Raw genomic sequence first — 482,461 nt, 5'->3', positions numbered from 1 at the left:
GCTAATTGGCCATTGTAGAAGCTCTGATCACAAACAGGACTGTTTAAAACCACTGGTGCTGAGCATGTACAACATGAAGCACCCAGTTCTCACCGCTCCAATGATACTGAAAAAACAAAACAAAAAAACATGATTTGTATATAAATATTGTCTGCCATGGCTGTGAAACAATGTTTTCCAAGATAAACAATTCAGGCCTCTTAACTTTAGGGGTGGGGGAGAAACCACCCCAGGAACATTGCTAACAGGCAGTTTCTGTGTTAAACTGCAATCAATATCAAAACATTCACTAAGTGGTGAAAGTTCAGTTGCTAAGGGCGATCTAAAGAGCATGTGACCAGAGGTCACTGCTGCCATCCAATCACAATATTCCATTGTTCTTCTCAAAAGCATGCACACAATTACTTTGTGCTTACTGTCATTTCTGTCATCTTTTGAGATGGGACCAAGACAACTTATCCCCACCCAAGTGAAACCAAATCCAACTTTAAACAACAGCACTGAAGATTTAAAAGCCACACAAAGTGGTAAATCTCACAAACATGTCACTCGCGTGCATTTTGGCACTCTCACATTTCAAGCACCAAATTTGCAGACAACAATATGTAACTAACTTAATATCCAAGAGTGAAAGTCTCGTTAAAAAGACAATGTGCAGTATCATTAAAAGGTCAAAAGTTCAGGGCATTTGACTGATACTATAAAACACTATGGAAGTCAATGGTGCTCCTACTGCCCCACAACTTATAAACATTTTAAAAAATTATCATCCTTTTGTGTTCAGCAGAAGAATGAAATTTAAACCGGTTTGGAACAACTTCAGGGTCAGTAAATGACGACAGAATTTAGTTTGATGTAAACTATCCCTTTAAATAAACGTGTTACTTGCTATTCCTCAAAAATGTAAAAAAAAAAAATAATAATAATAATTTTATTATACCCAGAAGTGGGCTAAATATATCAAAACCTCTTTTTAAGGATGTCTTCTTAATGTGTAAAATAACTTGGTTATTTATATAAAGTGTGCACGCTATAAACTAAACACTAGTTTTTAAACTTACCTAAAGATGGCCAAACTGAGGGACCACAGCATTAACACTCTTCGCAGATCAAGTCTCCGTCTTTCCTTCATAAAGTGCTGCCCACCAAACACGACCACTACATACACAGCACCAAACAAAAACGACTTTTTCCTGAAAGGGACAACATAGAACACCAGAAAACTCATTTATACTGGACCCTCCAAGCAAAGATGGCAAGTGTATTCAGATGAAATTCTTATTCAGTCAAAGACAGTTCTTACCAGTTGTCCTGCATCCATTCAATAGCAAACCTCTCATCAAAATGGCGCTCAAAATCATACTCAGTGAGAGGCAGCCCAAATTCAGTGCCATTCATTTTGAATCACCTTAAAAAAATTGCGCTTTAAAAGTGAAGGTAATTCGGGGGGAAAATAAAAAGTTGTGGTTACTGTCCGCTCGGCAGGGCGGCCACCAGCTAACTAAGCAGCCTCAGACACACACCTGTGCACACACCTGGCCCATTTAAATCAGGGTGGAGTTTAGGGAGTGACTCTCGGGCAAAAGGCTGGTTTTGTATTTCCTGAATCGAATACCAGTTTCTGCAATGCAGCCAAAGAACACTTTATTATGTTAAAACGAATAGTTTATAGTTAAATAGAATAGTGTCTATCCATAATATACACAGGGGGAGAAAGAAGCCGATCGAGAGTCTTTAAATAAGCCATAACTCAGAGCTGTGATAAGACAGTTACAGTTAAGTATGACTTATGCAAATAACAGAGACATTATCGCCAGAATGCTCTCAGTAGTGTTGCATTTCTTAACTACATAATGCATTTCTTATTTCATTTCTGTCATTTTTATCTTATATTTCATGAAAAATAGCCTTTTATATTTATAAAAACTAAAAAGTAGCATACTGTGATGTGATAAACCGGTGAAATAAGAACAGAGCATTTCTGTTAAAGGTGATCGACGTAAAATACAATTAGCCTATCAAATCATTTTTAATTGATATGCTATTCATTTAGCCTATATATTTAATTTGTTTATTTGTTTGGATTTCATGGACCATGATGGTGCCATGGTGAACGAACTCTTAATTAGTATTCTCTAATTATGTATGACAATTATAGGATATTTTTAAACAAACAAACAAACAGATATGTTTAATAGGCCTATAACAACTGTTAAAATATATTTTTTAGCCTAGTTTATTATTTTTAGTGTAGGGCTATTAAATTTAGTTTAGAGAAATATGTATAGCCTAGCCTAATTCATTAATAAGTGAATCAAAAGGCAAAATTAGTCAAAATGTATATAATTATTATTATATTATAATATTTTTTTATTATAATAAAATTATAATAAATATAATTTATATATTTTTTATTTATAAAATAAAAATTTTCTCAAACCGTTGAGAAAAACGGTTTGATTTATTTTTTTAAATCAAAAAAAAATTATTTATTTTTTAAATTTATTAAAAAATTTATTTTTCTCAAACCGTTTGTGTGGCTGTTGAATTTCTTTGAATTGCAAATTCAACTCGAATTCCTGCCGTTCCTATTCAAATTCCATATGAACATTCTGTGAGTGTGGCAAATTCCATTCTAGTGAACTGAACTGGCAACATGTGACGTAGTGCGTTCTGTTTTACTAATCAACTATAAATGTTGACACGTGAGGGCGCTATTTCACCAAAATTATTCAGGAAAATTATTCAATGCTTCAATGATGCAAACAGAGTTCATTTCGGCTATGCAGTCATTGTTCAACTGAAATCAGTAGAAATAAGACACCTAAAATAAAGGGTAATTGGAATCAGATTTACATTACAAGACTTGTTAAAAACATGCTTTATTAACCCTTTTATTAAAGGAAAAGTAGGGAAGAATCAGCGTTTCAAATTTATTTTGGCCCATATTTCATTCATAATCCCACTCTCAGATTATTAAACTCAAGCATAAAAATAGTGAAAACTTTCACAACGAGAATGAATTAATATAGTGTCGCAAATTATTATACCTGCTAAAGATATGGCAGAGAATCTGGACCATGATCTGGACAATCCTGGAGTTCCCCTGCCAATCCTGTAGGTGGCGATGATTGAGTTTCTTTCTGTATAGTCACTCGGAGCACAGAAGAAGTAAGGCATCTGTAGGAGAGTGATGTTTACTGCAGTGTTTTAAAGTAAATTGTTTAGAAGCCTTTACTTATACGATTTTTTTCACAAGCAGCGGTCTTAGTCTTGCAAATACATTCTACATTCAGACGGACCGAGCGGCCACGATGAGAATTTATCATTCTTTACTCAATGCTACCAAGTTTAGGAGGGTGTTTGACTTTGGTGAGCGAGAGGTGGCGCATTGGTTCCCTGGACATATGGCTAAAGGTGCGTGCCAGAAATCACTAAATCTGCCTCATCTGTCTAATTTGTTGCTACACATGCTAAGACATGGCCCAAAAGTTAACAGAACAGGGACATTTCAATCATTCAGCATACTTTAGTTACTGATCTTATTTATGGCGAGCTGATAAAAACCAGGTGTCTTAAAGTTTCAAAACTGTCATGTCCGTTCCTTCAGAATTATGCTCAACGTTGTGACTTTTTCTTTTTAGGACTCAAGCAGATGAGAGCCAGTCTAAGGAAGGTTGACTGCATTATAGAGATCCACGATGCTAGAATATCCTTTTTATGGCAGATAATGTACATTTTGAATGATTAAACCTCAGTTAAACCCTCTTTAACTGGCCAACATACCCTTTTCTGGAAGAAATCCTTCATTTCAAGAAAGCCTTGATGTCCGGCCACATTTACTTATACTGAACAAGATGGATTTGGCAGACACGTCCAAAAAGCAGGTGTCATAATCTTACACGTGTCATTATTGCTTTGAATTTAAACTGCCTTAATAGATGCAAGAACAGAAAGTACTTAAAAGTGCTAATCAGATATAACACGTTTTTTTTTTAATTCCACCAGAGCATTATGAAGCGGCTTGAGAGAGAAGGTGTGAGGAATGTTTTATTCACAGACTGCTTAAGACAGCGAGATGAAAACCTAAAAGAGGTGAGAGGTTTTACACTTTACATCAGAAATTTCTAAATTAAAGCTTGACTGGAGAACCTGACACCTTATAAATTTAAACATTCTGTCTTTCACTGTCTGACGTTGCAGATCATTCCTCTCGTGACAGAGTTGATAGAAAGTGGGTCACGGTTTCACAGAGAAGAGGTGGGTTTAAATTATTTCAGTGGCTTACATTTTGCTGTAAAGTTTTCTGACTTTGTTATTCATCTAGGACAGAAGTTACTGTCTGATGGTCATTGGTGTGCCAAATGTGGGGAAATCATCACTGATTAATGCTGTAAGAAGAACATATTTGAAAAAAGGTATTTAGTTTATGTTTTGTAAATACCCTTCTGCTCGCTGTAAGACATTCCAGTCTATTCATCTTAAAGTCAGCATGAAACTGAAGTTGTTTGACTTTAACAAGCAAACGTTAGGCCTAGACATTTGATATTTGTATTTTCTTGCTTTCAGGGAAAGCTTCAAAAGTTGGAGGTGAACCAGGAATCACAAAAGCTGTCCTGACCAAAATTCAGGTTTGCTGTATTAATTAATAATTAATAGGCGGATAATGGATTCAATTGGGTTGATGGGTTCTCCCGTAGCTTTAAATTAAATTTTGTTTTACTAGGTCTGTGACCGACCCATAATTCATTTACTGGACACCCCAGGAGTCCTGCCACCTAAAATAGAGAACATAGAAACTGGAATGAAACTTGCTTTATGTGGTAAGTCCACAAATTTCAGAAAGTGTATAGTGTATTTCTTAGTGTATAGTAGCTTTGTTGTTGTAATGTCATAATTTTAAGGTAATGAAAGCGTTTTCTTTTCAAACAGGTACCATTTTGGACCATTTAGTTGGTGAGGATATCATTGCAGACTATCTGCTTTTTTCACTGAACAGACTGGAAAGATTTAGGTAGGTTTTGCGTTTATTCTCAGTGAGTTTTGAGCAAATCTAAAAAAAAATAGCAGTAAACAATCATCTGTTGCATATTTTATAAAGCAGCATGTAAAAGTAATCAATAATGATTGTGACAATTTCCCTTTAGTTACGTTGAGAAGTACAATCTGGAAGAGCCTTGCGATGATATTCAGCACGTGCTGAAGTGTATAGCAGTAAAGCTCGGCAAGACAAAGCGTGTGAAGGCCATCACTGGAGTTGGTGAGCTGATTTATTTTTTAATTTTAGTGAATCCACACAATAAATCCACCTCACTTACACTCCTTTAATTATTGAAGCATTCAGTTGTTCATTAAACATAACTTCTCCAATGTATTTAACCAATAACACATCAACTCTTTAGGCAACATCACTGTCCAAATGCCAGACTACAGTGCAGCAGCCTACAATTTCATCAGAGCATTCCGGAAAGGAGAACTCGGAAACGTGATGCTTGACTATGCTTGACTTGACTTTACTGTATTTACGTTCAAGACTGGACACTGAGCACATAAGTGAACCACTTATTACTTTTAATGTTTTAATTAAAAGGTGGTGCAATGGGTATTTTGGACATGTCTTGTTTTTATTGTGTAGTTATCAGGTCAAAGGTGCAGTGAATGTATTATTTTTCAGCACCACAATTGAAGCAATAACTTATTCAGTTTAATTTTAACAGCATTGGTATCTTGAGTGCATAAGTTTGTATGTGAAAAGCAATGATTACAAACAAACGTCAGCTGCCAACACAAAAGTACTTATAACAATTAGATTGTCTACTTTCACATCAGCTGTTTTTCCTTACTAATATGTCCATTTTATAAAATATTTGGCACGTAATTGCTTTAATTTCTAAAATTATAATCTTTTAAATTTATCTAACAGCTGGCAAACAGTGCTTGTGTAGTGTTATATTATAAAAACATCTTTAATTTCACTGCCTTTTTTAAACACTAGTGTACTTAATACATACTGCATTATCAAAAAATTCTACTAGAAATAGCATGACTAAAGTAGAAATTTAAAAACACCCACAGCAATGGAAGTACAGGTACAGACAGAAACAGTTTTCATATTCTAAACATGTTACAGCATACCTCTTCAATCTACACACAAATACTAGTTAAATGTGAACATAAATATTGATAAAGAGACATAGGTTCATTAAAAAAAGTTCACGTTTGTGTAAATCTCAATTACAGTGGTGTTTCTCCAGCCGTTCAGCAGCACAACAATAACACAGTATTTTTGCCATCCAGTACATGATGTAACCAGCATAATTTAAGTAGTCTATAGTTACTAATGCTCCTGTTGGAGCAAACTATGCAGTCTAACTTCAGATCCTATTCCTAAAATATCTACTAAACTAAATAAAAGTTTTGAATCTTTCTTTTGTTTTCATATCCTCTTTGTTGTGCAACAGACACATTATTAAACATAGGTGTTGCACAGTAACATACATGAGCAGCTTATTAAGCTGTGCCAATGTGTGTCTTAAACTGCCTCAAGGAGCAAAGTACATGACAAGGTTTATTGGTAGGAGCAGAGCGGAAAGTTTAGTGGTAGTGGAGTCATACACTATTGCGTTTGATGTCCTGGCGAGGTAAAGCTCCCAGTCTGTTCTGTTACTGTAGTAATCATCTCCACGCTCTGAGCTGTCATCCGGTCTGCGCTGGGCCGACGCGTACCATCCTCCGGCTCCCAGCGCCACCACAGCCCCGGCCGCCGCTGCCGCTGCCACCCGCACAGCGGGGGAGCCACGGGTGCGGGACGTCCGGCCGCCTCGGGCGCTGCCCCGCGCTGAACCCCTGGCACCTCCTCTGCCACCTTTGGACATCACCTGATCGCAGAGGAATGCTGAAAGCAGGAGAAATATCCAGCAGGTGGCGGCCGCCCTGTTCATTCTGGATCACCCTGGGAATGGAAGAAAAACATGAAGATGACTCTGAGAGAGAAAAAAATGACAAAAGCTTCTAGCTATTTTTCCCAATATTACAGTGGCCTCTAATTGTATTTGGACACTTTCCCTCAGTTTTACAGATGAGGCTTAAAGGAGTAGTTTACTTTCAAATAAAAATGTCCTGATCATTTACTCACCCTCATGTCATCCAAGACGTCCATGTCTTTCTTTCTTCAGTCGAAAAGAAATTAAGGTTTTTGAGGAAAACATTCCAGGATTTTTCTCCAAATGAAGGACTTCAATGGCAACCAACGGTTTGAAGGTCCAAATGTCAGTCTCAATGCAGCTTCAAAGGCTCGACACGATCCCAGTCGAGAAATATGGGTCTTATCTAGCGAAACGATCGGTCATTTTCTAAAAAAAAATTAAAATCATATACTTTAAGTTTTTAACCTCAAATGCCCGTCTTGTACTATCTCTGAGATGCGCCACGCATTACGTCATCATGTTGGAAAGGTCATGTTAGAAACCCTTATTTCTCGACTGGGATCGTGTCGAGCCTTTGAAGCTGCATTGAGACTGACATTTGGACCTTCAAACCGTTGGTTGCCATTGAAGTCCTTTATATGGAGAAAAATCCTGGAATGTTTTCCTCAAAAACCTTAAAGGAGAACTCCGGTCAATTTTAACATTGAGCTCATTTTTTTTTTACATTTGGAGTGCTGTCAATACAGAGAACAACGACAAAAATCGGTGTTGCCTACACCGAGTTATTCTATTTTTAAAATTTGCACCCTGTTGACTTCAATGGGGCAAGTACTAAACCTGCTTTTAGCCTCTTAACATCCTTGATGTGTCATTACAAGTGCACAGAAAATGTGAGTGATTCCTTCTGAGTGAACACGAGTGAGTCTGACTCTAGTAGATGTGAAAGAAATGTATAAAAATGATGTTATTTAAGCCAGCGCAAATACCTTTGTTTACATCCTGTTTTTCGGTTGAAGTCCAAAGTAGTCGATTGCAGAGTTCACACGCATAGGTTTAATACCTATGATCACGCGCGTGAACTCGGCAATCGACTACTTTGGACTTCAACCGAAAAACAGGATGTAAACAAAGGTATTTGCGCTGGCTTAAATAACATCATTTTTATACATTTCTTTCACATCTACTGCAGTCAGACTCACTCGTGTTCACTCTGAAGGAATCACTCACATTTTCTGTGCACTTGTAATGACACATCAAGGATGTTAAGAGGCTAAAAGCAGGTTTAGTACTTGCCCCATTGAAGTCAACAGGGTGCAAATTTTTAAAATAGAATAACTCGGTGTAGGCAACACCGATTTTTGTCGTTGTTCTCTGTATTGACAGCACTCCAAATGTACAAAAAAATGAGCTCAATGTTAAAATTGACCGGAGTTCTCCTTTAATTTCTTTTAGACATGGACATCTTGGATGACATGGGGGTGAGTAAATTATCAGGAAATTTTCATTTGGAAGTGAACTAATCCTTTAAGCCTAGACTAAAATGCATGTTTGAGCTGTTTTAACTGAAAGCAACATATCTTAAAATATTGTATTGTCTCAAGATGCACACACTTTTTTTGTTTTCTAAGGCACGGTTATAAAAGCTACTTAAATGCCCTAATTGAATAAGGCTTACTCTTAGTTTAAGCCCTGTCTGTGAAACCAGGCCTTTATATCATAATTTTTTAAGGATTTTTAAGTCGCACTTAAAATGCATGAATACCATTGCTGACACCTGAATACTTGTGCAAACTATCACATTTATTTTATATTTAATTTTTAAAATGTTGTTATGCGCATGAGATTGTTTTTTTTTTTTTTTTTTTTTTATGTAGGCTATTTCATGCATATTGCATTATTTGTGTGTCATATGTTTTATCCTGATGTGTTTTGCAGGGGTAACCTCATCCTTATATTGTCTTTTCGCTGCATTTTTTTATGATAAAGTTCTGGCAACCACATCAGCCAGTTTTTTAAACCATAAATGTAACAAACTTTTACTAAAGACAGACAGTTGACAAGCTACTTCAGTGTCAAAATACGGTTGGGAACACTGCAACTGCAAAGTATGTAACTATTTAACAAAGGTTTAACATTTTGTTATGCCCGTTCAGGTTCGTTTGCTCGGTGATATGTTAATAGATTGATTTGATATAGGCCTAATATAAACAAAGACCAGAGAAAAGCACACTGATGGTATGAGCTCATATTCCTAACACATAGCCTAATACATTTTAATGCATTTGCCTTAAAATGTGGTATTCACTGTCGTATGTTTAGTTAAGTGATGAAATGGTAATAAATATGGCTAATCTCCAAATAGGTCACTAAAAATTCTGTAATTTAGGTTACGGCTCACAATAACTGCTAGAGATAGCAGAAGACTAGGCTGTATTATCCTAACCTTGTGTTATTCTGACTATACAGTAATATAATGTATGACACTCAATACAATATATGAGGAGAAAAATACGCTTTACACACATCGTTCGCCTGGTCACAAATTCAAAATGGTCACGATATTAATAATTCATTTAGTTTTTTAGAACGCGATAATGCGACTCATTATCTGGCACTGTCAGCCTCTATGAGAATATAGGCAGATATGAGAATAGGCGCGGATATGCCTGATAATATGATATTATGCATGCGACGTCCACTAATGTTCGCACAAACCCAAGGCGTTTCTGTGGAGTCTCGACGGTGTCTATGTAGTAGAATTGGTTAAATGGATGCTACACCTCTGCAACAACCCTTCATTATGCATGTTCATTCATTTAAATCCTTTTATCTTTGGCCATATCGAGGCACTTACCTCCGTTTGTGTCCGTGTCCACAGAATAACCCGCGATATCTCACTATCATGTGTGAGATCAAATCAAATGCACGCGTTATGTAAGGCAGCACTGCTCGTGTATGCTGATGCTGGAGACGATGAATTAACAAATGACAGGTGTAGTCATCAGGTTTGCTGCTCTAGTAAAAAGAAGCCTCTGTGCAATAGAAGAGCAGCGGAATGTATTTGAATGCATAATTTTGCAACTGTACTTTAAAATGCAATTTATAAATACTTGAAGACAAGTGGAAATCCTGTCTATGGAAATTACCAAATGTGTTAACTGTGCAATAACTCTTGGTGTATTTATTCATGTATGGATATTTATGTCATGGAATATTTATGGATATGGATATTTATGTTATGTCATATTCTAGAATGGCCCATTATGTTGTACAACCACATAAAATATAGACCTATAATATCTGTGCATCAATGAATATGCTTGCTTTAAACACAATAACAAAAGAACTATCAAAGAATCCTGAAAAAAAAAGTGTACATGTGTTTCAACCTTGATAATAACAATAAATGTTTCTTGAGCAGCAAATCAGAATTATTTCTGAAGAATCATGTGACACTGATGACTGGAGTAATGATGCTGAAAATTCAGCTTTGCCATCACAGGAATACATTTAATTTTAAAATATAACAAAATAAGAAACAGTTATTTTAACAGTTATCGTAATAACATTTCACAACAATACTGTTTTTACTGTATTTTGATCAAATAAATGTGGCCTTGGTGAGCAAAAGTGACTCAAAAACATTTTTTACGGACCCCAAATTTTGAATGGTAGCGTATTGTAAATAGTATTTCACTTTTAAAAGCAGTTACACTATTGTAAACAAATTGTGATACCATATCTTACTGTCATGCTTTGACCAGCAGGGAGCTCCACGGTTACTGTATTCTCTTACCTCCATCACAGTGCTGCCACAGAATTAAACAATAAAGGTTTTTAACTGAATGGACACGATTCCACATAGACTAATGCAAGACAGGAACAGTCATAATCATTATGTTTTACTGATGGAAAACAAACCAAAGAGCAGTTAACTATTACAAAATAAAGTTTTTAATATACTGAGGAAATTACTACAGCAATCAAGCGAGGTGTTAAAAATGAAAGGAAGACATAATTATTATTATTTATTTTTTCTGAAATGTATTACTATAGTACCATTGCTAAAAATACTCTATTTTGAACCTGTTCTTTACATGGCTGTCAAATCTATATACTCAAGAAGAGTATTCTAAATGTCCATTTGGTGGTCTCAGTCAGGTTGGTTCTTTAGTCCACTGCACCAGTGGTGCGAGAACAGCATCCTGGGCGGAGCAGAGATCCAAATAACCCCTTTTTTCTTCTCTGGGTCGATCCTGAGCTATGCTGGGATGTTGTCGTGTTCTGGCGCGAGAGCTTCGCCGCTATTCCCTTAGTCTCTTTGATCTGTATCTCCAGATGTTTCTGAATCGCAAGTCCGAGTTCCTCAGGGTCGGCCGAGGCCCCGTACACCTCCCAGGTCATGCCCTCGGCATCCCATTTCACCTCCTTCACAGGAGACTTTTGACTCTTTGACACCGTTTTCACATTCGCCTTCTCCTCAACCAGACACACTTCTGGGAACACGTGCTGGGGATGTTCCTCAGAGTCCTGACCCACTTGCACTCCTACATCTCTCAGTTCATTTTGTGAAGTCATGGTCTCCGCTTCCCTTGTGGTCTTTTGATCCACCCACCACTGGGCGCCAATTGGACGCAACGGACCAGGCCAAGAGCAGTCCAGATTGCAGCAGCAGAGGAGTCGCTTACCATCCAATCCGGTCTCGCTGACGGAGGAGATGAGCCGAGGAAGAGCAAGCAGGTTGCTTGCTGATACTTGACTCTTGTAGTTTTCCTCCATTCCCACTAAGTGCGGAAGCAGCTGCGCTGGGGCAGGAATGGGCTGCGGGTGGCAATATGCCGCAAATGTGTCTTCGACGGCTCCATGGTGGAAGTGTGAGTTACAACAAGCAGCCTCTTCGAATTTGGGGCAGGTGGATTCTGGAATGACTTCACAGATCTGAATGAAGCCATGTTTGGCTGGTTGAGTGGGGCTGCCCGACCCGCTACTCCCTGCTCTGGTGGACGTGGTCACCGTATTGCTCTGCTGAAGCGGCATGGCCTGTTTACACACTAAAGAAGGAAACGACTGCGCACAAACTTCCTGGTCTTGTCCTTGGCAAAAATCGTCGCCCGTTTCACAGTAGAGAGGAGAAGCTGTGGCCTTTTTGAAAATCTGCAAGCTGTCTGAGTGGCTTCTCTGTACTGATAACAGACTGTGCTCATTTAAGTCCTGGTGAGGGGATAAAGCATGTTCCCTGTGTACTGTCAGTGAACATGAGTGTTTATTCTGATGTTGGTCATTCAAGCTGCTGTCTTTGAGGTCTTTTGAAGAGAATGATGGTTCATTGGAGGTCTTCAGGAGTACATCTTCAGGCGTCACCTCTGCTGAACTGCACTCAACAGTGATGCCAGGGTCTGATTGGATGAGGCCCCCTGGTGGGAATGACACTGTGTGCTCAGTCTCTGCCATCAGATGTATGCTAGAAATGAATGGAGAAAAAAAAATGTCTTTAATGTGAAAAGCCTTGAAAACAATTTTTTTTTTTTTACAGTTTTTTTTTATTGAATAAATGAAGCCTTGTGAGCATAAGAGACTTTCAAATACATTAAATAATTTTAACAATCCCAACCATTTGAAACGCACTTAAAGTATCAAGACAGACATTGGCATTTGTCCGGTGGGAAGCCAGCTGTTTCTAAGTCTCAATCCCACAATGGTTGTTTTCTCACTCTACAGAAAATAGTCCCTATATGCATGCATTAGAATAGCCTATATGTATGTTGTTGTTAGACATTGCATAGACATTGTGAAAAATCAGACAAAACAAGACTGTTTGGTACTTTTGGTAGAGCTTTCTTAAAATGGTCCAAAATGTTTTTCCCCACTATTCCACACTTTGATTTGGTTTTCAGTGATATATCTTGTTTGTGATATATTAACAGATGAGGATTATTTGCATTATACATTTGAAATAACAATAAAACATGCTTAGTATTTAGATTTAATTAGATTATTTATTTTTTTTTACTTTAAGAGTCTTTCATAAATTTCATAAATAAGTTGAATGTCACACATGAAAAGAATGTGCTACTTGGGCACAGTGTGATGAAACAGCCTGGCATTATCAATTCATTTAAGGCCCTAGTGCATTTTTCTTCCATTAAATCCAAAAATACCTGGCTGGCAAGGTGAGAACTCCATCCTGTGCATCTAAACCCATCCACACACATATATCAAAAAACAATGGCAGACAGCTTTTTCAAAAGAAATGCTTACCTTGTGTCCCAGTCACAGATGAAGCTCCCTTTTAATGACTTTTCTGCCCCGTCTTTACCTGTCCACTCTCTCTTCAATGGTCTCTGCGGTCATCCCAGACTCCCAAGAGTGCAACGTCAGTCCAGGTCCTTATAAAGGCAGAACCCGTCGGCACAGATCTCTCCATCACACGTCACCCATCCTGGCCCTTGTCCTCTCCTTCAGCATCCCACTCCAGCAGTGAAAAAGATGGAGGGAGCTTCGGGATTATACTCGTCTTTCATCTGATTACAAACCAGCCTCAGTCACATCTTCAAATCCCGAGGCAGGAGAGCGTGTATAAGAGAGAGAGAGAGAGAGAGAGAGAGAGAGAGAGAGAGAGAGAGAGAGAGAGAGAGAGAGAGAGAGAGAGAGAGAGAGAGAGAGAGAGAGAGAGAGAGAGAGAGAGAGAGAGAGAGAGAGAGAGAGAGAGAGAGAGAGAGAGAGAGAGAGAGAGAGAGAGAGAGAGAGAGAGAGAGAGAGAGAGAGAGAGAGAGAGAGGAGGAATGTGAGTGCCCGTGTTTGTAAAGGAAATCCAATGGATGGACAGTCAAATTTATCTCTCCCTCACTCACTCCCCCTCGTCTTCAAATGTCCTCACTATCTCTAATGAACAAGCGTACACACACAAACACAGTGGAAATGTATTTTTGTCTTTCACCTCTTTCTTTATAAAGAAGTGACACTCCCTCCCTTTCTAGGTCTCTGTGGCTTAACATCATTCTCCCCCTGTTGCTATGGAAACAACATTTCTCAATGGGGCTGAAATGAATCTTCGTAATACTGTGATATTACATATTGTCTCTCTATGTACACAAACTATTATGGGATCACCAAAATGAAGTGTGTATAATGAACAATTGTGCCTCAGAGTAATTTGTGGGCAAACAGGTCATTTAACAGTTCATTCACCAGTTTATTACTTGTGTGCTCTAGGCCAGTGTTTCCCAACCCTGTTCCTGGAGGCACAACAACACTACACATTTTCCAACTCTTCCTAATCAATCACACCTGAATCAACTCATCAGGTCGTTAGTAGAGACTCCAAGACCAGAAACATATGGGTCAGATAAGGGAGACATCCAAAATGTGCACTGTTGGTGTGCCTCCAGGAGCAGGGTTGGGAAACACTGTTTCAACATCCGTTTAGGCAACAAAGGAAATATTTGGAATTATCTATATATATATATATCTATCTGTCGTTGTTGCAGAAGGATAGAAGCCCCAAGACTCAACATCTGGAGAGGAGAGTGATCAGAAGCGCACAGATTAAATACAGAAATAGATGGAGAGAGAAAACAAGCCACAAAGCAGCCGACAACAATCGTCAGTCTTGTATAAGGACTGATGCTTTCTTTTGTCAGTGTGTTAAAGATGGATGTGGCCACTATTGTTCTGGCCCCTTTTCAAAACGAAATTGGACTTTGCTTGTGCTTCTGACACAATTTTGGGGGGTTTCTGACAGCTCACATTATAGAACAACATCACAATATTCTGGCAAAATAAGTGATCTGACCTTATTTACAGAGAGTTTCAAATTCTGCTCCATAAAATGCAGGGGGCAAAACTGCTATGTGTTCAGAGAGTGCATTCTGAGCTGAACTGTTTATAAGAAAGCAACGCCATGCAGGCAATGGAGGGCAGCAGATACCAACAAGGTTAAGCAGCTGTGTATAATAAACAAAAGAACTGCTGGCACCCATTCAGTGACTCAGCATTAGGAAAAAAAATTACTTTTTAATGATAAAAACAAGGCAGGAAGAGAAAGAGTAGCAAAAAGACTTAAAAATAAATAAATAATAATATATATATGGTGCAAAAAAATTCTACAAACATCTAGCAGGACAAAACACATAAAACCCACTTCATCCATAATTTGCACAGTAAAATGACCTATCCCATCATTTTTATTTTCCATGTGTGATCTTTGTACTTACATTTCACACAAATATGCAAATTAACAGAGAGTGTGCACTTAAAAGCTTTTCTTTTGGCATCATATAGGCCTATCTGCTGGAAGTGAATGGGGGGAAAGTGACGTTAATGTGAAAAGCCTTGAAAACAAAATGGGTCACGCTAATCTGAAGGTGCATTAAACTGATCAAAAGTGACAGAAAATACATTTTACAGTGTTACTCAATATTTCTATTTTAAATAAATGCTGTACATTTGAACCTTCTATTCTAAACTAATTCTGAAAAAAAAAGTTGTATCAGTTTCCACAAAAATGTATAATAATGTAAATAAATACAGTCTTATAGTTCTAGCAGAACGTATTAACATAATCAGAAACACTTCAATACTAAATCACATTTCTATTGAATTCTATTGAAATTATCACCAAAATTATTTGAACTAAAGCAAAATTAGAGAAATTGAGAAAATGATCCAATAGTGATAGTAAAAAAATATATATATTTTTTTTAAATAGAAGTGTGCTGCTGGTTTTGTAATGTCAAACTAATTGCAATTTATTTTCAGTTCACCACTTAAGGATTTTTTGTAATGCAGTGTATTCAATCAATTCTGTAAAGCAGAAATAAATTACAGTATTTGAACTGCAACACATATATAAAGAAGACTTATGTCATGATACATCATTGTCACTTTTCAGTAGATTAGAAGCCATAAATCTATAGTTTTTCATAACTCCAATGGAGATTAGATGTGCAGATCCAATGGACCTATCACCAAAATGATTTGAACTAAAGCAGGCCCAGTGGTTAAACAGTTAAATATGTCGACCTTGATCATTTTCTACTGACCTTGCATAGGTGAGTTCAGTCCTTTGCTGGTCCTGGGTCCTTTTGCCTTTCTCAGATTTCGTTTAATGGGACTCTGAACTTTCTCTTATGAAAGATAGTCCTTCAAGCATGAGTCATGGCTGTTCCAAAGGGCACTATTGTTCCATGTCTCTTCCCCTGGAGCACTTTTCCTGTCCACTGTTCACACGACGACCAGTCCAGCCACGCCCACACCGGCATGTTTACATTCTCACCTTCAGACGTTAAAAGTGTCAATACCAAACTTTAGCTCAATTTATTCAGTACTGCCGCTCCCTACATATTCAGTTTCAGAAACATTACTGGTAATCGCTAAGACACATTTCTTAATACTAAAGTCCCTTTTTCAAAACTCTTCACACAGTTCTCCTTACCAACTCTCAACTTGGCACAGCAGTTAATTTCACATTCAAAATGCATTAAATCTACTAAAACACTTCATACATGTCTAAAATTGAGCCATTCCTCCATAACACTACAATGTTTTCTTTTGTAAAAATTCTATACAAAACAAAACATGACAGTTCTCTACTCTTTAGAATTCACTGCAAAATATGTTACTGTCAGGGTTATGTTTAGGTCTGTTAGTATTTGTGTTTTACTTTGGTTTCCCTGTTCCAGATTTGCCTGTGTTCTCATTCATTGTTAGTTGGCTAGGTTGCTAATCAAGTTACACACCTGTTCTGTGTTAGGTTAATTAGATCATTGTATATAAGCCCTTTGATTTCCCAGTTCTCTGTTGTTGTCTTTGTTTATGTGTTGTTCCTTTGTTAAATCTCAGTGTTTATTAGTCTCTCCAGTATCCTGTTATTCCTGTGTTTAACTCCTCTTTGGATTTAACACAGCCTACATGTGACTGTTACATGGTCCATGATTACATTACATTACAAAATTATTCCTAAATGGTCCCCAAATGGCAATGAAACTGAAAGACTAACATCTGTGTGGGAGTTCAGCTACATCTAATTGCTTTGATAACATTGAATTTTTTTTTTTAGCGTCAGGATAATTTCAGTATGGTATTACTTACGAAATTGCTTTCATTTTCAGTTTTGTATTATGTTATTGTTTTGTACTTAACTTTAACAGTTTTGAAAATATGTAAACGTGCAAAGTGGCCTGTAGATACATAGAGTTTTGGCGGTGGTTGTGTTTAAGTGTGAAAAGAATTCATATCATTTGAAATAAGTGGTTATTGAATGCATTTAGTGCCAAAGCAGTGATAAATGATCCACGGTTTAGGCCACATAGACTGCTGTTATGCTCACTGTGTGAAGAGTTTTGAGTGAAAGTGACCTACAGTAAGTATTGAGAAATTGATCCAATAGTGATTGTAAAAAAAAAAGATTATTTTCTCATTCATAACTCCAATGGAGATTAGATGTGCAGATCCAATGGACCAATCACTAACCTAAGATCAGTGCGCCTTTTTTGTTTTTCTCCTCTTCATCACTTTTTCTTTCTTGTGGAAGTTGATAACTCTGAAGGATCAGCAGATTAACCTCTGCGTGATCTGTAATCTGTAAAGGCCGTGCTGTAATGTTCCACAACAGCAAGCATTGATTAAGTTGTGAATTAAAGACAAGGATGAACTTGCTGAAATACAAAGATGACATTATAATTTTTGTAGCATCATTGAAAGAAGCAGCGTCCATTCAAACCTGTTTCTGTGTGGTTTTGGGTGATTGTGTAGCTGTAGTGATTTGCCCAGATTATAACATGAGCGTCACAGCTGCAGTTCTCTGATGAATCTTGGCACAGGAAGAGGAAAACCAGCCCAGCAGCCTTCCTTCAATGAATATAAATCAGCAAGTTTCATCTCAGATGGTGATTCCTCCTTTTTTGAGTCAGCACTTGAAATACCTGTTCTATTAAGCAGTATACAGTACTGATTCTGTACATTTTAAAACAGGAATATACCTGCGTTGCAATTTAAAGCATAAAAGGTTTATAAAAAAAGGTTTGTAAACTCTATTATTTAGTAAAACAAACGGTGTGCCAATTGAATGGAAAATAATGAGGAAATAAAAAAGTATGTATGTTAAGTATTGCAATTGTGGAATGTATTTTAACATGAATACTCGGCTGGTTGGGTTTAAATGTTTATTAAAATGGCACTGTATTTACTTTGGGCATTCTCTTGTTCTGATCAAATCAGATTTCCATCCTCAGCAGTTGTGAGGTCAAATATATTAAAGTGTATGATGGCTATATGAAAATGTACTGGATAACAGGAATGACTCACCTGTGATTTCCTCCTAGTGAGGTTATTGAGCTATTGCTGTTATAGGAGGTGGAGGTCCACTCAGTGGATGATGGAGGAACACACTGATTAGGCTCGGCTGGGTGCCGTGGCTTGTGTAATGTGGACAGATGAGAGTGGATGAGCTCTGGGCATGTGGCCTGTTGTACCAATCACCTGCAGAGACTACCCATATGTTTCACTCGGCACAGCTCCTGCAAAACATGCCCATCGTTTGTTTAATGCAAACATGTACACAAAACCTCAAAGATAGTGGTTCCCTCAGCAGTCATAATCCTTTGTCACATGAATCAACAGCCTGGCCTTACCAGAGTAAACTGTCAGAATGTTCGTTACACAGATAATATATCCATCAAACAGAGCTTCAACAAAGGGAAAAAATAAAAACACAGTAATTGGTAGCTATTCTGACTTCATTACACAAGTTAATTAAAATAATAGGTTACCATGAATGACAATTAATCAGATTGTAGATAGTAATTGCCATGAAATTAGAGAGCAAACAGATACGTACTGAACTGGTTTCTCAGCTGAAGATTTGCTCCCTAAGGCCATTGAAAGAGCTGTACAGACAAACTCACTGAAATCTGCAACGAAAGCATGCCGTCTGGTCAAACTAGTGTTTCAATTATCTCCATCTAGTGGTCATGTCGAAGACTTCTGATTTGGGGGCCTTTAATGACGGTGTTCATAAGTGGTTTACAAACAAGACAGTGACAAGAATAGAGAGTGACTGCATTTTTATTTTTAAACATCATCCTTTCATATATATATATATATATATATATATATATATATATATATATATATATATATATATATATATATATATGTATGTATTAATAATCATGGTTGTTTACTGTCTAAAGATCATTATATAAATAAAACCAGGCATTATCTGCTGTATTTCCACTTTATTGCCAGAAGCAAGCTGTTCTGGTAAACCGTACACTTTACACACAAAAATAGTCTATTTATTTAAAAAGGTAATCAACACCCATTAGCGCAGCAGCTATGAAGGACGGATGGACATTGTGCTATATATTTGTGATCTTCAGTGCTGCATGAAGCCCTCTTGGCCACGTCACATATTCAGCTTGTTAAATCTGAAAAGTCTGACGTTGCCCTCAGGCCATTTGTTTCCGGGAAATATACAGGCCGCACACTCATAGACACAGTTCAAAACATTTCTTCCTCTGACACAGATGTCACTAAGATTGTTCTGTTTTGTTGATCGTCTGACCTTGACCGAAACAGCGAGTTTTTAAGACATGGATACAAAGATGCAAACACAACAGCATTTACACAACAGCATTTACACAACACTGCTAGAGGTATCAATGACGATTGCTTTTTATTTAGACTTGGGAAGCTCAAGAACTGTTCTTGATATGTTTCTGGCTATTGCTTTCATGATATGGAGATTCAGTTTTGTGCTCATGGCTAGCTAGAAATAAATGATCAACATGATCAAAGAATCTGCATTAAAAAGCCCTACACAAGAAAACTTAAATAGTAAGGCCAGCTATGATATGAAAATAGACATTACAACCCGAGACATACTATTTTCTAACCATTTTTTTTCATTCCACATTTTATAACTTGATGAAATATAAATCAGCTGTGTTAACATACTCTGATAGAAGAAACCACACAAGACAAGTATAACACTACTCATATAAACAGCAGTTTAGTACATTGGTATGCAACATAAAATTATATGTTTGTTATTAATTCATTTCCATGGACAGACAGCAAGCTCATAAATAGATACAGCTGCTTTGCTAGATCTAGTGATCTTACAATGGAAGTCCATGGCGAATATAATTGCATGTTTGTATGTAGTTATTTTCCACTGAACACTCCTCATAAATTTAAAGAGTTGTTTCTGTTTCTTGTTTAGTAGGGCAGAAGGTTCATTACTGATGTCTGATGGATAGTCTGTCTCCCAAGTGTTCCTGTCCCTGGGATAGCTGACAACAAATGACATAAATCATGGACAAATTGACTTCTTCCTACTTTAGATGATTAAATCGCACCACCTTTCTCCAAAGTGGCTGGGGTAAACTTATATTGCTTTGGTCTGACTATATGCCAAGCTAGACGGGAGTAACTTTTTTTGTTTTACTGTCCTTATGGGGATGAACTGTCTGAAACAATCCCCACAAGGATGACTATGCAAGACGTGTTAGCCTAGGCAGTTTCAGAAAGAACAGCCATCACCGTGTCGGCCTGCTTAGCCAGCTTTGTGCTGGTGTGAGTGGACAGTTTGGACAGGGTATCCCTCAGGTTTAGAGATGTTATCTGCTCCCTTAACATGCCTGTAAGAGAGAAAGAGAAGGCAAATGATGAGAAGAAGTAAATAGAAAGATATAGTTTAGTTCAAAACGAGGGCTTTCTATATTGTATATGCCTGTTGTTATCCCAATGAAAACATCAGTTAGGTAGACACACCTAAGAGTAATGAGAGATAACAAGGTATCTTGGAAGGACCATATAGACAGTATATGTAAAAAGACAATGTGGAGAATATGTGTGGAGCCGTCTCAGGTCTTTTGGAGCGAGAAAACAGATTATTTTATTATTTTATTATGTCTGTGATTATGAGTGTCTTACAGTATTGTAATTCCATATGGTATCAGGTATCAGCCCGTCTGTTAGTTTAAAAACAAAGCTGTTGAATCAGTTAAAACTTTGCTCTATTATTACAGGTCACCCTTTCGAAAAAGTATATTAATTATCCTATTATAAACTTCTTAAGGCTGGCCAGTGTTGCCAAGTCTGCGGTTTTCCAGTGGAATTGGGCTACTTTTAAGTTGTTGCTATGTGTAACATTTTTCTGTGGGTTGATTTCCATCCCCATATATACAAATTCAGTGGCAAATTCATCCGCCTGACAGAGAAAATCGCATTTGGGTTATTTTTGGGCAACTTTTGATTGGCCATTTGGTTCATTTTATTGCACAGACCTGGCAACCCTGAGGTTAGTTAATAATATTGTCTTGGAACAAAATCATGTACTGCATAATGAATTTGTATTCTTACCATCTATCGGCAGTATAAGTTTCTGAGATATTTTCAAGTCAGACTAAAGCATTCTTTTTAACATCAAGCTGTATTGAAACTGATATCAAATGACACTAATAATAGCTCTTTGTCTCTTATGTGTCTCTTTGTCATGTTGTTTCTATGAGATTGTATTGTTGATTGTACTGTATTGTATTGTTGACTGGTGATTGTCAGGGTTTGGGGATTTATGGGTAATGATTGTGAATGAGTATATTGTCATGCAAGAAAAATTTCCATCCATCCATCAATATTTGCCCTTTCCATAGTGTGTTCATTTTGCGGTACTGACTGGAGTTGGCTAGGCTGCAAATGAGGCCTAAAGCACTGAATTTGACCTCCACAGCCACAACAGGGTCATCTAGCATCTTCTGCAAGGTGGGAAGGAGATCTGCATCCAGAAATGGTTCTTGGACTGCCTCTGCACAGAAGAGAAAGTGGAACGCATATACCAAGATTAGAGATGGGATGTATGAGCAGGAGTAACGCATTACAAAAGTAATGCCATTACAGTAATAAATAACTTTTTGCTGAAACGCAGTAATATAACGCATTACTAATAACATTTTGATAATATAATACCGTTTACAATCTTAGTAACGTACTTTACAACAACGCATTTTTACCCAAAATTAAGTGTTTTTTTTTTTTTAAGAATTTACCAACACTGCGAGACATTCCAGCACCAGAGAAAAAAATTGAATTCGATGGTTGAGATGACTGCAGAGACAGATTCTACATTTGTGAGATGGACATACTCCCATTATTTTTTAGTTAGTCAGAGAAAAGAACAAGAACATAATAGTCAAGTGCAATATATATGCGACATCAATGGAACTCTCTACATCGAGAAAGTAACTTGAAGAAACACCTGGACCAGTACCACGCTAACACTAAGCTAACCGAGAGAGCTGCAGGGTCGGAGAAGAGAAAGAATGTGGCGGACGAGAGCATGGGGCGAGACAAAGCAACAGAAATTCATTTTCTCTCAGTCTGTCATGCTACTTGAACCCTGAGTGAAGAGACTTGTTGTGGAACATATGCATGCCAGGTTTGTGCTGTTAACTTGAAAGAAAAGAAAAGAATAGAAATGAAAAGAAAAGGAGGTTGTGCGTCTTGCCATGTCATTAGGCTATAGGTTGCATTATAGTGGGCTCTAGCTCTATTGTGTTTGGTATAATTTACCAGACTTTGATTGCTTGTCTACTTTTGTGATTCTTACAGTGGTTGTTACTTATTGTGCCATAAGCCTTCACTGTGCCTATTACATTATGGGCCAGATTCACTAAACAGGGTAAATTAGTGTGAGAGCGCAATTCTAAAAAAGTGCAGATTGGAGTGGAAAGTTTAGTGCGTGATCTACTGACGACGTGCAAATTCAAGAACACAGAAGCAACCGTATCATTTCCATAATGACCAACGCAATCTACCAAGAGCAGCGCAAATTAGTGTCTGATTTAAGACATGCATTTTTTGTATGGTAAATAAAGGGGCAAATACCAGTAAATTGACTAGCTTAAACCTTAGTTTAAGTGTGGTGAAAATCAAGCTTTTAATGTTGTTTTAACAACACCATTGCCGAGTATTTTCCCCTTAAAACTGCAGTGAACCAAAGACAGTCTCAAACCGTCGTCACAAACTACCTTGTAACCAATCATGTCAACGTGTGATCATCAACGAGTGAATCTCTGAGCTGGTGTGAGTGAGTGGAGGCGGGGCTAAAGTGCATATTTATAGAACCGCGTATAGTAAATGAGGCAAGGGTGTAGAGCAGGGGTGTCAAACTCAGTTCCTGGAGGGCCACAGCCCTGCAGAGTTTAGCTTCAACCCTAATTAAACACACCTGATCAGCTAATCAAGTCCTTCAGGCTTATTTGAAAACTGCAGGTGTGTGTGTGTTGAAGCAGGGTTGGAACAAAACTGTGTAGGGCTGTGGCCCTCCAGGAACTGAGTTTGACACCTGTGGTGTAGAGTTACATTCAAGCAATTTTAAGGCATGTTTTTTCAAGGATTTTTTTTTTTAAATATGTCCTTTTGGAGATCAAAGATGAGTTTTAAGGGATAATATTATTGACTACAGGAGGACTTTAAATACTCTCCAACAAATGCATATGCATTAATGTCAGCTGCAAAAATAACTATGTCCATGCCTTTTCAGCGCAGATTATTTACTGCGTGTCTTAAGTAAATCCTGACAGTAGCTTTTTAAGGCCAAAAGAGGGTTTGCGCTGGCGCAAGCTGTTAGTAAATCTGGCCCTATGTAGTTAGTAGGCTTGTGGCCTACACTGCCGTGCAAAGGCAAAAGACCGTAACTTCGTTTTTGGTCGAAAATGAGTTATTTATATTTTTGGCACATTCAAGACCTCCTTTATCATGTGGATAAGTATCTTGAATCAATTCCGTTGTTTTTTCGAGAAAATAATGATTTGTCTTAACAGTAACTTCCAAAAGCCCATGAGAAACCAAGGCAGAACACCGTAACATCAGTTACCGCTCTTTGGCTTTGTTTTGGAACGCTCAAATTACGAGTTACGGTGCTCTGCCTTTGTTCAGCCGCGCGTCAATATGAAGTTACGGTGCCGGTGTTCAATCAAATAATGCTACCTACCAGATTGTACGGTTATCTGCCTTTGTTTTAATGTCCATTCAAATTAAAATTACGGTGTAGCCTGTGTACTTTGTACAGCTGCCATCAGTCCCTCTAACTTCTGATGTCCTCAGAGCTTTGTCCTGCACAATTGCGGTCAGAACATTTAGTATGGTCTGAACCCGCTCCATCAACAAACGTGCGATATCGATCGCGAAGGATTATGCAGAGTTGACAGAAAAACGTTACACATTGCCGTATCAGATGAATACAACCAAGAATTAAAGCTCGCAAACTAGCTGGCAGAGTGCCAAAACTTCGCCTTCAGCCCCGCCCTACACGCGGTCGAGTCAATGCTGGACTAATATATCTATGGAGGTATTTTGTCATGTCAAATGTATTAATAATGCCATCAGAATGCAACCAAAGCACAGGATAGCAATAAGTAGATGGCTATAAATAATTGTAAATCATACAAAATAAATGCCATGATCACTAGATTTTATAGGTGTTACTATAATGATTTTGTTAATGGTGATCAGCAACTAAATATTGATAATGTGGAAGTTACTGCCTTTTGCCTTGGCATGACTTCTCACTTTTTGCTGACAATACAAAGGCAGAGTACAGTAACTTTAAAATAGTGGTCAAAAGTCAAGTTTGAGCTCAAAATTTTTTTATGTATATAATTTCCATTACTTAAACATCTATTTGCCAGATTTCCAGTGTCCTACCTATAATTAATTTGGCGGGACAACTAAAAATCTTTAAAGTCATTTTTCTCAGTTCCACACTCTAGCGACTTAAGGTCTTTTGCCTTTGTAGGGCAGTACACAATCATTATACTAGATCACATTGCCCTCCACTGGATGTATAATGAGCAGCAATAAACTACATTTTAGCATTTGGGAATGCCTAGTCATATTTCTGTGGTTATTTTGGTGAAGGTAACTTAAAAGCCACGCAAAAGTAGTGTAATGCATTACAATTCAGAGACTGTAAAATTGTAATGTAACTAATTACTTTCAAATGATAGTAACTAGTATATACACTCACCTAAAGGATTATTAGGAACACCTGTTCAATTTTTCATTAATGCAATTATCTAATCAACCAATCACATGCCAGTTGCTTCAATGCATTTAGGGGTGTGGTCCTGGTCAAGACAATCTCCTGAACTCCAAACTGAATGTCAGAATGGGAAAGAAAGGTGATTTAAGCAATTTTGAGCGTGGCATGGTTGTTGGTGCCAGACGGGCTGGTCTGAGTATTTCACAATCTGCTCAGTTACTGGGATTTTCATGCACAACCATTTCTAGGGTTTACAAAGAATGGTGTGAAAAGGGAAAAACATCCAGTATGTGGCAGTCCTGTGGGCGAAAATGCCTTGTTGATGCTAGAGGTCAGAGGAGAATGGGCCGACTGATTCAAGCTGATAGAAGAGCAACTTTGACTGAAATAACCACTCGTTACAACCAAGGTATGCAGCAAAGCATTTGTGAAGCCACAACACGCACAACCTTGAGGCGGATGGGCTACAACAGCAGAAGACCCCAACGGGTACCACTCATCTCCACTACAAATAGGAAAAAGAGGCTACAATTTGCACGAGCTCACCAAAATTGGACAGTTGAAGACTGGAAAAATGTTGCCTGGTCTGATGAGTCTCGATTTCTGTTGAGACATTCAGATGGTAGAGTCAGAATTTGGCATAAACAGAATGAGAACATGGATCCATCATGCCTTGTTACCACTGTGCAGGCTGGTGGTGGTGGTGTAATGGTGTGGGGGATGTTTTCTTGGCACACTTTAGGCCCCTTAGTGCCAATTGGGCATCGTTTAAATGCCACGGCCTACCTGAGCATTGTTTCTGACCATGTCCATCCCTTTATGACCACCATGTACCCATCCTCTGATGGCTACTTCCAGCAGGATAATGCACCATGTCACAAAGCTTGAATCATTTCAAATTGGTTTCTTGAACATGACAATGAGTTCACTGTACTAAAATGGCCCCCACAGTCACCAGATCTCAACCCAATAGAGCATCTTTGGGATGTGGTGGAACGGGAGCTTCGTGCCCTGGATGTGCATCCCACAAATCTCCATCAACTGCATGATGCTATCCTATCAATATGGGCCAACATTTCTAAAGAATGCTTTCAGCACCTTGTTGAATCAATGCCACATAGAATTAAGGCAGTTCTGAAGGCGAAAGGGGGTCAAACACAGTATTAGTATGGTGTTCCTAATAATCCTTTAGGTGAGTATATATATATATATATATAAAATGTATTACATTTTGGAAGTAACTTTCCCAGCACCATGTATGAGGGCACTACATAATTCAAAGAGTTCAGTGACCAACATACAAGCACAAAGGCCAATTCACACTGCACAGACAGATGCCGACCAACGTAGACAATGGCAATAATTACAGTACATCACTTCTCAGACATCCCACAACCCGACAAAAGGCAATTCAACATGTTCAATAGGTAAAAACAAGTGGAGATCAAAGCCAACAGACACCAAAAGGGGTAACACACTTTATCAGGTTTTGTCGGATCATGTTGCACAATGTTGTTATGTTGCAGTCTGTCGGTGCAGAGTGAAATGGCCTAAAGACTGGCAAGACCTGTTCACACATTAGGTTGATAACTATAAAGATAAAGATGAAGTTTTAAAAATCATTCTAAATTTAAAAGAATAGCAAAGCCCAAACCACAACTATAATAATATCACTGGACTCTTTTAGAACGATTTTTATATTTCAGTATAAGTGTGGATGGTTGGACACTTCATGCACTCAACTGTCGCAGCTTTCCTTTAGTAGTGGAGGGAGAAGGGCTATTAGACACAAATAACCTCTTAAAATTGATACACTAGTATGAATAGTGCATAGTATAAAGTGTATATTGTATAACATGTCTTATGGGACACAACCATAGTCTCACCAATGTCTATTGCAGAGGCAATGGCCAAAGCAACTAAAGCCTCATTCTGCATGATGACGTGCTCACTGGTTGCCATTGAGATGAGATGTTGGACTCCATCTGCTTTAATGACAGTTTGGATGACTTCCTTTAAAGACAAGAGAGGGTTATATTTTAGACAGCCATAATGACAGCAGTTACACATATTGTGTGTGTCTAAAACTCACAGGGTTTCGGCTGTGTCTTATGAGAGCTGCTAAAAGGCGATTGGCCTCGCCTCTGACACCGGCGTGATCTTTAGCCTCGCACCACTCCATGACTCGCGCTAACAAAGCTGTATCCTTCCCTAAAACTGAAGCTGCTTCTTCTACGAAATGGGAAAAAAAGTACAGTAGAAATGAAGAGAGGAAACATTTAATGAGACATTTGACTGTTATTTAACTGTTGATACATTTAATGAGACATTACAAATGTCAAAGAGATACTGTGGCAGCACTTTAAGGTTTGTTTACCTCTGTATTTAGTTACTCAGGTCACTTTTGTCAAGGGAAATAATCACTGGAGTGCAGACAATAATTTAGTGCGTCAAAGCCCTTGCAGCCCTATTGTCTGCATGCTGAGGTGTCTAAGGGCTCCCTCTAAAATAACACACTTTACTGAAGGGCTGGAAATTACAGCCTCTATGTTCCCTACATTTGAACAACAGTTTAAAGTTGTAAGGAGAAATGTTAATTCATCAGCCATTATAGTCATTTGGCAGGTAATTGTATAGTTTAACAAATCTTTTGTCTAAAAATTACAACCTGTCTATTGTCATGTCCTCCTTTTCAACGGCCAAATTAATGTACTTTTTTACTACCAAAAGGACTGTCACACTTATTCAGTGTTTTCATTGTATGCATTTAAGAGTAATTTTAAAATTACTTTTTAAATTTAAAGAGTAAAAAGTGACATTGCATTCAATATATTTTATCAGTTCATGCATTACCCAGGAATCAAAGCCATGACTTTGGCGATGCTAGCACCCCAACTAACAGGGAACGTTCTCAGAACTTTGTCTAAAGTTCTAGCAAGGTTCTCTCAGTGTTTTGAACAAACATTATTCCAGTAATGTTAATAGAACGTTTGTTCAAAAATATATGGTCTTTAAAGGGATACTTCACTGATTAGCATTAAGCTTTGTATCAGTAGAAACCCGGTAGAATTTTCGAATGACCGTGCTTCCCTCCCTCATGTCCCCCTGAGACGAGAGATTTCTGTATTGTGTGTCTGGAAAAAACCCTCCGATGACGCAAAAATTGTCATTTTGCGTCATCAGAGGCTTTTTTGGCCAGAGGCTAAAAACTACAGCCAGTAGTAGGAGCTAGTTCCACATGTTTTCAACCCGCCCATAGGGGGTGGGATCTCACGATAAAACGGCATCTTTTTAGTTTCGAGTCAACTAGTAGCCTAGTTGTATAATTTCTTCCGATACTGCCCTCTGTAACCGGTAGGCGTGGCTTGGGAGTGGCCTCATAGGGCAGCAAAGCAAGTGCATTCTGGGAGTTGTTGTCTTTCATCCACATTAGCCAAAAAACTATTTCTGGCTTTTCTCAGTCTAGAAGGCACCAAGTTCTAAAATAATTTCACATTTCTACTACATAAATGACCCAATTTAAAAACACATTCATCTTTCCAGCGGTGAAATATCCCTTAAATAATGTTCTCAAAATATTATTTTTCTTGACCCGTTACCTTGGCCGTCCACCATCATGCGCAAAGTGCCTAGCAGTTTGAACTGGACTGGGGGCATGTCAGAGCGCAGAAGGGTCCTGATCCTTTCCGTGACTCCATCCTCCAACATACGCACCTTATTGGAGGCTACATCAGGGAAATAGAGAGAGTAAGACTACAGAGCAAAGCTGAAACTAAGAATGATTGTGGTAGCTGGTTATGGCAAGACATACTTCCCCAGTTGATTAATCACTGTACATTATGCCAATTGTTTTGTATTACAAGTTTATAACAAAACTTTGTTTGAATATGTAAATAAGCATTAAATAAAGCCAGGTTCAATTACTGTAGTTCAAAGGGTTTTGGATATCTTTATTCAGAAAATACTGTTAACAGCCAGAAAAAAAGAAGGCAGTTTGATGATATTGAATTATATGGAAAAGAAGAGAACTGAAGAACCTGGAATGGCGAGATTTCTAAGTGCACTGAGGCCAGCGTGCTGCACAGATACATCTCCCTCTGCTACATGTTGCTCCAACAGGTCCAGAATATGAGGAACAACTCCTAATTCCAACATCTTCACACAGTTGCTGTCTAAGAGCAAAAAAAGAGGAAACTGTTCTTATAAATCTGATATACTTGAGAAAGTTGGAGTGATTCAGACAAAACCTTCTCTAAATAAAACTATATTCATCTCCTCACCATTTCTGGCAAAGTTAGCAATGGCCAGAGCTCCTGACAACTGCAGCTCTGTGTTTGATGACTGCAGCCAGGAGAGAACATCCTGATACACCATCCCTGTCCCTTCCCCGAAACACTTCTGCATTGATTCATCTGTAATGGAAGACAGATGCTAGAAAAGGCCTACACTAAATAAAGGATGCTGAATCTCTCATCCATCCATTTTGGTTAATAAAGCAAGCAATATAAAATAAAACCGAACAGTACCCTTCTTGCAAATTTATTGACATATTCATGAGACTCTGTTACTGGTGATGTGTAACTAATGTCTACAAGTGGATTAAAACTAAAATGTGAAGAGAAATGAAGTTAGTGGTGGTAAGTACTATCTATATCAGGGGTTCTCAATCCTGGTCCTCGAGGGCCACTTTCCTGCAGAGTTTAGCTCCAACCCTAATCAAACACACCTGAACCAGCTAATTAAGCTCTTCAGGTTTACTAGAGAGCTAAAGGCAGGTGAGTTTGATCAAGGTTGGAGCTAAACTCTGCAGGAAAGTGGCCCTCGAGGACCAGGATTGAGAACCCCTGATCTATATACTATTATAGTTTTTTTATTAATATTTTGAATGAGCTTTTATTTTTAGATTTTCGTTTATGTTTCATTTTAATTCTGGTAATGTTGTTTTAACATTTGTAATGTTCTAGTTTTTAGTTCAGCTTTATTCCAACAAACAAAATTTTAACAATTTTAGTTTATGATAACAACCCAAGTGGTGAAGTAATGGAGAGCCATACCTCCCAATAGAAGGGACACTATGAGGTTGGAAGCCACTTTGATGCTGCAGAGGTCATGTGTGTCAGAGCCACCCTGAAGAGTTCGAATCATTTCAGAGAGAGCCTCGGGCACGCCTGCTTCCACAAACTGCAGCTTCAGAGCATCTAAGAGACATGAACATGTCATGTGGTCACACAGGGATTTGCAAGGACACGCACAAGTACATTTTCAGTTCACTTCTAGACACAGCGACTGAGGTGCAATCAATGAGTACTCAATACAGTTAATGTTTTGTACAATCCAGGTTCATGTATAGACCTGGTTTAAATATTCGTCTCACCACTCTCTCCCAGTGACCCAAGAACCTCTAGTATGAGATGCCGGCGTTCAGCATCCGGTGCCCGCTTCAACTGATATGTCAAAACCTCCGCAACACCCACTTCTGCCAGAGCCTCTCGTGCAGCATCTGAACACAGTGGCATACCTCAGAATGAATCACTATCTTGTATAGATACAAGAGATATTATGAGAAAAAATACCTGAATATTTATGTAAATAAGAGTAACTGAGAATGGGATGGCTATAAAAACAGTGTTATGGATGCATGATATATTGGTAGCATATTGGCATGCTCATTTTCCCTATTTTTACTTTTAAATGAACTTTGCCCTACTTAAAGTTAATCTTAAGTTAATATTAATAAAGTTAATAAATATAAATAAATGTAATAACACTTTAGGACATACGGTATATTTTTATATTGTGATGCTTAAATTCACTTGTATTTTAGTTTTTTAAAGATTTATTTTTAGTTTATTCAAACAAAATAACATAGAATGTAAACATCGTTCATTTATCGGTTATGCAAAAAAAAAATATAGATCATATAAAAATGATAAATAATTATAATAATAACATTAAAATTATAAATAATTACATAAATAAATAATATAATATAAAAAAATGATAGCCCAGAATATCAACACTGATCATATATCGGTTAAATAAATAAATACATAAATAAATAAATCACCCAGAATTTTAGGCCATGCAGTCTAATGGTTATGGGAAGAAAGAAAAAATCAGTATTGCCCGAATTTAAAAAAAACAGTGTATCCCTACCAAGTGTTACAATGTCCAGTCAGCCAGTGTTTTCATTATATATGATTTTAGTGCTTTCCTGCTCTCTATTTTTGTCTTACCCACATCAGCAAGGTTGCAGAGTGCCAGCAGGCAGACATTTACCAGCGGGTCATTCTCGGGATACTGCTGCATTATGGCCACCAGCCTAGGGATTACTCCATTCTCCACCAGCTGCATCTGCTGAGCAGCTGAGAGAGAGAGACATGGGGCGGATGGGTGAGTGGGCGCACAGGGACAGACAGCCAAGAGAGGGATGGGCATTGAGAGCTATAGAAGATGTGAGAATAATCATGGAGAGAAGAGCACAGAGAATGAATGGTGGTTTATTTTATTATGAATGTGCGTAATGAAAGCTCTGCATGAACAGGTTGTCGCAAACCAAGCCTCAACAAAACAAGAGCAGAATATACATTATACCTAAAGCATCTTTTTAGCTAGCTACTTTTTGACTAATCACAAACTACATAAACAACCAAAGGGACAGCAAGCAGCCTTTAGAATATGAAATTCAACATAGACCTGGACAGAAGTGCTGGTACTTTAGAAGAAACTTTCGTGTCAGCACAAAGGCAGAGAAAACTAGGCCAGGAGATGTTGACAAAACAGAAAGTCAATCCAAGGACTTAGAAAGGATCAAAGAATCACTCCACACTACACGTATTTATACCAGACGCAGATCGCCGAACCATAATATCAGGAGAACTACAGGCGAAACTCCAAATGAAACTATGTGGTAAGAAAACTTTGTTAGAACCAAAGCAAAGAAGCTGAATGGAACTGTGGGACCAAATTGGATACACATCAAGTCAAGGAGCTTCTCTGTCACTCTGAACGCACCGAACACTATGAATGCTCAAGCAGCCCTACCCTCAAACTGTCAAACATAGAACATCCAGGAACAGTTTTACTCACCATTTTCAAAGCAGATCCGTCCAATTGCACGGCCCGTGTGCAGCAGCTGGTCCTGGTCTGTGCTTTTCAGTAACGGGACTAATACGGTCACCAGACCTGCTTCAATACAGCGCTCTCTCACAGTAGCTAACACACACAAATGCACAAACGTCATGTTTTAAATAATGGTGGAAACCTCACATTGCTTTCTATTGAACTTCTTATTCTATTAAGCTTAATATAATTACCTGAGTTGGAAATTATTTCCCTAATCTTACCCATTACAAACACCTTTTGGCATTAAAAAGAAAGGTTCCAAAACAGACATTATTTAGTCCATCTATTGAGCTGTTTATATAAGTTTTATTGTCATTGCGGGGATATTTGGTTCATACATGGATGGACAAATACAAGGTTTTATCTACAGGAACTATGTGAACTCAAATGCTTATAATGACAGTAATTGATATTTAACAAGTAAATTATATTTGTAACTTTTTTGTAATAAAATGACAGACTTCTCTATCTTGCTAATGCTAATTTCATAGCTAGCATTTTATGTACCTTAAATACAATTAAACAATATTTTCATACTCGTTACATAATTTGACAAAATTGTGGCTTTGTGAGAAATAACACAATAAAAATATTCAGTTCACAGTGACGTGAAAGGTAAAAATATTCACCTTGATTTCTTTTTGTTTCCTTCACATATAACATTTACATTTATTCATTTAGAAGACACTTTTATCCAAGCGACTTACAAATGAGGAACATAACAAGTAATCCATCACAGAGTCAACAATATTCATAGTATATTTAAACTTAAGCTATTCACTGACTTCACATTTAAAAAAAACATATTAGGGTCAAAAAGATTCATTGTGGTGTAAATGACATCACAACTGAGAAACAAAAATATATCCCTAATTGATATGAATCATTTCACACAATGAATATTGAAATGGTTTATGTTTATTTCACACTTTGTTTAGATTATCATAGTTTTTAATGTATGACAAAAGTAAAACCTATAATAAAATTGGTAATACTTTACAATAAGATATCATTAGTAAATATTAGTTATTACTTTGTTACAGTTAACTAACTATAAGCAATACATTTTTACAGCTTTTATTAATCATTATTAGTGTTAGTTAATACAAAATACAAATGTTCATTGTTTGTTTATGTTAGTGCATTAATGTTAACAGATACAACTTTCGATTTTAATAATGTATTAGTAAATGTAGAAATTAAAATGAACTAAGATTAATAAATGCTGTAGAAGTAGTGTTTATCGTTAGTTCATGTTACCCAATGTAGCCAAATAACGTTATCAAACGAAACCTTATTTTAAAGTGTTACCATGAATAAAAGGCATTTGAAAAGTAGTAATAAATGAAGGATAAAAAGCTTCAAAGAATGTGATGGCTAAAAAGCAGAAGTTGATGCAACACCCATGCAAGTAACAGACTCTAATATAAATCTCATTTACCTTCTCTGGCCATCTCTGCCACCAATAAGGTGACCTGAGAGGTGAGGGGACTCTTCTTCCTCAGGACTTGAGCCAGAATGGGCAGAACACCACTGGACACTATTTTCTCTGCTGTTCCTTTCTCTGGGGATAGAAATAGATTTGATTATTTTCTTTGCATGTTTGTAATATCTATAATGTCTAATACACACAAACATATGTTAGTGGGATATAAATAAATACGCGCGTGTTTATTTAGGCCATATACTTTACAGGCGTGTTTTCCATTTTTGTAGACTGGATATTGTCAGGGTTTATCTGTGTTTGGTTTGTTTTGCACGTGTTTAGTTCAGTTTCCTGTGTTTCTGTTAGTTACCTTGGTTATTCATTGTTTAATCATCTTTTGCACATGATGTTCATTTGGTTAATTAGTTTGGTCTGTGTATTTTAGCCCTGTATTTCTTTCTGTTCATAGTCAGTTCATAGTCGGTTGTTTTGTTCCGTAGTGTTCTTAGCGTTTCGAGTTCTGTTTAATAAATACAATACTGCTGCAAATAGATCCTTTCTCACCTTTATTGCAACCAAACATGACAGACATCCCCAATGAATAAAACCAACTGAATATTTTAACAAAGCTTCCCAATTTTTTTACTGATGTCAAATCAATTTCAAACCACCCTTTTTTCTTGATTGCTCATCCTGTTGCTTCACTTTTTCTTTTATCTCCTCCCTCAGGTTTTGTTCTGTGCACTCCAGAGATGCTCTGACAGCAAGGTTGAGTAATCCGTTCAAATTCACAGTAGTTGACAAGGATCTGCCCCAGAGATAGAGATGCTAACAGGAGAAAATCTGTCATTAAAGCATGTTCTCCTCAAAAAATATATATACACAAGGGCCACGGTGGCAGGTCAAGCTGTCAGAGGAAGCCTAGCTGCTATGGTAACATCTACTTTGTGTTCTTTTGCGGGGGCTGCTTTTCCATTTTTCCATTTTAGCATTTGCGATCCGAAAGCACAAGGAATGTGCCAAGAAGGGCCAGCTGGTGCAAACTAATTTGTGAGAATGAGAAGATGGGGAGTGAAGTGAAGAAAAGAAGAGAAAGATTAATGAGATTAACCCTTTCTCTCCTTCGCCTTCCCTCTCTCCCTCTCTCAAATGTAAATGCGGATTACTTGTCTCCTACTTGTGCCCCAAATCTGCTAGCAGGAAGATAAGCTGACCCTCTGCTGCCCCCTACATTGGATTGTCTTCCCACACACTCACAGACACACACGCGCACACACACACACACACACACACACACACACACACACACACACACACACACACTACTTCAAGGAGGCAGAGGCAAATAGCAGCTCACAGCAGGATGAGTATGTAATGAGTGTGACGCTAAATGATGCCCTCACTCAGCAGGGCATCTGGCAAAAACACACATCACTTTCACATGTGATCATGGCTTTTTAGTCTCTTGTATGGATCATGGCACCAGGATTGGATGTTGCAATAAATATACATACAGATATGGATGAAAAGACGGATTTATGGATTGATGGGCTGACAGATACACAGAGATTTATAAATAGTAGTTAATGAGCACATTGGTGTAAACTCACTCTTCTCTAATAGGAGGGTAAGCAGAACATCCAGATGAGGCTTCAGCTCCTCCTCCACCAGCTCTGTGCTCACAGTGATGGCTTTCAGGGCCTCGCTGAGAGATTCTGAAACACAATCATGAGTGTCACCACACCACGATCCCTACCGCACAACATTTCAAAATAACAAGCAGATTTAAGTGTCTCTGAGACATTTTTCATGATGATTCATAACCATCTCAGTTATATAGATACAGTTGACTTTATCCATGCATTCGGTGAATTTCCCATGTACATTATCATACAAAATTATAATGAAGTAAACTAAATGTCTGTATAATGATATTAGGAATTTTTATGTAATTGGTTATTTATTTGTGCATGCAGACATGCTTCATTTAAATTACCTTTAATGCTCACTTAAAAACACTAATAATTTAATAACACTGTTACATTAACTTGTAATAATAATAATAAACTGTATCTTCAAAATTAAATGTCATTTTAGCTAAATGAATTATTTAGCATAAATACATATTACATTTTCATACTGTACATCAAATTTTTACAAAATGATGTGCATGGATACACTATTTAAATAAAATACACAGCAATGAATCAATGAATGAAGATGCCTGTGGACAAACATGAAACATGTCAGTGTGATTTAATTTCAATCTGCTGTGACATTCTTCACACCATAAACATTTGTATATACATGTATGTGTGCCTTATACCACTAATACATTAAAAGTCGAACACTATTTGCATTTGCACACTTTGATGATCACAGGGAGCAAACTGGGCCAGAAAGAGAGAAACAGAGACGATTCTGTATCTCTCCTGTAAGTAATCACCCTGATAATCCCTGGTAAGCAGAGTGGAAATAGACACAGAGGAGGTCTATCATACCTTTCCCTTCCCCAAACTCCCTGTGATCCATTCATAGACACAATATTTATGTTCTGCGATATCAGCCCTCTCCATTATAGGTGAAAAAGGGCAGGGATGGAAAGCAGCAGTGCGTATGAGAGCTGGGCGGGGTTGAGGATACCCTGGGGATCTCATTAACTCTGGGTTTCTGGCTCCCAGCATGCCCTTATTTTAACACCCACACGCTGAGGATACACCTCTCAAACAATGGGGTTCGTCTCACCTGGAGGGTTAATCACAATTCGACTTCTCCGAACCTAAGAGAGTGTGACCTTTAGAGGCAGAAAGTGTGTGTGTTCAAAGTTAAACCTCATATTGGTTAAAAAACTTGCAGAATAACCAAAATAGGATTTACAGAGAAGAGATCTGAATCACTCACCTATGTCTGCCATGACCACGGGTCCTCTGAATCTCTCAGTCTCTGAACCTCCGTGCGTGTCTCTCCGGCGTGTGGTTAGAGACAGCCCTCCTCAAGGCAGGATGGAAGGCTCCAGCCCTGAGAATGCCTGAAGTCAGTAAAGCAGCCTAGACTCTCCTCTGCTCGGCTCCTCACCCTTCCCGTTTGTGCTGATCACACATGCGTATTCCTTCGGTCCCTCGCTGTCATTCGCTCCCTCACTTTCACTCGGTGCCTCTCAGTGACGCTGCATCCAGTTTGGCTAATTCACATGCCCTATTATTTCAGTGTGTGTGTCTCTCTCGCCGATGCAATCCTCCCCGCCCCGGTCCTCGGCTCTCTGGCAGTATTCTTGCTGCCTCTCCCTCCCTCCCTCCTCATAATACACTCTAAATCCTAAAGCTGCTCAAAGCTCATCAGTTGACAATTAGCCCGAGGAAGACGCTGAGGCTAACACACAATTCTCATTGCACTGCAGTTCTACCCCTCCATCTTTGGGTATTATTGCAGAGCAAACGTGAAATTTGAACACTGGGATCTGTGGCCCAGGGGGTCTGGCAGCTATTTATCAAGATATTACTAGAGCTGTCTCAGTGGGGGGGACTCATTTAAAGGGACAGTTCACACAAAAAAAATGAATTTCCCTGGTCACTAAGCAAAATGTCCAAACTGCTGTTTTTCTTTCTAATGAAAGTGGATGGGGACCAGCCAGAGACTGCAATGCAGCTAGAACCACGCAAAAAAAAGGAAAAAAAAAAAAAAAAAAAAAAAAAAAGGAAAGGGTGAGGGAGGGTAAATGATGTTCACACAGAGAACAATGTGTCCACACCAATGGACGATAATGTTATGTTTATTATAAGCACACTACAGTTATGTCGTCTACTGCTTTAAATGCTTGAGTGCTTTAAATTTGGATGGATTCTGATCGGATGTCAGTCGTTTAGCAGCTGAAAAAATTGTGATTCCAATCAATGATATGCTTCCTCTCAGTCACCATGATTTTGCCAAGACATGTTCCTGGATCTTTTATTGATCCCAGAAAAACATTTCTGTCCAAAGAGTCCTAACCCTACCCACAATTTAGCCTTAAGAATGGTGTAGAAGCTCCTAACCCTTGTTGTAAGCCTAAACTTGAGATTAACTCTCAAATCTGATTGGTTGATTGAAACATTGTTCCAGGATCAACAAGGATATTAATCCAGGACCATGTTCTACTTGGTGAAGTTCCCCATTGTTCCTCTGCGTCGTTATCATTAGCCTATGTGGTGAACTTCCATATTCTTATAATGATTAGTATTAAAGCTAACTTTTAAAAACTACAAGTTTCTTGAGGAGGAACATTGTTTTGGTAATTCCATGAGTTGTGCTGATCTAAATTCTTTTATGGATATGATGTAAACTCGCATGGACGAATTACAGAAGTATCCAGTAAAATCTCTAAAAAAGAAATCATTATTTTAGGCTTGCTAGTGATTTAAAGGGATAGTTCACTTTGAAATTAAATTTTGGTATGTTTTAGCTTACCTCAAGGGCATCCAAGATGTAGGTGTCTTTTTTTCCGCAGTAGTTTCAATTTTTATATTTTTAGGTCAAACCGTTCTTGTCTGTCAGTCCTATAATGCAGGTCTGTGGTCACTGTCTCAAAGAGCATGCACAGAGTCCAAATTAAAACAATTCCCCATCGTCCAAATTAAACAATTCCCCATCGTAAGTACACATTGATGGCCTAAGACACGAAACGAGTGGTTTGTGTGAGAAAACTAACAGTATTTATATCGTTTTTTAACTCTTGTACACAGCCACGTCCAAGTGATCTGAGGGCGCGCGCATCCTGCTGTGTGACGTGTGTACGCAGACTGGTGCATAGATATATACACTAGAATAGATGCCGCCTTGCCTACGGCATTCGTTCCAATGAACTGCCGTAGCCAAGGCGACATCTAGTGTATATATATATCTATGCACCAGTCTGCGTACACGTCACACACCAGGATACGCGCGCGCCCTCAGATCACTTGGACGTGGCTGTGTACAAGAGTTAAAAACGTATTTAGTTAAAAAATAAATACTGTTCGTTTTCTCACACAAACCGCTCGTTTCGTGTCTTAGGCCATCAATGTGTACTTACGATGGGGAATTGTTTAATTTGGACTTCTCTGTGCATGCTCTTTGAGACAGTGACCACAGACCTGCATTATAGGACTGACAGACAAGAACGGTTTGACCTAAAAATATCAAAATTGAAACTACTGCGGAAAAAAAGACACCTACATCTTGGATGCCCTTGAGGTAAGCTAAAACATACCAAAATTTAATTTCAAAGTGAACTATCCCTTTAAGGTAAGGCAATAACATTTTTTTTTTTTATGTACTCATTTATTATTTTTATTTTGGAAAAAAAAAAGTAACAGTGTAGCTTTTTTTAAATATTATTTATATTGTTTTATAGTTACCGTCCTTGATATGAACAGCCCTTACGTAAATTATGACAGAATATTCATTTTCTGGTAAACGGTCTCTTTAAATCTTGTCATGGACCTGTGAAATGCATGTGTGAATGTTAATTGACAGTAATAAAATATTATTACAAAGGGAAATCACATCTGAATCAAATTAAAAGGGATGACCCTTAGGACAAATGACGCAAATGTTGCTACGACTACAAGGAGAGGGTTTACATTTAATTACGAAACTTCAACCCAGCAGAATGAAAACAGATGTTCAATATTATCTATTATCTGTTGAGAGACAACAAAATATTCTATAGTAAAGTTTTCTCTGTATATAACAATTATTTTAATAGGCCCAACCTGCAGTGCCATGACCTGCATGGGAATGTAACATTAGAATAGCAAGCATCATCAGAGTGCAGCAACAACCATCAGAAAAAATTAGCAATTGAGCAGTAATATAGAAACAAAGTAATACAGAAAATCAAAATAACACATTAAAAACATAACAAAAACAAGTCTAATAGTCTGTTATGTTCCCTGGTACCCTGTTATGTTTTAGATGCCATAATACTTTGATTTGCATGCTAGTGAATGATTACCATATTCGTGGTGTATGCAAATTATATCATGCTATGTTCACATGTTCAATAACATGTTAGTTCCATATGGTACTTTTAAATAAATGTTATGTTTATTTAAAAATGTAAAAACCAAAACAGCCTGGCTATATTGTATCTTTTACATATGTGTGGCTGCACCTAAGTGTGTGCTTCAATTCAGACCAACAAAGACTCACAGAGTCATTTATTCAGTCATTTCCATCTAATGGTTTGTAGCAGCAGGTGGCAGTATGAGGCCGTCATTCAGTTGAGAAGAAAATTTAGCTTTGGGGTTGATGGGTCTAAAAAGAATTGTTGACTCATTTTTATATATACAGTATATATATATATATATAGATAGATAGATAGATAGATAGATAGATAGATAGATAGATAGATAGATAGATAGATAGATAGATAGATAGATAGATAGATAGATAGATAGATAGATAGATAGATAGATAGATAGATAGATATAGACAGAGAGAGAGAGGGGCTACTAAAACGAAACTGCAGGTTGTCATGAAGGTGATGACCACAATTATCCAGAGGGATGAGAAACTAATTTTGAATAGATAACTGGTTGGTTAAAATAGAGCAAAACTGAAGATTCTCAATATAATATACAAGCAATGTCACACGAGTAGCCGTGCGATATCTATCAGCCGAGAGTAGGCGGCTGCAGTGAGGGGAGGAGTGAAAAAGTGCAGCCACCTGTCAGATCAAAGGCGGATATCACTGGATTCACACTCATGCACAACGTTGCTAATAAACTGGATATAATTTAAGTTCTGATGCTTTTATATGAAAATAAATATTATGAACAAGACATCCAAAGTACTTAATTCCTTTCGAAAGATGTGTTTATTAATCATTTTTACTTTAATGCTGACATGTTTTATACATATTTTTAGAAATATAACAACAATCACATAACCCATAGAGAGACCGCACTGCCAGAGAGTTTGGGAATATTCACACATAATTTGTACGCTTATAAAAACATGATATCAGAGTTTTAAAATCAAACATTTTAAAGGAGAACAATACATCACTGTTGTTTAAACCAATGAGCCTTAAACTGTGTCGTCAGAAAGTCGTTTCTCATCGTGCTTTTGATCAACGCAGTCAAGGGAGTGCAACTGCGCCGACTGCAGAATCCGACACGGCCGCCTCGCCTTCACAAGAGTTTTTTTGGCACACGTCAGAATGACATCAGGGCAAGTTGGACCACACTCATCTCTGACACATTTCTAACCGGCATGCATCTCGCGGTGATGACCGGTGATCGGTTCTGCTGAGATTTTGCTCATCTCAAGGAGCCTATAGGCTCTATGCACGATCGCTTCCATGTTTTGTCTCAGCCCGCCCAGTTAGCCTACATCCAGTGCTGCGTCGGAAGCCGTTTTTGCATTCGGTGGAGATAATGGCAAATTACACTCGCTGTTTATAAGAACTTCCAGTGGTTAACGTGAATGATGTTAACAATGTTGTAAGGCAGTTAGCTGTCACACCTAAGAGTAGAGAAGGGCTTTAAATGATATATTTCGAGCTACATCGACAACTTTGAGGGTGAGTATTATCTCATATCATATGAAATCCGACTAGCGAATCGGTTTCTAAAATCGTTGTCTCCGTTTCTGAGAAAATTAATTTTATGAAAGTTTTGCCACTTGGATACTTCCATATACAGTAAAAGAAATGGACACAGCGACCCCATTGGATTCAACGGAGACAAGTGAAGTCAATTAGAAGCACTCACTTCCTGATGGCCGAGCGTACTGCACAGACTCAAACTGAGCTTTACGACATAGATGTCACGTGAGCAAACTGTCTGTCTTCTAGTAGCTGTGCCAAGAGAAATCTGAATCATTCCCTTCCGAAACTTGCAGAGACGGAGAGTGTAAGTAGGAGGTGTCCATGAGCTTGGAGCAGGAGAAACTTTTGCTAAGTATTCTGATTAATTACTTTGTCATTTTGCCTCCACGTCCCCCCGATTGTGCACAAGCTTCTCCTCCTGTCCATACGGTAATTTCTCTACTGTGCGACAGAGAGTCGCGTGGTTATGACGCAATCGTTAGCCTATTTTTACAAAAACTGTTTCTACTGGGCCATAACGTAAGATACAAGGTAATGGAGCCTTTTATACATTTTCGTGTTTCTTTAGAAATAAACAATGGACAAATGGAGTCTTTAAACGCCTCAGATGTAAAGTTATTTGCTGTCAAAGTGACACCAAAATGAATGGGAGTCAATGGAATGCTTACAGCAGGTGGGGGTCCGCTAATCAATGGCGGCGCCCGGGGAAGCTTCAATGTTTTCCGGAACACTGCCCCCCTGGATACTTCACCATTGAAAGCGCTATGCGGAAGTAAAGACGCTGGCTGAGATATACCGGAAATACGTCAGCAGCGTTCGTGCATACAGCGGATTGCGTTTATACAACAGTTTGACGGCACATGTGTGTAAATTAAAAAGAAACAACGGTGTGTCTTTTAAAAAAAATTATTTTGTGCGGAACTACTTTCTTCCGCCACATATTCAAATTTCAAGCTGACAGTTGAGCCCAAGCCTCAGAGTCCGTTACTAATTATAAAACGTAATTTTAAAACTAGCAACAAAGAAACTAGTGATGTGACATTCGGCACTGATGCTTCGAAGCTTGTATAAAAAAAATAAAACATACATCTGACAGCAGCTACATTTACATGGACACTTGTTGCTTCAATCTAAATACATTTATTCCGATTGATAAATTACATGGACACTAATTAAAGTGATCGGGTTGATGAGCGCGTTTGATAGTCTTCCTTTCCATATGAGGTCATCTTCATCGCTCGCCATTTTTAAGTTTTCTTTAAAAACATCTGTTTTCTTTGGCTTTTGAATAGATCATGAAATGTTTTTTTTGAAGCTGATAGAATGCATGATGTTGTATTTAAATGTGTTTATTTATTCTTGCTTGATCTGTAAAGCACTTTGGGTGAACTTCTGTTGTTTTTAAATGTGCTATAAAAATATTTACAAAACTGATGGAGGCTAGATGGTCCTGATAGCCTTGTGAAGTAAGCTGACATATGATTCTGTTGGGCTTCAGGTGACCTGATTTCGAGCCCTGGCTTGTGGGCTTTTCCTGATCCCGTCCCCCTATCTCTCTCTCTCTCACTTCTTTTCCTGTCCACATACTGTTCTGTCATGATAAAAGAAATAAAATTCCAAAAAATCTTATCTTTAAACTGATACTGGTTATGCTCCATCCAGAGAGAGAATAGAATCAGAATCTTTTAAGCCACTACATCAACTTACCTCATCATGGGGTTGGGGGAACGGAATCCGATTTTTTGCCGTCGGATTCCGTTCCCCCTATTTGTTTCTTACAGAATGAGGTTCTAATATTTACAAAACTGATGGAGGCTAGATGGTCCTGATAGCCTTGTAGTAAGCATGCTGACAAATGGTGCTTTGGGTGACCTGAGTTTGAGCCCTCGCTTGTGGTCTTCTGACATAGGACGTAGCGTAGGAAGCGTCATGACGTAGAACGAACGTAGAGTTTTGATTTGCTCTGCTCTCTGGCTGCGCTGTCACGTTCGTTCTACATCACGACGCTTCCTACGCTACGTCCTATGTCATACGCCAGCATCCATCTCCGTGAACGTGCGTCGACCGCTACCGGAAGCCAGTTATTTTCGTTTATAAAGTTTTAAATATGTATATTTTTACGACAAAACCGCACGGATTACCCTCAGAAGGCCTTAGTTTATCCCCCTGGAGCCGGATGGATTACTTTTGTGACGGATGCATGCACATTTTGGGACTTGAAGGAGGTGGACCCCATTGCTTCACATTATAACCACTGAAAGATCTAAGACATTTTCTAAAATAACTGAAAATGTGTTCATCTGAAAAAAGATTGACATATACATCTCGAACGGCTTGAGGGTGAGTAAATCATGGGTTTAATATCATTTTTGGCCGAACTATCCCTTTAAATTCAAATCTGAGCATTCGACTGACATAAAAGTTTACAAGAACTAGCACTCAGAGTTCTGTGTTTGTAGACTGAGAGAAAAAAAGCATGTCGATCGCCCCCTGGAGGAGAAAGAAAGAACGACGAGGCTGAGCTGTCCTTTGCCATAGAAAACAGACAGAAGCAGAGAGAAAGCAAAATTAAAGAAAAATAAACGAGGCAATTTAATTTAAAATTATAAAGGAACAACCGTCATAGCCGAGCCATGAAGTGTATTAGTGAAGATAAAGCAAAAGCTTACAGCACCTGGTATTCCCAGGCGGTCTCCCATCCAAGTACTAACCAGGCCCGACCCTGCTTAGCTTCCGAGATCGGACGAGATCGGGCGTGTTCAGGGTGGTATGGCCGTAAGCGAGAGTCTCAGCCTATAGAGAACTATTTAAAGAAAAGATAGGCTACCGGAGTTCGGCCTGCATTCACACACGTCCCGGGCTGCAGTTACAATAACTTTTCTTTTTTTTTTTACTTTTTTTTCTCGATTCAATAAAAGCTTATTGCGGAGGGCAACTTTCCCATACCTCTCAGCTTTCCCATACCTTCCCATACCTCGGGAATTGAGAAAAATGCCTGCTTCGTGTGCTGCTTGGGGCCGTACAAATCGCCGCACAATTGAAAACAGGTCTCGGGGAATTACCTTTCACAAGCAAGCCTGAACATTTGTTTCTGGTTGTATTTGGTCATTATATAATTAGTAATACTAACGTTAGTTGGCCACGGGAGTCAGTCAGACTAAAATAGCTAGCGATGTCGCAAGGTAATTTAGCTGTGAAAGTTGAAACATGAGTTGACATGATTTATATTATAGCCTAGTTTTAGCTTATATTATATAAATTTCCTGAGCTTGGGGCAAAAAGTCAAATGTCACTATAAACATCCATTCTGACTATCACTTCTTGTGCTGTTTAACCACTATTGGCCAGTTCAAGAACAAACCATCTCCATAGGACAATATTGTGAATATTGAAAGTATATAAAACCATTTAGTGTCAGTCAGATTTTTTAAAAGACATTTTTATTCACCAGGAACACATTAAATTGATCAAAAGTGACAATGAAGACATTTGTTTGTTATTTAAAATGACAAAAGTTTTCTATTTTAAATAAATGCTGTTCCTTTGAACTTTCTATTCATTAAAGATTTCAAAAAATGAATCACAGTTTCCAAAAAAAAATGTTAAGCAGCACAACTGTTAATGCTAATAACAAGAAATGTTTCTTGAGCAGCAGATCATCATATTAGAATGATTTCTAAAGGCTGGAGTAATGGCTGTTGAAAATTCAGCTTTGCCATCACAGAATAAACTACATTTTAAAATACATTTCAAAAGAGAAGTTATTTTAAATTGTAATAATATTTCACAAAATTACTGTCTTTACTGTATTTTGATCAAATAAATGCAGCCTTGGTGAGCAGAAGAGACCTGTTTTAAAAACATAAAAATGTAGTAATGTATAGAAGTATAGAAATATAGAAATAGTATAGAAATATAGAAGAAAAAGTCAAAAAGTTCTTCCTCTAACAAAATTTACACAAACTAATACATTACGACAACACTTAAATTACCCACCACCAGACTATCATCATAGTAAATTAAAGCAATCATGTGGGGAACACAATTACAGTTACACATTTAAATCAACCTGCTTTCTTTTCTCATAGTAATGGAAGTTCATGTAAAGTCTTACATATTACATGCTATTGGCCATAATGATATCCAATAGCAATAATTAAATAATTCATTAAAACAAATAAATAATACCAATCACTGATAGTATACCGTGAAGGAACAAAGTCAAAAGATGCATGACAGAGGTGAAGTAATTGCTCTACAGAATGTACTGGTGACCAGACAGACTTCATTAGCTAATGGATCTGCCTTGCATTAATCAATTCACAATTCCAGACAGTCCTCAGAGAGACCAGACTGTCTCTCCTTTCTGTTTCTCTCTCTCTCCATTACAAACACAGACACGCTTTTGTCCTGTTTAATTTTTGTCTATTCCCCATGGACAAACCCTCAATATCTTCTCAGCCACATATTGTCTCACAAAGTCTGTCTACTGTTCAAGTGTGAAATTAAATGCAGGGGATAATTAAATTAATGAATCATATAGGGACAATAAGAACACACATTTGCAAGAGAGACAGTTGAATTAATACCTCAGAGATGCTAAACAGCCCTCTTTATGTAGTGTATTTGAGTAATATCAGTGTATATTTACATGTAGTTTTCAGTATGCATAGCGTTTGAGTGCATGTCTCTGAGCCTCTGAATGTCCTGTTTTTGGCAGATGGGGTGTCATGGCTGTGTTCTACAGGGGGTCTGGACAGAGAACCCTCGTGTCTGTGCCACTATGTGCCATCTGATGAAAAAGGCCCACACCATGACATCTCATCAAAAATTCATCATATTCATACACTCAGGAGGCTTCTACTCCCTCGGGGATGTCTCCCATTATCATAACATTGAATATAAAAGACTTAAGGAGAAGACTATATTTATGAAACTCATTTGACTAAAAAAAGGTAGGGATAAATATATAAAATCAGATTATAATAAATTAAGGATTAACAGCAGGCTGGAGGAACTGTCACGCTATCGGTCCGAAGATGAAGGTGGATGATGAAAATCAAAATAATAGTTTATTTAAACAAAGATAACTAACTAGATAACTAAGGCAGGCAAAACTGAATCACAATCACAATGAAAATGAATCAGGAAATAATTAAGAGAAAGACAGATAAAAACATGATCAGACTTATTTAGAAAACTATTACACGTGGGTCACAGTTTTTTTAAATCAAAATTCTATAAAGCAGAAAATTATTACTTAACTTCGCTTCATTCCTCCATGGGCAAATAAAACTTAAAGGAGAACTCCGGTCAATTTTAACATTGAGCTCATTTTTTTGTACATTTGGAGTGCTGTCAATACAGAGAACAACGACAAAAATCGGTGTTGCCTACACCGAGGTATTCTATTTTTAAAATTTGCACCCTGTTGACTTCAATGGGGCAAGTACTAAACCTGCTTTTAGCCTCTTAACATCCTTGATGTGTCATTACAAGTGCACAGCCAATGTGAGTGATTCCTTCTGAGTGAACACGAGTGGATCTGACTGCAGTAGATGTGAAAGAAATGTATAAAAATGATGTTATTTAAGCCAGCGCAAATACCTGTTTACATCCTGTTTTTCGGTTGAAGTCCAAAGTAGTCGATTGCCGAGTTCACGCGCGTGATCATAGGTATTAAACCTATGCGTGTGAACTCGGCAATCGACTACTTTGGACTTCAACCGAAAAACAGGATGTAAACAAAGGTATTTGCGCTGGCTTAAATAACATCATTTTTATACATTTCTTTCACATCTACTGCAGTCAGACTCACTCGTGTTCACTCAGAAGGAATCACTCACATTTTCTGTGCACTTGTAATGACACATCAAGGATGTTAAGAGGCTAAAAGCAGGTTTAGTACTTGCCCCATTGAAGTCAACAGGGTGCAAATTTTAAAAATAGAATAACTCGGTGTAGGCAACACCGATTTTTGTCGTTGTTCTCTGTATTGACAGCACTCCAAATGTACAAAAAAATGAGCTCAATGTTAAAATTGACCGGAGTTCTCCTTTAAGCCTTAAAGTGTTCGTTAATTCCTTTTCCCCTGACTGTAAGTTATACAGAGTTTAATGATATTATATTAAGCCTTCCATTCTTCCTTCACATCACGTTACACAGCCGCTGACAACCATTAAACTCATTCTAAAATTAGAGTGAGGGATTATTATCGAATTATAGCCAAGAAACTTTAATAGCAAGAATCCCACAGTACCCTTGATATTCTTTTTCATATTATCACTGAAAATATGAGAAAAATGTGTTACATTATCACTTTGACTTGACTTTTAGGCTTGGATTAAACAATCACCAGAGTCATTCTTCAAACATGCCAACATGTTTTAACTAATGTGGTAGTTAAGATTTTTGTTAGGATCATGTGATGAAAGAGGGTCTCAAAGGAGATCTAGCTGCATTCTTACAGGTTACAGGGTCACCTTACCAAGCAGTAAGGTACCGCCACAAATACTCAGTGCAACAATGAAGGGAGCAGAATGTCATGACCTCAGTTGGTCTGGTATGTTTGAGCAGTGTATGCAAGTCATTGGGCAAGCACAGCTGACTAAAAAGAGGAAAATAGAAAGGGAAACATGGTAATGTGAGACAAATATGGTTAAATTGAATTCTTGGTTGAGAAAAGTAGAGAAAGATTCAAATAGAAATTTGAAAACAGATTCATGTGGTCACAGATTATCCTTTTAGTTTTAAAAGGGCCCCATTTGTACTTTTACAGTTTAGATTTCACAAAAGTATTTCATGGTGCAAAAATATACTTCTTCCAGGGTCTACATTTATAGACTAACTCACTAGCTTTTTCTAAAAGCAATTCGATGAGAGGGATTTTCCTTAAAAAGCTAAAGACACTGAAGTCCTGATACAAAACCAACTAGTCCAATAGCTCTAGTTCTAAGAGAAAAAAGCTACATTGTCAGGCGTGTTGAATGAAGTTTGAAATAGATTGTTTCGGGGAATGATTTATAATTGAGAGCAGAGAAAACCCAACCTCACCAAAAAGGAGAAGAAAAAACTTCATTGGAAAATTTAGCTCAGTCAAGCAAACAGGAGCAGGAGAGGTCAGAGTTCATGGAGGGGCAGTCTTTGTTTCTTAGGTATTGTCCATGTCAACCTATTCTGCTGGCACATGAAAACCCGATACAAACAAAAAAAAACACTACGGCTGGAATCAGCTTGGAGCTACACTTACATGCACTATGCTGAAATTTGATTTAATAAAAAATGTTAAATGATACCTCATTTTCTACAGTCCACACGTGTTTGAACTTGTTGAACTTTGCTAATATGAAATTCTGAAATGGAATTTACTTATAAACAGTCCTGAACATTCCAGAAACACTTCCCAATCTAAGCGCATTTGCAAAAATTGTAATAACTGGTTTATGATAGTTCTGATAGTTGTTCCAGCTGGCTGAAGTACTAGGTAGCCCTGATACAAGCAGATACAGCAAAGATACAAACAAGCAGAGACACAGTCTGAATACCAGAACAGATCTGAGTACAAGCTGCCATTTAATGGAATGCATGGACCAGTTCATCATCTGTACACTTCATCAACCCTGAAGGAAACATGTGGTGGGGAAAGACAGGTGAAAAATGATCCAAATAGATTTAGTTAAAACAAAACAAAAAACAGTGAGAAAATATTTGCCTTATCTTCATATTCAATGGAATTATTTACATTTGGACAGAAACCTTCCCACATAAATCGTATCTAATCTTTCCACGATGGCATGACTTAGAGTTAGCCAATCCATAAAAAAAAAAAAAAAAAATCAGACCTTCCTGGTCTGATTTTACTGCAAGGAAGAACAAAAAACAGCATGGTCACTGAAACTTTGTCTCTGCATGTTTATAACAGAGCTGCATATGAAGGGAATTTCTGTTTGATAGGCCTTATTAATTAAGAGTGAAGTACTTTTCATGTAAGCAGCAATTAACAAGATCAGGAAGCATTTTTGTGGTGTTACATTAGGTCAAATCCATGTGAAAATGTTTCTGAATCAGCTTATTACGAAATCTGAATGCCCTGTTTTCTGGGGATTAACGGAAAACTTTGGTTTCAGAAAATAGAAAAATAGAGATTTTGTTTAAAAAGTACTTACTTAATTGAGTACTGGGAATTTAAAGATATAAATATTGTTATATTAAGAACACTGGGTTTTAACTTAGTCATTTAAAAGTAAAAATCAAGTTTGTTGGGTTGTCTTGTGCTCTCACAGGATCCTGCTGTCATAAGTAATTATGTCCTGAGTAAAACTTTTATTGGAAAACCTGCATCACCTAAAGGCATCCTGTCCTGATGTTTACAATTAAGCACATGTCCAGTTCTTGTTAAAACTAGAGTTAATCCTTAAGGTGAACAAGCCAGAACACCTTAGAAACAACTCTGAATTGCACTAGATTTGACCATTTACCTGCATTCCCCAGTGTAATTGGCCATGGAATTGTGTATTGATCAAATGAGTTTTTCAAATGTTACAAAAATCAACTGATATAAATTGCTGCCAATAAAAATTTGCTCATAATATTTGAGGTCCAACAATATCTTCCTCTTGATTTATTATTTTCGCAGTTGACATAACTTTATGTGCATCCAATGATGTCTGAACAGTGAACAATCTGTGGTTGTATAAGACAGCCATAGATGACAGCCATGAAAAGAATCAGCTCATGATACTTTTACGACAGTGTCAACAGCGGTAACCATGAAAACAAGTCGAGAACGCTTTCCGACACAAAATGGCGACTTGCACATGAAAGTAGTCGGCAATGACATTTAAGTTGATCATTAGTACTGTTATATTGTTAGGCAACGTTTCAGTCTTATTTTGAATTTAATTTGTTAACCGTATCGAGAGGAGACATTACAGAAAGGCCATGAGTGGATCTGCGATTCAAGAGAAGGTTGCTAGATTGTTGAGCAGGCAGAATGGGAAACCCGCAATGAAAGCCGTCAAACCTCTGGCTCTCAAGAATGAGGTCGCTAACCGCAAGCCGAAGAAAGGAGGTTTGGACTTTTTCATTTAACATATGTGTACATAAACTCTTAGATGTCTGTTAGTCGAATTCTGTTAGTCCATTCCTTCAATGGATGTGCGCTAAACAGGTTAGGTTTGACTGTCTTCTCACGTTTTGTTTATTCGCTTGCATGTAAGTTAACGTTATTCATTTATCCTTTGTCGAAGTTAATACTTTTTGTGATTAATACTTGTTGTATCTATTTTTTTTAATGGAACAGTTATTCACCCTTTATACAAAATATAAAAGAAAATCAAAAAGAAATTTGCATGTGTTCTAGGCTATGCATGTCTTGTATCATATTTGAAGCATCAGGCTTTATCTCCCATATAGTGATAGTGAGAATATGGAGCAAACGTTTGAAGAGGAAAAAAAAAAATCCCAAATCAACAAGATTTTGTATAGCAGACTACTTTCATAAAATGCATATAAATATCAGTTGTCGCGCTATAATCCCAATAGTATGTCATAGTAAGATTGTATTTAAATGCTTTGTTTTATGAAAAAAGCTCTGTAGTTTTATTTGTGGGGGTAAAACATATAATGAAATGTAGTATATAATGGTGATTAAGAAATAAACGTTCAGTCCAGTAATTTGAGTCCAGCTGTTCATCTTAAAATATTAATACAAATATAGAAGTTATTCATACATTTACTTAATATGAATCATTAAAGATTTCAAGATTTTAATATCAACTTAAATCAGCTGTAGTTCAATTAAAAAACTGTTTTATATTACTTAAAGGGGTTCTTGATTATGATTTCACTTTTTAAACTTTGGTTAAACTTAAAACTTTAGTAAGTGTGCAGTTAGTGTGTAATGTTGCTGTTTGAGCATAAACAACATCTGCAAAGTTACGACGCTCAAAATTCAATGCATAGGGAGATATTTTCCCTCACACAAATCGCTTTTTAAGGACTACAACAAACGGCTGGCAGGGACTACAGCAAACTTCTTCCTGGGTTGGTGACATCACAAACCCTAAAATGTACATAAACTCTGCCACCGGGAACACGCAACAAAGGTGGTGAGGCCATGTTGGACTATACCTACAAACTCTTGTCCTGAAAGACGTACCCCTTCCCATTTTGTCGGGATAATCTGTTGTTTATGGATCACAACTTGTCTTATTATTTGTAGTTGTGGTTTTCTATTAACAGTTCCAATTAAAAGCTTTTTGTAGTTGCTATGATAGCTATGATGTAGACGAAGGGCAATGCTTTGCCTCCGCTGGCCTGCTAACTAACGTTATAGTATTGATGTAGTGTTTACTTTAGCTTTTGTAAGCTCTTGCTTTTGCAAGACTGTTCACCACCTCTTAGGAAAATTATCCATGATTTTGTGATGGATTACTGTTTGTATTAACATAGTTTTCCGACAAAAATGATTAAATGGTGGTGGTGGATAACATTGTATCTATAAAACAATTTAAAAAAAAAAACATTCCACTCTGAAACGTCCTGTGAAATCTGTGTTGAAATCCGTTCAGCACAATCCTGTTGTTCGTTAACATTGTCAGGGTCTGAATAGAGCTTGAAATGTTTTGAAATTGACGCCAGCGTTAATATTTACATCTGAGTAGAGCTCGTGGTTAGAAAGGGGGCGTGACATTTGCCGAACACGCGCTGCCAGTCACAACACACTGGGCCAGCTAACCAATCACAGCACATTTCGGATTTCGTAAGGAAGGGCTTCATCAAAAACAATGTATTTAACCAGACTGGGGAGAGGAGCTGTAATAATGTAAAATATTTGAAAAATAATGCGTTTTTTGAACAGTCAAGCATGAAAACATATTCAAGTACACCCAAAAACGATATCAAGACTTCGTAAAAGGGCATAATAGGACCCCTTTAAATCTTTCTAAGCATATACATGTAGCAATTATAAGTAACTTGGTCTCACTCAGTCTCCATATTACAAGAAACATTATCTAATTTGGCTAAACCAAAATGACATGCATGCACTAAAAATAATTTTTGCTTTCCTAAATGGGACAGGAAATACACGTGTTGCTAGTTGGCCTTTTTTTAAGGCAACATCGAAGGCCTGTTGTAATGCATTGTTTTGCTAAAATCTTACATGGTGATATAATCTCTTTGTTACAGAGGCCACCTGCGTTACGGAGATGTCGTTTATGATGGCTTGCTGGAAACAGAACGACTTTAACAATGCACTCTGCTCTAAAGAAGTCTCATCCTTCTACACATGTGTTGAAAAGGTATTTCAGGCATGCAACTCACAATCCTCAGGAAATCCTCCGTAAAACACCCTACTGATAGCTGACAGCAATTTAATGGCCTGAATTAACATGGTTTTGATGATTAAATGGGAATGGCTAATTGGGATGAATGGAGAACTAGATTTTCTCTGCCATTTCCTGGTTATGGCGAATGCAGTGCAGTTTCCTGCTAGACCTTTAGGTTTTTGTTTTTTTTACCTTGCTCGTTTCCATGTTTTTGCCGTCCTCACGCATCTAGCGAGATAATATTTCTGCTAGCATCTACCCTCTAGTCTACAGCTTGAATGTTAGCTAGAATTAATTATCTTAAAGCCTTTGTTGAGGAGGAATCGTAATTAAAATGCATGCAATAGTAATTTTTATTTAACAAAGTTTTCTAATTTCGTTTCTTACAGGCGCAGACCAAGGCCAAAGGACAGCAGGGAACTCAGGGTCGACTTTTGCCTAAGGAAGCCAACACCTTATTAAAACGATTTCCCAACCTGGCCAGTGAGATTTAGGATCAGTAACAGATTAGTCACAGAATTGACACTTTTATTATCTGAGCTGTATAGATGGGGACTTTAGTCTGAGTGCATTACTGCGCCAGCCATTTGTTGAGAACGGGGTGTGGAAAGGTTTTCTAAAAAACAGCAATGAAGCTGTCACTGGGATGCTCTCCAAGCAAACGAGCTGCATTCACAAGGTTTTGAAGGTACTTTTGGTGATTACTACATTTTACTCACTGCACTAGGTCGTCCCATTTTAACATTACAAAAGAAGCAGCTCAGTTCCCTTCACATACTTAAAGGAATAGTTCAACCAAAAATGAAAATCTGTCACCATTTACTGATCCTCATGTCATCTTTTGTGCACAACAGAAGGAAGAAAGTCGTACAGGTTTGAAATGATATGAGGGTGAGTAATTGTTGATAGACTTTTTTTTATTATATTAGTAATTTGTGTTATTAATGTTTGACCATACCAACATTACTTCCTCAGATAATCTGGATGTTATTGTATTGCTTTTTGGTATTGCTTTTTAAAATCTCCCCTGCATAACTGAGCTGTGACCTGTGAATCCAGAAGATTTATTTATTTTACAATTTTTCTTCCTGTTTCGTGCTGTGTCCACAATGTAATTAGTCTCAGCCATTTTCAGTTACCAGAAACTGGAGATCAAGGGAGAAGTACTCAGTGCCGGATCATGTTACATGCCATGACAAAGTGTATTGGTTTTGACCATTAAAGCTCTGCAATAAAGATTGAAATAACTCATTTGTAATCATATTAATTTATAAATAATGCACTTTCTATTCAAATGATAGATCATGTTTTGATTGATTTGATTTGAAACTTTGTTCAACTTCGTGACCATGAATTGGTTTAGTTCCCTTAATGCAATTTAACCATGGCCATCCTGTGATAACACTGCCCACCATTTCCTTAGACTGATTATCTACAGTTGTCTGCAGCGTAATGTGTTTAGACCCCAAAGGAAATGCTGTCTGCTGTTAGACTAAACCTTACTCAATCACGACATTGTAAATCTGCTGCTGTTGAACAGCTGTCAACTGGACAAACTTTAATCAAGCAACAATGAACAGCCCAAAATACATTAAGATCTAAGACTGAAACAGAATGCAGAATGGTGTTACCAATGTAAATGCCCCTCAGATTTGATTTGAAATACTACAAAGTAATGCTTACCTCAACCTGTTATATTTACTAGGCATTTGATGTTATATACAGTAATCCATGCAGTCTCCAGTTCCTTAAGTGTGTATATAAACCAGATTAACACCCCCAGAACAGAGTGTGGAAGAATGCCAAGCAATGCAGCCACACCTCTGGGCATCAGATAAGAGCAAAGCAACTATTATCATTTGTTTTTTGTTTGTTTTTTTAGCTCATTGCTACCTGATAAAATGACTTTTTAGCTTTGATCAAATTTACAAATTCTTACATTTTAAATAATGATGCAATTTTAGTGTTCTTTAGCAAGAAACAAATATGTTATTTTATCTGTATGTGTAAAAGGCATACGCAAGTAACGCAAGTAAACTGATCCTACAGATGAATGAATTTAAGTATAGTAGAATATGAATAACGTGTAATTGTGGTGTGGTTAAAAGGAGCCTTTGATCTTTTATTAAATTATGAGTAAGTGATTCAGGTATTGCTAACTTCTATTGAAGCTGTATGAATGGTGAACAATGTGGAATGAGGTCTATTCAAGTGCCTGTGTACACAGGTGAACAATGCAAGACATGGTGAGCTCAACCACCTGTGTGTATAGAGGCTCTTGTTTTTAATATATTTAAAACCCAGGAGATTTAAAAGATCATTTTTTTCCAAGTGGTTAATAATAGCCACCTTATCAACACAAGCCCTTTGCCCTTTGTTAAGAAGGCTTCAGGAGTTATGGAAAAGAACAGGAATTCCTTGTCTGTCTGTTTCATATTTGCCATGTGACCGCAAAAGGCCTGTGTTTTCTGTTTTTAAGCTTTAGGCGGATTTCCGGGGGTGCTGTACAAGGGTCTGCTGAGTTATTCAAAAGAAAATATATCCTGTAATGATTTTACATGTTGGTGAATTGGTGGCTAATTTGGATACATTTGTACAATTTTGTTACATTTTTGTATAATCTGCTTACGCCCCACTGATGATGCTTACTTTTTTCTAAAAATTTTACATTTCTGTATTAATCGCAATGTACACAGTAGCCTATATATATATATATATATATAAGTGATTTTAATAGCAAAAGACTATAAAAATGTGATATAAAAACCTGTTAATTGGTTAACAGTAAGGTTCCTTAATGTATACGGTGAATAACTGTAATAGATCTAACCTTGTAAAATACTGTTACATTTATAGTTTTTGGAAGTGAAAAAGAACAAGTCATTGTATTTGTTCCTTTTTTTCTTACAGCGAAAAAAAAAGTAAATTGACATTGCCAGAGTTCCATACGTGACACTTCACATTTGATGTGTTTTCATACATTTGATGATGTATAATATTTCTTCTTAGTTTTTTTCCAAACAGTTATGTAGCTACATTAGGTTTTTATGTTACATTAATGTTTATTCCATTTCTTTAGTGTCATGTTACCATGATGGTGTTTACTATTTGTGTGAATGACACAGTGCGTCACTGTACAAAGGCACAAAACAGATATTATTATAGGTTGGTATATTTACTGTAAATTTAAGTTAAATCTGTTGCTACCATATTTTTTACTGTAGCCTAAGTTTCTGGCAAGAGCTGCTGGGTTTTTACCGTAATTTTCATGGCTTTTATTTTATTTTATGAAATTCATATGAAATCGCTGCTTCATAAAATAGTTACATTTTCTCACGAGATCAGGTTAGTCCTATAACTGTCAAGAGATTTTTCTTTCTCATTAAAATGTCATTAAAACTTTGTCACAAGTAGACTGACAATCTTTTAAACTAAAGTCACGATGAGACAGAAGTAGCGACAGATCTTTTCTTCCATATTGTGACACAATATGGAAGAGTGACACAGAGTGTAACAGAGTATTGAAAAAGAAAAAGAAAGTAGGATGGGTACTTAGTACCCATACATCAGTAGTTGATTTCAAAATAAAAAAGAAATGCCTATGCACAGATGAGTGGTTCACAATAAGATCTATAACATCCATTTAGAAGGTTTATTTTCATTTCATGTGGATCTATAAAGGTTTTTTTTTTCTTTAAATGTTTTTTAATATTTGTTCACCAGTCAAAGCGATCAGCAACATTTTAAAATCCTTTTCTTGTAATTATACCGATGTTGCATGGTCAATTGGCATTAGCTATGGGGGAAAAAAACATTGGCTCAAGTTGTTTAGCATAATCTATCAATGTTGTTTATTTATTAAATCACAGTAAAGTAATTTAAATATTTTATATATTATTTAATTTATTTAATCTTTGTCTACCAAATAAAAGTCAGCAATAGGCCTATTGGCTTAAGCAGGCCTATTTAATGAGTTACAAGTCAAATTGCAAAAGATAGTCACCGTTGGATTACTAATTAAAGCCAAGTAGCCTACTAGTAATATAAAAATAAATGATGGTTAGTTTAAAAGAATAATTGTTAAAACGGCTTGCCATAGCCTCTCTGCACTGTGCTCCATAAATGTTTATGTCCTATAATCATTTGTAGTACTGAAGGCTGCAGGAGCGGCGTCTCTTCTTTCTTCACCTCAGTGAACGCAAACCTCAGTCAGACCTCAGCATGGGAGGGGTGTCAGTCGTGTCGTTGGACTTTTAGAAGTTTACACAATATTGTTTTGTTCTATCTGATCATTTTCAATGTTTCTTCTTCTGGAACATACATTTATAAACATTTTGAGGCGGGAAGGCGTCCCACTTTGCCTGTATGCCCGCGGAGAGCGATGATGGGACAGTTGTGCTGGATGTATGGTCAATGACAGGATGGATATCACTGGGATTCTCTCTATCGCTGTTGTATTTCGTTTCTCTGTCGGTGTCTACGGCGAGGTATGTAAACTCAGGTTGCTATGACTAATAAGTTCTTAGTCAGCTCACAAACAGTCAAACTGACTGTGATTTATTTATTTACGCGTTCCTTTGGTTTTAGTAGAGGAGTTCAGACGGCGACAAAAAGCTGTTTTTTAGGCTAGCCTAATAAATACGTGTACAGTAATGTTTTTTTTTTTTTTTTTTTTTTTTTACTAGTCTGTAAAATGAGATTGTACATTTTTCTTCTGTTAAATGAGTAGTTAGAATGGAAGTCGACACGCGAAAGATTAAAAATTTTGATCCTGCATGTTATTATGACTCTTTTTGACGTCGTCACTGTGACATTAACGTCGTGTATCACGTGAAAGTGTGTGGTGATTGTTACAAGGAATTATGCAGTCTTTGTTCGTTTTTTTGTGGCTGAGGTGTACTTTGCCCCGAATACATTTAATCTATTTAAAGTATCTAAATAATAATCACGAGATAATGAGAGCCGTGCATATGCATATTTACACGTCCCTTATGATGCCATATATTTCCATAATATGTTGCGTTATAAGTTTTTATTTTGTTTTAGTCCTATATTATTTTTTATTATCATTATGTCCCTACTTAATTTTAAAAAAACATGGTTGCACTCTTTTAATGTCCTTGTTACAGTTTAAGTAATGAACACCATGCACTTATAGGGTTAGGAATAGAGTTTGGTTTAGAGTTAGTTGCATGCAATTATGCATAATTTACTACTATTACTACAGTAAGTAGCCTACATGTAACAAATGTAACAAAATAAAATCAAACTGTAAAATAAAACATTAAACCAGACTAAGTGGGTTTGCTTGTTTCAGATGGTTTAAGATGATTTTCAGCTGGTCTGCTGTGGCCTGACAAGCTGAAAACTGTCCAAAACCCCACTAAAACCAGTCGACATACTTGAAAGCCACACTGTTAAGATGTCTCAGCAGGGAGATATGAATGAACAAAACATTCATGAAAATAATAAACAGAACATAATGACTTGGGAGAATATACTAAAGCCATACATATCCTGTGCAAGCTGAGCACATCAGACAACCAAAGCTTAACCCTTCTATTGTCTTTGGGTCATTTAGTTTTTGGTATTGGAGTCAGGCTTTGTGCCATTTTCAAGAACATCTAAACTAAAACATTTAGAGCAAATGTTTAGTTATATATAGTGTTTACTTTTTAATATTTTATATTAAGGCCTGGTTTCACAGACAGGGCTTTGACCAAGCCAGGATTAGGCCTTAGTTTAATTAGAACATTTAAATAGCTTTTGTAAACATGCCGTAGAAAAAAATACTGGTGTGCATCTTGAGACAAAACATTTTCTTAGGACAATAGGACAGTTAACGTATACTTGCTGTTATTTTTTGTCTTAGTTGTTCCTAAAGTCTGAAGGTTTGAGAAACTTGCATCTTAATTGTACTAACACCCTCTAGTACACTGCAAGCGTCCTGTCCCATTGTTTGCTTGCAGTTTAGTGAGGAATGAGGATGAGAGAAAAGTGTGATGCTCATTCCCTTCATCACACCCATCTCACACAGTAGCAGTCACATAATGGCTTGATCATGACAGTGTTCTTTGATCTCAGCTGAAGTTCTGCTAAAGCATAACTGCTCCACACCATTAACTCATGTCTTTGTGACATTTTCCTGTCGTAAAGCAACGGATACCTTTAATAGCCTTCCTCTAGGGAGAAAACCTCTGACTAAGGCTGGCAGCTTGTTTTTAGGATCAAAACAACACGTAACTCAAACAAAACAAATAAAATGGTATAATATAAGGCTGTATGTGTTTAAGTCGTAATTCATGTCCAGTTATTGTCTAGCCATTATTATTATTCACTTAATTTATTTGTCATGCCCTTACAAAAGTGTCATGCACATAAACAAAGTTTTTTATTGGCATCTATGGTTCCATGAAGAATCTTTAACATCCAAGGCACCTTTTCATTGCACAAAAGGTTCTTTTTAGTGGAAAAGTTCTTTAGATTATTAAAATGTTCTTCAATCTAAGAAAAAAAAAATGGTTCTTTTAAGAACTCTTCACTGAAAGGTTCTTTGAAGAACCAAAAAAATGGTTCTTCTATCTATGGCATCGCTGCAAACCCCCCTTTTGGAACCGTTATTTTTAAGAGTGTGGAACCGTGAAGGTATTAGATTGGGATACCATGATACTTTTGTATATATTAAACAAAATAAGAAATTCCAGATTGATATACCAAATGATTACCCAATAATTTCACATGGTAATTCTAAGAATATGGTAAAGAACATGTCCAAATAAACCTTGGCCTTGTTACTTTTTATTTTTTTACTTTTTTGTTAGTGAAAGCAGTAAACTGACTGTTGTTGTTTTGTCTTCATAGGCAACACAGAGCGCTGTGTACCTAAATACCCTGCAGAGCTCAGGTAGGCACTTACATGCATTTACAAGTCTATATTTTTCACTATTTCTTAAAGGTTAAATAAAGGTGCAAGCTGGAATCCTATTTTGTTTCTTTACGAGATTTGGCGATATACCAGCATCTCTTTTGTGAGAACATTTGCTTGGGAAATTAAATTATGCCACCTAATTCAGGCACACACTTATTGGTTGCAGCTGAAATGTCACTGTACTTTGTTCTCGTAAAGAGCATCTCTTTCAGTGCCAATAACCACATCCCTGCTTGGCACTGTATTTAATACAACATTAACCGATGCAAAAACACTCGACTGTCAAGAGATATATTTGTCTCTGTTTCCCTACGGCAGAGTTCAAGAAATACTCAACCACAACAATTGCTTCTCAGACAAGATTGCATGGAGAGAAACACAATATTCAATGTGCTTGTAATATGAGTAAAGCACAAACACTTACTGATGACAGTGAATGGATGAGAAGCAACTGTGGCATTGATGGGCTTTGAGGAGTCGCTAATTTGAGACTGAATGTCCCACTGTTTTTGCATATTACACGTGTCATATTCATATTCTGTGAACTTTATTGCTTTCCTTGCCTTCCAAGTCTGGACAGGTTTGTGCGCTGACATCCTTAGGGCAGGATGCTGAAATATACTCAACCTTCCCACAGAACCGTCAACCTACTCCCAGTTCATGCTGGGGCAGTGTGAGATTCCTCTATGATTGCCTCATATGTAGACTTATTTTACACAGGCCAGCAGCCTCTGCTGTTAAACCACTTATATTTAGTCTCTTGTGATACCACCAGGAGTCTCATTGGTGGTCTTTATCGTGCTCTATAACTGTAACACCATGATAAATATGAGTGGAACTCAACCCTGATGCTATTTCAGCAAATTGCTTTACTGTATGTATAGACCGACATACAGCGTGGAACATGAGCTCTCACGAGACGAGACGTGAGTGTGTGCAAGAAAAGATTTTAGACTGTTGAACTATTAACCTGCCAATGTGCACATACAGACCCTTTCCAAAAAAAAATTATATCATGGAAAAGTTTATTTATTTCCATAATTCCATTCAAAACGTTAAACTTCCATAGATTATAGATTCAGGGCCCACAACTTAAACGATTTCAAGTATTTAGTTGTTTATTTGTACATAATTTGGGCTTCCAGCTCATAAAACCCACGAAAACAGGATTTCAAAAAATTTGAATATTACATGAAATCACACAGTGATACCATGGTCATTGAACCAGGTTTTGGTTCTTTTGGCAGTGTGGGCAGGTGCAAATCCTGCTGGAAAATGAAGTCAGCATCTCCATAAAGCTTGTCTGCTGAAGGAAGCATGAAGTGCTCTGAAAATGTCCTGGTAGACGGCTGCGTTGAGTGGACCAACACCAGCCGATGACATGGCTCCCCAAACCAACACAGACTGTGGAAACTTCACACTGGAATTCAAGCATCTTGGATTGTGTGCCTCTCCATTCTTCCTCCAGACTCTGGGACCTTGGTTTCCAAATGAGATGCAAAATTTGCTCTCATCAGAAAAGAGGACTTTGGTCCACTGTGCTTTATTAAATCCAGAGTCAACGCAGCCGTCTACCAGGACATTTTCAGAGCACTTCATGCTTCCTTCATTTTCCAGCAGGATTTGCACCTGCCCACACTGCCAAAAGAACCAAAACCTGGTTCAATGACCATGGTATCACTGTGTAATTACTGTGTGATTTCATGTAATATTCTAATTTTTTGAAATCCTGTTTTCGTGGGTTTTATGAGCTGGAAGCCCAAATTATGTACAAATAAACAACTAAATACTTGAAATCATTTAAGTTGTGGGCCCTGAATCTAATCTATGGAAGTTTAATGTTTTGAATGGAATTATGGAAATAAATAAACTTTTCCATGATATTCAAATTTTTTGGAAAGGGTCTGTATTTATAATGTCGAAAATATTTTCAAATTGAAAACATCAACAATCAAATCTCTTTTCCATAGATCTTTTTTTTTTTTTGCTCATATACTATACTCACACAGTGTATGGTGTTTTATCATCGACTAGCTATGTAATGCACATATTTATGATACTGAAATTCACTATATATATCAGTACCAGTTATTGACTGATATTATATTTTTTTCATTTATTGCCTATATATCTGGTATATATATAATATAACATTATCAAATTAATGTATATATATATATATATATATATATATATATATACTGTATATATATATTTGATAATGGTCATATTATATTAAATTATATTTATTATATTGCATTATACATCAGCCATACCATGAAAATAATTATCAATATTTTATCTTTTTTTTTTTTTTTTTGTTCGGTGAGATGTCAGATAGCCATGTCACGCTCCTCTGTTGCCTCTGCCTAAATTGAGATAATCATAATGGATGGACTGGAAGTTTAAAAATGGCTCAGATTGGAAATCTAATACTGGTCCCTGATGAAACATGTTTTTCATAAGATATGGAATGATACTGTGTGAGTTTTTTTTTTCAGTACTTTGTTTACAGTTATTTTTGGAATAATGTAGATAGAAGAGGATGACGTAATAGAGTTTCATTGATGCTTTAGCTCTAATATGCTTATCTTGGCCATCAGTCTTTAAGTGCATTTGTCTCAGCTCAATAAGTCTAAAGTAACCTAACCTACATAAGAAGGGTTAGGCTATGTGTCCGCTGGTGTAGATTTGTTTATGCATACAGGTGTAAATACTTTTCTGGCGTTACATCTGCTAGCATTTTTGCCCATAATACTCAGAGTTTGAGATTGTCTCATCTCTCTCTCCCTAAGGGTTTAGCACCTGCTTCTAAAGAGAGACTAGGGCAAAATGTCCTCTGTATGATCCTGCACAACAGGCCCATAAATTCTCAGGAGGTTTTTTTTTTTTTTTTCTCAGAACTGATCGATTCTATGGAAGCTTGTTTCCGCCACAGAATAAAAAATAAAAAAGGTAATTGTGACTTTTTATCTCACAATTCCTCGCAATCTCGCAATTCGGACAATTTCAAAATTGTGAGATATAAAGTCGCAATTGCGAGTTCTAAAGTCAGAATTGTGTGATATAAAGTCGCAATTGTGTGTTATAAAGTCAGAATCGCGTGATATAAAGTTGCAATTGCGAGAAATAAACTCACAATTCTGACTTTTTTTCTCAGAATTGCATGTTTATATCTCGCTTTCTAACTTTATAACACACAATTGGGAGATATAAAGTCAGAATTGCATGATATAAAGTCGCAGTTGCATGTTATAAAGTCAGAATTGCAAGATATAAACAGAATTATAATATATAAGTCAGAATTATTTCTCGCAATTGTATTTATATCTCGCAATTCTCACTTTATAACACTCAATTGAGACTTTTATATCATGCAATTCAGACTTATATCTTCGGAGATGTAAACTTCGGAGATGTAAACCTCTAATTGCATTAAAGAGCGTCTCCTCCTTATTTCATTCTCTTTTATAAATGCACCCAATGAAGCGACTACTACTTTTTAAATATCGTTCTCTTGTGGTGGATGGATTTAACGTCTGTCTCTTGTCTGAAAATACGTCAAGACTCCAGTTAAGCGTGCATTTGGACAGTGGGCACAAAGCCCAGGACTTTCTCCCTTTCTAGTCACATTTCCAGAAAAGCATTAGAGAACAGACTGGCAGCGAATAGGAAACTGCTTAAGATTGTAACTAATAAGTTATGGACTGCTGTATTAAATGATAGTTTAAATGCTCACAAATTAATTTAACAACCCACACTAAAGCATGAAATTAAATAGTTGTTTCTGGCTGCCTGCTACACAGTAAATATTTTAGAGAATGCTCTCTCACATGAGACTTGTCTAGAATAGATCACATAATTTGGTCACAACAATGCTCCAAAGGCACAATATTTTTGTTTACTTTAAAGGGATAGTTCACCCAAAAATGAAAATGCTGTCCTCATTTACTCACCCTCATGTTGTTCCAAACCTGTATGACTTTCTTTCTTCTGCTGAACACAAAAGAAGATATTTTGAAGAAAGTCGGTAACCAAACGACTGATGGACCCCATTTACTTCCATAGTAGGAAAAAAAAAAATACTATGGAAGTCAATGAGGACCAGCAACTGTTTAATTACCAACCTTCTTTAAAATATCTTCTTTTGTGTTCAGCAGAAGAAAGGAAATCATACAGGTTTGGAACAACAATCATTTGGAAAAAGGAGTTTCCTGATTGTGACTAACTGATGCAAGCAAGCAAAAGTAAATTAGTTATTTGAGTAATTCCTTAATATTAATTTGTTTGAAAATATGTCGCACACACACACACACACACACACACACACACACACACACACACACACACACACACACACACACACACACACACACGCACACACACATTGTATAACACATCACTACAAGGCATGTAAGGTCTGAATCTGTGACTCATCATAGTGGGTCCTCACAGGTCTTGCTGTTCCAGCAGTGCAGTAAGCCATCATTAGTAGGTATTGATGGTACCCAGAGGAAGGACTGTAGGGGTTTTCACTCTAAAAAAAGTTACAATATCAGAAAGCAGTGTTGGGGAAGTTACTTTTAAAAAGTAGTGTTTGCTCGTTACTCGTTACTTTTTTAAAAAGTAATCCGTTACTTTAGTTAGTTACCCCGTTTGGAAAGTAACTTTTTACGTTACTCGTTACTTTTACGTTACTTTTATGTTGCTTGACTTTGGGCAGAACCCAATATCTGTTCCTAAATATGTAGACATAAAGTTATACAATGGAGGACATAACAGGTAATTATTTTGTGCTCTTTATTATAAAAAATAGTACCAATTTCGAAAGAAAAAAAGTCCTTCTCATTGGCGCTGCTGTGTGCGGCAACTTTTATTCTCAGCCGGCTCTGCATCATGGGGTAGAGTGCGACACTCCTCGATGAGCAGCTCGCCCGCGTCACTTCTCTCCGCTCCGCTCCCCCTATCCACTGAACTTTAAATTTCGGCAACAGCCAATAAAGCGCTCCTGCTCTCTAACACCGGTGGAATCGCGTCTTGATAGCATAGGACAAAATGATATAGAAGACATAAGCTTAGTTTTCAGACATACGACTCACTCTATCAAGGGAGTAGGAGAAAAAAAATATATTTTGAGAGAAAAAAATATATTTTGTTTAAAAGTACACATATTCAAGCTTTCTATATATTTCTCAGGTCTGTGAGACAAGTATAGCTTATCTGAGTTTCGGTGCATTTACAGTATGGAGACAAGCTCAGTTCACGCGCTGGTGCCGTCATGATTATTTTGCATGCTATATTTACTTATTAAATTCAGGCAATTAATTGGTTGGTAAAACATTGATTAAAATTAAGATAAAATTAATACAAAACGAAATTCGTTTTAAAGAAAGTCTTTCTACAAAAACAAACTTAATAAAGTGGTCTAAATCATGTCTGCCCACTCCATTTATCTCCCGATATATTGCACAAAATTATGATCTTACTCATGCTTTTCACTTTTCATATAATCAACATAGATTAAATTAATTATTTATTTATTTTATTTAAACATAAATATGAAACATTGATTAAAATTAAGATACAATTAATACAAAACGAAATTCACTTTAAATACAGGTTTTCTACAAAAACAAACTTAATAAAGTGGTCAAAATCATGTCTCCACACAAAATTTTTATTTAATTTAATTTAAACATAAATATGAAACTAATTTGTTTTCTTCAGTTCTCAACAGTTCTCTTCTCTCAAGCGCGCAGCTGAGGCAGTGTCGCTGTCAAATATATCCATGGGAAAAGTAACGTTGCGCCGAATTGAAAAAGGAACTACGTTTCGTTACCAAATTTTTAGTAGTAACGCGTTACACTACTTTTTACCCGAAAAAGTAGTTACGTTACTGTAACGCGTTACTTTGTAACGCGTTACACACAACACTGTCAGAAAGCTAATAAGACCACCGTAGGTTTGCAACACTGCTGCTTTGACATAACACAAGGTCCTATCATTTTAGGTCATGCACATTTTTTTCATGCCAAGAATTTTAAAATGAGTTGAGCTTTATTTGCCACTGCATTAAAATATTATTTTATGCTCCATCAAGGGCATTGTTCAAGTTTGAATGCTGAATTTAACTTTAAATTGTGCATGTTTCCCATAGGACCTCTGTCCTGCTCTGAGGGCTTCACTGAGCTGGGTTATTACAATGGATCTGTGTCTCAGACAGACTCTGGCTCTTCCTGTCTAAAATGGACTGACTTTCCAGACTACATGCTACAGTACCCTGATCGTGGGCTGGGCGACCACAACCACTGTAGAAATCCTGACCGTGCATCCAACCCCTGGTGCTTTTTCAGACAGAAGTCTGGAGCAATCGGATGGGCCTACTGCGACTGCCACCAGGGTGAGCATTCCTTGTTTTTTTTTTAAACAAAAGCTTTATTGTTATTTTAATATCTTTTTGTACCTTGAGTTTTGAGGAAGAGTAAGGGACCATTCGAGATGCAGGTCAGTGGAACATGCTCTTGAGGTGCGTTTTTAAAAGTTGAACTTCATTTAACTTGAGCACTGTGTTTTCAGAAGAGTGCAGCAGTCAAACATGTCAATCCAGCGCATGTTTAGATAGAAAAACAATGGAAAAGCAGAGCAGTGGAATGCAAAAAAACTTTTTGTGTGGACAGACTAAGTGTAAAAGTGACAAAAGCCATTTACAAAACAACCAACACATGTGCAAAACTATTTCTGATCTGAAGCTTGAAAATGATAAGTGTTACTATGCAAAAATGTTTCATCAGGTTGTTTCTTCAAAATGTTGAGCAGGCTGGTTATCGTTACAGATATTATATCAGTTTGGCATGACTCTCCCATGGATCATTTTAGACATCAGATATATACTGTGACCAGCTAAGTTATAATTAGGTAAATTATGCACTGAATATGGTCTAGACATATTAATTGTACCCACAGACTGGTAAATCTGACAAACGTGTGAGCTAATTCTGATTCATCTTTATTATTCTCAAATGAATTTCTGTTATGATCAACACATGCTTTTCTGGAGATGCATGTATGTATGTATGTATAGGTTTATTTACATGTTTAATTTACAGTTTTATTTATTTTAGGTAATTGCATAGAGGCAGTACAAAAGCATAAACAAAATGCATTGTACATAGAGATTGAAGCACAAGCTAATTTGTATCTAAGTTTCCTTTTTGAGTCCTTTACATACAAATGGGTTATTGGAATACACTCATTCCATATTAAATCAGTTGTCATTATAATTTAAATAGCTGCAGTACATACATACAGTAAATAAGAGAAACAACTAGAATATTCAAAATTGCAGAAAATAAAATAACATTTGGGGCTGTAGCGCATGGTTGCAGATGGCTCTAGTCTTGCTACATTTGACATTGAAAAGCACTTACTGTACCGTGATGCTTGTGTTTATTAAGTGAATGTGTCCTGGTGAGTATTTGTGTCCTAGCTGTCATATTAGCGTAGGTGTTGTTGTACAGGAATCGAGTGACGTTTATTATGGCAGTCACAGCACGCAGCCACAGTCAAGGATTCTCTCTGTCCTCTCTTTTTAATATACTCTATTCGTCTTCCCCGTCTATGCATTTATTGTCTAATAATCAATCAGACTCACGTCCCTCATGTGTATTTGTTACTCTGTATTACTCCCATTCTGAAAGTGTCTGTTCGCTCTCTGGATCTCTTTGTGCTGGTCTGTCATCATCACCTGCCTGTGTCTGTGGTTCAGTCCCAAGCTGGTGTTGAAATCTTATCTGCCTTATCTCTGGGAGCTGTGATTATCTCTGTCTGCCTCTCTCCTCCTTTTCTTTTCAATGTAATAACATTAGACACGGTTACAGACTCAGACAATTAGTGCGTATTTAAATTAATGTCTGTGAGCATGCCGTGTGGCAGCAAGATGATAATTTGCAAGACACAGTGTCTCTAATGTGATCATTCTGTACTAATTATAGAGAGTTGATTCACAGAGTCTGTAGATGTAAATGGGTGATAGTGAGGTAAGCTGTGCCACTTTTACTTAAGTTGTCCTCTAGTCAAGGAGAAAGAAGACGGAGGTAAAAGGTAATTATATTTCAGGATGTCTGCTCTCCACAGAATAGAAAGAAGACAGTATCTGCAACAGTAAGGAAATGGAGAATTGAATTTCTCAAAACATAAAAGCATTTGATAAGCATATATATATATATATATATAGTAACCGGTGCGTATCATATTATCAACAGTATGAAGTGCATTACATATTACATTACGTCAGGGTTTCCCAAACTGGGTTTAATGAAAAGCTATTAAGTAATTAAATCATAAAAATGTAGGATTAAAATAAATCAATCAAAATAAAACACTTACTAAGAAAGATTAAATATTTTATTTGTTTACCTGCATGCCATGTGATGTGACCATTAACCGACATCAGAGAAACAAGAACTTAATTGTATTGCTTATTATTAATATTATTATTATTATTGACCTAACTATATATATGCTGTAGACATTCAAGGGAAAGTTAAATGTTTTGTTATATATCAAAATCTCTGAATGTGTTAGATTCTGCACCTCTTCCTCCAGGTGAGGCTCGGTTGGTGGGGGCTTCGTCTAATAAAAGTGGTCGTCTTGAGGTTTACCTGAATGGCCGATGGGGAGCAGTGTGTGACATTCACCTGACTGATCGAGATGCCAGTGTGATCTGTAGACAACTGAGGCTCGGGTATAAGCTGCAAACTCTATTCGTTATTAACTAGAGGTTCTGAACTGATTAACGCTCAGTATATGCCCTCATTTAATTACCTGCTAATTCCCCAACAGTGAAATCGGCACTGCGCTTCGGCACTCTTACTTTGGACCTGGATCTGGTCTCTTCCACTTTGAACGTCTTGGCTGCCATGGCAATGAAGATTCTCTGCTGAAGTGCCGGAGCCGGAAATATGTCTCCGGCGACTGTAACCATGGCAATGAGGCCGGAGTGGTGTGTGCTGTCCCAGAGGGTAAGTTCGTATATACATTCAATTTTGATCCATTTAATGCATGAAAAAAAGTATTCATTTTCTTTCACTTTAATTTACTTTAACTTTTGAAAGGTATATAAAGTTAGGAAACATTATCTTTGTCACATGCTGGCAATTAAATTAGTCAGATTCACAGTTCATGAAGCAATTGGCTGAGCTTCCTGTTTCTGCTGATCATACTCCTGTAAGATGTATTTTCAACAGGGGTTTAGCAAGGCCTTCTGTGGAGCTAAATGAAGACAGAATTCATGACAGACAGAAGCAGAGTCATAAACCGTGTGCCTGTTGTAATGGGACAGTTTGCTAGAACAAGGTCAGGTATATTTAGGGAGAGCTGTGAATTATTCACACAGAAACATTAGGAAGGAGAAAGCAATCTGAGATCTCTGAGGCTTTGCCAAGGGTTCTTATACGTCCCCATCATTTACCACGCACACATACATGCTACTAAGCATTATGCCATATGTGGGAGACATATATCTTGTAAAAGTATCTCTACTGATGCATATAGCATCATAGTTTTAAGCTTCTGCTCTCAAAATAGCGTGAAATGTTTCACTGATTATTTTGTCCTAATCATTCTCTGCTGCAGTAAATGAATTATCGGAATAAATGAAATGTTTTGCTTAGGTAACGGTGCCCCCCTGAGGCTCGTGGGAGGCCTTGAGGATTTTGAGGGGCGTGTGGAGGTGTACCATAACGGGAGATGGGGTACTATCTGTGATGACCAGTGGGATGATATTGATGCTGAAGTGGTTTGCAGACAGTTGGGGTTGGGGTAAGAAATATGTCATCATATGTATCCTTTTTGATGCCAAGGACCCCCAAATATGACTTCATGAATTTTTTTTTAAGAAAGACAACTTAAATATAATACTTCCAATTAAATAATTTTTCTATATATTAAAATAAAATATAATGTTATCTGGAAAATATTTATTTTCTATTAAGTTGACAGATTGGATTTTATTTCATACCTTTCAGGCTGAGGCTGTAGATAAAAAGGGAAAATACATTTGTTAAATTAAATATCTTAAGTTAGCACGTTAACTTTGACAGCCCTAAAAAATACATTTAGTAAAAAAAAATATATATATTTTTTCCATGATCTGCCTTGTGGCTTTCCTTTTGAAAAAACAAGAACCTTATCTTATAAGTGTGAGCATGAGGATATATTGCAAGTTCTTCTAATGTTGCTTGAAATCTTTTGTAAGTAAGGACATCATCAGGATGTTTCTGAGCTCTTTTCTGTTTAGAAATATTTATAAATGTTTTGCTTTGAGCTGAGAGACACTGATGATGTCATGCACAAATCTGAGTGCTGCTTAAAAGGACAGTCCTTTTTACGAGCACTAGCACAGTGAGTGAACTTTATTAATATAGATGAATGGAAGGAGTGGATGAATGATTGATGGGGTGCAGGGATTCACTCCATGAATCTGCAGTGGGATCGAAAGCAACCGATTTTACCCTTCACCATCCATCTAACATTTTTTTCTGTTCTGAACAATACCATAGACACACACGCACACACAGACTCAAATACTTTGCTGTGTTCACTTTCTACTACACTTCTCACTATCTTCTTATTGTACATTATATACATCAATAATGATTATCTTGAATGCCTTTGCACTGTAAGTATCATTACAAAGTTATGTAACTGAACTATTTTGGCACCTCTGTATCTGTCTTCCCCCTAGTTATAATCATAAATGTATACTATTTTTCAAAAGTTTGAAAGAAGTCTCTTTTGCTCACCAAGGCTGCATTTATTTGATCAAAAATACAACAATTGTGTCATACAATTGTAATAGTATTACACTTTAAAGGGATAGTTCACTTTGAAATTAAATTTTGGTATGTTTTAGCTTACCTCAAGGGCATCCAAGATGTAGGTGTCTTTGTTTCCGCAGTAGTTTCAATTTTGATATTTTTAGGTCAAACCGTTCTTGTCTGTCAGTCAGATAATGCAGGTCTATGGTCACTGTCTCAAAGAGCATGCACAGAGAAGTCCAAATTAAACAATTCCCCATCGTAAGTACACATTGATGGCCTAAGACACCAAACGAGCGGTTTGTGTGAAAAAACTAACAGTATTTATATCGTTTTTACCTTTTGTACACAGCCACGTCCAAGTGATCTGAGGGTGCGCGCGCTTCCTGGTGTGTGACGTGTTTGCGCGTTCTGGCTTAGTCTGCGCAAGCGCCGGAAAGTGTACAAAAGGTAAAAACGATATAAATACTGTTCGTTTTCTCACAGAAACTGCTCGTTTCGTGTCTTAGGCCATCAATGTGTACTTACGATGGGGAATTGTTTAATTTGGACTTCTCTGTGCATGCTCTTTGAGACCGTGACCACAGACCTGCATTATAGGACTGACAGACAAGAACAGTTTGACCTAAAAATATCAAAATTGAAACTACTGCGGAAACAAAGACACCTACATCTTGGATGCCCTTGAGGTAAGCTAAAACATACCAAAATTTTATTTCAAAGTGAACTATCCCTTTAAGTAACTATTATTGTATTGTATTGTTTAATTTATTCTTGGCTGGCAAAGCTGAATTTTGAGCATCGATTAAGGCCCGTTCACACAAAGGACAAGAACTATAACGATAATAAATATAAAGTTTTAAGAATCATTCTAAATGTAAAATAATAGCAGAGCCCACGCCACAACTTTAACAATACCGGCACTGAGAAACAAGATCGTTGGACTCACTTTCACAACGATTTTTTCAAGCTGATGAACAATAATATTATAAAAATATTATGACAGCCAATCAGAATCCATCACGCTTTAAATAGCTTGAGCATTTAAAGCGTCAGACAATAAAAGTGCAGCATGTGCATAATAACCAGAACAAGGTTTTGCATTGGTGGGGATTCTAATATAATTATCGTTATAGTTATCTTTATAGTTATTGTTCTTTGTGTGAATGGGGGAACTTGGTGGTTACTCCAGTTTTCAGTGTCACATGATCATTCAAAAATCATTCTGATTTGGTACCCAATTTCCTATTATTTATGTTGGAAACAGCTTTGCTGCTCAATGTTCTTGTGGAAACCATGATACATTGTTTCAGGATTCTTTGATGAATAGAAAGTTCAAACAACATTTTGAAATACTTTTATTTTGTAAAATTGAAATGTCTTTACTGTCATTTTTGATTGATTTAATGCATCCTTTATGAATAAAAGTATTCATTTAAAAAAAGTAATGACCCCAAACTTTTGAAAAGGAATGTGTTTCTTGACTGTTTCGGCATAGGAAAGAATCACAGGCATTTGTTTATTTTTAGTGGTGTACCAAAGGCGTGGACATGGGCACACTTTGGGCAGGGCACAGGGCCTATTGTACTGGATGGCGTGCACTGCACAGGAAATGAACTTTCTCTTGAGGAATGTCCTCATGCGCCCTGGGGCCGGCACAACTGTGACCACATGGAGGACGCTGGAGTGTCTTGTAACCCATTTACAGGTGAAGATGACATGAACTGTGTTAGACAACAACACTGCCCGTATGATAAAACATTGAAAGTACTATAAGGACCAAAAGTCCTGCCCCTTTTACTTTTATCACCATTTCATCTGTCTGTAAGTGCATAGATTAAACATATCCATGCTAATGCTGCTGTAGATGGAGTGTTGCGTCTAGTAGGAGCTGATAGCCCATGGGAAGGACGCCTTGAGGTTTATTACGGTGGAGAATGGGGCACCGTATGTGATGACAACTGGACTGGACGTCACGCCCAGGTGGTATGTCGACAGCTGGGTTATCGGTAAGCTGATTGATAACATATTCCTAATGTAAATGTATGTAAGCATATGATGTGCTACTTTGAAGTAACTAAAAGCAGCACATTTTTGCATTTTTAGATGTTTTCAAGTTTGATTTGAGATCTTTTGGTGGAAACCAGGAATGTATGACTGTATAAGTGTTCTCATTTAGCCGTCTGAGCTGTTGCTGCAATACCGCTATTTGTCCAACAGAGGGCGTGCTGAGGTGGCTCCAGATGGGATGTATGGGGAGGGTACAGGGTTGATCTTGCTGGATGAGGTGAAATGTGAAGGGGGCGAGAGCTCTCTGCTGGACTGTGCTCATGGTCAGTGGGGGCAGCATGACTGCTCCCACAGTGAAGATGTGGGCATACGCTGTGAAAGAGAAGGACATAACAATGAAATTCCTGAAGTGGCTCCTGCCGCAGGTGCGTAAACTCCATGTAAACACTTTTATTAGCTTTATCATCATCAAGAGTAACACAAAATCCTAACCAGATGTTACACAAGAAGAAACATTTTACACTTTTAAGAGCCCTCCAAAACATATTGGATACTAGGAAACATCATCTTTTATAATATGGCATGTTTGCATATTTATATATGCTTATAAAAAACATTGTATCGTGAAGAACATGGTTAGAACATGGAGTAAAAAATATTGAAATCATCATAAAGTGATTTGTTGCTCTGACATCAAATCTTCGTTAACATAATGTGATTTTAAAAGAATTATATAAAAAAAAGATATTTTCTGTCATTTCAGGCACCATATTGACACCATATTGTAGGGCTGTATAACAAGAGTGCCCGTAAAAACATTCTTAGCCAATGAAATGCCTTTGTACCCCACGTGGGGGATATGATTTCACATAACATCATCCTTTAAAAAAGAGAATGGATTTACATTGTAACTAACTAATTATATATTAATTTTATTCTCATATATTCAGCGCATGTTCAAGTCTATAGAGGCCCATCTTTTCTGTGCTGTTTCTATCTATGCTGTGGTTCCAGGTCCCCTGGTGAGGCTGGTGGATGGTGAGAGCCGTAAAGAGGGCCGCGTCGAGGTGTTTATTAATGGCCAGTGGGGCAGCGTGTGTGATGACGGTTGGAATGACATCAATGCTGGAGTGGTCTGCAGACAGCTAGGATTCATGTAAGCATGTTTCATGTGATCAAAGATCATCTCAAAATCTTCAGACACTTATTTGTTCCTTTTTCCCCTTTTCAATATCAGTGGGGTCTCGAAGGCCCGCTCCATGGCTTATTTTGGCGAGGGCCAGGGACCCATCCATCTGGATAACGTGAAGTGCGTTGGAACAGAGGCTTCGTTGGGTGAGTGTTCAGCTGTAGGCCCGGACGCCCATGATTGCAGGAACAGTGAGGACGCAGGGGTCATCTGTGATTACTCCACTGAACCTGTAAAGTACAGCGGCATGAGCAAGCAGGAATGTGGTTTGAGACCCAACACACAGAGGCGTAGGAGAAGGATCATTGGAGGAGACAAGTCTCTACGGTAATGGACGTCAGGGTTCATATTATTAGCTAACATTGTAACATCTGCATTGTTTTTATGAATCTCTATATTTATTGTTTATTGGCCAGCTGCCGTTGTTATTGTCTTATATGCGCTGTGGACACTAGAGAACATCATATAATGTTTGTATATTTACAGTTACATGAAAGTGACTACACGTTTACTGTATAAGAATCAAATAATAATTAAAAGGGACATTAAAGACATTTATAATGTTACAAAAGATTTTTGTCAAATAAATGCTGTTCTTTTGAACTTTCTATTCATCAAAGAATCCTGAACAAAATTATCACAGTTTCCACAAAAATATTAAGCAGCAGTGTTTTCAACATTGACAATATAAACAAATCAGCATGTTAAAATGATTTCTGAAGGATCATGTGACACTGAAGACTGGAGTAATGATGCTGATAATTCAGCTTTGCCAAAATATAAATCAGTTATTTTAAAGTAGTATTTCACAATGTTACTATTTTACTTAATTTTTTATCAATATATATATATATATATATATATATATATATATATATATATATATAAAACTTTAAAAACAATGATTAAGATGTGTACAATTGTAAGTTCAAGGTCACTGAAAATGTTTTGTTTTGGTGATTACACCACATTCAATTTTAATTTTAATTAACATTTTTATAAATGGTGTCAAAGTGTTAACCAGAAAGAGTACATTTCTTGGCACGTGTGTTTTAAACTGTGTAACTGTCATGTAGTGGGGACTGGCCGTGGCAAGTATCTTTGTGGCTGAGGTCTCAATCGAAAGGCACACATCCACTTTGTGGGGCGACTCTCATCAATTCCTGTTGGGTCATTACTGCAGCTCATTGCTTCAAGAGGTGAGAGAGAGACTCTACTGACATCTAGTGGCTCTCCATAGAATGATAACCACTTTATGCTGTAACAATTGATGCCATTCATGACATCTTGGCAATAAATAAACATGCTGTACATGAACATCTCTTTTTTCAGGTTTGGTTCTGACCCCTCCCGTTACGTGCTGCGGCTCGGCGACTACCACACAGAGGAGAGGGACGACTTTGAGCGCACTCTCTCTCCTGAGCGCATCGTGATCCACAGGAAGTATAACAGCCAGGGCTGGGAGTATGATATTGCCTTACTGAAGCTGAAGGGTACAGATGGGAACTGTGTGGCCTTTAACCCGCACACTAATGCAGTTTGCCTTCCGGCTCACAGCAACAAGAGGGGCAAGAGGCCCATTGCCTGTGTTATTACCGGCTGGGGAATTACAGGTACTGCAAACTTAAACATATTCAAAGTGATTTGAACACACTGATGATGATGATTAATTGTTTCCTTTAGAAAGACCTATTCTAATAATGCTGAGTAAAAAACAATATAAATATGAATTATTTATAAACAGTATTAAATAGAATAAGGAAAATTAAGATAAAAAAGTATTTTTGCAAACAAATATCTACATATGTAAATATTATAATATGACAATTAAAATACAGTAACATTCAAAAGTTTGGGGTTGGTAAGATTTTTTGTATGACATATGCCCACCAAGACTGCATTTTTTATATAAAATATACAGTAAAACAGTCATATTGTCAAATATAAACAACAGTTTTTTATTTTAAATATTTTGTAATTTTATAATATATATTTATATATGTATTAAATATAAAACATGTAATTGAATTTGAAATGAAATCGTAAATAAATTTTCAGCAGCCATTGCTCCAATTTTCAGTGTCAGTGTCACATGATCCTTCGGAAATCATTCTAACATACTGATTTGCTGCTCAGCAAATATTTATAATTATTATCAATGTTGAAAACAGTTAAAAACTGCTTAATATTTTTGTTGGAATCCGTGATACATTTTTTTCCTGAATTCTTTGCTGAATAGAAAGCTCAAAAGAACAGTCTTTCAAAAGGAAAATCTGTTGTAACATTATTTCTATCATGACAACTCTCAGAAGATTTTTAGCATGGTAATGGATATGACAATGTTAATGTATTTGGTCTTGGCGGAATAAATCTGCTACGCTGCTGCTGTTGCTGAATTGCTGCTGTTGATTATTGCTGTTGTTGTAGATTATTGCTGCTGCAAAGTACAGGAACTTGCTACTGCCAATATATAAACGACACGCTGCTGTGAGTATTTAAGACAGACGGCTGCTGCACTGATAGCATATATCAATTACCCATAGCAGATCTATACAGGTGGAGCTGGGGAAGGTGGAGGGTTTTAGACGAACTTTAAATGCCATTTGCTTATTGGATGCAGATGCAACATAAACCAATCAGCTTGTGCCAAGTAGTTAACGCTGTAAATATCATCAGCTTGCGTTAAAGGGATAGTTCACTTTGAAATTAAATTTTGGTATGTTTTAGCTTACCTCAAGGGCATCCAAGATGTCGGTGTCTTTTTTTCCACAGTAGTTTCAATTTTGATATTTTTAGGTCAAACCGTTCTTGTCTGACAGTCATATCATGCAGGTCTGTGGTCATGCCCTCAAAGAGCATGCACAGAGTCCAAATTAAAACAATTCCCCATTGTCCAAATTAAACAATTCCCCATCGTAAGTACACATTGATGGCCTAAGACACGAAACGAGCGGTTTGTGTGAGAAAACGAACAGTATTTATGTCGTTTTTACCTCTTATAACACAGCCACGTCCAAATGATCTGAGGGCGCGGGCGCTTCCTGCTGTGTGATGTGTACGCAGACTGGTGCATAGATATATATACACTAGATGTTGCATTAAAGACATTCATTCCAATGAACTGCCGTAGCCAAGGCGACATCTAGTGTATATATATATCTATGCACCAGTCTGCGCACACGTCACACACCAGGATGCGCTCGCGCCCTCAGATCACTTGGACGTGGCTGTGTTATAAGAGGTAAAAACAATATAAATACTGTTCGTTTTCTCACACAAACCGCTCGTTTCGTGTCTTAGGCCATCAATGTGCACTTACGATGGGGAATTGTTTAATTTGGACGATGGGGAATTGTTTTAATTTGGACTCTGTGCATGCTCTTTGAGCATAGACCTGCATTATAGGACTGTCAGACAAGAACGGTTTGACCTAAAAATATCAAAATTGAAACTACTGCGGAAAAAAAGACACCTACATCTTGGATGCCCTTGAGGTAAGCTAAAACATACCAAAATTTAATTTCAAAGTGAACTATCCCTTTAAAGACCCATCAGCCTGCGCCATCTAGAGTTTCATGACAGAACTAGGCATAAATGTATTTACTGTCACTTTAATGCGTCTTTGCTAAATAAAAGAATGTAAAAGTAGTAAATCTTACTGACCCCAAACCTTTGAATGGTACTGTATATTTGTATATTATATCATTTATTTACATACATTGAAATGTTTGTTTTTTTAAAGGTTTAGAGATGCTCATTTTTTCTCTTCTTATATTAGACTCCGAGTATTCCCGAACACTCCTGCAAGCCTGGGTTCCATTACTGCCCTCTTTGAAGTGTAAAAAACGCTACGGCAGTCGCTTCACCAGCCGCATGTTGTGCGCCGGGAGCTTGTCGAACCATCGGCGTGTGGACAGTTGTCAGGGTGACAGTGGGGGTCCCCTGGTGTGCCAGGGCGAGGGTGGGCACTGGATGCTCACAGGAATCATCTCCTGGGGTCATGGTTGTGGCGACCCCACCTATCCTGGTGTATACACACGGGTCGGCCGGTTCCTTAAGTGGATTGAGAAAGTCACCCTCAGCCCTGCCAAAGCGTGATGTTACAGTGTTGACATTAAAGCCACTTAATGCATTGTATAAATATATATTATGTATGAAGGGATCACCAGCTGGCCATTAGGTTTAATGCAGGTTTGATTCCGTTTTTTGTGTTGCACATTTTACCACTTGTACCATGCCATTTCAGTTCCATTTCTGTACACGTGAAACGTTCAGAACGTAAAGCCACAAATGTATGTTTTTGAGGGACAGCTGCATTAAGTGAGTGGAGTTTTCCAGGACTGAAAGGTCTTTGACAGATAAGCCTTTGTAAATATGTCATTTTGCACTAATCTGCATGCCAACAAAGTGGATTATCTGTGGGAGATCTGTGTTCTGGTCTGGCTTTATGGATTCTTAAATCAGTTCACATATTGCACTTAAACATATTTTGTTGAGCTGAAGTTCATTAAGGTAAGGAGCGGCATGCATATATGTAAAAATGTATCAACATTCCACTTGTATGTTGGTTATTTGTACTCTTGTTGAAGGTATGTAGGGTACGACTATCGGTATTGAGCTTACAATTTAGAGTTTTTTCAGGTGGGATGCAAAAAAACAGTGTCAGTTTATTTATACATATAACATTTTCCTAAAGCCCCTACCGAAGAGATGTAATAATATCAGTGAAATGAAGCGTTGGACTGTTAATCGGCTTGAGAAGCTTTTGAATTTGTACAAAACAGGTGCTGTAAATACTATGATGTGGGTGGAAAACTATATTTCAATGCTTTTGTGAGTGAACGCAAAGCTTCTCGGGGGAACGCAATACTTTTGCAAAAGAACCCAAAAGTGTTGTAAATGTATTGAAATATAATTATTCCTCTTATCTCATTTTTTTTCACCACCATGTCTCCTTAGGGGCTTTGTAGTATGTTGTAGGTTAAAATTACAATACAAAAGACTAATATTCAGGGCAACTGTATTTTTTTTTTCCATATTTATTTCACATATGGTCAGAATCTGCTGCTGAAAAGTAAATGATGTCATCTGTTATCATTTTCTGTCTGTCATTATATTACATGGAAGTTGTGTTAAAGGGGCTTTAGTGATGTTGTTACATTTGCTTCCTGCAGTGTTCAGGTTTTTGTATTTATTTAACAAGGTATAGGCGTACAAATTCATTGTTTCTCAAGAATTGCTGAAATGGCAAAGCATACTTAAGTACAATTCCAAGTCCATTCTGTTCAAATTATTTAGATGTTTTGTTTCTTGATACTTTATGAACAGAATGTTTTTCATCAATACCAAACAGAAACTTTGATGTAATTATGTAAAAATGTATAGATGGTTATGCCAAATTTAGCCTAGTTTAAACCAGTTTAGCAAAACTGTGAATAGTCAAATGATTAGACACCAAATGTACCAAACATAACATGGAAACAATGGGTTAAACAGATTTAAATGCATGTCCTTCTCTGCACTTTATTTTCTTGTTCTGAGAATGATGATGGGAAAGCAAAAACAAACAAATCAAAATGCATAGTGTAATGTTAAGGCATCATGATATTAATCATTTATCTTAAATTGTGTGTGTATTAAATGCTTAAAATTTAACAAAAAATAAACATATGAAAGGGTTTTGAATATGTATTATTATTGTTAATGGTGAAATTAACTCTTTCACACCCTAATTATGTTGCAAGTACACAACAATATGATCATGCTTTATATCTGCTAGAAATGATAATGGATGAAATAAATGAGTCATTAAAATATTTATTATCAAAGTCTATTTCAATAAACATTGATTCTGCAACATCCAAATAAATATAGGTATATAAATGTGTTGTAGATTAACATTTACATTTACATTTAATGTTTAAGATTAAGTTGTTTTATCAATTAAAGTAAGTAGAAAAAAATGACTAAATAAGTAACAAAAACAAAACAAAATATTCCAAAGAACAAACAGTTTTCCAGCATATAAATGGTTTCAAGAACAGAAATATACAGTTGGCAACCTTTATTAATAATAGTCTGAAGATAATCTGACTTTAATTTAAAAAAATCTAATATTACTTCCAGCAGAAATATTGAGACCCAATGTCCATTACTTTAGACATCAAATAATAAAATCCTTTGTAATACAGGTAAATGCCCATTTTGATAGTATGACATCTTAATAATGTCACCTAATTTTAAAACAGTCAAACAATTACTTATTTCAAGATAAATAGAATCAGATTGTTTTTGTCTGTTACATCCTGCCATGCTTTATTCATTTTAAATAGCCTAAGCATCCTAATTTTTGTATTAAAAAAATTATAACAATAAAAAACATCAGTGGATTTATAGCATATTGTAAACTGTAATCATATTATCCTGCAATTTGGGTGGCACCAAATTCCAAAAAGCAGATGCTGGAATGGATACTGGCTCTGAAAATGATAAAAATCCACTATTTGTGTGATACAAACACAGCAACATGAATTGTTGCATTGCTAAAAGAAGCTCTATCCAAGTCACTATCAAGCATTCGTTCACTGTTATTGAGGTATTTGATTTTGAATGTAAGCTCATGTCCTAAATCACACAGTCCAAGACTGACACAATCGGACCATGACAATCTGTTGCACAATATTCATTTGTTGATACTGAAGTATTAAGGTAAACCAAACAGTCGAAATGCATTATAAATGATTTATGATTTACTAAACTTAGATACTAACGAACAAATAACTGCCATATAATTTATTATGCAATGCTAAATTCTGTAATGAGAGACTAGTGTTTGTCTGGCTTTAATGTGGAGCGGAAGTGCGGATCAGCTGATGCTGGAGAGCCATCTTCATCTTCCCGAGCCGAGCAGAGGAGAGGGGGACAGGACAGAAAGAACAGGGGGATCTCGACTCCAAATTGTCAGCTTTTAAAGGCATTTTGGATCCAGAGAGCGCTGGCTGCTTTGAAACGGAGGACTAGAAAAGAACCGGCCGGTGGCACATGTAGACAAGCGGATGACAAGCGTTTACACACAAAGGAGAAGACATATGAGGCAGCTAGAAGTGGCATAAAGACAAATGTGTTTTCCACAGATGGACGTCTGTCCCGGTCGAGGGGTCAAATCAGAATTTTAGTCGTCTGAAATTTTTTTTTTAAACCCACGTTGAGGCAAAATGCTGAGATAAAAGCACTGGCCGGTCGTTTGTTTTGGGTAATCAGTGGATCGACAAGACTCGGATTAGGGACCAAGGCTTTTGTGCCAAAACATTAAAACAGTGTTATTCCGTCTGATTGTGTGTAGGGACATATAAGCACAGGTCGTGTCAGCGCTTATTTTGACAGTTTTTGAAGTGTTTGGGATTTCGGGTTAGCCGGAACGCTAGCAGGCTAATCGACTAACGTTAGCCTATCGGAGTTAGCAGAGCTACCTCGATCGAAATAAAACAACCGTACCTGGGTTGTTTTGGGTTAACACAGGTTTACTACTGTGATATGGCCTTATTTAAGAGAAATATCCATGCAGAGGGTCACTAGGTGTACTTAGGGACCTGTTTTTCTTCACCGCTCTCTTGTTTTGTTAGCCGTAGAGCTGTTGTGGGACTCGAGGCTCAGCTGATAGGACGAACAGAGGAGAGGGGGTTTAAATTAACATTTGAGTGAAAATAACTCCTGCTTGCTGAAACGACCAGAACTCTGCTAACATGTTTACATGCAAGTGAGTCACTACAGTCCATGCTGTCAAATAACATTACTTGCTATGTAGTTTGAATACTACACTAAAGAGGGGCTTATTGATTTCAAAATCTTATTTCATAAGATTTAAACCTCAACAAAGGTCCAGTAATACATATCTGGAGTGTTCTGTCCTGTACGTACACACTTGACGATGTAAGACACCACTTATATAGGGGGGGAAGTCATAAGTATATAGGTTTATTAAATCTTTAGCTATGGGCTGTCACTTTTTTCAACAACTAGACCCCTAAGCGTCTCCAGCAATTGGGGTCTAAAAGCATGGATTAACTCCACTTAACTGCACCGCAGTGATGTGCAAGTGCTCCATCTGACAACCTAAATATAGCCTACATTTTTAAGAAACGCAGGCTTTTTTGAGGGGCTTCGCAGGGTGTTTGGGTTGAGTGTGAGTTTCCCCTCCCCCTGAGCGAGTGTCACTTTCTCAAAACAACAGAAGCTCAGAGGCACGTTCAGTTGGAGCTTTCAGGTCTCCACACAGCGGATGTGATGGAACTGATGTTCGCTGAGTGGGAAGACGGAGAGAGGTTCTCCTTTGAAGATTCGGACCGTTTTGAGGAGGACTCCCTGTGCTCATTCATATCAGAGGCGGAAAGCCTCTGCCAGAACTGGAGAGGATGGAGGAAACAGTCTGCCGGCCCAAATTCACCCACTGTGAAGATTAAAGGTAATGGAATATTGTATTTGTGTGCTGTGAAATGCTTTATGTGCTGCTGTCATTGTAACGTGAGCGCACTGTTCCTTGGCATGGCTGCACTTTTGACCTTAGGATGTATTCTTAACTTATGGATAACACTGTCACGTGACCTGCATGTTCAGAACTAACAAATGAAACTACCTCCAAACCTATTTTTTACAGTCTATGCTCCAAACATAGCCCTATTTGGAGAATATAAGAATACATTTTGTATATATTATAGTAAGTTTCCCATCTTTGTGTTAAATGCATTTTTGAAGGTCAGTTATGGCCTTCTTTAAGCGTTGGCTTGTAACATGTTAAGCATCTTAAATATATGCATCAAATATACTGTTCTCTATGATAGGGTGCAGTGTGGTAAAATGCCCCACTGATATAATTTTATCTTTCATCTTATAGCATAGCAACTAAAGCCACTACACTACTTTCATAACACCTGTAGAACTACAGCACATTGTTTTGCATGCAGGGATGAAGTGATTTGTTGCAATGATTTTGCAAAGTGAGTCCATAGTGACTTTCAGACACTATGGAGATTTATTTGTGAAATATGCATGTAAAAATGTTTCTTTAATATGCACATCATCTGTTTACAAATTATAGAGTAATACAGCAGTTTAAAAAATATATAAATATAAGATATTATTAAATACCCAAAGTGATTTTAATTAAGCAGCAAAAAAGATATATTTTGCTTAAGTTTTGCACATTTTATTCACTAAATGTGTGTTGTTTCAGCAATATTCAATGTGTTTTTTTTTTCTGTTATAATTTCTTAAAAGGAGTCTTTAGATTTGTACTCTAGTAAAAAAAAAAAAAAAAAATCATGTATTTTGAATTGTTTTCAATGTGAGTGAAATTTGACTTGAAGATCACAGGTGAGTGAAATGTCAGAGGACAATAGTAAACTTAAAGGGATAGTTCACCCAAAAATAAAAATTGTCATCATTTACTTACCCTCATGTTGTTCCAAACCTGTAAGACTGTCGTTCATCTTCGTAACACAACTGAAGATTTTTTTTTAATGAAATCTGAGTCCTTTCTGTTTGTTCATTGACATCTATGCAACTACCATTTGGATGCTTCAAAACGTTCACAAAGAGATTGTAAAACTAATTCATATGAATTGAGTGGTTTAGTCCAAATTTTCTGAAGAGACACGATCACTTTATATGATGAACAGATTTTATTTAGGCTTTTGTTCACACATAAACATTGATCAGCAAACATAAACAGAATCTCAACTAACCTGCTTGATGCGCGAGAACAAACCACTTGCGGAAGCTCAAACGTGCTGCGCAACACGAGAATGAACCTCATTAGGACATTATAGCTTGAGCTTCCTTTACCATGTTAGATGTGTGCGTTGATGAATGTTTATAGGCTATGTGAATAAAAATTAAATCTGTTTAGTGTATAAAGCAATTGTGTCTCTTCAGAAAATTTGGACTAAACCACTCAATTAATATAGATTAGTTTTACAATCTCTCTATGAACATTTTGAAGCGTCAAAGTGGTAGTTGTGTTGCTTTCAATGGAGGGACAGAAATCTCTCAGATTTCATTAAAAATATATTTGAGTTCCAAAGATGAACGAAAGTCTTACAGTTTTGGAACGACATGAGGGTGAGTAAATGATGACAGAATTTTCATTTTTGGTTAAACTTACCCTTTAAAAGGGATAGTTCCTCCCAAAAATAAAAATGATGTAATTTGCTCATCCTGATGCCTTTCCAACCCTGTATGACGTAAGTTGTTTTGTGAACTAAAATAAGATATTTTCAAAAATGTCTTTTTCCCCATACCATGAAAGTCAATGGGTTGTTTGAACCCCAACATTCTTCAAAATATCTTCTTTTGTGTTCCGCAGAAGAAAGTCATACAGGCTTGAAACAACATGAGGGTAAGTAAAAGATGACAATTTATATTTGGATGAACTGTCCCTTTATTATATTGACTAGAAAAAGCAATGTCCAATTGTTATTCATTTATGCATTTCTTTTTTAGTTCAGATTTGTCTCTATAAAAATGTTTTACAGTATCCATAGCTTTTTTTTTTTTCTAGCAGTAAATCTAGATCTTTGATATTGCAGCACAACTGTGATGTGTTAAAATCATGCCTGAAACAACTTTGAGTTGCATTTGGTCAGTCACTCTGTATTACTGCAAGTTCTTTAAACTGCTGAAACTCCATCCCACCAAACGCCCCATGCAGTGCATGTGTCCAGAGAGTTGTCAGTTGTGAAGGGAGAGATCTGTGCTGGTGCAGATCTGTGAGTGGAGCATGTAACATTTGTTGGATAAGTTAAGGTTGTTTGGAAAGGAAGGCCTGTGTGGTGTTTAGATTGAGAGTGAGTGAGTGTTGTGGGGGGTTGGGTGGAGTAGTTGAGCAGCAGAGGGCTGTAAAAAGATCTTTGTCTTGTGCAGGTCACTGCCTCAGAGCAGAGGATTGTGGTTAAATAAAAAAAGCCACATTTGATCAATCTGCATAATGCTGCTGATTTTGCACAGCCCAGTTTTAGACACCAAATCCCCCTGTTTTGTTTTTTTGTTTTTTATCATAATCTGTTCTAAAAGTAAATCAGAGGTATATCACATGCCCGTTTTCTTGGCACTGGAACTGAGGGAACACAATCACTCAGACGTAGCTGTTTATATAGCACTCAGTGAGCTGGGTGTCTTTGTTCTCTGGTTGTTGGGCAGCAGGCGGTTGGGTTTGGAGCAGTGAGACGGCAGACCGCTCATGAGAGACTGTCTCACCTATTCACTGCCTCACAAAAGACAAAGCTGTCTCGTTGCCTGTGTTAACTCCTTTTCTGTTGGTCACCATGGTTAAGTCAGCCAAGATTGGCTATGAGTGTGCCACCTGATTCATTGGGATCTCGCTCACACTTATGCACATATTGTTGCTGAGCAGCTGTTTGTTGGCAGCACCTTTAATGAGTCACCTGTCCCCTGTGAAGTTGTTGTCTCTATGACTCCCACTGTCTGTCTATAATGTATTCTTGTATCTACTTGTGGTCTGGGTAATTCATCTCCAAAGTAGTTTAGCGTTTCATCTTTTGGCGGTTGGTTTTAGATTATGTGGGTGGCTGGTAATGGTGTGGTTTGCTTCTATTTAACCATGACACGTTTCAGTGCTTTGCTTAACAGCCGAAACACCAGGTTGTAGGTAGACCGAGTAATGGTAAAATGTTAAGTTGCATGTTGTCAATAATTTTTCATCCTCTTAGTCTTTTTTTCCTGAAGGTAATATCATAGCATCCTTTTTGACAGTACTTGACATTGACAGTTGTGCTTTTTGGTTAAGGGTGATTGATTTAACCCTAGATAAAACTTGTCCCATTTTTAATAACATGGTCACACTTTGTGGAAATGGACAGTCCTTCTGATTTTCCTTCATGAGGAATCAGATAAATGATTCCTGTGTTAGAAGAACTTTGAAATTGAGGAGCTTGTTTCCTTTTTAGAATGCATTAGTTTATATTACTGTAAATAACTTGTATTGTAGACACACTATTGCCAGTTCACTACTTTTGCTCCGTAAACAAAAAAAGTTCCAAAAGTCAGTGTGGAAAAAAAGCATATTCAAACTGTTTTTTCATTCCAGAATGAATCTGAGCAAGTCATTGAATCTGTCAAATCTACTGATTCGTTCAAAAACACAAAGACAATCACTTGTTGGAATGAATTGATTGAATGAATGATTCAATGATTTACTCATAGGCCCACAATTGTGATATTTACACTTGTCTGCTTATCAAATATGTTCAGTATTTGGTTCAAGGGGGCATGAAGAAGTTTGGGTAGTGTGTGTAGAACCTTTGATGACCCAGTGGGACTTCACTTGTTTTGTTTTGTGAAGTTTCTTGAATGAATCAGTGTTTTTGAACAAATCGGTTTACTGAATGATTTGATGACTCACTCAAAAACATTTACTTTCTACATGTAACCAGACAGAGTCACTGAAAAATCGATTAATGCACTTCATCTACAACTTATTTAGTGCTAGTTTGTGTCCTTAATGTTTTTATTATGTAGTAATAACTCTTTTATAAAAACCGTAAGACAGTTGAGGCTTTTGTACCATTTATACTAGTATAATCAGGTCTAAATGTTGTTTTTAGGTCACAATATGTTATATTAAAAAATATGTGGCAGTTGTATAGTGACTGCAAACCAGTGCATTGTCTGTGTGAATGTAATTTGAGATGCGGCTCTAAGGTGACCGAGTACAGTGGATTACAGTGCCATTGCCTAAAGCTCTGTTATGATAATGACCTGATGTTGGTGTTCATTTCAAACGGATCTTGCTAATATCTTATGAGATAAGTATGTCACTACAGCCTTGCAGCTCAATATAAGAAAAGTTGTATTATATGTGCTGCCTCTGAAACCTGTGTTTGAGTTCACTTTAGGCTGTAGGCACAGATATTCAGTTGTTCCTAAAGGAGTGTTTTTTTTAGTCTTGAGTATTTTTCATTATTAATGCCTGGCGACTCTTATCATTGTCTGGAGGAAATTAGTGACTTGAAACCAGGACCCTGCAGGATACTGGAACCCCCCACCCCTTCTCAGCGGACAGCATTTAGTCCCTGTTGGCAGCTCTCCGGTTTTCTCTCCATTTAGCCTTGAGTGTATATGAACCGTCTGGTTTAGGAACAAAATAGGTTGCCTGAGGTCTTGAACCTCACTTCTCAGTCCTGTTCCCTCCATTTCAAAATGAGTCATTTGAACTGCAGCCATCTGTGTGACTATTGTTCAACTATTCGACAGAGGTGCCAAGTAGTTTTGATTGTTTAATGCAGAGTGGCTGTGACCGGAATGTAGTGATTTTATCAACCTACTGATCTAGCCATCTCAAGGCCTGTTCAATGCCAACACGAATGTTCGGCATGATCATTTGGTCAGATTGGTCTGGTTCTGGGTTCATCCTCAGCTATTCACTGTCACTAAGCAAAATATTATTTTCATGAGCACCACCAAATCATAGTTTTACATAACAGCAACAGCTCTGCACATGTGACCACACACAAAAAAATTTGGTGTAGGATTTAGCCTACTTTGAAACTGTTTTCACTCAGAAATTGCTAGTGAATTTCACAAATTATTACAAATAAATGGCAAGTAGCACCGAATTAAACGTGTGTGGCTGTTTGTGTTGGTCTGAACAGACGCTTTAACAGCTGTTCTTTCAAATTAAAATGTTTATTGCACAGAACTTTCACACGGAATATTTGTCTGTGTGAACAGGCCTTCAGATTGCTGCTAAATAGCCATCGACGTCATTAATTCTTTGAGTATCTAGTTTATCTGAAGCAGAAACTGTAACTCAGATGTCACTTCCTTTCTTAGATGGACAAGTCATCCCTCTGGTGGAGCTGTCGGCCAAGCAGGTGGCATTCCATATTCCTTTTGAAGTGGTGGAAAAGGTCTATCCTCCCGTTCCTGAGCAGCTCCAATTGCGGATCGCCTACTGGAGCTTTCCAGAGAACGAAGAGGACATCAGGTAAAAGCCCACAGACCTTGGAACTGCTAATAAACAGTATTAAACACTGGCCAGTCACTGCTTGGATTTAAATAGGCAAATAATTAAGAGTCTATGGAAATAACATTTATTTCCATTAAGAGGTGCATCAATTTTTGGTCAAGATCTTGTATTGACAATGCAAGAGTCATGTACTCTGTAAAGTCTGCTCTAACATATCCCAAATACTTTCAATGAATTTAAGGTCTGGGCTCAGAGGTGCCAATTCATGTGTGATTTCTTCAGGCTCCCTCCAAACCAATCTCACAATTTGAGCCTGATGAGTCTTGGCTTTGTCATCCTGGAATATGGCCATGATGCGTCTTCCTACATGGTTGTTTAAGAAATGAAAAGCTAAACACTCCATCAGTTAGGGTTAGAAGAACTGTTGCCAAACATATAACTAGCTAAAACATAATATTCACTGCAATAATGATCCAGTCATAGACTTTTAAGCATTTGGCTATTTAAAGGGTTAGTTCACCCAAAAATTCTGTCAGTAATTACTCACCCTCATGTTGTTCCAACCCCTTAAGACTTTCGTTCATCTTCGGAACACAAATTAAGATTTTTTTTATTAAATCTGAGAGCTGGATCACTGCTCCATAGGCTTCGATGGGATCAAAACTTGCCGGCCCAGAAAAGTTAGTAAAGACATTGTTAGACAACGAGAATACTTTCTGTGCACAAAAAAAAAACAAATGAATGAATAGGTGAATAAAGTTGTTATTTTTGTTTGTTTTTTTGCGCACAAAAGTATTCTCGTCGCTTGATAAACTTATTGTTGAGCCACTGTAGTCACTTGGACTATTTTAAACATTGTCTTTACTAACTTTTCTGGGCCGGCAAGTTTCGATCCCATAGAAGCCTATGGAGGAGTGAGACAGCTCATAGATTTAATCAAAAATATCTTAATTTGTGTTCCGAAGATGAACAAAAGTCTTACGGGGTTGGAACAACATGAGGGTGAGTAATTACTGAAAGAAGTTTTATTTTTGGTTGAATTAACCCTTTAAATCCACACAGCAACTTTTTTTTTGGCCGCGCAGTGTATTATTTTAAATATTTGTGCTTTACGTTTATGCTTAACCAGATTACCAGAATGCCTGTTAAGACATAGAGTATGACCTGCTGAATGCTCAGTTTAATTTCCTTCTCCTTTCTGTTTGTGCAGATTATACTCTTGTTTGGCCAATGGCAGCCCTGATGAGTTTCAGCGTGGTGAGCAGCTCTATAGAGTGAGAGCTGTTAAAGACCCTCTGCAGATAGGTGAGAAATCAAAGACATTTAAGTATTTATTGTGTCATGAGTGGTGGGTTTTTGACCAAAATATTCGGAAAGTCTCTTTTGGTGAATTGCTTTGCTGCACTGAACAATTCTCACATAAATCTGAATGGTTTTTTTATAGGATATAAATCTTAAAATCGCACCCTAAATAAGCCATACTTGTGTTTAGAGTCATCTTTGGCTCTGTACATGTTCAATGCCAAGTCTTCAAATGGCCTGAGAGACAACCAGAGGCATGGCACATAAGGCTGAGTGTATGTGTAAGTGGTTTAAGCTCAGGCTGTGTGAATGAACGCTGTTGTTGGAGGCGGTGGGCCATACAGCAGCAGAGGGAAATCATGATGCAGCTGGCCCAAGCCTGACCTAGCCTTTGCACACGCACACACCCTTCAGGGCTCTGCCTGCGTGCCGATTCACAGTGTTTAGACTGCCCGTAGAATTCAAGGTTAGAAATGTGTAATTAATGAGTCAGATACTTCCAGGTAAGTTGTGTCGGTAACACTTTATAATAAGGTTTCATTAGTTAATATTAACTAACATGAACTAACAATGAATAACCATTTGTTACAGTATTTATAAATCTTTGTTAATGTTAGTTAATAAAAATACAGTCAATGTTTGCTCGTGTTAGTTCACAGTGCATTTAACTAATGTTAACAACCAGAACTTTTGATTTTAATCATTTATTAGTAAATGTTGACATTGTAAATAATTTTGATTAATAAATGCTGTTGAAGTCTTGCTCATTCTCATTTCATGTTAACTAATGTAGTTAACTAATGAAACCTTATTTAAAAGTGTTACCAATGTGTCAGTAGCTCTAATAGTAAATAGTGATCTTGCTGTTTAAACATCGTAACTTTCTAGAGGGAAAAATTCAACTTGCTTGTTCCTCAGAAGCATACTTTAGGTTTTTGGTTGCATTTTGACCCCTCGGTGTGTTTGGTTCTTCTGATTTATGTGAGTTTCGCTCACTGCTTTTTTGTTTACAGTGTATTAGCAGATTGTTAGGGGGATTTATTATCAATTATATGATTCTGAAAAGACCATAAAAAAATCCTCCTCTAGCTGCCCTGGCCAATCAGTGACAACCCACCACACTGACCTCCTAACTGCCCGTCAAGGCCAAATCAAACGTTTTCAGTCACTCCACCAGAGTGGAGCCAGAGTGGTCTGACAGAGACAGCTGCACCTAAAAGGGAAGTGCTTCCAAAACTCTTCCCATTGCACTGTGTTTAACCTCATAGTGAGAATACAGTGCTAAAAAGACTATAACCTTCAGCCTTTTCATGTCATGCCCAAACTTCTTGGTTGTTACAGACCTATTAGTCTATTCAACAAACATTGCTGCGTTGCCCACTGGGATATCAGATAGACCCTTTCAGTCACTTAATTTGTGGTTCATGTGAGGTAAATTATCAGTTTAATCAGAGATTAAGTTTACCATGACTGTAACAATATCACTAATACTAACATTATATTCTTTAATGACGTGTAACTGATGACAACCTAGTGACATTTGCAATTATGATGTGCTTATTGGTCCAGCCAGTTGTTCTCTTAATTAAAGAAAAACCCTGTTTTATACAAAGTTTTTTTTACGAAAACTTTGGGCCTTTTGTTTTATCAGGGACAGCTGACAGGAGAATGTGGGTCATGAATAAAGGAATAGAGGGGTACTTTTGGCACCGACAGGTAGACTGAAAGAAAAAAAGAGGCAGTGTAGTAGAATTGGCTTGAGGAGGCCCGTTGAATTTGGAACAGGAGCTATAAGCTGAAACCACCCACTACCCCCACCTCTGCTCTTACTGGCCAGAGGAGTGCTGGCCGCTGTCCAGTGGTAAAAGCTTTCGGCCAACCCCCTGCACTCGACTCTCCACACACACTCCATGCACACATTTCTCTCTTTCCATCTCAGATGTCTTTCATTTCCTGTTTGGTCTGTGTACAGTTCAATTGCTGTTTTATCATTCAGTCTTAGTCACCAAACTCCCTCAGCCTTTTAAACATTAATGTTTCCCAATTTTTCTTTAAATACCTCCTTGCATCAGGTGCAAATATGATGTTTTCAAAATAATCCCTCTAAAACAAAGCACAAGTTTTCATATTAAACAGAATTTTACAACTAATAACTCCCCAATAATAAGGACATTTTTATCCAGAGTGTGAGGAGAATGTGAACTAGTTTTGTGTTGAAATGTGTTACCAAAGACTGACATGCTTTTGTTCCCTTAAACAGGTTTCCACCTCAGTGCCACAGTAGTGTCGCCCCAGGCCGGCCAATCAAAAGGAGCCTACAATGTGGCTGTAATGTTTGACCGCTGCCGCATCACTTCCTGCAGCTGCACCTGTGGAGCAGGAGCCAAATGGTGTGCCCACGTTGTGGCCCTCTGCCTCTTCAGAATTCACAATGTAAGAGTTTGTAGGTACACACATTGTCCTCTCGCTGGGGATACATAGTATAACTGAGTTTTTTTATTTTTATTTGTAATTTTTTTATTGGATATTTAATTGTGCATTCTTTATTTAACCTATTTTTACACGTCAATAATGCTAATGCTCACTCAAAGTTAATCTTTAAAAACACTTATTTAATATCAATGTTAAATGTCATTTTCAGCAAATCTGAAAAGTTATATACTGTATATCGTCGCTGTTGGGCGGAAATCTTGTTTCTCCAAAAACGCTACTTTTCAGGAAATGGAAAAATGCTATTTTTTTTAAAGGGGCATTTCACCCATTTGAACATTGTTTTTTATTGAAAGTGGGTCATATATGTAGTCGAAATGTAAAATAAATTTTGAATTTGGTGCCTTTGTGACCGAGAAAAGACAAAAAATAACTTCAGGACGCATTTGTATGAAAGACAACAACTCCCACAATGCACCACATTGCACAGCTCCGCAAGCCACTCCCACTAATCCAGAAAGCGCATATCTACCTATAAGAGAAATCACTCTTCCGTCTACAAGGCTAGCTACCACCAGAGCTTGAAATTCATTTCACATTCACACAAAATGTCTAGTTAGTTGGCGAACTCATTAGTGCATTACTCCTCGTTTGTATTTCTTTCGAAAAGGTGAATTATTGCATGGTACCTGGATGTTCAGTCAGAACATATGCGGTGCGAAACTAGGATAGTTCTCAACACAAACGTCCGTGTCCTCGTCTGATTCAGAGATTTCGTCCAGGAGAAATTGTCATCGTTGAAATTCTTTGCCGCAGACGGACTCTATCTCTGTGTTCGTAGTTGCATCTTACAGTCTATGAGTTGCATAGTGAGATCACCGGCGCCACCAGTCCGCCCTAACTCGAGCCAGTCCGGGCTCCTCGTCCGCGGCAGGCAGGTCTTCTGCCTCGGCTGCTCTTCGCTATAATGCGGCTTGTAAAGGTAGCCACAAACACCTGATTCAAGCATCAGACTTCCGAAATCCTCTTCTTCTATATCATATTGAGCACTCTCCTCCGCTATTGTCATAACTTTACATCTGTCTCCACAGCGCCTGTTAGCTTAGCTTCAAACAAGATGGAGGATATTTGCTTTCAGTTTCAGAGAGTAAAGTCCCACCCACTGATCTGTAATAGGTCTGTAGCGTGAGCGGGTCCCGCCCCCTGGGAAAGATGAGGAACGAGTGCTTGTAGTCTCAACAGAAATCCCCCCCCTCTTACACTTCCTCCTACAATGACGCAAAATGACGATTTTTGCGTCATTGTAGGAGGAAGTGTAAAAGGTAAATAACAGATTTCTCCCGTCTCAGGGGAAAATGAGAGAGTGTTGCACGACCATTCAATAGTATGACTGGGTTTCTAACAATGCAAAGCTTAATGCAAATGGGTGAAGTGTCCCTTTAAATAAGCACTGCATTGTCAAAGCTGATATTGTGGCTTTATATATGGTCTGACACTTGCATGTGTCATTGTTATATTAACATTTGACCAAAATAAAGCTTAAATTGTGTTACAAGGTTTTTGACCAGAGAATTTCGAAGAATTTTGCTCATACGTTTTTTTTGTCTGTCATTAGAACGACTAAATCTGAGGCAGTAAGTGTATCTAATTTTTTTTCCATCAACTTACAGGTTAGTAAGTTTACTGTTGCTATGTGGGTGCTCAGTTCTTTCTGTCATTTGGCCAAAATCTCTTGTTTTTAAAGACAAAGTGCTATGCATAGTACTATAATTTGACAACAAATGCTAGCCTAAGACACTCTTCTCTGCTCCTCAAATACATAAAACAGTAGTGTGCGTCTGTCTGTCCATATATATATATATATATATATATATATATATATATGTATATATATATTATAATTTCGTAAGTAAAGAAAATGCTGTACTTATTCAAAAGAACCAGTTCTTTATTTCCCTTTGCATTGCAAGCAAGCAGAGAAAACGGCATACGGCACTTTATTCACGATAGAGGCGGATGGAGTTTTGACCAACAGTTTGAGGATCCAATAGAGTTATGAGGTTTAGTCTCAAGGTCTTTTTTAACTTTTCATTGGTTAAATATTTGCAAAACCCAGAAACGGTGACAAAGTAATGATTGGTGAAAAAATAATAATTAAATGACAAGATATGGATATACAAGGTTTCCACCCCAACACCGATATTTGTTTTCCATATTTCTCTTTCTTTCTTTTTTATTTTATTTTTTTAAGTAAAGTGCAATTACTGAGATTACCTTTGTTTGGGCTGGAATTTGATCTAGGGTGAAATACAGAGCTTAAAAGAGAAGTATATTTGAATGTGTCTGTTTATGAACACTGCAACTCCATATGTAGCATAGTTACGATTGTCCCTTAAGGTTCGAAGAAATGAATGCATTAAAAGAAAACAAGCTACTTAAGGCAACAGTTCTCATTGTCTCAAAATGACATATACACAGGAATTCAGATAGACGTATCTGTGGGGAAGATTTCACTTACAGCACATACACAAACTTTCTCTAGGTTTCCGTGCTGAGTGACCGTGGGCGTGAGAGCACTGAGAAGCTTTTGATTAGGTTTGATGCCTCCCTGTGGAGTCAGGAGGGTGGAGGGAAGGATCTGCACTGCTGTGATATCCCACCCCCCTTAGGAGGCCCTGCCGCAGTCAGATAGACCTGGCGGCCCGGGCCGTGGGTGGCGTTTAGCATTTTCATGTGGGCTTTGTCTTCAGTTTGCTGCCTTTGGGGGAAATTATAACAAACTTATTTTGCATAAGCTTTTCTCGCATGGTGTGATTTTGTTGTACATATCAAATACACAGTTCCCCTGTTTAGTTTCTTATTGCTGTCGCTAGATATACATTGTGTTTATTTGAATTTCATATTGTAATTTTGGAAAAGTGAAGGGAAATGAAGGAGAATTCAACTCTTTAAGTAGCCTAGTTTTTGCAACATGACACTTGCCAATGTTTGTAGGTTAGGTGTATCTTATCTTAAACCGTTTCTTGGCAAAAAACTTTGAGAGTGTTTAATTTGAATGCATTTACCATCATTGTGCATTCCTGTGCGTTTCAAACAGCTTTAGAGTCTATTATGCTATTGTGAGTTGAATAAACATTATATTCTTAGTTCTGCTATGATATGAGACCATTTATCAGCCACACAGGAATTTCAGTAAATCATTGACACTTAAGACTTGATATCTTGCTGCAGAATCCCTTCATTTGCCTCTTTGCGTGTTGAGGCCGGTGTTTGATGAGGTTACCTATCACTTTCTCACATCACAGCCTGCAGCCTGAAGTTCAAATGCTTCAGGCTTGACATTTAGCCCACCTACTCAACATCTCAAAGATTGTCACAAAGTATAATGCATTCCTGCAGACTTTTTCTATATCCTAAACAGAACATGACATCAAGAAAGATACAGACTCAAACAGTCATTGATACTACTGGATTATGATATTGTACATAGAGAAGCTAGAGAGGCATGCACCAGTGATAAACTTTGTGTGTCAGTCATTAGACCTCTCATTCTGCATCATCGCTGTGCCCTTTAACTATTTGAGTGGGCTTATGTGTTTTTTTCCCATGCAGTTAGCTGTCAGACTGTCCTCACAGCTCAAATTGCATCAATACATCTCCTCACCATGCTAATTATGCTGGTTGCAACTAGGATTAAAAAACATTTCAACTGACCTGATTTGAAAACATTAAAAAGGGTCCTAATCTTGACCAAAATGAACATAATTTTCCCTAAACTGCTTTGGAATAGTAACCACCAGGGTAATTATGTGGTAACCTTTTGCTTGAATTTAGTCTTTTAGCCAGTTTTCGTGACTTTTCACATTTGCAATTAACTTAAAGCTGAATTTTGCAAGAACCCAAAGCCATTTACAAATTTGCAGTACCTGAATTTGAAAAGGAAGTAAATTGCCATAATAGTCAGATTGAATGAGGGGTTTGGGATCTGCAGAAGAGGTGATAGGTGGTCCCTGAAAAAAGTTTACAGAATACATTTGCCAAATTTTAAATTGTTTTAGTTTCCTTCGTCTTTCTGTACAGCTGTTTAAAGTCAATATTCATTGCTGCACAAATACAGTACAATAAATTGAAGAAATGCTTTATATTTTAATATTTATATTTCTTCAATGGGTAACACTTTACAATAAGGTTCATTAGTTAACATTAGTTAACTACATTAGTTAGCATGAACTAATAATTAACTGGACTTACACAGAATTTATTAATCTTTGTTCATGTTAATTTCAACATTTACTAATACTTTATTCAAATCTTGTTAACATTAGTTAATGCACTGTGAACTAACATGAACAAACAATGAACGGCTTTATTTTGATCATCTAATGGTAACAAAGATGAACAAATACAGTAACAAATGTATTGCTCATGGTTAGTTCATGTTAGTTAATACATTAACTAATGGTAACTAATGAACCTTATTGTAAAGTGTTACCATTCAATGTAATATTTATTTACTTTGGCTTTAGTACAATAAATAATATATAGCATTATACACACACAGTAGTTAACATGTGGATCAAAAAAGTTTATCAAAGTTGTCCTAAGACAAAACGGGTATTGTTCAAAATTCATGTATAACTTTGATGAAAGGTTTTGATCCACTTCAAATGTTTATATATATATTAAAGTGAAGATTCTGTCATTTACTCACATTATATTGTTACACACCTGTATGAGTGTCTGTCTTCTGCTGAAGACAAAATAATATATTTTGAAGAATGTTGGTAACAGACAGTTGACGGTAGCCAAAAATACTATGGAAGTCAATGACTACCGTCAATGTTGGTTACCAACATTCTTCAAAATATATTCTTTATAGTTCATCTGAAGCATGCAACTCATACAGGTTTGGAACAACATAAGGGTGAGTAAATGATAGAATTTTCTTTTTTGGGTAAACTATCAATAAAATAGCAATATAAAACATAAAGCTGCCTTTTATTTACATTTTATCCATTTGGCAGGTGCATTTGTCCAAAGTAACTTAAATTACATTTAAGTTATACATTATTTTTTTTAATTCATGCATTCCCTGGGATTTAAACCCATAGTGCTAGAGTTACTAGTGCCATGATCTACTGTTTGAGCTACAGGAAGGCGTTAAAAAGGCCTTATGTTTAGGTTAATTTTAACTATTATAAAGTGTCTTTCTCACACTTAACAAATAGGTTTTAATGATTAAAATATATATCCATTTTATATTTTAGGAGGGATGTGGCTCCCTCATAAAAATATCATCATAATGAGGATCCTTGGAATCAAGACGATTGAAAACCCCCTAAGTTAGAATACATATTGTGTGAAATGTCTGCAGAAGGGTCAGTCTGATATTGTGTGTGGAAGAATGTGGTCTCCCATAGTTAGACTCTCAGCCACGTGGCTAATCCAGCACTCAGTCATACTGGGGCGTGTTGTCCAGGAATCCTAAACATTTCCGTCCTCCTTTTCCTCCTCAGTTTAGTTCTCCAGGTCTGTCCTTCATCCATCCTCCTCTCTCCCCATCCTCCATCTCCCAGACACAGCCAACACATTTCACTCCAGTAGTTCACAATGCTTCCCCCACGGGACACTCTGCATTCTCTTTAATAATCTCACTATGAGCCAAAGAGAGAATTAGCTCTGATCGGCTCAAAGCATGTCTATCTGGAGCTCATATATTATGTATGGGCCAATTGCAAATGAGGGGTACTCCAGCATGTGTGTCCACCATGAGCAGAAGGGAGTACCAGGTGATGGCACACTGAGACATCCACCTGAAGGCATCAAAGCCTCCAGATACATTAGAAATGCACAGAGTGTTTGCTAATGAGCAGCCTGCTCCTGGCTTAGTTTGCACTAGTGAGTAGGTTAAAGCACTGAAGCTTAATTTCAGTTATGTCTGCCAGCTTCACATATCAGTGACTTGTGTTTGGCTATAGGCTTCTGCTGTATGTCTTCGAGCACCTGTGTCAGAGTCCCTGTCCAGGTTACAACGGGATCAACTCCAGAAGTTTGCACAATACCTCATCAGTGAACTCCCACAGCAGGTGAGGCATGCGTTTTTTTTTTATTTGTTCTTATAAATTGACATGGTCTGGTTGCCTGTGGTTTCTCTGAGCTTTAAAGTGTCTTTGCACAGTTCTAAATAACTGTGATGAAGTGCACACAGTGGCCTCATTGTCCATATTGGGGTGTGACTGCTCAGATTTATTACAGCTCGGTTTGTATCATGGTTCTGTGTTCATGACTTTGGTGTGGTTCTGTAAATACTTGGTACAGAATGAGTCAGAAAACAGTTACCAATAATATTTATGTGGTAAATGCTAATGTTTTATTGTTTTATATTATGTATTATGTCATCATAATCTAATATTGTTACTTGTAGTGTTGTCAAAAGTACCGTGTGCATTGTGTTCACGAGCTCATCAAATATGTCTGTGATTGGCTACAACGATCAGCGCTTCAAAAACATGTTGTAAATATACATCAATGAGCGCTTACACAGATACACACGCGAGCGCTTCAAGACACTTTCAAACACTTCCGTGAGCTCTCAAACGCTCCCGTGCGTTTATCATTGTAGCCAATCACAGACATATCCGATGAGCGGGTGAACACAATGGCCAATCAGAGGTGTTTATGATTCTGCTAAACAGCGCTCAGTGTCACATTTTTTTTATTTCAGTACCGACTTGGTACCGAAGTCGGTACTTTTGACAACATTATATTAAACAATAAAAAAAAAAAAAAAATATTAAATTAATATTAATAAAAAACATTTGTCAGATAATTTCTCATCTGATGTTTAAATTAATTTCTGGTTTTATTGTGAATCGCTCTTTTGTATCTGCAGATCTTGCCGACAGCTCAGCGTCTTTTGGATGAGCTTCTTTCCTCCCAGTCTACCGCCATTAACACTGTGTGTGGAGCCCCGGGTATGCTCTGACCTACAAACCACAATTCATGAGTTTCTAAATGTCTAATTTTCTGTGAAGATATGCAGACCTTGTAAATCCTCATTTTTCTTTTCTAACGATTGGTTCCACAGATCCTACTGCTGGCCCTTCAGCCTCTGACCAGAGCACCTGGTATCTCGATGAGTCCACCCTAAGTGACAACATTAAGAAGACCCTGCACAAGTTCTGTGGCCCCTCACCGGTTGTGTTTAGGTAAAGGCAACCAGACTGGTACTACTTACAGTGTAGCACAGTTTACTGTTGTCATCTGTGGTCTAAACCAGTGTTTCCCAAACAGGCATACATGGTTTTTGGGGGTACTTTTTCTGACATTTTTTATTTTATTTGTATGGGTAAAGAATATACCTCACAAGCTAGAGTGCATACATATATATATATATATCACTGATTCTTGAGATAAGGGACAAAACATGTTTTAGAAGTTAGTTTTTATTATTTAATAATACATTAATTATAAAATTATTTATTTGTCGACAAAGGTCTCAGCCAATGAACTGAAAATGTTCTGAAAAGGTTTCTTTTCTAAAAATGTACATTTATTCACTTTAACTTAATTAGTCAACTCCGTCAGATGCATTAAAAACATGCTATTTTTTTTTAATTTGAGCCATCCAAAAACAATGTAAAGTCATCAATTATGTAATAATGGTGTTCAGTAAAGGAGCTAAATGAAAAAATACATTTTCTAAATTCTTTTCATGGGTTAGGGTTATGAACGATCCTGTTCCTAAATTTCTTAATTCTCTACCTTTTAAATATTAAATGTATATGACCAATTTTCAGTTGATGTTTTAATATTTTAATGCAATAAATGGAAAAAATAATAAAATATTTCTTAAAAATGATCAGAAACCTTCATCTGACAGTGTTAAATACTGAGGGAGTTGATAAAAACTGGCGGAGTTGACAAAGCTTCAACTGAAGTTTACAACAACTGACTGACAAGACAATAAATTAAGACAACTAACTAATTTTTAAACTAATATTTAATTTAATACAACAATCCTTCCAGTGGTTTGTTTTTCTTTTTTTAGCAGTACAGTACGTCTCATTATGGGTCTTCAGTAGCTCACAGAATACAAGCTTGTGTTAGGTTCCAGCAACAGAAATGTTCCCATTGTGAATCCAAAGAATCTGTTGCCCGTCTTTAAAACGCATCAATTACATATATTTTATTTGTGCCTGACCTACATGTTCACTCTCTATGAAGTCCATTACGTCAGTCCATTTGCTATTGCTGTGATCTCATGTGAGTGACAGGTTGTAAAAAGAAAGATGTGTACAGAATTATTTATAAGAACGGCAATATTCCATAAAAAAAAAGTTTCACCAATTTTGATCTCAGGGTGACAGTAGATGTAAAGATGCTGTTTATATAAGGCATGTATATCAGGCCAAATATATATGTAAATAAAATCATGAAACAAGATTTATTTTTTTGTATGGTTTGATATATTACAGATATATTACAGTATCTAGATTTCCTTGATGTAACTTTTTAAGTATTTTATTTGGATAAATTTATTTATTTTTAACATAAATAGGGCTTTTGTGTAGGACATGTTTTGTCCCTTATCTCAAGACTATATTTATGTATTTAAAACTAGCCTGCTTTGTGAGACGTTTTATCCAATATTGATTTGTATTTTAATAATGATAAAAAAATAGTTTTGTATAGACCTTCTTAGTATATTACAAGGGCCACAAACAATAACTGTTCTTTTTTGTCTCTTGTTGTTCTTAGTGATGTGAACTCCATGTACCTGTCGTCCACTGAGCCTCCGGCAGCTGCTGAATGGGCTTGTCTGCTGAGGCCCCTGCGAGGTAGAGAGCCAGAGGGCATCTGGAATCTTCTGTCCATCGTCAGAGAGATGTTTAAGAGGAGAGACAGCAACGCTGCACCTCTGTTAGAGATACTCACCGAACAGTGTCTCACTCATGAACAGGTACCAAACCTGACTCGGCCACACTTCACACCTCAGGGTGACCATTTCAAGTGTAAAAAAATTGCATCATCCTGTTGAAAACACTTGTCACATTTGTGCCTGCATTCAAACCATTCATTTTATTTTATTTCAGAAGGAAATTAAATATTTAGTTGTTGACTTTATATGCTTAATATTGGATTGGAGATGCATTTTAAACTCAACACTTAAATAATACATTTTTTATTCTAATGATACTATACTGCTCTTTTTGTTCTTCCTCAAGATCATTGGTTGGTGGTACAGTGTGAGGACATCCGCGTCTCACAGCAGTGCCAGCGGGCACACAGGTCGCAGTAATGGGCAGACAGAGGTCGCGGCACATGCATGTGCCAGTATGTGTGATGAGATGGTTGTCTTATGGAGACTGGCAGTGTTAGACCCTACCATGAGTCCCCAGAGGTGAGCAAGTTTGTACAGCTGGTTAAGCTCTAAAGTACTAGTGATTCTTAATGGTTGTGATGTTGATCTAGAATTGCTCAATTTAAGATTTGTGGCTGTATTTTTCATCAATTAGGTAAGGTAATGTTTTCCCCTTTTTGCGACTCCTCAGGCGCTTGGAGCTTGCCGCCCAGCTGAAGCAGTGGCACCTGAAGGTAATAGAGATCGTGAAACGAGGGCAGCACCGTAAGTCTCTGGACAAACTCTTCCAGGGCTTCAAACCAGCTGTTGAATGCTGCTACTTCAACTGGGAAGTGGCCTACCCTTTACCTGGCATCACCTACTGCAGCGCAGATAAGAAAAACGCTTCCTTTTGTTGGGCCAGGGCAATGCAGCAGCAGCGGGGCATTAAAGCTGGGACTGGTGGGGAATCAGGAGATGGCACTCGTGGTGGAACCTCAGAAGGTTCTTCCTCTGAACACAAGTCAAGGAGTAACTCACATCTTCCCCAGCAGGAGGTGGCTGTCCGCCCTAAGGAGACCATTGTGAGCAAGAGGAAAGGAGTGTCTGGCGTGAACAGCGGAGGTGTTCTGGTTTGTCTGGGTGGCAGGGTCTCTCTCTCACTTCAGGAGGGAGGTAAAGGCATGTATAAAGCCAACAGCTCCTCCCCATCAGCTGGTAGTAAGGCCAAGCTAACGCAGAGCAACAAGGGCTCGTGTGGAAGTTCGAGTGGTGTCAGTGGGAAGCACCCTGGCGCAAAGCGGCGAACCAGCAGTGAGGACAGCTCTCTAGAGCCTGACATGGCAGAGCTGAGTCTGGATGATGGCTCCAGCCTGGCGCTCGGGGCAGAGGCCTGCAACACCTTCGATTTCCTTCCTCCTCCTCCCGAGATGTTGCCTTCACCCAGCCCACTGCTCCGCGAGCCACTCAAATATACTGCTGGTAACATTTCAAAAGACCGTGCTTTTGAGACAAAACATGTGGCACATGCTGCCATGCCCTCTGCTGCTGATGGCCATGCCTGCTTTTCAAAGGAGAGCTCCATTGCAACCCCAGTAGTGGTAGCTATGGAGAAAGAGGTGGATGCAGATGCAGACCTGGATGAAACCGGAGGAGACGAGGACCCTGTAGACGATGCTCTGCCCTGTGCCTCGCTCCCAAGCCAGGCTCAGCGGGGCCGCAGAGAGGGAGATGGAAGTGGAGCTTCAGGGGCCCCAGAACCTCAGGCGGCTGAGGTAGCAGCAGGTGCAGATGCTGTGGGTGAAGACGACTATCAAGCCTACTATCTTAGCGCTGCCTCAGAAGAGGGAGCGGATAGAGGGGTTGCAGACGGCAACCATGAGGAAGAGCCAGACATCTTTGCTGGGATTAAACCTCTGGAACAGGAGGGCAGGATGGAGGTGAATTTTTTTCCGCCGTAAAGTACTGAAGCACTGCCTAAAAGTAGCGTTCAAAATTATCACTGAACAAGAGCTAAATGCGACCATGCATCTTCTAATAGCTTCTGTTAGAAAAGCTTCCGTTCAAAATTTTGTTTTGCCATTATTGTAATAATGCAGTGAGATTTTTGTATGCAAGGAGTCTGACAACAGCCGGTATGATCTGATCTCACCACCATCGAGTCTGTCTGTGATTACATGAAGAAACAGAAAAAACTGAGACAGACTAAATCCAGAAGAACTGCGGCAACATCTCCAAGATGCTTGAAGAAACCTGCCTACAAAGCTACCTTAAAAACTACATGCAAGTGTAATTAGGACAAAAGCTGTTTTAAATGCAAAGGGTGGTCACACCAAATATTGATTTGATTAACTTAGAAGTTAATTGATAAATAAAATCTATTTATGCCATTATTTTAGAAAGCATCCTGACTTTACCGCATTTTTATACGTGTCTAAAACTTTTCACAGTACTGTAGCTTTGTAGGTAGGTTTCTTCATGCGTCTTGGAGATGTTGCCGCAGTTCTTTTGGATTTAGTCTGCCTCCGTTTTTTCTGTTTCTTCATGTAATCACAGACAGACTCGCTGATGGTGAGATCAGATCATACCGGCTGTTGTCAGACTCCTTGTGTATAAATTCTGGAACATGGCCTTCATGGTTGTTTAAGAAATGAAAAGCTACACACTCCATCAATTAGGGTTATAAGAACTGTTGCCACACGTATAACATGCTAGAAACATAATAATCACTGCAATAATGATCCAAACATAGACTCTTAAGCATTTGCCTTTTTAAACCCAAACAGTGACTTTTTTTTTTTTTTTTTTTGGCCGGGTAGTGTGTGTATATATACACACATGCACACAAGTGACATGGTTTAATAAAATAAAAATAATAAAAAAACGGCAAGAAAAACAATTAATTTATTAACAAATAATAATCCTTCCATCAAGCAATGTAGTTCTTCAGCAGTTTTTAGTAGAATGCTTGCCATGATGGAACACACAGATGCAATGCTGCAGTAATACTGATTTAATGAGGTCACACGAGTATGTTTATAGAGTTTTTCACAATGGCTCTAAAGGCAGCACAGCCAATCATAATCAAGTACTGTAACTGTCCGTTTTATAATTATATAATGAAAATGTTGCAAAATAGTTTCATGACTTGACCACAATTTTACTTTATTTTATTCTTTCTTTTCAATTCAATTGCACATAACTTTAAAAAGGTTTTCAAACGTTTTCAAAGGTATAATGTTGTGTTGCAGGTACTGTTTGCCTGTGCTGAGGCTCTCTATGCTCACGGCTACAGTAATGATGCTTGCCGACTGGCGGTTGACCTTGCTCGAGATCTTCTGGCTAATCCGCCCGACCTGAAGGTGGAGCAGCCACAGACAAAGGTACCGAAATAGTCTTTTTCATTGATTTCCCAGAGGTTTCAGCTGTGACATACAATCATGCCGGTGCTCACCTTTGAAAATGAATATCTCCTTGTCTCGTTTAGGGTAAAAAGAGCAAGGTGTCGACCAGTAAACAGACGCAGGTGGCCACTAACACCCTGTCTAAAGTAGCCTTTCTGCTGACTGTGTTGAGTGAGAGGCTGGAGCTCCATAACCTGGCCTTCAACACTGGCATGTTTTCCCTGGAGCTGCAGAGACCTCCTGCTTCTACTAAAGCTCTGGAGGTAAAGCAGATGTAAAGCAAATCTCATAAATCTGGTGATCTGCTAGTAGACAGTATAGTTTGTTGTTAGGGGTGTGTCTGGTCTTGTTGAAATTTGGAAGTGTAATATCAGGTTTTTTTTTTTTTTTCTAACTTTATTGTATTTAATGGTATAAAAGTATTTACATGTTTTATATTATAATTTATGTATTCATTCATAAATATAAAAAATAATGCCAAGTAATATAATTTAACATTAGCAAACGAGGTGTACACAAATTGCAGAGATTAACACACAGTATAACAAACCACAAACTAAAAATGCATTGTAATGTTTTGATGGCTGATTTCAAAGATGTGAATTCTAAACTACTGTGCTCTTGTGTTAGGTCAAGCTGGCATATCAGGAGTCAGAGGTAGTGGCTCTCCTGAAGAAGATTCCTCTGGGTCTTGTAGAAATGACTTCCATAAGGGACAGAGCAGAGCAGCTCCGTGATGGAAACTTCTGCGACTATCGTCCGGTTCTGCCTCTCATGCTGGCAAGCTTCATATTTGACGTGCTTTGCACCCCTGGTAAGTCACACATCGACCTTATCCAACCGTTTTAAAAATGCTCTTTAAAAGCCCCAAAATCCCCATGCTCGTTTTTCATATTTTTTTCTTATCACTTGCCTGTTGCAGTGGTCTCTCCCACGGGCTCTCGACCTCCTAGCCGGAACCGTAACAATGAAATGCCTGGTGATGAGGAGCTGGGATTTGAGGCTGCTGTTGCAGCTCTTGGTGAGTCAATTTATGTGAAAAAAATATAAAACCAACCAGCAGTAATGTGTGTTGTCGAAAATATTCTTTCATTCTGTGTTTCAATTGTCTCTCCTTTTCATTAATATTTTTATTTTTATTTTTTATTTTTTTTACATTAGGTATGAAGACAACGGTCAGTGAGGCAGAGCATCCTCTGCTATGTGAAGGCACGCGGAGAGAAAAAGGAGACTTGGCTCTAGCACTGATGATCACCTATAAAGATGACCAAAGCAAGCTTAAAAAGGCAAGTCTTTTGGAGTTATCCTGTCACCGTTTAAACTGCCCTGTCAATCATCTTGTCACAGTTAAAATCCTCCACATTCAATTTAATTTAATTTCCTACCATTTCAGAGAAATGTAGTAGTACGTTGATCTACATGGGTCTTGAAGCTGAGAACTTGTGGGTTCTCATGTGTTTGTAATTTGCATAATGATGCATTTAAAAGTCAATGACCAAACGTATCATTACAAAAGTTCAAAATGGAATTGCAGATGAAATGTGGATAACATTGAATAAATACCTTATTTGCACATATATTTCATTTGAAGAAGACGTGATTAAATATATGCGCATACACAGTGCTGGTTCATGTTTAGAGCACTAGAGTATATGAAATATGTCCATAAAAACTTGAAAACACGCATACTCCAGCCCAATCATTGTCCGACTCCAGATCATATAGATCTTTGATCTGCCTTGCTAGCGTTGTTAAACTATTTGTGCAGAATCAAGCGCTCAGAACCAGTGTTCTGAAATATTTGCTGTCTGAGATTTTTGGTGACACTGGGCGGAGCTTACATGAATATTCACGAGTTTCCTGTTTCGTGTTAAAGCGCCACTGAAAATATTAGTGCATGCTCCGTGGATCACAGAAACTTATTTTCAGTAATGTAATTGCGTTTCAACGTTGAATTAAATTAAGCTTCTTTTTAAATAACTGTATGTATGCTCAATAGTTTGTACATTGTGTCGTGTGATATAATTGAATGATTACAGCCACTGATTTGCCAGTGCTGGCTTCGAATAAATGCCAGCAGCCATCGAGTTTATTTGTTTTAATTATATAGGCTACTACTGTTTAATTGCTTTGGTCTTTTAACATTTTTATTTACAAATGTGTATAATTGGCAAAAGTATGAGGATTATTAATATGGGAATAATTAGACACACACACTGCTGTGATTGTTCTGTCATGGCTTGCTAAATAATTTCAAAGTGTCTTTATTAAATCCTAAAGTGGTTTAACTTAGAATCAGGAATGATTGAGAGAATATTGTGCTCGGTATGTTTTTCAAACCAAACCTGGGTCTCGAGCCAACAAAGTTTTAATCCCGTCTGGCTAGCGCACTTCCCATAATGTTTACTCATTAAATCAGTAGGTGGAGAGTAGGCTGTGTTTTGTGGCTGTTCGAACACATCTGACCACATCAGTGTTTACACTACGAAAGCAATCTGGTCAAATGCATTTTCGACAACCTCTGGAAGTGGTTGAAAGTGGATAAGTCTGTGATCCAATCAACCAAAACACATCTTAATACCAGGTGTAAACAAGGCCTTAGTCTCTCAAATAACATTTTTGTAATGAAGCATAAGCCAAGATATCATGTGTGAAATGCTGTAAATGTCTTGTATTAATTTCTGATTTCATCTTTTTGTAGATTCTGGACAAACTCCTTGACCGTGAGAGCCAGACGCATAAGCCTCAGACTCTGAGCTCATTTTACTCTAGCAAACCAGCTACCAGCAGCCAAAAGAGCCCATCCAAACACGCCACCCATGGTGCCAGCGGAGCCGCGGGGGGAGTGTCAAAGCACACCCCTTCAGCAACATCAGCTGCTGTGCAGGGTGTGTCCGGCGGGGGAGCAGCAGGGCAGCAGGGAGGTTTAGCGGCTGGCGGAGTTCAGAGCACAGCAACGGGAGAGGGCATCTCTGACAACAGAGATCAAGGTGAACCACATCCACCAAAGTGTCATGGGTAGACACTTCAATTTCAGAAGGAAATTCATTGCTTAAATGTTATTGAATTGGGTCCCTGTGGAGTTTGAAGTGACCTAGTTTAAAGTTGCTGTTTTTTATCCCTCTTTCTTTTTTGGCAGAGGGTGCGCAGTCGACCTCCTGTGAGCAGCAGAGCGAAGCTGCACCCTTCAAGCCTGAAGGCACAGTGCCCAGTCGTCTGGCACTGGGGGGCCGCGGGGCATACGGCACACGCTGCTGGGGATCACCTGTACGACAGAAAAAGAAACACACTGGTAGGAGACAGTGGGTTTGATAATTAGACAGATAGATGAAGTGCACAGATCACTGCAAAGATGATCAGTTCACCCATTAGCCTTTTTTAAAATAGTTATTTAATAATATATTATTTGTAAAAATATATATATATTTCCAAATATAATACATTAATTTGCATATATTGATTTAATTTATTATTTTTAACTATGCATAAAGAATTTTGAGAGTGTAAAAAGGTGTTCTGTCTGGCATGTTTTCTCAGGCATGGCAAGCATTGACAGCAGCGCTCCAGAGACCACCTCAGACAGCTCTCCTACTCTCAGTCGACGCCCACTTCGAGGGGGTTGGACAGCTGCTTCCTGGGGAAGAGGCCAGGACAGTGATAGCATTAGCAGCTCGTCATCTGATTCACTTGGCTCATCGTCATCCAGTGGCTCACGCAGAGCTGGAGGAGGAGCCAGAGCCAAGAGTACTGACACCAGCAGGTGAGACAAACCTGTCTATTTGCCCTCATTGCCCCTTATGTGGGTTTGGTCTCGGTTTTTGGTGCTTGTCCATCAGCATCTCTTTTAAGCCCTTAACAAACACAACTAAATCTCTACTTCAGTACCTATTCATTGACTAAATATGTTGTTTCAGTTCAGAGTCAGAACAGATTCTCTGACTCTAAGTCTGCTGTTTATGACACACACAGTCTCTTTCTCTCTTTATAGGTATAAAGGCCGCCGGCCTGAATGCCATGCTCCACATGTGCCCAACCAGCCATCTGAGGCAGCTGCCCATTTTTACTTTGAGCTGGCCAAGACTGTGCTGATTAAAGCTGGAGGAAACAGCTCCACCTCCATTTTCACTCAACCCTCTGCCAGTGGAGGCCACCAGGGGCCCCACCGCAACCTGCATCTGTGTGCCTTTGAGATTGGCCTGTATGCCCTCGGACTCCATAATTTTGTGTCTCCTAACTGGCTGTCAAGGACATATTCCTCACATGTATCCTGGATTACAGGTGAGAGATAATTGTGTAATCTCCAGGGATCACAAACTTCAAAATGATTTATTATCCCCTTGAAATGCGAATGTAATCTTTAAAATTCATATCCTTGGCATTAGAGTATCAATTCAGTATGGAGAACTATAGTACTATACTAGAGTATATTAATCTCTCCAGGCTCATGTATGGATTGATGGATATAGATAGGTAGAGATACGGGTCTGCACTAAATTTCACCTCAGCAGAATTTAGTATAACAGCTGTTAATTAAACTGCATACTATAGGCAGACCAAGCAGTTGCCCTCTGCATTGTGAAGGGCCTCTGTAGCACTGTATAACAATATAGGTAATGGAGTAAGTTTCATGTTAACATTGGGCACCCCCCCACCAGGTACAATATTCTGTTTTTTAAGCACATAAATAAAAATGTACTCGTTCTAATAAATTTATATTGTAATGTAGCCTACTCATTCTAATATTTTAATAAAATCATCTTTACATTGCTGATAGGTTATCATTGCACTAATTAACACACTCTCTGAAAAATTAGAAGCATTTTGTAATGCGCTTTGTTCACTGTAGCTCACGCGCACACATTCGGACAGATCGCGCGCGGCGCGTGCACAGAAACATTCAGCAACGCAGAAACTTCTCAACGCCGCCCTTAAATTTTGATCAATAAAATAGCTTCAGCACTGAAGAGCTACATTATCTTTTTCAGCAAGCAGTTGGTAACTTAACTGTTTTTGAAGCACTGTTTTTTTTTAAACTCACCGGCGCTTCACTGTTAATAGAGGAACGCGGCACAGACTGAGGTAATTCATACATGCACAATCTCTCTCTCCCTCTCTCTCAGGCCCATATGAACACAGACTTGATGTATTACACTTCTCTGTGAATAGAATATCGAACTGTAGATTGCTAAACTGCAAGCTTACCGGTGTTTTCAGAAAGCCAGCACTTTAATCCAGAGAGACAGTGTGTACACATGGTGTACCAGGTTGAGAAAAATATATTTTTTTTATTTTGAAGCTCGGGGATTAAGTCTCTTGATATCAGGCAACCCCAGTTATTTTCCTCTGCTTGCCAGATTAAAACCTTGTTCTAACCTATATATTATATTAATTAATTCCAGGACATTACCACGCCGTTTAAAACGCTGTTCTTGTATTCAAATTAAGCGTGGACCACTGCTGCGCACATGCTGCAGAATCGATACAGAAGCAGCTGTATTGATACTCGAATCGCCAAGTACCATGTGATGATACTACATCGTTGTATCGATGAATCAAACACAGCTCTAGTGTTTGAACTGAGATTGTGATCTTTTTAACAATTAATCGTGCAGCTCTAATTAAGTAGATAGATATGGATGGATATGAAGTTAATACAAGAGTATTCTAACAAATCGGTGGGCAAACCTGCATTTTTTGTTTGATTTTGAATTCTTCTGTCGTGTTTGCACAGGCCAGGCCATGGAAATTGGGAGTGCTGCCCTCAACATTCTGGTGGAATGCTGGGACGGGCACCTTACTCCTCCGGAGGTGGCGTCACTCGCAGACCGCGCATCACGAGCACGTGATCCCAACATGGTGCGTGCTGCGGCAGAGCTGGCCTTGAGCTGCCTGCCTCACGCTCATGCCCTGAACCCCAACGAGATTCAGAGAGCTCTAGTGCAGTGCAAGGAGCAGGTATTGTCCAGCACAGCCCGCATTCATTATACATAGCCACTGGATCACGATCCATTTTTAATCTAATGTTATAAAAATCATCTGCTTGTTGCTTTTAAACAACACTTTTCTGCATTGTTCTCTCTTCAGGATAATGTGATGCTGGAGAAAGCTTGCATGGCTGTTGAGGAGGCTGCAAAGGGAGGCGGTGTATATCCTGAAGTCTTGTTCGAGGTGGCTCACCAGTGGTATTGGCTGTACGAGCAAACAGTGGGTGGTGGTTCAGGGGCCCAACGAGAGGGTTCCGGCCGCTGCGGGGCCAACGGTGGAGCAAGGAGAACGGCACCCGAGGGAGGCTGCGGTATCCTGGATAACACCGGAGTCTTGGATTCATCAGGTGTCTCGGCTGTAACTACGACAGTGACAGCAGCCGCCGTAGTACCTGTCATTTCCGTCGGCTCCACCATATACCAGTCACATGCGCTGCCGGGCTCAGCCATGGCACACACGGCAGGTCTGCATCCCTACACCACCATCCAAACCCATCTGCCCACCGTCTGCACCCCGCAGTACCTGGGCCACCCGCTTCAACATGTCCCCCGTCCTGCCGTCTTCCCCGTCTCTGGGACAGCCTACCCACAGGTATGAGCTCTGTTCATTTCCTATTGAAATGATTATGGGTTTCAATTACCTGTGCTTAGCATTTTTATTTCAGTCTGTAGTATTATTTGTCTGCATTTAACTGAAGGTAATTAATACTAAATTTAAGCTCTAATGCAGACGCTTACTTGGCAGTCATTGATGCATAGCATGACATTCCTGGCAGAATATAAATAGAGAGACTCATACCAGTTTGTTTATACATGTATAATGATCTTTACTGCTATGCCCTTGGTTTAACTTAATTTTGTGGTTTTAATTTTTCAATGGCAGGTGTATGACTCGAGGAAGGCGTATCAAGCTGGTTTTAAGAGCATCTGTTTGTCTTCTCAGGGAATGCACCCTGCTTTTATTGGTGCTCAGTACCCATTTTCTGTGGCCACTGGCCCTCATCCTCCTATGGCAGCGACCGCTGTCACTTTCCCTGGCGTTCCAGTGCCGTCCATGACTCAGATCGCTGTCCACCCATACCATACTGCAGAGGCAGCCCTGCCTCTTAGCACTACTGTGGCAGGTAAGGACAAGTTGGTTGTAGAATTTTAATTCCATCTTAACATGAACACAACTTTCGGCATAATATCCAATGTTATTTAAAATAATTCTGAATAAATGCAGTTTTACAATATACAGCAATTTGCAAGAGATGAACACTACTTTCGTCAGATTTAATATCTGCATTTAAAATTATTTGCACTTACATAGAATAAAACGACTATTTAAGGCCATCTCATTGGAGCATATGGGAATGCAAAAAATGATGGTATTTTGAAACAATTGGTTGGACACTCATTTACTATCTAGTTCGCTTAGCCTTTCAAGATTGACAATTTTGCTTGCATCCTCTCACTATTACTGCTCACTGTGTTACCAGTGAGTGGTAGTTCACATCTTGCGTGCTGCAAACAAGTGTCATGTGAAGTTCAAACAAGTGTGAATGTTGCTGATCTTTTTATGGATATTTTGTTTTGTTCATAGCTCATTTATAAGGAATGTAAATGGCCTCAGAGTTTTTCAGCAACCACACCAACAAAAATAAAGTGTGGATTTAGTAATTTCCTCTGAATTCGAGCATAAGGCCTTTTATCACAGGACAAGACAAGAGACACAACTCACGTTGACAAAATTGTTTTACATTACAGAATAGTCAGTAAGAAAACATTTAAATGCACTAGGAATCACTTAAAGGGGGGGTGAAATGCTATTTCATGCACACTGAGTTTTTTACACTGTTAAAGAGTTGGATTCCCATGCTAAACATGGACAAAGTTTCAAAAATTAAATTGTACGTTTTGAAGGAGTATTTCTGTGCCAAAAATTGTCCTTCCGGTTTGTCACAAGTTTCGGAAAGTTTTTTTCGAGTATGGGCATGTGTGACGTCAGATGTAACGGAATTTCCTTATACGGGTCCTAAGAGCACTTCTCCGGTAAGATCGCGGGCGCGCGCGCACTCGTACACCAGAGCAAGAGAGCGAAAGCAGTACCTCATCTAAGCGCTCTGCTCGGCTTTAGGGAAGTCAATGTCACCAAAGAAGTGGGTTTTTGGTTGCCAGGGCAAGACAAACCTGCACAGATTCCCAAAGAACCCAGCGTTAAGGGAATAGTGGATGCAGTTTGTTTTTCCGGGGCAAAAACGAGTTGAGCAAGACTGTTTCCCTGCATTTCGACGATGATTGTTTTATAAACAAAGCCCAGATCACGGATTTGCAGATCGTCTAATGCTTAAGGATCGAGCAGTCACAATGATAAAGGTCCGCAGTCGTGCGTTGGAACCGCAGGCGGTGAGTAAAACTGTTGAACAAATGTCTCTGTGTGTTGTTAACGTTACTAGCTCGGCGCGTTAGCACAGCTTTAGCACATCGCCCACACGGCCCGCCCCCAGCCGCTCGTTTTTTTCCGGAAAGACTCGGTACAGTCTATCTTTCACTTATAAATATAATAAAACTAAAGACTTTTTGGAGATATGAACGATGCAATACTACTCTATAGGTACTCAAGATTAACAGGAGATTGAGTGAAAATGAGCATTTCACCCCCCCTTTAAGAATTGGATTGTGACTCCCTGAATCAAAAATGGATCTAATTATGAGATGTCTGTCAATATTATTTAATCATGGGTGACAAATATTGCATGTACAAAATTACATTTTATTAATGGAGCTTGAAGACAATTTGAACTAAAACAAATTACAAATAAGAAACATAAGCAATTTGTCACAGTGCCCTCAATATACATAATTCAAGGTTAGTGCAACAAACTAGTTATCAGAAAGAACTTTATTGCTAAGTATGTTTGCACACACAAGGAATTTGTTTTGGTGACAGAAGAAGCTTCCAGTACACAGACAACTACAGTTCACAGGTAATAAAATAAAAATTAAAGAACAAAGATATATGAATAATATACAGTATAATATATAAATAAAAATAGAAAAACTTGTATGTACGGGTGTGCTGTATATAACAGAATAGAATAGAATTAACAGGGAATGGAATAAGAGGTAGGTTAATTGTCTTCTGGGAATGGAATAAGAGGTAGGTTAATTGTCTTCTGGGAATGGAATAAGAGGTAGGTTAATGTCAAAATAAATGTTATACCAAAATAAAGTGGTATTGCACACACATTTATCATTGCCCAGTGGGTGCATTTAACTGTTCATTTATTTGCCCTTTTGTTTAACCAGATAAAACTTCCTGAGATTAAAATCTCTTTTACAGAAATGACCTGGCCAAGATGAGCACAACATTATCAAAAAAGTAAAAGAAAAAATAAATAAATAAGAAAAAAAAAAACATTAAAAACACATCATATTTTTTTTTTAAACATTTACAAATTGTTTCTTTCATTTCGTAAAATGTTCCAATCACTGGGTGCCGCAGTGGATGTGAATATCCCCAGCCTCACTAGCTGTTGCCTATCTGTCAGAAAACTGGTGATCTACTGACAAATAGAGCTAGGAACTGAGAGCTGGGTTAACTTAGTATGAAGGACTGCTGGGATGATGGTGTTGAAGGCCGAGATGAAGTCCACAAACAGGATTCTTGCATAAGTCCCCGGTTTGTCCAGATGTTGCAGGATGTAATGCAGTCCCATGTTGACTGCATCATCCACTGACCTGTTTGCTAGATAGGCAAACTGCAGGGGTCCTGTGATGTCCTTCAGGTGTGCCAGCACCAGTCTTTCAAACGACTTCATGACCACAGACGTGAGAGCGACTGGTCTGTAGTCATTTAGCCAGTGATTTTTTTTTTTTTTTTTGGGGATGGTGATGATGGTGGAGCATTTGAAGCAGGAAGGGACTTTCTCCAGTGATCTGTTGAAGATCTGTGAGAAGATGAAGGCCAGCTGGACAGCACAGGCTGGTGGGAAACCGCCTGGGCCTGGTGCTTTCCTTGTCTTCTGTTTCTCGACCTGACACACATCCTCTTCACTGATCTGAAGTGCAGAAGGGGAAAGAGTGGGGTTACTGGAGGTGTTGATTGTTGTGCAGAGAGACTGTCAGAGTGGGTGTGGGGTGTGACTTTTATTTTCAAATCTGCTGTAGAAATCATTCAGGTCGTCAGCAAGTTGTTTATTCCCTACAGAATTGGGGGATGGTGTCGTCTTGTAGATTGTGATGTCTCCTTTTAGCCACTCTATTCTCTTTTGTCAGTGTGTTTTTTGACATGATTTTTTCCCCCATTCCTGTAAGCATCATCTTAGGCCTGGCGAAGCTGTCTGAGTTTCGCTGAAAACCATGGTTTGTCGTTGTTGTATGTTAAATAAGTCCTGGTAGGAATGCACATATCCTCACAGAAACTGATATATGGTGTGACATAATCTGTGAGTTCATCCAAATCAGTGGCAGCAGCTTCAAAAACAGTCCAATCAGTGCAATTGAAGCAGGCTTTTAAATCCCACTCTGCTTCTTTAGTCCATCCTTTAACAGTCCTTATTATAGGTTTAGCTGATTTCAGTTTCTGCCTGTAGGTCAGTATAAGATGAACCAGATAGTGATCAGAGTCCTAAAGCTGCTCTAGGGATGGACCGATATGCATCCTTTATTGTGGTGTAGCAGTGGTCCAAAATATTGTTTTCTCTGGTTGGGCATGTAATGTGTTGTCGGTATTTTGGCAGTTCAAGGGTGAGGTTTGCTTGATTAAAGTCACCAAGAATAATAATAAGAGAGTCCGGATGTTGCTGCTTTGTGATCGGATCAGCCAGCTTTTGCAGCACTGCACTCACATGCGCTTGCTATGGAATGTAAACACTTATGAGGATGAAAGAGGAAAACGGAATGGCTCCATTCAGCCATGTTTCTGTGAAACACAGAGCTGTAGAGTTTGAAAAGTCCTTTTTTAATTCAGGAGAGAAGGTAGTCCGTTTTTTTGGGTAGAGAGCGGAGATTTGCCAGATGGATACCAGGCAGTGTGGTTCTAAAGCTGCGATGTCTGAGTTTGACTAGATTTCCGGCTCGCTTCCCACGCTTGTGCGTCCTAGAGCGCTTGGGCAGCGCTGCTGCTCCTCAAACTACAATGTTCAGCAAAACATCAGAATAATCAAAAACCTGTAGAAGATTGGTTAGTGTGTACTGCTGAATATTCAGCAGTTCATCACTGGTGAAACTGATTGTTTAAGAAAAACAAAAAAACAGGACAAACTAACAAATACAGAAACAACTGGAGAGTTCCACACAGAGGGTGGCCATCTTGAAAGCATAGACCATAGTTACATAGTTGAGTTATTTAGTTTAAGCATAGTTATTTAGTGCACCTTAAACTCGGTGCAGACAAAATTCATTACAGTTCTTACCAGTTTTCCAGAAATTGTTGGGAAAGCATTGGACAGTCTGCAAATTCATAGACACCCCTGAACATCCTCTCCCCTTTTTTTGCCCAGCAGCAGGAGTACACTCAGGCGCCACCATCCAGGCCATTCAGGGGACTTCTCTTCCAGGACTCTCGTCCCAGCCCACCTCGCTGGTCAGTGCACCATTTCCTGTGGAAGACGAGCAGCACAGTCAACCAATCAGCCAGCAGGGCCTGCACTACCTCCACTCGGCCTACAGAGTTGGTAAGGACGCCTGATTTCTAATTACATAGATCCATTAGGGCATGGCTTGCCTGTCCTTATGTTGCTGTTTTGCACCCATTAGGATCCATCTGGTCCTGAATTGTGGTGATTAATTATCAAGAGAGGTGAGGGAGAGGTCGGTTGTGTCCATGTTGCAGGACTCACAAAGAACTCTCACAGTGAGAAATATTAATTAAGGCATGATTTCCGTTCTATCAGTACTCATAAGTCCTGGAGATTAGGATGTTTGGGTGCATGTGTCAATTTAATACTTGATCAGTACAGTGTCGTACAGTACAGAGTGTTGATGGCGAAATGTTCCTGTCCTTATTTAGGCATGCTGGCCTTGGAGATGTTGGGAAGGAGGGCCCACAACGATCATCCGAACAACTTTTCCCGTAGCCCCCCATACACAGAAGACGTCAAATGGCTGTTGGGCCTGGCTGCACGTCTTGGTATGCCCATTTATCTTTGCAATTTGGCTTTTAGGAAAAACAGTTTTCTAAAATCCCATTTTATTTCCCGTTACCTGCTATAATAGTTAACATAGACTGTAAATTATATGTTGGCAGTTTACCTTGCCTTCAGCGGATAAGAGGTGACTCTCCAGCAGAGTTATTGACATCCTGATGTCTGTCTTGTTACTCTGAGCTTTATCCCATGCTGATTGCGCGCATGTTGCCAGTTTTAATGGCATTAAATATTACAATTGAGAATGTAGAGGTAGAAAATATGCCATGTTTTGGTTAGGCATTTTATGAAATGTCTTGTTTGTATTCTTGTATTGCTAATGGTCCCCTCCGAGATGTGTATGTGTAGATGTGCATAGATGTGTATTATCAGAAGGTAATGACATGGACCTCCACAAGCTTCCTTTAAAAGGATATTCTGGGTTAAATACTTAAAATGTTTTTGCTAAGTTAGTATATAAACAGTGTGTGTGCTTGGAAACAGGTCAATTTAGCTCAAAGGTTTATTCATTAATTTATAGGGAATTTGGAATGAATGACTTATTTTTACATGGGTTCATTTGAATGGGTTATATAACTATAAACTCTGTCACAGATATTAATATCCAAACTATAGTGAAAACTCTATTTATTAGCACGGTAGCACTATTTATTAGCAATTTGTCGGCGTCCTTGGTTTTCAGGTTCGTTGATTTGCTGGAGGTCTTTTCATGCCTGAAATGGTGTTTTGAGAGAAATTGTTCTAGGTTGAGACCGTTTACCTTTAATTTTCTGGTGACATAATTTGTGGTAAAAATGTGGATGTGCATGGAGATCTCTCTCTCTCTCTCACACATTTGATTTTAAGGTGGATATTAGGATGTTAGAGATATTAGGTGTGGTGCGTCAATCTTAATATCATTAACTTGACCCTTATGGGGTAGACAGCCTTTTTACCTAATAAAGGAAGAGACGAAACAAAACAAATCAGTTTTTTTGTAAACAAATAGTTTTCTGGTATGGCTTACAACTACAGTTGCTAAGGTGTCATGTACCTTAACTTAATGTTAGGTGTTTTACTTGTTGGGTGGATAGTTACATGTTTCCTTTCTGAAGCTAGTTTCTACCTGTAGGAAGAACATGTTTGTTGAGGGTAGGGTAGGGTAGGGTAGGGTCAGATCTATTTCAGTCTGTGTTGATCCCCACTTTTCTTGTAGGTTTGACCCATGTTTATTCCCAGTTGAGTCTCGAATGACTTTTTGCATCTTTGCCTTGGACAAGGGATCATCCATGATCTGACGGGAGTCACTCCAGTAAGGCAGGAAGTTCTTTGGCAGACAGTGGGAGGTAGTTTGGCATGGCTGTGTAGAGCTGTAGTGCAAAACTTTGTCTCCTACTTTGCATTCCTCTTGTGATGCCTTCTGGTGGTGGCAGACTTTCTGACCTTCTATGCTTATTGTGGTTACTGTTGCATAAACATGGTTCTTGATTTTGGGGTTCATTTGGTGGTTTCTTTGTGAGTGATGTGTAACCAGGACGGGTTTCTCTGGTACCTCTGGGTTTTCGTTGGTGGTTGGCTGTGAGAGACACCTGTTCTATGTTGTTGTAGAACAGGTGGAACAATCATCTTCATTATGAAGGTGTACCAGATGATCATTGGCCGATCCATCGCTAGTCATAACGAGCTTGACTCATCTTGGTTCTCATCCATGTTTAGCTTGTTTTCGATGAACACTTTCAGTTGCCTCATTAGTGGTTCCATGTCTTTTATTGTATATTTTCTCGTTCTTGGGCATCCTCAGTGCTGTGCTTAACTGAATGGTGTCTTGGTAGGTTTCGTCGTCGATTACCCACATTGGATGCCTTTGAATGCATTGGTTGATCGCCTTTGGATGTCCAGCTAGGTTTCCAGTTGTTCGGTCTAGTGTTGTCACAATACTAGAATTTCTAACTTCGATACGATACCTTGAAAAATATCGATATTCAATACCATTTTTTAAAAACACAGAGAAAAAAACTGCCACAATATTAGTTAATATTAATAGTTTTTTTTTTTTTTTTAGCTAAATATAACAAGTCTAGAACATGACAATGAGGTATATTTTACATGAACAAAAATGTCCTGAGGTAGTGCACTTGTTCAAAAGCATAAATGCTGGTTAATACATTAACGTTATTTGATGAGCAGATTTAAACGCAAACGTGCGTGCATCACACGCGAAACAATGCTCACTGGATCGACATCAAGTCACCTTTATTTATATAGTGCTTTTAACAATACAGATTGTGTCATAGCACTTTAAGTTGTATCAAATTGGAGGATAGAGTGTCAGTAATGTATAATAATAAGATTAAACATTACATTTTCAGTTAAAGGCATTTCATTATTGAATTCAGAGATGTCTTTGTCTAGCTCAGTTTAGTTTAATTAGTATCTGTGTAATCAAATTGAGGATAATCGCTAATGAAGGCAAATTGCAGAATTCAATAATTTTTTGAATAAAGTTAAATAAGCACAAGTTAATTTTACCATCACAGAGAACGAGCAGTGTGCTGCGTTTTTTATGTTGCTAGGCAACCACTGAAACCGCTGTCCTGTCAGTCAAGTAAACGTCAAAACAGCCTTTTATTAACTTTATTTACTTTCTGTTAACATTGTGATAGTTACGGTAAGCTCGTGAAGTCGTTAAGCTCCTGGTAACCCTCGAGAGCACCACAAGTTTATCCTCCATCATCGCACTCTCCGGGCGTTAAAGCAACTAGCTTTCATCACTAAAACGGAAGGCCCGCCTCTCCATTCAATCGAATGGACAGTGGAAAAAAAAACGCGATGACGTCGGGCGCTTTTTCCGCTCGGAGTTGCTTTTTTTTTCAACTTCAAAAACGCCAGGCGCATAAACAGCGCGCAGAACGCTCGCTGCCATAGGAAACCAATTGAAAATAGGCGCCTCTCACTGCAAAAAACGCGTCAGGTGTGATCGGCCCCATTCACTTTTGCTATTTAACCAGAGCGAATGAGACGAGTGCGCGTGTGGTGTTTGTCAACGCACCTTTGGAGAGAAGTGAAAGTGACAGCTCGGCTTGTATCGGTGTATCGATACTTCGGGAAATTAGTATGGTACTGTTTAGATATTTCAGTATCGATATTTATCGAAATATCAATATTTTTGACAACACTAGTTCGGTCTTTTGGTTTTCTTGAAGTATGGCTGGTCCCATGACTTTTCCCAGCAGTTTGTGTAGTAGTTGTAGGGGTGGGCGATCTTCCCAAAATTTCATATCATGATCTTATAACAAACAATCACAATCCATGATTTGAATCGCGACCTTCCCAATTTTGAGATGTACTATCGAGAATATCCAGACTGGAACAAGCCTATGGACTTTATCTATTTGCACAATTTAAAACCCAGTACTGCATTAAACAATCAGTTGTCAATATAGTCATTAAACTAGTGGTTGACCGATATTAGATTTTTAATTGCCGATATCTTAAAGAGCAGGGTATTAGTGATGCGCGGATAGTGATGCCGATATCTTAAAGAGCAGAGTATTAGTGATGCGCGGATCATGGTTAAATCCGTGGGCGCTGTGGATAATCCGCAGATCGGGCGGGTCAAGTAATAAAAAATATTCTGATTAATTGCAGGTGGGTCATGGGTGGATATGATAAATCATTAATAATGTAAATATTAACTACATTCTCTAAAATAATAGAGCACGTTTAAAACGTAATTTTTCCGCCAGGCAGACAGGTACTAATTTGCACTCTCATTAAGATATGCTGTGTGGGGTCCTGGTTTATGTATAAAGCCTATATATTTGAATTAATATTTAAATACATAATTTGAAAATGAATTAAAGAATTCTCTAAATTAAACAGACTTACTTTAGATAGCAACTTCTTGATTCTGTTATCATCTTACAGTATTTTTCACAAATAAAGACACATTTATTTATTTTTTATAAAAAGTAAACACTGTAACTAACAGGGCACTCAGTAATCTAAGTTTGTGCACTCTGGTAATAATTTTTTCAAATAGACAAGGTATCACTAATATTACATACAGCACAGTGAAAATTACATGAATATGACATAGCGGGCTACTAAATATAGCGCAGCATAGTTTGAAATCAAGGGTTCACAATTTGTCGATTGTGCGTCTCCAGTGAAGCTGAACTTTCCTGTCCGCATTCATTTCAAACGGACAGAATACACGCGATTATCCAGGCTACAAATGTGCACTTCAGAAGATCTGACTGATAAATTCGAATAAGCCTGCAAGGTTTGTGAAATTAAATGTTTTAGATATTCAAAGATTTGTTTAAATTCAATCATAAAATCACATTTGCTGAAGGTAAATGAGAACATATTAATAGTGTTTGTCTTTCTGTTACTAATAATATCTGTAAAAGCAAATGCTATGATACTCTTTCGTAAACCATTCACTTTCTTTGTTTAACAGTTAAATTTAGTAATAGTAAAGATGGAGAATGTGAGCGATGTGTGCTCAGACGCTGCCATTCTCAAAGCCATCAAAATAAAAGTTCCGCTATTACGAGGAAATAAAAGATCACGGTCTCTATGATTCGCTTGAAAAGTAGATCATCGACGTCTTCAAGATTGACCACGATATAAAATCGTCAGATCGCCCACCCCTAGGGAGCTGTCATTGGCATGGACTTATGGTGTTGTCATGCCACTGTGTCTCTTCCAGTGCAAGGCTTGTGTCTTGGGCGATGGAGTTTAAAACTGTGGATGTTTTCGAACCTTTCTTTGAGGCTGGCTGTCTTTTGTTTGATGTAGGCCTTGTGTGTCAGGTCACGTCATGGGGCAGGGCAGGACATGAGGCCTAGGTGATGACTTACTCCAGGGTGCAGATTTCTTAGGAAGAGGGTTTTGAAGTTCATATCCTCTTCAAGTTCGGGTTTTCTTATGTGCACCAAAGTAGGCTTGTCGAAAACGGTTGTAGTAGGCTTGGGGAGTTTCTTGTCAACTTTTTTTAAATTTTTTTTTTAACAGTGGTTAACAGTAAATTTTTAGACTCCATGCCTGTAAACTCTTTAAGCAGTGTCTCACTTAGTAGCTGATAGTTTGACTTTGTGTGAACAGGTTACCTGTCTGTGGACTAGGGTTGTGCGATATCACGATTTTTGATCGTGGACAATTAAAATGTCTCCACGATCTGCTTTTGAAGAAAAATCGAAGTATCGTGCTACAGTGCATTCTAACAGTTGTAGTTCTGGCGCCTCAATCTCACGACGCAACGTACATTCACATCACGTGGTAACGCAGAGGTAGAGTGACACACATGGGACACTGCAATTCACAAAATTTTATTCTTTTCATGTGCTTTGCCGGTTAAACATTTCATTCGCGTGCTGTTTCTGAGCGCATACACCCGAAGCGCATAGGCACTAAAAGCCTGTCAAACAGCGCCTGGTTACTGGACTAAGTTATCTTTCGAGTCTCATTGCGCTAATACTGTCAAATACACGCAAGGTTTACATAAACACAGTTGGTTATGTCTAAAGTGAAAGCAAACATTTGAGAGAAAATCGAGTGCGTGTCATGCCTGTATATTAGATGCGTCCAGGTCTGAAAGCGACAGTAGCCTAATAGTAAACATGCTGCCACTTGTCCTTAAAGGGATAGTACACCCAAAAATGAAAATTCTGTCCTTACTTACTTAATCTAATCTTGTTCCAAACCTGTATTAATTTCTTTCTTGTGCTGAACACAAAATAAGATATTTTGAAGAAAGTGACTATCCAAACAGTTGCTGGTCCCCATTGACTTCCATAGCAGGAAAAAATATACTATGGAACTGCGGATGAGCAACTGTTTGGTTAGCCACTTTCTTCAAAATAACTTTTATTTTCAACAGATGAAAGAAACTTTCATTTTGGGGGGAACTATCCATTTAATGTTAGTAAGGCAACAAAAAACTGAGAAAATCAACATAACGATCAATCAATGTAACTTTGCTTTTCATTTATTACTTAAAGCTCACTTGAAGTTCTTTGATGCCACATCAAAAACTTCTAGCCTAACTGATAAAGTTCAAACATTATTAAAAATAAGTCAGCAGTCAGTTATAAAATAAGAACAAATACATAAATTACAAGCAGAGATGAATACTAAATAACAAAGTTACAAAGTCTAACAGTAGTATTCAGGTACAGAAATTAATTAATTAAATGTAAAATAACACTATTTGTTCACTGTAGAAATTAAATATAGTTTAATCTTTGTAAAGCTGTATTTTGTTGTTTTATTAACATTAATGACACAGAGACAACAGAAGGAATATTAGGTTTCTGCTGTCACTTTAAGACCGAATGCACGGACCGAAAAAAACCTGACAAACATCTGGTTTCTTTCTCAACTGTTCACTTATGACATAACCGAGAGAATACTTGCCGAGAAGGGTATTTAGACATAATTGTGTGTGCATGTGTCCGTTCAAGGGCAAGGAAACGCGAAAGAGGAATCAATTCGTGTTCGAGCACTATCTGAAACCCGCTCTCTGCGTGTACGCAGATAACGCGCGAGTCCCGATTTTCGCCTCTTCTTCCGTGTTTAAATTGGTTTGAATGTGTACATTGGCAATACAAAACACATCCAAATGATAAACTTTCACTCTATTATGGTTAAATTTAGCAATTCCGCGAATCACATGTGTGCCGAACCGTGGGGCCTGGTCTGTACGGATCCCAGATCAACTGTGATCCGTTGCACCCCAGTACCTTTCCAGGGGGTCTTCCAGAGCATTGATTTTAGAGTTCTTGTCTTTAACATCAGCTTTGGCTTTCTGTTGTAGATGTTCAGCAGATTGGAGTTGCTTTACCAGGTGCTTCTGGACAGTCTTGAATTCTTGTTTGTCACGTTCAGCGACTGTAAGAGCTTCTTGAACCTTCAACTTGTTTCTTGCTCCACTTCATCGGGTACTTCGAGGTAGTCTGTGCATTATTGAGTGTGCATCAGCTCTCTCAGGAACTCAGTGGTCTGACACTTGAAGTCATCCTGGACTTTCATTTCCAGCTTGCAGCTTCCACTTCCAGCTTGTCTGTGCGGCTCTTGGCACATGTCAGCTCCTTTTGAAGGTGGGTGATATGCTTGTTGCTTAATTTCAGCTGCGCTGGGAAGGCATGGCTTAGAGAACTGGTGATCTTGACTATATCCACATGGTTGTGGTTCTGGCTTGAATCGTGTGTCAGGAATCTTCTCAAAATTATGATTATTATTAAAAAATAATAACAGTTCAATTGTCTTTGATCTGAGGCAGTCTGTAATGCTTGTGAGCCAGGCATCCACATCTTCCCCTTAGGCAGTGGAACAGCTAAGTGTCGTGTAAGTGATTGTACACTAATAGTGAAGTGTGGTGATGAAGTGTTGGCCTGTATGGGAGATTTGTGAGATATGTGAGACTTCGTCACTTAACTGAGTAAAGAAAAAAGTTTTTTTCTCTTTCTATCAATTAAAAGCAGTTTTTTTAAAAGTTAAACAATATTATTGTTTATGTTTGAAAGGAAAAGAATACAATAATAGTGCTGATACCTCTTTTCTTAGTCTGACAGGATTGACTCCACTAGGAGCTGTAATCAACCAAAGAAAATCTCGGTCGACTGAAGTCCTGAAATTTTCGACTAAAAATGACGTTACGAAAAAAAACTTTAAATGAATTAGCTGCGCACTGTGCGCAGTACTTGGTAGCCTTGTTGTCCGCCTAAATGAATTATAACAAGGGGGGTGTTCTGAAGACAGACTGTTACCTGTGAAACAGGGGTGCTCTGAAAACACCCCCATTAGCAATTAGTGCTTTCCACCTGATGAAATGAACGCGGCAAAACTGATGAAATGAATGCGGCAAAAAACGACCAATCAGAATTTTGGTCGAGCCAGAACGTATCGACCAATAATCAACTAATCGACTGGGAGATTACAGCCCTAAACTCCACACACCTTTAGTTGGACCACTTACCAGGGATGCTTTTGAATGCTCAATATTTATTTGTCTCTGTTAAAGATCTTTGATCACCAAAATTACAAATTTAAACATTTTTCCTGTGAAAAACATTTCTTCATGCCTATTAAATAACTCACTCAGACCAGTTCAGAGATCCACTCGGTCAACTTTACTGTAATAAACGCTGCACAATGGCAAGTGGCAATACTGGTTTTATTCAGCCATATGTGTTTGAACCAAAAACTGATTCAGAAGAAGTGGAAGAGTGAATTATACTGAGTTGTCTACAAATTCGATGTATTAGAATGTTAATGCATTTTATGTATCTATCTCTACAACGTCGGACACGTAACGGTAATTGATATTATTAGCCTTTGGCTTGTCTACGTTATCAAACAGCTAATAGTGTGTTGCTATTGTTACACAAACCATGCTCCTGTTTGCCATCTCAGTCTGCCTTCTAAAAATCAGTTAGAAACGCTTTGAACAACTTAATGTCAGTGGAGAAAGGCATATAGTTAATCAACATCATAATATACATAATTCACCAGCTATATTGCTAAATGTACACAATTTTTCATATCAACAGAAAAATATACCAGAATAACCTGGCTTCTCTTGAGACTCCCCTGCTTCAGTGCATAGTTAATGACAAGCTAAAGCTAGATGACAGTTCTAAATGCCATAACTAAGTGTGAATCTAAACAAATTTGTTAATAGGGTGATAGGAACATTTTTGGTAGAAAAAGTTTATTTAAACTTTCAAAGTTCAAGACTTATTCATCCTAAGGTGATTAGATCTAAAAGATACATTTAGAAATAATGATAACTTGAAATTACTTCAGTGTAAACACAACTGCTTCGGTAAACGACAAGCAAATGACAGTTTTGCACTTTAATTGATGGAACATCGATCTCGGCCGATTGTCTCTCTGTGGAAGTTTCTCTGGGCGCGTAAAACAACAGGGTTTCTTCGCTGTGGATTCACAGTTTCAATGTTAAGCTTTACTTGATCCAGATTTTAAATCGTTCCCCTTCAAATCACACTCGGACAAGCAATGTTGCACGAGCTCTCACAAACAGGCAAGCATTTAGCTGTTTAATACAGGGAGGATATAGCACATTAATTGAAATGGTACACGCACTGACAAACAATCTTGCTATAAATAAATAAGGCCTTTAGAAATAGATAGAGGAACACACTCAATCTTACCGTTCTGTGAGGAGAATAATCGTCCTTATAGAGGAATTTTTATTACTGCAGTTTAATTTCGTTCAGCTCTCTGTGACTGATAGCTATTTGAATGACACTGAACACGCGATGGCATCAGTTTAGCTATAAACAAGGCATTCTAGAAATTGAGGAACACGCTCAATTCTTACCTTATCGTATAGTGTGAGATGTCAGATCTTAATTTACTGCAGTTTAAAAACAGGGAGGCAGACTAGATTAGAGTAACAGCTTTTTCTATTCATCCATTCATACATTCAATTAAGCCATGCGCTACATGTCACATCTATTTCATCCGCAACAATGATAAATGACTTAGTATACGCTTACAATTTAGATTAAACTACCCACATTCTCAACCAATAGATGTAAGAGAAACAGGCCAATTTAGCCCAAAGGGAATTATTAATTTATAGGGAATTTTTTAATACTAAATGTCAGCACACTTGAAACGCAGCTCGGCAAATCAAAATAGAGGGCTGTTAATTGATTAGAATATTCAATGGCATATTTTTGGTAATGCTTGCAGTTCCAAGAAACTAAATAAGCCTTAGTGTAATTAAGTTGAAGCACATCTTTATTTCTAATGTATCTTTTTGTTTTAACATATTTTGCTTAATTTTTGCATTGAAATGTAGAGATTATTATTATTATTAATATATAGTTAGATATAATGCATGTCTTATTTTTGGCCCTTCATAGTAAAAACTTTGGGACCAGGAAATAGTGCACAGGAAATGCAGACATAATGCGACAAAAATGCAAGAAAATATAAATTCAGTTTATAAAACCGATAAGCAAGGCATAATCAGAAAGGTGCGATGAAGTTGGCTTATTGAAATGGTTGTATGTTGACAGTGCTTTTTGTACTTGGATTTCAATTTATGTTAAATGTTAAAGGTCTGCGATCAAAGTGCATGACAAAAAGTTGTTGTCTCTTAAAAGAATCGAGAATTGATCTGAACTGCTGAAATGTGTTGTCAGCAATTCCATCGTCCATAACAATGTAAACAGTTTGCATAATACCAGCCCTATGGTCTTCGTTGGCTGCCTGCAAACAAGGTCTACTTTGATCCGACCTCGAACACTGTTGTTTTAGCTGAGGCCTAGAAAAGTTTGGCTTGTGTTGTCAACATGTCGAGAAGACCGTTTTCAGCGCTGCACAGAAAGGAGTAGTTTAGAGAGACTGAATCTTTGAACTAATCATTTTCAGACTCTTTTAGAAATTAGGTGATGTGCAATGTATATTATGAGACAATTCACTTTTCTTTTTTCTTTTTTTTCTTGATGCATTAGGAACCTTTAAGCTAGCATAAGGGGCCGTTCACATATCGCGTCTTTTGTGCGCTCAAGTTCGACATTTCAAATGTTATTTTAAGAGTGACAACTTTTCAGAATGCCGCAAGCGCACAGCAGGTCATGTGACAAGAACCATCCAATCAGCTTCCAACCAACTGAGCTTTCCGTAACAACATTGAAAGCTCAGTCAACATGAAGTATGGGGTTCACCCAAACACTACATTTTTTTCTTGTAGCAGAGCTACAAGAAGCGTTTTTCGGTGGTGGAAATCCATTACTGGAAATTCTTTGTCGTGGTGATCGCAGTTCATGGTTGCATAGCACCAACAGACGCAACGGGAGCGCAAACGCTTTGGAAAGAAGGATCTCCTTCCATGTGTTTTTAGACGTGATATGTGAACGGCCCCTAATAGGAGCACTTTAAAGGGTTAAATTCACCCAAAAATGAAAATTCTGTCATCATTTACTCACCCTCATGCTGTTCCAAACCCGTAAGATCATCCCATTTTGATCATCTTCTGTACAGAAATGAAGATATTTTTAATAAAATTTGAGAGATTTCTGTCCCTCCATTGACAGTCTATGCAACTACCACTTTGACGCTTAATTCATATGGATTAGTTTTTACGATCTCTAACTTTGAGCGGTTTAGTCCAAGTTTTCTGAAGAGACACGATTACTTTATTTGATGAACAGATTGAATTTAGGCTTTTATTCACATATATATAAACATTGATCAGCGAACATAAACAGAAGCTCAACCGAACCTGCTTTGAATATTTGTGTTAATAAAAGCCTAAAATAAATCTGTTCAGCATATAAAGCGATCGTGTCTCTTCAGAAAACCACTCAAATATTATGGGTTAGTTTTATGATCTGTTTATGAACTTTTTGAAGCGTCAAAGTAGTAGTTGCGTAGCTGTCAATAGAGGGAAAGAAATCACTCGGATTTCATAAAAAAATTCTTAATTTGTGTTCTGAAGATGAACGAAAGTCTTACAGGTTTGGAACGACATGAGGGTGAGTAAATGATGACAATTTGAATTTTTGGGTGAATTAATTAATATTACAAATAATTATGAATAATTAATTTATAATTCAACATTAATAAATTATGTAAACAGAATCATAAATTGAAAACTTTGAGAATTAAAAGAACAGGTAAAAGAACATAAATGCAATGTATTAGAGATTCCTTCAGTTTCAGAATGTTTCCTTATCCTCCTCCCTCTTCCTCTCTCCCCAGGTGTGAACCACGTGTACCAGTTTTGTGTGGGGGCAGCGAAAGGTGTTCTTAGTCCGTTTGTCCTTCAGGAGATCATTATGGAGGCTCTGCAGAGGTTAAACCCTGCACATATCCACGCACACCTCCGCACTCCTGCCTTCCACCAGCTCGTGCAGCGCTGCCAGCAGGCCTACTTACAGGTACAGATTCACAAATCCCTAAGATTCAGCCTGGGGAACTAATTACTAATAACATCCTTAATAGGATGAAATCTTGAAATAAGTCTGTACCCTGATGATGATGATGATAATCCAGGAAACTTATATTCTTGCGCTGACAGAAGTGGTTCAAATTACACCCCAACACATGAGCTGATCAGTCACAGCTGACATTTGTATAGAATGTGGTGCAACCATCTCAAAGTTTGTTTTTATATTAGTTAGACTTAGTTTCAAGTAGAGAATTTAAGTAGGGTTTTAGAGCATTCGAGTGGTGCCAAGGCTGGATTGTGACGGCATTGTCGCCCACACTGAATATAAATTGTGCATGAACAATTCTGGAGTGTTAAAGCTAGAGAGGGAAGCCTGAGTCTGTTCACAGGATGGAGCATACTGATGAGAGAGCATCAAACACACTTTGACGGCCCAAAGCCAAGAGCTGCTGCCTAGAGAAGGAGCGCACACACGCTATCTCTCCCTCTCACACACAGACACGCTCTTGCAGTTACCTGCTAGCAGGCTCAGAGTCTTTATTTTGCCATTTCAAAGAGGTTTCAAGTTGTTGCATGGGCAAACAACGTGGTTGTCTACGTAAGTGGCCATTGCACTCTCATGGCCTTATATTTAAAAATGCCCAATCAAGGGTCATTCTACCATATGTCTGCCACTGTAAATCTTTGCAAATGAATGTTGGGTAAATGTGAAAGGGAGACCGTGCCAGCTCTAATCCACTCTCTCCATGCGTGGAGAATGAGATGAGGGACCGAGAGGCTGTACTCAAGCAGAAACCTACACAGACTGTCTCTGAGTCATTTCGTACGTCGCTGGTGGGAAATGCACTCCATATGGTACATGTCCCAATAAACATCCGGGGACATGATGCTTCATAACCTGTTGACATTTTATTAAAACGGGTTCAGGTTAGTGCCACCCAGTAGCAGGAATAGTTATGAATTTGTCATGTCGCACATGTTTAACCACAGGGAGATCAAAAAGGCATGACAGTAATGAAATGCTGTTGAAAGATACATAAACACATTTAGAGCTAGAAAACTCAAAACCCTCAAAACTTTGATTTTGATTGAACTTTGATTTGCTCTCAACTTAGGCATTCCCCCACGAAACTTTTGCGAGAGAACACAACTTTTAGGGGAACCACAAAAGCATTGAAATATAATTTTTCCTTCCATTTAAACTTTTTGCGTTCCCTTTAGAAACTGGATACTAACGCAAAACTTTTCGCAAAAACATTTAATAATATTATTATTACTATCAGTGTTGAAAACTGCTTGAGCTGCTAAATGTTTTTGTGTAACGTTTTTGTGTATTTTTTTTTGGTTACACTTTATTTTAAGGTGTCATTGTTACAGTGTAATTATATATTTAAGTACTGAGTAATAATAATTAACAACATGTACTTACTATAGGATTAGGGTAGGATTAGGATTTGGTTTAGGGTTAATTGCATGTAATTATACATAATTTACTGTTTTACTAAGGTAAGGTACACATTACTATGGTAAGTACATGTAACATATGTAACAAGGACACTAAAATAAAGTTTTAGGACCTTTTTTTTTAGGATTTTTTGAAGAATAAAAAGATATTTTGTAAAATTATAAATGTATTCACAGTTTCTTGGGGGAATGTAAACATTTTGTGAGTGCATGCAAAAGCATTAACATATCATTTTTCCTTCTTCCATCTCATATTTTTTCATCACTTTGTCCCCTCAGGAGCTTTGTATGTTTCACATTTAGAAACAGATGACATTATATAAGGCTTGCTAAATGCATTTCATAATGATTGAAAAACTAAACTATAACGAACAAAACCATTGTTGGAAACAAGTAAAACTAAACTGAAATTAAATTAGAAAATAGTAAAAATACTATTAAAATGCAAAAATAAAATAACCTTGGGACAGAATTCATGTCCTCCCTGCTCATTTCAATTTCTAATTATGTTTTGTTCCAGTATATCCACCACAGGCTGATCCATCTGACTCCCGCAGACTATGACGACTTTGTGAACATCATCCGAAGTGCCCGCGGGGCGTTTTGCCTGACGCCAGTTGGCATGATGCAGTTCAACGATGTGCTGCAGAACCTGAAGAGGGGCAAACAGACAAAAGAACTATGGCAGCGGATCTCGTTGGAGATGGCCACCTTCTCACCATGACTGCTCTAGAGGCCAGCGGGGACAGAGACGCCCAATCTCCTGCAGATATCATCCCCCCCCCCCCCCCCCGCAAGATCACTGACACAGCTCAATCCGACACACAATTCCCCTTGTTAGGAAGTGTAGCCATGCCAACTTCCTGTACAAGCCCACTCACATGACTGAAAATTTAGTCCTTCGGGCCCTGAAGCCATGAGAAAGTGGTACAGAGATACTGGGGCAAGTGAATTACTCCAGTCAGTGGGTCCCTCCTTCGTCGAGTTGTTGATCCCAGTGTTGTGTCTGACCCTTTTTTTTTTTTTTTTTTGGTGTGTTCAGTCAAGTAACTTAATGGCTATCTATGTTTTATCTGTGTCCTAACATCTTTCATTCACTGATTTGTACGTTTTGTGATCCCCGGAGTTCGTTTAGGTGGTTGATAAGGGGACTAAGGTTTTCACTTGCTATGTTGATGTTTGGTTCAAGTTTGAACAAAACCACTAAATGTCAGACTCATACTGCAACATTCCTCTACCCTGGAGAACAGAGCCTCCACCGGTCATTAAGGATTTCAACGTTGGATAGTGGATGGCAGTGTAAAAATGAGGAAAATAAAACAAAACTTTGTTAAAAGAATAAAAGAGACATTTATTATGAAACAATAATCAAAGTACGGGTGAGGATTCTTCAGTGTTTTGTTTTATCTTTTGTTTTTAATATTTTGTATAGTATGGCGTGTCTGCAGAGAGCAGGATGAGGAATGGAAGAATGTTATTACTGACTGATCTGTGAGTTCCTTTTTCCGGTCAGATGTTGGTGGCTTGAGTGCTGGAACAGAGAAGTCTGGCTGGACCAGATTACACAGCTTTAATTCTAGATGTCAGCGGTGACTTAAGTCCAAAACAATTCAGGCTTCCTGTTTAAATTTTATTTAAATTGGTTTCTTTTATATCCGAAATCCAGCTATTGGACAAGTCATTTCCCATACCATTAACAGACCTTGTAATTTCATATTTGAAGATTTAGTCGAACCACACAATCTAGTTTTGTTGTCATTTTAAAACAGGTTAACTGCGCCCCTCGGCCTAGCGTAATTGAGTGGTCAATAAACGTCACTGCCAGATTCCCATGTTTCCAGCATCGGCCCCAGCTTTGGAACTCACTAGTGGAGAGTGACTGTGTAGAAAATGTACTGTGATATTTTTGTATTCTTCAAGTGTAGCTTGGTTGGAAAAAAAACAAACAAAAAAATCTATATAAATACATATAAATATGAAACTGTTTTGATTGCAAGAGGATGTAATTTAGAATAAATGGGGGGAAAAGAGAAAAACTAAATTGGAACAAAGCAATATTAAAAATGTAGAGTTTACTTAATAAAGATAAATCAAAACACTAATAGTTTATCTGTGTCTGTTGTTCTAACCATTATTAATAGTTCCAATCAAAATTTTGGGGTTGGTAAGTTCTCGTGTTCACCAAAGCGGCATTTATTTGCATTTGTTTAAAAACAGTCAAAACAATAATATTGAGAAATTTTAGAATTTAAAATGACTTTTCTATTTGAATACATTTTAAAATGTATTCAAATTCCTGTGATGGTAAAGCTGATTTGAAAATGGAAATAGAAATGCAGTCATTACTCCAGTCTTCAGTGTCACATAATACCTCACTCAGAAATCATTCTAATATGCTGATTTGTTGCTCAAGAAACATTTCTTGTTATCAGTGTTGAAAGCAGTAGTGCTGCGTTACATTGTTGTTTCTAGGATTCTTTTGAAGAACAGCATTTATTTGAAATAGAAATATTTTTGTAAAACTATAAATGTCTTTACTAACTTGATTAATTAAAAGCGTTTTTGAAGAAAACAAACAAAAACAACAAAAATCTTACTTTGTTTATATGGATAAAGATACGAATAGTTTCATGAATACGTTGAATTGCAAGTGTCAGAAATGCACCTCATTAAAACGAATTTGATTAGCAGGGAATCAACGGTTTTAATCGCCTGGGGGCGCTAGAAGGTTAAATATTGACACTACTGTGATTTTGTGGTGTATCGGTGATTCCGATTCTTTTATAAATGGGCTGATATTTAAAAGCTTTGCTTATTCAATCACGCAAGTAGTTTTGGTGCCAAATGAAACTTTTCGATGATTTGTCTTAATGATAAACAAATATAATGATGCTTGTCTAAACTTGTAGAATGCAGTGTTTCAAACCACTTTACTGAAAGTTCAGGTGAATGTATTTAAAAAAAAAAAAAAAAAAAATGTGTCAAGATAATGCACGATAATCTCACACCGGTCCTTGTTTGTACCCCTACCTGAAAAAATCTGTTCGGAGGTGCACTTTGTTGGAAACAAGTCTCTCAAATTTTATTATAGTACGGGGGTTTTAATTCACTGTAATTATTTCTTAAAATGTTTTAACCAGTATATATTGCTCTAAGCACTCTACAATTGCAGTTAAGAGATTTTAACATTCAACTTAAGCTTCACTTGTGGCAATACTTTCAGATAATGTCATGCGAAATTGTGAGTTTCTGCAGGTTTCCCCCCATCTGACCGACTGATTTGGTTTGTTCCAGAGTTTTCGGTAGGTAGAGCGTCTCGAGCCAACAGCAGCATCATAGCTGAGTGAAGATGGCGGTTCTGAGAGTGATGCTGTCAACGAGAGTTTGAGTTCACCTCTCATTTTTTTAAACTTGATAAAACCTTTGAGGATCGCTTACGGATAGCTGTATAAAAAAAACTGTATCGGTGAGTCATGTTTTGTGTTTTCTTTCAAACAAGTGCAGTTTTGCCTCTTCGGAACTGAAGAAATGCTACGGCTAGCCGCGCTAACCTCGTTCTGAAGAAAATCAGAGAAGCGCCTTATCAATGTTTTTATTTTAAACTCCTTTTAGTTTGTACAAACACGGCTTTATCTTAGAAACAATGACATTCAGCCCTCTAAAAGCTTTGCTGTTTGTATAAAAACTGCGTTTAGTCATAGAAGAGACTATTTGAACCGCGGCGTAGTTTTCTAGTTTTGTGGAAGTTTCGTATAGTCAGTGATTTTCACCTATACGACCAGAAAGTGTTTAAATAATTATTAGAATCATTAAACACGAACAACCTAGAGCTTTCCTGTTCTTTACACAGGCTTAATGTGCAGTAACAGTGTGAGCGTGTGTAAGTTTGAGTTGCAGAGCAGCTGGGACAAAAGCAAAAGCGGGATGCTTGTTGCTTTTAAATGCATGTTTTTCTGTAGGACTTTATGGGCAGATTGAGTCTACATTGGTACCTTTACGCAGTCCATTGGAAAATCTGAGCAGCTCTGCCATGGAGACTCGTTTTGGGCAGTAATGAATTTTGCATGGGCTTCACTCAATGCTCAGTTCTCTTTTATAGATGAGTCAAGAAGAATATCTCATGTGTCAGCCTGTAGTGCACAGCTGTGTTCCTGTCGAAAATCTCTTTAAAATGATAATTCAGTGCGTGCTACTCTAGCTGCAAGTTAGAAGAATATGCTCTTGGATTTAGTATTTAGGAATTTAGCCTAGGTGTTTTTAGTAAATTGTCTGCATGTAACTTATGCAGGGTTGTTTGAATGTTTTTGACCATCTTTTGATCTTGCGTTAAGAAAATATATTTTTGTGGGTTGTTGACCCATATCATGTCCATTGACATTATCAAGATTTAAAAAAAAATATTCATATGTACAAGATAATGTGCATATCTTAAAATCCATTTAAGTACGTGTCAGTTTTTCAAAATAACCCTAGTACGTTTTAGCATATATGTATGTATGTATGTGTATATATATGTATATGTGTGTATGTATATATCTATGTATTTATGTGTTTGTATTTAAATATATAATGTGTGTCAAGATATATACGAGATAATATATAGCCTATGTGTGTGTGTATATGTATCTTGATATCTTGACACACATATATTACAAAATACAAACACATACATACATACATACATACATATACACACACACACACATATATATATATAGTATATATCTTGACACACATTATATATTTAAATACAAACACATGCATACATGCATACATATACACACATACACACACACACACATACATATACATACATACACACACACACACACACACACATATATATATATATGTGTGTGTGTGTATATATATGTATGTATGTATACATACATACATACATACATATATACACACACACACACATATATATATATATATGTATGTATGTATGTATGTGTTTGTATTTAAATATATAATGTGTGTGTGTGTGTATATATATATATATATATATATGTATATGTATAAAACACTGAAGTTAGTGTATCATGTGTTCTGCTATTTGAATATTGAATTATGAAGAAAGGATGTTCAAATAAATTTTAGCTTTAAAGGTGCCGTAGAATGGATTATTTTATTATTTTATAATGTTTCCTGGGGTGCCCTTATAATGTTAGTATGTTTTTTAGATCAAAATTTGTTATAATTTAGAAATAAAAGGCAGATTTCCTAGCCTGATTTCATCCTCTGATTTGAACACTCTGTTTGAAGGGGCGTGTCTGCTGAGAGACTTCAATGTAAACGCCCTCTGCTGTGATTGGCTGACATGCTTGCATATGAAATATCTGGCATTACATGTAGAGCTATCTGGAAAACTTTTACTATTACAGCTTTTATACGTTTTTACTATTACAGCTATCGGGATTAACGAATCATGAGAAGTTTTTTAAGTATTTAGATCTATTCCTATCACATAAAAGGTTGCAGTGATGACCATTGAACAGATGACAGCCTGTTGATCGCGTGAATGAAAATCTTATCACTGAAACGCGATTTACTGATGCATAAACAGTGTTGAATGACTTTGAGAGAAAGATTATCTGTCTGAACTTGAACAATTACACATCAGAAATTCACATAACCCACTGGTTCTCCAGAGGCTCGGATGAAGGAGTTAAAAAAATATTTTTGTGTTCATTTGTACATCCAAACACTGAGCAACTGCCATGCTTCGTTCGCTCGTTTGCAAGCCATGATGTCTCTCGAGGAAAAAACAATATCGCGCTGGATCTAGATAACACAGTGTAAATTATCGTTAATAAAATCACTACTTACCGCTTGCGGGAATATAACGTTAGTTGAAATTGCCCCCTTCGTCCGTTTGAGACGCCGAGAGAAGCCTGGCTGCTTGATATTGTTCCAGGTTAGAGAAACAGTCCGTGGTGAAATGGGCAGAGCAAACTAACAACTTCAAATTAAACTGTAGCGGTATCCGATTATAGATAGATAGATAGATTATAGATAGATCTGCCATTTTCCCTATGATCCTCCTCCTGCTTGTTTCTTCACCTGCAGAACTTCTGATGATTCGGCTGTGCAGTTTCGCCTGGCACTGAACATGGGCTGGCATATGCAAATTTTTGGAGGTGTACATATTAATGATCCCGACTGTTGCGTCACAGTCGGTGTTATGTGGAGATTCGCCTGTTTTTCAGGGGTGTTTTTCAAAAACGAGATTTAAATAAGAAAGAGAAAACTATGGTGTTTGAGACTCACTGTATGTCATGTCCATGTACTGAACTCTTGTTATTTAACTATGCCAAGATAAATTCAATTTCACATTCTAGGGCACCTTTAATATGTTTAACAATCGTTGAAATTGGATAACAAATGAAATTTATCTCAGTACCTTAAGTGATTCAGTGATACTTGATTCATAGCTTTCAAAGTTAACAAGCTCCTTGGCTTGTCCTTTTTTGCCCTCAAGGAATTTGGAGACATTTTCATGAATGAGCAAAAAATTATTTTCTTCATCCTGAGGCAATGTTGTAAATATTGGTATGAAGACTCACTGATCAAGTAGTGTGATAAGTGTAAAATCAAGATTTTTTTTTACAGCCATTATATCTCTTGAGCTGCTCTTTTCTTCTCCTGATTTAAAAGAGGACAAATACATGCCCATAACTCATTTGGCTCTGTCCCCAAGTCCATGACCCAATTAGCATTGAATTGTGAGTTAAAAATGAGTTTGGTTCTGTCCCAAGAACATTATAAATGTCTGAGATAATTTGCAAATGAGTGTTGGGCCTGGGGTGGCTCTCATGCTGAGTGTTTTTTGGGTGTTATGGTTTTTAAACAAAAACCGTTGAAAGTGGGACAAGACTTGGATTATGTTTCAAGCCGGTGAAGAACCCAGAATCCCATTAGATTAATGACTTCAAATGACCAGGCTCTTTTCTTTCGCCTCATCTCCCTAAAGCTAGTATTAATTTCGCTGCTGTATCTTAATTGCATGCCTATAGTATTACTCGCTCACTGGTTGTTTAAGATGACCTTTGGAAAGGCAACGTAACTTTATAATCATATGAACACTTTTGTCATGTAAATTTTAGAATTTTTAGATAAAAGCCTTGTTGTATCCATGAAATGCACCTTTTATTTGCATTGATAATGCAAAAGTGCTTTTGCTGCAGTGCAGTCCACTGAGTCTACTGTCACTTTCCACTGAAGAACAGAAAATTGGGGATCTGATTTTTTTAGTCCGTTTAATCTTCAGGGAGCTGAGTCAGGTCTTGTGCAGCGCTGGGAGATCAGACAAGGATGACAACATGGAGGGAATTCTACAGCTTGATCGAGCCGTGCAATGAAGGAAGCACTCAAGGAATGCTTGAGGAGATGAAGGGCTCTTCTCCAAACCAATGGTCTTGAGGATTCCAGGAGTAAAAATAGCAATAACACCACCAGTAATAATATGAATCCAGAATTGGCTGTAAGTGTTAAAAGAAGAGTTTCAACAAATGAACATGACCGAGGCCGCTGGATCACTCAGTTTTTCTCAACATACAAGCTACCATGACATTTACTGGCACTCTCTAGTTGTCAAGTTGGTGTGTTTGAAAAACTTTGGTTGTAGCTTTGATCGGGCCAACCGATTGTAGCCCTGAGAACAAGCCCACAGTGGTGCACTGAAATAGTCGGTTTCGTGTACCCATGCAGAGCTTCTTTTAGCCCTCACTTCACTGAGTCAAGAGGCAGAGGCGAACAGGCGGTCATCCCGTATTCCTCTAGTTTTTAACAGCAGATCAGTATGCTGAGCCTAAATGGCTCTTGTTATTAATAAAATGGGATGCTGCAGGGATCGCTGCATGGCAGGGGTCAAGAGGTGCAAGTATTAATGGCATGCTAGTTTAATATCAGATCAGTTCTGAGCTGATTGTCAGCCCAGCAGAGATATTTGCATCCTTCATGTGCAAGCCTGTGGGGCTTCAATTAGCTTTGTGTTATCTTCACAGGTTATGGCATTGAAGAGAGCAATCTTTTTTTATTTAGTAGATGATGAATTATGAATGGTTATAATTTAAGAGTGGGAGTTTTCACCGGTGTAGACTCAGATAAGTGATAACACTGAAGCCTATTAAGAATTATTTTAGGGTGTACTCACACTAGGCACGGTTGCCTTGTACCGTGCCCTGGCGCTATTGTTAGCTTGATCAGACCTTTTGTCCAAGGCTGTCTTTTCAGGCTAAAGGTTTTCTGAGTACTTTCTCTTCATCTGTTTGCAGACCTCTCAAAAAGAGTTGCATGATTCCCCCCTTTCCCTTATGTATTTTTGTTTATCTGCCATTTGCCAGTAAATCTCACCTGGTTCGAACCCCATTAGATGGATTCTTTCTACATGCCACAAGATATTATGTCCATTTCTAACTCAATCTATCTCTCCACACAGCTGTGGATTACAAAAAAATTGCATTGCCTTTTTGACTGTTTATTTTATTCTTGAAGTTCCTCCAGGGATAAGATTGGCTGTGACTAATTGCATAGCCATGCAGGGTAAGCACAATTCTTCTCTCCTGAATGTAAGCCTCATTCTCCTGGTGCTGATTCATAGGTGAGGTGGGTGTGTGGCATTTTATTTAAACTTGATAATCAGAAAGACCCTTCTGAATTGCTTGTGCTGGACAAACATTATCAAGCTGCTCTTCTGGAGAGAAGCCTTTGTCAGAGAGGTGATGTCCAAACGGTCTGTCTCTGGAGGTTATATCACTGCTAGAAAACATCATTTTTTTGTTCAAATATTTTCTCCTAGGGTTTTTATTTGGATTAAAGTGGTCTCTGGTGATAGCTTGCATACATGCATGAGTTGGTTTATTTCCATAATTATAGACCCCTTTTGCGCCGACGTCACAATTACGTCACAGCGTTAGCTGGAGGCAAAACAAATGGAAAACTGGAGGCAGCCAATACGAACCAGCACAGATTCGGCTACATAATAAGGAGCTTAAATTATTATCATTGTTATTAAATGTCATCTTGTTGTGTTGTTGGGTGCAAGAATCGACAGAGTACAGGCTCCAATTTGAAATTTTATCGCATAATGTTTTCTAAATTATTGTGATTATTTGTGAATCATCTATGATTGTATACATTGTTTTGATTGATTGTGGCTAGACTTTTTGAAGAACCTGGTAAGAAAGTGTAATCAAATGCATAGTTAAAAAATGAATATGCTGTATCTGGAATTTTTATTTCTAGAAAATATTCACATCATTAACATTGCACCATAATGTCACTCTTTACATTGTCGTCTTCTGTCTGGCCATGGCGCTGGCTAGGCAGAACTGCGGATCGTAGGCTACCACACAAGTCTTGTGACCAATTAGTACAGTTATAGGCATCCAAAGATTTATATGCCCTCAGTTTCTCTTTACCCTCGGTTTCTCTATTGGGTAGGTGTAGAAGTCAGGCCACTCAACCGGAGGTAGCGTTGACGTTAATCCTGTCAGATCGTCCATCCATTGAATGAGTGTGCATGCCGGGTCAGCCAATCTGGGATGTCCGTTAAAATTAACTTTTGCAAATAACAATCGCGGTCCTGGACAGTGAGTGACCTTGCACATTAAGATAAAATCGGATTTTCTCCAGTCATTGTTAAAAAACAAGCTAACAAAACTTGCACACTAACGTTAGTGAAGCGGCCAGAGGGATCGTTTTGCCTCCACCTAAGCTCCGCCCACAAAAAAACGTCACCATGTTTACCAATTGAAAAGGGGTCTATTACATATTGCGTTATGTTTTCAGGATATCTGAGATATTAATGATCATGACATGACGTGATGGACAAGTATGGTAACCCATAGTCTGAATTTGTCCCCTGCATTTAACCCATCCTAGTTAGTTTACACATTAGGAGCATTGAGTTGCATTAAAATATAGAAAATATACTTGAATTAGTCTTTTTTTTATGTACGTTTAAAACGGTTTAATAATCTAAAGAATCTTTTTCCCACTATAAAATGTATATAGTGCTTTTTACAATACAGAATGTTTCAATACAGCTTTACCGTAATAAACAGGAAAATAACAATCAATGATGCAAACTTTATCAAATATGAGTCAAATTCAGCTATAAGCAACTTTAAATAAGAAAATGGTGTCATTATTCAGCTCAAGTCAGTTCAATGTTGATTCAGTTCAGTGTATCGATGTTGTAAAATTCGGCAGCAAGTTCAAGTTTTCGCCCAATGTTTTTAACGTCAGTCTTTCCAGCTGTTTGAGATGTTTGACTTTCTCTACAGGGCTTAAAAGTAGAACATTCACAGAAGTCAAATGGGGTGCACAGGTTTAGCAGTTTGCACTGTGCTGGCCAGCGGCTCGCTCAAGTGATCCATCCTGTGCCATGCTGCTATCCAATCTTATCACACATCTGAGGGAAAAAAAAACATAGGGAGGGGGAAAGTGTCACTACCTGTAGCACTTCCATCTATCTGACTGTCAGCATTGTATTTTGTGGCTTTAACACCACTAAGCAGTATTATTTTTTTTATTTACTTGCTGTGGAATATATTGTGAATATTCAAACTTATACCATAACAAATCATCTGTTACTTGCATATGTATCATCGTCCACTCCCCACTAGAGTCCCATCTGAAATGCATGCTAATGAAAGTCTGCCGCAGACCAGTATTAATCAGTCTACACAGACGCAAGGGGTGGGGAGTGCACCTCTAGAATGCTTTTACCCCTTAGGATAAAGAAATGGTAGATTGATTCAATTATCTGTAAATGAGAGATCAAAGGACCCAGAAAAACAACATTTTTGAAGTAGCAGCGGAAGATTAGTTGTTCTAATCTCTTCAGGGTTTTTCTGCCTTCCATCAAGAGCTCTTGTACACAGGGTTTCTACAAAGAGCAGTGCTTCTACTCTTTCAAAATGAAACATCTCGCTCACTTCAGTCTTCATGCTTAGCTTGAAGAGGAAGTCTGTTTGTCCATCTTTTGAATAAAAGGCTTCCTTAATGCAAAATATTTTTTTCCTTTGTATTTGACATCTGTTGTCCTGTTTGTAAAAGGATTTCAAAAGGTATTTTTGTCTATGTTTACCTAAATAGAAACGTCTTGATACATTGGCTGCGATTATTTACTACCAAGAACACCATGGCATTGAACATTCTTAATGTACTGCCTCAATCATTGAGTTTGGGCAATCAAGCAATAGCTGATCTGAACTTGTCGCTTCAATTCAAGGTCAGGTATTCCTCTGAGGTGGCTTTTTAAACATTTCATTGTAATAGATGGAGAGATTGAACTCAGTGAGGCAGCTGCATTGACACATTTGGAGATTTCAAATATGACTTTGTAGTTGTGCATTTAACCTCCAAATCTTGATCTTTGCCCTTTTTTTTCTGCGTTAGTGTCTGTTAGGGCTAGGTATTAGGGGTGTAACGGTTCTCGGTAAAAAATTGAACCATACTGTTCTCCAGCCACGGTTCGGGACGCACTTGCAACAGCGATAATATAAAAAAAACAAAGGGTGGGGGTAGGAGGTTGCTATAGAATGCTAAGATGTGTACAATAACAATTTTCTGAAAAAATAACATTACGATGTCCAGAAATCAATTTCAGTAGTACATTGGGTTCAATTTGCCATTTAATAATGAGATCTACTGTACTAATATATATATATTGTTAGTGCCGAGAATTTTCACGTGAATAAATCCATAGATCCGCAAATGTAATTTGTGTGCTTTCATGGGCTAGTGGTATTACTTTAGCCAAGCCTGTCAGCGGTTCTGGGTTCTAAGCCGCACTCATAGCGCGTAGATGTGCACTTGAAGCGCGCGTCTGTGTGAAGACTGTGCGTGAGCCACAAGAGAACACTGTATCCATGCCACTGGTAGCAGCGGCGACGATCACCATCTCCCTTGCAAAATGGAACGCATCGCAGTGCATCACAATTTCACAATTGTAACATGATTGAAATTTCTCTTTACTTTCGTCTTGTACAGGAAATAACACTTTCAGTATTTAAGCTTGTTTATGACCCACTTATTTATTAACCATACCCACACAATTTTTTATTTTAATTCAAATGCAATTAAACAATAAAAAAAGTTATTTTTTTAAATGTTTTAATTTTAATTAAATTATAGTTTATTATTCATTTTTAGCATTCACATTTCTGTCACAATTTTTCCAAATCATTGTATTTCCGTCACAAACCTCCAGTGGGAAACTCCGACATAATATCAAGATTCACTTTGATTTTGGACTATCGAGGCTCATGACAGGTTGAGGTAATCTCTCGTCTGTGAATAAGGGGAATGTTATTTAGTCTTCTTCCAAAAAGTAACACAATCCCATGGCTTATTTTCCTCCTTTTTTCAACCGAGTTTGTATGCCTGCTGACGGCTTCATGTTCCACACTTTATTTCCGTAAGGCTTCATTTGATTGCGGTTAATGTTTCAAGAGTTAAATCAATTGCTGTGCACTTTTCCTGACTGCTGAGATACAGACTGTTATTACTCAGACTTCGCACACACTCAGCAATTTAGGATGCTCCCCTTTTAAAGTGATACTTATGTCTATAGGCTCATCAAAGGAAAAAAATCGATAAGTGTTTGCTGTTGCTTTACTTTTTCAGAAGAGCATGAATCCTTGGGAGATAAAGTACTGTGGTTGTTTCACAATATATTTTCTTGAGTTCCCATGGCTAAATAAAAGCACCAGGTTGCATTTAGGTTGAATGGATTTTGGTTAGTGTTTTACTTTTATTGAATTGTTTGTTGTAGCAGTTTACTCTTGCATTGTCTAGACTGATTTCCTTTCATTTTTCTAGAGAAGTGCAGTGCACAACCTTGAGTTTGATGGCTTCCAAATACCTAAAGCATTTCTGAGAATAACTCTAAAATGGGAATCTTGCTGAATACTGGAAGTATCCTTCAGGTACTATTGAAACTATACTGTCCTATACTGTGTAGGGGTACGTGTAAACAAATTTTCACATTTGTTTTAAGGGTGCATTGTTGTTAAATCAACATGCATATCGTTGCTATCAGGTGGAAATCCTGTTTGTCCAAAACTGCAACTTTTCACACAAAAATAAATAAATAAATAAATTAAACTTGTCCTGCATGTTTGTTTTTTTTATCTCAAACTGACAGCGCCCATTGACTTCCATTATATGAATCACAGAGGACCGAGGTTTCAGCTAAAAATCTTTTTTGCTGTTCTATTGAAGAAAGTCACCTACATATTGGATGGTCATCTTGGAGTAAATTAGCAGCAATTTGTTTTATTTTTGGGGGTAAACTATCCCTTTAAGGCCAGTTTGGCCTGTAATAGAGCAAAAAATAAAATAAAAATAAAAAATCTGCAACTGGTATCAGATTCTGATTGTAAAAAAAAAAAAAAAAAATCAGCAATCGTAATTGCAATCGTAGTTGCAATGTATGTTATGAGAAAATTAAAAGTGTTTTTTTGACCTGAAGCTGACAAAGCATCCTAAAAAAAAAATAGTACAACGATTTTTTTTTTCTTTTTGTGCAACAATGACAAGAAAATGCAGAAGAAATGCAAGAACATGTCCACGGGAACTAGGGCTGGGAATCTTTAGGCACCATCCATAATTACAAGTTTAAAAAAATAAATTAATACAATTGTATGTCAAGATTTAAATAAGCAAGCAGCCTAGTAAATGAAACATTACAAGCAATAAACAGAGTGCTTTCAGTATTTAAGAGTATCTGAATGTTTTCCATTTAAGAGCAGTGAGTGATGTTTCTCTTTCTCAGCTTTACTGTTGTTGTATTATTGTATACTGATGACATCATAGACAGCAGGAGATCTACTAACCTGCATTCACAGTCAAACAGATCTATTTTGAAATATAAGATGTGGTTTGTCATGTCAGTGTAATCCCTTAAGACATAACTGACTGTGTACATTCATTTTGCGTCATAAAACCAATTACACGGAAATTCTCAGAATAGTTGGAGAGAGAATGGCAATGCATCTTTTTTTTTTTTTCTCCCACCCTTAGTGTGAATGGTAGTAAACTTTTTCTCACTTCCTCTATTGACATGGATGGAAAACAAAAAACTCTCAAGCAGTCAGTAACAATGTAAAAGTTTCACAAAGCAAGAGTGTAGGTGAACAGGGTCTCAGCACAATGTTATGCATCTTAATGGTCTTCTCTGAATTCAGTTTGTGTTAATGTGCATTTTTGGATATTTGTGATCAGACTGTAATAGCTATTTGCTTTGTTTAGCAAATGCTAGTTTTCCAAACTGACTTTAAGCACAACAATTGTAGGGACAGTCCACCTGGAGCAATCTGGTGTTAATTGATGTTCTCAAAGGCATAATGTGGCAGTGGAGTGAGTTTGTAATCTCTGTAATGACACCATTAAATGTTGCGTCAGATATTAAAGAACATTTTGTTGTACAACTTGGCAACAGTGCCTTAGTTATCCCAACTGACAATTTTCTGCAAATTAAAAAAAAAAGAATGTTTAAAGAGAGGTGGTAACCTGTGCTGAAATGAGTTGTATGACACGAGGAGTTTCATGACACTAAGCTACCACAGGCTGCAATCATTGTATGTGACAGAAAAATAATTCAGATATTTTGAAGGAATTGTAGCATGATCCCACACAGCAAACAGGATGGCCTGGTTTCGTTTCGGTTTTAGTTTTAACAACAACAAAACTGTTTGCATGATTATGACAAATCATATTTGTCGATTATTCCCTTGAAATTGTAATTGCCATTTATTAATTACGATTATCACAATTTACACTGAATGCTGTTTTGAATAGCTTTATATCATTGATTGAAGCAACTGCATACCATATTGTTATATAGTACATTTTGTTTAAAAAAATGCATGGTATAATTATAGGGGCTTTCACACTGGTTAGTTCTAGGAACTAGCCACCAGGGTGGCTCCCATTCTCCGTCTTCATTAGTTTAGGATCTGTTTAACAGTCCTGTTAGCCTGGGACAAGCCAGACAACTTCCGGCAAATTCAGATTTGTGTGAGAAGTAGTCTGGCAAAGAGCTCATTCAAGCCCATTTCCATGGCCTAGAAATCGCGGCACCAATCAGAAACGTTGGGGGGGGGCTTGACACAATGACGATCGCTCTGATTGGTTTTAGGTCTATCCTTTTGTGCCCAGAGGCATTTGAGCGACGTCCGTTCAACTATTAAATGCATTATTATATTCAAATTGAAAACACATGAGGACAGTCTCCATGAAAGACCCACTGGCAGATGAACGTGCTACTACATTTCTCTCCGAAACAGTAGGAAATTAAATTAGATTTAATAGAGGATTTTAACTGTGACACGATGATTGACAGGGCAGTTTAAGTGACAGGATGCACGTGACAGATCCGTCCGATAAAGATGACGAAGTAGTATGTCCCAAAGCTTGCCTACTTTTTTTGCTACACATTCAAAAGTAAATACCTTTTCTTCACATAAAGAGTACATACTTTTATGGCGTAGTGTAACTTAGGCGAATTGGGACGCAGCATATGGCTTTACGCGATGACGATCGCTCTGATTGGTTTTAGGTCTATCCAACTGCGCCCAGAGGCATTTGAGCGACGTCCGTTGGTGACGCCCCTTTGGAAATGAGTTATTAATGAAGCTTTGCCAGACCATAACTCAGTTACTACTGAGAATGGTCTGGTTTTAACCAGGCTACAGTCCTGTCTAAAATCTTGTTAGAACTGTTACGAAGTAGACCGTATATGAAAAAGTATTCGCGTTTGCTGTGTGGTTGATGCCCATTGTCACTAGCTGTGCAGAATTCATAACCATGTTTAGCTTGGTACCCTCAAAGCTGCTTTGGATTTTCTCCTTAGCGTAAAGGTTGAGAGGTCCATCTATCACTGTTTTTCATGTTCATAGAGTTATTTTCTGGAGTAAATCATAAATGAAGGCTGTGTACATGAATTTTTAAAAATGGCGTGTGCTGGTGTTTCGCACGTGTTCGACCAATCAGCGTACACATTTTGCATCACTGGTAGTTCCTCTTGTGCTGGGCTCTCTGAAGTAGTCATGATTCGCCTCTCACAATGTAACATGCTCTAAACACACCTCTTAAGCATGCAGAATAATGCAAGTTAACTTTTTGTAATCGCAGCACATTTTTGTAATCATGATTACGTAATCGTGGCACATAAAGTAACAAACTGCCTACTTCGTTATTTGGAATTTGACTGAATGTCAAGGGAACATATGCGTTAAGAACAGGTGGCTTACCTCCTTAAGACCAAGATACTTTTGAATGGTAATTGTTTACAGAACACACACAGACGACTGTAAAACGCTTGGGTTACTGTCAGTCTTTTATACAGTTTTTTTCAGTTGCTGTACTCAGAAAAGTGCGAATACATCTGTTGACTTAATTTAGCCTCATTAGAGACAGACTGCTAGCAAACACTGTTGTCATTAGTGTGATATTCCCAAATCTTTGAGACGGGGCTCTGTGTTAACATGTTTGTTTTGGAGCACTTGTGCCCCCCACAAGTGTAATTATTTTTATGGGCACAGTTTTTAATTGAATTAAGAATTGCCACAAAAAAAAAACCAAGACATTCTTCATACATGACACAAGATATTTGTCTTGACAGAAATTTGTAATATTTTACTTTGCAGGCATCCCTGGATTGCAGCCCTGACCGATCGTGTTATGAGTATCTGGTAAAATAAATAAACTTCATAATAACTTTCATTTGTTATTCACAAAACCCTTACGTAATGCTTCATTGTGTTACACCAGTAGTTTGTGACTATTATATGAATATTAATGTATAAAATCTTAATCAAACAAACGTTCATGTCGTTCATAAATATTGTGACCTGATCTGTGATCTGCATTATATAATGTAGGGATGTGCGAGACTATTCGCTGCTAGTCGACTTGGAAATACTAATCGTTTACTTTTCTTTCTTTTTTTGCACATTTAATGTCTTGCTAAGTTTATAACTTTGCTTTTCTTTTATTACTTAAAACTCACTTGAAGTTCTTCGATACTACGTCAAAAACTACTACTATTATCTATTACTATTATATATTTTTTTGTTTAATTTATTTTTTTACAGAAACACTGAATGACCAACAATATCTTAAACACCACCACCAGTCCTAAGTTCAGCTAAAATGTCAAATATGCATTCCTACATGGTTACCAAGTTTTAGTTGTAATTACTAGAGTTCTATCGTTAAATAGTGCTTGATTATCATAATATAATGCTTGAATGACTGATGTTAAGAGTGTACGTTCAGATATTTAAAAACATGCCATTTTACACATTTAAGCTGATTTGGTGGAAGTGTAGGCTATGTGTTTAGCTATGTATGTATGTGTCTATCTATGCATGTGTCTATCTATCAATCAGTCTGGCGAGTAAACTAAAAAGTTTACTAGCCAATGGCGATTATATTGCCAAGGTGTGCATAGAGGGTTGTGATCAAAATGATTCCAGGCATCACTGCGTTTCAAATCCAGTTTCACTTTATTTCGCCGGTCTGGAAGGCGTGCTGTCTAACACTAACCAATCAGACCTCAGGTACCGCCCAAAATGCTGCAACCAATCAGTAAAATAGACAAATATATTTTTTAAAGTCAGCCTCGTGCTCGTGCTCATCCCTATTGCTAATCATAGGTAAAAAGGGCCTTCAGGTTATTAAAAAAAAGTGCTGTTTGGCCACACAGGGCTGTTTAGTGTACTGGTAACCTGTTAGAGCCCCATGTTGTTGTCAAGCAAATTCAAGCCAATTTTTTCACATATGTTTTGTCAGTGTACAGCTGCCCTGCTGGGCCGGTGATGAAATTTGGAGGTCCTTCCATAGCCAATGACAGAGCACATCCTCTGGGCCGAGCAAAATAGCTGGCATGACTCAGTGTGACCGAGTGACTCAGTGAGTGTACTTGCTGTTGAAACATTTTTGAGAATGTTGCGTGTCGTTTTCTTCTTTTTCACTGCTTGTTTCCTTCAGAGCTGTGTTTGCTTCTGTTTAGGTACAGCATCTCTGTTTTTCTTCTCTGTCCTTTAGTCCTCTCTATGCTTTTCTTTCAATGTCCATCTCTGTTCTTCTCTCTGGTATTCCTGTTTTGTAGTGCGTGTCCTAGCAGAGCCTTTCGGCTGATCGGGCTTTGTTTCAGACTGAATGAGCGCAGTGTGGAGGCAGGCTGGCAGATAAACAGCAGGATCTGCAACAAGCAGTCACAGCTCACTCTCCCACTTATGCTCTCTCTCCATCTCGCTCTCTTTCTCCCTCGCAGGGCTCCACAGGAGGGAGAAAAGCGTGATGAGCTTCTCTGTTTACTGGCCTCTTCCTCTCTGTTGAGCTGCATGCATGTTTTATTACACTGCCTTCAGGAGCACAAAAACAAGCATTTGTGTGCAAGAATTAGCCTCTCCTCTGAGAAAATCTTCCACCGTTTTTGTGTCCCTCCGCTCTGCGTGCGTAATTTAGACACCGCAGGTTTTTCATTTCCCTTTTCGTCTGTTTTGGTATTTAAGCCAGTGCCGACTCATGCCCAACTCGTAGTCTTTTGGTAATACGATTGTATTTTGTGCCCCACATGGAAATCATTTGGAAGGAGTTCTGCTTCTTGGTCTGGATCATCACCAAACACAAGCAGAAATTCCAGTTGGCAGATGGATGAGCTGAGAGATGCTTTTAGCCAATGACAAGATACTGTCTCAATGCCTCTTGGCAGAATAAACTGCTCAACTTCTGTTGCATTGCAAATGAAGAGAAGCACTCGTAACATGCTTTACTGTTTAAGATCCTTATCGTTCAAAGATGAAACCTTTGCTCTTTACCCTATTTTGGCATGATTCATGTTTTTGTGCTATAAAAGGATAACGAGGGTAGATGTATTGTGCCCTTTATGACTCAGCTTGTTAAAGTCTACCAGAAATGGCACTCGTAAGGCATTTTACTTGCGTAATGTGACTTGTTTCAGAAAAATGGTAGTAAGACTTGATTTTTATCCACTGTGAAATGACTGTAAAAAGTGGCCTGTGCATGGTTAGAGGTTGAAAAATGAAAGAGATTGTTAATGTCAGCAGAACAGAAAAGTCAGAGGTGGAGCAAGTAATATTTTGATGAAAGATTATGAAGAGGTTTTTTGGAATAACATTTAGGGTATGATGTTCCCTTCAAGTTTCACTTATTGGGTCTCATTCATTAAGCATGTGTACGCACAAATTTGTGCGTGAAATGTGCGTACGAACGATTTTAAGATTTTCATATTAAAATGTATTCTAAATTTACAAAAAAAATTAGGAACAACTGAAACCACACGTACACAAAAAGCACCTACTCTGTACGGACTTATAATCGTGTTAAGTTAGGCTATTTTATTCTAACATGACTATAATTATATTCAAATGTGTCACATTAATTGTAGGGCTGCCCTCGACTAAAGATTTTTCTTGTCGACTAGTAGTCGTTCAAGCGATTAGTCGACAAATAGCACGTGTAAGCCATATAAATCATAAAAATTAGCCTTTTAATTGCCTATAATACATAGCCTAATCAGTGCTCAAGCGCATATGGCTTGCCACAGCGCACCGGCAAAAGTAATGATTATGAATGTGTCTTGAAAAAAAATCAGCAAGGAGAACGTCTAAACATTTTAATAATTTATTGGTAATGTCTTCGGCTGCAGAGATTAAGTCGTCGATGCTGACTCGTCATCTCTGCAGTAGTAGACGTGTACGGTGGCCGAGAGAGCTCAACACGCTGCAACTGGAGAAAACATACTAATAGAAAAAAACATCTTCATCAATTTTAACACACGTGTGCTCCAAATACTCACAACACAACCAAACACAGAAACGCATTGCAAATAGCACAGACCACAACGGAAATGTTTCCAGGGGACCCCAATAAGTGACGAACCTGACGGGGACATGCTTATTGCTCAATGTCTACTTTTTCTTGTGTAATGGCTGTGATGTGAATATGGGACTGACGAACAGAACCTGAGATGTTCCTTCATTCCCAACACTGCTCAGTAGCTATGTTTCCATCACCCTGTTTTTATACACATTTTGAAGTATCGCATCAGAAACGAGAGATGAGAGAACCTGAATTAGCAAAAAAGTTTTTACACTCGCTTGAGGTGGTTTTTGACTTGTGTGAAAAAGATTTAATGCAAATAATGGGAGATGGAAATCCTGACATTAAACCCACGTGACTGATAGGCTGTTTCCTCATGATGGGAATTACGGCTCTTTTTAGGGAACCGAACCAGATAATTTGGATTGGCGCAGTAATAGGAGTAGCCTATATGTTTGCGTGTGTTACTCATCTTGTTTTTTGACCTGATATTAAGGATGTAAGACTGGAAAAACTGGAAGAACTGGAAGAGAGAGCTACTCTCTGAGAGAACAAAGGAAATTAACATTTGAACTTCCCTTGTGCACTATCAAGACGAAAGTCTCACCTCCGAATCATCTTAATCTATATTTCTTCCCCTTATCCCTCACCCTCTCTCTCATGCTAAGATCACCTGAATTCGCCCAAGAATATATATAGTTTAATGTGAATGATTATCATTGAGTATTATACATGTTTAGTATCATTTGAATTGTCTCAGGGCGACTGGTACAATGGTCTCATTTCCAAATAAGTAAAACAAAAGGTAATAAGGTTTTTAACCCATTTGTGCCCAAATTTTTCTGAATGGTTTCATGCATATAATCCTGTTAATAGTGTCCTATGTGAACATGTTCTGCATTTATTTTCCCCAGGTTTTTTTTTTATTTCTTGAAAATCATATTTGAATGTGCGGCAACTATAGTTGCCGGTGGGCAAATATGTTGTATGCACCCCTTCAATGTAAAATATGAATAGGAGGAGAACATTTGGCATTTATCTCAAAATAACTGCTTTCAACAGATCAATCTTTACTTATAAACAAATTTATTATGTATAAAAGTCGAAAAACATTCGATGCAGACCCAAAAACAACTGCATCTAGCTTATAATCTCTTGAATATGAAAACACAACAAACAACAAATCCATTTGCCTTAACCATTGTGCGCTGTTCAGGGTCTTTTTGACCCACATTTCTGACTTTCATTCATGGGGATAACATGGATAATTTGACATGGTTAAGTGTTTTTAAAAGATTTTTGCCCATCTTTTGTAAAATGCAGTTCTAAAAGTAACAAATTATCACTTTAACCAGTAGATGGCTGCAGAGCACCACTGTTTGCTATTTGCTTTTTGACTAACTGAAAGACATCTTTTCACAAGTTTTTCCAGTTGTACTCATATCTACATATAATGAAATCACAATTATAATAATAAAAGTTACTTTTTGTACTGAAAAAAAAATCTGTTTTTCAGTAATGTTATATTATGATTAGAATCAAATGAATTTGATCAATGGACAAAATTCATCCTCATAAACAACACAGAACACACAGACAGAAATGAAGTGGCACACTTTATTTTTGTAGAATTATATGAAAAACAGATGTTTGAAATAAATGATAAACTCTAAAAACTCCAACTTTTCTCTTTGTAACATCCTGATCAGGTTTGATTCTAATCACAATGGAACTTTTTTTTTTTTCAGTACAAAAACTGCCAAACTTTGACAAAAAGTAATTGTGATTTCATTATATGTAGATATGAATCTAACTGGAAAAACTTGTGAAAAGATGTCTTTTAGTATGAAACTTTTAGTACTTTTAGAGCTCTGCAGCCATCTACTGGTTAAAGTGTTTTTTGTTGTTGTTTTTTTTACTTTTAAAACTGCATTATCCAAGATTTGGCCAAAAATCTTACACTAAACCATGTCAAATTATCCATGTTATCCCCATGAATGAAAGTTAGAAATGTGGGTATTTTCTAAGGCAAATTTTTTATTAATTTTTTTTTCTTTTTGGAGAATTTTTTCTTTTCTTTTTTTGGAACATTTTGTGGAGTAAAAATGTCCAAATGTAGAGTAAAAACATTAATAAACTGAGTAAAATTACATTTATTTAAAATATATATGTTGTTACAAAATAACATTTTGTTGCCTGGGGTCTCTCAGACCCCAAACAGCCTGACTGTAAACCGCAAACGAACAGCGCACAAGGGTTAAAGTTGTGGAACATAGTGCAGAACAAAGTGTAGCCATAACAGGGCATTGTGTATCAAAAAGTTAAATGAAAATAAATAAATACAAATAAATAGAATGAAGAAAAAAAAAAATCTATATAGAGATGCTATTTAAAGGGTTAAGTTATGTTTATGCACTAAACAAGACCAATAAACTTGATTTATTAACCTATTAACACAGTATACCCCATTTTCCCATGATATATGTACTTACAAGGCATTTGCCCACCGGCAACTATAGTTGCCGCTTGGACTTTTGACTAAGTATACAAAAAACTATAGATCTCTTGTAAGATTTGTTTTGTTAGGCTGATTCTAGAGACCTTCATGATTATGTAGATATATATATGTCAACAAAAAATACTTATTAGTAACATGAAAATGACCTTTCTTTGGGAGGGTTTGCCTTCGCCCTGCTTCCTGGAAATAGGGGTAGGAAGTTGACAGCCTCATGTGACAGGGAGGAAGTGAATACCTTTTTTTTTTTCTTGAAATCCTTTATTTGGTTGTTTGCTTGCATTCCATTGAGAAATAAAACATGGACAACATCTAGAAAAATATTTACAAAAGGAAAATGACAACTATGTACTGCGGCAACTATAGTTGCCGGTGGGCTTAAATGGGTTAAGAGTTAATTAGAAAATACATATGAGAAAATGTATTGCATTTAATCAAAAATACTTTGCCACGAGAAAAGACAGTAACAAGTAGAGACCTTCCCCACTGGTCAGATGGCGGACTTTGGGCCGATCGAGCAGTGACTGAATATTATGTTAATGTGTACAGCCTACTGTATGTTCATGCGATAAATCGAGAGTGGTGCCGGTAATGTCATCACATGTGATCGCACGCACATACACATCAAAATAACATTCAGTTGGTGACTACTTGACGTGTGGCTGAGAAGTGTAGCAAAAGGATAATCTTATTATTCTGTTTTGTATTAATTAGGGCTAGGGGAATTAACGCGTTAATCTTTGCGATTAACTTGAAATGTTTAACGCGTAAAAAAAAAAACGCAATTAACGCAGCACTTTTTTTTTTTGCCTCTTTTTAATGATTTCCTGTTGCGGCTGCTATTGAAAAGGCCGAAAATATGCCGTCTCGCCCCTCTCCGTGTTCGGCGATCAGGTTTCATTCTCGCACAGCTTTCATGAAGCGGGTCTTTTCCGCTCCGTGTGTGCACCACGCTCATTATTATTATTATTATTACATTCATTATGTTTACATTATTTGACACTGACACGTAAGTGCCAGCTTTGCAGGTCATACATTCTGCTTCACACGGATCCCGACCGAGACGAAAACACAGGAATTTTCTTAGCAATGCTAAAACGCACATCAACCGATCACTTGTTTAGTGTTCATGTCAACACAACATTCAGATTCACCAATCGGAATGAATTCAGTCCGAATGAAACAAAAGGTGTGCATGTAAACATAATGAATGGCGACTGTAGAAAGCAAAAGCCGAATCCCTGACATTTTGGGCGAACTCGAAATCCCGGCCGGACATGTCCGGGAAAAAGAGGAGGGATGCACCGATCCGATACTCAGTATCGGCAGAGAATGTCTAATATGGCGAGAAGTTTCACTCTCACTACACTTCCGGCTTCTGAACTGGTTGCAGTTCCACTCTGATTCCATGGGCGCTCACAGGACGAGTGCAGAATGAATGGAGGTCTATGGCGCTATACCCCTCAAAATCCACTTTTCTCAGGATATAATTTTTTGTCTAGTAATTTGAATGTTGTATTCGAAAGGAGATGCAAAGAAATTACAGAGAAATTACAAAGAAGTCACTTATTTGCTTTAAAACGTCTTTCAAAATGTCAATGACGTCAGAATGCTGACGTCATTAGCAGAATGCTAGCGTGTTATGGGCAACAACAACTCAACCTGTAAGAAATCAAAACGACATAAGTACTCGTTCATTCAACTTTTGACCTAAAACCCATGTTGAACTTGCAAAATCTACAATCAGATCTGAGATTTCTCAACGGCAATCGGGTGAAAGAGACAAATTTAGCCGTCTAGCCCCATTGACTCCCATTCATTTTGCACTCATGGCGATCGCCCCCAGTGGAACTCTGGTGGAACTACAACCAAAATTCGGTACAATAGGACTTAATAGGGAGTGGGCAGGCTCTCCGTAGACGGTATCGGTATCGGCTCCGATACTGCCATTTTTGGCGGATCGGGTATCGGTCAGACAAGGCCGATCCAAATCCGATATTGTGCGTATACTATTCTGTGTTATTGTTAAGCCCCACAAAAGGCACACAAACATTATAAAGCACCATACATTTTCGTGCACAATATTATAAGTGTTCTGAAGCCATTATATAGTATAATGTGAGATATAAATTAATATTTAAGTCGTTAAATTCAAGATCACGTAAACGTTTCCCTCAGCTGCGGCTGTCAATCATTCTTCATTCAGCATTCAAACAGCGCGTCGCGTTCGGTTACGACAGTTAACACGATGAAACTCTCTCCAAGATGATTCAATGTTACTATTATTATACTTGATCTGTAGATAAAGGTCTATGGTTTCGCATAAAACAACTTTATCTTGCTGGACTTTATTGCTGTACCTTAATCATGTTACTTTCTACCGGGTGTCTGTTAGATCACAACACTGAGTAAAGTCAGGTACTATTTGTTCTTCACGCGCACAGTAACTGAAATTTAAAACTGTTAAAAGAAAATGCTGAATAGACTATTGCATAGATAGATACTGAATAATATACTACGCATCATTATGTATTTTCTTTGTGCTTTAAACTTTTCAATGCGGACTCGACGCGCTGCGCGCTGTGACTCATGTTGCTTCAAGCGCATCATTCTGCGTTCGGGATGTGCATAAGCGCTGTGTGCCGCACTACATTGGAGCCTTTCCTATCATAATACAGTGACGCAATGAAAGATTATCAATAGCCGTTCTTGTTCTGTCCTATCTATTATGTTGCTACCTCATTAAACAGCTGTGCTATACATTTAAAAAATGTCTCAATTTTATAGTAGGATATAAAATAATTGCTATTTTTGCTATATTGCTATTAATTGCTAAGTTTTACCAGATTTAGTGTTACACTTATTGTCTCTAATTTGTTCCCCACTAAACTATTTTTTTTTTTACCAAAATTTTCAGATTTTATACAATTATTGTGCACTCGTGATTTTTCTAGACTAAATTTTACTGAATTATCCTAATCTAGTTTATAATAGCATTTATGTCAGATTATGATCATATATTTTTTCTTGTTGTTTTTCCTTTTTTCAGTTCTTATTATCAGTTCAACACAGAGTTATAGAAATTCTACTTGATAAAAAAAAAACTGCGCTGGTATCGGTACGGATCGGTATCGGCCGATACTCAGAATTTTTGGGATCGGATCGGTTCTGAAAAAATGGTATCGTTGCATCCCTAAAGAGGACGCATTGGTCACCCCTACTACTCAGCTTCCTCCACAGAGCAAGAGCCTGTTAGCTTAGCTTAAAGAAAAACATGGCTGACACTATTTGGACATTCTGTGAGTGAGATCCCAGCCCCTATGGGTGGGTTGAAAACATGCGGAACTATTTCCTACTGGCTGTAGTTTTTAGCCTCTGGCCAAAAAAGCCTCCGATTTTTGCGTCATCTGAGTTTTTTTTCCAGACAAAAATACATAAATCTCTCGTCTCAGGGGGACATGAGGGAGGGAAGCACGGTAATTCGAAAATAATACAGGTTTTCTACTGATATAAAGCTTATTGCTAATCGGTGAACTATCCCTTTAAAGAAGTCAACAACCTGATGGAAACGTACATAATTCGCATTTGTTTTGTTTTTTTGTGAACTTGGAAAAGATTCGCTTCACATTTGGATGGAGACCCAGCTAGTGTTGGCGCTTTTGCTCCTTCATTTAAGCACACTTAATTAGTGCCATGTAAACAAATGGGACTTGCTGGTCTCCTATAGAAAAGAGTGCTCATTGAACGGAGTCTAATTTGTGTGTATTGTGTGTGTGCACATAGTGAGGTGAGTGGGGACTACGTTTCAGACTCGGGGCTTTTTTGGCATGATTTACATTTACAGATTGTGCACCTGTAGAGACTGCTGTTCTCTGATGTTGAGAGTTGAATCATACATTTCCAAGTTTAATGAGCTCTTGTATTAATGAGCAGAGCACTGTATTATTGCAGATTCAAGGCTGCGGTGAATGACAATAGGAAAAATCATGTTTTTTGTGCCATGTGGTCTTCATGAAACTTGTCTTCATTTGATTTGCATCATACCTGTTTAATATTTGATTGATGGTGTATTTGTGCTGTTTAGTCATAAGATGTCACCTGCTTTTATTTGGATTGATTAAGATCATGATCATTAATCCCTTAATCCTAGATGTTTAAATTGCACATAATCTGGCACGCATTTTGTTTACACGCTACCACAAACAGGGTTGTGCCAAGTGCTTTGAAAATGTTCCAAGAACCAATTATGAGAGAGAATAATTCAATGTGCTAATCGTTTGACAAATTCATTTATTTTTTAAATCACAAAGCATGGGATTTGATTGAGGAAGATGTTTTGTTTTTGCTCTAACATTGACAAATCTCATCACTGTGGTTAGCTTGGGCTGTTTCCTTTCTACAATCCCCTGCCAAACCTGAGAAGATTCACTTCTTTGAAATGAAACTGATTACATGCCCATCCAAAAATAAAAAACAAATGAGTGTTGAATGCCTCTGAATGCCATAAAAAATAAATACAAACTCAGGAATCACGTTTTCTAAAGTAATTAATATTTTTCTTGAGGCACACGTTTGTTTGTTTGTTTTTGAATTTAACAATACTTACCCAGAGAACTACATAATTATTTAATTATTCAAGTCCTCAGTGACAGAAGTTGCATTCATGTTTTTAGCTTGTGCCCTCATCGCATAAGTGGCGATTTCCAGGACAGGTAGCTAGAACAGATGTAGCATGCTTAAGTACAACACTTTTTTTGGGAAAAACGGTACAAGAAAACTACAAAGATTCTTTATTTATGTCTTTTATAATGTCACCGAAGATCAAGCCAGTAAGCACCGTTGACTGTAGTGAAAGTGATTGTTACAGTGTTGTTCTGAGCAATATAATCTTATGAAGCATCTCTTATTTTAATGGGTTGCTGCTCCTGACCATTTAACTATGGAAACTCATGTTCTTCCAGAGTCTCTTCATTTCACATCTCAACACTGTAATTGTGAGAAATTCAGTCTCAGATGTGTTTTCTATATATTTATATGTATATAGGATTGTTTAAGGAGTTGTTTAACTTTTCCCACACGTCTCTGAGCTTAATGTACTCGCTCGCCAGGCTGTAGCAGCAGAATTCATGGCTTTTATAAAAAGTTGAGAATTAATCATGCTTGTGTTTAAGATCTCATTTAAATTGTCAAGCTTATTGCTGTGTGAAAATGTTGTCCATGGCCCATTCAAACTAGCATGTGTTTTTGAGACCATACTAGGACAAAATCTCTTTTTCTCCCACTCTGTCTCAACTCCAGCAGGCTGCATTGTTCGGGATGAAGGAAAGCTTCGGATGCATGGACCATCAAAACATTAATCCTCCATATTGGAGTGTCGTGTAGTGTCAGTGGTACCAAATGGTTCTTTTGTCACTTCGTATTGCTTATTGTGGGATCAGTCAGTCGCTGGCCGTCCTTTTACCCAGCAGGGTGCCGTCCTGGCAAGCACTCCTCTTTCTCGAATCCAAGCCCTTAGCGCTTGCTGTTTTGAGGCGTCATTGTTTAAAGATTTTGGCCAGAATCTCCAATTAGAGGACTCTTCTCTCTCTACATTTTATATTAGAAATAACCCTTCCCTATCCTAAAGTCACTCCCTCTCTCTCAGTTCAGAGTTCATCTGTGTTTGCAGGCCAACCCGTGGACGTCTGTGCAACTGTCACAGACATGACACGAAGGTGGAGGTGTGACATCATTCTGTTTGTGTAGCCATTAGCCAACCATTTATACATCAGCCTGGGTAACTCACAGGTGAATTCTTGTTTCCTTTGCTTGAAGGCCCTGTTGTAACTGCAGCATTTTTATGTATTTTCATATTAATGGGCATCTTGAATAATTAAGAGTAGAGTGTGAAGTCTTGTTCTAAGAACAGTAAGGAACGGTTATTGTTATATTTCCACTTAAGCTTGGTTCGGCATGGCACAATTAAAAACCGTTCTCTCGGCCCGCACGAGAAATTGTAATTTTTTTTTTAATAAATTCAAATTTTAAACTTGTTCATCAAAGAATCCTGAAAAAATTTACAGTATCATGGTTTCCACAAACATATTTAGCAGCACAACTGTTGGTTAATATTAATATAAATAACTTTTTTTTTTCTTGAAGCAAATCAGCATTGAAGACTGGAGTAATGGCTGCTGAAAATTCAGCTTTGCCATCATAGGAATGTATTACATTTTAAAATATTGAAATAGAAAACAGTCATCTAAAATTGTAATAATATTTTACAATATTGCTGTTTTACTGTATTTTTGATCAAATAAATTTAGCCTGTGTAAGCATAAGAGACTTATTTCAAAAGATGCTTCTTTTTTAGCTAACAATAAGATGTTCCCTTCAAATGGAGATACCATCATTAGTTTAAAACAAAATAATGCCTTGATTTGTTTTAAACTGATTATGGTACCTCCGTTTGAAGGGTAAATCATCTTATTATAAGCCGTTTCAGAGAAAAAACAAACAACTAGGCTATGTATTGAATGTCATCAAAAGACAGAGAAATATTGAGTTTTACTTATTTATTTTTTGCTGTGTCACCCAGCCCTAGTAGCTAGCCATCTTATGATTTTGAACTTTAAAGAAAGAGACCTTGCCACGAACAAATTAAAGTGCACAATCCAAACAAACATTCAAACATATGCTTTATTTTGTTGAGGTCACTGCATGCATAATATAAGATGAACGTATGCAGAAACACACAAGCTTATTCAGAGCCTTCCGAGGTCACATTCTTGTTAAGGTTGTGTACTGTACTGTGCTCTGGAAATATTAAAATCAGCAGGGCCGTTTGAGATGCAAGTTCTCGTACTACTAATTGTTGATGGCCAGACACTGCAAGGAAAATATTTTTTTCCACCATCTCCTTCTGTCGGATCTCAGTAGGAAGTCCGTCTGTTCCGGCGTTTATGCCAGCAGGTGTGTGTGCCACACTGAAGTGTGTGTGTGTGTGTGTGTGTGTGTGTGTGTGTGTGTGTGTGTGTGTGTGTGGTGTTATACTGCAGAGAATAATGGTGTTCTATTGAATTCATCATCTGTTCTTTTACACATTTGAGGAAAATAAGCTTAGAAAGGTGGCACTGGTTGTCAAAGGGAAACATAAGGTCCCTCCTCCTGTTGTGAGTCACACACATGGGGTCTGTCACAAATCCCTCCATCCAATCTGCCTCCCTGCTTTTAACTTTGTTTTTCAGCTTATGGGGCTTTTCCATTCAGTCTTTTTCATTTTCAGTATATCTGAATCTGAAAATTATTTTCAAATAAAGCATTTTCTTTAAAAGACAAGATTTGGTCTTCAAAAACCTTTTTCCAAAAGGTACATCTTGAAAAGGGGGGTTGTCTTATATTCAGGGTCATCTTATATTCGGAACAATACGGTAATTTATTATTAATCAACACTCAAATAGCTAAAACTGAGTTGTACATTTAAATTGCACACAAGACAGTTTATATATCAACTTTTTAATTATAGAATTGTTTCTACTCCAGTAGAAACAATGTCAACAAGGTCACGGTGAATACGGTCAAAACGTGCCATCAGAGAACCGCTTATTAAACGTCTGTTTTGGTCACTGATTTCAGGCCGAACCAGAAAATAGCTAGCCTAGAAATCTAGACGCACCCTAGTGGCAGCAAAATGTATTTTGCAGCCTGGGTAGTCTAGCAACTCTCCATTGACTTTCGGAGCTGTAAAAACCTAAATTGGGTCAGGCGGCAGGCCAATCACATCGTGTATAGAGTAGGCGGGGCGGGCTTAACATAATAACGACAGAGTTGTGAAGGTTCCCTGCTACGCTACTTGAAAACAAAGAAGAGTTGCTGCTTCTGGCGAACAGTCTTTCAAATCGGCTTTGGCCGCGCCTCTGGAGGACTTGGAGTTAAGTTTTTCTTTGAGAAAAAAGCAAAGAACGGCACTTAAGTCATTCTTAAAAAAGGAAGATGTGTTCGTAGTTTTGCCGGCCAGATTCAAAAGTTGAATCTATCAACTAACGTTTAGCTCCGCTGTTGGGAAAACGCTCTGATTGGTTGAAGCTCTGTCCTATTGCGTGCAGAGTGAATTTGAAAGACAGCCGTTTATCCCGCCCTTCGGATTGAGCCGTGTCTATTAGCCGTGCATTTTGCTTGTAAATGTCTCCTTGTATCCTTTTATTAAAGACAAATTATTTGATACATTTTCATTGCATCACTGAAGCAATGCACTCATGCACTCCTAAATTTTTCAAAGAAGCTGCACGTCTTATACTTGCCGAAAAAAAGTAAGTGTCAAGCCCTGCGTTTGAGTAATCAGCAAAATGATGCACGGATTAGGGTCCAAACAAAAAGTGTCAGGTGTGTGGCAGAAGGCTACTCCACTTTAAATTTGAGGATAATATAGTTGTTTCTCAGAGATGTTAGAAGTTCTGTGTTGTCACAAGTTTTATTTGATTCACAGCTTATATAGTGTTTTGACCTCGACATCCTAACTACATTTTACTGCAAACTTGCGACTAGTTACATTTCTAAAGGCGCAATCGCTTGTTTGCTAAGGGGTCAAAATTCTTGTTTTTCCTGGGTCAAAATTGGTCTTCGGTGGTGGCCGATGGACACTGTCATCCTTTCTTTCCCTCTTTTTTAATTTTTTTTTTTAAGTTTTGATTTTACCACTGGTTTGATTTGTTTACATTAACTAATGTATTAAGCTAACTTACATGAACCATGTGTTTCACTGTATCTTTGTTAATCTTAGTTAATAAAAATACAGTTGTTCATTGTTTGTTCATGTTACTTCACAGTGCATTAGGCTAATGTTAACAAATACAACTTTTGATTTCAATAATGTAGGCTAATAATAAATGGTGAAATTAACATTAATAAAGATTAATAAATGCTGTAGAAGTGCAGTTTATTAATAGTTAATGTTAACTAATGTAGTTAACTAGAGTTAAATAAATGGAATCTTATTGTAAAGTGTTACCGTTTGTTATACACGGATTCAGACGTCTTGTGAGTTCAGTGTTGGACTGATGAGTTGTTTTAACCATTCATTAAATGGAATCGGTTCAAAGGAGTCATTAGTTCGCGAATCGGACGTGTCATTAGTAGGCTTGGGCGGTATTCGAATTTTGATACCGTCAAACCCCCTCCCTATTTTACCGGGGTATACGGTATTACCGTGACTAATTAAAAATTATGACATAATGGGCTCAGACGGCGTCACCAAACTGTTGGTTTGTGCCTACACAGTTCAGAAACTGAATGCCAGATCGGGCAAAAAAAAAACAAATCAAGCCGTGCACGTTGTGTCTGAGTCCGGTCGACGGCATTAACTGTTATTATGAGCCCGAGCCCACCATTATTCAACATAATACTGTGTGCGTGCAACAAGCAAGAAGTGCCTTTGTAATCCGGTGACGCGTGTCCATTTGATTTTTATTAATAAAGCTTTTCTGCAAAGGTGGAAGTTGACGATCGCCATCTCTGTAGTGAGCGCGCATATAGAGAGAAATGCACATCATTGATTAATCAGACTATATTTCTTTTCGTTTTGAATTGTTTCGTTTAAAGAAATTGACGATCACCATCTCCATAGTGAACGATAGAGAGAAATGCACATCATGGATTACAGAGAGTAGGCTAGTCTATTTCTTTTCGGTTTGTATGGTTTCGTTTGCTGAAATTGATGATCACATCTCCGTATGAACGCGCCTAGAGAGAAATGCACATCATGGATTAAATAATCAGAGTGGCCTTTGTCTTTTCGTTTTGAGAAATTGACGATCGCCATCTCTGTGAACGCCATAGAGAGAAATGCACATCATGGATTAATCAGAGAGTAGGCTACCCTATATTTCTTTTCGTTTTGAATTGTTTTGTTTAAAGAAATTGACGATCGCCATCTCCAAGTTTCGGTTAATTTATGAGATTTCAATGCAAGTGACCGCGGCATGCCATCGCCCATCATGTCATGATTATATTAAATATATAGGCAATTGGTTGATGAAAAATGTATTAAAATTAAGATACAATTTATACAAAACGAAATTCGTTTTAAAGAGGCCTTTTACAAAACTAAATTTATTGAAGTGGTCAAATCGTCTGACTCCCGATGCATCCCATCTTATTTGTGCTGTTCACTTTTCATAATCAAGAAAGATGGAAAAAATAACATAATAATATTTTAACAAATACGAAACTTAATGCGCTTATTTAATGAACTCGAGAACAAAATGCATCCTGGCAGCAGTGAGTGGGTGGTAGTTTCGGAGATGCGACATTAGGTTAGAGGTGTTTACATCTCTCGCGGTCACCTTTTTATGGAACAATTTACAAATTGCCTCGTCAGTATTTACCGCCTCTCCCTTCTCATTCGGTTGGAACCAGAAATATTGCCAAACTGCAACCACACATAAGCATTTTTTAGGCAATAAATAAATTATATATATTATATGCTATATATAAGTGCCGGTAATGACGGTATTGAAACTGATACCGGTGCTATTTTAAGATCCCGCGGTATCCGATATTACCGTAATACCGCCCAACCCTAGTCATTAGCGGACCACGGCAGACGTTGTGTGATTATCCCGGCAGTTTAGGACATCGCACAAGATTTGTGTCAACGCAGAAAACATTTAATCACTGGATAGGTTTTTTTCTTTTGTTTATTCAAAGTGTTTTTTATTTCAGCTGAATGTGTGGAACGCTTTTCAGAGAAGATAAGGCAACGTTTTTTTTTAGCACAAAAATGCTCCACGTGAACTTCGGTCTTCCGATCTTTTACCATTGTGTCAATTCTCAATTGATTTTGATTAATATGCGCGAGGGAGCGAGAGAGAGCAAGACAGTTTGAAGACGGTGAGAGTGCGTGCTCGCGGGGCCGGTTTCACAAAGATAGACTTTGACTATGGCTTAGATATAGTAGATAGTCAGACTTCAGATAGACATCTAAATCAGACCGTTGCACAAAGCACTTAAGACTCTGACTATCTTAAGTAGGACTACACTGCAATGCATTCTGGGTAAAAAGACATTTTTCAAAACAAAAACATGGCGGATCGAGTAAGCGCATTCAACCGCTCAGTGCAGTTTACCCCCAGCGGAAAATATGTGTTTGTTGGAGGAGTATAACAGTTACAGGGAAAATTAGCGGACAATGTAGTAACAAGAAGAAATGTTTAATTTGAAAAAAGATTGCTACGACAGTTAAGAGCGTTAAACCGACCGTTGAGCGTTAAAGACGTACAGAAAAGATACAAAAACATGGTACAAGATGCCAAAAAAGAAATATTTAAGAGGAAATATTCCCTTCTCATATCTCTCTCCATAACGTCGTCAGCAAACCACAAATTATGAGCCATTTTCCCTTTTCTTTTGGCTGTTTGTAATGTAACTAATTGTTACTTCTGGTTGCCAATGTAACAGAGTCTTAGACCTAAGTTAGCCTGGGGGTAAGGTGTCTAATTTTTTTGGTCTAAATTAAGTCAGTCTTTATTTTTGTGAAACAGTCTAAGTTGCATTAGACTAGTCTATGAGCAAATTTTAGACTTGTCTAACACTATAGACCGGTCTAAAATAGCTTTGTGAAACCGGCCCCGGGGCTCTCTCTCTGCTCGTTCTTTCCGTAACATGCGCCCTATCGCAAGCGCAATCATCTACATCACTCACCGATCAAATAAGTCTTTGGCGGGACAAAAATTCGCTTTGGCGGCCGAGAGAGACGGAGAGCAGGGAAAGGAAATGCAGCTGAACGAATACACTGCGTGTTTTAAATAGCGTTAAAAATGATAAATGAATAACGAAACGCAATATGTGGCGGCCGGTATTGGTTCTGTGGCGCACCGCCACGAATTAGTCTATGTGTGGGAAACACTGGCATGTCTGTATTTCAGCTGTAGGCACAAGATATCTTTGTGGAGCACAAAAATAATGTATTGCCTCTGTTAGCCTTTGTATGCGAGTCTATGAATTTCAACTCTTCTTGAATTAAATATGTCATGAATTAATCATTTACACAGAAGATTTCTTCAGTTCCATGCTGAAGCAAAAACAAAATCAATGGACATGCAGTTAAAACGCATTCAATTCATTTAGGTCTGGTTCAAGAAATATCTAACTTTTTTTTTCTCCCACATATTTTGAGTAGGCTTCTATGCAGTCTGTCTGTGCAGGAATGACTTCAAAAGTACACCGCCACGTACATGAGCAGCTTAGAGTGAACATTGATTGATGCCAACTTCATTACCTTGAAAAAGCTTCAGTCAGTAACAAAGTAATTTGGCCCGCGTGTTTTTCCCCCTACCCGTCCCTCAACCTGAAATGAGTTTGCTACCTCTATCTGGATGACATGTAGTATATATGATCATGATGCAATATATACATTATTGAGAAAGTGTCACGCTGTCTCAAAATACTGATTGTAGCACAGCCTGCTGATTAGTTGCCTACAGCGGCTCAGTATGGAGGTCACCAAGCATGAGAGCAGGAGACCGCAGCCGATTTTATGCTGTTCTCAATTCTTATGCCAAGTCATTTTTCATGTGTGTGTTGGTTCAGGCCCTCTGGCTTTTTACAGCACCTCAGAGGAATTGAGCATGAGCTCCACCTCCTTGGGTTTTTTTCCCATATGATTTCTCTCTCCGTTCCTTGCTCATGTTGTCACTGAGTGGTTTGAGTTCAGGTCCAGGAGGGAAGCGCCGCTGTGATTTCTCCTTGCGTGTCTTGATGTAGTTAGTGAGGTTTTGTGTTTTTTAACCTGCTGACCTCACTGTGACCCTGCTGTGTCTATGGCGACCGCTCCAGCTGTAAGAGGTTGTGGCAGCACAGGGCTTTGTGGCTGCATTCCAGCGTTGACAAGCCTGCACGCGTAGAGACACCATAGAGCCCTGCTCCTGCTGAACATTATGGGATGGTAACTTGGAGGCCATTTTCATTCAGCTTGAGCATTTAAATGAGGTAAATCTTAAAGGTTGTGATTTTTTTTTCTGTTAAAATGTGTAATTTTCCTTTTCCTTTTTTTTTTTTTTTGCTATCCCAACTTGAAAAAAATTGGGATTCTCAATTTATCCAGTCTTGCAGCCCTAGTTTGAGTTAGTCATAGAATATCTCCCAGAGTTCATAGTTTGCAACAGCAGCATAGGCCAAAAATTCATCTCAACCCAGTACAAATCCTGACCTCTTTATTACCATGACAACAGCTTTGTCACCATGGCCATGATTCTGCACATTCTCCATCGCACTTGCCAGAGTCTGTGTATATGAAGTGTAGCTGTCACAAACAGAGCAGATTACAGCAGGCTCACAGTGTTTAATAGGCTCGCTGCTATCGATAGAGTGACGGGGTGGATTGTTTCACAAGACTGGACTTGCCCTCATAGAGTCAATGTTTTCTTTTTTTGCCATTTCATTTTCCCTCCTTTCATGTTATTGTATTGTCCTTCATTTCCAGCCATCCATCTGCCAGTGTTCTCATCTCATGCTCCAGTCTAGACCATTCGTTGGTATTCTGACCCCAACCAATCCCCTGAATATCTAGGAAGATACAGAAACGCTGTGAAAAGAACCTGATCCTAAGTCTCCTAATGTCTTGCTAATGGCTATAGACTTTGCTCTCTGAATGAGCCCTGACTCTGTACAATCTGCCAAGAAAAGCGTTGCCTGTGGCTCTCTTTTTTAAGGGGCTAAATCTCAGTCTCTTATCATTCAGTCATTTTATTCTTTCTTACCTTAAGTCTCAGTCCTATCCACCAACTCTTCCCAAATTTCTTTATGCCACTGTGGTCATGCTGTCACTTTCATCCATCCCTCTTATAAGTCTCCATGCACATACTTTCTCTCGCCTGGATTTTGCAGCTTTCTGCAATGCTTTCCTGGTCCCTGTGCCCCTGTTCTCCAGTCAAGTGCACTTCAGTCTCGAGAAGGCTTCTACACCTCGGTTGCCGTCCGCTGGGCTTAAGTGGGGTTTAACGCTCTGACCTGACTCATGATCAGGCCCTTTAGCTCAAACAGCAACAGCACGGAGAGTAGACAGGCAGATCCTGCATCATGGCAAGAAAAATCCTGCTCAATAATGAATCATGATGAAACCTAGAGGGAAATAAAGGGGTAGAAATAAGGCGAAGAACGAAAAAAATGGATGGGAGTACAGTACTTTTAGAAAGTTTGTGACATTCAGATCCTTACAGGTAATGATTAGATGATTTCTAAGTTGAAGAATATGTTTACTCTTCTTGGCTGTCTTGTGCTGGTTTGTTCTTTTCTTTTCCCACCAGTATTATTTTAGTATCATTGAGATACTAGTAAGACTAAGTTTTATTAATAGTGTAAATAGTTAATTTTCTGTTTTCATTTCAATTTTTAAAGGTTTAGTAATTTTGTGGATTTGTATGTATGTATGTATGTATGTATGTATGTATGTATATTAGGGCTGTCAAAAGATTAATCGCGATTAATCGCATCCAAAATAAAAGTTTGTGTTTAAATAATATATGTGTGTGTACTGTGTATAATTAAATTTGTATACATAAATACACACACATGCTTGTATATATTGAAAAAAAATATTTATATATAATATAAATTATATATAAATATATACAGTATATGTATGCAAATATTTCTTAAATATATACATGCATGTGTGTGTATTTATATAAACAAAATAATTATACACAGTACACACACAAATATAAGTAAACACTTTTGCGACCCCAAGGCCCTAATCACACTCTGACCTCCTCTCACATTAGCCCTGCCACATGCTTTAAACCAAGATTATGTTCTGGCAGAGGTGGTCTGGCCATCTGGTGGGTCGACGTGCTTTTTGGGCCGATACATCTCATATGTATTTTTTTTTCTTTTCTTAACGGCCCATAAAACTTGTACATTGGCGGCCCATTTGTTTCATTTTGTCCTCATTTTGTCTTCATTTTGTCTTGCTTATTTGGCGGCGCTGGGGTCTTTGTGCTGGTGAAAAGCATTGGTAAAAAAAAGTCAGCGTTAGTTGTTTTTTTTACACGTAGATCAGTGGCCCATTGGTTCTTGATTGACACTGGGCTGAGCCAATCAATCTTTAAACACCTCTCCCCCTTTGGGCTCTGACAAGCGTGCAGTGTCAGTATGTATCTGTCAAAATAGTTAGAGAGATGGCGAAGAAACGCAAGAAATGTGCAGAGAAATGGCGTGAAAAAAAGAAACGGCCCTTCAAGCAGACGTTGTAAAATGTGTCAAAATAACAGATATGTTTTCTGCAGCAGCAGGACCTTCATGAGCTCCGATGGCTGATGATGATAGTGAGGAGGATAAGGAGATGAGAAAGTGTAGAGCCTGCAGTAAGCAGAACTGCTTTCAAAACACTTAGGATATGTCATCATGAGTGTACATGAGTGTAGGAACCCATTACCCAGTTACGCATTATTTCCACATCTGCATAGTTGACGATTAGGCTACCGCATTTTACTAGAATTGTAATGAGACGCGTTTGTAAACCATGTTTTCTGCCAAAATAAAAGCTCAATGCAGTTTCCGTCAAAATAAAAGATCATGTGTTTATCACTTTCAAGTTTAGAAATTAGTACAAACTAATTATGAAAGTTTCCTTTATTTCTCAGTGCATTTGTTTTACAATATATTATTGCTATTATATGCCAGTGCAGCTTATAGCTTGTTTTAGGATTCATCACTGTGTATAGTTCAATTGTTTTAATAAATGACATTTTTTGGGGGGTTATTTCATCTGTTAACTCTCACTCGTTCCTACTCACTCATTACATGGCATTAGTGGTTTTAAGGAATAGGAGTTGGTGTACACATTCAAGGGCGTGCAAAGATGGGTGGTGTTTATGATCATATGTAGTGGGCCAGTCTGGGCCGATTTTTAATTTTTTTTGTCCCAGTCTCACACACACCCTGTGTTCACACTCTGATCTCAGCCCATGGGCTGCAGAGTGCAGGCATCCTGGCATCTGCTGAGCCAAAAAGCTGAAATGAAAAGGATAGTCCATATGGTCAAGATTCAAAATGGCTCTGCTAGAGGCGTCGTGATGCTGGAGCTCTGTGCCCCACTGTTTCCATGAGGAAGAGTTTTCAAGGTCCTGCCAAGATGTCAAGGATTCACTATTTCTGAGGCTGGCTATGAACCAGCAGTAGGGTTTACTGTAGGAGATTATACAAGAGAAGGTGAAGATGGTAAATGTCGTCAACACTCTTGCTTCAGCCATCTTAAAGACTGTTCCTGTGTCCTGTCCTCTATGTCCTTCCACACTAACCTCTCGGTCCCATGTGTCGACCTCAGCCATGTGCCATGGCCTAATGCCATGTAGATCCGTGTAATAAGTGACCACAAAGTGGATGCTTATGAGCACCCTTTTGAATCTTAAAATGACAAATGTGACACCCTAATATTTCATGGCCATTGGACAGTTTGGACCACAAGTCCACATCAAGTGTTCAGTTCAGGACTTATTCTCTCTTATAATAGTCCTCTTTTAGTCTCTCTCTCTCTCTCTCTCTCTCTCTCTCTCTCTCTCTCTCTCTCTCTCTCTCTCTCTCTCTCTCTCTCTCTCTCTCTCTCTCTCTCTCTCTCTCTCTCTCTCTCTCTCTCTCTCTCTCTCTCTCTCAAGGACATGGCAGGACATGATTTATGTCTTTATTGGGGTGTAACGGTTCAACTTCTTAAAGTTCACTTTGTACCGCTGTTTCTGATGTCATGATGTTTTGTTCATGGTTTTGTGACCTGCAGCGTTTCACTAAAGCCCCTTTCACACAGCGCAATGATCCCGGCAAATTGCCGGGAAATTGCCAGAACTCCTCCTGTGTGAACGCAAACACAACCCGGGATTGATGCCGGCATCTATGCCTATGTCGTAGTGATGACGCTGAAGCTAGTGAAACGGTACGTAATGCGCAAGTTTATGATCGAATCAGAGAAACAAATGCACAAGCGTGGTTTCTCGAGAGAGAAATCGCAGCTCATAAGCAAACTTAAGATGCTGCTGAGACATTACAAGTCACATCAATGTCACGTGTCTTTATGGGATTTTTACGGGTTGTGTGTGAACGCACTCTCTGATTCTGGAAAATCACTGGCAGTGTGAATGAACCAAAATCAAACGAACCCGGGTCAAATCCCGGGTCACTTTATCCGTTTATTTTCCGGAATCTCTGTGTGAAAGGGGCTTAAATGTCAGAGAGCGGAGATAATTCTCATTGGCTGCCGCCTCTGTAGATATGCTAGTAGTAAAGTGGTGTTTGGTGATGCGAAGAGAGAAAATTAGACAATAGAATGCACTTATTATCATGCTTTACCAGTGGAGACAATGGGAGAATCAGTACCTCTACGGCCAAAGACGCAGAAAATGTCAGAAGCCAGAGGACAAAGACCTACAAAGACAAACTCGAACACTGGTAAAACATTGGTACAACATAAACCGTGGAAAGATTTGATGATAGAGAAAATGCTGAGCAGTGGGTTTTTCCACTTTGCAGTTTTTTTTACTCCTCTCTTAACTTTACAGCGATAGTATTACCATCTCTACTCTCGAAAATGGGCACCTTACAATGCATAGGCTACACATTAAATATTCATGTTTTCTTGCTGGTAGATAAACCTCGATACAAATATGTTTGTGCTAAACCATAGAGGTTTTTTGAAACCGTGTCTCAACAAGTGTTTAATAAGTATTAGTAATATGTATTTTAGTAATATGTAATATAGTAATATGTAAGTTTAGTAATATGTATTTCATAGTTGTGTTAGTCATGTTAGTTGTGTTAGACATTTTAATATAACTGTTAAGCTCTTATATGAAAGAACTTCATTCTTATGTAGGCTAGAGCCTATAAAGATGAATTTGCCTACAAAAGTTTATGCACGTTTGTCCTGCAGGGTTTTATTGCATCGGTTTATGGCATACATGCATGCTCAAAGCAGCTGGCCTATGCAGATGAATGTGAGAGCAGATGAGAATAAATATTTGCCTTTTTCTTCAAGTGTGTAAGACATACAATATATTTAATGACTTAATGGCATCAGCTTCTCCTTAAGACCAAGCACCTATTTACTTGCAGATCAATAGCTGAATGATGTGACATTCCTTTTTCTGTGCTTGTGTATGTGAACGTAAGTGCCAAACTGTTTTGAGTGCGCACGTGTGTGTCAGTTTGTTGTACCTGTAAATGCAGTCAGTGCTAGTGTTTATTCCTTACAGAACTCTTGAGATGAGTCGCAGGTTTCGGGAAGCATTTATGTTACACTGATAGACTTCCTCTTTCTCTCCTTCCCTGTGCTATAATAAAAGCTGAAAGCGAGGAAACTTGGCAGGAGCTCATATTTGAGACTGTTTTTGTCTCCCTGAGGACATTTCCTACTTGCTTTTCACAGCTGGAAAAGACATTGTCACTTATATTGCTGACTGCATGTTAAAGATAAGGACATCAGAATGGCCAAATTAAACAGGGCTTTATAGAGAGCGACTCTGCTTGAGTCTTATGGACAGCATTCCGCTGCATAGTAAATCTCGTCAAGGCTTCTGCTTTTTCTGAGTGCTCGGGGTGGCTGTAACCTATTGATTAAGAATATGTTTACACAAAGGTTGCGGCTTGATGCAGTCTAGAGAGTCACTGAAATCAAAATCCTTCTTTTGAAATAATTATCTCTTGGAGCAGGGTGCTTGAGCTTCAGAGAGATTGTACTTGTGGTTTGTGTAGGCCGACTCATAAGTTGCTTTGTATAAAGAGTATCTGTTAAATAATCTTGGGCCATTTCCACATTGTTAGTAAAAGCTCTGTGAATCTATTGAGAATTACTCTGATTCTTTCAGTTTTTAACTGCTGTCAGTAGGGGTGTGGGCGATATGACCCAAATCTTATATCACGATATGAGTAATTTTATTTCACGATAACGATATATATCAAGATATAGTTATTTTTGCTTTAAATTAGGTTTTTATGATATAACATTTTTTGATACCTTTGAAATGTCTTAAATCTTATCACCATTTTCAATATAATAAAAAAAAAAACTAATACTAGCCTAAAAAAACCCTCAAGCTTACTGAAGACAAGTTAACAGTGATGAATAGAACAAAGACGCAATTGAAACCTACCTGAAAAACTTCAAGCACTATAAGAAGTACTATATAGAATGTATAAAGTAATCCAATGTATAAAAAACACTGCCTTGTCTTCACTGTGTAAATTAAATATACATTAATTTTTATTAAAGTTACAAAAGTGATTCAGTCAAGAGCAGTGAGAGAATTTCTCTTTTTTTGTTGTTTCATTAGCATTAATAATGACAGCTGGTAAATTTGGATCCTGTCACTTTATGACCGACTGCACATATCCATTATTTTCCATATCCATATCCATAAAACTGTTTACGTTCAATTAAGACATAAATTACTGTGTTAACTTGCAAATACACATAGGTATGTTTATTTAACCGTTCAAGCCCAATTAGGTGGCAAAAAGCACTCAGTTCAGTTCTCACGTGCTTTATGAGCAGCGGCTTCATGTCCCTCATCTCCTAGACAGCGCTGAGAAACAGTCTCTCAGAGAGCACGCATATATACTGAAATGTTGTCTTTTGCTGCTTATTGCACTTCAGTGGTTTAAAATATTCTATTTTTTTAAAACCGCAATGCTTAAAAACGCATGCAAACGATAAGCTTTCATGACTGCGTTTGCACAGCAACGTCACGTGAGTGTAACCGTGATAGAGATGATAGTCCAAAATCTTTACGGGTTGACAAATTTCTACTGGTTAATCGTGTTTACCGGTCTATCGCCCACCCCTTGCTGTCAGTCTGGCAAACTGTGGTTGTTTACCCAAAACATAACAATTCTTCCATCATTTATTCACCCACATATTATTCCGAACTCTTATGGCTTTTTTCCATGAAACACAAAAGGAGAAATGTTGATTGCACAAGTCAGTCAAATGGAGAACATTTAATGAAAGTGAATCGGGATTTAGGCTGTTGACTCTGAGCTTGAAAGTGTCAGAAAAACATTATAAAAGTGGTTGTGTTTTATGTTCGTTGTCTTATGATATATATATTTGTGTGATGAACAACCAAATTTAAGTCCTTATTCATTTATAATCTTCCCCTCTGTTGTAGCTCATTTCCTGGCATGTTGCAGCTTGTCTTATTGTGGATTAGGTGAAAGGTTTAAAGTTATTGTGTCTCTCGCACTCTCATTCTACATCCCTCGCTTCCCCTTCTGTCATCTGTGCTCACATCATGTTCTTTATTCCCCCCTGCTACTCTGACATGTCTATTCAGCTCACTTTTTCTTTTCCTGGCCCCCGCTCAGCCTCTCCCTCGTGGTCTTACTCCCCTCTGTTTAAATCCAGCTGTTGTGTTAATAGTTTTCCTGCCGCCTGGAGAGCCAAGTAATGAGATTCCATTTGGAAACCAAGACCTTTCGGCTTGAAGAGATGTTCATGTTTTTTATTTATTTAAATGTTTGTTCCTTGACTTGAGTAAGGCAGCCTCTCAGCTGTGCTGCCTGCTACAACCGGTTTTCTTTCTTTTTTTCTTTTTTTTAAACCTTTTCTCCTTTCAGCCATATCCCTTATGCCTCTGGTTTGATGCTCCTTATGTCTTTTATCCATTTCAGTGACACTCTAGGTATTTCTCTCCTTCACATGCCTTTATCTGTTGCTTTTGTTAAGCTCAGATTCGAGTTAAATGGTTAATTGATAGAAATCTATATTGATTGTCACCTGAAATAAGTGTGTGAAAGAGATGATTGTGGCTATCTTTCGACAGCTTTTTCTCTCACTTATGCTCTGTCTTTGGTAGCTGAACATGTATCTTCTCTATGACTTAAATTGTTTAACCTTTGATGTGACATAACTGCTCTTTATTTCTTTGTGCTCACTAGTGCAGATGATGTGGGCTTCAACCGAGGCCACGTTTATACCTGATCTCCGCTGATGCAAACACAATCAAAGCTAGCCAGAAATACATGTGACCACTAGTGCCGAATCGTGTACATTTCTTTACAAGCAAATTGGCCAATTCCGATATCGTTGCCTCGTTCGTTCTTTCTTTCTTTCAGCAAATTTATTTGTTGTTTATTTGCTCTGTAACAGGCCCAACTGGCCTTAAAAACATTTGTAGCCATTTGAAATTAGCGGCAAGCACTGCATTTTAATCACAATTGAATCCAAACAAGGATGCTGCACACATGTAGCATGAGCAGTTGTTTTTAAATTAGATTACATAGTTTCAAGATTCAAGAGTGAATACAGAAAAAAGGTTGCAACAATTATTTTCACTCGCACGAATGCTCCCAAATACACACAATGGTCGCAATTTCGTGACATGGACAGTAAAATGGCAACAACTTTGATTCCTTTGCACACAAATTATGGTTAGCAGATTGCCAATAAAAAAATAAAAAAGTCTTGTTTTCGCACTCTTCCTTGCACAAAACTTTGACCCTTGAAACCTTTTTACCATAGTGCACTATTTGTAAACAAATACATTCTTGATGTTCGCATCACATAACCAGCTCAATCTATTGCTTTTAAGATGTAGTAAACTTGCTCCATAGCTCACCTGGTACAGCATTGTGCTTGCGCTGCAACATAATTTTTTGCAGAATATCTTATCAATATCTTGCCATAGGCACGTATTTTCAGTGAACCAGGGTTGCACATTCACAACTCGCATTCACAACAATTTAGGAATGGTAGCATTGATTCAGCATGGAGAGAAGTGCTGTACTCTTGAAAATAGGCATAGGGTAAAATATTTTTTTGTTTTAAGAGTCAATATCAGGGTTGTTCAGATGAATATTGTGATTAATTGCAAAATCAATATTTTTCACCAAGCCCAAGGGTGTCACAATTGGCTGTAGTGAGCACACAACGAAGGAGACTCCAAAATAAAACACGCTTTATTAAATAAGACTAGGAACATGGAGATTGCAGGAGTAATAATCATAGATAAACAACCAAATTAACATAGACAAGAACTGACAAGGGATTGAACTGAACAGGGACTATACATAAATGGCAAACATAAAGAGTGATAATCGAGTGATAATCTAACCATAGAAACAAAGAAGTACGTAATCATTAATCAAGGAAACTAAAACTAAACCGAGCAGGGAAACAAGAACAAAAGGAAATGAATCAGACTTTCAAAATAACATGGCAGAATAGGGAATATGTTGCATTTTTAATGTACATCATAATGCATCCTTGATAGCATCAAAGGACATCAAAATTTACATCTGAGGTTGTTGTGACTACTAAAATCAAAATTTGTAACGAGAAAATATATATGGGAGCAAAAGTGTCAACTTTCTGTGCTTATTAAAAGTAAACAGGAGCCTACTGATAGCCAGAATTACTCAGTCAAAAAAGATGTATGCTAATAACAGGTGAACATCAATTTGTTTTGGTTGACCACTCCATTTCATGTGGTCGTCTGAGATCAATGTTAATACCAGATGTAAACAGGGCCTGAGCCAGTGTCCTGCCTTACGCGTCTCTTCGCATCCGTCTTCTACTCTCCCCTTGCCTGTTTTTGGTCTTTATGTGGAAGCAGGCCTTGCCTGCTCGTGCGTGGCCTGAAGGTGGAAGTGTAATTTCCTGTGGCAGATAGGCTGGGAACAATTGGTGGGGGGTGGTTGGAGAGAAACAGACTGTGAACACGCTGCACTATGATAACTCAAAGAGGCAGGCTGCTGCACGGCTGCCGAGACAAAACTGAAGAGGGAAAAAATGAATAGCTAAGCCGCAACACCCTACCCCCCACCCCCAACACTCCAAGCTCATTCAGGAGGGTTTGTGTTCAGCCAGGCCTGAGAGTCGGTCTGTTGTGTTTTCTCAGGCTGAAAGTGGGGAGCACAAGACAGGTACATTAGTATCGCCTCATTGCAATTTATTACGCTCCTCTGTTCTTCTGCAGCACCTTCGTAATATGGAAATAATTGAGCTCTGATAAAAGAAAAAAAATGCCAGGACATTGTGTTTTTGTGTGTCTGTCGTTCTTTAGTTTGTTGTGCTTGTGCGTTTCATGGATTGATAATCTCTATCAGACATTAACCGAAGCCTAAAGTGTTGCTGCAACAAATGTTTTTGAAAATTTGTAATATGATGCTATGCAGAGGACGTGCCGCAACATCATCCAAGTGGATGCTGCACACTGGTGGTGGTTGAGGAGACATCCCCTCCCCTGATATGATTGTAAAAGCACTTTGGGTATACAGTAGTACATATGAAAGCGCTATATAAATGCCTCATTCATTCATTCATTCATTCATTCATTCATAGAGCTTTCACGCAACACATATGGTTGCTTATGCATACGTTTGTCATTTTATTTTAGTTATTTATTCATTTCATTTATGTCTGTTGGCTTTCGTAGATCAGTTTGTTAGTCATTATTCCGTAAATTTTTTGGGCTGCAACTGCAAGCCACATCATGAGTAGCATCTGGACGGTTGTTCCCCATAGAGAAAGTAGTAGTGTGTTTTGGGCTGTCTGTTCTGCACTAAACAAGATTACTCTCCTTGTCTTGAAGGATTAAATCCTGTGCGAAGGTGTTATGTCCATCGGCACCCACTCTCTGGGTCTGATTCAAAACCTTGTCAAAAATGTCCTAACAGAGATGAAACCTCGTCATTGACTGATTAGGAACACTGTCCATGGGAAGCAACTAAATTCATTCCCAAAGAGTGCAACAGTTTGGTCTCGGAAGTAAAAATCCCATTTATTTTCTCCATAGGGGAATTTATTTTGATAACTTTTAAACCTTTAAAGACAGACCTTCTGTGAGCTACGAGGTTGATAATTGATGGTATATGCTTTTGCAGTCTATGTTATTTCAACCGTAAATATTTGTGTTTGCCTGAGGAATTCTTGGTGAAAAACTACATTCTCTGGTTAGAGATTTTTTTTTTCTTCAGAATCAGGGGTAAACACAAGCAAACCGTGCCAAATGAACACTTTAGTGCCCATGAAACACTGTGAATGATGAGAGTTGGTCTCCCTATGCTCAAACTACTGTTTTGCAATATTTTGTAAATAAATGTAAAATATATTGTTTCTATAGGGGTAAATTTAGTTTGGGTCACTTTTTTGCCAAATCAACCTGAATTCCCCCTAATCAACATCTTAAAATCAATAGTTTTATATTTCTTCATTGTTTTTAATTTTATCTTTCGCAATACTTCCTGGGATTGTTAAAGGGATACTTCAGGATTTAGCATTAAGCTTTGTATTAGTAGAAAACCTGTAGTATTTTCGAATTACCGTGCTTTCCACCCTCATATCCCCTTGAGACGAGAGATTTATGTATTTTTTGTCTGGAAAAAATCCTCCGATGACGCAAAAATCGCCATTTTGCGTCATCGGTGGATTTTTTGCCCAGAGGCTAAAGACTACAGCCAGTAGGAGGAGCTGTCCCGCATGTTTTCAACCCGCCCATAGGAGGCGGGATCTCACTCACAGAATGTACACAGTGTCAGCCGTCTTTCTTTGGAAGCTAAGCTAACAGGCTCTTGTTCTGTGGAGAAAGCTGAGTAGTATGAGAAAGCTGAGTAGTAGGGGTTACCATCCTCATTTTCCCGGACATGTCCGGCCGTCGAGATCGTCCAAAATGTCCGGGATTCGGCTTTTGCTTTCTGCAGTCGCCATTCATTGTTTACTGTCATGCACACCTTTTGTTTCAATCTAACTGAATTCATTCCGATTAGTGAATCTGAATGTAGTGTTTACATGAACGCTAAAAAAGTGATCGGTTGATGTGCGTTTTAACATTGCTAAGAAAATTCCCGCTCCTCCATGAGAGATACGAGACCGGTGTGTCACTAATAACGCCACCGGCCTCTCGCCGTTCTCCCGCGGCCCTCAGCCTCGTCCTGCTCGCCACAGTAAACATAATGAATGGCGACTGTACGGACATTTTGGGCGATCTCGAAATCCCGGGCTAACTCGTCACGGAGTCTCACTAGTAGCCTAGCCTTGTTGTTTTCAACTGCGCTTTCTTACCGGTAGGCGTGGCTTGGGAGTGGCCTCGTAGGGCAGCGAAGCAAGTGCATTCTGGGAGTTGTTGTCTTTCATCCACATAAGCCAAAAATACATTTTCTGGATTTTCTCAGTCTTGAAAGCTCCAAATTCAAAAATAATTTCACATTTCTTCTACATAAATGGCCTATTTTAAATACACATTAATCTTTCCAGAGGTGAAGTATCCCTTTAACCTAGAAATCTAGATGCACCCTAGCGGCAGCAAATTTTATTTTGCAGCCAGGGTGGTCTAGCAACTCTCCGTTGGCTTTCGAGCTGGAAAAACTAAACTCTAGTCAGGCCAATCACATCATGTATAGAGTCGGTGGGCGGGCTTAACATGATGACGACAGAGTTACGACGGTTTGCTGCTACTTGAAAACAAAGAAGAGCTGCTGCTGCTGCTGACGAGCAGCGGTCTTTCGAATCGACTTTGGCCGCTTCTCTGGAGGACTTGGAGTTAAGCTTTTCTTTGAGAAAAGAACACAGAACGGCACTTAGGCTAAGTCATTCTTAAAAAAAGGAAGATGTGTTCGTGGTTTTGCCGACCAGATACGGCAAAAGTTTAATTTATCAACTAGTTCCGCTGGTGGGAAAACGCTCTGGTTGGTTGTAGTAGCGCTATCCTATTGCGTGCAGAGGGAATTTGAAAGACAACCGTTTATCCCGCCCCTCGGATTGAGCCCTGCCAATGGTGAGTTACCAGACCCAACATCTTGATGTGGATCTGGCTTGCCAGGCTATGGGATTGTATTTTTTTCCCTCATTAAAGCCAGTAAGTACTAGGGGTGGGCGATATAGCCTCAAAATTATATCACGATATTTCAAGAATATTTGCGATAATGATATTTATGACGATATAAAAAAAAAATTTGACAATTTTTTTTATTACATTTATCTCACCTAAATGTTTGCTCACTCATTGTGTTTTTACAATTGGGTAATTTTGTATTTCAGAGTTTACACAACACAAGGAAGCTTGATTTCAATCTTTGAATTAAATTGAAAAAAGTAGCAAAACATATACAAAATAATAAAGATACAAATAAAGAGAAACGTTTTTGGGAAGGTCTAACACTATTCAGAAATACTACAGAAACTGAATAAGGTAATCAAATGTAAAATAACACTAGTCCTGACTAAATTAAATTAAAGGCTATTAGGCTAATTCTGATTCCTTACAATGAAAGCTATCTTTTGTTGTTTTGACGACAACATTAATGACAGACACATATGGCTGCTGTCACTTTTAGAGCTAGTGCCTGGATCCATTACTGTTATACTGTCTGTCACACTGTCACGCACGTTTTATGGTTATTTCAGACATAACCGACTGTTTACGAATATACTAACCATGACCGGAATTTTTACACAATTTTGCGTGTTTTTTCCCCCGTTAAAGCAATATAATCCGCGAAATAGAACTTTTGTTACTCGCGAGCTGTTTGTGAGGCGGCTTTACTGTATGCACGCAGAGTAAACATCTCTCAGAGAGCGCCCGAGAGTACTGAATAGTTTAAAATCGCAAATGTTTAAACTGATAAGACTTAAAAAGAAGTGAAAATGATAAACTTTAGTTACGATGCAAGTGACAAAAGACAATTCCGTCATGTCCTGACTGCTAAACACAAGAGTGTGGTATCGACGCTTGACTTGTGCAACCCATTTTGAAAGCGAGAGAGAGAGAAGACGCGGCACCGCTGAAAACTCACGCGGTTGGTAAAATCAATATTTGCGGGGGAATTTCCCGCATTATAAGTGGTAGACCTGCGGGAATTATTAAAATACTATTGAAGTAGCTCCTTTTTAGGTACTAAATCGTCATTGGAGGCTGACTTGCTGCTCTCGCGCTCAGACAGGTGTTGTTATTGTGCGTGCTAAGGAACGTAATGCGCCATACGTCATTGCATCGCTATATCAGTGATATCGCGATATGACACTTTTTTATCATGTAAAAATTTATACCGGTATTATCGTGGACGGTATGATATGGCACACCCCTAGTAAGTACACAGTCTTGTAGTTTTTGTCCAATTTTTCATTTTTATGCTTCAAAAGTGTGTAATGATGTGATTTACCTCGTAGCTGGTTGGTTTAGTTTATAGCTTACAACTCTCAAATGAAGACTTTTTTCAAATCCCAAATGGGAAAAATACTTCCAAAACCAAGGCAGCTAAAAAAGTGTATAGGCACTTTTTGGTGTTAGCATGTTACTAAGCTAACCATTAGCTTGTCAGGCTGTTGTTGTGAACCCCTAATAAGTATAAAAAGACATGGCACACTGTCAAGCGCCAAAAAGGACACACAAAAAATCTCAAATTCTCAAATCTCTAATGTGCTTGTGCATATTCAGACTTGAATATGCATATTCATACTTAAGATGTATTGCACCAGTTTTTAGGTAAATTGTCAATTAACAGAATATAGGCTATTTGTGGTTGTACCTCTTTATCTTTCTTTATTTTGTCTTCTTTCAGTGTTTATCATGGCTATTTTTTCCCTTTCGAGTCACCCTTGTAGTAGTTTGATGTAGTCTGTTAGAGATTGGAGTTGTAGTTTTGTCAGCTTCCTGCCTCTCTTCTTTCGATCTATTGGGAAGAACTAACTGTTTTACCATTTTGTTTTGCTCACATGGAAGACCCATAGAGGATGTGTATTAATCCTGGGTGCTACCTTTAATAGAATTATCAACTCCTGATGTTGTGCACGCCATAAATCTTCGCCCTGCTTGCTGTCTTCCTCTTGTCAGAAAGTGCAAGTGTGCACTTCTGCTGCAGTGCACTTTCCTAGTGGCATTTCATATTTATTTCCCCTTCTCTTTTCTGCTGTGGGAGCTTGATCATGCTTTTTTTTTTTGCAGGCAGGGGGTGGTTGTACTAGGGCTGCTTGATTATGGCAAAAATCATAATCACAATTACTTTGGTCAATATTGTAATCATGATTATTTAATGGGGTCCTATTATGCCCTTTTACGAAGTCTTGATTTTGTTTTTGGAGTGCTCTAGGATATGTTTTCATGCTTGATTGTTCAAAAAACTATTTTTCATGTATTTTTTACATTACAGCTCCTCTCTCCCCAGTCTAGGCAAACGCGCCGTTTCGATGAACCACCTCCTTTCGAAATATGAAATGTGCTGTGATTGGTTAGCTTGGCCCAGTGTGCTGTGATTGGCCCAGCGTGCTTTGATTGACACTGCTTGGCTTGTGTTCGTGAAATGTCCCGCCCCTTCATAACAACGAGGTCTACTTACTCAGATGTAAATAAAGATGCCGTCAATTTCAAACCAATTCAAGCCTGATTTAGACTTAATAATAATAATAATAATAATAATAATTATATTAACAAACAAGAGGGTTGTGCAGAACGGATTTCATTCATGGACTATGCAAGCACGGCTTTCACAGAACGTTTCAGAGTGGTATGTTTTGTTTTTCTAATTTTCTTAGACACTTTAGATACAATGTTATACACCATTTAATCATGATATTTGTCATAAAACTATGGTAACCCAAACAGTAGCGTAATCGACACCTTTTTTGTGTATTCTGTGTGGGCGTGGATTATTTAAATGAGGAACATTATGACCTCATAAGATCTGGAAAAATCACGTTGTAGTCCAAACGATCCATTTGTTGTAATTCTTGAGAAGTGGATTCTGTTGAATAAAACATCTCCCTTTGGAGTGGACTATGATCTTTGTAACCTTGCAGATCTTTTTTTATTCTCAAACAGTAACATTGCAGATTAACTAAAGTTGAAAAAGCATAATATAAAATAAAAAAATAAAAGCATAACATTTTGCGTTTATTTGACATATGTGCGCACCCAAAGCTCAAAATTCACTTTGCTTGTCTGTGCTTTGCCCCGTCTCGGAGGGTGCACACAGAAAGTCACTTGAGGAACTGAGCGTGTTCTCTTTCGCGCTTTTGATAACTCTTTATAATATCAAGCAGGTCCCATTTTACGAAAGTCGTGTTACTTTTCCCCCCCAATGATTTGCACGTTAGGTTTGGACTTTTAAGAAGTGAAAATGCACCGCTGGAAAATAAATGGAATGGAGACCAATAATAGTTTTATCCGATTATTGTATTTTCATAATCTTTGGAAGTTCCCAGCGATTTTTGGAAATACAATAATACAAACTGAGCAATTGTTTTTGTGTGTTATGTTAAGAGTGATTATTTCAACTGGGAATGTGCCTTTTTAAGGTTTCTCTTATATGTACACAGCCAAGCTGGCTTTTAACATCACTAGATTTGCATTCACTGACATTAAATGTTCTTGATGTTCAGTGAATTATACATAAAGACCAATGCATGTTTTAATACTAGCACTGCTGTTTGGGGCACAACGCAACTTTTCTACATTCATTAAAAAGGCATGGCACTTAAGTGAATGTCATAGGCCCGTCGGTGGCCAGGCATCTTGCTACATTGCTACAGTCCTACATTTGCCTTTTTAATCTTCGTTGGATCTGCATAGGATGTTTGTATAGTCCTCCTGACACAATTCTGTGAAGCCTGCGGGCCACAGCAATCAGCCATGCAGATCTCTCTCTTGTTATTAGTGTGGGACCACAGAGACTTTTGCCTTTTATCAGATACACCAGCCTGAGATTCATCTTTTGCCCAAATGTGCCTATTCATCATATAGCGCAGTTGCATAATTGCACAAAGGGGCTTATTTGCAGTCAAAATAATTAATTTCTCTTTTTGCAATTTCAAACATGTAAAAATAGGTAGGTATTTTGTTCTTCATCAAACATGTTGCTTGTCTTCTGTCACAAAGCTCTTGTGAACGATGTAAGTGGACAAATCTCATTTCGAATGTACTGTACACAGATTCTCACACACAAAAAGCAATGGGTCCTGCTTGCAGTTACCATTTTCCCTTACAGAAATCATATCTCAGCTGGCCTACCAATCATGAGTGGGAGGGTCACTTTTATTAATTGTCTCCTCCTACAGGTACATTTGACCTTGCATTTGAAAGCAACATCTTAACAAACCAGCAGCCTGTATCCAAACAGCATGTCAATATCTACTCACCCTCATGTCGTTCCAAACCTTGTATGACTATCTTTCTTCTGTTGAAATCAAAAAATGATAAGTATGATCCGATGATCATTTTTTGGGCCGATCACTGGAAGCAGTATTGTCCGATACTAGGGGTGTAACGATACCGACTCGTGTCACGATTCGATACGTCACGATTCTGAACTCACAATACGATATTATTGTGATACTCCAAGACATATGGTAAAAGGTTAACAAAAAAACAATTATTTGATGTGCTAAATTTGGCATTACATTGGGGTTGGAAATGAATAGGCTTGGACTGGGTGCTTGTAACCCAATGCACAGGACAATGATGACCCCAGAATATTCATGATTCTGAAGTTGAAAATACAGAATAATTTTAGACAAATATGCTTACACTCTGTCACTGATATATTTAAAATAATGTTGGCCAATTTTTACTGGTAACATAAGATATTTGGCATTATCAGGACCCACATATTGCATTATTATACTTTATATTCAACATTTATATATAGTAGTTTAATGTAGTACTGACACTAATACTCTGTAAACTGAATTTTTTTCTCACAAAGTAATTTTCATTTTGGGTGAAATATACACAATACAGATTGTCACTATCCACGATACATATTGTTGCATTTTCGTATAGCGATATATTGTGATATGATATATTGTTACACCCCTAGCTGATAACGGTCATCGCAATAAATAGGCCAACTATTCCTAGCAACAATATATTTTAAGTATAAAAAAATTAAGATGAGAAAGTATCATGAATTGACAACTCATGATTTATTGGCAAGCAACATATTCCGTTCCCTCTCTTAGAGGTGATTAGGAACAACTTAGAGCTTAACAAATTCTGTATTTTGTTCCTGTGAAATAATAAATTAATTAAAAATAGTCCATCAAAAAAGTAATCAAATGAAAAGCAACACTGCATACTGTAGTTTTCACTGTATAAATTAGATATAGATTAAGCCTACCAAATCTACTAAAGTCTGCTGTCTTTAAAGTCTTTCATCTTTTCCTGATTGATTTGACATTGACTCAGACTGCAAGCAGGAATATTAGGCTGCTGTCACTTTCAGACAATTGCACAGATCCATTAGCCTATACTGTTACAAATGCAACTTGTTTCCCTACTGTTTATGTTCACTTAAAACATAACCGACGGTGTTTAAGCGAATACTCACCAAGCTGGGCATTTTGACATATTTCTGAGTTTTTAACCATTTAGACGCAAACCCAAAGTTCAAAGTTCACTTTACTTGTCCTTGTTCCACTCCGTCTCGGAGTGCACATACAGAAAGCCACTTGAGGAACAGAATCACTTTCGTGCCTTAATCCAGTTTTAATAACTCATTTTATTATCGAGCACATCATGCAGTTTAGCAACAGTAGTATTCTACGACAATCACTGATATAGCTAATTTGGGCCTTAAGTTTGGGCTTTTAGTGAGGAACGAAAGCGCAGCACTGTGAAGGAAAGAAATGCACTAAAATTGAGACCATGGATCAAACTATATAAAGCTATTATCGTCCGATAACGATCGGTGCCCGATGAATCAGAGCACCCTTAAATGGTTTTGTCAATACAATGAAAGTCAATGAGGTCCAAAACAACAATGGATTTGTATGGAAAAAAACTATTTGAAAGTGAGTAAATGACAGAATTTCCACTTTTGGCTGACCTGTCTCTTTAATGCAGTTCTCTATACACAAACCCAGGAATGGGTAATAATGAAAGGCTTGTTCCCTTAGATGAGATGCACATGCACGCTGCTCGTGTGAGTTTTATAAGCAGTGAAGGATCAGTGGTCTGTGCTGCTTGAATAGATCTCACAGCTGAGAAGAATATTCCAGTACTGATTCCATTTGCATTAACTCGGGGGGGAAAACAGCACTTCCCCTCTACGTGTGATTTCACAGGTCAAGGTAATGCTCATATCTCACCTGTCAGCAGAAGAATGGCAACAACAGGGGTGATAGAAAAATGCACACACAAATACAGATACAAGCAGAGGTGCAGAACGCTCTTTACCAGAAGATAAATTAGCTGTTTTTATGCAGTTCCTCTTTGCGTTTGTTCGTGGCTGTGGATTGTGGCTGTGCAATCGGGGATACTTGTGTTGTGTGTGTGAAAGAGAGAGTGTATACGAGTGACCTTTAGTGGTTTGGGTTCCATCGGGGGCAGATTAATTACTCTGTAGCATTAGCATGACGGGCCATGTGCTTGTCAGCTCGCAAATGTCACCTCATGAACTTCAGCCACTCTGATTAGAAGTGAATGTACTTTCTTTAGAGATTCTCCTTTTTTCATTGTGGAATGTTTTCCCTCCGGGGGCTGATCTCAATGCATCAGCAGGGGTGTGCTGAGCCCACCCAAACCTTTCGCACCCAATCAGAATTTAGGCACAGATAGTGTTAATCTGTTTGTTACAATTCATGCATTGATTAAAAACAATATAAGGCGGGATGTGTTGAGAAGTTTGATGAAGGGGTATAGAATGTCAACATGTGAACCTATAGAATCAGGTCCCAAATCTGCGCAAGATGTCAGCGCCATATTAGGACTTGGCGGCTTTACTTCACCAATGGAAGAGAGTGAAGGGGCGTCGTCCATCTTTTTTTACACTCTATGCTTCTTGCGCATTAAAGTTGTGTAACTTGTTGTAGGGCTGTAAAACGATTAATCGCAATTAATCACATCCAAAATAAAAGTTTGTTTTTACATGTGTGTGTACTGTGTATAGCCTAATTATTTTGTAGCCTATATAAATACACACACATGCATGTATATATTTAAGAAATATTTGCATGTATATACTATATAAATGATAAATATTTTATATATAAATAACATATTTTTCTTAAATATATGCACATTCTCATTGTGATTTTATTATCTCTGTTATAGTATTTTTTTTAAGTCAAAAACCAACAAGATATTTTTTTCACCATGTTTCCAAGTTTTTTACCTCAGTTTAAAAAAATACAGAAAGAATGCACAAACTAAAAACACTAAAAAATTTTGTGATTTATTTCCATTTGTTATTTTCAAAAGGAAAACAGAGCAGAGGTCACCTTTCTTTAATTCCAAAGGGAGAGATGTACTTTTGTTTGTCTTATTATTTTGTGCTGTATTATTTGGTTACAGTGTTATTTCGGTTTCAAAAAGCAGCAATAAATAACACTTTAAAATCTAAAGAGTGTTCATGTGATTTTATACATTAGTGTTGTGAAATTAATGAATGCATAATAATCATGATAATAGTGAAACTGTGATTATTCCTCAGACTATAATCGTACCAACAAAATCTATTGTCGATGCATCCCTAAATGTACACTTATTCGTCCCACGGATTTTCCTGTCTTATGTATACACGACAAATACAGCGTTGTAGCCTAACCACAATTAACCACCAATAATCACAATAAGCTCTGCCATTTGTTACTTTCGATAAGAAACAAAGTGTCATCTTTTAAATTCTGTCCATTTTATCACAAAATTGTGGCGTGACAGATCACTGTATAGGCGCCTCAGTTTAAGCGGCAGCGCGGAGCGCGAGTGAATTTGATCTTTTCCTCTTAATACTAGTTACAGAATAAACATGAATGAAGAACTGAAGGTATGTTGAAAGATACAGTAGGCTACAACTTACTGAAACACATCACATCAGTGTTTCAGCTAAATATATGCACTATATTGGCCGATACATTCATTATATTTTACTTAACCTGTTTGTGATGTCTTTATTATTTAATGTAAGTGTAAAAAAATCTGTCTTGAAAATGACACCCATTGTGTAAATGATTTCAACAACGAATTGGAGTAAAAACATAATTTTATAATTAGATTTAGAAGTTAATACAAAAACTGCTTTACGTTTGCATACAATTTGTTATTTGAGTGTTGTTGATTTATTATATCTAAAAATAAATAGCAATTTAATTTAGGCTGTTGTTAACCTTTTAATATTATAGTAATGTGCAAGAAAGGGCTACCTATAAAATTTACAGCATTTGCAGATATTTTTTCATCCTTACTAAACTTTTAATTATAATTGAATTAATGAAAGACAGAGGCACAATTTGTTCAGTAAACCACTGTTTAATTAAAAAAAAAGCAATTTTATGTTTAGTTTTCTCCCCCCCTGTTGTACTGCACTGTATAGAACCGAACCGTGACCGAGGTACATACTGAACCGTCAGTTTTGTGTACTGTTACACCCCTAGGATTGAATTTGCAATGCATTTTTGAATTTGGCAGCAATATGCTTTCGATATTCAAGAGTGAGATTGATGCGCAATCATGCTTTTTGTCTGTGCATCTCATCACGTTTCAGAGCAGGTGCGCATCTTATCAACTTTTCCTTGTGTGCTCTATACAATAGAGATATGTCTTGCTTATGTCTCCTGAACATGGTCAGGTGCAAGGAGCTGTGAGAGAGAATCTCTGGAGTGTCAGTGTAGAAATGCTGGACTCAGTCTTGTGTAACTCTCCTCTGCTGTGCTGATTTGCTACATACCACACAGTTAAAATCCCATGATAGACTACTAATCCTCACCTTCTGGCAGACTGTTTACTATCACTCTCGCTTCCTCTATCTCTGTCTCACGGTCTTTTTCTTTTTCTCCTCCATTCTTGCTCTATCCCCAAGTGGGAGACTCTGGTTTACAATAGGATTAAAAACCCCATCCACAGTGGAATCCGTCAGGCAGAGTTAGCCTATTAGTGTTGCTCTCGGTGTGTTAATTGGCAGATACAGCAGATCACATTGGCAGTGAGAGGTCCAAACAAGATAAACATTGTCCATAATCTGCTAATGTCAGAAGCATTGAGTCATTTCATTGAGTCTGTCCAGTGAGACATGTTTCTTCATCGACAGCATCAGAGCTCATCTCTAAATATGAACCATGAACTCTTTTTATACATGCGTAAGAATAAAGGTACATGGAAAAACGATCTGCAATACTATGTGCATGCATAAATGTGTATAACGTGTATGAATGATTCATAGCTGAAGCCAATAGTATTGCATTATTTATGCACAGTGTCCAACGGCTGGCCGGCTCATCCATGAGGCTCAGGGGGTTAAGTGTCAAGGACCAGCATCCCCCTGATCCCTCAGGTTCTCGCCCCAGAATTCCCTGCACTAGGCGGCTCGTGCAGTTTAGACTTGGACAATAGAGTGCTGCTCCTTTCTCCATGTATGAGGATCCGGAACGATGAGACTTCTGCTTCCTCATGGGGAAAATGCAGGTTGATGATGAGTTTGTATTCATAAAACAAGGGAATCACATGAAAATTAAGCATATAAAGGTTTGTTTTGACCTGGTTATTTTACCTTTAATTTAAAGGTAACAGCAGTACTAAGCCCTGATTTCTAAAAGAAATGCTCAAGGTCAGAGTGTGTGTGTGTGTGTGTGTGAGTGTGTGTGTGTGTGTGTGTGTGTGTGTGTGTGTGTGTGTGTGTGTGTGTGTGTGTGTGTGTGTCATTCAGTGTCTGTGTGTGTGTGTGTGTGTGTGTCATTCAGTGTCTGTGTGTGTGTGTGTGTGTGTGTGTGTGTGTCATTCAGTGTCTTTTTTTCCGCTCATTTGGTCTGAGGAATATAGGAAAAAGACAGGTTACATTGATGTGGACCTGAACAGCAGGGGCTCAATTTGTGGAGCTTCGAGCTGCATTGGTAATGATTCTTCTCTCTCTTTTTCTCTCTGCAGGTCTTTGGCTCTGCTGATAAACTCCCTCCAATAAGGTAAGCTGTGTAGATATATCTATGACCATGTGAATGTATTATCAGATTAATGGAAATCATGATAAAAAAAAAATTCATGAATAAGAAATAGAATGTTAAATGTAATCTTTAACAAATCTTCTAAAAATAAATATTAATTTTCATACTGCACGTTGTTTTAATGCATACATTTACTTAGAATTTATTATCATTATTTAAGATAGTATATAATTTTAATTTTCGGTCATAACATGAAAATAATCATCCACCAGAATTTTTGTATCAGTGCATCCCTAGTATAGCCTGGAAATCCAGACCTAAATCTGAAAGATTAATGGTCTGGCATCGACTAATGAAAATCGCCCAGCTCGAGGGGCGGCACCAAGCATGCATTTGAAAATCTCACTCCATGCAATTATGACCAATCACAACAATAAACCATAAATAATAAACGCTTAGCTACCAGCAGAGCTAACTGGTAGATCCAACTCTTGCCGTATCCGGTCGGCAAAACAGCAAAAACGCCCTTCTTGCAAAGGAACGATTCGAGCGCCGTCTTCATTGTAGCGGCCAAAGCCGTTTCAAACAACTGGTGTTCATCCATAGCCATCTTGCAATGTTTACTAATGACTTAGACGTCACAGCGCTGTCGTCATCTGTTTAGCTCACCTCTGGCGATATCCTATCTATATCAGATAACCCGATGTGATTGGTGCAGCTCGGATACAATGGCATATTTAATGAGCATCATTACTCGACACCAGAGTAAACTCGCTGAGCAAATTCAGCTTTTGCTCTCGTGAGAACTCTGGATTTCCAGAGTATCCCTACTATATGTGTATCATAAAGAAAAGAACAAGTTGTGACTATCGGGACATTAATTCATTGAGAAATGGCGCTAGAACAGGTTTGTCATTCTAACAGTTGAAAATAGAGGATAGAAAAGCTCAATGTAAAACAAACTCAAAGTGAGATAATGTGGTGGGGGGAGTAATCATAATGGAGAGAGCAGCCATCTATATCAAATCTGCACCTTGGATTCTTTGATATTTTTATGCTATAGCAGCATAAACTCAGGTCTCTTTGATATCTTCACGCAGTAGCAGCATAAACTATTCCCTCCATCTCCGATTGCTCCCAGGCTGAATGGAAAATACGACATTAAAATTTTTTGCTGCTTTGAGGTGGTTTCCTCTGTTTAGGCAACATCTTGTCTCTGAAGTCGGAGTTTGAAGTCTCTACAGTGTAACAGAGGCACAGCATTCATGCGGAGATTGTTTAAATCCCTTCCGCTCATATGTTGAAACAGTGTTGCGATGACCAAATTTCTCTCTCTTCAACCCCTCCTTGTTTTCTCCACCTTTCCTCTCCTCCTTTCTCTTCTCACCCTCTTCCAACTACATCTGACAACTCTCACCCCGCTGAGGATGCCTGTTGTCTCCGTCTGCCAATCACAGTTTTTTTACTGTAGAGGATGTGATTAAAAAAGACAACTTTCTAAAGGAGGCCATGTCAATATGCTTAGCTTATTCTTTTGGCCTACCAGCGCTAGTTTCTTTCTCTCTTTTTTTTTTTTTTTCTCTCTGCAGTAGCTTCTAATGTGGCTGTGTAATTTATGGTAGGTTCGGGCAGAGCTGTTTAATGCCCTCTCTGCCATCAGCAGCCTACGTGAGCGCCTGCAGAGATTCATCTGTGAGGAGCATCTAAATATGAAACAAATGAAATGCAGCAGCAGGAAAAACAAAACCAGGACAGATGATTAATGTGATTTACTCAGCCAGCAGACCTGTAAGTTTTCTCCACCGGTCCCTCGCTCACTCGCTTGCTAACCGTGGGACAGATCTTGTTTTAAACCGCCTCCCAGATGGGCGGCGAGTGTGAGTGCAGGTTGAAGGCTGTTGCTGGTAATTGCGGAGCTGCAAATGGATTTCTGTAACACAAGCTGTAGTGCATTTAATGTAGTTTGATCCACATGCTCAATCACAGGCTGAAGGGTGACCTCCAGCATGGGGCCACGCTGTCTCTGTGTTTACCCAGGGCAGGGTCTCACCCCTCCTCCCTCCTTGTAGCCTCCGGCCCTACGCCTCGCATCTTAACCAGAACTCGCCGGTCATGTTAGATCACACACTCTTCCTCTGTCGCTCCGGATCAGCCGCAAACAAATGCAGACCTTCCACATGTCTTATTCCTACATTCATATGGCCCTATGATATCGGATTTTTTCCCCCTTCCCAAATTCATTTTTTTCTGTTTTCATTTTTCTGGAATCTGTTTCAATGGTTTAATTAAATGTAATAATCAAAAAGCACATCTAATCAGTTAAAATTAATAAAACTTTAACAATTTAATTATAAATATTTTTCAGAAATTCTGTTGTCTATTTGAATTTTTCTGGATTTAGGAGTTAATAGAAATGTATTAAGGCATAAAAATAACAATTTATTAAATGTATTATTATTACTTTGAGGATTACATTTTACTGTACAATATTAATATATTTGTCATAATTTCGCAACCAAACTTTTATTTTAACCAGGTTGACGTGAAGACCTATGAGTTTCTGTGTGTATCTGACAACAGTTTTTTCAAATGAAATGATGAAATGCTGGTGAAGTGACTTTCAGAGCAGCGCTGGAGATTAAGTTCATGCGGATTGTCCTCCATATAGTGAGAGAGCAGATGCTGAAAACACCATGAGCATCATGCATGCTTCAGTATGTGTAGAAAACGAAACCGCGCTACTCATTCACACAAAGACATGCATATTTAAATAATTCTTTTTATGTGTACAGCACTACTTTAGAAATGTTCAGAATTTGGTGACATTCAGTGTGATACGGTACATTCCAATTTTATTATCTAGATTCTTTGATTCCTTCTGTGTGTTTTGCTTCACAAAAGCTTAGGGCCCTACATTCATGACTGTGTTCTATTTTCTCCATATGGCAGCATGCTAATAAGCAGACCTCATAGATAGGCTCAATGCCCAACAGGCTCATCTGTCCCGGCAAGCTAATGGCTTAACTGGATTAGCCGGTTCCCCATGCGGGCTGATCAGAGCTCATAACGCTGATCACCTCCATTGATCCGATTGATCAGGGCCTTGCTTATAGTGCTGAAGTTTGCGGCTCAAAAGCCACTGTTCTGTTCCTCTCCCTAACGTGTCCTAAGGGGACACGGACACAGACTGCCGCTCCGCACAGATGGGCCACCTGAGGATACATGGGAGGTAATGGGGTGAATGAGGGGGAAAGAAGTTAAACCGAAGGCTGGTTTGAGACAGATGGAGTGAAACTGAACCTGAGACGCAGTGTCTGGTTATTGATGGGCACTTCCTGTCATCAGTATTGGCCTCTTGTCGTCTTAAACCAACATAAGGCCCTGCTACTAATCAGCTGTAGTAATCTGCATGCACACAATCAGTCCCGCATTGACCTGGCAATCTGTCATCCAAGATTTGTCTAGAAATATATAAATACGCTAATCAACACGTCTTGAAGAGAACAGCTGCTTGTGTCCTTTATCAATTCGTATGCTGCCATCGTTGCTGCTTCGTTTTCAAAGTTATCTTAAAGTCCTCGCTATTTTCTCTGCCACTTTTGCTAATGAAGTGAGATTTTTGGAAGCTGGGACACCATCCAAATGAGACCTTTTTCCTCTCCTGTGTTTTTTTTATTTTTTAATCTTCACCCCACCACCATTCTGAAATGAGACATTCTGTATCAAAAATTGCACTCCTTGATGAGGCCCTCACCAAATTCATTTCCTGCCTGTTGTGATTGATTAATTGATGTTGTTAAATGGCTCCTTTGGTAATGGCTTTTCAGTATGGCATCCAAAATGAGAGCCAGGCTAAAGCACAGTCTGTCGCAGTCCCTTACGGCCAGAGCAGCTCTGTCTTTTCTGTTCACTGTGATTGTTAGTCTGCCGTGTTACATCACAGGGGCTGTGCCAGTGCTGACATCACTCAGCTGTGCCCTAATGGAGCAGGTTGGCTCTGTTTCTTTTGTTTAAGTACAGGTCAAGGCACTGTGTAGCTTTGACAAGTTAGACACCTTCCTGCATTCAGCCATGGAAAGAAGGGACTATATTGCTTTGGTATCTTGCTCCCGTTGTATTTAAGAAGGTGGTGTACATTTCGCTGATCAGCCTTTCAGGCTGTGTTATGGCTGGCTGTGCTCTTGTGGATCTTGGAGAGAAGGAAACCTGGGTTAGGTCAGACTGAGTTCACGCAAGTGACAGGCTATATTAATCAAGTCACTCATTGAGGTCCTTTTAGTTTGTCAGGTCAGTAGCACATTATACTCATACCTCAGGTTAATTCATTATGAAGAATGAATTTCATATTAACTGCACAAGTGTGATTTTTAATAAACATTTTTTTTTTGCATGAAATGCCTATTAATGTCATCATGCTGACAACATATGGGATAATTTCCCTATTATTAAAAACTGTTATATATACAATTGTAATATACATAAATAAAGTTAGATATTTCTTTGTATTTGTATATATTATAGTTTACCCCATTGTAATAAAATTAAGCCAAACATATACAGTACTGTGCGAAAGCCAGTTTAATTAGCCTACATCTTTTGTTGTGGTGTGTCAGTAGGAAATATCAGTTTACATTTCCAAACATTCCTTTTGCCAATAATTGTAATAATCCAGTGAGATTTTTGTATGTCTGACAACAGCTAGTATGCTCCACACAGAGTATGCTCAACACCATATAGAGTCTGTCTGTGATTAATTACATTAAGAAACAAAAAAAAAACTGTGGCAACGTCTCCAAGACATTTGAAGAAAACATTCATATTCTAACTTATGAATTGGAAAGGAAACAATTCTTTAATTCTGGATTTTGGCCAAATCTGGTAGCAACACCCTGGCAACCACCCAGAACCGCTTGACATCATGGCAGTTTTACAGGTGCAAGCACAAATTTTTTCAGAACATGTAAACATCTAGTTTACACTGTGCTTCAAGACTATGTGCCAGTCTTTTCCATTGTTTTCCTGCATTCTATGTAAATTAGACCGCTTTAGGCAACACTTTCTACAGATGTTTAAGAAATGCATTGAACATTCAATCTATACTTGGTTTCTTTCTAATGGAAATGGAGCCCTGAAGCTTTAACTTTCAACAAATTCCATCACACCTCTTAGTCATAAGTCACACGCTCACACACACCAGTTCCCTGCCCCGCACTGGCCCATGATCCTGCCGTAATGAGTGTGTACCCCCGCCCGCTGAGGTTCTGTCTCATTAGCTTTGCACTAATGGAGCCCTACAGGTCTGGCTGCACCGACTTCTCCACTACCAGACTAACGGTAAGCCATCATGATGGCTATTGCCTGACGGACAGCTGGCCGGCTGACCTGAACCGAGACCTCATCACCAGGGTGAATTCATATTGCTTTCACTGCTGCTGTCATTACTGCTGACTGTGCATGAGGGGGTAATTTGTACTTGGCTTGCTAGAGAATTAAGAGCAGCGATGAAGAAAGAATGAGGGGGAAGAAAAGGAAGTCATCTGAACCAAGGCCTCTAGGGTTGCTGCAGTGCAGATGGCCTTGTCAGAGAAGAAACTGTCATGCTTCTCTCCCTCTCTTCCTCTTTCTCATTTTGTGGGGTTGAGGTTCGACATTTGTCAGTGTCGCCCACTTCCCAGCTCTCCCTCAGCTATCACAGCAGAGACAGGATGAGGCCGTTGGCAAAGACCAGACATGGGGTGTGCTCTGAATCTGTCTTAGTCAGTTTGTGTGTATGTTCATGCCTGTGTTTTGGAGTTTGTTTGTGTGGGAAATGGTATTCGTTGCATGTAGCAGACCTGTGGAAAAGGGATGTTTTTAACTCGCCTTTCAAATTGTATTCATCTCTTATGGTGCCTGTATGTTAAAGGTAGGAAAATCAGGCGGCGATTGAATGTGTGCGTGTTTGTGTGTGAGCGAGGAACACTTGGTAGTGTTGATTGCATGCTGCTGAAAAGCTGAGATGGCATGTTTCCAGGTGCTCTGAGTGAGACTGTGAACCGTTCTAGTCTGGCAAATGAAACGACCAACAAATTTCATCCAGACACTCAATAACTGCATCAGGTTTACACTCACGACATGATGTTACAAGACTTCATCAGTGCACCAGCTGCTCTCTGCTACACCTTTCAAACTAGGTAACAAGCAACTTTCATTTGCACAACCCCACTTGTTTGAAAGAAATGAATACTTTTATTGCAAAGATGCAAAAAAAGCAAAAAGACAGTAAAAAAAATGCTGTATTTTAGATCAAATAAATGCAGCATTGGAGAGCATTAGATGATTATAATAAAATTAAAAAAATCACTTTATATTTCAAAAAAACACATTTGACTGTTTCTACTGGAACTACAACAGCGAAATAATGTGCGTAGTGGTGCATGCAATTTGACTTGGACACCAACAGGCACACAGTGACAGTGGGAACTGCTTAGTCATTTATAGAGAGGCCAACCATCATTGACTTTTCTCCCCTCAAACAGAGTAACCCGATCTGATCTTGAGATGTGAATCTAAAGCCATTGCAATTTGAAGCTGTGTTTTTCCATCAGCTCAACTTAACACCAGCACAACTTTATATTTCTACCAGCTTTACAATTGCAACTTTACACCAACAGCATAGCTTTACCTTACCTTGTCACTCCAGCAGCTGCTCTCAGCGGGGGTAACCAAACACCAGTGCACTCCCTCTCCTCCACATCAAGCTCAAGGGGGAATTTCAGCAGTGCTCTAGTCTAATATGACTTCAGTGTTTGGTGTTTATGCTCAATAGACTGATGTGTTTTTTTTTCTTTCTTTTGGAGTAGACTAAGAATTAACAAACAGAACGGCACGTCTTACAGCAGATGCCTGCCATTGGCATATTACAAAGATGTGATGGCAAAACAGCTCAACACTGTGTTTTCTGCTCTGTTCATTGTGCAGAGATCCAAACAGATGGCTGTTCTGACTTCAGATCAGTCTAAAGTTTAGCAGGAATGATACGGCCGCTTGCTGTGTTTCTTCCTTGACTTTCCCTCACTTCCTGTTTACTTTGTGTGAACAGTATATGGAGCATGGAGAGAGTGAGAGCGAAACAGAGCAGATATGTGAGCTTGAAAGCCGAGAGCCATCCGTAATGAGCGCCTGCAGCTTAATCACGTACAGGAACGTTTGGGATCTGTTTCCACCAGAAGGACGAGCGGAGTAATGAAGCAGCCGAGGAATGAGAGAAGCAGAATGCATGTGAGGACGGAGAGAGAAGGAAGAAGGGGGTAATGGGGAGAAGAGACGCCCAGAGGGAGAGAAAAGAGGAGATGAGGGTGCAGGAAGTTTCACTGCTTCTCTGGGTGGAAAGAGGAAAGATTATAGGAAAGATAGATTTAGGAAAACTATCCAAGATGTTTCCAGATAGCTGGAAACGGTGTAAAAACAGTAAATAGCTTCAGGCTTACAACTAGAGAGGAATGAAGCCCAGTCCATGCTGACATTGGTTGTCTACAAGCATTATAGTTTGGTTGAAGATGTTATCATAAACAAATAGTGCTCATGGTCAGTCACGGCACACATAGAGTTAGAAAGTAATGTTCACTCACACAATCCCAAACACAGATGGAAAGTAAACCAAGCCTCAGGAGTGCCGCTCTGGAATGAAGAATAGTGATGGGATTTGTAAGGAATTCAACAAAGGGCAATTCCACGCAAAAATGTCACATCCATAAAGCCAACTAAATACAATGGCATTGTGTTGGTGTTATGGATGTGACAGTTTTGCGCGGAATTGCCCCAAATCTGGTTCAGATTCCAATTGATGATTCTGATTCATTGATGACTGCATTAACAATTTATGGCATCCTCCCTTTATAATAAAAAAAAAAAAAAAGTTCAACTACATTTAAAATTTGACTACACAGTAACTACTTCGTTAATTTCGAGTTGAACAAGACTAAAGTAATGATTTGCGCTTTACTGAGTGAGTTAATGACACTTGAGACCAAACAGGTAACTAATTTGAGTCTTTTTGACTAATTTGTTAATAATAACAGCTCAAAATACCAGTGATTTAACAAATCTTATCACACTATGTATTTGTTTTTGTGTGCTGCCGGCTGATACGACACTGTTATTTATTGTCTCTATATTATTTTTACTATGTATTTTTCATCATATTCAATTCAGACTACCAGCTGATGGCTCTGCCATAATTTCTTTTGCAGTGGAACTACAGATTCAGCAGTGGCATAAAGTGGTGCAGGAAATAGTCATTTTTGTACAGCGTTCAGTTCGCATAAACAAAATAATGCAGTCCTTCAAGAACAGCTAACGCAACTGAGCACCGTAAATCATTCAGTTCCTGACGTTTTTACAATAAAATATTCTCAAACCTTATGAAGAATGACTGTTGCATTTCCATCCAGACGTGATGACTTCAGAGCAGAGAGACCATGCACTTCTCAGTCACCATCAAACAAGAAGGATTGTCTGTGCCTTTGTTTGTGGTGGTGGTCATGCTCTCTCATCTGGCCTGTGTGTCCTTGTTAGCAGTAGCCATGGTGTGCCGATATAGCAGCCTGTCTGTCTGTCTGTCCATTCATCTTTGTCTGTTTATCTCACCATATCCACCCCTAGAGAGTCTGTTGTTTTCGCTTTCTTTTTCTCCCAATCAGTATCATAGCTTGTATCACCCTATATCACCCTAGCTTCCATTACTACTATTAACTCAAGGGCTGCTACTGACTAGGCGTAAGATTTACGCCCGGTCTTAGCGAGAAGAGGACTTAAGCCTGGATGGTGCAACGGTCGTAACTTTTAGGTCGGACTTAGAATGCTGAGTTAAGACCTACTTACCTTAAGACCAGGCGTACGCCCTGTTGGTGCAACTGGCCCCTGATGACCAGTCTAGTTGTCAAATAAGTTTGAATCATTGTCATAACATCTGCTGAACATGTCTTCTAAGTGTTGACGATCACATGCGGCAAGTTGGCTCACATCTGTGGCTTTTTGTTGCAAACCTTTACCGGCCTTCTGTCTTTTGTGTGCTGTGCTTTACGGTGTGTCATTGTAGTTGTTTCATCTCGCTGTGTGTGAGAAAATATGGGGTTGTATGATTTTATTTGATATCCATTTCTTTGGTGTTATTGTTTTTGAAAGCTTGACATCTCTCCTTCATTTGATCTCTTTCTCTCTCTGGCTCTCCCGCCTGCAGGCTGATGATCGTCATCAGGATCTGCAGGTTGTTTTAGTGGCAGTGACAGTCGTTCGTTGTGTTGTGGGGCTGGTGAGAGATAAGCTGCAGCTGATATAAGTAACAGTAAGGGTAAGAAGACAGTAAGGGAATTGTGGTGGGAAAGATTGTAGGTCCATACTTAAATGTCAGAGCATTGGAGTGCAGATTGAGAAGTAGAAACAAAGTTGATTAGTTTTTTAATAGTTTGATAATTGATATTGATGCTTATTGCTGTACGGTAAAACCTTCTCAAAGAAGTTGTGTACCTTATTTTCTGGAAAATACGTTTTACTGGGTCAAAACTACATTCTTGAGAGAGAAAAAACACAAATAAGTTACAATGGTGAATATTCCAAAATATAAAATAGCAGTAAATAAAATGAAACATTTACAAAAAAAAAAAAAAAATTTGTGGTTCCCCTTCCTCCACAAAAAAATCTTTTAAATTTAACTGTATTCAAAATGGAGCAAGAATAGAAAAAATAAGTATAAAACAAACAGAAATAATAGTGGCATTTAATAAGCCTAAACAAGTTTGTTTAAAGGTCCCGTTCTATGTGATCCCATGTTTCAAACTTTAGTTAGTGTGTAATGTTGTTGTTAGAGTATAAATAATATCTGTAAAATTATAAAGCTCAAAGTTAAATGCCAAGCGAGATATTTTATTTAACAGAAGTTGACTACAAAAAACGGCTGGATTGGACTACACCCCTCTACTTCCTTCATTAATGATGTCACTAGAACCGTAACCTCCGCCCACAGGAACACAGGCGTATTGATGGCGAAATGTCAACAGACGTGGTTGATGTTTATCTATAATCGGATACCGCAAAAGTTTAATTTGAAGTTGTTAGTTTGCTCTGTCCATTTCACCACGGACTGTTTTTCTAACCTGGAATAATATCAAGCAGACTTCTCTCAGCGTTTCATACTGACGAAGGGGACTATTTCAACTATATTCCAGCAAGCGGTAAGTAGTGATTTAATATGGAAGTAGCGATTAACTTCACATCGTTTCTCTTAGTAGGATGAAAATAATCTTACTTAAACTGTGATTAATATACAGAAAGCGATCAAAGAACAATCCCTTTCCAATCGCCCAAGCTGCTGTCGGTGACACAGCGCGAGTTTATCTGGACACTTGCCAAAACTCGTTATGAAATCAATGACACTGTTACACTGCACAACGAAGCTCTTACTGTATTTATATGCCTCATGTTTGCATTGGTGAAATCATTAGTGAGAGTGCAGAAACTGCGTTGCAATGATAAGATCATCTGCTCAATGCTCATCATCACTGCAACCTTTTATGTGATGGGAATAGATCTAAATACTTAAAAAAACTTCTCACGATTCGTTAATCCCGATAGCTGTAATAGTAAAAACGTATAATAGCTGTAATAGTAAAAGTTTTCCAGATAGCTCTACATGTAATGCCAGATATTTCATATGCAAGCATTTCAGCCAATCACAGCAGAGGGCGTTTACACTGAAGTCTCTCAGCAGACACGCCCCTTCAAACAGAGTGTTCAATCCAGGGAATGAAATCAGGCTAGGAAATATGCCTTTTATTTCTAAATTATAACAATTTTTGATCTAAAAAACATACTAACATTATAAGGGCACCCCTGGAAACATTATAAAATAATAAAAATAATCCATGGAATGGGACCTTTAAAGAGAAGCTGAAATTACTGGCTTTTGGGAAATGGGCTAATATACAAATAAACTTGGCCTCACGTCAGTAGCGGCTCCTGGCCGTAAATTTAGGTAGGGCAGATTCTGGGTCTTATCGCTAGTTAATGTGCCAATCACGACACACTGGGCCAGCTAACCAATCAAAGCACATTTCGTATTTCAGAAGGAGAGGCTTCATCGAAACAGGACTTCGATGGCGCGTTTGAGACCGTATATATAAAAAATCATGCGTTTTTGGAACAAACAAGTACACCCAAAAAACAAAATCAAGACTTCGTAAAAGGTCATAATAGGACCCCTATTATTATTATTATTATTATTATTATTATTATTATTATTATTATTATTATTTCTGTTATATTCTGTTGTGCTCAATAGAGTCTTTGACCACAAAAAAATCCATTATGAATGCTCTGAGCATTTGATCAGAAATCTGGAAACCAGCCTAATTATTCAGGGTTTCCATAACATTTACTAGTTGTTCCCACAACCCACCAATTATGTCAATTTTGAAACTGTAGCATCCCTAACATTGAGTGTCCTTAAGTGTTAAGCTGCATACGTGTGTTTGTCTGATAGCAGCCGAGAGTGTGAGCGAGACCGATTGTTTGGGATGTGAATGGTGTCGCTAGTAGGGATTTGGTGAGTCCCGAAACTGCTGCCAAGTGCCACTGAGACGACCAAGCAGATGGAGAGGGGAAGACGCTCTGTTAGAGCCGTTAACCGCAGGCCAAACCAGGACACGCCTGTGTGCCTGCTTACGTGCCTGGCATTTTCTTAGTTGGTTGATCAAGACAGAGGGTGCACGTTACAGGTTCGCTCTCTTGTGTTTGCACTAATGGCTCTTCATCTGTCTTTACGCTTTGTTCTCACTCTCTCCTTTAATGAGACACCTCTTTCTTCACTGCAGCTCCACCAGAGAAGCAGAGATGCTCCAATTACTGGCCTTTATGGAGGAGAGCAGTTCAACAACAATCAGCTTTGTACAACTTTATAGGCAGGATGCTGATTTGTTTTACCGCAGGGGTGTTTAGACTTGCTTCTGGAGGTCTACTTCCCTGCAGAGTTCAGGTCCAACTCTAATCAAACACACCTGAACTAGCTAATCAAGGTCTTTAGGTTCACTTGAAAATTACAGACAGGTGAGTTGCAGCAGGACTGGAGCTAAACTCTGCAGGAGTTGATCTTCAGGAGCAGGATAGATCACTGCGGTCTGGTCTGAAACCAAAGGCACCTGCCTTGCTGCCTAGGAAACTGAATTGGTTTCAGAAAGGCTTTTAAAGACTTGAGTCTTTTTGAGTGATTAAACTAGTGAACATGTAAGGACTACAATGTACAAATATATTTTTATATATATATATATATATATATATATATGAAGGGCCAAACAGGAACTAATTGTGAATGTAAATCTGAATATGTAATTATTAGTTTGAATATATAAATTTAAGTCTGAGTATAGAATCTTGGATGTATAGATACAAATTTGAATATATAAATGTAAATCCAAATACAATTTACATTTAAATATTCACGATTTAAATTTGCATTCATACTTAATATATTCAGATTTACAATTATTTATATTTATGTATTCACAGATTTTGATCTATATATTCACGATTTACATGGTGGATAAAAATATGTATACAGTAACAGTTTTTTTAAATAAATATAAATTTACCCCAAAATGAATAAACAGCTCTAATGGAATTATAATACATTTATATTATGAATATAAAAATTATAGTAACAAGTACATTTTTAAAATAATAAGCAATTCTTTAAAATAACAGTTTTCTTCTTTTTTTTTTCTTTTTTTTTCTGTTTGTCACATCCACTTGTGATGTGCAGTAAAATCACAATGGCATGTGTTTTTGAAGATTCATTTTGTACCCTGCATAGGATTATCATAAGTTACAGGATGTAACATAAGCATCAGATTCAGGTGTACCTCGATGCCTCCCAACCTCTGTGCATTGCATGTAACCTTTTTACACCAGCCAAGGGTCTGTGCAAGGTACCGTTGTCGTCGTTAATAAGTCTCTGTCTGTTAGGCCGCCTCGTGCCGTGCCGTCTCTGAGCGATGCTGCTATCAGCAGCAGCATTGACTTATCTCAGTCTCATTTGAAACACTGTCACTTGTCATTCTAAGAGTAATGGCTGTACTATAATGAGAGAGGGTGTTCGCCTCTCAATCAATTCTACACTAATTAGTGTTAATGCAACGCCAAAAAACCCCTGCAGCTCTCTTCATCACTGCCAGCTCCTCCTCTCTCCCTTTTCTCTGTTGTCATAAGGCAATCGAAACAACATCTTCATCACTTCTGCACTTGTACATAATGTAACAATAGATATTGTGTAGTCTCACTGGTGTCCTGGCCTCTGTTCTAGTTAATGGCTCACAGCACCGCAACGGCCAATTAATGTTCCCTGACACAATCAGAGCATTTGGTTTATGAATTATGGGAATGGTGTGGAAACCAATCACAACTACCTCCCTATTTCCTTCTTGTTGGTACAGATGTCCTTTAATGCGTGTGATAGGTTTTTTGCAAGTGCAATGTTTCGCATCATAGCACAATTTACCATGTAGTGATTGATTTTCCTCACAATATTACATTGGTCTTTATATTGATATTTGTGTGCTTGTTCAGGTTTTTATTTCTTTTATTTATTTATTTTTTGCAGCTGGGGAGTCCCTCTGTGTTGTGTACAACACACAGAGTGATGTTATTGTAGCACTGCCGAGTAGACATTGACCTTCAGCTTCAGGAAATCACCTGCTTCCTGGCAAGATGCTCCCTCTGGTCATTAGGAGACTTGATTTACAGTTAGGTAGAGTTGTTTAAATGTACCCCACCTTTCAAAATTTTGGATTCTGCAAGATTGTTTTATTTTTTTCACTTATGCTTAACAATGCTTCTTTTACAGTATTTTGTGAAAATGTAGTAAAAACATGAATATTGCCAAAAAATTCTACAATTTTAAATAACTTTTATTTTTAGATATTTCAGTGTCACGTTTTTTTCAGGATTCTCTGATTAACGTAAAGTAAAAGAAAAAAAAAAGTATGTATTTATTTGAAATAGAAATCGTTTGTAACATTATGAAGGTCCTTACACTCACTTGAATGCATTGATTGGATGCATCCATGATAGTATTAATTTCTTTAAAACATTTTACTGACTCCAAACTTTTAAACAGTCATTTTGATCATGGATATATCCGGGGGAAAGTGTTATGATGCATAATAGCCACTTTCACACAAAACTTGTTATATTGGAGTAAAAATGCCAGATTTATCACATAAATATACTACATGCATGTTGCATGTTTACACATGGAACGGCTGTCTGTCTTTTGTCTGTATTGCTACCGTTCACACATCAACATCAAAATGTGTTATAACCAAACTGTGATGTCATTTGCCCTAAATTTTGTCAAATCGTAAAAGAATCTAACTGTTCCAGTAATATTTCCATCTGAGCAGTTCTTTCATTTCAGTATCTGTACAATTTGACTCAAACATGTCATTGTTTTTGTTTTGTTTTTTGTTCTCATGTCGCAGGCGTTTTTGTCACAACTTGTGATTGACTCAAGCTCTTTGACAGCAGCCGACTTCCTACATCAGAGCGTCCAAACTTAGTATGTGTTCAAACCGTTATTCATTTCTGGCAATTCTGGCATAGACCTGATGTACTGGCATTTCGAAAACAGACCTTGATCACATATATCACCTCTAAAGGGAGATGTCATTAAATTTGCATAAGTCTGTATGAATGAAAGTGGCTATAGCTTCACATTGTCTATCTTTAGGTGAACAAAAGTAATCCAGCTCAACTTTTGAGTCTAATCTGAGTGACTGCTTCAGAAAGAGCCGTATATCTTAAATCATTTGAACGGCATGTCAGATCTGTACATAGTCAGCCTTCATTTCTGTATCTCTCTATCTCTATCTCTCCTGCTTTCTCCTTCAATGTCACAGTTTGAATTATCTCCCTCCACGGGAACATCTTAATGTGTTTGGCTGTGAATGCCAAACACTCCATCACTGTTCTATTTCCTTCCTCCTCTGGTCTCTAAAGTAATAGGATTCCTCATCCGGCATGACTCGAGTCTCACCGGCCTAATTTGAGCAAGAAAAGATGGCAGACGGTTTACAATCAGACAGGAAATGCTCAAGCAACTCTCCTAAAATAGCAGGTTCGCAAATGGAAATTAAGAGCAAATTTAATTCACGGCAAAAGCAAATTGGACTAGTGCATGAATATAAATGTGCTACAGTAGATGTGGTGATATTAGCATGAAGAGACGGGCTGATCGGCTCATGAGTCGCAGCGGTTATTATGCTCTGATAACAGTCCTTGTGTAAAACATTCACACGGCTGTATTGATTCTGCCTTCCTTGTAATGAGGAGAGACAGTTAATGTGTCTCATTTCACTTTCTAGTTCTTTATGACGGGAATCGGTATGTGGTGAATGCGAATTCGTGCACTAGCAGAGGCCTTGATCCACTAAACATTAGCACACTGATGATTCAATTTCCTGTGACATGATTATGTGGTTGCACATTAAAACATCTTTAAGCACCATCGCTGTATATTACATCAGGACTGATATTATTCTGATATCATTATCTTGCGTCTTAATTGTAGCTATTAAAAAATAATGTGCCATCATGAAATATGCATTCATCCTCTATTTCTGTTGTCTTGAGAGACTGAGGAAAATGTAACATTTCCCGTAAATGCATATATTGAGTAGCTAATGTTCAGTTGTTTTATGGTGGATTGTGGGATTTTTTCAGAAGTGAACGTTTCAGTACCCTGGAGTGATTTTTGGCTATGATATGGCTCTTGAAAAAGCTGATTCCCTGGGCTTTGCACTGACTTTAAACATAAAAATGTTGCACACATAAATTGAATAAAATAATAAATATTTAATTATGTTAACCTTGCTTTTTGAGCACTGTTGAGTTTTATTTTAAATCAGTGTTTTTCTCAACTTGTCCATTATCTTAGATCAGTGTTATTTTAGTTTTATTTATATACTAATATTTAATATTTTAAATTAGTTTCAGTAATTGTCGTTGTCATTTGTCATTTTATTATTTTATATTTCGATTTTCTTTATTTTTATTTCAGTTTTAGTACTTCAACTTAAAATGTTGATTTGGAAACTGAAATAAGTTTTTCATCTAATATTTAAATTTTATGTCAGTTTTATTTCAATTAATGAAAACTATTTTTAATAGTAACAATAACAGTACTGTCTTGGATGGGTTTTTTTTTTTACCCAGTAGACTTTTACATGCTTTTTTTTGTGTTTTTTGCAAGTATTTAATCCATGAATGTGGCTTTGATCACAGAGCTCTATGTGTTCATGTTTTGTGTGTGTGTGTGTGTGTGTCAGTGAGTTATACCTTCTGTGTGTATCCAATTCATTCCCACTGAGTGGTTTAATGAGACAAGAGTGGCCAAACCCCAGTGTGTGTGACTGTGTATCTCCACAAGGACCATGAATTAAGCATAACTACACCACTGACACTCCAGTAAGTTTGAATCAGGCAAGGAAGAGAGAATGTTACTCAGTCATTACCGTCATGTTTAACTCACCCTATCTAAAGCTGGCCTTTTTCTGTTCTTTGCCTTATTCTCTCGTCTCATATGAGAAACAAGCATTTAGAGAAAACATTCAGGCTGTCAATAAGCATCAGTGACTGTCTCATCCCTCTTCTCACGAGCCAGAGCTGCATTGCTTAATCCCATCATTTAAAACGTGTGTGTGAGCAGAGCACAGCTTCCTCTGAGTGTGTATTGCTGCAGGGTAATGCTTCTACCCTGATGCGATCTGACACATTGAACCGCTGCGTCTCAACTGCCGCACCATTACCTCCACACAGAGCGCTCAGTCGTCTCTGTTTCAGAGAGAAACAGCTGAGGGAAGAAATGACACAAACTTCTCTAAAGTTTGGGGCACAAAAATCTATTGTTATTTTCCTTTTGAAGCTCATTCACTAACAGTTTCTTCTGAATAACAAGTTGTCAGTCTTTAATCAGTATGTTCCATACATTTTGGCTCTGGGTGTCATCTTGATCCCTGTTCAGTGGAATCAAAGTATCTGTAAGTGGGATGCATCAACGGAAAAGCTCTTTTTTGTGTGCGTGTGTGCGCACATGTGTTTGCGCTCTTGCAAGTGTGTCTAATGTAGCAGTGAGTCAACGTTCTCTCCGGCTCAGAGATTTCTCAGCGGGAAGTCTCGTCTCCTGAGCTGCACTGCATTAGAGAGGAGCAAAGCAGCGTGGTGCATTTAACCCAATAAGCGTGCTCGAAGTGAACAACCACCCTTGCCTCTTTCGCTCTGAAAGAGAGAGAGAGAGGGAGAGATAGAAAATGAATAAAGCAGGGAGAGAGAGAGAGAGACAGTAGAAATAGAGATTTATGAGCCCGAAGATTAGAACTTTTACATTTTGCCCTTCTCTATTGTAGTAGGTGAGCACTAAATTAAAATTTCTGCTACCAATTATTTCTTCTTCATTTTTTATTAAATCAGCCTGAACATACACACTCCAGGTGGACACCTCCACCCCCCTTTGTTTGAGTGCCACAATTTGCTCTGAATTCACACAAAAATTAGGTTATTGCTCTCCAACCGAGAAAGCAAGATGTGGTGCTTATCAAAGCAGCTCTAATGCAGTACTTCATATACTCTGAACCAAAGCCTAAAACCTCATCTTAACCTAACACTACTCTTTTGCTGCTTTGAGCGCTTCCTTTTCCCAAATCTAGTTTATTTAGAGATGTGTTGTTCTTATTTATCTTTACTTTGTGCAATTTTGTGTTTGCGCACACACAATAGCAGTGCTGCTCATTTAAAAAATGTCAGCGTTTCAGCTCGACATTCCCCATTGCATTTAGCTACAGCGTTACTCCCGGCGCTGTGTTGTGCTCAGGTCAAGCGTTGTAATATGATGCTTAAAGTTCAAACAATTCCAGTTTTGACCCTGTTTGCTGCTGCCCTTTTGAAGCGCAGCCAGTTATTACTAGACAATTTGCATGACATATTGTTGCCTAGTAGCTCCTGTGCAAAATCATAAAAAAAGAAGAGTATCTCGATACATCAGGATGTACAAAACATTAGAGGTCCATCTTGACATTCACAGAATAATTATCATATTATATACACATTAGATCAGTTATTTATTTGTTATTATGGTCAAATTTGCCCTTTTTACCATGAAAAAGGCACTGTAATAAGCATTAGCAATAATACACGCTTTCCTCTCTGGTTGCTCGTGTTGGTTTAGGGCACACAGACATATTTCAGAGTGAGCTTTCCCTCTTGCATTAACTTGGATTATCATTAATCTGCCTTTAAAGATGCTGCCCTTGGGGACCCAACATTTTGCGCTCGCAGAAACCAGCGAAGAAAGACAGCAGGGAGAAAAAACCTGCATGAATATTTCCATCAGGTAATCCTTCGTCTCTTGGGCTCACCTCCCACTGCACTAGTCGTCCTCTCAAGTGCCTGCGTCTGGTCTTCGGTTTAATCCAACCGCCTGTGATTAGCAGGGGCCTGTCGCAGCATGGGGCTGGATTAGTCTCCCGCCCCGTCAGACGCTCGCGCCATCAGACCATTGCCTTCAGTCTTTACATGGAGCTCTTATCTCTCCCAGATGCTGATTATGGGCTGTAACAGACCACACTGGCAACATGACCACAGGGCAAATAGGATCTGTGCTTTTGGAATGGGACTGGTGGTGTTAATTTGGCATTAGAGACAGACCTCCACCTTATTTAATGAGAGGCTTGGAGAGGTGCTTATTGTCCTTGCTGGTTTATTGGGTCAAATTTCAGTCAGACAGATATTCCTCAAAGGCTCACAGCCAAACCCACGATTAGCCGAGTCTCAGGGTATTGTTCTTTGCCTTCTCTTGTTTATCTGGTGATATAGATATTATCTCTGCTTCTTTGCTCCAAAACTGCTGAGGTCTGACTTGGAGGTGGAATTCAGGTGACTTCCAATAAAATAAATAAACTCAGAAAGCCAGTTGTTGGATCTCATTAAGCCTTGCCATTAGTGGTTGTGTGTGTGTGTGTGTGTGTGTATAACAGGTAACCAGGTCTTTCTTTGGATGAGTAGTGTGTGTGTTTTGCCCCTGGCGCAGTGGTGTGGAACACACATTTCTCAGCTCTCCTGTCCCACCGCCTCTGGACACCACGCCTGGTTGGCCTTGTCAATGTCACTGACAGATGCGCCTGGAACCTTCCACCTTTATTTATCTCTGTTTCCCTCTCCTCATTGCTCTATCCCATTTCGTTTGCCTTCTCTTTCTTCCCCTTTTTCTTCCTCTGATCTGTGATCCATCTCTGGTCTATTTCCTCTGAATGACCTTGTGTGTGTGTGTGTGTGTGTGTGTGTGTGTGTGTGTGTGTGTGTGTGTGTGTGTGTGTGTGTGTGTGTGTGTGTGTGTGTGTGTGTGTGTGTGTGTGTGTGTGTGTGTGTGAACATAAAATGTGAGTGTGGTAAATGAGCCGAACCAGAGAGAGGAAATGCAAGCTCTACGACTTTCAGGTGTGAGTATATGGTGATGTGTGCCGTGTTTGGATGTTTAGTCTGTGTGACAACCCTCCCGATTTTTCCGGGAGACTCCCGAATTTCAAAGCCCCTCCCGGACCGACCTTTCTCCCGATTTCCACCCGGACAACAATATTGCTACACCATCCGTCACTGGGCGCCGTTTCAGACTGAACAATAATAAAGGTGTCACCTCGAAGTCAAGCGCGGCAATCAGAACGGAAGTTGTTATTGTACAATACTTTGCGTTTATGTGTGTGATATATATGACGACCCCCCCCCCCCCCGGTCCTTTTGAATATCTCCCTAATTCTAAGGTCTCAAGGTTGGCAAGTATGAGTGAAATCTTCACAAATACTCTTTTAGTCCTGTGGACTTTTAGAACATACTCAGGGATGTGATTTTTCCGGATTAATCCGGAATTCCGGATTTTCCGACCTGAAAATGTGACCTACATGAATCATGCAGATCTGTAAAAAAAAAAAAAAGGGGGGCGGGGGGTAATCTCACAGCCGTCACCATGGTAACCCGGGACGGAACCACAATGGGCACCGGGCGGCACGTCAACATGGTTACAGATGGCAGAGAGATGCAATCTTTCCCCGCCCAGCGAGTGCTTGAAGTGCGTCAGAAAGAGAGCGCGCGCGCGATCAGTTGTTGGTAATTTGTTGTGTAGCGTGCGCGACGCCGCATCCAATGTAGACATTGCTTTTTTTTGAGGGCGCTTAATACTCAGGCTCGTAGAAACGGGCCTGGCAGCTCGCGCCAGTTCTAGACGCGGTGAAAGTTTCCTGATTGTGACGGATGGCCGAATTTACATGACACATTATAAATGAGCATTATAGTCTGCGATAGATACAGTGCCAAAAAGAAGAGAAGAGGATAAAAGGGGATAAAGACAGAGGTAAAGTGATGTAGTGAATTAACAGTTTATCTAATTGCATGGGAGTAAGATACTATAATTTCATGGCAGTTATTTTTACCTTAAACTTAATGTTAGCAGTTGTTCTGAGTTCTCCAGAGGCCCCAGACTGTGTGATTTTGTTACAATCATGTCAGTTTTAAGACGCATTTTTTATTATCACTTTTTGATTAATGTTTTACCCTACAGTTGTGCAGTTTTGGGGGGAATACAGTACAGGCCAAAAGTTTGGAAACATTACTATGTTTAATGTTTTTGAAAGAAGTTTCTTCTGCTCATCAAGCCTGCATTTATTTGATCAAAAATACAGATTTTTTTTTTTTTTTTAATATTGTGATATATTATTACAATTTAAAATAATTGGTTTTCAATTTATTATACTTTAAATTATAATTTATTTCTGTGATGCAAAGCTGAATTTTCAGGATCATTACTCCAGTCTTCAGCATGTGACATCCGGTCTATCACATGATCATTTAGAAATCATTCTAATATTCTGATTTATTATGAGTGTTGGAAACAGTTCTGCTGCCTAATATATTTGATGAATAAAAGGTTAAACAGAACTGCATTTATTCAAAATAATAAAAAATATTTTCTAATAATATAAATCTTCTTTATCACTTTTGATCAATTTAACACATCCTTGCTGAATAATAGTATTGATTTATTTCAAAAAAAGAAAGAAAAAAATTACTGAACCCAAATTACTGACCAGTCGTGTATATTGTTGTTACAAAAGATTTCTATTTAAAAAAAAAAAAAAATTCTTCTTTTTTATTTTAATTTTAATTTTATTACTTTTTATTCATTAAAGTATCCTAAAAGTATCACAGGTTATTAAAAAATATTAAGCAGCAGAACTGTTTCCAACTTTGATAATGAATCATCATATTAGAGTGATTTCTAAAGGACTGGAGTAATGATCCTGAAAATTCAGCTTTGCATCACAGAAATAAATGATAATTTAAAGTATAGGCTAATAAATGGAAAACCAATTATTTTAAATTGTAATAATATATCACAATATTGCATTTTTTTTGTTATGTTGTTATGTGTCATACTCATGACATAAGTTGGATATTGCACATTAAGCAGTTTAAGTTTGGTGTAAAAAAGTTTAAAAATATATATTTTATTTTTTAAATTCAAATAAGTTGTTGTCATGTGTCATAAAAAGTTGGATGTTGCACATTTAGCATTATAGGTTTGGTAAAAAGATTTTGCGGTTTGCGGTTTGACGGTCTCAGTATATTTTCCTGCTTTTTTGTCCTTAGCCAAACACATGCCTGCATACTCTACTGCTAAAGTTTGGGGTCAGTAAGATGTATTTAATGTTTCTGAAAGAAGTCTCTTAGTCCCTGTTTACACCCGGTATTATGATGCGTTTTAAGGGCTGTTTACACGACACCGTTTTCAACTAAAAACATAAAACTTTTAATGCGTTCGTTTACACGACAATGGCGTTACGCAAAGTTTTGAAAACGGTCTGTGTAAACAACAAAAACGCTAATCTCTGAAGACGATGATGTCATGCACATGCGTATTACGTGTTCAGTCTATAATGTTTCATCACCATCTAATGGCCTGGCAGCAGATTACAGGGTTTTTAGTCGTTTTCACGCATCTGTGTGAATGGGGATTGTTTTGACAATGGTGTGTACCCTTAATCGATCGGATAACAAGTAGACTAGGGAGACACATACCCATTTACACCTGGTGTTTTAATCCGCCTCTTTTGTCCACTTTCAGCCCCTTCTGTCCTGATTTCTTTGAGGGGAGAGTCTATGGGCGGGTAAATATGGTTTTTTTTTTTGTTGGGTTTTTTTTCAGATCTAGCTTGCGCAATTTACATATGAATGTGCCCGGAGACAATTGAAAAACCTACAGAGAGCAGCAGCTTTCGTTTCTGCTCTGATAACCACAAGACCATGCCGAACACGGCCAGTGCTTGTTAGAAATCAAAAATGGTGAGAGAACATTGTGATTGGTACATTTTTCATCTTCAAACCAAACATGGGTCTCAAAACGTTTCAGACCACGTTAACACGTGATCGTCCACTTGTGATCCGATCGACCAAAACGCATCTTAATACCAGGTATAAACAGGGCCTTATGCTCACCAAGGCCTAATTTATTTTATAAAAAATTAAAATTAAAATAAAAAACAGTTTGAAACTGTTTTATATTTTGATATTTTAAAATATTTATTTTTGTGATGGCAAAGCTGAATTTTCAGCATCATTGCTCTAGTATTGTGTTACAGTGACAATGTTAAAAACACTTTTTCAGGATTCTTTGAATAAAATGTTTAAAAGAACAGCATGTATTTGAAAAATAAATCTTTTGTAGCATTATAATATATGTTGTTACTTTTGATCAATTTAATGCATCCTTACTGAATAAAATAATTTTCTTTAAAAAATCTTACTAAACACATTATTTTCTTCACACATAACATGTTATATTTCAAACATGTTCGCCGATACTGTTGTCACCTTGCAACAAAGTAGTCTAACTTTGACAGACAAAATTGTGGTTGTGGTGAAAGTGACAGCTATAGAGACAATACTAATTTGATTAAAGCTTTTTCATTTTCACACAATACTGTTTGAAGTTTGTATTGCTTTCTGAAGTATCGCAAGTAATGGCTGTGGAAAATTCAGCTTTTCCATCACAGGAAAAAATTACATTTGAAAGTAAGTATATTAAAATTTAAAACAGTTATTTTAAATTGTAATAATATTTCACAATGTCACCATTTTACTATATTTATTGTATCAAGTAAATACAGCCTTTGTGAGCAGAAGAGACTTCTTTCCAACCCCAAACTTTTAAATTGTTGTGTCATGGTTTATTTATTCCAATCCTGGTTTAGAGTACCATTGTTTTTAAAAATCATTTTATAATGTCTTTTCATAGTGGATGGTCAAATGGTAAACAACAATATCTATACACAAGCCATTTGAATAGTAGCAAACATAAATGATGAATGCATGGTAAAGAATTTATAGCTTTAATGTGACCTTCATATATTATAATGCGTATAGTTTAAGAAAATCATGTATATGTTTTCCCCCTCCTCTTTGTGAATTAACACCATTCATTCTCTCCAGTGTCCAACCTTGACGAAGGTGACACTAAATGCATTTGCTCTCTACATTTTTAGTATTGTTTTATGTCTTAACATAGCTGTTCTTTGTTCATAGGTTTAAACGAACCATCCATCATAGCTAAATGGACTTTTCGACCCTTGTTCTTTCATCACTCCATAACCAAACTGATCCAGTCAGATCAATAGCTCTGCACAATCCCAAGAGACCCAGGAAAAAAATTCAGAAAAAATCCTTTCTACCTGCATAGCTGACTGAGCTGCCCATTCGTCTCAGCTGCTCTGAGACGTGTACTCGCTCTCTCTTTCTATCTACCATGGAGAGTTTAGGAAGAGCTGTGGATGGCATAGCCAAACATTTTGGTATCATGTCTCAGAGAGAAAGAGCAGGGTTCTGCCTTCTCTCTCTGCCATTTTTCCTCCCTTCCCTTTCCCTCCATGGTTCAATGAGCATCGTTATCTCCAGTTCCTCAACTGACCTTTTTGTTTATATCCTGTCTTTAAATTAAAGCAAAGTCACAGACAATGTGCGAGCACTAGCCACTCTAAAAATACCTGTCGGGTGATTGGGAGCGCAGCGCTGAAATAAAGTCATTAAGTCGCTGTGAGTCACACAGGAATATGCCAGTGGATCTGGAGTGCAGCTGGACTCCTCAGCAAAGCATTGATTTTAAGCGGGTTCTGACGGTCTCTAATGGGAGAAGTGCAGTTAATGGAATGTTCTGGGATAATAGGGCAGGTCAAATGAGGTGGATAAAGACGAGGGCCGGTCAGAAGGTCTAGGGTCATCCATTGTCATGGGTGTTGATGAACATTTCTGTCTTTATAAGTCCCTTGGGTTTGTGCTTCTGTTTTCTCTGTAGTTTGAAGTAGCTTTGATATGGTTCTCCAATGTCTATTAATTATTATAGTTGATGTGGTCAAGCACAGACTTGAATGAATGTAACTTTTCTAAAGTTCATGTTGGTTGGCTAGTTTTATAGCCTCTCCTGAAATGTGTTTAGTAGTGTCTCTGATTTATACCACAGATACAAAAATGACAATAGTGCTGTGAAGTTAGATTCATTTCCACGGATTAGTTAACTTTGTCATTACTCAGAACTGTTCTTTGAGGTTCCCATGGGGCGTTTGAAAAAAAGCTGTGAGAAATAAGCATGCCTTTTTATTTTTTACTTACTTTACTTTACTATAAAACATTGTGAATGTAATTGGCTTGAATAGCTGAGGAAATTATGCTTCCTTTGACCTCTGATTGGAAAAAACACTTTTCAGAGCTATATATATATATATATATATATATATATATATATCGATCTGATTTCTTACTCAATCTTTTAAAATCGTAACGGTACATTTTACTGCTTCCTGCAGAAAGATGTTTTCCTGACACACAACATTGATACTAGGCGCGTTTCCATTACAGATTTGCGCAAAACTTGTGCGATTATTTATATACATTTTTCTTCTAAATGTCAATGTAATGTAATGCGACTAAAACGTAATTTCTTCCTCTCGTGATAAGTCATTCCAAAAATCATGGCGACGGATGTTGGTATAGGTTTATGTATATCCCAGCCACTGCACTGGCCATTATTATTAATCGAATGTGTTATGTAATGTGTTATCCAAGCATTAATGGTAAAGGAAAGACTCCTTATATTTGGAGCGGCTGGTGTTTCTGGGTGTTTCTCCCTCATATCTGCTTTGAGGTCTTGATTGTGGTATTTCTTTGAGGTAGAATCCATGAATTCCTGTAATTCTTTTGTCTTTTATGAATTTAATAAAGAACTCTGTCTCGTATTCTGTCCAAACCTACCACGTCATCTACGTCAGGTGACCTGTAAATGCGCAAAAACTGTTTCCATTGCAGTTTTGCGAAATATTTATTTTTCGAATTGCCTGAAAAACCACCTCATGCGAGCGTAAAAACTTTTTTACGATAAATGGCAGTTTTTGCGAATTGACGTGTTTCTATTGGGTGTATTTTCAATTCACAATTTCAATTTGCGCAATTTGAAGGGTAATGGAAACGCAGCTACTCATTCCTTGTTTCACTGTCTCCCCACCTACACGAGGGTCCAGCTGCTTTATGACCCATGATTGTACTGCAGTGCCCTTGAGCAAGGTATTTATGAAGAGCCTTCATGAAAACCTAGTTGTTTAAGTAGTTGTGAAATCCACAAACTGTAAAAGGATAATTTATCCAAAAAGAAAAATTCGCTCATTAATGCATGTAATTTGAACCCCCTATGATTTGCTTTCTTGCATTTAATGTAACAGGAGTGATTATTTTCTCATAAAATCTCATGTGCTCATTGAAGCCTGGAACTTTGATCTATTTCCCAATGTGTGAGTTATCGTAAGGCACCAAGTTTGAATAAACGCATGTATGAATGATATTTTGGAGCTTATTTTTATGTGCCCATCTATGTATTATGCTTTTTATATGAAAAAGTGCAGCTTGAACATTATGTACAATATCTCAACTGAAGAAAGGCAGACACACAGGAACAACTTGAGGAAGAATACATGATGACAGAATTTTGGCTGAACTCTCCGGACTTAAGAAATTTGCACCTAATTTGTACTTTATTTTTAGGAAGTGTCTCTCAATCCAAATAATTTTAGCTAAATTGTCCAGAACCTACTTGCATATCTCATCTGAAATCTCTGATAAGCTCCAAACATCTCTGCCTCTGAGAAAGTTTTTTTTTTTCTTGATACTTTTCAGAATTTATTGAGACCTACAAAATCTATTTGCAGATTTAAATTCCTGGCAGTTGGAAACAAACAGCTTTGGTGAAGGCTGAGGTTGTTTTCTCCTTGACATACACTAAAAAACAGCTCCTTGCCTCCAACAGTAAAACTCAAAACATTTGCAATGAAAATGTTTGGATGTTCCATAGGGACTAAATGTTAATTTTATGAGCAGGGATCCTTCTGTGTTTTATCGAACATCAAGCTCTACAACTGAGACAACATGACAGCACATGAGAGCATAGGAGTGAGCAGAGGAGCAGGTACAGTCCCACATGGAATCTGTGCCCGCAGACTCTGCCTCTTGCATGCTCATTTATGAAATATTTTTGCCAATGCTTTCATCAGCCATTTAGAATGTAGTGCTCTATTTAAAAGATTTACCAATGTTTTAAATTAACTACCATTCAAAGTTTGGGGGTAAGTTTTTACATTTTTTTGAAAGGAGTCTCATCAATTAAGGCTGCATTTATTTGATAAAAATACAGCAAAAACAGTAATATTGTGAAGAATAACTATTTTCTATTTTTATTTATTTTTATTTTTAATATATTTATTATTAATTGTTTCCTATAATGGCAAAACTGAATTTTCAGCATCAGTACTCCTTAATTCATTCTAATATGCTGATTTGCTGCACAAGAAACATTTCTTTTTATCAATGTTGAAAACAGCTGTGCTGCTTAATGTTTTTGTGGAAACTGTGATAAATTTTTTCCAGGATTCTTTGAAAAGTAAGTTCAAAAGAACAGCATTTATACTGTAGGAAATTGTAGGAAATCTTTTGTAACAATGTCAATGTCTTTACCGTCTCTTTTGATCTTTTTCAAACTTTGAACGATAGTGTATATTAAAAAATTTTTTTATTTAATGGTGTTTTTCTTATTTAATTTAAATATTATTGTTAATGTTTTTTTTATATCGCATCTACATTTTGCCATCAAGTCTACATAGGACAAGCGGTTTGGATAATGGATGGATGAATCTACATTTTGACTTATGTGCTGTTGAATGCCTTGGAGGCAGAAAAGCTGTGTCCAATGCTGAAGAGAGTGACAGTATTTGTCATTATAAGGAGACTATATGACAACAGGTTCGCCCCTCTGCTTTATCTTCTCTGCGTAGCTGAGATTAGGAAATGTCTTTTGAGATAGGTTGAGTGGTTGTTCAGGGAGAGCTCCATCAGCTATATCTGTGCCGTAGTGATGCCTTTCAATCAGCCTTTTTATTATAGGATTCAAACAAATAATTTTTCACTTTCACACATCACACTGATGAATTTAAAGTGTTTTCTGAGTGGGCTTTATTGTCTCTCCCTTCACCCTGACACAGAGCTGATTTGTGATAAGATTTGTGATAACTCTTGCTCTCTTCTACATTTCTCATTCTCGTGGATTGGTTTCAGGTATAATTAAGTCATTCACTGTCACCAGATTGGCAGTCATGTTATGCTACGCCCCTGGCTCGGTGCCATTCTCACTCGTGCAGCTCACAAATTTAAAGCTGCTCTTTGGCTAATGAAATGTCACTGGGATTTCAGCATCTTAAAAGCGCATTTCATTTATTACATCGCTCCTCCCTACACTCATCTTTTATTTGTGAAACATGCCCATGATTATGAGTGTTGCTACAGGAGCACAGCCTTGCACATTCTTCAATATGATCATTTTCTAATCTTCCTTTGCATATTGACCGTTGTCGACGTCGCACCGCTCTCTCACGATTCCCTGCCGGAGCGATGAGTCACAGCCATCCATATGCTGTTACGCATCCCATCCCAACCACTGTCACACACACACCGCTGCTGCTGGTTTGATGGTGCAGTGATGGAGAAATGAGTGCTGGGTTTCTTTGAAAGGTCATTTTGGATCTCTGTGGGCTTTTGTTTGCTTTTGCATGTGCAAACTGGCAGTCAGTGGAAAACTGCATAATGAGGGGGTAGATGGAGTTTGTCCTGTTCCTGCCTGATGATGCAGAGCTGTTACAGGCTGACATAAGTGTCTCCATTGCTGTCAAACACTCAGCCAATCAGTACACTGTCTACAAGCTAAGGGATTTAAGCCAATCAATTAGCACCCTGCATGAACTATAGACTGTTCTGTCACACTGAGATGAGAGGAGTTTGTGTAGGGGTGGGTTAGGGCAAAGGATGTGTAGAGGGATGAATCGGATTGTTCAGAATGAAATGCTAGTGTGCTGAATACTGCACAGATTAAATATGATCGTTTTTTTTTGTCAAACAGTATTTTACAATGACACCAATATAATAAAATATTGTTTTATTCAGTAGCCTATATTTGTGTCCAGTTGTTAAAAGGAAAAACATGGCATTTTCAATTCAATTTCTGGTTAAAATGTCTTAAACACTAACACTGTATCTATACTGGATGCGACAAAGTGACCGTTGTGAATCCATTTGTCCTTCGTATCAGAAGAAGTGCGATGTACTTAAGTGAAAAGTGAAAGTGACACATGATGGTCAAGTATGGTAACTAGGGATGTAAACGGTTAATCGATTATCGATTAATTGTCGACAAGAATTTACTCGATTAAATTAAATTAATTGTCGGCTAATTGAACATTGCGAACGTGACACGTGACACGAGATTCTCGCGGGCGGCGAGAGACCGACACAAACCTGAGGCGGCAAAATGGAGTGGAGTGGAGTGTGGGATGGGAGCATTTCAAATTTGAGGCGAAGGAGGACGAAAAGTGCCACCATTGCGCATATGCTTCAGTTATTGTGTGTGAGAGAGATCTCAGGACTGGTGGGAGCATACTGGCTTTAAATATTGGCTTTAACGAGGAGCAGTGGGTCCGAAATTTTGTTGTGTACAACAATATGTTGTGTCAACGTTTGTCCACATTCCTCTCCTACGACGACACAACGTTTCGTCGGGTCATCCGTCCCTTTGCAGAAGCGCGTGGGTTTCTCTCGTCATTAAATTGCGGAGACGTTGCCTAATGCCTCAGAAAATCCGATCTGCCTGTTTACATGACAGTTGCATTGGCACATATCCGATTTATTTCCACATATGAATGAGGTCTGTAACCGATCTCGATATATCCGAATGCATGCGTTTTTTTTTCCTGTTTACACTGTCATAACACATTGGATCTTTGTCACATGTGAGCAAAAAATCGGAATTTGGTCACATTTCACTGACAGTGTAAACGAGTGACGCCCTCTAATTTTACTGTCACCTTCCTCGGGGATGATTTAAGTTGTGTGCAGTTATTTGAAGTTTCCAGGTCTAGTAATCTTACTGTTTCTCAGACCAAGGGGGATTATCAGTGCTGCTGCTGCAAAAGTTTCAAGTTTTTCATTCAAGTAGTTTACCAGATAGATTATTATATGTAGGCTTAATATTGTAGGCTAAGCCTACCCATGTAGATTTTTATTTAAAATTTGTTTTATGTTGCTTAATGTTTCACATGCAACAGGTGAGCCAGTGCACAATTATTTTTTATGTATTTTAATTTTCTGTAGATAATTTATTTTGTTAAACTACATAAATGCCATTATCTGTATCGTATCCCAACTGTTACAATAAAACATCAATTGAGCAATATAACATGCATTTTTATTCAGTAGCCTATAAGCAATATTTTGCTTTTTATGTTAAAGACACTATTGATACCGTGAGAAATTTACATTCTCAGGAAAATAGCCGCTTATCAGTTAATCGTTAATCGATCGATAAGGTCAATCAATTAATGATTAATGAATTAATCGATAATTTGCATCCCTAATGGTAATCCATACTTGGAATTTGACCTCTGCATTTAACCCATCCAAGTTAGTGCACACACATTAGGAGCAGAGTAGTGAGTAGTGGATAGTGATACACACACCCGGAACAGCGGGCAGCCTGTTTGGCGCCTGGGGAGTGATTGGGGGCTAGGTGCCTTGCTTAAGTCATTTCCTGCCGGTACTGGAATCGAACCAGCAACCTTTGGCACCTTGTCACCAGTTCAACTTTCTGACCATTAGGCCATGACTGCCCCTGAAGTACATCAGAAATGTGATGTACTTGATCATGTACATCTGATGTACTTGAAGTACATCAGAAATAGAATGGGGCAATTCCGTTATTGTAATGTACGTTTTTATTACTGGAATGGACGAAAAATGTATTATTAGTTTTAAAACATATTATCCTGGTTGTATTTATTTACTGCCTTCACACTAATAAAAAAAATAAACAAAATTAAGAAATCATTTGAATTTTTTTTTGTGTGTGTATAAAAGCTGTAGTACAGTGGAAAAAGCAATGAGTGTATTAATTAGAGGTAAGGGAGAACATATCATGAGTTGTCTGAAAAATTTCACAATACTTGAAATTATGGTCCTAAAATAATTAATGGTGATAAATGTAGATTTTCTTTATGCAGACTGTCATTTTATTTATTTTCTTTTGTCGTTTTGTGAAATTCCCTCTTCATACTGTAATATACATAAAAAAATTATGTTGTGTGGTAGTATGATAATCTGAGAATAGTCTTAAGTCGGTTTAATATAACTGGAGAAAGCCACGGAATGTGGAGGAAACAGTGAAATAAATGTGGAGAAGAGTCATGTAGAGGGAGGGTAGAGTTGAGAGATTGTTCACTGTTGGTACTGGGAATCCTACAGCGCTGATAGTCATGCTTTGTTTAGTTTCTTTATCAATATTGAATTAGTCAGTGGAGAGTGGAACATGGCTCTCACTGGGACCTTGACACTGTGCAGAGGTTGTTTTGTGTGTGTGTGTGTGTGAGAGAGAGAAGGAGAGACGAGTTGAGTGCTGTTTAACTATACATGTCATATTTGTAATTGTTTGATTTAAATGTTCTTGTTTTTGTGGTTGGGTCAATGACATCCCTCTTGTTTAACATCCGATTGTTAATAGTCCATGTTGGAAATGCGCAGAACTACATATTCTATTCAAATCAACTATTTTGTTGGATTATCTGAATGGCTAGCCAACTAATCTGGTCTGGTTTAAGGTTTGCCTGTGCTCTGACTTGTTTATTAGGGTGAAAGTTTACATACAACAGCTAAATTCAATGTCACAGAATGATGGGTTTTTGAAGCACATTTTAGAAGTCAGACTATTTTTAACTTCTACAGTGCAGATGTAGACACATTAGACATTAGACGCATTTCAACGGGCCGGGCTGTGCTAATAGCCTCGGACCTGTTGAACCAAGCCCAAAACCACGCTGCGTTTCCACCGTCGGGCCAGTTGCTTTGCTTAACTTCACTAAAACCCGCCCGTAACATGCCTCTCTGGAACAACGTCACACAAACCCATCATTTCACCAATGAAAGTTTTATCAGAAAAATAACCATTAAGAATTTAAATTTTTCCGAAATTTAAATTACAAATTTTCCACAAAAAATATGACCTAAGAAGCTTTAGCACTCTCTCCAGTGACAGTCCCAATACAGTTATATTTTCAGTCAGAGAAACAGAGGAAGCTCCCAAAAAACCATACTTGCTTTATTTTATAACATATGCAGAGCTAAATATGGATATTAGACAGTCCGTTATAAAGAGACGAGACGAGACGTACTGACAAATAAAATAAATACACGATTGTGATAGCCTATATGATTTGTCTGATTTCTTCAAGCGGTCGTTTAGGCTACTATGGTTAGCACGCATAGTCTTTTGCATCACATTTAAATATTTCTGCCTTATACGGTAATCAGAATCCACATCAGATCACAAACAGAAGGTATTCAAACACTCACTGCTGTCTGAAAGTGAGTTTTGAGCTAAAATGAATTTAAAAGTCTTTAATGCGCTGCCGTCTCCTGACTCAGTTAAACTCCGCCTTTGATCGTAACCACTCCTCAAGCCCGAGCTGGCCCGCTTTGGACCAAGGTATTTGGCGGGCCAAAAATCCTGGCTGTTGGCCCCAATGAGGCCCCTTCAATCCCCGGAAGTGACAGTGGAAATGCGATTGGCTCTGGCATGCTCTAGCACACCTGCTTTTTTCGCCCAACAGTGGAAACGTGGCTAGTGTGACCCATCTCTACTCCTGTGTGAAGGCGTGTTATTAGTTGACATCCTAGTTAAGGTTCCCTCTGGTGGTCCTCTGAGAGATCTTCTGTCTTTCTGAGATCCATTAAACATTAAACTCTCAGTCTGCATCGGCAAGAACAAAGGCTTCTTCCTGTGTACTTCCTCTGTTGTCTTCTGACTGCCCTCCTTCTCTCTCTCTCTCTCTCTCTCTCTCTCTCTCTCTCTCTCTCTCTCTCTCTCTCTCTCTCTCTCTCTCTCTCTCTATTTGCACGCACACACACTTTTTCACAGTATCACTCTCTCCACGTGTCCTTGTTTTCTCTCTCAGCCTCCTGTCGTGCATTACCAGCCAAAGAATAAAGCTCCAGCTGAAATGCACTCATTGACAGCAGATGCATGCTGGTTGTTGTGGAGATCACCATGAGGTCTACTTGTTTTCGGTGGCCAGATCTGACTGTAAATCATTCTTTCATAATTGTATTTCTGTTCATAAGGTTTATGTATAAATTTAATTTTGTGTCCATTTTATGTGAGAGACGAGCGTGTCACTTAGCACTTCCTGTGTTAATGTGTGTGTCTATGGGTCAGGATGGTTGACTAGTCATCTAACAACAACAGTTTTTGCTTAATAAATCTAACTCCTATATTATGATTTTTGGTTCCAAGCAGAAACTGCTGTACCTATGTGAAGACTAGGGGTGTAACAGTTCAAATTACTCATGGTTCGGTTTTTATCATGGTTTCAGGGTCACTGTTTCGGTAAGGTTTGTTATCTGCAATGTTCAGAGAAAAGAGGACTACTGTCAAAGAAAAATAAAGAAAAATAAGGAAGAAAAAAATCTAACTATAAGCAACAGCAATAATAAATTCAATGGAGCAAAGATACAAATAAAATAAACAATGCTTTTCAGGTTTTTCTGGAATCTAACACTAGTTTTCAGGTCATTTTATTTTTGAAGTAATCAAATGTAAAATAACATTCATATATTAAAATAACAAAAATAAAGAGTAATCATTATTACAATTACAAAAGCTATTCAGTCAAGAGCAGTGAGTGATTTTCTTGTCTTTAGTTTTATGATTATCATTAAAAACACATGCAGAACTCAATGCCTGTGTGCGCGCTTCAGATGAGTGCACACCCAAATCTTCTCACAGCGTGCATGAGTTCTTTTTCGTGGCTTCTTGTGCTTGAATGTTTAAATTGGCAAGGCTTAATTAAGTTTAAACACAGATAGCAACGTGTGCTTGAATCCCAAATAGATTGGAATTATTCAAATCTCCCATTATAGTCGTTGAAAGGCTTTTTTTTTTTTGCTTTTTTTCCTGGACCTCTCTCCTATCTGTGTATGAGTATAAGTGGATGGTCTCTGATTGGTTAAGGGGTGTGTTCTTATCTCTCCATGGTTTGTCAATACATATACATCAGCACACACAAAACGATTCAATGGTGTTTAGATCATAGTCTAGGAGAGAAAAGTGGACCGTTTGAGACAGACACACCTCACAAAAGAGAGAGAGCAAATATTGACTGCAAAAGTGCGCGGGAGTCATCTATCAAATCCTCACCGCATGTCCTCTCTGTCCTCATTACAGGTGTCTGAACACACGCTGAGATTCACACACTTCCACCAAGGACAAATCAACTAACACACTGACTGATTTAACAGCTGAGAGGAGTAAGTGTTGTTTTCGTTGCTTGTTCTTTGACCTGATCACTAAAATAATCCTGAATTTACTTCTTTTTTGGAATTCATGTTTTAAAGACCACTAGCTGTGGATAATTGGCCTCAATTTGTTTCTATGTTTGTTAATTAATTTATTCATTTTATTTTGTGAATGGGATGGTTTCCTATGGTTCAACATGGATGACCCTGTATGATGAGAACTTTAATATTCTGTGACATATTGGACATTGTTGTTGGATTTCTGCTTATAAAATCTATCACATGGTAAAGTTATCAGCTATTTGTGATAGTCTTAAAAGTTCAAATGGTTTGAAAATGCTATAACTTTTTTAGTAAAATTTGTAGATTTTAAGATTTCATAGTTAAATTATTATATTTCCAGGTATTGTTGCAAATGAGAACTTATTTTTTGTGTGAAACTTTTTTCTTCTTTTTTGTTTTTTTGTTTTTTCATTGTTTCACCCCAGACTTTAAACTGATTGTTCCTGTTATTATACAAATCTGATGCAGATAAAAGTTTTGTTTTTTATTTTTAGAGATTATTTTTTATTGTCATTGTACAAAAATACAACAAAATTATGTTTTGTTATATTAACATATACAGTTAATAATTTCGTTGTATTTTTGTACAATGACACAAAAAAAAAAAAATCTCACAAAAAAAATATTTAAAAAAGTAATTGTGTGAACCGTGTATAGCACTCATTTTTTATCAAATGTATCATTATTCATTAAAACCCTTATCAAAATGGTCCTCATCTCTCACTTCCGAGCAGCTTGTCGGCATGGTAACAGTCTTAATTCCACTACAGTGAGTGAAACTCACTCAGCTGTTTGCTGCCAGTCCTGCAGAGCAGCCATCCAAACCTCACTGTGACTGATCTGCAGAAACACTTAACGCTTACTCGGAGGGCTCAGAAAGTCACATTTCACTTAGCCAAACTAGGCTTTTCTTTGAATCTACTTAGTGTGCGTGTGTTTGAATTGTGTGCTCAGTGCACCTCTTGAGCTGATCAAATTTAAATGTAATTGACCCCAGAGCCAAGAGGAGTTTTTATGTGTCTGAACGCACATGCACACTTCCATAGCAGGTTATGGGCCAGACCTCTCCATGCTCTCCAGGTCTTAGATGTCATCCTCTAGCATAGGGATGTGCAATATCGCGATTTTAGATTGTGAACAATTAAAATGTCTCCACAATCTGCTTTTGAAGAAATATTGTAGTATCGTGCTACAGTGCACATTCTGTCAGTTGCAGTTGTGGTGAGGCACCCCCGTCCCAACATACTGTAATGCGACGTACATTTACATCACGTTTACGTTCACGTGACATTGCAGTTCTTCAAAATAACAAAAAAATATTATTTGCATGCTTTGTAAAGCCTGCCAGTTAAACATTTTATTAGCGCACGCACATTAAAAGCCTGTCAAAAAACAAGTTATTTTTCTTGTCTTATAATGTGGCCTAATATACATGCTGTCGCTTGTCATTAATGTTAATCAAAATAAATCTCTCATTGCTTATCACTGAAAAACTTCAGTAGCTTTAATAAGAATCAATATATTATTTATACAGTGAAGTCTATGTAGTGTTTTATTTTTACGGTTGTTTATTCAATTTCGTATTTGAATGCAACTGTTAAATATTGTAGCTGGAAAAAATTAAAGCAATGTTTATTTCATTTGTATATTATATTGTTTTTGTCCTATTATTTGTAATTTGCTTTTTTGTTCTTATTTTTAATAACAAAGTTAAAAAGATAAAATGCCTAAATGATCTGTCATTCTTTTTTCTTTTATATTTGTTGTTACCTTGTAAGGCAAAATGTTTTAAATAGGCAAATTAGTTTTGCTGTATGCTAAGTGAGAATCGTAATAAAATTGTGAATCGTGAAATCATGATATTTTTTCCAATATCGCAGACCCCTGCTCTTGCACATCTGTCAGTGAGAATATGCAGCTGGCTCAGCTATGTGCATGCCCGAGGTCTGCGTTTTAAAAAAGACTAAAAGATTATCTTGATTTGATATTGTTTGCTCAGTTGAGATTGCATCAGTGTGCTTATTTGTCGACCTGTGTCATCAGCTGCCTCTCTGTTCCTAGATCTTATTCACTCTGCTTCAGGTTTTTTTTTTTGTTTTTTGTTTTTTGACAGCCTGTGGGTATTAACTCTGGATCTCAAATAAATGACTTGACACAATAAGAAAGACTTTGTTACTGAATGAGTAGATACTGAGAACTGACTGCTGTTGTTGTCATATACTTTTGTCTCTTTGTCTATTTTATATACTATGCCAATAACCCAGCCACTGAATAGAGTATAAAAGAATTGATTGACAGTGAATGGCATTGATTGGAGAGCAGGTAGAGAGAGAGATGAGAGCATTACTGTGTTGTGCAACGGGTGCTCTGTGCTCCTCATCCCCCTATGAACTCTGCTTAAACAGAAAATGAGCTGAATTGCTGAGCGAAGCTCTGTCACGGTAATGACATGGGCCGTTGTGATCGATGACTCTCTTACCCAATTGGAGAGCTGTCATTTTCCCCCTCCCCTGGTGTTGATTTGATTTAAGTTTAGACTGTAGAAGTTGAGCCTGAAAGGATGAGGGGAGTTTTATCTCACTGCGATCGATGTAGAACTGGGTAAAAATTGATATTTTGTAAATACAATCTTCATTTAAATTATCTGATCTGATACTGATTCTTAATATTCCCAAATGCCTTTTTATTCTGGATTCATGAAAATGTCCACTTTTTATTATTATTTTTTTAATTATTTTGCTTTATAATAGATTTGAACATTTTCCAATTTCGGATCCAAAAATAAGACATTTAAATGATGGTTATTTTTGCTCATCGTTTTTCATTCCGGTTAATTGTTGGCAAGTGACTCTATGCAATGAAACTTTAGCCAAATAATCTATCATTTGCGCCAATTATGAAAATAGCTGATTGACGTCAGAAGTGTTTGTAATCACAAAATACAATAATTTCATATTTCAGCAAGTTGTCTAAAACTAGTAAGAGTTAATTCACCCAAAAATCACAATTCTGTCATCATTTACTCATCCTCGTTGTTCCAAATCCATAAGACGTTTCTTTCATCTATGAAACACAAATGAAGAAAGTTTTAATAAAACCTGAAAGATGTCTGCCCCTCCATTGAAAGTCCATTCTACGAAAAATTGTAATGAAAGGAACATGGAAGCTCAAAAACCAATGAAGTTTGTTCTTGTACTTCCAAGCAGGTATGTTAGAGTTTGTTTTCCATTCTTGATTTTGAGGTCGACCGATAGTGGATTTTACCGATAACTAGGTTGGCCCATGCTGGCCAATAACAGATTATCCAACTGACAGTTTTTAAAATGGATACTGAATGAAAACAAACACAACACATAAAGTAGTGTTGAACTTTATTACAAAAATAAAAGAAACACAGTACTGAACAATGAAAATGTACTGTGCTTTTTAAATATAACATTTTTGGATTAATCTGGACTAATCAGTTATCTGTGCCGATTAATCGGCAAAACCGATCAATCGGTCGACCTTTACAAGATGTGCTTATATATATAATATGTGTTGATCGATGTTTATATTTGAACAAGAGTTTAAATAAAATCTAGATAAATTAAAGAATTAATCTGGATTTGTTTTTAAGTTGAATGGTTTTCATTAAATATTTTCATTTGGGTTTCAAAGATAAACAAAAGTCTTATGGGTTTGGAATGACATGAGGGATTTTTTGGGTGAACTATCCTCTTAGTTTTTCCATCATTACATTTTCATTAAAGTTTCGGGAGAAAGTATGTGACCAACAACTGCAACTTTTATTGTTTGAACTCTAGGTTAGCTGACTCCAATTAGCTTTTGTGAAAGTCATTACCCTAGAGATTCTCATACTCTACTTTTCCACACTGTACTCTGTGAATGTTTACACTGTTCGTTAAGGCACGAAAATGTGTCTCTCTTTGTTTTATCCGTTTACGCAGTCTCTTGACTTAACTGAAGATCAGATCACATTTTATGACAAATGTATGCAGAAATCACATTTTGTGCACCCAGAAACTCTATCTGGATATCCCTGTGGGTTACAACTGTAGAGATTTTCATAGAAATTATTTTTGGGTCCATCAACATGCTCATTGTGTGTGTGTGTGTGTGTGTGTGTGTGTGTGTGTGTGTGTGTGTGTGTGTGTGTGTGTGTTGATCTTGCTGTTTTGCTGTTTGTGTTGGCTGTGTGTGGGTGTACAAATGTGTGTAAATGCAGGCATACTCTTGCAAGCGGGCATGTTAGTGTACTTGAATGATTGCCATTATTCTGCAGCCTCTGTATTCTGAGTGTTTAAGAGAGCGAGAGATGGTATGAATGCTTCAGTGTCCTGCTCCGTGAAGTGACAATGCTTAACAAAAGCCTGCTCCCCTGTGTGTCCCCGTATATGTGTGTGTGGTCCCAGTAGTACCATCAGCTCTGCCAAGAAGAGAATCGTGGCCCCTGAACCTTACCCCCACCCCCCTGTCTCCTCTCCTGTCCTTCTTCCTGCTCTGTGCCAATTAAGCAAGCACCTTACCAACTCAGCGTACCTCAGGAGATAACTTCCTCACCTAGACATTGAAACCCAGTGCGAGGGAAAGACGTTACCTCCTATTGAGGGCTCTGTCAGCAAGACGTTGCTCTAAAGGTTTGTTACAGTTTAATTTGTCTAATTCAGACCTCCCTGTAAGGAAAGATTCATTATTCAGAGGGGCCTTGCATGCACATCTCCTCAATTGTATAATGATGTCTGCCTGTATTTGTGTGGCGTGAGAGAAAGAGACGTAGTTTAAAGGCAAGTTTGCGCTTGTGGGGTCCTCCAGGACTTTTGTGTGCATGGTGGGATTCATCACAGCATGAATGGAGGATAGTGGCAAGCATCTTCCTCAGACAGATACAAAGTGAAAAGATAACTGCAGAGAAGTTGTGCCAAAGAAATTTTAATTGGAGGAAAGAGGCATTTTGGTTTTTGTGGTGGATGTGGGAGGGTCCTAACCCCGGGCCAGAGAAACAGAATGACAATACGGAGTAGAGAAAGAAAGCAAGGTCGCTCTCAGAATCAGATACACACGCACGCACCCCCCCCCCCCCCCCTCGCTTTTTCTCACGCCTACTCACACAAACGAAGAGTTCACAGAGGCAGCGTTTGCCACTGATTGGCCAGCTGTGGCAGCATGCTATCATATAAAAGCCAAAGGGAGCTGCAAATTCAAACTACATTTTTCTGTTGCACTGTATTACTGTAGCACCTTGGGTAGAGGATGTGGGTGGTTTGTGGAAGTGTAACTTGACAGCGAGAGTAGATCAATTGTCAGTTGTCATTTTGCCTCTCTCAGTGTCTTTGCACAGTGTGACCAATTAGAAAGCTCTAAATACCCATGTCATGATGACACTGGTGACAGAAGCTGGCCGTGATTGGCCACTGTGACATTGCTCAAGAATATATCGATTTTTACCATTCCCTTCTCTATATATACTTTGCACAAATATGCTCTGAAACACACACCTTTCTGCAGTCTCTGCTTTCTCTCTTTAAAGCGGTTATTAAGCATGTTATTGAATGCATTAGAGAAAAGAGTTAGAGGAGGAAAAGAGGAGACAATCTTCAATTTTAGGAGTCTGTCAATTTTCAAGAGCGAGTTTAATTAATTTGTTGCATGAACAGAAACGGTGTTCTTCACCTCAACTTCACCTCAAAGGATGAACGGAGTGGGCCGAAGTGTCAACATGAATCAAATATTTATTCATTGAAGATGCAATTCGAAGTATTTATTATTGTCACTGTCACAATGGTTACACGCATTACTCAAGGTTATAGTAAATTAGGGGAGGGAAATGACTATTTACAGTACATGCGTCAGATTAAACCATTGTATCAGGGTTTTTTTTTCAGTAACTTGTATGCTTTTATTACAAACCTAAAGCATAGAAAATTACCTGAAATCATAGCTGGCCAACTTAAAGCAACGTTCAAAGTGCATGTCACTGCACTTGCTGCAGATTAACTTCAATATTGAAATAAGCATGCACTGTATTTCATTACATTGACTGTGTTTTTACTGTGTCTGGTTGTGTTTTTAATATGGAATTCAAAATGGTGTAATTCTGTTTAATTCTGTTCGATTCAGTTGCAGTCTGTCTAGTTGTAGAAACCCGTTCTGTGCATGTGTGTGCACTCTTTCCAGGGTTTTTCGTTTTATTAATTGTATGTAAATTTGTCATGCTGTACATGTATAATGTTGTGAACCCTAAATTCAGTTATAGCATTTGAAAAATATTCATTGTAAATAATTATGAACTAATTATCAGCCAGAATTTAAATTTTAATGCTTAACTAATGTTTTTTTCCTAAATTGTTTTTATGATCATTAGTATCCTTTCCAAATACTCAAGCTCGTCCCTAGTATGTACAGACGAATTTAAAGGAATAGTTCACTTTAAAATGAAAATTCTGTCATCATATACTCACACTCATGTTGTTGCAAACCTGTATGAATTTCTTTCTTCTGCTGAACAGAAAGGAAGATATTTAGAAGAATGTCAGTAACCAGACAGTTTCTGGGTCCCATTGACTTCCATAGTATATATTTTTTTCCTACTATGGAAGTCAATGGGACCCAGAAGCTGCCTGGTTACTGAAATTTTTCTAAATATCTTCCTTTCTGTTCAGCAGAAGAAAGAAATTCATACAGGTTTGAAACAACATGAGGATTGAGTATATGATGACACAATTTTCATTTTAAAGTGAACTATTCCTTTAAGTAAATACAGTCATCAATTCCAAACACTGGCAGTGTGAGCCTTGGAAAATCAAAAACGATCAGTTCTCTTTTCGTGACTATTTTTGCGAAGTGCTTTTGTTACAGAAGTAGGAAGGCAGTAAGACCCTCTACTAGATTTCAGCTGAGTGCCACCATGACGATTGTAGGTATGTGTGCTCCCTTCAGCAGAGCTCCTTCAGGGGCTGCCTTTGATCAGAGCTTCCTGTGAACTCCTCAGCGACCCAGCCTGCTTTCACTCCAGGAGGACGGACATTGCTAAGGGACAGTGCCATCAACTCTCCAAATCTGCTGTCTTGTCTGCACACCGCCAGACATCAGAAAGCATAAAGATAGGAGGAAATAGCATCCCACTCTTAGGGCTTTTCAAGATGACTGGTCTCCTCTGCTCAGAGATGTACTTGGTTAAAAGACACTTCTCTTGTCTTCTTCAAAGACAATTGAAGGTTATTTAATAAGTTCTAGAAGTTTCTGACTGGAAGTGGGTAGAGAGGAACTTCTGTTGAATGTGTTTTGACAGTGTGGTTTCACTTCATACTATTCAGAAGAGTTTCAGGGAAAGACAACAACAAGCTCCTCACTATTTTAGGCAAGTATATTTTGAAAATGAGAAGTAAACAAGCTCTTTTAGCGTATTAGACCACACTTTGCGTTAAAGAACAATCTGAGAGTTAATGGTACATGCCAACATCAGCAATGATGTTGCTGCCAGGACGCATTGTTTTGAGCAACAACGTGAGGTGCATTAGCTAGTTTGTGCAGTAGACTGAGACTAATTCCCTTACTGCTCAGACTCATTGCACTTTTTTTTACCGAAATACGTGAATATTGCATTACAAGTTACTCATGTTAAAGCAGGGCTTGACATTAACTTTTTTTTGCTCACCAGCCAATGTGGCTAGTGGTTTTCCAAAGTTAGTCACTCAGAATTTTCACTGGCCAGAATTTTTACATCGATACCATGGTTAAAAAAAAAAAAAACTGCAATATACATGTGGGTGCTGTGTAATGGCAGATGAGGTCAACAGTCTACCTCCGCAATCTCTGTCCTAAATCTGCCACCAGACCTGTGCTTTCAGGACAAACCTCAGGACGAGTTTCCTCTCTCTCATGCTCAGCAAGTGGAAATACGCTCTACTCCAAAGACTAGTGCTGTCTAAATACTCGCTTGTAAACTCTGAACACATTATCCATGCTAAACACACCACACATTTTTTTTTTTTCCATTTATTTATTATTTAGTAAGCTGTCTCATAGTATATGTACTAATCACCCAGTCGACACATTGGAGTTCTAGAATCCACATTTCAAATCCAGTGTTTAAATAAAGCTGAAAATAATATGTTTGAAATTAGTTTTTTAAATGTATAAATATAGCTGATATTAAGTTTAAGTGCTGTAGCCTGCTGTGGCTTGGTGATGCTCACAAGTAAGGTAAATAAAACGCCTGTAATGATGGACATTGCTGAGGGAAATATGATCCGGCCTTATATGTTCGAGCCGGACTCAGACCCCGAATCGGCGACGACAGGAGACAACCAACCACCTCCTCAAACGCACTTACAAAAGCACGGTTCAAAATGGTTATTAATGGTTTTTTTTTTTTTTTTTTTACTTTCGGCGTTATTGTAAGAGTATTATAATTACCATTACATCAATGCTGCATGCAGATTTAACGCTAATTTAAACTGTCTGTAAACAAACTCCCATGTGTACCCATGCAAGTACACTAAACGTTAGTTTCTGTTAGCAAAACAAAAGACACAGAGACTGAGTGAACTCAGTCTGACCGTCTTTAACTCAATAAAAACAACAGACACCAACAGGGCCAGTTTCTGTAACTTAGGAAAACAAACAACATATTTTGTCTTGTTTCCAACAGATATTCTTTCAAAGCTTGTGGCAATCATAGACTGTACAAAACAACACGTCAGCATCAATTTAGCATATCCGTTTGCAAACTATAATTTCAGATTATGCTGGTTCCATAATGTAACATAAAATGTGTTATAAGTTTATTTACGGGTTGCGAATAAAAGGTCGGGCCCAACAATGTAGGGACTGTAGAATCTTTGAGTAGCTTCTTTGAAAAACCGGCATTGAACTGTGCCTGATTTACGAAGCAGTCACTTGTGAAATGTGCAGAACAGACGGTTAAGGTCGAACTAAATTGCTGTGGTATTTCCGAATAAATAAACATTAGCCACTGGTCTCTTATATTAATGTTGTTCGGAAGCATGTGCAATGACTGTGGGCATTGCTCGGGGTGGTGACTGAGTAGTTCTGACGTCACTTTTTCACGGAAGTCAACACGGCTTGTGAAAACAAGGCACCACTACTTTATGCAGGCTGTGTGCATTTGCATTGACCGTTTTGAAACTTATATGGTAGTTACATTCCCTCAGTTGTATTGAGAATATTAAGAGATTTCAGTATTGTTTTACATGAGTAGCTCGGCCACTTTCATTTTTTAAAAAGTAGCTCTCAAATGAATTGACTATTCAATCATGCCTGTAACATGTTCAACCCTGACCTTACCACTCTTCTAGTTTGATTAAAACTTTGGCCTGCACACTCAGAATTCTGTGTTTTCATATGAGAGGCAGCCAAGACAGTTAAATTCTGTAAACAGGACTCATATCTCTCTCTCTCTCTCTCTCTCTCTCTCTCTCTCTCTCTCTCTCTCTCTCTCTCTCTCTCTCTCTCTCTCTCTCTCTCTCTCTCTCTCTCTCTCTCTCTCTCTCTCTCTCTCTCTCTCTCTCTCTCTCTCTCTCTCTCTCTCCCCTCCTGCGCTCATCCTTCACTTCTCAATAATGATACACAGCTCTACCTATCACTCTCTCCCTGCCTCTATCGTATTTTCCGAGTCTTTTAGGGGTGTTCACATTAGCAGCGATTTGTAATGAAAAGAGACCAGAAGTCATTTGTTTTTGAGGATAGTTTTTTTCTTGCCTGCTTGATACCATTGGATATAGCATTCGATTAGGAACACCTACTAGTGAACTACTACTGTACAGCCACTAGAGATCAAATGGTGGTCAGCATGAACAGCCTTTTTCACACCATACTTATGAGATCAGGGAGGCCTGGGGGTCATCCAGCAGACAGGTGGTCAGATTCCTTCATTCTGCCTTCGGAACAGGCACGTGTCCCCCATCCCACACACACACACACACAGTGGGTGGCCGGGTTTGCTCGACTCTGCAGCGTGCAGGAGTGGAAGGTTTATTCTCTAAACAGCCGTGTGTGGTGCTGCGGTACGGGAACAACTTGATATCGAGGTAAATGGAGCTCAGGCGTGTCCTCACCCTCTCCTGAGCTTGATTCTTGTCGCTGCAGCTTTCTGCTTTCTCAGTCCCTACCCCTCTGAATATCTCTAGACCAATATTGGCCAACTGAAATATACTTGCAATTACCAGCCCAGTCACAGCACAGTTAGCATGTGGCAACTGAGCCTGCACACTCTCTTTATCTCACACACATATTATGACTTTGATCACATGCACTTCTGTATTGTGGTGAGTCGTGACGCTCCAGAGCTTGGATTAGCAGGGATGATAGGCATGCCATTCTCACCAGCAATGCAAATATTTTGACATGGCCTTCCCGATGCCAGTGGGCTCATCACGAGTGCCACCTGCGAGAGAATGAGGGAGAGGCGTCTCTGACTGACTGCCTACTGCAGCGCGCTCTCTTGACAAATCACCCCTCTAATGAGGTGCCATTTTTAATCGTTAAATATTTATTCTGCAGTAATGAGAGAGATTAGCCCTCAATATTTTTCAGTGTGGGAATCTGCTAATAGAAGTTTTTTTTTTTAATCACTCTTTCCTTCTCTCTGTAATGAAACATTTTATCTGCTTCCCTCCAGCCATTGCACCGTAGCAATGCTTGTTGTCATTCCTAACAAGATCTGGTCTCTCAAAATCTTTTGATGTTAAATTAACAAAGAGTGTTAGCAAGTGTAGATGAGTAGGATTTTTCTGATCATACTTTACTCTGAGTCATGAATCTCACACTTGTGTGGCCACTCATAGGGAGTTGTTTCCTCAGTGAGACTTGTGCGGCATTCCCAGTTTGATTCAGTTCTTGAATTTGAATTGAGAATGTAGAACTGCAATTTTAATTTTAAGAAGGTAGAATTAAAATAAGTTTTTTTATTATTATTATTACATGGAAAGCATGTTTTGTCAAGACAAGCTTTTAATGTTGCTTTGAGTGATGTAAATAATTGTTTAAGTCTTTAAGTGTGAAGGTTTATAGGCCATAAGCATAGATCATTCCTTCCTTCCTTCCTTCCTTCCTTCCTTCCTTCCTTCCTTCCTTCATTCATTCATTCATTCATTCATTCATTCATTCATTCATTCATTCATTCATTCATTCATTCATTCATTCATTCATTCATTCATTCATTCATTCATTCATTCATTCATTCATTCATTCATTCATTCTTCTTCTTCTGTGGGATGTGGCTTTCAATTTAAAGGGGCACCAGGCAACTCTTGAGTGTTTTTTCTCTACGAAGCTCCCCCTAGTGTCTGGTAGTAAATGCTTTCATACACTCTGTCGTAAAAACGAACTGTTGTCCCTCCCCCCTCGCCACGAGCAACCCAGCTGATCAGCTGTCAACCCAGCTGAGCAGAGGAACCGGCTATTTCAAAACCAGTTATGTCTACCGAGGCAAGTAAAGCAATACTTTCTTTCCAACTAATGGCGATTTTTTTTTTTTTTTTTTATTGTGTTGTCATGCATACTAGTATTTTTACCGGGAACGAACGATATGAACGAGGCGAGCTGCTTTTGTGTTTGTTTGTTTTTGGGAGAATGGGCATGAGCATAAAATATATATATATCGGAGGCTAATATTTGTCTAAAGTTATATTAGCAAGGTCTATAAGTTCATCTGGTAGAATGATGGTTTACCTTTGCTTGTCTAAGAAAACATCCGAACGTTTTTTCTAGCTTGATCATGATATGTGCAACATGTTTATTGCCTATTATCAGACGCGTTGACTTAGTGACATAAAATAAAAGTGTAAGTTACACAAATAAAACCGACAGAGGAACGGCCAAACAACTACAGAAATCAAACGTGTTTGCTATGACAATGCTAACATCAAAGTTATAGTATCTAGCGTACTAGTAAGCCCCTAACAGACAGCGATCATAATAAAAACCTTTACAGACAATAGCAAACATCCTGAGGTCGCAATTACTTGAAATTTAAATATTAAACACAGTTTATTCCAAAGATACTTACAAGTGCAACAGCAGGATCAGCATCCGTTTTGCAGGCTTCTGTTTCTCTCAGTTCTCACCATTCTGAAAAAGCCGGTCCGATATATTTACTGGAGTCTGACTTCTTGCTCGGTCAGTCTCCCGTTTCCTCTTTCGTTGGTCCTCCGACAAAGATTTCCTAGCTTTCTGCTTCTTTTTACAGGCTCAGCCATAACTAAATCTATCGTTGCCCTTTGCTTAGCTAGCTGGTGCTTGAATGGGGGCGTGTAATTACGTGTGCAGTGCCGTCAAGCAATTCGTTACATCGCGAGACCTGATATCACGCGATACTTCCTGGAACACGACCCGCGTCCCAAAGTTGCAAGTGAGTTTTTTCCGCTCTCGGGCACCAGGGGGGTGCGAAACCACCACCATTCAACCCGAAATAAGTAATATAACCATTCCACTGACTCCGAAGCTGTTCAGTTAAGGTTAAAAAGTTACCTAGAGCCCCTTTAAATTCCAATTCATGTATTAAAAGGAAGCCTATTCTTTAGCTGACCATATGACAGACAAATTAATGACTGACAGCCAAATCTGATAAGCTTGTAAGTCATTCGCCGGTTGTTATACGCCATTTTGTCCGCCAAACTTACTGAACTGTCTATGACCTCCTCTTTTTTTTCCAACATTATGGTAAAGAGGTGTTGTTATGGTACATGTAGATACTAGGTATCCATAGAGTCTAGTGAATGGAACTGTTTAGTTTAGTTCCTAAAACCAGCCTGTAATCTCTAAAAAGTGTTTGATCAGTCTTTGTGGTAGACTGCATGAACAACACTTGCAAATTTTTAATAAATGTCCAAAAGCAAACGTTTCTAGGTTTGCATGTATGATGTTGACTGTTTGACTCCTTGACAGTTGTGTAGATTTCCCCTTGTAATGTCACTATTTTCTCATTTTCTTTTTTTTTTTTTTTAGCACAATGATACAGTGCATTTAAAGTAATTTATTCCAAAATCATCAGGTACAACAGCAAGTTAGCAGACTCAATACATCATTTTACCCTTGTAACGCAATTGTCTGACTGTCACCATAAGATGTTGCATCTTATTCTAAGATGGTAGCTCTCATAAAAAACTGTGACCCAGATTTGGAGACTGCTGATTTAAGCTTGTCCCAGTTGTGTTAGTTATTTACTCTCTTTGTCCTCTCCAGTTAAGTCTGGCTCGCTAATTGCTGTCCTGTAATCCCACAATTAACAGAAACTGCACTGCAAGAATTATCAGCGGCCAGCGACAGTGAATCCTGCCAGAGCTCTTCAGCATGCAACTCACATCAGTAAATCAGCTTAGTTTAGGTAATTCCTTTTCAGTCACTCATTATACATTCTGTTTTTGCACTATTTTCAGAGAGGCAGAAAGAGAGAAGCCGGTGTTCTCAAAAGCCAAACACAAGCAGAGCTTTATCAGCACCGCTGCCCTCATTCTCACATAGCACTCTGAGAAATGGACGGGTAAAACAAACACTTTAAAGACGTAGTTTAGCCGCACTTCATATGCCCAATTGATGTCTGAATGGGATGAAAAGCAGCAAAGCTCTTTTATCTCCATCCACACTAAAAGAAATTCACAGAGTTGATAGACAGAGTTCAGCTCGCAGGAAGATTAAAATGGAACTGACTTTTAGTTTTCTGATTTCTTTTTCTGTTTTTCCCCTCTCAGCTGAAATCAGAAATGCCACGAAGAAGACAAATGGTGGGGGGGGGGGGGGGGGAGTTTTATCCTTTCTTCTTTGGTTTTTGTTCGGCATGCGTTTCATGCACTAGAGTTGAGTCTATTTGGTGTGTTATTCATGGTGAATAATCAGAGGGGGGCAGCGGCCTGTGGAATTTGACGGTCAGCATTGTGGTGTTTGGGTAGGGAAGGCTTGACCCTAGGGAGCAGAGAGGCTGAGGAGAGGGTCCTCACTTCATCTCTTTGTCCCAAACATTTGTGGTTCATGCAAGCATTGAGTTTGTCACCCTGTTCTTGTCTCGGATTCAGGGATGCAAAATTATAGCTCAGATTAAGCCACACTCTTCAGCTGTCTTAAAACATTTCCTTTGATTAAAAATAAGCTGAGCTGTTTTTTCAACCGTCCCCCACAGCTTGTAAATTCTACAAATAATTTGCATGTTAATTGTCCCACAGGATTGAATCCATCTAAAGATTTTTTTCTGCTATTAAATGGTTTTGTTATTGTAGAAGCGCTCTGTGTTTTTTTTCTTGAAAATTGGATGGAGCAGGTAAGCTGCAGGCTCATTAAATTTCTCCACACATAGTAGCAGTTTAAAGTGGTCTTTTTTTTATACGTAGTATTGATTGAAGCGGTCTGGTTTTCTTGCAAGTGTGTGTGTGTGTTTGTTTGTTTGTTTGTTTGTACAGGCGAGATGCCCATGATGCCCAGAGGCCTGCTCACCTGTGGCTCAAATACAATATGACCTTGGGGCCTAATGATAGCCCCCTCCTCCACTTTGCCCAGAGACCTTAATTTTCTGCGCATTGTGTGTGGAAGCCCCCTGCTGGTCACTTTTACACTGCACCATGACTCCTGTTGGCTAATTAAGGCTGTTTGCCAAGGCAAGCATCACTATTTGCACATAGTTGGGGTTAGAGGTTGAAACAGACCCCTAACCACACGTATTAAAATTTGGTGTGTAACGTGTCCCACACCATTTGTGCTAAGGAAATGAAAGAAACCTCAAATCACTGTTGCACTATTCTAGAGTTGCACTATTCTAAGACTGCAGACTGATGGTAATATGGGTGAATAAATCACATAGACGTCCATTGAAGCTATATATATGGAGCACAACATAATAGAGACTTTGAGGTGGACTCTTTTGACTTGGGTCATTAGGCAAATACCCAGAACACCCTAGCAACCACATAGCAATATTTTAAAAAGCCACTCGAAAAACAACTTAGCAACTGTGTAGCAGTGCCTTGGCAACCACTAACAAAGCCTTAACTTTATGTATTTTTTTTTTTTTTTTTTTTTTTTTGTAAAAGTGTAGTTTGGTATAGATAAAGTAGTGCTAATGCATTTACTTCACAGCTGCTGGTTTGATTGAGTTTGTATCTGATTTCTGTTAGCGGTCAAGATACAGGTTTTTCCTGTATCTTGACAGCTCAAAAAATGAAGTTGTTCTGGCGTAATTCGGTTAGAGCAGAAAGAAACTGAAGTGATGAAAACCTGAGACCCCACATGGCCCTCATAAAAGCTCAGCCAGTATGGGTCAGGGGATCAGAGGTCATATTGGTCATGTGAGGCATGGCAGTCTTGAGGGGTAATTTTTGCAGCACCACAGGAACTAGTTCCCTCCTGGTTGGTAATCTTACGATGTACACTTAACACACTGTTCTAACCCGGTGAAATGCCATTATATGATTAAACCCATCTTTTTCATGTAAATCCCAGTTTGTCATAATCAACCTTGACGGGACACACAAATGTGATTTTGCCTCACTCTCAGTAGGGGTGGGCGATACCAAAATCTTATATCAGGATATGAGTAATTTTATTTCACAATAATGATATACAGTATATCACTTTAAATAACGTTTTTAAGATATCAACATTTTTGATACCATTGAAATCTCATACTCATCACCATTTTCATTTCATCATTTTCAATATCACAAAAGCTAATACTAGCCTAAGTTTTTAAAAAAAACTAAAAAACTCTCAAGCCTACTGAAGACAAACAGTGATAACGAAAGAACAAAGAAACTAATTACAAACATATAGGAAAACTAACTACAATAGAACAAAGGCACACATGAAATGGTCCAACCTGAAAAACTTAAGCACTGGAAATAAGAAATACTACATAAATTGTACAAAGTAATCAAATGTATAAAAGCCCTGCATAGTCTTTGCTGTGTAAATTTAAATATACATTCATTCTTATTAAAGTTACAAAAGTGATTCAGTCAAGAGCAGTGAGAGATTCTCTCTATTTTTGTTTGATTAACATTAATGACAGACGACAGTAGGTAGATTTGGATGCTGTCACTTTGAGACCAAACGCACGGATCCAATATACTTGTGCGTTCTCTTTCTCAGCTGTTTACGTTCACCTAAATGACTGTTTACTTGCAAAGACAGTCATTTTGACACACAAGTATGTTTATTTAACTGTTCAATCCCAATTAGGCTGCATAAAAGCACTGTTCAATACTCACGTGCTCTGAGCAGCAGCTTCATCTGCACACGGCGTCTCTCAGACAGCGTTCAGAAACCATCTCTCTGACAGCATGCATATAGCGAGATTAGTTTTTGGGGGTTTTTTTTGCTCCTTATTGCACTTTGTGGGTTTAAAATCACTTGAAAAAGCATGCAAATAATAAGCTTTCATGACCACGCAGCACAACAAAGTCACATGAGCGTAACAGCGGTAGAGACTCTACCGGTTAATCGTGTCTACCGGTATATCGCCCACCCTTAACTTTCAGTGTGGGATAGACAAATTAGCACAGGAAGCTTATTGTTTCCCATATTTTTGTGAATACGTGTCTCTTTTGGTATGTGCCTGTATGTGTGTCATATCAAGGTGATAACATCTGTATGCACCTGTTCACGCCCCTGTCTAATCAGTCATTTGTCTTGCTCTTACACATGGTCTCACATTTACTCACTCCTTCATTTTGTCCTCATTCTGCCACAATAACACCGTTCTGTATTACCAGGAAAATCGTAATGTCACAGGATATAGATGCAAGACTTTCCATTTTGTTGCTAATAACAACAATTCTAATAAATTTGCTGTAGCTAGTAGACAGCTAATTTTCTATAATATTAATATTTCTCTTTCATACACATATATACACACACATTTTTAATTATTAAAAAAATGAATACTTTTGACAGGAAGTTTGGAATAAAGAAATAGTTTTTGTGCTTTTGAAATAACTCTTTTATGCTTGCCAAGGCTACATTTAATCTCAAATGGAGTAACAATTTATATTGTGAAATATTATTAAAAATCAGTTTTCTATTTTAATGTATTTTAAAATATAATTTATTCCTGTGATGAGAGCTGAATTTTTAGCAACCATTACTCCCGTCTTCAGTGTTATGTGATCCTTCAGAAATCATTCTGATATGCTAATTTGGTGCAGAAGAAACATTTCTTATCAATGTTGAAACCCGTTTTTGCGGCTTAATATTGTTATGAAAACCAATGTACTCAACCATTAAAAAATCTTTTAAAATTTCTCTCTAAAAAAATTATTCGTAAAAATATTAATATTTCAATAAATCCTGTTCTTTTGAACTTTTCATTCATCAAATAATCTTTCCACAAAAATGTTAAGCAGCAAAAACTTTCAACATTGATAATAAGAAAAATTATTAAAAATTGAGCACAAATAATATTTAATAATAACTGAGCACTAAATAAGCAAATTAGAAAGATTTAAACCATCATCCTTAAAAACTTTATCACTACGAGGGAAAATGTAATACTCTCAAACATGCATACTCTGCTTCAATACAGTGGAGGCTTATTAGTTAGCAGTGATTTTCTGCTGCCTCGCTTGCCTTTTCCTTATCTCCTTTCTTGACCATCTTTTATTCCTTCTTGTTCTTGTTTTCTCCTCCTTTGCATCTTATTTCGTCCCTTAGTCACACTCCCCCATCTTATTTCCTCCTGTGCTTATGTTTACCATTACTCTGTAAGCATGTTTGTTTCCTGACGAGAGTAGTGTAATAAACACAAGATATGCATGGCCATCCTGATCATTTCCTGGCCGAGTTCAGCTCTGAATAGTTCATGATTGCATTCTCTGACTCAAATGTGAAAGCTATTCTCCTGAGATGAGTAGTGCTCAGTAGTACTCTCATCCTGGCTTTAGCAGCACATGCCATGTGAAACCATTCTACTCAATGATTCTACTCAATGATTCCTTTCTTTCTCTCACGCCCTGTTGCTTTACCGTACAGATAATATAATGTTGAATTAGATACACTGATCTGAGTGTATCTTCATGATCTCATGAATTGCAATGTGTTGTGATGGAAACCTGCTGTTTGTGTGCACTTGTATTTGATTGTGTGTATGTTTTAAACTAATGTAGAACTGGTCAGTGAAGTCAGAGTGCTCCCAGGCTAATAATAACCTAGGTTTCCGTATCAGGATGTGTTCTTCTGTAGAGTTCATTCTGAGTTTGATCAATTTAATACAGCTGAGCACTTTGCTGTCATCCTCTTTTTTTCTTTGTAATTATTCTTGCCAATTATTATTTGCCAGACAGGTGAATTACCAAATTACGATTCTCTGAATTAATTATTAGCTTTGAGGGTGGAAGTAAAGTTTCTCTTTTCTAGTGTCTTTTCATTCCTTATGCTATGTTTCTCGTTTCCTTTATTTCTCTCTCTTAGCTTATCATCTGTCCTAGACAAGGTGCCTTTGACCAAAGCACAGGCCATGCTTGTCCATCTGTGGGAAAAATGATCCTTTAAGTGCCAGCCCTGATTTATAGTTACAGCATGGCTAGCATTGATCATGTCAGAGACTGATAGTCGGCTGTAAGCTGACAAAGCCTCTCTTGGTGGGGAGAGGAATGAGAAAATGTGCCTGGAATCCGATGATTTCCGTCTCAAGCACCTTGAAACTCAATCTAACTGTTAACTTGTTCTCTCCTATGGAGAATATTTCAGATATTCTCAAGTTTACAAACAGTGCATTCCAATCACAGTTTTGAATTACCCATCATCTGCCTTCCCATGCTCTAATTAGTGTACTGTTTAAGGTTCATCTTTAAAACTGTTCCAGTCACTGGAACAGTGACCATAAGGTCACTTACAGTATATCCAAAAGGTCAGTGATCCCTCTATCCCACCTGTAATGCTATCTTACTGGAGGACAAGAGCTCCTGGACTATTTTAGGAGTCATGAGAAAAAAGAAGACTCCATGGTAATGTAGTGGTCCGCATCAACAGTCACACTAATAGTAAAATCACATGGCCACTTGGAAGTATAAAGAGTGATGCAGCATTTGGTCATTCTCTAGGCTTAAGATCTGCTTGCTTCCGCTTGCTTCATGCACTCTTTAAAAGGTGTTTGATGTTTGAACTGATTGCATCTCTCCTCTCTCTCCGTTTCAGGTTCTGACTCAATGGTGAATGTACTGTCCATGCTGGGCCTCTACTGGGGGCCATGTTCACCATCCTGCCCTAGTGGTGAACACCCTCAGAGTATTTGCTGCTGAGGCCAGCGGGGCAAGTGGAGCACCGGCCTCGAATCTCTCCAAAATATCCAAAAGAGCCCTCTACACCAAGAAGCACATGCTTATTTGAAAGTTTGGTGCACAGCAACGCAAAAGAAGTCAGCGGTAAAACAGCTGATCCTTTGTCGAGTGGTGGTGGAGTGTCGAGAGAGATCAAGAAACCTAATCCTCTTATCCCAAGACGCCAGCCGAGAGTGAGTGCACTCAGGGAACACGTGGTGGGGGTGAAAGTGCTGGTTGGAGGACTGGGGCTGGGGCTAGAGGCAGCAATCAAAGCGGAGACACACGTCATGGACTATGGGGGCCATGGTGACCTAGCATAAATGGCTACTCTTGACCCAAAGCTTGTGCCGGTGTCTGCTGCTCAACCTTTTTCCTTTTTCCTTCTCTTTTCCTCTCTGTTGTCCTCCTCTTGCTGCGAACATTGCAACGGTCATCCTCTCAGCCGCCCCTCTGCCCCCCTCTCTTCCCCAGTCCCGCTTTCGCATTGTGGCCATGGGGCTGTGGAAGTTAGTGCGGGGCGTCAGGCAACTAGAGCTCCACCGCCTCATCCTGGCGCTCATCGTCTTCTGCCTGCTTTCCATGGCTTTCCTGGCCTACTATGTCAGCAACAGCCCTAAAATTAAAGAGGCGCCCCCTTTGCCCTTCAGTGACTGTGGTGGAGTTGTCGCGGCTGCAGCAGGAGGGCAACGGGCTCCTCTTTTCCTGCCAACTTTCACAGGCCGGCAGAGGACGGTTAAAGTGGTGGATAACTCTCGAACGGAGCCTGTGGTGCTTGTCTTTGTGGAGAGCATTTACTCTCAACTCGGACAAGAGATTGTAGCTATCCTCGAGTCCAGCCGCTTCCGTTACCACACTGAGATTGCACCCAGCAAAGGCGACATGCCTACATTGATGGAGCGCGATGTTGGTCGCTACGCCCTGGTCATTTATGAGAACATTCTCAAGTATGTCAACTTAGATGCTTGGAATCGTGACCTGCTGGATAAATATTGCGCAGAATTCGGCGTGGGCATCATCGGCTTCTTTAAAGCCAATGAGAACTCCTTGCTCAGTGCCCAGCTGAAGGGCTTCCCGCTCTTCCTGCACTCTAACCTGGGCCTACGGGACTACCACATCAACCCAGCTGCCCCATTACTGTACATCACTAAACCCAATGAGGTGGAGCAGGGCCCACTCCCTGGTGATGACTGGACGGTCTTTCAGTCTAACCACAGCACCTATGAGCCTGTGCTTCTCGCCATCACAAAGTCCTCAGAAGCACTGGCCCACCTGGGCCCCCACCGAGCCCTTCATGCCACTGTAGTTCAGGACCTTGGCCTTCACGATGGCATTCAAAGAGTGCTTTTTGGCAACAATCTGTCGTTTTGGCTGCATAAGTTGATTTTTGTGGATGCCATAGCCTATCTGACAGGAAAAAGACTCTGCCTGTCCTTGGAGAGGCATCTGCTAGTTGACGTGGATGATATATTTGTGGGAAAGGAGGGGACGCGGATGAAGGTGACAGATGTGAAGGTACGTGTCTCTTCTATCTTTGTTAAAGAGATAATTTACCCAAAAAATTCTGTCATTTACTTACTGCAATGACATTTTAAAACTTTGTGACTTTCTTTTTTTTCTCTGGTTTGGAATGACATTTTTGAATAAATTTTTTTGGGTGAACTATCTCTAAGTTATTAGGCTGCTCAATGTTGTTTAACTGTGAGCATTCACATTGTTCTCTCAAACTCATCATCTCAATTGTTGACGTAACAAGCAAAACGTATGTTCTCGAAATGGGTAACGATGTATTGGCTAATAGATAACATGGTACACACTACGCAGATGATGCTTTGAGCACTGTAGTGTCATGGAGAGGCTAACAGCTAGTACTCAAAATAATGTGCTTGTTAGAGCAAGGGATAATTGCTCTGTTTGGACAATGTGCCTATTAACCTCCTATTTATTAGCGGCTTTGCCAAAGGGGCTGATTACACAGACTTATGAATCCCTCCCAGTTGTCATCATCAGGTTGTGTAGAAGCTTTCAGCCTTCCACAAAATGCAAACCACACTGCTGACTGTGGTCTGTACACCCTCATGAGCCATAAATGTGTAGTATACACATGCAAAGAGAGAAACCACCTGGAGGTCATCCTCTTTGAAAATAGTCAAAGTAAATGAACTGCTCTAATAAGAAATATGTCAATTAATGTCTCATTTGCATTGACAACATAAAGATGTTTTTTAGCAAAAACATCTGAGTCAGTCAAACAGTTAATTAGCTCACCATCAATTATATTTGACAAAGTTAGCAACATTTAGTTTCATATGCAAGGGATGTGGAGAAAAGTACATTGATGATTGGTCTTTGACAATTTTAAATTTGATGTGCTAAAATGGCGAATGGATATCTGTAACGTCAGCATAATGATCAAAAGTAGATTTTTATCAGCATTGATATAAAATATTTATTTTTCTGTTTGAGGAATAGCTTATGCACGAACACAAGGATTCTATCATTATTTCTGTCATTACTTACTCTACCTCATGTCATTCCAAACCTGCATGACTTACTTTCATTGTAAACAATAATATGACCACTTTGTTCCATATAATGAACGTAAAAGCACCTGTTGCTGTCAAGCTCCAAATTTACAAGGGTTTGGAATGACTGTGATGATTACAGAAATTAAATGTTTAGGTGAACTATTCCTTTAAGTTTCTGCCAAGTCTGTATAACATGGGTTGGGACTCATGTTCATACCTTACAAATAGAGGATATCTGTGTGACGTCACTGTCGGCCGGAGTGACTGCGGTTACGCCCACTGAGTGGCAAAAAGACTGAGCGGCAGCATTTGTTTTCAGCATGAATGCCGTGAAAAACACACAAAACGCATCTAAAACGGGAAAGAGCTTTGCGATTGACTGAACAACTAGATTTGACAAGAAATCTGAGGTATATTTTTACAGACTGCCGAAAGCTACAGAACAGAGAAGCAAATGGACTCCAGGCAGCAAAAGGTGGATTTGCAGTGATCATTTTGTGTCAGTATGCTGAATTTAGTAGTAAAATCAATCATACCCTATATATTGTATTGGCAACTTATAAATTAAATATTTACCATCGTATATTCTGCATAATTGGATGTTTTTAAATAATTACTGACAAAAACTATACAAGTTTTAGAGCTGGACGATATGATGATATATATAACATTGATATAGCACCCGGATTTAGACCTACCTATACATTGTATTTATATAAAGCGTTCACAGGCAAATTTGCTTTATGTATTTCCCCGACGTCGAAATCAGGCACATAAATGTCAGGAAACACGATTTCTGGCTGCATGTCAATATCCATGGATCACTGGATCTTTGGTAAGTTGTAAGGAACACTATATAGAGTCAAACCTTTATTTTAAACTGATAATCGTTTGTTTTACTCACGTTTTTGCAGTTTCCCCTCTTAAATCCAGTCACGTAGCAACTCTTTTGCCACTCAGTCTGGCTGAGGTTGCGTGTTCCAGCGGGAAAGGGACGTCAATGCATATGCTCTATATTAAAACCTACCTTAATAAAACTTTGAATCTTTAAGCTTGTCCTCAGGAAAGGCATCAAGTCTAACTAATATCTCACCCTTTTGATTCTTCTTGGCCTTATTTTTTTTTGTTTTTTGTTTTTTTTTCACATAAACTAATATTGTGATGCATGCCCTCAATTTCATTTGCAGTAAATGTAAATGAATATTTTAAATTTCTTTATAAACGTCTCTAAAAGTTTATCCATCCAGTACCTCAGTATGAAAACCACTGCATGCAAGGTAATCTCTAACAATAGCATCTGTGCACTAAAAGTAGAATTCTATGGAGCAATTGCTGTGTTTTGCCCCATATACTTCAATTGTAAGTACATTTTTGTCAACATGTTTTGTTTTTGCAAGCTGTGGGATGACTCAATTACTTTCTGTGGTAATTGACAGCATGCCACAGATGCTGTTGATATAGCTTAACTTGTATTTAGCCCCGAACATCCCTTAAAACCCAGCCTGTTACACAACCACTGCTATTTATTATTTACTGGTGAAAGAATGTGTAGCATTGTAGCATCTCATTTCCATATGTTTTTCTCTTACAGTCATTCTTAATCATAATGGTTACTGGGGACAATACCTTGGAGCAAGGACATGGTTTTTAGTTAATTCATGTTCTTCTATTTTCCACAGATAGCATAAATGATTTTCAGGAATATGTTTGTAACAGACAGATTATCCACCCACAGAGTTGTGTTTACGTTGTTGTTGTTTTGCCAGCTTTGTATGGTGATGTATGCCATGCCACCTGGCCTCAAGCTGAACAAGTGGGCTGTAATCACCTCAGCCAGTGGTGCTGCATAGAAAACTCAAACAAACTGTGTCTAATGGTGGACTAATCGCATCTATTCTTACTCCATATGCTTTTTTAGCTTATTTCCACCTACTCGCTACACATTGCATACATTATTCACATACGTACACACAGTTCACTGCTCTTCTTCCTGTGCAGAGGACATAATTAGCTTTGTTCTGATTGGCATTGTTGTTCCAAATTTAATTTTTAATGATCATGAAACTCTGTTTTGCTTTACTTATTTTAATAAAGCAATGATATTTTAATATATTTCCAAGGTTTTTTTTATGCGTTTATAGTATATATGGGTCAATGACATGGCGTATATATTTTTGTGCATTATTTCCTTTTAAAATAATTTGAGAAATTCATGACATTAATCATTTTATTCTATAAAACCTAATTAGTTTGAATACATTTTCAGTATTTTCAAATAATAAATATTATTTTATGTGAAAATTTTTTTTACAATTGTTAAATAAAATTAAAACCAAAAATGTAATTATTTTATGGCATTCTAAAGCCCCAAAATTTATGTTTAAACTATTTAAAATGGTGTTTTAATTTGAATAAATTCTAAATAAAATATGATGGCATAACTGTATAATATATTTGTCAGGGTAGCACAACGTCTATTATTATAAAGTGAAAAGGTAATAACAGTAAGTATGATAATGCATCATCCAAAAGACCCCAATTGATCTTTGTGGCAGACTGAAAAGGTTTGTAGATCTCTCTCAAATACTGATAAAATTAGCTACTTTCAAGTATGGGTAGGTTGGTACACTTTACATGTCAGGTGGTACAACCGATGTAAAACTAGAAAAATGCTATTTTATCATAAAATTTGAATTATATGTATGAACTTGTTAGCATAGGTAAAAGCTAATACAGGCATCCGAGTAGAAGCCTAGCCTATTCAATGTAAAATTAGTTGCAAAAGTCAGGTAAATGTCAGGTGGTGCCTTTAAACTGTAATTGTCCCTTTATGAGAAAAAAACATTATTTAAGCTAAATAAATAATAAATGTAAGCTAAGATCATTATTATTATTATTATTATTATTTTTTAATTAGTGTCCTAAAATTTTAGTTTTAAGTTAAAGATGTTTTAACACTTTCAGTTATTTTCATGATAATAACTTTTTAATAATTTTAGATGCCACTATCGTATCAAGTAAAGAAAAATCGGTCACTTTATATATGGTTGTATTTACATAAAAAAAAATAATTGTTAGGGACAATGTACCGTTGTGTGCTGCTATTGAGTTGGGATAACATATCAGATTACATTTTAAGCTGTCATATGGTCAAGTTAAATGTGGTCACCTATGGCATGTTGTCACATTTCACTTCCATTTTTGGGGGGGTAAATAAAGAAAAAAAGTAAAACACTGTATTATGAATATGAAACAAAACCACATAATTAATAGAAATTAATGTGGGAAAAAAGTAAATTCTCTGAACCCCAAGGGGATTTACACAAACTGAGGAAGTCAAAAAGTGTTAGGTTGTGCCCTGCTCTCCCCTACACAATATGTGCATTGTATTAGAATTTTTTGGTCATGTGCACAGATTATTTCTGCGTTTTAGCTTGTATATTTGTGACAAAAAGTACAGGTCATTGGGTTCCTGACAACATAATGAACAAGGTGAGACAGTCTTCGGTGAAACGGCACCTATAAAAAAAAACACTGATTGTGTCCTTTTTCATTTTGTTCTTTTAATGTGGGTCATATTCCATGTATCAGCAGATGGCGTTCTGAAGAAAAAAATAAACTTTTAAACAGACTTCTGATGACAAATCTGAGTTTTTCAGTGACGTGAAATCTAGAGTGCCACTTAAACATAACAAGAAGGAATTATGCATTATGTATTAATATATATTTGTTAAATGTATTTCATTTTTTATTTGAATCTAAAATTCAAGTTTACAAATAAATAGACATGAAAAATTGTGTAGTTCAATAGATAACCAATTGAAAGTAAAAACAGGCTTTGAAGTGTAAGAAAGTTAAGTTTAGACCCTGATTACTACTGTATAATAATAGCAATGTATTTTTTATACTTTAATTTTCACAGTTTGTTGCAAATTTGAGCTTCTTGACATATCAAATGTAGGCTACTTAGAGATTTCATGTCACCACTGAGTCGCCTTTGTCGCCTCTGGCTTTTGTCTTGCTTAGTAATATTCAACAATATTGTTGGTCTGCCTGCATTGACACCATTATATGACAACTGAACGATGGCATCACTGTTTTAACTAAATGAATAACGTTTTTGCAACAAAAATGAACCAACACTGAACTTAAGCTGGACTATGACGCTATTTTCTTCTAGATCTGCTGTACAGCCGAAACAAACTTTTGTTGCATTATTTTTCTGTCATCACTGTAAAGCTGCTTTGAAACGATCTGTATTGTAAAAAGCGCTATATAAATAATTGTCAGCTGTACGGGGAGAAGAGAATATCTGTATGGGAATGAATATTTTATCTTTGTCCACTGTCCAAATGTGTTCCCTTTGCTGAATGCGACATTGCTGTGCATGCAGTCAATCTGTCTGCAGGAGCTGAATCTTGTCTTAAGAACAATCTTGAGTCTGTTAGAGATAATCAGACTGGCTATGGGAAGAAAATAGGATTCAGGTATGAAAATGTTGCTGCAGTGCTGAGCTAAGTCTATTGTGACGGCAAAGTGGTGACAAAAGCTTTGTTCTGACCCCTGGCCATATTGACTGTTTCCCTTTCTCTGTCGTAACTTTGATCAAAGTTATTGATCGTCAAAGAAATACCACATTTTCTTTTTTAAAAGGGAAACATCATTTTATTTGAACTTAATTCTTTTTATCAAACTGTCAGAGTTGATTCGCACTACTGATTATCCACCCTGCAGTCTTGGACAGCTCGCAGATTGCCATAAAAACTGCAGGATTATGCCTTCATGCTGAGCAAACACACTCAAGGTAGAACAAATATTGGATACACATACTCAGGGACACCGGCGTCTCTTAAATCAGCGTAAGATGCCATCTCTTCATGGCGAAGCAGCAGCCTTCTCTCCCCAGCAGCTCATCTTGATTTGTGATATTGCTGCAACTATCGGCTCAGCTTTGTGTTAGATTTGTGCGGAAAGCGACACTATCTCTCCCCGCCGTCTGATTTGTGCTGGAACAGCGCTGTAATTCGCTTATACCCCCGTATCACTCTCAGAGTTTGAAGGGCTTGATGGCAGGATCATTTTGTATTTCAAGCCTCACAGCGCCGTCATTAGCTAGATGTGCGCAGTGATGCTAAGTTATGAAATGTGTTCATTTCACAAGGATGAGTTTAGATTGATGTTAAGGCTGCAGCTTCATTCGGCACGTCTGACCTGCCCGTGGGTAGAGGAGATTTGAATGCAAATGTATATTTCACATCCCACTCATTCTGTCTATCTGGCCTACAGCCTGAAAGTTAGTCATTTCTTCATAGGACTGAATAGGCACCACACTGCCATCTGTTGGTGACTTTAGTGCATACATTTGTTAAGGTAGCGGAGAGATTCGTTTTAACAGCACTGTTGATGTTTTTGCCTTCAAGCACAGCTCAGGGTAACGTCAGATGTTGTTGTTGTTCTTGGCAAATTGCTAATCTTATTCCACAGATTTAAGACAGGACTTTGATAGCATGTTATTAAAGTAATAACTCTTCTTCAATTTCAAGGCTTTGCTCAACACACAGAATAAACTACGGACGCTAGTCCCCAACTTCACCTTCAATCTTGGCTTCTCTGGAAAGTTCTACCATGCAGGTACTTATTTTTTCTCTTCTTTTGTTGTCTTATAAGGCTCTAAGCATTTGTTTACACTGATTTATATTTTTTAATATATTTATTAATAAAGTTATTATGTGATGGTGAAGCTGAATTTTCAACAACCATTACTCCAGTCTTCAGTGTCACATGATCCTTCAGAAATCATTCTAATATGCTGATTTTCTGCTCAGGAAACATTTCTTTTATCAACGTTGAAAAGAGTTGTCCTGCTTAATATTTTTTTATGGAAACCTTGAAAAATCTAAATTAAGTGCAAACTGAGAGTGAAAAGTGATTTGCACAACTTACAAAGTATTAAACTTTTTTTCCTGTTCAGACTACAAAAACACAAAATGGATCTTTGTTGCATAAGCACAAACAAACACATTTTTACTGTCTTAAGCCATTCTAAGATCCAAATGTCTTTACTATTAAACTTCAACAGAATGTATATGTGTGTTTGCAGGTACAGAGGAGGAGGATGACGGTGATGACATGCTGTTACAGCACCGGCATGAGTTCTGGTGGTTTCCACACATGTGGAGTCACATGCAGCCTCACCTTTTCCACAATGGCAGCGTGTTGGCGGAGCAAATGAGACTCAACATGCAGTTTGCACAGGTTAGTTGGTGAAATGTATCTCTTGATTTCTATGCCACTAACAGTTTCAAACTGATTTTCAGTAATAAAGTTACCAAAATATTTTTTTCCCAGACACTCCATCACTTCTATTTGAAGATGATCCCATCCTAGTACTCCATTGTTTTAATGTTTAAGTGTTTACACTCTTCAGCCAACCTACAGAATTCTTACTTGTAGTTTTCTTGAAATATTAAGCTTAGATAGGCAAAATCATTTTTACATAGAAAAAACGTGACAAAAAAAGTGGTTTCTTCGATCTTTTCCAAATTAGTTTTTTCCTCTCATGTGTTGTTGTGACAGGGGAGCACGCTTTGTTCCTTCATCATTGTGTCACTATTTACTGGCATTATTGCTGCTGTCGCAGAGGTGCGAGTATCGATTCTCTGCCCGCCTGCTTTATCTCATGTTGGTATTTCATTATAGATTTGTATTAGCACTTTTTCATTGGATCGGTAGGATTCTCTTTGACCTTGACTCGGTGTGCTTCCGCTGAGGAGATTGTGAATTTGGCCTGTTGAAACGAGCCCACCCTGGTGTAATGATGGTCATTGGAGTGGGATATGGACCGCAGGCAGAAAGACAGAGAGAGGGAGTGCACCGTGAATACTAACCAGCCCTTTCCTCCTCTCGCTAATCCCTCTGTCACATCCTGTCTTTAGAGCAGACACTGACACATATGCCTTCTCCTGCTCTCTGCTCAATGAAGAAGACACAGCTCCTTCATCAAGGTTTAATGAGCCTGCAAAGGGCCGTTCTTAGCCGGGGCTTATGGATCTCACAGTTTGTGCTCACACATACTCACACACGAGTGGAGGAAGCTCTTAAAGGTGGCGCTTTTGACTTGAAGTAAAGCCCTCTGCTCATCTTAGGATGTGTTTGTCTACCACCCTCCTGTGGTGTTGGAAAAAACTATGCCTCTTGATACACTGCCTCTGCTGAGAAACATAATCAAAAGCTTCTTGCTCGCAAACGCCCTGATGACATGTCTTGTTAACGGTGTCTCTAATGCATCTCTTATCGACTTTTCTCCTCTGTTCTACTCCCATTCACCATATAAGTCTTGGCAGTGCAATTACGAGTGAATTTCAAGTGGTGAGTGGATTTGTGATTGATCATCTCAAGCGTTTGTTTGTCTCTTGCCATTACAGGAGCATGGTATTCCCACAGACATGGGGTACGCTGTGGCCCCTCATCATTCAGGGGTGTATCCCGTACACAGCCAGCTGTACGAGGCCTGGAAGAGTGTGTGGGGGATCACAGTGACCAGCACAGAAGAATATCCACACCTGAGGCCAGCACGCCATCGCAGGGGCTTCATACATCATGACATAAAGGTAAAAAGATGCTGCTTCACTGTAAGGCCCAATGATCTGATACAAAAAAAGAGGACAGAAACCAAGTAAACCATCTTTCAGCCAAACGCATATTTTCTAATTTGCTGATTTGGTGCTTAAGAAATATTTTTTATCAATGTTGAAAAGAGTTGTGCTGCTTAATATTGTTGTAGAAACAACTTTTTTTCTTTTTTCATTTTTTGATGAATAGAAAGTTCAAAAGAACAACATTTATTTGAATTAGAAATCTTTTGTAACATTGTAAATGTCTTTACTGTCACTTTTGATCAATTTAATGCATCCTTGCTGAATAAAAGAAAAAAAATCAAAAGTGTTGATTTTGGTGTCAAAGGGCCTTTATTCATAAAACACAAGCAGAATGATTTTCTGTGTAAATCTTACATAATTCAATTGCATGCAACAATTTATCTGATAAGGATTGTATAAACAATTTAGAGATTCATTCTGCTTGTGTTTTATGAATTTAGACACAATAATGCAGTTATTGTAGCCTGATCTCAAATTGCGCCCACCATCATCAGATAAAGTGACTTATGGCGGTTTCATTCCTTCTAATACATTTGTCTTGGCCATTCTTGGAGTGTGGCTGAAGCAGAATTGAGGCTTGTCTGTTCAGGTCTCTAACCTTCTTCTGTCTGCAGGTGTTGCCCAGGCAGACATGTGGCCTGTTTACTCACACTATCTTCTATAATGAGTACCCTGGAGGCTCTCACGAGCTGGACAAGAGCATACGTGGAGGAGAACTCTTCCTCACTGTCCTCCTAAACCCTGTGAGTTGTATTTGTGCTGTTTTGTCCTCTGTGTTTGTGCGTGCGTGTGTGTTTAGTGAATGGGAGTGAGTGTATATTTTTTGGTGACAGAGTCCTGCCCTTGCACTGTGTGCTTTTGTTTGTGTTCGGCCCTATCGCCTGAAGTGTTTGCTAGTGCAGCAGCTGGAAACATAAACTAGATTATGATCTTCATAACGAAAGTAGTAGATGTTTCCACAGCTTTTATTTAAAAAAGAAACAAATTAACTTAAATGTAAATAATGTTGTTTCCACCCTCAGATCAGCATCTTTATGACTCATCTGTCAAACTACGGAAATGATCGGCTTGGTCTTTATACCTTTGAGTCTCTTGTGAAGTTTGTGCAGTGCTGGACCAATGTACGGCTACAGACTTTACCTCCAATGGAACTAGCCGAGAAATACTTCCAGATCTTTCCAGAGGAGATGGACCCCCTATGGCAGGTAAGAGAGCATCACATTTGTGACACATAGATTAATTCCAATGATTATTTAAAATGATAAAATAGTGTTATAAATTATATAATAATAATGCTAATAATTAAAACTGTAATATTGAATGAATGGAATCAAAATGTGTTTTCTTCATCTTTTCATCCATTCAGAACCCCTGTCATGACAAGAGACATAAAGACATCTGGTCCAAAGAGAAGACCTGTGATAGGCTTCCCAAATTTCTGGTTATTGGCCCACAGAAAACGGGTAAGTCCACATGTTTCCAGACTCAAATCAAAAATCCTGCTTAGGTTAACTGAATAAAAAAAGGTCTAAAATACAACCTAGATATTGCATCTGATATATTGATTATTTTTGGCAACAGGTACCACAGCTTTGCACTCCTTTCTGACCCTTCACCCTGCCATCACCAGCAACTTCCCCAGCCCGGTCACCTTTGAGGAGATCCAGTTCTTTAACGGGCAGAATTACCATAATGGCATTGACTGGTAATATACAAAGTACAACATTTTCTCTCCCAGCCTATGTAGCAGACACAAACCATTAGTCATATGTTGTATTACCCCTCCACCTTATTATATTAGCAATACTGTCTGGGTTTCATATTGAATTCCTAATATATCCATTATTTACAGGACAATCTTTCTGTTAAAAAATGTATTGTAATACAGGGTTCGTACGGGTGCTTGAAATCCTTGAAAGTGCTTGAATTTTGATGTTGTGTTTTCAAGGTTTGAAAAGTGCTTGAATTTTGGATAAAATGCTTGAAAATGCTTGAATTTGTAACTGTATTTTTTTCACAAGAAATATCAGTGTCATAAGTAGTATACTGTTACTGTATATATACTGTATTACCTATGCAATATTTACACTGCTCTATTCCAGTAAATGTATTCGCTAACGTTATGTCTTGGCCCAAGACATCTTGGCAATGAAATACATTTATCAGGCAGGTGCCTGTGCACTCAGATATTGTTCAAACCTTGTCTATATCAAGAATGTGTCCCAAAACGGGAAGGCCTGTCAAATATTTCTGTTCAAATCCTAAGTCTTCATATTTGAAATGAATTCAGTTTTACAGCCTATAAATCACATTATCTGGTAAGCAATATTTGGACATTAATATAATGAAAAGTATATTATTCATATGTTTTAGGCTATATACTTAGTGATACATTTTGAAGAATAAAACTTGTGATTGGCTTAAATATTAGGGCTGCACAATATATCGAAATATTGCAAATGTATATATTACAATATGCATAATTGCATATCGCAACGGCTTGCAATAACTGGGGTCATGAACAAAAGACAAAGAAAATCACTCACTGCTTTTGGCTGAATAGGCTAACTTTTGTAGCTTTAATAAGAATCAGTATATTTAATTCATGCAGTGAAAACTAAGCAGTGTTTATTTTTACATTTGATTAATCAGTTTCTGTTGTTAAATAAACCTAATGTAGGGATAACCTGAACCCCTAAACCCCAGTGATGTTAAAATAACACTTCTTATGCTACAGAACACTGATGTTCACTGTCTTGAAGTTGTAGGGATATTTTCTTATCACAAAAAGAATGTAAAAACACGTATGTGTAGGTTATATCATTTTAAAGATATTTTAAAGATATTTGAAGTTAATTTGACACACTTTAAGCATTATCGTATCGCATATTGAATATCGCATTATTTAATGAGTTATCGCATATCTCATTTTTCTTCAATATCGTGCAGCCCTCTGCTATTATGAAACATTTGGCTGTTTATCTCTTTTGATGTGATAAAAACACGAAATAATAATTTTAACTATGTATTGGTATGCAATTTACGGTAGTGTAAGGTGCTGGAAAAAGCTTTAAAATGGACCTGAAAAGTGCTTGAATTTGACCTTGGAAAAAGTGTACGAACCCTGTAATAGTGAGACATAATTTACAGTGTTCAGTAATGAAAGACTTGTCACAGTCTGGGTTTATTTGGAAATAGAAACATTGTGATTGTAGCCTCTTATAGCATATTTTTATTAAATTAGTGTCTTAATCTTTTGCAGGTACATGGACTTTTTTCCCTTCCCCTCGAATGTCAGTACAGACTTCATGTTTGAAAAAAGTGCCAACTACTTTGACACAGAGGTTGCTCCAAAGAGGGCTGCTGCCTTGCTGCCCAGAGCCAAGGTCATAGCAGTGCTCATCAACCCAGCCGACAGAGCCTACTCTTGGTATCAGGTACTCTACAGCTTTCTCTCATCCTCCAGATCTTTTTTTTTTCTTTTTTTTTTAGTGGAGTGACTCAGAAAATATAAGTCTTTGTGACAGCCATAGTCTTTTTCTAGGCACTTTCTTCCTATTAGTCATTTTATGCATTAATAGGGCAGCCCTTATATACTGTAGGCAGCAGGAAGTAGAAGTTCTTGTCTGAAGCGTCCTAGACAGATGTAATTTATCTTAACCACGAATCTGCCTCCACCCTTCTCTTTCACCATAGAAATTATGACATGAATTGTGTTTTTTTTATGTCTTGTCAGCATCAGCGAGCTCACCAGGACCCCGCTGCAATAAACCACACTTTCCACGAGGTTGTAACAGCAGGTCCCTCTGCATCTAAAGAGCTATTGACCCTTCAGAACCGCAGCCTTCAGCCCGGGACTTACGCCACACATCTAGAGCACTGGCTTATGCACTACCAGGCCAGACAGGTAGACTAGTTATCTGTGTATGATTGTCAGGTCCTTTCCAGTTGAGTTTTTGATTTTTAACAGCATTACTTTTTCTGTTTATTCATATTTTTAGTGAGATTTTATTCAGATTTTTATTCCGTTTTCATTTTAATTGTTTAATTTTAAATTATATTTAGCTTTGTTTATTTCAGTTTTACCTTTTTTCCCATTTATTTTAAGTTTTTCACCTAATATTTATATTTTATTTTATTTCAGCTTTATGCAAATGAACAATTTTAATAGTTTTAGTTTGAAATGTCAATGTCAGTAACATTTTGAAAAATGTTAGACAAAACATTAGCAATTCTATTTGTTTATTTTTTTTTAATGCTTTCTTTATTTAACACTCCTCCACATTAGCTCCATATTGTAGACGGCACTCTGCTCCGATCTAACCCAGTCCTGGTGATGGACGGCATCCAGCGGTTCCTGGGGGTCACACCCATCTTCAACTACACCCAGGCCCTTGTGTGAGTCCCGCTGTTTACACATCACCTCACTCCGTTAATGAACACCTGTGAATAATCTTATTCTTGCATAAAACTGTGTGTTGTGTGTGTTTTGCAGCTTTGATGAAGGTAAAGGATTCTGGTGTCAGAGGTTGGAAGGTGGGCGTCCTAAGTGTCTGGGGAAGAGTAAAGGCAGAAAATATCCTGAAATGGCCCCTGAGGTAGATGATAGTCTCCTCTCTTCTCTCCTCCCTCATATAACTTTCTCTCTTTCTGAACGATGCCAGTGGCAAGGACACGCTGTTATAGACGTGTGACTCACCGGCAGTGTGAAGTGATGGGCTCGACCTCACACAGACACGGATAGTCATGTGTCATATATCACTGGATATGTTTCAACTAGTAAAATACAAGGGGCATGTTTGGTTCATTGCAAGTAGAATTAAATAGAACACACAGGGTTCTCTGTGCCATTCTAGGCTATTTGTCATATTTTCGTTTATTGCTTAATGAAAAAAAATGCATATGGAAAATTTCTTAGTGAAAACAAACAAACAATCAATAAATGTACACAAAAACACATCTGTTAAAATAATCAGCGGATTCCGCTTCATGAATTTTTAGGTGCTTTTCCACCGTCGGGCCAACCCGTTCTTAGAACCGCTGGCCTGTGGAAAAGCTGCTTTTGGCAATTTGAATATTGATAATAATAATCCAAACAATTTGTAATTTTATATTAATGTAATTACAAATATGTAATATTACTACCACTAATAATAATAATATTAATAGAATTAACACAAATTCAAAAATAACAATTATTTTTGTTAATAACAAATTAATAAGAATAACAATAATAAGCTGATTTCACCACATGAATCTTTGGTATAATAATAATCAAACATTTGGAATTTTTATATAAGTTATAATTTGATAATTATAGAACTAATCATTTCTAATTGCAAAATGTTATATTTATATTATATTTCTAATAATAATAATAATAATAATAATAATAATAATACAATTATAATAATTCAGTTTATAATTGTATTAATAATAATAATACCACTTAGGAAGTTGTTTTTAAATAGATGTAATAGTTTTAAATACATTTTAAATTTAATAACTACATTTTCTAATGTTTTTATTTAATTTGTGGACCACTACTTGAAATCATTTCTGGGAAGTTGTTGTTATAAAACAAACTGTAGCAGGTAAATTTAAGCAATGGTACTCTAGGATGTTCTATATTGCAAACATAAGCCGCTTTCCGACCGGAGGAACCTTTTCACAGTTCCTAGAACTATTGGCTAAAGTACCCGTATGTTCCTGCGGTGCGAACACGCCGACTAGGAACGACTTTAGTTCTAGGAACTCCATTTGGAGGAACTAATTTAGGTCCTACTTCAGAGTAGGGTCTAAACCAGCACTATAGGAACTACCCGTGACGTTAGTGTACGCTGATGACCGAACGCACGCGGAACACCAGCACCTGCCATTTTTAAAACAGCTATAAGTAAACACACAGATTATAGCCTATATATTTACTCCAGAAACTAGATACAAACATGGAAAACAATGATAGATGGGCCTCTAAACCTTTATGCTGAAGAGAAAATCCAACGCAACTTTGAGGGGACCAAGTCAAACATGATTATGTATTTCTGCTCAGCTAGCAACACTGGACATCAACCACACGGCATAGGCTAATAACTTTTTTTTCATATACTGTGTACTTTCTATAACAATTCTATCTAATAACATGTTAAACAGTACTGTTAGACAGATCGCTAACTAATGAACACAGAGAATGCGAGCATTGTTTGCTCTGGCGTTCTCAGCGCCGTCAAAATAAAGGTCCGTCGCTCCGCCAAAATAAAAGTCGCCGTGTTTGCGTCACTCCCTTACCCCTCCTACCAGTTCCACTATGGCCACTTGGCCAGTGCGAACGCAAACAGCAAAACCGAGTTTGGGGGAGAGTAGTTCTTAGAACTGTTTAGAAGTGGACAGTTCCTATAACTAAGTTCCTGTAACTACTTGGTCAGAAAGCGGCTATAGTCATTGCTACTGGCTGTTTTTAGTTAGGACACACAACAGTTATAAGCTGCAGGTTTCCTGAAACAGCTCTGTTTGTGTCTTTCCCAGACACGTGCCTTCCTGACGGAGTACTACCGGGAGCATAACCTGGAATTGTTGCGGCTGCTGAATCGGCTGGGCCAGGCATTACCTACCTGGCTCAGAGAAGAGCTCCAGAGCAGCAGCTGGAGCTGAGAGGACGTCTCCTGCACCTCCAGTATCAGAACACCTAAAAAAACCAGTCCGCTCACTACAGAGGTACCAAAACCACTTGGTTCAAAACTATAGTAGCAGATGAAATGAGTGACGGCTTTGAGTGGACTGCAAACTTCAGCCTCTCCCTGCTGCCAAGGTGCTCACATGCCCTGTCTGGCATGTTGAAGATGAGGGAATGCTGGGATATGTAGTCCCTTCTCTTCTCTTAATGACAGATCTACCTATCAGGACCAGAACGCACAACCAGTGTGGACAAGCATGAATAAACTGGTGACTTAAGTGTGTTAATACACACTAGTACTCGTACAAACACACACACACACAGTCTAGCCTTGCTCATCTCTCCTGAGGAATGATTGTAAAGCATTGTACATTTAAAAGCGTTGTATATTTTGGGTCTGGGTGGGTGGGATTATGACTGAATAGACATCAGTTGAACCTGAAAGCGTTTGTGTACAGCCAGAGCTCTGTTTGAGTAGGACACTTAGAGGACGTCAGATCCGCAGCCCTTCTCTTCTCCACACACACACACAAACGCACAAAGCTGGATCAGAAACCAAACAGTAAGAAAGATATGCAATCGAGGGAGCAATGTCTCATCTCCCACTAGAATCCTCCAGTGAAAAGTGTCTTATCAGGTGTATCCCCGTATTTATCCTATTCCTAACCATGCACTTTCCTCTACACTACGCACACTGACATGTGGAAGTTACTGTAGATGCTGTGGCAGATGTGTTGTATGTCAGGAGCTGTGAAAGCGGGAGAGGAGAGGGGCTGTCCTGTGCTGTGTAGTCTGTCCTATACAAGGAGAAGCTGCTGTCTAGTCTATTTTTCATTTTCTTTTGTTTTGTTTTCTTTTTATTTTGTAAAAAAAAACTGTATTTTAAAAACTCCCAACGCTGTATTATCTCTAATAAACTCTTAGAGAGGTTGGATATGTTTGTGTGACTCATTTGATCTGGTATTGAGCATTTTGTAAAAAAAGAGCAGGCCTATGGGCTGCTCTTAAGTATTAAGTATTATGAGGGGCTAAAAAGTATTTTGGCCCCTCATTCATGGAGTCATAGAATTCACGGAGTCACAATCTGATTCCTGATTTTTTTTATTTCTTTTTCTTTTTTGTTCTTTAGAACATGCTTGACTGCGTCCAAAATCGCATACTCTCTTGAGTAGGTAGTGGTACTTATTTTGAACAAGTCATTACTCCACGACCACTAAAAAAAAGTACATTCTATATAGTATGAGAGTGTGTAGTATGAATGTAATCTGGACGTACTACATCCGCCATGTTCCCCTTATCACATGACCTACCAGCATCAGTCATTCACAAATCCTCTCCCGTGGCCTCATGGGATAGTATAGTTCCAATTGAATGCACTCTTCAGAATCTCGCCGGAAGAAGTAGGTCATCTGGTTACTTTTTGCCTACTCTTTCATGAGTATTGTCAATTCTGACATACTTCTGTCACATACTTTTTTTCACCTACTATATAGTAGGGAAGTATGCGATTTCAGATGCAGCCCATGTGTATTAGATGGACAAAACTGAAAATGTTTTTTTTTAAGCTATTTGAGCTCAGGTAAAATTTAATACCAGTGTTTTGATACTAGTTTTTATTTAGATTGTATTAGATACACACTACTGTTCAAAAGTTTGGGGTCAGTAAGGTTTTTTTTTTTTTCATTCTTATTCTTATTACTCTTATTCTTACCAAGGCTGCATTTGTTTGATCAAAGATACAGTAAAAACAGCGATATTGTGGAATATTATTACAATTTAACATTTTGACATGTAATTTATTCATCTGGTGGCAAAGCTGAATTTTTTGCAGCCATTACTCCAGACTTTAATGTCATATGGTCCTTCAGAAATTATTTTAATATGCTGATTTGGTGCTCAAGAAACATTTCTTATTATCAATGAATGTTAATGTTTTGAAAACCATGATATTTTTTTTCAGGATTATCTGTTGAAAGAGTTCAAAAGAGCACAATTTGTTTAAAATAAAATGACATATATACTGTGTATATATATATGTCTTTACTATTAATCTTGATCAATGTAATGCGTCCTTATTGAATAAAAGTACTCATTTATTTTAGCAACAACAAAAAGTCTTACTGACCCCAAACTTTTGAAATGTAGTGTATGATCCTAAAATGCCATCCGTTTTAGAGATTTTGATATTTTTTCATTCAAGTAGACGAACTGTACTTGCCTACCTAGAAAATAGCTGCCTGTGGGTGTTGCCACCAAATCAACTTTTAAAGGGAACATGCAGTCCTGTCTAGGGAAGCTCTTTTTAATATTTTTATATTTGCTGCCCAAAAGCACAAGAAAAAGAAAAAATATGTGTGTAACAGTCATATTGTGTCTAATAATGAATACATAAATATTTTAAAGTAGCTCAGTCTCCATCGCAGTGACTTCAAGCAAACCACATTCTCTCACCACAGATCACAACTGCTGCATAATGAGCTTCCTGTGGAAGATTTGCTAAGAGAAAACATGTCTGTAAAAAGATACATAAATGAGAAGGTGATTTCATTTCACTTTCAAAATGCACTCTAAATATGAAAAAAGTTTCTCTAAATACACCAACACCATGCGTGAGAGCCTGATGTGCACCTGTCTTTAGTCAGTTTTGTAAATAAATGCACAAATAACTGCATTCAGTTTCATTTTTGAATGCAGCACGGTTTTATATTACTGTCCTTTTGGTAGCTCCATAAGTAACATTATAGGTGTTATGCCTTTTTGCCCCACATAGTGGCGCTACAGACTTGAGTAATTTGGTGATGGTTTAATGCTCTCCTCATCTCACATAATGCATGCATACACACGCTGTACCTCTAGAACATTTCCATTTATCTACTGATTAAAGGGATAGTTCACCCAAAACAAATTTATTCACCCTCAAATAGTTCCAAACCATGTAGGAATTTCTTTCTTCTGCTGAACGCAAAAGAAGATCTTTTGAAGAATATGGGTAACCAAACAGGCCTTGCTAGGGCCCCATTGACTTCCATAGTATGGGGGAAAAATACTATGGAAGTCAATGGGGCCCATCAACTGTTTGGTTATACTGACATTTTTCAAAATATCTTAATTTCTGTTCAACAGAAGAAAGAAATTCATTCAGGTTTGGAACAACTTGAGGGTGAGTTTCAGTTTTGGGTGAACCAACACTTTAATAACACATGCACATTAATGCTCACTGGGTGTTTGGCCACAAAAGGTTTACACCTCTTTTGAGCGTGCGTTTGTGTATTATTCATGTATATTTAGTTGTGTTATGTAATTTTATGTTACAGTATGTTGTGCTTTCAATAATGTAAAGAGATAGAAAAGAAAATTCTGTCATCATTTACTCATTTAGTTCCAAACCTATATGACTTTCTTATGGCCACAATGGCCACACTTTTAGTGTCGATCATTTTAGTACTGTGTTAGGTTGCCACAATGTCCAAGGTAAAATCTAGGTCCTGAAGCAAAACCAGTTGCACTAAAGCCTGAACAGGCCAGGCTGCTCATTTTGAGTGTTTTCCCTCTGGCTGCCTCCTCCATTTTCTGTCCCTGCACTGAAATGGCTGTGAAATTTCCCACTTGGGTGAGACTGTCGTCTGTTTTGGCTTAATGTAGGAAATTGACTCATTTTGTGGCATTGATTTCCTCTCTGCTACATAGAGGAGATCGCTGGCAGAGCAAACCTGAGTGCGGTCGATAGCCCTTCAGAGGGTCGGAAATGTGTGCCACACCTCTCCTCTCATAGGAGAGCGTGCGCTTGTGTGGTGGTGTTTGTTTCCCTGTTTGAATTCTCACAAGCTTCATCTGTAAAACTACAGCAGTAATGTACTGTCATGGCCTCATAGCTTTATCTATAGCTGTTCCTGGTGTAGGTGTGGTGGTTGCAAACGACACATTTGTTATCCATCAGTGGTCATCTGGCTTTCTTCTGCTTTGATTGATTGAATTGGTCGGTTTCACAACATGACACATTTACTCTAAATGCAAGCTCAGGCCTGGTATGTTGGAGTGTATTTCTGTGGTTGCTATATGTGGTTAATACAATGGAAGCATTCTTCAAAAAATATTTTGTGTTCAGCAAAAGAAATAGTCATACAGCTTTGAACCAACACAAGGGTGAGTAAATGACGACTGAATTTTTAGTTATGGGTGAACGGTGACTTTAATAGATGTGTAAGTTATTGCGCTTTATACAGCAGATCAGTGCTTGTCCTTTACATGCATACTTCCACTGTTCCACAGTAAGCATCAGTTAGCCACTATACAGGAAAGTCAGCCTCCACAGCCTCTGTTCTGGGAACTCATCATTAGGTAAACGCCTTTCTGTGGTTCTGAGGTAATTAAAGTATCAGTGAAACGATTTGTGAGGTTTGTCTCATCAGCACTGCTTCACTTGCACTAATGCTTGTTGTTTTGTCAATATCATCCACAGGTAATGTCCTACAGTACCTAACATGAGTTGGGTGCAATACACTTACTGACCAGATGGTGTCAACAATGTATTTCCTTGTTTGTTTGTTTTTTCGTCTTTTTTTTTTTTTTTTTTTTTTTTTTGTTGTCCTGTATTTTCATCATATTTCCATATTTTTGAACATTTCCCCCTAACAAGAAACATTCACATGCAACATCACACAATGAAACTTAATATAACGTTTAAAAAGTAATGCTAAAAGTATATAAACTGTGCTATAAACTTGAAAATAGCTCAATTTATAATGAAATACATTTTTTTAATGCTGCATAACACTTTCGATTACTGTTCTATTATCCTGATCCTGTAGGTGTGTGCTAGAGGAATGTAACATGGTCTTGTTAGAAGACAGCAGTGTTTACTCTTGGACAAATCATCTCAGCTTGAAAAGTTTCTCAGACATACAGTATACCATCCTAGCATAACAAATCGAGAAGACCTACAGAACGGATTTCATTAAACACTAGTTTCAAATTAAATTAAAAGAGCAAAATCTACTTCATGGACCTTCGTGCACCCCGATGGATCATAACAGCAAGCTTTCTCTATTAATTCGTTTTGGTTGAAAGTCAACATTTAGAACATTTAGAGTCCCAAAGGGCTAGTCAACGAACGAACAAGCAACCTGGTGGATTGGTGTATACATTATGGATGTGTTGGTGCTTGGCTTCTGCTTGGTGCTTGGACTGCTACACACTACGGAGGGAAAGATTTTCAGACCGGGCAGAGTTCCCCCACATATTGTTTTCGTGATGGTGGATGACCAAGGCTTCAATGACATCGGGTACCATGGCTCAGAGATCCACACGCCCGTGTTGGACCAACTGGCTGGCGAAGGGGTGAAGCTGGAAAACTACTATGTTCAGCCCATCTGTTCCCCCTCACGAAGCCAGCTTATGACTGGACGGTAAGAGACTTACTATTGTTGTTCTAATGCCACTATTATATGCATCCTACTGTGTATGTATGTGTCTGTGTGTATGTCATACCCGAATGCAATGAGACTTCATACTAATAATCATAATCTTAATATTATTACTATTAATATGATTCTATCCTGTTTAATTTAATATTATATTGGATATTCAATATTAGTAGCTGTTCTCTGTTGTGGTTAAACCCAGTGAATGTATTGGTATAAACAAGGGTTCCTCTCCTGCAGAGTTTAGCTCCAATCCTAATCAAAGACATTTGAGCAAGTTCATCAAGGTCTTCAGAGTTACTAGAAAATTAGGTTGGTGAGTTTGATCCTGGTTTTAGCTAAGCTCTGCAGGGCAGTGGCCAGATTTGAGGAACCCTGGTATAGACATTGTTCCTCCATCACAATCACCACCTACCATCTTTTTCTTCAGGTATCAGATTCACACTGGGCTTCAACACTCGATCATCCGTGCACGCCAGCCCCTCTGCCTGCCCCCTGACATACCAACGCTCCCTGAGAGGCTCCGGCAGGCTGGCTACAGCACCCACATGGTAGGGAAATGGCACCTGGGTTTCTGCCGGCCCGAGTGTCTGCCAACGAGCCGTGGATTTCAAAGCTTCCTTGGATCACTAACGGGCAGCGGAGACCATTTTAACTTCCAAAGCTGTGACGGTACAGAGGCCTGTGGGTTCGATCTGCACGATGGAGACCGGCCAGCCTGGGAGCTGAGTGGAAATTACTCAACAAGGCTTTACACTGAGAGGTGAGAAACTGCAGCCATTTGTGAACCAAATACTTTGCTGCAATGGGTCATGCATGCTTTTGTTGTCATTTGGACTCTTGCAGAGTGAAAGAAATCCTGAGACATCATGACCAGCGGAAGCCCCTGTTTCTATATGTGGCCCTTCAGGCCGTCCACACACCGTTACAAGCTCCTGGGCATCTTCTCAGACGCTACCAGACCCTTGGCAACAGACCTCGGCGCCACTATGCCGCAATGGTGAGCGGCGTAGATGAGTCAGTAGGGGAGATTGTCAGTGAGCTGCGGGGGCGAGGCTACTACAACAACTCTGTGCTCATCTACTCTTCAGACAACGGGGGCCAACCTCTCTCAGGGGGTTGTAATTGGCCCCTGCGTGGTGGCAAAGGCTCCTACTGGGAAGGCGGAGTTCGAACAGTTGGCTTTGTACACAGCCCACTTTTGAAAAGGAAGGGGGTGGTGAGTCAGGCTCTGATTCATGTCTCCGATTGGTACCCAACCTTGCTGTCTCTTGCAGGACACCGAGAGTCTGATTCCAGCCACCTGGACGGCCAAGATGTTTGGGGCGCTATAAGTAGCGGCCTACCCTGTCCACGAACTGAAATCCTCTTCAACATTGACCCAGTGTCACGCAGGCATGGAGAAGTTGACCCGAGACTCCTAACTCTTAATGGTTTTGGGATCTGGGATACAGGAGTGCGTGCAGCCATTCGAGTTGGTGACTGGAAACTTCTGACTGGAAACGTAGGCGATGGAGACTGGTTCCCTCCACAGACGATGCCAGGAGGTCCGCAGCAGTGGCAGAGCATGGAAAAGAGACGAGACCAGCGGGGGAAGTCTGTGTATCTTTTCAACGTCACTGCTGATCCCTACGAGAGGGCAGATTTGGCAGAGGCACGACCTGAGGTGGTAAAAATGCTCTTGACCCGGCTTGCCGAGTACAACCGGACTGCTGTGTCTCCACGCAATCCACCAGACGACCCAATGGCGGACCCGCAACTTCATGGAGGGGTGTGGACTCCTTGGCTAGGACAGGAAGAAGCAAGAGACGAAGGGGATGATGAGGAACCAGACAGCATAAACAGAAAGGCCAGATCCAAGAGTACCTGTAAAGTCTGTAAACTCAGGGCCTTATTCAAAAAGGTTGGTACCCGTATGCAAAGGGCCACTTTGTTCTTGTAGTCAAGAGGTAGTTGTGGACAGGATCCACAAAGCTATTTTATTCTGGCAGTCCATTTAACTCATCTTTACAAGATTATTTGTGGCACATTGGCTGTGTGTAATATGTACAGCGATGTTGACATCAGGAACTCCTGATGTCCTGCCTGCATTGTAAACTAAGATTTTTACACACAAGTTCCCATCTGTAGGATGCAATGGATTTTACTGTAAAGTTCAGATCACCTACTGTTAATGGGTTCCAGACAAGAGCAGAATGAATTTGATCACATGTGACTCCTTGAGCACTTAATGGAGATGTTACTGGATCTTTATTAGATGATCCAGTTATTTGGCTACATAAAATAATGCAAGTAGTGGCAATGATTTAATAGGGAATAATACAGCAGTTAAATTGTTCTTCACTTGTTTGTGGACTAGTGTTCTCCAATCCACCCCCTGGTTCACTTTCTCTCATCTATCTGTTCTTTCTCTGACATGCCTCTGCCTTGCACTCCTCCTCACGCCTCTTATTCTCCTACCTTTTGCTTTTATGCTTGTGCTCCATCCAAATCCGCTCTGACATAGCCCACCACAACTAGAATAACACATGATTCTTCATTGTTTCTGCACTTTCTCCTCCACCTGTTTCTTGTCCTCTTGCATTCCTTCTTAGTTTGAGTAGATCAGGTCAGAGCAGATGTAGAAGCATATAAGAGCGAGGAAAAGTATTTTCTTTTATGTAAAATGAGGGCTATTTGAGGAGGAGGAGGAGGATCACTCTTGGGTATGAAGGCTGTGTGCCTTTATACAATACATTCTTGGCCTGTTCATCTCCCGGTTTCAAGAGATAATACAATTCACAAGAAGTGATGAAATGTTCTCTGTATTCAATGTAATGTGTATTTTGAAGAAGAAAAAAAAATTACATTATACCTCCTATGTAAATGCTTTTACTCTGTTGTAATTGTGTGTATTTCTGATAATGTTGTCTGTCTGCATTCCTAGAAAACAATCCATCCATCATTGTTCACAATAACAGTCCTCCCATAAAGATGTTAATATAGTCACAAAACATAAATGGTACTGTAACCTATATCAAGCTGCAAAGAAGTGACCTGTATTAAACACTATTCATATGAAATAATTAAATGAGGAGAACGTTTCCTTAAGTCCTACAGTAGGAAACGCAATGCTTCGTTGTCAGAAGATAAAGAATCTAGAGCAAGGTAAAAGTCAATACACAGTTAAAAGTGACGTTAGTACATAGTTAAGATAATGCAAAACAATATGTTTACTTTAAGAGCTACACACAGCAAGAAGTACTGTGTATATTTTGTTTCTGAAGGCCAGTGTTGTTAAAGATTCATTAAACCATGATTCAAAATGAGTAAACTGCTCCTACTTTCCTTTGAATTGTTATTGCTGAATAAGGCTGTGTCCCTTCCCTTGTGGGGGGGTGAAATGCTCATTTTCACTCAATCTCCTGTTAATCTTGAGTACCTATAGAGTAATACTGCATCCTTCATATCTCCAAAAAGTCTTTTGTTTTATTAAATTTTTAACAGAAAGATAGGCTGTACCGAGTCTTTCCGGAAAAAACCGAGAGGCTGGGGGCGGGCCCTGTGGGCGAAGCTTAGCTGTGCTAACGCGCCAAGCTAGTGACAACACACAAGAGACATTTGTTCAACAAACAGTTTTACTCACCGTCCGGTTCCAACGCACGACCGTGAATCTTTATCATTGTGACTGCTTGATCCTTAAGCATTAGACGATCTGCAAATCCGTCGATATGGGCTTTGTTTATAAAAACAATCATCGTCGAAATGCAGGGAACAACAGTCTTACACAACTCCGTTTTGCTCAGGAAAACAAACTCCATCTACGGGTTCCTTAACGCTGGGTTCTTTGGGAATCTGTGCAGGGTTGTCTTGCCCTGGCAACCAAAAACACACTTCTTTGGTGACATTGACTTCCCAAAAGCCGGGCAGGGCGCTTTGATGGCGAACTGCTTTCACTCTCTTGCTCTAGTCTACGAGTGCGCGCGCGGCCGCGATCTTACCGGAGAAGTGCCCTTAGGACCCATATAAGGAAATTCCGCCCTATCTTACGTAAGACAGAGCCATACTCGAAAAAAACTTTCCGAAACTTGTGACAAACCGGAAGGAGTATTTTTGGAACAAAAATACTCCTTCAAACGTACAACTTAGTTTTTGAAACTTTGTCCATGTTTAGCATGGGAATCCAACTCTTTACCAGTGTAAAAAACTCAGTATGCATGAAATAGCATTTCACCCCCCCTTTAAAATGTTAAAGGGATAGATCTGTAAAAAATGAAAATTCTGTCAGTAACCTGTATGATGTGCTTCTGTGGGACACCATTTTTTTATTTATATTTTGTCCAAACAATAGCAGTCAATAGACACCAAAACTGTTTGGTTACCATCATTCTTCAATTGCAGCGGAAGAAAGTAAGTAATACATTTTTCTTTTAAATTACTTAACACTTAGATTGGAGAAACAGGGTCTAGTGACCACACCTTTACAATCTCTAATGTAAATCTGTTGTATACTTATCTAAGGTCATAGTCCAAAGGGCATTTTTATTTCCTGTTTCTATGTGTCCATTCAAAAGAAGTGAAGAAAATTCAGGAATCTACCAGGATTATTACATAACTAACTATTATTCCTTCATACAAGCAGATGTAAGTGTTGTAATTTCACAAATGTAACAAAAACACTTCCTCCTGTTTATCTCTGAAAACTATTCAAAACAGCTTCAGCCCACTTTGGAAAGACTTCAACTGTGGTAAGAATGCACAATGGGCAATCCAACTAACTCCCTCACAGTGTGTGAGTCATCCTGAACACATGCTGAGTTTGGCATCTCTTAAAGGTGCTATGAGTGATTTTGTTTTTGAAATTCAACGCATAAAATGTCCTTACTACCTGACAGATACAGCTGCTCAGACTAAAAAATAATAAATAAAAAGACTAGGGCTCCAAAATTAAATATTTAGGGGTCAAATTATGTTTTAGTTGCCAAATTACAGAATCATTTGATACAGTTGGTTGTTCAGAGCGCTGTTGTCCACGCTTACAATTCTATTGCAGTGGTTGAGAATCTTCAGGGGGAAACATACATTTTTTATATTTACGCACCAAATAAGTTCATTGAATAAATGAGTTTGAGTGTATACCTTCTTTGTTTACCTTTAAACCACCAGTCATGCTATGTTCTGAGATGAAGGGATGTTGTAGTTATATAAAGTAATGTTTCGTTGTATTTCAATTGTAACATTTATATACAACAATTGTATAATGTTGTATAATTTCAATGTATTTGTTCCACATAAGTTTGTTTTATTTAAAACTAGCAGAAATATTCTTATGAAAGTCAAATGTTGCATTGGTTATGGTTCCAATGGCACATGCCACTCCCAAACAAAGTGCTCCTCAATTGGTTCAATCTTACAATTGAGCCTAACTATGCTAGACAATAACCTGATTTATTTAATGATTTACCTGAACATTTTTTTTTTTAGAATAACAATGTGATTTATTACTGCCAAACTCTTTAAATTTGAATCTTAAATTGCATGAACAATCTTTCAGCAAGTCTGATGTAAGTTTCACACATTTAAAGATATGTTACTGTAATGTAACATAACCAAAACACAAAACTTGTTCAAAGTCGTGAAGTCTGTAATGGCTCGATATCTGTCTGATTCAAATCACTAATTTGCTTGACTATTTTGCCAATCTTTACTGATTGAATCGTTAAAAATAATCAGCTCATTTTTTTGGCAAATATCATTCGTTGTGGCATCCAACAAGCACACCACAGCAAATAGATACAGAATAGTAATACTAGGAAACACTCGTAACAATTTTTTTTACTGTAACTCATTTTGGATGTTCGAGTTTGTCTAGTCTTTGAAGGGTGGGGTTTTGGAGAAAGGACAGATTGTTGAAAGAATGTGTGTGGCCTAATTCGCAGCGAGTGTGGCGGAAGTTAGCAAAATGACTGAAATCGCTTACAGCATCTTAAATTCATCCTCGTTTAATGGTCACAACTAAGAGCAGTAGTGGATTACACGTTTGTTTCACAAATCAATACAGCAACATAATGCTGTGGTGTGGCAACACAATCATCACCACAAGGGGCAGCAGTCAACTCATTAAAGGCAAATTTTAATTCTTAAGATGGTAATAATGCTGATGTAAAGATGTCATGTGTAATACAATATTACAATTGTAATATACAAAAGATTTAAGTGCCCCTATTATGGTTTTTCGAATATTCTAATATGACAGCTGTGTGCAGTGTGTAATATAGTTGTTTGTGAATGTAAACGTTCTGCAAAATTGTATCTCACAAATAATTCAAACATGATCTGGAAATATGGTCTAAAATACCAAAAGCACTACATTTTCCTGAAGAACTGACGCTGTCTGGCAGCAAGCCATCCACCCTCTGCTGCTGTGCTTTTGCAGAGGACTGAGGATACCAAAATGTGGCGTTTCCCAGCATGCAAGGACACACTGCCATACACAGCAACATCACTACAGGAACACTGCAATTAAAAACCACCCACCTCTACTCCGCTCTAATTAAGCTTTCATATCAACCTGCCTCTGTGTAATTACAGTCCCTGCACTTCTTATGCATTAATGCCTAATCTGACTGTTTTGCTTCACAAGGTTGACCATGAAAGAAGAGAGTGTATTTACGGCCATGAGACAGTATATTGTTACATTCTTTATGAAGCAATAAAAGTCCACATAATGGAATAATATAGTGGATCAAACCTGAAGCAGTCTTGCATTGAGTAAATCAATTGATTTTTATATTTAAATGTACGATTGTTGTTTTACCAGTGATTGACATTTGTATTTATTTGTGTTGCCAGGTCTATTTATTGACAAGACTCTAGTGTGAGATATGTTTATCTTATTAGGAACTACATCAACAATACATCTACTTGGGCATTTTGACATGCAATGTCAAATGGAATTGAGTTTAAAATGCATACAATGCATGGAATTAAGTTTGTGTAGCTGGAAGCATCTGCACTTATGTTGTTACTTAGTGTGTCATTTTATCTTACACCTTCAACCCTGTTTGTTCAGTTAGGGTAAGGATAGTCAAATCTAGCCTAAACCATAAAGTACTCTCACTGGTCCGCAGGTTGAAGTTCTTCAGGAATGACGTAGAAAACTCCCTTGTGGTTGTTGTTTTTTGAGACTCAGTTTGTAGTTATAAATAGTCCCAGGGGCAATCGTAACAATAAAAACACTTATTTTGCTGTTTAGAGCTTAATTATAGAGCTGATTTTAGCTGAGTTTGTTGCATTAACTTGTATTGTAACCAATAAAATAAGTGTTTTTATTGTTACAATTGCCTCCTGTGGGACTTATACAAAGTGAGCCTCAAAAAAGAACAACCACAAAGGGAGTCTTCTATGTCATTCCTGAACTTCAACCTGTGGGCGTGCGGGTGAGTACTTTATGGTTTAGGCTAGATTTGACTATCCCTACCCTACCTGAATGATCATAGGGTTAATGGTGTAGATAAAAAGACACACAAAATTACAATTTACTTGCAAAGAGTAGCTATGTTTCGGGCCTTGCTACACTGTCTGTTAGTTTCTTCCAGGAAGTAGATCTAGTCTTCCAGTGATGGATTCAAATGTTTTTTAGAGTTACATTAGTGTTTGAGATTGTGATGATATCTGTCATGGTGTCAACAATGTATAAGCATGGTAAGACTAGAATGCAGACTGCCAATGAAGTGCCCTTTATCCAGCTAAATATTAAATATTTTATGAACGTGAGCTAGGGGGACTGTAAAACTTACATTTTATGATTCAGTCAAACATATGCCAAAGAAAAATAACCGACCAATGGTGCATCCATCTAAGAGCTCAATGGTGCAGCCACAGCACCTAATAAGATATAATAAAACAATACTAAAATTGTATTAGGCCTACATCTCTTATAGTTTTTGTACATTTTACATTGGTATCCACCTAATATTAATGTAAGAGCAGCTGTGGCCATTTAAACTTTAATGTGCAAGGTTTCTGGTGTCAGCTGCTTCCAGTTATTGTAGGCTACAAAAACAGGTAGCCTAGTTATGCTGCTTAGTTAAAAAAAAAAAAAAAAAAGATTTTGTGAAAACATGTTTTTACCGTTTACTGCACTTAATTACTTTAATCGAAAGTCTCGCACATAGGTTAAAGGAAATAGTTTGCTTCCGTGTTAAAAGATAAAGTGGGTAGGCCAATATTCAAATTAACTCTGATGTGGTATTATAAAACGTGTACACAACCAATTAGTAATTATAGTTCAATAATATGTTTTATCTGTAACATAATTTTTGTTCATTCGTCTCATTATAAAAGCTTTTGCTAAGCCAAATCCTTTCATTCCAAACATCAGCTCTCGGTTTATTAGGCCTTTATCTTATATATCAAATATCCTAAGTTGTTGACTTCAAATTGTTCAAACCGGTTTTGGGGAACAATTCCGACTCCAAAAACGGTGTGTGCACGTTCAGACATCTCTACGCGGAAAAACACCACAGCAGTCAGTTCATTCAGCAAGAGCGCGACGTCGTTCTAGTCTTGTCGCGTCGCGTGCTCGGGCTGTGTTTGTCACTTGTCTCGACGTCGAAGGAGAAAATCTCGCGTGACTGGCTGCTTTCTCTCTCCACCTCCACGAACACGCACACACACCACTTACCAGCAACTCTCTCTTCCTTCTCCCCCACCTCCTCCTGCTCTCTATCTCTCTCTCTCCCTTTGAGTGAGCGAGAGATCTCCCGAAACCTGAGCGAGGCGGTCCCGGAGACACCAGAGAGGCGATATCCTCGTAAAGCGCAACATGGCTACAATTGTAACCTCCACCAGGTTTACAGACGAATATCAGCTGTACGAAGAGCTCGGAAAGTAAGCGACCGCACCGCTGCATTTGTGACTCGCTACACACACACACACTCACTCACTCTCTTCACTCACTGCATTGTCTCATCGTTTTGCCTGTGTCTAGTTCAGTGTTGACAGCAGCCTTCACACACAGAGCCGTATCGGTTTTGCCTGTGAAAAGCCAGTGCAGCCCGGTAACGGAAAGCCCGATTGAGTCGATTTGAACAAGTCGGTGTGAATATTAAGCCTCGTCGTTCACAAAGCTCGTTTCTTTGTTTATCTTTAGATGCGTTTCCTAACATCGTGCTCGCGCGCCACAGGGTGCTTTCGGAGCCTGCGTGTTGTCGTGATGCAATGTGCAATACTTTATAAACACTTTATCGACATCCTAACGGACATTCGTTAGAAAGGGAAATTCTTCAGTCTGAGGTGATCTGCATCCGTGTTTTGAATGCACACCTAAACTTTTACAGCATTCAGTAGCATTGATCGGATATCACCGATGACTCCTGCCGCGCAGGGTGATAGTAGACGGTTTGCTGCAGACTTGTGTAACGATAGTTATGGAAAATACTGCTGTTTTGGGCGTCATATATCGCAGAGTCATTGGGCGGTCGGTTACGTTTGTTGTCCAGCCGCCAAAAACATCACCGCGAAATGAAAGAAGGGAAGTGAATTAGCGTTGTCCAATTCGTAAACGAAATATTTCTGTGGTGTAGGATTGTTTTAATGAACCAGTTAAACCTGTATAGAAAACCGGCCTGCACGATTGTTCGTGTATCGTATTGAATGTATTTGAGCGGTTCTCGAGTCAACAACTCATGCAAATTACTTTAGTCGAATAGCAGATATTAGGCTACACATAAAACATACGCTACCAGAAAATGTTAACGTTTTGATTGTATGACAGTTGTATCTACACTTACAAAACCGAGTTGGCTTTAATAAAAACTGTAGCTTTGTAAATAAACAGCAAATATGGTCTAAAACTTTATTTAGGCTACAAAAAAAAAAAAAAATGACTGAACTATTGAAACGTTTTAGAACATTATGAGATAAAGACCTGCTGAATAATTTTTTTTAACCTGTTAGAAACTGTTAGAAAGGCCAGATCTGTGGAAATAATTCAGATTTCCCATCACTGTATTAAGCGTTTATATATCATATATCAGTTGTTTACCAGCAACCAAAAGCATCAGAACAGAATGAAATAAGTGAATTCGCGTTGTCCGGTTAATTTATCGTATTGAATCGGTTTTTGAATCAAAAACGGACTGTCTGATTAATCCGAACCGATGAGCTACTAGACCATTTGGAATTACGTAGCATAAAATTGCTTTATAAAAACAGCTGAATAGCAGAGATCTTACTAAAACATACTGGAAATATGTTTTACAATTAAATTGTATGAAAGTTTTGGCAGTTGGTTTTATGAAATAGCTATAGAAGAAACTTGGAGGTGCACTCAGAACACATTGAAGACATTAGGGTCCACATGAGGATGCAAGGTCCTGCTTAATTGCTTTGTACCTGTTAAACAAACTGATAGAAAGAACTTAGCTGTGGAAATTATTCAGATTTTCCATCAGTATTTTTAAGGATCATATATCACACTGGTAACTTTTGTTGACAGTTGTTAACCAGCCACCAAAAACACAGCATGTAATGAAAGGAGGTGAATATGATAACGTTGTTTGTGAAATGTACAAATTAGCATTTGACATGCAATTCTTGCTGCTGTTTTTCCTTATACCATGCATTAGATCCTTATGACAGATATCACTGTAATTGCTGTTCTGAGAAATCACATTTGTCTCAGTAAACAGGAAAAAAATGTTTTACATGCCTGTACTAGCCAATCAGACAAGTTGGAGTTGTACTCTTTGCGAATGGTGTCAGTTTTGGCCTGGGCTACCTTTTTATCCGACCTAAGCTGCGTTCACTCTATAAACGACTTTATTGCTGCATGTCGCCAGTGGCTGGTGCTGAGGTCGCTAGTGGGCGTTCCCACTACGGGTTGCCTAGTAACGTTTGTGAATGACATTCACAGATGTTACTCCATTTTGTAGACGGCGAATCAGTTTTCTTCCCGCTACAAACAAACATTTTGGAACGAATAGACTAAATATAAATGGAAAAAGTACATAAAATGCTTAATATTAAAGATGAACAAGAAACAGCGAGTGCTCCTTGCCATCACGCCTATTTATCTGTGGCACAAGCACTGGTCTATCTGGGTTTATGAAACCATTCAGGCCTGAGTCATTACGGCAAGTACCACCATATGTAACGTTACACGAAGACATATCATAAATTATAGTAAAGTTACTGACCGCTAAAATTAGTTTCCCCTCTATCTTGCTTCGACACTCCACTACAGGATGCATTGACGGATCACGTGCGCTTCACTCATATTGTTTGTTGTTCCTGAAAGTCACTCTTCATTTGCATAGTTACATTTATGCTGCATTCATGCCATGTCGTAATTACCGTAGTCTTAAAATGTCAACACGTGACACAATGTGCACATCCTCAGACTGGGAATTATGTGTTTCTATGGCACCACTATCAACGCCTAAATAAATCTGCAGCGGTCAAGTGGTACAAATAGGTGCTCTCAGATAATTCCCATCTCACAAGCTGTAATTACGAGCTTTACGAGGACGTGACCACTTTTTAAAAGTTGAAATCACATAATTGCAATAATTACGGCATGGCATGAACGCACCTATCTCACATTTGTGGCGTCGCTGGACACACTGTCGTAGCCCTTCATCCTGTCACCAACAGTCACTGTCACTTGTTTAGCCAGAAATCACCAGCTCTCTATTAAAATGAATGGGATTGTACAAATTAGCATTTCAACAGCGATTTCCACATCATGACTGACAGCAACTCTTAGCAAAACGACTAAGCTGAAGAGAGCTTACTAGAAACAAACTTCTTAACATACAGTGACTCCACGGCTTCCCGCGATTTAAATACTGTCAGTGTGAATGCATTATAATGGGTTAGGGTTTAAAGAGTTAGTTCACCCAAAAATGAAAATTCTGTCATTAATTACTGTTTTAAAACAAATTAAGATACTCCCCCCCCCCCCATAGACTGCAATGTAATTGCCACTTTCAAGGCCCAGAGAGGTAGTAAAGACATCGTTAAAATAGTCCATGTGACTACAGTTGCTACGAAAATACTTTTTGTGTCCAAAAAAAACAACAAAAATAATGACATTATTCAACAATTTCATGGAAGCCCTCGGATTTCATCAAAAATATCTTAATTTGTGTTCCGAAAATGAACGAAGGTCTTACGGGTTTGGACGACATGAGGCTAAGTAATTAATGACAGCTTTAACTGGTTAGCATGATTAATTTAGCCCCTGCTGTTAGATGCCATACCCACACCATTCTGCTGCCAAAAAGCATATTTTCTCCATTCAAAAGTAGCTGTGTTTTATGAGTAATTCTTTTCAGCCAAAATTTAAAATGTAAATATTTCAGTATATTGTCGTAGATGTTTAACCAGTGCCGAATCTTTTTCAGAGAGCTCTTTAAAAGCCAGAAAGAGTCATATTTTCTCTGTTTGCTACCGTTCACAACGTTACAGCTCACGATAGTTGCCTGTGAGAAAAGATGACATTTCTGCAAGTATGTGTTGTGCATTAATCATGAACAGCAGCTTTAATTATCTTATGCGGCCATCACATGCAACTACAGTTTTCCTCATTGGACAGTCATTGGTCTCTAAATAATAATAAATAAAAAAATTATCAAATTATTTCTGGATTTTCTGTCCAATAGAGTGCAACTGTTGGGTCCTTAAGGGGAATTGATCAGTTCTCTATAGGGGAATTGATGATGCTAACTTATACACCTTTAAAGACAGACATTATGTGAGCTACAGAGTTGTTAAGCAATGGTAAATGCTTTTGTTGAAGCCATCAGACCTAGGGCTGGGCGATATATCTCATGACATTGTTATGCGCATCTCGTCAGTAAAGCCGGTTCCTTGATTATTAGTAAATCGCCATCACCTGCTTTTAGATGGAGCGGCATTTACTACACAGAGCCGTAGTTCACTGACAAGCTGAGCCATATCAAAATTAATTATCACGGACGTATCGCCTGCGATAATTAATGCGATATGGCTCAGCTTGTCAGTGAACTACGGCTACGGCAAATTATTTTTTTAATAATAGTTTAACAGTGTAATTCCTGGTGAAAAACTAGATTACCCATGATTGTGCAAATAAATCTCCACCAATCAAAACAAGCCAATCGCACAGAAAGAACACTTCAGAGCCCGCCCACTCCCATGAAGCACTGCAAATGACGTTACAGAGTCACTCTCCCTACGCTCTCAAGCTACTTCAAATATTTGTATGCATTATATGCATATTTTGCAATAAACTTGAAATATGTTGTTTATATGTACATTATCTTTAAGTACACAGTCTTGTATCCTTGTCTTTTTGTCCGGTTTTCAATTTTTGCTTCAAATTAAAACCTGTAAGGTTGTGATTTATTTTCGTAGTTGGTTGGTTTGGTTAACGCTTTAATGAAGACTTGAAGACTTCAGATGCAAAAGTCCATCTGACACTTTTCTTTTAAATGAGCATTTTAATTAGGCTCCCATGTTTAAGTTCAGTAATTTCACTTTAATGGCAATGAAAAGGTTATTACCCAGTTATTGAAATGCCTTATTTAAAAAAATGTCACTGATAAAATTAAAAACATAAAAATAATCATTTAAAAGAAAAATGTCAGATGGACTTTTGCTTTACTTTAATAAAATTAATAAAAAACCCTATGGGAAAAACTTATGTGAAAAAATGCTTTTTGAAACCAATCCCGCTGCAAAAGTGGGCGAGCACTGTTAGCTTCATTTGTAGCATTACTATTGTGGCTTTTTGTTTGAATTGAATCCCAGTCTAGCTTGATTGTGCTGTGCTTCTTTTAAACAGGGGAGCCTTCTCTGTTGTTCGGCGATGTGTAAAGAAATCAACCGGCCAGGAATATGCTGCTAAGATCATCAACACAAAAAAGTTGTCAGCAAGAGGTAAGGTTTTTCTTTTGCTGTCCTGTTAGTTGGTAGCCTGGATGCCAGCCGATCGTAGCCCCGCCCACAACATTTGAGGTCGGGAAGTTCGGCCTGGACTTGATCCGTTGTGGAGCAACTATGCTCGAACCAGAGCTGTTCAGGCCAATCCCGTCCTTCCTACGGGATTCGGCAAAAGTTTCCCGATGGTCGCTAAGAAGATGGGGCGCAATGAAAACCCTGTGGTCATTGTGGTTTCTAAAAAATTAGATAACTAACTTTCAAAATTAGTCTAAGCTGGTTATGCGACTGGTCACTTATGCCTGATTCTCCTTTTTTTTGAGTGGCAGACACTGTTGTCTGATTGTACTTCGAGCAAATGCTAATTTAGGTACATTAACCTACCTACTGAAATATTAGTCCTTCCATTCTGCATCAAACAGACTGAACAATATTGTTAATTTGTCTCACTTTGGATGGGTCTGTGCTGTGCTCTCATATGTGTAACAGCTAATGCAGTGAACCTGTTGATGCTACTTCTTTCATTCTCTCTCTTTCTCAGTTGAGTCACTAATCACTGTCAGCATCATCAGTGCTAATTATGCTGTTGGTGAAGTGGGTAGGGATATATGAGCCTCTGCCACTGTTTCACCTGCATCACAAACAAAAGCAGCAGATCTATTTCGGGAAGCAGGGTATCAGATTGGGCTGTCTAGGTTTGAATTAAATTAAATGAATTTTAATTAAATTACTCGTATGGATTGTCAGCATGGGAATGATTACGCAGAGGTGGCAGTAAAGATTGATCATGATAACAAAGTAATTGCATTAACTTTGTGTGAACTTTTCACACAGACCGAAATCCAGTAACAATAAAGTGCCAAAATGGTGCTTGATTTTAAATCTTGTGACTTGTTGGGGGTCGTTCACACAGAATGCGTTTTGTTAGGAATGCACCGATGTTTTTGGTCGATACCAATTTTAACAAACATCTATTGGCCAATTCCAATACCGATATTTGTCACTTGCTCACTAATTTTGTCATTAAAATAGATTACTGTTTTGATCATGTTTTAAATTAGCAAAGTTTAAAAACACATACATTAATAAGGTGAGGATATACTATTGATGCATTATCAATTGTTTTCGTTTAACATGGATTGGATCCATTTAACATTCAGCAGGCCAACATTATAAGAGAGGCACAAAATAAGAAAGACAAAATACAAATAAGATATTTGCTGTCAAATATTTCTTAACAACATGAACTCGTTTGTGACTTATTATTATAGAACATTACATTTTTCTTTAATAAACTCATTAAATAATTCCAGTGCTGTTGCTTTATACATTATATTATTCAGAAAGAGATTGACTGCTTTTTACCCACTAAAGTGTGTCTGACAAACTATGCAGGGCTCAATTCTAAGGAATTTTTCTTGCACAAACAAATAAATACAATAGAACAAAGATACAAATTATATAATATTTGTCAGGTTGGTCTAACAGTAGTTTTCAGGTACAGAAATTGAATGAAGTAATCAAATGTAAAATATCACTGCATATTCCTCACTGTATAAACATTAATGTTACAAAAGTTAATCAGTCAAGAGCAGTTGTTTTTTGCCGTTCAATTAAAAGCACAGACAGCAGCGTAGCAGGAATATTAGGCTGTTGCAACTTTAAGACCGAATTCATTCTGTCCGAATGAAATGATACCATGTGTTCCCTGTCAGTCAACGTGTGTTTGCATACCACTGCGCAGCCTGTTCATGCAGACATCATACGTCATCAGCGCGTTTCACTTACACTGTGCAGACAGAGCGAGAATGGCAGGCAAACAACCTAACTTTCCTTCTGAACTGACAAGAAGTCGGTTGTCTTTGACTTTGTCCTATGCAGATAATTCAGTGAGATTCGACTGTGATGCCACTATGTCCTGAAATTGCATATGAATAAAGCTGAAATGCAGTGCATTCTTTCCTTTTATGTCAACAGGTCAACTTCTAAATTGAAGTCATTTCACAATCACATACTTATGTGCAAGCATGCGCTCCTGTTTCTCCCCTCATTGTACTGTAAAGTTTTTTTGAATGCCATGTCATGCACGAGTCGCTGCAAAAGATGCAACGGTCAAAATGTGCGTCTTGCACGTTTACATGGAATGGAATGAAAAAATGCATTCTGTGTGAATAGCACCTGACAGTGTTTTTTTTCACTGTAAACATGGTCTCATGTAAAAGCAGTTCCCTTCAGCATTTGTTGCTGTTTTTGGGTGAAATGTGTAAGTGGACACATGGCCTGAGCTGGAGAAATGATTGGTCTGTGTCTGTAGACCTTCAAGTTGAATTACAACAGATCCTGCTCTCATTGTATGTGTTTGTGTACGCTACGGTCCCCATGGATGACCAGTAAACAACAGATTTATTTAAAAGATCCTTGGACAAAAAGCAACAGGTAATTAGATCAGCATAGTTTGGCGACTCTCATAGGCTTCTTTTCAAGGAACCTGGCAACTGTTATTCTTCAAACTCTTTATCATGCTGGCTGGCACTGTATTAAAAAGCATCCGTGCTATTCATCCGGTGTAGCCCACACAAGTGCCAAAGCCCCCTCCCACAAAATCTCCCCATTCCCTTGGCCTTAATCAAAGCCCAGAGAGATCTCTCGACATGCCAACCTGTTAACAGGCACGTATAAGCTATTATCATCTCTGAGTCATCTTGCAAAGGCCAGGACAGTCTGCAATTGCTCAGTCAAATGTTGTTTATGTCTTATAGTATATAGAGTGCAGTACACTCTTGTATGTTGAGAGTGCCACAGTATGGTTGTTGTTTAATGGTAGTGCTCCAAATGGCTTGTTAGATTCTTATTGATATATTCTTATTGTTCATTGTGTAGTTTAAGATTTAATTTCAGTTACGTATTATATTTACTTTTTTTTTAATGTGATGCTTAAATTTTTAGTACCTGTAAAATTCAGATTAATCCAGTGAAATGCAAAGGTAAATATTATGTAAATGTAGAGAACAGTAACAGAACAAATAGCATGAACTTGTTCCTTGTTGCTCTGATCTCATGCTTTCTTTTTTACTTTTGCTGTGAAACTATTGAAGTGTCATGAACTGACGATGAACAATACTTAATGTTAATTTCTACATGTGCTAAACCATTTTTTTAAGTATAATTTAACATTAATTTCTAAAGTTAGTTTATGCCACAAATTAAATGCTGCAAAAAATTCTTCATTGTTGGTTCATTAAACCTAATGCATTGAAGTCATTATGTAATGGAAGCAGCTACAGATATTTTCTTTCATATTGTCAGAAATGGTCTTCGGTGGTGGCGGACGAACACAGGCATCCACACACAGTACACGAAAAATAATGAATTTAATGCATATTTTCAGTATTTTTCACTAAAATTATTTGAAACCCGTCCAGTACCCCTGTTGAAGACCTCAGATGTAACATCATTCCTACACAGTTCTGTGGGCATGTGTGGTTTGGCTGAACATACTAATGGAAGTGTGCTTGCTTGTAGCGTGCGTATGTGTGTGTCTGTGTGTGTGATGGTGGTCAGTGGTGTGATCCAGGGCAGCGTGGAGCCTGTGGCTGAGACGCAGGCATCGTGAGCATGCAGTGGTGATGTCAGGAGGCGCGTGAAACACTGCTGAATAATTGAGATGCACAGCCAGCCTGCCGTAGCTCTAAATGGAAAAAGAGGCTAAGACCTTCACCACTTTCTGCCTCTCCACATCTCTCTCACTCTCTCTGACCTCCCTCAGATCAGCTGCAGCATCGTGGCCTTGTCGTATTATCAGGGCCCTGGAATGCTTCCTCGCTGCTCGCTGGAGGGCGACTGGCAGAGGCCTGATAAACGTAACAGCACTGCTGTGGTGAATCTTTAATGGAACAAACTGTGAATTTTTAATGAACCCCATCCAAATGGTGTGTGTGCACAACGGAAAGAGAGTGGCTGTTGGCTGAGTGTGTATTGGGACACATTTAAAGGAAAGACACTATTGTGCATGTTTATGATGTACGTGTGTAAGTACCAGTGAGGGCCAGAGGTGTCAAAGGGAGGGAGAGATGGTTGTGCACTCGTTAGATTTTTATGTACTTGTAAGTTAAGCATGCATGCATGTGTTGGGCTTGAATATGATTCCATGAGGGAGCATTCTCAAATCATGCTGGATCAGGTTTTACATTCAACAAAAACAAGAACAAACCAAATACTAAGATAAACATTTCAGTTGGGGGTGTCAAACTCAGTTCCTGGAAGCCACTGTCGAGCAAAGTTTAGCTTCAACACTATTTAAACACACCTGAACCAGCTAATCAATGTCTTCAGAATTACTAGGGACTTCCAGGCATGTGTTTTGCAGCTGGTTGGAGCTACACTCTGCATGATAGTGGCCCTCCAGGAGTGGAGTTTGACACATGTGAGTTATATGGATAACATAGTTTGTAATGAAAGTTTCAGCATCATTACCCAATAGAAATCATTCTAATATGCTGATTTGGTGCTCAAGAAACATTTCTTATTATTATCAATGTTTAAAACCGATGTGCTGCTGCAAATATTTGTGGATAATGTGATGCAATTTTTCAGGATAGAATAGATTTGATTAAATTAATAGTTAATTAAAACATAATTAGTTTGAAATAAATCTTTTGTAACATTATAAATGCCACTTTTGATCAATTTATAAATCCTTGCTGAAAAAAGTATTTTATTAAAAAAAAAAAAAACCTTACTGAAGAATGGTAGCAAGGTAATGTATAGTGACACTGTATCAACCTAGCCACCCCGCTTTTTAAATATCAATATCGCCCATTGAAAAAAACATATTGCTCAACCCCTAATTTTGTCTAGTTGTCCCAGCCTTTTGGACTGTATAATGTGTAACCGGTATCAGAAGAGAAACTCCAAATGTCTACATAGTCAGTGACCCCCCCATACAGTTCAGTCTTTGTGTTCTGTGACACTCTGGTTCCTGATTAACATTGCATGACATTCACCTCTCTACACCTTAAAGCTCTGAGTCAGTTGATGTATGTACCAATCTCCTGTCACACCCTTCTCAGATGCCTTGAGTTTACTTTGATGATGTCACAATCCTTCCTGTAACCTTAGATGAACTCATAGCTACAATTTAATTACAATAGCTTAGAAAGGGGTGTTTGAAAGGAAAACTGCCTTAATTTGTCTCGCAAGTTTGAATGGGTGACGTTTCTCATTTGCTCAGTATCACTTGCAATCTTAATTAAACAGGATTTCCGATTAGCGGCGTTGAGTTCATCAGTGTCCAAATGTTTACTTCCCTTGACCATATGCATAGGTTATAAGGAATGTTCTTGGATCGGAGGAGATTCGTCTCAAGTCCTAGTTTTTGGCTTAACCCCTTAAGCCCTGAAGGCATTTTTAGAGTTGTTTTGTCTGAGTGACACTCAAAACTAAAGACTCATAACTCTAACAAGGAGAGTCAAAAGGTAGGTATCGTTTGATAGAACACTTTTAGAACATTTAGCTTTAGCTAATTTAACATACTGAGGGGTAAAAGGATTTTCTAGTGATCATAGCGATAGAGTTTGTATAGCCAGATCAATTGTGTATGTAGATTATGATAGTTAACGACAAAATTCGGACACTATTTGGCTATGTAAACATTTGTATTTATTTTAACTGTCATGTATTGCTGAAAGATTTTCAGATGTTCTGCAAGATGGCAGATATGCTGATTTATTACATGAGTATTTGTTTTGTATAACTAAAAATAAAAAAGGCAGACAGCTTATTTCGTTTTGCAGTTGAGAGCGTATGGAAGCCATCATTTCACTACCCTGGAGTTTGAGTAGTCTTGTTTAAAGGAAAGCCTCCTGTGCATGTTTCCTTAAAAGCAGAAGACTTAACTTCTGAAAAGTTACATTTACTACTATTCAGTTCATTGGGAATTAAAATAATCTAAAGTTTGGACTCAACAAACAACAAAACAAAACAAAAGTTGAGTTTCCTGGATGCAATCCGTAAATATAACACTTTCAAGTTTGTTTGTAGTTCTAGTTCAGCAGGTGCCCTGAAATAATCGCAGCACTTCTATAAACTTTCATTACGACTCTTGCTGATTTTCATAAAATTGAGGAATTTTGGTGGCGACTAAACATTCGTTTGAATAGATTTTAATTGAAGTGGTTGGGTTCCAGCATTAGGGATTTTTTAGATTAACATCATAAAATATGCTGCACCTACCACCACCAAGTAATGAGCCGCATTTATCGCACAATTGATATCAACACAAAAGCTCACCTTTTTCTTCCACATAAACAGAACACAGGTCTGTCATGCTATTTACACCGCAGGCTCTGTTCATTTCAAACCAATGAATGTTGCTCTGTATTTTGAAAGGACATTATGTATTCGATGATACAGTCTGTACCATGTGGCACGCTCTACAAACATTGACACAGATAAACCATTATTCAGGTGGCTGACTCGTTGTTTGCAAGGCCCTAAATAATTGATTCATATTTCAGGCTAAAGTCACTATCCCCAAGCTGTGTCGAAGGAGAGCTGAAAGAGCTGATCAGAATTTTTTGACCTGGTAATCTTCACTGAACTTAGAATTATCTATTAAGCATTAATCATTTTCTGTCATGGACAGTATTCTATTATCCTGCAATACACACCATTTTATATATAAAAAAGCTCAATAGTTGGTAAACGGGATTAAATTATTATTTTTGATGCTATAGATTTGAAGCTATTCTGGAGGGGCCGTAAAACGGAGCCCCGCACACAAGTAGTGACCTCATTCTCAAGCGTTTTGTGTTATTAGTGATGTTATTTCGGCCATTTTTGACCCTCACTTAAATACATTAACATTACTTAATTTTGCTTTTTCATGCTGAAATTATTTTAACTTTATCTTTCTAGAACTCTAGAATAATATTGATGGGCTACACCAAGCCTGCAGTAGGTTAATTTAATTTTGAACAAGTCGGTAAACACTTGACCCTGACAGAATTGAGCAGGAAGTGAATTTACAACAAGGTCATCCTTTACTCTCTCACGCTGTCATGCAGTGGTCACAGGGATTTGTCCTACCTGCTTTGTTTTAACTGCTGGGAATCTGCAGGCGTCTAAATCACGTAACAGGATAATCCCTGTTGGATCGGGGAGAGAGATGTAGTGACACCCTGGATCAGCAGATGGTCTGGTGCGGGACAGACGCGCGGCTTAAGCTCACACTTACACACGAGAAGCACGTCAGCGTACAAAGCCAGACTCCCTCCACTTAACACAGAGCAGCTATGCTTATTCTTCCTAGAAAGAGTTGAGCTGAGAGGGTGTGAGTTTGCATACATTGTAAACATTGTTTCCATTAGCCAGTGTACTTTGGATGTTTTGGATTTTAAATTCAGTTACCTGATGAGGAAATAACTGCCAAGAGCTTTTGAGGTGATTGCTCTGTCTGGCCATAGGATGTTTCTCTCCCTTTTGGAAGAGTGTGGGGAGCATAGTTTCAGTACAGAGGTTATACACGTGTATTGTGAGTGCTGCCTTATTGGAAATTCATGAGTCCATTAGTAGGGCAATTCTGGTTGACAGTTTTACTGTCCTTTGTTGAATGTTTACTTTTATCATAACATGTCAATAAACTTGCACAAAGCACACATACACACCCTTCCTAAAAGACTGAAGTTTATCTTGTAGTTAAGAAAGGGTTTTTTTATGTTCTCGGTGGGTGGATTGATGGCAGAGTGTGTGATAGTGACAATGCTGTTGGTGGTTGGACTGCTCTCATTCCATGCCTCTCCACAAAAGTATGCTATTGAACTTTGAAATCAATCAGAGGGAAGAGTTTTGAACTGAAACCACTTGAATGAGCATTAGGGATGTGCAAGAGCAGTCATAATTGATCAGTCGTGTGGTTGTCTGAATTTTATATTTTTCTCAGATGTTCATGTCGTGATGTTGCGATAGATCTTTTCTTCTGCATTGTGTTGTACAGACTTGGTTCTATCTGTATGATGTTGATTGGATCTGTATGTGAGCTTGCAGTCAATTGTAAGTGGTGGGGTTTTAGTGGCGTACATCACGAGAGAAGTCTGTTGTTTCACCGTAAGATTGAGTTATGACATTTTCATTAAAAAAATAAATGGTCAAAGATTAACATGCATTTGATGAATTATTCACAATAAGATCAATATCATGCATTTCATTTTATGCTGACTTTATACTCATGGCATGTAAATGAAGTAAAATGTAAGTAAATATATTCTCCAGTACCAGCTTTATATGCAGAGAAAACTATAGTCAGCCAAGGTAGGTTGATTCCCACGAAACGTATAAAGAAGCACAAAACTATCATCATGAGACATTGTGATTGGTTCTCCCAAAAAAATAAAGACCTTCAGATTATACATGCTAACAAGAACTTTGTTCACAGCAGTCGATTTGAAGTCAGACAGTAATTGCCGTTTATTATTGTAGAAGGTGTAGTTGTTTGTCAAAGTGTTTTAAAGGCTGTAGTGGCATTGCTTTAAATGAATTTAGAGGCGCAACTTATCTAAGAGCGTTTACCATGCTGACAGTTTAACAACATGCTGAAGTATAACATGCTGTCGTTTGAAAAAAAACAAAGTAGTCTAAACATTAAAGCTAAAACAAAATTAGATAAACTAGGACCTCACTAATCAAATGGTCAGTTGGTGGACAGCTAGTGGACCATTTGAGTGAAAGAATTTGCTGTGCCTTTGAATGCTTGGAAAGCTGGCAAACTTGTTTTGCTATGGTTATTGAATCATCTCCGGGGCTGTCATCCTTCGACCTTAACCTGAAGTTAACAATTCTGCCTTTCCCAATCCATCGCAGACTTACAGAGCTGAGAGAGGAAGCCAGAGGAAGAGGAAGCATGCTTGGCTCTCTTAGCTTAGCACAGTGGTTCTCAAACCTGTCCTGGAGAACCCCCAACACTGCACGTTTTCTTTGTCTCCCTAATCAAACACACCTGATTCAACTCATCAGCTCATTAACCCATGTGATAATGAGCTGATGAGTTGAATCAGGTGTGTTTGATTAGGGAGACAAAGAAAATGTGCAGTGTTGGGGGTACTCCAGGACAGGTTTGAGAACCACTGGCTTAGCGTATGCCAAATTAGTAGCTAGTCTGTCCTTTTCTTTTATTCTAAGAAGTTTCCATTTTATACTACTGCTGCTCCCCATGTGCTTTATTAATGTGCTGCAGGTGAAAGACTCCCTGCCTAATTGATTGAATCAAAAGTAGAATTTTCTGTTCTGCCTGCATATTTCTATGGCATTAGTGGTGTCATCGAAGCAAGACCAGGCATGCAAAATTAGCAGTTTTGATCAGTGTGGCATTATCATGATTATGATATAGAAGATTATCTAGACCACTAGAATAAAGCAAATATTGTAGGGATTCTACAGTTGCTTTTTCCCTTTTCAAAGTCTCCATCTGATGCGCTTTTTGTTTAAAATTTAATTTTATATTGAAATATTTCTGTCATCCTTTAATCACAAACCTGTATTATTGTCTTTCTTCTGTAGCACATGATGACAGAATATATTGGTCACAAATTTGCAACCATACACACATACACATCCAGTTTTTTATATTACTAGAGATTCACCGGTTGTCAACCATAAATCGGAAACGGGCGCTTTTTCGTTTTATTTTTGCCGATCTCTATTCCGGAATTGCGCACAAACTGCATTGCAATCATTTCCCAAAATGTGGGAAAAATTTCCCATCATTTGTGTGGAAATATTCCGAAGTATGTAAACAGGACTTTAACACAGAAACGGAAAACACTGAAGACAGAGTTTTTCCCTCTTTTCCACTTCCCTTTTAAATCACTTGCGGTGCGTATCCACACTGAGTGGAGCAGAGCGAGCGTTTCCAGTTCATTCCTATGGATGTTGAGCTTCAATTGAAAACTTTGGACTTCAAAGTTTCGAATTTTACTTTTGCTTTCGAATGAATTATTATTTTTAATGAAAAACACAACAACAAAACTGTACAATGACAAACTCGCTTACATTAAATGTAGAATTTTTTTTTAACAAAATGAATAAGCACGGCATACTCCTGCTGCTGATCTGTGCTGCGACTCGTTCGGCTCACACTGCCTTGAGCAGTGTAGGTGTGTGTTCTGTAGCATAATCTCACAAATCTAAAAGACATATTCTGTTTATGATTTAAATCTTGAAGTTATATTTTCATTATAAAACAACTGTTCATGCTACATGCGTGTAGCATCTTTGTTTGGATCAGAGTGGTTGGCTCTAATTTCAAATGGCTACAGATTTTTTTTTTTTTAATTCTAATGTCTCTATGGGGGAAAAAAAAAAAAATATATATATATATATATATATATATACTTTTTTGGGGGGTAAAGTGTAGAGTCAGTATGTGATGCTACTGGGCTGGCTATGGTAACAAGTTAACAACTACAACGTTTTATCTCCTGACCAGATCTTTTCTTCCTCTTCAGTAGAAAACAGATGTCAGAAATGCATCACAGTCTTTCACAATTAATTTCATCACAGATTAACAACATGTAGCACATCTGTCAAACAAGCTGTGTCTCCTGGCATGTGCGGAGCGGTGGAGAACACTGACTGGACATGCAACTGCTGCAGCCGGTATGATGCAGGGAGTGTCTGGAGTCAGAGAAGACTTGCTCCCATGCACACGCACACTAACAAATGTGATAGCCAGTAGAGTTTGGTGTGTATATGTGAATTTTCATGCATATATTTGTGGTGATATTAGTCAGAGTGTGAATTATTACAGAGAATGACTGTTTTGACACTTTTATCAATTGAAGAGTTCAGATGCAAAAGCCTCGAAGTGCCATCTGAAATGTTCTTCTAGAATGATCATTTTTATGAAGCTCGTATATTTAAATTCAGTCATTTCACTTAAATGGCAATGAAAATTACCTATTAATTGCCATTTAAGTGAAATTACTGAACTTAAATAAACGAGCTTGATAAAAATTATCATTCTAGAAGAAAATTTCAGATGGCACTTAGAGGTTTTTGCATCTGAACTCTTCAATTGTTTGTTTGTTCACAATTTTTGTTTGACATTACCCAGTTATTTTCAAGTGGGCCGTAGGCCTCAAGAGCACATAAACTGTTTGGCTTTTCCATTAGCCCTAGAAAAAGCACCACACACACACCTCCTGAGACAGATTGAATGATAGAAATATGTGGAGGAAAGCATATAGGTGGAAAGAGAGCTCAATGGGGTGGAAAGAGAAGTCAGGTGAGTGTTACCATGGTGGCAGGAGAGGATATAATGTTATAATAAACGTGTGTGTACTCAATCATGTGCTCGTCCACGTCCTCCTGCAGTTGTCTAAGGAAAACTCTGCACTGCAGATTAGTCGTAGGATGACGAGGGATCAGACATCCCCGCCACGGCACCTTAAGCTGATTTTAAAAGGAACAGGCCCAATCGCCTCAGTTTTTGGAAGTGTGCATTACTCGGAGGACATCAGGCTGACGAGGCTGCCTGTCTGTCTTGTATTTGCAGGCTTTCGATTTGATGGGCAGGCTGAGATGTGGTGTTTTCTCATGCTTAAGATACTGAGAGCTGTTTTTGGTTGTTTATTCTGGCAGTACGATGCTTCATTGGTATGAGCTGAAGAGCCAAACCAAGCTACTTTCCTGCATTACTGGAGTGTCTGTCTCACTGGAACCATTTTTATTTGCTCTCTGACAGCTTGGCTCACGGTGCGCTTGCGTTGAACCAGCGATAAGGTGTCGTAGGGGCCTGGGTTTCATTAAAAAGCACTCATATACACAAGGTTTACTTTCTTTTCTTTCTCCCTTATATATTTACACACTAGGGCTGTCACTTTTGAGAGAAATCAAATTCGAACGGATATCGAATATCAAGAAATGTATTCGAATATATTCGAATATCTACGAGTAAAATGTAAAATGAAGTTAACGAACAACCTCGATCCATCAGGAAACGCCACATGGTCGCTGAATTTCACTGCGCTTCATGAAGAGTTTTTCTTTTGCGTGAAAAAGCCGTTCGCCGGAGATGTGTTAAAAGATAGGGAGTGCATTCATGATTAGGCTACCGGTATAATAATCCTCCTGGCGCCGGGTCTAAGTGAGTAATGTTCTCTTACCTTTGTTATTTGATTAACATTAATGACACTTTAAGACCAGCCGCTGCGGACAGAGACGCGATCTGACACGCGTCGCATTTTCGCACATCTCTACGTTCATTTAAGACTTTATTTAAATAATTTAAGACTGCTCTTATGAGGACACTCGACAAAACGGACATTTGGCATAATTTGTGTGTTATGGTTTGTTCAAGCCCGAAAGAGAACTCGATACTGACGCGCGTCTTTTCTGTGGGTCGTGTGTGTGTGTGTGTGTGTGTGTGTGTAATAGGCAGGAATTACAGCGCGGACTCTTTTGTCTTGTCTTTATCTTCCATTTTCAAAACAAGCTGGCTATTGGCTGCTATTATTCGCTTGATTTGGTCATGGGCCTACGCTACAATACGTTTAGAGCGGCCGCTACTGGATGAGATGGCAAACAATAAAATAAAAAGCAAACGGTCTAATCATAGACTGTAAAAAATGCGCAAAACATGGCACTTTAAAAACCGAATAGTTTATTTATAGTTCGGTTTCGGATATTTCACGCCATGTTCGAATGCATATTCGAATATCGAATAAAAAGTGACAGCCCTATTACACACATCCCTCTAACACACACACACATTTCCCCTCGGGCTTTGCTGCTGTTGCAGGACCTGTTTCATTCTGCATCCACTGCATTAATAAGAGGAGACTGGATCTGGTTCCAGGTATAAACTGTTTCTTTCTGATTGTCCCTTCCAGCAGTGTCACCCTGTCCAAATCAACAACCGTCTCACACCCTCTTCTGCTCTCACTGACTTCATACTTTGCATTCTTTCAAAACATCATTGCAAATATCAGAATATTCAATATTTTGATCAGTGTTGTTCTAGATATATCTTGATATTTATAGTGTTAATTTTTATAGAGTTTTTACCAAACAGTCAACAATGATTGTAGAAGTGAAATATGTATACAATAATCAAGACATGTTTTTCAGTACAGTATTTACCTGCAAGGAATGAACAGGAATAACAAACAAAATATTTTTTTAATATCCCTTCATTTTTTTTAAATTTTGTGTCTGGTATGAGCGTGTGATGCCACTGCTGAGAGAGAACTTGCTGCGTCATTGCTGGACTGAAAATCTAAATACTGTTCATCAACTGATATTTGGCCATTTTAAGATTAATAATATCAACCATTGCCAGTTCCCATTTAGATGATTGACAGTAGTCAGTCAAGATTCTGCCTCAAGTCAGTTCTGGAATTATCTGACAGCCTTGACAATGAACAATGTTTGTTTGTTTTTTTGTTTTTTTTGTTGTTGTAAGATTTTTATAAAATAAGTGTTTGTCATTTTTATAATTTCTGTCAATTGTATCTTATTTCCAACCTTGATCTCTAGATTTATTTGATGAAAAAATACAGTAGAACAGTAATATTGTGAAATATTATTTCATTTTAAAATCACCGTTTTCTATTTGAATCGTTTTAAAATGCAATTTAATCCTGTGATGGCGAAGCTGAATTTTCAGCATCATTACTCCAGTCTTCAGAGTCACGTGATTCTTCAGAAATCATTCTAAGCTGATTTGCTGCATAAGAAACATTTCTAACTATCAATGTTGATCAGAACGCAAACACCATCGCACACCTGCAGGTGATAGGTACGTGGGAAAAAAAGACCATATAGGTTGGTCAAGTCAAATAAAAAACAAAGAACTCCCGCACATTATCTGTACTTGCAAAAAACGTATGAAAAATATTTATTGGCAACATTTCGGTCTCATGACCTTCATCAGGCACATGTGACCAATAAATATTTTTCATACGTTTTTGCAAGTACAGATAGTGTGCGGGAGTTTTTTTTTTTAAGTATCAATGTTGAAAACAGTTTGCTGCTTAATATCTTTGGAAACTGTGATACATGTGATTTTTCATTTCTTTGATGAAAAGTTCAAAAGAACACCATTTATTTCAAATAGACATCTTTTGTAACATGATTATTGTTATTAAACATGTATTTTTGTCACTATTTAATGTGCCTTACTCAATAAAAGTATGCATTTCTTTAAAAAAAAAAAAAAAACCTTACTGTCCTCAAACTTTTGAAGTAGATATTAAGTAGACTCTACATTTATTATATATTTAGTGTGATTAGTATCTGAACTGAACTTGGCCTTTTTACAATATTAGATAGAAAGATGGCCTGGACTTGTCATTCAAAACGTTGCTGATTCAAACCATTAGTTATCACACTTACTGTATGACCTTGAGCAAAACACTTAACACTTAACGTGACATTCTAAGTGCTTTTGTCTACTAAATGACCACTACTGACATGGATATCTACACTTATAAATCACTGCGGTTGGAACATTGTGGAATAGCCGTTGCTGAATTACATTTGCGTTTCCTGAAGGAACTGCCAGTGCTCGCAAGACAGCAAAAGAATAGGAAGCAAGAGAACATCAGAAAAAGGGCAGGACTGGACAGATTGGACCAGTACATGTCAAAGAGATGGCCAGGTTGTGATAAATGAGTCAAGATGATGATAACACTCCACCGTGTGTCTGTTGTCATGGAAGAACAGCTGAGCAGCAGAAAAGGAAAGGAAGGGATGGAGAATGAGACAAAAGTCAGTAGTCTTCAACTGGAGTTAGCCTGTGATTTGTAAACAGTGAGGACACTAAGGTCAGCGTTGATGAGCCAACAGAGGATGAAAAATAAAGCAAGCAGACAGAACGAGTGAAAAGGCCACAACAAGGGCACTTCTCTGGAGTGCAGAGGAGATGTGAGAGAAGAATGAACAATTAATTAAAGTCCCTCACCTTTTCCAGTATGTGTAGGAGTGACCCTCCTGTCTGTTCAAGAGTCTGGGCTGACTACATAGTTTCGTGTTCTGTGACGTGTTTGGATCTGTGAGAGCAGGAGCAGCTTGCGCATATGTGCACACATTTTCTCAATGTGTTTTTCAGAGCTGTAGGACTCAACTAAACTAAATTAAGCCAATTCATTTTTGCAGTGTAGCATCTGTTAGTAAATCCAGAACAGAAATGAGACTTATTGAGCTGCATGGCACCTATTACAAAAAAAAAAAAGTACTGCGATTTGTACAGTGGTATATGGTGATTATTTGTGTGCATACAATGTAGTGAATATATTACCATGGTATTAATTACTTTGTTTTGTATTGTAACTGTAAAAGCAGTAATGCATCTGGCTGCAGGTTTCCTTCCCCTTTGCAATTTTTCTTCTTATTTTACATATGTGTTTCTCTAGACTGAGAGCTTGACCACAGAGATTTACACTCTCTCTAAAGGGTGCATTTGAGGTTACCGGCCCATGATGCATCTGCTCATGCTCATGCTGAAGTGTCATCATTGTACTGACTTGCTTGCAGAAGTTATTTCGCTGTAGCCATTGATAGACATGAAAGAAACGTATTTCATTTGACTTGATGTTTTTATTGTTTAAGGAACTTGGAAAGAGCACCTGCAAACATACATAAACGGCTCCAGCTGTGCTTACAAGTGTGCTTTCAAAACGGATTGGTATTTATGGTACATTATAAAAACACACAGTTCTGATTGGATGAGCCATGGTGCTGTTGTAAAAGCTGATAAACATCTTGAACATGTTACTGCACATTCAATATGAATGTGTAAGTTTTTACGTTGCTTGGCAGGCATAAACACCCTACAGCTAGACCAATGAACTATATTCATTTGTGGACATTTTGTCTGATTATTACACTACAGTTCAAAAGTTTCAGGTCAGCAAGTTTTTTGTTTAAGAAATGAATACTTTTATTCAGCTAGGATGCGTTAAATTGAGCAAAAGTGACAGTAAAGACATTCATAATGATACAAAAGATTTCTATTCCAAATAAATCTGTTCTTTTGAACTTTTATATTAATCAAAGAGTCCTGAAAAGATTTACCATATTTTCATACAAATATTAAGCTGTGCAACTGCTTTCAACATTGATAATAATAAATGTTTTCTGAGCAGCAAATCAGCACATCAGAATGATTTCTGAAGGATCATGTGACTAAAGAATAAAGTAATAATGCTGAAAATTCAGCTTTGCCATCACATGGATATAATACATTTTAAAATAATTAATATATTACAATATTACTGTATTATATTATAGAACAGCTACTATTAGATGGTTAAGAAAAAACTATATTTCACTATTACTATTTTTAGTATATTTTTACTTAAATAAATGCAGGCTTGGTGAAACTTTAAAAAACATAAATTCTTACTGACCCCAAAAAATCACACAAATAATGGTTTTAAATTCTGTTTTCACTGACCGTTTGCTGAAACAGAAATATACATTGTATTGTGTTTGTTTTGTGGAAAGTTTTAGAAAACTAAGTTTTAGTTTTAAACTTTTATTTTGGAATTTAATTGGAATCTATTGGAATTTGTTTTAAACCATGCAGTTGCTGGTCTAGAATGCTCATTGTCATCAAAGGTTTATGCTGATCCAATCTCAGGGCTCTTATACAACTGTTGATGTTTCGTTGAACCGTTCATAGCAGTCAATTCACTGTTCCTGCTCTCTGAATCTCTCTGTTTCTCTCTCTCTGAGAGTCCATGACATCATGGACCTGACCGCACAGTGAGAAAGCAGCACTTAGCCCAATTGGATTTTAGAGATGGTCACTGAACAACACATCATTTATTTATCTCTTCAGTAATGGGATAAAAAGAGAAAACGAGAGAGATCGCACAAAGGGAGGAGCGTGAGTGGAAAGAAAGAAAAGGTGGGAGTGGAGCCACTCAAAGCCATTTCTCTTTCTTGAAGCCTTTATCAGATCACAGCCATCAGTGGATTTGTGTTTATTCTACTTCAAACTTGATTTATAATGCAGTGGATAGATTGCATGTGGAAGGTGCAGCAAAGGATAAAAATAAAATGTTTTATTGCACATACTCAAAGTGTTTAATTTATGTGTGTGTTTATTTTCTCTACATGCCAGCAGTCGTTGTACGGCCGTCTCTCACGCTCAGCCATCAGATTAACTGTTCTGTAGGGAGCCGAATATTAAATGTCCTGGATTAATTCTGTTAGGTAATAAAGACATCTGCTGCCATAAACCGAACGCACACGCACATCACTCACAGCGGTCACCGTTCGTTCTTTCAGAGGGATGTTTATTAGGTAGCACTTTTCAGAAAAGCTTTAAGCCACCCGTGATCCTACACCCACATGTATTTCTACAAATATGATGAAAACATCATCACTTCAAGTGTGTGTGTGTTCATGAGAAGTACTGTGCTAAGGCTGTGTGATGTTAGTGTGGTGGTGATGGTTTTTAGATGAATATTTGATCCTTTAAGATTGAAGCTGATGTCATTTCTGAGAATCATGCTTTGGGGCTGTCAGAGAATTTGAAGTCTTTTTGGGTAGAAGATCCACATCCACATGCGGTTAGTGAAGGCCTCCGACAGGAACATAGCAACACGAGTGCATAAACACCCTTGGGCATCTATACTTTTTTTTCAGTCTTTATTATATTTTGTAATATTTTCTTACAGTTTGAGGTCTGGCTCATTTTAGACAAGTACTGTAGCACACACCTGGTACTGTGTGATCTTGGACTAAGGATATGTTATGCATAAGAGCGCTGTGTGTGCTAGTGTTTAAGTGAGACTGATCTGACCCAGCAGGAGTGCCTGCATTGAGTTCATGATTTGAATTCCTACTAGTGGATCACTGCTGCTGCAGATGACTGTGTGTTTGGTGCACATGTGCATTCTTTTCAACTAGGGTGTTGTCTGGCGTAATGCAGACAACTCTATTTAAGATTCTTGACATGGTTTTGATAGAGTATACACAACACCAAATACCAACAGCCCTGCATTAGAAACTCTGCTTTTCCATACTGACACATATTGAAGAGTTCAAAACCCTCTTAGCTTATTCTTTATATCACATGATCAGGTCTCTACCATGAATGGTGGTGCGTAACATAATTGTTTATAGGCTGGGAAGACCTATATATTCATATAATGTATTTACACTGCAGAAGCAGTTTGTTTGTGTGTCTGTTTGATTTCCCTGCCATAAAAAAATCTTGAAAGGTTTCCCATAGAGGCTATGACCTTGCATCCTTTTAGAGATCGATGCTCGTTATTTCAGGATGGGCAGTTATATTAATCTTGGACGCTTTCTTTCTAGAGTGGACATCTTTACCTCATGCACATTGCATTCGCCCAGAGTCATTAACTATATTCTTGCTAATAATAGGGCAGAATGCCTGCTATTAATTATGTCACTAAACGGTTGCATTGACTGCATTACAGGCACTGTCTACACCTGGGATTAATATCCATCTCAGGGTGATTTGAGCACCTTGGTCATTTCCATATAATGAAAGTGAACCAAATGACCAAAAAACACCATTTAAAAACATCATAAAAGTCCGTCTTCTGAAGCCAAAGGAGAAACAGAATTGATTTGTGTGAGAAACTGTATTTTTTTACTGTATTTTGGATCAAATACATGCCGACTTTTTTTAGGAACATTAAAAACCCCTAAACTTTTCAACAGTAGTGTAAGTGGTTCTTCACTGATAATGTTTGTGTTCTGACAGGTGTGGAGGTTCAGGAGTTAAATGTGCTGAATTGTTCTCTCTGTGTTTAATCCTCAGATCATCAGAAGCTAGAGAGAGAGGCTCGGATCTGCCGTCTGCTCAAACATCCCAACATAGGTGAGTCTCAACAACATGCTTGTGCTCAATATGCTCAATGCAGGGGGTGCAGATTCGAGTCCGGCATGCAACATGCCCTGATGCCATTCTCCCCTCAGTAATCAAGGATAATAGTGGATGTACAGTGAGACATACTGTACAAACATGCTTCACATTCAACACAAGATTATTTGCATGGAATGAGAAAGGATGTGGCTGACACGACAGATCACACAGACAAAATCTCCTGCTCATGCAAAATCATGGAAATGTCTCAGGCTTCGTCCCTTCAGGCTCACTTCTGTGTGTGTGAAAAGCTGAGTGCTGTGGTAAGATGTTTCTGCATGGTGATAAAGGACACTGAGTTAATCACCAGGTGCAAAAGAGAAAGTTAGAAAGTTTGTGAATTCAAGATCAAGCTTTTGTGGAATCTGAAGTTATGAAGACTTGAAGGAATACAACAGGATTAAAACAAAATGGTCGGAACTGTAGGGCCCTATAAAATCCGTTTTATTTTTTCCCAAATTCCATTTTACTTTTTTCCCAAATTCCGTTTTTTCTGTTTTAATTTTTGCAAATTCCTTTTTTTCCGTTTTAATTTTTGGGAATTAATTTTATTTATTTTTTTACCCTTTACTGTTATTTTAGTCATAAAAAGAGTGTTTTTATGTTAATGATTAAAATGTACACAAATAAAATAGGAATGACCTTAAATTTATTGAGGTAACAAACATCACATTTACTCAGTACTTTTCAGTAACAACAAAATATGAATGGTAATGAGCTTTATACTGTCCAGTAAAATAAATTATATTAGTTTATATAAGTTTAAATAAAAGTGCTCCATTAGCTTTTTCTTTCAAGTAAAAAAAATAGGACCAAAAATATATATATATAAAATTAGACCATAAGACTTTGGCTATTCCAAGTTTCCAAGACATACTATACCTTTATGTAAGGGACAATCTGAAATGTGCGTCATTGTTCATTGATAATCATTAGTAGCCACAATCGTTGCTTGATGTATCCCTATTTTGTGTTTTTTGTAGCCCTCATTTTTCTTCTTTCTAGGATTTGTCTCCCTTCCCACCCTCTTATCTCATCTCTCCTCTCACGCTTTTCTCTTTCTCCTGTATTCCCTCCCTTCCATTCCCAGTGGCCTAAATCTGTCTTTAGTACCCTTTACTGTTTAACCGCCTTAAATGGCCCTTTCTCTCTTTCTCTCATGTTCTCTTTTTCTCTTTTTTTTACTCTTTCTCCCTCTCACTCTCTCTCAAAGGATCAGATTGTCATGTTTTCTGCATGGACTGCCAGTAAACTCAAGAGCAATCAAGTGTGTATATGAGAGAGAGAGAGAGAGAGAGCGAGAGAGAGCGAGCATGCTCAAGGAGCACATGGCCTATGGCAGCAAAGACTCAAACTCGTTCTTTTCCGCTTCCTTTTTCTTGAACACATAGACTGTACATATGCAGGGTAACTTACAGCCTTTGTACATGTTACCAACAGCGGGGTTTGTTGTTAACAAACCCTCTTCTCAAAAAAACAGCAGATATGAAAACATGACTGCCGTTGGCCCACAGACTCATAGCTAGAGCAGATAGTGTGACATAAGCTCTGTCACACACACAGCCCACATGCATCTACATGCATTCTTCATGTTATCTCACTGAGAGCTGCGTCTTCAGGCATGCGTTTTCAGTGCAACAAAATGTAAGAAAGGAACAATGCATTCCTCTGGAGCTCTTCAACAGATTGTGAAAATTCACCCAACACTGGTGTTTTTGCAGAATTTATTTTTCCGCTAAGCAAAAGAAAACTCACCTACCAATAAAATAAAATCTTTTGATTTGTGTGTCCATTATTGATATTCGTAAAACATGTCAAGATTTGTGATATTACCGGATATCAAGGGATCATAAAACTATGCTAAAAAAAAAGGAACTTTTATTGATCAGTCAGATTTTTCTCCCAATATGGTTAGTTCAGTGTAGGGTTATAATAATAGACAGATAAAGATAACTGAACAAAGATGCAAAATAAATTAGCAAATAAATGTTCAGGAATATTTAAAAAATAATATTAATAATAATAATAAAGTAATATAAAATACAATAGTTTGGGGTCGATAAGGTTTTTTTAATGCTTTGACAGAAGTATCTTATGCTCACCAAGGCTGCATTTATTTGATCAAAAATACAGTAAAAACAGCGATATTGTGAAATACTATTACAATTTAAAATAAATGTAATTTATTCCACTGATGGCAATTTTTAAAAAATCATTCTAATATGCTGATTTGGTGTTCAAGAAACATTTCCTATTATTATCAGTGTTGAAAACAATTGTGCTGCTTAATATTTTTGTGTAAACCAGGATAAATTTACAGCATTTATTTAAAATAAAAGTCATTTTTACATTAACATTATAAATGTCTTTACTGTCACTTTCATAAATTTAATACATACTTGCTGAATAAAAGTATTTATTTCTTTCGAGGAAAAAAATAATTTTACTGACCCCAAGTATTTAGTGTATTGTGTATTTTATATATAAAAAGGTTTTATACACATCTGCAGCAGCAGCTACATTACTACAACGCACATGACTAATATTATTGCTTTTTTTCCATTTTAGTTTTAGACCAGTGAAGTACCAGTACTCTAGTTCAAGTCAAAAGTATTAGGGCAAGTTTTATTGCTCTAGAGCACTAGAGCAATAACTAGTGTCATCTCCATCAGAGTACAACACAAATCTCCTCTATCCACACCTCACTTCTCTCAGGCCAACCTGTTAAAATCTCTCTCCATTCACACACTGTTCACAGCACCATGAGTCTGAATTGTGTTAAAAAACACAGTCCTCCTGTCAGAATGTGTGTGTTTGTGTCAGCGCCGCGGGTGATCCTGGGTGAATGTGGAGATAATATAATTCTGCTTTGTCCTCTCTGCCCTCCTCTAGCACAGCCACCTCTCACATGTCTGAGATTAATGCACGCTGTCATTTACACAGACCCACACACAATGAGAGCGAGCCAAGGGGTCTCTTAATGCCTGCGTGTGTGAGATCTGGCAGGTTTCAAATCTGTAACTACCGATGACAAATTCATTACTTTCAATCAGGATAACAAATGTTCCTTGCCTTACTTGCAATGCCACTGTTCCCTCAGTAATGTGAACCTCAGTACCTCCTCTGACACGAATGATGTCAGCTGTGATTCTTTTTAATTTCAAGTGGTCATGAAGTCAGTGTTTCTTTTTTCACAGCTCGGTCTTATTGTGCACAATATATCAAGGCACATTGTTTCAAAGAAAAAAAATGTGATAGTGTTGCCTTCTAATGTAACTTGTATCCTTTGAAGAGAAAACAATCCCATAATAATGCATTGCAACAAATTAAAAAAAAATCCTAGATGTTGGCCGAGCATGAGAAAATGTTGTCTATAAATAAACGTATAATTCATTCAGTTCTAAAATAGTTCAGTGTAATTAAAAATGTTAAATTAAAATGTGAGTAAGCCAAATAAAAATGTAAAAATATTTAATTTCATTTTGCCCAATATTTGTGTGTTATGTATCCTTATTAGTGTATCACAGTCTCCTATGTCATTGTGGTTAATTAAAATGGGGTTTATTAACTTAAATTACCCGGAACAAATTGTCCCAGGAACTTTTTCCCCCCAGACCTGTTGCTGTCTGCGTTTCCATTGCGGTCTGAAGCACCCTGAAGATTAGGAAGATTAGGAGACTGTGTGTAATTTTACAGTTCACGCTGAATTTTGTCTTCTGCGTATAATCTTAATAAAGCCTGAACCTCGTCATCGGTCCATCGGACGTATTTTAAACTCCATTGTCGGTTCAAATTGCAAACAACTGTTAATGCACGCACCGCAACAGAATATAAAAAATGGTGGTTGAAATAAAATGCTGCATGGAGACAACCAATCAAAATGCTGCGTGAACTCAACCCATCAGCATGTTCAGTGCCCAAGTCCCACCCCCGAAAGTTCCTGAACTTTGAAAAAATACTACCTTGCGAGCAGGGAATTTTTTCCCTGAACTTCATTTAGACGCTGGTTCCTGTGGTCGAAACACACAGAGTACCACCCCAAATTCCCTTGTTCCTGGGGAAAGTTCCAGCGGTGGAAATGCAGCTTTATATTACATCTTGTAAAAAGGGGCATAATAGGTCTCCTTTAATATATAAATAGTCCCAGTTTCTGTTAATAAAATAATTTTGAAAACAAGCTACATTGTCATAATTATAACAATTACAGAAATACAGAAAATGTCTTACCTTATATGGTGTATGGCCTTCGAATATTATGCTTTAGGTTGAGAACCACTGTCTTATGCTGAGTTCTATTTGTGTGGCATGTGGAGTCACTCTCTATGTGCACCGTTCCAAATGGGTCACTTACGATGCTGCCTTAGAAGGCATTAGGCAGCAAGGTTGGGTTTTGTAATTGAGCTAACGAGGATGACTTCATGGGCAGGTCAAGAAAAGGATAAAAGCTTGTTCTGTTCATCCTGCTTATGTTGTTTCTCTGTCTTACCTCATTCTCTCTATCTGTTTTCCCTCAACAGTGCGTCTCCATGACAGTATCTCAGAAGAAGGCTTTCATTACCTGGTCTTTGACCTGTAAGTATCTGAGTCAGACATTCTGATCTTCCCTCTTACTTCTGCTGTTAAACAAGATTGATCCTAGATTAGGCTTGTATACTCGCACTTTCCACTTCCTTCCAGCCCAGTTTGGCTGTAATTAACTGTTAATTACAGGAAAATGTAATTGATGTATGACTATTAAACTCTTTTCTCCAGCCAGTAGGGCCATTTCTCTTTACCATATAGTAGGGATGCACTGATATGAACATTCTGGCTGATACTGATAATTCTTTATATGTGAAACCCGATAACCGATATATTGGCCAATAAACATAAATCCAAAAAGTTTTGAGAGCCTGATTACAAAAACAAAAGTCTTGACATTAAAGGCCTTGTCACAAGCACACAATTATAATGTTCTCATTATAATTTAATGTAGCCTATATGACACTCTTGCGCTGCACACGTTGCACTTAACTGTATTTTCCTTTTTGAAGTAATTCCAATCATATTTCAAGCAATTCAAAGGCATCATGGCGAACAGTTCACATCTGAAGTGTCTCTGTTGAAAGAAACTATTATTTATCGGCTTTAACATATCAGTTAAATTTTCTTACCGGGCCAATAACGATAACATTAAAAATGAACATATATATATATATCTCTATACATGCATACATGCATACATACATACATGTTGTGCGTCCCTATCATATAGTTTAAAATACTTTGGTTTATTACTGAACTCCTTTGCTTGAGTTATGCTGACATCATGTTGAACGATTATCAGAGTCTGAAGTGTTGTTGAGATATAGAGTCCTCTGTGTAACTGCATTGAGACATACGTGTGTAGATTGTAACTGTATGGTCCTCTCTCAGGGCTCTTGTGTCATTTAAGACTCTGATAGAGCTCACCCAACACTTAAGTGCCGAACCGCGGTGATAAAACTTCCCTCCATTAGCCACACACTCCTCTACAGGCCTCATGCTCTTTATAGTTTATAGTTTTGAGTTCTCCTCCCTTGAGCTGTTTATAAAGCCTGTATTTCTTCCTGTAGTGTGACTGGTGGAGAACTGTTTGAAGACATTGTCGCAAGAGAATATTACAGTGAAGCAGATGCAAGGTATGTTAAAAAATTCAGCTAAAACCATATCAGTGTTTAGTTGTAATATTTTATATATATGTATATATATTTCTGTATATAAACAATACGGTTCAAAGGTTTGGGGTCTGTTAAAGTTTTTGAAAGAAGTGCACACCAGGCTACATTTATTTAATTCATTAAAAATACTTCAATTTATTTAAAAATGATTTAAAAATACATTATTTCAATTGAAAATTACTGTTAAGTAACTGATTTCTATTTTAATATATTTTAAAATGTAATTTTTCCATGTGATGGCAAATTTTCAGCATCATTACTGTCACATGATCCTTCAGAAATCATTCTAATATGCTGATTTGGTGCTCAAGAAACATTTCTTATTACTATCAATGTTGAAAACGTGTGCTGCTTAATATTTTTGTGGAGAAAGTGATTTTTTTTTTCCAGGGCAAGAAAAGAAAGTTCATAAGAGCACAATTTATTTAAAATAGAAATCTTTATATAAATAGAAATTCATCCCCTTAAATTTAAGCTGACTGTCTGCACTTCAGTCCATATCCACTTCATATTCAGCACTAAGCCGGAACAGCAAAATTAGTGTCACTTTCTAATTACTTTTGGAAGGCACTCTCCAGACTTACAGTGTGAAGACTGCTTCTGAGAGTTTGCATCAAGGGAGAACACAGAGTTTTTGCTGGAAAGTGCCTCCGTAATGGGATGGAATGGAATGCAGTCCACAGATTTTGCCAAATTTGGACACAAGAAATGCCTTCCTCGCCATCCTTCCTTAAGAGAGCTTTAGGGAATTTCTAATGGAGCTCTTTCTTTCCGCAACCTCTCTGCAAGCTCTCTCTTTTTTACTCTCTCTTTACATGAAAAAATACATTTCTGAATGATTTGGTTTAAGTATGTTTCCAAACAAACAAACAAACATTCCCTCCGAGAGATGTCATCTCCTCCCAACCCTTCGTCTGTCCTCGGGTCATGACCTTTTGAACAGGTTTCAGAGCTCCGTAATGAGCTGCTCCACTATCTGCATTTATAAACATTCTTTCCAGCTCCACCGGTGCTTATTTATGTCGCCTCACTTTCTTGAAATGTCTCTCTGCAGTGCAAGTCTGCCGGAGCAATAAATGCCCTATAGAGAGTGTGGGTGAGAAATATTGATATAGATCAGAAATAAAATAAAACGCTATTATTATTATAAACTGTATTATTATTAAAATTTAAAGTAACTTGGTTAATAAGTAAACAATTTCTATCTTAATATGTTTTAAAATGAAATTATTTCTGTGATGGCAATATTTTTGGGGGAACTGTGGTAAAAAAAAAAAAAAACACAATTTTTGCTGAATAGAGACATTGACTATAGAAATATTCTATAACATAATAAATGTATCTACTGTCAGTTTTGATCACCTTAATGTATCCTGAATTAAAAGTGTTGATTTCTGTATATACCTAAACAATCTTACTGACCTCAAACATTTGAATGGATGTGTATAATGTTAAAAATGCCTTCTATTTCAGATAAATGCTGTTCTTTTGAACTTTCTATTAATCAAAGAATCCTGGAAAAAAAATGTTTTCAACAATGATGATAATAATAATAAATGTTTCTTAAGCATATTCTAATGATTTCTGAAGGATCATGTGACACTGAAGACTGGAGTCAAATAGAAACAATTATTTTCAATTGTAAAAAAAACAATATTACTGTGTTTGCTCTATTTATTCAGCTTCAGGAAAACTGTTTTGGCATTTGGATGACATGGTAAATGTATCTTCATTCCCATCCTGGAGAGCTACTCTGGCAGCTTTGACAGCCATAAAACAAATCAGAGTATTTATCTGTTCATACAAAGCTCAGTCTCTCCGCATAGGCCAGATTCTTCAGCTAGATGTCTTGTGCCTGATCTTCTATCTGGAGTTAGATCCTTGTACTAATGCCTGAGTTTCTTTTCCTAATCTGTCCCTCTTTTCCTTCTCCCTGCTTTCTCTCTCTCTCTCTCTCTCTCTCTCTCTCTCTCTCTCTCTCTCTCTCTCTCTCTCTCTCTCTCTCTCTCTCTCTCTCTCTCAGTCATTGCATCAATCAGATCCTGGAAAGCGTCAGCCACATCCACCAGCATGACATTGTGCACAGGGACCTCAAGGTGAGTCATGCCGTCAGTGTGGAAATGTGCCAATCCTGGAGTTTGCGTCATCCAAACCCTCCTCCTCCTCTTGGCAACACTGTGGCGTCATCAGCACACACTCAAACATGTGCTTGTGACATTAAACACTGTGTGGCTGCTAACTTGTCACTGGAGAGCATGGATGGCGTTTTTTTTTTTTTTTTTTTTTTTTTTTTTTTTTTTTTTTTGCCTGTTTGATTGTTATTTGTTTTTCTTGACGTCAGAGAGTGGTCAGTTGGCTGTGGCGAATCCAGAGGGGCGATTTGATGACAAGCACAATGCAGAAAGCAATCAAAGGGATGTTTAATAGAGGATGGAGAGATATGTTGCTTAAATGCGGAATTGCATATTGGATGCATATTGGATTGATATTAAACAGTGCTTCCTTGTTGCTTGTCAGAGGTTACAGCAATTTTTTCTTTTGTATCTTCTCATCTTCCTACGAGTATATGTTGTAGAGTCTGTGTAAGAGGTCAAATCGTGTGTTTGCGTGAAAGTGGGTGTTTTTTCTACAGTAATGACTGATGAAACACAGATCAGCGGCATGTGGTGGACAAAAATGTGTCTAACCCCACCCCTCCAGAACCTCCAACTGAACCGGCCCTTTCCATATTAGTTCACCTCTAAAAGTAAAGGCAGACAGAGGAGTGCTGAAGGCAGGCCGGTTGCTATGGAAACTCGTGTGATGTCACAGAGGCTGCAGAACCGTGGCATGGTGGTGAGCGTGTGCGGTAGGGACTCATTTTGCCTTCTCTAATTCATCAGAGCGAAAGAGACTGTTGAACACAGACAGACAAGAGAATCTTACGACAGGGACGCAAGAACCGAACAGGGACAGTCGAGCAGGAGCACAACCTATGGCACATTGGCACGTGACGATAGCTAAAGAGGTGTATGCATTTAATTTAAATAAAGCCCCTAAACTTGCATACAGACATACATTTTGAAGTAATCATTCCTCGTAATCACATAGCCTGTTTTATTAAGTTAGGCATTATAAATACCAATAAACTGTGAAATTTTAACCTGTGCTAGCCCACAGGTCCAACAGACCATTCGCTTCAGTGGTTATCCTTCTACCTGCCATAAGGTTTCCAACTGCTGATATGGTATATTAATAATACTAAAATAATAACAGTCACATTTTTGTGCCCTTGAATTAAGTGAAAAGAACAGTTGTTCCAACAAATGTAAGGTTGACCTTCTATTTATCTAGAAAAGTAGCAATTTATTTATCTTATTTATTTGTCTACTAATTTATCTATTATCTATAATTCTGTGTTGATTGTTTGCTTTTTTTTTATGTTGATACCATTTTCAAGTGCTAAAAACTGATTCAAAAATCTTTGAGCTCTTAAAAAAAGATGAGGAGGAGGATGTGATGCCTAGCATTTAAAACTTTTGACCTTTAGACATTTTTTTTGGCTTGGCTTATGAATATTCCTTAGTTTACATCATTGGGCAGTCTAGGAAAGTAATCTTCTGTCAGTATGATTTAAAGGGATAGTTCACCCAAAAAATCTTTTATCACTTACTCACTGTTAAGTTGTTCCATATTTTAAAGAATGTTGGTAATCAAACAGTTGACACCGGTAGCAATTGACTTCCATATAATACTAAAAATACTATGGAAGTCAATGGCTATCTTACCAACATTCTTTAAAATATCTTTTTTTTGCGTTCAACAGAAGAAACTCATACAGGTTTGGAACAACTTAAGGGTGAGTAAATGATTTTTGGGTGAACTATCCCTTTAATTAATATTTATTATAACAAGCCATCACCATGTCATGACGTCACAGAAAGTGTGTTGTGTGCAGCTCACTATAAAACTTGCTCCGGCAGTTGTTGTAGGGTGGCTGCGCTGTGTCCGGGTCAGGCCTGTGTCTGCAGCATACAGAGGCAGCGGGGTGTGTGGGACAGCGGGGCGAGAGAGCAGCTCACCCCTGCTCTCGTAGCATGAGACTACAAGCCCTCTCTGTCTCTTCATGAATTATGCAGCTCAGAGCAATGGGTGTGCTGTCATAAGTATCGGTCTGCTTTACACACAGACACCAGTAAGATAAAGACACCGCATGCAATCTCTCCCTTCTTTTCGCACACATATACAAGCATGCACACTATTTCTGTCTCTGACTTGATTCCCTCTGTAGTTCGAGACCGGATCTCAGTATTCCTACAGTGTGGGGATGAAAGACTGTCCTCATAGAACATGCTGGATACGTTTATGTCCTTTAATGCAGATCACAGTTGATTAAACTCAGCCTCGTTATGTTTGATCATCACCTTTAGCATTATCATGCAAAGAATAAGTGAGCAGCCGTATGGCTGTCGACTGCACTTTATAATTCTTTTGGCTCACATTTAGTTTTTTCATACTGTACTCTATAATGTTGTTTTAGTGTTTTATTTTTAAGTTATTTAGATGAAATTGTGTAGAATAGTAAAGGTGCAGTCGCATTTACTGCGTTTTCACACTCTCTTATCTATGTCTCCTCTCTCATTTTCTTTCTTTCTCACTATTCCTTCTTCCTTTCTTGTCTCCTACCCTTTTCTCTTTCATGTGTCCTCTTATAGCCAGAGAACCTGCTATTGGCCAGTAAGATGAAGGGGGCGGCAGTGAAGCTGGCTGATTTTGGCCTTGCCATCGAGGTGCAGGGAGATCAGCAGGCCTGGTTCGGTAAGACTCGTTTGCTTTTCCTTCAACTCGTTTGTAGCCTGATCTCTTAAAGGGATTTGGCTTGAAGCCATTGTAGATCGTCTTGATGCAAGATTGAATTAAATTCAAGAGACCAAATTAATTTCACTGGTTTCTCATACATTGAAACATTCGCTGATTTTCAAGAAGCGTTAGCTTTCCCTTATTGCTGTGTTTGCTCTCTATGGCATATTTGGCTCTTGTGGGACTGTAGAACTCTGGAGAATAGCCAGCTTGTGTTTTTACACTGTGCTCATGGAAAATATGGAGTTTAATGTTCTTTTTGAGTCAAGACTACTCACTTGAACCAAGTCAGAGGTCACAGACGACAAACCCAGTGAACAAAATAAAAATAAGCTTTTCCAACATTGTGGGAATTTCTTATATGCTTTTTCACATTATACAGCCTTGTAAGAAATAAACACATCTGCACATATTTTTTTCACTAACTATTTTGTGTTTAATACAAACTGAAATGTTGTTGCCTGTTGAAGATTTTGTGAGTGAAATCAGTTCATTTTAGATACTAAATGTATGTAAATCACAATATGGCCTTACAGGTTTTGCAGGCACCCCTGGATACCTCTCGCCTGAAGTCCTGAGAAAGGATCCCTATGGCAAGCCAGTGGATATCTGGGCCTGTGGTAAGATTTTCACCTGTTTTATTTAAAGTGTCATTTTAAAAAGTCTTTTGTTTTTTTGTAGTGTCATATATTTGTCCACTTTTATGAATAATCGGTGTACTAAATATGTGATTCAGTCTCTTTACTTTGGAAGAAGAGTGGATTAGTATTTGAATAGTTAAATTTATGTGTCCTGGGCAGGTGTGATCTTGTATATCCTGCTGGTGGGTTACCCTCCTTTCTGGGATGAGGATCAGCACAAACTGTATCAACAGATCAAGGCTGGAGCCTATGACGTGAGTGATCACACACACTGTTTCCCTTAATGAGTTCTCACTGCTTTATAATGTAATAACACTGTTTTAGATCTAATCAGGCCTGTTCCATTGAAGGAAACACATCCACCCCAATATTCAGATCAGTGGTTGACCAATATGAGATTTTCAATGTTTGATTCTCATTACTTTTTGTCCAGTAAACCTATAGATCCATACCCAATAGATCCAAATAAAAAATTTGGAAGTCAGTAGTATATTTTTAGTGTTTTTGAAAGACCTCACTTTTGCTACATTTATTTGATCAAAATACCGTAAAATCTGTAACATTGTAAATTATTATTACAATTTTAAATTACTGTTTTCTATTTTAATGTATACTTCAAAATGTTATTTATTCCTGTGATGGCAAAGCTGAATTTTCAGCAGTCATTACTCCAGTTACATGATCCTTCAGAAATCATTCTAATATGCTGATTTGATGCTCAAGAAACATTTCTTATTTTATTAATGTAATGTCTTAATAATGTTAAAAACAGTTATGCTGCTTAATATTTTTGTGAAAATTGTGATATTTTTCAGTATTTGTTAAATAAAAAGTCAAAAGAGCAGCATTTGTTTAAAATAGAAATATTGTGTTACAATTTAAAGGTCTTTACTGTCACTTTAGGTCAATTTAATACATCCTTGCTAAATAAAAGTATTAATTTCTTAAAACTTTTTAACGGTAGTGTACACATGTGAAAGGAAAACTTATTGTTTTCACATCACAAGTCTTTTTAAATTCCAAAACAAACCTATGGTTCCCCGGTTGTGTTTCTCCATCATTCTCCAGCTTGGTGATGGAACAGTGCCGGAAGAAATTCAACTTTCGAAACGCCTACTTTTCACTCCAGGCAAAATCGCTCCGCACTGCACCCATATCTGATCTAATTAAAGCAGACGTTTAGTAAACAGTCGAACAGTAAAAGCATGTCAAACAAAAGGCCTATTTATTTAAAAAAGTGACTGTAACCCAGTTTAAGCGGCATTTGGCTCAATCAGTAGCAGAAAGTGAAAGGCCTTTCATTAGTCTTTTATTGTCCATCAACTTGTTGACAGAGAAGCTCTCATGGCCGTTCTCATACAGAGATTTCAGTGCCACCTCATCGACCCAAGAGTGACGAGCCCAGATTGAAGCCTTTGTTAATATTTAATTGGTTGGGATAGAGAGCCAAGTTACTCAATAATAAATTATGGCAGCCCCCTCCTCTAGAGCTCAGCAGTGGAACATACAACCGAGGAGTCTTCTTCATTATCATCAGCATTATCATCTCCTCAAACCCCAAAGGAAAACTGTTTACAGTGGGATCTTACCCATTAACACTATTCTATATAGCTTATATGAGGTTACAACAGTCTTGGAGATGGCATCTTGTGATCAGCTGTAGTTTGTCAGTCCAGCATGATCATAGTATGGATTCATACTAATTTGATTTAATATGTGCTTTCAAAATCCCTCTTAACTAGCCTCACTAAGTGCATGGAACTAGCATGCTTGTTGTGTTTGTTGCATAGTGGTGTTGTCCATTTGATGGAGTGCTGCAGTGTGGGAGAGATGTGATTATGAAGGTCAGTTTTGGTTTCAGCATTTTCAGCCATCCAGGTGGAAAACAACTCTTCCAGTCATCACTTAAGCTACTCTGCTCTAATCATATTAAAATCCATTACAGGCCATGGAAGCCATTGATCTGTGTGTTTGTCCATGTCAGTATACATTTGAGCTCTTAGTTTCATAAAAAAAAGTCTGAGATAGTGAAAATGCTTCTATTTTTCATTCTTTTCTTATGTAGTACAAATTTTCATTACTGTTTATATTATCAGTATTAGCAAAACTATTTGGGTGCAAAGTTGAATTAACATTGTTGAATTCAGAATTAGTACTTGTTTTGTCTTTTTTTTGCATTGATGTCAGCAGTGCTTAAGCTTCATGAACTCAACAAGTTTGTGTAAAACCTGATGATCGTGTTCTCCAGTATGATTTAAGATGATATAAAGAGCATCTTGAGCTTCAATGGAAGAACATCTTACCATCTGTACAAAATCACATGATCAATGTCACAAATTTACTTATGATTAGTGATCTTGAAATATTGACTTCACATTTATTTGTGTAGGGCTTTTCACAATGCATTTCCTTACAAAGCAGCTATACAGAAAATGCATGTTTAAATGTATAAATGTCATTGGGCCTTAATGAACCAGGAATCTAACATTATAAATAAAAAAATATAAATAAACTATACCAGTGGTTCTCAGCTGATTTGGTCATGGGACCCACATGTTCCCATTGTCATTACGCTGCAACCCAAATATTTATGAATTTGAACCAAGCTAATTTATTTCTCAAAAATGGTTAGCACACCATGCCCACTTTACTTAACACACACCTAAGTTGTAAGAATATCACTTACACTTATGAATAAACAGGATAAGGAAAGGCTATTAAAAAACTACTCTGAACAAAATTATAAACACAACACTTTTGTTTTTGCCCCCATTTTTCATGAGCTAAGCTCAAAGATCTAAGACTTTTTCTATGTACACAAAAGGCCTATTTCTCTCAAATATTGTTCACAAATCTGTCTTAGTGAGCACTTCTCCTTTGCCGAGATTATCCACCCACCTCACAGGTGTGGCATATCAAGATGCTGATTAGACAGCATGATTATTTCACAGGTGTGCCTTAGGCTGGCCACAATAAAAGGCCACTCTAAAATGTGCAGTTTTATCACACAGCACAAAGCCACAGATGTCGCAAGTTTTGAGGGAGCGTGCAATTGACATGCTGACTGCAGGAATGTCCACCAGAGCTGTTGCCCTTGAATTGAATTTCTCTTCCGTAAACCGTCTCCAAAGGTGTTTCAGAGAATTTGGCAGTACATCCAACCGGCCTCACAACCTCAGACCACATGTAACCACACCAGCCCAGGACCTCCACATCCAGCATTTTCACCTCCAAGATCTTCTGAGACCAGCCACCCGGACAGCTGCTGCAACAATCGGTTTGCATAACCAAAGAATTTCTGCACAAACTGTCAGAAACCGTCTCAGGGAAGCTCATCTGTATGCTCATCGTCCTCATCGGGGTCTCGACCTGACTGCAGTTCGTCGTCGTAACCGACTTGAGTGGGCAAATGCTCACATTCGATGGCGTCTGGCACTTTGGAGAGGTGTTCTCTTCACGGATGAATCCCAGTTTTCACTGTACAGGGCAGATGGCAGACAGCGTGTATGTGGGTGAGCGGTTTGCTGATGTCAACGTTGTGGTTCGAGTAGCCCATGGTGGAGGTGGGTTTATGGTATGGGCAGGCGTATGTTATAGACAGCGAACACGGGTGCATTTTATTGATGGCATTTTGAATGCACAGAGATACCGTGACGAGATCCTGAGGCCCATTGTTGTGCCATTCATCCACGACCATCACCTCATGTTGCAGCATGATAATGCACGGCCCCATGTTGCAAGGATCTGTACTCAATTCCTGGAAGCTGAAAACATCCCAGTTCTTGCATGGCCAGCATACTCACCGGACATGTCACCCATTGAGCATGTTTGGGATGCTCTGGATCGGCATATACGACAGCGTGTTCCAGGTCCTGCCAATATCCAGCAACTTTGCACAGCCATTGAAGAGGAGTGGACCAACATTCCACAGGCCACAGTCAACAACCTGATCAACTCTATGCGAAGGAGATGTGTTGCACTGTGTGAGGCAAATGGTGGTCACACCAGATACTGACTGGTTTTCTGACCAAGGTTTCAAGGTTATGGAAACTGTAGTTACCATGGTAAATACACAATATGAGACATCCCACCCTGCAAAAACTAATTTCCGGGAGGTAGCACACCCTCATTTTCAGGTTTAAAATGAAACAAACCTCAGGTTTTCAGTGTAGACCTCACTGCAACTCGCCAAGAAAACTCAATCATCTTTCCTCTCTTGTTTTTTCATGTCTTAGTTTCCCTCTCCAGAGTGGGACACTGTTACCCCAGAGGCCAAAAACCTTATCAACCAGATGCTGACCATCAACCCAGCGAAGAGGATCACGGCTGACCAAGCAATCAAGCATCCATGGATCTGCGTAAGTGTCCTTGACTTAAACCCCAAGCACTTTGATATATCTTTCAGGGCTGGTTTATATTGCGTCACCCAGCCTGTCACGATTGCATGCACCAACTGGCATAATGTCAAAGAGCTTACAGTTCCAGTCTGCAATGAAATAAACATTTGCTAGCCTATTTGGTTAATAAAAAACTTTAAATGAGACTTTATATCCAATTTGTATTATATACAATCTGTCATAACATACTGTATCTGAATAAAGATTTGTCCTGAGGACTGACATCTTTCTCTCACACTTAGCAACGCTCCACTGTCGCCTCCATGATGCATCGCCAAGAAACCGTTGAGTGTCTGCGCAAGTTCAACGCCCGTAGAAAACTCAAGGTCTGAATCATTCATTGCTAACACAATAAGGTTCTATTTTGTTAACATTAGTTAATGCACTGGCTAACTTGAACAAGTGCAATACTGTATTAATCTAGGTTACTTTCCATAGCCATCATTAATGCTCTATGATTATCTTTCCATAGCCATCATTAATGCTCTAAAGGACTTTGTCCTTTTCTAGATAAGATACTAAAGATACTTATGTCTCCTGCAGGGGGCCATTTTGACCACCATGCTGGTGTCCAGGAACTTCTCAGGTGAATGCCTTATTAGCTTCTGAATTATAAATAAGACTTGTGATCATACATTGAGATTAGTATGTTATGTTTATGTAGTTTCTTTCAAAACTTTGATTTTATAATCTGGCCTCACTTTCCTGACTGCATAGAGGCATTTGGGCTTTGCTTTTGGTTGCTTTGTTATGAAACAAATTGGGTAAGTTTTTCTGTGATCCCGGAGAGGCTGAGCTTCTGCCTTGAGTAAGCCTCTCCAAAACGACATGCTCTTTTGTCCAATAGTGGGTCGGCAGCACACCACCCCCGCCACCCCCACCACCAGCACAGCTGCACTGGCACAGGAAGGTATGTGAGATGGGCACTAGGGGGCCGTTGCCCACTTTCAGCCTCAGCATGTGACCAAGGGGAGCCTGCTATACCCCTGCCAACGCACGGGCACTGAAACTCTTCTGAGAGGCCATTCGCTATGCAGAGAATACTTAAAACACGCTCCAGGGTTTGGGTTCGTTGACTGAATTTAGAATATTCAAATTCTAATTTGATTCAATAGAAATCTTGCGTGACTGCATATCTTGACAGTAATAAAATTGAAGTAAATTGATGTGTATAAAACATGTAATTCAGTCACTCCCAACCCTGAGACGCATTCGTAACCCTTTGTGCTTCGTGGCTTTTGACCAAAGTCTAGGATGAAGGTGCCCTTTCCTGTCAGAGGCAACCTTTGCCTTTAGTCTGCACTGAACATCTTTACACAAGTGCTGTGAACTTGTCAGAAGATGTTTTGTGTCATTTTCAGCAGGTTGGGATGGTAAGAAGAGTAACACATTATGTCTTCCAAATGGTGTCTCTCTGGAAACATAATGCATTATGGGTTTGCGCTCTTGGTGATGGTCCAGGGATACTCTGGTGGAGGTATTTCGACCCGAGTCACCTTAAGCAACGGCATCATATTTAAGGTTTTCATTACAGATTAAGTGGCCTTTATTTATGTTGATGGTTTCTTAAGGTGGCTCCTTCTCCTTGTAAACCTCACAGTCACAGTCAGGTCGGCTTTCGGTCAACCAGCTGCAGTGGTATGAAATTGTGGGTAGATGCTGACATGCATTTGCCTGTTGTAAGAATGAATGTCTACATGTATGTATTAGCAATAGCATGGTTTTAAGGAAAGACTTACTGAAAAGAGCCACTGTACTGAAGTCTTCACAGCGGGGATTGCTGTGGGGTGCTTAAAAAGCACCTTTCAGCATGTCTTCGGGTGTCTTTGTGCATGGAGGACACGAAGCAACAGGGATCCACATGTCCTTCTGTCTTGCTTTTTGTTTGTTTCTTAGTTTCTTGCCCCTCTCTTCATGTATACGTCTTAATGGAAGTGGCATGTCTGTGAACGCTCTGCCAATTGCTTCTGTCGCTTTACAATGATACTTAAAGGTGCAGTATGCTATTTCTCGAAATAGTTGTTGAACACTGTTGATATTTGAAATCAACCCAAACAAACACACCCCTCCCTTCATTGCTTTGCCCCCAAAATGCACAAACATGCAATGCAAGAGTGTTTTTTTGATCATAGCAGAAACAAAGCAAAATAATAATAAAAAAGTGAAGAGGACAAACAGATGACAAGGAAGCACAAAAAATGAACCTACAGTACACAAGAGTATATACAGTATATAAGGTTACTCACTGATGGAGCAGAAACATCGCAACCTCTGCATCCATTTTCAGGCCTTCCTGCTTGGGCCTCACCACTGTTGGAAAGCTTTTCTAATATTAACACGGGTCCTAAAGCTCTTGCTTGATTATAGCCCTTCTTTTTCCAGTGAGCTTTTCTCTTTTGTAATCTAAACTTAGTCTTTCTTCAAATATCCCTCGTGCTCCGCTCACTGTCTCTCCTCTCCCATCATTAGTATACGCCCCCTACTGCTGATTGGCTGCAAGTTTGTTGCGGTGCTGGGTCCGATTTAACAGCATTTTTCAAAAATCGCTTACTGCACCGTTAACAGCTGCAGCGGATTATATAAGCCTCACAAGTACATCTAATTTAATCAGAGGCAGTTGTTTACAATGTGATATACAGTATCAGCCAGGCCATTTAATTAGCTGCTATTTGACTAGTTTGAAAGAAACTGCCGATAACCATGCCCACTTATGAGTTTATTTAATTTGAGCAAATGTGTCTAATTTCAGCACACACAATTTCTACTTGTACACAGTCATTTTAAATTTTGGGGTCAGTATTTTTGGGGTCAAATTTTTAATTCTATTTTTAAATAGAAATCTTTTATAACATTATAAAAGTCTTTGTTGTGCCTTTTGATCAATTTAATGCATTCTTTCTTAATAAAAAGTATGAATTTTTTTATTTTTTTTTAAATCTTACTGACCTGAAACTTTTGAACAGTATTGTGTACAGTACATGATCACTTACTCGGCCATCATCCACCCGGTTCTCTCTATTGGCAGTGGCACTGACTATTTAAAAAAAAAAAAAACTCTTATCAGTCCACCGCTACCCTCTCTAACTCATGCTAAATTAGTTTTTTATTAATTTCACACTATCAACAGGTGCAGCACACAAACTAATTTGATGCATTATACAATTTCAATTACGAGACCAGTTTAATTACGAGCACAACAGCTGAACAGATCAGGAAAAAAAGGCCTTATCGTCCAACCACTCAGTCCTCTCATGAATCAGCAGTTCAGCTCTAGAGTGCTAGAGCGAACTGAAGCAGACATAGGCATTGGTTTGTCAGATCTGCATGGAGTCGTGTGCAGGAGAGATGCCTTCAGTGATGACAGCAGGCCAGGCAGGAGATGGCTCTGCACAGCATGGACACAGCATGAACAAAAAATCCTCTAGTTTTGCTTTGAGTTGCTTGACTACTTTGTTTGCCATAGCTGTTTTTCTTTTTAATAATCCGTTGATTGATTTATCTTACCTTTTTCCCTTTTTGCATTCTTTCCTACCTCTATCTACTTTTGAAGGTAAGGGAATTTGAAGATCATACTTATAAAGTCTACTCATTTCCTTGTATTTTTTTTATTTGTGTGCACATTTGTTGGCATTGTGTCTGATTTGATCTGTTTCGCCTTTTAAACCACGTTTATGTTTATGAGAACACAGGATAGGATGTGCTCATAGAAAGTGTTTCATATCAAACTGAGGTGGTCTTTCACGTTTCTTGGTGGAGAGAATCTTCTAGCCACTTTATATGCTACCAGTGCTTTGGTGTTTGCTTGTGCTATGGGTCTAGGTGGCATTTTTACTGCCCTATGGATGGTATTCCATGTCATGTGGCTTGATTCTGCCATTGTTATTTATGTACTATTTTAGTATTCATTCATATTTTGAATTGACTTTTTTTTATATATATTTAACATTTTAATTTTAATTTAAGTTTTAGTAATTGTATGTGCTTTGTCATTTTAGTTTTTAAAAAAAAATATTTCTATATAGTTTTTGTAATTTGATTTCTATAGTTTTAGGGGCCGTTGACACAACACTGTTTTCAACTAAAAACGTTTTATGTGTTTTAGCCGATCATTTACTCAACGGCATTTTGGGGGCCTGAAAACACAAACTTTTGAAAAGCGGTTTCAAAGTTTTTTAAAACGATACCATTATAGTCTCTAAACTTCAAAAATGTGAATTCGTGAAAACGGTGACGTATTACATGCTCATTCTATAGGCGCATAGTTTTTCTTTACTAAGTTGCCAACTACTGGCCTGACATGCATAATAATCCTTTTCGCGGATCCGTGTTAAACGGGATTGTTTTGAACGTTGTCGTCTGTACGCAAAAAAAAAGCAAAGGAAAAACCTCGCTGTTTTTAGTACTGTACATCTGAACATGTAAACGTGCCCTTAGTAATTTTAGTACTTAAACTTAATTATTTCATTTTTAAAAATGTTTAAGTTTACGTTTTTCATCTAATGTTTTATTTTATTTTATTTCAGCATGTTTTCAATTACCCAAAACCATTTTTAATAGTTTTAGTCCAGAATAACAACTGGTTTCTACAGTAAAGGAACAACATTTGTAGATGTCAGTAACTAGTCAGTTCATCAAAAGATTGACCATTTCTAAGTGTTTCATTTTTTTCTCCTCTCATCTTTCAGCATGCAAAAGTTTACTGAACAAAAAGTCTGACGGCGTGAAGGTAAGCCCACACACACATTATAAACCTCTTTCTCATTAAGTTCTTGAATCAGCATTGGCATCATAAAATTTAATGTTTTTGTATCATAAACAAATGCACAGTTCTTCCCCAGTTTTTATGTTTAAATGATGTTTCCTGTCATATTTATTTTCCTTCTTTTAAGGGCATATTATAAACAGAACTGACAGTCAAGCTAACCAACAAATGGCTGGCATAAACCAAAGACATTAAATACACTCTGTTTCTAATTTAAAATGATTAGCTGTTTATATGAGATATATTTTCAGTGTGTTAGCTTGAATAATATCCCCCTGAGGAGGCCCAATCAAACCCATTCAGCATATTTAGACGGATATTTGCCCATTTGTTAGTCCTGAGTCATGGTAAAATCTGTTGAAGCAGAAAGACTTACTCAACCCTGTGCCGTCTCTGTGCGTGCAGTGAATCGCCAGCCTTTCACCAAGCAACTGTGAAGCAACAGTTTCTCTAAATGAAACAAGTCTTATCAATAAATCAATTTCAGCAGTTTAGCACTTTTCAACTGTTGCTACTAAACGCCCCTGTCATGTCACTCATGGCTTTGCAACTTCTTGTTTATTTTTCCTCTTTTTCTTCTCTGTGGGATCTAACTAGCAGCTTTATTTTTTTTCTGTGTTCACTGGCCTGTTTTCTATGCTTCCCTGTTTTGCCCTCCTCTGTTTCACTCCGTTCAGAAAAGGAAGTCAAGCTCCAGTGTTTATTTGATGGTGAGATCTGTTCCGTGTCTCTCCCTTTTTTCTGACTCTCCCTCAACACTTTCTCACTCTCTGGCTCTCTTTTTTTCTTGGTTGAGATGCTCGAGAGTTTGTTTGGGTCTTTTTTTGTCTCATCGTAGGGTTTTGTGAGTCATGGGATCATCAAACATTTACAGAGTCATGTTCACCCGTTCAGCTCTGTTTTATTACATACACACGTTCCTATTGGAATCCCATTCCCCTTGAAGTTCATTCTTCATTCCCATTGCATCTTGGTGCTTTCTTTGTAACTCAGACCAGGGCTTTTGTCGAAGAGGTTTCTCCTCGACCTCTGCAAGCCCTTGATACACCCTGTGAGCTTCCTCCAGTTCGACTGTCTCCGCTTTCACGTAGCCACTGATAATAACCAGGGCTGAGGTTTGCTCAGAGTGTACAAAGGGCTCTTACTTGGTGCTCTTCAATAAGAAAGAGAGAGTTTAAATGATATTGGAACAGACTTTTAAGACACAGACAAACAAGCCTTTCTCTCAGTGGAACTCCCCTTTTTCCCACAGTCCATAGTTTGCCAGGCGATTTCTGTTGCCATGGCAATAGCTGCAGTGCCTGTGACATCGAGTTTGTCCTGACAACAAGTAAAGAGGAACTTGTTACGATAATGAAAATATTGTATGTTAAATTTTACTACTTAGAACGCACCTTTCTTTTTGTTCTGTTTTTCATTTTTGTTCATGGTTATAAAGAATGTTTAATTAACCATATCATGGATTTCCATGGTTTTCTGTTTTAGCCTTGTCACAGAGGGACATTTTTAATATCGAACAAACATCATTCAGACAGTGTGCATAGATCCCCATTTCTCATGTCTTGAGTTTCTCCATCAGGTCCAGACAAATGCACACCCTTTCCTCAGTTTTACTCCTGCTCGTGGCTATCATTGTCCCCATTATTGAGTAGACCTTGTGATTTTCCAGCCAAGTCTTTGAGAATATGTGATTTTTGGAATCTAATAGTAAACTTAAAGGAGCCTTTAATTGATTCAGTGATCTCAATTAGTCTTGGACACAAGATTTGGTCATCTTTAACATCTTGTATGAAGTTATAAAAAAAAATGTATTGTAAATATTAGGGCTGTCAATTAAACATGTTATTTTACTTAATTAGTTTTGGGGGGAAATAACGTGTTAAAATGAATGCATTTAAGGCCCCCGACCCACGCAGTTCATCTTACTTTTCATACAGGTGAGTGGTGACAAACATGAAGCAGACCAACAACTCACTGAGTGATGTAGCCTTTACAATGCATTTGGAATGCCCCTAAAATTCAGAATATCAGGGCAAAAATTCCCCTGTATGAGTTTTTGTCTCATATTTATATCATGATATACTTAAGCAATATCACGAGAGTGCTTTTTTTGCCCCGAACGAGTGCAAATGTGATATTGATTTTATACAACAGTTCAATAAACACAAAGTTAATATTGTGTTTTATTTTAGACACAATATTGTCTGCATTTGCTCAGTTTTGCCAATGTAAAGTCACAGCAGAACTGTTGTGCGTCTCCGAGCAACACACAGCAGTGCTTCGTTTCTGAATGAATCCGCATTTTGAGTGAATCAATTGGATGGACCAGTGATGCAATGGCCAATTTATAAAGAGATCCATTTACTTTATTCCTTGAACAATTTGAATGAATGACTCGATGACTTACTCATTTAGATGTGAACCGCCACCTACTGGCAGTTTTACTTTAGTTTATTTAGAGTATCATTTAATAAAAATAAAAAATCTTATTTCCATATTAATGTAAAATCCATTAAAAAGGTTCACCCAAAAAAGAAAATTGTCATAATTTACTCACCCTCATAGCCGTTGAAGCCTAAAAGTTTGTGTAATAAATTCTATGTTGAATCAAATGAAATATTTTTTGTCTAAAGCTACTTTTTGTAATGAATATTTGATGCTTTTCTCATTTAACACAATAATGACTTAAAATAGTCTTTTGTAAGTAATTTCTTAGCCAGATTTGGTCTGCGATTGATTAATCGGTACATTGTGTAATTCATTTTTTTTTTTTTTTATAATCGCTTGACAGCCCTAATAAATACAATAATGTAATATTTTATTTAATATGAATGTATTTATATATATATTTTTTAATATTTTCATAAAATATTACAATAAAATATAGTATAAGTTTTAATTATATTTCCTTCTTCATAAGCATCTAAAACATATGAATTGACAGAAAATTAACAGGCGTTTTTCAGGGATGATAATAGTCGGGTCACTTGCAAGCTTGCTGCCTCTATCACTCCTGAAAAATGCTGAAAAATAACCGTCAATTAACTGAGACTGAATGCATAAATAAAGCAGTTTCTTTAAAAATATCTCTCTCCTTTCTCTTTATGGCTGTTTAACATTTGGGATGAACAACTTTTGGCTGCTGTTCTGCTTCAGTCTTTTTGATCCGTGTGTAACCTGTTCTAATCCTTCTGTAAGGATTCTTGAACATTCTTCTCAAGAATTGTATCGATTTTACTGCCGCCTCTCTTCTTTCTTTCCTATAGTCAGCCTTTGTTCTTTTTGAATCATTGGTTGTACCCTGAATTGGTTCACAGAGTTCGAGGTTTGAGCATAAACTCTTCTCGCTGAAGCTTTTCACTGCATGCACTAGTGACCTATCAGGGTCCCTTAACTCCTTGACAGTAACATTGGCCTCTAATTGTTACTGTGCCAGCAAAATAGTATATTGAAATATTTCTGTAAATACCAAACATTTATGTTCATATCTGTAGCCTTGAAACTTAAAAAAAAAAAAAAAAAAAAAAAATTTCCCATTGTATCCATCTTTTTGGATATATTCAAATACAAATTCTATTAGTATATTTACATGTTTATCAGCTCTTAACAATGTCTCTACATATGAAAGGTTGAAAGATGTTTACATACACACATACTGAATCTATTATTATTATTATTAAATAAATGTCAACAAAATATACTTATTCTCTGTAAATTTACTTATTTTCTCTAGGCATATTTTAGGATAATTGAACAGTTCCAAAACAACCGAATTGTATATCAAGGAACATAACCATGTAACGGAATCTTACTGTCTCTTTTTGTACAGCCCACCATGTTTTTTCTTTGTTTTTTTCAAGAATTGTAGTGTGATTTTACAGATATGGGAGGATTTATTTCAATATTTTTTATTTTATGACTCTGCTCTAGTATTACCGACCATGAGTAGTTTGAATCTGTAATTCCATAACGTACCTCTCCCAAAAACATGCCTTTTAATAAAGGTTTTTTGTTTTTTTTTCATGAAAGTGTATCATTAAAAGTGCTCTAAGCTAATTTACCCATACAGATCCCCTTTCATGTCTAGAATGAGCTGAGGTTGTCAGTTCTTGAACTGCACTGAAACCGAGCACCGATGGTGCGAGGACCCTTTTGGAATGGCTCTGTTTATTTTGTGTTGTCATTGTTTTTTTGTTTTGTTTTTTGCCCCAGCCACAGACAAACAACAACAAAAACAGTGTAGTAAGCAGCAGCACCAAAGACAGCAGCATATCATCCACTGCACCAATGGTACCTCATCTTAACTTTTTATTTCCTTCATTCATAGTCTTTCCTTTTCTTAGTTCTTAAGTCTTTGTTTAGTGAAAGGCTTTATCAGTTTGTCCCATACCTGTTATTTTGACTTCCACCAATCATCGCTCAATCCACTCAGATGAAGATGTGTGACGTTACTCATGGTTTTTGATGAGTTGAACTAAAACATCTGGTTTGTGCCTGTGGATTTCTCTCTGACTTCCTATTTTACCCAAACAAACTCGCAGGAGAAGTTTGACAGCTTAGCAGACAACCCCTGTACTGTAGACGGTTTCAAAAACTTTTCTTTTTGTTCATTATCTGACCATATCAAAGTGAGAACATTTTCTTAGGCTAGTAATATGTAGATAATCCCTGGTTGCATCTTCTCTGAATCTCACAGTCGAGTCTCCAAGGGTAAAACAGGATCATTTTACGTCAGGAAGCAGAGCTGCTCTGTTTGTTCTGAAGATGCAGTTCCTAACTTTTATTATTATGGGTAATTGCTCATTTACCCAGTTCACAGCCTTCAGCTACTTCAGAGGTACTTCAGATCTGTCAACAAACAAATTTGTCAACTGACACGCACACCCAGTCAAGGAACAGTGGGGTCTAAAAGTCGAAGATCATTATGTTATCAGCAAGAAAATGTGAAGAAGAAAAAAAAGGTATTTTAAATATCTGAGTATTTAATTGATGTGTAATGTTTTATTTAATTTCTATTATTTAAATATTATTTTGAATGAAATTGTAACTGGTTCTCAGCACGTAGGGACTGCATCTTCAGGTCTGCGTTGACAGGTTGCTTATTAGAGGGTGTTGTGTTAGTGGTGGTGGAAATAAAGTAGGATCTAGTGCGCAAGACTGTTTGTTTATATGTGGGGTGTGTGTATGTGCAAAGGTGGGATCAATGCTTTGTGTTTTCTGGAGAAATAACATACTATGGCATTGAAAGCTAACTGTTTGTGCAGTGTTAATCATTTCTGTTATGTCTGTGTGCTGTTGGTGACTGGGATTGGTCTTGGAGAGAGACTTCTCAAGCCTATTGACTACTTCCTTTTCCACTGTCTCTGTGGTTAGAAGTACCCAAGCTTTGCATGCATATCCATTGAACTTCAAGTTCTTTGTATAATGTCTTTCTTTACAAAACATTATAGTTATTGTATACAGGGGCCTCAATGTATTTGGATACCTAACCCTATACACTTAAACACAAATTAATGTCATTGTATTATATGTAGCTTTTTTTTTTTAAAGGGATAGTTTACCTAAAAATGAAAAATCTGTCATCATTTATTCACCCCTAAGTTGTTCCAAACTGGTATACATTTCTTTGTTCTGCTGAACACACAAAGGAAGATATTTTGAAGAATGTTTGTAACCAAACAGTTGTGGGGCCCCATTGACTTCCATAGTATGGAAAAAAATATAATGCAAGTCAATGTTTGGTTTCATCAACTGTCATCAACTGTTTGGTTTCAGCAGAACAAAAAAAATAATACAGGTTTGGACCAACTTGAGGTTAAGTAAATGATGACAGAATGTTAATTTTTGGGTGAACTATCCCTTTAAAATAAATGTAGTACAGTCTTTGCTTTATTTATTTCCATTATTTCATTAATTTTATTAATTCATTATTTTATTATTTATTGATTGATTGATTGATTGATTGGTTGTTATTTCTGGTTATCAAGCATTTCAACAAATCGAGTTCCATTCATTTTAAAGAAATATAGCACAAGGACATTTATTTATATATTTATTATTATTTTTGGCTATTAGTGTAATATGTCCATGATATAACAACACCATTGACAAGTGGCATTTGTTTTAGTGAACTATATCACAAGCACATTTTTTTTTTTAATTTAGCATAAATTAAAAACTATAACAACAAACAACCAATACTAAATACCACTTGTAAATGTTATCATCTGATGCAATGAAATTCATACTTTTTAAAGTTTAAAATAAGTGCCCAAAAACATTTTGGGGCCATTGTATACACATTATTAGCTTATGGAACAAACGCAGAAGTCTCCAATGCGCCTGACAGTTGTACAGTCACATCATGCTAGTTGTGGAGTCAGGGTCCCCTCACCCTCTTCCCTCAGCCCCGCATGGTAAACTCTCTCCTGCCTCCCCCAGGAATCACAGACCACTGTCGTGCACAATCCAGCCGATGGCATCAAGGTAAGCCACCTCTTTTAGCTCTGCCATTGAAGGCGGGTCATTAGAGCTACTTCCTAAAACCACAACCCCGAACTTCACAAATATCACTCAAGTGAATGGGTCTTGCCCTCATGCTTGGTTGGCTGGTTTGTGCAGGGCTCAGTGTGTTCCTGTCAGGGGTCTGTGTGTGTGTGAGGGTGTGCTGGGGTATATCTGTGCTTGCGGGTGATTCTTTGTGTGTGTGTTTGCTGGTTTACAGTGTGTGCACCATATATTGTTCCACATGGTTTATAGACCCTGTCTTTTTCGCTCTTCCCACCTTCATATAACCACCCCTCCATCTTGCATATTGTCTCTCTCTCTCTCTCTCTCTCTCTCTCTCTCTCTCTCTCTCTCTCTCTCTCTCTCTCTCTCTCTCTCTCTCTCTCTCTCTCTCTCTCTCTCTCTCTCTCTCTCTCTCTCTCTCTCTCTCTCTCTCTCTCTCTCTCTCTCTCTCTCTCTCTCTCTCTCTCTCTCTCTCTCTCTCTCTCTCTCTCTCTCTCTCTCTCTCTCTCTCTCTCTCTCTCTCTCTCTCTCTCTCTCTCTCTCTCTCTCTCTCTCTCTCTCTCTCTCATATATCACAGGGGTCTACAGAGAGCTGTAACACCACAGAAGAGGAGGACATGAAAGATAAGAAAGGTACACTATCAACTCCTCATGTACTTTGCATGTCTTTCTTTTGTTCTCTGGGATCTACAGAACAGGGTATATGTGTATGAGTTCGTTCAAAATGTAAATATTTCTTAAACGCATCATTAGAATCAAAGGCCATGTTTACACCTGATATTTAGATCTGTCCTGTGACCACAGGTTTTGTAGGCACAGTCTCTGATTTTCTGACTACATGCAGTACTGTGCAAAAAAACATTTAGAGTCTGTCTAAATCCATAAAAGAACATCCTCACATTTTTTTCAAGAGTACGTAAAGGGATAGTTCACCCAAACGTGAAAATTGTCATCATTTACCAAACCAATCATGAGAAAACAACTCTTAGTTTTATGAGAAAAGTACGAATGAGACTGTACAAATTCATTTGAATTTGCCACCAATTTGCCAAAACAGAAAATAGTTAAAATAGTTAAGAATTGCCTTTACTCGCCCTCACAAGCCCATGAGACTTTCATTTATCTTCTAAACACAAATAAATAGATTTTTAATGAAACATGAGAAATTGCTGTCCCTCCATTGAAAATCCATTACATGAAAACTTTGATGCTTAATTAAAAGTTTGTAAAGAGATGGTAAAATAAATATATGAATCAAGAGGTTTAATCCAAGTCTTCTGAAGAGACACGATTGGTTAATATGATGAACAGATTTTATTTAGGTTTTTATTGACATATAAACATTGTTCAACACGCATACATAGAGCACATCAAATATGACCAATGATAATTGTCGAGTCAAGCTAGTAAGGTTGACCTTCTGTTTATCATATTTGCGTTGTTTTGTTTTCTATATTAACAGAAAAATTGTCAAGAACGCATCGGAATGCATTTTATGTAGTGTTTCTGACTACTTCTGAATGTGGTTTTAATGAAAGGATCACAAATTGCTTTGGACGGACATTAATACCAGATGTGAATGGGGTCAAGGCTTGTACACCTTCCCAAATAGTGGTAATGAAGGCCAGAGGGAATAAATATACAGATACAGGTAGTGAGAGATTGATTCCTGTGTGGTGAAAGGACCTTCATGGTATGATAATTGCTTTGTGTGTGTGTTGACGGCCAGCTTGTCAGCTCTAGATACATTGCTGTTCACTACAGCTTCAGCTATTGTGTAATATTATATAAGGGACCAAAACAGGGTCAGACTGACTGATTTGCTATCATGAATCAGCACAAGCTTTGCTATGAAAAGGAGCCATGCTGTGATTGCCAAAGTTACCATGACACTGATGAATCACAAAGTCTTGTGTTCGCATAATGAATGTCCACAATATCTGAGGGAATATTCGTTTTACAGCAGTGACCTTTACTGGCAACAAATACCCCTTCTGAGAATTACTGAGCCTCCGTATCACATCTCAGTATGTTGTCTGGCAGAGTCACATGGTGGTTCATTACCACACAGCAATATTGCACAATGGGTTCAACTCAATTATATATAATCATGGCACCATTCATCATCTGATTGGCCTTTTTGATCAATTCTGAGCTTTTCTGAGCTTCTATATTGCTTTTTGAGGGCTGTTAGATAATAAGATACCTTAATCATTTCTATTCAATCTGGGAAACACAAGCAGAGGTTTAATGAGTCAGTAGAGCTTTAGGATCATTCCTTGCTTGACACTAATCTAAGCTTGATGCCTGGTCAGGTACGCTCAATAGTCAATATACTGAGATTTAACCCTCAGAGAACTAAGCACAGATATTGATATACACTACTGTTCAAAAGTTTTTTATTTAAGAAATTAATACTTTTATTAATCTTTTATCAGCAAGGATGCATTCAATTGACAGTAAAGACAGTTATAATGTTACAAAGATTTCTATTTTAAATAAATGCTGTTCTGTTTGAACTGTAAATTTATTTAAGAATCCTGAAAAAACAAACTATTTTCAGCATTGATAATACAGTAGTCAACATTTGAAGTGGATTAAAAAAGTTGATCAAAGTTGTCCTAAGACAAGAACGGGTATTGTTCAAAATTCATGTATAACTTTGATGAAAGGTTTTGATCCACTTCAAATGTTTACTACTGTAATAAGAAATGTTTCTTGAGCAGCAAAACAGCATATTAGAATGATTTCTGAAGGATCATGCAACACTGAAGACTGGAGTAACGATGCTGAAAATTCAGTATATAAATTACTTTTTAAAATATATTAAAATGGTAAAATGTGATTTTAAATTGCAATATTATTTCACAATATTATGATTTTTTTTACTTAATTTTTTTAATCAATCAAATGAATCCCTCTTGTCATCATGATGTTTTTCCTAGTTTTATATTTTATTTAAATAACCATTGCAGTTCTTCCAACAGTAAGTCTCTGAGGGTTAATCCACTTGCGTCATAGCAGAAAGGCCCAAAGATCTCACATTCTATACTAGGGTGCAAAAATGTCCCCGACAGAGAAGTTTTGTAGCTTTTTCTAAAACAAACAGTTGTATAACATGTCCTTGTATCGAGGTATTAGAGAGTTCAGGGCTCAGAAAATATTGCTAATTTTGTTTTTGTTTTTGTTGTTTTTTCTACATAACATTACCTTTATATTATTTTCTGCTCTTAAGTTGCATGCACATTGTGTCTAGTGTTTTTTTTGTGTAGTGTGTGCTGTTGATATTTTTGGACGATTATCATGCAAATTGTGTCAGCACAAAAGGCAAGCTGGAAAAAGGTTTGTGCCTTTGTACCACAACAAATGTCACATTTTTCCCCTGAATTGTCTGTGTCAGTATCGGTGGGCGGGGCTAGCACTGACAGTGCAGTGGTCAGCCAATGCAGTGGCTCCGATGAGCCGGCTCCTCAGACCGAGGCTTCTCCCCCCTGCCCACTACCCAGTAAGTCAACTGCTACAGCAGTGACCTTATCAGCGGCTCCTACAACTCCCTCTTGGACTCATCTGATCTCTACCTCACATTCTCTCCGTTTCTACTGTTCCCACTGCTAACCTAGAGTATTTCACCTTTCTAAGCTTGTCATTACTTAATATGTTGCTCTAATATATCTGGCTGAGATGGACTCACTGGACATCTACATTGTTAAATGCCCTAATCTTGTATTTTGGTGTCAGTATGAAAGGCCATATCATACATTTTAATTTTATTATTGATTTATCATTATAGGCAGCAGTTTTATTGCTTAAATGTGGTGCATAAACAGTTACGGTCGTATTGAAATTACCAGTTTGTAAAAATAAGCTTAAGATACTCAGATGTCAGAATTTTTTTTATTGCTCATTTTTCTGATGTGAATACTGTGTTAAAGTGTGATGTCAGAAATTTGTGGATGTTTAGATTGAGTCATATTTACTATTTAGTTTCAGTAAATTCTCTTTTTGTACTGAGGAGTTCAAATTAATGCTATGGAGTTTTTGTAGTTTATCTCAAAAGCTCAGGGAACATTTGATTCCTTATGATAAGACCCCTTTAAGACAATAATATGGCATTTTTATGGCTTTCGTGAGTCATCGCAACAAAATGCACGCCACATAATCTACTGTACTCCGCACAGCAATCAGGGACTGAGATTGTCACTTTACCTGATTTGGAGTCTCTCGCAGTCCACCATCTTTGCCCTTTTACTCATGTACGTCCTCACCTCTGACATGGAAAGAATTGCACTGACCTTCTCAGTCAGAGTGACCTTTTCATTTATTTATCTGTGACACTGAATACTTTGAGTGTGACAGATGAGCAGAGGGCCCGTGCTGAGACTGTACACGCCAGACATCTCTCAACACATGCACACACTGCCTAGATCTACTCAGTATGGCCATTACTCCTCTTGTGTTCTTCATTTACTCCTACTGCTTATGCCAGTTCAGTACATAGATTACTGCCACCGTCATAACACAGGCCGTCCTCCCTATACATCTCTGCTCTTTCTTGGCTGCATGTTGAGTTCAGCGACTGCTCAAACCACTGAACCAGACTGCTGCAGATCTTTTGTTTTTTTTAAAAAACGAAGGGAAAAAAACCCTTGAGATCTGCCACCATCTGCTGGACTGTTAAAACAAGCACTGCCAGCTCTCTGTTGCAGTTGCTTGAACATGCTGTAATCCTCTAAATCATTTTCATACATATTTATCACGTCTGCTATTGTGTATTTAATGTTCATTATTCAAATTCAGTTATAATCTAATTACTGAGTTTATTTCTGCGGTGTTTTCTGTGTGACACATGCAGTGGTTTAAGCATGGTTTGCAGTAGCTTGATGTTTTATGAAGCATGCTAGTAATCAGTGGTTCTCAGCCTTTTGGGCTCGAAGTCTCTCCGTTGTCTAACACAATATTCAACCCCCTTTCCCTCACATTATAGGATATAAAAGATATTTCAGGTATTTCTGCTGTATGACAAACTTTTTATTAACTGCAAAAAACAGTATACAGTTATTACATCTTGATTTTGTTTTTCTGGATGTTTAATTTAGATTAAGTGTTTGATTATTTTAATATAATAATAATAATTTATTTATTTATTTTTAATTCTTAATGCACACACAATGACTTAAGTATCAAGTCAACCTGAATCCCCCCTGGAAATTTAATGAGGCCCCCTTGTGGACCCCGGTCCCCTGGTTGAGAACCACTGATCTAGATGAATTAGTGACTGTGTCTATGATTGGAATAGAATACTAGTGTACTACTAACTAGTATTACACATGATACACTGTATAATGCCTACTATTTAAAAAAAAAAAAAAATACAATTAAATATAAAATTATAAATACTTTGTATAAAAATGTGTCTAGACATTTTGTGAAGAAATGGATGGTAAAAATTAAGTCAATAAAATGTCTTAGCACTTTAGAAACGGAAGGTGAATTTCAGCTCATTTCATTGTGGGATGTAGTATTTCACACATTTCTGTTTAATACTGCATGTTTTGTCAAGTGTAACTGGTCATTCAGCTCTGCATACAGAAAATGTGCATATTGTGCACAGGATACATGCAGCTGTAGCAATAGTCGTAGAGTAGTATACTATTCCAAACACAGCCCGTCTCTGTTTAGTGCTCACTGTGTTTGTCAGGCTTTTGCTTTGCTGTGGCCTAGCATCTCTGTGTGCATAGTTGCAGTTTTGTTTATGTGTCCCGTTGTCTTGCAGCCGAACCACCACGTGATGTTAAGAATGTTGCTTGGAGCAGTTCAGGTCAGAGCTCCTGTCCTGATTTAGAGCCTGCTGTACCTGCTCCAGCCTCCACAACACCAGGGGGCAGCAGCGTGCACAGGCAGCAGTGTAAGTCTTAGACTGTTGATTTAGTGACAGAGATATGGTGAATTTGATGTTTTTCTAAATAGACATCCTGACATTCCCTCTGGTTTTACAAAAGCCCCTGCAGTTCATCACACTATTACAGTCCTCTAGCGAAACATGTCCATCCGCAGGAATTGTGAGCTCATGCGAGTGTGAACTGTTTGTACTTTATGGTTGGCTTATGGTTACTGAGCGGGTTGAAATCATAATCATTGAATACAAGTCATTCAAGACCTCTGCTTGTGCTAAAATCAGGATGCTTGGGTAGATACTGAAAGACAGTTTCCTGTTGAATCATGGGCTGAATGAGATTTCTGGGCCAGCTAGGAGCACAACATTGGTTTGCAGTTTTCAAATAATGGATGTGGATAAACCTTGATTGTGTCCTTGTGCTTCCTCCTGTCTCTCCAAACACCAGCACGAAAGCAGGAGATCATTAAAATCACGGAGCAGCTGATTGAGGCCATCAACAACGGAGATTTTGAAGCTTACACGTAAGTACTGTTTATATATGCTGTTTTCACATATCACTGATTAAACATTGTGAGCATTTTATGGATTGTGATCATTTTTGTTGGTAAATTTTCACCCAACAAAATGTTAATGTTGCGCATATAGAAAATAGAATATCTTATAGTTATTAATAGGAACAAACCCCATATTTTAAGATTTAACACTTTTTAATTGATATTGCTGGTAATTAAGAGGACATTTTGAAAATCTTGTTTTATCAGCACTTTTGGTAGATATCTTAAAAAGCACTAGTGTGTTTAATAAAAACATGAATGAAACATTTTATGGAATATTTCGTTTAAATATACAACCTGTTAAGATCGCCAACCATTTTCTGTAGAATATGTTTAACTTTTGTAATATATTGCAAATGTGTGCATGTTAAGTAAGATTATGCCAATTTCCATATATATATATACACGTATTTTTGTCAATGTTTTATGATGATGAAAGGAAGGGAATTATTGTATTGTATTTTCATTGATATTTAGACTCGCAGGTATTGAAAGCACATAAAGCCCTACAGTCAAAACTGAAGTGTGTTTTGCATTGTCATCTCTGTAACCTTTACCGTTCCAGGAGAATCTGTGACCCTGGCCTGACCTCTTTTGAGCCGGAGGCCCTTGGAAACCTGGTCGAGGGAATGGACTTCCATAAGTTCTACTTTGAGAATTGTAGGCCTAATGCTTTTTAATGTGCTATAAAGCTGTTTAAGTTTGTTGTATTTTTAAGCAAATTCACTTGAGTTGAGTGGTGCCTTTGTCTAACTGCCTGTGTTTGACTACAGTGCTGAGTAAGAACAGCAAGCCTGTGCACACAACCATCCTGAATCCTCACGTGCACCTGATCGGAGAGGATGCCGCCTGCATCGCTTACATCCGACTGACGCAGTACATCGACAGCCAGGGCCGGCCACGCAGCAGCCAATCAGAGGAGACGCGTGTGTGGCACCGCAGAGATGCCAAGTGGCTCAACATCCACTTCCACTGCTCCGGAGCGCCTGCCGCACCTCTACAGTGAACCACACAGGGCAAAGGTATGTACTGATTGACAGACATCTTTGTGTCGACGCAACAAGTGAAATATTATTTAGTGTTCTTCATATTCCCTCCCTTAGCATGCCTGAATACTAAAGCTGATTGGAGCATTTCTTCTCCGTGCACGTCTTGCCGCCTGGAGCCCGGCCAGAAGAGAACCTCTTGAAGTTTCGAAAACGTGAGGGAAAAAATTTACACAACTAAGAAATATATTTAAAAGTGGCCACCACTTTAGTCCAACTCTAGCTAGATGTGTGGCGGGCGGCCACGGCAGCAGCCCTGCCTTCTGGATGCTGCATGCTTCTAATGCCCACACGGGGCGCTGTATTGTCTGTAACCATAATCTCTGCTGCCCAACATTCGGAAATGGTGTTTAAAGTATTAATAATATATTGTAAAATATTGAGATCTTCACATGTGTAATTAACAGCTGGTAGAAATGGAAGTTAGAACCAGAAATGTGAATTTTTTTGAAGAGCACACGCCGTTTTAAGGGTAAATGGTGTGAGTTTATTACGTTATGTCCTCTTTTTTTACGCATAGAATGTGATGGCATGGCATATCAGAGGGAACGAAAAATTTTATCAGACGTTGACGCACCAAAGTGTAGACTCTTAGACTTTGAGAAGAGGATGTTTTAATGTTGCTTTTATTTTTTATTAAAAGGGGAGAATGGGGTTGGGGAAGATTTTCTTTCTGGCTTTCTGTCGTGTTTTTGTGGAACTCTTGGTTTTTAATCTCCTGAATGATGCTGTATTTGAAAGTATTTTGTGTTTTCAAGACAAATGTTTTAAAGTGGGACAGGATTTAATATAGCTGTGCATAAATAGATATTTATAACGAGAAAAGACAAAACAGTCTGTGGTGTCTGGGGTAAAAGGGTGAGGAGATGTGTGTGTGTGTTTGTGTAAGTATAAATGTTCTTTCTTGGGTTCAAGATGCTCGTTGCTATAGTGTTTTGCGTAGATCTTCTTTCCACACACTTCCACGTGAGGCCTAAACTCAAGTTGGGTTGGTTTACTTGCCTTCATGTATGTTTACACCCATAACCTCCTGGCTCTCTGAACCTGAAGTTGCAGAACTCTCACTTACTTTGATTCAAGTTTGTTGTATGTCTCTTGGTCCCCAGGGGGCGCTAAACACTACACACAAACACGCTCACGGTTACTCTGCTCACTCTTTTAGGCTTCCAGCTGCGTGCATATCATTTTGTAGACTATAAGCATGTCAAAAAAGGAAAAAATGAAATGGCCTGTACTGTTTTGCACACAAGCTTGAGACTCTATGCTGTTCTGTTCACTGTTTTTGTGGACTGCTTTGCAACTTCAGGTTATGAAATCCATCCATAGGGGTCCACGCTTTAGAAGAAGACCCAAACGGTCACATTACCCCTCCGTGAGTGTCTGTACACTTGTTCTGATTGTGTCTCATCATCATATATAGTGACTTGAGTGTGGTTTTGGTAAAACAGGGATCACCTGAGCATCCACAGGCTGGTTATTGAATGAAAATGACTTGATGAATGCAGTTCCAGGGTGTTTTTGGGTCCATTTTGTGGCAGAATCTGTTCTGGGGATGTTGATTTTTTTGTTTAAGGTCTTAGTTTATGTTATTTTTTTCAGTGTAACCTGTAAATACTAATGCAGATCATCGATGAGGGATGATTCGAACTCTTAGCCAGTCGTCTTCATCCGACTTTCAGTGCACAGTAATCATGCGTAGTTAAAAAATGTCGGTTAAAGCACATGGACACATTGTGCTCCCTTTAATTTTGATCTGTGTGACTGTAATACATTGGAACACTGTTCTTGACTGTGTTATTATGTAGAATCCTGTGTGTGAATTGTGATGCCTAGGGGGCTTGCCGTTTTCCCCCCTTTACTCTGTGCTAAGCCATTTCTTGTGACACATTACCTTCTAAAGTTGGGCAAATGTTGCACCCAAGTTTCTATGTTGAAAAAAGGGAGGAAAGAGAGTACTCCTGCCCTACAGCATCTTGTTAGTGAGTTCACTTGTCCACCGATGACACCCGTCTGGCACTGTGATGTCTGCCATACCTTCATCAGCGCTCTCTGCTGCAGTGTGTGTTCTAACCGTGTGATCAGTCCTAGTCTCTGCCTGGCCACTTCCTCCACTCATAGTGTGTCCTCTCAGATATGAAAAAAGTGCAGTTTAGTCTGTTAAACTTACATAAAAAATGTAAATGGTTAAGAGTTGTTTCCAGATCCAGGAGATTATAGTTCTTGTATTTCTTATGACTGTTAGATGGACACAAACGCCTTTGTATGATAAGTGAATAACTCACAACCAAACCATATATGCAGTTCAGCAGAAGGAAAATATGCATGTGTAACTTTCTTGTAATAATTTTCACTGTCTGTGTTACCTAAATTTGAAATGTGTGTATATTACCTGCATCTTCAAGGTAAATGACATGTGGCTCTGAGATATGGTTTCCAATGCTAAAATGCTCATTTTGTAAAGAAATGGACTAAAAGAAATTAACAAAGCTTTAGCTTGCTATGTTGCCCCACTTTTGTCAGTTTTTTTGCATTGTAACCATATATGATGGGACTACATATGATTATACTCTGAGGTTTAATTGGATGCTGGATTTTTTTGCATGACCATACAATTAATAAAACTATGAATTTAAATCTATCAAGTGTTTGTTTGAATGTTGTTAAACCATCATAGCTTTGTTATTGTTGAAACGTTTGGAAGCATTTAATAAAAGATAATCTCAACATCACTGTCTTTCTCTCCTGCTCAGCTTGCAATTGAAGCTTACCTTACCTTAAGTACTCAAGGCATTGTCTGTGTTACGTAGGGCCCCCTTGCTCTCAAAGAATGATAGTGTAAATATGCAATTTAGTTTAAATAAAAATGTTATATTATCCAAATGTGGATTAAACTTAAGAGGAGTCTTGTGGAAACATTTTACTATATACCTTACTACTGAATGATTTGTATTTATGTAATTACCTTTCGGCAGGCAATAACGTGACATACATCTTAAAGGGATAGTTCACCCAAAAAATGAAATTTTCATTTTTGGGTGAACTAACCCTTTAACGTATGGCTATGGCTTGTCCCTTGTCCTTTTATTAGAAATGCCCCATGATGAAATGAAATTTCAGTTTGCGTCAGTACACCTCAATAATCAAAAGGTTCTTAATAAACACATTTCTGTTCAGTCATACAAGCTGTCCTATGACTCCCATCAGTGCTTTTTAAAAAAATGCCAATTGGGCTAAAGTTTGCATTCTGTATTTAGAGAAACTGTATTATTATTTAGTTTTGTTAGTAAATCACACATTTGGAAATACATTTCAGCTCTGTTATACTTTTTTTCTGACAGCTACATGGTTCCAGAGCACAGTCACTTTCAGAAAGCATTTATATAGCGGTCAACCAAAATTTGGATTCAGTGTTACAGTGTTCTTACTATCAGTTTAATGTTTTTTGTTTTTGTTGTTGTTGGTTTTTGGACTTTCAGTCTTCATTTATTTAGACTTGTTAAATTAATTAATAATATTTTAAATATTTTGTATTGTATTCTAGAATATTGGCAGTGCACCTTCAGTACCATATTATGGTTTATATATACCACCATTTTATAGCTACATGAATGAAATCCATTCATGTTGTTTGTTGACAGCAAAACTGCTCTGAAACAGATTAGGGGTTGGGGATTAATTTAATCTTTTTATGAATGGATTGTTGTGGCCCCTTCACAGAGTTTTGCTTAGGGCCCCCAGAAGTCTAGGGCCAGCACTTACTCAAGGGGACCCTAGAGGTAAATGTCTGCACCTTTAAACCAGATATGTTGTTATTCAGGCAAGTTTCTAAAATGATCTTACTCCCTGAAAGATATCACTTAATACTTTAGGGTCGTAGGAAGAGGGGGCGTGTCTTATTTGTTGGCTAAGTATGGCAGAACTTTTATGTTCTGTTTTCTTTTTTTCTATTATTCTGTTAAAAATGTGCTATGGCTTCATGTGGTCATATACAAATAAGAAGGGGAAAAAGTGGTGTGTTGTTATTTCATCTTTCTTTATGGTTGTGGTATGTTGTATTAACCGGCACATTGTTATAGTAACATTTCATGTGCTGTTTCTAAAAACCAGAAAGAAACCGTAAAAGTTTTCTATTTGAATATATTTTAAAATGTCATTTATTCTTGTGATGACAGCTGCATTTTCATCATCATTACTCCAGTCTTCAGTGTCACATGATCCTTCAGAAATCATTTTAATTTGCTGCTTTGCTGCTCAGTTTTTTGATGAAACTTAGATATTCTTTGATGAATAGAAAGGACATTTATTTCTAACTCAAATCTTTTATAACAATGTAAAAGTATTTGACACTTTTGATCAATTTAATGCATCCCTGTTAAATAAAAATATTAATTTATTTAAAAAAAAAATCATCTTACTAACCCCAGACTTTTGAACCTTACTGAATTATCATTTGGAAATGTAATTAAATATATTTTATGTCTAAAATGTATAGTGATCAAAGTCTTACTCATGTATGTGGAAATAAATTGCCACCAAGTCTCTTTTAATTTCCCACTGAGGTCAGGTATGTGCGTGCTTGTCTAAAGAAAGATTGAGTGGCCAAGTGTCCCAGTTTGGCCTCCAAGAGAACAGGTCTGCTGTCAGTGTGTGTACACATGCAATGATAAAACAAACTGTTCCATGCCACAGAATTAGAAGGTCCTGATGTTATAATATAACAATGACAGCAAACACAAACTCAACTGACAGCAGTCTAATTCCTTGACCACCCTTTACAGAAAACAAAGGTAAGATATTTTTCAGTGATAGTTTGTATACATAAATCATTTATCTCAATTTCAGACTCAAATCAACTTGTTGCTATTCTGAAGTCGGTAAAAAGCTTGTCCGCTTAGCCAGAGAGGCCAAGGGCTATTTTTATATCAGTGATGTTCACCCCCCTCCCTTCACGCCAGCTCTGAGTGACAGCACAGCTGTGATGAACTAGTTCCTACCTTCATCCAACACGAGATTCCACTTCATAGGGAGACGGTGGGTATCACTTCTCTTTCCCTCTCTATTTTAACTGACTTTATGGCTGCGCTCCTATCACCAGCATCCAGCTCAGGGTGTGGGTGGGGATCTGTGTGTATTCGTGCGACACACTCAGCTCAGGTGGGCTACTAGAAGGACATAGTTGCAGTAGTAGTTGTCTTCTCTGAGGGGGCCCTTTAATAACATGGACCGCTCGAACTGAGGGCCCCCCAGGCCAACAAACTGAACCATAGACGCAAGCACAGACCGCAGCATGGTGGCTGAGGAGGTTATCATCACCCTATCCGGAGGAGCACCATGGGGCTTCCGACTACAGGGAGGAATCGAGCACCAGAAGCCTCTGCAGGTCGCCAAGGTATGATTGCTGGAAACATCAGAATAAAATTGACTTAAAACGGGTGCAGTATACATCACTTTAAGACTGGTAGGCCTGGTTTCACAGACAGGGCTTAGACGAAGCCAGGGTTAGCTAGTTAAATTAGGACATTTCAGTAGCTTTAATAAACGTAGAAAGAAAAAAAAACGTTACTGGTGTGCATCTTGAGACAAAACATTGACACTGACATATTTTAAGATATGTCAGTGCAAGTTGCTTTCAGTTAAAACAGCTCATATATGCATTTTAGTCCGGAATAGTCTGTGAAACGGGGGGTGGACGTTATGTTCATCTACAATTATTAAGTTCTAAAGAAACTTAAGATGTTTAAAGCAGCCTTAAGATGTAATGGACACCAGAAGCACAGGCCCCTGCACTTTGAGTGTGGTGTGGAACTGATCCTTTACCAAAAAAGCAAAATGATTCATAGAGCTGTGAACTTCCAAGTACTATCTGAACTGCAGACAAACTCCTTAACATTTTGTGTCCTAAATAGAAAGTGCACTAACTGTAAATTTAGTTATAGTAATAATTCAAGGGTATGTTACTAGTAACAAGCCAAGCTTGAAGAATAAATCTTCATATGTAGAATGATAATTAGCTGAAATGACACATTATTTGATATGCAATTTATGACTGTAGTAGCTCATGAGAAGCTACTGTCAAGTGTTTCTATATGTATTAATCTTGTGATGCTGATTTCTGCTGTTATTTTGTAGTTACTTAGTAGATAGCAGATTATACATTATAATGTTAGTGAATATTATCATATAAATTAAGGATGTTGAACTTTATACTATATTTATATATATACATTTGCCCTAATTAAATCTAATTTGGTCCCACGCCACACCATGCGTGTCATCTCTCAAAGAAATTAGTCTACTTTCTTCCAATTCCAGGAGACTTTGTTTTCTTTATAGAGAATACAATGTCCTATAATGTATTTAGCAAGTAATCATAAAGCAGATATTCTGTTTGATGGTCATTTTGATGTCATATATGTTTGTAATTGTATAGGAAATAAAAATAGCCATGATTTTGTATTTTAGTTTAATGTGATACCGAATCTGATCGTTCAGGCCAGGAGTAACAACAGTGCTAATGGACTATTTTCTGTCTATCTGTATAATAATGTTATCTGTTTATGGTAGTTTTATGCATCCATTAATATTGGCTATCATGAGAAGTATTGTTTTTTATTGATAGCTAGATGCTTGTCATCAAAAGGGAATTAGATTAAACTAATGGTATGGAGTTTAGACAGGGCAGTTTCCAGATCCAGTTCACCACTAGGCCCTGAACCTGTACCTCTGCATTTACAACCTGTGTCCCAAAAACCACAGGCAACAGGATAAGTATCTGAAATGGAAAACCAGATCACTGACCCATATTCCATGTTGCTTTAGTCTGTTTTGCTCAATCAATGGCCAAAGGAGCACACATATGCCTACTATAAAATGTCTGGCTGAATCCGAAATCACCCTTTAAATCCTCAATCATTATTCATGTTAGTCCACTAATACAGTTTACTTGAAGGAGTAAATGAAAATGAGTGAACAAATTCGGACAGCCGTTGAGTGTACATTATTGCAGTGCAATGCGGGAAAAGAATGAGAGCACTCGATAACGTCCACTATAGTTTTGGACACCACTACAAATGGCTGTCCCCTCAAATAATGCCGATTATAGGGGGAGAATTCGGATTCAGCCTCTGTCTACAACTAGGCATAGACTCATGGGACACGCTGATGACGTGTGAAGTCTGCATGAGCAGGGTGCGCGAAGGTATGCAAATACATTTGTTGTTTGACATATCATTGCATTCAGACCGAATATTTGAAAAAACATTTTTTGGTCCTGAGACTTCCCAGAATATGTACATTTTTAAATATTTAGACCACTTCTATTATAGATTGCTATCAGGATATGAAGAGCTTTTCAACCAGTATCAAAAAGTGTTTATGAAAAACATTGCCTACCCTAGCTTTAGCAGTCGGGTATATTGATTCAGGAGCTTTCACGGTAAAGAGCAGAGAATGTAAAATGTCATTAACACATCACACTGTACTTATTTAAAGTATAAATGTAAGTATTTATAGACTAATTATTGCAGCTTCAGTAATACGTGCAACCTGTCACTGTGAACAAATCCACTGAAATCAGAGCCTATCGTCCTGTGCTGAGTAAGATGACAGACAGGACAGGAGTTGGAGCAATGGCATTGAAGGTCCAATTGAGAAACAAACCTAACACACTGGCACATAGGGAGTGTCTGTTAACTGTTTATGCCAGCCTACTGTGTCGTTTTCATTCTGATTTAGACATCATTCATACTGTAAATATTAAGATAAAATTATCTGAAAAAAAAAAAAAAAACAGTATTATGAACAATGTTGCACGTTTTTTGCTGGCTCATCTCACTTAGTAGCAGAAACATTTATTGATTGTTTAAGAACTATATTTTTTATTTCGAATTATAATTTGTATTGTGTTTATGGGTGACATAATGGCTCAGTGTGTAGCACTGTTGCCACACATCAAGATGGTCCTTGGTTCAAGTCCCGGCTGTGTCAGGAAGCCTTTCGATATGGAGTTTGCATGTTTTCCCAATGTTGATGCGTACGCTTTGGTTCCCCTTACAATTCAAACACATGCAGGATAGGTGAATTGGAGACACTAATTATGAACTTTGTAAATGCATATGACCAAATTCATGTCACTCGTTGTGATTCCTTGCAGGTCTACTTTTTAAAGATGGTAAGAATTTGATATGTTATATGTTATATTCTATGTTAAATATCCAAGGCCATTTCAAAAATCGACCTATTCATACATTATCAACTTGCATTTATCCTGTAGGTGCGTAAGCGAAGTAAAGCATGTCGGGCCGGACTACGTGAGGGAGATGAGCTGGTGTCCATCAATGAGAATTCCTGTGGGAGTCTGTCGCACGCCCAGGTCATGAACCTGATCGACTGCATGCCAGGAATGCTTCACATCCGAGTTAGGAGGTAAACCATCTTTTACTTTGCCAATGCTTATGTGTTTGTTTATCTCAAATGGGAGGTGAAAGTAAATGATTGTATTGACTGTATTTAGATCTCCAAGCCAGGGATGCTGTGAGATATTGTTTCTGACCACCCCTGTGCTATTTTACCCCCTCACATGTCTATCAGGGCACCGGCTGGCTTCCAGTCGGTGGTTCTTGTTGCTCGAGCTCCTTCTCCCCGCATTGATAAAGAGTACCGTGCTGCCCTTAGGGCCATGTCACCATCCAGCTCCCGACCTCACCAGTCCAGTGTGCGGCAGATACACCGTGAACCCCCGATGTCCCCGACCGGACACAGTGGACTGACCTCCCCGCCGGGCAGTGAAGCCTACTACGGAGAAACGGACAGCGATGCAGACGTGGCTGCTCATGAGAGACAGCGCAAACCAAAACGACGCAGTCCCAGCAATTCACCTGGCAAGGCTGCTCGAGCCTCACCAGAGGGAGCAGAGACTTCAGAAATGAGTGGGTATGACAGTGCCTCGGATGCCCAAATGTACAGTCTTATGGGGCCTAATAAGAGGGAAGACGCATTGCCTGGTGTAGCCCGCAGAGAAGTGATTTACCAGCCTCCTCCCCATGGAGCCTGGTCCTCACAGACCTCAACGGAGACCTCATCCATGAGTGCGGATGACCAAAACCCACGAGAAGCGCTAATGGAAGAAGACAGTGGGTTTCAGGAGCCCTCAAACCTTCCCCCTCTGGTTTCTCTTGAGAGAGCCAAAGAAGCTCTTATGCTGAGCTCTCGGAGTCAGTTGGTTCCCATGGTTGGTCCAGTTGACAATCCAGTGGATGAGGAACTCACATTGACATACATGGATAAAGCAAAACAAGCAAGTGAGTATATTGAGATTATTGCTCTTGTGATTGGCTTACTGTCATGATCACCTGCTTTGTAAATATGTGACCACAAAACCAGTCACATGGGTCAATTTTTTGAAATTTTAGATTTATACATCATATGAAAGCTGAATACATAATATTTCCATTGATGTATGGTTTGTTAGGATAGGACAATATTTGTCCGAGATACAACTATTTGAAGATCTGGAATCTGAGGATGCAAAAAAATCTGAACATTGAGAAAATCGCCTTTAAAGTTGTCCATTTATGTTGGCGATTGTGCTGCATTCACTCACAAAAATAAATGTTTTATATATTTACTGTAGGAAATGTACAAAATATCTTAATGGAACGTGGTCATTACTTAATATCTTAATGTTTTTTGGCATAAAAGAAAAATCAATCATTTTGACCCATGCAATGTTTGTTGCCTATTGCCACAAATATACCCGTGCTACTTGTGATCCAGGGTCACATATATTCTTAAAGTCACTGTTTGTGGTTGCCTGCATGTAAACCCTTGAAGAGGGTTGATCATACTGAGTAGCCCCCACCAGTGTCTATATTTGTCCTGAGGCTCGCAGGATTGATAACCTGAGCACTGCTTTGCATGAGCTGGCAGAAGCATTTCCAGCTGCTAGCTCATATCAGGTGACAGTGCACCTCACAGGCCTCATTCTCTTCACCTATATTCTCAGCTGAAATACTGGACAGGATTGTTAGTATTCTCAGTATTGTTCTCAGACATGAACAGCCAGCATCTGGCTGGAATGGAATATAGAGTCACTTGATGTCATATAGATGTCATCAGTATAAGTCACAATTAGCATACTTCAGAAGACAGGTTAGTGTCCATAAAATGAGATGCGCACCATTAGTTACACAGGTTTTACATTCCAGTTCCTGGACACTAGTAATGCAGTGTCCATGCACTGGTATGACACTGATGGAATGTGGAATGTGTGTTTGTTGATCCCAGATCAGGTGGTAAACAACACATTGGCATTTGTGTTTATGTTGAGATTACTTGCTGTGGAATCTAATGTGCTATTAATAGAACATTAATGTTGAATATGTATGAAAAATATGTACGATTATAACCATTCATTCATTTAGTGCAAACATTAGATTCAACAGTTATTAGATCCAACGAAACGGCTACAACTCATGATTTACATTAATTCTAGTTCAATTAATTCCCTCTTATGATAACAGTTAGGTTAAGGGATTAAGTTAGAGGTGAGACTTAATGGTTAGTTTTAGGTTCTGGTCATGTGCCATAGTACCATTTTTATAAAGTGCACAAGCATATTCAGAGCTACGGCTATTTGAAGCACTGACATTTCAAGCAACAGCATAAATAAACAGTCATAAATCTAAAGATAACTCTAATCTGTACCCTAAACATTCTCATGCTCTTCTCAGGGACCACAATTAAGCACGGGTAAATAATGCTTGTCCCCATTGTAGACAAATCAATTTAGCACCATGCTCTTTTTCTCTAATTGCTATAGATTAATATAATGAGTGGCCCTGATGCTAAATGCTTTGATTTAAAACACATTTTTACTGAGTTATGATGTGAAAACTGTTAAAAGAACAGTTAAAAGATCTTTAACTATCCTAACTAAAGTTTAGCAAGTGTATGGACATTGATGGACACTGATTTTGCACAATAATACAGGCCTAATGAGACTGACTTTATTCAACAATATATCTGACTGAATAAAGTGAATGGTGTAAAGCCATAAAAATTCATTTAGAATTGTAATAACAACATAACAATAACAATAACCTTTTGTCTGAAATCTTTCATCTCATGTTATGCAGAATTGAACCGTGGAGAGACGGTCATGGACAAACAGGTGAAAGAAGCTCGGTCCAAGTGCCGCACCATCGCCTCACTACTGACGGATGCACCAAACCCTCATTCAAAGGGTGTTTTGATGTTTAAAAAGCGACGGCAACGCTCCAAGAAATACACACTAACCAGCTTTGGAAGTGTTGATGAGGACATGAGGCAAGACTCTCAAGAAGAGGATGGCTTGTTTCCTGGCAGCGAATCAGAATTTGATGAGGAAGGTTTCTCTGCTGCACCGGACCCCACATGGGACAGCGACTACCTTGAGATGCTAGAGAAAAGATCTGCTTCCAGAGGTCAGGAAGGAGAGGGTGGTGCTCTCAGTCCTGGTTTGAGTGATACTTCTGGGAAGGGGGCACAGTTGTTTGAGCAGCAGAGGAGAAGGGCTGAGGAACATGCAAAGAAAATGGAAGCTGCGCAAGAACAGTTACAAAGCCAAATGCTGGGCATTGTCCTGAAAGAGACGCAATCACTTCCTCAACTACAGACACTGCAACCTCAACCACAACCAGACTTATTGACAAAGCCCAATGTCCAGCCACCATCAGTTGCTCCAAAACCTGCCAGACCTTCAAAAACACTACATCACGAGGTTCCACCAGCAGAAACACAAAACATGACACAGATGAGCACACCTAAGGCCATTTCTGCTGTCCCTGTTATGGTTAGCAGGGATACTTTAAGCACAATGGTGCCAGCCCCCTCTGTGTTGCCACAAACTAATCCCTCAGTGCCTTCTGCTGAAACTGTGATGGTTCCACCACCAACTCCTCTACCAGAACTACCTGCCAGCTCTGTGTTGAATAGAACTGCCCGTCCATTTGCCCCAGGCTGCGTTATCAATCGGGCAGCCACCGCTCCTGTCGTGTTTCGCCCTGCAGTTAGTAAAAAGACACCCAGACCTGTTTCGGTGTCTGTGGTGGTACCATCATTTTCAGCAGCATCAGAAGAGCATGACATGGGTGTCACCCCTGTCTCCTTTGTAAGCCAAGTCACAATGAATCAAATGAGTGAATATGTCCCTTCTGAAATGATACCTACACAGCCCTTTATGCCTGAAAAGTCTGTTCCTCCATCTACTTCTGTATCCATGGAATCATATTCTCAACCTGCTCTTCACTGCTCCTCAATGGAAAACATCCAGGTTGCTTCAGTGCCACCTCCCATAGTTCAAACCAAAGAACCTACCTTTCTTATAAATGACAAAACAGCTGTTCCTCCTGCAATCCCTGTTGGCAACATCGTGACAACTTCTGAGACCCCTACAAGCCCTGTTACTTCGCTGTCACCAAAAGTGAATCATGAAAAAACCTCTTCCTCTGGTGGCCGCACTGGTATTCTCCGAGAGTCCCAACGCCGTAGTGCATACAAGCCAATGTTTAAGATGCCTGACAGCAAGAAGAACTCACCAAACCCTGAACTATTGTCTATGGTGCAGAACCTAGACGAAAGACCCAGGTGTGTATATTCTGAACCTGAAGATTTTACCCACAACATTGATGACAATAGGACAAGGGTCCCACCGCCTGTGGCTCCTAAGCCACGGGTCATCCCAGAAATGTCACAGATCCCTCAAGCAGAGGGGAAAGGTGCAGAGCTGTTTGCTCGTAGACAGAGTCGCATGGGTTTGTTTGTTGTAGACTCTCCACATCTGCAGCCTGCACCTCTACAACCCCAACAATCCCAACAATCCCAATCAGTCATAGACTTGATCCAACCACTGGAACCCTTGCCAACCCCATCCCAGTGGAAGTACTCCCCTAATGTTCGTGCCCCTCCACCAATAGGTTACAACCCCTTGCTGTCTCCTTCCTGTCCTGTTGGGGTGCAGCGTGGAGGTGCCAAGGTGTCTGAGGGAAGTTTCAAAGGAGGTAAGGGTACTTATGGTGTCCCAAAAGAGGGTATCAAGGTCTTGGACTTCATGAGGCGGCAGCCTTACCAACTGAACTCTGCAATGTTCAGTTCTGGTGGCGGCATTGGCACACAGTCTTCAATCCCCTCCTACCGAGGGCAACAGAAGGAGGGCCACACTCTGACACCACCCAAGCAGATCCCAGTAAAGGCAGCACGTGTGTATGAAATCAAACGTTTCTCCACTCCCACCCCAATGTCAGCACCAACTCTCAACCCCACAGTTATTGTACCACGCTCACAGACCACGCTTGGCGAACACTTCTCTCGTTCTGACCTGACGTCCCCTCCACCTGAACCTGTGACCGAATCAACTTCAGCAACTTTACGGGCCCCAGGCCTCCCAGAGCTCCCCAGACTTTCAGCTGTGCCCATCCCTCACCCCATGCCGTACTCTCCCCCAGCTCCCATGTCAAGTATGTCAAGCCTAAGCTACTCTGGGCTCCAAGCTGCCAAACAGTTTAAGAGTGCCCCTGAGTTAAGTGCCCTACCACCAATCCTACCAAAGTCTCATATTCAAGTTCCCAAACCTCACTTTATTGCAACAAGAGGGGGTATCCAGCCCCGCGTCTGGAGGCCTGGAACCCTACCTCACTGACAGTGTTAATTTCTATGCGAAAGAAGCTAAACCATCTGCTTCTGTTCCAGACTCAAAATTCCTACTTTGATCAGTGTGATCAAAGTATGATCAATGTGTTAACATCTGTTTAATATAACTTGAAGAAACAAATAAATTATATTCTTCATTTCATATGAAAATATACTGTGGAGTATATTCATTATTTTTCAAAACTTAACTGAAAAATCATTCTGCAAAATGTTCATCAATATTTTATAAACCTCCCATGTTAAATATTTTGAAATCAAAATTGAACCTACATGCATGCATTTCTCAATGCATGTTCCCGGTCTTAATGTAAACAGTTTATCTACGTTATGCTAAGAAAAACATTGTTTGGCTTTGTAAACTTCAATCGAAGTGTAACTTGCTCTTCTCTGAAATGACTGTGTTGACGTCTTTCAGGCTGTGCGAGCAAAATTGGATATTAACCAATAACCAAATAGCTACTCAGGCATTGTTTAGGCCTCAACAACTCACATTTGGTCTGGCTCCCTAGTGGTGTGTAATGCCCATTATTCTCAATTATTATAAAGCTATTGACAGTCATGTGTCAGAGTACTTATTTATCAGTGACTGCTAGACAACAGGGTTTTGCAGTGCAAGATTCCCAATTCTATAGGGATGAAGAAAACTACATTCTGACACAGTGCCTAGAAAAACATTTCACATGGATTTGACTGAGGTATTTTGGGATATTTTCTTTCAAAATTTCTTCAAGACGTGTGTGAGTTTTGACTTTTGGCACATTTTACATACAAAAGTGTCATCGCTTTGCAAAGCTTTGATCTATACTTGACATTTTTAAGAATAGAAAAAATCCCTAAGAAAATGAGACAAGTCGAGGCTTTGTTTTGCTGTATGCTCTTAGGTCAATCAGAAATGATATCTCTCCTGGCAGAGCCTGAACTGAACAGGTGCATGAGGGTCACAGCCTATTTGTAGGAGCAAAGTAAACAGGGAAACCAGGCTGGTTCTTTAAAATGTGCTCCGGCTGGATGTGTAGTCTTTATATCCCTGTACCTATATTTTAAAGGGGTGAGATTAATGAATATCTTTTTAATTTATTTATTTAGAAATGTATTCAAGTGGTCAAATTAGTAAGTGTTGGAAAGATACAGTGTTGGAAAGAGTCCTAGAGACAGACATAGGCTATTTGACAGGCGTAAAAAGTGCAAACCTAGCACTGTCCAGGATTATTAGAAGGGTTATTAGCCAACTGGCTTTACTAGTCAGAAGTATTAGTCAGAATACTCAAAGCAACATGACATTTGAATGGCATTTGTGGCAGTGAGGCTGATAATTGTGGTTGTTTTTGAAAGTGTTCCTCAAAAATATTGCAACGTCTTTAGAGAAAAAAAATCGGAGGCCTTGTAACATTAAGGGAACAATGAATTGAGGTTAAAAGAAAGGAAATCAGTTTATATAAATATGTGTTAGATATACAGAGACTCAGAGAGGATGAATAAATAATGATTGCAGTACTGGCAGGAGAGAAAATTTCATTTTTAAACTCTCCTTTTTAAAAAAATGATGCTACATTTAGAAATTGAGTTAGACGTTAACAGAAGCAGAGTAGATATGGTGTTTAAAACCTGAGCCACAATTTTGTTTGTCTCTCCAGTTCGTTTGCTACCATGTTTTATTTTATAAACTAAAGTTTTACATTGTTCAGTTCTCTTAATTTGGGCGGTTGTTGTACAAATCATTTGATTAATGTGTCTGTCTTTGTAAACACTTTGTGGTTAAAGGGATAGTTCACCCAAAAATCATAATTTACTTACCCTCAAGTTGTTCCTAACCTGTATGAATTTCTTTCATCCGTTAAAGATAAAGCATGATATTTTGATGAATATGGGTAACCAAGCAGTTGATGGACCCCATTGAATTTCCATAGCATGAAAAAAAGAAGAAAAAAAAAACTATGGAAGACAATGGTGCCAACTGTTTGGTTATACCACCAACATTCTTCAAAATATCTTCTTTTGTGTTCAGCAGAAGAAATAAATTCATACAAGTTTGGAACAACTTGAGGGTGAGTAAATGATGACAAACGTTTCCTTTTTGGGTGACATAACCCTTTAATGTCTCTGGTGATTTTGTTTTTGCAATGCTTATAATGAGCTCAGCTGAACTTTAGGATATGTGATTCTAACTGAAAGTGTCATGTATTTCTAATACAATCAATAGTTTGAATAAAACCTGAAATTTCACACTGTGTCTTTGTCTCATGGTAAGCATCAAACCATTGCATGTAATTCAGACATGATCCTAATGCCACACTTGTATACTCTCAAGCATAATGGTGTGTGAATTATTAAAAAAGCCATTATGAAAAAGACCAACCTCGTTTAATCTTTGGCATGTTTTAATAGTTGATTAATTTCTTTGAAGAAAAAAAAAAAATCAGTATCAATGTGTCCCTTTAAGACAGACTAAAACCACATGGTTCGTGCAATGAAGGTGACTAATCACCACATGGTGGCGCTTATGTCTCACACTTTATATTTTAAATCAGGTTATGTAATGAAACATGAGAGTGAGCATTTCAGAGTTTTCTTATTTTTCAAACAAACAAACACACACACACAAAAACACCTGCTGTTATCTTTATAATTTTAAATTACAATAACTGACATTTATATAGTGCCAAATCTATAATCAACACTCTTTCTTCTAAAACTTAGTAGCGGTGAAGTGTGGTATTGCACACTGTTGGTGAGACGACTACAGCTGAACCTGGCACCATTCTCATGCATATGCTCTCCTCCTATATTTAGGACTGATAATGTTCAGGCACTTTTTATGGCTGCTCCAAGCTTTCTCTATTTAGATTCCATTTTTGAGTAGATCCTTCCTGAATTGACAAAGATAGCGAGAATCTGACGAGTTCTCGGGTTCAAGCGGTGCAAATGATGTGGGTGAGAAAGTGATATAACAAGCATTGTCTCTGAGACAGGTGGGAAATGTCACCTGAAATAATTCTTACCGACTGGCAGAGACATTATGGAGTAAAGAAAGAAAATGATATTATTTATAGTAATTTTACTGTTCTGAATAATTGTATTATTTTTTATATATTTATGCATTTCAATTAATAGTAAAATTCTATCAAATTGAATTGAATAATCCTTACATATTTTAATAATTGATTAAGGATTGTTATTTTATTCAATTAAAATATGTAAGGATTATTCAATTCAATTTGACGTAATTTTACTATTAATTGAAATGCTAAATCTAAAAAAAGGCTTAACATTTTTGTACAGTGTGTGTGTGTGTGTATATATATATATATATATATATATATATATATATATATATATATATATATATATATATATATATAGTACTGTATATATATATATATATATATATATATATATATATATATACACACACACACACACACACACACACACACACACACACTGTACAATATATATATATATATATATATGTGAGTGTGTTTGTGTGTGACACACACACACACACACACACACACACACCTTAAAGGTTCTATTTCAACCCAGGCCGTTATGTCAAACTAGTGAGATTGCACTCTGTGCAAATTTGTGAATTTCACCACTAATTGTCTCATTCACACTACAACTATTTAGAACCACGTTATATTGGACTAAAGTTTGTTGACCCCTCTGAGTGCTTAAATAATTATCATAAAAATAAATTTAGCACAGTTAGGGGGCCCGCTGCTGGATTTAAAAAGTGCAAATCCTCTCACAAGTGGAAGGTGACTAACCAAAGAAGAAAAAGTGCAAATCTACCACAGCACTTTTGCCTCTTGAAGCTATTTAATAACTATGTGCAATCACCCGGTCTCTCTCCTTCTCTCTATATTTAGCCAATGAAGCATCTGCAAGACAGATATTAGTCTCTTGATATTCCCATCAGCAAAGTGCTGTGCAGACCAATTGGGCCCCCTTACCCCTCACTCCCCCTTCTTACCCGGACTCTCCCTCCCCCCATGAAGATCTGCCATCCAAATCCCGAGTGGATTTTGCACGCCTTGGGTTCTTGGTCCAGCCACACAGGTCAAAGGTACCAAACTTCTTAGCCACAAGCCTTTTCCTATTTTCACTGTACCTTTGAGACCACGTCTTGTAAGCAGTCTAGAGCCTTGGTAAGTGGATTATGTGATTTTTTTTCGGTCACTTAACTAACCGCACACACTGTTCAACTAACAGCTGCATGACGGCGATGAAAACATGACCAGCAATAACTCCTTTTGCTGGTGTGATACCCACTCAGAGTTTGCAAGCACTGACAGCGTTTTCTCATTGTAAATTTGCATTGATTGGAATAATCCAGCTTGAATGCTCCATTTTCCCTGTGCCTTTTTGTTGCCAGAAAGTGGGAATGTGCTCCCACCCAACCTGGCTGACGATTTTATATGGAATGCAAAGCATACTGTCCAGCTAGGGAACTTAAGCCTAGTGGACCCCAGCTCGTGATTATTTTACAGGGTGGGTCAGTGCGCCCCCCTCGTCTCACCACACATCAATTCGTGGTGTCGATCCAGTTTGAGGGAGATTTCCAATTTGTACAATGCGATAAGTCATCGTGTAGGTGTGTTTATGTGTGTATGTTTGTTACAAATTCAGAGTATCTAACAAAATAAATAAATAAATCCAATGCCACGACTCGTCACTAAAATAGGTCTCGCTTCAAAAATAGCCATACTGTATTGAGTTACACTCAAGTCCATGCAGTGTTTGCCATTAACAGAGCCTTGAAAAAATAACAGATATACTATGTGTAAGCCGATGAAATGAAAATTAAAAATAGGCCCAAACTGCACTTTACTAATGAACTTCCATGCTCAGACTTTGAAAATTAGGTTAGACTTTATTAATTATAACTTTATTTTATATGGCATGAAAATAATGGAACATAACAATTGAAATAAAGAGCTAAATTTGGACATTCTTTAGTGTTTGATTCAGATCTGCATGAACTACATACAGATATCATATAATACATACATACAGTACATTTATCATGCTGATTTCTGAAATTTGGATGCAATGCTTTTAAGTGAGACAAACCAATTAATAGCACAAAATTCATGTATTAATGTATTAATCAGTTACTTCATATTTGTATTGTTGATGCTCCACTAAAAATGCTGTCACCTCCTGGAGGAGGACGTCATTACGGAATTAGATTTTGTTAGGAATTGTATAAATGAAAGTGAAATTGAGAAAACACTTGATCAGTTAACAATATTTTTTGTTTTATTTGGGGGGGGAAATTTATTGAAAAGGAAACAATGAAGAAGCACCTGTAGTATTTATCAATACATTGACAGTTTTAGTAAGTAGGAACATAATGATCCAACCACATAAACCATAAATTATGTATTTTCTGTTAGCTTTTCTGTAAACCTCATATCAATTGTGTCTGGAAACAGAGTCTGAAAATACCACCCCAAACAAACCAAACACTACAAGCATCTACAGATATCTACTTGTCCTTACAATATGAGGAATGTGAGGTCATTGATATTGATAAGTGTCTGTTCTTCCCCATTATTCCTCAGGGACTAACCGTGTCATCTGCAGAGTTTGCTTACAACACAAAAACAATACCTGTTCATCAATCAATAACTACTGCAAATAGACATGGATGCGTTTTAGTATATGGTCAAATCCACTCTGATCTCTGTTTTCCCAGTCTGGAATCATGCCTCTGTCAGGAACACCAGCCCCACCCAACAAGAGGAAAAAGCTTTCCAAGATCATCACTGACCTGTCACACATAACCCAAGACGGTGAGACACCCACAATTTGAGCTTTATCATTGATTGATGGGGTCTAGGACTAAATAACTGTTGTTGTTTTTTCTTCCCATCTTTTGTGCTTCATATAATTAAAGAGTGTGTTTGTTTAGCATTCCTGACAGGTGTGAAGGTGTCTTCTTTGAAAGATGTCATTAAAGAGATTAGATTATGACCATGCCATTATGCAGACAGTGCACAACCTGCTCAATCGTCTGCGTAGACAGCCTGTCTTATGAGGTGTCACTTTGAAACTGTTTATTGGGAACATCATCTTAATTTCAGGGCCTGTCATAAGGTTTCATGCGTCTGGATTTAATATGTTTTAATGAGGAGTAATATGTCAGCGACAACATGTATCTTGTAGATTTCATAGCTGAAATGTCAGCTGTGTTTCTGATTATTACCGGAGCACCTCTTCCTCCCCCTCATCATTATAATCATGGGACACATACTCCACTGAAAGAACATTACATAAGCGTCTCCAGCGGAAATGAAATGAAATCGACATGTTCTTTTTCCCGCTTTGAACGTGAGTGAAAAATGATTGTTGTGAAAGAATGGACAATTTAGCCAATGAAGTGTGAAGACTGTCGAGAGACTCTTGTGATCCTGGTACATGTTTGTTTTTTCCTTGGGCAACATTATTTTGATGTGAGGAAACACTTATTCCTTGTTAAAGCTATGAGGGATGTTAGATCTAATGCAGAAAAAGACTTGATAAATTTCAAATAAATGTATTGTTTATATTAACAGTCATGAACATTTCCAAGGAACTGTGGGTGATTTCCCAGCACAAACAGTGGGTGGTAGGATGACTAATGTTTACTTAGTTCTTTTTATGATTACAATGCAGAAAAATTGATATATCTGTATAAATATGACGACACTTGATATTAGAGAATCCAGGACCTTCTTTTCAAGCGTAGTCTCATCATAATAATATCATGCACAGATAAAATACAAGTTTACCAATAGATAAAATTGATTACGCTGCCAGGCATGTGCACAGATAGACAGAGTGTGTGTGTGTGTGTGTGTGTGCGTGCGTGCGTGTGTCAAATCAATTAATTAAGCTTTTGTTTACATAATATATGTGTGGGTATATATAGGCCTATATAATATATATATGTCTCTGTGTGTGTATACTGTATATATACGCACACATATATTTATATTTATATTAGGGCTGTCAAACGATTAATCACGATTAATCGCATCCAAAATAAAAGTTTGTGTTTACATAATATATGTGTGTGTATGGAGTATAATTATTTTCTATATATAAATACACACACATGCATATATATTTAAGAAAAATGTGTTATTATATATACACAGTATATACATGCAAATATTTCTTAAATATATACATGCATGTGTGTGTATTTATATATAGAAAATAATTATACACTATACACACACATATATTATGTAAAAACAAACTTTTATTTTGGATGCGATTAATCGTGATTAATCGTTTGACAGCCCTAATTTATATATACTGTATATATGTGTGTATATATTATACACACATTCGATTTGACAGCACTATTATATATATTTTTTTCCTGAAAATAATTGCACACCTTAGAACGTTCATCAACCAGTCAGATTCAAGCATTCATACACTCTCTAAGGTTCTATATAGAACCTTTTCTTCTATTAGAGTGTATTTTATAAAAGACTTTGACCAGACTTTTTTCATTACATGATTTATAAACATTAAATATTTAGCAAATAACACCTTTTTTTAATAGAGTATGAATCGGAGCCTGAGGCCTCGGAGTTTGACTTGGGGAAGAAAATCAGGGTACCCAAGGACGTCATGCTGGAGGAGCTATCCCTTCTGAAGAACAAAGGCTCCAAGATGTTCAAGATGAGGCAGATTCGTGTGGAGAAGTTCATCTATGAGAACAACCCCGACCTCTTCAGCAGTGAGTCCATGGTAAGAGCTCTGAACATCTGTGTATATTATTCCTAATTTATGCCTGTCATTATTCCTAAATAACAGATCTTCTGTAAGTCAACGTTCTACATTCATCTCTTGATTCTTCATTCTTGTCATGTTCTTATTTCTTATTTAAATGGCTGATTTGGAGATTCTTCCACTAATTACCATGTTACTCTGTGTAAAGGATAACCTCCAGAAGTTCGTGCCCAGCCTGGGGGGCCAGATGATGATGGATGTTGGTGGCCGCCTGGTTGGTAGACAGATGGCTGGTCAGGCTGGTGGGACCGGCCAAGCACCAGTGCCTCCTCCCAAACCCGGAAGCTATAGCAAGGGAGCAGGGGGTGGGCTGCTAGCAGGTGGGCTCGCTGGAGGAGCGGGAGGTGCCGGAGTGGCAGGAGGAGCAGGAGGGAAGGATGGTGTGTCAGGAGATGCCTCACAGAGTGAGTAGGAACCCAGATGGAGACCTTTATACACTAGCCTGTTCACCCACACTAGAAACTGCCATGGAGACTCACAATGAAACTTGTGTTATTCTCGTTAATTAAAATAACAATTATTCAAAAAATAATAATTCTTAATTGAAATGAAGCTGAAATAAAATAAATATTAGATGAGAAACTTAAACTGAAATAGTAAAAACTATAAAAACTGTAATAGTATATAAATAATACTAAAATAACACTGATGTTAAAGAGACAGTTCACCCAAAAACTCTGTCATTAATTACTCACCATATTACAAACCTGTTTGACTTCTTCTGTGGAACAGAAAAAAAGTTGACTATTTAAAGGTTTAATTTGTTTTTTTGTCTATAGATTGGAAGCCAATGGGGTCCAGTGTTATTTTGGACTCCATTGACTTTCACTGAATGGACAAATCCAGTCATAGAGTTTTGGAACGACATGAAAGGAGTAAATGATGGAAGAGAGAATTGAAATTTTGGACAAACTGGAACACTTTTACTTATGTGACTTATGTGATCGATCACTTCACTTTCAATCAGTTTATGGTTTATTTCTATATAGGTGAGGAAAGTGCTCTGGACAAGGCTAAAAAGAGGGATGCATATGGGAGGACATACGTTTCGCCTTGGGAACGGGCTATGAAGGGCAATGAAGACCTTCTAGCCACAATGAAGGCTCAAATGCCAGGACCCTATTCTTATAAGGAGCTGAGCAAATATAAGAGCTTTAACAGGTGCCGATGCATTTCTTCACTTCCTGTGCATTCTGCAATTGTACTTTTCAGTCATATGGTCTCTTTTTTGGCCTTTAATTACTATCTCTCAATCTGTCTAGGAGTGCTATGCCCTATGGAGGCTTTGAGAAGGCCTCTCAGCTGATGACCTTCCAGCTGCCAGACATCGAGGTGGCTGTTGAGGAGCCTGAAACAGCAGTGGTGTACCAGCATGATATCGGCTCACGACCCTCCTTTAACCGCACACCCATTGGTTGGGGGGGTAACGCTGAACCAGGCAGCATTCACATGGAGTTGGATACTATTCCATTTGATGGGGAGACTGACGACCTGTGAACCTACGACCCTAAACAAACCTAATTTATGCCTGTCCTTATTTCCCTGCACTGTAATAACCAAAAACACACCTATGCACACATAGTCACAATGCAACAAACTGTAGATCCATCAGGAAGACGTTTGAAATGTGAATGGCAAACGTCTCTACTTGTACTTTTAACTTTGATTCTAAATCTGCATCTGAATGTGAGCTTTAAGCGAAGAAATATGTATGTATTTTTGGAGGAATTGAATGCAGGGATTATATCAATTTAAATGAAGGTGTCAGGTGGAGAATGTTTTGATTCGCTTGATCTTTTGTCTGCATGTTGCACTTTAGAAGTGAACAAATGAGAATAACGTGCCTTGGGCAACAATGTCCACTATCAGTGATGAACTGCTTGGCACACACTGCTGTTTTTCCTGTAATTTAGATAAAGGTAAACAGTTTTGACTGCATAATCTGCAACCGCCCTTTAAATTACATATCATCACACTTTACCATTCATTATAATGTAATTAACATGAGTAAGTACTGATTATAGTCATGAAAATCATGTACTTATGATTATAATTAAGCTGGGGAACACCTTACACAGTATTGTTGTTCTTGCTATGGTAAATTACTATTATAACAAGTAATATGAAATGCTAGCACATTGTGCACATCAATGTACTAATTAAATCCAAACATTAATGCAAATACTTAACAAGGGGTGATAAAATAAAATAACTCCAAACTGCTGTATTCACACTACTACATGCCCATTCTTTAATAAATGATTAATTGCTTATATTTTTGTTGCAGTCTTTTGTGAATATACTGTACCTTTTGTGACTATAACTAAATTGGGAAGGAGAAAGTGGGTCAGAAGTATAGGCTATTTGATTTTGTTTTATGTCACTAATACTACACACATCCGTGCAATATTTCATTAGGACTTTCATAATGACTCTTATGAGGCGGTTCTTTTTAGTGAATGAAAAACGTGCAACACTACCAGTGTTCAATTGAACAAATGACCCACATTATCAGTTATTTCTATTAAAATAAATATATAAAATAATACAAATTCAATAAAACAAATTCAATAAATTAATCAGTTGGAGCAATTACTGAATTAATCTGATTCACAAATCTATCCTATTGTTTAGTTTTTATTTCATCTTATCTCGATAAACAAACCAAGAAATGTTGGGTCTACACTGTATTATAATGAAATATTACGAATTTGAATGAAATATGTCAACATTTTTGTTTAAGTAGGCCTATAGTTAGGCAATTTATGGTCTAAATGATATGTTAAAACTAGTGTAGGAAATAGAAAATGTAAATTATATTATTGAATTTGAATTATCATTTTTCTCCAAATGTTGTACATTTGGCTCGGAAAATGAAAATTCAAATACGAAATACATTGCCATTTTACATGTTGCATTGCCATTTTTCATATTATTTCAAATTGAATATTGCTACCCATAAAGCTTCCATATTTCTGGACCATACAGTTTATTACATTGCGTAGAAAGTCTGTAAAAAGTATTTTTCAAAAGTCTGCAAACATTAATAATTGCATTTTTTGTCTGATCTGTTATATCTGTCCATGATTTTTCAGTTTGGCAAAGGACCAGACTGCTGCTGGAGTGAGGTATGGCTAAATGTAGTGGGACCAGCATTTCTTTTTCGAAATATTTCTAAAGTAGTAAAAGAATCGTTAATGGAACCGTTAACCGTTCAAGATGTTTCGATCCCCCTTTCTACTTATGAACCCCTGTATTTACAGAGCCTCCAACCATCCCAGTCTCCTTGTCGCACTCCGTCGACACCTGAGACGCCAAACATCGCGAGAGTTGGTTGCCTTGGCTGCAGCATACAGTGACGCTGAGGGATGTTTAAGGTTTAGCGGCAGAAAATAACAGATTTTGCCCGAACCGACAATGTAGGGGGAGGATGCACACTGCAAGGTAAGGAAACCTCCTTTCACCATTCTATCGAAGCAAGTCATCTCGGTTCTTCCGACATGAAAAGAGGGCAGAGAAGACGTTTTGCACTCTGAGTTGGGAAGTTAAGACGTAGCTGCTCTCCCACAGGCATGTGCTGATCTAGTAAACAAACATAGGGATGCATCACTGTCAGAAAAGATGGGTTTAATAATTTACGCAGTACGACGTATTTCAAATGAGCGTTTTCTTTTTATGCTATGCTTCTCCGGGAGGGTTGTTTTGTTAACACAGGCATAGTGCGAAGGATAGACACGACATCTCACATGCTGTAATGTGCTGACGAAGCTGTGCACACTGTGCGTTGTGGCGGACACAACGAGCGCATCTAGAAGTTCGCCACGTAGTAGAATAACCACATGGTTGAGCCTCGATCGTGTCGATGCATGCATCAATTCTATCATATATGGCAAATCATGCATGCATTTTCACATTTTATATTTGTTATGCCGATGTAATGCAGCCTATATCATAGGGAAAATTGATATTGTAGCCTATATATTTTAGGTGATTTATTTCTGACACCGTCTCGTGCGTTTTAACTTACAAGCACAAAAAGACCATATGCTTCTCACCATTTTCAGTGACGTAGCGGTTTCTCATCTTTTCAATACACTTGATTGTCCTCTAGACGCCAATGTCATCTGGTGGTGTTTCAGAGGCTGTGCAGGTGAGAAGCGAGAGACTGAGATGTGTAGGTCATTCAGGTGTGCTAAAAATTATATCTATCTATCTTGGCTCATTTTCATTACTTTTTTTTTTTTTTTTTTTACTGTTCAGAGACAGATCCATGTATTCCTGTCACCTACTGTTCAGGAGAAATGGCAACATCATAAAATCATAATTGCATTCATCACAAAATGGCTGAAGTTTAATGAGTTGGATCAATGATGTGCACAAAAATCAGTTTTCAGCATGACATGTTACATAAACACATAAACAAGGGGGCGGTGTCTCTCTTAATACAGGGAAGAGGAGTGATCAAAATAGACACCCCTCCATCCGAAGCTTCCATTTATGTTCTCTCATCACCCCTTTCTTTAGCCATCTCTCTGTGAAAAGTAAATAAGAGCCCTGGCATGCATGCGAAAGAAGGCTACTAATTGTTATGTAAAGTTTAGAAATGAATAAATTAACATACTGATGGTCACACCTCGAGGGCCTACGCTCCCGTGTATTCATCAGCAGACAGAGCTTTCAGTCTGGCTAATTGGTTGGGGGTGTATGGGATTCCTGTAAATTTCACAACATGCTTTTAAGGGCTTATGACAGGAAGGGACAGAAAAGCGCTCGAGGGTAACTTTTATTAAACTTCTCAAGGTAGAGGAACTTTTGAACTGAGTGGGGGACATTCATGTGTAAATGAAAACTCTTGTCATTTGATATTAGCCAAGGTCTTTTTCTTGTGAGAGCAGTTCTCCTGCTTCATCAAGCCCCAAGCTGAGTCTGGTTGCAGATATGCACTCTCAGCTCTCATGCACTCCTCTCTCGGTGATGGTATATATTCACTCTCCGCAAAGGAGACGCAAATAAGCAGCAGTCCATTAATGCTGAATGGAATTTAACAACAGATTGTCATAGAAATGCATAATGAGAATTCTACTATTTCATGTACTTATAAAGTGGCAATGATAATTCTTGTCCTTGGATGCACTCAGAATGATGCCGTCATGTTTTTCCTGTTGCTTTCATCAGCATTGGTCATGATCAACTAATCGCAGTCTTTTGTGATTACAGGCTTAGACATTTTATTTAATGAAATTATGAAAATTGCAGTCCCATTTAGGTGCCAATATTCTCTAGAGTAGATAAGAAGTCACAGGTCTTGCATGCAGCCCAATGGAGAATTCTCATTGTTGTTGTTTTTTTAATGAAATGTAGAAACATATAATTAAAACAGCTTTTATATTTATTTTATGTCTGTAACTGCTTACTTTATTTGCACTTTGAGGGTTTTATGATAATAAAAATAATATATATTTTTTGAACAGTCTGAAGCCCAGTAAAACTTATCATGGACAGTGAAGATATTTGAATGAGATTGACACTGCTGCTGGCATTCCACATTGCTGTATTGCTTTTCAGTTTGCAAGTCTCACAGCAGTCAGTCAGTATAAATAATCATGCACATTTAGACTGTTATAGCCAGTCAATATTACACGATATATTAACAGAAACAACCTTGCATACATTTTTATAATATCTAAAACAGGTTGGGTAATCGCCAATAAGTTAGTCGCATATACAGTTGTGATTTATTAAAGGAACAAAACTCTTATTCAACAAGAATAGTGCAGATTTTTTTTTTTTTTTTTTTGCAGGAAATGCATATGACAGACAGCAGAGTCACTTATTTCACAGTGATACACGTCTATATAACAGCTCTGGTCATTTTCTAATGGACAGTTGCCCTAAAAACTATTTATACACATCAAGTCACACTTAAAAATGAAAAATACATTTTGTTGCATTGATAATAAAATATCAAACTAACAAGTGCAGCCTAACTGTCCAAATATGTTTTGGGGCCACTGTGTTTTCGTCATTTTAGGAAATGGCCCTGTGTTAGAGCTTCACGATTAATTGATGTCAAACACCCACTCAATCTTATTCCTATATGACAGCTGTGCTATGATTCACCTGTGCCTATAAACCTTTGACTATATCATACCAGAACATTCAAAGCTATGGTTGGCATTGCCGCTGACCCAGAGAGAACAGTTCATGTTTAGTATATAAAACCGCTTCACAAACAGTGTTTTCTACCATACAGTATAAATATTGTGTAATCTCAGAGGGATTAAAAGTTTATAGTTTGGATATAAACACTGATGTTTAACGTAGTGATCAAAATAGAGCAAATCACCTTTTGAAATGAACTTGGCTTCTCAAATAACAATAGTTTTGATTACATTGTTACGCCACTAGGGGGCGACAAGTGACTTAAATGTTTTTGTCATTGAATCATTCACTCAAACCAATTTGTAAAAAAATGATTAGCCTAATTCAAAATAATTCAATATTTTTAAATGGACTGCAGAAATTAACGTTTTGTCAGAACCTCTAGCAAATTACATTTTATTTTATGTAGTTGTCTGCTCAGAATCTTGATCTCTGTTTGAAACAAAATATCGTGATACTCAATTTATCCAGAATCGTGCAGCTCTACTCTAGTTGTTTTCTAGTTTTTGTCCCTATTGCCCTTTTGTTTCTTATTCTTTATTAATTGTTTGTTGAAATGCTTTTAGAGAGGGAAATGGAGAAAGATGAATGCTTTCAGTGGTCCAGCTGTCTTTCGAGTGCTGCTCACACGCACCTGCCTGTTTCTCATTAAATTCTGTCTGCTGGCCTGTAGCTGATAGTGAGGGCCTCCACTCACATGTAAGCTGTGTGGCAGTCTGGATCAGTCATTATGTAACAGTCTCTGAAGCCACAAGCCTCTTGGTCTCACTTTACATTTGGTCTTTTAAAAAACTTCAAACTTGCAAAGTTCTTTCTGTAAAAAAGGCATGGAGCAAATTTGAATAGTTAAGCAACACTTAAAAGGTTAGTTTACCCAAAAATGAAAATTATCCATAATTTACTCACCCTCAAGCTATCCTAGGTGTATAGAACTTTCTTCTTTCAGCCAAACACAATCGGAGGTATATAAAAAATATTCTGGCTCTTCCCAGCTTTATAATGAGAGAGAATAGTAGCCTACCCTTTTTTGAAGCTCATAAAAAGCGCTTCCTTCCATCATAAAAGTAATCCATACGGCACCAGGGGGTTAATAAAGGCCTCCTGAAGCGAAGCGATTATTTTTTTGTAAGAAAAATATCCATATTTATAAACAATAATCACTGGTTTCCGGTAACGGCCGTACGCAAGTCGGCAATAGTAATGTTGATGTGTTTGCACGAGCTCTGCAATTAGGCACTCAAGTAAAGTCACGTTTATCTATATAGCACTTTATCTTCAATAGATTTCTTCAAAGCAGCACCTTTAGAGTATTAAAATGAAAAAAAAAAAAAAAAGTCAGTGGCTCTTTTAGCTAGAATTACAACTTTTCTACTACAAAGCATCTCTTCAGTGTGTTCACGTTTTTACTCGCGGCCATAGAGCACACCTTCCTATTACATAAGCAACACGGACAAATGGTGGTTCAAAGGTGTTTACATGCCGAATCAAATCTTTCCGGAAAGTTCACTTTTCCAAGCTGTTTCAAACTCCCAAAACGAACTCCAAACAAAAAAAATGTTTTGCCTGATTTTGTTCGAAATGACGTCACACCAGTTAAATTTTGCTTGAAGTATATTTAGGCCTTTATGCTCACCAAGGTTGCATTTATTTTTGCATTTATCAAAAATAATGTAAAACAAGTAGGCTAATATTGTAAATCTAAGATGTTACTTTTTGGTGGTCAATTTAACGTGTTTTTGCTGAATAAAATAATTACATTTCTTTAAAAAAAAAGTTCTGACACAAACTTTTGAACGGTAGTGTATTTAGTCATCGTTATTATTATTATTTAAATTTTTTATTGTATTTTGTATCAAAGTTACAAGGTCTTTTTAAAGTGTGGTTTAAGTGTAGAAATACTTTTTGCGGCCATAGTGGTATTTACACGTTATTTCTACATGCTGTGTAAAATATATTTGTAAGTTACAAACTATGTTTAATACCAATTTGCTGCTATTGTTTTCATGGAAAATCATTTAGTAGACATTACTACCAAAAAGTATGGATGACCCTCCCATAAATGTCAGTGTAAACATTTCTGCTGATTGCTTTCCCTGTAAACTTATTTCCTATTACTGTATTTAGTACATGCTTCCTAAAATGACTTGTCATAAAACCCTGTTGCACATTAGCTAGTCTTAAAAGACTGGTGTCTAAACACAAGAGACTTCCTCAGACTCTCTCAAATGTAATTAAGGGAGGCCCTGCACTTTTTAATCTGCTGGCCGGTTTATTTAATATCTCATTGTGGGGTGCATATGAACTATTTGCTGTTCCCATAGAAAAGATTCACAGTAGCTTAAACAAATAATTGGATTTGGAGGCACCGAACCGAACATTAATTGAAGCTGACAGTGTATTTGACATACAGGGTCATTACACAGTGTGTTTAAACCATGACATGACCCCCTATAGGCTGTAATGCTGGTATAAGGGACGTTACGATGTTGACTAGGCAATTATGATGTCAGGTAAAAAGACTCAATTTGTTACAAACACTGGTTGACCTTGTTCCGAATAGGCGTCTGTGAGTCATTGAATAGGATTTTTTTATTTCTTTTTTCACTCCCTCTTATTCTTTCTCTCTCTCCCTCCCATCTGTTTCTGCTTATATCTCTGTGTATTATTGAAAAAGCTTGAGTCACGGGCATTCCTTGAAAACCATGAAATTTCTACACAGCCATGAAGACATGGAGTTGTGGGTTGCTGTAAGGAAGTCCACACCCTGAATGCCTAAGCCACCCAAAAATGAGAGCCTCCTGGAGACCTAACTTAGCTAAAAACTACGGTCTCTCTTTCTGATATGAAAAGAACAGCATAACCCAAACAATTTTGACCCATACAGGCTTTGACAAAAAAAGACAATGTCCACCTTCTTATCTCTGGCATAATAATTTCATGGTTGAGGCCACAGTGTTTATAGATGATAAAGAATAGTGACGCTTCAGCAGCCAGGTTCAAGCTTGGAAACATGCTGAGAGACAGAAATTCTGAGAAAGGCACCCATTTGAAACACCAGACTATTTTTAACCCTCCCCCAGAATTCCCATGGGAGCACAGCGCACATTTGTGAATGGCTACTGTATTCTGTGCCATTGGCGCTGTGTGTGTACTACCAACCACCCGAGGAGACGCAGTGCACATATTGACGGATGCAGTTGAGCAATCCAAATTTAACCCTCTGATTGGGGACACTTTTGTTGCATAGTGACAATGTGAGCAGGTCAGCCATGAGGTATTGAGCTATTGATATGTGGCTGGTTTTGTGTTTATTTGCCAGGGATAAAACTATCTTTGTTCCTGGATATTGTGTTCCTATTTTTAGTTTAAGTTTAAAAGTTTTACTTTATTCATGTCGTTTCTATTCTATAATGCTCCATTTAAGATTATTCTTAGATCTTAGAATTATGGTTAGACGATTTTGCTTGCTTTATTCAATTTTGTTCTATTACAATGTGCTGCTAAGGTGTTTCTACTAATGTACGTATTTATTCATCATTCTTTCAGGTTATTTTGTCCAGAAAATGGCTTTTAAATTGGCTTAATAGAAAATAAATGTGATATCTTGCATAAGCACACCTGTTGCAATGGATAAATGCCCACACCAATATGAAAGCCACAATTAAGGGCAAATTTAGTGGTACCTACTAGGGCTGCACGATATGAGGAAAAGCTGCGATGTGCGATAACATTGTTTAATATTGCGATGACGATATGACTTGCGATAAATATTCAAATGTTAATGTTAGCTAGGCCTATAGCCTACTGTTCCCATGTCTTAGTGCTTTAATAGGTTCTTTGCATGATAGGTCAAACGTTTATTACCTGCCTGGTTCAGATTACACGATTTTAGCGCGATTTTGGCACGATCCGTTTGACGTAGTGTATTGTACGTCGCGTCTGCGATGCTTCACGACATCATGACAGAAAACTAGCATGTTTAATTTTTTAACGGTCCTCCATGACGGGTTGAGTATGTGAGCGAGAATGAATGTGCGTGAGTGAGTGAGAGCGCGAGCAACAGTTTGTGTGCGCGCCAGTGAGCGAGTGTGTGTGTGTGCGCGAGTGAGTGAGTGAGCGAGGGACAGTGAGTGAGTGTGTGTGTGTGTGTGTGTGTGTGTGTGTGTGCGAGTGAGTGAGTGTGTGTGTGTGTGTGTGTGTGTGTGTGTGTGTGTGTGTGTGTGTGTGTGCGAGTGAATGTTTGCGAGTGAATGTGTGCGTGTGGCAGCACGCGATGACTGGTCGGAAAGCAGCGTGTAGTCTGACATGTTTCTTGTCCACGACACGACAAGAATTTAGGAGTCAAAATCGTGTAATCTGACACCGTGACTATCGTAACAGACACAAAAATCTTGTAATCTGAACCAGGCATTCATTCATCGTGTCAGGCTGTCTGTTGCGATGTGTTCATCGCGCGAGTTCATATCGCGATGACGATGAAAATTCGATGTATCGTTCAGCCCTAGTACCTACATTATTTTATTTTATTTTATTTTATTTTATTTTATTTTATTTTATTTGAATGCAAATTACATCTTATGATAGATCTTGAGTTAAGGTTGTTGATTGTCTTAATGTGAATGGCAGATTAAGATTATAGATGACAGGTTCTTAATGTTTAAATACTTTAGTTTTAATGATGTAATTAGCAGATCTCTAAGAAAAGCTTATCTCTTAATAACAGATTTTCAGGACAAATTAGTTATAAAATTAGACCAAGACGCCCTTTCATTGTTCATCCATGCAACAGCGCCACTCTATTATGGCAAAGAGGATTACAGCCAAAAATGTCCCATATGGCATTCATTGATGTTTCTGGCTATGAATGACATTTCAGTTGCTAATTTTAAGTGACATTTTGGGGTTTATTCTTATAAACATGTGGGCCTACTAAAAGGCTTATATTAATAAACATCGATACAAGCCAATGTTTATAAAATATCTATTTAGATATTGTGTCGTTTAAGAGTGTCAGCTGATTAATATAAAATGTCTGTCATTGTTTTTTTGTTTTTAATTAATCCTGATGCATAGGCAATGAAACACATTACATAATATTAATGGTCATTTCTTTTTTTCTATTTGACTGACTGGCTCTATATTCTGTCTCTGTTAACTGTCTCAAGTAATATTTGCTATCTGAGTCAGGTCATGTTTGTCTAAAACACACTGTTTGGCATCGGCTCACATGACCGAGTCTGTCCAAACAGATAATGTTCTTTATGAGTTGTCACATGTTTTTTTTGTGGTACCCTGTCTGTCCCTTTAAAGGCAGAAAGGTGGGAGGAGCTTCCTGAGGAAACAGGTGTGTGCTGATAGGGATGATGTCATTGTTTCAGAATCACCTGGAAAAACCTGCATGATTGTCAGCAAGATATACACATTCCAGCTGCTCCCGACCGGATCACAGATGTCTGCCAGACAGGTGCTGTAAGTACACAGACACAGGATAAAACCTTATAAGAAACTTCTTTTGTCAGCCTGAGGGTTTGTTTTACAGTTTTACAGGACCCGTACGCCAGAGAGCTGTAGCTGACAGGTGCGATTGCAGTGTTTTAAACATTTAGTGGCTTCATTCTGGCTTTTTCATCTTTAAAGAGGACATTCGGGTTCTGTTTGTCTTGATAATGAACAATACTTTCAGCACTAGGCTGTGTATGGATGTCATCATAGATTAACAGTTCGGCTTTTTCCTTGGAGTTGTGACCCTGTAAAGTTTTTACTTTTAGACAGTTTAACTCTGTCTTTGTCACCGCACAGATTTATTTAAGCTGTGTTTTATGCCATAAAGTGGTCCGCTTTGCTCAGATCTGTTTTAAATACCATGAGCTGTTGTGCTTTTTCAGAATATGAAAAATGAGACCTAGAGCAGATAGGAATCTACTGCAGGAAATTGCTAAAAATATTAGGGCTCAGAAACATGCTATGAAAACTGGTGAAGATGTAAACAATGAAATTCCAATAGTGACCTATTTTCCATTCTGGTGTAGTATTTATGGAGCAGGTGTAGTTTTAGTCAGACAATGAGTTTATACATAAGAAGCCTTTTTGCCCTCTGATGTCATTACGGTGTGAGATAATACTTGACAACAGCCCTTGTGTTGGGCAATCACATGACCGAGTGAGTAAAGCATGCCTCGCTGTCCGGGAGGTGTCACTCAGCGAGGATGATGTCATTCAGGAAGTAGATCAAGTAAAGCAGGAATAGTTACTCAGACCTCTGAATCACCCGGATGGTCACTCACTCCATTTCTAATGAATGATGTGAATGCAAATTTTGCGTTAAATGAAGTGTTTGAGTTATTGTTCTGGGGTTTAGATGTGAAAACTTAGTACCTGGAAGTACGTGTTTCCCCTCTCGCTTCTCTTCCTCTTGCCAAGAAAAGTGGGTTATACATTTTTATGCAAATCAACAGTTACAATAAATTGTAGCCAGTGTGTCCCAAAACTGAATAAGTGATAAATAAGTGACATGTTTTTTATAAGCTCTGTAAATTTTGAAGGTAAATGCAGTGATGCTGTATTGTAGTTTGTTATCTAAATATCAACCAGGAAGAATAGATAACATCTCTAATGGACATTAGAAGGTCAACAAGTCATTTTTGCTTGCTAACATTTTCATATGGGACTTTTTCTTGTCCATGTTTTTGAAGCCAGTTAGTTTTCTTGGGCCATATGGTAAGTAACACTAATTATTACCACTATTCTCAGAAGAATTTAATGATTTTTTCACTGGTTCAATACAAGTATTATTACCATGGGTGAGTGAAGATGCTGACATTTTGTGTCTTGTTTGCTATAATTCCCTAACCAAACTCAAATGTTTTTTCTGGGACAATAATGGGGGAACAATCACCATTAATGAATGCAGTTGTGAAGTTAGACAACAATTTGTCATGCCTTTGGGACGGGGGAGGAAGCAAGTGGTGGAACTAGGAGTGCAAGCATTATGAATGAAACCTTTTGTTTTAGAACTTGAGCTTTTGTCTTTTCAGTGAATAGCCCATTGTGGGAAACGGTATGGCTTTTCCCTCTTAAATTGACAATACAAAAATATTGTTGTTGGTTTTTTTTTTGGTTTTTTTTTCCTTTTTATTGTTATTATTTTGAGGGAGGTTTTTTTCTGTGAAAAATTGTTAGTGATTATGTTGGATTGTGGGATTTACTTTCATAAGGTTTTTTTTTTTGTGGTGTGTGATTGATTCTTGTGTGTGTGTCTCTTTGTGTTTTATTCCTGTGCAGACTGGAGGATATACAGTTTTTTTTTTTTGGTACATGTTTTAATTTTTTATTTTAGTTTACATTTTAAAATCCATTTCTGTGCAGTGATGTGTAAGAACAGTAGCCTCGTTTCTGTCTGTAATAGAATGCACTAGAACCTGTTTGGTTTGTTCAGCACAAACATCTCAAAAATCTCTGACAACACAAAATGCCATTGTATGTTTGGAATGATCCTGTTATTCCACCTCCACCTTTCCCTGGCAAGCTTGTGAAATGATTAGTGAGATTTTTTTTTGAGACAAAACGTATATTAAATGCGTGTCTGAAATGGCCTTCATTATGGTTTATGGGCTTCTGATGTTCATGCTTTGGTGTGGTCAAATCTTTTTCATACTTAAAAGTCCATACAGTCACCATATCAGTCTGTTTTTCAGAAGAAAAAGCCTTTATCATCTGCCAATGTAAAGTTCAGTGTGGACTGGCCCTCCCTTCCCTTCCTTCCTCTGTGTGGCCACTGAAAACCAACTATGAGTTTAGACTGGCTCTCTGTGAAAAAGCATTGCATACTCTTATCAGCCAATGGCAAATCTGGGTGTAGACGTAACTTTTTGTTTTGACCACATTTGGTCATGTCATGAATGATATCCATTTAAATCTTGATTCTATATTACAGCAGAAATGTATTAGCATATACTTGATGAAAATTTTAAGTTCTACCAAAAATGAACTGTCATCATTTCCGCACCCTCATATTGTTTCAAACCTGTTTTCATACAGGTTTGAAACTACATTAGGGTGCGGAAATGATGACCGTTCATTTTCAAAAATCTTCTTTTGTGTTAAGCAAAAGAACTTAATTCATGAATTAAGTTCTTTTGCTTAACACAAAAGATTTTTTTTTAAAAAAGAATCTTCATATTCAAACAGTTTTGGTGACTATTGACGTCGATTGTATAGACAAAACAAACAAACACTTCAGACATTTCTCAAAATATATTTTTTTATGTGCACAGAAAAAAAAAAGAAAGTTTAATTTTTGGGTGAACTATGCCATTAAAGAGTTAAATAGTGTTGTTGTGAATACATTCTCAGTCATTTTTTTCTGATGTGTTATAGAAGTAGTTTCTCAATCTGTGACACTCGTCGTATGTTTTTAATAATGAGTCTTGATGGGAGCTGCTGGCTGCTTTCCAGGTTAAACTGTTCTTATGGCCCTGTTAATTATCTCTGGGTGGAGGAAGTAACTTGCCCTACACCATGTTATTTTCATTCATTCAGTCAGCAGTCAGTCAGTTAACAGCTTGGGAATTGTAAAATTGCTGTTTTTTTGTTGCATGGTGCCTGTCATCAGTGTCTGAAGAGTACCCCCCCACCACCACCACCACCTTTTTTTCTGTAAGTTATGTGTTTATTCTCAAAGAACCGTGTCACTTAAGCTTAAAATAATAATTTAGCATAATTTCAATATATGGAGGATCTATGTATTGAAATTTGACAGCTAAGTCACAAACCAGTAACGCTCTTATTAAATGCAGAGAATACTCTATGAATCTCTGTCTGACCGACAGCTCTGTGACAATGATTTATTCACTCTAGTATAATTCATAAACCGTCAGTACATAAAGTATGGGAATTTGGATGCAGCTCATGATTTATGTAGCCTATAAGTGGGAGGGACAATCTTATAAAGAGCATTTGATTTGACAAATATATGAAGACCTCTGAGGCAAAAGCCTCTAAAAGCCACCTCTGTCAAAAATGAGATGATAATATTGAGTGAATGCTGTCCGCACGTAGTATACGTTCATTAAAAATACTTCTCACTTCAAACTCACTAAATCTCGGCCTCAGCCCATTCAGAAATGCCGGTACTTGGGTAGAAACCTATAGGAGCCTGATAAAAATGTTAGTATTAAACAAAAACTTTAGATGGACTTAGAGGCTTTTGCATCTGAAGTCTTCATATGTAGTGCAGAGTGAGTAATTGACTTTTGTATTTTCTCATATAAGGGAGGAAATATAGGCTACAATTTAAATGCATGTTAAAATTTAGTTTTTTTTTTTTTTTCAACATTTAAGTGTACACTGTTGTAAAGATACCCCCAAAGCTAAAATATATGGACTAAAAGCTATAAAACTCCTGCTTTTATTTCATGGAGTGTTTAAATCCATAAACGCATCCTTTTTCATGGGTGGGCATTGCTCAGTAGTTCACCCGCCCCCATTTAGTGTGTGTCGGGGGGGATTTGGGGGGTGCAGGGGCTGCAGGTAATAGCGCCACCCCTCCCCCGCCCGTCCGGTTTGTGTCTGCATTATCAGAGCTCAATGAACGCGCGCGGTGATTTATGTGCTGAGGAGAATCCGGAGCTCGAGAGGATACCGGTAACTGAAACTAACGGTCCCGTTGTCAAGTAATAAACCGGAGGTTTCCACTCACAACTTTTGTATGGACGTACATTTGAAAGAAAAGGGTGAGTTGTACAAACATTTTCTTTAACGAAAAGTTTAGGAAGATAACGTTAGCTCAGGCATTCCTCACAGGATTTGGTTCGGAAGAGTATTGTTCCTGAATCCCTATGGAGCAAAGCTGTGAACGTAGTTGAAGGCTTCAGAGAGAAACATTCAGAAGAAATGTCGTTTTCACATACAAGACGTGTATATCGTTACTTGTTTCTGCGTGTGCTGAAACTTGTGAAGAAATGTTTGTTTAATAGAAATATGTTGGCTTGACCTAAGCGCACTAGAGCTAACTTAACGTTAGAAGGTGAAAACGGCAGCGCTAATAACTTAAATGCAGCATCGATGTTTCAGAGAGTGTTAGGCTATGTACATCGTGAGAAAGTTAAACTTGAACGCGACAATATAACAAGTGTTTAACGTCTGAACGTGTGTGCTGTGATTTCATGTGAGAGAAAAATCTTGAAACCCTTCGAAGAAAACCTTTGTCTTGCTTTAGAAACCTGTTGAGTGCCTAAATAGTGTGTGGTTGTTATAGTTATGTACTGCTAACGTTACCTCCTCAACTATCGTTAGATCATTATATCAAGTTACTTATTGTTCTACTCGTTTCCTTTTAGTTAATTTTTATCTCATGGAGGGATCTGTGTTGATTACATGAGGAACTTGACTATAACACTGAAGTAGCCAGTATGTTATATGTAACAGATTTATTTCCGAACATAAACAATTTTCAATAGCTTTGTTGTACATACAATTTGAATAATTTACTATATTTCAAGATTTAATTGAAATATGTATGGAAATTAACAATTGACCAGGGGTGTCACTGAACAATAAAACCGAATTTTAACATAAAATTAGAATTAGGATAGCTGAAAACCTAAGAGAACAGGTAAAGCAGTGAAACAATGGTGACACCAGTTAATAAAAATATTCATCATTCTGAACTTGAAAATACAGAATTATAGTACGCATAGCCTATAAATAATGTAAGCCCTTTTTTACTGGTAAAATTTTGGTAGACATTTGGCTTTATTAGGACCCACAAATATTGCCCCATTGCATTTTTATACATTATATTCAACATTAAATATAGTAGTTTAATGTAGTACTGTTACTGAAAATCTGTAAACTTGAATTTTTTTCTAACGCAGTACACTTGCGCTTTCAATGCAGGCATTTGTTGAATCTCTTTTACACAGACAAGCCACCTGGGCAGATTAATGCACTTACCTGGTGAGAATAAACAATCTAAAAACGCTTTGAATCATCATACTACCAAACCTAAAAACGCAATATGGTGAGTTAAATTATGCTTTCACTTCAGGGAGAGTCACTTTAAATTGTTAGCGCTTTCACTTTGAAGAAAGCATGTCAAAATGACTATTCCCAAACTGTAAATGGTTAGTTCATCCAAAATTTTTAATTATCTCTTCATTTTCTCCCTCTCATGAACACAGGGGACTGAAAAGACCTTTTGTCACAGATATTCTTGTGATACCAATGTCACATTAAAATACCAAGAGTTCATTTTTTTTGTTGGATTATTTGTTGGAGTCTTAATATTCAAAATGTTTCAGTCCTTTTGAGTAGAAGTTCCCCAAACTGGAAGTGCAACCCATAATTTAAAATGTAGTAGACTCGTTCGGAAAAAGATGGACTGGCTGCTCAAGAATCACTCTGGTAGCTCTGGTAGTCACATGTCTAATTGCACTGATGTGAAATCTGGCTAAACCCTTGGCCGAGTCAGCTTCAGATCAAACAGACCACACTAACAGGCTTTGGCACACAAAAGAAAGTGTTCGTTGGGAAAAATCCTGTTGATAGTAATGCCACATAACGCAATGAGCGCTGTGAGTTCCTGTATACTGTTTGTGCTGAGTTTTATGAAGAATGTTGTAACAATGTTAAAGGTTCAGGTAAAGGAGGATGCCTAACCCTAACGCAAAACACTATTCATATTACGATACTTTGGCTTATTAAAGAGCCTACAAAACTTTAAAACTGAACATAATTGCAGGCTGTCAGTCAGTGCAGTTATATTATGCCAGCAGGTGGCGGCAAGGGACTGTCTCTTTGAGTGAGTCATCATCAAAATGTTCATTCAACTAAAATGCTGATTCATTCATGAATGAAAAAAAGTGTTGAATGATTGAGCAACACGTCACCTGGGTAACGCTAATGTTTCACTTCATAGAGATCAATGGCATTGATTTAATGCATTGAACAGCATGACGCCAGTCATGGGAAGTCCCCTTAAACGTTGAAATGATACTAAGACAAAGATATCGCTTTCAACTTTTGACAACTGATGGCAAACTGATTTTTTCACGAATATGACTTGGATCTAAAGAAGGACAGACGCAGGTAATCACACACGCTCAGTTTCCCTATCGCTGTCTGCTCTGTGTGTGTGTGTGTGTGTGTGTGTGTGTGTGTGTGTGTGTGTGGCGGAGCTGCTTGAGCCCTGAGACCGAGAGAGCAGATGACAGAGGCAGCAAATCAGGTTCGCAGTCGATTGGAGCATCCCTAATTAAAACCATTTAAAAATCATAATATTGCGTAGTGCTATTGTGAAATCAATCAAAAGTCTGCAATTCAGTTAAATAAATATATGTCCTGCGGGTTTCAGGGTGAAGAGCAACATTTTTATTTTTTACATGAATTCTCGATTACTAAAATAATTGCTTGTGACAGCCCTATTTTTAATATATTGTGCAGCATTAGAAAGCAGTCTAATAATGCAGTTCATGGATTCTCGTCTGTGGAATGCCCCACTTCCGGTATTTTGCTGGTTATTCGACACATTTTTAAATCTGATGATCAGTTCTGTGGGGATGTGCATTGATGGAGAAGCTTGTCCATTGACTTCATCCTGCAGGTATAATGACAAATCATGAAAGTCGTCATTGTGCAGCCAACCATAGACTCAGAGTATCCCTCTGCGTTTTTATTAAAAGGTTTTTTTTTTTATTGCACTACTTTATTGTGCGGAGCTTGGATTGGTTTTTGTAAGTGAGTGTAAAAAAAAAAATCTAACCTGTTCTAACTAGACTGCCGCCACCTTTCGAAATTCACTCGCTGGACTCCGTTTCCAGTCCTATGACATACTAACTACAAAAACAGTTTACTTAGACTTGAAAATAGCTGCCCTGCAGTTTTCTGCCATTGCTTGTTTTCAACTTTTTGAATTGGATGGCTCCTTTGTTTCTGTGGCCTTATGGGACATCCAACTCATCTGACTATGCTTTTACAGGCTCTTTAGCTGGGATGTATGCATATTCAGAAAAAGGATTTGCATAGATTGATTTGTTGAAGTGACACCAGATTATTCCAGATTATTAAAAAAAAAAAAGTTGTTTTTAACAGTTTCATTAACTTGTGTTAGTTACAGCACTGAAGCTAATCCTGATGTGACTGCGGTGAACTGACAGGCTAAATTTGCCCTATGGTTGCATTCTCCATCTTACTCTGTGCTGTGAAGAGAAAGCTTGTAGCGTACTGGCCCAGATTCAGGTGGCCTCAAAGCTTCACAGATGGTACGAGGGAAATGCAGTTGCTTGTGCCAGGGCAAAGTGATGCTCACTAGCTCATGCTTACAGGAGAAGGACTAAACTCTCCAACCATGGGTCACAATCTCTGATCCCTTGGTATGTGATCTATGCCATGTCATGGCATGCATTTATTCAGTATCTTTTGTATAACAAATTTGTTTTGTTTTTTTTCTGCTTAAAGGTGCAGCAAGCGATTTCTGGTGAACGCTGTTGATATTTGAAATCATCAAAACAAATACACCCCTACCCAAAAGGATCCTACCCCTATCACATTCACATATATGCTATTCAACACAGGCAATGACTATTGCAGAATCTGCGGTGCCTGCCGGGCATGATGTCATCAATAAGTGAAAGCAATATGTGTTACAATGTTAATTCATGTTGAATGTCTAATTGTTTAGCTCCTCAACTCCTTTGATGGCAAAGTCATCCCTTCCATCCCAAAAAACAAACATGTTTTCATGAACAGCCATAGTCCTAACACTATAGTCTTAACACTATAGTCCAAGCAACTAATTTATTACAAATGTGACAAGATTAAGGGGTTATAGCGGTCACTAAAAGGGGAACAAAAAGAAAAAACATATGAGGAGTATGTTTTCTCACTTTTTGTACACACTTTGGGAGCCGATGCTTAAAACAGATGGGGGAGGAAGTTTAGACATTCCAGGCTTATAATATTAATAATGCAAATTAACAAGATGACAAATGATTATATTCATGCAATAGTCGGCATGTCTTAGTTCTGTGAAACACAGCAAATCCTACGTATCAAGAAGAAATAAAGCAACCTCGGCGTCAGTTTTTAGTCCTTCCCGTTCCTTAAGGTCTCTCCAGCCTGATCGTAACCCTTCTTTTAAAAGTTATATTCCCCTGGCCTTTTCCTCTTTTGTATTTTCTCTGCCATCTCCCTTGTTCTGTTAATGTCTGTCTACACTGAGCTGTCTCTCCTCCCCCATCATGAGTATATATGCCCCTTGCTGCTGATTGGCTACAAGTGTGTTTTGGTGCTACAAGCGGGTTTTAAAAATTGATTACTGCACCTTTAAGTCATTTTTGGAATAGTGCATAGAAACATAAGGACACTGTTTGTGCCTGGCTGTATCTTGTGCTTGACCACCCTATGTGCTTGCACCTCATCCTTCCAAAAACAGCACCAGGTCTTGGTCTCCATGGCAACCGCAACCCACCCTGTCTTATTTCTGTTTAGTGGAAAATAACTGTGTTTCAGCCTGGACCTGTGCTTCCTCAGCACCGGGCTCCTGCTGCGGGATGATGTCAGCCTGGGTCTGATGGAGACAGTGGAGAGCGTATCATTCAGGGATGGGCCTGTTTCTGTTTCCTATCGCCCTACTTAACTTCTCTCAGACGGTAAAATAACCCAAGCCGCTAGCGTGAACATTCAAGGTTTACTTGTCCTTTTGCACTCCATAAGCGGCCTTTAATAAGTAGGTTAAGGCTGATTACGTAAGCAGAGTTATGTCTTATTAATATAATTATCTGGACAGAGAATATCCCAAACATAGCTTTTGTCGCATACAAGCCTGTCTACTATCTGTCTAAACAGCATTGTTCATTTGGCATCTGATGATAAGATGGCAAAAAGCCTCTGACGAAACAGCCTCTAAATCACTTTCACTAAAGTAAACTGTAGAGAAGCTTTGGCCAGATAGCTTGCTTGTTTATCATTCACTTTCAGTAATAGAAATGGGGTGCCAGGACTATCAGGCTCATCCAACTGCACTGTCGCCTGGCGACATGTTTCCCTCAAGCTTTTGTCCCTGTTGGATATTTTCTCACTGTTGTTTCAAGTGAAGGTTTGGCAAAGCGGTCGGTGTCAGACTGAGGTGTGAAGCTTCTCGCCAGTGAGACATTACAGACTCCATTAGTGCCACAAATGTGCCCTGCTGGATTGAAAATGTCAGATAGCTGCGTCAGAGGTGGTGGCTGGGAGGGATGGAATTCTCTCACCCCTGATGGCTAAATGGGCATCGCTGTTCCCGGCAGAGGCTATTATTGCAGGAATAATCCTGTGACACCTTATGTTAGATTTGGTCGGGGGATCCATCACCTTCGGCTTCTTGGCTTCTCATAGTGGTTTTCCTAAAATGGAAATTGCCTTGCTTGCATGATGATTTGCTCCATATTGCAGATGAAGTTGATGCAGTTGACCTTTGTTCTCTTAGATCTCTTGTTCCTTGAGGCCTGCAGAGGCTGTTTGGTGCTCAGCATTGTTTGTCTGTATGAGGTGAACTGGTGGTTGTACTAGTGCTTGTTGATCAGAGAGTGGAGTCATGTGATGGTGGAGCTTAAGCCAGGCTAAAGCATCATATTGTCACCTTCGTAAAATAATTGCCCAAGTCATTTTTTCAGGTTTCTCAGAAAACACAAAAAAATCATTTTTGTCAAAAATGGACTTAGGCAATTATTTTAGGAAGGTGACGATATGTAATTAGAGGCTTGCATTAGGCACACACTTATTGGCATGAATTGCATTTTATTTGACACCTCTCTATAATTAGAAAACAAAAATCCACGTGTATATCATAGGGCCGTGCATCACCGAGAATCTGGTTATACGATATGCATCATGATACAATATCTTGCAATTCTATAAGAAAGGCTATATATTGCAATATTTCTTGTTTTTTTTAAAACTGTCATAAAGAACACCACCATATGCATAAAACCTGAGCAAATCTAAATGCTCAGCAGCGCGGAATCCAAACATGCAAACATGACTCTTGTCGATCTCTTTAGTGATACCTTTTATAGTGGAAGCAAAATAAATCCACACTTCAGCTCTGAGCACTGTGGCGGGAGCTGGTATAATTCTGTAGTCTTATGAGTTGGGTTTGCTAATGCTAACGCTAGCGATGCACTCTTGCGCTTCTCCCCTTCAGGTTACGTTCTGAAATTACACTGCCATCTAGCGGTCGATTTAAACTGAACACAAAGCCACGGACATGAATATTGGATGTAAACAAATATCGACCGTGTTTTTGAGAATCGATACAGTATCGCCAAATATAATATTGCGATATTCATGTGTATCGATATTTTATTACACCCCTAGTATATCCATGTTTTTTTTTTGAGGACATTGAGTGAATCTCTGAGACATGCTTGTTTATCTGCTTGTGGTTCACCAAAACCATGTTTACAAGAACATACTACAGTGCCCAGCAAGACTTAGCCACTGTCTGGGAGCTAATGAGGACCTTACAGTAGACGCTGCTAGTTCTGTTTTCTGCCAGACAGGATAATCCACCGTCTGATCAAGATAATCTGTCTGCTTGACCTGCCGTTCGACCTACTTCACCCCCTGCTGACCAAGCAGAGGCACACAGTACACAGCCTACCTGGGAAAAAGAACCCACCATAAGTGTATGCACATTTTTTGTGATGTCTTCAATGTTAAAGTACTTTCTACTATCCTAGATAAATGTGCAGAGACATCTAAGTAAGCTATTTTTTTTTTTTTTTTTGGTTGAATTCCCCAAACAAAGTAAACTTTTAAGCTTTGTGGCACTTTTAACATTGCTCGGCTTGTTTGCATGGCCCAGTGAGGTCAGTAATACCTGGAGAGAGTTATCAGTTAGCTTTCCTACTCATCACATGGTCACTGCTCCCCGTCAAAGCTTTGACAAATCTGTCCGAAAGACTAATGCAGATGAGTGTTTGAAAGAGGACATTATACCCTGTTGTTTATAGGCAAAGCATATTTTAAGAGCGAGTTTAGGCGTTAATGTGGTTTCAAAGCCATAAACACAGACACGGAATCCAGTGACATCAGCAGTGTAAGGTCAGCCGGTGACTCACAGCTGGATAAACACACATCCTGCTAGAATTTCTTTCTACATTTCAGTCTCAATCAGTACTTTTTCTTTGTAAATATTTTTCTTCTGTTCATCCATTTTCTTTGGCTCTTGTCATCTTTGTTCCTTTCTGCCTTTTCCTGTCAGTCTGTGGTCCTCCCACCTCTCTTGTTTTATTCTGCGTTCCTTGAAAACTGCCCTCAAGTCTGCATTCGTTAAAAGCACATCAGACGGTGATGGAAATTTGCTAAACTCTTGAGGGGAACGGCTCTAAGCTGCGGCTTTTAAACTTCCTGCCAGGAGGTCGATGTAAAACCTAAATGTTGCAGGCAATGGATGTGGTCCTCTTTGGACGTCTTTCTAACCTTAATGCAAGTGCACAGGCTGGCTGAGTGCTGCTAACATAGCTAAGGCCACCAGTGGGAGAGTGGTTTAAGAGCTGTGATTATTTTATCACTTGTTGAGTTATGTCAGAGTGTTGTGTCTGGAAGGTCGACCTGTAAGTCATGTGTCAGTGCAGGACATCAACAGTCAGCTAAGGGATGTTCTTTATGCTGGCTTGGAGTGGGACAAACAGATAACAGATCCCTGACTGGGACCACAATGGAAATAAGCCCTAGGGATTTATTGTGTTGTCCTGACTTTGTTTTTTTGTTTCTTTTATAATGTATGGTGCAAAGCTGTATCGTATTTTAAAGAAAAGGGTCAAATAAAATCAATCAATCAATAAATCCTTGTCTGCTCCCAAGTGTTATTTTTAGTCAGCAGGATGAGATCCGAGTCAGATTGTATAGGAAATTTCACAGCTATGGTGTTAAGACGTCACTGTTTGTGTTTTACTTGTTTTGAGTCTATGCTCACTTTCACAGAATTTTTCATCTTTGGGTGTACTATCCTTTTAAGGGTTCCTATGGTCATGGAAAACCTTGAAATATTAGGAAGTTTGTTTATGATTTAAACAAAATCAAAAATTTAAACAAAATTTGATTGAGTGTGAGATGTTAACATTTTTATTTATTTGTATTTTTTCAGATATACAGTGTTGTGAAGATTCACGCCTTGTGACCTGTTTACAAGTAGGACAAGACTCTTGCCGTCAGTCTGCACACTGTTGCTTCTGTTTAATGGTGTAGCACAGAACGCAGTAGTGAAGATCACCACACCTCCTACAACCCTAAAGTATAGTAGTGTGAAATTCCACAACCAAGTCCCAGAGAGCAGTTAATAAGGCCAAGAGGCAGCATTTGCTTTTTTTGTCTGATGCAAGAGGACAACAAGAAGCCAACACCCTTGGATGAACGTTTCCCCAGTACAAATGTATATATTTTATATTTTCTGATTGCAAAAACAGACCATTGAACTTTTTTAAGAAATATTTGCATCTTTTGGATACAACACTAATGCATTTCCCCTCGGCTTTGGAAAGATGAACATGAGATTAAGCGGAGGGACGATTTAGAGTTTGCGCAGATTTCCTCCACCATGTCATGGAAAAGAAACTATTTTGCATCTGGCAGCAGTGGGTTACAGGGCATATTCACCCCACGAACCATGACATCAATCGCCCCCAGCAAAGGACTCATCAACGAGCCGGGACAGAACAGCTGCTTCCTGAACAGCGCTCTACAGGTAGGACGACATATGTTCATGCTATAAACACATCTTACATGTTAACTCCTTTTAATTTCAGAAATCTGATCAGGGACTTATAGTACAAATAGTTTCTCAGTTGAACACATGACTTTTGACACAAATTATTAGTCTTTATATGGTGCTTTTAGGGATGTATCTCAGATGTATCAAGTGACTCAGTGTGGTCTCTATTAAACTTTGCACCCACATGAGCTTGCCGAGATGTTTCATCAACTGTTCGGATCTACTTTTGCTTTGTAGGCTGCGAGGATAAATATTTTGCATATTCTTTCATTAATTAATGACTTGTGTGTTGCGTGACCTCAATAGATGCTTCCTCTCATGGGCGAAATTGTGCTCCCCTCATGATTAGCCATTTAAAGCAACAAGTCAAGCGGTTAGATGCATATGGCAGCAGTAGGAACGGTGCACTGGCTCTTCATTCGTAGCTCTCCTCGCATGAGCGCCATTAGACAGAAACCACTGTGCCTTTTATCCATTGTGCTGCTCGTTGGAGCCTGCGTTAGATTTAGTGATGATTCAAGCACTGTCTGCACTAGACCCCACAAACAACTGTCAGACACACACTGTCCTGGCCGGTAATTACCCTGCACAGCAACCTGCCATTACTCACCCTCTATTTTTGGATTACTGTATAATCAGCTATATGGAAATAAAGGGGCTTAGCTGGCTGATAATATGTCTAAAGCTACAAATTAGCCAGTCAGTTATGACTGGTTTGGGGGATTGGGTGTTTGAGGGAGTGTCGCGGCTGGATTGTCTGTTGCCATGAAGATTAACATTATGGCAAAACCCGGGGGTGAAAACAGTAATCCTGTTTTCCAAAACGTATATCTAAACATCTTGATATACTTGAAATGCAAATGTAAAATGAAGTCTTTAAAATGTAACAAAATTGAGATCAAGTCAACAGTGGCTGGTCGTATTGAACGGCCAGCGAAGGTCAGTAAAAGAAAACATCCATTAGAATAGGATTACATTAATAAATTCATGTAATATTTCTTGCAACGAGAGTGGTTGGGGACATGTTATACTTGGAGCTCAATGGCGACTGACTGGACTGAGCTGCCAGGAGTGGCGGTAACCAAACAGTCGGACGTGAATGAAAATAAATAAATATTAATAGTTTTTTTTTAAAGAATTTTTTTAAGCAATTTACAGAAAATAGAAAATGATTGTAACTGTTTTATTGAATGAGCCTAAATGTATAAATCTCTAGTAGTTGGTGGCAGGTCACTTGACCTGTCAGTGGCGGCTTCTGTCGGCCAGCTGAAGATTGAACCCCCACTCTTTAATTAAGGAAAAGAAAAGTTACATTCTTCACTCTTGTTATAATTATTAACTTATTTAACATTCAATACACATGCATGAAGTTTAAAACAAGAAGGGGATAGACTCATGAACAAAAGAAAAAACATTTTCTTTGCGGCTGCTTGCCATCCTCCATGGTTGGTTTGTCAGTATCGTGGTTTTACAATATTGTGGTTATTGCGACAGCGTTGAAACAAGTTTCCTCAAAAATCACAGACAAATCTATATCTGTGACAGCCCTAGGCTGGTGAAGGCTGTTTAATACTGTGGATAAATCTATTAATACTGGTTTATGAATCTATTAATACCAGTTTAATACTGTGGATAAATGTGTATATATAATAGAGATGTGACGGTGATAATATTCTCCCACCGGTTAATCGACTTGTGACAACACCGGTATTACCGGTTTCATCGTGGGGGTGGGGGGTGTTAGAGTGATGTATTTTTTTTTTTTTTTTTACATGGCGTCAATTCATCATTCGTATTAAGTTTGATTGACATGCGATCTGACCAATCAAATTCCACCATTTTTGTGCGATAAAGCAGTCAGAAGAGTTATTGATAAACTTCGGTGGATTTGAACTTGGCTTTAACTGAGGCAATCTGTCACGACACATTAAAGAGCCAAAAAACGGTAGGCCTATTTTATTTTTGTTTGACTGACCAAATTTGAAAGTTGAGACTTTGTTTCATATTAAATATTACCTGCTCGGTCCTGTCTTTCAGCGCGTTGTCCGTGTCCTCTATTTTTCACTGCTTGAGATTATGTTGAGAACAATAACGCCCTATTTGAGTGTATAGGGCGCGATTTCGGATTCAACCACAGTGTTTGAATGGTGGGTTCGTTATTATGAAAAACGCATGTTATTATTTCAGCACTTCGCGAATGGACAGCGACTCTTAAGTATCACGAATGCGTTCTCGCGCATTCATGTTAAGTGCATTTTTTGGAAACGCGCGTGGAATTGCGGCGTGTGACGAGCGTAACCTTGCACATAGAGAACGCTCTTAAGATCCAAGATGCATCGTTATCGGGAAACCCGGCCCTGGTCTCCGCACTAGCCTAACTGAAAACTATGAAAGCCGTGTGGCCAACCGGTAAAAAAAAAACTAAAAGAAAAAAATACATTAAAGAAACTATTCCCTCTGATTTTGTTTCATTAATAAAGTTTGACTAATTGCAGCAGTCTCACATTCGTTTAGAGCTCGTGTGAATTGCACGTATAAAATGAAGTTAACGAACAACCTCGTTCCATCAGGAAACGCCACATGAATTTCACTGCGCTTTATGAAGAGTTTTTCTTTTGCGTGAAGAAGCCGTTCGCCGGAGATGTGTTAAAAGATTCATTCATGCACACAAGAGAGTGTATTCATGATTATTAGGCTACCGGTATACTAATTCTCCTGGCGCCGGGTTGAGTGAGTAATTTACTCTCTTACATTTGTTCTTTGATTAACATTAATGACACTCCATCTGACACGCGTCCCATTTTCTCACAAATCTCTACATTCATTTATGATATTATTTAAATCATTTGCTCTTATGAGAACACTCGACAAAACGGACATTTTGGCATAATTTGTGTGTGTTATGTTTTGTTCAAGGCCGAAAAGAGAACTCGATACTGACGCGCGTCTTTTCCGTGTGTGCGTGTGTGTGGACTTACAGCGCGGTCTCTTGTTTTGTCGCGCTTGAATGGTTGAGCGTGATCATACAACGCTAGTCAACTGGTGACAGAAAATACGGATACTGCGTAGCCTAATTGCTTTAAAAAAAAATTTTTTTGCGGTGCTGCGGTGGGCAAGTGATGCAACCGGTGTTGCGACTGAACACCGTGTAACACCGGTAACACCGACTATCGCGCCAAGCCTAATATATAAATATTCATATAAAAATATCACAATTATATTCTATAATATAAATAATCTTCTGAACTGCTGGCAAGCTAAAAAAGAAAAATAAATAAATAAATAAATAATTCTTCACTTTGAACCCTGAAATCGTTAGGTCAGGTTTTTTCTTGAAATAAACATGTTGCACATGGTGTGAAATGGTCACATTCCGTGAAGGAAAGTCCTCACATGACCGCTCACATTATTTGAATGTTTGATGAGCTGAAGAAAGTTACTCAGTTTCAGTCAGTCATAGTAATTTTCATTCCGTTTCAGTCTATCTCTCTTTTTCATCAGCTCTGCCTCCTGTCTGCTTTCCGTTCCCTGGATCTGAAGCGTGTAATTTGGTTAGTGATGGGCCGTGGTGTCCATCTTTGCAGAGGGCTATCTCTGATCTGTCCAGTTTGGGGATACGTGTAGTTTTGCTCGCTCTTATTGAACTAATCTTTCAAGCAACGTACTATTGCAGTTCATGTATTTCACAATGACAATCTCCACAGTTTATCAATTTCAGCTGCTTTTCATCTAAAAAGACCATTTCTTAAAAGATTGTCTAAAGTTTCCTTGATCCTGCTGACATTTATTTGTTTTGCACATATATTTATGATTTTTTTTTTTTTTAAACCGTCAAATTGTCTTTAGTTTCAACTGTCCCTTTACAGGGGCTTGACATTCCCCTCAGTGATGACGGTGAGTCAGAACATTGCTTTAATGAGCAGATGTGACCCAGGTTGGCAAGCGAACACCTGTACTATTTGTAAGGTCCTGCAGGCTTCTCATCAATACGGCCAGTCGCATCCCATACAACTATACAACTCTACAACTCTACTGGACAGTTGAAAAGCTGGATTTTGTTGTTAGACATTCTCAGAGGCAAACTCAATGGCATGTCAAAAACTCCCAGAACTTGAGTGTCAAATCAGTGATGTCAAATCAATAGAAGGGGACACTGTGCCCTGATGTTGACCGCTTGAGACATGGACACACTAGCTAGTCCATGGCCACTGGCTGAGAATGTCCCTGTGTGTCTGCAGAGCTGCGTACATACACCCAGAGACCAGGGTTTGCTTGTTGTTAGAAAAGTCCTGAAAATATCTTTATATCATTGTCTAAGGTGTTTGGTTCTGTTTATTTCTTCTTCAGCGCAGTTAGAATGTATTAAACAATATTAATGTTGATATGTTGTAATATTAAAAAAAGCTGTTTTGCTTGATTTCTTTTTATTTATCCAACCTATCTCCTGAAGGTATAATAAATAAAACTGTTTTTACGTCATCTTTTTATCATATCAATATTTTTATAGTGTACCTAATATTATTTAATATTTTACAATTATTTAAAACTATTGCTTATAATTTTTTTAGTATCAAATGATCCTGTTATTATAATTATAGAGGAAACTACAAGACAACCATAAATTCATTAGCACTTGCCGGACAATGATGGCTCACATGGCAAAGCATTGCTGATTGGTTCATAACTTTCAGCATGTTCTTACTAGGAGTGGTAATCTTTTCGACTCTCATGATTCCATTCTTGTGGTCACAATTCCGGCATGTCTTATTTAAGGCTATTTTCTATTCGTTAAAATATTGATATAGGAACTGTTGTTGTCAAGTTAGCTTCATTTGTCCCCCGTTGCAAGCCTGTGCGCGCTCTAAACTGTCCAGGTGCTCCACTGTTCTTTGTTCTGTCAACATCACGTTATTAACATGTAAAAAAAAAAATATATATATTATTTTTTTTTATTTTTTATTTTTTTTACTTTACATGTTAATAACGTGATGTTGACGGAATAAAGTGAAAAAATAAATAATAAATAATCTGTCATATATATATATATATATATATTATATATGTCATATATATATATTATATATATATATTTTTTTTTAATGCATGTTTTAAAAACAATATATTGAGAATGTCACAAATCAGTGGTCAAAACTGAATCGATTAGAATAGTTAGAAGACAGAATCGGGATTCATATGTGAATCGACCCCCCACCTCCCCCCCCCCTTAATTCTTAATTACTCTTTTTCAACCTGTCCCGAAACACTCAGATCTTTATATTTGAGCCCTGCTTCCCAAGGTTTCGTGTAAATTTCACCAGTTGATTAACAATTACTAAACAATTACTAATCCTAAACAATTACTTCCTAAGGCCATTGCAAACAAAAAAATTATTAGTGCGATGGATACTGTGATAGTGCTGTTTAAGTTCACTTTTGGGCAAACATTTACATTTAAGCTTTGTTTAAGCTAAGACTGCATTGCATTTCAAGCTTTTTATTCACTTGCCTTACAGTTCCTTTTGCCATGCAAAGAGCATCAGCAGAAGGTCATATAGGGTGAGCTGAATGACCTTAGAGATCAATGCTGTTGAGTGCAGTGGAGTTTTATTGTGCAGAGACACGTTCAATGCCCCAACTGCACTCAAACAGATGTTTTCTGATTTGTGTCTGAAATTACTCTCTCAAATTGATTCTGTCAGCACTACAGACTTTTAAAGGGTTTTTCAAAGTAAAGCGAACACACAGCTCTGCGCAAGACTTTTGACTGAAACTTAAGTAGTTCTTCATTAGCTATGTTTCCATCCACCATTTTTATGTGCATTTTGGGAAATTGCATAAAAAAACACTGGATGGATAGTGCGCAAAAATTAAAAGAATGCGCATTAAAAACGTATACGCTCAATTGAGTCAGATAAACCTTTTATCCAATAAGAAAACAAGCATAAACTGTCACGAAAACACATTTACTGAATAAATTCCTCGATGCGCATCAAAAAAGACATGACTTTGCAATGAGATGACATAACAGGACTAACCAGTGGTTGTTCTGAAATGCCTGAGCAAAGTCTGTCATCAAAGGGGTTCAGTATAATTACCTCCCATAACTGTCTTATACAACTGTGTTCCCAAACAGCAGACATCTGCCTCCGAAAGCAAAATAACTTTGCGTTTCGTCCGCGCGCTATGAGGCGCAAGTAATTTATTATATAGGAAATTGTTGTATACACAGTGGCTTCTCCTACTGCTGCAACTTCCATTTTTCTTAGTGATCATTAGCGCCAACTTATCAGGAAGTGACGACTTTGTTATCTTTGGCTCACTGGATGGAAACGGTGCTTTATTTTCAAATGTTTTATGCGATATTCCAATTTTGCACATAAGTTAAATTAGCAACTTCGGATGGAAACATAGCTATTGACAGAGTTTATCACTATTAGAGTTATTAAGATCTGTTGAGGTGAAGTTTGACAGCAGATTCATTTGGGTAACTGAGTTGTGTTTAGTGGGACTGACAGCTCTCTCAATAATTCAGCATGCAAGCGTGTAGATGTGCCGGACGAGCAGCGGGGCCATGGCACACAGTCTCAGCTCATGGCAGGCAGGTGGGGTCAGGACGGCCTGCGCAGCCTCCTGGGCATGGCCAGATGGGAGGTGTATATGATTGTGTGTCTGTGCGTGCGTGCAAGCTGCCCGGCAGGAAGCTAGCAGGTCTTTGTTTGTTCCGCTGACATTCCGCATCATCCTTCTTCTGGAGATGCATACATTCCTCAAGATGAAAGACTAAAGCTGGGAAGCATGCTCATCACTTCATCTCACACTCAGAATGTCCTCTGCTTGGTAACCTGCTCCCTGTTTCTTCAAGCTCTTGGATAAATCACATGGGCTTATCAGATCTTTGGCACCTGATTGGTAAGACATAATTGCTTCTCTCATGTGATTGGATGAGATTGGATTACGAGGTGTCAAGAAAGCTGAATTTAGGAGATCGTTGAAGAAAGGTGTCTGTCAGCATCAGATACAGCTTGCAAAATCTCTGTCTTCAAACTGGCTTCTGTTCTTAAGATGTCTTGCCCTCCTGAGAGAGACATTTAAGAAGGGGTGGAAAGTCAACTGCAGGCGGTGCAGAGTAGCAAGTGCTTTTTAGTGCTTAGGCATTTTAGAAGGTGTCTTGAAGAAGTGTCTGACGCTTGATTCAACCTTGTCTTTCAGAGAGCTTTTGTATCATGCACAGTCAGCTTCAAAGATCAGAGGTCTATGTAAACATTGCTTTGGTCTAATTTCTCATTTTTCTTACAGGTTCTCTGGCATCTGGATATCTTTCGGCGAAGTTTCCGGCAGCTCACCACACACAAGTGCATGGAAGACTCGTGCATCTTCTGCGCTCTGAAGGTAAAGCACTGAGCCCATCAGGTTTTAACATTATTCATGATGCATTTAAATCATGTAGCTGACTGGGATCTCCGCTCCATTATAGCTTTTCTAATTCAGTAGTTTCCTTTTTTTATATGAAGCCTAATGCGTTTCTACAATCTGTGTATGCTTTAAGATTCTGAAGTGTTATGAAACATTAAATAGTGAACTTTATTGTTGAAGCCGAGAGATAATCGGGTTTACACAGGTTTTTTTTGTTGTTGTTGTTGTTGTAGATAGTCACACATTTTTTGTTTTTAAGCCACAGTTCACCCAAAAATGTCATGATTTTCTCATTCTCGTGTTGTACCAAGCATGTATGACTTTCTTTCTTCTGTGGAACGTAAAAGAGGTTATTTTGAGAAATGTCTCAGTGGAAAGAAAGAAAGTCATACAGGTTTGGAATGACATTAAGCAGTAATTATTATTTTTTATGTTGGTTTAGCCTAACTGATTACCATTCGGTAAGTCTATAAAGAACAGCACCCAACAACTCAAAAAGGACTTATTTCATGTTTTGTTTGCATAAGTTACTCAAATTTATGTAACCACTATTTATTCTCAAATGAGAACCAAAGACAAAAATTCACTTGCCATTTAGTTTAATTATTTTCATAATATGTATGGTTTATTTTATTGATTATTTAGGCCTAGTTATTTTGTCAAAAAGCACAAATGACCAATTATTAAAAAACACTGCATGTTTGTTCCAAAACACAAAAATCATTGTTAAATCAGTTTAAAGCTTAAAGTTTAAAGCTTCCAGACATTGCTTTATCTCTTGTGCTGTTGGCAGACCTTTTAACCTGTATTGTATTATGTTTATGTACTATTAAGACATGAAGTATATGGTAAAGCATTTTAAGGAATAGATATGTGTCAAAAAACTAGCGGTCATGTGTTTAACTAGAGCTGCGTGGCAAGCAGTGTTGTGGGTATGCAACTCTTGCCGTGCCATTCCTTTTTCTGTCCCTTTTTTTTTCTCCCTCCCTCCCTCCCTCACTCTCAATTTATATTAGATTCCTTTTTAATGTTCAGGAGTGCCATTGGCGCTTTCCATCAAATGTTCAATAACTCAGCTGGAAATTAGAGAGCTCTCTCCTGAGCCCTGTGCCAGTGCAGTAGGGGGCTGCCTGTCTGCTCTCACACACAGGACTGGGACAATATGTCTGTCAGCCTGTCCGCTCTCTCTCATGGGAATAATACTGCCTCTGTATTCAGCTGTCTGTGTTTCTCTGACTTTACTCCAGTATGTTTCACTGTCAGTGCATAAGTCCAGGGTATATCTTGCTTCAAACCTCTCAGAGTTTTCAGCCTTCAAAGCAAAGATGCTAATCCCGTAATGACTCCGTTTACTGAAGAGTTTCTTATATCAGCACAGAAGTCTTGCAGACAGGCATGTCTTGCTTTCTTACAGCATGGGAAACCTTAGGTGTGTTCATATATACCAGGAGACACTTAATTATGCAGGGTTTAAATATGGCTTAAGAGGGGAAAAGAGACTGCTTTTAAAGGGATAGTTCACCCCAACATGAAAATTCATTCAATTACTCGCATGTTGCACATATGATGTTCTTTTTTCTGTAAAACACAAGCAAAAATGTTTTTAAGAATGTCACTGCTCTTTTTCATACAAAGCAAAAAGTTATGATTATTGGCTACATTAAAAGTATTCTGAAGCCATTCAAATGCAGTGTTTGTGGAACAAACCAAAATGTAAGCTGTTATTTGCTGATTTGTAACATCATTTACTTATTTGAATAGTGCAGAATCTTAAACATGTCTTATTCATTTTCCAACATCATGTTTTAAAAGGTTTCAAAATCATACAACTTTTTGTTTAAATTGTTTTCCCAGGTGCCCTTTTAAAGCCCACTGTATAATTTTAGAAATACAAAAATTGTACCTTATCTGTCCCTAAAAAGTGTATATTAGTGCTTTTGAGTAGTATGAACCTTTTAGGGGTCTATGAACCCCTTTTATGAAGTTCAAAACTATGAACCTTTTAGGGGTCCTTTTAAGGGTACTGGCCCAGTGAAGAGTGTTTTTTTTTGTTTTTGTTTTTGTTTTGTTTTTAAGAATTTGGGTGGCAAAGTGTTGGTAATGTTCTCTTTGATTAACATTAACAGAAAGCTGTTGTTTGTTTTTTCAGAGCATCTTTGCGCAGTTCCAGTTCAGCAGTGAGAAGGTGTTGCCCTCTGATGCTCTCCGCTGCGCTCTGGCCAAAACCTTCCAGGATGAGCAGCGATTCCAGCTTGGCATTATGGATGACGCAGCTGAGTGTTTCGTAAGGGCTCTTGACTCTTTACCATCACTCTTTTCTTTCACTTCCCTCCCCCTTTAAAGCATTACTGCTTTTCCTCCTATTCTCCTCCATGTCCTTGCTCTTTCCATCTTCTTTAGTATGCTTTCACATGCCACATTATACTCTCCGCTGATGAGGTAGATTTTCTTGAAGATGATATTGCTTTGTCTTAAATATTTCTTGTGTACATTGTTAGCTCAGCTTATGACATGTGTCTTGAGCCCATCAGTACAAGTAGAAGGAAGATGTTTGTTATCCTCTTGGCCCTGTAACTATATCTCTGTCTCAGTCTTTTCCTTTCATTGTTGCTTGCATGTCTGCTTCCATGTCAGTTTTCGGTAGGATGATTGATAGTACAGATAGCTGCGATGCGATCCACTGAAAAGTAAACCTTCCTGTTTGACGCTGTAATCTTTTGTAATCACAGAGAGAGACGTCTCCTATTTTACACAGTGATTAATTTCCTCCTAATGGCTCATTTTAAAGGCCATAGCATCATAACATATAAGATAAAGAATGGCTCCCTGTCTCAGCCCCTCTCGACTGCTTGGTTAGCAACATTGTACAATGTGCTGACCAGTAAGAACTGCAACCACAAACTGCAAATGCAAATTTTTTCCTTTTAACCACTATTGTTGTCTGGCCGTTATGCAAGACTGGAGACACTGGTGAAGGGCAGATGCTTGAACTTTCAACATTTCCCTGCAGAACACAACCACCCCCCCCCCCAATCCCCCCCATAACCCAATTTCCTTAGCCATAACCCTCAGCCAAAAGAGTTATCCACAGACTCACCCACTGGACAGTGAGAATCAATTAACATGAGACATGCAGGACACACGCTGTTTCTCTTCAGTTGGATTTTGATTGGAGCACACTAAGTGTTAATATTTTAGCAATAATTCTCTTTTGCAGGAGAATATCCTCATGAGGATCCACTTTCACATCTCTGATGAGACCAAGGAGGACATCTGCACAGCCAAACACTGCATCCCTCACCAGAAGTTTGCCATGACACTCTTTGAGCAGGTAAATCCCCTTAATTAACAAGCAATTAGTAGTAACAATCTTTTATTTTGAAGGCAGCATGAAATCCATTGGAAATGTATTTAACTTCCATAATGGGACATATTTCTGAATGGCAGAATATTTGTTGGGAAAAAAAAATCTAAAATGGTATACATCAGGATTTGATTTGACACGCAATTGATGTATGTCTTTTTGCTCACTTTTAAAGTATTTATTTGGCTATAAATACCTCTTTACAGGTTATGTATTTGTAAATCATTTTTTAAGATCATCATAAATGACTCGAAAAATAAAAGTTATTTTAGATCATAGGAAAGTCATATAAAACTAACGAAAATGAATTGTATCAATTGTAAATTAATTTATTGTATTGAACCCTAATACACCTAGTTTTTAATATACAGTAATGTTTACCATTCTGTCCATTTTTTTATAGAAAGGATTACTTAACAGATATTGTTTGCTTTCTCATTTAGTGTGTGTGCAGCAACTGTGGAGCCTCCTCAGACCCCTTACCCTTCATTCAGATGGTCCACTACATCTCCACCACCTCTTTGTGGTGAGCAAAAACATCCCTGCAGCACATACACATGCACAACGGTGAGTGATGCTAAAGAATGAGGTCATTTTGAAAGCTGGGACCAAAAAGGGCCACACTGTGCACGGCACAGAAAACATCATGTCCTATACTCTTCTCCAGCTGAGCAAATGAGCTCTGCGCCACATCAAACACAGTGAAATCAATCAGAACAGAAAGAGATTCCCTCAATGGCCAAGAGCACATGGCAACAGCCAGCTTAAATATTACTCTAGGTCTCCTGGCCACTGCTTTTTATCATGGGTGATGAGCGGCCAGATCCGAAGCCGAGCCACACAGCAGAGCAGCTCCCCTTGAACCTCTGCAGTCAGACTTTGTCAGCATCTGCTTTTAGAGCTGCGAGTTGCGAGTGCAGTCTGGATTACTGCACTCAGACTGCCAGTGCGGCAGATACTTTGCGCCGTGAACAAACAGACGTAAGCACAACAACAGTGAAAGGGCTTCATGAATATTCCAGTATGTGGCTCTGTGATTAAGGAGGATTTTTATGACGATAGCTGACATTGCTATTACTGTGTAAAACACTGAACCTGAGTACTGTTACTGTCCAAGTACTGTCGCAAGGATTACAACTAATGGATTAATAAATTAGTACAATACAAATATTTAAAGTTATTCAGCTAAGCAATATTCTCTGCCTCAAAGCTTCTGCCTGATCTGCCTCTCTGCCTACATTGAACGTTAAGTGCAGTCTACAGAGGCAGGCTCTGATCGGTTTCAATACGCAACATGAAAGGAATGATTCAATATTCTAATAATAATAAATGTACTTAACACATTTTAAATAAAAAAATCTGACTATACTTTTCAGTACTGTATGAATTGTAAGTATATTTAGCTTATCATTAGCATCCCATAATTTGGAAAAACGTGGTATCTGAGGGAGACATAATACTTTTCCTAACTTTTGAGACAATCTTTATGGACATGCCTTTGAATTCCGCTCAGCAACTGGCCCATTAATATATAATTCAACTCATGTTTGGTCAAAGATGTGAGCATATAGGCTGTTTTCCAGCAGCTTTAAACATGGCTCTCATTCAGTCAAAATTTCTAAGCCAGGAGATTTTAGATCATTTTATAATATTGTGTATTTGAATCTCAGTGGGAATATTTATATTAAAAGTATTGTATGGAATAATGACGAAGTCTCCCTTGTGTATATACACACTCTCACTCAGAAGAGCATGTACAGGTAACATTGTGACATTGGCAAGACTGTCACCCTGAGATCTGCCTGAGCTGCGATGTTGCTCCAGGCACGCAGTGTTGCAGTGTCTTTGAGATGCAGTGACCTCTGCTGCAACAATAACTTAAAACCTGTCTGGACAATGACCTCAGAAACACCCTCCTGAATACAAAAACACTGTACACAAATACACCCAAACACTTGAATCGCTTATTTAGGTTAGTGTTACAAATTCCATTTGAAGTCATATAGTAATTATAGGCTGTTTACTAAATCAAAGGGACCAAAAACAAACACTTCACCCATAATTACAGATATGAGAGCTGCAGTTTATTGCTTGTGATATCTTAACGTATGACATGTGTTGGTTATGCTATAGTAACCAGGCAGTGCGAATGCTGGAATGCCGAGAGAAGCCCACCCCAGACATGTTTGGAGAGCTGTTGAGGAACGCCAGCACCGTGGGAGACCTGCGCAACTGCCCGGTTAGCATTACTACACAGCGCCACACACTCAGATCCATCAAATCAAGTGCTAATTAGGCATAATGAAGCCTGGGACAGTGTGTCTGTGTGTGTGTGGTGCTTGTCTGGGTTTGAATAGGATGGTGGCCATTGAGTAATCGCTGGGTCAAAACAGGATGCAATCAGTGGAATGTTAATTTGTCTCGTGGCCCTGAGGAGGACCAACTTCTTAAGCAACACACACACACACACACACACACACACACACACACATTTGTTTTCGTGTCAGATCAGAGTTTCCGTGTGTAAGGGATGTAAGGGTGTACTTTTCTTAATCAGTATTTTGTCTTTACAGCAAAAATATCTAAACATCCTCTAAACAAGATATGTTTACTTTTTAAAAGAAATTCTACAGCAAGAACATAAATTGATCAAAAGTGACAGTAAAGACATTTATAATGTTGTCAAATTTGGGGTAAGAAGAATAAACTTAATTCAAAGGGAAAACAAGTTTATGTTTCTTAACCTCTTGGCAAGCAATTTTTTCTCATTTTAAGTAAAAACCATTTAACAAAATTTTGTTAGATTTCATTCAAGGCATTCATACAACAATGAATCAGTACATTATTAGATTGTATTATGCTTGGTCTGTCTGTTCCCTAGTGCTAATGGAAGCAAACATGTTTGAGATTTTAACCCTAAAGCAAGATATTCAGTATGAATTAAACACATTTGAAAGTTCACATGCAACTTAAACACACAAACATACATATTTGTGAATTATGAATTATGTAAGGGTGACTGGTGTAAGTTTGGGCAGGGAGAAGGAGAATTAATAGTTACAGTGTGTGTAAATCTTTCTGTGTGTTTTTCATTAAGCTCCAGTATGAAAAAGCCCTCTCTCTTTTCTCATCTACAGGGCAACTGTGGAGAGAAGCTCCGCATCCGACGTGTCCTGATGAACTCCCCAGAGATCATCACCATTGGCCTGGTGTGGGACTCAGACCACTCTGACCTGGCAGAAGACGTCATTCATAGCTTGGGCACCGTCCTGCGGCTCGGAGATGTAAGAGAAACTCCCTGCCAGTAGTCAGAAAATCCCACAAACTACACTCAATGCTGCTGACATAAGTCAGATGGTAGATGAACAAACCCACAGCCAAAAACAGAACCCTTTGATATAGATGGTGATAAATGCAGTCAGGCTCAAAGCAGCAGTGCTGCGACTCTGAGATTACTGTGATGCACATGGGAATTACAGGCAGAACTTGTCAAACTTGTTGCATCAATGACAATGACTCAAACATAAAAGCCACTGAGTTCACGCTTTCTTAGGACACGGGGCGGGCACAGGGTGTCCTAAGTGGTTTAACATTTCGCTAAGTACCAGGTTCATGTTTCAATGTGAAATGTAAACCTTTTTTAAACAGGCCCAAACAAACGATTGTTGTAAATCAAAATGCATCTAGAGGTCAAGAGTGGTAATTTGATCTCCATCACAGATGTTTCTAGTGCCTTTGAAAGATGTCATGATCACTTAAAATACGTAATCTTTGTAAGTTTTGCATGCATCTACTTTTATGTGTGTGTATGTGAATGTGTATGCCTGTATAAGTAATAAGCGCCCTCTCCTCCTTTGTTTCACCCGTAGCTGTTCTACCGAGTGACGGAGGACAAGGCCAAACAGGCGGAGCTCTACCTGGTGGGCGTGGTCTGTTACTACGGCAAACACTACTCCACTTTCTTCTTCCAAACCAAAATCCGCAAGTGGATTTACTTCGATGATGCTCATGTGAAAGAGGTAATTATCTGGGTGAATGTGAAAGACGCTTCTCTTAGTTTGCTGGTTTGTGAGAGTTGTTCATATTGCTTTATTTATACATGCCCTTGTCTAATGCTCCTTGCTTGCTCAGTCCACGGGGAGTTTGTGTGGAATCATTAACAGGGATAGTCCAATGTGTTGGCTCGTTATTTAGCATTGCCCCACAGGCTCCCAGCATGTGGTGAGTGGGTGGGTGAGTGTATGTGTGTTTGCTCCGTTAGTGCTTGCGTGCTGTTTTACATAATTCGGCAGCTTGTTGACTCAACAGTCAGGAGTGTGTATGCAGGTATATGTGTCAGTAGCTCGCTTCATGTCAATAGCATAGACTGTAAAAAAATATGTACGTAGTGTCCGTGACGTCACCCGTAGGTTTCTGAAGAGCATTTTTGAAGCCTAAAGTGGGCGGAGCCGGCCGTCGCCATCTTGGCCTTGCGTCACTCCCGGATAACAGAAAATGGGCAAAGAGGCGGGGCGTGAGTGGAGCTGAGGAGCTCAATTAAAAGATCCTATTTTTGCCCTTCGAAATATTATAATAGTTAAAAGACATGGCTACAAGTGAGACTGTGTATCGTGATTCTGTACTATTCTGCTAGTTGAAAATGTATTATGCAGTAACTTAATATTACTCTGAGAGTGTGTGTGTGACAGTGATTTATGTGCATACATGTCAGTCACTCTTTTTTTATAGTCTATGGTCCATCAGCGCGGCATCACTCGTCAAGTTCGTAGAGAGCTTATTCAGTCCATTTTAAATTCTGATTTTGGCCGCCTCTCAAATGGGTTAAACCATAGATAAATTGCCTATGAAGTTCAAGTAAATGCGCTAGAAAATCCGCGCTCATTCAAGGATGTGCATTTAACGTTATTGCATGGACGGAGAAAGCGCCGACGCCTGCAGGATTTCACCTGACGGTACATAAGCATATTATGATCTATCTGTTCCGGGAGAGCAGAACGAACGAGCCTTTATTGACGTTTTTAAATCTGAAAACTCCAAAAAGCAACGAAATTGTCAGACATCCATTAGTGCATGTTCACAGAGGAAAACAACTGAAATACAGCGCTGGTTGTTCTCTCGAATGATACTCGACGACAACGACGGAATCCTAAGCCGTGGGCGAAGTAATGGGTGTATTAAATTGTATGAAATAATCCCGAAAAAAAGCACAAAACACTGCAGAGGTGGCAAGTTCAGCAGCTAAAATTTGCTGAGGTGAAGTGACGGCTAGTAACAGCAGACAAACGGCTAGCATTGACATCAGCGGCAATCCACCTGTCACTCAAAAGTGGACACACCCTTAATTGTGCAGAACTTTAAATATTAATCAACTAAACGGAAGAGTTATAAAAAAATTCACCACCCTCACAGTTGTCATGAAGGGCAAAATTAGCTGTATAGACCAAAGCCACATACAGACACCAGGCTGTAAACATGTTTTTTTCTGCTGTAAAGTTGGTCATTTTAACATGGGGGAGATACAGATTTGACTCACTTTTGACACCAGCCTCAAGCGGCCAGTCAACGAATTGCAGTTTAACTCACTTCCGTGTTGGTTTCAAGAGAGAGACGGGGAGGTTGCCGCTTGGTCAATAGTCATCAGTGCACATTATGGTCATAACATAGACAGGAATGATACAGCGTTCATGTGAACGTCAATGAGTGATTATTATTCACCAGTATTAAAATTCTGGATCATGCTGACAATATAAGGATGCATTAAATTGTCCAAAAGCAAAAGTAAATACTTTTACATTGTTAATAATAATAATAATAATATATTTATTTTTTATAGCGCCTTTCAAGAACCCAAGGTCGCTTCACAAAATAATACAAACAGTTGACAAAGAGACAAGCAATCTGCTTATTATAACAATCAAACAAGAAGAAAATGTTACAAACGATTTCGGTTTCAAACGATAAATGATGTTCTTTTGAACTTATTGTATTCATCAAAGAATCCTGAAATAAAATTATCAGTTTCCACAACAATATTAAGCAGTACAAACGTTTTTAACATGGATAATAATAAGAAATGTTTCTTGAGCACCAAATCAACATATTAGAATGATTTCTGAAGGATCATGTGACACTGAAGACTGGAGCAATGATGCTAAAAAACTTTGATTTAGCTTTGCCATCACAAGAATAAATGACATTTTAAAATATATTAAAATAGAAAACATTTATTTGCAATTATAAATTATAATAGTATTTCACAGTATTGGTGTTTTATACTGTGTTTTTGATTTTAAAAAAGCAGCTTTGGTGAGCATAAGCGATTTAAAAATCGTATAGACTCCAGACTTTTAAACGGTAATAAAAAAAAAAAAAAAAAAAAAGATAAATGGTACATTTTATTTAAATATTAAATATTAATAGTGTTAAATACAAAAATTCTGTATTATTTTGGCTAAATTAATGAAAAATAAAACTATTTTATAATATAAAGTATTACATACAGATTTTTTTTTTAAAAATCTGAAGATTTAACTTTTTTTTTTTTTTTTAACAGATTAAGTTTATGTAAAGGTTGAGATGACAGCAAAGATTTTAAATGTAAAAATAAAGGAACTGATCATGCACAATTAACTAACAATTAACTATTAACAGCTTTCCTGTAGCTCAAACAGTAGAGCATAGGCGCTTGCAACGCCAAGGTCATGGGTTCGATTCCCAGGGAAAGCAAGAACTGATAAGAATGTAAAAATGTGTACCTTGAAATGCAATGTACGTCGCTTTGGATAAAAGCGTCTGCCAAATGCATTAATGTAAATGTATCCAAAATATCCAATATCAGCTGATACCAATCTCTAATATTGGTTGATGACTGATGTGGTACCAGTATTGTGCAAACTACTTGGAAAAAATGAATAACTTGCGTTACGTCACTAACGCGGTGTGTCATTCCCTTAGTTCTGAACATGCAGGATTTAGATTCACAATAGCAGTGCAGGACTGTGGATCCTGGACAGTTGCATACAAATCAGCTTTTTTCGTGGAGTCTGGCAGGCTATGCTGACCTACACGTGAGCTGTGCAGAGCTCTTACAAAAGCCCTCTGAAAACAAGGATATCCCACTATTGTTTACAACCCCAGCTGGACAGCGGCAGGGCGTGGCCTACAGAGAGAAACCGCCATGATAGTCCACCGCAAACAAACACACACACTAAAGCTAACTAGTTCACGCTTGCGTTCATACTTGTCTGTTACTGCGGCCGCTCGGACATCCTGTCTGGTTATGGAGGAAGCGTAGAGAAAGTCGTCCATTTGGGAAGTTGGAGTCAGGGTAAGATTCGTCTGAAAAGTGTTGGACTTGGGTTTCAGTCTCAGCTTTGTTATTCAGGATATCCAGAACATTTCAACCTGGCCTCTGCTTTTGTTTAGTTTTCCACAATGTGTAAAAGTAACATTTGGTTGAGATCTGTTGGGATTGCGATTTTGAAAATCTGTCAAATGTATTATTTGAACTGCTTTATAACTATACTTTCTCATTCTTGCTCTCATTTTCTTTCTCACAGATTGGGCCCAAGTGGAAGGATGTGGTGTCCCGCTGTATAAAGGGGCATTACCAGCCACTGCTGCTGCTTTATGCTGACCCCAGGGGGACGCCAGTGTCAGCTCAGGATTTGGCCTCACGCCTAGACCTACATCACTACACTAAAGCATATTATGACAGTGAGGATTCAGGTATTTACACACCATCATAAGGCTAGTTTATTCATAGAACTCACTTTATTTCTTTCATTCCTTCATCAGGGAAGTTCTATACACTACATCAGATGTTTAATTCATAACAAAATGTGTAATATTTCCTGTCTGATTATAATAATTATATCTGTGCATTGCTTTTTAGACAAATTTCTTAGAGTTTGATAAGGCTATTACTGAAGAAGAAAAAAAAAAAAAAAAGAAGTCCCTTTTAATTTGACAGGAAAAAATCAGCAGCTGTGGTTGTCAGAAATTCACTTGGTTTGTGGTTTATTTCATTAGGGGATATGATGTCAGTATTCCGATACAAGTACCAAAGTCTACTTTTCAGCTTAAAATATACTGATAACCACTATGATAATATAGGATAACCTTAATATAAAGGAAGCAAAACTATTTAAATAAAATATGTGGTGTAATGAGGGGCACTTCTGGCAATGTCTTTTTTTTTTTTTATTACACAGTAATTTATAGTTTTAAATTCCAAAACCCATAAATTACATACAAACAGTATTTACAGTAAAATTGCATAACTGCAGTGTTAAACCATTTACAGCTTTTCACCATATGTGGTAAGGTGAGTTTTTTTTCCGCTCGCCTACAGAAATCTAGACCTGTGTGTGATCAAAGTCCTGAAGTGGGAATTAGGTTTTGAGTGGAACTGGTTCCTGTGAAAGGAACAGCAATCAGATGACTTTGAAAGTCATGTAGTGTATGGGTGACATTTGTGGTGGTCTTCTTGTATTGCTGCTAAAGCACTTCAATTTCCCACGTGGGATCAATAAAGTACCTACCTATCTTTGACCTTAGTAAACAACTATTCAGAATTCTGTAGCAACCACCTAGCAATGCACTTTCTCCTCCCTTCCTTGGCTACCACCCACAATATCTTAAAGTTTTATGCGGGCAGTTGCCACTCACTCTTTTTTTTGCTAAAAATGTAAACATCTCCAATTGGTAGCTTTAGTGATAAGAATGAAATCTTCTGTTTTGTCAGGCCGTGAGCCATCAATTTCCAGCGATACACGGACAGACTCCTCCACTGACAGCTACAGCTATAAGCATTCACACTCCCACTCCCACCACGAGTCTATGGCTTCCCACTTCTCCTCTGACTCCCAGGGAACCGTCATCTGTAACCCTGACAACGACTCTGCCTCCCACAGCAGCCTGGAAACCACAGGTACGTCATTATATACATTCACACTGAAATACAGTTTAGACACTATATTAGATATATTGACACTAAATGTGTTGAACCATACAGTAGTCAATTTGTCCTGCTTAGGGCTGCACAAATAATGCGCGACCTGGCTTAGTGTGGTTATCAAATTGCAAAGGCTGTGATTTGATGAAAGATAGATACGTACTGCATGTTTCAGACTGAAGTGTGGGTTTTTTACAAAAGAATGTATCAGAAAAAATTTTCCCCTCCCCTCCAAATCGTCCCTGCTGCTCTACAACTCCAACAATGACTTTTGTTGTTGTTCATTTTGTGAAGGTCCTTTGACTGAAAGCGATCCAGTGCAATGCCACACTCTCAGAAAAGACGGGGTCTTGGACAGAAAGGGAGGAGTTTTGGACCGGAAAAGAAGTGCCAGCAGGCCACGAAAACTTGAGGTCCGGGGTGATTCAAGAAGTCGTTGTTCTAAGACAGATGAGGTGTTGTCTGCTGGCTATCACAGTGAAGGTATGCATTTAATATAATGCTGCCACCAAACCACAATACAAAATAAAAACAGATCATTGTGTTACTTTAATGGAACCCAGGTTAACAATCTGTAACTGTGGTCAGTGGATTGATGCTCTCTGACAGATCATTAGAGGATAGCGTAGCATGTTGGACAATGTGAGCTGCATTAGTCATCACTGTTGCTTTTACTGGCTGTGTACAGTAATATTAGGTTATGTAAAAATAACATTTCCTCTTCCTCTTTTTTACATTTTTTTTCTCTCTAACAGGCGAGACTTTAAAAGAGCAGCAGGTTCCCCGCTCCCTACCTAAACCCAGCTCCAGTCGACTTAGAGACTTTAAGGAGACCATGAGCAACATTATCCATAACCGGCCTCTTTCTGCATCGTCCTCGGGCTCAGTTTGCCCACCTGATTCCACCACTAAGGCCCGAGACTGGGAAGCCGACAGCACCAGCAGCGAGTCCAAGTCCAGCTCCTCTGGAGGGCGATACCGTCCGCCCTGGAAGCCTCGTCGTGAGGCCCTCAACATTGATAGCATCTTTAGCAGGGAGCGGCGCAAGCAGGCCGGGTACAGTCCGCTAGGAGCTCTGTTGACTGAAGAGACAGGGCCTCAGGGGAACTTGGCTGCATCCATGGAGCAAACCACCTTTCGAGACCTGCCAGGACTCCTGAGACGAGGATCAGAGCAGCCCCCACGGCTTATCCAGAGGATGGAGAGCGGCTACGAGAGCAGTGAGAGGAACAGTAACAGCCCCGTCAGTCTAGACATGCCTGTTAGCGAGGGCACCAGTAATGGCACGCACAGGTATGATGCAAAAATCGTTATCAGAATTCATAAGGATCTTTGTTAGCACATTATTCATATCTCTCTCTCTCTCTCTCTTTCTCTCTCTCTCTGTTTTCCAGCTTAAAAGAGGGAGGAAAGAAAAACCCTCCACCTGAAGTCAGCCCGTCATGGAAAACTGTACCTGTCGTCAAATCCAAGAGCAGCAGTGCCCTACTGCAGGATGTCAAAGCGTCAGTCAAGGGCAGCAGTCACATGAGTTTAGGTGTGTACAGTATGATCATGTGTGTTTATAGTCGTCACATAGCCATCATGTTGGCGAATTCACCTGTTCTTTACCTTAGGGTATGAATCATTCTTTCCAAATGTTTAAACTAGGTGTCACATGCCTTTTTTGCTTTTTCATAAAAATTTACTTAATATACTAAGCAAGCAGTATTGAGCAGAATGTAGTGGAATCAGTGGCCAAATACATCCTGTTCCTTTCTGTGAAATGTTATCTCTGTATATCTGTTATGTAAACTGAGGAACATGAGTCTGCCCTGGAGAAATATCAGCTGCTATATCTGTTTGTGCTTCTCCATGTGACCAGAATAGATATGTTTGATCACTGCCTATATATATATATATATATTTTTTTTTTATATTAAAACTATGTGCCTCTTTCACACTGCAAATCTAAATGCTTAGATGCAATATTTTGACATTCATCTGATTTTTATTTAAGTTTTTCCTGTTAGCATTAATAGTAGGGATTAGCGTATGTACCAGATATTTGAAGTGGATGCAATGATCAATCACACAATAATTGGCATGATGTTTTTCAAATGATTGGCCTGTACCTTTGGTCTGATTGGGTAAAATTAAGACAGCAACTAACTGTCTCAACTGTGTAACAATGAAGAAAGTTTCAGAATTAAGAGAATCAGATACAAGGGGTTAGATATAATCATTGTTATTTTAGTATTATTTATATACTATTATTTATTCTAACTTTTAAATTTTTGTTTGTTTAAGTTAAGTTTAGTTTTTATGTGCTAGTGTCATTTTTATTACTTTATTTTCTATTTCGCTTTCATTTTTATTTCAGTTTTAGTCATTTTAGTACTTAGTCGTTTTTGATCTTATGTTTGTGTTGTTTCAGCTTTATTTCAGTAACAGAAAACCATTTTCAGTTGTTATCGTTTTCTGACTGCACAATAACAACACTGCATGTAAGTCAGATGGCATTGGAAAGTTGGATGCCCAAAAAATCTCATGTTTTTGGGGTTTTATTTTTGCTGTTTACATACATGCAACAAGGTCAAGCCTGTGTTCTGGATGTCAATGAAAAACAGAATTGGTTGACAGTGTAAATGCAGCAATGGATCATCACAGAATGTTTCCTTAATATTCTAATGTTTGTGTGTAGCAGGTGAGGGCCGCAGTGAACTGGATGAGCTACAGGAGGAAGTAGCTCGCCGGGCCAAGGAGCAAGAATTACAGAGGCGAAAGGAAAAGGAGAAAGAGGCAGCCCTGGGCTTCAATCCCAGACCCAGCAAGTTCATGGATCTGGACGAGCTCCAGAACCAAGGTACGGCGTCAGCATGCCGCGAAAGGGCGAAGGGAGTGGCTCTGTCTCCGGATGCATTTCTTGGGTTTCTGCTGTGGTTTAACATTTGGAGCTTGGGACTGCTTGTGTACGTGTGTGTGAAATGTGGGTGTGCTGGTTTCCGTGCTGAAAAGCGCTATGCTATGATGTTTGTCACCTGCAGGGAAAGGGGAAGGCTTTGAAAGGTGTGTGTTGGAGGCAGAGTCTCTGTTAGACCAATCTCTGAGGTTGGAACAGGCAGGAGACATGGCCACTGCTCTGTCTGTGGTTAACGAAGCAATGTGTAAGTAATCCTGCCCTTAGCCTGCTGCTGCTATCACTACTGCCACAAGCTTGTGTGTCTCTACATCTCTGTGTTTGAGTGCGTTTGTCTCTGTTTCAATGTAGAGACTCTTCATTAACTCTGCGTATAGTAATGATGTACACTATACGCTCTGCTGTGTTTTGATTATAGTCAATACTGGTGATGTGTGACCATGTCGAGATCTGCGTCAGCCAATAACTATGTCCTACTGGCTGATAAACAAAAGCCAGTTCCAAAACCTAATCGACAGCATTGTCAATAAAAAAGTGGGTTCAGTTGAAATAATTAAAAAACCCTTTTAATACATTAGACCATATTACTATATTTATTATATTTATACATTAGGCATTTTATTGAGAAACCCTTATCGGTTGACTACTAGTCACTACACGATGCACAGCCTCAAGCATATATTTGATCATAACTGAAATTAAACTAGCAGAATCTGGGGGCTGGATTCAATGAAAATAGTGTGCCTGCTTAATATGATTATTACGGTAATCTGCAGGCAGACAAAACATTTGGCCTTCAAAGTGTTTTTCATTGAGTTGATCAGTGAGTCTTCCAAAGCATGTCATTTTCTTAAGAAAAATACAAATTTTTCAAGAATTGCATTTAGGTCCTTTCCTACAAATTTCTTAGAATTTATCTTAAGAAACTTCCTAACTTCTTTAATATTTTCATGAATCCAGCCCCAGAACCAGAGCTATCAGTTTTTTATAAATGTTAATAAAATGCTGTCTGTCTTTCTGTCTGTGATCAATTTGAAAGGCTTTACTTACCAATATCATTTTTGTCTGTCTGGCTTGTGTATGTCATACCCTGAGGTTTGTCACTTATGGGGTGTTCATATGTACACACTCACACACACACACTGCACATACTCTCTCTTTCACACTTTCTATGGCCTGGCCCTTGTGTGTTACCTACACCTCACTCCCCTACCTGCTTCACTTTCCAGAGCCTCTGTAGGGTTGGGTAGAGTGCAGCTCATATGATGGTGAAAGTATTGTTGTCCTGTAATTATTTATAATTAATTATACTGAGATACGGTATTAGGCTCGGGTAATTTGCTTTTCTTTTAGTTCAATGGCTTAACTACAAATCATTTTGATTTAAGTCAACTTCATTATAATTTAATCATTTTGTGCTTGAGAGAATTTAACATTTGTGTAAGGATTTTGTTAGGTTCCCCATCAACCCTATTTGTGTGACCCAGTCAGTCAAACATCAAGATCCTTTTCATTTCAGTTCCCCGTAATGTGTTTGCATGCTCCCCATGACTCGGCTCTTTATTTTCTGCATTTGTTTCATTTTTCTTTTGCCTATTTTTGTTTTGTTTTGTTTTGTTTGCGTTGTAGCTAAACTCAGGCATACCTTGCATGAGAGCAGTGCTAACGCTCAGGGCAGGATGCAAAAGTGCATGAGGAGAGCACGAGGTCTGCAGCAGCGCATGCGGCAGAAGCAACAGGAGGAAGAAAAGGAACAGAAACAGCCCCTCAGGTACCTGCTGCTGGCTGCAGTTGTGTGTGTGTGTGTGTGTGTGCTCCAGGAGCCCCGCACACAGGAAGAGGAATCATGCATTTTGCCTTAAAAAAAAAAAATCATTATTGTTGTAAGTTACTTGGAGGATTGAAAGTCAGGTTAGCGTAAGAAACCATGTTGCAATGCGCTGCCCAGGTAATGTCACTCTTTTAGAGAGGCTGAAGTAAGTCTGTATACTGCATGACATCATCAAGAACTGATTCAAGATACTGACTCACAGTTCACGGTTTATTATCAGAAACTCATTGTTATTTTTTTATGTTCTGCATTCAGTGAACAGTCTGTCCCGGTCCAAATACTTCTGACTAATGTTAAAGAAGAGGATGAGAAGACCGTTTCAGAAGATGCATTAAGACCACCGTCACCTCTCCACATGAAACCTCAGTCTATAAATAAACCTATTTCTGAAGCCCCCGGCCCTGCTGTCTCCTCCTACCATACAGACACACTTTCTCAGCAGCAGGGCAGCACAGGGGACAACTCAAGTCTTCTTGCTGTTACAGAGAATGAGAATGTGCCACACTCAGACACGTGGGGCCCCAGAGACCCCGTCACCATCGAAAACTCTCTTGTACAAACTGCTAAAAAACGCAGTTCTGCCACTGTGCCTGTTATTGCAGTGAATGGCTGCGAGGCTCTTCTCCAGTCCTCGGTTCCGCTCAATACGCCCTCTGGTCCAACTAATTTCAGTGCCCGTCACACACCTTCCATCTCTGATCACTCCAGCTCTGGGGAAGGACTTCAAATCCCACCTCGACCTCAGTCTCTCCATGGCCTAACACACGCACCCCACAGCCGCGCTTCTGATGCCTGTCAAAAATCACTCCCGGCACCCTCACGTAATTGGTCCTGTCGCAGTCTGGAACGTCCCGATCGCAGTCCTACCGTGACGGATTCCTCCCTGTACTCTCCAGCAGACTTCCGCTCCCCCTCATCCCCCTGTCCTCCAACCCTTTCATCACCAGCACTGGAGCAGCATCCAGCCGCCCCTATGCCCGTGGAGAGGTGGGCCGAGAATGTCAATCGATACTACAATTCCCAGAATTGTGCGCGGTCGGGACGTGGCTCACCCTGTGAGGAGCTGTCTGAGCTGGACTCACTTTATCAGGCCAGCTTGAAGGCTCCCAGCATGCCCCGAGCCCCATTGGGACCCAGCCCTCAGCTTGCCAGCAAATCAGGTAATTTCGAACAAGACCTCGCTTAGGTTCCATATAACTCCGGTAACTTCCATATCATTTTTTTTTTTTACATAAAAGTATATCTCTTTTACATTTTGTAAAATTGTAATACAACCTGTAATGTTGTTGTTGTTGTCGTTATTTACCGTTGAAAAGGTCTGCCACCTGCAAAAGTATTAACTATTATAATATTAATAATGATTTATGTATTCAAATAATTGATTTTTTTTTTACAATAATAAAAATGTAATAATTGAAAGTATTAATAATAAAAATATTAAATATTATTGTTATTATTATTTAGATGATAATAAAAATGTTGTATATAATTAATGAGAAGTCCTTTCTAGAGACTCTTCAGGTTGTATAAATGTACTGTTTTTCTAGGCCCCGCTGCTTCCCGTAAGCACAACTCTGGATTCTCTGCCACACTTGGCCGTTCTAAAACCCCCACAGCAGAGATCGAGAGGAGTGCCTACAGGACGCCAGCATACAGCACGAAACCACTTCAGAAAGTGAGTTGGCACACCGGCATTTTCTCAGTAGTATTTATAGTACTGAAGCGTGTGTAAGATGCGTGGCATTAAGTAATTGTCATTACTTAATGTGGATAAGGATATGAAATTCTAATGCAGTGTGTCATGTGTGTGAGCAGCCTGTGTCTGCTGTTACCTATGATGCATCACTGGGTGAGGATGAATCATACAGTGCAGAGAACCTACGACGAATTGCTCGGAGTCTCAGTGGAACTGTCATTGGAGGACGGACTGACGTACCCCCATCCAGAAGCTTTGTGGGTGTCTCACAATTTAAAGTCACTTGGTCAAACACTCAAACCACATATTATGCACTCAAAATACATTAGCAACATTTCATTTGCTGCAAAATGTGCTTTCAAGTACTTTCTCTCAGGATATGTGAAATGCTACATCATGGTTTTTGTGAACTCATTTTGAAAGAGAAATACTGCCACCTGGTGTGACTACAGTGAACGCAATAAAACTACAATACATAGAGCAGTGGTTTTCAACTTTGACAGGTGACATACCACTTCAGCTGGCAAGCTGTTTTTGTCAGTTATAATATTATTTATTTAGTAATTTAATTTTATTTTATTTTATTTAATTTTTTTAAATCAGCCAATCATCTCACAGACCTGTTGGAATCCTTCATGGACCACCAGTAGTCCGCGGACTCCAGTTTGAGAACCACTGACTTAGAGCTCAAGTTGCTGTTATTGTTTAAATTTTTATATTTTCTACAATTGATTTGTCCATTGTCCTATTCTTTTAGTACCAATTGTTTTTTTTCTATTTTTTTTTTTCTTGTAATTTCTGTCCTTGTCTGGCTGGGTCTTATTTTCACGTTGTCTCCTCACTCATTCCTTTCATTCTTCTGTTTTATTTCTTTCATAAAGGACCCCCATGTCTCCAGGATGTCGAAGCATGTGAACGTACAACCCCCCACACGTCGCTCCACCACCTCCCTGCATGTTTTACCCCCTCCTTCCCACAATCCTCCTGTGTTCCCTCACGAACCGCTGCCCCAATACCTTCACCCAAGCCACCGCCACCGCCACCATCCCGCCCCTCCATCACACCTGCACCAGCAGACACTGAGACCCTCTCATGGACAAACAGGTAACCATCTCACCCCACTCGCTCGTTCAGCCTCCCTGCCACAGATGCAAGAGAGTGCCGTCTCTGTTGTTGTCTGTGGTCTTGCGTTCCATCAGATCTGTTGTGAAACTGGTCAAAAGACCTAAAACACTCTTGAGGTTGGGGATAATGAAATTAGAGCTTGATGATTCATCTTACAAGTTGCATTCAGTTTGACTGTTTAACCTACCCTGAATTGCCTTATTGCTTTAAACAACTACTCAAATTATCTTCGATGCTCTCTGCAGGAGATTGCCAAAAGGCCAACAAGTTTCTGGCTGTGCTTGACCGGGGTGAAGTGTTCTCCTGTGAAAACTACCACAACGTTGCACTGAACTACGGCACCCTTCCACGGGCCCTCCGTAGGTCAATTTCATCCGGGCCCCCAGTGCACCAAGCGAGGTCGGGACCCTCAGTGGGCCCGGGGCCCCGGAACTACCCAGACGCAGCCTACGCCACACTGTCCCACCCTCACCGCACTACAGCATCTAGTAGGACGATGGATGGTTTTTACAGACATCCGAAACAAAATTCTGCTTCAACCACCCCATTCCCGCATCACTCCAGCCATCATCACCTGCACCTAGAGCCGCCAGCCCAACCCCTCCGCCTCGATGTGCCCCCTGAGAGGGACTGGAGGGCTGGTAGGGACACTCATGTCTTCCCCAGGACAGAACCACGTGGTGGAATGCCCCGTGGTCCTCCTGTCTATCTCTGCGGGCTGTGCAAGCAGAGCCCTGCTGAGCCAACTAGAAGCTACTGCCAGACCTGCAGAGCCCAAATGAACCACTACAGGATGACCAGCTGAGTCATACTGGAGATGCATCCTTCAGCGCACTCATTCTCTGTCTTAAAAGTAAGCATAAGACCCCATGCCCATTCTGTGAAGCTCTTTACACAGCAAAAAGCTGGAAGTTCTTGTTAGCCGTTTTGGCTAAAGTGAAAGACAATGACTTTCATGGCAGCTTTGGCTCAGACGTGAATGTGAGTGAGGAGTGTTAATTTTTTGAAACCATATTTTAAATGCAGCTGCTGCGTTTAAACGCTGGAAGAAGGACGTCACTCCCTGCACTGTTACCTGCGGTAAATGTTTCCACTGCTAATTCACTTCCAGAGTTAAGTTCACTTTAATTGGCCTCAGCATAAAGCTGTGCAGAACAGAGCACTTAACTGACGCAAACACACGAAACGTCAAGACTGACAAACTTTGCCTGCTGATATACAGTGTCTGCTTCGTATATGCACAAATACGCTTTAGTTTTTAATTAGCTTTTCAAGCTAACCTTAGTTCTGTGATTGTAATTTAACTATGTTAACTCAAGTTTAGTGCACTTCAGAAGTGTTAAGTTAGAAGCGTTCCTCTGTTGTAACTTCTCCCATTTTTATGGGAAAACAGTGGTTGTGTAACTACTTCGTTTAGAGGGCTGTAACGTCATTGTGTAAGTAATCAGAGGTACATCAGATTCCTCCAGTGTACCAACAGTCAACTTTCAAAAACCTCATTGGCATCTGTGACAATATTTTTGTGTACAGTATTGTTCTGCCCAATAGTAGCACCAACACCTGTGATCTTTCTTTTTTCTTTTTCTTTTTTTACATTTTGTAGTAGCAGCAGTTTAACTTTGATTTATACAGTATATCTTACATTAACTGTTAAGTGCAAAACTATTTCATGGTTGTTTTAAGACGTGAGATGTTGAAAACAGAAAGACAGAACTGTCTGCAGTGCCTTGGCTTGTGAAAGGCAATGGAACTGGGTGCCAGTGTCCATTTTATAGATTTACAGCCTTATAATAATGCTTATTATAAAAGTGATAAATTCAAGAATTGCAGTTACAAGATAATTTCACTTTTTCCCCCACTGAAAAATAAATACTTTTTATATTCGTTTTATTTAATTTTCTGGACGATGTTGAGGTGAAACTTGTGGCCTGAGATGTTTAGTTGTAGTCTTGCACATTGAAAGTGTTTCAGCTGTTAGCCAAGTTTGATGGTGCAATGTGCCATTTCATGGAAATCAAAGTATTACCTGCTCATCTTGAAACAGGGCCAAACATGGTTTTTAGTTTTTTTTTTCATAAATTGTAGAGCATGTCAAATACCTCAACCAATCACATGCTCTCTTATTTTTATTTCGCTAGAACAGTTTTGCATGTAAATCAGGACCTAGTGATGAATCGGAGTGCCTCTGCGTAGAATTCTCACTTTTTTTTTGCTTGGCCAATATGCAGTGCAACACTGCCCTGGCATGATGATTACTAACAGAACATGGATCTGTGACTGATTTACCCTTTTCTTTAATTAATATTCAAACAGATATGGCAAAAAAAAAGCAAGGCTGTATATATAAGTGTGTACAGATAGGCCTATTCAGTCTTTGACCTTAAGTACAGATGGATTCAGATTTGATGTAAATGCTGTGCTAGAAATAAAACTTGTATTTTTGCAATAAAGTTATATTAAGCTCCAATCAGGAGCAGAACGCTGTACCTTTTTTCTGACTGCCTTTCATCCATCCATCCATCCGTAAATGAAGTGTTTTTCTCTTGAAAATTTTCTTTGTTGAAATGCCATCTTCCCCAGCAATCCCTATCAAATTGATTTTTGAAAATATCCAGTAATCATGAACCCTTTTCTGATTTAAATTATACCTAATCTCCAACATGAACAGAAACAGACAGAACAGAATGTCAATCAGAACAGACATTTCAATGATGGTATCAAAGTAACAAAAATATTTGCATGATAAAAACAAAACTGATGCTTGTTCATGTGCCACTGTTAATATGCTAATTTAGACTTGAGAGTCCCTCCAGTGACCATCCTGCACTTGCTGTGTGCTTGTTGCATTTTTATTGTCTGTGATATTTTCCCCCCTTTCCAGTCATAACAGGAAGGTTTGTTAACCTTGACCCAAGGATTTCACTTGTTCTTCAAACATTAACACAGTGAGATGACAATGAGCTTCTAGTTTTGTATAACAGTAATAAGGTTGTTTCAGTTCCTTAGCAACAAGAAAGAACTTCTAAAACAAGGAAGGAGGTCTAAACGAGTCACTATGTTAATGTAATGAATGTCTTTGTGTATAAAGTTAAATTGAGCATAAATGTGCAAAAGAAATTGTTAGTATGAAGGTAAGTTGAAGTAATTGGAATGCTAAATGAGAAAAAGTAAGCAAGGTAATTGAAGATTATTATGTAGAGGTAAGCAAATAAGCCAGTTAAATGACCTGCACTTTTGGACTCATGCGTTGCTCTAGAATAGTGCAGGATGTGTTCTAGTAAAGTGTTAACCAATGTAACACAGCAATGACAAAATAGTCTGCAAGTCAATTGCAAAGTAAACCGCAACAGGTCAGTGGAGCAACTGCCAATTCATTTTGGTGTGAATTGACTTGTGCTGTCTGTGAGGAAAAGAGCAAAAGGTCTTGAGTTTCTTCCTTGCAGATTCACAAAGAACTTGAGTCAAAGCAGCATCTGCAGATAAAGGCCAGAAACATCAGCTCTTTATTGGAAAAGCATTTACTTCTTACACTGGACGCAGGACGCAACATGAGGTACCGTTTTACCTTGTAAAATTAATGTTTTTTTGTGTGTTTTTTTAAACCAGGCCCCTGCTGAGCTGTTTTTTGCTTTCCTTGGAGCTGATTATAATGCATGCAAGTTGATGTAGCAGTTTGAAAGCTTAAGCCTTCTCATGTACCTGTGGCGGTAACACGATTTGTGCTCTTTATGTTCTCCCTCCAAGTTGCTGTGGTAAGAAAGCACCTGCTAAGAACATAAATGTTCTCAAAGTAATATTCAGACTTCAATACATATATTCTATATTCTCTACAAAGCCTCAAGCTGATTTTCTTTTGTAAGATGCCCTTAATCAAAATAATGTCATTCACACTGTTTCAAACTAGCACCAGCTGTGCTTCCTAACTATAGGCTTAATAATGTTCTGGATGCCTGTATCCTGCAGATATGAAGATGTATTGATGTAGTGTCATCGATCCACCAAACCAGCCATCTGTGGTTCAATATCGCTTAGAAATGTTGCCTTGCCGATTCAACTGAAAATGTAAGTGGGTCATTCTAGGGGCATATCTCACGCTGGTGGATCACCTGACATTGTTCTGTTCTGATCAAGCAGTGAGAAATGGCGCTCTTGAAAAACAGAGAAGCAAACCATTGACAGGCGCTGTAATCTCTCATTTGCTGTAGCATCACTGGAACTGCTGTCCAGCTAAACTCCGAAGGCATCTAAAAGATGCATCTTTTACCATAATCCGCAAAACGACCATGCAAATGGTTTGATCTTCGGCAGGGGAGTTATGCGTTAACTGAAATCTGATGGGACCTGAGGGGTTGTGTTGGTTTTAAATCACAGTACTTTCCTCTGCGGGGTAATAGATTTTTGTTCTGAAAGCGCACCATTTGGAATTACTTACAAAGATTTAATGAGCATTAATCTAATCAGCATGGGAAGTCTTCATGCTGCCAATAACATGCAAAGCGTAGGCTTGAATCTGCTGCAGTGACCATGAAAGTCACATTTCATCTAAGTATTAAAAAAATTCTTCTTGAAAACTTGTTTACAGGAAACAAGAGTTTTTAGTGAAAAGGATTTAATCTACTTAATAGGTGCAAGGATCTTTATTTTGTCTATATTATATACCGTAGTCCAGAACTCCAAATCTGAACCAAAGATGCTTGGATATTTTACCATATTTGTGGACTAATAGACATGTCTTTAATTGGTTCCTGTCTTTCATTCAAAACATTACTGATAAATCATTTGGTTCCTGAACTCCTTTTTCCATCTATCTGGCTACTTTTTGTTGTGCCTGTTGCAAGTATATTAAGAAGATACAGTAATATAGCTTAATGACTTGTGTGAGTTATTCGGTGGTTATTTTGAGTGCATGCATGGATGAGTTTGTTCTTTATCAAACCTATTCATGTTACTGAATTGGCAGTGCTGAACTAATCCATTCTTTCACCTTTTCTAAGATAGATGACGTAAGTAGTAGAGTGAAGATGACTGTCTTTGGTCAGACCCTTTGTGCTCCAGAGTCTGCTTAACTGTTACATGTTCTGACCAATATTTCTCTCACACAAAAATGATTAGGCCATTACCAATGCTGACTGACCTTGTGTCTCTTTCATCTTTTCAGTTTTTCCTGTTTACATTTCAATGTTTCCATTCAAACTAGAGCTGTTTTGTCAGCTATTTTGTACGATGTGAAGTATAGCTTTATTACAGCTACCTATTTACTCTTCAATCATATGTGATTGTAGACCATATTTAGGCGCCTTCAGCCCCGTTTTTCATTTTGAGCCAGGAAAACAGACCAAAAATATTGACGACTCATTCAGCACTACACAGATTTTTGTCCAATCAAATGCTCTATCAAATAAGAGTCCCTCCACCTAATAATTAATTTGAGTTAGATTCACATTGTAATTGTAATGGAGTCCACCGAAGGCGGGTTGTGTAGAGAACCCATGTGCAGTTTATTGGAGTAAACATGAAACTAATACAAAAAAACACAACAATGACCATAACTTCACTTGAAACACAAACTGAAATATAAACCTGAAATCAAACATGAACTTGAACCTTACAACATCAAAGCTAGACAAAGAAACAATTGGACATGATGGCTATATATATATACACACAATGACTAACAGGAAACACCTGAACACAATAAACCAATGAGGAAACAGAACTGTAGAACCACATGACCAAACCAGAACAAGACACATAAACAGGGGAGGCACATGGCAAAATCAAATGAGGGCAAGGGAGAAACCAGGAACGAAACTACAAAAGAAAAACATGAACATGAAACAAAACCCAAAACAGACGTGATACATATACAGTGTATTTATGTAAATGTATTATACTGTGTATAATTATTTTGTTTATATAAACACACACATATGCATACATTTTTAAGATTTTTTTTATTTATATATAAAATATATTTATATATAAATTCTATATATATATCCAAATATTTCTTAAATATATACATGCATGTGTTTGTATTTATATATACAAAATAATTATACACAGTACACACATTTGATGCGATCAATCGTTGCCCAGAACTAATATAAACACTTTAAAATAGTGTGAAACTAAATGTCAAACAATTTTGGAATTAGCAAATAGTTGCCCACAGCTGAGGTAAGTTCACCCAAAAATGATGTAGCTTTCCTGTAGCTCAAACAGTAGAGCGTTGGCGCTTGCAAGGTCATGGTTTCGATTCCCAGGGAAAGCAAGAATTGATAAGAATGTAAATGTGTACCTTGAAATGCAATGTAAGTCGCTTTGGATAAAAGCGTCTGCCAAATGCATAAATGTGAAAATGAAAATTAATTATGCCAGCATTTACTCGCTCTCATGTAATTCCAAAACTGTATGACTTTCTTTCCTCTTTGGAACATAGAAGATATTTTAAGAAATGTCTCCATGTTAATTTGTCCATACAATGAAAGTCAATGGGTACTAAAACTCTTTGGTTACCAACATTCTTTAAAATCTGTTGTGTTCTGCAGAATAAAGTCAGTTTTTTTACTTGTTTTATCAGATCTCTAAAAATCTTTTGATTTGATTGATTTTGTGCACTAGGTAAAACATGTTCTTGTAACACTTAGAATAGAGTCCATTGAGAAGAACCCATTATATCTTTCAAGGATTCCATGAAAGTGTATAGAATTGCTGTATGTGCAAGGTCCGTGGAGGTCGGTTGCATAAACTTCTTAGACTAGTCTTACAAGTTAGTCATCTATTTTTTATCTTCAGATGGGTCATATTTGTTTTAATCTTGAATCAGAATAAAAGACTGATTAGCCCTAACTAATTGCTTATTGATCAGACTAGTTCTTAAGACAAAGTCTTAACTTAGCGGCTGTGTTTATACAACTGGTCCCTGGAATTTAAGTTAATGTAGCATAACTCAACATTACAATGCACATATAATAATCTCTCAGGTATACTGATTCTGACATTATAGTGAGTTGTGATAAGTATCCTGTGCTGTGATAAAGTAGTGTTGTCCTAATCCTTGCTGTGTGAATTCTGGTTCCATAAGCCTGCCCGTGTGTCATCAGATAAGTGGGATTATTGTGAATATGTGATGAGACTGTGAAACTGCTGTGAGGGCTTGTTGGGTATGGTGGTTTATCAGTTATGACTTTACTTCTAATATACCACCAATGGAATGTTATTACTTTTTTTTATTTGTGAAGTAAATGTTTTATTTCCGTTTTTGAAGGGGCTTTATGTTAAGATATTTGCAACTACAATTAAAGACCTCAGTGAGGTTGTTCATGGCTGCTGGGCCAATTATAGCATCTTGTGAGAGAATATTTATCATAGTTTGCCCTTCATTCCCTCAATTACACAATGATTTTGGCTGTTTTATAAAGAGAAATACTCCTAAAAGACCAAATCTGTTCTTTAGTGAAAAGCAGAAACTAAGGGTGATGGATATGTCCTGGGAAATGTTTTGGTATGTGGCTTAGTAAGGATTTTTCAGGGACTAGAATCTTTCCCAAATTATTAAAATGAGCTAAAGAGGTTTTAAAAATGTCCTTAAAATGCCTTGCTGTATGTTGTGAATTTTTTCCTCTTACTAATGTACTCATCACTATGGAGAAGGATACAGGGGTAATATTTTGTAAAATATTTCTTGTATTCAGGAAAGCGTTTGTGATGTTTGGTACAGGCCAGTGTTATTTATTTAGTCTGGAAAACTGGTGGTCTGGTTTTGCACTAGACTTGTGAAGAGATGCAATTCAGTGACGCGGGTGTCCACATTAATCCTCCATTAGCACAGCATCTGACCTCTTTCTTTTTGCGTTCTATTCACAGGTCAGACTGAGATTGGGGTTATTTTAATATATGAATAATACCCTTGATTTTAAGTCTAACTTTTTGAGTTTGTATCTTTTTAAAAGGAGCCTATATTCTTTTTCAATTTTCTAACTGTATGAAATAAGTGATTTGAAGTGAATTTGGCAGGATCCTCCTGGAACCCAGGAATAGACTGTTGTCCTCTGGAGGACATTATATTTTTGTGAATTTCTCTGACATCATACACGTCACATCATACATCATGGATGTCCTGTAAAGAGCAGGTCATTTCAGAGATACCAAAAGTTTGGAAGTTTCACAATGACAACTACCTCTCCTTGGACTTTAAAAATGACTGACATTAATTTGGTTATCAAATTTAACACTCTTATGGAAATATGATAATATTTTGTAATTATAATTAAAATCTGACAAATAATTGTAATTGTTTGTCATAAATAAACAACTCAGGAAAATGTTATGGGGTTTCAAATCAAAATATGACTTTGTTACGAAACAAGACACGATTTCATACATGTCCACTGTAGAGGACATCAGGACTTAAATCATGTTTATCATGCATGATAGGAGACAACAACTGAATAGGGAAAGAAATTTCAATATTCCTATGAAATATTAGATATTATTATGAAAATATTGCCAATTACTACTCCCCTTATTACGTTTCTTTTTTTATTACATGTTGCCCCAAGAACACATTATAATGCAAATTAAAATGTACAAGGCCATTTTACACATAAAGCACAATGGTTAATCAAATAATTATATTTTATATAATATAATATAATATGTAATAATAGATATAATAGTTATATCTTTCATAACATAGTTGAGAATCATCTTTATACAAAGTTTGGTGTATATAAAATCCTGAAACCTAAAAAATTGATTGGTGATTTGTTTTAAAAAATTCCATTGTTTTTGCCTATTCTTGTCTTTTTATTTAAAAAACAATTGAGTCCTGGTGTCCTCTACAAAGGACATAGCATAACATATGAATAAAATATCATTTTGCATCAAATCAGCATTCAATGATATTCCTGTGTTACTTTTATGTGACTGCAGAAGCACAGATGTTATCATCTGCACCTTGAGCTGTTGCCTAGATTGATTGTTCTGCATACGAGCCATGGTTCATTGTGACTGACTGATTCTGGCCTGTCAGTAAGAATGATTCAAGAGAAAGTGATTTAACCCCTGCAGGGAGCCTGTTGACTGATGAGGGGGCTGTTGATCTGCCTGCATGAAGTGCAGGTGTGTGAGAGTGACCAGCCTTCTGGGCATCTGTACCAAAATCACACTGAGGCACTACTGTGTGCTCTGAACCTCAAATCTTATTTTTAAAAATACTTGCAGATATTAATGAAATAAAAGGCCACTTAGTGACTGTTCATTAACACACCATACTTAAAGTCCCCCTGTGGTAAAAAATCAAGCTTTTAATGTTGATAAACCATGTGTAAATTCATAAGTCCACCGCTGAGTGTTTTCTCCTTAAAACTGCAGTGAACCAAAGACGGTCTCAAAAACGCGGTTTGAAATCGCTGGTGTTTCTGACGTCACAAACTTCCTTGTAGCCAATCAGGTTAACGTGTGATCATCAACGAGTGGATCTCTGAGCTGGTGTGAGTGACTGGAGGCAGGGCTAATTTGCATATTCATAGAACCACGTATACTAAATGAGGCAAGGGTGTTACATTCAAGCTATTTTAAAGAAATGTTTTTCAGGGAAAATTTTGGTGATAAAAGATGAGTTTTGAGCGATAAAATGATTGACTACAGGGGGACTTTAAGTACACTTTTAAAAAGTGCACTTTGTAATGACAAATTAAAAGTTTTACTTTAAGTTTCGTGATGTTTCAATAATTTTTTGTCGTGCTTTAAAGAGGTACAATTATTTTGATGTTTACTAAAATACTAAAGCATAACATTTTAACTTTTTAACTACTTCGTACTTCGTTTCCCATTGGTAAATACAGAGAAAAGACTTAGTACATTTAGTCAAAAAATTGTGAAAATATATTTTCTCTATTTGCTATGCTGATAATTGTGATTGTGTATATTAGAAAACAATGCAAAATAGGCCACTAATCTTTCCACAGAGGTCTCATGTTTTAAACCTCAATGCATGTCTGTCTAAAACTAAATGTTTCATCATATTACTTTAGTGTAAAATTAATAATCTGAAAAACCATTAAATGTCAATTTCTTAATAGCGTCAAAACAATTGTCTACTCACAGTATGTGGAGTCACGTCATTATGCTGCTCTAATTTCATAACAGTCGTCTGAGTGCGTGTTAAATAGGAAGGTGTGCGAGTAGTTCAGCTAGACTGTCAAAAAAAAAAAAAAAAAAACTACTACGGCGCGCGCGCTGACACAGTTTTTATTCCGCTCTTTTAGCGCTTCCATAAAGTGAGCACGACTGAACAGAATCTGACATCTGTACGGCACTCGCTCTAATCGCGTTTAACGCTTTTATCTCCGGCTGAAAAGTCTTCTGGTGTGCCGCTCTCTGTCAGTTACGACGAGAGTGATGGTTGGCGGCGCCGTGAGCTCAATGAGGAAGGGCATCTCGTGCCCGACTCAAGACCCGAACTGCACGCGCATCGTGGAAAGCCTCTCCTCGTGGAACAACTCCGTGATGAGCGCGTACAGGCTGGTAGATTTACCCCCCACGACCACATCCGTGAGTTAAGCATGTTTCTCCAAGCGCTGTCTTTTCAGTGTTTTTCATCTTTTCCTTTGCAGATGTCCAGCTGTAGCCTACTTGAAAAGATGTGGCCAAATGCTTTAAATGTTATGGATTTGGAAATTTACAGTAGGCTACATTTGACAATATCAACATGTTGATATGTTTGTAATGTAGGTTCGATATGTTTATGTTGTGCTTTTTTATATAGGCTAGAGACAATAGTTTATACACTTTAAATAATATACACTTAAATTGTTATAGCCTACATTTAAATGCAATAAGGTTGCTAAAAGTTCATTTCTGCGACGCGTCAGTATGACGAACTATGCAAAAGCGGGAAAGTTTATGGTAGATTCCTGATGGAGCACACAGTCTGTGAGTTATACATCACTCCTAAATGTAAACAATGTAAAAACAATATTTTAAGTTATTTGTGATAGACATTTAAACACATTTGAACCTTTTCGACTTTTTTTTTCAGGTGCACTGTAAAAAGTAAATAGTTGACTTAACTTTAAAAAGTGAGGGAACCCATTGCCTTAAAATTAATAAGTAATAAAATTCATGTGTAATTGAAAAAAATAAGTTTTATGGAATTGTCAAGTTCACAAACATTTTTTTTTCCAATTATGCATGAAGTTTATTTACTTAATAATTTTAAAGCAACGGGTTTCCTCACTTTTTTAAGTTAAGTCAACTAATCACTTTTTACAGTGGAAGTGGGACAGGGATATTAAGTTTATAGCAAATTTGTTTGCTGCAGCTTAAATATAAAGTGATACATTTAGATAAATGTACTGCCATGAAAAGAGACAAAAGGTCTGTTTTGCTTCTGGGGTGGAAAAAAAAACTCATATCAGCATAACCAGCTGTTTTTTTACTATGGTAGCTGGTTTGTCACTGGTCTACCATTAAGTATAAGTCTATAAGTCAGTCAACCAGCCCTGACCAGCTTGATCAATCTCTAACAGGTTGACTTCAACCCACCGGCTGGTCCATCTAATCATCTGCATCACCAGTGTAGTCCATCAAGAAATCATGTAAAACCAGTTATCAGAAGGGCAACTGAGAAATAATCAATCATTTTGATTACTTTTTCTAATTTGATACATTTGACAAATTTTGATAAATAAAACAGTTAATTTATACCTTTCCAAGAGTGAAGATATTCTGATAAGATATATTTAAAAACTATATGACACTCATCCTGTTTGAATATTCATGCTTACAGTTAAGGCTGTGTCTTCTTTAATGCTACTGAGTCTAGTCAGGTGCATTTTTCTCATTTGAAATCTCGATTCTTAAACACAGATGACTGAAACTGTCCTTCACTGTTAATCACTTACTTAATTTTACCATATATGGCTGGAGTCTGTGGGCTGAGCCTGAAGATGTATTTGTGAGGTTAAGTCCTTGGGGTTTTCCCTCTTAAGATCATTATTAAACACTGAGCTAACTAGAGGACTTATGAAGGCATGTCAGTGCTGCAGAGGAGTACCACTGCATTACATATTTATGCTAATTGGGCATGTCTTTGGGGTGTTTGTTTTCTCGTACATGTTGCATGTCGATGTTGCAGTTTCTATCTCTTTCTCCCGTCATTAAATGAACTGAACAGTCTGGACTGCTTCTGCTGATGGGTGTCTCTACCCACACAACACAAAGTGTGGTAGATTTGTGTAAATTTATAGAAAACTAGGTTTAAAGTTAAAAGCCTGTTTTAATCTGCTTATATACTCAGATCTTATAATTTAATTAGTTGTAAGATGTTTTTTTTTTAGAGTGACAGGATACTCATTTAGTTATGAGATTTTAATCAGGATAATTTTTTAACTAATGACTTGTTCCCATCTTTAATTTAACATGTCTTCATCAGAAGATGAGATCTAATTTTTTTTTTACATTAATCATCTACAAATTTAATAGGACTCTGTTATTGACCTAATCTCTGTTACGGCAATGTTTTAACACAAATTGAACCGAGGGGGTGCTGTATTTATTATATCCTGAATCTGTATTTGAGGGGAATGGGGGAGACCTTAAAATGGTCCCTAAAAGCTGTTACTGTAATGAATCACGTTTTGACCTCTCTGAAATTGTTTTATGTAACTCTGAGCCTTTAGCATTTTATTTAGGAGGATACATATTTGGGTCAAGTAAGATTTATTAGGTGATGATGAATCATATTTACGTAATTCACACACACGCACTTGTACTTGTGACCAGTCTGTCATAAAATGTGACCCAGAAACCCAATGACACCCAAGGCTGATAAGATGATGTTATTTCCAGAACATAGTGACATAGATTTAAGTTTATCAATAACATTAATGGGGGGTTAGCGTTGTCTTGCTCATTTGTCTCAATCTGATGCCAGCAAACGTCACAGGAAAAACAGCTTCACTGACCATGAGGGATTAGGTTAAAAAAAAGCATCATAATCATGCGATTATAATATAATCATATTCAGGTTCATGCTCACATATAGACCTCTCAATGTGTTCTTTTCCTCCTGTTGGTAAAAATAATGTGATCTGTGAGCAGAGACATGCAGAGTGAATATTGTTTTGTAGATGTGGGACAGTTTGTTTGGTTCGGGAGAGTTTGTTGAGTTTGGGTTCTTGTGCTTTATATCAGTTTGTGTGGGTGCATAAATCTTTATTATGAAAACTCGTATTTTTTGTGAAACCTTCTGCAAGTTCCACAGCCATTCACCATAAACAACAAGAAAACAAGTGGGCTGGTTGTTTGACACTGAAACCCAGTATATTGAATATCAACCAAAACAGACTTATTTGCCAGCCAGCTTTGGACAAAATTGGCATGTGGGTGGGAGACATGACATGCAATTCTACCCGTCCATGATGTCATAACCTAATAAAAATGGGTATTTGTTAAAAATATATATCTTCATGTTGTTCCTCTGACAAGATATTATTACTGCATACCATAGCTGTAGTTGGTGTATAAAGACCTCTACTTCAAATTTTTATCTAAACATCAAAATTGTCATGTGGTGTGACTGTCCGGGATATGTGTGACCTTACTAATATGACAATATATATCAGCAAAGTATAAATAATTGATAGATTTACAGTTTAAGTAACAGAATTAGGCCATTTCAACAGACACAGAAAGTGTTGATGTCTGTGTATGATTTTAAAGCAAGTTCTGGCCAAATACATTTTGTCCGTAAAATGGGCGTCATATGGTGTGACACTGCAATCTATATTTTGAACGGGCAATAATTTGGACATCATTATGATGAAGAGGTCCACACTCAACCAGGAAGTTGCAGTGCCATCTCTGGAGTGGTTTGCAAGGTCAAGAGTTGAGTTCTGGCTTTTTAATTTTTAATTAAAAAGCTCTGTATCTGATATGCTCACTAGTGGTCAGTGTTTTGTGTCTTATGGTGTGACATTATTTACATAAAAATGAAACACTTTTATACGCATTTTACTTATTAATTCTTAAAAATCATTCCTGTCATGTGGCAATTTACATGCTAAGTATAAGCTAGCTGTTTTTAGTTAACCAAGAGATTATCTTAACTGAACAAAACGTCATATGGTGTGACACTGTATCATATGGTGTGACTGTTTTTCTAAGTCACACCATATGATATATTTGTCACACAATATTACATACACCTTTTTTAATGATAAATAAATAACTATTCAAAACATATTCAATGATAATAGTGAATGTTTAATAGTGAACATTAAATTACCTATACAATTAATGTATTTCTTTTAAATTTTATACTTAATTTAATGTTCTTGAAGTGAGATGGTGTTTGATTTACTCATACACTCACCTAAAGGATTATTAGGAACACCACACTAATACTGTGTTTGACCCCCTTTCGCCTTCAGAACTGCCTTAATTCTACGTGGCATTGAATCAACAAGGTGCTGAAAGCATTCTTTAGAAATGTTGGCCCATATTGATAGGATAGCATCTTGCAGTTGATGAAGATTTGTGGGATGCACATCCAGGGCACGAAGCTCCCGTTCCACCACATCCCAAAGATGCTCTATTGGGTTGAGATCTGGTGACTGTGGGGGCCATTTTAGTACAGCGAACTCATTGTCATGTTCAAGAAACCAATTTGAAATGATTCGAGCTTTATGACATGGTGCATTATCCTGCTGGAAGTAGCCATCAGAGGATGGGTACATGGTGGTCATAAAGGGATGGACATGGTCAGAAACAATGCTCAGGTAGGCCGTGGCATTTAAACGATGCCCAATTGGCACTAAGGGGCCTAAAGTGTGCCAAGAAAACATCCCCCACACCATTACACCACCACCACCAGCCTGCACAGTGGTAACAAGGCATGATGGATCCATGTTCTCATTCTGTTTACGCCAAATTCTGACTCTACCATCTGAATGTCTCAACAGAAGTCTCGAGACTCAGACCAGGCAACATTTTTCCAGTCTTCAACTGTCCAATTTTGGTGAGCTTGTGCAAATTGTAGCCTCTTTTTCCTATTTGTAGTGGAGATGAGTGGTTCCCGGTGGGGTCTTCTGCTGTTGTAGCCCATCCGCCTCAAGGTTGTGCGTGTTGTGGCTTCACAAATGCTTTGCTGCATACCTCGGTTGTAACGAGTGGTTATTTCAGTCAAAGTTGCTCTTCTATCAGCTTGAATCAGTCGGCCCATTATCCTCTGACCTCTAGCATCAACAAGGCATGTTCGCCCACAGGACTGCCGCATACTGGATGTTTTTCCCTTTTCACACCATTCTTTGTAAACCCTAGAAATGGTTGTGTGTGAAAATCCCAGTAACTGAGCAGATTGTGAAATACTCAGACCGGCCCGTCTGGCACCAACAACCATGCCACGCTAAAAATTGCTTAAATCACCTTTCTTTCCCATTCTGACATTCAGTTTGGAGTTCAGGAGATTGTCTTGACCAGGACCACACCCCTAAATGCATTGAAGCAACTGCCATGTGATTGGTTGATTAGATAATTGCATTAATGAGAAATTGAACAGGTGTTCCTAATAATCCTTTAGGTGAGTGTATTTTTGAGTTTCTTATCGTTTTAAAAGTTTTAAAACAATGTTAGTATGTTTTTTGATTAATGTTAACTGAACTGAATTAATTTAATGTTGAATGCAAATAAAGTACAGTTTTGTTGCATTGACAAATTGTGGAGAGGTGCAGTTAATCATATAGCGTGACACTATATAATTTGGTGTGACATTCAGAATTGTGCCAGTAAAAATACTTTCTTAATTATAAATCATAAAAAAGTAAACGGAACACAAGAGAAATAGTATCAGCAAGAGTCACAAGCATTTTCATAGATTTATAACCGGGTTTAACATAATTAATCTAAAATATCTGGAAAGGCTGAGGAGAGATGACTTACTTTGCATGATGGTTTAGAAAAACAATACAAAATCGAATGAATCTGCACAAAAGAAATGTTAAGTCTTAAGATAGTAATGAAAACAATTTATGTTGAAGTTAGTTACTTAGGGAGAGTATATCCCATTTTCATTTTATATAGAATAACTTTTATGTCACACCATATGACAATTTTAGGCACGAATGCAACAAATTGGTGAATAAATCCAATTTCAAATACAAAATCTAAAAGACCAAATATATTGTGGGAAATGCAAGAGTCAGTACAACACAACTCAATATTTTTTATGCCTAATATTTGAAGTAAAAAATAAAAACTTTTTTCAGGCTTATATGTCTCCAACCCATGTCTTTTACGGTGTCACTCATAAAAATGCAGCATTATTTCTAATTTGAAGAGAAAAATGCCCCCAAAAGGACAACAGTACACAGTTGAACTAGGAGAAATGGTTTGAGATGAAAGAGTGGGAGGTACTGGCACTGCGTGCGTTCAGCCGAGCTCCGGCAGCTTTGCTTTCTAACTGAGCTAACTAAGTAATCATGATAATGCAGTCAAACAAGTGCAGCAGCATCTGGAGCGCAAGAGAACTTATCCAGATATGAAGGACAGCTGTGAACATCCTGTGAATGACAGTACATTCATATCTGTTAGCTGGACCAAGGACACAGTAACCATGCACAGCAATGTTCCATTTTTAAATATATTTTCAATTTCAAGGATGACGTAACGATAAATAAAAACCAACATACTGATTTTCACATAGCAGATTAATGTGTGTCTGCAGGTCCAGAATAATGCTGTTAATGTACATGCATCTGAAGTATCATCAAAGATGATTAAAGACCTCTAGAGTTGTACTGTTCTGTCTTAAGATTTTTCAGCTTAAAATAACGACACAACTAATGTTCATTATCAGGGGAGTTGAGGTTTTGTCATAAATTTAATCACATTTAAAGGAACCGATTTGTGGAGAAAAATGAAGACATGCTTTTTATATTCTAAAATATGCTTTAATCATTTCAAATCATTTGCTTAATATAGGTCACTAATCACTATAATTGATTCTTTAAAATGAATTACTTTGGCTTGTTACATTCTGTTTCTGAACTACTAAACTACACAATGAATGTAATGGGGCATATCATAAATTATGCACATTATATAACATAAGCAAGCATAACCTTAGCCCAATTTACTGTACACTTAGTTCTAATGTTCAGTTGTAGTTTGGAATTCCAAATATTCCCACATTTTCAGAAACAAATTGTGCAAACTTGTACCTTTGGGGGGCACAATAGTTTGTCACTAGGGCAGTCCTTAAAGAGACATCTTTGCATCTTTATTTACCAATAAACGTAGGCCTACCTTAAGGGTACTACTCTAAGGTATAATATTCACCTTTTAGGGGTGTATAAGGTACAAAGATGTCCCTTTAAGGGTACTGTTTAAAGTCTTTTTTTCTGACAGTGCATCTGCATTATCATCTGCAGTTAATAAAAAATACTTTTACAATACCCCTTTTTCTCTGGAAAAAACGACATGGTTTTGAAGAGGCTGGTTTATTCTGAAACATCTTCGAAAAATCCCATGCACAGTTACTGTCATATACCCTCAGTGAGAAACAGATGTGGGACTCAAACAGTATCTATTTCATTAGAATCCTTCTCATTCCAGAGAAAAGGTCTTATCTCAGCCCTCAAAGTTTTCCGTGGCTTAGATCTTCAGTTAACCCCAAACTCAGAAGTAATGAATGAAAACACACAGCAATGGCTACTGCTATATTTCGAAGATCCTTCAGAACAAATAAATTCACCAGTGCAGCTCAGGATGGAAGTGGTTTAATAAATGTTTTGATGACACAAAATGGCCCATGTCTGTTGAAGTTGAAGAGAAACATGATTTGTATCAGTTAAGTTTGGGTTTTTATAAAAGGAGCCATGTTTATACATCTCCAAGGTTTTAATCTTTCTTTCAAACATGCCTGATTATTTTCAGCTATACTGTTCAAAATATAATTTGCCATCCTTGGAAGAAACAAACAAAAACAAACAAAAAACATTTGTCTGCATAGTGTAAAACAGTAGTTCTCAACTGCTGGTTTGTTAAACAGGGAAATCACTAGTGGTAAATGCAAAAAGTAAAATTCAACTTAACAAATAATCATCATAAATCAAATAAAAATCTCATATCATATTGTATTTTGTTTGTTGATGCCAAAGGCTGTGTCTAAGCAAACCTCTTTTGGCTAAAACTCTTCTGTCTCTAGAAGAAACTAGCCAAATTAGACAGGTTGCGTGAAAACCATGAACACATCTACGCAAAAGAAAATGCATGTTTCTGTTATAGCTGACTCTGTTTTTTTACATAACAAATGAATGATTTTGACAGTTTGTTGGTAAAGAGTTTTCTCCACATCATCACTTGACATATACCAAAGGCAATTACTGAATCTGCTTTGTCATATTTCCTCCGTCATGGCCATGGTTACACTCATCTGCTGTGAAATGACTTTTCCGGGAGTGCTTGTCCTGCATACATACAGCCATATCGTGTGCCCAGAGCTCTGACACTTAAAGGTCTTTTCATTAAAGCTTTTCCTGAGAAAAATGCAGTAAACAAATGTCTGCCAAAGAAATGTTTGGGTTTGATCATAATTGTTCAAGCCAAATATTTCCTTGTGTTCCTTTTTGCACCATATAATGCCAAGCAAAATAAATAAAATACATAATGAATAATTTATGATCATTATAATGACCAGCAGAATCACACAACTATTTATAAATATATGGATATGAAATATTGATTTAAGTTATTTTGATAAATATTGATAAAAAGTATTTATTATCTTGTAGAAAACAATAGGCCTAGCAACAAGTTGAACGCTGTGATGATAATATATATATATATATATATATATATATATATATATATATATATATATATCACTTTTCTGAGAATTACATTTTTTAAAGAAATAAAGCTGGTATGACAAAGAGCAGAAAATCTGCCCCACCCTTTAATATAATCAGATTTTTTAAAAGTCCTATTTATTTTTGTCCTATTTCAGAAAAAAGTTAGGTAATTTTTGATGATAATAAAAACATTTCTCTTTTCAACACTTGTTTTAACCCCCCCTCCCCACAGACATAATGCTTCGTCTTAATATGGTAAAATGCGCTCTGGTGCTGGAGGAATGCATGCAATAACATCCCAGGACCTGAGAAAGCATCTGATTGAACTGAATGTTGTGAGAGATTATGCCATCAAAAACTGTCCCTTTGCCATATATTTCTTAAGTCTCATTAAGTATCTGTCTCAGTTTATTTGAAATGATTTACTGCTCAAAGCGCGACGCAAATCTTTTCTTATTGGCCTTAAATTAAATTAAATTAAATTAAATTAAATTAAGGCCAATAAGAAAAGATTTGCGTATAATCTATAAAATAAAGTTTTCAGCTATTCCAATTCACACTCTTGCTTCAAGATTATATAGGTTTTGTTTTCAATACTCTATTATGAGTTTGTAATATAGTGCAAATTCCCATTTAGATGAGATGCCTACAACTGGATATAAGCTTTTAAAAAAAGGAGGCATCTTGAGATCTGTTAAAAAATTGTGATCTGTTTATCATTTATCATATCAAAAATATAAAAACATCTACAGTGTGTCTGTAAGTCGCTTTGGCTAAAAGCGCCTGCTAAATGAAAATGTAAATGTATTGTTTATATGTCTGCTATCCTCCCATTTAATGAATGAATGTCTTGTTGGTGTCAGCTGGGTTCAGGCTTAATGGTGTTTCTTAAACAGATTGTGCCCTCTCTGATGCAAAGGTCACTATAAAACAGCAACTGCTGCTTTTCATCAAGCTATTAATTAATGTGTTCTTTTGTGTCTTCAAGGTTGCCATGGTAGAAGAGTCAGTTTACCCTTTCCCAACGGTGGATGTGCCTGATCATGCTCATTACACTATTGGTGCTGTCATCCTTGCTGTTGGCATCACTGGCATGTTGGGCAACTTCCTGGTCATCTATGCATTTAGCAGGTGGGAAGAACAGGCTGAGGTGAAGTTGAACAAGTATTATGAAAACAGTGTGTGACATGCTTTATTGTTCATTATCAAAAGAAGCCAAAATGTAGTCGGATGGATTGGTGCTTAACTTGGAATAGACACATTTACACAATAGTTAGTTCCACTCTTCCAATTTAAGTGGTTCAGCGGCCTCCCAAGACCATTGAAATTTCCACAGATTTTGCTTGTTTGTGTACACGTGCACAAATTTTGGGGAATTTTGACTTCTTCTGCAGATTTTATTGCTATTAGGTTGTGTGTAGGTGGTGACAAGTCACTGTCTGAGTCATTCAATGGAATTGTTCAAACACACAGATTCATTCAGGGACGAAACACGTGGCCCACGGAATACGCAAAAAAGGGGACGAGGCCTGGTTGAGCTGCATTGAGCTGTGATTATCTACTCAACCAATTTGATTAAAAACGCAGATTCATTTAGGAATGAAACAAGTGACTGTCTGAGTGAGTCATGAATCGCCACTCATCCATTTAGTTCAAAAACACTGATTCATTTAGGAACAAAACAAGTGACATTCTTTATGAGTGAGTCATGGAATCGATTAAAACACTGATTTGTTAAGGAACGAAACAAGTGACTGTCAGAGGGAGTCATGAATCAGTCACTCAACTGACTCGTTCAAAAACACTGATTCAATCAGACACAAAACTCCACTATATTGTGTTTCTTGTAGACACACCGGTTTGACTTTGTTTGGAGCTATTTGCGTTGCACAGGGAGGCTGATTTTCTCACAGACATAAAACTAATAGAATATACCTAATGAACAGAGAAATGAACAATTGATTGTTTTGTGTTTGTGTGTGTGCATGTTGTGTAGGAGCCGGACCCTGAGGACACCTGCCAATTTGTTTATTATAAACCTGGCCCTCACAGACTTCCTCATGTGTGTCACCCAGGCGCCCATCTTTTTCACCACCAGCATGCACAAGAGATGGATCTTTGGGGAGAAAGGTACAAACGTACATGCATGGTTTCACTAAATATGAGGACATGTTGATAAAATGTTTGAGGCAAAATGTGATTTGGTCATTTATGAGCTCAAACAGGATCAATCATATGTTTTCACAACTTACAAGTAGTCAATCTGTACACACAGACAGTCAAATGCATAGACTTATCCAGCATTATCTTTGCAGATAGATCATTAAAAGCTAATGCATTAGCAGTGTCTGAAATAAAATATGCAGGTCCATGATTTATTGCACTGTACTTTTTGAATTATAATGAATGTATTTAAGATTAAATGAGAGTAAGATGGTTTAATTGAATGAATCACTTAGGCCTATAATGTTGAATAGGTTCAAATGAAGGAGAGGTTGCCCTTGGAGACGGCCTTGGTTTGTCAGTACTAACGATTCATATCAGTCTTTCTTCATATTTTTGTGGCTAAATGATGAATGGATTTCTGACAGATGTATGTAACCTTTTCTAGTACAGTTGTTTCTTTTTCATCAGTTGACAAATAATCTCTCTAAATTGCTCTCAAAACATGTGCATCAAGGCTTTTCTTGTTGATATTCAGGTCTAGCTAGTCATTTTGCTCAGCTGTGAGATGCTGCCTTTGTGATATTAAATGATGGAAGGCTCTTTTCCCCCCTGAGGTGTTTTAAATGTCAGTTCTTATCAGGGCCAAATCTTAATTGCCTTCATCAGCCTTGACTGGGATTTGTTGGAATCTTCTGCTCGCTGACGTTTGCAATGAGAGCAAGCGCTCTGTGATTGTGATTATTATAGTAATTGATGCTGATCTTTTGTGTTTAGGGAATTTACTGGGCAGTCATGAAATTGTTGTCTGCTCTTTCACTGTGACAGGAAATCAGGTCACCAAGTCAAAGTTTAGATGTGTTCGACTTGAAGCGGCAGTGCGCAGATCGATCTTTATATGACATCAAAGAACCATGAGAAAAATTAGAGAGCAACGTAGTTTTGTGGAACAAAACCACAAGGAGAAGGGCAACCATGACATTCAACAACTGACAAAGCAATGAGTGAAACACAAGGGCATAGGGGTAAATGAGATTAACAAGATAATGAGTTAACAAGACACTCCTGGGAAGACAATCAAGGGAAAAAACTACAAAGGACTACAAACATGGCACTCAGGACAGGAAGTAACATAAAAGTCCAGGGACATAAATGAACTGTATCTGCCTGTATCAAAATATTATCCCGTAAAACACCGCCAAACACCAAAATACTGTGTAATTTCCACTCAAAGCAGTTTATTCAGCATATTGAAGGCATCTGCTCCATTGATTTCCATTCAAACAGAACAGCCTCTTATCTCCCTTTTGGGATCCTAAAGCGTTATGCTTGTCTGAGTGCAGTTTGAAGCCTCCCTCATGGTGCATGGGCTCTGACCCAGTTTCATTTGGTGGAAAGAGTTAAAATATGCTCTTCCTGTTTCTGTAAGGTCTGACTGCACAAGGCACAATTATGACCACAGTTAATTCGATTGTGACAGTCGTAGGCTTGATCCCTGTGAAAGCTTTCACAATCAATCAGATACAACTCATAAAATGGTGTCTTCCAGGATTAACCTAAAAGCATAATCTGACAAGGTGTAAGAGAAGACATCCTGATGTTTGAGAGGATTATCTTCAATAACAGAAGCTTCTGTTTTGTAATTATTAAAGTGCATCCAGTTAATGTATTCTATGAAAAGCAAGCACAGTTACCATGAATCAGACTGAATGCATTGCCGCTCATTCTGCTGTACATATGCTTTGATAGCACAGAAGACAGGTGTGTGTGGATGTTGAGGAGGTGGCAGACTGTGTCTGTCGTGTATAATGGTGTGAAATCATCTGTTTCTATGCTCCACATATTCTTCTTTAGGTGGTAGGTGGTCTTTTGTGGCTACAACGTGAACACATTCGACCACATCAGTGTTTACACTACGAAAGCAATCCGGTCGAATTCGTTTTCGACAACCTCTGGAAGTGGTTGAAAAACATGGAGCTCAAACAAGCTCAAAACCTTTTAGACCCTCTTTACGATCGACCAAAATGCATCTTAATACCAGGTGTAAACAGGGTGATGTGCATTTGGATATGTAGGGTGGAACTTAATTTAAAACAGTGTTTTTTAATCAGGGGGCATCAGCAAACTTGGTGGCCTTAAGATGACTTAAAATTATTTAAAATAAGTTAAAACAACTAAAAATCCTTTGTAGAACCAGTTTTCCTGGAAAAAGTATGCCTGGAAAAGTCATGTAAATCAGAAAATCAAGTAATGAATATACATTTCACTCGTTATGACAAGCTCTAAAATATTTTATTGGGTAGAAACTGAGTTAAAAAAACATGTATACTTAATTGTTATCCAGTAAGTTTTCCAGTCAGTGTGACGGGGGAGTCAAAAAAGTGAACCACTGATTTAAAAAGAAATCATATGTACAAACCACTGCAATGCAAAATAGTTCGCTCAAAAATGTTTTTCAGTGCCCTTATCGTAACATTAAGCAGTCAGTTAACACATGTACAGTATACACACCAATCTGGTTATCAACACATGAAGATGGACTGAAGTATTCAAAAAGAAAATCAGCAGATTATTTTAATGAACATCTGCCGCAGAAGTTGGCCCTCAAATAGAGCCGTGTGTAATAGTTTGTAATAGTGTAATAGTTAACACACTTATCCAGCAAAACTAGCAAAAAATATATCTGTTATAAATTGTGCTTGGTTACAGACTCACTTAATTCTGTTCCACCTGTCTCTCCAGGTTGTGAGTTGTATGCATTCTGTGGGGCTTTATTTGGCATCTGCTCCATGATCACGCTCATGGTCATCGCAGTGGATCGATACTTCGTGATCACGCGGCCGCTAGCCTCCATTGGTGTGCTGTCTCAGAAGAGAGCTCTGCTGATCCTTCTCGTAGCCTGGACCTATTCACTTGGCTGGAGCCTTCCACCCTTCTTTGGATGGAGTAAGTATAGTATATCTATTGTTTTATCATTTTAAACCGACCTTAAGCTATATTTCCACTTACTTGGATATTTCTACTGTATCTAACAGTCCTGTAACAGCATTCATACACAATTAAAAGACATCACCCTCATGTTGCTCGAAATCTGTATGACTTTCTCTCTTCTGCAGAACACAAAAGTAAATATTTTGAAGAATGCAGGTAACCAAACGGTTTTGGTGACCATTGATTTCCATATATGGACAAAAAACTCTGAGACATTTCTCAAAGTACCTTCTTTTATCTTCAACTGAAGAAAGAAGTTTAAGTCAAGTCCAGTCACTTTTATTTATATAGCGCTTTATACAATACAGATTGTTTCAAAGCAGCTTTACAGTGATAACAGGAAAATTCAGTGATTCAGTTCTGTTGCAAAGATCATCAATTATTGAATTAGTTAATTTCATCTATAAAGCAGTTCTGCAAAAAAAAAAATTATGTCATCGTCCTGCTCAGTTCAGTTCTCATACAACAGCGTCAGTACAGTGAATATTAAGTGTCCCCAACTGAGCAAACCATAGGCAACAGTGGCAAGGAACCAGTTCTCCTCTGGCCAAGTGTGGTGCTTTGTTAATGAAGTTGACTATACATTTGATGCTCATTTAAAAATCATTTAACATGATGCACCAGTCTTTTATAAGCTCAAATCTGTTGGGACAGGTACTCTGAGCATTCTGGATCATGCATGTGTGAGCACACCAGCATGTGAGTTGTTGGGTTCATTGCAAACATTGCGTTGTTGGACTCTGATCTGTGCTGTGTAAAGGTGGTCTCTGAGGACCGAGGCTTTTAGCTTAACAGGGATAGACTGGTAAAGCCTGGTGTTTTTGCCTCTCTAGCACTTACAGAAAACCTGCTCTTCACACGAAGGGTGTCTGTCTCCTTTAACGTTTCTGACAGCTTATATCTTCACCGCTGATCGGCACACCAACCTCAAACCTCAGGAAACTGATGATTGGCAGCCCACACGCATGAAAGTCAGATTTTGATAAGAAATACTATAATTATAGCTTACTTAAAAAAATATCCTCAGCTGTGTGTGCATTGGGTTGTATTTCACTGAGTTTGCCCAGCAGCCAGACAGTAGTCTTAAATCCTTTTCCTGTGTGAGTTTGTTCCAGTTTTCACAATATTTCACTGGGTGTAAACGGCTTAACTGCTGGCTATCCTTCACTTCCCTTCTCAAATTCTGTTTTGTCTGTCTCTGTTTTGCAGGTGCTTATGTTCCTGAAGGGCTGTTGACCTCTTGCACCTGGGATTATATGACCTTTACACCCTCCGTGCGAGCTTACACTATGCTTCTCTTCACCTTCGTCTTCTTCATTCCGCTTATCGTCATCATCTATTGCTATTTCTTTATTTTCCGATCCATTCGCAGCACTAATGAGTGAGTTCTTTGAAACAGGTCCAACAATACAGTATGAATTCATTATACCAAACGTCAGCAGTGTTCCAAAGCTGTTAAAATGTCTTTTGTATTTTATATATATATATATATATATATATATATATATATATATATATAATATATAGATTCTATATTTTAATTATTTAAAGCTTTGAATGGCAGTAAACCAGTGATGTTTAACTGCTCCTTTTTGTCTTTGGAAGAGCTGTGGGCAAAATGAATGGAGATAACAAGAGAGACTCAATGAAACGATTCCAACGACTGAAAAATGAATGGAAGATGGCAAAAATTGCTCTTATTGTCATTCTCATGTATGTCATCTCCTGGTCTCCATATTCAACTGTGGCACTGACAGCCTTTGCTGGGTAAATGAATCCCAATCCTCACACACAATATGATATATAATATAATATAATATAATATAATATAATATAATATAATATAATATAATATAATATAATATAATATAATATAATATACCATTATGCTATTTGATTTAGCGCTCTTGTGTTCATTTAGATTTTATTCAACTTATAGTCATTTTGTAGACTACAAATAGAAGTAATAACATATGATATGAGATATCCATAAAATAGTGTTAATTAATGTACACACTTATTTTGCATGTGTTTTTCAGGTATGCTGATATGCTCACACCATATATGAATTCAGTTCCTGCTGTGATAGCCAAAGCTTCAGCCATCCACAATCCCATCATCTATGCCATCACACACCCCAAATACAGGTACAGGATTCTCTATGTATCGTTGTCAGTTTAGTATATTTGGGACAAGATTGGTGACTCCATGACAAGTTTTGACTCCAGAAGTGGTCATGAAAAACCGTTATGGTACTATAAGTGGTAAATGGACAAACTTACTTTCCATTAATGCAGAACATTGGTCAGATTAGATAAAATTAGATTACCTGGTCTGGCCCCATTAAGACTAAACACCTGAGGCAAATTGTGATTGTTTTAATTTTACTATTGTCTAGCTCACTGAGCCATTCATTCACAAATTGATCAGAAACAGGCCTTGCTTCTGGGTTAAAGTGTAAAATTCCATTTTGATTGGTTTAATTAACCTAAATATCCATTTGAGCATAAAGAGTAGTTAATCCAGCAGAAGCGTCCTGACGGTATGGTACTGTATCATGCGGCTACAGGCCTGCTGGGGTAATGCATTTCCTTCCATGCATGCAATGCAAAAGGGTTATTTTGATTTAGGTCTAAAATACTATAATGTTGTTGAATTATGTAGCTAATGCAGAGCTCTGAAATTAATGCATTATATTTTGACACTAAAAAATTTCATTAAACTTATTTTGTCTGTTACAATGTCCTGTATACTGTATCAGCTATTGTTTCATTTTTGTTGAAGCAGAGTTGAAAACATTTTTGTTTTTTACATATCTGATACCAGTCTGTGTTATTTTAGTATTATTTACGTATATAATGTATATATTATATATATATTGTAATGTATTGAATTAGCCATTTTTATTTATTTATTTTTAGTTTAGTTTAAGTCATTTTGTTACATGCTTTTGTCATATTTTATTAGATTTCTATTTAGCTTTAATTTATTAGTAATTTCAGTTTTAGTTTTTATTCATTTTTGCACTTCTGCTTAAACTTAGTTAGTTTCCAATGCAAGTTTTGTTTAAATTACTTTTATATTTCTAATTATATATATATATATATTTTTTATTATTATCATTTATTTTATGTAATTTTTATTTTTACTGAACCTACTTGGATCTCGTCATACTCTATGTAAATATGGATCCACCATGTCTAAGGTGTCTTATCTTTGTATCTCATCTGTGTCTCTCAGGTTGGCCATAGCGAAATACATTCCATGTCTCCGTGTGCTGTTGTGCGTCCCTAAGCGTGACCTCCACCCGTTCCACAGCAGCTTAATGTCCACACGTCGTTCCACCGTCACAAGCCAGTCCTCTGACATGTCCGGACCGTTCCGCAGAACCAGCAATGGCAAGTCCCGGCTCTCCTCAGCCTCCGACAGCGAATCTGTGAGTGTGTTTGCCTGAAGGACCTGTAGTTTTGTTTATTAGTCTTCTTACATGGGTGAATGTGATTGTATTGGATGTATTTTATTACCTTTCTTTTCTTCAGGGCTGGACAGACACTGAGGCTGATCTCTCGAGTTTGAGCTCCAGGCCTGCCAGCCGACAGGTGTCTTGTGACATCAGCAAGGACACTGCGGAGATCCCAGACTTCAAACCATGCAACTCATCCAGCTTCAAGTCTAAGCTCAAAAGCCATGACTCGGGCATCTTTGAAAAGGTGACCTCACATGCTGAATGCATTCCACGTGGCAAGTATCAAAGGAATGTAGCTTGTTTAACAAACATTTTCATGCAAAAAGGGCTAATCCATCCTTCTCAAGCCTCACTGAAACTATGCCCTAGCGTGTTTCTTTAAAAACAAATCCTACTGACCCCACTCTTGAACATTGGTGTATGTACCTGAAGATGGACCTCACTCTCTCATTTCTGACCTAGAGCTCCTCTGATGTGGATGATGTGCCTGTGGTCGGACTCGTTCAACCTGATCGTACTTTTCCTTTAGCTGTAAGTCTGACAGTGAATCTGTTCAATATAATAGTTCAGTATAAACCAGTCTCACTGCTGACGTGCACATCTCAAGCTGTTGCGGGATCCTGTAGGCGGTATGGTTTGTAAAATGTCCTGACCTCAGGAACATTGTGTTCTGGTGCCACTGGAAGAGCAACTCGCCCAGGCAATCAAATTTGTGCATGAAAAATCTGCAAGCGTATTTAAATTTCTACAATGCTTTCTGATGAATCATGGTGTGCTGTGTAGAAAACAAAATGGTTAGTGAATTAATTAGAATATTGATTACAAAAGTAAAGCATATAAAAAAATGACTGTTCCATTTTTCCAATAAATGTCTCTTTCTGTGGAAGAATATGTGCCCTTGAAAGAATAATTCTAACAATCTTCTTTCATACGTGAATGCCTATTAATTAAACCGAGATTTATGCTGTCAGTGTTTTGTTATGGAGGTCATGCTGAGCTTAATTGCAGCAGTGTTATCTGCGGGAAAAATTCATTCTGATTTAATGTACAATAAAGGCTGATAATCGACAAAATCTAAATGTTCTTTTGTGCTATTTGCAGGCTGGTGACATGACAGACATGCCAGTTTCAAGAGGTGCGATTGGTCGGATTCCCAGCATTGTCATCACCTCTGAGTTTAGCTCTCTCCTGCCCTCAGTACGGCCCAGCTACAGAAGCAGCCGCTCAAGTATGACCAGTGTTGGGGCAAATCTGCCCAGAAGAGACTCTCGTGGAGGAGTCCAGCAGGGGGCAGTGCTTCTCTCCACTGCTGCTGAAACACCTGAGGCCGCTCATTTAGACAACCCTCGCCCCAAACATCCCTAGTGTTTATACCACTCGCCATCTCAATCTTACATTTTAGCATTGTGTCAGGGTTCAGTGTTTCTTTTTTTTGTGAGTTATTATGTTTTTTGGTGTAGACATTTAGTTAGAGAGTAAGAGAGAGAGTTGTATTACAGAATGTAAAAGTCATACATTGATTCTCTTTTCTTTTACACTTGTAATGCATTTTTATGATGACCTCAACTGTTACAGGATGACCAGCACCTTTGTTTTCCTCTGTTTTAAGGGTGTATTTAATAGACAGTGCTTTAAATCAGGCAAAGTTACTTATGGAGACTTGGATGGATGGAGAGAAAGGGCATCTCAAGTTCTTTTAGTCTGGTCATCAACCTCAAATGGCATATACAGGTAATATTAGCTTACTTAAGGAGTTGTTTGTGTTTGCTTTAGTATTAAACTTTAAAGGTTTGTGTTTCTTGTACATTATACATATTATTTCGAAAGTTGTTTCCTTTAACCTTAAGCTTTTTTATAATGCCATTTTCAACCAACATACCTGATAGTTATCTCATCACTCAAAGCGAGACTCTGCCTGGATGTGTTTTGCTTAACAGGGTCATTTTAAGACTGCGGTGTGTGAGTTTTGCTCTTGAGGAGCTCAAATGTTCTCTACTCGCCTCCACAGAACTTAAAGGTATGCAATATAAAGACATTGAAACATCCTGGTTAGGAAACATGGTGATTTCTGTTTGGATATTATTTTAATTATAAAAATTCTTAGACCTTAAGACTTAACTTAGTTGATACATTACTAAATGGTATTTACTCAGAGCAACAACAACAAAAAAACCTTCCAAACAATGTAATAAACCTATAATAATGATTTATATTTTAGAGCTGGATTTTGCAGGAAATTATACGTCATTCACCCGTGCGTGTCATGTCATATCCGTACACCAAGGTAACCATTCACGCAGAGCCGAAGCACAACCAAAACAATGTTCTTCTACAGGATGCATGCAGTTTTATTTTGTGACCAATAGAGGGCCAAAAGTTACTCATAAGGCCTGTCCCAATTGACCCATTTCACAGACTTTGATGACACGTTTCCAGTTATCAACATTGCAAACCTAGTAAGGCTTTTCATATTTTCATTATTCAAATTTAGTATACATTTAATGCTATACTTTGTGTTATATTACTTTGGCAGTTAATTACAAAAAGTGAATTAACACTGCTGCGAGGGTCTTTCTAATACAATGGCTAATGGAATGGCAGCAAATTTCTCATAATTCTCTCTTCTGTCTGCTGTAATTACCGTAATAGTTTGATATTTTTCCCTCTTTTGGAAAGTCATGGAAAAAAACACTATCATGTATTTCATGCTGTCACATCATACCTGCACCACTCTATAACTTTTGATTATCCTTTGAGATACATTTACTACATAGCTTTATTTACACTTTTTGATTTTCAATACTCTGCACATTAAAACAAACTTTAATGCCCTATGTAACAAATACAATTTAATTGTGGTGCTTCTAAATAAGTGCTAAAAAATAAAAAAAAGTTTTACAAAATACACATACTCATCTCTGCACCAATAAAATGAACAACACTTTCCCCCGGTTCCGCAGACAAGGCTTAAAGCCTAGTCCCAGACTAAAATGCATATATGAGCTGTTTTAACTGAAAAGCAACTTGCACTGACATATCTTAAAATATGTCAGTGCCATTGTTTTGTCTTAATATGCACACTAGTAATGTTTTTTTTTTTTTTTATAAAAGCTATGTTTATAAAAGCTACTTAAATGTCCTAATTGAATTTAAGGCCTAATCCTGGCTTAGTCTAAGCCCTGTATATGAAACTGGGCCTTTATGTTTTACTACCAAATTATATGTAATATCTAATTAACTTAACTTACATAGACATATAGAGATTAGAGTGTGGATTTATTGTGTTTTAAGGGCGTTTATCAGACCTGTGACACATACACATTCTCTTTAGTGGCCAAAGTGTGGGTATTGGGACAGGCCCATAGTGTCGCTTTAAGATAGGAAGTTTCTGTAATGCTCCCCCTGACCTCAGATCATCTGAGTTTCAGTAGAACCCTGAGAACTTCAGCGTTAAGAATGTGGAATTCATTTTATCATAGTTTGCAAATATGTGCCATCACATTATTGAAAGTAGAAACAGAGATTTTCAGTTCACTATAAATCATAAGACACATATCATCTGTTTATCATCTTTTTGAACAATTTAATCTAGTGATTGGAGAGATAAAAAGTTTTTTTTTGTAATCTCTCAAACAGAACACGCCACATAATTCATATGCCTGAAGCAGGGACACATCATTATCTCTGTAAATCACGCCAACAGAGAATTTGCAACTGATTTCATACATGCTGCTATGTGTTTAAATACATGATGATGAATGACCCTATATGAATATCGTTCATATGCTCATCCACCTCTACAGACAAGTTGATTTTTAATATTGTAAAAATGTAGTTGTGTTCAATTTCAATTAAAAAATAAAATGTAAATAATCACTTTAGAGTATACAATCAAATCATAGTGAGCTATTAATGTTTAAACAATTATATTGCCTTTTTACTCAACGACAGGTCGAAAAGACTGCCTATACCTCAAATGTGATGGTGGCTGCGCTTTAGCATATAAACATTGTGGCACTCTTTGTTAGATCTAGTGTTTGTTGAGTGGTTTATTTGTTCATGTAAAGGAGTCATTTATTTGTCCAGATGACTACAGTCCGTGGACTGTTTATATTGTTAAGTATGTCTCAGATTGTATCCGAGTTTATATTTGTTAATGTGTATCCATTTAAATGAAAGACACCTTATATATATGTATGTATCCGACACCAAGGAGAACATTATTGTATATTTGTAACTCTATTATATGTAGTTGCTCCTATTTATTTATTTTTAAAATAAAACTGCAGTTCTACACATTGTTTCCTTTTTCAATAAAATATGTAGAGGAGCAAGTTCTTTCATAATCAAATTTGCAAGTATTATTGTGATGTTTCCTTTGAAAGGGATATTTACTGTGTCGAGTGATATCATCACTGAACTTATAAAATAGCTGTTCTATTAATAGAGATGTTTCTCTAGCCTTTAGACAGTGCTGTCCTTATCAACACATGCTGCCTGTCAGTAATGATTTGGTCATCAATTTTCACAGCCATAACTTTTAGGTTTTTTAATTTGCATTTAGGGGATAATAGTAAAAGTTGCTTATAAGAATGGCTTTTACTCTAACAGGAGCTCAATAAATAGGGAGGGATACAGACTTTTACTATAGGCCTATTATTCTCTTGCTATGGTTCTGCCAGTAGTGAGTTAATTGTATACTGGTTGAATAGACCCAAAGGATAAACACATCTGCCCCCCTCTGGCCGCATGCTGAACTGCATGAGCACACCTTTTGGAATGTGTGCAAAGGATTGTGGTGGGTGAATGCAATACACTTGTTGCATCCTTCAAAATGGCTTTTGGACATTTTGAAAGGTAGTATAAACTCTAGAATTCTGTTCAGTATAGGCTTGGAAATATTGGGCATAAAATCTGCTGTGGTATGAGTGTAAAATGTGTTGATTGGACATTTCAGTCTCAAATGTACCCTGGATCATTCATAGAGCATGTTGTCTGTGGTTAAAATGCTCTTACAGAGTCGTTCATTGCACCTGAACCAGGTTGTCATTTTCCTCTGCTCTTTCAGACAATGCCCTCGTGTGGGCAACGTGCCATTTGCCAATTCAGCAGTGGCTCTTAAAAAAACCACTGATCTATTGTATAAATCAGTGAAAAAAACACATATGACATTAAACATGGCAAGCAATGTTTGCACAGCTCTGCCCAATAGTCCTTTATGTAAATGGGTTGGAAAAGTTTTGTGTTTTATATTATTAATATTATTATTATTACTTTATACTGTAGGCCTTGTATAACTAGCCTACATGTTTCGAGTCTTACACCAACTCTGGCAGTTAGATGTATTGTGCTCTAGGGAGGCAGGATCTGCATCATAACCTGATGTGGCATGGAAAACCCCCTCAAGTGTGTCACTAACAGCAGTCATTCATTCAGACACTGTGACTGACGTGTCCTCTGGGGTCCGTCGTTACCCTCAAACCTCTAAACCATGCCAAGTGTACATCTGTGGGTATTATAAATAATCGCTGTTATATTCCAATTCTCAGCTTGAGAAAAAAAAAATGTATTACTGCAAAATAATCAACAACAGAAGCTATCTAAATCATGAAAAAAAGACGAAGTCAGTGAAATTTAGACTAAGAATGTTATGGTCTCCTCCAGCCTAGTCAGGCCTTAGGCTTGGCTAACCAACCACCAGCAGAGAACCAGTTTGCCTGGGAGACCAGCTTATACTAGCTATAATAGGCCTACAGCAATAGCTTGCTGGTTTAATGTGCTTTTTTTCTAGGTTTAACTAAAACAGCAGAAACACATAGTTAAATATTCCAAATGCAGTAGTTTAATACGCAGAACCCAGTGGTTGATAATTACGTTTAGTAAATTAAATATAAGGCCCTACAGAATGCCTGAGGCGTTTCGAGCCTTTTTAAGGGTTAGATGTTAGGTTGACTCATTTCCAAAACAGTTGACACGGGCAATAGCGAGACCACTGTCTCTTTAATAATTCTTCTCTAATGAAAATCCCTCGCCCTCCGCCTCCCTGTCCCGTGGGAGAAATTACGAACCCTACTATTAAAAAGACATAACTCATTAATATTTATTAGATCATGCTGGCGTTGCTTGGTAACCCCACTAACACGTCAGTCACCGAAGCTAATTAATATTCATGTACCAAAATGCTCACCATGTGATGATTCGTTAATTCGACAGGTGATTAGCTCCGGGTCTGCATTTCGGCGAATCAGGTTGACCTACTGGGGGAACGCCACATTCCTTAATTAATATTCATGAGCTAAGCCTTCAGCATAGTATGATTGGTCATTTTGCGTCCGCTGTGCTTACGTACAACACCGGGGGTTCCAGGGATCAGGCATGAGTGACAGAGCTCTCCTCTGGGGGATGCGGAGCGACTCAAAACTCCAAGGCTCGCGGCTGACAATACAAGCAACTTTTAGAATGCAATGTAGGTTGAACCAAAACTTGGAAAAAAGTTGTTTGTTTTTAATTATTTGTTGATTGGAAATGGAGGCTTCACACTGTACTACTCGAGGCGCTCAGTGGCTGCAGTCGCGTGACAGCATTTCTTCTGTAGGCTTCATGCCTCTGCTCTCAGTTAGGGCTTCATGAGTTTTACCAAACCTACCGATGTATTACTATAAATATAACGTGAGTCTAAACATATACTATTCTAACCAGTGGCGTGTTGATATTGTTTTGAATTTGTTGAATCTGGTATCTATCTATCTGGTCAAAAATCCAATGATATCCTAAATATTTGTTTATTGAAGTTAGTACTATAGGTTAGCCTACTATTTTGTGTATTGTGGCATATCTGCAGGTGTAAACGTTTTTTTTTATTTTTTTTATTCTTTAAAGGGCAATATTTTCCTGGGAAACCTTAGCAAACATTAAGTATTTAGAATAGAAACTATTTTCAACAATACAGCAATGGATACAGACACTAAATAGACATGAGGGACATTACATAAATACTGTTTATGCAGGCATTAATCATAAATCAATTAGTACAATATCCGGTTGCATTTTTGTTTGGATTTGTGTTGGTTGTGCAGATCATGTACAGTACAAATGGAACCCAGCTGATAAACTGGGCTATATTAAAATTTCTTATGAGCAAAACAATTATATGTGATACTTACATAATTTATCTGTGTACATATATCTACATTTATAGATTGGTAGACTGACAGACAGATAAGAAAGAAAGATACACAGACAGATAGACAAATAAGATAAACGGACAGACAGACAAGCTAAAGCTCTTTGAAAGTTTGGTGTCTGAGGAGTGAAGAGTTTCTACAGTCACACATTTTATGTAATTTTGGCCCATTATGGGAAAACCATAGATCTAGTAAGATTGAATCAGAAAAGGAAATTGAATTAGAAAAGTCCTAAAAACCCTAATACAGGTTTTTACAATAAATAGTATTGTCTTTGTCAAGACATCATAATGACAAGCACTGTATCAAAGTAATCAATTGTCACACACTGTCCAGGGTTTGCATGCTTGTTCTCTGCCTATGAAGGCCTGATTGTTGAACATTCATGTACAGTATTACTTCAAATTCTTCCATTGACAAAGAGGGCTAAACTTAGCTGCTAACTAGAGGTCTCCCAAATTAGGCAGGGCGAACAGGCAGGTCCTCAGTGGTTATCTTCTCTCTGATGTCTCAGTGTGGACCTTGTGATGGCAGGAGAGAGTGCCGGTGCACGAGAGTTCCTCTTATCTCGGTTCTCTGAGGGCAATAAGAGCATATCAGGCGTTTCTCACTGCCACTTGTTCTTTGTCTAAAGCTGCTCATTAAAAAAACCTCCAGATGCCTCTGGATGTTTGGGATAACATTATCTCAGATGCCATTCAAGGTTTGTGTTTGCAATAAAGAAATAAATAATAAGAGAATATTACCTCCTATATTAATAATTAATAATGTCAAGATACTAATGAAGTTAAAACTCTAGGTTCGGTGCGATTTTTTTTTTAATGTCTTTGAAAGAAGTCTCTTATGTTTACCGAGGCTGCATTTATATGAATAAAAAAACAGTAAAATCAGTCATATATTATGAAATATTTTTACAATTCCAAATAATCATTTTCTGTTTTAATATATATATTTAAAATGTAATTTATTCCTGTAATGGCAAAGCTGAATTTTCAGCAGCCACTCCAGTCTTAACTGGCACATGATCCTTTAGAAATCATTCTAATATGCTGATTTGGTTCTCAAAAAAAAAAAAAAAAAAATCTTATTATTATCAATGTTGAAAACAGTTGTGCTGCTTAATATTTTTATTAAAACTGTGATGCATTATTTTTTCCAATATTCTTTGATATTAGAAAGTTCAAAACAACAGCATGTATTTGAAATAGATGTATTTGAATTTAGATTAATAAAGAATATTAATTTCTTTAAAGAATTCTAAACAGTAGTGATAAAATTAATAGACACTTAATTTAAACAGGTGACAATTCAATCCAAGAATGCATTGTGAATGCATGATATAAGCTTGTTTGTGTCCATAGGGGAAGCCAATTAACTCTAACCTTTTGTTAACCCTTTTTCAGAATCAGCCAGGTTGCACTTGGACTCTTTACCAAAAACACATGATTATGAATTCAGTTTTCATATAATCACTATCCCAGGTCCCTGTGCATGATCCAGATGAGGCACCCTAGAAGAAAGGAGTCTAGAAAAATCTTTTAGCCTAAGAGGGGACTATATTAGCCCTGTGAATCATTGGAGGCCTGGCATTCTGGGTGTCCCCTTACATGCCATATAAGTACCCCTTCCTCCCCCCTCCCCCCTCCCCCCAATGCCATAGTGCTATCGGTGTCGGCAGAGGGGCAGCTATTCTTAGGCTGTCTGTCCAGCTCATCCGAGTAGGCAAGAATCCTCTTCCTCTGGCTCATAGCTCTTCTCTGTTGCTCCAGTTAGTTTGCAGTGTATTCGGGTGGGCCTGAATTAATTGTTTTACGCTGTTACTTTGACCCTTTTGGCCTGCAGTTTTTTGACGTTTTTTTTGGAGAGGTGTGAGTGTTACCTTCCTTTTACACTTTTTTCTTCTTCTTCTTTCAGAGGCTGTTTGGCACGTGCCCCGCCCCCTCCCAAATCCATTTTCCCCATCCGTTTGGAGAAATTTTGTTGCTTAAACAATACACAGGCTTTTTTGAACAATGACTTCTTACAACGTGTCACTCGCTGGACCTTCGCCTTGGGGCTTCCGTTTGCAAGGAGGCAAGGACTTCAACATGCCCCTCACCGTTTCTAGGGTAAGACCCCAAAATCCTGGCCAAAAAGACAGCAATTCATTAGTTCAGCACTGTTTACTCATATCTGAATCTGTATCAATGAGTCTAATAGATTTTATTGATGTTTTCACAAGTACAGTATTGTCTGAATGAGAGCTTTAAGCATTTCACTCCAATATGAATTCAATTTAATTCCATGTCAGTTTAGACATTCCAAACCCAATTCACTCTCTTGTTATAAGATTTAAAATATGATCCATCATAATATTCATATATTTACTACAATATGAATTGATGATTTTGTAGTTCATTCATTGTTATCTTGGTACTTGATCTTGTGCTGATCTGTTGCTGATCCAAAATTGTTTGTTATGTTGGTTATATTATTCATCATATAATGATAATGAATATGCTTCTTCTATATTATATTATATGATGCTACTTGATTTGGAAACTTGCATAGGGCATGTCTGCTTGGTGCTATAAAGAAGTGATTGGTGTCTTGGTGTGAAGTTTGTCTTTTGGTGCGATTTGATATTGTGAACTGCTTTTCATTAATGATTTTATATTCTTTCTGCAATGCTGCTTTATTGGGGAACCTCATAAGACCACCATGTAAATCCATATTTACAGTGTAGATGTACAGTATTGATTGTAGTGTGTGCATTCAGTTCATTACACTCAAATCGATTTATCCCTCGTTCCGCTGTTATTCTTGTGTGTAACATGAAGCCTGATGACTAATGCTTTTCTTAAACATCTAGTTCTGTGAAATTGTACAAGGAATTCAGCATGAATGAGTTCAAAAGGGTGTTTTAAGGGCTTTATTTTGGGAGTGGTGTGAGAAAGGAAGGTCAAATATCACAGAAGGGCGAGATGTCATCATATTACTGTAACAATTATATCTCTGCAAAAGTGCAAATAGTAGATCTAGTAGAAACATTCTACTCGCTGAAAGGATAACGACAGCCCAGAGAACATTTGACCTGCGTTTGACCATGAATTTATCGGTTATCTGTGTGATTTGTGTGAACATATGCATCTTCCTATTCTCAGATGTCTAGTGAGGACAGATCCACTGGCCCAGTATGTTGCTGGCATTTGAGGGTCTTGAAAAAATAGATCCTCTTGTGTAAAAAATGTCAGACAGTGATTTGAGCGGTCAAACGGTGGCAATACACACCACAGAGAGATGATGCACTGCCATTTTGTCACCTCTGCCAACATAGCCTGCGGTCCGGAAGAATGTCTGTTTGGTACACTATCCTAGCTGGCCCACCGAATTAGTCATGTTACAGTGACGTAAACACCCTTGACAATATCCCAATGCACATTGGAATCTTCTGACGTTTTTCTAGGCCTTTTATTTGCAGAATTTGACAGCTATTTGGCCTCACTGTACTAGTTTCTAAAAATATCTAAATCAAGAGGTGTGTGGCAGGTCTGTTTGTCTTCCCTACAAAGACCAGTAGCACAGGGCCTAGTCAGTGACTGTAGAGTGACAGGTGGGACCTAATACTTACTTTTGTTCAGGCTGTCGGGTGGCTCAACAGGGGGGCTTTTCTATAAAAGCACCACACAGGTGTGGTGGCCTGCTGTAAAGGAGGCAAGACGTGCTCAGTTATTCTGTATTTGAATCAAGACGTAGATCTGCTGTGAGTATCACATTAGTAGGTCTGAGGAGGATTCGTGTAACTTAAGAGGATGAATGTTATTCGCCAGCCCACAGGAGACAGACAGCCTGGTTGCTATTTACTGATCAGCCAGTGAGGATTCCAGTTCAGTCCCGGAGACTTTGCTCTGAAATGTTAACACATGCGATACTGTATTTGACCTGTTCTGGGCTGTTGAGACTGAGAAGAATAATTATATATATATGTTTTTTTAAATAATATAAAATATGGGTGATGCATTAAATGATCAACAGCATGTAAATATTTAGCAGCACAACTGTTTTCAATATTGATAATAAGAAGAAAATAAGCATATTATAATGATTCACGTGACACTGCAACAGGGCCGTGCACAGACATTTTGGGAGGGCAGGCACTCAAGTAAAAAAAAAGGCACCCCTCTTATAATTATTTATTATTAAAAAGTAAAGTTACATATTGTTGATCATCTTTTACACACTATAGGGCTGTTGTTATACCAATTAAATGAAATCAGTATCATTATCATTTAAAATCATTACCATTTAAATACCATTTATCTAAATGGGGGTGGCAAGTTGTGATAAGTGAATCATAGAATTATTCATTCAACCGATTCGTTCAAACTGGCTAATTCATTCATGTCCACTGACTTAATGAATGGGTCATTGAATCATTGACTCACCTCATTGTGAGTCTATGAAAACTATATTGTGAACTCATACAAGGGCAATTCATATATTGAAAGTTTGGCTGCATTTTTGGTGGCATTTCCGAACCTGCATGACGTTATTTTGCGTCAACAGCAGACTAGCTTGTTTGTTATGAAGCCTAATGGAGGGCTATTGCCTAAGTTAGGCTGGCTGTATCGAGATGTTTTAATAGTGGTGTAATTTCACAGCGAAGACAAACAGTGCCGAAATTTAGCGCAGACACGATCGTCTGGCTGTCACCAGGTCTGTGAGACGTGGATGCTGCTCGTCTGCTCTGCAGAGCGCTGTGGTGGCTGTGTCATGGGATATCGGAGAGTGGGAGGGGCTTGTTTGGTCTCACATAATTATTAAGAATAAGTTTAAAGCTTAAGGTAAGATGATATATGATTTTATGCAGATCCCACATTTCTTTTTTATTTTGTTTATTTAAAACTATACTTCTATTTTGAAATCAATCAGTATTCCAGACTGATGAGAAGTATTGTCTTGTTGGTTTTGTTTACATATTTAATTTGACAGTGTTTTGAAGTGTAGGAACTGTTCAGATGTTTTTATGCATAACAGACGATATACAATTTACATTTTAACGTTCTTGGGCTAATATACTGGTCCTTCTGAATTGGGTGAAATGTTGGCAGATGCTCCTGTTTATGTGCTCTCATTCAGCGCTAGGTGCTGAAATGAGGATTTCTTTTGGCTGAGAGCAGCTCAGACTGTAACAGATGGCACACAGAAAGCATGAACTTGCAATTCAGTTCAAACTGAAAGCAGCAGATGAGGGATATAAATACCTCTGGGTGGTTTGGATGAAAAGAAACTGCTAAGGAAAATAATACTTTTATCATAGTAATTAAGCAACAGGGTCCTACTTTATATTAAGTGTCTATGTACTATGTATGATACAATGCGCTTTTTGTGTACATACATACATGTTTTTATGTTGTACTTATTTGGGTATTTAAAAATAACTGAATGTTATTAATTTCTGTAATCATATATCTATAATTACTCACCAAAACTGTCCCTAACCTTACACTGTACAAATTATTGTAGCAATTAGTTGACACAACTTAAAATGTAGCGGTTTTTTTTTCTTCTTGATATAGCTCAAATATCCAAATTGTATTGACTTTTATTATATTGACTTTTATTATATTGACTTTTATTATCCCCATGGGATTTTTATTTTCTTTCAGTGAGTTTCAACATGCGTTCACACATAAAAAATGTACACAAATGTAAAAATCACATTCATCACCAATAAAATTCACCCACACTCATTTCTGAGACCTGCTCAGATTTAGGCTATACTCTGCACAAAAAAAAAAAAAAAAAAAAACTTTTAAGGCAGCACAAACACGTTTTTGAGTTGAATTTGACACTTGTTAGTTATTCTAATGTTGAATTTTAAATTGTGATAACTAATTGCAGCAGTGTTTTTATATTCCACTCCAGTAGCAGCAAACATTTTGCAATACATGAACAGAAAAAGTACATTGTACCCAACAATTTAAGGACACCTGTATAAAGTGTGACCAGTGACATTGGCAAATGGCAGAAATGGTTTTGGAAGTTATAAAAGGTCAACTGTTTAAATGATCCAAAAATGTGTAAACTTAAGTCACTAGATGCATTAAAACAATACCGGTTGAGAGGTTTTTCATTTAAAAAAAAATGTATCTATAAAATATGGGTTATAATCAAAGCTTGTTTTAGCCATTGTAGCATCTACAATATAGCACATCTTATGACCTATTGAATTCTGTAAGGAAAGGAATGGAGGGAGGTTGGGACCGCGAGTATAAAAGAGGAAAGTTATGGGGTTACCCAGCACTTAATTACCTTATGCTTATACTAATGTTCTGTGACATTTCATTTGACACTGTGGTGTCATTAGAAACATATTTGCCTCTGAAATGAAGTTGCATTTAAATGTCAACATTGATGCACTGTTTAGGATCTGCCAAAGTACTTTGAGAATGTCTCATCCGGTGAAGGGCACTTGCAGTAGCCTTTTAATAAACACAGTATATTATTAACATATTATTAAAGCTCTCCTGGTGTCCCTTAGAGCACCAACTGGTGGAATAGTGTTTCACCTTTGTGAAGTGGTATTTGGGTGTTCAGATATGGAAGTTTTAAATTAAGGTTCACTCCCATTCACATGGTATTCACTGAGCATCCAGTTAAAGCTTGTGAAGATTGAGTTTTATGGTTGGCCTGAATTTGATCTGCATTAACACTACGGGTGTGTTGGAATAATGACACGCATGTAGCTGTCTCTTCACTTGGACGGCAATCAAAGTTTATTTTTTTTTTTTTTTTAGTTCTAGAAATAGCACAACACCCCTGATGAGAGTGTTCCCTACAGTGTTTATTTTCATTGTGGCTTTCCAATTCTGGACTGCTTATATGACATCTCTCCACACGCCTCTAATAAGCTGAGGGAAATTGTACATTCCAGTCAGTCTTCAAGAAAATTTATGCTGGCAGATGAACACAAATCTACTTCATTTTTTAAAGCTGATTATTGCATTCTCTGTTCCCATGAGCTAATTACATAAAAAGGGGCTATATTAGTCATGTGTAATATTTAACTGTATTTATAAATTGTTTTATAATATTTATTTTCACTGGTTCCACTACAAAAAATTATATTTATTTTAGCAACATATACCTTTCGAAAGTTCAATATTTTTCTTGAAATGAATACTTTTATTCTGCAAGGTGTCGCAGTTTAAGGAGTCCAAAGATAAGTCTAAGTTCCAATCCAAAGGTATTTGAGAAAAGAACACAGTGTAACAGCGTGTCCACAAACAAACAATAGCCGACAATGAACTGAGGAAACATAGGAACTTAAGTATTCAATGATAATGAACTAAAAGACTAACAGGTGTGATGATCAAATGAAATGCCATGATAACTGATTAGAGCAGGAAACATTAACAAAGACAACAGGAAATAATGAAGGTGAACTAAAAGTCCATGAAAATGAAACTAAACGAACAAATGACTAAATATGTGAAGGGCACATTAAATATAAAAGATTATATTTCAAATAAATGAACTTTCTATTTATCACAGTATCCTGAAAATAGTTTTTATCACGCTTTCCACAAAAGCATTTAACAGCATATCATTGATAATAAGAAGAAATGTTTTTTGAGCAGCAAATCAGCATATCAGAATGCTTTCTGAAGGATCATGTTACATTGAGGACTAGATTAATGATGCTGAAAATTCAGCTTTGTCATCACATGAAGAAATACCATTTAAAAAATTAAAATAAAAAACAGTTATTTAAATATTTCACAATATTTATGTTTCCTGTATTTTTGATTAAATAAATGCAGCCTTGGTGAGCATTAAGAGACTACTTTCAAAAACATTTAAAAAACTAACTGATTTAAAAGGTTTCATTTAATGTTTTCTTAACAAAAATATACTAATGTAGTTTTTTAATTTTCAGTAATTGCTGGAAATTATACCCCTGTAATGAAGCTATGAATGAATTATTTTTGTTGGAACAAGTGAATGTGGTGCAAAACATTCTAATTTGTTTGACTGCAACAATGTTTTGTTTCTGTGAAATATCCTTGGTTCAAAATCACACTCCACAAAACTGTACATTAAACATAAAATATCTTATTATAAACTGAGGTTGTGTCGCTTTGCACATTAGTTTTGTGTTCATTTTTGACAGACAAATTGCTTGTCGCTGTAAATATCACACCAGGTTAGGACTTAGTGTCATTCTGTTCTAGTTCACTAGACTAATCTGATGTTGTTTGTACACACACGTCATAAAGAATGCGATTAAAAATCCAATGTATTAAGTCAGGAAACAAAAATACTCAAAACGCTCTTCATGAAGTTTGAAAATGAGTCAGTAGAAAGTTGTGTGATTCTTAATAGTGGAGTAAATAATGTTAATATGTAATAGTCTCTCTCAGATAGTCCCAAACCAGTAGGCAGCAAGTACCCAGTCTTGGTGTGTGCCGTGAGAGCCTGAAGCTGGTGCTGCTGACAGGCAGAGCTGTTTTTAGATGGCTTCTGAAGGTCAAGTCAGTCGTGCTGAAGAAGATTGTTACATACCAGCATCCACCAAAACTACATGCTTTCTTCCAGCAATACAGAAATGTGGGGTTTTTTTTAACCAAAGCTTGTTCTCTGATAACTCATCAGGTTGGCTTTGATGTGCTGTGATTGAAATCTTGCTCTTTTTCACATGTGTTTTATTCATTTGCTGTCGGGCAGGTTTATATGAGGCTCTTATATGAGGGGTGCTACAGCAGGGGAGGATCAGGTCGCATTGCATTCATATGGTGTCGGATTCTTTTTGGTCTTGTTAGCATAAATGAGGACATCTGGTTAAGTACTCAGGCTTCAATCATGAGTAAGTATTGCTACTTTAGTCTTATGTAACTGATCAAGTCTTCACCATTTCAGATGTTGACACAACATGACTGTCAATTCAAAATATGACTGGTGTAGATCTTAGTGTGTTCACTTAGAATCTGCAGAGAACAAGGATATACTAATTCAAAGCTTGTCTTAAAGGACTGGTTTCATCCTCATACTTTACATACCCGGAAAATTATATACAGTCGTGCTCAGAATTAATCATACCCCTGGTAAATATGATCGAAAATAGCTGTAAAAAATAAATCTGCATCGTTTATCCTTTTGATCTTTCATTAAAAAAATTGGCAATATCCTAACCTTTCATTGAAGTAAAATAATTGAAAGTGGGGGGGAAATCACATTATAAAATAAATGTTTTTCTCCAAAACACGTTTTATTTTTATTTTTTTTCTTCTTCTATGGAACACACAGAAAATAAACATTTTGAAAGCTGTTACAATGAAGTAATTTCAGCACAGTAATTTGATGTACACCACCATTAAAAAATGTGGGGTCAGTAGGATATAGATAGAATAATAAGAATAATTATATTCTACAATGATGCATTAAATTGATCAAAAGTGACAGTTAAGACATTTATGTTACAAAAGATTTTTATTTGAAATAAATGCTGTTCTTTTAATGCTATTTTATCCATCAAAATGCTATCCATCAAAGAATCCTGATTTTTTTTATCGTGGTTTCCACAAAAATATTAAGCAACACAACTGTGTTCAACATTGATATTAATAAGAAATGTTTCTTGAGCAGCAAATCAGCATATTAGAATGATTTCTGAAGGATCATGTGACACTGAAGACTGGAGTAAAGATGCTGAAAATTCAGCTTTTTAAAATTTTCATAAGGAATTGCATTTTAAAACATATTACAATAGACAACCGTTATTTTATAATGTATCACAATATTACTGTTTTTGCTAAATGCAGCCTTGGTGATCATAAGAGGCTTCTTTCAAAAGCATTTTAAAAATCTTACCAACCCCAAACTTTTGAATGGTTGTTTATGCTGATTGAAATAGGATATTCCCTGAGAAAGAAAAAAAATGGTGGGATTTAATCAATTATCTTGATTTTATCCATAAGGGGTTGAATAGATCATACAAAGTGGAAAGATTACAATCATATTTTGCATTGGAATGATGCATAGCAATCATGCACAAGACCAGGAATATTTCTTAAGAAAGTATATTGGATGTATTTTGATTTCATGTTGACTTATTTTGATGGTCAGCCGATCTGTCCATCCAATAAGCCATCAAATTTCTCTCTCTAGATTTCTCTGAGTCCTACTTCCCTCCTGTAATTCACTTGACACACAGAACAGCTCCTTTGTGCTGTTGTGAGTGCGCAGGAGATTTGAGCTGACATATCAGCCACTCATTCATCCAGGCATCAATTGGAATGAGCTGAGAATGGGGAGTTAATGCATGTTTTGTGTGCCAGGCCTGGTAATCCACCCCCAGTCTCTCAAAGCCTTTGTTTTTCCATGATCCCTTCGTTTTCCTTCTGCCATTAGTTTTGCTAACCCCAGCACAAAGCAACAGTATCATGCATTCCATAAAACATGTAAATCTGAATTAGAAATGTTTTTGCAAAATGCCTTTATCCATGTTTTTTTTTCTGACATTAATGTTTTATAAAATTTTACCTACAGTAATATGCAGCATAATTTAATGAAGCATTAAAGGGTTAGTTAACCCAGAAGTGAAAATTCTGTCATCATTTACTCACCTTCATATACTTCCAAACCTAAATGACTTACTTTTTTTTCCATTTAATTTGGAGTACAGGTCAGAAATCACTTTATGGGGATGCACATGAACACTACCATTACAGTGGCCTTTCTAAAGGTGACAGGACACTCCCCTTGCTAGATGAGGCAATTAGACTTGACATTTATAGAGGAAGACAACTCTTAAAACAACCGCAACACTCTAGTGGCTAGCACCCATTTACACAGACACAATTAGAGCAGCTGTCAAGCAGGAAAAAGACTCCAATTGCTACCCAATGTGGGTAGTTATAAGTACAGAACATTTGTTTTTGAAGGAAGGAGGAAGAAGCCTGTCATTTAAAGCTATTTTGGACGTATCACAGCCATCTAACTGCAAGCATGTTCGTTCCAACCTCGATTTAACCAAAGGTTGGGTGGACATATCAAGATTTTTGTTGTTGTTGCTAAACCTAGTGTGGCTTATTCTTACAGGCCTGTTCCTCAGTACGCAAACAAGACAGACTTCAGTTATTTGTGAATTTGTGCCAGAGTATAAGAGCTCTTCAGTTGAACTTGAGTAGGTTAATTATTTTGAGAAAAAGATTATCAAATATTGTGCCATGCATTCTGCAGGAAGGGCAACTACAATCTGTCATATTTGCTCATGAGCTTGTGTGAAGTGCCTGGATATATAGTCCATCCAGGTGTCAGATTGCACTGATCATGTTAAGCTCATCCACAGTGTAGACGTGACCACAATAGTGGAAACACAGCTGTCACATACCAATACATTTTTAAAGGTATTACACACAGTAGCCACACACACTGCAAGGCATTCCTCTAACAATGGCACTGTTTTATGAGACACCGACTGATTATCAAACCCAGATTGAATCTGCAGTTTGAGTCCATATTTTTTTCGATTATTGTGTAAAAATATGCATAATGGATAAACATGATAAAATAAGATAAACTCAGCAAAGAGTACTACACTCTTATTGAGAGTTGAAAGCATAATCAAATTAAAATCAAACCAAAATACTTGATAACTGTCAAGCAAACACTCAAGGGGTGCAGTCAAACATTTTGTGTTTGTCTAATAATTATCAGCTTTACGCTAGTAACTAGATATCTTTGTTTATTAGTTGATCCCTATGTTATTATGCCTTGTTTTTGATGTACCAGAATGAGGGCCGGTTCACACAGAACGCATTTTGCTGTTAAAAACGTGAGATGCAGGTGAGAAAACCGCAAGACGTCTGTCGTGTTTACATTGAAAAACAATGGAAAAATAGCGCAGTGGAATAAAAAAAACACATTCTGTGTGAACGTCCCCTGAGTCTGTATCAGATGCGAATAACAACAACAACAATAAAGTTTCGGGCCCTGCTGAAAAAACCAGCATGAATTCCATGTTGGTCCAGGCTGGTTTATATTGGTTAGAGCTGTCTAGCTGGTGGAGCAGCATAGTCATGCTTTTCTCAAGCAAAATGCTAGTGACCAGCAACCAGCATCATATGCTGGTCCCAGCATGCAAAACATACCTTATACTGGTGACCAGCAGGGGCTGGATTTTTCTGCAGGGGCTACATTTACCATTGCTTGGCAAATTATTATTATTATTTTTTTCTTTTATTTTTTTCTTTTATTTTTTTCGGGCGAAATCCAGTCAATTCAATAGACATCCATGCGATCAGGAATTTTGCTTGAGGGTGAAAGATTTCACCACGCAGATCTCGCAGCGGGTTCAAGTTGGTCACATGGATTCACTGCATTGACCAACAGAAAGCTGATTGATTCTAAAGTGGCTTCAGGTTAGCTGTACATACATTGTTACACTATTGACAGTAGTCTATGGATCTTTATTGTGACAGCACCTTAAGAAACAAAAGCATTCATGCCCATTTGCACACCTCACAGATTGCTAAGCCAAATGGATTTTGAATGCAACTTCAAAAAGTGAATTTCATGAATTTATTATTTAAAAGTACTTGTCTAAACCACTGTGGGAGAAATGACTCATTCACACGGCAAAATTTGTATGGTCACTTTGCCAAACTTGCCGCGCCAAATATTGACTAATTTTAATTACAGACAAAATTTGGCAAGTTAATATGTACTTATAGAGCTGGTAAGTCCCGCCCATCCGTAAAACGCCAAGGTTGAAAAATCGTCAATGCAAGTGAATGTGAGAAAATAATTATTTTCTGGTCCCGTTTGAATTGTGCCATGAATGTGAACATATGTTGTCTGTGAATTTTTTATATAATTTTTCATGTTATGAGTTTGACAGTATATTGTATGATTCTTTGGCTAGCAGTTGTGGAAAAGACATAGCGAGAAAGACTACATGTCGCCTATGTGACGTCACCCCATAACACATTTTCCCTCCACTTGTCAAATCACGGTGCTAATGCTGCGATAATCTATGGAGACAGATCGAGATGCCTGTGTGTTTTGTACCCAAATGTCACCATTCAAACCAAATCGGCTGTTCTTTCTTCAGATTCGCGTCGAAAGCAGCGAAGAGTTGTAGTCCACAAAGTGCTCTCACACAAAATCTAACCGTATCAAACTTCTACCCGCTAAATTGTAGCATTCTTCACACGAAAAATTATATTAAAAATTCACAGACAACATATGTTCACATTCATGGCAAAATTCAAACGGGACTAGAAAATAATTATTTTCTCACATTCACTTGCATTGACGATTTTTCAACCTAGAGGTCCAGTGGGGTTAGCGGAAGGGGCGGGACTTACCAGCTCTATATGTTTGACCAATCAAATTAGAGAAGTGGAACTAACTGATATATAATGGGATTTTATAAGTGCCTCTAAGTTTTGTCTCAACAGTATTTTCATTGCATCATACATTGTATCCACATAGTGCATAATCATGTTGTTTCACCTGCTCTACTGCTCCTCTCCATCTGTAAGTCTAATATTCCTTCTGGACCCTTTGCTGGTTTGTCCAAGGTTCAATCTAGGCACCCAGTAATTAATGTGAGACAAATAGCAGACACTGATCAATGTCTGACACTGATCTAGATCATTGAAAATCATATACTGAACTATGACTGCTGTAGGACTGGTTCATAATGAAATTTCTTGGCACAAATATTTCAGGTAAGATTGCAGAGGTGAGCCATGGAATAAGTTGATTTTATTGCTCTATTATTGTGGCTTAGAGTGAAGCATTTAAAGGGAAAGTGCACCCAAAAATAATTTACTTACCCTGATGTCATTCCAAAACTGAATGACTTTCATTCTTCCGTGAAGCACAAAAGAAGATATTTTGAGTTTTGGTTACCATTGACTTTGGACAAAAAACACTGCCAATTATCTGTTGTCAGATAATAACACCAAACTAACTTTCTCAGAATGAGTTTGCATGTGTCCTGATGCTATTTCAGACACTTTTCTTTGTGTATGGCTGGTCTATTTCTCAGGCTATTGAAATAGGCTTTGCAGTCTTGGCACTTTTGAAACCAAATCCTTGGCTCAGATGTGCATGCATTCAGGTTTTTTTAAATTATTTAAAATCAAAACAGATGCAAAAATACACTCACACAGAGAGCTCCTCAGTTTTTCCTCAATGGGAGTTTTAGGAATAGTCCCTCAGGGAGCAAAACATAACATAGTGTCAAAAATTCCTCATCTAGCCTGAAGAGATTAGAGAGAAACATGCACACAACTGAAATCAGCTTTATTCATTTTGCATTCACGTCAGCTTTCTGTAAATTAGACAGCTCTGCACAGCCATGCACAGTGAGACTTTGGCTAAGAAGATGCTTCTGGCTCAAAACACACAGCTGAAACCTCGCCAGATTTACAATAAAAGAAACAGACTCTAAATCTTGATATATGACACAGAGATGAGACAGTGTCACCCATCTGTGCAATATGTAGGTTTCCTGTATCAGTATCACAGAATCACAAATGGTGGTCCTCAACATGCTCTGGAGGAACAGAATTGACCAATTTTCCATTACTAGCATACACTACCATTGTAGTTCCATTGTAGAAATTAGTTTTTCAGCAATAAAGTGTCCAATAATGAGTGTTTTGTTGTCCTGTGTGAAATTCTCTCACAAAATGTTGAAAACAGATTTGTGGAAATCATGATACATTTTTTTCAGGATTCTTTGATGAATAGAAAGTTCAAAAGAACAGCATTTATTTTGAAATTGAAATATTTTGTAACATTATAAAAGTCTTTACTGTAACTTTTGATCAATTTTATACATCCTTACTGAATAAAAGTATTAATTTCTTAAAAATAAACCTTACTGACCCCAAACTTTTGAACAGTAGTGTGTATAAATGATTTCTATATAACTATAAGTTCAATAGAAGATACAAAGGTATTAAGAAATCCCACAAAGCCTGTCAGAAACATGTGGTATATGACCCGGACATGTTCTTAATTCACATTATGTTCATACACATTTTCTCAGATTGACTTAAAGAGCAATTTTATTCTGCAATCACAGTTCTATTTTTAGCAAGAGGAACACATTATCTGTTGTAGCGCTAAGCATGCAGAATGCCAAATGTGTGCTTGAGATCTCTTTGTGTACCCAGCTGTCATGGATTCAGAATATATGTGTGTTTTTATCCTCCACTGATTTTATTGAGAGGGTATAAAGTATTATTTATTCACCTTTATACATACATCAACGTACATTATCAATACCATAGGGAGGCAGGCAAATAAAAAAACAAATGACTATCTTGCCCAAGTTTTGTGTTTGCAGAGGTGTTGATCTGTATTTCATTTAAAGGCTTATTTGTTTGTTTTTTTGCAGATTACACCAGGGAGCAAGGCCGCCTCCGGCAACCTGATTCAGGGTGACATCATCGTGGCTATTGATGGGGTCAGCACAGAGGGGATGACACACCTGGAGGCCCAAAACAAGATCAAGTCTGCCAACTTCAATCTGGCCCTCACCATGCAAAGGTACAATGAATTGTTAGTGTTTTGGAGGGGTGTGTGTGTGTGTAAGCATACAAATTTGCTTTGATGTACACTACCGTTCAAAAGTTTGAAAAAGTACAGTAAAAACAGTAAGATTATCAAATATATTGCAATTAAAAAATAACATTTCTATTTAAATATATTTTAAATTTTAAAATGTATTCCTGTTATAGCAAAGCTGAATTACTTAAGTCTTCAGTGTCATGATCATTCAGAAACCATTCTAATATGCTGATTTGTTGCTCAAGAAACATTTCTTATTATTATCAATGTTGAAAACAGTTATACACTTATAAAATAGAAATATTTTGTAAAATTAGGTTTTTACTATCTTTTTGACCAATTTATTGCATTCTTGTTGAATAAAAGTATATTTTTTCCTAAATCTCACTGATCAAACCGTGAACGGTAGAACATTTGAACTTCTGAATTAAAAAAATATGTCATTACTTGCTGATGCATTTTTGTGTCATACTACTTGCCATAAAAAATCTGAAACCATAAAATGTATAGGGGAATTGTCCAAAGGTTTGAATGATGACACTCAAAGAAGGATGTGGCAGTAACGGAAAATTGAATACTGTGTATGGCATAAGTAACATTTAGAGTTTGGAGAATAGAATAGAATAGAATAGAATAGAATAGAATAGAATAGAATAGAATAGAATAGAATAGAATAGAACCGAATAGAATAGAACCGTCCCTGTTGGATAGAATTGTCCATCCTGATTAAAATGACACCAGGACGTTTTGCTCTGGGATAACATCATGATTCCCATTTGAGTTTCGTCTAGGCTTCCATTCTGGTTCAGTTAATAAAATGATCTGCCATGTTTACGCTGTGTTCCATACTGATATTTCATCTGTCTTGGCGGCCATAAGCTCGTATCAGTATCTTCACTGACAGCATAGTTTTTTCTTATCCACTTGTGCGATTCTGTTGCTACAGCCAAATTATTAATTAAAAAAATTAATATATCGAATGCAGATCTGAGCGGGTCTCATTCACTGCAGTGTAATAAAAGCAGGCCTTGACTGTTAAATGTAGTCAATCAATCAAATCACTTTTATGAACCGCAAACAGACTGCAGCTTCAATCTATCACAAACATATGTGACTGAGATTGTGTGTGAGCTCTGATGAGTTGTGTATGTTTTCATCCAGGGAAAGGTCATGTATATATATCTTCTTTTAAATGTTCTTTTTTGACTAACAGGAAGGCAATAACACATAACCTTTCCTTGGATAAAAACATGCACTGCTGATCATGAGCTGTGTATGTTTTTATCAAGGGAAAGGTTATGTGATTTTATTGCTTTCATGTTTCCTGATCAAAAAGGAAAGATATAAAGAGTATGACACATTCTGACAACTCACTGGCCTTATCAGATCAGACTACCTGCTGAGTCATCATGTTACATGTTGCCAACATTATTAGACAAGCTTCATTTAGCTAAGCTTCCACACATTTCAAAAGCTCTTCAAAACAGACAATGTATTATGCATTCTGTATCTCTAGCTTTTAGGAGCTTTCTTCACAGCCTCTGGCGAGTGTCCATTGATCCATCAGCAGCCTCATACTCCTGTTAACTTGCTATTTTCCAGCCTGCCCAGCACTGACAAAACATAGCAATAAACAAGGCTATGTTCACTCTGCAATTGATCCAGATCACTTTCTTATTCTTATATGGATCTGACTTTTCAAATCGTCAAATCATCATTACACAAAATTGCACCATCACACAATTGGTGTGTCATATCAGCGGAATATGGTGACAACTGGCCACAAAGCCAATAAAATTTAATGTAAGCCAATGAATCATGACAGCGCTCCGACCATAGCACATTAGCAACAGACACTTCCGCATATGTTGATAATAAATCATATCATTAGACTGGCACAGCAGCCATTTAAATGTATGTAACAGACTGTATTAAATTTATAATTTGGGAAAAATGTAACGATTATGCAGAATTACAGCAAATTTGCATGGTCTCTAAGTCAGTAAATTTACGGACTGACCAGCAAAATAACTGTTTTCTCAACTAAAGCTTTAGCTTCTTGGTTGATGCTGTCATTCAGGGGTATCCCTTGATTGCTGTTGTTGAAATGCTTTAAAAAGCTTTGGCTTTCTGCAACAAATTAAGCTCTGGTGTAGGTCTCCCTTTGCCGATTAGCTCCAACGTTTCTTTAAAAGTTCATCTTGAAATGGCGTGGATAATAAATTAGCAACGATGTCCTCCTCATTAATGTTGCTTGTGGTTTCCATAGCGGATAGCGCTAGCTAGTCTATCAGCGTTTCTTTTTTTCTGATCGTGTTCCCCACAGAAGGTGGAATGTGTCACAAACTTAGAGGGACCCACTGCTTGGCCCTCTAGAATTTCACAGCTGGACCACCAATAACAGAGCTGAAAGCATTAGGTGGAAAGATTCCTATTTTTTTTTACAATAGTTTAGGCCCTCTCTGAAGGCCTAGAGGGCCCTGACAGTTCCTCTCTTGTGTATACAGAATATATGTTGATGCTAAATGTTGTTGTTTCACTTGCTTTGAACATTAGCAAAAGAAACTAAAATGTTAAGGTTCTGATGCTAATGTAAAGATTTGAGGCTGGAAGACTATGTTCTAATGTCTTATTCATGTAAGAAAATATGGTATCATATTAAATTATGAAATGTGTTGATGGTATTATGATGAACATGAACATGACTTTTTATGCGTTACATTGGCTGTTTAGACACATATGGGTATGGGCCACATTTAAAAGGTCATGTGAACAGCTTTACAGTATATGTGAACAACATCAAATTTGAGCAAAGAAAAAATTATATTTGGGTCATAATTGGAGGCCCTTGTGGGTTAAATTGATCAACTAATCAACAGTGTGGCTTGAAAGATATCTTCTGGGCATGTTGTACAAATATCAATATCAATATCAACAGATCAGTGCAGAAGTTTTCTGTGTTGTCTTTGGGAGAGCCACGCCTGGGTTAGCACACCTCCCTCATAAACCATGTCTGCAAGCATTCATCCGTGAGATCCTTGAAGTTTTTGAGTTTAAAAACATCATTGATCTCTCCAGTGCAAGCTGCAATTCTGATGTATCTTAGTGCTTAAGTCATGTTTGCTTTTAGTTCACTTTATCATGAGCAAAATCCCCCAAAATGCGTGTTCACCTTCATTTCCCCTCTCTGTGCATACCTGCAGGGATTACACTGGACCATCTTTCCTTTACTTTAACACTCTTAATAGATCCCAGAGTTCCCTCTGCAAGGATTGTTGATATAAAAGTGGACATGTAGGGAGAGATACACTATAACAGTTGTCAGATACGTTCTCTACTTTGTTGTCAACCTCTACTGTGATGTTTCAAGGACTTCTCTTATTTTTACGAATAAGAAAAGGTTCTTTTTTCTTTTGAAAAGGTTCAATTTGGAACAAAGTATGTTTGAACAAAAGCATTTTTCTGATAGCAGCAACAAAAACTGTAGATGGCATTCATAATTGTGTTGTTATTGTGTCAGTGTTCACTCTCAAAGGAAAAATGTGAGACCAGGAAAACTGAAAATAAGTCTTAAACTGTGCATGAGATGTTTATAGTTGACTATTGGACATTGGAATTTTGTCATACATTGTTTAAGATGTGATCCAGAGCACTCTTTGTCATTTTCATTTCATGTTCTCTATTTTATCACAGGTCAAAGCGAATCAACCCTGTTCACATGACAACAGCAAGGATGGACTCCCCTATGACTGTGATCCCCCATCAGAAGGTTTGTCACACATTACCGGTACTCACAGTCATGCATTCTACATACATCTGCAAACAGTATACTGTATGTCCATGCATTCAGACATTTTAAATCAAGCACAGCTCATACATTCCACATTCTCTCACTCTGATTCATTTCATGAAGATTCATGTGTAATTTAGGCCTTGGAGAAAGCTTCAGCTGATGATCACTGTAAAAAAATTTTTTTTTTTTTTTTTTTTTTTTTGCTGGATCAAGTTAAAGATTCCTTTTAAGAGGCTAAGATAATAATAGATTCTGGACTTTGGGTTCCCCTCAACTCAGGATACATTTATCATAGGACATCCTTCCAAATGCTACCTGTAAAAAGCCTTATGATGCCCCCTGCTGGTATTCACTTTGCACACTCCAGCAAAAAGTTAACTAAACATTGTAAATATAATGTTTCTCATAATTCATTTAGCTTTTAATTAAAAAATATTTTGTTATAGGCACACAAAAGAAGAGATTCTTGATTAGTACATACACTACCTAAAACATACAACAGTACATACAAGTTTGCGGTCCGTTTTTTTTTTAGGACATTAGTACTTTTATTTAGAAATGTATGTAATAATTGATCAAAAGTGACAGTAAAGACATTTATAAGATTTCACAATCAAGGTTTCCATAAAAATATTAAGCAGCACAGCTGTTTTCAACATTGATAATAATAAGAAATGTTTCTTGAGCAGCAAATCAGCATATTAGAATGATTTCTGAAGGATCATGTGACAGTGAAGACTGGAGTAGTCATGCTGAAAATTCAGCTGTGCCATCACAGGAAAAAATACATTTTAAAATATATTCAAATTGAAAGCAATTATTTTAAATTGTAATAATATTTCACAATATTTAAATGCAGCTTTAGTGACTTCAGAAGACTTATTTCAGACATTAAATTTCAGTTTCAAACATTATTTCACAAACACAAAAACAAGACTGATCTTTTTGAACGGTAGTGTGCAAACAATTATATTATGTTTAAGAAGTTAAAGGATTAGTTATTTCATCAAAAAATAGCCATTTTCTTTTTTGGGCTCTTTTGTTTTACTTTCAGTAAGTTATTAAATCATTCTCAGCTTTCGTCTGACCTGCTCCTTCTGTTCTTTCCTTCTCAACACTGTCCACACACATGCACTTCTCCTTTAAGGATCAGCCTGTGCAAATGAATGGGGGTCTCTCAGCTTCTGCTAAAACAAACTCCAGCAGTAGCGGAGATGCTTCTTTCCCTGCTCAAAGACATTTAGCTTCTCCGAGGGACAAATCCACCTCCGGAGACAAAAAACAGCAGTATAACTCCCCCATCGGTCTGTACTCTGCCGAGACATTGCAAGAGATGGCCATGCTGCAGGAAAGGGCTAAGAGCGCGGGGTCAGGCATGCATAGTGGGTATGTAATCATGAATAGAGCGAGATCTGACGCTAGCAGCCATGTGCGGTAAAACTTAACCAGTCCTATTTTAAAAATATAGTGTTGATTTCTAAATTAACAGGTTAGAGTTTCAGGTTAGAATCAGTGGGACGGTTATAGGTCAGGCCCATCTGGTTGCTAACTTCGCTCTTTGACAGAAGAATGACAGCAGCCATACAGCATTCAGAAAAGAGAGGTTACATCTGTTACATTGACCACATTCCCTACTGGCATTAACAGGCCAGAGAGGGATCTAGTTAAGGCTTCAGGGCTCTGAAGGAATGTGCAAGACAAATTTGAGCTGAGGCTTCAGTTGTCCCTACTGTGACCCTCCTTCAGGTACAGTGATCAGGTTATATCAGATAATGTATCCAGCAGAGGGTTTCAATTGAAAAATTGGCTGTCAAACCAGAAAGTACACTACCATTCAGAAGTTTGAAGTTTTGAACAGACCCCAAACTTTTGAACAGCTTGCATTGGTTGTCAAGATTTGATACACATAAACTATGCTTATCAAATCTTGACAACCAATGCAAGCTGTCATATTGAGACCTTAAAAGCACTATATCACTTTCCAGGTTTGACCGTTTCAGTTCTGTGTTGTAACCTCAAAGCAATGCACTTTGGCTGTACTATGGTGGATTAGGGAAATGGATGACAATGTCCTGTACCCCTCTCTGTTTACTCTTTTCACATGCAGCGAAAAAGGTTTGAGCGTGTGCCGCAGCACAGAGGAAATCTCAGGCTGTAGTGTCGAGTGATACGGTTACACAGTCGCTATAGAGATGGGTGAGAGAGCACCTGTCGCAGCTCTCTCTATAAAAGGTCATGGAATGTCCGGCTTCAGTTTCCTAACTACACTGATACATCCCCCTCACTCCCTCCTGTCACATCTTTGCAAGGAGGCACTCATATGAAAACATATTTCTCTTTTGTCAGATATGGCCAGTGGCGTACTAGTCTTTTGCTTTCAGTTTTTTTGTTGATTTGCCTCTGTGAAAGGGGACTTCACTACTGTGTGCGCGCGCACAAACATGTTATATTTCAATCACGCCAAGCACACACATTGCCACTCAAACACACTAACCTTTTCCTTTTTATTAAAGGTGAAGTGTGTCATTTCTGTGCTACAAACAGAATTTATTTGTTTGAGCAGCCCAACTGGGTCAATGTTGGCTCAACCAATGGCTTGAGTTTACTGCTTTTTAGCAAATCGCACCATTGCACCTTTAAAAAATTGAGGAGATTCCACATCCTGAATAACTTTCATTGGCACAACCCTTCCATGTTAAATCTTAAATGAGTTTCTAACCAATGCACTTGTTTCTGTTTCCTTTCACCCATTGTAGGTTATTACCAACACTCCTGCCAAGTTAGTAACAGCCTCCTGGCATAACGTTGTAGTACTCTGTGTGGTATACGTGCATGGAATTGTTTGGAACTGCCTTTGTGGTGTGTTATCAACAATACAGTGTGGTTAGTGAGATTTGTCTTCCTGTGCAATCAAAGCTTGCTTTAATGGTGTACTAATGCTTAATGTAAACCTTTACTACAACACAGAGAAACATATCAGAATCAGTGATGGGTATATATAAACACACTTCTTTGGAATATATATGTGTGTGTTTTAGGGGGCTAGAGCTTTGCTTGCTGAAGTCATGTTAAGCATAGAAAACGTTTTTGTCATGATTCTATTGGTCCTCTTTGGGCACTTTTCAGTTAATATACACTTAGAATTCGGTTTGGGAATTGAGAACTGTTTCTTATGCTGCATTCATGGCATATAAAAATTACCGTATTTACTAAATGACAACCTGTGACGTTATACTCAGAGCTGATCGCATCTTCGGACTCGGAATTATGTATCCATTGCAACCATAATTGCTAAATAAACCTGAAATATTTCAGTAATCAACAGACAAAACCACACTATAACAAGTAACAGTCGTTATTCAAATGCATTATTGGCAAACTTTATTTAAAGTTTGTTTAGCAGCTCTGCACTTGCTGCATTAAACTGTCTTTTGTTTATTTTCAGAATATTGCATTAACAATAGTCAATTATAGGAATTATTAAACAGTAAAATTATTAAATAACTGCTTAACTCAATTTTTACTGCTGAAGCCGCTGCTATTTTGAGTTTTTCTGCATGACATTGTTGGGGTCAGGCTGTACAAGTCGGAGCTCTGTTGTGAATTATGAGTTCTGCAAGGATGTGAATCTTTTTTTTTACAAGTTGACGTTACAGTAATTCTGACATAGCAAGAATGCACCTTTATTTACAACTGGTTTCCATATATTTGAAAAATACTATAACCAACTGATGTCCAATTCCGTTAATGGTTCTGGCACAGGTACCGTACTAAAATACTCTGAACATATTTTTTTTGCACGAATTGTTGTACGTGTATTTATTATTGAAATCATCTCGTCATTTGGCAATGGAATAACTTTTTTCTTCAAATGTTTATTCTTTAAAGTACTAAAAAAATTGTAAATGGAACCGTTAAGGAAGTGGAATGATGAAGTAGAATTATAATCGGCACTGGATTTGTTCAATTATTGCAGATTCCCATGCCTTTTTGTATGCTATGTTGTACTGCTTGCTGTAGTTATGCAAGTCATTGTATGTGTCGTGTGTAGTAGTAATCTTTTGCTGTGTAAAACATTTTTGATGTGTTTTTTCTACCTTAAAAATTAGACTGGGCCTTTTATTTATTTATTTATTAATTAATCAATTTAATTAATACCATACTATAGTTTAACTCATTTTGTCTCACCTGCAACACCTTCCATCATGAATTATCATGCTGGTCCAGGCTGGTCTTGCTGGTGGACTAGCTGAACTGGTCGACCAGCATGGTTTTTCTGCTGGTTAATGTAATCAAGAAGCTTTGTTGAAATACCAGCACACCAGCATCTTAAACACAACATATGCTGGTATTATCAACCAAGGGTTCTTATCTTTCATTACCAATTCACTTTCCTCACTCCCTTTCTCTTACTCTCACTCTAACCTCCATTTTGTCTCTGTTGTCTCTCTTTTACCCATACTCATCCCTTATCACCTTTCCCTCACTTGCACAGCAATGAGTACCTGTCCAGCTTCAACCCTATAGCTCTGAAGGACTCTGCCCTCTCCACCAATAAGCCCATTGAGGTGAAGGGGCCTGGAGGCAAGGCCACCATCATCCATGCCCAGTACAACACCCCCATCAGCATGTACTCCCAGGATGCTATTATGGATGCCATTGCTGGCCAGTCCCAGGCCAGGGGTAGCGAGATGTCCGGGTAAGATCTAGTGCACCTAACTGCGTCCTCTACCTCCTCCCATGCCCTGCATGACACACATTCGCTATAACGCCTGGCAAACAGCTACGCTTGAGTAGGCCAGTGCTATCTGCTAATGCTCACGAGGCTAAAGACTTCCAAAGGATGTCTGTTCATAGACTGGATATAGTCTCACTCTTCCTCATTTTAACATCATCAAAATGATAGTGATGTAAATTGTATGCTGTGAACATGTTGCCCTACAGAAGCAGAAGAAAGGCAGTTTTCGAAGTCTTCAATGTTATGTGTAGTTTCTATGGAGCCAGCTGGATTTTTGTGTGCTTTTCAAGTAAAGTCAAGTCACCTTTATTTATATAGCGCGATGCAGATTGTTTCAAGGCAGCTTTACAGTGATGAACAGGAAAATAACGAATAAATGATGCAAACAAATAGGAATGATGATGGGAATGCTCAGTTGCACAAGTTAGGGATCATGGCTTATGGGCAAACTACCGTTCAAAAGGTTTTGGTCAGTAAGATTTTCTTTTTGAAAGAAATGAATACTTTTATTCAGTAAGGGTACTTGTATTGATCAAAACAGTAATGTAAAGACATTAATAATGTTACAAAATATTTCTATTTTAAATGAATGCTGTTCATCACTTTCTATTTATCAAAGACTACCCGAAAAAAATGCATCACGTTTCCACAAAAATATTAAGCAGCAAAACTGTTTTCAACATTGATAATAATAAGAAATGTTTCTTGAGCAGCAAATCAGCATATTAAAATGATTCCTGAAGGATCGTGAAGACTGAAATGCTGAAAGTACTTCTTTGCCATCACAGGAGTAAAGACTTTTTTTAAATATATTAAAATTGTAAACAGTTATATTATTACTATTAATATTACAGTTTTCACTGTATTTTGATCAAATACATGAAGTCTTAATGAGCATAAGAGACATTTTTTTTTTTTTGGTAATTTTGGTAATCTGTAACTATGAGTTGTGCACTTTTTTTCTTCTGTATGTCCACTGGGAATTAGTTTTAGCCGTGATCTACATATTTCTATGTTTGTTGGTGCCAGTATTTTGATGTTTTATGGTCTTTGTATGGTTTGAAAATGAGAGATTAGGCTTTCGGTCTCGTGTCAGAAGCCTTCTCTAATGCATAGCGTAGAAGCTTTATCTAATTTTCCCTTTCTCACTCCATTCCCGACCATCCATCCTTTCATCCACCGCTTCCTCTATCCATCACACTGTACATCATGTACCCTGTCCCCCCTCTACATGTGTCCAATCGCAATGGCCCTGCCTGGCAGCAATGAAATTGACTCTCCGCTATCGTAAGTAGCCTGATCCATCTGTTTGATATGAGCACTCTCTTTTCGTCTCCTCCCTTGCGCATTGCATGCCTGATCACCACATTATCTATTTCTCTCTCATCTCTTCCTCTAACCTCCCTTTGATTGATTTGGAGCATCTTGACTTCTGAAATGCACCTGGTATTCATGAGCAGAGTCTGTCCTGTAACTTTTGAAATAGCTGGATTTTGCCTTTTTATTTAGCCTAATGCAACGATGACATCACATACTAGTTTTGTTTAGACCGCACCTTTCAGTTCCATTTCTTTGGTTCTTACCCATTCAAATGTTCCTCTGAAACCCTTAATCTTGCTGCTAGGTGACTTTGACTGTTTTTGGTGAAAACGTGTTTAAATGGTGAGGTTTACAAGAGGGTCTGCTAATGTGGTAACAGGAAATCAGTCAGCGATTGAGTTTTAGATGTCAACAAACAGATTTCTGAATGCTCTGCTCTGTCATTCTTCTGGGTAAGAGATATAATGTGTGATAAGCAAGCTTCTGGCCACATTGCCCATGCTTCTCTTTATTAGCACATTTATGAAGTATTCTGCATATTTATCAATGTATATATAAAAAAATTTGTGTTAACAGACTGTTAACATAACTGTATGTTATACAGTACATCGTAAATTTGTGATAATGGCAGTAAATTAGTCAGAATAGGTAAATTTACATCCAATTTTAATAAAAAAATTACCACAAAAAAAAATGCATTTAATGTCGTTATACATGAAAATTATTTTGCTGATGTTCCCTGTCATACTGAAAAGAAAGTGTGTGTTTCACAAGACCGGCTTTTTCTGTGGTTGCAGTAATCTGCCAGTTAAAGACCATGTTATAGACAGTGCTTCCCCAGTGTATCAGGCCGTCATTCCCAGTGAAAACAATGACCTGGGGCCATCTGAATGGACTAAAAGAGCCGCCCAGCTGCAGTCCAAGTCCTTCCGCCTCCTCGCCCACATTACTGGAACTGAATACAGTGAGTCTGCCTGCCTTTTTTGTCACTTTCCTTTTATTTTGATATAGATTTTGATTTGTTGTGTTGTGTAGAGTCTGACATGTTCTCTCTTTGTCTTTACTTTTCTGCAGTGCAAGACCCTGATGAGGAAGCTCTGAGAAAATCAAGGTAGGCATCTAGCAGCAGCATCTGGTGGCCACATATTTGACCTGTGCTGAAACCCAGCCCTCTGCCTCTTAAAACCTGAAAGGCTTTTTGAAAAGCTGACATATGATCAGAACCCCCCAACCAAACTCTCATAATCGAACACCACTCTCTGTGCTGAACTTGATCCGCACACATTAGATGCATCAATCTAATACAGCTCGATGTATTTATAGTTGTCTGTATCAGGGGTGTAAAAATTACAGAGAAATTGTACTTTTTGTTAACGAAATTGTTATTTGGTAATGCTTGGCTACTGAAATGTCAAAATATCTGAAAACATACTTGAGTGTAAAGTTTTCACATTTTAATTGTGCTTAAGTATCAAAATGTAAACATTTTTCTTACCTTTAGAAATAGGCGTTAAATTACAAATTACTTGTCAACCCTGTCTTCGTAAACTTATATCCAATCTTTCAAATTGTATGTACAAATAATATAGCCCAGTTATATTATTTGTAGCCAGGAAGGATGTGAATTATGTAGCGCATAACCAAAAGATTATCCTCCTAGAAAATTAATCCACCTCAAAAAGTTTTTTTTTCACCTCAAAAAGTTTTTTTCAAACTTTTTTTTTACTAGATATTGAAGAAATTGAAGAATAAACTTGAAAAACATTTTAATTAAGTAATTCAATTAAAATAGGAAGGGCAATTGGAGTGTTTGGGAATCCTGTTTGCAATTACAATTATGATTTTTGCAATTGCACACATACTTATGATATGTATTTTGAATCGTGAAGATCTTTTTAAAATCAAATTCTAAAATGTTTAATTTTATGATTAAAGTATTTAGTTTTAGCAGAAAAGTACAAATATCCAAATAATAATAGTTTAGTAATGAAGTACAGTCAATTACTCAAATACTTTACACCTCTGGTCTGTTGTATTTACATCAAGCTTCATTCTTCATATCTTTAGCTCTCATTTATTTCACAATGTCATTACACTTCTGACACAATACAATGCAAAATGTGACCTCTAGTATTTGGCTGAATGCAAAACATTTAGAGGGTACATGTAAATTTTACAACACCTTAAGCAGCCACAAATATTGGGCAGGGGAGTAAAGGCCATATTCCCTAACCCATTTTTCCACCCTCTCTTTTCTCCCTTTCCTTCCTCTTTTTTTTCCTGTATATATGTCTTGATGTCACAGGGAAATGTTTGAATCTGAAGCCAAAGGCCCTCGTTTCGCTAAACTGAAAAACTGGCACCATGGCCTGTCGGCACAAATACTTAATGTGCCTCAGTAAAACACTGTAAGATAGAGAGAGTTAGACAGGTGGCATAGACCGACTGCAGTGTTTGAGTAAGAGGAAAGTCAAAGCATGTGAGATGAAAGCAGAAAAGATGAAGTTGAAAGTCAGTTATGTTGTTTGGCTCATCACTTTCAAGCTATTTGTTCACTCTATAGGAAAGATTTAGGAATTTTCGAGAGATTGTTGCCACTATTTAACTTCTCTCACTTGTATCGGATTGTTTGATTACATATTGATGGTTGTTGAGAACATCAATGCATCTGTACAAAAGTCCTTCAAATCCATCAAATAAAAGAAATGTTATGAACTAATCATGTGGAAAGGCTTTTTGGAAATGGGATTTTATCTGGGTATGAGAGTACACATGGATACAAGAGATTTAAATCCATCTATCTATCTAAAAAAAACTAAATGTAAACTGAAATTATGTATTATTACCTTCAATAAATATTGTTTTATTGAACAACATTCAGAATCAAAACCTTGAATTTTCTGGAATCACAAAATTACAAAAAATTAAATAAAAAAGCTAGCTTTGAAAGCAAGCAGTGTTGTCATAATTAGAGGTATAATATGAGGGGCCTTCGAATATAATGTTAGACAATGGGGAGCCTTTGAGTAAAAACGGTTAAAAACCACTGGATTAGACAATTTGTCATGTTATCTTTTTCTATGTAGATCTAAGAATCTAACCCTTTGATACTTGGATAGTATTTCAGTGATTATGTAATATTTTTCACATGCAGTCAGTTTTATTTTAAGATGTCATTTCTTATCTTATCTTCTGACAGACAGCAAAAGCTTTAGCTTTAGACCAAACTTCGAATCACCAACAGTATTATCCTATTTCTTTTTTTTTTTTATTTCGTTGATGTTCTGAAACTTGTCAGACATTTCTTACTTAAGCCTGTGGTGAAATATTAGACTACCTAGGGGTTTTGGGTGATAAAGATGTCAATCTAGTCAATGTTGTAAATCTGACAGATCACTATTTTAGAATCCAGTGGTTTCGCTTTATCGAGAAAATGAGGCTGTTAGTAAGGCTTTATGGTATGTCTGTGTAAGGTTATTTCTGTAGGAAGTGTAATAATCTTTAGCTAGATCAGTGGTGGCTAAAGGGACGAGCTCTGTGTCTGGAAGATGAGCGAAGGCACATGAAGCCATCAGAACTTCAAGCGGTTGAGCAGGATGGAAGTCAATGTCTGTGAGTAGAGAGAGTCAATAAACCAGGACTTTTCCTCCAGGTAATTCTGCCTGTCTGGTTGTCACATAGGGAAATGGTGTTATCTCTGCTGTGAGCTGGTTTGCGCTAAATTGTTTTAAGAATAGAAAAATGTTTCTGCTAACCATGCCCTTCTCTCATATCATCTCACTACTGGATTACTTCACTTCTGAGCCTCCCACTTGCATGCAGTGCATGCTGGGAAGACTGTGTGACTGCACTGGAGTGCTTGTGGCCCTGGGTGGCTGGCCCCTACCCCACTCTTCATCCTTTTCTTATTTATTCAGATCTCTGCCTTCATGTACAGATGAACATGTCATGCTAGGTTGCACAGACATATGTTGCATCAGTCAGCTCTTTTGTATGTTGTGCTGTCATTTTCCCCATATTTTCTGTCTCCAATATTTCATCAGACTCTCCTCAACTTGACTGAAACAAAAACAGATAAGCACTTTCGCTTATTTCAATACACATCACTGCAGTGCTGTTGCCTGCTGTTCGTTAAGTTGTATGTTTGTTTTGCTCATTCTGGCAATAGTTTTGTCTTTAATATGTCTCATCAAGTTTGCCACTTTATTAGTATTTGGTTAATTGCAGTGTTGTTTTAGTATTGTTTACTTTCTATTATGGTATGTAGTAATATTTTGGAATTTTATTTTTATATTTTCAGTTTTAATTTTAGTTTAAGTTGTAGTCATTTTGTTTTTGTTTTCCAATCAGCTTTAATATTTTTTATTTCAGTTTTAGTTTAGTCATTTTAATACTTCAACTTAAACCTATTTTATTTCAGTTAGTTGCCATGGCAACATTTCTGCAGTTTTTCTAAGACCTTGTCCACACTGAGGGTATGTTTACATGACAGCGATGTACTAAAAACGTAAAAGTTTTTCCTTTGGGTTTTTCGCGTACGGAAGACAATGTTGTCAAAACAATCTGAACACGTAATACGCATGCGCATGACGTCACCGTTTTCACAAATTCGCATTTTTGTAGTTTACACAGAGACGATAACGGTATAGTTTTATTTGTTGTAACCATAGATATCTATGGTTATACTGGCATTGTTGTGCCGTGCTACTTACTTTCATAGTGGTGCTAAAGAGAAATGTTCCTTTGTAGAATCTTCATATTACATTACTGCAAAAATAGACCGCAATTGCTTTCCTGTGGCAAAACATGACAGTTGCGTTTTAGACTATACAATTTTGAGTGCGCCCTAGACGCAACAGTGAGTGGTGGGATATTTTACTGATAAAATGATCGTGCCAGAAGAATAGCGTGATAAATTTATTACATCTGTTCTCTCTGTATCATCTCATGAGCTTTTATTATGTTTTACGCATACGGAGTAAGGTGATTTTAGCATTTTCAGACGTTTTAGTGCGGATGAGCAACTTTTGGAAAACGCTTAAACACGAGTGTGGATGGGGGAGCGTTTTGAAACGAAAACACCGTTTTCAAATGTATCTGGAGTAATGTAGATGTTTTTTTTATCTATTATTAGATTAATATAATAATAATATAATAATTTATATACTATAGCTTTATTTCAAATAATTAAAGCGAATTTGAAAGGTTTTACAATAACAACACTATAATTGGAAATGTTTCACACACTTTTATCAATAAATATGTTAAATAATTTAGACAGACTATTATTCTCATTATTATTGTAGTTTTTAAATATTGAAATGTCAAGTCAGCAGAGTGCCACCATGTTTTCCAATTTGTCAAGAAACAATGATTTTGATGTTTTGTGACAAATTTTTCTTTTCCGTCATGCTAATATCTTGTCTGTAGTGCCATTTATGGTCCAAGCAGCTTTGTATGAATCTGGAATTGTATGTTTGTTGTTGTTCTGCTGTACTAGTCTGTATCTTCTTATGTTGTGTGTTGCAGTCATTCAGTGTGCTTTACTTCATTAGTATTTAACAACCTGTTTTACTAATTTATTCATTTAGAGATATTCTCTTGTTAGAAATCCCCCCCTGAATCCCGAAGGACTGGTTTGGTGTTTTTAACCAATCTCATAATGGTTGTTTCCTGTCATGAATGATTGTAAGTAGATGAATGCAGCTAAATTGTCATTTATTTAAAGCTTTCAAAAACCCAAGATAAGTCTTTTCAATAACTCGACTCTCAGTCATTTTCTGTATTTTGTGTTAATAGATTTCTTTAACAACAAAACGTAATATTTTCCTCAAAACAGTTATACAATTGGAAACAGATACTTAATACTGCATGGGTTGGATAAATTGAACCTATATCCAACATCCAAAGCATTACAGTTCCTCCATGTGTGGATGTTATTATTGCATGAACGTCATATTTCATTCAGTATTCATTCAGTCTATCTTCGCAACCCCCTACTATGCCAATTTTGTTCATGCTAATTTGCATGTGTGAATGTAAAGAGAAGAACAGTGATAGTATACATGTTAGGCTGCTTTTCATGAGACTGTGTTGCACTAACCTGCTCTTAGGATGAGAACACTCTTTCCCTATGTCCAAACTATGTGTCAAGCGTAAAATGCCAGAAGATGGCACTGCAGTATCTTGTCGAATTACCCTCTGCCTGTCTTGACTCTCTTTGCTCTCCGGTCCTGTTCCATGAATTAGCCATTTACTTGTTTGCAAGTAGTTTAGTACATGTTTCAATTGCAACCCCTCAATCTGAAGGCATTGTCTGCTTCTGTGATCTGTATTTCATTGAGCTCTGAATATTTGCTGAGATTCAAGATTTTGCTAATATAACTAAAAAGTCTCAGTTTGACAGCATAGCCAGTTGAGGAATACAGTGTTAGGACATTATGACCTATAAATGTTTGTGTGTGTGTGTGTGTGTGTGCGTGTGTGAGAGAGAGAGGGAGAGAGAGAGAGATTAGGCAGAAAGAGTAATGTAATCATCATTTCCCGAGTTATACTTTTTTGTTTATACACTTCAGATTTTTTCAAATCATTTCTCTAATTTCAGTCTCTCACAGCTTGCTATAAATGCTAATCTGTGTTTGCTTTCTGCCACAGCACACCTTCCCCAAAGCCCCTCAAATTCACACACATACATGTTTTTCTCACAATGTACACCTCAAAATAACAGAAAGGGACTCAATACGCACACGTTCACCACAGAAAGTGTTTAAATCTTCATGAAGGCTTCATAAATGTCTGCAACCAACATTTACAGACCTCTCTCTCTGTTCAATCACCATAATGATATTAAAGCTGAAGTGTGTTATTTCTGAATTTTATTAAATTCTCAAATTAGAATTGTCAGTGTTACAATTGCTTTTAAATGGCTTTCCAGAATGGTCCCACAATTAACGCACACCGCTAACACACTCATAGCATTTCATGACTATTTTATGTTTTTGTACATATTTTAGTATGATCTGCTTATGCTCCTAAACCGGTTAGGTTTAGGGGTGGATCTTCAGGCTTGAGTTTTTATTTAAAAAATGTACATTTCTGTACGAATCACATCGCATGAGCTCTTACAAAATCACCACTTCAATAAATAGTTTTCTCATGAGATTGTGTTGGTTAAGCCAATTTTGCTGCTTTGCCTGCTCGGGATGCTCAAGTAAATGCAGTGTCGATCATCAGGAATGACTTACTTATAGGTACATATTAAGATGGAATAAAATGAAATGAAATAAAATAAAATAAAACGCACTTCAGCTTTAAATGCTCTCTTTATTTCATCTTTTCCCTCCGCCCCTCCCGGTGGGCAGTTTCAACATAAACTGCATGAGTAATAGAGAGATGGTCAGAAAGGATGTTTGCGGAGTGTGTGAAGGGGGTCAGTCATCATCGGTCCACCACCAGGCCTGCTGCTGCTAGATGCTTGCCTCTTTTCTTCTCTCTCCTGCCTGGGCGGCTCCAACACCAATATATCTTCTTCATTTATTCTGTTTGATTATGTATAGGGGATGCCAAATGATTAAAGAAATGTTTATTTGTGAATAATGCACTTTTCTTTGCTTGGATCACAGGGGAGTATCATTTATCACTAATCTACTGCTCTCTAACCACTTAATTGTGTTTTATGGACAGACTAAGAGGGTTTACATAACCTTTATACTCTACGTCACTTTAAAATGGTGAGGTCCTGCCATCTGCAGTTCATTGTCCCTGATCGAGCACATAATTGATTGTAGCCTTAATGTCTGGATTCATTTAATTCATCCTAGAATAGCACTTACAGTTGTCTCTGCTGCCGAGACATCCTTCAATGAAAAAAAAAGATAAGAATAGTCTAATGAGAAGAAAGCAATTAACATTCCCTGCCCCCCATGATGGACATCCTTGCATTGTATTCAAAAATGTTGTATGCATGAGAATGAAGCAGCTTCTTATGAAAAAATTTAACTTTCAAATTAAGGCATAAATACATACACGGCCTGAGCATGGCTGCTGTCTGTATTGATGGCTTCAGCCTGACATCAGTTTCTGACACCACTGCAACCTAACCTTGTATCTAGTACTCCTGCTGAGCATGCTCCAGTTTCCACCAGCATTGCATCTATATGTGCACCTACTATCGCTGCTTCGCCCAATGAGCTCCTTTCGGAGCCGCAGATAGTCAATCAGGCGCCTGAGATTCCTGAGCAAACCACTGTAAGCAGGTAAAGTTGCATGCGTTGCATTTTCTTTCTTGCTTTACCGTTGCTTAGTTTATTGTATTCCACATTGGTATGTATACATGCAATGCATACTGTTCAAAAGTTTGGGGTCAGTGTAATTTTCTTTTTTTAGAAAGAAAGAAAGAAAAAACTTTAATTCAGCAAGGATGCCTTAAATTGTCCAAAAGTGACAGAAAAGACTTTTAAAATGTTACAAAAGATCGCTATTTCAAATTCTATTCATTATAGTATCCTGAAAAAAGTACCACTGTCTAAAATGTTAAGCAGCACTACTGTTAATAATAAGAAATGTTTCTTGATTGACATTTTAGAATGATTTCTGAAGACACTGAAGACTGGAGTAATGTCTGCGAAAAAAATCAGCTTTGCCATTACAGGAAAACATTAAGTTTTAAAATTTTTCTTAGAAAATATTGTAATAATATTTCTCGGTAGTTTGATCAAGTAAATGCAGCCTTGATTTTTCCAAAACATAAAAAATCCTATACCGACCTCAAACATTTGTAGTGTATGTATATTTATGTTTATGTTAAGTTTTGATTTTTTTTATATATATTTTTGGGGGGTTATTTATTTCTGTTTTGATGACTTGCAGGTACATACAGTAGCATTAACAAGTTATTCCAATGTTAATTAACTTCTATTAGTGGAGACATGTGATAGATGTTATTGCTATTAGATTTTAGCCTATTTCTTTGAGAGATTGTAGGACAAAGTCAATTGATCCTGGAGATTCAAAGCAAAGCCAATCCTCCAGTCATATTAATGTTATAATCAATAATGATCTTCTCTGTCTTAACTCAATTTCATGTTGCAGCTGCTTCCTTTGCTACTGCTTATTACTACTGATACTCTTCCCCCTAACCTAAGGAAGCGAGTAACTCACATTTGATTTGATCCATGTTGTCATTGCGAGGTAGATTACTTGTTTTGAGCTTCTGCTTTTATGAGTTCAACACCAGGACTTGACCCAAATAAAATCTATCCTATACTTCCATGAACTACCTTTTTAAGCTTAAGATCACTGTAAGCACTTCTATGTACCCTCTTTAAAGAGTACTACATTTGTACTGCTAAACTAGATGCTTTAATGCATTCCTCAAGCATTTTATTTGCTTTTGCAAGACATGATTATAAATCTCTAACATGTCCTTGTCAAGTCCAGAAATCCAGTTTAATCTTGTACAGTAGAACCCATTTTCAGCACAATTTATTATATTTAATATTAAAATGTTAGTATATTAAAATATTACATTTATTTCTAGAGATTTAATTTAATCTTTTATACCAAGGAGTAAGTCATTTTGAGACCTAAGTGTAAATTTCCATATCTGGTATTGAAACCCATGTCCCATGGTCCTTTGTACCATGTCAACTAATGCTCATGTTTGTTCTTAAGTAAGTTTATTTTTAAGACATGGCAGAAGCTGCACTCTCTTTGCATGCATCTATTGCTAACACTGATCCAGCAGTCTTACGTTTATTGCATGCAGGCTGGAGTGAACTTCTTATTTTCAAGATATCTGTCTGATGTCTTGTTAATTCAGATTTAGACTATCTTTCACTTGTCTCCTACTACGGAAGGTGACAAAGACTATTAATATTCAGGTCCTCTGTCACACTCAGTCCTGAAATATATGAATCTTGTGTTAAATTGGGGTTTTTTTTAGTAGTTGTTGGTACGTAGTGTCTTTGCTTTGAATGCACGTTTATTTTCTGTTTTGTCTGTGTCTGCATCTAAGATGATTTGTTCATGGTCTATTTGCTGCCATATTCACTCGTACTGTACTGTACTCATAGTGTACTACTGTTTTAGACAAAACAAAGATACATCATAGTTCTTTAAATGGTTATTGCATATTCAATTAATGTCCATATGCATTTGATTTGGAAAACCAAAGTATCTGATCCTGTTTGTGTTTTTTTCTTCTTCATATAGACATAAAAACATCCAATATTTGGATCAGTTTGGCAGTCGTACAGATATGAGTGCACATGGCCTCTCAGGTTTAATGTAGGCATGATAAGTTTGACTCTCCACCATTTTTCTCTTTGTTACACTATAGCTTCAGCTTGCAGACCTCTATGGGTTACACTTCTCAGTACCAAACCTCCATCTCCAGGTACTAATGTGGTCCAGCTCTGCATTCAACCAGCAAGAGTTCTTTCCCCCTCCCAGTGTCAGTATGGCCTGTAACATGTGCAATAACACATCTTTTCTCCCTTACTGCTTGACTGCTGACTCAAAGGAAAATACTTATGCTTGGGGTATTTTTCTTTAACCTTTCATTATAACCATTTCTGAATATGTATCTTTGTGTATATGAGTGGAAAGGACTTCTGTAACCTGGTCATTTTGCTAAAAACAATGACATTTTGCTCAATCAAAAAAATGAACCATTTTTCTTGCCGTGGATAACATTTTAATAATCTGAAGAACCTTTTTCCACTACGAAGAATCTTTAGTACAATGGAAAGGTCTTTGGATGTTAAAGGTTCTTCGTGGAACCATCAATGTCAATAAAGAACCTTTATTTTTAAGAGTGGTTAGTGCTGCTCTGTTAAAATAACTCAAACTTTTGCATTAAAATTGTAATGAAGGGATGTAACAAGGTAAGACACTCGCAAATGTGAATGTGATAAATCATGTGGTCAGACATCTTTGGCGTCTTTAGCTGTAAAGTCTCCAAGAACTGAATGTGCGTCCAAACTCAATTAAGCTTGTGGACAACTAAAGTTGCTGAAGGCTATACTACTCTTTTTCAATTTGTGGATATTTTTAGGTGACTATAGATTTTAAAAACAGCTAATATATTGTATATACATACTGTACAAATGGAAAACCTTAGGAAGAGCTTATGACAACTTAATGGGTAATGATGGATTAAACTTGCAACTTTAGGGCAAAAGACATCATAATCTAATTTTTTTGTGATGTTTGTAACAAAAATAAATGATTGCAGGCATGTATGTTATTGGTCAAAAGTTTGGGTTCGGTTTTTGTCTTTTATGCTCCCTAAAGCTGCATTTATGTGATAAAGAATACAGCAGAAACAGTAATATTGTGAAATATTATTTAAAAATTTGATAAAGAAATTGATATTTTGATATGTTTCAAAATGTAATTTATTCTTGTGACATCAAAGCTAAATTTTCAATTGGTTTAATCCAGTCTTTAGTTGATTTAGAAATCAATCTAATATGCTGATTTGGTACTCAAGAAACATTTCTTATTAGCTGCTTGTTAAGTTGTGACATATTAAATTATGTTTCTGGGTTCACTTTCAGTTAAGAATACTATCTCAACAGCCATTTATGAGCACTATTCATTTTATAACACATCTTTAAGTTAAGCTTTTAAAAATTCAGTGTACACTTCCGTCTCCAGGCTCACAGTGTTCCAGACAACAATATATTTTTATTATTCAGAGAAAATTATACTTTTTTTCCATAGTATTCTTTTATGAGTGTTTGTAAAAGTCATTACTGCCATTTTTGATCAATTAATGCATCCTTGCTGAATTAAAGGATTAATTTCTATTAAAATAAAAATACTGACCCCAAACTTTTGTGCAGTTTAAAAGTGTAGTTTAAATTTTTTTTACGTGATTATTAGTCAAAAAGTTACAATTTGCAAAAGAACTACATAGTATGTTTAAATGAATGTACTGTATATAATTAATATCATTGAGGAAAAATATGGCCATTAAGGGTAGTAAATGTGTAGTTGCTTTTCACAAAATACTAATAATATAATTAATGGTTGCACTTTATTTTACAGTATGTGCACTTTCAATGTACTTCCAGTGTTCTTACCACAAAAGTAATGAGTAGTGTAAGGGTTAAGTTAAGGTTTAGGGGTAGGTTCAGGGTTAGTACATAGTTAGTGTCATTACTACAATAAGTACATACATAGTATGTTCATGCGAAACAGGACTGTAAAATAAAGTGCTACCATATATCATTTAAATATAATATGTCCCGTTGAGCATTGTCAATGTCCTGGGTTTGATTGCCAGAGAACGCAAAATGCCTGGAATACACTGCATGTGGCTTTGGATGAAAGTGTAATGTGAAGGTTTTAAATTGTTTAGGAAAAGCAGAAAGATGGAGTAGCTTCTCATTTGAACTGAAATGTTATTGAGTTTCTGGTCTGTCCTTCTGTAGTCCTTACGCCCAGCCTCCACCTATGCAGCAGCCATCACCCATGCAGCACAGCTCCATCCAGATCCCTGTAGGTCCACCTCCACCTAAAGTGGTCACGACTGCCACCATTATGCCCACAGCATATCCATCTGCCCCAGGTAACCACTGTACAAATGTGACCCTGGACCACAAAACCAGTCACATGGGTAAAAAAAAAAGTTTTAATTGAGTTTTATACATTTGTTGAATAAATAAGCTTTCCATTGATATATGGTTTGTTAGGATAGGACAATATTTGGCTGAGATACAACAAAAAATTAGATTACAACTGAAAATCTGGAATCTGAGGGTGCAAAAAAAATCGAAACATTGAGAAAATCGCCTTTAAAGTTGTCCATTTATGTCCGCGATTGTGCTGCATTCACTCACAAAAATAAATGTTTTATATATTTACGGTAGGAAATGTACAAAATATCTCCATGGAACATGATCTTTACTTAATATCCTAATGATTTTTGGCATAAAAGAAAAATCGATAATTTTGACCCATACAATGTATTGTTGACTATTGCCACAAATATACCCGTGCTACTTGTGACTGGTTTTGTGATCCAGGGTCACATATGTGATTGTGTATTCAGTGTATGTGTGTGTCCATCTTTGGTTTACTGTATGCATGCAATACTGATTCATGGGCATCTTTTAGCACCAGCTCCTCCAATGGCTTACAAACCTGCTCCACCTCCACCTGCTCCTGCCGCAGCTCCAGCTTCTTCCAACAGGCCTCCTTGGGTTACTGATGACAACTTTGCCCAGAAATTCGACCCTAGCAAACCCACCACCACCACAAATATCAAAGTGCAGCCTCTTCCTCAGGCGGCACCACCACCACCAGCCTACATCCCCAACCCCGTCCCTGCTCCCGCTCCTGCTCCATTCAACCCCTCCCCTGCTCCGTTCAACCCCTCCCCTGCTCCGTTCAGCCCCGCTGCCTTCCCGCCTGTGGCTCGCGGAGTCGCTCAAAGAGCAGAGCGGTTTGCAGCCAGCAACAGAACACCTCTGTGTGGATCATGCAACAACATCATCAGGTATGATTACACTTGTGCAATATTCATCACAAGACCCTTTGTAATATATAGGTGTTTTTATTCTACTTCAGGCACTTTTGTGTCCCGGAGTTTCATTTTTATTTTAGTTGTATGAAGGTCATATTAACATTGTCCTGGATTTCTTTTTCTTTTTTTCTTTTCTTTTTCATTTTACTTTATTTATTTATTTATTTTAAAGTGCATTTTGTTTTGTGTGTGTGTTTTTTTTTATTCTATCACAAACCCAGGTGTTCAATCTTAAAATATAAAAATCCATTATAAAAATATTAATCATTAAATAAATCAAATTATGATCATCTAAACAAAGGAGAAATAAGCATTTTAATATTTAACATTTCCAAATTGAATGTTTATATTAGCTTTTCTACTTCCTGAGTTGTGGTGACACTTTTTTGCCCCTTGTTTAATTCCAAAAAAGTTTAAATCGTAATTTTTCATCATAGAATGCTATTAAACACAAGATATACACTACCGTACAAAGTTTGGGTCCGTAAGATTTTTTATTTATTTTTTTGTAAAGAAATTAACACTTTAATTGAGCAAGAATGACTTAAATCAAAAGTGAAGTGTTTTACATTGTTTACATTTTTTCAAATAAATGCACAAAAATATTAAGCGGCACAACTGTTTTCAGCATTGAAATGTTTCTTGAGCAGCAAATCAGCATATTAGAATGATTTCTGAAGGATCATGTGACACTGAAGACTGGAGTAATGATGCTGAACATGCAGCTTTGTCTTCACAAGAATAAATTACTTTTTAAAATATATTGGATTAAAAAACAGTTATTTTAAATTGTAATAATATTTCACAACATTACTGTTTTTACTGTATTTCTATTTAAATAATTGCACCCTTGGTGAGCAAAAGAGACTTCTTTCAAAAATATTTTAAAATGTTACCGACCTTTTGAACGGGAGTGTAATTTGAGATGTTCAGTACTTTCTTAATTAAAAAATGACAATGTTCATGAATTTTTTTCATGAGCCCTGATGCCGCAGTGTTGTTTGACTCCTCAGGGGACCATTCCTGGTGGCATTGGGTCGTTCCTGGCATCCAGAGGAGTTCAACTGCCATTATTGCCACACATCTCTGGCTGATGTCAGCTTTGTGGAGGAGCAGAATAATGTTTACTGTGAGAACTGCTATGGGGAGTTCTTTGCACCTACCTGTGCCCGCTGCAACACCAAGATCATGGGAGTACGTCGAAAACCTATTAACATTGCATAAACATGCACAGACATGACTGTAAACACTCTTCACAGGTACTGTCAGTTAATCCCCTCAACATCTGCTCAATAGGAAGTGATGCATGCACTGCGGCAGACCTGGCACACCACTTGCTTTGTGTGCGCGGCTTGTGGAAAGCCCTTTGGAAACAGCCTCTTCCATATGGAGGATGGTGAGCCGTATTGTGAGAAAGGTATGGGAGCCACCGCCTATGTCTAACACAAATGTGTACATTTATAAGTTTGGTGTATGCAAATTTACAGCCCACACTACAATTTTCTTCACTAATTGTTTCTGTCACCAGATTATATCGCACTCTTCAGCACAAAGTGCCATGGCTGTGACTTCCCAGTTGAGGCAGGAGACAAATTTATTGAAGCTCTTGGCCACACATGGCATGATACCTGCTTTGTTTGTGCGGTAGGTTTGTTATAGCACCCATTTGGTTTATAAATAATTCAACACTAAGGAATTATGACACGTTTCTGTCTCGACATTTAGGTGTGCCACGTGAACCTGGAAGGACAACCTTTCTACTCCAAGAAGGACAAGCCCTTATGCAAGAAACATGCACATGCCATCAATGTGTAGATGCTTCGACAGTGCATCAGAAGCTGTCAATGAAGGAACTAAATGCAGTTAATGTTACATCTGCATTTGTGGTTTTATGGCAAGACATTGGTGCCAATCCAAATGACACAAAAACTAATATAAAGACACACAGTACATCATTTGACTGAATGATACATAAACTAGGTGTTTTGACATTTTTTCCAAATCCAAATCCAGTGTGCACATAGAGTATTGGTTATTTTAGGTCATTCTTTTATTATAGCTCGATACATTTGCATACATGCACTTGTATGCCCGATATACATTAATTTAAGAGATATAACATTTTCACTTTTTTGATTTAGTGAATTTATTCAACATACAATTTTTATGCTTTTAATGACTAAAACCTTGTTTTGAAATGAATAGGTTATTAGCGGATGTTGAAGATTGCCTGCATATGTATCATTTATAAACCAGAAACAGCCTGAAAAAAAAGTCTATGCATTCTATTATGCCTTAAACTCTAAAGTAAACTTAAATGTGTATGACTTAAATGGTCTAAAGATCCCCGACTTGCAAACTGATCAAAAAAAGATGTTTAATAGATTGAGACCGTATGTTGTTGTGCAGTCTTTTCAATGCTGAATGGGTGATTTATGTTTTACTAATTTTGTTTATTTGTGTTTTTAGTGTGTGTGTGTGTGTGTGTGAAAGCATGCAAGGGAGTTAATTCATGCATTTGTGATGTCAACATTAGCATTATGTTGTCATAATGTTTTCATCAACAAATTTTAAGAAAATGCTGCATGCAGGGCATCTGAAAAGGTAACACAGAATTTATGTTAATTCATCAGTTGTTTCCCTCACAGTATGTGCTGTATAATTTAACAGAGTATTTTAAACTATACTTGTTTGGTCTTTTCACCTATGATGTTTTTACATAATCTTTGAAAATAATTTACTTGTTTTCTTTGCCAAGAATGGGGGATTCTTAATTTAATATAATTTAATAAATAATTTCATTATCAAAACAGGGCCACATACACAGAGGATTCAAGTTAATTCATTTGTTCCTTAAAATGAATAACGAATGTGGTACCTGAGACTTTGTTCTTTTTAATTCTCCGTGGGTAGATGCCAGCCAACTCTGACGTGCAACTGTAGTGTTACAGGACAGTTTTTGTTTCATGCCACATGCCTATTAAAGAACATAAAGGTCAAATTCTGAGATTGCAATTGCAGACACTTATAAATGCTGGGTGATATTGAACATTTTTATGCATACAATTCACTTGAACAAGATAGTTTTTATTTAGACATATTTTAAGATTGTGTCATTGATGTGTCAGTATATTTTCACTGCCATATATTAATAATCGAAGTTAACCTAACCCACCTCAGTTAAGATCTGTTCTGAGGGCTACTTTTGATTTTGGCTTGTTTTTTGTTTTGAATATTAACACAAACAATGGTTTTGCATGTCATAATTGCCTCTCTTAAATTTAATAAATTGTTAGCTTCTTTTTTACACAACATTAGCAAGTTATTTAAAATTACATTTGTAGCAGTGTTGGGTTCAGGAGTGGGTATCTTTGTAGCCTTTTTCAAGAACAGATATTTTGAATATAACTCTATTGAATGTAAAGCAGTCATGTTACACATAATGTATTATCACTATTTGTCATCTGCTATATCTGCTGTTCACTTGGGAATTACAGGGAGAAAAAAGAGTGATCCATAATTTAATACATTTGCAGTGTTACTGCAGTAAGAAAAACAATTAAGAACCATATACAATATGTTATACGTGACTCATGTGTTCACAAGTGTCTTTAATGCAGTCTTCTGTTGAATAATACAATGTTTGTATGAGATTTCAAACTGAGATGTGGCTCTATGGAATACTCATTTACTTTATGTAGTACTTTATGGGTGTGTTTTTCAAGATAAGATGATAAACTAACTAGTACTACTAATGGTGTTCTCTTTTTTTGTATTCTGAAATTATGTTGTGGAAACAGCCTTACTTTGTACTTATTTCAATGCCATTACATTTAAATGTAAAAAAAAAAATCCACCTGTATCTTCACTGACATGTTAATCATGACTAAAAATATGAAGTTGCTTTATAAACTGAAAATAGCTCATAACACAAAATTTGATGAGCACTTTTCTCTATGTATGATTAAATAAAACCGTACTGCAGACTGGACAGCCTAATTGTTCATTATTTGTTTTATTTAGATCTAAATCATAATCATCCTGTTTAACTTGCACTCTATCAAATGAAATGATGTTTAAAACTGTCTTTTAAAGGATTTATGCATTGTATAGAATACACAAATGGCACACAAAGCATACAAAAAGAGTGTAAGTATAATGTTAATCATTTATGTGTTCATTAAAAATTAAATAAAATGAACTAATATGGTTTCTATCTTTAAAAACTGCGGGTTAATGTTTCGTGTGTATGTACTGCAGTTAGTTCAAATGTACAGCATCAGTTACATTACATGTTCGTCGCCACTGTTTAGTTTCAGTCGCCAGGTGGCGCTACGGAGTCGGCCATCAGCGCGCGCTCTGCCGTGACCGTGAGCTGTTGTCCGCTGACTGCGTGGAATCAGTGAGTGCGGAACACTCTACGATGATGGTCAGTGCCAGACCCTTGACGGACCTCAGTGAGAGTCGATCACGACCACTACTACAACAGACCCTCTGAATTGGTCGAGTGCCGAGACCTCGTTAAATCGACGGAGTACACGAAAATACGATTTACTGAAGAATCTTTTCGGTAAGTGAAATGGAAAGTGTTAGCTTGGCTAAGCTAACGCTGCCTCACGAAAGTTTGTTGCGTTGAATTTTCCATTTTCCACTTTCCATTTTTCGATTTATTAAGGCAAAAGCGACTGTCGTGGCGTGTTACAGTTTTTTTCTCTACACAGTACACAAATGTACAAGGCTTAAAGAGAAAAAACTGTGGACGTTTACGGGTTTATTAAATTATTTTGTTGGTAAATTATCTCAAGAGTGCGGCGAGTTGAACGATAGCTAGTGAGCTATCGCTGTTAGCAAGGCGAAATACGTTTAAATTTACTCGTTTAACTAACAACCAGAACTGCATTTTCTCAAAACAATACAGTATCCTCGTAATTTTACGGTTTATTATATGTTTAAAATACCATTATTATTGTTTGAAGAAAAACTGTCACTGTAAAAGTCCGAGGAAAAAGTTATTAACGCGATAGTCGCGTAATGCTAGCAACAACTCCCCTAATAATCTGACAGCTGTGCGTTGCCTCTAAATATTAATTTATTCTTCATATGGTAACTGTTTTACATGCTTTTTTTTCACTATACAACAATATCGTTTACTTTATATTTTTGATTATATATTCTTTTTCATGGATTGTTTTTAACTTCAGGCTGGTCTGGTCACGTATCCGCCTCTCAATACAAAAAGCTGCTTTTAAGTTTTATTTATGTCTGCATCTGTGGGTGGAAATTTATTACATTTAAATGTCCTCGTTTTACTGTACAGTTTGTTCTCCCTTTCTTTCAGATTTTGCTCTTTCTTGTGGCTGTGCTTCTAGCCCGCTCAATACAAAAGCTGCT

The 482,461-nt window shown here is 37.9% G+C and overlaps 16 protein-coding genes across 69 annotated transcripts; 12 read left to right on the top strand and 4 right to left on the bottom strand.

Moving 5' to 3' along the window:
• elovl6l (ELOVL family member 6, elongation of long chain fatty acids like) lies at window positions 1–1,519 on the bottom strand. Its single transcript, XM_079856363.1, has 3 exons — window positions 1,304–1,519; window positions 1,062–1,193; window positions 1–106 (listed from the first exon to the last, which is right to left on the bottom strand). Exons 1-3 carry the CDS (start codon window positions 1,396–1,398, stop codon window positions 28–30), a joined length of 306 nt encoding a protein of 101 aa, XP_079712489.1. The 5' UTR covers window positions 1,399–1,519; the 3' UTR covers window positions 1–27.
• A 1,591-nt stretch (window positions 1,520–3,110) lies between these two features.
• On the top strand, window positions 3,111–5,708 carry mtg1 (mitochondrial ribosome-associated GTPase 1). 3 transcript variants are annotated; one of them, XM_079855084.1, is made up of 12 exons: window positions 3,111–3,171; window positions 3,263–3,417; window positions 3,645–3,709; window positions 3,783–3,887; window positions 4,009–4,095; window positions 4,204–4,260; window positions 4,328–4,418; window positions 4,570–4,631; window positions 4,727–4,823; window positions 4,933–5,014; window positions 5,148–5,260; window positions 5,403–5,708. In XM_079855084.1, exons 2-12 carry the CDS (start codon window positions 3,315–3,317, stop codon window positions 5,504–5,506), a joined length of 966 nt encoding a protein of 321 aa, XP_079711210.1. In that variant the 5' UTR covers window positions 3,111–3,171; window positions 3,263–3,314; the 3' UTR covers window positions 5,507–5,708. The 3 variants fall into 3 exon arrangements, with proteins under 3 accessions (XP_079711210.1, XP_079711209.1, XP_079711211.1); XM_079855083.1 differs by having other exon boundaries at window positions 3,148–3,417; XM_079855085.1 differs by having other exon boundaries at window positions 3,148–3,417; window positions 3,645–3,712; window positions 3,786–3,887.
• Window positions 5,709–6,399: 691 nt separating this feature from the next.
• Window positions 6,400–9,861, bottom strand: sprn (shadow of prion protein). The gene is made up of 2 exons (XM_079855086.1): window positions 9,781–9,861; window positions 6,400–6,952 (listed from the first exon to the last, which is right to left on the bottom strand). The coding sequence occupies exon 2, from the start codon at window positions 6,939–6,941 to the stop codon at window positions 6,543–6,545; it is 399 nt and encodes a 132-aa protein (XP_079711212.1). The 5' UTR covers window positions 6,942–6,952; window positions 9,781–9,861; the 3' UTR covers window positions 6,400–6,542.
• Window positions 9,862–10,394: 533 nt separating this feature from the next.
• LOC307149053 (GRIN2-like protein) lies at window positions 10,395–16,143 on the bottom strand. The gene is made up of 3 exons (XM_079855082.1): window positions 15,968–16,143; window positions 13,185–13,474; window positions 10,395–12,387 (listed from the first exon to the last, which is right to left on the bottom strand). The coding sequence occupies exon 3, from the start codon at window positions 12,375–12,377 to the stop codon at window positions 11,097–11,099; it is 1,281 nt and encodes a 426-aa protein (XP_079711208.1). The 5' UTR covers window positions 12,378–12,387; window positions 13,185–13,474; window positions 15,968–16,143; the 3' UTR covers window positions 10,395–11,096.
• Window positions 16,144–19,105: 2,962 nt separating this feature from the next.
• LOC307148867 (rap1 GTPase-GDP dissociation stimulator 1) lies at window positions 19,106–36,939 on the bottom strand. 2 transcript variants are annotated; one of them, XM_079854772.1, is made up of 14 exons: window positions 36,425–36,939; window positions 35,134–35,238; window positions 33,539–33,661; window positions 32,062–32,187; window positions 31,209–31,337; window positions 30,347–30,472; window positions 30,027–30,170; window positions 29,253–29,384; window positions 29,010–29,144; window positions 28,572–28,697; window positions 27,065–27,204; window positions 26,859–26,985; window positions 21,607–21,735; window positions 19,106–20,569 (listed from the first exon to the last, which is right to left on the bottom strand). In XM_079854772.1, the coding sequence occupies exons 1-14, from the start codon at window positions 36,435–36,437 to the stop codon at window positions 20,442–20,444; spliced, it is 1,683 nt and encodes a 560-aa protein (XP_079710898.1). In that variant the 5' UTR covers window positions 36,438–36,939; the 3' UTR covers window positions 19,106–20,441. The 2 variants fall into 2 exon arrangements, with proteins under 2 accessions (XP_079710898.1, XP_079710899.1); XM_079854773.1 differs by having other exon boundaries at window positions 31,209–31,416; window positions 36,425–36,938.
• Window positions 36,940–49,842: 12,903 nt separating this feature from the next.
• On the top strand, window positions 49,843–53,670 carry chchd1 (coiled-coil-helix-coiled-coil-helix domain containing 1). The gene is made up of 3 exons (XM_079855712.1): window positions 49,843–50,163; window positions 52,284–52,396; window positions 52,813–53,670. The coding sequence occupies exons 1-3, from the start codon at window positions 50,034–50,036 to the stop codon at window positions 52,915–52,917; spliced, it is 348 nt and encodes a 115-aa protein (XP_079711838.1). The 5' UTR covers window positions 49,843–50,033; the 3' UTR covers window positions 52,918–53,670.
• A 2,898-nt stretch (window positions 53,671–56,568) lies between these two features.
• On the top strand, window positions 56,569–79,185 carry LOC307149541 (neurotrypsin). The gene is made up of 14 exons (XM_079855895.1): window positions 56,569–56,910; window positions 59,285–59,327; window positions 65,509–65,751; window positions 67,956–68,094; window positions 68,193–68,371; window positions 69,023–69,170; window positions 71,698–71,876; window positions 72,036–72,177; window positions 72,389–72,603; window positions 73,193–73,334; window positions 73,416–73,694; window positions 74,444–74,566; window positions 74,700–74,980; window positions 77,146–79,185. Exons 1-14 carry the CDS (start codon window positions 56,830–56,832, stop codon window positions 77,463–77,465), a joined length of 2,514 nt encoding a protein of 837 aa, XP_079712021.1. The 5' UTR covers window positions 56,569–56,829; the 3' UTR covers window positions 77,466–79,185.
• A 2,344-nt stretch (window positions 79,186–81,529) lies between these two features.
• zswim8 (zinc finger, SWIM-type containing 8) lies at window positions 81,530–130,926 on the top strand. Of its 9 annotated transcripts, none has more exons than XR_013819591.1 (28): window positions 81,530–81,828; window positions 83,728–83,760; window positions 87,213–87,366; window positions 88,559–88,653; window positions 90,911–91,083; window positions 97,059–97,166; window positions 97,973–98,054; window positions 98,168–98,288; window positions 99,841–100,042; window positions 100,308–100,483; window positions 100,635–101,862; window positions 103,174–103,305; window positions 103,410–103,589; window positions 103,957–104,140; window positions 104,249–104,347; window positions 104,488–104,612; window positions 106,028–106,316; window positions 106,466–106,618; window positions 106,864–107,086; window positions 107,315–107,604; window positions 109,058–109,281; window positions 109,411–109,902; window positions 110,254–110,434; window positions 114,800–114,970; window positions 115,053–115,095; window positions 115,306–115,425; window positions 127,166–127,344; window positions 129,340–129,455. XR_013819591.1 is itself a non-coding variant. In XM_079855992.1 (27 exons), exons 1-27 carry the CDS (start codon window positions 81,651–81,653, stop codon window positions 129,541–129,543), a joined length of 5,796 nt encoding a protein of 1,931 aa, XP_079712118.1. In that variant the 5' UTR covers window positions 81,530–81,650; the 3' UTR covers window positions 129,544–130,926. The 9 variants fall into 9 exon arrangements, 7 of the variants coding, with proteins under 7 accessions (XP_079712118.1, XP_079712117.1, XP_079712114.1 ...); XR_013819592.1 differs by having other exon boundaries at window positions 114,797–114,970; XM_079855992.1 differs by lacking the exon at window positions 115,053–115,095 and having other exon boundaries at window positions 129,340–130,926.
• A 1,220-nt stretch (window positions 130,927–132,146) lies between these two features.
• Window positions 132,147–258,051, top strand: ndst2a (N-deacetylase/N-sulfotransferase (heparan glucosaminyl) 2a). 5 transcript variants are annotated; one of them, XM_079854722.1, is made up of 16 exons: window positions 132,147–132,285; window positions 187,008–187,042; window positions 220,944–221,026; window positions 240,218–241,854; window positions 248,411–248,498; window positions 248,968–249,122; window positions 250,292–250,477; window positions 251,140–251,268; window positions 251,548–251,730; window positions 251,892–251,988; window positions 252,107–252,230; window positions 253,788–253,962; window positions 254,262–254,432; window positions 254,814–254,923; window positions 255,021–255,123; window positions 257,051–258,051. In XM_079854722.1, exons 4-16 carry the CDS (start codon window positions 240,835–240,837, stop codon window positions 257,174–257,176), a joined length of 2,667 nt encoding a protein of 888 aa, XP_079710848.1. In that variant the 5' UTR covers window positions 132,147–132,285; window positions 187,008–187,042; window positions 220,944–221,026; window positions 240,218–240,834; the 3' UTR covers window positions 257,177–258,051. The 5 variants fall into 5 exon arrangements, with proteins under 5 accessions (XP_079710848.1, XP_079710851.1, XP_079710849.1 ...); XM_079854723.1 differs by lacking the exon at window positions 132,147–132,285 and adding an exon at window positions 146,701–146,750; XM_079854724.1 differs by lacking the exon at window positions 132,147–132,285 and adding an exon at window positions 146,720–146,742.
• Window positions 258,052–262,154: 4,103 nt separating this feature from the next.
• On the top strand, window positions 262,155–265,919 carry LOC307149398 (arylsulfatase I). Its single transcript, XM_079855693.1, has 3 exons — window positions 262,155–262,603; window positions 263,049–263,381; window positions 263,465–265,919. Exons 1-3 carry the CDS (start codon window positions 262,344–262,346, stop codon window positions 264,558–264,560), a joined length of 1,689 nt encoding a protein of 562 aa, XP_079711819.1. The 5' UTR covers window positions 262,155–262,343; the 3' UTR covers window positions 264,561–265,919.
• A 5,157-nt stretch (window positions 265,920–271,076) lies between these two features.
• On the top strand, window positions 271,077–332,406 carry camk2g2 (calcium/calmodulin-dependent protein kinase (CaM kinase) II gamma 2). Of its 23 annotated transcripts, XM_079855421.1 has the most exons (23): window positions 271,077–271,489; window positions 276,429–276,523; window positions 295,320–295,379; window positions 299,942–299,996; window positions 301,019–301,084; window positions 303,147–303,219; window positions 305,818–305,920; window positions 306,499–306,582; window positions 306,763–306,857; window positions 310,839–310,961; window positions 311,243–311,326; window positions 311,544–311,586; window positions 311,848–311,910; window positions 315,686–315,726; window positions 319,975–320,052; window positions 322,204–322,248; window positions 322,851–322,905; window positions 325,673–325,777; window positions 328,046–328,177; window positions 328,614–328,689; window positions 329,288–329,382; window positions 329,496–329,744; window positions 329,826–332,406. In XM_079855421.1, exons 1-22 carry the CDS (start codon window positions 271,425–271,427, stop codon window positions 329,726–329,728), a joined length of 1,869 nt encoding a protein of 622 aa, XP_079711547.1. In that variant the 5' UTR covers window positions 271,077–271,424; the 3' UTR covers window positions 329,729–329,744; window positions 329,826–332,406. The 23 variants fall into 23 exon arrangements, with proteins under 23 accessions (XP_079711547.1, XP_079711554.1, XP_079711560.1 ...); XM_079855434.1 differs by lacking the exon at window positions 319,975–320,052 and having other exon boundaries at window positions 271,228–271,489; XM_079855418.1 differs by lacking the exon at window positions 322,204–322,248 and having other exon boundaries at window positions 271,228–271,489.
• Window positions 332,407–334,766: 2,360 nt separating this feature from the next.
• On the top strand, window positions 334,767–345,677 carry synpo2la (synaptopodin 2-like a). 2 transcript variants are annotated; one of them, XM_079854985.1, is made up of 4 exons: window positions 334,767–335,157; window positions 338,041–338,192; window positions 338,442–339,067; window positions 340,904–345,677. In XM_079854985.1, the coding sequence occupies exons 1-4, from the start codon at window positions 335,056–335,058 to the stop codon at window positions 343,441–343,443; spliced, it is 3,420 nt and encodes a 1,139-aa protein (XP_079711111.1). In that variant the 5' UTR covers window positions 334,767–335,055; the 3' UTR covers window positions 343,444–345,677. The 2 variants fall into 2 exon arrangements, with proteins under 2 accessions (XP_079711111.1, XP_079711110.1); XM_079854984.1 differs by having other exon boundaries at window positions 338,358–339,067.
• A 1,694-nt stretch (window positions 345,678–347,371) lies between these two features.
• On the top strand, window positions 347,372–353,074 carry myoz1a (myozenin 1a). Its single transcript, XM_079854914.1, has 6 exons — window positions 347,372–347,605; window positions 349,159–349,255; window positions 351,022–351,209; window positions 351,400–351,655; window positions 352,241–352,412; window positions 352,514–353,074. The coding sequence occupies exons 2-6, from the start codon at window positions 349,168–349,170 to the stop codon at window positions 352,746–352,748; spliced, it is 939 nt and encodes a 312-aa protein (XP_079711040.1). The 5' UTR covers window positions 347,372–347,605; window positions 349,159–349,167; the 3' UTR covers window positions 352,749–353,074.
• Window positions 353,075–354,618: 1,544 nt separating this feature from the next.
• usp54a (ubiquitin specific peptidase 54a) lies at window positions 354,619–405,933 on the top strand. 9 transcript variants are annotated; one of them, XM_079854693.1, is made up of 22 exons: window positions 354,619–354,695; window positions 375,541–376,137; window positions 383,461–383,553; window positions 385,727–385,861; window positions 386,795–386,908; window positions 387,385–387,467; window positions 389,075–389,180; window positions 390,079–390,225; window positions 390,811–390,960; window positions 394,501–394,669; window positions 395,688–395,873; window positions 396,192–396,380; window positions 396,653–397,190; window positions 397,292–397,434; window positions 398,581–398,742; window positions 398,924–399,043; window positions 400,426–400,567; window positions 400,883–401,787; window positions 402,175–402,302; window positions 402,443–402,580; window positions 403,205–403,427; window positions 403,694–405,933. In XM_079854693.1, the coding sequence occupies exons 2-22, from the start codon at window positions 375,991–375,993 to the stop codon at window positions 404,251–404,253; spliced, it is 4,578 nt and encodes a 1,525-aa protein (XP_079710819.1). In that variant the 5' UTR covers window positions 354,619–354,695; window positions 375,541–375,990; the 3' UTR covers window positions 404,254–405,933. The 9 variants fall into 9 exon arrangements, with proteins under 9 accessions (XP_079710819.1, XP_079710821.1, XP_079710820.1 ...); XM_079854695.1 differs by lacking the exon at window positions 354,619–354,695 and adding an exon at window positions 362,795–362,882; XM_079854694.1 differs by lacking the exon at window positions 354,619–354,695 and adding an exon at window positions 366,992–367,144.
• A 7,812-nt stretch (window positions 405,934–413,745) lies between these two features.
• opn4a (opsin 4a (melanopsin)) lies at window positions 413,746–435,223 on the top strand. 2 transcript variants are annotated; one of them, XM_079854739.1, is made up of 11 exons: window positions 413,746–414,008; window positions 423,297–423,439; window positions 424,305–424,438; window positions 427,214–427,417; window positions 428,672–428,843; window positions 429,068–429,229; window positions 429,502–429,609; window positions 430,703–430,898; window positions 431,002–431,172; window positions 431,391–431,459; window positions 432,030–435,223. In XM_079854739.1, the coding sequence occupies exons 1-11, from the start codon at window positions 413,856–413,858 to the stop codon at window positions 432,291–432,293; spliced, it is 1,776 nt and encodes a 591-aa protein (XP_079710865.1). In that variant the 5' UTR covers window positions 413,746–413,855; the 3' UTR covers window positions 432,294–435,223. The 2 variants fall into 2 exon arrangements, with proteins under 2 accessions (XP_079710865.1, XP_079710866.1); XM_079854740.1 differs by lacking the exon at window positions 431,391–431,459 and having other exon boundaries at window positions 413,779–414,008; window positions 432,030–432,337.
• A 2,048-nt stretch (window positions 435,224–437,271) lies between these two features.
• ldb3a (LIM domain binding 3a) lies at window positions 437,272–481,060 on the top strand. 7 transcript variants are annotated; one of them, XM_079854753.1, is made up of 16 exons: window positions 439,698–439,901; window positions 440,027–440,220; window positions 453,513–453,664; window positions 457,379–457,454; window positions 460,235–460,257; window positions 461,974–462,177; window positions 464,334–464,500; window positions 464,611–464,647; window positions 471,648–471,791; window positions 473,876–473,932; window positions 475,977–476,113; window positions 476,662–477,043; window positions 478,084–478,264; window positions 478,367–478,487; window positions 478,599–478,714; window positions 478,796–481,060. In XM_079854753.1, exons 2-16 carry the CDS (start codon window positions 440,125–440,127, stop codon window positions 478,883–478,885), a joined length of 1,983 nt encoding a protein of 660 aa, XP_079710879.1. In that variant the 5' UTR covers window positions 439,698–439,901; window positions 440,027–440,124; the 3' UTR covers window positions 478,886–481,060. The 7 variants fall into 7 exon arrangements, with proteins under 7 accessions (XP_079710875.1, XP_079710876.1, XP_079710879.1 ...); XM_079854749.1 differs by lacking the exons at window positions 439,698–439,901; window positions 464,334–464,500; window positions 464,611–464,647; window positions 471,648–471,791 and adding exons at window positions 437,272–437,394; window positions 463,480–463,503 and having other exon boundaries at window positions 478,796–481,059; XM_079854750.1 differs by lacking the exons at window positions 439,698–439,901; window positions 464,334–464,500; window positions 464,611–464,647; window positions 471,648–471,791 and adding exons at window positions 438,625–438,815; window positions 463,480–463,503 and having other exon boundaries at window positions 478,796–481,059.
• Window positions 481,061–482,461: the final 1,401 nt, after the last annotated feature.

Source organism: Squalius cephalus (assembly GCF_949319135.1).
Source record: "Squalius cephalus genome assembly, chromosome: 21".
In the NCBI taxonomy this organism is placed as follows: Eukaryota; Metazoa; Chordata; class Actinopteri; order Cypriniformes; family Leuciscidae; genus Squalius; species Squalius cephalus.
The sequence above is the reverse complement of the archived record's forward strand: the minus strand, read 5'-3'. Positions and strand labels throughout refer to the sequence as shown.

Bases quoted from the DNA above. Each gene is read 5' to 3' on its own strand.
- elovl6l (XM_079856363.1), bottom strand. From the start codon at position 1,398: ATGAATGGCACTGAATTTGGGCTGCCTCTCACTGAGTATGATTTTGAG. The intron at 1,194-1,303 runs GTAAGAACTGTC...TGTCCCTTTCAG, and splicing joins GAATGGATGCAGGACAACTG to GAAAAAGTCGTTTTTGTTTG. The intron at 107-1,061 runs GTAAGTTTAAAA...TTGTTTTTTCAG, and splicing joins CTCAGTTTGGCCATCTTTAG to TATCATTGGAGCGGTGAGAA.
- mtg1 (XM_079855084.1), top strand. From the start codon at position 3,315: ATGAGAATTTATCATTCTTTACTCAATGCTACCAAGTTTAGGAGGGTG. The intron at 4,419-4,569 runs GTATTTAGTTTA...TCTTGCTTTCAG, and splicing joins AAGAACATATTTGAAAAAAG to GGAAAGCTTCAAAAGTTGGA. The intron at 5,015-5,147 runs GTAGGTTTTGCG...ATTTCCCTTTAG, and splicing joins AACAGACTGGAAAGATTTAG to TTACGTTGAGAAGTACAATC.
- sprn (XM_079855086.1), bottom strand. From the start codon at position 6,941: ATGAACAGGGCGGCCGCCACCTGCTGGATATTTCTCCTGCTTTCAGCA.
- LOC307149053 (XM_079855082.1), bottom strand. From the start codon at position 12,377: ATGGCAGAGACTGAGCACACAGTGTCATTCCCACCAGGGGGCCTCATC.
- LOC307148867 (XM_079854772.1), bottom strand. The intron at 31,338-32,061 runs GTGAGTAAAACT...TCTCTCTCTCAG, and splicing joins ACGGATCTGCTTTGAAAATG to CTGCTCAGCAGATGCAGCTG. The intron at 30,171-30,346 runs GTGAGACGAATA...CATGTCTCTTAG, and splicing joins TGGGTCACTGGGAGAGAGTG to ATGCTCTGAAGCTGCAGTTT.
- chchd1 (XM_079855712.1), top strand. From the start codon at position 50,034: ATGAGTGGATCTGCGATTCAAGAGAAGGTTGCTAGATTGTTGAGCAGG. The intron at 50,164-52,283 runs GTTTGGACTTTT...TCTTTGTTACAG, and splicing joins CCGCAAGCCGAAGAAAGGAG to AGGCCACCTGCGTTACGGAG. The intron at 52,397-52,812 runs GTATTTCAGGCA...CGTTTCTTACAG, and splicing joins TCTACACATGTGTTGAAAAG to GCGCAGACCAAGGCCAAAGG.
- LOC307149541 (XM_079855895.1), top strand. From the start codon at position 56,830: ATGGTCAATGACAGGATGGATATCACTGGGATTCTCTCTATCGCTGTT. The intron at 56,911-59,284 runs GTATGTAAACTC...TTGTCTTCATAG, and splicing joins CTGTCGGTGTCTACGGCGAG to GCAACACAGAGCGCTGTGTA. The intron at 69,171-71,697 runs GTAAGAAATATG...GTTTATTTTTAG, and splicing joins TGCAGACAGTTGGGGTTGGG to TGGTGTACCAAAGGCGTGGA.
- zswim8 (XM_079855988.1), top strand. From the start codon at position 81,651: ATGGAACTGATGTTCGCTGAGTGGGAAGACGGAGAGAGGTTCTCCTTT. The intron at 98,055-98,167 runs GTATGCTCTGAC...TTGGTTCCACAG, and splicing joins CACTGTGTGTGGAGCCCCGG to ATCCTACTGCTGGCCCTTCA. The intron at 107,087-107,314 runs GTGAGACAAACC...CTCTCTTTATAG, and splicing joins AAGAGTACTGACACCAGCAG to GTATAAAGGCCGCCGGCCTG.
- ndst2a (XM_079854722.1), top strand. From the start codon at position 240,835: ATGGGGCTGTGGAAGTTAGTGCGGGGCGTCAGGCAACTAGAGCTCCAC. The intron at 241,855-248,410 runs GTACGTGTCTCT...TTCAATTTCAAG, and splicing joins TGAAGGTGACAGATGTGAAG to GCTTTGCTCAACACACAGAA. The intron at 255,124-257,050 runs GTAGATGATAGT...TGTCTTTCCCAG, and splicing joins ATCCTGAAATGGCCCCTGAG to ACACGTGCCTTCCTGACGGA.
- LOC307149398 (XM_079855693.1), top strand. From the start codon at position 262,344: ATGGATGTGTTGGTGCTTGGCTTCTGCTTGGTGCTTGGACTGCTACAC. The intron at 262,604-263,048 runs GTAAGAGACTTA...CTTTTTCTTCAG, and splicing joins AGCCAGCTTATGACTGGACG to GTATCAGATTCACACTGGGC. The intron at 263,382-263,464 runs GTGAGAAACTGC...GGACTCTTGCAG, and splicing joins ACAAGGCTTTACACTGAGAG to AGTGAAAGAAATCCTGAGAC.
- camk2g2 (XM_079855421.1), top strand. From the start codon at position 271,425: ATGGCTACAATTGTAACCTCCACCAGGTTTACAGACGAATATCAGCTG. The intron at 311,911-315,685 runs GTATGTGAGATG...CTCATCTTTCAG, and splicing joins AGCTGCACTGGCACAGGAAG to CATGCAAAAGTTTACTGAAC. The intron at 320,053-322,203 runs GTACCTCATCTT...TGCCTCCCCCAG, and splicing joins TATCATCCACTGCACCAATG to GAATCACAGACCACTGTCGT.
- synpo2la (XM_079854984.1), top strand. From the start codon at position 335,056: ATGGTGGCTGAGGAGGTTATCATCACCCTATCCGGAGGAGCACCATGG. The intron at 338,193-338,357 runs GTAAACCATCTT...CATGTCTATCAG, and splicing joins CTTCACATCCGAGTTAGGAG to GGCACCGGCTGGCTTCCAGT. The intron at 339,068-340,903 runs GTGAGTATATTG...CATGTTATGCAG, and splicing joins GGATAAAGCAAAACAAGCAA to AATTGAACCGTGGAGAGACG.
- myoz1a (XM_079854914.1), top strand. From the start codon at position 349,168: ATGCCTCTGTCAGGAACACCAGCCCCACCCAACAAGAGGAAAAAGCTT. The intron at 349,256-351,021 runs GTGAGACACCCA...TTTTTTTAATAG, and splicing joins GTCACACATAACCCAAGACG to AGTATGAATCGGAGCCTGAG. The intron at 351,656-352,240 runs GTGAGTAGGAAC...ATTTCTATATAG, and splicing joins GTCAGGAGATGCCTCACAGA to GTGAGGAAAGTGCTCTGGAC.
- usp54a (XM_079854693.1), top strand. From the start codon at position 375,991: ATGTCATGGAAAAGAAACTATTTTGCATCTGGCAGCAGTGGGTTACAG. The intron at 389,181-390,078 runs GTTAGCATTACT...TCTCATCTACAG, and splicing joins GAGACCTGCGCAACTGCCCG to GGCAACTGTGGAGAGAAGCT. The intron at 390,961-394,500 runs GTAATTATCTGG...TCTTTCTCACAG, and splicing joins ATGATGCTCATGTGAAAGAG to ATTGGGCCCAAGTGGAAGGA.
- opn4a (XM_079854739.1), top strand. From the start codon at position 413,856: ATGGTTGGCGGCGCCGTGAGCTCAATGAGGAAGGGCATCTCGTGCCCG. The intron at 424,439-427,213 runs GTACAAACGTAC...CTGTCTCTCCAG, and splicing joins ATGGATCTTTGGGGAGAAAG to GTTGTGAGTTGTATGCATTC. The intron at 431,460-432,029 runs GTAAGTCTGACA...TGCTATTTGCAG, and splicing joins ATCGTACTTTTCCTTTAGCT to GCTGGTGACATGACAGACAT.
- ldb3a (XM_079854753.1), top strand. From the start codon at position 440,125: ATGACTTCTTACAACGTGTCACTCGCTGGACCTTCGCCTTGGGGCTTC. The intron at 473,933-475,976 runs GTACTAATGTGG...GTCCTTCTGTAG, and splicing joins TACCAAACCTCCATCTCCAG to TCCTTACGCCCAGCCTCCAC. The intron at 476,114-476,661 runs GTAACCACTGTA...GGCATCTTTTAG, and splicing joins AGCATATCCATCTGCCCCAG to CACCAGCTCCTCCAATGGCT.